The sequence below is a fragment of the Thamnophis elegans genome, chromosome 2 (genome assembly GCF_009769535.1).
Source record: "Thamnophis elegans isolate rThaEle1 chromosome 2, rThaEle1.pri, whole genome shotgun sequence".
Classification (NCBI taxonomy): domain Eukaryota; kingdom Metazoa; phylum Chordata; class Lepidosauria; order Squamata; family Colubridae; genus Thamnophis; species Thamnophis elegans.
Window position 1 is genome coordinate 55,333,846 of NC_045542.1, and position 538,731 is coordinate 55,872,576.

At 41.8% G+C, this 538,731-nt stretch overlaps 7 protein-coding genes and 2 long non-coding RNA genes across 19 annotated transcripts; 5 read left to right on the forward strand and 4 right to left on the reverse strand.

The window, feature by feature from the left end:
• Nucleotides 1–25,653: 25,653 nt before the first annotated feature.
• UBALD2 (UBA like domain containing 2) lies at nucleotides 25,654–51,739 on the forward strand. Of its 2 annotated transcripts, XM_032210585.1 has the most exons (3): nucleotides 25,659–26,202; nucleotides 27,712–27,774; nucleotides 49,860–51,739. In XM_032210585.1, exons 1-3 carry the CDS (start codon nucleotides 26,083–26,085, stop codon nucleotides 50,178–50,180), a joined length of 504 nt encoding a protein of 167 aa, XP_032066476.1. In that variant the 5' UTR covers nucleotides 25,659–26,082; the 3' UTR covers nucleotides 50,181–51,739. The 2 variants fall into 2 exon arrangements, with proteins under 2 accessions (XP_032066477.1, XP_032066476.1); XM_032210586.1 differs by lacking the exon at nucleotides 27,712–27,774 and having other exon boundaries at nucleotides 25,654–26,202.
• A 46,794-nt stretch (nucleotides 51,740–98,533) lies between these two features.
• QRICH2 (glutamine rich 2) lies at nucleotides 98,534–167,903 on the reverse strand. Its single transcript, XM_032208512.1, has 20 exons — nucleotides 166,940–167,903; nucleotides 159,106–159,210; nucleotides 156,665–156,736; nucleotides 155,762–155,863; nucleotides 149,326–152,845; nucleotides 147,787–147,881; nucleotides 141,671–141,774; nucleotides 139,379–139,493; nucleotides 136,806–137,051; nucleotides 134,311–134,433; nucleotides 128,714–128,788; nucleotides 127,636–127,800; nucleotides 119,638–119,759; nucleotides 115,634–115,699; nucleotides 115,292–115,393; nucleotides 112,951–113,154; nucleotides 108,866–109,031; nucleotides 105,664–105,751; nucleotides 105,135–105,263; nucleotides 98,534–98,835 (listed from the first exon to the last, which is right to left on the reverse strand). Exons 1-20 carry the CDS (start codon nucleotides 167,624–167,626, stop codon nucleotides 98,705–98,707), a joined length of 6,417 nt encoding a protein of 2,138 aa, XP_032064403.1. The 5' UTR covers nucleotides 167,627–167,903; the 3' UTR covers nucleotides 98,534–98,704.
• LOC116502643 lies at nucleotides 102,266–169,789 on the forward strand. 2 transcript variants are annotated; one of them, XR_004254572.1, is made up of 3 exons: nucleotides 102,266–102,403; nucleotides 134,517–134,606; nucleotides 169,644–169,789. It is a non-coding gene; the product is annotated as an uncharacterized LOC116502643 (long non-coding RNA). The 2 variants fall into 2 exon arrangements; XR_004254571.1 differs by lacking the exon at nucleotides 169,644–169,789 and adding an exon at nucleotides 134,694–134,830.
• A 7,631-nt stretch (nucleotides 169,790–177,420) lies between these two features.
• On the reverse strand, nucleotides 177,421–199,798 carry PRPSAP1 (phosphoribosyl pyrophosphate synthetase associated protein 1). Of its 3 annotated transcripts, none has more exons than XM_032208741.1 (11): nucleotides 199,713–199,798; nucleotides 198,274–198,385; nucleotides 194,867–194,919; nucleotides 192,869–192,935; nucleotides 191,731–191,903; nucleotides 190,350–190,465; nucleotides 189,250–189,305; nucleotides 187,459–187,604; nucleotides 186,124–186,194; nucleotides 184,998–185,144; nucleotides 177,421–180,503 (listed from the first exon to the last, which is right to left on the reverse strand). In XM_032208741.1, the coding sequence occupies exons 2-11, from the start codon at nucleotides 198,354–198,356 to the stop codon at nucleotides 180,345–180,347; spliced, it is 1,071 nt and encodes a 356-aa protein (XP_032064632.1). In that variant the 5' UTR covers nucleotides 198,357–198,385; nucleotides 199,713–199,798; the 3' UTR covers nucleotides 177,421–180,344. The 3 variants fall into 3 exon arrangements, with proteins under 3 accessions (XP_032064632.1, XP_032064633.1, XP_032064631.1); XM_032208742.1 differs by lacking the exon at nucleotides 199,713–199,798 and adding an exon at nucleotides 198,857–199,664; XM_032208740.1 differs by lacking the exon at nucleotides 199,713–199,798 and having other exon boundaries at nucleotides 198,274–199,665.
• A 55-nt stretch (nucleotides 199,799–199,853) lies between these two features.
• LOC116502812 lies at nucleotides 199,854–222,787 on the forward strand. 2 transcript variants are annotated; one of them, XR_004254592.1, is made up of 3 exons: nucleotides 199,854–200,014; nucleotides 209,199–209,407; nucleotides 220,285–222,787. It is a non-coding gene; the product is annotated as an uncharacterized LOC116502812 (long non-coding RNA). The 2 variants fall into 2 exon arrangements; XR_004254593.1 differs by lacking the exon at nucleotides 199,854–200,014 and adding an exon at nucleotides 207,016–207,737.
• Nucleotides 222,788–235,334: 12,547 nt separating this feature from the next.
• SPHK1 (sphingosine kinase 1) lies at nucleotides 235,335–274,414 on the forward strand. The gene is made up of 5 exons (XM_032211107.1): nucleotides 235,335–235,817; nucleotides 261,228–261,377; nucleotides 262,731–262,825; nucleotides 264,530–264,645; nucleotides 273,131–274,414. Exons 1-5 carry the CDS (start codon nucleotides 235,403–235,405, stop codon nucleotides 273,960–273,962), a joined length of 1,608 nt encoding a protein of 535 aa, XP_032066998.1. The 5' UTR covers nucleotides 235,335–235,402; the 3' UTR covers nucleotides 273,963–274,414.
• A 2,960-nt stretch (nucleotides 274,415–277,374) lies between these two features.
• UBE2O (ubiquitin conjugating enzyme E2 O) lies at nucleotides 277,375–357,264 on the reverse strand. 3 transcript variants are annotated; one of them, XM_032211256.1, is made up of 19 exons: nucleotides 356,779–357,264; nucleotides 313,542–313,601; nucleotides 312,740–312,850; nucleotides 311,037–311,134; nucleotides 306,258–306,309; nucleotides 305,063–305,206; nucleotides 304,322–304,431; nucleotides 302,163–302,313; nucleotides 300,409–300,450; nucleotides 299,063–299,571; nucleotides 294,821–294,975; nucleotides 292,820–292,932; nucleotides 291,377–291,505; nucleotides 289,495–289,584; nucleotides 287,235–287,901; nucleotides 286,518–286,654; nucleotides 285,455–285,658; nucleotides 284,596–284,653; nucleotides 277,375–280,629 (listed from the first exon to the last, which is right to left on the reverse strand). In XM_032211256.1, the coding sequence occupies exons 1-19, from the start codon at nucleotides 357,163–357,165 to the stop codon at nucleotides 279,881–279,883; spliced, it is 3,966 nt and encodes a 1,321-aa protein (XP_032067147.1). In that variant the 5' UTR covers nucleotides 357,166–357,264; the 3' UTR covers nucleotides 277,375–279,880. The 3 variants fall into 3 exon arrangements, with proteins under 3 accessions (XP_032067147.1, XP_032067146.1, XP_032067149.1); XM_032211255.1 differs by having other exon boundaries at nucleotides 306,246–306,309; XM_032211258.1 differs by lacking the exons at nucleotides 306,258–306,309; nucleotides 311,037–311,134.
• Nucleotides 356,982–383,730, forward strand: AANAT (aralkylamine N-acetyltransferase). Of its 4 annotated transcripts, none has more exons than XM_032211261.1 (6): nucleotides 356,982–357,066; nucleotides 357,733–357,969; nucleotides 371,348–371,413; nucleotides 375,055–375,308; nucleotides 379,634–379,788; nucleotides 380,787–383,730. In XM_032211261.1, exons 4-6 carry the CDS (start codon nucleotides 375,152–375,154, stop codon nucleotides 381,090–381,092), a joined length of 618 nt encoding a protein of 205 aa, XP_032067152.1. In that variant the 5' UTR covers nucleotides 356,982–357,066; nucleotides 357,733–357,969; nucleotides 371,348–371,413; nucleotides 375,055–375,151; the 3' UTR covers nucleotides 381,093–383,730. The 4 variants fall into 4 exon arrangements, with proteins under 4 accessions (XP_032067152.1, XP_032067153.1, XP_032067151.1 ...); XM_032211262.1 differs by lacking the exon at nucleotides 356,982–357,066 and adding an exon at nucleotides 357,342–357,433 and having other exon boundaries at nucleotides 371,326–371,413; XM_032211260.1 differs by lacking the exon at nucleotides 356,982–357,066 and adding an exon at nucleotides 357,342–357,433.
• RHBDF2 (rhomboid 5 homolog 2) lies at nucleotides 382,981–479,653 on the reverse strand. The gene is made up of 18 exons (XM_032211259.1): nucleotides 479,176–479,653; nucleotides 419,694–419,850; nucleotides 418,182–418,312; nucleotides 416,198–416,390; nucleotides 415,296–415,508; nucleotides 413,900–414,028; nucleotides 410,997–411,124; nucleotides 408,807–409,019; nucleotides 407,771–407,882; nucleotides 405,541–405,615; nucleotides 404,418–404,579; nucleotides 403,680–403,789; nucleotides 403,478–403,541; nucleotides 402,003–402,097; nucleotides 400,137–400,212; nucleotides 399,340–399,440; nucleotides 398,183–398,336; nucleotides 382,981–385,476 (listed from the first exon to the last, which is right to left on the reverse strand). Exons 2-18 carry the CDS (start codon nucleotides 419,823–419,825, stop codon nucleotides 385,054–385,056), a joined length of 2,511 nt encoding a protein of 836 aa, XP_032067150.1. The 5' UTR covers nucleotides 419,826–419,850; nucleotides 479,176–479,653; the 3' UTR covers nucleotides 382,981–385,053.
• Between the last annotated feature and the right edge of the window lie 59,078 nt (nucleotides 479,654–538,731).

Below are 538,731 nucleotides of genomic sequence, written 5' to 3' on the forward strand. Positions count from 1 at the left end.
GGGGCACCAGCGGGAGCTTTGGCAGCTTCACCGCAGCTGCAGCGCTGGGCAGCAAATGTGGTGGTGCTGTTGGAGGAGGAGGAGGAGGCGGCGGCAGCAGATATTCTGGTGGCGGCGGGGGCTTTGGGGGTTCACTTCAGCCGCAGAGCTGGGCGCAAGTGGCTAGAACTGGCCGCCCACAAAGGACCTCCCCGGGCTTGCTTTGCAGAACATGGGGTGACTGATGTTAGTTTGAGCGGCCGCGGCCGGCACAAACTACCGTCAGTCGCTCCGTGCTCATCAAAACAAGTCTGGGGAGGTTCTTTGCAGGCGGCCAGTTCTAGCCGCCTGCAAAGGACTTCCCCACGTTTGCTTTGCTGAACACGGGGCGACTGACGATAATGAACGGCGCAGCCGGCGCCTAGGAGGTCCTAGAAGACCGGCTGTGCCATATAAGTTCCTGCCACCGTCCCCGCGCCCGTGCTGACCCTAGATTTTTTGAGGCCCCTCAACTTCCAGAGCCTGTGACAGAAATCACTGCGCGGCAGTTAGAAATGGCTACACGGTGTTTTCTTGCCACGTGCGCGGCCGCGCGGCCGCACACCTTAGAGGGAACAGTGCACATGGCTTGAGCTTCTGAACAGAAAAGGGTGATCACATGCTTCCAGATGTTGGGTAAAGAAGAAAAGAGAAAGAAGGGGTTTTCAGTTTCAGTTTCAGTTTATTGGGATTTATATGCCGCCCTTTTCCCTGAGGGGACTCAGGGCGGCTTACAACCACAGGGGGGGGAGGGGGGGTGCAAGGTCAAAAACAAAACAATATGTGAACAAAGAAAGATAGTAAAACACAACTTTCATTCAACAATCAAACAGGCCTATCCCCAGGCCTGCTGGGTTTTTTATATACTCTGTTCGGCCCCACCTCTCTGTTTCCTGTTCCTGTGTAAGAAATGTATTCTGATTGGTTGTTGGACTCCTATGGGGCCATGCAGAGGCAACTCTCTAGGCCAGTGATGGCGAACCTATGACACGCGTGTCAGTGCTGACACGCGTAGCCATTTGGGGTGACACGCCCAGGATTTCATGCGATTCATCCTCGGCTCCTGCACGGCCGCCGAGGATGAAAGAATCTGTGCTGGAGGAACGGGGGGGACGTGTGATCTCCCCCGCCCACACTCACTTACTGTATCGCCGCCGCCCCTTTCTGAGCACAGGGGCTGCTGGTAAGGCATGCGTGCTGTGCGCACACACGTCATCAGCGCGGCGAGGGAGGACCCGCAGGAGAGGAGTGCGGGAACAGTGCGCGCCTCTCTCCAGTCAGGCCGGCACAGAGAGTCTACTCCTGGGACTGTCGGTTACGACCGCACCACACTTATCTCAGTTCACGGCAGGGCTGTGGAGTCTGCTGCTTCCAGCTCCACGTCCTCATCAACATGCCGCTCCGGCCCGCCCCCGCTATGAATATTCATATTCTTCGCCCTCGCGTCACTAGGAATATTCATAGCAGGGGTGGGCTGGAGCGGCATGTTGATGAGGACGTGGAGCTGGAAGCAGCAGACTCCACAGCCCTGGTTCACGGCACCCCAAACAAGTTCAATAATATCAAGGGCAACATACGAAATTGACTGATGAACAAAGAAGTTACTAAGCAGGTATGTTAAATAATTTGTTTTTGGTTTATTAAATACAATTATATATTGCAATTATACATTTTTGTAGTTTAAACTATAAATTGCGCAAAATTATGTTTTTGTCGAAGTGACACACAACGCGAGTTATGCTCGATTTTTTGCCGATTTTTGACACACCACGCCAAAAAGGTTGCCCATCACTGCTCTAGGCTGTGTTTTGAGTCTACGTTTGGTTGAGCATTGCTTCTTCCCAGGTGCCCTGTGGTGAGATGGGTCAAGGGCTAATACTATCATACCTTAAGTCTATCACCCTGGAGCTGAAGGGTGGTCTTTGTTATGTTGAACAGACCACCTCAAGCCTTTTAATGGCCTATTGACAAAGGTGGGGGCTATTAAGAGTGAGTTTGTTTCCTGCCTAAAAACATGTTTTTCCATTTCTTATCCAGGGAAATATAATATTCTGCCTTTTCAATATTTCCTAGGATATTTCATTCTTCTAGGAGAGGGGTAAGTGCTAACTTCCTACAATATAATAACGGGGGGGGGGGTAATCAAAAAGGGACAAAACACAAAAATGCATACATTGTCAAAGGGGGGGGGAAGTAATCACAAATGCTTAAATATAAGTGAGAAAAATACAACTTTTTACCCTTATGCAAACGTGCAGGAGAGCAAAGGTTTGTCTCCCTACCAACTTCAGTACTGCTTCCTGCTTTTCTCAGAACCCAGCTAGAAGCTGGATTTGAAACTCTCCTCCATAAGCTTCCCACCTACTTAACCTTTTCAAGTTGTTTTAAAAGGCATGTGGCAGTAGTCAAGCCAGGTGCTACTGAAGGAGAGAAAAGACAAAAGCAGCAGCATGGGAAATTGGGTCACTTCTGCTTCTGGCTGATATAAAGGCAGCAAATCAATTGCTGTTACCCCTCCCCACCCCCACAAACCAAATACAATCTAGCCATACGAAGGGAGATAAGGTTGTTTGCCACTGTTTGCTCTGCCCACCTATTTTTGTACAAAGCTGTGATACACAATTCCTGCTTCTTTTGTGTTGTGGCTTGGCCGGGCTGCTTTCAAGATAGGGAAGCACATTCGGATTGCAGCATCTCACGGCAAAGTAGACCTCATTCGTGACACTGAGTAGAGAGCCTGTGTTCCCTACGAGATACAGAAACGTTCAGAAGAACAATGGAGCTTTAACACTGCTAGGGAGGTTGAACACTGAATTTAGAATCTCCAGAAGTGAATATCACAGTCCGATGTTGTTCGGGAGTCACAGAATGCCCCTCTTCTGTCAGAAGATGCAAACAAATATATAAAGCTCTCGAGTCCTCATGCTGAATAAAGCTGCTGTCCTCCCTTTGTGGTACCTGGCAGGACACAGCAAATGCACAAAGTTTAGTCTGCGATTTTTGTCTATGTATCAATTTTTAAAACCTCTCATCTGCTTCTGTTGGAAGAAATGTCCTCTGAGTTCAGTTCCAAGTGAGGGAAAAGACACTGGAAACATGAAGGTTGCTTGGAAAGATGGTTTAATGATGAACAGGTTCTCATGGATTGAGTTCCTGAACAGAAAAGGTGATCACATGCTTCAAGTATGATGTTGGGTGAAGAAGAAAAGAGGCAGAGATGCTGAAAGTCCCTAGTTTTATGCCCTGAGCTTATATTCTGATTGGTTGTCAGACTTCCATGGGGCCATGCAGGGGCAACTCTCTAGAATGTGTTTTGAGTCCACGTTTGGTTGAGCATTGCTTCTTCCCAGATGCCCTGTGGTGAGATGGGTCAAGGGCTAATGCTATCATGCCTTAATTCAATCACCCTAGAGCTGAAGGGGGAGATCTTTGTTATATAGAATAGACTGGCTCAGGCCTTTTAATGGCCCATTGGCAAAAGTGGGGGCTATTAAGAGTGAGTCTGTTTCCTGCTTAAAAACATGTTACTCCATTTCTTATGCAGGGAAATATAATATTCTGCCTTTTCAATATTTCCCAGGATATTTCACTCTTCTAGGAGAGGGATGGGTTTTATCTTCCTACACTTCACAGAGGGACTCTGGGCAGTGTGCAGGTAAAATATCAAAAGAAAAAAAATCAGTATATAAAATTTAGAATGGCAAGGGTGAATTAGATTTTGCTCAGAAGGCCACGCAGTCTTAAACTTGACTAAGGGGTAACAGTATGAATTTGAAATTGAAACACAGTTTGAATGGTTTCTCTAATTGCCTCTCTTGGTGTCTGCCTGCCCCATCATCAGATCTAGCAGGGTGGGGTCATGCCCTAGCGTTCCTTTTTCAACCATTCCCATCTTGTTGGACCCCGGAGTCCTGTCTTCTCAGTGGCAACATCTGTCTTCTGGAACAGCAAAACTCCCCACTCACCCAAATTTGGATGGTCCCACCCGTTAGCCTTTCGCAAAGTTCTAAAAACCTTGCTGTTTTCATTCAGGCCAGGAGTTTAGGTGAGCTCTGTTGCAGCTTTTTTTATTGCTTACCTTGGGTACCATGGGTCATTGCTTAAAGCTGTTGTTCTAATTCTCGCAGGCAAACCAGAATCACTGTTGTGTGATTGGCAGGCATATACCGTGGATGATTTAAATAAATAAATACAAAACATGAGTTGGCAGCTATGCAATTGGCATGCATTTATGATCATTGGAAGCATTCCAGAGTCACATAATCGCCATTTGTGACCTTCCCAGCTGGCTTCCAAGAAGCAAAGTCAATAGGGAAAGCTGGACTCGCTTAATGACTGTGTGATTCACTTGACTGCAGTAATTCGCTTAACAAATGTTGTAGAAAGGTCATAAAATCAGGAACAATTCACAACGATCACTTTGGTTAGCAAAGGAAATTCTGGTCTTACAATTGTTGTAAGTTGAGAACTGTCTGTAATTATATAAATCATGGCGAATGAAAAATTCATTGTTCTGAAGAAAGTTACTTATCATACTTTTGCTGGTCATCTGGAAATTCCCAAGCTTAAATCTCTCCCTACATTTCCTGCATAAACATAAGGTAAAGGTTCCCCTCGCACAGCTCACTCACAGCCAGTGACGTGCGGTGAGGTTTATGGCTGGTGAGGCAAAAAGAAAGAAAGCGGCTTTTGGCCGCCCTGCCACTATGTCCAACATAGAGGCGTCCCGCCTCTATGTCGGACATAGCGCCGGGGAGGCCAAAAGCCGCTTTCTAGAAAGAAAGAAAGTGCCAGCCCGGCAGCAGCGGCGGGTAAAAGATCCACCTCTGCTGGCGGGCTGCCTGACACAGGGAAAGAAAGCTGGCGGGCTGCCCTCCCTGCCTCTCCTACCCCCTTCCCTCTGAGTGAACAAACACACACACACACACACACACATACATGCACACACACGGACAAATTACTTACAATTACTTACAAATTTTGAATTTCTCCCCCTCCCTCTGACCCACATACCTTTTCCAGTTGTTTCACAATCATAGAGGATTTCAACTCTGCTCTTGCCTGCCATCATGAAAATGTAAAAATATAAAAAGAAAAAAGCAAGAGCTGCTGAGGTCAGGCTGGGTTAGCTGATGCCAGAGTCCTCAATGGATGACTCTGCTTAAGTGTTTAAAAAAGCCTCTTAAAAAAAACGCCATCTACAAGAGGAGGCATGAGAACCATGTGCCTCATGTACATAAGGAATTTTTCAGCTTTTAACCCTTACTTAACTCTGCTCGAGTGATCATAAAGTCAGACTAAATGAAGCACATGGTTCTCCCGCCTCCTCCTGTAGAGGGCACTTTTTTAGAGGCTTTTTTAAACAGTTAAGCACTAAGCAGAGTCATCCACTGTGACTCTGGCAGCAACTACCTCAGCCTTTTTCCTTTTAAATTTTCTTTTCTTTTCATGATGACAGTGGTGAGGCTCTGCACGTCACTGCTCACAGCTCAGTAGAAGCAAAAGTGAGGGCTAGGCAGTATCCCGTGCTAAACATCATTGTTTTGCAGTCAAGTAAAGGAGAAGGAGATGTCTGGGGTTTTTTTTGTATCTTTTGGGGAAATTGTCCTACATTTTTTTTTGGTGATAAAAATATAAAAGTGAACACAGGGAGTTTGTTCCAGGGATGAGTATGTTATTAGTGGTCTGCGGTCACACAGGTATAGGTAGTCCTTCCCTTACAACTGTTTGTATAGTGGCGGTTCAAAGTTACGATGACACTGAAAAAAGTAACTGATAACCTTTTTAAAAAAAAATATTTAGATAATTGCAGCATCACCATGGTCACAGAATCAACATTCGGACACTTGGCAACTGGCATAAATTGTTGACAGTTGAAGTGTCCCAGGGGTCATATCCTTTACTTTTTGCAACCTTCTGAGAAGCTAAGTCAGATGTCAAACCCGATCACATTGCGGGCCATATCATGACCTATTGGGATGTTTTTTGTCTGTGTGGAGCTGGGGTGGGCGTGGCCTACACGGGCCATATTGGGCCAGCAGACCGCCAGTTTGTCAGGCCTGAGCTATGTCAATGCGGAAGCCGGATTCACTTAACAACCGTGTTACTAGCTTAACAACTTCAGTGATTTGCTTAACAATTGTGGCAACAAAGGTCATAAAATAGGGCAAAATTCATTTAACTCTCTTGCTTAGCAATGGAAATTTGGGGCTCGATTGTGGTCATAAATTGAGGACTACCTGTATAACAATTTGACTTGGTTTAGGAAAGGAAACTGAGGGGAAAAAAGTATTTTGGCCATTCTCCCATATCTCTCAAAAGAGACTCAGCCATTTTTACATTCTAGTTGCACCAGCTCAGGTGGGAAAAAGTAAATAGGCCAGCTGTAGAAGGATTTTAATTCTTACTCCAAGTAGGGAAAAAATACAAGTATTTTACAGGGCCTTTTCTACTAGGGAAGAAGAACTTCGTATGCCTAAGATGATGTCCTGTCATGTTTGAGGAGAACTTCGGGGAGATGATTTTCCTTTTCGGGGTATACAGGGGGTACCCTATCCCATTATTGGCTCCAGGTCCAGCTATGGGAACTTCCTGGGATCTCGGAGGTACCCTTGAGCTGCAATTTCTTGCTCTGTAGCCGGGACGTTGTGAGTGAAATGGGGCGGTTGGCGGTGAATGGAGAGCGTTTTTCAGCTGCCGGCATGGGTGTGGTTGGCGTCAGTGGCATCGGTGGGGCTCCCTGCCTGGGGTTGCTGCCGCTGCTGCGGCTGCTGCCCCCACCATATTATTATCCCGGTTGCTCCCCCCTGCTTATGGACGTGATAGACTGGATTAGTGGGGAGTGGCTAAGGCGGCTGGCATGGGCATTGGTGCCAGCATAAGATGGCCTTGGTAGTTGGCGTGGGAGCGGTTGGAGTGAGGGGGGCTCCTTTGTTGTGGCCCCCACCAGTATCACCACCATCGCCTGGGCCACTGTACTGTGCCATTTGGCCATTTGGCCCCTCCCCTTGTGACATTATGGACTGGGTTAATGGAGTGCGGCCCGGGCAACTAATATCAGTGCGGCTGGCATGGATGGAGCTCAGTTGTTGGAGTTGGAGTAGCCGCCGCTGCCTCCACTGTCCTCACCACCGCTATCATTGGCCGCTTCAATAACTTGCAATTTATCATCTGCTGCAATTTTGATATCTGACCGTTACCCTTACATATTGTTTTCAACATCGACCATGGCTATGATGGACATAAGCCTCCCGCTACCCCCTTGAACACTGTCGGCTGCCCCCTCCCCTGTGGATATGTCATCTCCCTGTTCCATCTCCCTGTGATGTCACTCCTTTTTGGTTGATGCCACACTCTCCTCTTTGTTATACTGCGACATAACTTTATTCCCTTCGGGAACTCCCACTTTCCCAGGGATGGCCTTCTTGCTTATCAAGACGCTTCCTTAATGATGGATCTTGGGATCCCGAGAGGTGGCATGCAAAGATGAGGCTTCTTAGGGGGGTTTCACAGGGTTTTTTAAATCAAATTTTAAAGGGTGGGCGAGGAGGTTGATTTGGATGGCTCAGAAAGGCTTGGGGGGAAGTCTGCCAGGACACAGACCAGAGCTAACAAATGGGAGTGCTGGAAAGGGTTGGGATTCTGGGGGAGACATTAAACCATTCCATTGTGGGGTTTGCCATCTCTACTGTATGTGGGAGGGGCAGATACGGTGAGGGCCTATGGCCAAATTATGTCTGGGGGACACGGGTTTGCTGTTTAAGAGCGATCACGCGCTCCGATCCTCATTGCCCCTCTCGCATCCCTGGCTGGTTTCGCTTAATGCCAGGTCCGTGATACATAAGGCTCTCCTCATTTATGACCTTATACAAGAGGGCAGAGCGGACCTGGCGTGCATTACAGAGACCTGGTTGGGCCATGAGGGGGGTGTTCCCCTCATTAAATTATGCCCACCAGGCTTCCGGGCGTTTCACCAGCCGAGAGCCCAGGGCAGGGGCGGGGGGGGGGGGGCGGTGGTTATTAGGGAAAGTCTTGGACCTCAGGAGGTCACTGTGCCTCAGATAGGCGGGTGTGAGTCCCTTTTTGTGAAGTGGTAAATACAAAGAATCAACATTCAGAAAAATACATTGCCTTTACAGGATATTCTAATCTGTTTCATATAACGGGTTCTTAACCACTTTAATTATAAACTTAATAGGTCTGCTCGCAATATATACATTAGAGTCCAGGAGGAAATAGAACAATCTGTGATTCAGTTCCCACTGGACTGTTTTTTCAAGTAGGGATGTTAAATATCTATAAGCCTAAAAGAGGCATATAAATGACAATCAAATAAAGCATGACAAATACCTTTGATGGCTTGGGATACCTTTTTTTCTAGGTCATTTTATAGGAATCAAGCATATGTTAATGCAAGAGGAGAGAAGTCTGCTATTCCACCAACCAACCCTGCTTTTTATTTTAGTAGATTGATCGTAAAGGTAATGGTTCTCCTCGCACATATGTGCTAGTCGTTCCCAATTCTAGGGGGTGGTGCTCATCTCTGTTTCAAAGCCGAAGAGCCAGTGGTGTCCGAAGACATCTCTGTGGTCATGTGGCCGGCATGACTAAAGCAGAGGTGGGTTGCTACCAGTTCGCACCTGTTCTGGTGAACCGGTAGTGAAAATTGGGACTGGGTCGCCCATCTGGTAGGGACGGCAGGCTGGCCACACCCCCGAACCAGTTCCCCGGTTGCTGCCACCATTGCCGGCTGGTTTTTCAGTCATTTTTTTCATGTTTTGCACGCGCACAGTCGGAGTGAACCAGCAGTAATGCCAGCAGCAACTCACCTCTGGACTAAATGCTGAAGGTGCACGGAACACTGTTACCTTCCCACCAAAGGTGGTCCCTATTTTTCTACTTGCATTTTTTATGTGCTTTCAAACTGCTAGATTGGCAGAAGCTGGGACAAGTAATGGGAGCTCACTCCATTACGCGGCGCTAGGATTCGAACCACTGAACTGCTGACCTTTCTGATCAACAAGCTCAGTGTCTTAAACATAGGGCACGCCTAATTCTCAATGCTGCATAACTCACAAGGATGTTGTGAAAATCAAGTGAGGCTATGAGAGAAACAACAGATACCATCCTGTTCTCAGAGAGGATAATAATGCAATAGTAAAATATAATTCATCAGAATTGTTTGATAATAATTATTTGTGTAATACTATTTTAAACACTTACTTTTTTGCTGTTGCTTTTCACTTTTTAAAATTGTTGCAGCAGGACACTCTAAAAAAAACCTTTAAGAGAAATAATGGGGGCAAACTGTCTTTTTAGAAAGTAGGAAGAAAGTCTCAAAATTGGAGCACAGGAGATGGGAAAGAAAAATAAGCATCTTTGAGGAATTTGATCTTTGTGAATTTCAGAATTCACATCTTCTGAGTGAGTGTCCTGTTATTCACAAGCTTTACTGCTTATTGAATAGTCTCCTGCAGTTCTTGCCTCAAGAAACTAAAGTGTGTGTGTGTGTGTGTGATTAGGTGTTTTAATAAAATATGCCTCTAAAATGTGCATTTAAATGTGAATATTATTGCAGGCTTACAAATAGGTAAGGTGCTGGCAAACAAGAAAATAGGTCAGGATGTAGCCCTTAAAAGTGAACATTGGCATCCGATCCCTGTAAAAATGGGTTGGACTAGAAACATTGTATAGCTGCGCCTAAACATTACCTAGGCCAGTGATGGCAAACCTTTTTCACCTCGGGTGCCAAAAGCATGTGCTCAAGTGCTAGCTCACATGCCCACCCCCATAATTTAATGCCCCCCCTCTGCCGTGACCCCTGCGCATGCGCACCTAACCCCCGCCCCTGCCATGTGCACAGCTTTCTTGGAGGCTGGGGAGGGCAAAAACGCCCTCCCCTGCCTCCCTGGAGGCCCTCCAGAGACTGGAAACAGCCCATTTTCCGACTTCCGGGGGGCCCAGTAGGTCTGTTTTTCGCCCTCCATAGGCTCCAGAGGTTTTCTAGGAGCCTGGGGAAGGCAAAAATGGCCCAACAGGCAAAGCAGAAGTTCAGGAACAGACTTCTGGGTTCTCCTTTGGACTGTTTTTCTCCCTCCGTAGGCTTTAGGAGGGTTCCCTGAAGCCTCCAGAGGGAGAAAAACAGCCCAACGCGCAAACCGGAAGTCCATTTCTAAACTTCCGGTTTGCGTGTTGGGCTTCCTCCGGAGGGAGAAAAATGGCCAAAAATCAGGGCCAAAAGTCAGTTGGCGTGCTGGAGCTGATAAGGCAATGCCTCGCGTAACCTCAAAAATGGCTCTGCATGCCACCTGTGGCACATGTGCCATAGGTTCGCCATCACGGTCCTAGGCAATCCAGCAGGCACCATCCCACACACAGAGACCTTATTAGCCTTTTGGAAACTGGGAGAAAATGAGATGGGAGTCTATGGGGTGCTCTCACCATTGTAGAGTAGGGGGAATAGGGGGAATAAGAACTTTTTCTGATATAGTCCAGAGTTGCATTAACCCTTCTAGTAGCTATCTCACACTTGGCTGGTCAGTGGTCAGTGACCATAAGCAAGCCCTTCTCCATGCAGTGCTTCCAAACCACGAATCTGCTATTTTGTCTCTTTTTCCATGCATTTTTTTCTCTTTTGGTAAATGTAACATCTCACATTTTTCCTCTCTAGAAAAGACATCTTGTTCCTGTCTTTTCTTATAACCTTTCCAGACTAGATTGCAATATCATTCTGTCATCTTGGATCTTGGCCAGACCTCCAAACTTTGTATGTGAAAATCTGACAAGCAGCTCATCAATCCTATCACCCATGCCACTAATACAAATGTTGAATAACATTGCACTTAGGAATTATACTGGTTACAGCGTTCCACCTCAACACAGAGCTATCGGTGCTGACTCAAACGCGATTAAATAGCCAGTTGTGGATACACCTGACTCAATGGTGGGATTCAGCCTGTTTGCACCACTTCAGGATAACCGGTTGTTAAGTTTCTGAGCAGTTTGGTTAAACTGGTTGTTGGAAGAAATCCTTAGGGCAGAGAACCGGTTGGTAAATTATTTGAATCCCCCAGCTGACCTGACTGTATTGCCATTCAAATCACACTATAACAGCTTATCAGTGACAATGTCAGACGAACCCTGTCAAAAGCTTTTGGTGAAACTGAGGCAGATTATAGTCACAACATTTTATACATCTACTAGATACCATATTTTTCAGAGTATAAGGCACCTTCTTCCCTCAGTAAAGTGCATGAAAATCTGGGTGCCTATTATGCACTGAATACAGCATTTTTGGCCTACTGAAACCCCACCCCTTTTGCAAAAATGGACGTGCAGAGGGTTTGGGAGGCTTGCAAAGTGCTCCTGAGAGCTGGAGAGGACAAAAACAATGGGATGTTTCCTCACCACCACCACCAGCCCATAGGAGCACTCTAAGAGCCTCCTAAAGCTCTGCATGCCCTTTTCTTTTTGCAAAAAAAAATGTCCTGTTTTTGTGAAAAATGGGACATTTTATGCTTGTTTTTGCCCCCCCCCACCTGCAGGAGCACTGTACAAGCCTCCCAAAGTTCTGCATGCCCCCCCCCTTTTTTTGTTTCAAAAAACGAGGCATGCAGAGGGTTTAGGAGGCCCGCAGAGTGCAAAAACGTTTTTTAAAACATTACCTCTTCAAAATCGTGGTGCATCTTATACTCCAATGCGTCTTATAGTCCAAAAATATGGTACCATGTGAAAGAAAGACAAGACTGATCTCCCATGACCCTTTTTTGACAAAACCATGTTGCTTTTCAGAAAATGCATCATTGTCTCCGAGATATATACAAGTGGCCTCTTTTATTATTTGCTCTAACATACCAGATATTGAAGTTAGGTTAATTACTGGGATCCCCCCCCCTTTTTTTTTCCTTGAAGAAAAGAAGAACATTTGTTCCAGTCCTCTGGGACATCTCCAGTTCTCTAAACTCCTCCAAAATAATTGACAGGGATGCAACAGCTCTTCTTCCAGATCTTTCAGTGTTGTTTGAGGCTGAGCTATCTTTAGTTTTCTTTTCAAGATACCCCAGCTGGCTACACCACTTTCGCTGTTCCTCCCATGACCTCTCCCTTATAGTTTCTCTTGGTTTCTTAAAACCAACCTTTCTAAAATCCATGGATTACGTTTGATTGTTCTTTAACCAAACTTCTGTGAAAACCAAGATTTGAGAATTAGATCTCCTAGTTTCCTGCTTAACTTTTTTAAAATTATCACTAATCAAGAATCTATGTGACATCTAATATTTGGCAGGATTCATCTTCCAACAAATGTCTTGGTAGCTGAAATGTCCAATCACAACCAACTCATGATTTTTTGGATTATTATCTAGTTTAATAAATTAATTGAGTGAAACACAATAGCCTCATAGCAAGATATCCCTTCATTTGTCCTTCTATCCTGACCCAGAAGTTTATAGTACTCATGCTACCATCAGTTCAGCTGGACCTAATACAGGTAAGCTCATTCTACTGTGTTTCCCCGGAAATAAGACAGGGTCATATTTTCTTTTGACCCCCCCTGAAATAAGCGCTTGGCCCTATTTTAGGGGAGGTCTTATTATTTTTGAGGTGCAGGAGGCGGCAAGTGTGATCACCTCATGGCTACTGCTGTGTTGCAATATTTTCAGGGAGAGCTTATTTTCAGAGGAGGGCTTATTTTTGGGGAAACACGATATATATAAAACATTACTATACAAATTCTTCCCTTGTATTTCCTTCTCCTCTGAGATAATGTGTACTTTCAAGGCCAGTGCAGCGCTGTTGAGATTGATCCCACCATGTTTCTGTAAACCCTATTATAGTATACTTGCTTTTGTATCCCACGACATCCATCTCATTTTGCTTGTTTTTCATACATTTGTAAGACTAGACATTTAAGATAATAGACTAGACACGCTATGTTCAGTTTCCCTTTTTTCTTTATCTCTGTACCTCCATTGTTACTTTGGTAAACTAGTGCTGCTGTACTTAGTCCAATATTTCCCAATTTGTTACTCATCAATAGCCTTAACACTTGTGCCCTTTTGTGTTTCAGTTCAAAGTCCTCCTGACGGAGTTAGTCTGCTCCTGTCCAGAGACTTACTTTCTCTCGTTAGTGAGATGAATTGCATTCCTCAAAGCCTCTTCCTTGAAGATTGTACCACTATTGAAAACCCAAGCCTCTGTTGCATGCACCAACTTGACATCTTGAAAAAGTTTCCATTCTTTTGCCAGGCCTTTATCTTTAATGGTAAATATTGATGAGAACATCACCTGGATCCCAAGTATCTTCATCCTCTTCCCAAAATCATGAAGTCTCTTTGGATATGCTGTAGATCTTGCCCTGCAGAACCATTTGTGCCTATGTAGATGAGAAGGAAAGGTCTGTGATTAGCAAATCCAATGTCTAATCCAGTGGTAGTCAACCTGGTCCCTACCGCTCACTTGTGGGCATTCCAGCTTTCATGGTGGGCGGTAGGGGTTTGCTGTAACTCTGCTTTATAAATTTTATAAAGTAAATTTACTTCCCTACTTTATAAATCACCATTACTGTGGAACCGGTGGGCGGTTAGAAAATTTTACTACTAACAGAGATACAAAAGTGGGTGGTAGATATAAAAAGGTTGACTACCTCTGGTCTAATCCATCTATCCTATCCTCCTTGATTTTAGGCACTCAGAAAACAGCAGGCATGAAGGCGGGCCTGATTTCACTATGATACGACAAGCAATCTTGGAGCTCCAGGATTGCTGTCAATATCTCTGTTGCTGGATGGTCCTTTTTGGACCTAAACCGTCCTGTAAAGACGGTGATAGAGAAGGGCGCGTCCTCCTGATCTCAGGGGCATCGCAAAGCCCCTGATCGATCCAGGAGAAGCCCTTTTTTCCGGCTAGAAAAGAAGCAGCCATTGAGGCTGCAGAATGTTGGGACAGACCCCTGAAACGGAAGCAGAACAGGAGAGAGAGTGTGTCGGAAATGGTGAGAAAAATTTTACTATTGGAGAAGAGAACACCCCAAAAGACTTAGAATTAAATTAAAACTGAAGACAAAAGAAAGCAAGCTGCGAATTAAGCCTGGATTAAAACTGTTGTGTTATCTTTTTCTCTTTAATTTCGTTCCTTTATATGGATGGAATTTTTACAAATGCCTCTTACTTTTAAATTGGACTGGTCTTTTTTCCCCCCTTTTTCTTCTATTTTTCTCCATTTTTTGTATTTGTGGATTAAAATTCTCTTTCCTCTCAAGGCTCAGCTGGATCATAACTTTTAAGCATTTTTTTCTCTTCTTGAGTTCGGAGATTAAAGAGAGAGGTAAAAGCAGAGAAAAAAGAAGTAACACTGCCACCTAGAGGCTGGAGGCTTGGTAACATCTGATATTACAAGGCTATTAAGCATGTTTTGTTTATACAGGTGCTCTTTTGGAGTAAAGAGAAAGCCTTGACTTGAAAGATTACACTGAATTTGTTTGAAACCTAGCAAAAAGCCTTGGATGTCTTAGTAGCAGTGTTTACAACCTGGAAAAATGGTGCAACATGAAGAAGAAAAGGAATTAACATTACAAATAATTATATTAGAAATTCAAAAAGTACTAATAAGCACAGAGAGAATTGATAAGAGATTTGAGATTATAGAACAAAATACAGAAAGAATGGAGGGAAGAGTTGAGAATATTTACAAAACAATGATGAAACTTGAGGACAGAGTTCAAAAAATTGCAGAGAAATATGAACAAAGTGATAAGAAAATTGTTGACACTGACAGCAAACTGAGAGTGGAAGGAAATGATATGTGAACTCTATCTCAGACTTCAAAACATAGATGAAGAAAGGGGAGAAAATTTGGCAGAAATAATGAGTAATTTTGGCAGAAGCACCAGTGATAACTAAAGGCAAGCTGATGGAAGGAACAGATGGAGGGTTTGGACTCTCTATAAGATATGGAATGAACAAGTTGCCAAGAGAAGTCCACATAAGACTTATCAAGAAAACACTTAGAATACAGATTCTACAAATGGCAAGAGATATTGGACTGCACTACTACTGGAAGGATACAGGATGATGAAATGAAATGTCACAATAAAATTAAGTTAAACTTAGTTAAACTTTGAGTATTATGTATAAGACAAAAGAATAATAGTTATAGTCAAATAAATGATTAACAATGATAATAATGCATTATATATACTAGATTGATAATATGAAATTTTATATAAAATTGCAAGTGGAACTATGGAGATGATGTTGAAAAGCTTTATTTTATAAAAGATAAACAATTTTATATAGAATAGAAGATAAAGATGTAATATCATTGGATGATTTCAGGACGATGTAATGAAACGCCATAATATAAATTTACTTTAAATTTAGTATGCTTCATATAAAAAGGATGTAATAATAGCTATACTCAATGAATGTTTAATAATCATAACAATTGTATACCTATATATTAGATTAATGATACTAATAATGGAAAAAACATGGAATTGGAAATTATTAGAGAATGTTACCAATACTAAAATAATGGAATGACTTAGAATAGGATATAAAAATACTTTATTATTGGATATATTGAAGATGATATAATGAATTATTATAATATAAATGAATTCATATTTAGAATACCTTGTTTAAAATGAAGAAGCAATAGTGATAATCAAACAAATGAAGTACCATAAAATAATGTATATAAATATATTTAATTGACAATATGTGACTTTAGATAAAGTTTAAGTGATGACTATGGAAAGGACACACAAAAACCTTGTAACCAATCGACATACTGTATGTAATTGAATATGTTTTTATGTTACATGTCTTGTTTGTTTATGTTTATTTAAAAATAAAAAAAATATTAAAAAAAAAGAAAACAGCAGACATGTGGAGATGAAAGATCTGCCTTCATTTTCTGTTCAACGATTGGTGATGTATCATTTCCATTTACATCAAGTAGCCGAACTTCAACTATTTTGTTGTTGTTAGTTGCGAAGTTGTGTCCGACCCCATGGACAACGTTCCTCCAAGCCTTCCTCTACTATCCTCTAGAGTCCATTTAAGCTCACGCCTACTGCTTCGGTGACACCATCTGTCAGCTTCTGCTTTGCTGTCGCTTCAGCTGCCATGAAACGGGGAGGGAGGGCATGGTATTTGGGAGGAGTTACTCATTGTGCTGGTGGAAGTTTCTGGAGTCTACCGACTGACTGAACTACGCATGCGTGGGTGTTTCCCGCCAGATCTAACGGCACCGACATTCCATCTTCGTGATGCCTTTTGAAGTTATCTTGCACCTGACATTTGGAAGACTTATGATTGGACTGGGTCTATGATGCCAAGGGGTGGGGAATGGGCTATTCTATATATCAACTGTTTTCGCGCCTAATTAACCAGACTTCGCTATGCATTGCCTTTAACCATTTTTAATTAGTAAAAGTACATTTGATTTCTACGCATGGAGTCTCATGGTCATTCTTTCCTAATTAACTAATGGAGAGGAGCTGACAAGTAGTGAAGTCTCAAAACCACCTTTCCAGGAGACTACAATCTACCGTGGAAGGTGCAAAACTTCAAGGAGACAGAACAGAGGGGAAAAAAATGTCTTCGCCAGCCAGCGATGTAGAAAAGGACAAATAACCCACTGATACCTTGTTTCCTGAAGAATTGGCTTAGCTGGAGATATCGAGCCCTGCTAGTCCCCCCTGTTGGTCCATGTCGGTGGGACAAAGAGAGGAGGGGGCAAACTGGGATGCGGCCGTTACCAGAAGAAGACACCAGGAAAGGCCGTTTGAGGCGGGAGCCGAACGAAGACCCCAGGAAATAGATCAACCTGATTACTTGGAACAGAGGTACTTTGGGCAAAGATTTGGGGAGGGTGAAGAGACCGAGAGGGGATGGGAGCAAGACAACCCACGAGCAGCTTCACCCCCCCCTGCCAGGGGTGCTGCCAGACCAGGGCCCCCCCTCCCCAGAAGACGCAGAATGGCTAAAGTCCCCCCATTACCTGTGAAATATGATGGAAACCCTAAGAAGCTGGGGTCTTTCATCATGCAAGTCTATAATTATATGGAAATTTATGGGCCCGATTTTGAATCAGATACCTTGAGAATAAGAATGGTCTTGCTTGCATTAGACGGTGAGGCCTCTGACTGGGGAACAGGCTTACACCAATCAAATTCCCCCCTCCTGAGGAATTTCAATGCGTTTATGGGAGCTTTCAAGAGATGTTTTGATGACCCCCTGACTGAGAAATGGGGCAAACTGAAATTTATGACCCTCGCGCAGGAGGACAGGCCAGTGTCCGAGTACATACAGGAGTTTCAACACCTATGTAATTACATGAGAGGTTGGGGTGAAGAAGCCCTTTTGGACAAATTTGCTTTGGGCTTGGATGAAGATATTTATCAACAATGTGTTAATCGCCACCTTCCCAAACGCTTAACTGTTTGGTTTGAAAACGCGGCAGACATTGAACTGGATTTAATGAGACTCAAATGTGCTAAGGAGGAGAGGCAGAAGAAAAAAGAGAAAGCTGTGAAATCTTCCCCCCCAAGCCGCAAAACCCCTTTCGGAAGCAGAGGCGAAGGGAGGGGAGGCCCCTCTGGGAAATCCAGACCATTTGCTTGCTTTCGTTGTGGGAAAATCGGCCATCGCGCGCCTGAATGCCGCGCCCAGCTGCCCACGACCGCCCTAACCCCTTCCAAACGGGAGGGGAAACCCACCAGGGCCTCAGATAAGAAAAAGAAAGAAGCTGCATTCGCCGTTGATTCCACCCCCCCCCCCAATTCGCCCAGGCTTTGGAGGGAGAAGCGGATGTCTCCACCAGCTCCTCTGATGACTCCGATGACAACGCCTCGCCTCGCTGGGTGAGTTCAAACAAAGGCCCTATGATAATCCCCGTAGAGTTAAGAGTTCTGCCTGATGGGGGGTCCGAAAGCCTTCCCGCCCTCCTTGACTCAGGCTGTTCCCGATCAATGATCAATCCTGCTATGGTGGAAAAACTGGGCCTCAAGTTGAAAACTTTAAAAACCCCTATTGTTTTTTGCCAGATAGATGGGTCCATCGCAGGGGGGGAACCCGCCCATTTCTTCACTGAGCCCTTAGAGATGAAAATGGGATCCCACACAGAACTAATCTCTTTTATTGTGGCTCCTGGAATGGACAGACCACTCATTTTGGGCCTCCCGTGGCTTCGAAAATGGAACCCTCGCATAAATTGGAGGGAGGGTTGCTTATGGATTCGCACGGCCACACCTCCAGAAGGGGAGGGACCTTCTTCAGACCCTGTTGGCTGCAGTCCTGATTTGGCCGCTAGAGGGCAGGAGCGGATAGAAGGAGAGGAAAAAATTCCGAAAGTATATTGGGACCTGAGGGGAGTTTTTAGTGAGAAATCTTCTGACAAACTTCCACCCCACAGGCCTACTGATTGTTCAATCGACATTTTACCCAGGGTGAAGTTGCCTAAACCCCAGATTTATTCTATGTCTCCTAGGGAAATGGAAGAGATGAGAAAATTCATTGATAAAAATTTGGAGCGGGGTTTCATTGAACCTGCCCGCCCTAAAGTCGCTGCTCCTGTGCTTTTCCGTGAGAAGAAAGATGGTTCTCTGAGATTATGTGTTAATTTTAAAAACCTTAATGTCATCTCGACCCAGAACTTACACCCATTGCCTTTGATGAAGGACATGTTGGCCCAATTGGGGAAGGACCGCATCTTCACAAAACTGGACCTCAGGGAGGCGTACTACAGGGTCCGTATAAAGGAAGGGGATGAATGGAAAACTGCTTTCAACTGCCCTCTTGGTTGCTTCCAATTCCGGGTCATGCCTTTTGGCCTGCAGGGGGCGCCTGCTGTTTTCATGCAATTAATAAATGAGATCTTGCATGACCACCTTTACAAAGGCGTTATCGTATATCTGGACGATATCCTTATCTATTCTCACAATTATGACGACCACGTCACTCTGGTGCACACTGTTTTGAAGAAACTCAGGGCCGCTGACCTTTATGCCAAATTGTCTAAGTGTGAGTTTCACCAGGCTAAGATTGACTACCTCGGTTATCACATCTCTCCCGCTGGCATTGAGATGGACCCTGGGAAAGTGAAAGCGGTCACTGAGTGGGAAGCACCCCGAACACGCAGGCAGTTGCAAAAAATTTTGGGTTTTGCTAACTTCTACCGTCAGTTCATTCCTTCTTTTGCCAAAATTGCACTTCCTATCACAAATTTGTTGAAGTCCAAGGGTGAGCCTAGACCTAAGCCTAGCAAACCACTGGATTGCCAAGCTGCTTTCGAAAGACTAAAACGCCTGTTTGCTGCGGAGCCCGTCCTCAAACATCCCGACATGGACAAGCCTTTCGTCGTCCAAGCTGATGCCAGTGATGTCGCCGTTGGGGCCGTCTTGCTACAAGCCAATGACCACGGTGACTTACAACCATGCGCCTACACCTCTCACAAGCTCACGGACACTGAGAGACGTTGGGCCGTTTGGGAGGAGGCGGCGTTTGTGGTGCGATGGGCCCTAACCACATGGCGCCATTTTCTGGAGGGCGCTAAACACCCTTTTGAGGTGTGGACTGACCACAAGAATTTGGAGGCGTTGAGGACCCCGCGCCGTCTATCCCCTAAACAAATGCGGTGGGCCCAACATTTCAACCGTTTCAATTTCACGCTCAAGTACATCCCTGGAGGGAAAAATTTCATGGCGGACGCTTTGTCCAGACTTCCTCAATATAACTGCTCCAAACTGAGTGTTGTTCAACCTGTTGTTCCCACTTCCAGCCTGGCGGCTCCGGTGATCACTCACCAGCAAGCACGCTTGAAAGTGGAGGTGCCTCAAGATTTTCTGTCTGACCTCAAACGCGCCCTTCCCCAGGACGACTGGTTCCAGAAACATCAAGATGAGTGCACGGTGAGGGACGATCTACCGTGGATCGGTGCCAAGCTTTATGTGCCCGCCTCTCTTCGTCTCGTCGTTCTCCAACGGGCTCACGATTCCAAGCTGGCGGGTCACTTTGGCTTCGTCAAAACCTTACATCTAGTCAAGAGGCAATTCTGGTGGCCCTCTTTGAAAAAGGACATTGAACTTTATGTGGCCAGTTGCCCGGTTTGTGCTGCCGCTAAGAGGCCACCTGGGAAACCACAAGGGCTGCTCCAGTCTGTGGCACGACCTGTCCCCCCTTGGAAGGAAATTTCGATGGACTTCATTGTCGAGCTTCCTGAGAGCCAGGGGCACACCGTCATTTGGGTTGTTACAGACTTATTTTCCAAACAAGTTCATTTCATACCTTGCCACAAGATTCCTTCTGCTAAGGCTCTCGCCAAACTCTTCATCTCCCACGTTTACCGGTTGCATGGAGTGCCTGATCGTATTATTTCTGATAGAGGGGTCCAATTCACCTCAACCTTCTGGAAGGAATTTCTTAAACGCATTGGCTCTGCCCAGGGCCTTAGCTCCGTCCACCATCCTCAGACTAACGGGGCCTGTGAGAGGACTAATTCTGTTCTAGAACAGTGCTTACGTTGTTTCATTAATTATCAGCAGGATGATTGGGTGGACTTGTTGCCACACGCTGAAGTGGCCTACAACAATTCTGTTCATACCAGCACTGGTTTTACCCCTTTCCGGGTTGTTTTTGGTCAGGACTTTGTTCCTATTCCTGAGTTGCCTCGTGACCAGCCGCAAATTTCTTCCGTCGCTGATTGGAGTGAGCGTCTCAGCCGTGTTTGGCCTTTGACTCTTGCTACGTTGGATGCTGCTCATCGCGCTCATAAGAAACAAGCTGATAAGAAGCGTGCTCAGCCTTATCAGTACAAGGAGGGTGACTTGGTCTACTTGTCCACAAAGTTCCTTCAGACCACTCAAAAATCCAGAAAATTGGGGCCTAAGTATGTTGGTCCTTTCCCCATCCTCAAGATCATCAATCCTGTTTCCGTTCGTTTGCAACTGCCTAAGCATCTCAATCGTGTTCATCCCGTGTTCCACGTTAACCTCATTAAGCCTGTTCATGTTTCGACTTTACGTCCGCCTGATACTCCTCCTCCTCCTCCATTGTTGATTGATGGTGAACAACACTTTGAAGTCCGTGAGATTTTGGACTCCCGCAAGTGACGTAACCGCATCCAGTACTTAGTGGCTTGGAAACATTTCCCCCCCTCCCACACGGAATGGGTTGACAAGTCCCATGTTCGTGCTCCCCGACTACTTCGGAAGTTTTATGCTGCTTATCCTGACAAGCCTTAATTTTCTCTCTCCCCCCACTTTTTTCTTATCTGTTTTGTTGTTCGTCTGTCTGTCTGTGTTTTTTCGTTTTACAGGCCTGATCGCCTTTTTCCGGGGGACGGCCGGATGTCAGCTTCTGCTTTGCTGTCGCTTCAGCTGCCATGAAACGGGGAGGGAGGGCATGGTATTTGGGAGGAGTTACTCATTGTGCTGGTGGAAGTTTCTGGAGTCTACCGACTGACTGAACTACGCATGCGTGGGTGTTTCCCGCCAGATCTAACGGCACCGACATTCCATCTTCGTGATGCCTTTTGAAGTTATCTTGCACCTGACATTTGGAAGACTTATGATTGGACTGGGTCTATGATGCCAAGGGGTGGGGAATGGGCTATTCTATATATCAACTGTTTTCGCGCCTAATTAACCAGACTTCGCTATGCATTGCCTTTAACCATTTTTAATTAGTAAAAGTACATTTGATTTCTACGCATGGAGTCTCATGGTCATTCTTTCCTAATTAACTAATGGAGAGGAGCTGACACCATCCATCCACCTCATTCTCTGTCATCCCCTTCTTCTTTTTTTGCCCTCAATCTTTCCCAGCATTAGGCTCTTCTCCAGTGAGTCCTTCCTTCTCATTAGGTAGCCAAAGTGTGTTTGATTTTGTGTATCATTCATGTTTGTATCTTTTTCTGAGATTGAACCTGGTGGACTGAAATGAGAATAGTTTACTTTGTGACTGTTTTGCGTTTGACGGCAACACGTTGCCAATTCCCATGATTTTCATCCTGTGATGAAACTTAAGCTTACCATTACTCTCTTGCCTGTGGCAGGTGATGGTATCCACCATCATTATTCACGATGGATTCATGTGTTGACATATAAGGTATAAAACTAAGGCTCAGGCCTCCAGTTCCCTAAATGTTGTTTTCAATGTTTTCACAAACTTACACTTTACACAGATGAAGTTTGCTTTGTCTTGTGGGAGAAGGAAGGACATAATGCATCTTTTGGAGATGATGGCCAGCATTCCATCTATGGGGACAATATCCTTTATGCTATGGAGGAAGAGAAAGAAAAGGAAAGAAAGAGATTTTTCCATGTTTGGGGGGCACTGGGTTAAGCTGGTCAAATGAAATTGCTTGGCTGCACGCGGTCTTCCCAAAATATACCATGATGCCCAGCATTTGTCCCATCCCTTTCAATCCCCCAACCCTTAGCTGCAATGGAGAATACAGGTAGTTCTCCATTTACAACCCCAATTAAAGCTCAAAATCTCTGTTGTTAAGGGAGACATTTGTTAAATGGGTTTTGCCCCCATTTTACAACCTTTGTTAAGTGAATCACTGCAGTTAATAAGTTAGTAACCGATTTTTAAATGAACCTGGGTTCCCCATTGACTTTGCTGGTCAAAAGTTTCCAATGACCGTGGGACACAGCAATGGTCATAAGTATGAATCAGTTGCCAAGCATCTGAAATTTGACCACATGATCATGGGGTTGCTACAAAGGTTGTAACTGTGAAAAATGGTCATATCACTTTTCAGTGCTGTTGTAATTTTGAACGGTCACTAAATGAAATGTTGTAAGTCAAGGACTACCTGTAAAAGGAGCAATTGAGCAATTCATAAGGAAAAGCAACCGGGACTGTGTTGACCTTCAACTGCTAGTTGTCAGAGTGGATTAACTGGGTTAGAATGCTAACGAAACAGATAATTCTCCCATCTTTGACTCAGGTAATGTGGTATGAACAAGATCATATGGAATTATGAAAATCTATCTTTTTTCATCATTGGCACCATGAGATGCGCAGACTCTTCTCCTGGGGCAAATCTGATCTCTTTATGCCTGTTTGTCCACCTACTAGGACATGGGAAGCCACGGATAGCTTGCTGAGATACTGTTGTCTGTTTCTGGAGACACTTTCTCTCCTTTGCTTGGGACGGATGTTTGTACCCTGGGCAATGCAGTCACTGCATACTGATTTGTGCCTTCCACGCATGGCTAATGCAGGAACGTTGTAAATGAATGACAATGAAGATTGGTAAGTGGCAAAAGGAATTTCCAGAAATACTATAGGAACAGATCAGTATTGCTTCAATAGTTTTCGCTTCTATAGTTACTATTGCATAATTGTACTTACTCGAGTTAGAAGTGCAACTGAATTAGGGAGTGGCAGGAGGTTCGTTGTCTCCCTTCCCCCAATAAGCATACCCATGATCAGGCTGTAACCAAACTTCCTCAAAAGACTGCCTGTCCCAGCATGTTTTACTGTCATAAATTGATTTTACAGGAAATGATTAGCTCAGAACGGAATTATAGTGCTTCAACACCCTGGTATGAAAAATAAACAAAATATGGTATTTTCACAGGATGCATAAGTCAACATTGGCATGAATGAATGAATGAATTTGGGCCAATCGCTCTCTCAGTGACACTTTATAATGTCATTTTTTTAAGCAAAAAGACACAGGAGGAAGAGCTTTATATGCTGTGTTGAATTTATGAATGAAAAATGAGATAGTGTAATGAATTAATAAACACAGCTCTTAAGTCAGTGTGAAATCTCTAGTGATTTATTGATAATTTGGAGGCAGGAGAAAATCAAGAGAACGGTTTATGTCAAGTGAATAAAAAAAGCAAAAGTTGTGTACCGATTAAAGAAGATTACTTCAGTTGGGTTCATGAAAAGGTAACTCAAATCCAATCAAAATATAAGTCAGTGCAAACTACAGGTAGTCCTCAACTTACAACAGTTTTGTTAGTGACTGTTGAAAGTTACAACAGCACTGAAAAAAGTGACTCATGACCATTTTCACACTGTTGCAGCATCCCCATGGTCACGTGATTTACCTTCAGATGCTTGACAACTGGTTCATATTTATGATGGTTGTCGTTCCCTGGGCTCATGTGATCATCTTTTGCGACGTTCTGACAAGCAGAGTCAATGGGGAAGCAAGATTTACTTAACAACTGTGTTACTAAAATAACTGCAGTGATTTACATAATAAATGTGGCAAGAAAAATTGTAAAACTCGACTCATTCGTAAATGGAGCTGCCATGTATTAAAGCAGTTGTATATGTAGTTGGGGACAGGATGGCTCAGGGTACGGGGTGGCTCAGTGGCTAAGATGCTGAGCTTGTCGATCAGAAAGGTCGGCAGTTCGGTGGTTCAAATCCCTAGTGCCGCGTAAGGGAGTGAGCACCCATTACTTGTCCCAGCTTTTGCCAACCCAGCAGTTTGAAAGCATGTAAAAATGCAAGTAGAAAAATAGGAACCACCTTTGGTGGGAAGATAAGAGTGTTCCGTGTGCCTTTGGTGTTTAGTCATGCTGGCCACATGACCACAGAGACATCTTCGGACAGCGCTGGCTCTTTGGCTTTGAAACAGAGATGAGCACCGCCCCTTAGAGTCGGGAACGACTAGCACATATGTGCGAGGGGAACTTTTACCTTACCTTTATATGTAGTTAGCATTCCTGGGTGACTACACTTTGAAATAAAGAGCTGCCCTTTTTGTGCTAGGGCCAGGCAATGACCCCCCCCCCCAAGTCGAAAGGTCAATTTTCCATCCGACTTCATAATGTCAGTCCAACCTATGCTAACTGTGATTCACATCTGCCAGTATACAGCAAAAAGTTGTCAGGAACTGACTGAAGGGGACAGTCTTCATTTTAGAGGGCCGCAAATGTTGGGCGTGTGATTGAGCTTTCTTTCATTCAAGGCCAAAAAAGAAAAAATACATATGAAAGGGGAAAAAAAAGAGTTCCGTATTTCTGTAGGCTGTGGGTTCTTCAAAAGGAAGTTATTACTACCGGTACCAGTTCATTCCATTATGACTTAGTAAAAGAAACTAATATAGATTTCTAAAAAAAAACAACAGTTCCGATCTTCATTCTCCGCATAAGGATCCGGAAGTTCGCGAGAGCGTAGTTTCCGATAAGAACGGTGAATGTTTTACCTTTTTCAATTATATGATAAAGTTCGGTTTCAGGATAATTATGTATTTTCAAAGGAAATGAGACACTGCTGCACATCCTTGCTTTTCCAGCTGGGTGTATTTGTCACACAGAAGTTTATCAATGAACTTGTTGTCTATAGCTATACTTTTTTGTTCTTTTTTTTTCAACAGTGGAAAGAACGGGAGGAGGAGGAGGGAGCAAAGCAGCCAATCAACAAAGGGAGTAGAATTTCCAGTTCAGTTCAAACAAGAGCATAGTTTTTTACCCCTCCCTTACGAGAAAAAAAGGACCAATAATGACCCCGTTCTCAGCCAAAACACAGGAGCTAACCAATGAGCAAGGAACCTGATAGTTTACTTCCTCCAATGAAATATAAGCAACGGGGCAGAAGGGGTGGGAGCAAGAGAAACATCCACCGCCTGGAAGATTCGAATCGAACGTTCATACACGCAAAGAATACTGCAGCAACCAATCAGCGGGCTAAGAAAGCGTGGAGTCGAACGTTGAGGCACCTCCGGCTTCCCCCTCTGCCCACCCCGATTCTCTCCACATGCTCCTCCCCTAGATGCTGTTGTTTGTGGTGGTGTAGCTGCCGAAGAACTACGAGAGGGGAAGGGGAAATATCAACACAGCCTTGTTCCTGCCGACTGAAGCTAGAGAGGCTGAGAGGCGGCTTGGCTCGAACCCGGCGAGAGGACTAGCTTAAAGCCTCGGAAGAGAGTAAAGCGCCTGGCATTTCGGGCTAGAAAGGAAGGAGGAGAAGCCTTTGTCGATATTTTTCCTCCCCCCCCCAAAAAAAACACGTATCCCAGCCGCCTCCACCACCTTGAGTGCGTTTGGCTCTCCTCCCTTCCGTGTTGTGGTTTCGCTTCTCTCGCCATGTCGGTGAATATGGAGGAGCTTCGGCATCAAGTCATGATTAACCAGTTCGTGCTGGCTGCGGGCTGTGCGGCGGATCAAGCGAAGCAGCTACTGCAAGCTGCACATTGGCAATTTGAGGTGCGTTGCGAGCTTTTCTGGTTCTCCGTCTCTTCCCCTCTCCGCATTTCTTCGCGGGGTGGGGGGAAAGAATCACTACGACTGCCCTCCCACGCCTTAACTAATTTTGGGGGGTCTGGGGTCGGTGGTGGCTACGGTGGTTTAAGGGATATTCTGCTGCCCTGCCCCCTCCTCCGGTGTAAGGCGAGGGAGCCTTTCCCTTGGCACTGGGCATGTAAACAATCCATCAGAGCCATTTTAATAACTACTGTCTCTTTCTACAATGAGTGCCTTCCGGGGCTAGGAATGTGCTAGGCCTTTGCGTGTTGACTAATCTGTTGTTGCTGCTGGTCGTGGGAAAAAGGGGAGGAGGAGGAGGAGAAGCGAGTGGACAACATTAATAATCTTGAATTGGCCAGGCGGCGAGAGTGCAGAACGCGTGATCATACAGCCTACTGCCCGGGCGGGGGGGGGGGCTGATTCGAGCATTCAGATAGAATAAATGGCTTTAAAAAATTCCTCCATGGATGTGCACACATCTCCTTAAAAAAAGGACCAAGAGGGGGGCTGAGTGTGAAGATTTTATCTTGCTCGCCCATCCCCCTTCACTTCATTCCTAAGTGAGGCACCCGATTTGGAAGCAAAGAAATATCAAGGAGACTGCCCCGCCCCACCCCCCAGTCTATCCCCCCCCCCAATTATTTAGGGACGTTAGTTTCTGAACTAGGCCTGCTAATAATTTGCTGCTTCGTATGTGTGGTCTTTATTTAGCTGGAGAAGAAACGAGATAGCGAGTTGAGATGTGGTTAGAAATTCTTGCTTTTAAAGGAGTCTTGTTTGTTTACATATGGCCCTGGTCTAGCCACAATGTTTTAAATGCCTCCTCTGTTTTGATTTACAAGACGAGGAGGAAAAGATTGGTTTCAGCCAAGCCCTTGGCATCAACAAAGATAAATGCCTTTTGTCCATTTCTGCTGGGCATAGCATTATACTTAGAAAAGCCATCCGCCATGAAGCCAATCTCCACTCCACCCCCAGGTTGCCTTTTAAAACTACACATTTTTGTTGCTCGGCCAATTTTTTTAAAGTAGTGGGGTAGAGACTTTCTTAGGACATTTTAAAATGTTCCCCCGACCAGCTTTGCTCGTACTGTGTTGGACTACAGTTCACTTCATTCCCATTTGGAGAATGGCACCTAGCTAAAGAAAGCTGCTGTGGTCTATTGGCTTGTGGGTTAGAAAACCTAGTTGAGGCTGACAATGATTACCTATGGGTATGTTGTCCTCTTGCGTGCCATGTTTGTGCTTTCATTTTTTCCCCCTTCCTTCCCCAAAGGGAGAGGAGAAATTAGCATTGTCCTAGGTCAGTGCTTAAAAAAAAATGGGAAGAGGAGGGAGAGTCGTAGGCCGGACAAGAATGTCCCTGTAAAAAAAATACCTTGCTGTTCCTACCCTCCGACTTGATTTTCCCTTGAAGTTGTGGCCCCTTGTTCTAACAGTAGGCTTGTGTATTTGTATTTTTTAAACATAGACGGCTTTGAGTGCGTTTTTTCAAGAAACCAACATTCCCAACACCCATCACCATCATCAAATGGTAAGTAGTTCAAAGTTCTCAGGCTCATATTGTTCCTCACAATCCTCCCCCCCCCCTTTTGTGAGCACTGGAAATGTACATTAGGTGAATAGTTTATGTGTGTGTTTTAATGCCTTGAGCCTTTCTTGTTTCCATGAACAAATCCAAACTATCCTTAGCTTTTTTTCCATACCTCTTGGAAAGCAGATCTAAAAGAGAAATAAAAGACCACACTGAGCAGTGCTTGAGTTGTCAAGCCATGTAAATACGAGGAGGAACTCCTTGTCTTGGATATGCAACGTCTGCATAATTTTACACAACCTTTGATACTGGGAGGGAACAAGAGCCTGCAGCCAGCAGTGGTTGTGCATTCAAAGCTGTCAGCTCTACAGACAGCCATATTGCTCTGCAACAAGAGAAACACAGACTGCAAATGTAAACAAGAGCCAAAATGTCTGCCAGGAAACAGGGACTTCTGCTTCTCTCACCCTCCCTCCCTCCTTCCTCTGCCTTTACCTCATATGGAATTGTTTAACCATTTTTATACTCCATAATTACTTAAAATCCAGGGAGTTTAGAAGAAAGGAGGAAAGCTGGCAAGCTTTTAAGTACACCCCCTCCACATCTCTATTAGTATATATTAGTGTGTTTCGTCTAAACTTGAGCAAAACTTTGTGTGACCTTGACTGAGGGCAGGGTTTTTTGGCAAGCAAAAGAAGTTTTTTTTAAGGAAAGTGAACTAGTATTGTGTGCAAAGATAATAACAAATACAGACTAAACTACAGCATTTCACTTGTCTATTGTTGAAGCCTACGTATAGCTTTAGAGATATAAAAAAAAAATAAACAGAAATCTCGAATACAACGTTGCTTGTTTGTTTTTCTATCTACATAGCAATGTAATTATATTTTCAATATTTACCTACTAATGAATGCTTTTAATTGTAGATTTCAGTTAGACTTTATATTTTGACTAATACTAGAAATATCTAATTTATTCTGATAACATTGATAAGACTATTTCTCCATTAGAAGTACTTGTTAATCAGAAAGTATAATTTGTGTTCGGAAGTTACGTTTTGTAAACTTTAGGAAAATATAAATAACATCTAAATGACTACTGGTTGCATCAGTGTGCTGTATTGTAAAAATGTCTAAATAGCTTGTTTTTACAAGTCTTTTGAAATAATCTATACAAAAAACAGGCTTTACTGCATTTCATGTAAAATAACTTTCTACAATTGACAAGGACCATGATTATCAGATTTCAGTGTTCTGCAACTGGTGTTCTATCAAAAAGTCTTGCACTATTTTCATATGATTTTATAGAGGAAAACACTGGGCACGGGAATTGTAGTTTAGATATAGCAAGAGGGGAATAGTTTTAATAGAGCCTATAATTTGGATTTGAAAAAGGGTTCTTCTACATAATGCAGAAGCTACAACATTCCTTTCATCCCTGAACCTGGATGGTTTTTAATTTTGAAAAATGCAAGGGTTTTTTTTTTTAGAAGAGTTATCAGTTTTTGAAGGGAAGAGAGAACTTGTCTCAGCAATTATATGAAATAGTTTAAAGCAGTGTTTCTCAACCATGGTGACTTTAAGTCCTGTGGACTTCAACTTCCAGAATTCCCCAGCCAGCTGGCTGGGGGATTCTGGGAGTTGAAGTCCACAGGACTTAAAGCCGCCAAGGTTGAGAAACACTGCTTTAAAGGGTCTGAAAAGACTGATTTTCTACCCAGGTCTGGAAGGAAATGCATATAATGTGTAATTTTTAATTACACATATAACAATGTACAGAAAGTTCATGTATTTTTTCTTTTTCCACCAATGTAACAGAATATACACGGTAGAAACTTGGAAAATAATATGTTCACACGTTTGCTTAGATAACCTGGAATATCATCATTTGGTTTTCTGTTTAGTTTTTAGAGAGAGGGCACAACCTGCTTTATGTTATTCTTCAGAATCGTAGAAAGCTGCCTCAGAGTGTAATTGACAGTGGGTCGTTGGGTAGACAGCAGTCTTTATGAGTACCTGCTTCCCCTTTTTTCAAGCTGGAGAACACGACAGTATGAAAATATGTGCTTTACCATTCTGAAGAGTAAATGTTACAAAGAATGTGAAACTTTGCATTTGGCTTAGAAAAAGATGTTTATCTATGTAAAAATATGTTTATGTAGTTTGCTGATTCTATTTATATTACTGGGGGAGGGGGTGAAATTGCAGGTTCATGTGTGTCTCCCCCCGCCCCCCCCCCCGCTTCTCCCTGTGAAGTTCTCTACACAACTGATTGCATGACGCTGGCATGAAAATTCAAGCTGTGCAATGAGAAACTAGTATAGGGATAAATGTTCTGTATGTGATTGCCAAGTGGTGACAAATGATTCATAACTGCCCTGGAAGCTAAAACAAGCAGCCAGTGAGCTAATTTAAGCATGCTCTTTTAAACCTAAATGTGAAAGTAGATCTCAGGTTTGCTATTGAGCTTGAAACAAGGCTGAATATCCTGGACCAGTTTCCTATGTGACTTGCAAGGAATCATACCCTTTCCCCAGTAAAGAGCTCATTGTCCTCAGAATTGGTTGACTTCTATGATTTCTAAAGATTTCAAATGGAGGTCACCCTGCATTCTGGGACTGGGTTCTTGCTGAAAATGGACATTCCTACAAAAGTAACGAAAGCAGTTTCAGCACAAATTCTAAGACTTTCCCAGTGTTGGAAGCGGCCATAGTGAATAATGTATCTTCCTGGCTGAAGTGTTTTCTTCAGAATGCCTATTACATTGGTGCTTTGGATTCACAGACTGTTCATTACTCCATGTTCCTTCCTTCCTGCATTCCCCTCTGTGTACCACTCTTGCTCTTCCTGCCATACTTGCCCATTTTTTGTTTTAAAACCCTTATTTGGCCAGCAGTTGGAATCCTTGCAGTTCAAGAACCAAAATCACAGAACTTCTACACCAAGATGTCTTTGGTTGTGAAAGGACCTTAACAAGAAAAGAATCTTGGTGAAGATGGGCCAGTGGGGCAGCAGTTGGTAGGAAGGGGCCAGCAACATGGCTTTGGGGCTTTGGGTGCCTTTGAAAAGCGTGTTTTGCCTCCTGAGGGTAAAGTCATTCCATAGAGGCAGCCTGCTTTGTTTCCCAAGGGGCTGCATTTTTGCATCTCTGAACAGGTATTGAAGGTATGGAGATGAGCTGATGGATGCCCTTTTGCAGCCAGTTGCTGGATAGAATTTCAGTGAATGCTGGAGGTTTCTGTTAATAATATCCCAACCCCAAATCACCTTAGAATATTCAGGAGCCTTTCTTCTTATGCAGCCCCTTGCGCAACTCAACAAAGTAGGATTTCAAACATGATTCAAGGTGTTTGAAATGCTTAGCACACAGTAGGGGGACCTATTTGGTTGAGCCTGTTTAATCGGTTTTTATATCCAGTCCTTCGTGCTGGGCATCCTTCTGTGCATATTGCTGACAAATCCATTTCTGGCCTCACTTTTTTTTTAATTCCCCCAAAGGAGGTTACTGCTATTAATTGACTGTTGTCTGCCACTTGAAATACATACAAAACACACACACACACACACACACACACACACCTTACATACCCACACAGACATCACAAGAAAAGCCTCAAATGAGTAAATATACAACAGGCAGGAAAAATCCCATCTTCCCATCTGGCAATTTTAAAATATTTTGTTTCTTTCCTTTCCTTTGTGTGCCTCCCGTGCTTTGCCAGGCCATCCCATTTATTCATAAATCTTGTGTGTTAGATTCAGATTTTGGCTAAACAGAACCGCATGTGAACTGTAATAAGACAGCAGGGCCCATTCTTGCTTGCTTTGGAATGTTTCTCCCAACTGCTGAGTATTAAAAGAGTTTACAGTTTCTGCATTTGCCAGGGACAGTTTAACAGAGATTACAAACAAAGGAAATCCTGTCTCCTCGGCAAGGCTGTCTTCTCAAGCCTTCCCTCCCTGTATCTTTATAACCAGTTACACATTAATCAGGAAACTAATGTTCAAGTTATGATTTGCCCAAGCATTATTCATCTACATTTCTCAGTTGCTTCTCAGACTTAACATGGTGCCTAGTTTTGAATTCCATTTTGCTGCTTATAGGACATTCCCCAGTGTGAATTAGGAAATTCACAGCTTGTGAACAGAAGAGATTTAAGAAAGTTGAACAGAAAAGAAACTTTACGAAATGCTTTATTTAGGAAACGAAAAATTATAGGTGTCAGAGATATTCTTGCCAGTAGAAATGAATAGCAGGAATTGTACTGAAAAGTCTGAGGTTGCTGTGTTAGAGAAAACTGATTATTATACACAGTGGGTGAAATTCTTGCAAAGATATTGTAGAGAAACCTATGGAAGTAAAATCTGTAAGTTGTGGGTAAAGAAGATACATAAATCTGTTCAAACACAAACTCAGGACAAAACAGTAGTAGAGATCATGTTTTAATGTTTTAAGTACAGAAAGTCTAAAGTTCATTAGCTGAAGTCTTTTAATACAGTTCTGCTTGGGGAATTCTGGGAGTTGAGGTCTGCTAATATTAAAATTGCTGAGGTTGAGAAACACTTGAGTTAAAGGATGAATAGTTGGCGATGTGACCTCTACATATCGATAAACCACTGAGGTTGTGGAAAGAGAATATGTTGATTTTTAAAGAAAATCAGGGGGCAAAATCAATGAAAATTGTGCTCCCTTTTTTGTGCTTGGAGGGTTTGCATTCATCAGTTTTCTTCAAATTGGCCAAGAAAGTCTTGATTGCAAAGTGTAATATAGATCACATCCTAAAATTTCCTCAAACATAAAGCTGATAGCTATTACAGAACTGATGATGTGGAATTTGAGACCAGTTCATCAAATGTATTTCTCCTGCAAAAACTGAGCCAGTTTTATCCTTTAGCTGAATTACCTAGACATTGTAATTGCTGAGACCAAACTTATGATCCCCTTTGATATAAATAACATAAAATGGGATACAAGATCTTTAAAGGGCTCCAGAATTTATGATGTCCTTAGATTTCTGGAGTAAGAAGTGAATCCTGGGCTTAGGCATGGCTATTTTCTTGGCCCAATTGTTAGACTGTGGATCTGCAAAAATAGCTTTGGAGAGCACTAAACTGAAGAAGAAAGCTAAGTTGGTAGTCTCTTTATACTATTTCCCCATCTCTTCCCTGTACTCTGTGAGTAGGATCTCCATTGACTTTTGGAGGGACAGGCAGCTAATACTTTCCACCAGAACTTGCATTGCTTTCCTCATCAGGTTTCCATTGTTCCATTAGTATATTTGAACCCATGACTGTTGGGAAACTTAGATTCAGGCTCTTCTGTGAATCTTCTGAAAGTTTTCCAAATCAGAACTGTATTATCTTACCAAAAAAAACCAAAACACCCATCCTCCCCTCAGAATCTCTTGTCAAGTTTATGCTACAAAGGAACGGAAGATCTTTATGTTCTTCCTCTTTCCCCCTTGTTCAGGAGATGCTCTCACCAGAGAAGGAGCTGAATACAATTCCTGTAAGTTTAAGGTTTGTTTTAACTTCTTTATCTAGGTTTAAAAGTGGAAGGTGAATGAATAAAAGAGGCTTATCATGGACATTTTTTAAGGTCTGAACAGTTTAAGATCTGTTTTCCTTGATTTATACTAGTTTCTTTTCTCTACTGAGTTTTGGATTTGTGCATGAGCTGAAAGAATTGTGCTGTTGTATTTCTCTTCCTCATTAGTTCTAGAATGATGAGTCTAGATTCTCAGGTCAACGTAAGAGGAACAATATGGTGCAGAAATGATCAATCAGGGCTTATTAGGCTGATAGGTAATAATGTAGGAGGGAGGCAATCCAAACATTTTATTTCATTCTGTACTTTGTAGTATCAAGGACGAGGAACACACACATCCTGGAGTGCTCTGCCTCTTATTTTTAAATCTGTTGAAGCTGCAAATCAACTAACCTCTCACACACACACCCTCTTTATTTATTTTGGATGCTGCACGTCCCACATAAGTATATAGTAATGCCATTAACATGCATGCTCCTTTATATTTAATATATTTATTCACTTCTTTTCATGGATACAGCAGACAGTTAAACTTGTATCAATTCATCTAGAAAAAAAATTATTTCGTGCTCAATCCAGAGAAGTCTCACACATACTCCTTTCTAGTATTAATGGTTGACTGTAGGCTTGCCTAGGACTGTCAGTGACTCAAAAATTGCTAAAGGCTTTAGTGGTGAATGGGATACTAAAATAGTACCAAATGGTGCATTTAATAGAGTTTACACTGATTACAAAATTTATTTTTTCTTCACTAGAATTTAATGGTGAACAAATGTTCCCTTGGCCCCTTCTAAGTTTACTTTTACTCTTTTGATACTGTAATGGAGACTCATCAGAAGAGTATATAGACTGTAGGTTAGTTGTTTTAGTGTCATAACCTCCAACTACCCAGCAATTGCATATGTTAAAAGCTTTTGAAGCTCAGTTGCCCTCAGGCTGGAGTCAAATACTGGTTTCGCTGGAAACTTCACTTCCTTATGGATAAAGCTCCACTTGACCAGAGTCATCCAGGCCTGATAACTTCCACTTTATGCCACTTTATGTGACCCCTCTCTAGGGAGCTTCCTTTGAAAACTTCAATAAATTCAGAATAAAATGGATAGAGTCATAGCTGGTGGCCAGAACAGACAAAGTAGTTCAAGTGTCTCCTTTTGCTTTTGCAGGCTTAAATAATCAACACACATAGACACAAACAGATTGACCTATAAAACCTGATACCAAACCATATTAGACACCTCAAGGATTGTCATCTGGGAATTGTGTTCTCAAGAGGGATATTTGAGATTTAAGATACTTTTTGCTCCCTGGCCTTGCAGTGTCCTCAGGTCCATGTATGTGCCAGATGTTAGTTGAAATGTCCTTTCATATTCAGAGGGAAATGATTTATTTATTTTTTACCTCAGGAGATTTAATATATTTAGCTGTTGGCTATCTTAAGTGCCAATTGGGAAAAAGTCAGATTACAAATATCTCTCTCGCTCTTTCTCACATGTACACGCTAACACCAACCTAAACTTAGATTTGTACCTTTTGTTAAACTGGCTCTTTTACTGCTTTATTTTTCCATTTGTCTTTGTGTTCTATATTTTAAAAAAATATTTGTACAAACTGGCAAAGAAATCTTGCTGGGAATGATTTTATTAACAAGCAAAAAATAGAAATACATTTTAAATACATGATAATGAGGAGAACTAAGGAAATTCTGTAGATTTGTCCCTTGAATTTGATTGGCATCTGAATGTATACGAAGAGGAACAACCATTTGCAAATGGAGGATCTCTACTACTGAGTTTTTATAGTATGAAAGTATTGAAAATATGGCACAGAAACTGAAGCTCATCTGTTTTCTCTTGCTCTCCCGCACCCAAAATGATCACCTTGTGGTCTGTTTACTTGATTTATAATTACAATTAACCTGCTTTGGATGTAACTAAAAAGTTTTGGGGTGCAGGTTGTGCATTGTGTTATTTTTATGCTAAGATTTGATAAATTCAGCAGCGCTTTGGGTAAATCTTTTGATTCCTTATTGAGGTGGCCATTTTCCTCCCAAAAGAACAGACTTCTAAGTAGTTGGAGCTGAGCAGACTTTCGCATGTTGATGTGTGTCCTGCAGTGTTGTGTTGGTCAAACCAAGAAGTCTGTTTCTCGTTGCTTGGTCCTCTTAGTATTGGCCTATCAAATATTTCTAGCCGAATCAGCACAAGTGCCTAGGTTTCCATCTGAATGCACTCTCCCTTTCTTGTCTCGCCCTTTTATTGTTCCTCCCTCGCTCTCTGTAATGTTGAAACGTCGATGGCAATCTCTGTGGGGCAGGACAATTTGTGTGTACCATTTGTGTGTTTACTTATGATGTTCTGCAAAGCAGTGTGTACATTATTGGTGCTGTATAAATAGCAAGTACAGTCAAGCTTTTCCATGATACTCTGTGTCAGCATATGCATTATGGTATTACTATTGCTAACCTAATTAAGGATTGTAGTCTCTTCTCTTTGCACACACACACACACACACACACACACACACACACACACACACTCCAGACTTTCTCCCCTGAGGGATTATTTTAAAATATCAAGGATATTTAATATGTTTGCGGTAGAAGATGGGTGTAGTATAGCCAGAGATGAGGTGGACAAATGATGTCAGAAAGTTACTTTGGCTTAGCTCATAACTAGAACGGGTTTTGAAAAAATAAAGAGCAAAGCAGTAGAAGCAAAAGTGAGGGCTGGGCAGCATCCCGTGCTAAACGTCATTGTCTTGCAGTCAAGTAAAGGAGAAGGAGATGTCTGGGGTTTTTTTTTGCATCATTTGGGAAAATTGTCCTACATTTTTTGGGGGTGATAAAAATATAAAAGTGAACACAGGGATGAGTATATCAGAGTTGATCTATGTTATTGGTGGTCTGCAGTCATGCAGGTACAGGTAGTCCTTCCCTTACAACCGTTTGTATAGTGGCGGTTCAAAGTTATGACGACACTGAAAAAAGTAACTGATAACCTTTTTTAAAAAAAATATTTAGATAATTGCAGCATCACCATGGTCACAGAATCAACATTCGGACACTTGGCAACTGGCATAAATTGTTGACAGTTGAAGTGTCCCAGGGGTCATATCCTTTACTTTTTGCAACCTTCTGAGAAGCTAAGTCAGATGTCAAACCCGATCACATTGCGGGCCATATCATGACCTATTGGGATGTTTTTTGTCTGTGTGGAGCTGGGGTGGGCGTGGCCTACACGGGCCATATTGGGCCAGCAGACCGCCAGTTTGTCAGGCCTGAGCTATGTCAATGCGGAAGCCGGATTCACTTAACAACCGTGTTACTAGCTTAACAACTTCAGTGATTCGCTTAACAATTGTGGCAACAAAGGTCATAAAATGGGGCAAAAATCACTTAACCTTCTTGCTTAGCAATGGAAATTTGGGGCTCAGTTGTGGTCATAAATTGAGGACTACCTGTATAACAATTTGACTTGGTTTAGGAAAGGAAACTGAAAGGAAAAAAAGTATTTTGGCCATTCTCCCATATCTCTCAAAAGAGACTCAGCCATTTTTACATTCTAGTTGCACCAACTGGGGGGGGGGGGGGAGTAAATAGGCCAGCTGTAGAAGGATTTTAATCCTTACTCCACAGTAGGGAAAAAATACAAGTATTTTGCAGGGCCTTTTCTACTAGGGAGCCAATTTCAGGGGGCTGGGAACTGGGGACAGAATGAGGGATTAATCATTTCCTCTCTGGTTCGGATGCCTTGACTCAGCTTAGTACAAGGAGGAAGACTAAAAGAAGGCCATGGCTACCTGTCAAGTTAATATCTGAATTAGTTTAAGGGTTGAAGATAGCCGAAGAAGTTTAGCAGAGGCTTGAAAACAGGAAAAGGACTGAGAGGACGCAGAGAAGAATGAGGGGATAAAATCCAGGCAAAGTGGAATTGATTAGATCAGTGATTCTCAAACATTTTGGGCTAAGGATCCCTTTACATTCCTCCAATTTGAGAACCCCAGAGAACTTTGGTTTATGTGGATTGTATCTTATTAATATTTTCTATCAGAAAATAAAACTGAGAAAATATCTATTTGACTAAGTGGGTTCCCTGAAAAGGTCTTGGGGACCCATATTAGGAATTATTAGTTTGGAGGAATCTCAGCTCACTCTTGAGTTTTGCTTTTCTCACACTGAGCGAACTGAGATTGTTGGCTGCTAAGAATAATAAAAAGTGCCATTTTAGACACATCCAGATTAAAAGAAAGAGAAAAGCACAATCAATTCAGTTGCCAAGTGAAGATGGCAAAATGCTAACAAGGGACAAAAACAAAAAGCCCAGCCAGTTTCCTTTCTTTCCAGACTTTAGGATACAGAATAATGGATATTGGTTGCCTTGCATAATTCCCAGCAGGTAGAACAGAATGATATAAATGGATTTGACAAAAGGCAAATGCTTTATTTACCAAAAAATTTCTCTGAGAAATAAGTCAACAGAATTTGCCTTTAATCATACTCCCTGTATGCTTTGAATGATTATCATCCACTGCAGCCACTTATTTGCTTTATCTCCCTGACCTGCAAATTGTGTTAAAAAAGCAATAGCATATTGAAGTTGCTGAAGAGGCTCATGGATTGTGGCCAGAGACCATTAGATTGATAAATAGGAAGTGGTGCAAGCTAGAATGAATAATTTAATTTATACATTAGAGATGGTGTTGAAATCTCTTCAGCCACGCTGGAATCTTTTACTTTGGGGGCTGTGCATATAAATGCTCTGCACTCTGCAGTTTCATGTTATAAAGGTCGTATCCTGCAGCTCAACAAGACCAAATGCACAGTCAAAATCTGGAAGCCAGGGAGGAACTGTGAGATCTTTCATGGGGAGAAAAAAAAAGCCTCTTTCCTTCCATGGATAACAAAATCCAAAGCCAAAAGAACAATATCAGGAAAACCCTTTGCTTAGGCCAGATGTCACTGAAAATGTCTTTCTGGATAAAGCAAGCAAGTGGACAAACCGATCCATAATCATCTTGGAATTAGCTTTGGCTTGGAACTGAAACAGTGTAGTGCAGTGTTTGCTTTCTGTTTAACGGCAACATTTTCTCATTCCAACATTTGCGAACCTCTGTGGTTCAGAATGACATTGTGTTATGCAAAACATTTCCTGAATGTTAGGGACAACAGGAATTTGGTGTGAAAGGAGCACATTCCTTCTATGCAGAAGATCAGTTTGCCCCTTTGTACAACTGAGTTTTGTGCGGAGTAAAAAAAATATTTTATGGTAAATGCAAAAAAGTACATATAGCGTGCCTGTATGAGGAAGGTGTGATTTGATTGCAGTTCTGTGGGCTAGCAGATGCTTATAGATCAGAATCTTCAAACATTCAGAAATTCACTGCATGATAGGGCCACACTAGGCAGAAAGCAAGCATATCTGCTAATTTATGTAGGAATCCTCAATTTTCTGAACTTTTAAATTTTACCCTCCAGTTATAGTGTAGTCTGGAATTGATTTAGTTTGGTTATGGTATTGGTCTCCCACCCTTGATTTTGCTGCGGTGGCTCATCTGCATGTTTGCATCCTCCTTAAATTACTGTAATGAGCCATTTTTTTGGTCTGTTCTAAATGTCTATTTGTCTGTCTCCCTCCTTTTTAACCCCTAAAGGTAATTTTATTTTACAATAAATTAATTATGCAGAGTTGCTTCAGGTTCAAATGGTTGTTTTCTCACATAGAAAGTTCTAGCACAATGTGGACTTACGAAAAGTCAGTTAAGTAACTTGATCATTCTGGCACACATAAATGCTTTCACACAAGAAATGCTAATTAATATTTCCTTGGTTATTGATGCTGTTGGGAGTTTTGCAGTTTCCAGGGCAAGTTCCAAAAATAAAGGTAACTGTTTGTGAAGTTTGTGGGTGTCTGTGTGCATAGATACAAATGGATGTGTGTGTCTGTGTGCGAGAGATAAATGCCAACATAACAAGCTCAAGGCTATTTTTTCCTATTTGGATTGCTTTACGTGTTTCTATCACCTAGTGTTGTTAAAGAAGACTTTGCCCTCTATGGGCAATTAAGCTTCTTTATGCAAGAGAGGCCAAGCCTAATTTTTGTGCCTATTTAGCCATAGTGCTGCCTTCTGGTACTTTGAACCCTTGGCCATGATGGCTGGGCATGATAGGAACTGTAACTCATAAAATTGGAAAAGGTTGGGAATAATAGAGCAACTTTCGTTAAACATTTCTCCTCTTTGCAGCAAGAAAAAAAATCTTAAAGAGAAGTGCGGTTGACTAGCCGTCTCATAAATGTTAGCGACGATGCCTTTTTTGTGCCACAGAACTCAGGCCATTGAATTGTTTTTGTTGATGTTTGAATAGGGCAAGCAGGAAGGTTGAGTCACATATGTGGAGCATTACGCAATCACTTCCGCTTGGTTGAAACCTCTTTGTTGTGACAGGCTCCATTTTTCCTATTCTTGGCCTGCTGCTTCCAGGCTGGCCAAAGAAGATGGAAGGATGGGGGTGGTGCAGCCGGGACGGGCAATCTATCCTTTTCGTTTTAATTACTTTCACAAGACAGAATGCCAGATTTATTCCATGCAAATCAAGCGAATTGCCTGGATTGCCTGTGAGATGCCTTTGCGCATCAAAGGACTGTGTGTGTAAGGGCTCGCTGGCACTTTTTAATCATACGTTTTAATCACCTATTTTAATACAAAATTAAAATGATTTGAGGAACAGGGTTTGGACCAATATTTCTCTCTCCTCCAATCTTTTGTTAGTGGTTTTTCTTCCATTGTAATCCAGGGCAGTATACATAGTTCTTCCCCACAACTCAAGTGGCTTGAGAGAGCATGATTGGCCCACAGTCATTTGGTGAGGTTTTTATGATTGAATCTAGCTCTGCTTGGTTCTATATCAGCTTAATTCTATGTCAGGTATTCCTATATCTCAGAGATATATTCTATATCAGTGGCACCCAAACCTTTGGAAACCAGGGACCAGTTCCGTGGAGAGAGGTTTTTCCACAGACTGGAGGCGTGTGGTTTCACATGCTACCTGTATCTCGTGGATGAGGATTTTTTGCTCTGCCCAGTTTCTGGCATGTCACAGCCTGGTTCCAGTCCAGGGATTGGGGAATCCCCAGTTCTACATCTCTCTCGTCTTTCTTTCCTTCCTTCCTTCCTTCCTTCCTTCCTTCCTTCCTTCCTTCCTTTCTCATAGAGAATAATTTGTTTTTCCCCCCTCCTGAACCTGGCCTCACCATTTCCCCACCTCCCATTGAAAAAAGAAGGTGTAATGTCACCAATATTAAAACAAAAACATAGTCCTAGCAGAAAAAGTGTTTTTGTGTTTGAGAAGTTATAATTAGAATGGAATGGTCACAGCTTACCAGGAAGTAAAGAAGCTTGATGAGGGAAAGACTTCTGCAGTCTTTTGTTTCAGCCTCTCCAGAGGATTTGTGATGATGCAAGCTGCTGGCTGAATTTGTTTGTACGTGGGGAAGGAAAAGCAGTCTGATGCTTGCTAATATGATTAGTCGACCTATCACAGAGCTGATGCTGTTTTTTGTTTTGCAACATGCCGTTGTTACATTACCTTCTGGCCCAGATCTAGTCATATCCCCTTCCTCCACTTGGCTTGCCATGGGCAAGTCACAGTTTATAATGTTAACTTACCAGAACCATGGTCTAAGCTTGCTAGCACCCTTCAGATGAAAGGCTACTATAAAATAATAGGTTTATACATAAGATAATTTTATATAGCCCGTATTACTTAAATATCCTTCAATCTGGTTTCTTTTCAGGTAAGTTGAGTATCAATAATGTCATGTGGCCGAGGAATTGTAGGATTTGAAGTCTGTCACATCTCTGAAGGGCCTTAGGCAAGGGAAGTTTGTTTTAAGCTCATTCCACCTATACAACAGACAATTTTGCCTTAGCCCAGTGTTGGTGAACCTTTTCGGCACCAAGTGCCGAAATGGGAGCTCACACATGGGGGAGCACCAGAAACCAGAAGAGCAGTTTCCTGGCGTGCATGCGTGCACCGGGAAGCTGAGTTTCCGGCATGCACATACATACCAGTCACCTTGTCTTTCGGTTTCTGGCACACATGCACAAGCAAAGACCACCTGGCCCGTGTGCGTGCGCGTGCTGGAAACCAGAAGCTCAGCTTCCTGGCGCATGCATGTGTTCCAGGGAGCTGCTCTTCTGGTTTCTGGCTGTCCCGTTCGCACAAAGACCAGTTTGCAGGCGCACATATATGCACTGGAATCCGGAAGGGCGATAGCCGGAAAGATGACACCATCACAACCTTAGCCATCATCTCTGCCCCAGTCCCAATTTACATGCATATATCTGAAGGGCCATAGCTGGGAAAGAAAGAGAGGTCATGGACCTGACTGATTGCAAGAAGTTTCTTTTGTTCCTAAAGTTAAAAAGCAGCTTCACTTTTTGTATTTTGTTTGCATACCTCTTTATAGACCCACGCCCATATGTATATATATATTTGTGCCTGTGTCTATACCCAAACAGAGGTGCTGTATAATGTAAAGCGCACTTATATGTGGGATTGGTGGGGAGGGAGGTGTTGGGATAAGAGAGGGGACAAGACTAGTGAGAGATCAGTTGTAACTCATTCAGAACAGCAAGATGGAGAAGAGCCACTGTTGGCTTGTTTTGTAACTGTTTTTGTTGTGGTTACGCTACTGCTCAGTCACTATGCCGTTGTTAACATGGCCTCAGCTTTCCAGAGAGAAAGCATACAACTGTATTTTAAGTTTGATGTTAGTTTGTTTTTCGTAATGTGCCATTCCATTATCGCTGGTTGGTGGGGAAATGAGCAACATGAGCCCCAAAGTCTTTCTTTTGTGAAGTAAGGCTGAAATTTTTGCATTAAGGGCATGTTTGCCCAGAATTTAAACCAGCAAGTTGGTACCATAAAGAATAACAAAACATCAGAGAAGTAATGGTTGTGCATCTTTAACAACACTGAAGAAATGGGATTAAACATTGCTAGAAAACAAATGGCAAAAGATGGCCTACCTTGGCCGATCTGAAAAAGCTGAGCAGGATGAAGCCTAGGTGACACCCATTTAGGAGGTCCCTGTGAAACTGAAAGCTACAAGTTAAACTAAGGAGTAACACAACGACAACAAGCAAATAGAGGAAGAAAGTGGCAAAGCGCTTCCACGCTGTTGCTGGGAATACAGCATGGGCCTGTCCCTAAAGTCACAAGACTGTCAACCAAATGCCCTTTGCCCCATCTTTTCAGTCACCTAGAAGTCTTCCTTGTGTTTGACCTTGAAAGATCACATTGTTAGCTTAGCAAAGGGGTGAGATAGCAATTCAGAATATGGAGGAAGCATAGAGAGAACCTGAGCAGGATAAACGGCAGAAGTGAGGCTGTCTACAGCCTTTGTGATTCCTGAAAGCCTTTGTCCACAATACAGCCCCAACCTGTGGCTTCCAGGTATGTGAGATATCTCCAGGTATCTCCTGGTTGTATTAGAGTTTGTGGGCTATGTTATGCTGCATATTTTAATTTTTTGCATTTGTTGTAATTGTTTTGATTCTTGTAGCTTGCCACCCAGAGTCACGTGTCAAGATGAACAACTACATCACTTGATTTCTCTTTCTCTCACTTACTCACTCACTCACTCTCTCTCTCTCTCTCTCTCTCTCTCTCTCTCTCACTCACTCACACACACACACCCACACACCATGGTTACTACAGTTGCACTTTCTCTTCACTTTTAGAAACTGCCCCCCCTCTTATAAATACATACATACATACATACATACATACATACATACATACATACATACATACATACATTCAAAACTTACTGAAAATATATTTTGGGCCTGCTTGAAAGGGATTTTCTTTTAAAGTTGCCAGTGTGAAATGAAAAACAGATCCAGGTTAAATGTCCTTGGCAGCCAGAGTATATGTTTTACACATTCAGCTGCTTGAGATTAGATACTGGTGGTTAATCTGTAATGAAGTCACATTGGGGGAGGAATAGAGTGGTCTTTGTTTTAAAAGAACATTTTGAAATACAATGTTGCCTTAATTCTTTGGAATCAGGTTTATTTGTAGTGTGATTTGCCTACTTTTATACTGTAACTATGAAAGCAGAGGTATTAATAATACCAATATCAATATCCTGTGAGGCAGAAGAATAAAGGTGCTAAGGTACAAATGGTAATATAAAAGATTAGCTCATTGAATCATTATCCACAGGAGATCTAAGAGCTTTTCCCAGTCATTGGTCTCCCAGGATGTTAGGATGATAACTCTCAGAATTATTAGCCAACTTTTGAACAGTGGAATCTTTAGTCCACTGAGCACAGATGGCGGGACACAAACTTGAGAATGGTGTCCTATGTACAGAATTTAGGTATATTGTGGCTTACTGACTTCTGCCTTGAAACACTTAACAGCTTGTCTAACGCTTCCACAAAAGGTCTTTTGGTGATTCACTACCACCATTCATTAGTTCCACAGTAGTACTTAAACAAATGTTAAGGTTGCAATTAGGCTTCATCAGATAGGGTATTAGATTAAGATTCTCTTTTCTACAGTACTCATATCACTATTCTCAATAAAGTACAATTATTTTGTGATGTCAACATGGCAGGGGTCCCTGGTTAGATAAAGAATCCTACGGCCTGATGTAAAAAGAACTCTAGATATCTCTTTTAATGAGCCTGTCATTGTCCTCTGATGACAGGAACATTGGAGAAAAACAGCTTTGATGGATGGACAACTGGTTATGAAGCAAAGAGCAGGGGGGAGAGACTGAGATTGATTTGATAAATAAAAAAATGAACGTGTGTGGTCTGGATCAAAATGATAGGTTTGGGTATACAACTTTGTTTGAAAGGAAGTTAGAAAGAGAATGTGCATTGTATAATGACTCTCTGAAGCACCACATGTAAAATTGGTCCTGGAAGAAGTAGGTCAGTTGAAATTACTTGCCTTAAGGTACAATTCTCTAACCCTCACAGAATCTTTGATCAGTTTTTTCATGGATTTTTACCTGAAAGTATGAGGATTTTCATTTTTTAGAAAACTACTAGCAATTCCATTCTCCTTTAAGTTTATAAATAAGTTGATTATCTCCACAGCCTAGAGCTAGATCAATACAACGATTCTTCCTTTACATCATGGATGGGCAAACTTGGGTCATATACCCTCCCTACCAAGTAACACACCAACCACAGTCTTAGAACAGTGCTGCTAAACTGATGGATTGATTATGTGCCATCAAGCTGTTTTGAGTTCCTAGTGAATGTGTAGGTAGTTGGCAAAATGTCCGGTTTTGCATGGCACATTTTTCCTACTAGGGAATGAATGAATAAACACAGAGAGGGAGGGAGGGAGGGGGAGAGAGAGAGAGAGAGAGAGAGAGAGAGACCATGCATATATCTAAGCCTGGGGAATCCTAGGGTCTTCAGAAGTCTATAGATTTGGCATTAACTTATTTTAAACAGCTGAGTAAAAATTCAGGATACTAGTGAGGAACAGGGTGAAATTGTAACTAATCCTGGAACAAGCCTATTGAAGAAAAAGTTACACCCTGAAATGTTTTATATGACCAAGGACACAAAATGTGAAGATTTTTTAAAAAAATATATTTTGAGCTGTTACTCAACTGGATGGGAGGCAAATGAGCTCCAGTCTATAAGCTTTAATACCTGAAAGGATGTATAGTTCCCTAGCTTGTGTACAGAAATTATCATATAGAACATTTGCCAAGTAAATGAAAACACACAGGAGCCATTCCCATGGTATGAAGAAATTGGAGATCATATCTTTTGAAAGACAGTGCTGGACTGGTTGACGGAGTTGCTTTTAGGAAATACACTGTTGTGTAAATAAATGGGTACATCTCATTATGCAGGTGCATCATAATGGGTGAGCAAGGCTTAATAAGCATACATTATTGGCAGGCTTTCAGTCTCTTGGCTGGAAGAGTTTCAGGGAGTGTTTGTTTTTATTAGGGTTGGGAATGGGCACACTTGCTCTCCTGTACGCCATTGAATGTAAACACTGGTGAGCATATATGTCCACCTACTTTTCAACCTGTTTCATTTCATAGGAGGAATGAGGGTAATGCATTGAGGGGAACAGGGATTTGGTACAGTTCTTCTATGCCTGTTTTCTAACCCTATAGATTCAGCCTTGGGTAGTTAAGTACCCTGAATGAAATGGTAAAGCTAAAACGAGTCCTTGGTGCTGTTTGAGTATGATTGCTTTCTTGCAGATGTTTCATTTCCCAAACTAGGTAACATCATTAGCAGAGATGATGTTACCCAGTTTGGGTAATGAAATATCTGCAAGAAAGCAATCATAATCAGAGAGCACCAGGGACCCCTCATTTCAACCCTGTGCTACAAATATTCTCCTTTATTGGTAAAATGGGTCCTTTTCTCAAAGGGGTGAGGGGGAGAGAGAAACTCATTTAGAAAAAGAAAATTTGCGTTGATGCAACATATAAAAATTAGGTAATGGGATACAGCAGGCCTACACTCATTCCCAAAACAAAGGACATAGGGATGTGTGTGTGAGTTGCACCCAGCAGGGAAGATAGATGGTAGCACTCAAAACAATTAAACATGTTGTACAACAGCCAGATGTAGGTTGGGAGGCCTCCATCTTTGATGTTTCAAGTTGGTACACCTCAAACTGAGGACTTGAATCTCACTTAAAAGATAGTGAGAAGGCATTAAGGGGTGTGAACACTTGCTCGGGTGGTAGACCACGTCTGGGCTGTGCCATCAGAACAGAGCCGAATGTTTCTAAAATGGTATTGAAATACCCAGTTAGAATATAGCAATAGCACTTAGACTTATATACTGCTTCACAGTGCTTTACAGCCCTCTCTAAGCTGTTTTCAGAGTCAGCCTATTGCCCCCCAAAAACTGGGTCCTCATTTTACCCATCTCAGAAGAACGGAGTCAACCTTGAGCAGGTGACAGCCGAACTGCCAAACTGCTGGCAAACGGTAATCAGCAGAAGTAGCCTACAGTAACGCACTCTAACCACTGCGCCATTGTGGCTCTTATATATAGCATATATAGCATGAAAAGCATGGCCCTCCCAAAGAGTTTGGGTGAAGGCATTAAATCCCGGGATTGGAGCATTCTGGAGGAATCTGCTCAGTGCAGAAGGGAAGTGTTCATATCAGGGTTTTTTTGTCATGCAGTTTATAGAACCAAAAGATTATGCTTTGTTTCCACTCCTTGATTAATAATTCTTAACACTTTTTTATTGTACATTTATCAATATCCAGCTGTAGATTTGTACTTCCTGCTTTTAGCAGTCTTAAGCATCTTCTTTACATTGGGTGTAGTTTTATTTCAAAGCATAGCTATCCTGGAATAGTTAGCTTTTAATGCAGAACCTGGACTCTTGGTTTTAGCAACTAGCAGAAGTTGCATCTAGCAGGATCTCAGGCTGATTTTACAGGGCAAACAGAATAAGATGGTGGGCGTTGGGTCCCTCTTCACATGGCTCGTTTGCTACCCCACCTCCACCATCTTCTCAAGGTCTTCTTGCTTTCCCAGCTGTTGCTCACATTTCCCAAGGAAACCCCCTCCTCCACCACAGAATTTATTTTCAGAACAAAAAATGTTTGAATTGGTTCCTGTGTGGACCGAAACATCAGAAGACCACTTAATTTGATTTGGGTTAAACTATTCAAAACCTACTATTTAGTTCACTGATTGAGTCACAAAGGGAGAGTTTTGTGTAGTCCCGGACGCAGCGAAGATGCTGTACGATAGACATCAAACTGGGTGGGGCAATCCATTGGGAGTGTTTTATTACATGCATAATTCCAAAGCCCACCATATCTTGCCGTTTCTTATCTCTCAGAGGTATAATTTCTTTTTGAGAGCTAGATGGGAGGAGACTCCGATGAATCAAGAAGTGTGCTGCAGCACCCAGGGCCGGAAGAGATGCTAATGAGATATAATAATAATAGTGCATGGGCAAGTCCAGTAATTCCCCCTCCCGTTAAGCGGAACCTGGTTATGATACAGCATACAAGAGGGCCATCTTTTCCACATAGGAAAATATAAGTGTCCTGGTAAGAGCGAGTTTACTCATTGGTGATGCCCATGACTTACAGTCACCAGTTTTACAGTACTTACTGTGTTAATTGGAAATTATGCAAAGTGTATGCATGAATGCTCATTTGCATGTTTTGCTTTGATGGCACAGAATGTGGGACTCTCTTTCTTTCTTTGGAATTATATCAGAAGTTGTGGGCCAGTGAAAATTTGCAGTACAACTTACCCGTACACTTCTTGTGGCTAAAATATTCCTGCGATTTGCAATCCAGAGATGTGTCATCAGTTCTCTCCAGTTGCAGAAGACACTTAACTTCCATGACTAACCAGCTTCAGCAACACCTGCAATTTATTTATAATCTGGGCAGCAGTACTGAACTCCTCTAATATGCTTGATTATATATTCATTAGAATCTGGCTTTAGTGTGAATACTTTTGCAGTCAATCACTCTTGCCTCCCTAATTCATTATATGGAGAGTTTCAGGCTTCCTTCAAATTGAAGCTTTGAGAGAGACAGTTTTCCCCTCCCTTAGCAGAAGAGTAACTATCCTTTGAAAACCATGCTTGAATCTGTCTCAGTAAAGAAGGCATATATGCCTTTTAGTGCTTGGGTTGCCCCTTTGCTGAGTATTCATAACTCCAGGCTTGGGAAAAGTAGCACTCATGAGATTGCTTTTATATTAATATCAAGTGGAAAGTTTTAGCGCTTTGATTGAACTAGATTGGTCAAGGGGACAAAAAAGGGGACGATAGGCCAAGCTGTTAGCTCTTCTACTGTGCCGCTTGCTCTTCTCCCTATTATTGATTCTGTAACAGCTATTTCTACAGCCCAATATTCTTTCCAGCCTAGTTTTCTTTTCCTTTAAATTGTGCTTCTCAAGAAGAATGCTTAAATGATAAACCTAGCAAGCTATTTGCCAGTTTATGAGAAACATCTATTAATTTCTAAACTATTGCTGCTGTTATCTTCTACAGGCCAGATGTTTCTGAATATGGGGGTTCCACAGATAGTGCCTCCTGTCTCTCTTCCTTTTTCACCCAGGAACTGTAAGGAGAAAGTTGAATTCCTATGAACCCACAAACCACATCCTACACTATAAAAAGCATCTTGCCAAATTAGGCCTTAAGATAATTCAACCACAAATAAGATAAAGGGCAATTCACAGACTAGTTGAATCTATTAGTCTTAAAAAATGTTCTACCCACTTACTGAGTACTGTATCCCGTCCTTTCCTTTACTTATCAAAAGTACACGTGCAGGATCCATTGCCACCCATCTAAGCAGTGTTGAGACAGACTGTCCCTTTGAAATCATTTTCAGCATCTTTTTAGTTAGGGTGAGAAAAGAGTAATGAAAAGAATGGTGTAAGAATTTAGCTTTTACTGTTATGCTTATTTGGGATCCAGTTTCCATTAACAAATGTAGAATACATAATAGAAGGTGGTGGTCAAACTGGATTGATTTTAATGTGGAGCAGTAAATTATAACTGTTCACTTGATGTCTGTAGAGATTCTCAGTCAAGCCGGGTCATGGTTGTCACAAAGCTGCATTTTTTTTTCAGGAGGCAGCTGGGCTTTCTTATTTTCTCTTTGAAGATGTTTCACTTTTCATCTTCAGCTCGGACAGATGTACCAAATTGCTGGGAGGTAGAGGCTGAAGGATGGGGGCCAGCAGATGGACGGGGCTTGGGTAACATTCACTCTATAAGATGCATAGACATTTCCACCCACTTTTTTGGGGGGTTGGTAGTGTGTCTTACACACCGAAAAATATGGTATATTCCTTTTAGACAGCTGGTCATTTGCATCCTTTTAGAGGGTCCTTGAAGCACTTGGAGGTTTCTCTGTGTCCTCAGAGTCACCTGAATAGTGCTCCTGGTCCTGTAGTCTGAAATTTTTCTCTGGCAATCCATTCTTATTCCCACACCATTCAAGGGTGGCTGAGAATCTCTACAGATTTTTAGCTATGCACTTTGAGATGAACACCCTTGGAATGGTGTGGGAGTAGGAATGGATTTCCAGAGGAAAAAAAATTGCAGACTACAGAAATCAGGAGCACTACTCAGGTGACCCTGAGGACACAGAGAAACCTCCAAGTGCTTCAAGGACCCTCTAAAAGGATGCAAATGACCAGCTGTCTGCAAGCAATATAAATCCTTCCATTCCCCACTATCCTGTCAGAGCTAAAGAAGCTTCTTGGGTGAGAAGTGAAACGTCTTCAAGGAAAAAACAAGAAAGTCCAGTTGCCCCTTCAAAAAAAGCACTTTTGGGTCTGTTCACTTGAGTTAGATGTAAAAGGTTGAGCTAGAAGGTATCATGTGTTTGGCAAGAGAAAACTACCGAATCATCAGAGAGTTGTTGGGACTAATTTAAATACTGTGTCTTGAGTGCTGCCATATTGATGCCATGTTGATCAAGTGATGGAGTCCTTAATTATAATTAATTAATTAATTATTCTTCTGTCTTCTTCAGATGTGTACACCCAGCAATACTCCAGCCACGCCACCCAACTTCCCAGATGCTCTAGCAATGTTTTCCAAGCTGCGGACTTCAGAGAATCTCCAAAGCAGCAATAGTCCCATTACGTCCATGGCATGTTCTCCTCCAGGGAGCTTCAGCCCTTTCTGGGCCTCTTCGCCTCCCAACCACCAACCTGCCTGGATCCCTCCTTCATCACCCACCAGTCACAACCTCCACCATCATCTTCATCATCAGCAGCCCATGTGGCCTCCTGTGTCTCAGCCAGCGCCCCCCCAGCAGAAAGCCATGGCAGCAATGGATGGACAGAGATAAGACTTTGACGTTTTTGGATGGGAAAGAAGATGGGGCAAGGGGGGGAAGAGGATATGGCAAATCTGAGGCACGGGAAATGGGAGGGGGCAATTTTTTTTTTCCTCTGAAGATCGCACTGGAATATTTTATAGTTTTTTTTTTAAATTGATGATATGTCATCAGTTATCCCCATGATCCTTTTCTTCTTTTCTTCCCCTATCCGCTCTTCAGGAGATTTAATAACTGGTCTCTTCTCTTTTTTAAAAAGAAAAAAATATATATAACTATAATATATAAATATATAAATATATCTAATGTATATATACATCACAAATGAAAGCAACGGAATTGCAAAGATCCAGGTGGTATTCTAAGAACGCTGCTTGGGGAGAGAGGCAGCTGCTTTGAAAACAGGATAAAGGCGCCTCCCTTGAAACATGTAGGGGTGTGTGGGGAGGGGCCTCAAAATTGTGTGGGAGGGGGGCTCTCTTGTTTTTGTTGTCCTCTTTTTTTTCCCATTGGTTCCCGGGGATGTGGCAATACCTGTAGCAGCTCTAGAGGGTTGAGGGGCCTTGGGAAAAGAGTCGTTGAAGGAAGCCACGCAGCTTCCCTTGTCCTTGTGTGAAGAGACCAGGGCTGGAAGAGGTTGCAGCTGAGACATGGGCATTTTAAGAGGCCTGTTCGGCAGAGGATTTATCTGCTGAAAGAATCCAGCCTCCCTTCTCCATCAAAATGTGGGGTGGGGGTGGGGATTTTTGTTGTTGTTGTTGTTAATTTTATGCTGCAGAGGCTGCTCCACAGACTTTTCCTGTAGGCCACAGGAGAAGCTGGAAATAAAGAAATAATGCAAAATGCCTCTGCTGTTAGACACTTTGGGGACTTTCCTCTTCAAACAGCATCTTGTGTTTGGCCCACAACTTTCTGTACACATAAGAAGTCTATTTTTTGCTCTCTCATGTCTCGGGCAGGAGTTAATATATGTGCACTCTAACAAAATAATTTTGATAGCTGGGCTAGCTCTTTCTCCTTGCAGCAGGCTGGATTCCCCCCACCCCACCCCTTGCTGGTGTTCTCTTCTAGTTGTTTTTTTTTTCTTTTAAGAAGGGGAAAGATGCTCTAACTTGAGTACAAATTTGTATCCACATTTCCCTATTTTGGCCTATTGAAACTTTCATGATAGCTGCAACAGGTACATCCCAAATCACTGAAATGTGTATCTTACAATGAACTAAAATATCTTTTTGTCCTACTTCCCTCCCTCCTTTCCTCCCTTCTTAGAAAAAATTTCCCCCTTCAACTCTCAGGCTGATTCCCTTTAAAAAGGACAATGTTTAAGCATTGAGGAGGCTCATCCAGAAGGGGAAACAGCTGAATTTTTCAAAGGCATATGCATCACGGGGACACGAGCTATTATAGAAGATGGATCTGTTGGAGGAAGGCTCCCGATCGCTCCCTTCAATCCAGTGGCAGGCTAAGAGTTGAGGTTCTACATTTTTTAGGTTTTAAAATCAGAATCTTGCTTAAACAGGTTGAAGGTTTTTTTATTAATTTAAAAATAAAAAAACACTTTTTTAATTTGACTGGTCCTTGTTTTTTTGTCCTTTCAATTCTTTGTTGCTGGAGACCCTCAACCTAAAAATAGTTGTCTCTGAAATCTCATCATTAAGGATTTGTAAGAAGACAACAGGTAACTTTGCAACTGCCGGCTGAGTTTGTGTACACAAGCCAATAGTTGTCAGTATTATATTTGTATTCCTTCAGAATTGCTTTTACGTTGCAGGTTTTTTTTAAAAAAAATAAACACTTGGATGCCACATTCTTTAGCCTGAACAGTTTTAACAGAGCCATCTGCTCTATCAGGAAGAGCCAACGGTGAAGAAACTGAATAACCCAGTAACCTACAGAGAAGGCCAGAGGGAGTGGTGGCACTTTGCCCTTGTTGAGTTGTTGGGGTTTTTTTTCTTTTAAAAAGTTTCCTGTGGTTCCACCAGGAAACAATACGTACTACCTCTAAAGCTGACATAATTCTTTCCGCAGTCTAGAATGACATCTTGCAGTGACTGAGAGCTTCCCTTAGCAAGGGTTGCAGTGGGTGCCTTAAACTTCCTGAAGTATTGAAAATTAATTCCACCCTTTAAAAGTAACCTTTCTCTCTACCCTACATCACTCAAAGAAGGAAGGTGGGCTTGAGAATTTCAGCTTCATCCCCAAGGGAGTATTTTGACTACAATGTAGAGGGACAACATTGATGCATCCATATGTTATCAGTTGTCTACCTCTGAACCAGCGGCATCTCAGCAATTCTGAGAGGGTATAAATGGTGCTGTCAAACCAGCTGTCTTCTTGAGAGTGGCCAATCACAAAATACCTTTGTAATGGAAAGCTTTTGAGCTACCATATCTCCCCCCCCCCATTTTCCAGAGGAGGAGGGGGAGTGGTCACCTGTGGGTATTCTCAAAGCCTGATTGGTCCAAAGACTGAGAGCAAAGCCTTAAATACTGATGCCTTCCAATCCTGGCCCAGTTTCTCTCAGTCTTTCTTGGTCCAAGTACTGTTGAGAATATTCCATAGATAGGCTTAATTTTATTGTGATCTGGTTTTCTATTTGGCTTAATTGGGCACTTTAAAAGTTTTACTAAATTCTAAATTGTGCAGCTGCGGCCCCAAAGGACAGTTCTCTGCCTCGGGCGGTTGGGGAGGGCCCTGTGGGGCGTTTTAGCCTCTCCCCCCCCCGCAGGCCCAGAGCCTCAGCCCTATCCCTGGGATTGCGGGGGTGCCAGCCCCCATTTTCAGCTGCTAACGGAGCAGCTCTCGCTATATGGAACGGCAGCGGCAGCAGCTTCGGCGCCATGTGGAGCGCTCAAGCCGCCTGCGGAGCAGCTGATTGCTCTGGGCGGCTGCCACTCCGCTGATATTTGCCTGGCCGTGATGGAGGACAAGTGGGGGTGAGGAGAGCGTGCCTGGGTGCCGCGTGGCTCTCCCCGACTGCGTTTTGTGCGGCGCCGGCCCCTGGAAGTCCAGCTGAGCCACTTGTGCTTGTTGGTGGCCTCTCGCCTGAACACGGAGCTCCAGCGGCCATTTTGGCTGCCGCCACGTGTGAGAGACCTCTGCTTCGGCCTGCTACAAAGGGGAGGCCTGGCAAGGAGAGTTTTGGCCTTATTCCACCCACAGGCTTTTAGCCCTGGTCCCGGCAGGCCCTATGGAGGCCCGTGTTCCTGCTTCCCTTGTCAGACCCGTGAGTAGGCTATGGATGAGGGAGCAGAGATACCTCAGGGCCAGGTGGTGGGCCCGATCAGGGGTGAGGAAGCCCTGGAGCTGGAGGTAGGGCAGCCTTGCTCAGAATAACCCGCTCCCTCTTGAAAGGGAGGGATGCGGGCAACCCTTTACAAGGTAGAGCTGAGGAATTTGTCCAATTTCTCGCAGATAAAGTTGCTCGGCTTCGGGTAGACCTGGACTCCAATTGCTCAGAGCCAGCCGAGGTACCGGGGGAGGGTCTTGAGCGGAATTTATGGATTGACTTTCAGCTTGTCACACCTGAGGAAGTGGACAAGGCCATGGGAGCTGTGAGTGCCTCCGCTTGCGTGCTGGACCCGTGCCCTTCCTGGCTGGTTGCTAACAGCAGAGAGGTGACACGGGGCTGGATCCAGACGATAGTCACCGCCTCTCTTCGGGAGGGGATCTTCCCGCCCCTCTTACAGGCGGCGGTGGTGAGACCCCTCCTGAAGAAGCCGTCCTTGGATCCAGCCATTCTAAGCAACTACCGTCCAGGCTCCAACCTCCCCTTTGTTGGGAAGGTTGTTGAGAAAGCTCCGGCGGTCCTTGGATGAAACCAATTATCTAGACCCCTTTCAGTCTGGATTCAGGCCTGGCTACAGCACGGAAACTGCTTTGGTTGCGCTGATCGATGATCTCTGGAGAGTCAGGGACAAGGGTTACACCTCTGTCCTAGTGCTCTTTGACCTCTCAGCGGCCTTCGATACCATCGACCATGGTATCCTTCTGTGGCGGTTGCGGGAAGTGGGAGTGGGAGGCTCTGTCCTTCGGTGGTTCTCCTCCTACCTCTCGGACAGGTCGCAGTCGATGTTGGTTGGAGGGCAGAGATCGACCCCTAGGCCCCTTAAGTATGGGGTGCCGCAGGGTTCGGTCCTGTCCCCCCTCCTGTTTAACATCTACATGAAGCCACTGGGTGAGATCATTCGGCGGCACGGGATAAAATACCATCAATATGCGGACGATACACAGCTGTATCTGTCCGCCCCGTGCCAACTCAGTGAAGCGGTTGACATGATGTGTCAGTGCCTGGAGGCTGTTAGAGTCTGGATGGTTGTGAACAAGCTTGCACTCAATCCCGACAAGACTGAGTGGCTGCTGTTTTTCCCTCCCAATAATTGGCCAACTCTCAATTGTATTCCAACTCTCAGGCTGGGGGTTGAAATTATACGCCCCTCAGACAGGGTTCGCAATTTGGGAATCTTCCTGGATCCACAGCTGACTTTAGGGCATCATTTGTCAGCTGTGACCAGGGGGACATTTGCCCAGGTTCGCCTGGTACACCAATTGCGTCCCTACCTGAACCGGGAGGCACTCAGAACAGTCACTCACGGCCGTGTGACCTCAAGACTGGACTACTGTAATGCGCTCTACATGGGGCAGCCCTTGAAGAGTATTCAGAGACTACAGCTTGTTCAGAATGCAGCCGCGCAAGCGATTGTGGGTGCACCGCGGTACACCCACGTTACACCTATCCTCCGCGAGCTGCACTGGCTGCCTATTGGACTCCGGATGCGCTTCAAGGTGCTAGTCATTACTTTTAAAGCCCTACATGGTATCGGACCTGGGTACTTGAGAGACCGCCTTCTGCCAATTACCTCCTCACGACCGATTAGATCCCACAGATTAGGTCTCCTCCGGATTCCATCAACTAGTCAGTGTCGATTGTCGACCCCCCGGGGGAGGGCCTTCTTTGTGGCTGCTCCTGCCCTCTGGAACGATCTCCCTGTGGAGATTCGTACCCTTGCCACCCTTCAGGCTTTCCGCAAAGCCGTTAAAACCTGGCTGTTCCGGCAGGCCTGGGGCTGATGAGTTCCCAGCCCCACTCGAATTTGTTGCGGCTGTTGATGAGTTTTTAATCTGTTTGTATTTGTCTGTCTTTTCATTTTTTTGTACTTCCCCTTTCCTCTATTTAGTTTGTTAGCCACCCTGAGTCCCCTTGGGGAATAGGGCGGCATACAAGTTCAATAAAACTTGAAACTTGAAACTTGGTGCTGGAGGTAGGGCAGGGGAATCCCCCCCCCCCCGGATCCAGCACTCGGATGATGAAAATGCGGGTCTTCCTGATGAGCCTTCTTCTAAGGGCCTCTTTGTTCCAGCCATGTTCAAAATCCTCTTGGACAAGGCAAGGCAGACCACCAAGGTAGGAACGGAGGATCCTTCGGTGCCCCCCCCCCCCCAGGGATCCTGACATGGCCATGTTTTCTGCCACGGCCACAAGCGAGGAGATTCCAGCTCCTCCCCTGTTTCTGGAGGTTTTGACCAACCAATGGGCTCACCCCTCCAATTTCTCGGCTCCTGGGAGCAATGACCGCCGGCACTATAACGTGGAGCAAACCTTTGCTCAAGCCATTCAGCTGCCGGCCATTGACAACCCGGTGGCCGCCCTTGTTTCCTCCTCTCCGGTAGTATCAGGCGATGCGGTGGATAAGTTGAAGCCGGAGGATAAGCGTGCGGAGCTTACTTTGTGGAAGAATTTTAATGCCACGGCATGGGCTATCAAGTCCGCGGCTTCGGCCTCCTACTTTAACCGCGCCACTGTCATGTGGCTTAAGAAGCTCCAGGAGCACATCCCCATCCAGGACGAGCGGCTCCACCAGGATCTCTTCAAGATCATGGCGGCCTGCCAGTTCTCCGCCGATGTGACCCTGGACACGGTCAAGTTTGCGTCCAGTGCCTTAGCCACTTCTGTCACCTCTCGCAAGCTCCTTTGGCTGCGTCATTGGCAGATGGATAACAAGGCTAAGTGGGACTTGGCAGCCGCTCCTTTCAAGGGGCCCAATCTTTTCGGGGAAGCCCTCATTCCCATTCTGGTAGAGGATAAGGACAAGAAGAAGGTTCTTCCTTCTAACGCTAAGAAGCCCGAGGCTAAGTCTCACTCTTACCGTAGACATAGGTATAGGGCTGTGGATTATGACTATAACCAGCATTTTTCTTCTTTCCGCTCTGATAGACAGTTCCCCAGGTCGTCCTTCCAGAACCAGTCCAGGCGGCCCTTTTGTGGAGGAGGCGGCCGTCCCTACCGCAGGGGGAAGTGCGGCGAACCCGAGTCGTCCCATTGGCGGCCGCCTTTCCCTCTATGCGGATCAATGGGAGAAGATCACATCGAATGCTTGGGTCCGAGCCACGGTTCGTCACGGTCTCAGGTTAGAATTTCTCTCCACCCCTCTGAACCTCTTCAGGTCGTTCCCTCCATCTCGGAGCCTGGAGCGCCGCTGCCTGATGGATCAGGCGATCGTCCACCTTCTCAACATTCGGGCAGTGGAGGCAGTTTCTCTAGTGGAGCGGGGCCTGGGCGACTACTCCAATCTGTTCGTGGTTCCAAAGAGCACGGGGGGCTGGAGGGCGATTCTAGACCTCAAGCGCCTGAACCGTTTCCTGGTATACAGGCATTTCAAAATGTCCTCCCTCAAATCTATCCTTCAAGGCATACGGAAAGGGGACTTCCTGGCCTCCGTGGACCTCACACAGGCTTATCTTCACATACCTATTCTGCCCGCTCACCGCAGGTTCCTGAGGTTCTCGCACGGGACCCGCCATTACCAGTACAGGGCTCTTCCTTTCAGGCTGGCCTCGGCTCCCCGGACTTTCACGAAGGTTCTGGCGACCCTGGCGGCTCACCTGCGCTCCATCCCAGTGCGGCTCCAACGTTATTTGGACGATGTCTTGGTTCAGGCGGGGTCTCTTCCTCAGGCCGCCTCGGATCTTCGGCTCACCATTCGGAGCCTTCAGAGCTTGGGTTTTTCGGTGAACTTAAGGGCCATCTTTCCCCCTCCACGCGTATTCTCCACCTGGGGGCGGTCATAGACTCCGTGTTGGGGGTGGTGCAGCTGTCCCTGGAACGTCAGAGCAGCCTTCGTCAACTGGCGGAAAGCGTTCGCAGAAGGCGGTTAGCTTCAGTCCTCTCTCTGTCACAGTTATTGGGCAAGATGGTCTCTTGCATCGGGATTGTCCAGTGGGCCAGGCTTCACCTTCGGCCTCTCCAGTGGGAGCTCATCTCTTTTCAGACGGGGCAACTGAGCAATTCTCTTCGGAATCTCCGTCTCCCGGCGGGGATCCGGGTCTCTGGCGTGGTGGCTTTCCCCGGCCATTCAGCGGGGCTGCTGCTTCGGGAGCCGGACAGGGTGACCGTCACCACAGACGCGAGTCTGTTTGAGTGGGGGGCCCTGGTGGGTTCTCGGATGGCTCAGGGCAGGTGGACGACCTCGGATCTCTGCCACAACATAAATTGGCTGGAGCTGAAGGCTGGCTCTGCGTCACTTTCAGTCCTCGGTGGAGGGGCGTCACGTGCTCCTCCTGACGGACAATGTGGCCACCAAGGCCCACATCAATCGTCAAGGGGGGACCCACTCGCGGGCCCTCTGGCTGGAGGCTCTGCGGCTGGGCGCCTGGGCGGAGAGGCACCTGTTGTCCTTGGTGTCAGAACACATTTCCGGACTCTCCAAAGTCCAGGCGGATTGGTTGAGTCAGGCGACTCTGGACAATGGCGAGTGGCAGCTCCACCCGTCGCTGTTTCGGAGGATCTGTCAGAGGTTCGGGACTCCTCTGGTGGATCTGTTCACCTCGCCTGCGAACTCCCAACTTCCTCGGTTTTTCACCCGTTTCCAGTCCAGGTCGGCGGAGGGCACGGACTCCCTCAGGAGCCGGTGGCCCTCGGGCCTTCTTTATGCGTTCCCTCCCATTCCCCTCGTCCTGGGGACCGTCAGGAAGGTAGTGGCGGAGAGGGCCCTGGTCATAGTGGTGGCCCCTTATTGGCCCAGGAGGCCCTGGTTCGCAGATCTAGTCCAGCTGTCAGTGCCCCCCCCCCGTGGAGGATTCCGCGGGGGGAGGTGGTCTTGCTGCAGGGGGCTCTGATTCACCCGGAGCCTCAGTGACTCCATCTGACTGCCTGGCTCTTGAATGGCGGCTTCTAAGGGGGGCTAATCTGTCCTCCGGGGTCATTCGTACCATTGAGGCGTCTCGGCGTCCATCGATGAACCGCATTTACAATTCCACCTGGGCGGACTTTGTCCGATGTTGCGCTCCTCTGGGCATTCCTCCCGATAGGGCCACTATTCCTAACGTCTTAGACTTCCTCCAGGAGGGCCTTGAAGGCGGGCTTTCGCAGAATACGTTGCGCCGCCAGGTGGCGGCTTTGTCTTCGATCCTGGGGGTTGGGGTCTTCTTCCATCTCCCATGTCCCTCTGATCAAGTGTTTTCTGAAGGGGGCGGCTAATCTCAGGCCTCCCACCATCCACAGGTTCCCCACGTGGGATCTTCCCCTGGTACTCAGGGCCTTGACGGGGGGCCCTTTCAAACCTCTCCGGTCTGTTCATCTACGGTTCTTGTCACTGAAGGTGGCCTTCCTGGTGACAGTTACCTCCGCCCGCCGTATTTCTGAACTGGTCTTTCAGGGACGACCTTTGCCATTTTCACCAGGACAGAGTGGTGCTTCGCCTTGATCCTACCTTCATCTTGAAGGTGAATACTCCCTTTCATAGGGCTCAGGAGATCGTCCTGCCCGACTTTTGCCTGGGTCCGTCCAATGATAGGGAGCGGCTCTGGCATCGGTTGGACGTCCACCGCGCTCTGCGGATCTATCTCTGGCGGACCGTGAGGGTCCGTAGGTCGGAGGCCTTGTTTATTTCATTCCAGCCGGGGACGCTGGGTTCTAGGGTGTCCTCGGCCACCATCGGCCGTTGGCTGCGTCAGGCCATTGCGGAAGCTTACGGGGCTTCAAGTCGTCCGGTCCCATCGGGCATCACGGCCCATTCTACCAGGAGTGCCGTGACCACGGCGGCGTGGGCCATGAGGGCCTCATTTGAGGACATCTGTCATGCGGCCACTCCAACGCCTTTCATTCGACATTGTCGTCTGGATGCCTTTGCGTCTGCGGACGCGTCGTTTGGTTGGAGGGTCTTGCAGAGGGTGGCGGCTGATGCTCCCCTTGGGTCCTTGTGGTTTCTTGTTTTCCCTCCCTGGGACTATAGCTTGGGTATGTCCCACAGGTGACCACTCCCTCCCCTCCTCTGGAAAAAGAATGTTGGTCTTACCTGAACATGTCTTTTAAGAGGAGGGGAGGGAGTGGTCACGACCCCCCTGAGTTGTGTTCCGTTGGGGCCAAGGGGAGGGCCCGGGTGGTCCCGGGGGTTTGGTTGTTGTTGTTTTTTTGTTGTTTCAGTTGTACCGTTCGACTTCGAGGAAACTAGGCCAGGATTGGAAGGCACCAGTATTTAAGGCTTTGCTCTCAGTCTTTGGACCAATCAGCTGCCCGTGTGCTTCAAGTGAAAAAGTTTTGCCACATAACATGGGTCAGAAAGGACTGTTTTCTGTCATTGCATGCTTGTTGAAATGGCTTGTTGATTTACATAACTCTGATGTACATTTTACACCTGTTTCTGTAATTCAATTAGGATTGCAGGTATGAGAGAGTGGGAATGTACTCAGAGTTACTTCTGAGTTACTTCTCCAATTCATGGTTTGCTTCTCATACCAAGGACCATGCTGAACTTACATGGCTTTCCTCCCACAGTAGAGAGCTCTGATTGTGCAAACTTCAGTTCTTCTGCCTAGGCCAGGGGCCGGCAACCTTAAACACTCAAAGAGCCGTCAAAGGCCTAACCAGAAGCCCCCTGTTCAATTCTGGAGCCGGTCGGAAATCCGGTTTCTCCACCATACAGTCTCCTCCTAGTGAAGTGTCCGTTTTCCTCTACCTGTCCTAACTAAAAGCCCTATCAATTGTGGAGCTGACTGGAAAACCCACCCCTTGCCATAGAGTCTCCTCCTGGCACACCTCACTCCCCCCCCCAACCAGAAGTTCCTCTCAAAATTGTGGTGCTGACTGGTGACAGGGAGTCGCAGCAGAGGGATGAAAGAGCCAAATGCAGCTCCAGAGCCGCAGGGGTTGCTGACCCCTAACAGCCACAGTTAAAACTGAGCTGAATAACCCCATTTCTTCCACCACCACCCCCAAACATACAACATGTTTAAAATTGCAACAGAAGCTTCAGTCGACATAAAATATGACAGCAAGGAGACCAAGTGGTGTTTGTTACTATAATACAGAGCTTTGGACTGCTGATGTCGACCTATCTTTAAAGAAGACGTTTCCTTATTCTGCTCACAAAGGAGATTCAGGATGATTCTTTGTGTCCAGGTTCAAGAAGCAGCTGATAAATTACAATGCAGCACAGTGTGTAAACAAGAGTTAACTGGGCAGCTGTTGCTAATGGACTGCTTATTGCTCCTTGAAAGCATCAGTGAGCAGCTGTGGCAAAAGGTATTTTGGGAAGGAAAGAAGAATGGAACTGTCTGGCTGTCTTATAAGATGTTTGGCTTCTGTCTGTTATACCCTTGGACAGCTTTGTTGTACTTTGTCTAAGGGTAAAATGGCAAGGAGGGTTTTTAGTCATCCAGGCTTACCCTATAAGAAACAAACCAAGTTTTCATTTGAAAAAAATAGAAATATTTGTAACTATGTAAGCACTGATAGACTTTTCCAAAAATGTACATATGTTGATGGGGCTTGTGATAAATGGATGCAATATGAAGTGCCTCTGTTTAGGATGTGTTATGTGGCATATCCCATGGTATGCACCACTCTGCATTTAGCTGCATCCTTCTTCCCTTTACATTTATTTTATGTATTGTGGCCATTGAGCATTTCAGACCACTTTATGTTATTTGAGGCTTTTTCTATCTATTGTCTTTTTCTTTCTTTTCTTTTTTTACTTCAATGTTCTCTGAAGCCTACTAAGTTTCCAGAGTGAGGTGTGGGAGGAGTAACAGATGGATATTAACCCAGCCCTTTTGCCCTGGAGTCTGAGGATAATCGTTTGAAGCCACGCCTCTGATCCTCCTCTTGCTCTCCCAGATTAACCTCAGACTCCAGCCCAGAAGGAGTGTTTCCTGACTCTCCCTCACTTTGGAAATCTAGAGGTTTTTTTAGTGTAAGTTTTTTTTCCCTTTAGCAATCTTTCTCTCACCAAGAAGCTTCCAGCGCTGCATCTCTCCTCCAACGTACTCAGCGCTACTAGCGAAGGCCTTGCTGCCCGGCTAGCACGCACGCGCTCCCCAAGCGGCCGGTTGGTCGTGTAAGAGGGGAGGAAGCCTCCGCACTGATCAGAGTGCGTGGAGAGGCCTTTGGACTTCAGCCGCCTGATCAGACTCCAGAGGACCGGGGATCCACAGGGGATCGCCCCACCGCTCTCCAGCTTCAGAGAGGCTCGGGTCGCAGGTCAGCGGCCACCATTTTGGAAAGAGCACGTGGCTGAGCGTGTGACCAGCAATCATCTACGGTAGCCGGGAGCACTCAAGAGGCACCGAGGAGGCCGGAAGAGGCCTAGAGCGGCCCCCACTCTGCCGGTGGATCTGCTACCAGGGCCTCATCTAGGAGATTTAGAGCGACCATCAGCCCATCGCCTTCTAGGTCACGCTCCCCCCGCAGGCTCCCTGCTCTGGCAGAGTCCCAGGCGTCCTCTCCTGGCTCCCCCAGGAGCTCAGGCAGAAGGCATAGCTCCATTTCGCCCCCCCTTTCGCCTGCTCATTCCTCTGAAACAAGGGGGGACCCCTTTGGTCGCAGGGTTTCCAGCCTAGCTAGACCCAGACTGGCACCAAGTTCACCAGAGGCAAGAGATCACCTGCAACCTCCAGAGCTCCGCCTTGCTCTCCCAGAGCTACCTGAGAGTTTTCAGGAGGTTTTAGCCAGAGCCTTAGCTCAAGTGATGGCTGCTGGGATGCAGCACCAACCCCAGGCCTCACAACAGGGATCATCCCGGGACCAGCCCAGGGATCATCAGACTCTTCCCAGAGCCTCTGTGGCCAGAGAGCACAGGTCCCCTTCTCCCTCTACTGCCAGTGAAGCCTTAGATTTAGAAGAAGGGGAGCTGAAAGACGTGGGGTTCTCTGAGGATGTGGATGCTTAGTCTACAGAGGCCCCCAACATCACGGGCCTGTTTCCCCCCTCCTTATTTAGTTCCCTACTCCGTAAGACCAGGGACACAGCAGACCTGGATCCCCCACCAGAACCCAGGCCGACCACTGCCACACCTAGCACCAGTAAGGGTAGAAAAAAGGGTGCCTTTCATAGACCCTCTGGTAAAGAAGGAGGAGATTCCAACTCCAGAGATGTTCATGGAGGTCCTAAAATCTCAGTGGGTTAAACCAGGATCCTTCCCCAATCCGCGGGGCAATGAGCGGAGGTTCTATAACCTCAACCCCACCTTTGACCAGGCACTCCAGCTCCCGGAGGTGGACAACCCGATCGCCACTCTAGCCTCAGCCTCATCCGTGGTGACGGGAGACATTGCAAACTGTCTTAAGCCAGAGGATAAGAAGGCGGAAACTGTGATACGTAAAACATTTCAGGCAATAACCTGGGCCATTAGGGTGGCCGCTTCTGCTTCCTTTTTTAACAGATCCACGGTGTTGTGGCTGGAACAGCTGAGAGACAGAACACCGGCCACGGAGGTGCGACTGCTGTAAGCCATTTCGAAGGTGCTGGCAGCCACGCAATTCTCTATGGATGCCACCCTGGATGCAGTTAAGTATGCGTCCCAAGCCTTATCTTCCTCCGTAGTGTCCAGGCATTTACTGTGGTTGTGCCACTGGCAGGCGGAGTCCCGAGCCAAATGGCACCTTGCAGGAGCAGACTATGTCAGGGACAAGCTGTTCAGTGCCTCGCTGGACCCGCTTCTGGTGGAGGACAAAAACAATAAGAAGGTTCTCCCAGCCACGACCAGACGGTCGGATAACCGACACGCCCAGGAGAACATCCTTCCGCCAGCCTGATTCGGACGCTCAGACTCACAGGTACCAGCCCCCCAGGTTCCAAGACAAGGGGACAGACAGTGTTTTAGGGACAGATTCAGGGGCCAGCAACAGGGCAAGCGGCCCTTTTGAGGAGGAGGCGGTCGCCCATTCCGCAGGTTCAAGTGATCCAACCACGGATCACCCCATTGGTGGTCACCTCTCCCTTTTCGCGGATGCCTGGGAACGCATCACCTCTGACGAGTGGGTCCTCCAGACGGTTAAGCTCGGGTTACACCTGGAGTTCCGCTCGCAACCCCCTAACTGGTTCCGCACCTTCGCCTCCTCTGCTGACCCGGCCAAACGGGCCATTAAGGCTAGGGCCATCAAACACCTTCTGGATATCAAGGCCATTGAAGAAGTCCCAGAGGGGGAGAGAGGTTCTGGATTCTATTCTAACCTGTTTCTGGTTCCCAAGAGCTCAGGAGGGTGGAGAGCTATCCTGGATTTTAAACAACTCAATTCCAGGGTAGTCTACCGTAGATTCAAGATGGCTTCCTTGAAATCCATCTTGGAAGGCATCCGACAGGACGACTTCATGGCTTCCATCGACCTTACGGAGGCCTACCTCCACATCAGAATCGCCCCGGAACATCGCAGGTTCCTTAGGTTCTCCCATGAGGGAAATCACTTCCAATATAGGGCCCTTCCCTTCGGGCTGGCCTCAGCCCCAGGACCTTTACCAAGGTGCTGGCTGCAGCCGCAGATCACCTGCGTTCCCTACCAGTCCGTCTATTTTGCTATCTAGATGACATCCTAGTCCTAGCCAGGTCCCCAGCCACGGCCAGACAGGATCTGGGGACCACCATCGTCACCCTCAGGTCCCTGGGGTTCTCTATCAACCTAGAGAAGAGCCAGCTGGTCCCATCTACCAGGCTCCAACACCTCGGATCTATTATAGATTCGGTGTCTGGGGAGGTGTTCCTTCCCCAGGAGTGAAACGACAGCATTGTGCAGCTGATTCATGAAGTTTGTAAATTACGCTCTGTCCTTATAGTTCTTCTTTCCAGGCTCCTTGGGAAATTCATTTCTTGTATAGGGATCGTGCCTTGGGCTCGCCTACACGCCAGGGAGCTGCAGTGGTTCCTGCTTCCATACCAGAAGACGGGGACGAGCAACGCCAGATTCAAGATCCGAGTGTCTTGGGCTCGCCTACACGCCAGGGAGCTGCAGTGGTTCCTGCTTCCATACCAGAAGACGGGGACGAGCAACGCCAGATTCAAGATCCGAGTGTCGCCCCAGGTGCTGCTCTCATTCCGTTGGTGGCTGACCCCAGCACTGAGCAAGGGATCCCTCTTCAAGAAGCCAGCGAGGAAGATACTCACGATGGACACGAGCCTGTTCGGCTGGGGAGCAGACCTGGAAGCTCAGATAGCCCAGGGATGCTGGACTCCAACAGATCTATGCAACAACATCAACTGATTGGAACTCGGAGCCATCCACCTGGCCCTACGACACTTCAAGTCCATGGTCACCGGTCACATCCTGGTCTTGATGGACAACGTGGCAGCCAAAGCCCATGTGAACAGGCAAGGGGGCACCCACTCCAAGGCCCTTCGCAACGAGGCCCTCCGGTTAGGCAACTGGGCAGAGAGACATCTCCAGTCTATCAGAGCGGAACACATCTCCGGGACGGAGAACCAGCAAGCGGATTGGCTCAGCAGAGAGACGGTCGACAATGGAGAGTGGCAGCTCCATCCCAGCGTCTTCCAGCGGATCTGCGAAAGGTTCGGACAGCCAGCAGTGGATCTCTTCGCAACTCCAGCGAATGCCCAGCTGCTGAACTTCGTAGCGAGGTTCCCCTCCAGAGGAGCCATGGACACGGACGCCTCCGCTGCAGATGGCCACCAGGTCTACTTTACGCCTTTCCCCCCCTTCCCCTCATTCCTGGGGTTCTGAGGAGGCTCGTGTCAGAAGGGGCAGAGATGATTCTAGTGGCTCCTTTCTGGCCATGCTGCCCCTGGCTAGCAGACCTGGTGGACCTGTCCTCAGCTCCCCATTGGAGGATCCCCCCAGGGGAGGTGTCTCTACATCAGGTGTCTCTGGAGCATCCGGATCTGGAGTGGCTCCATTTGACCACCTGGCGATTGAGCGGGAGCAGCTAAGAGAGGCCCAATTTTCCTCCAAGGTCATTAGGACCATCGAGGCTTCCAGGAGGCAATCTACCACCCTCATTTACAACGCCTCCTGGGTGGCTTTTGCTGACTGGTATAAAGCAAGGGACATTCAACCTGCCTCAGCCTCAGTACCTCAGGTCCTGGACTTCCTACAGGAAGGTCTGGAGAAGGGCCTCGCCCCCAGCACTCTTAGGAGACAGGTCTCAGCCCTTTCCACCATTCTGGGGGGTGGGGGTGGACGCTCCACCCTTATCCCAACATCCGGTCCTCAGGCGCTTCCTCAAGGGAGTGGCGAATCTGAAACCCCCTGTGGTCCATCGATTCCCTTCCTGGGACCTACCTACAGTCCTCCAGGCATTGACGGAGGCACCGTTTGAACCCTTGAGGGAGGTTTCCCTTCAATTTCTGACCCTTAAGGTCATCTTCCTGGTCGCCATCACCTCGGCCAGGAGAGTTTCTGAGATCAATGCTCTCACCAGCAGAGCGGACCTCTGCTCATTCCTAGAGAACCGGGTAATCCTCAGATTGGACCTCGCGTTCATGCCCAAGGTCAATTCCCCCTTCCACAGGGCTCTAGAGATAGTTCTGCCGGACTTCTGTCCACAGCTTTCCAGGGATAGGGAAAGATCTTGGCACAGGTTGGACGTCAGAAGAGCCTTGCGCATTTACCTTAAGCGCACGGCTCCCTTTAGGCGTTCAGAAGCCCTCTTCGTGTCATATCAACCTTCCACCAGAGGCACTAAGGTTTCCCTGGCCACCATCAGCAGGTGGATCAGGGCGGCCATTTCACAGGCCTATGAGGCACGGGGAATTCAGGTTCCAGAGGGCATCACAGTGCACTCCACCAGAAGTGCGGCCACCTCAGCAGCCTGGGCCACCCAGGCTCCCATAGAGGAGATCTGCCGGGCCGCCGTCTGGGCATTTCCTTCACCATTCAATTAGGCATTACCATCTAGATGCCTCCGCCTCCGCGGAGGCAGCCTTTGGTAGGAGGGTTCTGCAGGGAGTCCTAGACTCTCGAGGGGCTCAGGCCCATTGATCCTTCCCTAGGATATCTAGCTTTGGTATGTCCCATCTGTTACTCCTCTCACACCTTCTCTGAAACATACAGTTCAGGTAAGACCAACTGCCATTTCTGTTTTCTAATTCTCTCTCCCTGTCTCTTGCATTTGAATTACTATTAGAACAAGGTGCTACTGCATCTAAATGGTAATATTATAGCTTGCTCTGCATATCTTGCTTCAAGTATGCCTGTGTGTGTGTGTGAGAGAGAAAGACAGACAGACAGAAAATCTTCCTTACTGTAATATCCAGTGTCATAATTAAAATGTTGTAGATGGGGAATTCATTGCTGAGAACAAAGTCCTGGAGCTTCAAGTTTGAAATTCTAATTCAACCATTTAGAAGTATCAGGCTGTTAAAATATTTCAGTAAGGTGCATTAGGTAAAGGTGAAGGTTCCCCTCGCACATATGTGCTAGTTGTTCCCGACTCTAGGGGGTGGTGCTCATCTCCGTTTCAAAGCCAAAGAGCCATGGCTGACATGACTAAACGCCGAGGGCTCATGTAATGCTGTTACCTTCCCACCAAAGGTGGTTTTTATTTTTTTCTACTTGCATCTTTTATGTGCTTTCGAACTGCTAGGTTGGCAGAAGCTGGGACAAGTAACAGGAGCTCACTTTGTTAGGCGGCTCTAGAGATTCGAACTGCCAACCTTCTGATTGACAAGCTCAGTGTCTTAGCCACTGAGCCACTGTGTCCCTAAGGTGCATTACAAGGTGTTTATTTATAATTGCACCCTATCAGATTTTTTTTTACAACCCCCCCTCCCCCCTGGTCTCCAGAAGCTTCAACTTCAAAATCAAATTGCTTGCCAAGTGCTGGGCATCCGTGCTTAGAACTGTGAGAGAATAGGTTTGTTAGGTAGCTAGATTTGATGGTTAAACGTCAAAATATGCAAACGTGTGGTAAATATTTACGGAATGGATCCTGCAAGGACAGAATGTATGTGCCTATGTGGTTCACAGGTAGTCCTTGATTTACAACAGTTCATTTACTGACCGAAGTTACAATGGCACTGAAAAAGGTGACGTGACTATTTTTCACTCTTGCGATCATGGCAAGGATCACCATAGTCATGTGATCAAAATTTGCCCGCTTGACAACTGGTTTGTATTTATGACGTTTGCAATGTCCTGAGATTGTGTGATCCCCTTTTATGACCACCTGACAAGCCAAGTCAATGGGGAGCCAGATTCACTTAACAGCCAGGCTACTCACTTAACTGCAGTGATTCACTTAATAACTATGACAAAAAAAGTGATAAAGTGGGGCAAAACTCACTTAACAAATGTTTCACTTAGCAACCAAACTTTTGGGCTCAATTGTGGTCGTAAGACAAGGACTACTTTTATTTTTCAAAACAGTGGAAGGTTTCTCTTCATCAAGGCAAAGTGGGCAGAGTCCACTTATCTTTGGATAACATCAAATCAAAATTTACATTTAGCACCTTGGGAAGAAAAGCCATCACTTCCTTGGTTCAGCGAACCAACTGATCTGTTGAAGAATGGAAAACTACAAGTGTTACTGTTTACACTTGTAAATTCAGACATTTTGTGCAGATATTGTGCAACTGGAAAGAAATTAGTAGGGAGAACAAAGTGCTTTCGTGTTTTAAATAAGTCAGAAGTGGCATTCCTCAAGAGTTAGTCATGGGCCCATATTAGGAAATACTTTAGTAGTAACCTGGGAAATGGCAATAGGAGCCTTTTAATTAAGCTTGCTGATGGCGCCATAGTCACCTGCATTGTCAAATATGGATAGGGATCAGGCCTAAATGCAGCTTGACCTGGCTGACGAATAAGGGCATAAAAAGTTTTGTAATAACTTTATTGGATTTTTAAATAAGAAAGAATAAACACTAATAGGTAAGATGAAGGAAAGAAAAGAAAAAACGAACAATGCCAAAAGTACAGTGGGGGAGATAAAATTTTCTGTTTTTGTTCTACAATAGTTATACGCATAAATTTAAAAGAAACTATAGTTACAATATAACTCATTTTCTCTATTATTCTAATTGTCAAACTCATTTGTTATAATTTCTCTCCCCCCCCCGTTTCGTGAAAGTCCAAAGGGGGGTTTTTATTGGCATTAAACTTAATTAGTGTCTTTTCTCTAATCAAGGCTGTTTGTTGAGCCATCTTTGCAAGTTCCATCACCTTCACCATCCACTCTTGGGATTGGCTTGCATCTTTCAGAAAAGAACAAACTTCCTTGTGGTGACAATGCTCCAAACAACGAAGACTTCCTAGCCTTCTAAATATCTTGTCCCTTGATGAAGTAGGATTTTGAGTCTAAAAATGAGTCCGCCGTTCTCCTCTGAGACCTCCGGCTTTTGGCAAGGAGATTATTATTTTGACCACCACCATTTCCTTCTAACTTGCAATAGGAACAGCTTACAAGTGGTTGTAAGAATTCACAAAATAGTCTGATCATTGTTTTAAACATTCAAAAGCTGTGTATCGGCTTTACGCTTGTAAAGTACTTCTGGAGCACACCTCAATTCGTGGGAGTCTTGCTGTCCCTATAAGAGCAGGAGTTGACATAATGTTATGAAATCTTGGCTGGATATTTGCTCAAAACCTCGTGCCCAAAGATACGGTGAAGAGGGCTGGAGGAGCAGGCGAGCGGGGGTGGGGGTGGGGGGGCGGGGAGAGAAGCTGAAAAGTAAGCTAGCATTTTGGCTATGCTTTGGAAACAAGTCTGAAAATAGTCTTATAGAATGTCAACCAATAGGAAGCCGAAGAAGTGCAAAAAACATCCAATGGCTTCAAGGATGGCACTTGGTAGAACTTTCAGCGATCATTACATGCTATCCCATCCTTGGCACTTCAGAAATCTGGTCCCAGTTGGCTGGTATGGTCCAAGAACTTGGCGTCACCCCTGTTTGATAGTTGTTTGGCAGGTGCTGCCGTCTGTGCCCTTATATGGAAGCCTTTCATCTGTTGCATAAGTCCTGATTGAAGCCTACCACAAGGTTGTTGCGGTGTAGATTCTAGGAAACCTGGATCAAGTTCCTTACCAGAAAGAAGGTTTCCTGGATTTCAGTTTATGTTGCAGTCCGTGCTGTGACAAATTCTACGAAAGTTCATTCGGAGCGTAAGATTTTTCACTTCCCAGTAGCAGGCCTTCCTCCTTGTCTTGAAACTTGTTTTCATTAGCATAAGGGCCAGGAGGATACAGTAATATTTCCCCTCCCTCCCCCCCTCTTAAAGCCATTCGCTTTAATTTATATTTCCTTAAATCTTTTCTTTCAATGTATACTTGCTATATTTTAAATTTTTTAAAGAACAATGGGAAAATAAACATAAAAATGAGAGCTAGATCTTATTGATAAAAACAGATACGTATAGAGACCTCATAGGGGCATGGTGGCTCAGTGGCTAAGACGCTGAATTTGTCGATCAGAAAGGTCGGCAGATCAGCTGTTCGAATTCTTAGTGCTGTGTAATGGAGTGAGCAGTTCGAAAGGATGTAAAAATGCAAGTAGAAAAATAGGGACCACTTTGGTGGGAAGGTAACAGTGTTCCATGCCCCTTCGGTGTTTAGTCATGCCAGCCACATGACCATGGAGACGTCTTCGGACAGTGCTGGCTCTTTGGAAACAGAGATGAGCACCGCCCCCCTTGAGTCGGGAATAACTAGCACATATGTGCGAGGGAAACCTTTACCTATAGAGATTTTGCTGCTGATACGATCAGCCTATCCCATTTTTATAGGAAGTGGATCGTAGGGAGGGATTAAAACAGCTCTGTCCTAAGCATTCAGCTACTTCCATAGACCACGAAAGCAGGCATTATCAGGAATACTGTATTTATATTTGATAATATAATAATACTGGCTTTATATTTATGGAAGGGCCTTAAAGGTTCTGAGCACTGTGTACACAAAACAGCTGAATGTATGGCCATTCTTTCAAAGTATATTCCACTCCTTTCCTTGGGACAACCTTTATTTGCATGGATATGGATGTTTCAGAAACACATTTATTTAGGATCCAATCAGGGTTGTGTCCTCCTTCCCTGTATACAACATTGACTTTCTTCAGATTTAGTTCACACATGCAGATTTACCCTGGGCAACTTTGCATGTGATGTATGAGTCATTAGAGATCAAACACTCTGGGTATCATCACTGTCTCCTCAAACACTATCTTGCACACACATTGAGCGGTGAGTCACAGACAAATCAAGTTGTCTGCCGAATAGGCATGTAACCATCCCTTTGATTAATTCAACCTGAAGAGCTGATTTGTTTTTTTGAAGATACATTTTGATTGTTCAGAATTATCAGGCAACTGTCTCTACACAGTCACAACTGACACAACTTGAAATATGACGCTCTGTGTAGGCTTTCCTTTGTACAATGCCTACAATTTTTTTTTTATTTTTTGCTCCTTTTCTGTCTCATATTATGGTAACTAACAGATTCATGATTGACTTAACCACTGGCCAAGTCCCTGGTTCCAAATTCTTGCTTTTATATTCCAGGAACTTTTAACCCTTCTAGCTTTTGCAAGGCAAAGGTCCCTTTAAATGGCTGTACTTTGCTCCCAGGTTCAGGCCTAATTGCAACAGAGTGCAGTATAAAATGTAGAGAAAATCCAAAGCTGGATCCAAATACATATTCTATATGCCATGTTCTGATTTTTTTTCTTGGATTTTTTTCCTTATGTAACTTACCTCTGTACCTGTTAAAAAGCGCACGCCCACTCATTTGCAAATATTTTTACTTTTCAGCGTTATGTATCAAGCTTTATGAAACCCCAATATATTTATCCCTTTTCTAGCACACGTTCAGGACAAAGAAAATTGACCTACTGAGAATAGTGTAAATCCTCCCACTCATCCTAAATACCACCCATTTGTCTTTAAACAATGAACTAAAGCACTACCAGGACTACTGAAATTAGTTCAGGGGCAAGCAAACATTCTCTTGGTTGTCTGAATGTTCCTGCTAGAGTATAGTAGCCTTAAGATCTGTGGAAATGCAAACACTGAATAGATTAAATTCAGTCCTAGTATGCTTTGCAAAAGGACACGGTGGCTAAGATGCTGAGCTTGTCAATCAGAGAGGTCGGCAGTTCAAATTCCTAGCACCGCATAATGGAGTGAACTCCTGTTACTTTTCCCAGCTTCTGCCAACCGTAAATGCAAGTAGAAAAATAGGAAGCACCTTTGGTGGGAAGGTAACAGCGTTCTGTGAGCCTTTGGTGTTTAGTCATGCCAACCACATGACCACGGAGACATCTTCGGACAGCGCTGGCTCTTTGGCTTTGAAACTGAGATGAGCACCGCCCCCTAGAGTCAGGAACGACTAGCACATATGTGCGAGGGGAACCTTTATCTTTTATGCTTTACATACACACTCCCCAACACAAATGCATAAGGAAAGCATTTGCTGTCTAAGAGGGAGTCCTAACAGCTGTATTCTTACTGATCTCTTTTGGTTAACTCATTTAAAAAAAAAATCTTGATATTTATTTCGTCTCTCTTCGAGGCTGGATCTACTCAGGTATTTAATGAACCAGCATGGAGAGGAAGAGGCAGGATTTGGCCCACCATGCTACTTTCCTCGGAGAGGCAATTGGCGCTGGCAGGCACATTCACATACAGTAACTTTTACAACAGTTTTAAGCCTTATTCTTTCCTTAGCCCTACCTATTTAACACAGAAGAACAGGAATACAGTCTATTCTCCACCTGGCTGCCTGCTGAGAGGCAACTTTAGCCAGCAAAGCGAAGGCTGCGGGTGAGTACCCTGAGCATTCAGTTAGGATTACTGTGTACACCGCTTGTTCCGGCAATAACAGGCATGTTTTCTTTAGGGATTGAGCCGACTTCAAGCTGTGCTTCCCATAGGCTGTGGTTTTTCATGTGACTGCTGCCAGGCAGAAGTGCAGTGATCAGTTAGTGTTTAAAGGCTGCAACAGCAGCGCTATCTGCATAAAACATTAGCTTTCCCCAGCCAGATGCCCTTTACATGTGTCGAGGCTGCTTCTCCCAGAATTCCCCACTTCCCTGCTCAAGAGCTTCAAATCTGTGGTGCATTACAACCGGCCGTAGAAAGTGGGGGTGGATTTCATCGCTGTGCCATACATCTAGATCAGGTTTCAGCCTTCTGTGAGCTGGGGTGGAAAAAGTTACTCATTACAGCTCAGAATTGCTGTAGTCATGCACTCTGTGGCCCTCTGAACTTGCCATTCAGGTCCTATCCAATGCTCTGTTTTGGCAACAAGATCAGGAAAAACAATCAGCACTGCCGTTGGTATTATTTTAGGAATCCCAAGTCAAGTATAGTTGGCAGCTACGCTGTGTCCTTCATCCTTATACGTAACCCCATTATGCAGCTCACAAATGCTTGAACGTTGCTCGTTAATGTTTATTGTGGGTAAACATTACCCGCTTGTTTAAAGTATAACATGCAATGTCTTGCTTCTCCATTTTTGTTTATCGGGATGGAGAAAAAACCCAGGTGGATTTCTCACATGGCTTCAGGGGAAAGGCTGCAAAACAGTCGGAAACTGCTACCATAAACAATAGTAAGGTAAAGGTTCCTCTTGCACATATGTGTTAGTCATTCCCTGTTCTAGAGGGCGGTGCTCATCTCTGTTTCAAAGCCAAAGAGCCAGCGCTGTCCGAAAACATCTCTGTGGTCATGTGGTCGGCATGACTAAATACTGAAGGCCCAAGGAACGCTGTTACCTCCCTACCAAAGGTGGTCCCTATTTTTCTACTTGCATTTTTATGTGCTTTTGAATTGTTAGGTTGGCAGAAGCTGGGACAAGTAATGGAAGCTCACTCTGTTATGCGGTGCTAGAGATTCAAACCACCAAACTGCCGACCTTTCTGATCGACAAGCTCAGCGTCTTGGCCACTGAGCCACTTATAAACTATAGTACAGCCAGATAATACTTGGCTGACTGGGACAGTGCAAATAAATCGGAGCTTCAACCAAGGCCAAAACTCTTCTAGCCATCCTTAACTTTGCACCTCAAAGGTTCCCTCCCTTCCCTGCAGTGGGTTATTTTAAGGCACTAAATGATGCTCTTGGACAGAGGCCAGTTAAAGCCAGGGAAAGTTGAAGGGAGAACCAGTCTAATGTATTGGACAGTGAATGGCATCAAAGAAAGCTGCTTATTTTTGAGCCACAAAACAAGCTAGTGCTTCGGCTCTGGCAGGAATATCTGTCTCTTTGATTGTGTTGGCCTTGCAGGAATTGTGGCTTTTTTCTTGTAGTGTGTCCTGTCAGATGTTTGTGCCTGAACTTCCAAATATTTCTGCATTTTCTAGGACTGCAAAATTGGAAGGCAGAACATGCAAGATGGGCATTTTTTATTATTAAAAATTATTGTTACTTATTGATTAAAAAAAATATGGCCGCCCAACTCTCTCATGGCGACTTCTGGGTTGCTTAGAAAAGTAGAAACCCCAAACACAAAACTCCAAATACATAGGCTTAGAAATACTCTTTAGAAAGAAGACTGGCTTTCTTTTGCAGCCAATTGTACGCAAAATCTCGTGGTCAGGGACCTCCAGCTAACCACTTTAATTCACATTTTAATAAATAGGAATGACTGTGAAACAGTAGAAGAGAATTTGAACACAGAGGCTTCCCAGCTCTATAGTTTGGGAAAGTGAATAGGAATAGGAATAGGAATAAGTTTATTTATAGGCCGCCCTTTTCCCTGAGGGGACTCAGGGCGGCTAACAACTTATAGGGAGGGGGTACAAACAGTAACATATAACATAACACATAATTAAAAAATAACATTCATTCAGCATTCGGGTGGGGGCGAATCAAATCTTTACCCCCAGGCCTGGCGGGATAGCCAGCTCTTGAGGGCTGCGCGGAAGGTCTGAAGGGTGGTGAGGGTACGAATCTCCACGGGGAGATCGTTCCAGAGGGTCGGAGCTGCTACTGAAAAGGCTCTCCTCCGCGTAGTGGCCAGCCGGCACTGGCTGGCAGATGGCACTCGGAGGAGGCCTAATCTATGAGATCTAATCGGTCTCGAGGAGGTAATTGGCAGGAGGCGGTCTCTCAAGTACCCAGATCCACTACCATGAAGGGCTTTATAGGTGGTAAGAAGCACCTTGAAGCGCACACGGAGATCAACAGGTAGCCAGCGCAGCTCGCGGAGGATAGGTGTTATGTGGGTGAACCGAGGTGCACCCACAATCACTCGCGCGGCCGCATTCTGGACTAGCTGAAGTCGCCGGATGCTCTTCAAGGGCAGCCCCATGTAGAGCACGTTGCAGTATTCCAGCCTAGAGGTCACGAGGGCGCGAGTGACTGTTGTGAGTGCCTCCCGATTCAGGTAGGGTCGCAACTGGCGCACCAGGCGAACCTGGGCAAATGCCCCCCTGGTCACAGCCGACAGGTGGTAATCAAAGGTCAGCTGTGGGTCCAGGAGGACTCCCAAGTTGCGAACCCTGTCTGAGGGGTGTAAAATTTGGCCCCCCAGCCTGAGCGGTGGAACGCTAACCAAATTATTGGGAGGGAAACACAACAGCCACTCGGTCTTTTCCGGGTTGAGTACAAGCTTGTTAGCCCGCATCCAGTCCCTAACGGCCTCAAGACCCTGGCTCATCACGTCCACCGCTTCATTGAGTTGGCACGGGGCGGACAGATACAGCTGCGTATCGTCCGCATATTGATGGTATCTTATCCCGTGCCTCCGAATGATCTCACCCAGCGGTTTCATGTAGATGTTAAATAGTACGGGGGACAGGACCGACCCCTGCGGCACCCCATATGTTAGGGGCCTCGTGGTCGATCTCTGTCCCCCAACCAACACCGACTGCAACCTGTCCAAGAGGTAGGAGGAGAACCACCGCAAAACAGTGCCTCCCACCCCCACCTCCCGCAGTCGTCGCAGAAGGATACCATGGTCGATGGTATCGAAAGCCGCCGAGAGGTCAAGCAGAACCAAGATGGAGGCATGGCCTCCATCCCTGGCTCTCCAGAGATCATCGGTCAATGCGACCAAAGCGGTTTCTGTGCTGTAACCAGGTCTGAAGCCGGACTGGAAGGGGTCCAGGTAATCGGCTTCCTCCAAGGACCGCTGGGGCTGAAGGACTGGGGCTCAAATTAATACCAAATGGTATTAGGTTTTGTTTACACCAGCTCAGCAGGGCTTACAGCGCGCAGGCGTGCATAGACGCACGTTCTCTAAATCTGGTTTGACATCTCTTGTGATCTGAAATGATCTGATTGAACTGTTGAAGGCCAAAGTCTCCTTTCAAGTGATCTATTCCCATTATTAAGAGTAATTCCTTTTACCCACAGTCTTGCAAGACTTAAAGAAGTGCCCCTATTTGATCAAATCAATGGTCTTTTTTTAGGATTTGATTTCCCCCCCCCCCCCCACTATTAAAGATGACATTCCTTTCTCCTTATAGGAGATGGAGCTGCTTATCTCTCATTTCTTTGCCTGGTGGGGGTTGAGCACATCGTTTGGGCCAATATTTCAAAATATTTGTTTTTATTTTTGAAGTTCGACTGCAGCTTTTACAATACGTTGAATGAATACTGTCATTTAAAATCTTGCTTTTGTTATTTATGTTAGTTCTCGGTGCTTTTTTTTTTTTTTAGTAAGAAAGGGAACTAAATAATTTTAAGTATATTGCATTTTAAATACGTTTCAAATTTCTCACTGTGCTACCCACCCCTCCTTGGCTTTTCAATGTACTTTTGTTGCAATCCGTTTGTCCTCCCCCCCTATAGTCATTACCTGAGCAAGATTGCCACGTTTAAAAGGAAGTCTTTTGCATTTTATAGTTTCCTCAACTCTGCTCATTAATACACTCGTATCCTTGTTTGGGTTGGGTTGGGTTTTTTCCCCTTAAACCAAGTTGCATATTTCAAAAGGAAGTGTAAACAGAAAAAAATACAAACACACCAGTGGTAGGATTCAGCCAGTTCGCACCTATTTGGGAGAACCGGTTGGTAAGTTTCTAAGCCAGTGATGGGCAACCTTTTTGGCGTGGTGTGTCAAAAATTGGCAAAAAATCGAGCATAACTCGCGTTGTGTGTCACTTCGACAAAAACATAATTTTGCGCAATTTATAGTTTAAACTACAAAAATGTATAATTGCAATATATAATTGTATTTAATAAACCAAAAACAAATTATTTAACATACCTGCTTAGTAACTTCTTTGTTCATCAGTCGATTTCGTATGTTGCCCTTGATATTATTGAACTTGTTTGGGGTGCCGTGAACCAGGGCTGTGGAGTCGGCTGCTTCCAGCTCCACGTCCTCATCAACATGCCGCTCCAGCCCGCCCCTGCTATGAATATTCCTAGTGACGCGAGGGCGAAGAATATGAATATTCATAGCGGGGGCGGGCCGGAGCGGCATGTTGATGAGGACATGGAGCTGGAAGCAGCAGACTCCACAGCCCTGCCGTGAATTGAGATAAGTGTGGTGCGGTCATAACCGACAGTCCCAGGAGTAGACTCTCTGTGCCGGCCTGACTGGAGAGAGGCGCGCACTGTTCCCGCGCTCCTCTCCTGCGGGTCCTCCCTCGCCGCGCTGATGACGTGTGTGCGCACGGCACGCACGCCTTACCAGCAGCCCCTGTGCTCAGAAAGGGGCGGCGGCGATACAGTAAGTGAGTGTGGGCGGGGGAGATCACACGTCCCGCCCCCCCGTTCCTCCAGCACAGATTCTTTCATCCTCGGCGGCCGTGCAGGAGCCGAGGATGAATCGCATGAAATCCTGTGCGTGTCACCCCAAATGGCTACGTGTGTCAGCACTGACACGCGTGTCATAGGTTCGCCATCACTGTTCTAAGCAGTTCGGAGAACCGGTTGTTGAAAGAAATCTTTTGTTTTTTCCCACTTTACAGGGCTAATCCTGTAAAGAAGGCAGGAAGGAAACATTCTGGTGTTGTTTCTAGCCTAAACCTTATTGCCCTGCTTACAGAAACTGCCTCGCCAGTTAACCTTTATTACATTGTAACAGCTAAGACAAACTGCCCATCGACCTGAGTGACATTGACTTGGCCACGCCCACATGATCACATGACCACCGAGCCCCGCCTACCCAGCCTGTCATTAGGGCAGAGAACTGGTTGGTAAATTATTTGAATCCCACTACTGAAACATACGAATGATCTTATACAACCCCAATTTCTTCTCCATACCAGATTGCCACAATAATTTTTTATAAAAGTATGCGTGTGTGCAAGTGTATGTTCCTCCTAGAAGCTACACTGCCCCAAAGGTAAATTTCCCATAAATGGGACAATCACTGTAAATTTACCTGTAAATAAGGGAACTCGTGTACAAAAATAGTTGATACCATCTGAATGTTGGTAGTCCTCGACTTACAGCAGTTCATTTAATGACCATTCAAAGTTAAAATGGCACTGAAAAAAATGACTTATGACCATTTTTCATTCTTATGACTATTACAGCATCCCCATGGTCACGTGATCAAAATTCAGATGCTTGGCAATTCATTTTTATGGTGGTTGCAATGTCCTGGGATCATGTGATCAGCTTTTGCGACCTTCTGACAAGCAAAGTCAACAGGGGAATCCAGATTCACTTGACAACTGTGTTACTAATTTAACAGCTACAGCCACTCAACAACTGTAGCAAGAAAAGTCCTAAAATGGGGCAAAATTCGCCAAGCCTCTCTTAGCAACATTAATTTTGGGCTCAATTGTGGTCATAAGTTGAAGACTACCTGTATACCAACCATTGTTGTCTATACTCCACTAACACATGAAACAGAAGCAGACATAGACCATATACTTAAGGTGACCAGACGTCCTGATTTCAGCGGGACAGTCACGATTTCTAACAATTTGTCCCATGTCCCGGGGCGTTTTTAAAAAGTCCCGATTTTCTGGCTTCATGTTGAAAGCCCAGTGGATTTGCTTAAGAAATCCTAACTGGGGCAAGACAAAAGACCCTGTCTAATCCCTCTCTATGTCTCAGTACTTTCATTGAAGATATAATTAAAACATTAAAGCAAGAAAACAGACACACACACCCCTCGCGCCCCTTTTACCTAATTTTATAAGAAAAAATGACCAAGTACCATAGAGCTGCAGGAAATACGTGGATAGAGAAGTAAGGACTGTTTCTTCCTGGATTTTCCGGAGGGGAGGGGCACAGAGGTTGGAGGTCGGCTCGTGTGGAAAAAAATGGTGGCAAAGTTTCTTTGAAAAATATTTCCCTGACTAATTTCACCATTTTAATTTGCTCAGTTCTTTGTATTAACATCTATATCATTCTGGATTGACTTGGAGTGCTCACTTGTGCCTGCTGGTAAGTGAGCTGGGTTTTTTTCTTTTATTTTTTAATGTATTTTAAAATAATATTTTATTTATTGTGCATAGGATTTTTTAAAATAGTTTTATTCTGTATGGATTCTTTTTTTAAATTGTCTTAGACTATTTAAAAAAAGATTCTATCCAAAATAAAGTGAAGTGAAACCATTTTTAAAAATTCTATGCACAATACTTTGAAATATATTGTGCATAGAATTTTTAAAAATAATTTTACTTAAATTTATTCTGTGTGGAATAGTTTGAAATGTTTTACTTCAATTTATTCTGTGTGGATTCTTTTTTTAAATTGTCTTAAACTATTTAAAAAGAGATTCTATCCAAAATACAAAATACCAGCTGCAGTTATTCACTTAAGAACTGTGGCAAGAAAGGTAGTATAGTGACCAAAGTTACAATGGCATTGAAAGAGGTGACTGATGACCATTTTTCACACTTAGCGACCGTTGCTCATGGTCACGTGATCAAAATTTTGATGTTTGGCAACAGATTCGTATTTATGATGGTTTCAGTGTCCTGGGGTCATTTTAATTGCCTTTTGACAAAGTCAAATGGGGAAACCAGATTCACTTATGTTACTAACTTATCAGCTGCAGTTATTCACTTAAGAACTGTGGCAAGAAAGGTGGTATAGTGACCAAAGTTACAATGGCATTGAAAAAAGTGACTGATGACCATTTTTCACACTTAGCGACCATTTTCACACTTAGCGACCATTGCAGCATCCTCATGATCACGTGATCAAAATTTTGATGTTTGGCAACAGTTACAATTTATATTTGTAAATTGTAGTTATGTTGAAATAAAAAAATTACAATACTATTTTTGCTTTATATGAAAATTTTTGTTGCTCCGTATAAAATTTTTAATCAAGCCCCCCTCCCCCCCCCAAGTCAAAGATGTCCCTCTTTCCCTTTTTATCTGAAAATCTGGTCACCTTACATATACTCATACAAAGCAGAAATAGCAACCCTTAGGATGAAATGAATGAAATCTGAGTTAACTGTTTGGAGAAAGAGCAGAGGTGTGTATGTGTGTGTGAGAGAGAGAGAGAGAGGGAGAGAGCGAGAGAGAGAGACTGACTGGCTGACTGACTACTTGGGGCAAGAAGAAATAACTGAAGTGTGGAAAAAAGAGACACAAGCCCTCTTTCCATATTATCAAAAAGGTTAAATCTAGTCTTAACAGCCACTCTGAAGAAAGTAATCTTCAGTTAATCTTCAAAGCCATCCCTGTTTGACAGCAATGATATCTACACCCATCTCTTTCTCCTGCGCATTCTTTTGTTTTCAACAGGTTCAGCAAAGGGAAGAGGGATCCTTCAGCTCAGAGTTAAGGATGCTGGATGGTGGGCATTTGAGGGGGGTGCGGGGGGGGGAAGCATTGGCTTCTGTCTTGTAAATATCCAGCGTTTTACCTGAGCTTCCACTGTCATTTTGTGTGTGTGTGTGTGTGTGTATGCCTTTGAGTCAGGGTTGATTCCTGGCAACTGCCTGGACAAATCCCTGCAGTTTTCTTGGCAAGGATTTACAGAAGTGATTTGCCATTGCCCTCTTCTTAGGTCTGAGAAAGAGTGACCGGCCTTAAATTGTCCAGCTGGCTTTGTGCCCAAAGCAGGCTTGGAACTCATTCTCTCCCAGTTCCTAGTGTGATGCCTTAACCATTGTATCAAAGTGACTCTCTGAAATAGTCTTAAACAGAATTAACCCCCTTTCCTCCCTGGTTTCCTTTCCCGCACTGCTTATCATTCATAAATGTGGCATCCGACCACATAACCGTTTCAAAGCCTTGTCACTCAACAAACAAGTCCTTTTACCAAAGCAACACGGATGGTCCCCAGGGTGCAAAGAGTGGGCCCCTGATCCTCACGGTCAAATGATTTTCCATCCTTCGGGGCTTTGCCTCTCACATGACTTCCTACTAGGGTATGGTGACACATTTTGGGTTTCTGTTTGCAAGTTCTCGTTCAGTTCTCAGTCGTCAGAATTGAGGGAATGGGGTTTTCTTCCCTTTCAAGAAGGAGTTTGTCCTTGGTTAAGGCTTGTGTGTAAAGCCTTTACTGTACTGTCATCTCTCCCAATTAAAACCCAAAGGAATTCTCTTCTAATGAGGTTTCTTTTTTCAGACTAGAAAATACAGCTAGACAGGGAGAAGGCAGAATTATGGAAAGAAACCTAGCAGGAAGCAAAAACCCCAGCAGGGGAAACCTACACTACCTCTAGCAATAAAATAAGCTAAAAATCACCACCAGGAGAAATGTGAAAGTGATTCCCAAGCCCTTGGAGAAAAAAAGTAGAAAAACAGATGCCTCTTATCTTGGAGAAAAATGTCTGAGAAATGGCAAAGGCTGGCTATTAGATACCACCCAATGCCTTCATCCAGGGACTCTAACAGCTGCTTCTATGCATTTTATGCACCAAATGGGAAAAGTGCAGTATCTCACAAATCAGAAGTGCCTTAAATAACTATGCTAAGATTTCCCTTCTCTTCCACTCTGATTGGATATAACATCAACAAATAAATCACATATTTTTTTCATATTTTTTCCTAAGAGCTATCCTTCCTAGACTAAAATTTACGGAGATTGTTAGATGGCAGCAGGGAGATAGAGACCCCCCCCCCTTCTTAACAGTTTGCTGCCATTTAGTGCTGGTGGGATGCAGTGGCTCAGTGGCTAAGACACTGAGTTTGTCAATCAGAAAGGTCCGCAGGTCGGCGGTTCAAATCCGTAGCACCACATATAATGGAGTGAGCTCCCATTACTTGTCCCAGCTTTTGCCACCCTAGCAGTTCAAAAGCATGTAAAAATGCAAGTAGAAAAATAGGGACCACCTTTGGTGGGAAGGAAACAGTGCTCCTTCCACCTTGAATGTTTAGTCATGCCAGCCACGTGACCATGGAGACATATTTGGACAGCGCTATCTCTTTGGCTTTGAAATGGAGATGAGCACCGACCACTAGAGTTGGGAACGACTAGCACGTATGCGCGAGGGAAACCTTTACCTTTACCTTAGTGGTAGTTCAACTACCACTAAGCACCAGTCTGATAGTCTTGATCAGGGGTGTCAAAAACTATTTCATTGAGGTCGGGCTGTGTGTGACCAGGGTGGGCATGGCCAACTCGATGTCACTTTTGTTGGGGACGCCTGTGGTGGCCCGAGTGCTCTGCCAGAGAAAACGGGCTCTCAAGCTCCGTTTTCTGCTGCAACGGCCTCCGGCAACCCTCTGCCAGGGAAAGCGGAGCTGCTCGCGACCCTCCCAAGCTGCGTTTTCACTGGCAGAGACAATGTGGGCCAGTCCTTCGCTGTTTCCAGGGCGGCCCTGCAGGCCAGATCTGACCACCCCACAGGTTAGATCCAGCCCCCAGGCCTTGAGTTTGACAACCCTGGTCTTGATTAACACATTTTTCCTTCTCTAATTTTTTTCACTACTTTCACAATGCTATTAGGCGTGTTTCCGATATTACTTTGTTTCTTGGATCTTAGTATATTTGGCAATAATGGTTATGTGAAGATATGGAGGAGTCGTGGTAGCCGTGTGGTTAGAATGCAGTATTGCAGATTAACTCTGCCACAGCCAGGAGTTCGATCCTGACCGGCTCAAGGTTTACTCAGCCTTCCATCCTTCTGAGTAAAATGTGTATCTAAATTGTTGGGGGCAATATGCTGATTTTGTAAACAGCTCAGAGAGTGGTGTAAAGCACATTTAAGGGATTTTACTATATTCCCCCCCCCTAAGATTTCTAGGTTATTAAACTTGCCTTCTCTAACCTGATAATCTACAGACGTAGTAGACTCTGTCATTGTTCCTAATCAGTGCATCTTTCCTTATCTGTCTTGTTTCTTTTTATCAACCCGTTTATTCACACAGGATAATGTCTCCCTGGATACACTTCCACTCTAATTTAGATGCGCATCAGTGCTGTCCTTCTATTAACATTTTATCTTCCTAGATGCTGTGTTCAGAAATTCTCAGAATGAAAAATATGTGAATTCCTGACATTCAAAGTTCCTTTCTTTGAAGTAGAGCTGTCTACATGAGACAGCAAAGTAAATGACATATTCATGGCAGGCTTATCCAATTCACCAATAAAGACCCACAGTAGACATCCTGCAGTAATTATTTCTCTAACATTTGAAGTGTTGTGAAATGAGATATTAAGCGAAAGAGATCTCCTAAATCCCTTCCAATCTGGTCTTTGTTTTTAAGTCCTTTGTGACAAAGCATAACTCATCATACAGGTAATCCTCAATTTACAACCACAACTGGGATCAGAATTTCCATTGCTAAGCAAAGTGGTTGTTAAGGTGAATCATGCCTGGTTTTTACAACCTTTTTTTGCTACAATTGTTAAGCAGATCACAGCAGCTGTTAATTAAATAATGTCATTAAGAGAATTCATCCACAGTGACTTCGCGAGTCAGAAGCTGGCTGGGAAGGTTCCAAATGGAGATCATATATGACTCTGGGATGCGGCAAACATTGTAAAAACATGCCGGTTTCCAAGCACCTGAATTTTGATCACATGACTATGGGAATGCTATGATGCGTCATAAGTGTGAGGATTTGTCATAAGTCACTCTGTGCCATTCTAACTTTGAATAATTGCTAATGAATGGTTGTAAATCAAAGAGTACCTGTACAAGGAGCATGCTAGTAGACTTAATTCACTACTAGCTGATATCCCAGCACTTCCCCGGGTATTTGTTTATCCCAATCCTCCTTCCATGAACATTGCCGCAATTTCTAATGTTGGATTTCCCACCTTACCAGAGGGACCCCCCTTGTGGAGTACTGTGAAGCCATTACCATGGCAACTCCACTGCACTGTATAGTAGAAGCCATTTTACAGCAGTACAGTAGAAGCCATTTAAAGCACAACAGGCTGCATCTTAACAGAACATGCACCCCAAGGGGTGTCATGCAGATCTTGGCGTATTCGGGACTTTTCCCGTGAAAGATTGAGAGTATCTTAGCGACGTTTCAACGAAGGCCCACTTGCCATCTTCAGGCTGGTGCCTTCGGCAAGTGGGACCTCGTCAAAACATCGCCAAGATACTCTCAATCTTACCTGCATACCTGTACCTGTGAAAATTTATGAAAACATATATGTATATATATGTATATATATATGTTGTATTTGTGCTGATAAATAAATAAAGGGAGACTAGTATAGATCTATTTCAAGCTATTTAGCTCTCATCAGCTAGCCATACCCTTACTGGGATTCGATGAGAGCTAAATAGCTTGAAATAGATCTATACTAGTCTCCCTTTATTTATTTATCAGCACAAATACAACAAATGTAACAAAGGCAACAGTAAAAATATTGGGTTTCTGTCGTGATGGACTCTTGTGACGAGCCGATAGACAGATAATGGAAGCAGTTAGCTTCCTCCCATAATTGGGGCATACCAGGGGTTGTGACACATAAATATATATTAAAAATATATATATTGGGTTTCTGCCTGGACAGTCTCTTGTGACGAGCCAAAGGACAGAGAATGGAAGTAGTGATCTTCCTCCCATATTTGGGCATACCGGGGGTTGTAAAATCTAATAGATACCTTTCACCCTGGCTTGGCTGATAACGGATCAGAGCCTGTGGCCTAATGGCTAAGACGTCTGCCTAATATGTAATATAGCCCAGGTTCAAATCCCAGTAAGGGTATGGCTAGCTGATGAGAGCTAAATAGCTTGAAATAGATCTATACTAGTCTCCCTTTATTTATTTATCAGCACAAATACAACGTATGTATGTATGTATGTATGTATGTATGTATGTATGTATGTAAAGTGGACACTTGGAGACTGGAAACACTGTGAGTGCATATGATTTTATGTCAGTCAACTAGTGTAAGCTGCAGATGAAGCATTTCCACCTGGTCTGCAGGTTTGCTGGCTCTTTCCAGTAAGATGTTGGGCAACCAGCCAAACAAGTTGGATTTCTTCTCCACTTTTACATTATTCCAGAGATCTATGATGTATTACAGGATAAGATGAAGGATGGGGCATGCCTTGTGCTTAGTTTGGACATGTAGTGCGGTTGATGGCATTCTGAATGTTTCTCAGGAGGATCTAGGTTGAAATCTGCTCAGGGTAGATAGTCTCTAACTCACAAGGTCATTTGCCTCTGTGCTGCAAGAAGAAGGTAATGGGGAGAGGAGAGAGTCGGACAAGCAAGTAACTTTAAGCCTTTCTTTTATTATACTAGTCCTTTACTTCCCTTCTTGGGACCTTAGAATCTCTGCTGCTAGTGTTTTGTCCTTCAGTTTCACGAATGTGTTATGTGTAGACTATTCAGAAAGTTTCATATGACAAATATATTACTCTTTTCCCCACTTTAAAAGGCATTTATAGGCCCCATTTTAACTGACAACTTCAGTAACAGAAAGATCAAAGTTGGGGAAGAAAAGAACTGTAATGCCATCCTACATTCCTTTAATTGGAAATATATGGACAACTATTCTGAAATTTTTGGCAGGTGGTATACAATGCCTGGCAATATGCAAAAAGGACTTTTTTGTCTCCTTCACAGTTCCAGATGGGAAATGAAGTTATGTGCCTTTATTCACCAGGCGCAGAGAATGAAATGCTTCCTCTCTGCTCACATGCAGTATTGAAAATATTTTTTACCGTTTCATGTATATATGGAAGAGCTCTGATAGATTTATAATTCCCATCAGAACCATGTTATCAGCTGAGTGTTTCAACAGTCAGAGTTGCTCAAGGGTTATTTTGAAAGGAAGGACAGAAATAGTAACCCATATTTACTGCAAGTGAGGTGGCATAGATTTTTTTTTAAAAAAACTTTATTAGTTTGAAGGTGAGGCTGTGTGTGTAAGGAGAAAGATAATAAAGTGATGGTGAGAATTTTCTATAGACACCCAGGAACAGACCTGAGAACAGGTCCAGAGACAAACTCACCAGAACTGATCAGGTGATATGGGTCAGTCCTGGAAAGCAGGTTTTTAGTTGTGAAGTCATGTCCGACCCATCGCGACCCCATAGACAATGTTCCTCCAGGCCTTCCTGTCCTCTACCATTCCCTGGAATCCATTTAAGCTCACGCCTACTGCTTCAGTGATTCCATCCAGCCACCTCATTCTCTGTCGTCCCCTTCTTCTTTTGCCCTCAATCATTCCCAGCATTAGGCTCTTCTCCAGTGAGTCCTTCCTTCTCATTAGGTGGCCAAAGTATTTGAGTTTCATCTTCAGTCAGGGTTGATCTCCTCTAGGACTGACCAGTTTGATCGCCTTGCAGTCCAGGGGACTCGCAGGAGTCTTCTCCAGCACCATAGTTCAAAGGCCTCAATTCTTTGACACTCAGCCTTTCCTAAGGTCCAGCTTTTACAGCCATACGTTGCAAATGGGAAAACCATAGCCTTGACTATACACACTTTTGTTGGCAGAGTGATGTCTCTGCTTTTTAGTATGCTGTTTAGATTTGCCATAGCTTTCCTCCCCAGGAGCAAGTGTCTTTTAATTTCTTGGCTGCAGTCCCCATTTGTAGTGATCTTGGAGCCCAGGAAAGTAAAATCGGTCACTAGCTCCATTTCTTCCCTATCTATTTGCCAGGAATTGAGAGGGCCGGATGCCATGAAAGCAGGTACCTATCCCAATATATGTTGGGAGGGGTAGCTGCTTTCAGAGACCACCCATATCACCTGATCAATAGGAAAAGATAGATAACAATTTTCTGTAACCAAAGTTGCTTTTTCTTGTAGTTATTTCTATAATAGATATGGGATGGGAGCAAATAGATGCAGGCAGGACCCAACTTTCTGATCTTAATGTAGGCAGAAAGAGTGGAGTGAGTGAGCTGCAGTTGAAAATTATGTGTCATTCAGAGGTGAGAGAGCTCCAGGCTGCCAGATGCTGTCTGGCTAAAGATCCAACTATCTTTAAACATTGCCCATGCTGGGTGGGGCTGTTACAAGTTGGATTTCAGCAGCATATTCTAGAAGTTACAAACCGACACATCTGTCTCTTATTTTAAATGCTCAATACCAGCATCTCAGAAAAACAAAATGGTCTTCTCATTTTTTTTCCTGCTAACCTTCAAGTTCGTTTTTTTTTTTTTTTTCATTTTGGCATCATGATGTGTTTTTGTAGCTTTTCCCAAATAGACATTTTTTTCCCCCTTCTGCAAGTAAGTTTCCCTTCTGCATTGTGTTCTAAACATCTGGCTGCCAGTATACATTTTTTTGAAAGCACTTTCATCTTATATGTGTAGTTTTGTATCCACCTTTGGTTCAGCAAGCTCAGGGACATGCAGTCATTGGAGGCAGGGGAGGCGGGGCCTCACCAGTCTCGGGAAGAAAAGGAAAGAATTTTTTAAAATAATTAAAAAGGCCAAGGTAGTTGCGGCCAGACTCCAAGTCACAGTGACTTTGAGTCTACTTAGTGTTAACTGTAGGGGGAGGCTAGAGAACTATGGGCCTCCTTTGCATAAGGAATTTTTCGCCTTTTAAGAGTTAAGCAAGGGTTAAAAAGCGAAAAATTTCTTATGCAAATGAGGCACGTGATTCTCTTGCCTCCTCCTGCAGAGGGCTTAGAGGCTTTTTAAAAACATTTAAGCAGAGTCATCCACATGGTGACTCTAGCAGAAACTATCCTATCCTGCCTGGCCCTGGCTAGACCAAATCTTGCATTTTTGACGCAGCTGGAAGGTATGTGGGCCAGAGGGACGGGGCAGGGGGGAGTAATTCAAAGTTATTCTAATTTGTAAGTAATGTTTTATTGTGAGTAATTTGTGTGTGTGTGTTTCTTTCTTCACTTCACTCAAACAAACTCTCTCTCAATTTGAGAGAGAGTTTGTTTGAGAAGAGAGGGAAGAGGCAGAGACAGGGAGGGCAGCCTTGTTTGAGAAGAGAGGGGCAGCCCTCTCCCCCCCCACCGGGAGCCCCATCCTGCTCCCCTCTTCCCTTTTTTCGCTGGCTGCCACCTTGCCCCCCGCCTCCTCCGTCCCCGCTGCTGTGTCCGACAGGCGTCTCACGTTTATGTCCACCATAAACACAAGACACCTGGCAGACACAGAGGGGGGAAGGAGGAGGTGGGGGTGAGGCGGCAGAGCGTGGCAGCGGCGAGAAGCAGTGCAGCGGTGCTGCTTCTCGCCACTGCCACGCTCTGCCGCCTCACCCCCACCTCCTCCATCCCCGTCCGCTGCGGGTGTTCCCTCCCCCCAAGCCGTTTCATGAATGGCCGCTAATGAAGAATCGGGCCCCTGCCAGCCATGGCATGATTCAACCTCTGCTTTTCTTTTCGAGGCGCCCTTCTCTGCCTCCCAACCCCCCCCAAAAAACCTCCCATTTTTCCCTTTTTACTTATTTTTAAAAAAAATAAAGGATGGCATTGCCAAGCGGAGAGTGACGTGCCAGGGGGACATGCCAGACCGACTGAGGCTTTAATGGGCTATGGAGGCGAAGGGGAATTAATTGGGTTGGCTCTTGGTTGGCACCGAGGATGTCCCGAGCGGGTTTCATGGGGAGAGGGCATGGGGCGGGGGCTTTCCTGCAACTGGCTGAGCCCTGAATGGAGGCGGCTGTTTTCTGGCTTCTTTATGGCTTTGTCAGCAGCGGGATCGCTTCGTGCGGGCGCGATTCATATGCAAATGGAGACGCGGGGAAGCAGGGAGGTTGGCAGGAGTTGAAGAAAAGAGGAGAAGGCGGGGGACGAGGTGGGGGAGCGTGGCAGCGGCAGGGACATTCTTGCTTCTGCCGGGCTCTTGCTTCACCAACCGTAATCCTCACCGCATGTCACTGAGCAAGCTGTACCCCATTTTTGCCTTTTTTTAAAGTGGGTTTCCAAATCCTTTCAAATCCAAGTCTGTGATTCAATAACAGTACCATGTTTCCCTGAAAATAAGACAGGGTCTTATTTTCTTTTGACTCCCTGAAATAAGCACTTGATCTTATTTTCAGGGAGGTCTTATTATTTTTGAGGTGCAGGAGGTGGCGAGTGTGGTTACTTCAGGGCTGCTGCTGTGTTGGAATATTTTCAGGGAGGGCTTATTTTCAGGAGAGGGCTTTTTTTTTAGCACATGCCCTCAAAAGACCAATTGGGCTTATTATCCAGGAAGGTCTTATTTTCGGGAAAACAGGGTAGTACCATAGGAACTTTAACCATGGCTTTTATCAACCACATTTCCAGGCTGGCTGGGATTTTGAAACAAGGACTATAACCCATCCTGAGTAGCAGACAGAAGGTTGGGGAAGGATGTATAATGTATTAGAACATCTGTGGTTAAGACTGGCCCTTCCGCCTCTTCTCAGGATTATGCACTGATGTTCCTAAAGCTGAAACAAGCCTCTCCACTTGCTGAGGGTTCCGCTTCTCTTCCTTTGAGAAGCCTTGGCCTTACTTAGAAGCAAACTTAGAAACCAGGATGAGGCTAAGCTGATTTTTGGGAGAGACTTTCAGGAAGCAAACCCAGTCCGCTATGGCTCATAGATGAGTAGCTTTCTTCTGTCAAAGCAGAGAATGAAAGGAAAGATCCATTCCCTGTCCAGTTTACCCTTTGAGCATATTCTTCATCTACTTTTGATTTGCATTGGTGGCTATAAAACTAAAGCTCTATAGAAGGCTTACAAATAACACAGTGGGATGGGCTAATTGGGCACTGGAGGCATTTTGGATTAAATCTCCCAGAAACTGTTGCCAATGACCCTGCAGGCTGCTTTGATAGATGGAAATCCAAAACATCAGGAGAACATTAGGAGATTTGCCCTGGTGTTTGATTATAAGGACAATTGACAATAAACATTGGTAAACTGGGTTCTTGAATAAATATTATTGCAGGATAGTGGATGTAAGTCGACAAATGATTCCATAATAGGTAAGAAAGTGTACTGTACAAGGAAAACACTTAAAGCGCCAAAACGCCAATTTGGTCTAGTGCAGAGGTGGTATTCAGCCAGTTCTGACCAGTTCTGGAGAACTGGTAAAGGAAATTTTGAGTAGTTTGGAGAACCGGCAAATACCACCTCTAACTGGCCCTGCCCTCATCTATTCTCTGCCTCCTGAGTCCCAGCTGATTAGCTGGGTCTTCTTTTGTTGCCCTTGCATAGGAGAATGGAGCTGGAAAGCAGATTAGTGGGGTGGGGAGTGAATGGAGATTTTGAAGTATCCTTCCCCTGCCATGCCTACCAAGCCACACCACACCCACACCACACCCATCAGGCCACATCCACAGAACTGGTAGTAAAAAAATTTGAATCCTACTGCTGGTCTAGTGGTGAAGACACTAGGCTAGAAACCAGGAGACCACACGTTCTTAGTCCTGTCTTAAACATGGAAGCCAGCTGGGTGATTTGGGGGAAATCCTCCTTTCTCAGCCCAACTCATTTCACAGAGTTGTTGTTCAAAAAATAGTATGAGGAATGAGTTTAAGATAGGTCAGCCACCTTGAATTGTTTCTAAAAATTATAATGGTGGATATAAGTAAATAAAATAAAGTACAATAATTCAGAAAGTAACCCCAATTATTCTAAAATAAAGACTAAATCTAGGAATGCCACCTCTCAACATTAGCTGAGAGAAGTCTGATTCAAATTTATCTGTCTTTAAGGGTTGAAATACTTAAAAGTCAATATTTAAAATTGACCCCTCAATCTTTAAAGTCAAACAACAAAACAAATAATGGTTTCTTATAATAATAATTTGGCCTTTTACTCCTCCAGCTCCTACCCTTTGCATCAACTCCAAGAAGAATTTTTAAAAATCTAACATTTAAGAAATAGCAGGTGAACTTATATTTGCTATATGACTCATTGCTTGAATGTGCTCATTTCTCTCGGGTGAGAGGAAAAATATTTACCTAAGAAAGAATAGATTATTTTTATTCACCAAGTAATTTATATAAGACATTCCTCCCTTTCAGAAAGTCCTAGAAACTATGGTAATAAGGCAAATGAGTGCATTGTCTGATAATTGTTTTGGGAGTAGTGTTAAAATTAGTTTCTTGAAAATAAAATAAAAATACAATAGTTGTACCCACAACACTAAAAAACTCAATTTATTCATAGAAGCTCTGAACAGAGGATTGCAGGGAAGTTTCTAGCCATCTTAGTTTCATGGAGTTCATGACTTTTGAATGAAAAAGTGTGACTAACAACCACAGGGTCTTGCAGGGTATAGTTTATTACAAAAAATACATGAGCCCCTTTTGCACTGGCTGGGCATTATAAACAAATTGTCCAGCTATGACGATCTCAAGCAAGGCAACTATGACCTTTATGACCCGTGGACTTCCAAGTCCCAGAATTTCTGAGCCAGTCATGCTCCCAATTCTGGGAGTTGAAGTCCACTGGTCGTAAAGGGGCCATAGTTACCTACCCCTGGTCTCAAGTGATCAGAAATGGAAGTAGCTAAGCTTCCAGCTGCTTGCTGGTCTTATGCTGTTCGCAATGGGTTTCCTTAGCTTAAGCAGAGGAACACAAGAGGTCAAGGCTATCTAATGAAGACATGGAAGATAGCTGATGGCACTTCCTGCAATAGAGGACTGAACTAGGGAAGAACATAGATCATCTGTTCTGCAGGCACATAACTCTGTGCAGAGGTTACAGAAGTGTGTTTTATAAGTTATTGTACTGTGGGAAGGTAATTGGAGATTCCTCCCTAACTGTTCACCTGATTTTGCCATGTTTTCCTAACAATTTTATAGAAGAGGACTTCTGTATCTGCAAAATGGAAGAGGGATAAAAGGTAAGCCTTGTTTGCATCATTCAGAAACCATCCACTCTAGAAATGAAAAGGCACTTTCTATATCACATGAAAAAAACCCTTTTCTCCATCAAGGGATGAATTCATAATTAGGAGGAAGTAACTTACAAAAAAAGAGGCTTAACATGCTTTTGGATAATGTATAAACATTTATTCCTATAAATAATTCTGGAGGTTTGGTGATTCATTTGCTACTTGAGTAACATAAAAAATGGTGATAGAAAGTTAGCTGCTGCTCTCAAATAGCCGTAGCATGTTAGTGCAATCCATAATGTCATGTAACTTTTAGAAGGATCTAAATGAGCATTTTGGGCTCTTTGTTGGATTGTGGGATCATAATCCCACAATGTTGGAGTGTGGGATTTAGCAGCTTTACAATATTCCAGGCTTGTTTATTGGAACATTGGTATCCACAGGTTTCAAGTTGTTCAAAATATTGCCTCCAATTATCCAGATTTCCAAACTGATTGTAAATTATTTTTAAATACATTGTAATTTTTATTTAAAAAAACCAAATGGAAGTCATGAAAAAGAACATATAATATTGGGTCTTTGCACAAACATGGATTTAATGTTGCATCTCTGTGATCTCATACCACTGTGGCCCATGTTTGGCAGTTAATTATTTGAAATACTGCAGTTCTGTGGAAGTTGTGTACTTTGTTTCCCCATTTGCAGGAATTATTTCTTCACCCTGCCTCCGAACAATTAAGACTTATTTCAGGTGACTAAAATGGTCTTTTAAGAGGAAAGATGGCTTGATGGCTTTGTAGCTCTCCCTTGCACCCTCTTAGACCTTGTTTGCATATGTCTAGGTGAATGCACACATCACAACATAAGGTATGGGTGTGAAGGATTTATTATTTAAATCCTGTGACTGCTCAGAATAGGGATGTGTTGATTAACATTATTTGTTCCTTGTTCACTGAGGACAATTGTGGATCATTTTCATAGTCTTTTGAGATTTTAGAAATTGTGGCAGTCTGCAAATGCCCAAAATACCATCTTTAACATAGTACTTATTTTTAAGAATGGTTTTGGACTATTCTTAAAGATCTTATAGTTATCCCTAGAAAATGAATATGACAGGGGATTGCAGTCTTGTGCCTTGTTTAGAAGAGTGTCTGATTACCCAGGGGAGGGGAAAGAGCAAGCAGGAGTCCAAGGAAAAGAGATGGTGCATTCTAGCAAACTGGTGTTCTGTGACTGGCCATAACAAACCTCACATCCATTGTGGGTCAGAGTATGCTTGCAGAATTCCAGATATGCCACTACCCCTCCAAAGTTTGCGTGCCCTGATTGTAGGCCATCCACCCTCGTTGTTGGATATGCATCCACAGATTTTTTGCTAGGTGTCTCTGTATTTGTACACATATATACTGAGGGGCAGGGGTGGGTTTCAGCCAGCGTTACTTGCTTGTGCGCACACTGCACATGCACGCACAATTCAATGGAAATTGTTCTGCTCATGCACAGAACTAAAAAAGATGGTGGCAGTGATGGCGGCAACCGGAGAACTGGTTTGGGAGTGTGGCCAGCCTGGGTCGCTGCCAGTTTTGTGATCCAGGCTGGCTTTCCACTACTGGTTCAGCTGAACCACTAGGAACCCACTACTGCTGAGGGGGAAAGGGACACAGTGGCTCAGTGACTAGGATGCTGAGCTTGTCAATCAAAAGGTTGGCAGTTCAGCAGTTCAAATCCCTAACGACATGTAACTGGATGAGCTCCTGATACTTGTCCCAACTTCTGCCAACCAAGCAGTTCGAAAGCACATAAAAATGCAAGTAGAAAAATAGGAGCCACCTTTGGTGGGAAGGTAAGTGTTCTGCGCAGCATTGGCGTTTAGTCATGCTGGCCACATGACCACAGAGAAGTCTTCAGACAGTGCTGACTCTCTGGCTTTGAAACGGAGATGAGCACCACCCCCTAGAGTTGGGAACGATTAGCACATATGTGTGAGGGGAACCTGTACCTTTATTCTGAGTGGGAGGGATTCTAAGTTTCTCCCCCTTTCTACCCAATAAATGTGAGATGGCTGCATTCCTTCATATTTTACTGTCCTGTCAAAATAAGCAGTGCAAGTCCAGGTACAGTATATTGATTCAGAAGTTAAACCATTCCATGGCAGAGAAGCCACCGTTCACTTCCCCAACAGTACCTTGAACTGAGCAGCACTATTGTTGATGTGTGACAACTATAGACTAGTCGTAAGGGTCTTGTTTTCTGCACTGGCCTGTTTTTTTCCTGCCTCAAGAATGGATGGTAAGCCCATTATCATGGGCATGAAGAAGTGCCCTCTGACACTACTGATGCATTTAAGTTGAACCCATTTGCAATTCAAACCTCAACTGATGTTGGGTTAAGAAAATTCTGTTCCTTTGAGCCAAACCATCGATTGGATGCTTGACCAGCTTAAACAGTCCTAGATTCAATGTAAAGAACTCTGGTTTTAACTCTTGGGAATGTATGGATGCATATACATATTATTTTCAATACCAATACAACACTGTGGCTTCTTGTTGCTTTCTTTTTGACTTTTTTTTCTTCATTGTTCCATTAAATGTACAGCCCTAGAAGCCACATTGGCTCACAAACTCTAAACCATATCCAACTGTCTAAAGTTAGGTAAGAGATATGGATGGCCCGAGTCCAAATAAATCAAGGTACGAGGGACTTTATGAACTTAAGCAATATTTGGAAAGAATAAACAAAAGCTAGCAAGATGCAGTACTGTGGAAACAAGAAAACGTAATGAGGGAATTGAGGGCAATATGTTTGAAAATGCAATAGGGGTCAGCGAATCTGTAGCAAAACCTGTGTTTGGGTAAAGAAAAAACCAGTGAAACTAAGAATGGCTTCAGGCTGCCTTAGGTGTTGAGGTGGGAATCAGATGAAGGGAATTGTTATGAGGATACAGAAAGAAAAAGATGCTGCATGTTTGTATCAGGTGTACGTGAGAAAAGCCTTAGGTCCCGCTGTTATGACAACATATAGTTATTTGAGAAACTACTGCTTCAAATACAATTCCATATTTGCTTGATGGTTACCAGGCAGACAGACCACTTTGAAACAAGCTTAACATGTTTGTCTGCTTCCTAACAGAATTGTGGCATTTTCACTCTAGAATTCCTCCAACGCCTCACATGTGCTCATAATACAAGCTCCCTAATGCTGCTGGTTTTATGATTCTAATGGATGAATCTTGCTCAGATTAGAGTTTGATTGTGTTATTGGAAAAGATCTCTACCCCCACAAGCAGGTGGGAAGGAGAATAATGATCTCTGTAAGAAGGTGTCCCCTCTTGTCCCCTTGGCCAGGTTCTTGTACCTTGTTGATTCTTCTAAGTTTCTTCATACTTATAAAGCTGTTTAAGCTAACCAATAATATGCCTGCAGTAGCAGCTTCCATTGTTTTCTTAAATGAGAAGTTTTTTTTTCCTTTGTTGCATTAACCTACAAATATCAAACTCTGGAACCCATTCAAGAAGTAAAACCAAGCCAACCACAAACCCCACCCTACCCCCCAATTTTCAGAATTATGTTGGTGTTGGAGGACTGGCATACATAGATTTTGATGGGGAGTGGGAGTTGGAATGAAATTGTGATTATTATAAATTCTTCAAGGCTTCCAATATTATGCAAGGCACAGTGGGATAAATGAAATGAGAATACTAGTTAATAATTATTCATGCATCTGAGCACACATTAGTGGCAATACAGATAATCAACTGATGATCTTAATGTGGAGCAGATTTTCCACTGTAAGTTAGTGCAGTTGATAAATGAGTCATCACATGACTGGATCTGATTTTACAACCATATATTCTGTGGTTGTTAAGTGAATCGCCATAGCTTTACTTAAGCAAATCACATGGATGTTAAGCAAATCCAGCTTTCCCATCTGGTGTTTTTTGTCAGAAACCAGTTGGAAAGATCAAATATTATGGTTATATGATCACAGGAGCTGCAACTGGTCATTGATGCAAGCCAGTTGCCAACTGTGGGGATGGTATAACAGTTATAAGTGTGAGGACAGGTCTAAATCTATTTTTCGAAGGCTGTTGTAACTTTGAGCCATCATTAAATGAATGTGGGACCGCCTATAATACATTCAGGAGGTGGAATGTAATATAGAAGCTTGGAGGGTTTGTGAGAAAAGAATGATCTCTGGAAGAGAAATAAAAACTGAGGGAGGAATAAGCTATGGCCATGATGGTGAACCTATTGCACCCATGCCAGAGGTGGCATGCAGAGCCCTCTCTGTGGGCACACACTGACATCAGCTCCACTTCTGGTTTCCGGTGTGCACATCGCCAGCTGGTCTTTGCAGGCTCTGGAGCGCCGGAAAACGGCCTGAAAACGGCCTAGAAAACGGCTTGAAAATGGGCATGCGCATGCCAGCCAACTAGTCTTCAGGTTTCTGGTGCTCAGATGTGCGTGAACACCAGCTGGCCAGTGTGCATGCTGGAAACCCAAAGACCAGCCATCTGATGTGCACATGTGCACTGACCAGCTGGTCTTTGGGTTTCTGGTGCTCCGGCACACACACGTGTTCCAGTTTGGGCACTCAGTGCCGAAAAGGTTCACCATCACTGAGCTATGGCATGCGTTGAAAGCTATTACTTGCACATAAAAATCCATAAAAAATCTTTCATCTCTTTAGGTTTTTCTAAAGGAGACAATGAAGCAGAGGCATGCTAGCTTCCACAAAATTGAGAGCAACCTGAAAAATTCAGAAAATCCCTGAAAAAAGTAGGGGGGAGGAACCCTCGTTGACTGTGTGTCATGGAAACAAAGGCTGGACTCTACTACACAAGTTTAACTGAGCATTTTGCAGGGCCATAAATGCAAACACAATGGGGGCCGCAGCCACCTAGAGATCCTCAGGGCAGAGGGTCCATTTAAAGTCAACAATACTTTAATTTAAAACAACAACAAATCTGGTGGCAATTTCTGCAGGCTCAGCCTGCACACATACATAGGAACTCCGGCCTAGTGGGTGATGACAGAACAGCAGCTGGAAGTGGGCTGTGAATGTACTGTAGCTTGTACTCACAAAGGCAAGTGGTAGAATGCAGCAGAGACGCACAAACGCTTTGTGGCTCTCTTAATGACCCAGATTCTTGCTGTCCAAATCTGGTAGCCTCTATATTAAGGAAGCACTCCTAATTGTTTATTTCTTGATAGTGCAATCCTCCACAAGCAGAAGTCTGCTCCCTCCATTGTAGCCATTGTCTTTTTGATGACTAATACTCAAAGGTCCATCAAAGAAGACTTCCTTGGATTCAAGAGACCACCTCTGCCCCTGGCATTCTGCCAAGATGATAGCAATGTTGGCAGAGAAGCCTGCAGAAGCCTGCTGGTCCATGAGCCCTGGTCCAGTCTGATACTGCTAGCCTTTGCATGCTATCAGTAAAAGGCAGAGCAGCCACCTAAATCACAAGATGAAATTCTTAAAAGGAAGTGCTCATTTTCATCCCTACAAACCATTTGGCTGAGGTTCTCAAGCTCAGGAACAATAGCTCTTCTGCATGTTTTTTTTTTAAATGCAATGAAGTCTTTCTGTTGCAGGATGAGAGACTGAGATATTTGTGTAGTCTGGCTGAATTTTTGTATTATGTAACTAGGCACTGAAAGATCCACAGCCATACTGGGAAACCAAATGTTCTTTTCCACCAAAGTCTTGTTTGGTTTGGAAAGCTTTCTAAATTCTAAAGCGGTGATTTAAGATTCACTAGGGAACTAAATGTGTTGGCCGCAGAGAAGCGGAATCAGTTGCTTGCCCAACTGAAACAGTGTGATTACTTCAAATGTATGCCTGAGATCAAGGGAACAATTGTTTGTCTTGTGAAGTCTAGAAATATTTTTGTTGGGATCGCTCGGCTACTAAATTTTGACTGCTCAAGTGTCGACTTCGCTTACAGAGTCACCCTGCAATAAAGGCAACTACAGCTAACCAACCAGCACATTAAATGCTTCTAAAGGTGATGCAGATTACCAACCAATCAAGGACATGTCATTGTTTCATCCTGCACGTAATGTGGCATACTAATTCAATGGGACTCAGAGCCAGGGTAGATATTATTAAGTGCTTGGCTATTTTGCATTGTTCAGTGGAAAATAATGGTTTTTTGCTTGAAATAAAAGCAACTGCCAACAAGCAATTATCCTCTGCCCTGCACTGAAGCAAAATACACCTCATGTTTGGAATCAGAGGAAAGTTGGGAATTCTACTGATCCTTATGAATGGCAGGGTAAAATAGTTTGCCAAAATAAACTTGTTATTAATAAGGCAAGGCTGAAGCAGCACCAGTTACTAATTTGGTGGCATTACGTATGGGCTTGTACATGTATATATTCATATGAACAGATCTGCACATTCATTAACAATATCTAAAACCTATCTTACCCACTGCCAACTCTAAAATCTCAGTGCAGCAAAAGTGTGAACAAGTTTATAAACTCCTGACCCTGCTTCTCCATAGTGATTTATTGCTGTTACTGATTCTCTAGAAGTTACTGTTTCTGTATAATATACTGACCACAGAGATTGCTCAGTCCAGGAGTTAGAGCATCATTTCCTGTGATTTCTGCACCAAGAAGAGTCTCGAGGATTTCTGAGCTTTCCAGAAAATCCTCAATGGATCCAAAATCTGCAAATATGTAGATATTTACATACTGATGTTAAATCACCCATGAAAGGCCAGAAGGCAGCCCACTTCTGAGATAGAGATAGATAGATAGATAGATAGATAGATAGATAGATAGATAGATAGATAGATAGATAGATAGATAGAGATGGTAGGTCCAGTCTCTCTCTTCACACAGCAGAGAAAAATTTCTCAGACTACCCAAATGGCTTTCTTTTACATGGCCATTTTTATATCTGACTGTGGACACAAAGCAACAAATAGAAAAGGGGGACAAGCTTATACTGAAAATCAATTATTCTTTAGCCAGTTTACATAGAGGATTTTGTACTAAAGTTGAACTTCTCGTGGATAAAATGAATGAACTGCAGACTCAGTGGAACAATGCAGAAGAAAGCCCCACCCCACCAGACCCCACTACCTTCTACACCTACCCCTGCTCCACCCACTAGCAGATTCCTCCAGGGACATCACTATAGGAAACAGCAGAGACTGCAAACACTATGGGCATAGCCAGAGGGCCAAGGCTCCATGGCAGCAGAAGACTCCACCCTTCTCCTTTAGAATACTCTTTATTGTCTGGCTTCATCAGTGAGAACCACATTCTTCTATGCAAGTGCAAAACTGAATCCTCTTGGGTTAGGTAGACTGTTCATCAGACCGTTGTCTCGAGGCAATCGTCATTCGGACCTCAATTGTTTCTCTGTCCAAATTTCCAGGCTCTTCCGAGTTCCTTAACGGAGAGGCAGACTTGTCTGTTATTGATTTAGCTGAAACACACAAAACAGCCACATCCAATTTTACTGTCAGTCTTATAAGAAATGGTTGAGCCAATCGGCAGAGTGTATGTTCTATGTACAAACTTCTTTCCTTCCCGTGATTCCTATGCACAAAACCACCGTTTGACATTTTCCGGTCTCTGCCCTTAAATGATGAAAGAAGAGACTTCAGTCTGGCGTCTCTAGTTAAACCTGGCAAAGCCTCTAGTCTGAAATTCTGAAAAGCTTCTGCTAGTCAGAGGAACCAAACAGGGTGAGAAGAAGCCCTGAACTGACAAAAGAACATTTCCTGGAATCCAAGACCTGCTAGGGTGTCATTCTGCTTGCAAGCCATTTTAACTACCCTGCCACACTTGAAACTTGCCTGTCTCTTAATTCCTCTGATGATCAATGATTGAACATCTATTCTGGTTTGAAAGACATACTTGAAGATTTAACATACAGGGAGTTCCTGACTTACAACAGCCCATTTAGTGACACTTCAAAATTACAATGGTAATTGTAATAAAATGACATGGGATCGTTTTTCAGTTACAACCTTTGCAGCATCACCATGGTCATGTGATCCAAATTCAGATGCTTGGCAACTGGTTCATATTTATGATGACTGAAGTGTCAAGGGGTCATGTGATCACCTTTTCAGACCTTCTGACAAGCAAAGGTAATGGGGGAAGCCAGACTCACTTAACAACCGGGTTGCTAATTGAACAACTGCAGTGATTCACTTAACAACTGTGGCAAGAAATGACGTAAAATGGGGCAAAACCCATTTAACAAATTCTCACTTAATAAAGAAAATTTGGGCTCAATTTAGTGTGTACTTCACTATAGTGTATACTTGGTAAAAGGTAAACATCAGATTTAGCTTGGACTTAAATAGGGTAGGAAGGAAGGCTGGTTGCCAGCTAAATGAAGCACGAATTATGCCTACTATTCTGCCCATATTTTTGACCATGTGATTCTCACTGCTGGAAATCTGTATACTGTATGGGTAGTCCTTGACTTACAGCCATTTGTTTAGCAACCATTCCAAGTTACAATGCAACTGAAATAAGGGATTTATGACTGATCCTTGCACTTATGACCATCGCAACATCACCACAGACACCTGATCAAAATATGTGCACTTGGCAACTGGCATATTTTTTCGATGGTTGCAGCATCCCTGGATCATGTAATCACCATTTGTGACCTCCTCAGTCAGCTTCCAACAATCATAATCATGGAGAAAACTGAATTTGCTTAACAACCATGTGATTCACTTAATGACTTCAGCAATTTACTTAACAACTGTGGCAAAAAAGGCCATAAAATTTGTGCACAAATCACTTAAAAACTGCCTTGTTTAGAAATCAAAATTCTGGTTCCAATTGTGATCATAGGTCGAGGGCTCCCTATATTTCTGGAGGTACATAATGGGCTATTTAAAATGCAATTCATCAAACCAAATATAGCAGCAAGAATTGCAGGGAGCCTTCAATTTACAACCTGTCATTTGATGACCATTTGAAGTTATGACAACTCAGAAAGGGCACTTTACAGTCTGTAAAGCACATCACAGCATCACCCCTGCAGTCATGATTGTAATCTGGATGCTTGGCAGCCTGTTTGCACTTATGGCAAATTGCCAAGTGCCTCACACTTACGTGATTGCTATTTGCTTCTTCTCTGCTGGCTTCCACAGAAAGTCAATGGGGAAGCTGGCAGGAAATATTGCCACTGCTGAAGAATTCACACACACCCCATTCATAAGGAGGGGGTAAAAATCCTTCATAGGGCTACACAAACGAAGCTTCAAAATTTGTGATCCCCACTTTGTTTCCCCAGCCCAGCGTAGCAGTTCCCTTCTGTGCACAGAGGGATAAGGATATAATCCAAAGATTATAAAGATGCCCACTTAATTTCTCCAGCCCTGCACAAGAATTCCCTTTTGTACAAGGCGAGGACGCTAACTCATGTGTTGGGCTGAAGAAACAAAGCAGCATTCTTCATGATCCCCCAGTTCATTTATCTAGCCCAGTACATGAGTTCCCTTCTGCACAAGGAGGAAAGAGGAACTAGTGCACTGGGGTGGAAAAACAAAATGCAGATTGCAAATATCGCCACTTGGTTTCTCCAGCCCGGTGCATGAGTTCCCTTCTGTGCATGAGGAGAAGCAAGCATCTGTGAAGGGTTGCAGAACCAAGGCTTGGATCTACCACAGGAGGTCTTTTCCAGATACGGAGGGGAACTGCCTGCCCTCCTTAAGCAGATACATCTTTCTCTTTGTCTGCTTAATGACCTCAACTGGGAGAGCTGGGATTGTGGTCATCGAGCAATGTGATCACATGGACATCTTGCTCAACAATTGAGATTTTGATCCCAATTGTGGCTGTAAGTTGGAGACTAACATAATCCTTTTTAGCTGAATATTTTTCATAGCAGAGGTTTTTGTTTTTTTTGTAAGGTTACATTAAGCTTCATTGCCATTCATCTAGTAGTTTTAATATTACTGTCTATTAAAACATGGACCAGATGTCAGAAATACTTATCAATTTCATTTTGTGAGCCTCTATAGGCATGCAATTTCTGTCACCTTCTCTTGCAACGCACAGAATCTCTATTGCTGCACCCTCTTTTATTTTTAAATGGCATCTTAAGGAGGATGCCATTTAAAAGATGCATCAAAGGTGAAAGCCATGTGAGTAGCAATTCATGTCCAGTATAGTTCTCAGAAGGAGCTGAGATTTCCTGTGCTAAAGCTGCATTCTGTCCTTTCTAGCATGACCAAACCAAGTAACATAAATGAACCCAAATGATAGTCAGATCTTGTTTCTTTTGCTCTGCGACAGTCCTATTTCCCAAATGCTGCATTTATAAAACATCTATTTATATAGTAAGATCTGTAAAACCTGATTTACACTTAAAGTATTTTTTTTATATGAAGTAACATCTGAGAAGCAAACTTGTGTTGGATGTTTAGTATTTGAGGGCAAGCTATAGAAATCCAAGTTTCTCACTAGCGTGCTTATTTTCCCTCTTTCTATTCAAGATAACATGCATTTGCTTTGAATGTTCCAAAGTATTATCAGTCTGCTCCTCCTGATGAGTTGGATGACTGCTGCCATATTGGGAGAGAAATCCAAACATCTGGAGGACATCAAATTTAGAAGATTGTTATCAGAGATCTATTATCATACACATGTAATTATGTGTGAACTAGTCCATATTTAACCTGTATTCTACCGGATCTTCCTTGAATTCAGTTAATAATAAAAAGTATGACCAAGCCATGCTTGAAACAGTGCAGGAAATAAATTTTCCAAGATTAAATATAAGTCAGTCACTGGGTCTCTCAGTCACTGGGTCGCTTTCTACTGGAATCTTTTCTATTTCATTAGAGAGAAGTGCCTTGAAGATGGGCTCCAGCATGAGTCTGAAAACTTGGAAGAGTAAACCTCTGGTCCCGGTTACCAACCCAGATTCAATCTTGCAACATTATCCTGAGACACATATCCCAAGCCTTCATTTGTGATAAATTTCTCCTTCCTTATCTGGGAAAGGTGAAAACACTTCAATGGTAAGTTCTGTTCTTTTTCTACATTAGTCACTGGGTAAGTAAGCATTGTTTTGGAATGAAAAAATCACCATAAATTCTGGAAAGATTCTTCAATCAGGCTGCTGCAGTGTGATTCCTTAATGACTTAAGTTTACATTTGCATCTCAGATGTGACCATTCAGCACCTCAGTGCTACCAAGGGGAATTCTCTATAATGGACAGATGGGTTCGTGGCCATGAAGACTGCAAAGAAAGGTAGAATCACTCAGCTGGGAAGAGTTTTCTCACAAAAACAATAAAAAGCCTACTGGCCGTGGAACAGCACATCAGTTCTTAACTACCAATTTCATGCCTACTTTTAAAAACGTTTTTGAAAACAGCAGCCTTCCCCAAAATGATATCCTCTACCAGTACTGGATTGCAGCTCCTGTTATCTTCCGTTTTGAAGCTTTGGGATGAAGCAGTTATTGCAGTCCAAAAGAGTTGGAAGGTCAGGACAAGGCTGGGAAAGTATGCTTTGTTTCTGTCCGGTCCATAAGAGACTCTTTACTAAAGAGATGATGTCCTGAAGACTTTCTCATGCCTTGGCCTACATCCACTGCCTACATGAATCATAGACAGAAGGAGGGGTTCCTGTGACTGGGTTTCTGCAGAAAGGCAGAGGCTCAATGCTTAAGTAGGATCTGGCAGTTTCCTGGGAAACTAACCTCATCTCTCATGGGAAATGGAGGAACATAAACATACTAGTAAAAGCTGCAAAAGAGAAAGTTGCAGTCTGGCTATTACCGTATTTTTCGGAGCATAAGACACACTGGAGTATAAGATGCACCAAGGTTTTGGAGAGGCAATTTTTTTAAAAAAGTAGGTAGGTAGATGGATAGAGAGGGAGAGAGAGAGAAATATAGTAGGTAGATAGGGAGAGAGAAAATAGTTAAGTAGGTAGATAGATAAAGGGATAGAGAGAGAGAAATAGAGATAGAGAGATAGAGAAATACAGTAGGTAGATTTATTTATTTATTTATTTATTTATTTATTTATTTATTTATTTATTTATTTATTTATTTATTTATTTATAGGGTTTGCATGCCGCCCACTCTCGAGAGACTCAGGGCGGCTTACAGATAAAAAGGAAGGTGGGAACATACAACAAATTAAAAAACAACATTAAAATTCCACAACATTCATAGCTTAGGATGGGGGCTGGATAAATCAACAGCCCCAGGCCTGTCGAAACAGCCAGGTCTTGGTCGCTTTGCGGAAGGCCGGAAGGGTAGTAAGGGTCCGGATCTCCACAGGAAGATCGTTCCATAGATAGGGAGAGAGAGTGTGTGTGTAGGTAGGTAGGTAGAGGGATAGAAAGAGAGAAATAGAAATATATATAGAGAAATACAGTAGATAGGTAGGGATAGAGAGAGAGTAGGTAGGTTGGTAGGTAGAGGGATAGAGAGAGAGAGAAATAGAGAGAAATACAATAGGTAGGGAGAGAGAGTAGATAGGTAGGTACGTAGATAGATAGAGGGGGAGATAGATAGAGGGGGAGATAGATAGAGAGAGAAATACAGTAGATAGGTAGGGAGAGAGAGTGAGTGGTAGGTAGGTAGATGGAGAGAGAGAGAGAGAAATACAGTAGGTAGGTAGGGAGAGAGTGTAGGTAGGTAAATGTTTCCAGGTATATTTATCCATGTGCTGGAAAATGAAATCGCTGACAATCTGCAGCACCTAAGACTTTACTTCTGCTGGCAAAGCACTTGATCAATGTAATTCTCATCAATCAGTTAAAGAGATTTCCAAAACGGGGGAAAAAAGGGTTTTGCACTCTACAAACCCCCCCAAAATGTCCTGTTTTTCGCAAAAATGGGCCTGTTTTTAAAAAAAGGTATAAATAGTCTTGGGGGGGGGCTTGCAAAGTGCTCCTGGGGTTACCCCCCAAAACAAGCAAAAAATGGTCCGTTTTTCAAAACAAGCCCTTTTTTGTCAAAAAAATTGCATGGAAAGCCTTATGCAGGCTTATAGAGGCTCCTGGAGGCTTTGGGGGGGGGGGCAAAATTGAGCAAAACCCAGCCAATTCTTTGCTCATTTCTGCCCTCCCCAGCCCCCAGGAGCTCTCTGAAAGCTTCCATAAGGGTATGCACGGCCATTTTGGTGAAGGGGCGGGGCTTCAGGAGGCAAAAAATGCTGTATTTAGTGTATAAGACGTACCCAGATTTTCAGCCTCTTTTTTGAGGGAAAAAGGTGCGTCTTATACTCAGAATATAATGCTGGCCTAAGTGAGGTTCTAACAAAGAAATAGTCCCAGATTTCAGTACTTCAAGCATAATAATTTACTTTTTTTTTGTGAGGATTGTATTAAATTTTGGGGTTTGGTTCACCCCAAATTTGGAGATTTCACAAATGTCCACTTTCACCTGACTATTACCACTGCCTCATTGTTCAAAACTTTTAATTTTATGAAAGATCACTAATTCAGTAGCTCTTTGCTTTTCTCAAGAAGATCTTGTGAAGTGTTATTCTGTCAAGAAAGAAAAGGTTGTTTGGAGTCTTCAGCAAGTGTTACCTGCATAATGCCCGTCCTACTGTGATAAAATTGAATACAGACCATCTCTCAGGAACTTCCTTTGATCATCATCACTGCTCTGCTTTCCTCAGCAATTATTTCATAAACAGTTCAAGGAAATACTCTCTAAGCATTTCTGGGTGGGCTTCAGGCACCATTTCAATTTCTAATCAAGCTTGATTCAGGATTGTAACATACCTGACATGCTGCCCATAGACACTTTTGCAGTTTGGGGGCGAGCAGGGAGGTTGGCCAGGTCACTGAGCATGGGATGCTGCTGCCTTTGTGAGGAAGACCGAAGGAGCTTGCTTCTTGTTCTTGGGACATCTGATAAGAGAAGTGTGAGGGGAGGCATCAATGTTTTGGACACAGATGAAGTTATATCCCATAGCAACTCTAAGAAATCAAACATGCCCACTGTGAAATTGCTGTATGCGTCTCAGGATCAATTCCCCACCAGAACAAACACAGAGATCTGCTCATTCTATAAGTTGGCCTTTTTCCACCTGAATTCCTCCTAGTTTAACTACAACTTCTGTAATTTCTCACTTAAGATCATGATGTCTACAACATTTGGAAATCAAAAGGCTCCAAGTTGAGGGATACTGCTACATACATGATTATTTGACAGGAAGGTACAGTGCCAAAATACTTCAAAGTGCCCGGGATAAAGAGAAAGAATTGACTAGTCTGCTCAGAGCATCTGCAAACAGAACACAAAACTCACATTCTTTTCCAGTTATTGATGGAAGATGTGTATCCATACGTCCTTTGTAAATATGACCATCAAGACCCAGTATATCTACTTCTTCGTGCTGGAAGTAAATGCAAACACAGAATAAATTTCAGCTGAACCTTGCTCAAGGTTAACCACTTTTTACAAGGGCTTTTACTTGTAAATCTGAAGAAAGAGCTTGAAAACCACACTCTGGTGACCGGATAGACCCTTGGAACTTACAAATTGGATTTTTTTCCTTTAAAAAAATTCACAAGCAGCTACACATGTCTTGTCCCTAATCATTGCCGCCTCCCACCTGCTGCCTCATTTCCAGTTCTGGAAAATTGGAAGAGGCATGTCAGGTCTCTCAATTGCCATTCAGAAAGCCACTTCTATTAAACTATGCAGAGCAAAACAAGTGGGGATTTGTGCCCCTTGAAGTAAAAAGATACATGCTACTATTGGGGAGCCTACTTGTGTGGTGGCAGGGCAGGAGCAAACATGGAAATCAAAGAAATGTGGCTTAGAAATGAATTAAACTTATTGAATATTTCAATTCATTGTGGTCCAATTTTGTTTCTGAGCATAATTAAGCAAGCTGATCCCCTGTTCTCTTGTTAACCTGAGGGTCCTATTGAGTGATCAGCTCCTTCTACACAAAGGATATGCCAGTCACAATTTTGGAATGTCCCTGACAACACTGGGGGTTTCAGCCAAATGGTTCAACTTCAAAACTTTCTCCAAAGAAGGTACTGCAATTCCAACTGTAGGAACAATCACTTTGCCCCAAATGTTGATGTGGAGATTTCCATCTCCACAATCCTAAATTGCCTTGTTTCCTTTCTTTCCAACCTTTCCCACCCAAAATCCTCCTCTGACAACCGCCAACTTAACTTTCCCCACCTTCATTTGGGAGTAAAAAGCTAATACCTCACAGTGGAATGCTCCCTGGCATGTAAGGTAAGTGGGATAAGTAGTATGTGCTGAACGAGGTCACAAAAACACAGTGAGGGGCTGTAATCAAGAAAGCATCCAGTAGGTTCAGTTTCACTTTTTCCAATCTGCAACCTCCCTCAGAATTCTTAAATTACATTTCCCTCCATCTCTAGCTGAAACAATCATGGGGGAATGGCTATAGGATTTGTAGTCATACCGTGTGTGTGTGTGTGTGTGTGTGTGTATACATGTCTGTGTTATACCAGATGGGAAGGTTTTCAGCTGCAGCTAGCATTATTGAAGTCAGAACAATCGACTTGTATTAGCATGGATGACTCTAGCAAAGATGGCCGAGTTGTGTTATCGCATCTCTGCTAATGGAGGGGAATAAAAAGGAATTACAGAGGAACATGTGGCTAAAAAGACTTTTGTTCTTCAGTTGCTTTTGTATTCTAGAAATCTCAGAGACAGGTAGCAAAGTATATCCATTATCTCAAAGAAAATACCAAACCACCAACCTTGAAGTTAAGAGCCTGAAAGGGGAGACTCTGAAAAACCCAGTGATGTTGTTGTCACTACTATTCAGAAAGGCATTATATTCTTTCTTCTCCAAGTGCTTAAATAAGGCGAGAAATTGTTGTGAAAGACTGACAAGCTTGTCTGACCAAACAGTTGGCTGGCACTGGATTGCATTTCTCCCTTGCTACCCAAATAGGTTCCTCTTCATGTGCTCTTCTGCTTTCAGTATTGTTGGCTAGGGTTGTTCACGTATGGTTTTTCTAAAAAGAATCCTACACCCTGTTCTGCCCCTTCTATTCTCCCTCCAACAGTGACACAAAAGAAAAGCTGACGAATCTTGAAATAAGTTCCTGAAATAGACCTGTTCTGACTTTCTCCAAAAGAAGCTAGCAAAACGTTTTAGCAAAGCATCTGTTAGTGGGGGCCCAATTCTCAAGGAAAAGAAAATGTCTCCAATCACAAGGAAGGACTGAACAAGAGATTTCTGTTCAGATTATCTGCAGCAGACTTCATATTCCTTCATCCTGCAGTATCTTCTTCCATTACACTATAAAACTGCCAATTTAGGTTCCTTTAGGAAGACGCAAATTCTGTCGTTTAGAAGCATTAATATCCATTAGCTAAATGATATTGCTTTTAATGGGCTTAGCGTAAGTATGACTAGGTCTCCATTCAACCATTGGTTAAAACAGAAAGGGTAACTGTGGGCATGAAAATGACCAAGTAGCCTAGACGTAATGCAGCACAGTTCATAATATCCCATATACTCTACTGTAGTCGATGTAGACTGTATCTAAATAGAATGTCTTAAGGGAGGTGCTGGTGGAACCACGCCTCAATGGCTACAAAAGAGGCAAATTCCATGCTTAATACAGATAAGATTTATAGGGCTCCAACCCTGAGGCACTGTAAGAATATAAACAATGGACAAAGAACACCTGTGGTTTAACCCTGCTGAGCTTTTTCTTACATTAGGCAAGGGCTGGGTAGGCTACTATGGTCTCTGTATTGCTTAATTACAACCATCAACATCTGCCTCCCTTGTCCAGTCAGTCTAAAGTTTCTAGGAATTGTATTCTAGCAACATCTGAAAGGCCACCAGTTCCCTAGATCAATACCAGACTCTTCCTCAGGTGTATCAAAACTTAATGGGTAACAAATAACCTCAAACAAGTTGCATCCTGCTCGTGGAATGAGCACCTCAGGAAGGGAACCTGTCAGGCACTAAATGACAAAATGTCAAACCTGTATTACAGGTAGTCCTCGACTTACAACAGTTCATTTAGCGACCACTCAAAGTTACAACAGAACGGGCCGAAAAAAGCAACTTAGGACCATTTTTCACACTTACAACTGTTGCTGCATAACTATAGTCACATGATCAACATTCATGTAAGCCCCTTTTGTGACTTTCTGACAAGCAAACTCAATGGGGAAGCCAGATTCACTTAACCACCAGGTTACTAACTTGAGAGTTTCAATGATTCACGTAACAAATGCGGGAAGAAAAGCCATAAAATGGGGCAAAATTCACTTAACAAATGTCTCACTTAACAACAGAAATTTTGGGTTCAGTTTTGGGTCATACACCTCCTCTTTAAGTAAGAGTTCCATGCCCCTTTGGAGGGCAAATCATGCAAAGCAGTTAAAGGCAGTGCCGACATTTTAAGCTTCAACTGTGATTGTCCAGCTGTAGGTCCATGCCAATGTCCATCCACTCTCTCCTGCTCTCTCTCTCCACCTGGCTCCTCATTACCTTCATCACTGCCAGCATGGGGCTTTCATCTGGTTGGACAGGGGGAATACTCTGGCTGAACTGTTGTAGTTTCACATAGCGTCTGAATGGATGGGTGAGGGTATGGCTGCCTCCACAGTGCCGAGGTACATTCATGAAGCTAAAGTCAGCCTCCGGAAGTCTCTCTCTGTAAAGAGGTAAGGACCCATAATTCACATGAGGCAAAGTCCAACAGCCCTGTGATCCCAGACCCCCCCCCAAAAAACAACTGCTTTGTTTCTGAAAAAGATTCATTTTGGGACATTAGCAGTCAAAGGTAGGGCAAGAGAGGCACTGCAATTAAGAATTAGGACCAGAGGTGGTATTCAGCAGGTTGGGACCAATTCTGGAAAAATGGTAGCCGAAATTTTGAGTAGTTTGGAGAACTAAATACCATCTGTGACTGGCTCCGCCCCCATCTACTCTCTGCCTCCCAAGTCCCAGCTGATTGGGAGGGAATGGGGATTTTGCAGTAACCGTCTCCTGGAGTGGGGAGGAAATGGGAGATTTTACAGTATCCTTCTCCTGCCACACCCACCAAGCCATGCCCACCAAACTGGTAGTGAAAAATCTCTTTCTCTCCTGGAGGCAGGGAAGGTGAAAAACGGGCCTGTTTTTAGCCTCCTGGGGCATCTGCACGGTTCCACCACAAAACCGCGGTAGACTAAAGCGCGTGTGACTAAAGCGCGGAGACAAAACCGCACCGTCAAAACCGCGCGACAACAGCGCGCCGACAACAGCGCGCCGACAGAAGCGCGCTGTAACATAACCCTAAAAATAACCCTAAACCTAACGCTAAACCTACCCTAAACCTACCCTAAACCTAACCCTAAACCTAACCCTAAACCTTACCTTAAGTTAAATCGCGCTTCTGTCGGCGCGCTGTTGTGGGCGCGCTGTTGTGGGCGCGCTTTTGACATCGCGGTTTTAGCGCCGCGGTGTTGTCGGCGCGCTTTAGTCTACTGCGGTTATGTCATGCCACGCATCTGCACACCCCGTTTTTCACCTCCCCCACCTTGAGAACCTCTCTGGAGGCCAAAAGTGGGCTAAAATGGCCTGTTTTTCACCTCCCCCGCCTCCAGAATGTCTCTGTAGGCCACCAATGTTGGCCTTACCTTCCAGTTCAAGCCTGCAGGGCTTGGGAAGGTAAGTCCTGTGCTTGACCGAAGGATGGAGGCCGGCGAGTAGGCAGGGCAGCCTCCTGCGTGGGCTAGATTAATGGCTTTGGCAGGCCATATGAGGCTGTAGTTTCCTTGCTCTAGTGTAAGGTTTAGGGCCTATTTGCTGTCATGAGTGATGTGATAAGAAGTCTTTTCCCAGGCTTGGACAAGTAGAAGTCTCAAACTGATCCTATATGATCACGAGAAACAACTAGAACAAAGTTGGTGGTAATGAAACAATAAACTGTCTTTTGTGGTCCTAAGAAATAAGACCGGGTCAGCAGAAAAAGGAAATAAGACACAGAGTCTAGATTAGTTTTGTTTTTGAGCAGGCTCTACTATGCTTGTCAACAAAGCATAACCATGTTTGCCCTTTTTAGAAGTAAAAAGGAAAGACTTGGGGGGGGGGGGATAGATCCTCATTGGAGGCTCCCAACTTAAAGTTTGCTAAAAGGATGGGGATTAGAGAATCAGACTTTTAGACCTTGATTCTTCACAGGAAGAAAACTGTCCTAAGATCTCCACAGGTCACCTTTCTCATATCCTCCCATTATGGCATCAGAAGTGCCACAATATCTAGAACGTTGCTAAATCTTCCAAAATGCAAAAATGAACAATGAAACCCAAATAATATTTTAAAATGGTCTCATTCTTGCGAGACAGTTAATACAACACGATATTTTTGTCCTCACATAAGAAGATGTGAAATAGCAGCTATTTTTAATGCTAAGGTCTGTGAGGTTTTGCAGTGGAGCCCATTGCTGGACAAAATAGATGGATGGATGACTCCATTTGCTGTCTTCAAGTCACAAGTCAGCTGTTTCAGAGCTTGGCTCTCTCAACAGAGACACAGCCCCAGTCTCTACCACTTCACTCTTTCTCTCCTGGTCCGATTTACCCATTTACTGCTTGCTAATCATATAGAACTCCCTTTTGGCCTATTTCTCTTCCTAAAGACACCAGGAAATATTAAGCTTCTCCACAGAAACCCTGGGAACAGATTCAGTGAAACACTTGGTAGAGTACATAGCAGCAGCCTGCTTGAGCATCATGTTCCCTGCTTCTGCCTTGGAGTATAGAAAAGCACATAAACATATGGAACAAACAGAAAGTTATTTTCACAAAGCCACTTCTGGAAAGTAGTTTTCTAGACGGAAAGCAGAATTTCAAGTAGGGAAACAAGACATGTAGCAGTAGCAGGGTTAAACTAATATTAAGGTAAAGCAGAAATGCAAGGTAAATTGCAAGGTTGGATAACAAGAAATTTGATTACAAAATTCTTATATCTCACTATAGACAAGAAGTCTAGTCTGAGCCAGACTTAAGCCTAAGCTAGTTTGGACATTATTTTCAGATTTGGATTTGCATGTATAGGAGCCACTTTATAGACATCACTGAATACATTGTACCATGATAACAATCAAGTCTGACTTGTTTAGCAAATCTGTGAAGTTCTGAGCCTGTTTTGAGATTGCAAATGATTACACAAGCAGCAAGTCCAACCACTAAAAGGCTCATTGTCTGATTACAAACATACAAAAATGTAAAAGAAGCACATGAAAAGATTACTTTAGGGTATGGCAAAATTCCTACATGGAAGAAATTTATATAAATATTTCCTGCTAATTTCGTGATGCTAAGCATACATATGGAATGTGTGGCTTCCTTCCATATATACAAACAGAGATGATGTACATACAAGTTGAGATAAATTTCTTAATGGAAGTTCCTTTGCTATATAGCAGTTTTTCAGTGTACAATATATAAAAGGGAGTAGAGAATCTTCTCAACAAATAAATCCTTTCCATCAAATTCCAGAAATTGTAATTGCTTACAGCTTCCGTTTGCAAACCTTTCCTCACTCAAACAATTTTACACAGTTATCAAATTTAAATAGAACCCTGATTCCAAGGTCTGAGTAAAGTCATTTCTTGGACACACTTAATCAATTCAGCTTTAAGCAAAAGCCAAGGAACTACTGGCCCCTCCTTCTAAATCAGGGGTCCCCAACCCCCAGTCTGTGGCCCAGTACCAGGCCATGGCCCATTGGGAAGCGGGCCGTGCAAATGGCAGACAAATGTGAAAAGCTCTATTTGTGCAAGCGGCTTGAGTGAAACCATCCCTCCATTACTGCTGGTCCACAGAGTGGAAAAGTTGGGGACTACTGTTCTAAATCATTCTAAAAATGCAAATATTTGCATTGCAGAAAGTGGCACCATTAGCTTTTGTGACCTGGGTTATCATATACTCTTTAGCCAGCATTGCAGTTAATATATTAAGGCAGATGATTGCTGCACAATACTTCCAAAATGATTCAGAAGAAATGTTCTGGAATGCATGAATGCTGTAGAGCACTTGCCTGCAATTCATTAAAGCATCTATCTATGTTTTTTCCCCCCAGGATTGGATAACTCCCGGAAAAGTACATAGCTGCTTTAATGAGTCACAAACATTCATATATTCCAAAATACCTCACGTGAATCTGATTAAATGCATTGGTTAACTCTAAATTGAAGGTGGTATTTTACTGTGTCCGGTTCTTGGCCTAAGTTGATTTGTCCAGATTTATCGACATTCAGGTGGGATATTCAGAGCTCGTTGAGAGAAACATCATCATGTACTTTTTTAAAATTGTTATTCCCTTTCCAATGTGCTGTTTTTATAATTTCCTGCCCTCTCTGCTTTCCTGGTAAGTTTGGAATGGGAGTGAGGCATGACTGGCTATAAGTAGGCAGAAATGAGTCTATTGTTCACCATAACAGTGCTAAGGAAAGGCAGGGCAAAGCTCCTCTGATCTTCTGTTTTCCTGAGTGAAGCACCAGGATGACAGATTGATCAGAGCCCTGCTTTGTTTTCTATATTTCTGTCTGGCAAGATGAACAGTTTGCTTTATCCCGTAATCCCTACCGTTTGCCAAAAGGGTTTGAGCCAAGATACTGGGACTGAAGGGCTTCCCTGATCATCTGAGCGTTGACCCTGGCAGCTCCGCCATAATGACTCTGCACCTTCTGTATGTCCATGAGCATCTTGGAATGGATGCGCCGTAACTTGTTCAGACTAGCACTCTTCTCCAGGGCATCAAAACGAACACCCGGTCCTAATTTCAAATTGCTACAATACAGAATAGGGAAGAGGTAGGAAGAGGAGAAATGGATGCAGCCCAGTGCCAGAGCAAGGAGACAGCAACAGCCAAAGTGGGAGGATGGGTGGGTGGAATATGTTGTCAAGCAAGGCACATGCACCCAACATCTTTTGCTAGCATTCATATAACAGGCAGCACTGAAAGAATTACACAGTGGTGCAAAATACATTTGCCATAGATAACTTTCTGGGGACCACATACCTCCCCATTCATATACCCGCTTTCTATTCTCACATATACCATGTGGCCCCTTGCTCGATCTCCCATGTGCATACAAGTCACAACAAATAAATTAGCACCAATGGGAAGATTTATTCCCCAATTCTCAGGGAAGGGGAATCAAGCAGGCTAAGGCACTCAGATAGGCCACTGGGCTTTTTAAAAATTCCAGTTACTGTTCAAAACAAAATTAAAAGAAGATTAGATAGATGGGTAGGTGGGTGGGTGGGTGGGTGGGTGGGTGGGTGGATGGATGGATGGATGGATGGATGGATGGATGGATGGATGGATGGATGGATGGATAGATAGATAGATAGATAGATAGATAGATAGATAGATAGATAGATAGATAGATAGATAGATAGATAGATAGCATGAAGAAGGGAGATGAAGGGAGGCTATTGGAAGAGTCCTAGAGGCCATTTCCAGCTAGGAGTTCCCAGCCCTTTATTAATATAGAACTCCATAATCAGCAAGAGTGAATTAGATTCACACAACTATGAAGAGACTTTAAAGTGAATATTCTTCTATAGATTCATTCAATTAAGGTGTATGCTATTTGATCCAGCCATATGGTTTTGGAAGCAATTCTACAGATATAAGAAATCTAAGAAATGAAGAGACATTTTGCAACTAGATGTTCACTTCCTATTTTCTCCACTGCCATTGAAAATTTTACAGCAGTTACAGAAAACATTTTAAATTTCACTATAGGTAGTCCTTGACTTACAACCAGTGGTGGTATTCTACCAGTTCACACCAATTCTAGTGAACCGCTAGTAGCATTGAGCAGTTTTCTCCACACACCCACACACCCTTTCCCTTTCCTGTCCTGTATTTCCCTGTTTTTTAGCTCAGCAATTGTCGCGTGTCAGCAGTTTTATTCACCAGTGCTGACATGGAACTTAGGTTTTTAAGCTTAAAATAGTAGGTTTTTGAACGCTGTTTGCGTGCACACTCACCAAACTGGTTGTTAAACCAGTTGCATCCCACCACTACTTACAATTATCTGTTTCACAATTGCTTGAACTTACAATGGTGCTGGAAAGTGTGAAGACCAGTCTTCACACTTACAGCCATTACAGCACCCTGGTATTGCAATTGGGAGTGCTTTGCAACTAGCTTGTATTTATGATCATTATAGTACCCTTGGAACACATGAACACATTTTGCAACTTTCCTAGCCAGTTTCCAACATGCAAACTCAATGGAGGAAGCCAGATTTGCTTAATGACTGTTTAAGCAATCTAGGAGGCACAATGGCTCAATGGTTAAAGATGCAAAGTTTGTCAGTTGGAGAGCTGACACCCCAGGTTTGAAACCCGAGTGTTGTGCAGTGAAATGAACTCCCATTCCTTGCCCCAGCTCCTGCCAACCTTAACTGTTTAAAAGCATGCAAATGCAAGCAGATAAATGAGTACCACTTCGGTGGAAAGATAACAGTGTTCCATATACTTTTGGCATGTAGCCATGCTGGCCACATGACCACGGAAATGTCTTTGGACAATGCTGGCTCCTCCTAGGCTAAGAAACAGAGATGAGCACCATCTCCTAGAGTTGGATACGACTGGATAGAGAAAACTTTCACCTTTAAGCAATTATTCCTAAAATTGGGTATAGGCACCTGATGACTCACTTAATGATCGGATCACTTAGCACCAGAAATTCTGGTCTCAACTATGATTGTAAGTGGAGGACTACCTGTACATAATGAAGATTCCATCCCAAGAACATCATTCAAGCTGAATGGATACTTTGTACTTGATATATTCACTCCTCCCTATGGATTTCTGCTCCAAATCTCTAGCACACTCAGTTCCTGAATACAGAGATAAAGAAACTGCAAGAGAACTGCAAGAGAACTGCAAGCTCCTATCTGCATTTTACTTGCGGTTCAGTTGCCTGATTTGTTCCATTTCATAAACCATATACGGCCGGAGGGATTGATGAGCAGGTAAACCTGGAACAGCTGGGAGAGTCGTAATTCGCCTGTCAAGATAATACGCAGACCAGATAAATAAAGGAAGATACAGAACAAGTGAAAGAGGAGAGGGCATCTGCTCCTGGCCTAACACCTTACCAGCATTTTATTAGCTCCTCAGGAAATAGATGGACATAGGCAGCAACTTGCTGAATAGCTGAATCTACTGCCTAGTAGAGGTGCTCCTATACTTGGATCTAAACAGATCAATTACTGATCTGATTTGAAAGCATCAAACAAAGACTTACGGGCCGGGCACCACCATCTCTAAGGGTCGGTCACAAGAAATGCAGTGGAAGTGAGCCAGGAGTCTCCTGTTTGAGAACAAAAAAGAAACATCAAATCAGATGGGAATGGAATGGTTGGAATAGAGGGTAAAAGATATGTTTGGCAACAACAGGAGCATGCTTCTTTTTTAAAACCAAAAGGCCACAGAGCGGGGGATAAACGCAGCCTAGCATGTTTATATCACGCAGAGGCATTTTTAACATACCCATCAAATTGAGTCTTTATTTCCACAACAAACAATTCCAGTTTAAAGAAGCCAAGTAAAATAAAACAAACATTCATTCAGCAAGGATTCAGTTGATGAAAATTCATGAAAGCATCGTGGAAATTCTCACCAACTATATGTTAAAAATGCCCTTGGGGAGTGTTGAATTCTGAATTTGCTGCAGTATCAGGAATGACAGCATATTCGAAGAGGAGAGGGCAAGACAAAGAAACAGGTGGGGCTGGGACTAGAGCTACATTTGACTTAAAATTATATTTTATTCAATTAGTTAAATGTAGTTAATAAGATTACTCTCCGTGCATTTAATAATCCCCCCCTTACCATCTTAAAAATTGCAATAGTAATTTTGAATGGGGTCAGGGGACCACAGGAACACTTTAGAGGGAGGACATCTGGTACAAAAGGCTCAGGCTGTGTACCATGGGTAAATGCAGTTACTATGAAGGAGAGAATAAAAGATGTCACTGAAAGGATGTAAAAATCTGGCCACTGTAGATGTAGTCCTCCACTTATGACCCTAATTGAGCCTGGCCATTATGTTCGTAAGTCAAGATGGTTTTAAAGTGGGTCACCATGTGACAGGACCCATTTTTACCACCTTTTTGGCAGTTGTTAAGCAAATGCAGCAGTTGTAAAGTGAAGTTAATCCATTGTTCCTTAAAGCTCGGTTTTTGCTGGCAACTGTAAGTAAAAAAACCCATCATAAATCATGATCAGGTGACTGTGGGGTGCTACAAATGGCTGTATGTATGAGCAGGTTGCCAAGTGCCAAAAATGTGATCCTGTGACCACAAGGGAGAGAGATGTCAGAACTTCAAAATGAGGTCATAAGTTCCTTTTTGGGGGGTGGGGTAGGATTGGAGTGTCTGTTGTAACTTCAAATGTTTGCTAAGCAATAAGTTGAGGACTATCTTATCTCCACAGCCAGTGAGCTGCAGATAAAATAGCATCATCCAATTACATTTGACTAAGGAGAGATTGCAAAAGGGTTTCATGAATGGAAAGATGATCTGAAGTATGATGATAGTTTGTTTGGGCTCAGAAAATGAAAAAGGGAGGAAGGGAGAGAGAGAGAGAGAGAGAGAGAATTTCCCTCTCCAAAACAAGGAAGGTTTTCTTCTCTTCAATTTGGACAACTCCAGACAGATCCTTTATGGGAGAGCTGTGTGGGGTGTTCTCCTTCCTGCCCCCAAAGTAGTGAACAAGATCACTAGCTTTCTTCCACCTCCCTTTCTACATAATGTTTGATCCACTTCAAAAACCCTAGTACCAACCATCCACAGCATTACCAGCTATTAAAACTGATAGTAGCACCACGTGTTAAAGTGATCATCTCTTCTAGATCTGGGGAAACAGTAGCTGCTCAGATGTTACTGGCCAACTCCCAGGCGCTCTCCCAGCATGGCCACTTGGGAAGAATACGGGAATTGGAGGTTAGCAACCTCGGGGAGGCCACAGATTGTCTATCCTAAACCCAGCTCTGAGCTCATTCTCGCTGTTTGGGAGCAAAGAGATTTCCAAAATAGTCAGACTACATCACCCTTCACCCTCCTGGTGTCCACCCCCTCAGATTGGATTTCAGCTCCCATCATTCCTTAGGGGGGGGGGGCAAAGTCTAATAATAGACTTCTCACAACTTCGTGTGAAAGCAACTGTTCTTGTAGACTTTCAAAGTTTGCTTTGACAAAACAAAGAGGGGTCTTTCCTTCCATACTGTACCAGCTGCATTTAGTCCATATCTGTTTTCTTTCGAGGATCCAATCTGGGTTGGTCACTGGGACCAGAGGTTTTGTCTTCTAGGCTTTGGGACTCGTGCTGAAGCCCATCCTCAGAGAACTTTTCTGTGACACAGAGAAGTTCCCTGAAGATGAGCTCCAGCATGAGTCCAAAAGCTGGGAAGACAAAACTTCTGGTCCTGGTGACCAACCCAGATTGGATCCTGCAACATTATCCTGGGACATGTATATATATTTGCCTTCATTTGTGTTTAGTTTCCTTCTCCCCCTCCTTTTCATTGAAGGCCGACTTATCCACTGCATCATTGCCTTGCAGGTTCCTTCTGAGGAAATAAGATCGCTATGGTGACCTTCCTTTCCCAAACATGACACACCTTCACCTAAACCCTCACAATATGCTCAGGGCTGGGATGTGGGACCCTGACTCAGGAACTGACACTGTCCCCAATGCTGCGTGAGACAAATCTGAGCAGAAGACTTTCCAAGCCCTCCTTTTCTCTGAAAAGTGTCCTCAAGAGAAACTCTCCCCAAAGTTCAAGGGAAACATGCTTCTTGGCGGCCAATGCTTCCTCCCCCCCCCTCGTGTTTGCATCTTATTTCTTCATGCCTTCACATATAATCACTCTCTGATTTAATTAAAGGAGTTTCAAAGCTAGACACCAGGACAGGCAGGACAACTCCTGGGATGCCAAGATAGCTAGACAGAGAGATTCTGCTGCATCTTATATAATGGACACTTAGCATAGGTGTATTATCACCTAAGAATATGTAGCAGGAAATGCTGATTTGCACTGCTAAAGTAATCACATTCATAGCAGCTTCCTCCTCCTCTTTCCCTTGTCAATAAGCTGGGCCAATAGGTCACACAAAGCACAAGTGCCCTCTGGTGGTACAACAGAGTGATTGCAGCTTGCCATTCTAAATGAAAGGACTGCAGGTAATCCTCAATTTATGAGCACAATTGGAATCCGAACTTTGGTTGCTAAGCAATTGTTAAATGAGTCACGCTCAAGTTTTCAATCTTTTTGCCATGGTCATTAAGTAAATCTGGCTTCCCTCATTGACTTTGCTTGACTGAAACCCGCAAACGGTCATCACGGGTGCCCGGGATGCTGCAATCATCATAAATTTATAAATATATAATGGTTGCCAAAAATGTGAATTTTGATCACGTGGCCAAAAGCACACTGTAATGGTCACTAAGTGCAAGGACCAATCATAAGTTGCTGTTTTCAGCGTTTTTTTAACTTTGAGTGGTTTTTAAAAGAATGGTCGTAAGTCAAGGATTACCTGTATTGACTAGGGTGAAAGTCTGGGAAAGCAAGTAAGAGTTCAGATAAGTGCTCTGCAGCTCCAGGTTTGAGGGTAACATGTGTCCAGCTGTCATATTTGTTAGCAAAGAAAAGTGTATTCTCTTTTAAATAAAGCTCAATTCCTGATTATGTGAACATATCCCTGCAATTTTTCTTGACCACCGAATGGAAGATGGTTGTCTCTATTTATTCTGGGATGGTTTCCAAAACTTACCTATAATCCTGAGGTTTCCTATCAGCATCAATTCCAAACACTAACCCCCTAAACTGGTGATTTTTTTGGGGGGGGGGTAGGCATAAATACTGTTATGTTCATGGCAGTGGCTTGGAAGCATTTATATTTTCTGCAATAGCTATATTTTTGTTGTTAGACTGGGGTGGAAATGGGGAGCTTCCTTTAATTTTCTCAAAATATGCCAGGTACTGGAGATGCTGAAGGGAAATGTAAATGATGACTCAGCAGATTGACATTCTCCTCAAACAAAGTAGATTTTGGCTCAATGTATGCGGTATCAGGGATTACAGGCTGCATGCAAAGACCCATGTATGCATTTTCTTTTCTTATTTTTAACCATACCACAAGTGTAGGATAGGAAGTAAACGGCTGACAGCTGTTGCCACTGCACATCTGCCCACTCTTGTACTAGGCTTTCTTAATGCTACAGCTGTCTTTCTCTAGCCTCTCTTACCTTCTGATCCCTGCAGCCTCATCGCCTTCATCTTGTGGAACTCTTTGCTTCAACTGTTTCCGAATATCTTTCCAACGATCTTCCAACTGCTGCCTGAAGGGATCCAGTTCCAAGCGGTCCAGCTGTTCAGAAAAAAATCCAGGGATTCTGGGGCTCAAGGCAGTGAGGCCAAGGCTGGATTAACTGTCACACCATGTGCAATGCAGACTCACAGGGACTTATTAACTTCACTTCAGGAGAATCCAAATAGCAATGTGGGCCATTGCTCTTTCCTGAAAAATGTACCTATAGGTACCTATCAACTCGACACATAGCAACAATATTTTTGCTTTCGAGGAATTAACAGTACTGGATATTTGTTTGATATGCGAAGGAAGAGTTTTACTTCCAATGCAGGGACAAAATTCAAGCACGGAGTAAAAAGTTTGAAGAAATATGCAATTGAGTTGGAAAAAGAATAAAATAATGGGACTCAATCTTCATACTTGAAATATTTGAAATTCCTCAGCTTTGAAAAAAGGGCAGCTGAAAGGAAACATGGTTGAAACATAGAGAATCAAGCATGGCCTACAGAAAGTGGAAAAGGGAAGATTTTTCTCCTCATCTTACTCTTTTCTGCTCTTTGATAATTTATTCTGAAAGTGAAATTCAGACACTTGGCAACTGACTCATATTTATGATGGTTGCAATGTCCTGGGGTCCTGTCATCACTTTTTGTGACCTTTTGACAAGCAAAGTCAATGGGGAAGCCAGATTCATTTAATAACTGTATTACTAACTTAACAACTGCAGTGATTCACAACAACTGTGGTAAGAAAGGTCACAAAATGGGGCAAAAACTCACTTAATAACTGCCTCAGTGAGCCTCAGTAGAAATTTTAGGCTCATTTGTGGTAATAAGTCAAGGACTATCTGCATCTGTGTATGCATGCAAAACATTGGGACCAGAAATCATTCAATCAAACTGACTAGAAGTTGATGGAAAATAGAGGTATAGATTGTAACCTTGGGTTACAATCAACTTTTTAAGCGACCATTCAAAGTTACAATGACACTGAACAAGAGACATTACAACGCCTCCTTAGAGTTCCAGGCCTTGAAGCAAGCTGAGGCCACATGATTGCATTTCCTGCCAGCTTCCCACAAGAAAAGTCCAATTGAGTATCTGGCAGGAAGTCAGAAGTTGTGATCACACATGAGATTCTCACTTAATGAGCCATGTGATCCTTGTTTAACAACAGCAACCAGATTTGCTGTTTATTGCTGGGGTTAAGTGGCATGGTCACATGACACCATGCTTTACAACTGTACTGCTTAGCAACCGTCCCAGCTCCAATTACCGTTGTAATCTAGGACTACCTGTAGACAGAAGGTAACTCTTTGCACATAACATAATTAACCAATGGAATTGATTACCATGAACCTCTCACTGAAACCACTAGGATATATTTTGCACATGTTAGGAAGGACATGAAAAGGGAATGAAGCAAAGTATTTCATTCCTTTATTTGCACATAGACCAGCATCTTAATGCAGACACACTGATTTTTATTTCAACATTGCCAAGCTTGTGGAACAGAAGACAGTTGTAGATCATCTTCAAATCTCTCTTAAGGAACTAGGTAGTAGAAAGAGCAGTGATGTCAAAAAGCCCACAGGAAAATATAAGAAGTATGGGAGCTAATGCAGGCATTAGGTCTTGGCAATCACTATTCCCTAATAGAGGACAAACCGGCAATGGCTCCTGGGCTGTAGAATCTGGCATTTGGGGAAAGTGAAGCACTTATGGAGTGGGTTAAAATCAAAAGCAGGAAGACTTCAAACACATTCAGCAAACAGAAAGGAGGACATCTGCTGTTCTGCTGGCACCCTGTTCTTTGTATTGTGTGGCGATACAAATCTGGTGCTGTTCTCTCTATAGGTTTGATTCTTTAAAGAACATTCCCTTTGCTGGTGCTATATCAGCATGAAGATAAAACAATGTAACATACATTTTTTCCCCTATCATAAAAATCAGCAGGCATCCATTGCCATGTATATTTTATATGCTTCAAAGACTTATCCATGATTTAAAAGGGAAAAAAGATGAAGAATGAATAGCTAAAAGCAAAGATGTTTCTCAAATATAGAAAAGTACAGAAAGATATAATGAATGTTAGTATAAAATGCCTTTAAGTAGTCTATTTTTACTTTTCTCTTATTTCCTGCCTTAACTAATATTGCGTAACTCCCAACACAATAGCATAACAGATATGTGTGTATCCATTTGCATGACCAGTACATGTAATATTAGCCCAGAAACAGTTAACTGGCTTCTATTGAGGGCGAGCCTTAGAACAAAAATAAAATATGTCAGCTTAAACTTCTGGGCCTGGGATCAGCAAATGGTTACTTACAGGAAGGATTTATCTAACAAGTTAAACTGGCTGTCTTGAACTGGGAGAATCCTTATCTAATGCTACTATCTGCTATTTTCTTGTGCACATATCAGTATATGGGAAGCTGATTCTTTAACTTCAGTTATGTCAGACCTTTACATTTATCAAATCTGGATCTCATTCCTTTCCTTACTTTTCTGCTGTGTCAGTGGTGGATTTCTGATCCTTTTCAGGAAAACTTTCTTAAAAATGGACCAGGTATTTATTATACATTTCTTCCTTGAGGCTTGTTGATACAAAACTGTGAAGAAGTTAACTGTTGAACTTTGTGTAGGTCCTTAATTTGCATAAGTGGAGTTTTGTCATCGGTATGATTCTTCCCCCACATGTTCAAGTAATGCTTTCACTGCTTCACAGGTTGAAGCTTGTTTCGTTTATTTTAAGAAAAGAATACAGCCCTTTCCAAAAGAAGACACCTAGACTGGCATTAAACACCATTAGAGATACTGAATAGGAATTATTGCAACCCTCTGCAATAGTTCCATTGGGTAGATTATGTCGCCTGGAAACAGTTGCTCCTTGAAACAAGTGTCTCTCAGGACTCCATTCTGCCTGCAGTGCTCTTATCAATATGAATTTGCCAGGGGAGATAATCAGGAAATCTGGAGCTGGGTGTTATAACTATGCTGATTATTTGCTTTTTCTCTGTAACATCTTAGGTATTAGGTTTAGGTTTATTAAACTTGTATGCCGCCCTATTCCCGGAGGGACTCAGGGCGGCTAACAAACCAGAAGGGAATGGGAACAATACAGAAAAAACAAAAAGACAGAGAACAAAATACAGAAGACAATTTAAAACACTCAACAGCCACAACAATTCGAGTGGGGATGGGAACTCATCAGCCCCAGGCCTGCCGGAACAGCCAGGTCTTGATGGCTTTGCGGAAAGCCTGAAGGGTGGTGAGGGTCCGAATCTCCACGGGGAGATCGTTCCAGAGGGCCGGAGCAGCCACAGAGAAGGCCCTCCTCCGGGTGGTCGACAGTCAACACTGGCCGGCGGATGGAATTCGGAGGAGGCCTAGTCTGTGGGATCTAATAGGTCTTTGGGAGGTGATTGGCAGGAGGTGGTCTCTCAAGTACCCAGGTCCAATACTATGTAGGGCTTTATAAGTAACGACTAGCACCTTGAAGCGTGTCCGGAGACTAATAGGCAGCCAGTGCAGCTCGTGGAGGATAGGTGTAGCGTGGGTGTACCGAGGTGCACCCACAATCGCTCGCGCGGCTGCATTCTGGACAAGCTGAAGTCTCCGAATGCTCTTCAAGGGCTGCCCCATGTAGAGCGCATTACAGTAGTCCAGTCTTGAGGTCACAAGGGCGTGAGTGACTGTTGTGAGAGCCTCCCGGTTCAGGTAGGGGCGCAATTGGTGCACCAGGCGAACCTGGGCAAATGCTCCCCTGGTCACAGCCGACAAATGATGTTCTAAAGTCAGCTGTGGATCCAGGAGGACTCCAAATTGCGAACCCTGTCTGAGGGGCGTATAATTTCACCCCCCAGCCTGAGAGTTGGAATACATGGCCAATTATTGGGAGAGAAAAACACAAGCCACTCGGTCTTGTCAGGATTGAGTGCAAGTTTGTTTACCCCCATCCAGACCCTAACAACCTCCAGGCACTGACACATCACGTCAACCGCTTCACTGAGTTGGCACGGGGTGGACAGATACAACTGTTTATCGTCCACGTACTGGTGATATTATCCCGTGCTGCCGAATGATCTCACCCAGCGGCTTCATGTAGATGTTAAACAGGAGGGGGGACAGGATCGAACCCTGCGGCACCCCATATTTAAGGGGCCTAGGCGTCGACCTATTCCTTCCAACCAACACCGACTGCAACCTGTCCGAGAGGTAGGAGGAGAACCACCGAAGAACGGTGCCTCCCACTCCCACCTCTCGCAACCGTCGCAGAAAGATACCATGGTCGATGGTATCGAAGGCCACTGAGAGGTCAAGGAGCACTAGGATGGAGGCATGACCCCCGTCCCTGGTCTCCAGAGATCATTGGTCAGTGCGACCAAAGCAGTTTCAGTGCTGTAGCCAGGCCTGAATCCAGACTGAAAGGAGTCTAGATAATCGGTTTCATCCAAGGACTGCCGGAGCTGAGAGGCCACCACTTTCTCAACAACCTTCCCAACAAAGGGGAGGTTGGAGACTGGACGATAGTTATTTAGGATGGCTGGATCCAAAGACGGCTTCTTCAGGAGGGGTCTCACCACCACCGCCTTTAGGGGGGGGAAAGAACCCCTCCCGAAGGGAGGCGGTAACTATCGCCTGGATCCAGCCCCGTGTCACCTCCCTGCTGTTCGCGACCAGCCAGGAGGGGCACGGGTCCAGCACACACATGGAGGCACTCACTGCTCCAATGGCCTTGTCCACTTCCTCAGGAATAACAAGTTGAAAATCAATCCATAGATGCTGCTCAAGATCCTCCCCCGGTACCTCAGCTGGCTCTGAGCAATTGGAGTCCAGGTCTGTCCGAAACCGAGCAACTTTATCCACGAGAAATTGGACAAACTCCTCAGCTCTACCTTGTAAAGGGTTGCCCGCATCCCTCCCTTTCAGGAGGGAGCGGGTTATTCTGAACAAGGCAGCTGGGCGCGACTCAGCGGATGCAATCAGAGTGGCAAAATATGCGTTCTTTGAAGTCTGAATTGCCAGAAGGTAGGTTTTGATGCAAGCTTTCAACAGTGCTCGGTCTGACTCGGACTTACTGGACCTCCAGCGGCACTCTAGGGGTCTCTTTTGGGATTTCATCTCCCGGAGTTCCTCAGTAAACCAACGAGCCCTCCTGGATCCACTGCCTCGGATAGGCCGTAAAGGCACAATCCGGTTAAGAGCCTCTGCCGCCGCTGAGTTCCAAGCAGCGACCAAGGCCTCCACCGGACTGTGGATGAGAGTATCAGGTTAACACCAAGCGCCGTCTGAAAGCCCGGAGGGTCCATAAGGCGCCTGGGGTAGAACCACCTAATCGGTTCCTCCTCCCTACAGTGGGGGATTGGCCTCCGAAAGTCAAGCCTCAGTAGGCAGTGGTCCGACCATGACAGGGGCAAGATCTCGATACCCCTCAAACCAAGATCACAACTCCACTGCTCCGAGAGAAATACGAGGTCGAGCGTGTGACCCACTGAGTGAGTCGGACCCCGAATTACTTGGGTCAAGCCCATGGCTGTCATGGAAGCCATGAACTCCTGCGCCCCATCAGAGTGCTCGCCAAGCGAAGGCAAATTGAAATCCCCAGAACCATAAGCCTGGTGGACTCAACTGCCAGCTCGGCTACTGACTCGAGGAGCGAGGGGAGAGTAGTTGCAACGCTGTTGGGAGGCAGGTATGTTAACAACAAGCTCACTTGATCCGCAAGGTCCAGCTTCATCAGTAAGGACTCACACCCGACAAGCTCCGGAGCAGGGATCCTACGAGGAACTAGAGATCCTCGGATAACAATGGCCACTCCCCCACCCCTTCTCTGGGGTCGCGGCTGATGGAGCACCTGAAAACCCTCTGGGCACATCTCAGTGAGGGGGACTCCTCCCTCCGGGCCCAGCCAGGTTTCAGTAATACATGCCAGGTCAGCCCCCTCGTCTAAAATTAGGTCCCGGACGAGGGGAGCCTTGTGAACCACAGACCTGGCATTTAGCGACAGCAGCCTGGGACCAGGGCCCTGACTACTCACGCCATCTGGCCTTGGAGTGGAACTAGTAGGGCCAGAAGTAGGGATCTCTGAGACGTAACGAACCCTCCTTCCCCGGTAATGGCTAGCCCTAAGTCAGGCTCTATAATTGATAATGGCTAGATAATGGGCAGTAATAAACTGAAACTAGGCCTAGAGTTACAGGTTCAGAGAGGTGGGTCGAACCACCTTAGTTTTATGGATTGAGGCAATAACGAATAGCACCTTTTATTAGCTTTGGCTGATGTACCAATTTTGGTTGATTCACCAAATTCACCCTTAAATGATGCATATTAATAACTTGATCCCTGTGACATACTGTATATGTGGCTGTTTTTGTATCTTTCCTAGAAACTTCAATAGTTCAGCACTCACCAGTCAAATCTGTCAGGAAGAACTCAAAAGAACCACATTATACCTGTGTTAAAGACATTGGACTGCTTACCAATTTGCCTTTGGGTGAAGCATGAAGGGGTATTATTATCTTATTATCTTTAAACCGGTATATGATTCAGTTCCAGCCTCTCTGAGGAAACACCTCTTACAAGATTTCCCAGCCCTATCCACTCCTAGAGATTATTTTGAAAGTTCATTTACAATTGCTTAGGTTAAGTCTTCTCTCTAGCCTCTCAATTCTCTGGAACACATTTCCTACTGGGTTATGGGACCTAACAGCTTTGCTTCCTTTCAAAAACGCCTAAATACACCTTGTAAATTGCTTTTAATTTTTATTGCTAGCTTTTCCTACTGTCTTGAATTTTAATTCCAATGTTACGTCTTACTATAAGCTACCAAGGGACTTTAGTAGTTGGCAGTACAATAAGTTTAATTAATTAATATATGAATAATAAATACGTGGTTGATTTGTTTCTATATAGTTTTTCCTTAGTGTTCATACCACAAGGGGTTCTTAATTCTTTTACTTTTTTTCTAGATTGTGATTTTATTAAATTTTTGCTCCTGTGCTTTGCATTTCTTTATATTACTTATTTACACTGGGATCATATTTTCTGCACGAAAGCCTTCTCCTACAAGGAAGCAGAGAAAACGGCTGATAGAATTAGTTCCAGAAACATTTCATGCAAAGAGGTATGGAAAACAGTAGTGGAATTGTTTCTATAAAGCTACTCTTTTTATTTTACTGCTCCTGCCTTTCTATTATCCATGCTATAAGTTGTTTATGATAGAAAAATTTTCAATGAAGCCTCATAAATAGTAATAAAATTAACACTTATTATTTTTGTAGAAAAAGGATAAGCAATTGGAGCCAAAGAAAGAATAAAAAATAACAATGTAAATGAAGTAAAAGACAGGAAACTAATATTCTTGATTTGTTGCCTACACAATAAAAACATAGGCACTGAGGAGATCTCCCTGCAGAGGCTTCTTTGCCACTACAGAAAAGGATCTATTTCCCCCTTTTCTTGTCATAGCTCATATGGCAGGAGTAACTGAATAATTGGAGGAAAATAGAGGGCTCATAATTTTAATCTCAGTTTGTTTACAACCTCTTTCAGCTTCCTACTCTCTAATGGTAGTGAAGCCAAATCCTCAAATTCCCAGCCAGAGATGTTAATTCCCAATGCATCTGGGAAATGCCATTTTGGGGAAGAGATGTGTGGGTTAGTGTTCTTTAGATCAAAACCAGAATTTTCACTGTGTCCAAAAACAAGCTAGAAATCAGAATGCAGACATAATGTGCTTCACATTATGTGCTAGTTATAGGGGAAAACACATGCAACATATTCTACCAGCTATACATGTTCCTGGTCAAGGAGAAAAGGACCAACATGTCTCTAAGGTGCTTATTGCACATCACAATATGGACCACTGGCACAAGTACTTCTCCTGCTGACAGGATTGCAAATGGCTAAAAAGGTTACATCTTGCTTACCTTGGAGTCCATTTCAATCAAGAGTTTGTCCAGCATTTTCTGCCAGTCTTGTTCTTGCCCAACCATCTTATTGAGCAGTTCCTGCATCATCTTATGTAGCTGTTCTGTGGTGGCATCAAACTGGGTACGACTGACCTTTGCTGCAAGGGCAGTCTTATCTGCTTTCTAAAAATGAAGAGAAAGGATAGCGATAGATCTTTGGTCTCATTGACATCTGAGGATCTCTCCCTCTTCTACCTTCCAGAGCCACAAATTACATGAAGTCCAAAATAGAACTACTGCTACCTAACCCAATCTCAAAGGATGGTAAATACAAGTAATCTTCAGTTAATAACCCCTCATTCAATAACCATTCAAAGTGACAATGGCGCTGTATGAGAGGTGGTTACAGCTAGGGTCTCCCAGCAAACCCATGGACAGGTGATCACAATCTGGGTATTTGGCAACCAGCTCACAGTTATGATAGTTCCCACATGATTTGTGACCTTTCGTGCCAGCTTCCCAGGAGCAAAGGCAATGGGGAAAGCCAATAGAAAAGGTCACAAGTTGCTTGGGCAAATCTTCTCCACTTGGATACTTTTCCTGATCCTTACTGCACCTGCATACCTCCCCAGCCATTCATACACTGCCCAATCCTTTCTTTCTTTTTTTCCAACCAACCCAGTAGCAACCATTTACTTGCCTGCCAGCTTGCTTGCAAGCCCTTAAAACTTGCAAATTCCCGCTGGCTTCCCCAATGACTTTGGTTGTTGGAAGCCAGCAGAAAGTTGTCAGGAGATGCTTCCTTAACAATTTACAATCATTGCTTAACAGTGGCAACTGGGACTGCTGGGATTACCATCACTAAGTGATGCATTCACATAACATTGCACTGTACATCCGCATCACTTAGGAATGGAAATACCAGTCCCAGTTGCCATCGTAACTCAAGGATTACCTGTATTAGGATCACCATTCAAAACAGCGTATAAGCTTGCTATTCGTGACTGCTCCACAAGCTCCATTTGTAAATAAAACTTTCTCAAAAGTTCCTCAAGTATTCTATATCCATTGTAAGTCAGTAAGTCAAACTGCTTACCACATGGATTTCCGTCTCTAGGGAATCTTTGTCAACTTTTTCATTTTCCAGTTTCTCCAGTGATTTGTACAATGCCTTTAGAGAACACAAAGCAAAGTGAAATGACATTATTACCAACCAAAAACTCCTATAAGTTTTATCATCACCACTATTTTTACAAACAATCTGTAGACTTAGATATTGCCAATATTCTACCACATAGAAGAGATATTAACATCTTCTAGATGATGTAAGGGACACATCCCTGTTGCTTTTGGGCAACACTATCGAAGTGGGATTGACATTTCCACCTTCAACTTCCTAGCTTTGTGCTGCCCCGCTCCCCAACCCCCACATATAGCAAGAATATACAGTTGTTTATTCAACTCCCAGCCCCCCCCCCAACAGGTTCTTGGAAAGCACCCCCGTTGCACAGTTCCAGATTTTGAGTTCAGCATGGCAAAAATCACTGGGTAACCAAGTCCAATGGGAACACACGAAGTCCAGGAAAGTAGTCCACGAGTCGAACGGGTTAAGATATACGTCATGAGCATACAAGGCACAGAAATAGGCACATTGCTGCAGGAACACTCAAGTCCTCAGGGTGGGATTAAATAGGCAACACCAGCGTAGCCCTTCATGAGAGGTAAGATCGTGTCCTCATGAGTAGTCTAGCTGACCAGTGTTTTGCCTATCTCCTCTCTGCTTTACATATCCTTGGATCAGGAGGTATGAACTCCACTTCCTCCTCATTGCTAACTGGTGGCCGCTGCTCCCAGTCTTTGCCTGGAGTCTCCTGGCCATCTTGCTGTAAAACTGTGGCTCACCTCACTCAGACTGAGCCTGTGGCTCATCTGATTGACCCAGCTGAGGCTGCTCCATCAGGTTAACGCTCCATGAGCACCGATCCTGACCAACACTCGATTCTGTGCTTTCCTCTGCCGACTCAAACTCACCCTCTTCTTCTGAACTCGCGTCTGGAGAGGGATCCAGGGGCAGATCCATAACATAGTTTTAAAATCCCCTAGTGGTTGATTCCCCATTCAAGTAGTAAGCAGGTCCTATTTTTCTGTAGGTACTCAAGATGTAGCCAAAATGGTTCCAGGATGCCCCAACAGTTTATATCTTTCATATCCTGTTAGTGGTTATAGTGTACACCAATTTCAAAAGGCCTGTGTTTAACCAGTGATGTCACTGAAGTAAACAACATTCATGTGATTCTGGTGTCATCAGGTCATGACCCCTGCTAGATATGACATGTCTAATCTAATCCCATCAAAAAGAAGAAGAAAAAGCTGCTAGTCAAGCCTAGAGTGAATGATTAACTTAACCCTAGCTCTAATTCTATACGGATTCAAATCAAAACTATCTTCTGTTATATTGTGTCTGTTACGTTATTAAACAAGTTATTCTTTCTGTCCTTCTGTCCTCTCAGTCAAAAAATAATTTCACTGAACCATTTCAATCACAGATTTAAGCAGATCAGTCCATCAAGTTGGCATTGACATGGGCTGTCTGTTATTGTTGGTAGCAAAGGCAAAACGCACAACAATAGTATTTGTCCTGGCAGTTTTATCTGTGGCATTTGACACCTTTCATCACAAAAGTTTAATATCTACTCTGACTTCACTGAAACTGAATTGGGCACTTACAGTCTTATATTTCCCATCACATTTTTTCTGTTATTTCTGTCTTGAGTTTTCAATCCTTTCCTTTATCAGCGAGTGTCTCTCAGAGTGTGGTCCTAGGCCCAATTTTGTTCATTTCTGATACTTTGTTTTCATTTCTTCTTTAAAGTTTATCCTATCTCTGCTGATGACAGTCAGATGTATTCCTCAACCCCAGTCTTGGTGTGGAGAATCTATTGTGGTCTTGCCTCTCCAAGTGCCTGAAATGTCCAGCTGGATGTATTCTCCCCAACCTAAATTAAATATGGACAAGGCTGAACTTATTGTTTTTTCACCTTGACTATCCTTTCTTCTGCCTTTCACTTTTTGCAACTACCAGGTACTGATGTATCTGATGGCATATAAATCTGGACTTCTTAGCGATGTTTCATCAATACAATTACAAAATCTTGTCACTTTCACCATATGAGTTTCCAAAATTCCATCCATTTTTTTTCCTAAGCATTTGATTCATGCCTTGGTAGTGTCTCATTTGAATAATTGCAACAGTTTTTTGGCTGATCTTTCCGAATCTACTCTCTGCCCTTTAGTTCAAGTCCAGAAAAAGGCAGCCCATGTGGTCCTAGACCTCCCTGGAGTCACCTTTATTTCTTCCTTCCACCATTGGCTAGATCTTCAGAAGCATTAAAAGTTTAAACAGCTAGTGCTGATTTTCCAGGCTGTGTGTATAAGAACACCTACTTATTTGAACAACTTGGTAACAATTCTTGCTTCTGTGTGCTTAGTTCAATCATGCAATCAGGGGCACTAAGTTTTCCCTCAGGTCAGAGTAGTTGCTTCACATCTAGCTCCTACTCATTGGATTTGACTCCCCTTTAAACTATGTTTGGCTTTCAGCCTCCTCAGATTTAAAATGAAATGCTTTTTTTCTTTCAGTGGCTCAATAATACTCAATACTGATTTCAATTGCAGTAGCCTTGGGCTTGGATGTTTTAATAATTATTGTCTTTTGATTTTAGTTTATACCATTGCTTACTTATACTGCTTATATTTATACTGCACCTAGGTATACTATATGCCCTTAAATACTAGCCACATGTATGTAAGAATCATATTTTTCTGCAACAAAAAGAAAGCTATAAAGAGACAAGAACTTCATGCCTTAATATTTACATCTATCTATATATTATTAAAACTCTCATACCCATGATCGTTAACTGGGTGAAATAGCACATCATTGGCAATGTTCCCTCTAATTTTTTTTCAGTATGGGCAGAAAAGTATAGTGTTTGAGTGGCACATTTTCATGCCTGAGCACCTGAATTTTTTTCACAGATGTCACCCAAGACAACAACGAAATAGGTATATCAAATTAAACTAATAAAATTTTAAAACGAATAAAATTGTAAACAAATACATTTAGAAATATTTGTTCAAAAGCAAACTCACTACAATTATCTTTTCAAATTCATTTTGGATTAAATAAAAAAGAGCTTTGAAATGAATATATAAATGGCACTTAATACTGGTAATATTAAAATAGTAAATGTTTGATATACTTCATTTTAATGAATTTCACTTGATATACTTCATTTTAATGTATTATATGCAATTTGCTATTTTAAATGAGTAAAATGATTAAAAGCCCCATGCATAAAGTCTCATTCACATCTAACAGTTTTCTTCCATCATTAATTTGTAAACTCAAGGATTTATTGCCTGTGTTCAACAATGCTTGCTGATCGTTTAAAAAATTGTGGCAATTTGTTCCTCTCTATACAAGTGGTTTCAGTAACCTACTACTACTGAACTCTGGGAGACAATTCTGCATATAACTAGTGATAGTAACTAGTGACCCAAAATATCCAACAAAATTGCACAGATAAACTGACAGATAGGAAGTTTAATTAGCTTAAAAGCAAAACTATTCTCAATGACTTTGAAAATCACAATGAGTTATCAAATATCATGTGATGTCACATGGCCGGCGGGAGACTCAAAAATAGCTGAGGTTGCAGCCAGGAGAGGTAGAACAAGGAAGGCTTTCTTTGAATGAGAGAGATGAGCGAGGAAACAGACCCTGCTTCTTGCATTTGGATTCTGTGGCACAGTCATTCTAGGTGGGAGTTTAGGATCACTGCCGCACCGCCCTGGATTTGCCAATGTGAGCCTCAGGTGGGTAGCCTCGAGAGAAACGGCGGCGTGGGTTGCTCTCTGAGGAGCAACCCACGCTCGGCTTAGTTAGCTCGTTCTTGGTTCGTGACCAGCCCCCACCCCCACCCCTTGTGGGCTTTTATGTGTTAATCGAAGCACGGATGATGGAGAGGAAGGGAAGCCAGCTGCTTTCACACAATACGTTTATCTCAGAGGCTGAATTAATCACGCGGGCAGGAAAAAAATGGAACTTTCTTTCAGCGAGTTTCGGCCAATCACTCCCTCCCCCACCCACCACCCAACAAGACAAATTTAGCCCTCTTAAACTTGTGCAAAGGCAGCTGTGGACAATGTTCCCTCTAAATAGTTGCTCCAGGAAGCCCGAGCCACCACCTGCCCTCAACCTAGTCACTTTGCTACCCTGCTGCACCTCAAGACTCCTGTTTAGCTGGAGGGGGTTTCAATCACGATTGTGTGCAGACTGCAGTGTCCGGCAAATGACACTGCGCGGCAATTGGAAACTGCTGCGCGGTGTTTACTTTCCATGTGTGCGGCTGCGCAGCCGCACACCTTAGAGGGAACAGTGATCATTGGGCAACAGTTTTTGAACCAAGATACTTCAAATGGTCTAACTTATAAAATGTGACTCATGATTCCCATAGAATTGAACTTTTGAAAATTCTTATAAAAAATTTCCTGACAAAAATGATCATAAAACAGTGTATGACATACTACAAAATTTCATAGGACAGTTCCTTCGCTGATGTTTGACAGTGTTATATAGTTTAACATGGGTTATTTTCAAGGCAGATACATCTTTGAATAAATTCCCAACTTTTCCAGTGAAGAAAGTACTTTAGTTCTGTTGTTGAAGACACTGAAGAATCTGATAAGGAAATATTTCTGAAAGAATGACCCAATGGGTCACAGGTTGCATAGAATAAAACTCTTGTGTCTGATTGTTTATAAACTTCAATTGGGCAAAATTGTCATAAGGCAACAGTTTTCGAATCATTGTATCTTAAATGGCTTAATTAAAAAATGCATCCAAAATCCAGGACCCATGAGTCCAATGGGACTGAAATTTGGTAAAGTTGTAGTCACTTCAGTGCTCATGCACTGCTATGCTACCATACATCCATGATCAACTGTGGTCATGTGATCCTCCTTTCCAACATTGCCTGCCAGCTTCCTACAAGGAAAGTTAACTGCTTGTGGTTATAGGTAGTTCTTGACTTACAAAATTTCATTTAATGAATGTTTGACGTTACGACGGCACTGAAAAAGGTGACTTGCAACCATTTTTCACACTTATGACCATTAAAACATCCCCATGATTACATGATTAAAATTCAGATGCTTGGCAACTTATATTTACAATGGTTGCAGTGTCCTGGGATCATGTGATCAACTTTTGTGACATTCTGATAAGCAAAGTCAATGGGATAACCAGATTCACTTAACAATTTGTGTTATTACCTTAACAACTACAATGATTCACTTAACAACTGTGGCAAGAAAGGTCAGAAAATGAGGCAAAACTCACTTAACCAATGACTCACCTAGCAACAGAAATTTTGTGGTCAAAAGTCAAGGACTACCTGTATTCTGTTTCTCTGTTTAGATAAGGAAATATCTCTGAAACAATGACCCTATGGACCACATGTTATCTACTATTCCTTCTTTCTCTGCTATTCTGGCTAATAACTAATTTAAGCTTTATTATACAATCTTCAGCAAAAACAGAATTGGTATCCACTGCGTTCAGAACAGTTTCCAAGAATTTCTTGCCATTTTCTTGATCCCACCTGCTAACTTTGACTCAAAGTTACGTACACTGATCTCTTTCTGTTTCTGGTGATGATCTTCAACAAGATTGCCAGTAGTGGCATTCAGCTTCTCACAATCTTCTTGGACTTGCAGGATAGTACTCTGGATTTGGTTGAGCACCTCTTCATCCTGATCGGAAAAGAGCATGAATACTAAAGTTAACAAAAAAGAAAAAGTGACGGCTTTATTTTCCCTCCTGTTCTATTTTTCAGAGTTCAAGCTTCTGCCTTTGGACAATTTGGAGTAAATAATGAAAGCCCAATCCATCTTTTCATGACAAATAGGGAATCCTGCAAAGAAAGGTCAGTAGGAGATATTTTATTAGAATATAATAAAATAAACTCAAGATATATGTGGAATAATATAAATGGATCTTTATTATATAACAGGTCCAGACATTGTCTACAACCTGGGCCCTGGTTTACTTTTATTCATGACAATCAGCTGATATATATATTTTGACTTCTCAAAATATTGTTGGAAGAAACAAAATGGGAATCCCCTTGACATAGTAATAAAAGATAAGATTCATATACAGGACACTGACATGCTCTTTGGGTATGATGTATTCTCACAACTGTTAGGCTTAGATGTATATGTGACAACCTAAAAATCACATTGGTCTGAAACTGAGGGAAACTCCATTGTTAAATGCTCTGCCAACATCCAAGTTCAAGAAGCACATAATACTAAAAAGTAATTATGTCAGACTGGGATCCCTGCATTCAACCTTCAAGGCACCCTTGGAAGACTAAGAATAAGGGAGTAAAATAGAAGTTCACAAAAATGCAAACAAAACAAAGCCTCTGTGTCCTTGGAAATAAGCTGCTTGAACAGACATATCTGTACATAGTTCTAAAAGACTGATACTGTTTTAGAACAAAACCAGAAATCTTGTATAAGGCTGAAATTTGTGCCATAATTTCTTCAGCTATTTTCAGTTAAAGATAAAATAGGAGACAAATCAATGGAACAAAAGCAAAGCAAAGCATAACCGGCTTACTAATGGAGTATTATAGGCTGCAATTCCGAACATCAACAATCTTACTGAACGTCATGGTGTAACGTAAGTTTTAAGATAAGCCTGGCCAAGAACATGGATTCTTATTTTAAAAAATTGTGAAAATTGTGTAAAAGTATTCAGTTTAGTCAGGAATAAAACAATATACTTGAACCCTAGAAATGATCCTTAGAAAGCAATTTTGGGAAGTTGCTACTTTCAGTGGGTAAAATATTAAAACCACCTGAAACAGGAAGACACTCATTAGGCAGAGTATGATATTTATAGTTCCTCTTTCCAAAACTACCAAAAGTAATTTCTATATCAACAATATTGCTCTTATCATGAAATATGAAGTATATTTAAAACAGATCTGCTTCCATTTCCCACACACAAGAAAATATGCAACATGCTGAACTTGTGACTTCTTGAAAGTCTCAAAGGGAGAAAATACTTAGAAAGCCTCACTAGTTACAGCCATGGCTGAGATTTATTAAGAAATCATTGTTTTAAAAAGATAGCTTAACATGATGTATGGACCATGTCAGTAAATAATGTGATCTGAAAGGTGAATGAATCTGCAAAACATTTCCCTTCCCACTAGCAAGCACACAGCCACTATCGTTGGGGGAAAAATTTGTGATAAAGCTCAGAGGGAGAGACTATTGTTTTGCACACAAAAGCTCCCATATTCAGTTCCTGGCTTCTCCAGTAACAACAGGCAAATACCTATTATTTTTTCGGATTATAAGACGCACTGGAGTATAAGACACACCATGATTTTGAAGAGGTATTTTTTTTAAAAAAAGTTTTGCACTCTACAGGCCTCCCAAACCCTCTGTGTGCCTCGTTTTTCGCAAAAAAGGGGGGGCATGCAAAGCTTTGGGAGGCTCTTAGAGTGCTCGTGGGGGCTGGGAGGGACCAAAAACAACCAAAAACAAGCAAAAGCGGGCTTTTTTTTTTTTTAAAGGGGCATGCAGAGGCTTTGGGAGGCTTGTAGAATGCTCCTGGGGGCTGGGGGGGGGGGCAAAAATGGCTCGTTTTCTGCTCTATTTTTGCCATCCCCGGCCCTCAGGAGCACTTTACAAGCCTCCCAAACCCTCTGCACATCCATTTTTGCAAAGGGGGTGGGGTTTTGGTAGGCCAAAAATGCTGTATTCAGTGTACAAGATGCACCTAGATTTTCACCCTCTTTTTTGAGGCAAAAGGTGTGTCATATACTCCGAAAAATACGATATATCTGGCACTCTTAGAAAACATCACCAGGCAATACTAAGCTAGACAGATCGTCCACCCCTTTACGAAGGTCCAAAGGGTTAGGCTTCCCTATCCAAATTGTGGCCCAAAGCATATCAATACTTGTCCATCTTGCAGAGGACTACCATGTTCTTGGTTTTAATTTATTAAATTTCCAGACCACCCATCTCATCTGAGTGGGCAGTTTCCAAAGCTATCCAACTGAAAAGAAGAGCAGTCTGAGCCATCTTCTTTCTGGGCTTACCTGACGTTGCTTGGGTTTCTTCGTTTTGCTTTCTGCCTGCCTCAACATGAAGTTGTTGACCGAGTCCTGTAACTGCTCGTAGCGCTTGAACAACTGGCTAACCTTCTCACTGACATCTAAGCTGCAGGCTGCACACGTGCCTTGGACTTGAGCTGCACCAGACTCTGGGGTGGGTGGCATGCTCATGGACAGCAAAGTTGACGAGGATGACATCATGTTCTCTATGACAGATCTAAGCTTGTCTAACTGTGAGCAAGTGAGAAAAGCAGGAGTTTGGTTTCTTGAAAAGGAAATCCTGGTTTTCATCTCTAACATATAGTGGTGACAGGAACAAGCTCTTTTAATTTGTTGGGCTGAATCAGTATTCCTTGGCTTGGTAACTTTATTTTAGTTGGGTCTGCAATGGCCAGAGTCCACAGACTTGGGACATGCACAATAGGAGTTTTTTCAGGGAATGGGGGAGCCCCCTGTTAGTCTCAGAGCACTAAATTGGAGGATACCATATAAATAATAAATAAATAAACACACACACACACACACACACACACAACACACACACACAAGTTTCTAGAACTTCCCTGAAACTAAATCCCAACTCCAAAAGTCAACTTCCACTGATGTTAATGAGAGTTTCCCACACCTATTTTGTCCATGGGAGTAATAGAGAATAATAGAAAGAGCTTTGGGGAGTGATTTAGGACTTAGTGCAGGGAAAAAAAGGTTGTCTGCTGCTGCTGAACCCCCCAGCCCTCCTTTCACTACAACAATGCGGAACCTGAGCAAAAAAAGTTTTGAGGGCAGCTAGAAAGACCTTCCAGTGGGCAAGGTTTGACTCTGTTTAACAGGTCTTCTCCCATAGGCATTTGTAGCCAGTCACGATGACACCCAAATGCTGAAACATGTATTATGGTGTTATAAAGTAAGCACTTTTCCACTCTATTAGTGGGGGGGGGGGGAATGGGGGTTCCCCATCAGACTGAATTGAATATCTAAAGGATAGCCTCAATCTGGCACTCTCCAGATAGGCTGGAGAACAATGTCCACCTCCCTTGATGGCTAAGGTTAGTAGAAGTCATAGCCTACATCAGTGGTTCTCTGCGGACCTCTGGGGCTGCAATATTATCACAGAGGGTCCACAAAGGCTCAAAGAACAAGCAAACAAGCAGAAACAAAAAAGCCTGGCTTCTTGTTTCTTTGATATGAAGAAATTAGCAAATGAAGCATTTTCTCAACTGGGAGCTATAGATTATCCTCCTGCTAATGGCTGCAGATCAAAAGCTCGTTCAAGGAATAACTCCATGGGTATGGTTCTAAATCAAGAAATAAAGGCTCTGCAAGCAACAAAGGGCAGACTAGTTGGGCAGGAATAACCACAACACTCTAGCCAGATGTTTCTTTCTGAAACAGAAAAAGAGGCAAGGACCCATATGATAAACTTTGTTTGATTGTAATCCTGTAAAGTTAAATGCCAGTCCAGAGATTAAAGGAGGGAAAGCTGTGCCAATTTATTTAAATTATTATAAAAATAACATTCCCCCTTTGCTGAGCTTTCCACAATTTGCCTATTTCCGTCAGTTGTCCTTTTCAATCTCCTAATAGTACAAGTTACAACTCATAGAGGGCTCCTGATTCCAGGAGCTGATTCTGAGCCACATCTCTCTGTTAGAAGCTACTCATAATGTACTGGGACTTTGGGCATGTTGTAGATGAGTTGAAAAAAGTGAATCTAGTGAGGTAATCACCAGGAAAGCATCATTATTCCTATATCTCATTACTGCTAGCTAATTGTTAATTGCAAGATGAAGACTGACCTGAAAATCATTGTTCCTGAAATAGAGGCAGCTTTGCTTCATTCAGGTCTTATTTAGAATTGCTTGTGCCATCCATTCATTTTCCATTGGAAAAGCATCTCTGCAAACCCCATCAAATTAGGAAAAATTCCAGGGGCTATTGATAGCCAGGAACAAAGGAAGGTAAGACCACAGCACTGTGATGCTTTTTTCAAACTGTGTAGTTACTCCTACACATTTCAGACTTTTAACTTCTCAAACAGAACTTGATTTAAATCTCTGGGTATGGTCAGACAGTGCATACATGTCAATCACTAAGTTAGGTATTCAGGAAGCCAGTAACTCTGGAAACTAACCATGGTGCCTGCATAAACTAAAGCAAAAGATGAAACATCAAACTTGGTTTTCAAATCTTGGATTGGCTCTCAAGCCTGATTTTGTGTGTGTGTTACTTCATCTCCTGTTTATATTTCAAAAGCTACTCACTGCGAATGTGTGAACAACATTGTGAGTTTTGTCCACACTCCTGACTCCTTTATTAGCTTGCAAGTTCAACATCTGGTCACTGGCTAGAAAAGTCATCAACCAATTCAACACATTTTCATTAACAAAGGATTTGTCCATAATATGTAGGAATAAATACAATTTCTAGAAAGGACACAGCAGTCTTATAAACACACACACACACACCATATTTTCCCAGTTACTTGGGTTCTTTGTTGTTGTTATTTAGATTAGCTAAAGACATTCTGATCTCAACACATCCTGAGTTCATTTGCTGACCTGCTCCTGGAGGTAATAGGCATTGTCTGTCATCGACTGCTCCAATTTGGCTTTCCCCATATCTTGTTTCTGTCTCAGTTCCTTTAGCTCTTTCTCTATATCTTGCACTGTTGCTCTGCACCATAAAACCAACAAAAAAGTGTCACTCAGCAAATTAAAATTTTCTTTTGGAGCAGATTACATACATATGTGTACTTTGTCCACTATAGAAACTAATACATGGTTTCCAAATGTAATCCTGAAGCAAGGGTAGATTAGCAAATTTGCCTTGTTTCTCCCCTTCTCTTGAGGCTCCCTGTAAATAGGATGGAAGTGTCCTTAATGGTTTAGCGATGTCCACCTGGAAATGCAAAATGCTTTCTATAAAACTGCAAGGGCAAGTGAGCAGGGCAGATCATCTGCAGGTTAGAAACTAGATTAAATAGTACCTCCACAGGCTTTGAGTCAGAAACCCTTCTTGATTCTTAAAAATCTTTTGCTTCTACAACTATATCACAGGAATCAATTCCCTACAGCAAAACACCCTCTACTGTGATAAGCACCTGGCCACAAGAGCCACATGGTACGAGCTGACCACCACAGTTCCTCCCATTTGGGGGCCAAGAGAGAGGGAGCTATTGCTCATGCCATAACTACCTGGGAGAGCAGACATTGTATAAACAGATCTTTATGCTGAATATTCTTGGTAAAATGCAGGATTACTAATAAAAGCATTTTTGCATTGTACCTGCATATATGCCACCCAATGTAGTCAAAATTTCATAATAACATGCCACTTTTTTGCTCCATTACATGTTGCTCTGAAAATGGAAGTGAGCAACATCTATGAATTTCATAATTTAGGTTTGGGGTTTCAGTTCAGGAAGGGTACCAAGCAAGGGAACCAGCTCCTTGCTGTGACTGGAAGAAAAATTCCCTTGCTGATCTCAACTAAATTCCAAACCTGGCTCCAATTCCCTCTCTCTAAAAACTTTCATTTCTCCCCCACCCCCACGGAAGCCCTTATAGAATGTGCCTTTAAATGAGAAAAAGCCCAGTTAGAATAGTTGGCTTCACACATCAGAACAGACCACTGTGTTTCTTTGTAGTTTACATGTTATCAACCAAACCAACTAACACTTATTCAGTAAGCCATGGTTGGTTGGTTATTTATTTATTTGATTGATTGATTGCTTAATGTACCACTCTTATTTTGTAGAAATAAATGTTCCCTTCTATTATTTTTCCTCAACATCCATGCCTAAGCCAGAACTAGAACTCCTGATCTCCCATTTTCTAACACAACACTTTAATCAGAAAGCCCATTTGTGTATTACAACAAAAGCATAGGCTGTTAACATATTCAAATCCATTTTCACACTCTGCAAGGTATACTAACAGTTTTGTAACTGACTTGCTATATTTAGTTTATTTTCAAATATGTGAGCACCGCTGAATTATTATAATGAAGGACAGCATGGAAATGTTTAAAATGCTGCTTTGGTACCATCAAACGATAATGCTAAAAATTATACTACAAAACATTGCTTACGCATCACTTCTCTCCAAGGCATCTGCAGATAATCTGTCAAAAAAAATCCTAATAGTAATTATGGCTACACAACCAAAACTCTGAGTGGAGAATAAATTGAGTGATTCCCATTTGATTATTTTGACCTGTGGGCACTCTTGCAACCAGCATCATCAAGGGTTTTATTTTGGCTGGTTTTGAAAAGGCAACTGAAAAGGAGACCACTTCCAATATCTTTCTGAGAAAAAATTAGAATGACATCAGAATATTTGGTAATTGAGAGAGCCAAATAGTATAGTGGTTAAGATTACAGGCTAGAAACCAGGAGACTCTTAGTTTTAGTCCTGCCTGAGGCACAAAGTCAACTGAGTGATCTTGGGCCAGTCACTCTCTCTTAGCCCTAGCAAGGAGGCAATGGCAAGCCACTTCTGAAATCTTGCCAAGAAAACATATCCAGGCAGCACTAAGCATCAAGACTAATTCAAAGCATTTCTGCCCCAAATTGTCAACAAAGAATCAAATTAATTTTGAAACAGCTTTGTGCACTTTAATTTAAAAAGTCATTCACTTCGGTGGAAATGATAATTAGGTTGAGGTGTGCCATGTACTTTTGTAACCTTTTAATATTTTTTACACAGTTTTTCAGAATAAAGATCTCGTTTCCTTTTCTTCCAATAGCAAGCACAATATGCATATTTAGCAAAATCTTAAGAGCATCAATGAAACAAACATGCTTGGCCCATCAGCAATATCATCTGTTCCACTGCTTTCTAGTCTTTTACCTGAGATAACCAACTTGCAAGGTGATTTGATTAGCTCCCTCTATTTTTTCTACCTCTTCTCCTCCCAGCGGTTCTCCTTCAATTGCATTCTGAATCCTCCTTAACTAGAAAGGAAAAGTAATTTTTAGTAGTCAAGTTTGCCATAAACAACTGGAATTACAAAACTCCTGTATGGAATAAAACATCCTGTGGGAGAAGCTTTCTTTATTGCAGTGAAGAGGTCTTGAGGCAGATAAATGTATCAGACTCCTCATAGACTCAATTTGCCTATGTAGAAATAAATGAAATATTATAATACCCGAAGTCGGGTAAAGCTTGGATTGGATCTAAATAGATGCTTTCAGATCTCAGCATCGGTCTATGATTTATTAAAGGAGTTGTGCAGGATTGCTGGACTGCGAGTGAAGTTTCTCTGTAGCAGTAGCAGCAGCATGAATTTGGAAGAGTCACATAGCTGCTTTAATAAATTTTTGACTAATGCTGTGTTCATGTTCCAGTGCGTTTCAAAACATCTTCTCTGAATCAGAACCTATGCACTGCACAGCTCTACAGAATACAACTGTTCCACAGCCTTCAGCATGACAACCTGTACATATGTTGGATTACAATTCTTAGAATGGCTAGTCAGCAAGGGAATTTATTCCTAGCCATCTAGGAGGATATCCAATGAGTAAAGGATGATGGTGACCTATTCTAGAATGCCCAACAATTCAAATACATGCAAAATGCTTAACTACAAATTAGAATCACATGCTTCCAATTCTGCTAGACTGAAGATACAACACTTCCATAAAAGTAATTTTTTGCAGCTCCCCAAAGTTTGGAACCAACCTGTAATCATCTGCCAACACAAGAGTCAGCCAATGTTCTTTCCTCTTTCCTTGAGGTGACTGAGCGACCAGAAATACCTAACCCCATCTCATAATCCAATCAATGTCCATTCCCAACCCCTTAAAGTATTATCAGTCTCAAAATATGCTTGCTTTCACTTTACATAAAAAGAAATAAATTGCTAGGATTCCTTCCCCGGAAATTGTGTAAGAGAAGTTATGATCAGCATACTTATTTATTTAAGACTAGGAAGTGGAGTCAGGCAAAATCTCTTGCCAAAGGAGAATGGATTATCTGCAGTGGTGTACTGAAAAATGCCAGCCTTGCTGTGATATCTAATAAATCTTTAATGGTAAGTGAGAATGACCTTCGGAGACAGGGAGAAGAGCTATGGCTTAAAGTAGGAGTGTTAAACTTGCGGCGTCATATTGTTGTCATCTTGTGACGCATCTTGCCCATAGGCCACAAGTTTGATACCCCTAGCTTAAACAATGGTAAACAAAATTTGAGACTGAGAGAAGGAAGGGTGGGGAAAGCATTTCAAAAGGGACCTCCTTAATTTTGGGAAGAGCAAAGTAAAGAAAGGGAGAGTTACTTTCAGGCTTGCAAAATTATATTAACACAACCTTACAATTAAGGCAGAACTAATAATTATAGCCATGCTTCTTATCTGGGCTAACTTGGAATGCTAACAAAATCTGAGCAGTTAAAAGCAAAGATGAATTAACCCAGCCCACCAAAGCAGATAACATAACAGATCAATCAGTTTAGGGTGATATTCTCAACAGTTTTCATTTGGAATAAAATGGAATCTTTATATAGCCTTTGACCTGCAATGGGAAAGCAAAGAAAGTGGAAATTTGGGCAAGGCAAGACCAGCGGCCGTCTGTCCTCACAGTCTCACTCTTGATGCCCAAGGGCAACAGCAGAAGCCAGAAAAGGAAGGCAAAAATCAGATCTGTTGTTAGATAACCTATGCAGGAGATTCCAGCTTCAGTTTTTGGCATCTCCAGGCAGAGCTGGGAAAAACTGAGAGTTGCTTCCAAATGGAGCAGACAATATTAAAATAGGTGAATTCATGATCTCGCTCAGTATAAGGTCTTATTAAAAGCACGTAGTCACTTAACATGCAATTTCTATTAGATCAATATTTCTGGCTAATCTGCCCTGACTGAAATGCTGTTTGAGCATTGCAAATTTGGAAGAAGCTGTCTAGTACAGGATTAATAACCAAAAAAGAGGCTAATTTTTAAAAGAAGGAGCCGTAATCAAAAGCAGCATCTGGCTGCATAGAATGACATCACATCACAAGGCACAGAGGCACTGCAGAGGGGGTGGGGTGGCTTTCACAAAATCCCTGCCTCCAGAAACAAGTAACTTTCTCTGACATGTAGTTGAGTCATAAGCCCAGCCATATTTTTAGAGACCCAAAGCTTGAACTGGTGATCACTGCAATATCTTCAAATCCTAAAGGTGGTGGTGGTGAGACCCTTCCTGAAGAAGCCGTCTTTGGATCCAGCCATTCTAAGTAACTACGGTCCTTGGATGAAACCGATTATCTAGACTCCTTTCAGTCGGGATTCAGGCCTGGCTACAGCACGGAAACTGCTTTGGTCGCACTGATCGATGATCTCTGGAGAGCCAGGGACGGGGGTCATGCCTCCGTCCTAGTGCTCCTTGACCTCTCAGCGGCCTTCGATACCATCGACCATGGTATCATTCTGCGGCGGTTGCGGGATGTGGGAGTGGAGGGCACCGTTCTTCGGTGCTTCTCCTCCTACCTCTCGGACAGGTCGCAGTCAGTGTTGGTTGGAGGGCAGAGGTCGACCCCTAGGCCCCTCAAGTATGGAGTGCCGCAGGGTTCGGTCCTGTCCCCCCTCCTGTTTAACATCTACATGAAGCCACTGGGTGAGATCATTCGGCGGCATGGGATAAAATACCACCAATATGCGGATGATACACAGCTGTATCTGTCTGCCCTGTGCCAACTCAGTGAAGCGGTTGATGTGATGTGTCAGTGCCCGGAAGCTGTTAGGGTCTGGATGGGTGTGAACAAGCTTGCACTCAATCCCGACAAGACCGAGTGGCTTGTGTTTTTCCCTCCCAATAATTGGCCTTGTATTCCATCTCTCAGGCTGGGGGGTGAAATTATACAGGGTTCGCAATTTGGGAGTCCTCCTGGACCCACAGCTGACCTTAGAACACCATTTGTCAGCTGTGACCAGGGGGACATTTGCCCAGGCCCGCCTGGTGCACCAATTGCGTCCCTACCTGAACCGGGAGGCACTCAGAACAGTCACTCACACCCTTGTGACCTCAAGACTAGCCGCCCTGAGTCCCTCTGGGAATAGGGCGGCATATAAATACAATAAACCTTCAAAGACTGGACTATTGTAATGTGCTCTACATGGGGCAGCCCTTGAAGAGCATTCGGAGATTTCAGCTTGTCCAGAATGCAGCCGCGCGAGCGATTGTGGGTGCACCACGGTACACCCACGTTACACCTATCCTCCGCGAGCTGCACTGGCTGCCTATTAGACTCCGGATACGTTTCAAGGTGCTAGTCGTTACTTTTAAAGCCCTACATGGTATCGGACCTGGGTACTTGAGAGACCGCCTCCTGCCAATTACCTCCCTGCGACCAATTAGATCCCACAGATTAGGCCTCCTCCGGATTCCATCAGCTAGCCAGTGTCGACTGTCGACCCCCCAGGGGAGGGCCTTCTCTGTGGCTGCTCTGGCCCTCTGAATGATCTCCCGTGGAGATTCGGACCCTCACCACCTTCAGGCTTTCCGCAAAGCCGTTAAGACCTGGCTGTTCCGGCAGGCCTGGGGCTGATGAGTTCCCAGCCCCACTCGAATTGTTGTGGCTGTTGAGGAATTTTAATCTGTTCTTCTGTAATTGTTTTGTCTTGTTTGTTTTTTGTATTACCCCCTCCCCTATGAGTTTGTTAGCTGCCCTGAGTCCCCCCGGGTAATAGGGCGGCATACAAGTTTAATAAACCATTAATAAACCAAATAGTAATCAGGATTTGACTTGGCATATTCAGCAAAATGCTGTCTGTGCTTGGTCTCAAAACCAAACATTTAAGCATAAAACACCTCACCTTCCATTAAAAGGGATCACAATTCAAGACTGGATAATAAAACCAAAAATAATTACAGGGAGCTTCATAATATATTTAGGATAGAAAGCTATTGATTACAGATACAACATCCTTTAAAAAAATATTGTAACAAAAGATCCCATTAGTTTTAAAATAGAATTCAGTGTATTATGCATCAATTACACATAGTCCTCGACTTACGACTACAACTGAGCCCAACATTTCTGTTGTTAAGTGAGACATTTGAGTAAGTTTTGCCCCATTTAATGACCTTCCTTGCCACAGTTGTTAAGTGAATCACTGCACTTGATAAGTTAGTAACCTGGTTGTTAAGTGAATCCGGCTTCCCCATTGACTCTGCTTGTCAAAAGATGGTGAACACCAATGTTCCCTCTAATTTTTTTTCAGCGTGAGCAGAAAAGTATAGTGTTTGAGCGGCACATTTTCATGCCTGAGCATCTGAATTTTTTCCACAATGTCACCTAAAACAGCAACGAAATCAGTATTATTTGAAACTCAAAGTTATGTTTATTCAAGGTACTCGCTTAATTAAAAGTGTTATATAATATCAGTATCACTTAACAACCCTCCTGCTTAGCAACCAAAATGTTGGCTCAGAAAGTCTGGCATTTGAAGCACGCAAGTCTTAAAGCTGTTGTTACAAGATCCTTGCACCCCATACCCTTTAGAAAAAAAACAACAACCCAGGGGTCTTCAAACCTGACAGCTTTAAGACTTGTGGACTTCAACTCTCAGAATTCTTCCTCCAGTCATGTTGTGGCGACGTCATCTGCGTGGATCTGCTCCATCTTCAGTTTTTTTCACAGGGGGCAGAGCTGCCGCTGAAGATGCCAACGAGCCCCCACCACCACTAGAATAACTGCTGCCGCCGCCTCCTCCTCCTCCAACAGCACCACCACATTTGCTGCCTGGCTCTGCAGCTGAGGTGAAGCTGCCAAAGCTCCCGCTGGCACCCCCGCCCATGGCAGCGGCGGCGGTGCCTCCCCCTCCACTCGGAACACCTCAGCTGGGCACCGCGTTACCCCTGCCGCTGCCTTCACCTCTGCCGTGCTTTTGAGAAGCCATGAGGCCTTTTTTTCCTGCTCCCGCCCCCTCCGCCACCTTCCTACTGGCTCCCGCAGCCTCATGGCTCCTCAAAAGCATGGGGGAGGAGGAGGGGGAGGGATAACGCGGGGACCAGCTCAGATGCTCTGCGTGGAGGGGGAGGCACCACTGCCACAGGCGGGGGTGCTGGTGGGAGCTTTGGCATCTTCCCCTCAGCCGCAGCGTCGGGCGGCAAATCCGGCAGTGCTGTTAGAGGAGGAGGAGGTAGCAGCAGATATTCTGGTGGTGGCGGGGGCTTTGGGGGTTCACTTCAGCCGCAGAGCCGGGCGCAAGCGGCTAGGATTGGCCGCCAACAAAGGACCTCTCCAGGCTTGCTTTGCTGAACATGGGGCGACTGATGCTAGTTTGAGTGGCTGCGGCCAGCACAAACTACCGTCAGTCGCTCCGTGCTCATCAAAACAAGTCTGGGGAGGTCCTTTGCGGGCGGCCAGTTCGAGCCGCTTGCAAAGGACTTCCCTGCGTTTGCTTTTCTGAACACGGGGCGGCTGACAGTAATGAGCGGCGCAGCCGGCATCTAGGAGGTCCTAGGAGACCGGCTGTGCCGTGTAAGCTCCTGCTGCCGTTCCCCCACCCCCGCGCCCGTGCTAACCCTAACCAAGACAGAAAATCTGAGGCCCCTCAGCTTCCCGAGCCTGTGACAGAAATCACTGCACGGCAGTTAGAAACTGCTGCGCGGTGCTTTCTTGCCATGTGCGCGGCTGCGCAGCCGCGCACCTTAGAGGGAACAGTGGTGATCACACAACCTTGGGACACAGCAAGGGTCATAAATATGAACCAGTTGCCAAGCATCTGAATTTTGATCACATGATCATAGGGATGCTACAAAGGTTGTAACTGTGAAAAATGGTCCTAAGTCTTTTTTTTCAGTGCCATTGTAACTTTGAACAATCATTAAATGTACTGTTGTAAGTTGAGGACTATCTGTACTCAATAAAGCACTTTAAACAAGGAGTCATTCAGCTGCAGCCCATGTTCTAGATAGCCTTCTAAAGCACCATCTTAGAAAATCTGAAAACAGCTATTCTCACAGCCTGATGCTCCTTCTCCACTTACCACCTCTTTCTCAGATTTGAAGTCTTCTTCCAAGGAACGCATAGCATCAAGTTTTTCTGACAGATTAGGTGGGATGGTAGCAAAGGTCTTATAAACTATCGAGAAATAAGGAGGAAAGAAGCAATGAATATGGTTCAGGTAGATCTTGCAACAAAATAATATATAATCAGCCAGGCCCAGGCCCACTGTCCCATTCCCCATCTTTTCAAAGTTTTGTTCCCTTCCCCATCTCTTTTTCAAAGTAGTAGCATTCTTTATGATTTCAGAACAGGTTAAATCTTACAGCTCATCGCGATAGCCCTAGAAATATAATTCCCTCCCATCCTTGAGATGGGAATAAGGCTGGTAGTGACTTTAAACTACTTCAGTGGTGGGCTGGCAATGAGACAAAAGCTATGCTGTGAGGCCCCATCTTAGATAAAATGTTAGTGCAGTGTTCCCATAAGAACTGCAAGATGCATGGAAGAACTGGTTTTGGGGCTCCTTTCCTTTTTATCAATACTATGAGATTCACCCCTTCAAAAGGATCCTGGCCTCTTGTGATTAAGACAGTGACCTCACCCTCCTCTGCTCCCACAAAATATATGGAATGATGAAGAAGACAATTTTTCTTTTCAAAAAATATCCCAAAGGTGCTTTTTAAAGAGGCAACTGGACTTTCTGGTTGTCTCTTAAAAAAGCACCTTTGGGACAACCATGACCTGGATGACTGAGAATCTCCAGACACTTCTAAAATACTTCAGCAATCTATAGGTCAGTGATGGTGAACCTATGACACGTGTATGAATGGTGACATGCCACAACACCTTTGAGGATATACCAGTGTTTACCAATACCCGTTTCTCAAAAACACACCCCATTCTTGTGTGATTTTTGGAGGCCACGTGAGAGTGGTGTGTGCTCTTGTATAGCCTCCAGACCCTCCAGAAGTTGCCTATGCTCTTGCACAATCTCCAGAGCACTCCAAAATGTTGTGAACGGGGAGTACTTTTGTGTGGTTTCTGAAGGCAGCAGAGGCCATGGAAGAGCATTGTCCACTGCCACTTCAAGAATGAAAGCCTTGTGCAATGAGGAGCAGTTTCACATAAGCCACAGGGGCCTGTCAGCAGAAAGAGATCAGGTAAGGTAAACAAGGCATGGCAGATCCCAAGAAGTGCCATATTGCTGGGCAACCATGGTCATTTTGAATGGCAATGGCGGCACTAGGGCTGAAGTCAAGGCCAGGGCCTTTATTTCAGGATCAGCCTCAGCCCTACCACTGAATGCCACAGTTTGGGATGGCTAAATGGGGCAGGGGAAGATAATTGCTTTTCTTTAGTTTGGGGTGGAAGGTAGGACAGGATGGCATGCCAGCAGAGTCAAATTAGGCATTCCTGAATTTTTTACATGCCCAGCCCAAAAGATTTACTACTACTGCACTTGTTTTATTGATCCCTCCCTCTTCTTCACATGTGTTCTTGGGGTATCAGATGAGCTTCAAGGAAAGAAGTATATATTATAACACGAGGTGAGAGGGTTAAATGTATATGCAGTCCGTACGTGCATCGGTGAGGAAGTCCTGTAGCCTGCGGAGATCAGAATGGCCACATTTGTAGTAGTCCAGCATGGCGATCTGGTCTCTGAGAGTTTGGTAGAGGTCATTCAGCTGGGAAAGGGAGCGCAGGGCATCCAGCGTCTCCGCATAGCGAGTTGGAGCCAAATTGGTCAAAGCAGAGGGAGTCTCAGAATATCCCACAGGAGTGGTGGAGGGTAAGAGGGGTGCAACTCCAACCCCTAGCATAGGGGGCACAGTCAATTGGCCTGCTGGTGCAGCAGGTAAAGCAGGAGGTTGATATCCAGGTGGAAAAAGCCCAGGCCCTCCAGGCTGGCCAGGATATCCAGTTGGGGCTCCGGGATAGAATCCAGGGGCGCCAGGATATCCAGGTTGTGTCCCAGTTAATGCTCCAGGATAGACTGGCTGAACCCAAGGGGCACCAAAATACTCTGCCTCAGTCCCAGGAGCACCAGGTTGGGCCCCAGGAGCACCAGGTTGGGCCCCAGGAGCACCAGGTTGGGCCCCAGGAGCACCAGGTTGGGCCCCAGGAACACCAGGTTGAGTCCCAGGAATACCAGGTTGGGCCCCAGGAGCACCAGGTTGAGTCCCAGGAGCACCAGGTTGGCCTCCAGGAGCACCAGGTTGAGTCTCAGAAGCACCAGGTTGGGCCCTAGGAACACCAAAATATGGAGCTTGAGCCCCAGGTGCCCCAGAATAGAGTCCAGGTACACCAGAATAGGGGGATTGGGCTCCAGGAATTGCAGGCTCGGCCCCAGAAACAGCAGGGCGGGCTCCAGGAGCCTCAGGATAGGGAAGTTGGCCTTCAAAAACTCCAGGTTGGGCCCCAGCCATACCAGGCTGGGTCCCTGGAACACCAGGATATGGAATCTGGGCCCCAGGATAGGCTCCAGGTATCCCAATATAGGGTGGTTGAGCCCCAGGTTGAGCCTTTGAAATCTCAGGATACGGAGCTTGAGCTCCAGCTACCTCAGGATATGGAGCCTGGACTCCAGGTGGCCCAGGATAGGGGCCTTGGGCTCCAGGACCTCCAGGCTGGGCCCCTGGTGCCCCAGGACCACCAGGCTGGGCCCCTGGTGCCCCAGGACCACCAGGCTGGGCCCCAGGTGCTCCCAGATAGGGTGGTTGGGCTCTAGGACCTCCAGGCTGGGCCCCAGGTGCACCAGGATAGTAGATTTGGCCTTCAGGCCCTCCAGGCTGGGTCCAAGGTGCTCCCGGATAGGGTGCTTGGGCTCCAGGACCTCCAGGCAGGGCCCCAGGTGCTCCTGGATAGGGTGGTTGGGCTTCAGGACCTCCAGGCTGGGCCCCAGGTGCACCAGGATAGGAGACTTGGCCTTCAGGCCCTCCAGGCTGGGTCCAAGGTGCTCCCGGATAGGGTGCTTGGGCTCCGGGACCTCCAGCCTGGGCCCCAGGATAAAGGCCTTGGGCTCCAGGACCTACAGGCTGGGCCCCGGGTGCTCCTGGATAGGGTGGTTGGGCTCCAGGACCTCCGGGCTGGGCCCCAGGGGCTCCCAGATAGGGCAGTTGGGCCCCATGTCCTCCAGGATAGGGTGCTTGGGCTTCAGGACCTCCAGGTTGGGCCCCAGGTGCACCAGGATAGGAGACCTGGCCTCCAGGCCCTTCAGGCTGGGTCCAAGGTGCTCCGGGATAGAGTGGTTGGGCTCCAGGAGCTCCAGGCTGGGCCCCAGATACCTCAGAATAAGGGACCTGGGCTCCAGGAGCTCCAGGCTGGACCCCAGATAACTCAGGATAAGGGGTCTGGGCTCCAGGAGCTCCAGGCTGAGCCCCAGGTGCTCCTGGATAGGGTACTTGTGCTCCAGGACCACCAGGCTGGACCCCAGATAACTCAGGATAAGGGGTCTGGGCTCCAGGAGCTCCAGGCTGAGCCCCAGGTGCTCCTGGATAGGGTACTTGGGCTCCAGGACCACCAGGCTGGGCCCCAGATACCTCAGGATAAGGGATCTGGGCTCCAGGAGCTCCAGGCTGGGCTCCAGGTGGTCCAGGATAGGGCGGTTGGGCTCCAGGAGCTCCAGGCTGGGCCCCAGGTGCTCCAGCATAGGGTGGTTGGGCTCCAGGAGCTTCAGGCTGGACCCAAGGTACCCCAGGATAAGGGCTTTGGGCTCCAGGAGCTCCAGGCTGTGCCCCAGGAGCTCCAGGCTGTGCCCCAGGTGCTCCAGCATAGGGTGGTTGGGCTCCAGGAGCTCCAGGCTGGACCCAAGGTACCCCAGGATAGGGGCCTTGGGTTCCAGGAGCTCCAGGCTGGGTCCCAGGTACTCCTGCATAGGGTGCTTGGGCCCCAGGAGCTCCAGGCTGGGCCCAAGCTACCCCAGGATAAGGGCCTTGAGCTCCAGGCTGGGGTGCTCCTGCATAGGGTGGTTGGGCTCCAGTCTGGGCCCCAGGTACCCCAGGATAAGGGCCTTGGGCTCCAGGAGCTCCAGGCTGGGCCCCAGGTACTCCAGCATAGGGTGGTTCAGCTCCAGGAGCTCCAGGCTTGGCCCCAGGTGCTACAGGGTATGGTTGTTGGGCTCTAGGAGCTTCAGGCTGGGCTCCAGGTACCCCAGGGTAAGGGACCTGGGCTCCAGGAGCTCCGGGCTGGGCCCCAGGTGCTCCGGGCTGGGCCCCAGGAGCTCCGGGCTGGGCCCCAGGTGCTCCAGGATAGGGTGGTTGGTCTCCAGGAACTCCAGCCTGGGCTCCAGCATACGGTGGTTGGTCTCCAGGAACTTCAGGCTGAGTCCCAGGTGCTCCAGGATAGGGTGGTTCTGCTTCAGGAACTCCAGGCTGGGCCCCAGGTGCCCCAGGATAAGGGCCTTGGGCTCCAGGAGCTCCAGGCTGGGCTCCAGGACCTCCAAGCTGGGCCTGTGGAACTCCAGGATACAGAGCTTGAGCCCCTGGTATACCAGGATAGGGAGCCTGGGCCCCCAATGGTCCAAGATAGGGAGCCTGGGCTGTAGGATATGCCCCAGGTGCTCCAGGAAAAGGAGCCTGGGCTCTAGGTGCTCCAGGATAGGTCCCAGGTGCTCCAGGAAAGGGAGGCTGGACTCCAGGTGCCCCAGGATATGCCCCAGGTAAGGGAGCCTGGGCTCCAGGTACCCCAGGATAAGTCCCAGGTGCTTCAGGAAAGGGAGCCTGGGCTCCAGGTGCCCCGGCATATGCCCCAGGTGCTCCAGGAAAGGGAGCCTGGGCTCCAGGTGCCCCGGCATATGCCCCAGGTGCTCCAACATAAGTGCCAGGTGCTCCAGGAAAGGGAGCCCGGGCTCCAGGTGCCCCGGGATATGTCCCAGGTGCTCCAAGCTGAGGTCCAAATGGTCCTGGAACCCCAGAAATGCCTGGCTGTGCTCCAGGGATCGCTGCTCCACTTGGAGCCCCTAGTGTTCCTGCCTGATCCCCTGGTAATCCAGTTGGTGGGCTTGGGCCTGTTCTCTGGAAAGCAGTGCCAGGCTGAGTTTCTGGAGTTTTGCCTTCTGGTGAGGTTGAACCAGTTGGAGAGTGTTGGACTGGACTTGTATGCTAAAAGAAAAATGGAAAGGGGAATAAATGTAATAACAGGGGAAAGACAAGGAAAAATACATTATTAAAGTACTACATAGGAGGCAAGATTAGCTATATTTTTAAAAGTGCATTTTTCTTTCACTCACAATATTATTATAGCTCTAAATGATTAAACAGTGCAGGTGCATACATAGGTAATGTGAACAATTTCAGATAGAATTTGGCATGGCTTTTGATCCTTGGTCACAAATGAATAAAACTGAGGGTTCAGACCAAGAAGCAGAGTCCTTGATCAGCCTGTCTTACTAGTGCAGTCTCTTTACTACAGCCTCACTCATTTTTGCAGAGCTGTTGTGAGAATAAATTGCTACCCTAAAGTCCTCAGTGGCAAAGTGGAATAATGATGTGAGAAGATGTCTCTCAAGCATTATATTTTCATGTCTTTAATTTACCCAAAGCTAAATGGCAAAGTAACAGTCACACCAATCAAAGAATGTATTGATTTAAATAGGTGACCTTTTCTCTAAACTATCAAGAAAACTTGAAAGGGTAAGAGAATTACATCCTCAATGAAATCCTCTGTAAATGCTCTGTTACTCAGTAGTATCCATTAAAAGTCTCCATAAAGTTGTATACATCCACAACAGAAGTAGGAGGGCATCTGAACTGGTGATAGAAAGACAAAGTGCATTCATTATCTATACATTAATGTTCTCTGTATAATAAATAGTTGTCTTTGAACTCTTCCCTCAAGAAAGCAAACATAATTTCTAGATATAACAGCAACTCAGTAGGATGATTTTTATTCAGGAATATAGCAACTATAGAAGGATATACTTTCACAGGTAAAATGAGCAATAGAGAATTAACATTGTATGGTTTAGCACTGTAGAGTTAAAATTCAAGTGAATACGCTTGATGATATCATAGAAAATGTTTGAATTAAAATAAGATGGGAAAAACTAAATCATGTTTAGGGAATAAAAACTAAATGCATAGGTATGGAAGAGGTTTTATATTGCTCAATAGTAATAACTGCAAGAGGGATCTTGTCCTAATGGACAATCAGTTAAATATGTGCCAGCAGGGTGTTGCAGCTGCCAAGAAAGCCAATACAGTCCTAGGCTGCATTAACAGAGATTCAGAATCAAGAGCATATGAAGTGTTAATACCACTTTATAATGCCTTGGTAAGACCATACTTGGAATATTAAATCAAGTTTTGGTTACCATGATATTAAAAATATGTTGAGACTGTTGTAAAAAGTGTGCAGAGAAGAGCAACAAAGATGATTGGGGGTCTGGAGGCTAAACATATGAAGAATGGTTGCAGGAATTGGGTATGTCTAGTTTAATGAAAAGGACTATGGGACAACATGACAGCACTGTTCCAATATATAAGGGGCCACAAAGAAGAGAAGGTCAACCTATTCTCCAAGGGACCTGAAGGCAGGACAAGAAGCAATCAAAGGAAATAATCAAGGAGAGAACCAGCTTAGAAGAAGAAATTCCTGACAGAACAATTAATCAGTGGAATGACTTACCTTCGGAGGTTATGGGTGCTTCAACACTGGAGGTTTTTAAGAAGAGATTGGACAATCATTTGTCTGAAAAGTTCTCCTGTTTGGACTAGAAGCTCTCCAAGATCCCTTCCAACTCTGCTATTCTCTTATTATGTAATAATGTTGTATATACTATTGCCTGACCAAATAGGAGATGAAAGTTATGTCTCCAAAATGAAAATTATAGTACTTTTAAAGAAACACACAATAGTATTGATGAGGAACTTTATCCCAACATTTGGGATACAGATCCCAACATCTGTAGGGAGATGGATTCCATCTAGTATGGTCCTTTCAGGAAATGATTGGTTTATCCTTCAAAGGGAAGAAGACAGGGGGATGAAATTTCCTCAACTTGATACTAGCTCATTAGGATTATTTCACTGAGGAAATTATAGTATATTCTAGGGAAGATAGAAGGTATATTCTAGGGAAAGTAATTATAAATGAATGAAAAAGTAACTCAAGTTGAGAGGAAGAGCTTTAAAAAACAGCATGCATATAAGCAGTATAAAGGGACTGGTTACCATGGGGGGAGGGAATGGGAAGTGTAGAAGTATGGAGAGATATAAGGGGAGGTAAAGGTCAGAGTAAGCCAAGATTGATAAAGAATGCTAAAACCACAAAAAGTCCTTTTTAGGTATAGACAAAACAAAGAGAAAAGAATTATTGCAGCAACTATTGGATAAAGACTGCAAAAAGTACCCCATTCCTTAAAAAGGGAGATAATAAAATGTGAAAAACAAAGCAAAAAACCGAACAAACCCCAAACAGTTCAGTTTCTACTTTCGGTTCAGCCTTGACCAGCAAAAGCACATTTGTTCCTTCATGCAAATACAAAGAGCAGTTGAAGAGGTAGAGTTGAATGTTAAGACTGATAGAAATATATTAGGGAATATCTATTTCTAATTAGTTTAAATGTCAACATCCAGATTAATCTTATTTTAAGAGTATTAAAGCAATTTGCTGACAGCCAGAGCAAACTATTATGTATTGATATGAGAAGTCTTGGAGAAATAGTGAAGTGCCAATCGACTGGAAGAGGACAAATGTTGTCCTTTATATCTCTCTATAAATTTTGGGCATTATACTGTACTTACAAATTGTTGGATGAATAATATGGAAGGTTCCTTCTTTCTTCAAGAATTAAGGAGAGAGAGATTGCACGGTTCATGTGTGATAACTTTTTCATATCAGAAAGAGCAATTAAATTTGTAATGTACAAGAAAATAGGCAACAGCATCAAATATCAAATTATTTTGGGATTTTTTCTTTCTCCAAATGTGGTACAAGTTGATAACCTATGTTTATCACAGCTTATTTTCACATAAATCCATTATGGAAACATGACATCCTAACTAAACCATACTCACAGGAGATGGGCTCTTGCCCTTCACAAGGATATCTTCAAGAACTCCCCACCGTACCATTTCTTCTGGAGATGGGAATTGGTTTAACCTTCTCTCTAAATCTTTCTAGAAAAGAATCAAACCCAAAATATATGAAAATTATCCTCTCTGTCCCATACATTCTGTTGGCCATCATTCCTTCTTAATTAGGAATTTGGAAGCCCAGGGAATTACTTTAGATAACAGCATCAAATTAGGAAGCAAATCATCCAGCAATTAGGTGCTCCAGGACGTATTGTCCTTTTCTTTTCAGTTCCTTGTTCTTTTTTTTGTTAAATCTAATTTAAGACCATCAGCAGGGATTATCATCACAGACATCCCTGAAAGCACATATGTCATGATGTCATGACTCAAATATGCAACACATACTTTTGTCAGTTGTAATAATGAAAATGATGCCAATTCCAAAATCATATTATTGGTACAATGACATCATAATAAGAGAAAACATGGAGAAGATTATCTGAATGAATGACAGCCTTGCTTTGTTAGGACCTGCCAATGTGCTGAGACTTTTCCCCAAAAATGACTACGTAGCAATTCAGAGTGCTGTAAACAGTGAACCTGGAGATCACAAACAAGATGTGGAGTTTCTCATGCCATTAATTTGCAGCAGAAGCACTGGAGGGTGCTGTCAGAGTTCATCTGCATGAACTCTGACAGCTTTCTATAAAGTGAACCTGATAATGCAAGAGAATAACAATGCTAAGCTTGCACACTAAAAGGGCTTCAGACCAGGATGAAAGATGTACTAACACAGAGCAACTGGGGCAACTAGATAAACTACTTCAGATACTTCAGATTCTACACCAGGGGTGTGTGTAAACTGGTACAAAAATTACTTTTTTATAGAAGGTAAGAACATACCAAATCGTGATCCAAGCTACTCTGATCGCTCAGGCAAACATTTAAACGATCATCAAACCCACGAGGATCTAGCTGCAAAATGAAATAAAAGTTTGGATTACCCTTTTTATTCAAATGTAAGATGTGATTATGAATAAGTACTAAACATGCCATAAAGGTAAGTTAAATATCACACACGGAAAATTCAAACGAACAAACAAAGAATTGCTAAGTCAAAGTAAGTGGCTCTGGGGGCCATTTTTTTCTCTTATAAGTTGGAGGAGAGAGTAAACAACTTCAATCCCAGAGTGCAAAGAAACAAAAACAAGCACCAGGAGATAAATTGGTCTCAAGGAACAGCTCTAGAGTACAATTCATTTAGTATTACTCAAAAATATAAACAATTACCAATATAAATAGTGTCTAAGAATATAAACAATTCCAAGCAGGGTGTTATTTTTCTGTGTTTGGGTTTGATAAATTCAATATTGACAGATAACGAGGGAATATTTTAGGCATTGCTCCGATGACTCTCATCACAATTGGTATAACAACAAATTTCTTTTTCCATAAGGGTTCAACTTTGATCTGTCAGTCCCAGTTTTTGTAAATTTTTCCAATTGTTTTCCCTCAATCCTACTGGTAGTATTACTGTTATAATGAACTAGACTTTCTTCTTCTCAAGAACTATTTTATATCAACCATGTTATGAACAAGATGCACGTCTGTTTGGATCTTAAAGTCCCATAAAATTTTAACCTGGTCATTTTCCAAAACCTCAATATAATGGTCCCAGACATTTTTACTATAACTTGTGGCAAAAGTTTCCAATAAATAATTTACAACGCTGCTTGTAGTCACTTTGTAAAATTTTGCTGCAGCCCTTGATCACCAGAAAAGCAATATATTCACCTTCATGTAATTAATTGACATACCTTAAACAGCTAAAATAAAGCCTCACTTTCTTTTTTTTTATGCTCTTGATCTTAACCATGTGGATTTTTAAAATCCACTTTTGTTCAATATCCTTCAAGTATTGGCCGTTGGCTTGTCCTTCCAATTAACAAATTCATTTTCATTTTTTTTCCAGATTCAGCTTTCACCTTTATCATTTTCAAGAGCTTTCCTTGACTGACTTCTTTTAGCAAGGGTGCTTGGCTTTTTTTACAGCCAATGACTGCCACATGTAGTCATTATTATTATGGTTGGTCCGATAGTCAACCAAATGGTTAGACTGGATTCTGCATTTTTATTCACCCCTGGAGTCTTTCCCAAAATCCTGGAATAGGCAAATATTATTTGATGTTGTTAAAGGTGATATTGGCCAAGGCACCAATTATTATTATTGATGTTGTTGTTCATAGTACTATTAATTAAAGTACTATTTATTACATTATTTTCATAAAATAAATATTTGAAACTCAGTGAACAATATGAAATTTCATGAAGGGGGGGAGGAACTGAAGAGTTTGGGGGTCTCTGACCTATAGTTGTTCCAACAATGCAGTATTAATAAAATAATTTCTTTTCAATTTTCAGACAAGGGAAACTCTATTGTGTACTTACACACAAACACACCAAATTGTTTAGGGACTTGATCACTCAGGGCTGTTGTAGGACAGTTTATATCCCTCACTACTTTTGCCAAAATGTGCACGTATACCCTGCCCTAGGAATTTTTGGAAAAATCATGAACTCAGTGGACAGGTCGTCCTTGACTTATGACCAAAATTGAGTGCAAAATTTATGCTGTTAAGCAAGACATTAATTAAGCGAATTTTGCCCCATCTTACAACCTTTCTTGCCTCAGTTTGTTAAGTGAATCACTGCAGTTCTTACTAACCCGGCTGTTAAGTGAATCTGGCTTCCCTATTGACTTTGCTTGTCAGAAGGTCACAAAAGGAGATCACATGATCCCAGGACCCTGCAACCGTCATAAATACAAACCATTTGCCAAACTTCTGAATTTTGATCACGGGGATGCTGCAATGGTAAATATGAAGTGTGAAAAATAGTCATGTTACTTTTTATCAGGGCTGTTGTAACTTTGAACAGTCACTAAATGAATGGTTATAAGTTAAGGATTACCTGTACTTCTTTGTATGAATTGGACTCCTGTGATTTCAGGCCCAAAAAACAAAACAAAGCATTTGAACTGTTGCTCCTACCCTGATTTGTAAAACCTTTATTTTTTTGTTGAAAAGAAAAAGAGAATTCAATCTACCCTTGATCTCTATATAGGAATTAAGCCCAATACAGTTGTTCCTTATATGTGTTTACATGTGCATGAATGTGTGTCTTCATTTGGAAGTGAGTGCAGACACTACCTAGTCAGTACCACCTAAGTGGTAAAATCTAGATCCCTGAGGTTTTAAGAAAGAACTAAACAACTAAGTCTTGAACATATGCAGTAAACTCCCAAAGGCTTGCAGGGCCAACAGAGCAAAATAAAAGCTGCTTACCACAGCTAAGTGCTCCTTGATTTTTTTTACTTCATCCTCCAAGTTGCTTGTGGCTGATTTCCAGTGGCTAGTTTCATCCACTAAATCTTGTAACACAGACATAACCTACAAAAGGAAGAGAGAGAGAAAGTGAAAGGTGAATTTATTCACTCCTCTAAACCATTGATTAAGGAGATCTCCAGTTTAGTCCCTTGTCTGTCTCATGTTTCTGAGGTCTGAAACCAAACAAACCTACTATGGGAAATCTATGCTTAGAGCTGACAAACTAACCATAATTCAAAGCAGTTGATAGGGACTATATGAAAGAATGCTTTTCCTCCAAGCTAAACTGCAGCAAAAGAAGGAAAGGAAGTCAGGAAAATGAAGATTTTTATTCTTAAGGAAAAATAAATGCATTCTCAGGAGGAATCTAGATTTCTGTATTGATCATTCTTTGGAAATTAATGTGACATTACTGAAGGCATCACTAAGTATTCCACCAAATGCTACTTTTGAAGGAGAGGCCTCTGATTCCTCTCCAGAATCAAAATAATTCTTAACCAAATAAGCAGAGAGAATATCCCCCACAGCAACATATTTGAATTAAGTTCCCTGTGTTCCCTTTCAGTCAAAAGGGAATAAACACCAATAGGTGTTTCTCCCTTAGGGGAGAACAGAATGTTCCAATTGCTGTAACACGTCTTGGAGGGAGAACAAGGAAGCCACTGGCAGCTGAAACCAACAACATTCACTGAAGACGAATACTTCCATCCAATGTAATCTTGAAATAGTCCCATCACACATTGTTGTTGTTGTTGTTTACTTTATTCATTAAACATGAAACTCAGCCAATTGAACATTCAAAAATGCATTATAAATACCAGTGATTGGTGCTAAAGGTTGATATGGTTTGCTGCCGTGACCCAACAAATGCGCGAACGTCAAAAGCGCGCCGACAAAACCGCGGCGCTAAAACCGCGATGTCAAAAGCGCGCCGGCAACAGCGCGCCGACAGAAGCGCGATTTAAGTTAAGGTTAGGTTTAGGGTTAGGTTTAGGTTTAGGGTTAGAGCGCGCTTCTGTCGGCGCGCTTCAGCGCTCATTCGTCGGCGCCGTTTTGTCACCGCGGTTTAGTCAGGCGCGCTTTTGTCGTTCGCGCATTTGTGGTGGAACTGTTTGCTGCCAGCGTCCTAGGTATCAACCAGGTACCTTCTTAAAATATAAGATGTTCCGAATAGCAGTTTTTTGCAGTTCTGCTGGTGTTATTGCTGACAAAATGGTTTTCAGTGGTAGCATTGACAGTATAAAAAGTAGGGTGAAAGGGAATGCTTCATTTAATTTCAAATTCACCCAGTTCGTCTCCATTAGCCATAAACTTCATTTTCCAGAAGTTCATTGAAGTTTCCAAGAATTTTTGTATGTTGCTGCTGATGCCAAAGATTTTCAGGCATTTCTTGATCCAGCTGTGGGGAACTGAATCAAATGCTTTCTTGTAATCTATCCAAGCCATGAACAGGTTGGTTCGTCTTTTCTTTGAATTCTTTAGGATTAGCTTGTCAATCAGCAGTTGATCTTTTGTTCCTCTTGAATTTTTGCAGCATTCTTTCTGTTCTATGGGAAGCAAGTCATTTCTTTTCAAGTATCCGTTAATTTGATTTCCAATGATGCCAGTAAGGAGCTTGTATGTTGTTGGCAAGCAGGTGATTGGCCTATAGTTTCCAGGGTCCTTTCCTCTTTTTTATCCTTTTGGATCAAAAATGTCCTTCCAGTTGTCATCCATTCATCATTTTCAGGTGTTTTTAAGATCTGGCTCATTTGGGCTGCCAATCTTTCGTGCACACTTGTAAGTGCCTTTAGCCAGAAGCCATGTAGCTCATCTGGTCCAGGTGTACTCCAATTCCTCACTTTTCTTGACTTCCTTTGTACCATTTCTTTTGTTATTTTCACACCTTCTATTTTATGCACTCTAACAGAATCCTCAACCTGCTTGATCCGTTTTGCATTTGTGTTGTGCTTCTTGTTGTTTTCCCACAAGTTCTTCCAGAATTATTTCTCCTTCTCCTTATTATTATTATTATTATCGCAACAACAGAATTGTATCACAGCGGCCAGTAGTTTCGCCAGATTTGGCATTGATTACTAGTCGGGCCCCACCCAGGGGCCTAGGACGTCGTAACGTATTTTCGTAATATGCGTGCAGATCCAAGCAGTGCAGCTTTTTGCATTTGACTGATGGTGATTTTGTCAATTTTTAACTGTTTTAAATGTAATTCCAGTGCTTTTGGAATAGCACTCAGTGTGCCGATTACCACTGGAATTACCACTGCTGGTTTGTGCCATAATTGTTGAATTTTGATTTTTAAGTCCTGGTATTTTGTGATTTTTTCATATTCCTTCTCTTTGACCCTGCTATCACCTGGTATTGCGATGTCTATTATTGTAACCTTATTTTTCTCAACCAGTCTGGTGTATTATGCGCCAGTATTTTATCCATTTGTATGCGAAAATCCCACAAGATCTTGACCATCTGATTTTCGGTGACTTTTTCAGGCTGATGTTCCCACCAGTTTGTTGCTGTTTTAATATTATAATTTTTGCACAAATTCCAATGGATCATTTGTGCTACTGAATTGTGCCGCAATTTATAATCAGTCTGCACGATATTTTTTACAGCAGCTGAGTATGTGATCAACATCATCATCATCATCATCATCTTTGGTGAGATTCACAGCCTTTGGGGCTGGTTGGTAGCTCAACAGCTCGAGTCCTAACCAAGGATCTAGGAACTGTTAAGGTAACATAGGAGAATATAAGTTGTTCCAAGTAGGGTGGTCAGAATGTTCAAGTCAGGTAAATTTAGAATTTTCAAATAGCGAGGTAGCTCTTTAGGTATTGCTCCAAGGGCTCCAATTACAATTGGGACAACACATGATTTCTTTTTCCACAGTCGCTCAACCTCAATTTGCAAGTCCCAATATTTTGTGGTTTTTTTCTTGCTGTTTATCTTCAATTCGTGCATCACCAGGTATTGCAATGTCAATGAACCATACTTTTTCTTTTCAATTATTATTGTGTCAGGTGTGTTGTAGGCCAAGTGTCAGTCTGGATTCTGAAGTCCCACAAGATCTTGCCTTTCTCATTCTCTAAAACCTTCTCAACCTGATGGTCCCAGTGGTTTTTGCTGTACTCAAATCCAAACTTTTGGCACAATTTCCAGTGAATAATCTTAGCAATGCGGTCATGGCGTTGTAGGTAGTCAGTTTGTGAAATTTTGCTGCACTCGCTGATCAAGTGGTCGACTGTCTCATCTTTATCATTAGAGGTGACATTTGCTGTTGGTGGTAACATGTTGAATTTTTGCTTCCATGCAGTTTGTGGCTAAGGCTTGTTCTTGAGCTGCCAAAATAAAGCCTTCTGTTTCTTTTTTCAGTACTCCTGATCTTAACCAGTTCCACGTTAGTTTTTGGTCAGCTTTGCCTTCAATACTTTTCAAGTTGTTTATTATTATTGTTGTTGTTGTTGCTATACTTTATTCATTAAACATGAAACTCAGTCAACTGAACATTCAAAAATGTATCACAAACACCATTGACTGGTGTTAATGGCTGATACGGGTTGCTGACAGCATCCTAGGTATCAACCAATTACTTTCTTAAAATATACGATGTTCCGAGTAGCAGTTTTTTGCAGTTCCTCTAGTGTTATTGTAGGAAGCTGCAGTTTATTGATGTATATTATAAAATTCTTGGACATGGTACCAAGTGCCCCGATGACAATGGATATCATTGTAACATGTTTATTGTTGTTGTTGTTGTTGTTGTTGCTATTACTATTATTATTATTAATCAGAAAACTTGAGAAGAAGAAAAAATAAGCCTTGAGAAATCAAAACTATACTGTCAAAACTATATATATATATTGACTATACATCACTGTTTTTTCAAAGGTGGGATTCTGCTTTTTCACATTAAATTAATTTAAATTAAAATTTAAACATACATGATTTTTGCAACATTTAGAAGCCTAGCTTCTCTTTTGATATACTCTGGTTTAACCATTTGAAGAAACTATTCACTGCATTCTGCTATCCCATAGATGCAGAAGCGCTACTAATAAAATGTTACTTTGGAAGGAAAAGGGATTTACTTAGTTGGTATCCCTACTTCGTACATCCCTCCTTTCTCTCCCTAAATACTGTAGTGTTTCTACATCTAGGACAGCAAGATGATTTGAAGAAAAGTTGGTTACAGCCAGTTGATCACATAGCACAATGGAGAGTACACCAGCCAAAGCAATGGATTTGCACAGGCTATCTAGTTTTCATTAGCAACTCAAATGAGCCACCAAGACATGAATTAAAATTTAAAAAACTTATTATTTCATCATGTGAGCCAGGAAACTAGAAAAAAATATCCAACATGCTTGGAGGACTCAAGTTAAAGAGAAGGAATTCTGCTTTGGTCTATAGTAGAGATGAATAACTTGTAGCCTATTTAGTTAGACTATAACTATGTCTCATATAAGCCATGTGGGCTAGATGTAAAAAGAACTGAGGATTTTTAAAAAACACAGATAGAGTTACTGGTTGCCTATGTCCTTGTCTAAAGGAAATAACCACATTTCTATCTAGATCCAATAGGGAATTGGAAGACGACAAATCTTTTGATTTTTTTTTCCTCACTTCAATGCATTTGTTACCTAGGAGTCTATTAACAACCAAAGTTCCAGGCATCTTATTAAGAAATCAAGTGCAGACATGTCTTCCCATAACTTTGCTTGGTACCACTGGATGTAACATTTGCCATTCATTAATTCAATGTTCACACAGTGAGGTTTTGCACTACCATGACCTTTGAATATAGATACAGATATAGATATATAGAGCTGACTTTTTCTATATCTTTCCCCACAACATAGAACTTTTCAATGTACACCCAAAGCCTTGTAAAGCAGAAACGAAGCTTCAGCTTGCAAGACCACTCACTTCTTCGGGAATCAATTTCACTGAATAAAATAAGGCTTAAAGATAATGAGGTTACTCAGGGTGACTCCTTTCTTAAGTGCCATGTAAAGACTTTAATTTGCCTGTGCAATTACACATCAATTTTTTCTTCTGAACTGCATTAATATTAGTAATAATTATTATTAAAATAGTAAAAGTTTAAAAAAGTAAAATTGTTGTTAACTAATTAATATTACAGTAGGCCTTGGGGATATTATACAGAAGATTTCTAATGGGAGGGATGATTTTTATATTCTAGAGTTCAGCAGGAGATGTTTCTGGACATCAGAACTAAGAACAGTTCCTAATCTGTTTCCTTTCCACATTCAGAAAAACTAGAATTTGTACTGCTGATGGATCAATGCCTGCATGTACCATAGGAGGTTAGTTAAGAAAGCAGAAAACAGCTGTATCTTCAGGAGATAAAAAATAGCAAATGTAGTTCTTGTTTAGTGACCACAATTGGACTGGCTACTCAGTCATTAAGAAAAGCAGTTGAGGAGTAAAATCACAACTGTGCTCATGATCTTATTTCAGCTTTGATTTGTAGATCTGAAAAGGTCGTACACTTACTTTTTCATTGCTGCTGCAATTGTGAATGGTCTCTAACTGAAGCAGTTGCTAAATGAGGACTACTTGTAAGGCTGTTTAGGAAAACTATGGTTTCTACAAATTAAAACCACTGCCACATTCTGCCTAATTGTAGGACTAGTCCTGCAAATCTCTGCTCAGAGTGTCTCCCACTACTAGTGATATAAAATTCTGGGATTTCAGCACCCCCAAAAAATGTGGTACTTTCTAAACAGCAAGAGGAGGAGCAACTTCCTTATCCACCTCATCTGGTTCATCAGGGCACACTGATAGAAGTCTCGAAAACAAATGGAAATTTCCAGCAGATGGAATGCATTGCTATAACTTGGGTAGTGACCTGTTACATGGCTTCTCTCTGTGGGGAGCCATTCTTGGAATAACTTAAGCTTGAGGTTAAATTTTTGATTTAGCAGTTCTAATTAAGAAAAAAGATGATTAGGGGGGATGGGGTGAACAGGCATTACTGGCATTCTCCCAGGTTTATACCTGCAGAGTTATTCTTTAATTGTAATAGATACCTGCCTGCCTGATTTGAATCCGTTAGATTCTCAGTCCTCAGGCAGAACAATCACATTTAGCTAGATAAAATTTTAAAGAGTTATGCAAAAAACAACAAAGTTAAAGTTAACACTATCTGTTTTTCAAAGAAATGAATCCATTTATCATGCTTCTTCCTATACAATTCATATTTTGAGAAAATATGTTACCTCGAGGTTTTTTTTTTGTTGCCTTCAAGTCAGTGTTGTTTCTTTCCTTTCGTATACAGCGAAAGGAAAGAGTCACAGAGTCACATTATCTTATGTTGGGCAGCCACATAAACACTTTAAACAGCACATGATTGACTGGCTCAAGGTTTACTCAGCCTACCATCCTTCCAAGAGCAGTAAAATGAGGACCAGATTGTTGGTGGCAATATGCTGAATTTGTAAACTGCTTAGAGTGCACTGTAAAGCACCATGAAGCTGTCTATAAAGCTAGTGTATATTGCTAGTGCTAAATGAAGGGAGGAAGAATGTTTCACACCCAGCAAAGAGGACAAAAGTCCACAAAAATTTACTCCATAATAAATGGATTAGCTTTCAAGGCCCAACAAGATGTAGAATTAGTTTTGATTAGCATGGGGATGAGCTGTCTTCCTTACATTTTTTCTTTGCATGCAAACTTAAAAAAAAAAAAGGACTATTGTTTGTGTTAAATGAATTTTGACTTATTTATAACTGATATACAATACAATACAATAGTAGAGTTGGAAGGGACCTTGGAGGTCTTCTAGTCTAACCCCTTGCCTAGGCAGGAAACCCTATACCATTTCAGACAAATGGCTATCCAACATCTTCATAAAGACTTCCAGTGTTGGGGCATTCACAACTTCTGGAGGCAAGCCGTTCCACTGATTAATTGTTCTAACTGTCAGGAAATTTCTTCTCAGTTCTCAGTTGGTTCAGTTCAAATAATTCTTGGTGGGTGTGGCAGGGGAGGATATTGTAAAATCTTCATTTCCTCCCCACTTCAGGGGAAGGTTACTGTAAAATCCGTATTTCTCCTGATCAGCTGGGACTTGGGTGGCAGAGAATAAACTGGGGTGGGGCCAGTCAAAGGTGGTATTTACTGGTTTTCCGAACTACTCAAAATTTCTGCTACTGATTCTCCAGAACCTGCTGAATACCACCTCTGCTATAAATTCAACTTTCCCCAATTTCTTGCCTCTTTCCTTTTTACTTTCAAAAGAATGTCATTCATAGGAGTGGTGGTGGGGGTTATTAGTTCATACTGTTTTTATTTTTTTCCAGCAAATGAAAAACTTCAGCCTACTGCATGCCAGAAAACATACACTGGCTTTACAAACTAAAGTTACTAGTATATTCTTAATTCAAGAAAACAGTTACAGTGTATATGAAGCAAACATCAAACCCAAATGGAAGTGATATCAGAAATTTGAAACCAAGGAGCATGATCTGATAACATAACATTTTGTTGTGTTTCATACAAATATACAACATATGCATATACAAAATATAATACACATATACAGCATGCATGCAGATTATGTGATTCTGGAATGTCCCAGTGGGATAATCACAATGTGCTTTGAAATACAGTAATGTGTATTATTAAAGAAAGCCATTATGCATCCCTTACAATTAAGGTCCCAATGCAAATTGGCAGCTATGATTTAAAAAAATTATATATGTATTTGTTTGAGAGTCTATATAAAGCTGCATTTTGCTAACATTTTAATTACTTAGACTGAAAGTTCACCTACTTGGTTGATTCCATTCTCATTGGCTTCAATCTTTTTCTGCATCTGCATCATTTGCCACATGTCAGATACAGCTGTGCCGAATCCACTTTGGGCCTTCTCTATCAGTTCAGTCCCTGAAGGAAGCTTCTCCAGTCCAGCAATCTGCTTTTCAACCCCTATGAGGTCTTTCCCCATTCTTTTCACTTTATCCTGCACTCCCTGAGTTTGATCTTGCACTCCATGGACTTCATCTTGTATTCCCTGAATTTGATTTTGCACCCCACTGATTTGATTTTCTACTTCTTGGACTTGACCTAATACCCCTTGGACATGGCCTTCTATCCCTTTAATCTGACCTTTCACACCACGGAGATTAGTCTCCATCTGCTTTAGTTTCTTTTCCAAGTCAGCAAGCCGAGAATCCGGCTCCTCGCTCAAAAAGCCTTCCTTATCCTCCTTCTCTTTTGGTAATGCCTCTTGGCCTAATAAATCCCTAGGTCCTGTCTCAGTTGCAGCAGAAAGCAATGCCATATCTGGTTTGGTTGGAGGACCTCTGTCAATCTTCACATCTGCTTTGATATCTTGAATATTGAGGTAGCTGATGACAGCATGTAAGAGAGCATGGAGGGCATTGAAATTGATAACGCCAACCTCCGGGGTCCCTATGGAGAGATCTGCCAATTCAAACAATGTGACTTTGACAGACATTTTGGTAACAAATTCTGAATGGGACAATGGCTTGAAAATTTCTTTAAAAAAACAAATATATAAAATCTGCTTTCAATGTAGCTATATAAATCTGTTGCTCATATACTGACTCTTAGAAAATGTAACCTTCTGGTTAGAAAAGCACTTCTACCACTAAAGCATCTTTCTCCTTCTCAAGAAAGATTCTTTTCTGCAGCAAAAAAAGAGCAAATTTGCATCCCAAAAAAGCAATCTAGGACTATTATTACTATGCTTTTCCTCTAATATTCTTGAGAATATTCTGTTCTTCGGGATCCGATTTACGAAAGCCTTTCGTGCACCAGGTAGTTAAAGCCGAGATAGAAAAAGGCGTCTCTCGCTCCTCCTTGCAACCCGAATCTTCTCCACCTCACAATCCAGCCCTGTTCCAGTTCTCACATTCCATTGGTGGCGTAACAAACCTCCCGACTCGGGGATTCGCCGCCGTAGCTGCCCATGTGCTTTTGTTTACTCCATCGCCTCTGCTGATTGATGTAGGTCGGGCATTCGCGGTTGCTAGGCAACTCGGGACGGTTATGCGTTAAGTTACGGCCGCGAGCCGTAGGGCCTTTTCGCCCAAAGGCGCGAAGAAGAGTCCGATGGGGAATTTGAAATGTTAATGCGAGTGGGACGACGTTTAGTTTTCCCTGCCACAGCAGCCGTCGTTTCCGAGGAAAAGATTCAACTGACATTAAATGCGGACACCGTCGCTCAGTTATATATACAAATATAAAGAATATGTCTTATATATAATCAAAGGGCTTTATTTCCCCCGCCAGAGCGATGTTAAAATACTGTAGAAGCAGGGGGGGGGGGGCAACATCTGAGCCGTGAAGTGTTTTTTTCCCCTTCAACCGGGCCGAGGAAACGGCGGGCGAGCGCCCATCCCCACTTGCACGAGCAGGCGCGCTCCTTTTGCATGAGCGGCAGGTGCGCGGTCAACCGCTGCTAGTGCAAATGGAGCTGTGTGCCCGCTTGCCAGCCGCTCTCGCGGAACCATCCCCTTTGCCCCTCCCTCCCCTGCCGGTCCGCAAAGCCGGAAAGATTGGGGAACTTTGTTCTAGCAGGCAAAAAAAAAAAAAGAATTAAATCTGGTGAGTTACAAGGCTAGGCTAATGGCCTTCCTTCTACCATGGGGGCACTCACGTGTGCGTGAAGCTCCTTTTTGGGGACAACTGCTCTACAGTGATGCTAAGCCTAAGTTAACCAAAGCTATTTTATAGCTTCATCCTGCCAACTGCGGAAGGAATATATCCCCAGTAGTTGTTTGCTACCATGTTGTCTTTGTCTGATCCTCATCTCCTAGCTCAGGCAGTCTATAGTTTTCTTTCACTTCTCCTTCTCTTCCCCTCTCCTCTCCCACCTTCCCCTCCCTAGTTGCTGGTACAGTTGGGAGTGACATCTGGCTAGTACTAAGTGGTCATTTTAGGCTGCTATGAGCATACCCTGCCTGTCTTAACTGCTTGGGCAATATGCCTGGTTTCCATAGAAGCATCTGTCTGCATATAGCAATACCACTTAGACTTATATACCGCTTCACAGTGCTTTACAACCCTTCTTTAAGCAGTTTTACAGAGTCAGCATATTGCCCCCAACAATTTGGGTCCTCATTTTACCCACCTCTGGAAGGATGGAAGGCTGAGTCAACCCTTAAGGTGGTGAACTGCCAAACTGCAGTTAGCAGTCAGCTGAAGTAGCTTGCAGTACTGCACTCTAACCATTGCGCCATTTTGGCTCCTATTGTATGACTTTGCTGGCCCCTGCTGCAGACAGGATTCTTCAGGAAAGAGAACTGTGTTAATGGCACTTCTTCATTGCTGTTCAGTCATCCACTAGGTGCATTGACGTTTTCCCATTGGCTTTGTTACCAAAAGGACTTCCCATCGCCATTAAAAATGATTGAGGACCCCAAAGAGCTTTGATTTATGATGATTGCATTTATTTAAAAAAATATTTTATTATAAATTAACACAATTTTTTTAAATATTTGACTTTGCAGATCCCCTGAAAGCCAGGGATTCCCAGGGGTCTCCAGACAATACTTTGAGAACCACTGCTGTAATGTATCAGTGTGGATAATAAGCCATACATATGGTCAATCGGAATTAAGTATGGCTTTTACTTGGCTTTTTAAGAGCAGTCTGCCAAATTTAGCAGGTAAAAAAATCTCTCTATCATTAATCTTTGAAGTGTTATTCACCGCCACTTGGGGACTCCAATAGATTCATTTTTAGATCCATGGGCTCAAGCTTTTTTGTTCCTGGGTGAAAAACATAGAACATTGCAAGAATTAGGTATGGTATTCACTGTATGTTGAATAAACACAACACTGAATCGATTTGGAAGAACTTTATTGATCATATAACAGTTCCATAATTGTATACAGTTTGTAAGGTCAGCATCTTGATGCTGGAAAAGAAATTAGATTTTGTGAACATTTTCTAACCTACAATTGGATATCTTCGTAATAAGATGTGGAAGAGTGGCAACTGTCTTCTCTACTTCCCATTGAAACCAGACATACTCTCATACCACAGGACAGATACTTTACCGCTTGGCAGACATGCAGTACTGTGCAAAAGTTTTAGGCAGGTGTGAAAAAATGCTGTAAACAAAGAATGCTTTCAGAAATATAAATAATGATTGTTTATTTCTGTCAATTTTCAAAATGCAAAGTGAGTGAACAAAAAAAAAATCTAAATCAAATCAATATTTGGTGGGACCACCCTTTGCCTTCAAAACAGCAGCAATTCTTTTAGGTACAATTTGCACAGAGTTGTTGGCTGGTAGGTTGTTCCAAACATCTTGGAGAACTAACGACAGATCTCCTGTGGATGTAGACTTTCTCACATCCTTCTGTCTCTTCATGTAATCCCAGACACACTTGATGATGTTGAGATCAGGGCTCTGTGGGGACCATGCCATCACTTCCAGTACTTCTTGTTCTTCTTTACACTGAAGATAGTTCTTAATGACTTTGGCCGTATGTTTGGGGTTGTTGTCCTGCTGCAGAATAAATTTGCGGCCAATCATACGCCTCCCTGATGGTATTGCATGATGGATAAGTATCTGCCTGTATTTCTCAGCATTGAGAACACATTAATCCTGACCAAATCTCCAACTCCATTTGCAGAAATGCAGCCCCAAATGTTCAAGGAACCTCCACCATGCTTCACTGTTGGCTGCAGACACTCATTATTGTACCACTCTCCAGCCCTTCGATGAGCACACTCCTTCTACAACAGCCAAATATTTCAAATTTTGACTCAGCACCTGCTGCCATTTTTCTGCACTCCAGTTCCAATGTTTTCGTGCATACTTTAGTTGCTTGGCCTTGTTCCCATGTTGGAGGTATGGCTTTTTGGCTGCAACTCTTCCATGAAGACCACTTCTGGCCAGACTTCTCCGGACACTAGATGGTGTACCTGGGTCCCACTGGTTTCTGCCAGTTCTGAGCTGATGGCACTGCTGGACATCTTCCGATTTCGAAGAGTAATAAGCTGGATGTGTCTTTCAACTGCTGCACTAAGTTTCCTTGGCCGACCACTGCGTCTACGATCTTCAACGTTGCCCATTTCTTTGTGCTTCTTCAAAAGAGCTTGAACAGCACATCTTTGAAACCCCAGTCTGCTTTGAAATTGTTGCCTGGGAGAGACCTTGTTGATGCAGTATAATTACCTTGTGTCTTGTTGCTGTGCTCAATCTTGCCATGACATGAAACTGCCTTTCACAACCTCACCTTGGTAGCAGTTTGGCTGTTCCTCACCCAGTTCTAAGCCTCCTACACAGCTGTTCCTGTTTCAGTTCATGACTGGGTATCAACCTACGTGTGACATTGATGATCATTAGCACCTGTTTGGTATAATTGGTTGATCATATACCTGACTATAATCCTACAAAATCCCTGACTTTGTGCAAGTGTACCTATGAGAATTGATGCTGTTTTGAAGGCAAAGGGTGGTCACACCAAATATTGATTTAATTTTTCTTTTGTTCACTCACTTTGCATTTTGAACATTGACAAAAATAAACAATCATTTATATTTCTGAAAGCATTCTTTGTTTGCAGATTTTTTCACACCTGCCTAAAACTTTTGCACATTACTGTATGCTAGTATCTATTTGTTTTAATAACAGTGATTATGTTATTATTGTGTCACTGCTCTTGCTATTATTCATTAGTTTTAAGATTTTTTTTCTCCTCTATGTTTGCTGCCTGGAGTCATGATTGCAAGATGGGTCTCTATACATATTGATGTAATAAATACATAAATTCATGCTAAATGTGTTTCTTTTTATATATATATATATATATGTTTTATTTTCCATTTCATTTCGTACAGTCACATATATACTGTGCATAACCGGGGCCATATAACATTGAACAATAAACACAGCCATCCCTCTTGTCAACAATACCCCCCAAAATACAAACCCAATGTACCTCTTCGACCCTCCATACACCCTTTCTTTCACCCCCCTCCAACTTTCCTTCTTCCCTCCAACCTTCCCCTCTACCCTACTTCCCCTCCCCCTCTATCACTCCTCTCTCCCAATACACTCCCTCCCTTCCTTCTCGCCCTCCCTCCAATCCTCTCTCCCACCCTCTCTTCCCTGCTTTCTTCTTTCCCTCTACTCCTCCTTTCGGTGTATTTCTACTATCTATCAATATATTCAGCTTGTCCTATTTTTACACTAGAATTAAAGAGCAACAGTATACAAGTGCAATCGTGTTACTTTAAAATCTAGCACATACTATATTTCCCCCCTCCCCCCTAAGACCCCACCTCCCTTCCCCCCCCCCAACTTCCCAGAGCCCGTACACGGTGTAGCTTTTTAACAAACAAAGTCTAAAATATATAGTAAAACAAAGGAGATTTTTTTAAAAAAAGGAAAGAAAGTCAATAAGATCTCTACGTTGAACTCAGCTTCTTGCTGTTACACAAACTTTAAGCAGTTTAACTTATTCCTAATCTTAAGCATAAGCTATCTGGAATTTCTTAGTCCCATATTTGTTTTGTGTATAGTCAATCCATTTTTTCCAGTCTCGTTTATATCTCTCATTTGAGTGGTCTTTAAGATATGCCGATATTTTAGCCATCTCGGCTAAATTTGTAACTTTCAATGTCCATTCTTGAGTTGTAGGCACGTCTTCCTTCTTCCAGTATTGCGCCACCAACAGTCTTGCTGCCGTTATTAGGTGCAGAACCAAATTGGTCTCTACCGCTGTAAAGTCAGTACATATACCTAGTAAAAATAACTGAGGAGTGAATTTTATCCTTCTTTTAAAGATATTTTGCATGATCCACCACATTTTTATCCAAAATGCCTTAACCTTTCGACGTCCACCATATATGAAAATATGTAGCATCAAGAGAACCACATCTTCAACATTTAGGCTGTACATTCGGATACATAGAAGCCAGCTTTTTAGGATCTAAATGCCATCTATAAAACATCTTATAAAAATTTTCTCTCAGGTTTTGTGCTTGTGAAAATTTCACATTTCTTACCCATATTCTTTCCCACGTGTCCAGCATTATTTGTTCTTCAATATTCTGAACCCACTTTATCATACAATCTTTAACCAATTCCGTTTCCGAATCCATCTGTATTAGTACATTATATATCCTCTTTATATGCATTAAGCTTTGATCTCTTATTTGTTTAAACAAATTATCCTCAACTTGGATAAAACCAATTTTTTGATCTATTTTCCACCTGGCCTGTAATTGGCCATACTGGAACCATGTTTGAACTACCTTCTCCTCTTTCAGTACCTCTAAAGATTTTAATTGTAGTACCCCCCCCCCTTTCTAAAGTGAGAAGTTGTCTGTAAGTGGTTCTATCGTGTTTTTGTTCTATATTCATATTTTCAATTGCATGTCTAGGAATTGCCCACATGGGTAACTTATCATTTAGTTTATGTTGATATTTTTTCCAGACCCGCAATAAAGCATTTCTTAAGATATGAGTTTTAAAGTTCTTATCCAATTTTTTGTTGAATAACAAGTAAGCATGCCAACCATATACCAGATCATGTCCCTCGATATTCAGTATTCTATCATTGGTTAAATGGGTCCAATCACTAATTGCGGATAGGGCCACTGCCTCATAATATAATTTTAGGTTAGGTAATTTCAAGCCTCCTCTCTCACGTACATCTTGCATTATTTTCATCTTTTCATCTGTGTTTCTTAATGATAAGGAAGTTCCTGCTGAATTCCGAGAGTACAGTATGATCAAGAGGATTTCTTTGCCATATTTGCTACTTCTCCTAAGTGTTCATCAAAGCAGCAGTGCCCCACTTCTAGCCTGACTGACTGTAAGGGAGATGAAGCCATTTGCCATATATAGCATGTCAAAGAAACAGGGTATGTATTTAAAAGGACACTGTCCAGCCACCGTGATGCTCTTGGAGTTGAGAAGCAGCAAGACCAGAATGGAATATATACTTCCAGAAATGATCAATGTAGACATCTGTAAGACCAATTTTGTTGTATTTAAGTACAATGACAATAAAGATTATACTTTTTTCTGAACCAAGTTGAAGATTCTAGGTGAGGCCTCTGTGAGAGATCATAAGTATCAAGGAGCTGTTGGTTTGCACCACACTGAGGGTGGCATTTAAGGCATGTGGAGGGCGGCCATTTGGAAAGGAAATCTGCTTTTGAATATCAGAGCAATGGAAAAACAAATTAAAAAATAAAATAAAAAATTTTCTGAGCCCCATGCCAGCCAAAGGCAATTGCTTTTGACCCTGTATGAACTTATTTGGAAATCATAGTTGAACTTCCACATGAGAGAATAAAGGTAGGACAGAATTGGAAAGAATTTGAGACATTAATTATCCGATTCCATGAAATCCTATGCTTAAAACAGCATCTGAACACCAGGATTCCTTTGTGTCCTGCAGATGGCAGCACACCACATCAAATAGAGCAGAGCTAGACTCAAGTATTATACTCCTACCTGCCAAAATAAACTCTGAATCTCTTCTTGTTCACACACTTCACCCTTGCCTTGGTAAGGTTGTAAACAACATCAGTTAGTGGGAGAGGAGAGGCCAAAACCTAAAACCCAGAGCTGCACTGACTTCTTAAAGACCTGGGTACAATCTGTAAAGGATCTCCAATAGGTACTGCAGCTGAAGGTAAAAATGAATTCTTAAATACACAAGGAACAACCAGTAACTTTTGACCTTATCATTCATAGTAGACTAAACAATTTACAAGCCTCTTTTAAGTCTTCCCAGCTCCAATGTTCTCTGGGATATACAATAGTTGTATCAAAGAACATAGGTAGAGTCTGCAGTCCCTTCTCTGGTTGACTGGAAGTTGCAAATTACTATTGGTATTATCCATGACAATTTAATAAAGCTAAGCAGCTGATAGATTGTCTCTCCCATTAAAAACCTGAGGTAAGATCTGGAAAAGATCTTTCGGACGATAATCCCTATTGCTCACAAAATCTTGCTATCAGACATGTGGGGAAAATGGCTTTAAGTTCCATTCCGTTCCATATTCTTAGTAAACCTGTAAAAATGCATCTTTTTCCCAAGTCTTTATGGGTCCTTTTAATATTCATGTTTTAACTGTTTTTATCTTTTTTACTTTGAATTTCTCAGACACTATTTTAAATTGCTAGTTCTGAGTGATCTTTTGGTAAGGTGGCAGATAAATCAATTTGACCATTTAAAAGGGATCTCAATATCATGTTCAATATTATGTAACTGCACTAGCTCAGACATTGGAAAGGGTAGAATATTCAAGACATTTGCCTAACCATTTGAATGGAGATTCTAAGCACATGAAACTCTGTGGGCTAGAAGGATTTGGCTCCTTCTCTCAATGGACACAAGTGTACTCAAAAAGTCATAAAAATACTACATAGTGCTGTGCTTCCCTGATTGCATGTTCTTTCATTCCAGAACTGAAAAGATAAAGTGTTTCTGTATATATTTATTAGAAGATAATGAAAAGGTTTGAGGCTTCTAGCAGCAACCATGTAAAATTAAGAACAAGCTACAATAATCAGGCTTGATATATACTGGATTCATAAAAATTCCTACCAGATCCCTAAAAACTGAACATATGGACATAGCAGTAGCTTGTTATACTACCCACTGCATCATCAGCAGGCTTCAAAAATATGAAGTCACTTCTCAGTGAATAAGTATTGCAAAATTATTCTGAATGTAACATCTCCCCTTTGTTTATGAAACTACTTTTAGAACTATCATGATGCACCCACAGAAGACAAAAGAATATTTCTTCAAACTTCAGATTTAAGTGGAGAACAAAGAACAAGTGGCACTAAAGCTAGCATTACATGAAATAGGCTAGTTCAATTGCATCTACTTCTGTAAAGACAGTGGGCACTCTACTAGATTGAAAATGATTTCAGCTTTCATTTTAGAGCATTTCTACATGTTCTATTTTTAAATTTTGCTTTGAATTGAATATGCGTAGCCCCCCAAAAATTGACATTTCACATTGCGTTAGATCTAAGTTGTACTTTAGCATGCATTTGTTAGCTATGAATCTCTTACATATGTATCTTCATGTTTTCCTTCAATTTAGCACTTGCATTACTGAACACTGGGTTTTGTGAACTCAGTAGCTTACGGTTGGGAAAATGAAACATATTATTCAAGAGTATTACTCTTTTTATTCTTTTGGAAAGTTACCAATTACAGTCACTTTAATGTTAATTAAAATATAATGGCCATCTTCTCTTCAAAATGATTAATATTTAATTTTTCAGAAGCCCTATGGTTTTGCTCCCTCTTATTTCACATTGTGTTGCCATAATCAATTTTCTCATGAGTCAGAATATTTCAGAAATCAAAATCACAACCTACTTCATCTTGTCCCACAACCTCAATTTACATGAGTTTAATTAGCCACTAATTTAATTTAAGCTGCTCCCCCTTCCCTTACATTTATATGAAGTGAGAAACAAAAACAAGGCAGAAGTATGGAGAGGAAATATTTGTAGTACTAAAGACCTAATAGTGAATTTGAATAAAGATATTTTAAATATCTGATTAAAAAGCCAAGGAGCACTTGCCTTATAAAACTGTCATTATCAGACCATTAGCTAGATTACAAACCAAACCCTATCTCATGCCTGGCCATTGCAGCTCTGGTATCCATTTAAAATAGGATCTTGCACTTGGTTTTGAGGATAATAAAATGTTAGGAAGGATATACCAGGAAAAATAAAATCATCATCAGAAACTTTGGTTGCTGTAAGAGATTGAGGTCTCCAATAACTATGGGACATCTAACATCTAAAATCAAGCTTCTTAAAAAGTCATGAACTAACATAAGAATTTGTTCAAAAGATAGTTTAATAAGAGGCAGAATCTTCCCATGAATTCAGGGTGGTATAACAGGAGAGGCATTCCTTTTTCATCTTTATTTAAAACCATCAATAAAAAATTCCCACCAGTTTAAAACCAAATAGATTTCTGTGCTTAATAAGGACATATTTATACTGTTTCACAAAAGATAAATGCCATGCCTGACTTGTTTATGCTATTTTAATTCTAATAAGTCATCACTCTTGCTCTGGAATATATGACCTGAACTTCGTGACCCTGACAATTTGCTTAAAGCAGATCAAAATTCCAAATATTGTTTTAATGCTGCAGTATTTGAATAGATCTATATTTTTACTGGATGGCTTTGATTGTTGTAAAACAGGTAACAAACATGCAGCATAAATCTCCATTTGCTTGAGTTTAGAAATCACATTTTTGGACTTACAGTTCAGTCAATGCTGTTTACCCTTAAAAAATAAAGATTTAAAATCAAAATAGTTTGAACTTTGAACCTAAGGCCAGGCACCAATGAAAATCACAGCAATGGATTAAACATGACTTTTCTAAATCAGTCATCATTTATGATTTATGAGACTATCTCAAAATATTGCTTTTTACCTCAGAATATTCTGATTTCTTAACCAGGCTGAAATAAGAACAAGATGTTTCCATGTTGAGATTTACATATCTCTGCACTCATGAGAGATATGTAAAAAGGTAGCTAAATTGTAAACTGGTATATATATAAACAAAGGGATTGGTTTGCTGAACAGCAAAGACTCTTCCTGGACTTCCAGGCTTTGTCCCTGAATATGAATTGAAAGCTACTTAAATATGCTTTGATGGATGGAAAAAAATTTAAGGGAAATTAAGGATAGTTCCCTTTTCTCAATAGTAAATGAAGACAAAATGCTACATAATCTTGCCTATATTTTTGTAAGTCATGCAGTGAAACCTTCTGAGAGAACATGAGTTATTTTTGGTTAATCTGTCTAGAAGATTATATCAAATCTCTTCTGGCAATCACTGAGATGACTTAGAATCACCATCCCACCATTAAGTTAAGGCACTTAATTAGTTGTGCCAACATATATTGTTTGTGAAGCTGGGATAATATTTCTGAACTTTCAGCATTCTATTATAACTGTTCACCATTGCTATGACTGTGCTTTTGATATAATTAGTGAATTAGATACACTTAAGATTCATATTTACCCATGTTTTGGGACTAGTTTGACTATAGCAAAGAAGAATCTTTTTCTTTCTCTTCCTTTAAAGCAGGAATATGAGAACAATACACCATAAAGCAATGAACAATATTTCCATGATCATGAAGACTCTCATAATAATACAAGATGCTCTAATACCATTAAGTGAGTAACAGTGTTAATAAGAAAATCACACTAATGGGATAATAAATAACAATATTAATGAGATAACAAACAGTTGATTTATACCTTGTCTGGTATTAAATACTTCTAAAAATTCAGTGAAAAGAGAACACTTGATTTCAATATCATCAAACTGAGAAATGCTTTATATAAGGGGTTGAGGTATGAAGAGCTCTTTGAGCAAATGGGCTATGAACTAAATAATGGCTGCATGTATACTTTTTTGAGGTTTGATGTAATAACAATATCAATGAGAAAAGATACAAAAATGCATCAATAATTTATTGAAGGCAAGTCTTCCCACTATTTTAATCATTACATGCAAGATCCAGATACCCTATTTTAGGCATTTCTTATAATGATCAAAGCTGCCAAAGAATACTAGTCAAAAGGATAATTTGCTAAACCAAAAAGACAGATAATAGCAAATTTAAAAAGACAAAGAACTGTTCAAGTTGAAGAGGCCAAAATGAATCAGAATGGTTAGAAGAGCAGCAAGATAAGGAACACTAGGAAATGCAAAATAATGACCAGCTTATAGAATATTGGAGCAGATACAAGAATCAATAAATCCCAAAAGAAACAAAACAAACCAATCCAAAAAACTATAGATTAAGTAAGCTTAGTAAAATTTGGTCTGGTTTAGGCTTATCTGCATTGTGGGTAGCATTTTTCTCAAACCTACCTCTTGCCGTCCTACCGCAACAGTAGGTTTGGATTGTTGGCCTATGCAGGTAAGTATGATTTAGGCCTTTTCAAACAAAATACAAGTTGAAATAAAATAGCATTAAGAATGGGTGGCTTCATGAACTTTTCTGAAGAAAGTTAATGTTCTTATATTTTAGAAAATTCAAGATCTGTTCTGTGGAAAAGGGAAAACATCCTTCCCTTTTGCTACCATATATGCAACTCAGTGTTAATTCAAACAATGTGCAATAGATATTAAGATCTAATTTTCTATTCTGAAGCTCTGAAGATATGCAGGAATTAATCAAGCAAATTCGAAGCAGAGAAGATACTTCTGAAGTGGAGGAAATTCAAGAGATGAAATTTTGGCATCCTAGGAACACATACCAGAAGAAAAAAAATAAAACTGTGTGGAAGTAGATAGTTTCATTTCCAAGCCAAAAGCTAATGTCTAATAAAATGCTCAAGAATCACTGCATTGGAAAAGAGACTCAATCATCCCAGCAAAGGCCTTAGTGGTAAAATACTGCAGAGTATATGATTGCTAACTTAGTGTTCTAAAAATCAGAGTTCATTTCACTAGGTTAACCATTCTATATCACTGAATAAAAATGTGTATGACACAAGATAGGGTTGCAGAGTTCTCCATATCTTCTAACTAAAATATCCCATCTTGTGCCATGCACAAAAACAGAGTACAAATCCCATTTAACTCTACATTTTAGCACACACTGTAGTAACCATTATATATAGAATTTCTATGCTTCTCTTTCAAGCTGCTAGTCAGGATTACAACATATTCTATGTAACAAAAAAGAGGTAGCACATTCAATTTTTTACCTCAACTTTGGAACCAGATAGCATCACATTATGTTATTGTTGATGGAAATGAATCATTGGAAACCATTTCACAAAAGAAAAACTTGCTGCTACCATGATGTTAAAATTGTTCCAAAGATGGCAAGGAAAAAATATTTTAGTGTGATGTGAGGATATGCATGTAGAGTAAATCTCAGTGCACTTTAAAGTCATCCCCCAATTGCCTCTCATGATACACAAGATATAACAAGAGCAAAAAGCCACAATTAGCATAATTCAAATAGTTTAACAATATATTCCAATGCCTATCTGCACCCTGATCCAGTCTCCATGCAGGATTTGTGAAGCTCAGCTCAAAATACTCAGCCCTGTTATGTTTTTAAAAATACACTATGAACGTTATGGCACTTGCTCATATACATATTGTTTTCCCTTCTCTTTGAGGAAACTGATGGCAGAATGAGAAAAAATAAATTTAATCATCCATGGTAATATTGCGGAAGAGGTAAGCCATAGACTCCCCATTGTGGATTCGACGGATAGCTTCAGAAAGGATCAAGCTGATATCCACAGTCTTTATCTTGGGACACTGCAGTTTTTGTACTTCGTGAGGAACTGTATTGGTGACTACAACCTATCAAAATATAGTAAAAGAAAAAAGCATCAGAAAACATGGTTGAAATATCTATTTAGAATCCATCCATGAAAAAATATTGTCTAAGAAAAAAAACAGCTCTTTAAAATTATCATTGGGAAACAGATGATTTATGTACTGTATTTTTCAGAGCATAAGATACACCTAGCTTTTGGGGAGGAAAACAAGGGGAAAAAAATCTGCCTCTGCCTCCAAGCAATTTGCCTCTTTGCAACAAACAGCAAACAGTACAGAGATATACACTGTTGTGGTGTTACATTTCAGACTATACATGTACAGATGCTGTTAAAATTGATGTGGCTTTCTGGAAGTATGGTTATTCTCTGCTATTTAAAAGAAGATACAATAGCACTGGGCCTCTTCAGATCAAGCATTTATTTTAAAAAGCTTCTTCATTTTGCTAAGTTGTATAGAACAATAATAAAGCAGTCTTTAAAAAATAAATCTGATAATTTGAACGTTCTATAGGCATTTATAGTTATTGACTTACCTCCTTGCAAGCAAAAAGCAAACAGCCTGATTAGCACAAGAAAAAAAAAATCTGCCTCTGCCTCCCAGCAATTTGCCTCCTGCAGCAAACAGTAAGTTTCACTTTAATGTCAGCTTGGGCCTCCTGATCATCAGCTGTTTCAGGCTGCAGGGATTGCCATAGCCTATTGCTGCCTCTGCAAGTCCCATTTTCCCCGTTTGCTGCAAGGAGGTAAATTGCTGGGAGGCAGAGGCCAAAGGGTGGGGCCTGGTGGGTAGGTGGGGCTACATTCAGTGTATAAGATGCACCCAAATTTTCACTCTCTTTTAGGGGGGAAGGTGCGTCTTATACTCCGAAAAAATACTGGGTGTAAGATTTCATCAGACAAGAAGGAATTATAGCTAGATTTGAGATTAAAGTATTGGTGATGTCCCTTGCCACAGTTTGAAATGCAGTTAACAGACTTACAGTATGTCCTAGAAAATTAAAAATGAATTTGTTTTGGATATAGTAAGAGAAAGTTAATCTATCCGTTGCATCACCAGTTGTTACTGGTGCAAACAGAAGGGTAAAATACAGGTAGTCCTCGACTTATAACAGTTCACTTAGTGACCGTTCAAAGTTTAACATCACTAAAAAAAGTGAGTTATGACCATGTTCACATCTATGACCATTGCAGCATCCTCATGGTCATGTGATTTACATTTGGATACTTGACAACTGACTTATATTTAATACAATTGTAGTGTCTCGAGGTCATGTGCAATGTTCCCTCTAATTTTTTTTCAGTGTGAGTGGAAAAGTATAGTGTTTGAGCGGCATATTTTCATGCCTGAGCACCTGAATTTTTTTCACAGATGTCATCTAAGACAACAACGAAATCAGTGTTATTTGAAACTCAAAGTTATGTTTATTCAAGGTACCCGCTTAATTAAAAGTGTTATATAATATCAGTATCACTTAACAACCAAAATGTTCTCTCAGAAAGTCTGGCATTTGAAGCACGCAAGTCTTAAAGCTGTCAAGTTACAAGACCCTTGCACCCCTAACCCTTTAGGGAAAAAAAACCCAGGGGTCTTCAAACCTGACAGCTTTAAGCCTTGCTGACTTCAACTCCCAGAATTCCTCCTCCAGTCATGTTGCAGCAACGTCATCTGCGTGGATCTGCTCCATCTTCGGTTTTTTTCACAGGAGGCAGGGCTGCTGCTGAAGATGCCAACGAGCCCCCACCGCCACTAGAATATGCATTTGTTTAGCATGATATAGAATAGTCTTTCAACCAGAAGTATGGAATAAAAGAGAGACTGATAAATATTAAAAAAAATAAAACCAAAAAGCAGCTATTTATTTGAGTTCTAGATAAACATTTAGTTCAGATTTAATAGTGTTTCAGAGATTTGGCTGTCAGCTATTTGTGTTTATTATGGAAGGTTAGATGAGATTTCACCAACATTATTCACCCCTGATTAATGCATTCATTCTAATAATCGAGTCTGACTCTGAATTACCAATCTATGTCTGAAGAATCTGGGTTAAGTTTTGGATTGGAAATTTGGGGAACATGAAAGTTTATGCATAATTTTTGTAATTTTTTCATTGGGTTTTAATAATGATTTTATTCATTTGGGATTTGGGGGTATTTTTTCATAGGCTTAACACAGCTCTAATTTTGTCATTAGGAGCAATGTAACATTGGCCACTAAGGTATTGTATACAGGTTGCCTTAGAAGGTAATACCTTTTGTATAGTAGGAACTTAAGATAGGCAGACTTCATACAGATAAACAATTGAGAAATATTGTTCTTTTTAAAAAGCAGTGTTAATTGCTGCACCTTTCTCATATTAAGTATATTAGCTCAAGTTCATGTTAGGAAAAACTTTCAGTCTTAAAGGTTTGGTGAGGAGAAATCCAAAAATTCTTTTAAAGAATTTAAATTAAATTTGAGGCTGCCTCTGCTTTCGCTCTCCCTCCCTCAGCTGTGCAGCAGCGGCAGCTCTCAGCCTACGGCGGCAGCGTCACGCAGGCTGTGGAAGGAGGAGGAGGAGGAGGAGGAGGAGGAAACCAAAGAGAGGCTTTTACCAGGCCTGCGCCCCACAGCCAGGACCGTCCTTGCGCCTCAAGCCGCGTTTCTTCCTGCAAAGCCCTTCGGGCAACCCGAGAGTTCCGTCTGACGCCCGAAGGGCTTTGCAGGAAGAAACGCGGCTTGAGGCGCAAGGACGGTCCTGGCTGTGGGGCGCAGACCCGGTAAAAGCCTCTCTTTGGTTCCCTCTTCCTCCCCCTCCTTCCACAGCCTGTGTGACGCTGCTGCCGTAGGCTGAGAGCTGCCGCTGAAACAAGTCTGGGGAGGTCCTTTGCAGGCGGCCAGTTCTAGCTGCCTGCAAAGGACTTCCCCACATTTGCTTTGAAAGAAATCTCTGCGCGGCAGTTAGAAACTGCTGCGCGGGGTTTTCTTGCCATGTGCGCGGCCGCGCAGCCGCGCACCTTAGAGGGAACAGTGGTCATGTGATCACCTTTTGTAACCTTCTGACAAACAAAGTCAATTCACTTAACTGTGTTACTAATTTAACAGCTGCAGTGATTCACTTAACAAATGTGGCAAGAAAAGTCATAAAATGGGGTAAAACTCACTTAACAACAGAAATGTTGGGCTCAATTGTGATCATAAGTTGAGGACTATCTGTATAGGGTCTATAAGTCAAGAATTTGATATGGCATCCTCCTCATAGACATGATAGTCCTTTAATCACCATGCACTGAAATAAAGAGTAAAATAGATCTGGAAGGATTTGGTGCATATTTATATATGATGTGGTTTATGAAATGACTTAAAAAAAAACCTTCAATATGTATTTCCTTGAAAAGGGAACAAATTTCTCTGACCCAAGAGTGGTAATTATAGGCCCCTCTGCTTGACTGGTGGCACCTTAGTATAGCGGCATGGTGCTCTTTATTTTCACAGGGCTAACATTGTCTTTCAACTCTATAATTGTCTACATCTGACATGTAGCTTTGTGTGTAGATTAAGTTGGTAGACACAATGAACCACTATACACCCTCTGTATTGCTCTGTTATATTTCCTTCTTGAAGAAATGCTGCCACTGGCAACCGCTTCCTCTCCTCCTACACCATTAATTCAGAAAAACAACTAGGAAGCACAACTTTTCTTTAGATGAGGAAAATTATACATAGATCAGAAAGAACAGATTATTTGGACAGGAAGACATCAAAACAGAGCCCTTTGTTTCCATAGTCTGGAAACATTCAGCACTGAAGTATGGCTATTATGGAGAACAAACCGTGTTGAAAAGGAGAAAAGCAAGGACCTTAAGGCACAAAAAAGACACATCTTTTAAAAGAAAAAATAAACCTCAGGAGGTCTCCTGTCTGAACATTTTGTTTTCAACTATTACTTTTTCTGAAATGACAGACTAATGACACTTAGTTTCCAAATTCAACTTATCCTTTTATCCCAAGAAAGCCTGCTCTCTGCCACAGGTTATTTACTATAAAAAGGGCAGAATGAAGTGAATGCAAGTAGAAACTGCTAGAATTTCTCTTTGGGCTCTGTATACACACAGTAGCAGTGTCCTCTATGCATTGATATCTGCTAATTGCTAATAACTATGGGATATTTAAAAACCAGAATTCTTTAGATAAGAGGCTCAAAACAAAGCTGAAAATAACACTTTCCCTAGAACTGCTAGCAAGATAAAGTAGCTACGTGTACATAGACCTACAGGCAGAGTCAATTGGGAATAGTTGAACTGAACTTGAAGTAGTTGGATGAAAAGGCTTTATCTCTTTCAAATGCTTTGCATGGACTTACTGTGTGTTATATATACATATATTCATGCACATAGTCAATTAGACACCCCCCCCCCCGGCAATAAAATATGTCCTTTTATTTTAGGGAAGGATTTTTGGTTCTAGTTCTGCTTTGTGTTCTTTGTTTTGGGTAAAAAAGACATTCAAATTATTAGTCCATTGCCTACAGAAACTTGCCTCATCAATTGAGGACTCTTCAATTAGACGTGGGGCATCAGCAGACAAGAGACCATGAGTGGCCATGATAAAGATCTTGTAAGCACCACGCTCTTTCAGGATTTCTGCAGCTGCCACAAAACTTTCAACATCGTCAATTATGTCATCCTGAGAAGAAAAGCATATCCCAGTTAAATTCTGGGAAAAGGATAAAAAAGCTATGCTCTTGCCTCAAATGCTTTAGCACTAATGTAAATTCAAAGAGATCTGAAGAATTAAAAGTATTTGCCTAATGTTAATCTGTCCATTTTTTTCATCCACAAACATTTTAACAAGTATTTTCTAGCAGCACAATATAGATTGCATTTTAAGATGTAATACCTTTTCCCCCAAAATATCTGAAAGTCTGTTTAAAAAACAAACAGATAATCTTCAAAAAATTAAATTTAATTTTGACTGCATTGTTAGTGATCTCTATCACAAAATACACTACCCTGATTCACAAGATTCACAAAATAGCTGCCTTGATTTAGAAATACACTATGTTCTAGAGACCACCTGGAATTTTTGTAATATCTTTGGAAAAGGTCACGTTTATGGTGCCTTCATACTGTGAGAAATTTTTACACAGGTTCTGTCAACTGACATATCTAGTGTCAGGAAGCCAGATTTAGCTACAATACCACTGAATTTAATAACATAATGAAACAACATACCAAGTTTGTATAATTAAAATAGATATTACACACTATCCTGCTGAAACTTGCTACAGTAATATAGAAAATTATATAATCTTAGTGAGACATAAGGTCAAATCTATCAGTCATTCCCACAGAATAGGAAAATTATATACTGATAACCCTTCAGAATTGTGTTTTGTTTGCACATTTATCAAAACATACAGATTTCAGAAACCAATACTATGTCCTATTACAAACAGGATCATGTGGATGATGTAGAACATCTGTCTTTAATTAAGCACAGCAAAAGTGGAAAGGGATATTGCATGACTGCTTAAAAGTGTCAGCATAATCAATATTGGCTTTGAGCCCAGAACTAAAATCCAAGCTATATTCAGATATAAATAATTAAGCAGAGTTCAAACTGAAGATATTCACATTCGCTCTCTCGCCTTTTCATTCCTTACCACAATTATGGCAATTCTACCTCCAACATCTCCAACTACTGTTATGGGTGGTTTTTCTTTGGCCATCATCACTATAGGAGGGAAACAAACCCAGAACCATAGATTTAGTGTACAGTATGGATACATGTTCTTGCTTTGTAAATTAATGCATAGCATAGTGTTTTACTGTAGTCTTCATTCTGCATGACTAAAGAGATATTTTTAATTATTTCCTTATTGGCTACAATTGGAATATAACCAATTAAAGATATCTCTTTAATTGGACTGTAACCAATACAGAACCAATTACTGTATATGTGATTTAATATGCATACATATGTAGATAATATATTACAAGCTCCCTACATGAGATAAATATCTTTCTATTTCAAACCCAAATGACCTGATCATTAGTTTGCCTATCTGCCGTTTTAAAAAATTACAACCAAAGACTGAAATGAAACAGTTGGAATCAACCAGACTTGGGATCACTGCTAAATGTTAAAAAAATCAGACAAAATAATGCAGACATATAGTGAAGTAGCTGATATTGTACCATTCCAAATGTGATTTCATTCAATATTATTATTACTGTAGGAGGCAGTTGTGCAGGCAGATTAATTCTGTGTCAGTGGATACTTAGAAGGTCCACCATGCCCATTTGTGGTGATAACCTTCAATATAGATTTTAATTACAAATGAACCCAAATGCAAACTAGCTTCCATTAAATTAGCATTTCTGTTTACAATAAACAGATGGCTACCTACTACCTAAAAACAATAATTTGCTAAACAGAAATTTACTAATGTTTTACTGTCAAATGCTGCTTCATTCATAATCTTCCAACACCAATAGAAGCAAATAATTTTTCTGTTAAATTTTAGCTGATTATACTGCAATTCAAATCATAATGCTAGCAGTAGTAATTATACACATTACTTTACCTATTGTAATATGTACTGTAAAAATGGGATACAACTTAAAAGTGCAAACCTACCCAATGTTTAGAAATATTATGTTTTATTTTTACATGCTCACTGATTTTATAAAGGATTCCACTGTAGATATTTTTCCAGGCATAAACCAAAAAGAAGCAATAAATGTTATTAGAATCTTACTTCTCAATATGCTATTTCTATACTTGGATAGGTTTAATCATACAAGCCCTCACTTTCAACATGAAGAAATGCAGCGTAAATACAGATAAATTCTATACTTGACAACTTGACTGTTTAGTCAAATATAACAGATTTCAGATTGTCCCCTGATATTCTAAAGAGAAAAATACAATTTGACAATGTGAATTGAGTTTGACAAGCTACTGTGTACAAAAATAGAAAAATGTAACAACATACAGGGTAGCTCCAGGCCAGTGCACAATGTAGTATTTTTTACTGTTGGAGGAGAGTGCCGTCCATCATCCATGTCTTGCTCTGTGCACTGAGCCTCTCCATGGATAACTGCCAGGCCTAACCGCAGTCGCTCAGCATAAGACTGGGCCCTGTGTAAGTAGGAACCAAGTATTAATCAAGGCAAGACTTTCTCTCTGAGAAGCTTTAAAGATATATTCACTTTTTCAAACAAGATGAAGCTACACGCTGTTTCATCAATTATTAATGAAAAGAAAAATTATGCTTCCTTTCAGCAAAATAGTACAGATGCTTTTGGCCCTTTGACCCACCCCCTCCCCCATAAGCATATTTTTTTCTATTAAGTATATATTATTTGACAAATGCTTTTTAAGCACAAGGCCTTCCAAAGTCACAATCATCCACCAAAGCTCTTTTAAGCATTCATGGATGCACGAAAAGTGTTTTCATTTGTGAAAAATGGGGGGGGGGGGAGCTATTACTTAGCCTACTGACTTATGCATAAAAGATAATCTAAGCTTTTAATTTGGTGACCTTAATTAAAAATTTCTACCCTGAAGAGGTTAAATTTCAGCTGATTATACTGCAATTCAAATCATAATGCTAGCAGTAGTAATTATACACATTATACACTGAAGAGGTTCAGTGCATATATCCATTTAATTCCACGTATTAGAGATCCATTTTGAGGGGCATTATGGTATTTTTCAGAGTATAAGATGCACCTTTTTTCCCTCAAAAAAGAGGCTGAAAATCTGGGTGCATTTTATACACTGAATATAGCATTTTTTGCCTCCTGAAACCCCGCCCCTTCACCAAAATGGCCTTGCATAGCCTTTAGGAGGCTTTCAGAATGCTCCTGGGAGCTGGGGAGGGCAGAAATGAGCGAAAAACGGGCCATTTTTTGCCCCTCCCCCCCAGCCTCCAGGAGCACTTTATAAACCCCCTAAAGACTATGCATGCCCTTTTTTGAAGAAAAACGGGCCATTTTTGAGAGGTCTGCGGAGTGCAAAAACTTTTTAAAAAAAATTTGCCTCTTCAAAATCTTGGTGCGTCATATACTCCGGTGGGTCTTATACTCCGAAAAATACAGTATTTGGAGAATGATGCCCTAAAGTTGGAAGTCACCAATAGTTATTGGCATACAAGATCCAATTTCTATGGTTGTGCATAAACTCAAATCTAAAGAGAAAATATAATTTGACAATGTGAGTGGATAAGCACATGGTGAGTCTCAGGAATTCTGTACTAGCATCTTCTTCAGAGATTGTACAAAATGTTCTGAACCACATTTGGTCACTGAATTTTGATCTCTGTACAATTCTACTAGGTAGAATTTTGCAGATAGGAATTTTTGTAATATAGGTATTCTCTGCTTAACTATCTGTCATTTAGTGGCCATTTGAAGTTACGACAGATCCCCACAACCCAGTCCCGGAGTTCCAATGGCTGCACATGTCTCTGTGGACAGGTGATCGCATTTGGGGCGCTTGGCAACACTCACATTTATGACTGTTTGCAGGGTCCCATGTCACAAGACCACAATTTTCAATGGTTTCTGGCAGTTACTTCCAGTTTCAACAAAAATACTCTTTGGGTAATATGGATGCATTTATCAACCAATGCATTTGATTAACAACTGTTGCAAAATAGGTCATAAAATTGGATATGGCTACATGGTGACCTACTTAATGACCATCATGACTTGCAATCATAATTCTGGGCTCAATTACACTTATAAGTCAAGGACTACCCTATTCATATCTAAATAAATACCTCTTAGCAGCATCAGGACTCTTTGCTACTATAACTGCATTCCTATAATCAGGAATCTAAAAAAAATGGAGAAAAGGTTTTGATTTTGAAGCAGTTTGGTTCTGAAAGTAATTCTTTTTGCAAGTAATTATTTGTTATTATGTGACTGGGGGAAATCATTTAAGGACTACCATACTTGGTAACTTTTAAATAAATGGTGAATCCATTACTATAAAGTAATTACATTTCCTTTTTATTTAATTGTGTGAGGAATTACCCATTATGAAAACATGAGGCTAGCTTGTCTGAGAATGTGAGGCCAGGATGAAGATGCCATCATGTTAATATGAAGCAGGCATGTACACAAAGAGGACAGGAACCAGGAATCTTGTCAAAAAGATTTCTTCATGAGGTAATTAAGACCAAACCAAATTAAGAATTAGAGAAGAAATGATAATGCTCAGTCACCTGAACTCTGAGATGGCGAGCAAATAAATTTAATTCACATATACATACATCTATACATATCAGCAGACAGACAAGGGAAATTGGGGGTTTAACATACAGATTCCTCCATCCCACTGAGCGTTACCATACTTTCTTGTAAATCAACAAAACGAGCTTTGTGGAATAAAAGGGATTCTGAAGCCTGCCCACTCTTTGAATCATCGTGGACTCAGACATGGCAGTTTCAGTCTATCTAGCTATTGCCTGGCAGCCTAATTGAGAAGGATGCTGGTAATGGGGATGAATGTGCGTGTCAGAAACTGCAGGTTTAATCATTAGGTCTCCATTTATTCCACCGGAACTTGACATGCCTCAGTGTTTGGTTGAAAATGATTTCGGTGTGTTCCTAATTATTTCCTGGCTGTTCAATGGAGGTGTGTGTCTCATATGCTCGAGTCACAGCTGTCTGGAAAACCCAGGTATAAAACATGGGTAATTGCAAAATCTGCATGTCTCGATAGGATGCATGTGTGAATGACCATAACTTAAATTTGGTACTCAGCACTCACAAAGTTCTTTTTTTTCATTATCTGTACTGAGAGATAATATAGATATGAAAACATCATCTTCTAATAGAACAAAAGTTCTATTAAGAGATAAAAATCACTTTATACCTCTTCCTGTATATACTGAAGCAAGAAAGGTGATGCTCTCAAGTTATCAACAGGAAAGCTAAAAAAACCCTGTATTTCTTTCTGATGAAGATCCATAGTGATGATGTGGCTTAAACCTAAAAACCAAACATATAAAATATTATATATACAACTTCCAACAATTACAGAGGGATATATAATTATTTAAGCTGGAATTAACGAAGATGTTTACTATCAGGATAGACTTAAATCACAAGATAGGAAATCTCATTTTAAAGTTTAAAATCACATTTAGTTATTGAAGAAAGATTCTGTCATTATAATGTGCATTCCTGATGCCTGTTATAACCTGAATACACATTCTTCAGTGTTTCAGGAAAGATTCATACTCTAAAACCCAAACAAAGGATATTTAATCAAAAAAATTTCATATTAAAAGAAAGTGGTATAATGATTTTAACACCAAAGAAGTTGATTAACATTGAAGTCATTAAGAAATGAACTAGCTCCAGTTCAATTATTTGTGGTTACAGGTAGTCCTCAACTTACAACCACAAACGAGTCCAAAGTTTATGTTGCTAAGTGAGTTTTGCCCCATTTTATTGACCTTTCTTTCCAAATTGTTAAAAGAATCATTGCAGTGTAACAAGGTTGTTAAATGAATCTAGATTCCCGTTTGACTTTTCTTATCAGAAGTTTACAAAATGTGATCACATGACCCCAGGATACTGCAACCATCATAGAAATGAGTCAGTCGACAAGTGTCTAAATTTTGATCACATGACCATGGAATGCACAATAGTTTTGTAAAAAACAGCCATAAGTCACTTTTTTCAGTTAACTTGAAATGGTCACTAAATGAGCTGTTGTAAGTCGAGGACTACTTCTATTTGGAGGATATTTTTCTTATGATATACTAACAGAATGACCACCCTTAGCCTTTTCCATTATTGATAAAAAAAGGAACAGCTGAATTGTTTGCATTTTGTGTCCCTTTCTTTTTTACACACAAATATCGGAAATATCACAGCAGGGCATAAACAAGGAAGGAAAAATTAGAGACTTCTGTAAGATATTTTTAACACAAAGATGTCATACACTACACACATACACACGCGCACAGAATAAATTACAGAATCTTGGAATCTATGATAGAAACTTCTAATCCTCGTTTACTAGTGAATTCATTACTATGGAGTCTCTTTCAAAAATCAGTATGAGTGATTCTAAACATGTTGTCTTTTAAATAATTGTTCTATAGCTTTTCTGCAGAAAACTATTCTTATAGTAAAAAGCAAAACTCTACAAAATCAGTTATTCTTGTCACCATCTTTGGGGACAAACATCGCTTATATGAACTGCAAGAATTAAAACCAATGTTGCCTCTAATCAGCCCATTTACCTGCTTTAGCCAACATAGAAGCAAGGAGTTTACAGACTATTGAGCCTCTCTTCCTCATTTTGCTTTGTTTACTATAAGGGAAGTAGGGAATTACACCTGTGATGGTTTTGGCACAGGATGTTTTCAGTGCATAAACCATAATCAACAGTTCCATTACTGCAGTGTTCACATCTCTGAAAAGGTAGAAAATACAAATTGGTTATCTCTGTGTCCATAATCCTACAATATTTGATATTTTATCAACACTATATCATGGTTTGTCAAATAGTCCATACATAAAATTAAGGCACAGATTACAAATCGCAATAGCTGTGGTCACATATGGTGTCAATCTGAAATAAATTTAGGTTTATATTTTTATTATATATTTTAATAGAAAGGTTTATTAAAAATAAACCTTTATCCCTAGGTTATTATTTAGTGTGCTGTGTGAATTCACAGCACACTTTAAAAAAAAAAAATCATTTAATCATTTAATAACATCACAACAAACTAGTCAGCTTTTTTATCTTCTCTTGACATTTTCCCAACTATGTACTGTATAGAAAAATCTGGGATTCTGTAGAAACTTAACAGAAATTTCTGTATATAAAAATGAGTACAGTAGATAAGCAGTTTTTAAAAATAGTTTGTAAATCATTAACAAACTTTTGCAATGCATATACAGGCAAGATTTAAGACCATGTTCTAAGACATAACATTTTGTATACAATTAATTAAATTATATACTTAATTTATAAATAGTATATTTGAACTAAGAGGACATCCCAGAACAGAGGTAGACCATTTAGTACTAATAGGCACCAATGTGCTCCTGAACATGTCCTCTTTGCTCCCTCAATACAACTTGTTTTAATTTCTTTTAAAGTTACTTGTGGTTTTTAAAAGTGACATTGACATCTCTCAAGGCCAGACTAAGCTGTCTTAGCCCACAATGATGATGAATTTAATTAGCATAATTATTAACATTGCAGTAATCATTAGCAGCAAACTGTAGTGGGGTTGGGAGAAAAATATTTGCATGTGTTAATTTGTTAGGAAATTTCATACAGAACCAGTACACTCAACGGGCAGTTCATTTATCCAAGAAAATTCATTTTAACCTTCACAGTTGAAGGACAATGTACAAAACTCTCACCTGGGAATTGTCTGAATGATAAATACATCTTGTCCTCGGACTGATTCTTTTATTTCAACTCTTGTTTCTGCAGAGAAACATAGATAATTAAACAAACTTTGCAGGACTGTCTAACTTATCCTTAAAACTACTAATAGCAGCACTGAAATACAAGGGTTGGATAGGGTTAAAAAAGAATCCATTAGAAACCTATCCTAATCTAATGAAAATAAAACATATCCCACAGAAATGAATAGCGTTTGAATCTTAAAAAGAAATCTGTTATTATATATTAAATTTAAGGACAGAAATTTTTACACCACAAATATTTGTTGACGTGAATAAATTCTGTTCCCTTTGCCAAGCCATTTCTGTCTGTCTATCCTTAGCTCTAGCTATTCTCTACCTCTTTCTAGTTGTTTGGAAAGTTGTACTATAGATTCCCCTTCTGAAAACCAACAGGTGTACAGTTAACGGGTTGAACAAAATTAAGGAAAGCCAGATTCAAATCCACTCTTAGCAATGGATGAGTCTCTGTCTACCTCAAATGGCTGTTGCAGAGAAAAGGAATGGAAGGCTAGAATGCTGAGTATATCATTTTGAGCTCCTGATGGTTCTAATGCAGTTAAATAATAGTAATAAATAAATCCTCATTTAAAGGACTTTTGAACAGAAGATTTATCACATTTATAATTCTTCTGACAAGACTTCCCATTATAGCAGGAAGAGAAATATATAATTTATCGAGCAGCTTCTCAAAGCAAACCTACACACATTAGTTAGACTACATATACACCATTACCTCCAGGTGCAATGATGAAAAGTTTTCATTGTTTTTAAAATTCCTCCATAGATCTCTTCTCAATTTATCAACTTTTATACACAAGTCGCATCATCATATAGTTGTCATGCTTCTGCAGCTGATCACAAGACCAAGAAAACATGGAGCTGTAAAGATGGGTGCTGGGTGCACATTCCAAATCACACTTTGCCCATCAAATCCAGAGCTCTGCACAGCCCAATGTCAAGACACCTTCCACTCAAAAATTCTGATGCAGCTAGATCAAGTCTGAAATATTGATAGTAGATACAGGAAGACCTTGCTCTGTTTACCAATTGTTGAAAGTTATGTCTTTGCTGAAAAAATTATGTGACTGTTCCTCACATTTATAACCTTTTCAATGTCCCTGCGTTCAAAGGATCACCATTTGCATGCTACACAGCTAACTTCCAATATGCAGAAGCTGACAATAAAATCGCAAGTTACAATCACTTGATGTCTTGCTTAATGATGGTGGGTTATTAATTGTTTTAATGTATTATTATTATTATTATTATAATTATAATTATACAATTGTATCACAGCGGCCAGTTGTTTCGCCGGATTTGGCATTGGTTACTAGTCGGGCCCCACCCAGGGGCCTAGGACATCGTAACGTATTTTCGTAATATGCGTGCAGTTCCAAGCAGTGCGGCATTTTGCATTTGACTGATGGTGATTTTGTCAATTTTTAACTGTTTTAAATGTAATTCCAGTGCTTTTGGTATAGCACCCAGTCTGCCAATTACCACTGGAATTATCACTGCTGGTTTGTGCCATAGTCGTTGAATTTCAATTTTTAAGTCCTGGTATCTTGCGATTTTTTCATGTTCCTTCTCAGCGACCCTGCTATCACCTGGTATTGCGATGTCTATGATTGTGACCTTATTTTTCTCAACCAGTGTGATGTCTGGTGTATTATGCGCCAGTATTTTGTCGGTTTGTATACGGAAATCCCACAAGATCTTGACCATCTGATTTTCGGTGACTTTTTCAGGCTGAAAATTATTATTATTATTATTATTATTATTATTATTATTATTATTGTAGACTAGATTGGTCTGGTCAAGTAGTTTTTCTTTTTGTGAGTTTCTAAATGCAACAAAGAATGATCAGCTTGCATATGCTGTGGCGTTTTAAATTGTTTATCTGATTTTATTTAAGCTTGTATCTCATATATTTTTATTCTGCTAACATACCTCCATTGGTTTCTTGGTATACCACAGATTTTCCAAGTTCAGCACCAAGGCGCCTGAAAGAGAAGTATTTTCAAGATTTAGATTCTGCACAATAGCTTTAATATGAAACTGTTCATTGTGCAATCATTAGAATAGAAGAGCTCACCTATCTACAAAAGTCACACTTTAATTATACTCTATGAGCATTAGAAATACAAATCTGAATGAAATTCTGAGCAAGCCTCATAATTTTAAGTGCCTTGTTCATGCAAAATTTCAAAAGAGAGTTAAGTCAGTAAAATGTAAAATTATTGATTTACAGGCTAGGACCAAAAAGTAAAGAAACGGACTAATTTCTGTGGTTACCAAAAGCTGATCCTGAGATACAGGAATCTTATTATTTTTTTTGACTAAGAGATTCCTGTGGCTGTTTGTGCACCAAACACTTTTAGTTAGACAAAACGTATAAATTAGCTTTCCAATGATTTTTTTTTGTTTTCCTCTTCACCAAAATAAATATTTAATAGCAAAGTAAGAGGAAATAAATCTAGGATAATTCTTTCTGAAAATATTAGCATAAAATGCCCTTATTAGAGGGAAATATTGCTGAGGTTGTAATATTTGAAGAACAGAATGTCATATTTAGAGAGAAAAATGGTATATGGTAGTTTTGTTCTGCTTTTTAATTGCAACATTATACAGTATACATTTTAAGTCTTCTTTCATTTTATTCAAAAAATTTCATACAATTAAGGAATTAGGAACTAGCAATCTACTCTAACATCATTAATGTAGAAAGCATACAGAGTAGAGAAGCAGCTTGCACTGTCCAAAATACAGTAAGTTCTATTGGATATAATTTAGGTCTTCCTATTCTTTTTATTGGATGGGGCTTTCCTTCTTATGATCAGTAATATTTTGAGATGATTAATCACAAGTTAAATTTACAGCATTTGAGGTTAGAGTAACTTGAATATTGAGAAGCCATGTTTAGTAAAAGGCAAAATATAGAACTAGCAGTAAAGAGAGATGGCTTATATACAAACATTTTTTATTATTACTACCGTATATACTCAAGTATAAGCCGAGTTTTTCAGCCCACTTTTTGGGCTGAAAAAAGCCGCCTCGGCTTATACTCGAGTCAGTGAAAAATTTGCCCGAAATGGAGGAGAAAAAGGGGCGGGGCCATGCCGCTGGGTGACGCTCGTGAATGGCCCGGCGCCCCTGTGAGTTTCCCCTCCCTCTGTGTCAGTTTGCCGCGCAGCGCGCACCGCACCATCCCCCCTCCTCACGTTCTAATGTAATGCAGGGCTGTCTTACGATTCCCCTTCCTCCCCCTCCTGCCGCTCTGCAACGATGTCTCACCTCCTCCTTGTTATGGCAAGCAGCCACATAGCGATGTCCCACCTCCTCTGGTACAGTGATCCAATGATAGGAATCACTGTGCCGTGTGTCATAGGAGGCGGGACATCGCTCCCGCGGCTGCACGGGACATCATTACCGGTAGCTGCTGCATTTCCCACCCTAGGCTTATACTCGAGTCAATAACTTTTCCAGTTTTTTGTGGTAAAATTAGGTGCCTTGGCTTATATTCGGGTCGGCCTATACTCGAGTATATACGGTAATACTAAAATATTAATTTTATTCTGATGTTTTATTAAGAATATTTCAAGGGTTAACAATATTACAGCAAAATGAACATATTGTCAGTGTCAGTGATACATATAAAGAGTTTTTTGGATGAGGTAGGTCTGATATTTTTCATGAAAGGAATAATCTTTCAAGGGCATGTAATATAGCTTTTGGTGAAGTTGCCTATCCAGCTGTTTAGGAAACTGACTGAAGATCAGCTAACACTAGCAAGTTTCTTCACTAGTTGATTGCAGCAACATTCCCTCCTCTGACAATCTTACTAGTCAAACTTGGGCTGCTAATTTATGAAGTTAACCAACCCAAACCCACTCAATAGGGTAGACTTTGTATAAATATATATAGGAGAGCATCAAGTTCCTTACAATATTAAAAGGGTTACCTTTATAGAGTTCAGGTCATCTTAAATGAGACAATGAAGAGTTATCAGAACAAATGAGATGGTACAACAAGAACTCACATATTAACCTCCCTCTCTACAAGGAATAAATTAAAGAAGTAAGCCCCACTGAATGAAACTGACAACCAGATAATAAAAAACAACTATAGGAGATAGTTCAGAGCTGTAGATATAAAGAAAAATTGAACAGAAAAATTCAGAATGAGTAAAGGCTAGTAAGGTATTAGATATGAAGAAAAGGTTTTCCAGCATTATTACCTATTAAATATCTACTCAATGCTGTTTTAATAAATTTTGATAGACAATGTATGAGAGAGACAAAAACCTTGAAACAATATATGAAATCAATCCTGGTATCTACTTATTTCCAATCTCAAAAAATAATAATGTATATGCAAAATTTTAAACTTGCATATAAGAAAATAAGGCTCCAAATATATGGCACAACTGTGAATATTGAATGTAAATGTCAATATTAAAAAATAACAAGTATATCATAGGCTTTTCTAATGCAGTTTTATATACCAAAGTTGCATCAAAAAGCATGCTCTCAACAGAAGGCAGCTCAAGTAGGCTGAAACTAACAATATCAACGCTCCACCTTCTCATCTATGCGATGTTAACAGAAAGTCAACAAGATTATTCCATTAATAGCTTTCAAATTAACCATCATGTTGTCAATTAATATTTAATCAGTAAAAACTGGGGCCTACATAATCTTTATCAGTAAGGCACTCAGCTTTGACTCTTGAGAGCAGAGCAAAATTTTGCTTCTAATCTTGTAAAACCTCAGATACACTAAAAAGAAATGCTAGCTCCATGGCACCTTAAAATTAATATCATTATTACCAAATACAAATTTTGGTTGGCTGTCAAAATCAGCCACTGAACCATTGGGTGGGCTATGCAAAGGCCAAACAATTATCAATAGTACAACCTAAATATAGTAAACTACACAAAGAAAAAAAGCAGTTAAGCAATATATTTAAATTGCCCAGCAATAATATAAAAATACTACATTGATTAACATATAGACGTAACAGTTTTATTTTTCAGCTGTATGAATGGAGCTAAAACTTGCACATAAATATATGAATGCTTACTGTCTATTAAAGTCCAATCTAAAACATTTAAAATACCAGCTGCAATTTAATAACTGTTACAAGACTTTGCTTCTTTAAATGAAAATCAGTAAGATTCTTCAGTTTTGAGTAATACACATTCCTGAATTATACTGAAAAACTGTGGTAAACCTGTTTCTCCTTGGCAATTACTGTAAGAGAATTTACATTGTCTTATAGTAATTTCCAAGGACTAAAACTAAAAGTCATGAAAAAAGAATGAGAACACACAATGCTAAAAATGATAATACACTCACTCAGTGATCCTCTTGGCCAGTTCTGTGCAGGCTGCTGAGGAATTTGCTGAGAAGACCCGGTAGCCACTTCTGGCTGCATTCATTGCCAAAGAATCATGCAAACCCCTTCCAACTCGAGAGTGAGAAAACACAGATTTATAAGGTAACAGCAGTTTCCTTGGCATCCTCCTCTTTAGTTCTCCAAATACTAGCCTCACCAACACTACACTGAGATAGTGGTGGCGGTAAAAATAATTCTGATTAGGAAAGACTCGCCCGTTTTCCAATTATTAAGGTAATCAGAAAAAGTTACATTCAAAGCAGCGGCAGAACTTAAAACATTTAGGTAAGGGAAAAGCCCTTCAGTAAGACATAAAACTATGGAGTCAAGGCTGGGCGTTTGCCTCCTGGAGTCAGGAAGTCTTAAAAACAAATCGTCACACTGATTATCAACAACGTTGAAAATATCACAGGCCAAAAAAGTTGGTCAGAGAGAAAAGGATATTTTTTAATGTTTATTGCAAGAGAGAGAGAGAGCTGAGAGGACTGTCCTCAATACGATTAAGGCAGCGAAGGCAACCAACAATGCAATTTGGTTACATACCAAACAGGGAGACACAGGAGGAGAGCCAATTTCTCTACACAAGAGGGATAGTTCCAGAGAGGGGAGCGGAGGGGTGTCTGGCAGTCCCAAAGAAAGTTAGTTACAGGTAAGCAGGCAGGACTGGATAGTAGAGACTCTGCGGGGCAAACAAGGATATACCCCCAATCCAGGGAAGCTGGAAAACGGGGGATGGAGAAGAAGCGAAAGGCAGCCACCTTCCTGGGACTTGGTGGAGTGGGGCGGACTGAGGAGTTGAACCTATGCAGCTGATTCAGAGGACCCAGAGACGCCGTTCGGACTGAGGCGAAAGAAAAGGAAAACCTTTTCCCCCACTGGGAAAACAGAGGGAGCCAGACGGCGTGGGGTGGGGGGAATGGATAGACAGGAGAGCGGGATTAAAAGACGGACAGGAGCCGAGACAGATTTCGGAGGGAAGCCGTAGTGAGAAGTCGCGGAGACAGACACACGCGCGCGCGGAAAGAGCAATAGGATGAGGCAGGACGGGGGATTCGAGCAGAAGCTTCCGAAGAAACAGCGGCAGCTCCCGGGCAAAAATCACTTCGGCGGCCGTGTGAACTTCCAGCCTCCCTCCCTCCCAGCGACTCTCTTGGCCCCGGGCTCGCTCTCAGCCTCAAACTCGGCGAGGCTCCAATCCGCCAGCATGCTCAGAAGAACACCGAGACGCCGAGCTAGAGCGCCCCCTCCCGCTCTCAGCGGCCATTTTGTCTCAGCGCTTCGCTGCTCTCGTCTGTAAGACGCAGACATATTGAGTGAGGGCAGAGAGGGGAAGCGGTCCGTCGCTAACCTGCTCACCGCTTTCCCCCTTTAGCGCACGGGCAGACTTCGGTCGACTCACCTCTTAAAAATTAAAACGCCGGCCCACTCAGTTTACGGTTTCATGGACCTTTTTTTAAACCGTGGATTCTTTTCCATCAATAAAGATGGTTATCTGTCTTGGCGGGCCAAGTAACCGTTAACAGGGGAAATCTCCTTGGAGAGGAACTTAATGGTCGTTGCAACGGAAGTGGGCGGAGTTAGAATTTCGTGCTTGAGGTGCGTAGGGAAAAGCGCTTGGTTATTGCAACTTGAACTTAAGAGGAGGCGAGCCTCGGACAAAAGGTGCTGGAAGGTGATTTGTTGCAATCCTGAGTCGTGCATGTACGTATGATAGATATGTGTGTATGATAGATATGTTTACTTTACTTTATTCATTGCACCTCCTACAACGAAATTAAATCTTCAGTGTACATTATAACTATAAAAATCACATGCATGTATTATGATAGATATGTATGATAGATAGATATGTTTACTTTATTGTCATTTCACTTACAACGAAATTAAATGCCATCTTCAGTATACATTATAACTATAAAAATCACACACGTGTATGTTATATATATATATGGGGTTCGATTCCCAACATAGGGTATGGCTAGCTGATGAGAGCTAAATAGCTTGAAATAGATCTATACTAGTCTCCCTTTATTTATTTATCAGCATAAATATAACAAATGTAACAAAAAGGCAACAGTAAAAAATATTGGGTTTCTGTCTGGATGGTCTCTTGTGACGAGCCGAAGACAGAGAGTGGAAGTGTGACCTTCCTCCCATATTTGGGCATACCAGGGGTTGTGACTTTAAATATATACCTCTCACCCTGGCTGGCTGATAAGGAGTCGAGCCTTGTAGCTCAATGGTTAACACATCTGCCTGAGAGGCAATAGAGCACAGGTTCGATTCCCAACATAGGGTATGGCTAGCTGATGAGAGCTAAATAGCTTGAAATAGATCTATACTAGTCTCCCTTTATTTATTTATCACAGGGGTTGTGACTTTAAATAAATATATATATATAAGATTTTTTTTTTTTTTACAACCCCCGGCATGCCCAAATATGGGAGGAAGATCACTACTTCCATTCTCTGTCCTTCGGCTCATCACAAGAGACCATCCAGGCAGAAACCCAATATTTTTACTGTTGCCTTTTTGTTTGTTGTATTTTGCACAAATAGGTTGTATAAAATATAAAATATGTGATAGATATGTATGTATGCACCGGCAGTCTGCTCACATTGGAAATCTTGCAGTTGAGTTGGACTACAATTCCCATATTACCAATCAGTGTGGAAAGTGGCTTACTGGCGAGGGCTGTTGTTTCAAGGTATGTTGAGTCCTGGCATATATAATCTACAAGGTGGCGCTGACAAGCGAAAGTTAGATTTGTTTAATAATTATTCTAGCGCCTGCTGGGTTTTGTTAGATGAACTGGACTGTGCATGTGTTGACATTGCTTGTGGTTGCGCAGAGACTAAACTGCCTGGCTCTCCTTCCCCCCCCCCCCACTCCCCCCCAAAAGACCATATGAGCTGTCACTTAACAAGTTCGTTCTGGATCAATTTAACCATGACCTTATTTGGAAAGAACCTACTAACTATTTTGAAGATTTGATCTTGGTAGCAGTTCTCCAGAAGTGCAATGACAAGGGCTGCCAGATCTGGGCTGCAAAAATGCGGGCGATAGTAGGTTTTCTGAATAATTTTGCTACCAACTTGTGGTTGTCCACATCTTTCAGTCTTTCAGATCTGATGACCCTGTGTAAGGGTTAATGTGCAATGTTCCCTCAGGTTTTCAGTCTGTTCTCATAGTTGTCATGAGTTGATAGGTGTTAATGAATAGCAGAAGAAATAGGAAATTTTATTTCAGATGTGATTATTCTTAAATCCTTCATTAGGATACAGTATTCCTTTTATTATTTTATATTGCTTTCCAAATAATTGACAGAATTCATACTCTGAATTATTCTAGATACCGCAAGTAACTGCTCTATTTTTAGCCATTTTAAATCAAAATATGATAAAATACATTTAGCTGAATTAAAATGCAACAATGATGCTGCAAATAAAGCATAACCTTTGCATAACACAACAGAATTGTTCTCATTTGATAATTCTAAACAGTTTGTGATAATTAAAACTGTAAAGCATCAATAACTATAAACATTAATCTGGTTTTAAGAGTTTTAATATGATGTATGGTATGACAGCATATGCTTAAAAATTGATAATACATAAGATCCAGTCATAAATAAATGCAGGGTTTAGAATGTAAAGCTACTGGAAGCTGATTGAAAAGTAAAATGTATTTTATTTTACATCATCCACTAATTAGGTGTTGTGCACAAATGAGAACAGTTTTTGATTTTGTAACAAGGAGAAGGAGAGAAGCCTTTCAAATATATTTATTATATTATCCTCAGATAAAATACATTTAAAAAGCAAATGCTAGCATTTCAAACTTCAATATATTCTTCTTTGTGGAAAATGAAGTTATTGCGTCCTTTCATAGCCAACTTGCTAATGTCATATGGTATGTCCTGAAATCTTCCAGCATTTGTTTTGTTGTGAAATAAACCTGTGTTTTAATTTTATCCTCCCAGATGTGTTAGAATTAGAGATAAGGAATGGGTTGCTGGGGTGGCAGCAGCCCATTCATAATACCCACAACAATAAACAGCAATACTTTTCATTTAATTATCTGATCATCAAATTAATTTGGTAGTATTTAGCAGCAGTGGGAAGGGTAATCTCTTAATAAATTACTGGAGCTGTAATCTGTATTCTCATCATAATCAATTGCATCTATCAAGAATTGCAGGCAGGAAAGTGCTCTTATATGAGCATTTTCCTGCTTGCAGTTCTTGATAGATGCAATTGATATAACATAATGTTTACACTTATTTTCTGGTCTGATTAATACATAATGCTAAGCAATTATAGAGTTAGCTTACTTTTCCTATGCAAATCAGACCATTGAACAAACCATGATAAAAATCCTGGCTCAGGAGATTTCTGGTGAGGAAATGGTAAACTCATATCCCACAAATAGCAGGAAACATTGTGGTTCAAAATGGCAGCTGGATGCTGGATCTGGACCATTGAAATCTCTCTGGAGAAAGGAGAGAGCTTGAAATTGCCCATATATACACTGGACAGCTGGGGTAAGGATGGTAAGTACACTGCAGAAACTGAGGTTTGTAATTGTTTTCAAACAGCTGATATTAGCAGGTTTTCACCAAACTCATAGCCCCCAAGGCAGCCTTTCAAGGTCCAACCAAACTTTACTTAATTGTTTTGGAGTTTACTTTTTTAGGTTGCTTTTGAAAGGTTAAGAGCCTTCAGAACTGCAAATGTGATCATATTAAGTTTTTCTTTCAATTTTAAGGAAGAAGTTTTAATTATAATTCAGGCTTTTCCAAAAAGTTTTTAAATCTGCAGCAAAAGTGCTGATTTAAGAATTTTTTAAATGGATTAAGAATCCAGATTAACTTGATTTAGAACTTTGAAATTACAGTAACTATAAGAATCCTCCCTGTGGAAAGTTATCTATGTTTGCACTTGGAATTGATAAGGTGACTTTGAAAATTGGTCACTAGAGGGCACCAGAAGAAAAAAAAATATCAATACATTCTTTAAGATAAATCTATGATTATTGGGCTCCAAAAATAAGTTATCTGCTATTATTGAAAAAATGTATGATGTCACTGAAGAATAACAAGTTCCATCAGATAAAACAAATTTATTTGAATGTGGATTTGAAAATGACAGCATATAAGAGATGGAAAAAGATGAAATAGTGAATATACAAAAAATTACATTTGCAAATGAGACTTGTTGATTATTTATCAGTTTAAAAGACACACAAATACTAAACCAGAAGAATGATGGAAATATTCTCCTTATGGATTTATTAAAGGGATTTGTTGAAATTGTCATTGATTTCTTGAGAACAGAAAGAATATGAGCACTGTGATGTGGATAATCTTTTAATACTTTAATCAAAAAGAGCTTTTAAAGAATATGAAAAGAAAGCCGATGTTAGGAAATTGTTTGAGGGGGACTAAAGATTTTCCGGAAAAAGAGGGAAAATATGAAATTGTTTTATTTGATCAAGGCTAAAATAAATAGATTGCTAGAAAAGGAGATATAAAAGTAAAAGGAAGCATTCAAACTATATTTATTAGATGCTGTAGTTATTTCTGATAATCCTTAATAGACTTTTACTGGCTAAAATGGTGTGATGAGATTGATTTATAAAGAAGAGTTAGTTATGGGACAAAGATAGGGGTTAGTTTTATTTTAAGAGATGGTGATATGCTGTTAATGTTGATTACACTTGCTGAGGATATAGAAAGTGTTTTTGTTCTCTTTTTCTTTATTTTTTCTTCCTCTGCATTCTGTGTATGTGCGCGCGCACACCAATGTATAGCATTAGTTTAATACGTATAACATAATTTTAATAAAAATACAAATCACTATAATGTGTGAATCCATTCAGTATTTGCTGAAGGGTGGGCAGCAATATGTACATTTTGCAATGTATGCTTACTCCAAAGTGTACTGCTCCAACTAATTTAATTTCTAGCTGAAATTATTTTATCTGCAGGCTTTCTACTGAAAAAACCAAGTTCCCAGATTTATGGTTGCTGTCTAAGTCTAGCAATAAATTTGAAGATCTACATAATCTGTTCTTTCAAAGGTTTTCTCTGCCAAATGGTTGTTGACTAAATAATTAACACCGCCAGACCATTGTTCTGAATGGAATGAAACAACTCACTGAGGGACAACTTGCTGTGGGACAATGCAACAATTCAATTTAATTATTTAATTAAAAATATTTTAATTTTTGTCTTTCACATTTCATTTTGTCCCTCCTTTTGCATCCTTTCTATTCTACCATATCAGTGTAACTCTTCTCCTGCTGTGCATTGTCCTGGGGCGAGTTGGCTATGGCAAGTTGCCCTGTTCCAAATTCTCAATATGACTTAAACTCATCTCATACAACACACTGGGACATTTAAATAGTAGCTAGTTCAGCTACTCGGTATGCTGGGTTAACTTTTATTGTTAAGGATATCCCAGGGATGGCTGGTGCTGATGCTAATCTTGTTGCTAAAAAATAAAAAAATAAAAACATATCTCACAGATGGTCAAAGACTGTAAGTTTTTATATAATGGATATAATTAAAAGAAAAATAGTGGGAAAACAAAGAATACACAAAAATACTTGGTTTACTACATTAAGTGATAGAATTCCATGGGATCTGTAGTGTTGCACATTATACAAAGAGCCTCTGAACAGCAAAACCAATGGACAGCATCTTCCCTCCCCCCAAAAAAGATTTCTAAGAATGAATCTGCTAGTAGGAAAAATGTGTTCTCATCATCTGACCTGTAGGACAGTTAGATAATCAAGGCTTCATCCAATCAATGTGCCATGTCAGATAAAATGATTAGCCAAGTCAAATGTGTAACTGACTCAATTTCCCCAGCTGGGAAAGAACAAAGGCAAACTTGAATTGGAAATGTACATAATTTCTAAATAGAGTTTTATTTATTAACTGAATTTAAACCGAGAGACAGTTGCTTTAAACTAATGATTGGGCACTGATGGAATGGATTTTCATCTTTCTTAGTGTCTTTTAGCCTCCCTGAAATTACTTTAGAGAATTACGAGAACTAGAGTATAAGTGGAAAAATACAGACATATCAGGGAAGTGGGAAAATGTTAATATTAAAGAGACCCTCTTTGGATGAACTGGAGCAGTGAAAACCTCAGAGGTAAGCTTTCAAACAGGATACCTGCATAGATGTTATAGTAGGCAGTGCAGCTTTCCAAGTTTGATTTTCCATGTTGGTACCACTACTGTAAGAAGTCTTCAATATCTGGCCAACATCCATAATGCTTCCTTGAGGAAGGTTTTTACAGCTCTTAACTTTCCAACCATACCTTGAAGACAGATTTTGTAAACTTCCAGTGAAACGTGTGTGTGTACATGTGTATGCACTGCGTTAATGTAGAACACAATAAACATTGATTGATGTATACAAGAGATATTGGCATGATCTCGGATATCACCCTGTGCTGAGACCCAGTTATTGTTATGTAATAAAACCCTTAACCAGTTGGCTTACTTTTTCATTAACTACTGGAACTAATGTTCATTTATTATTCCATGAATTAAAATTATTCCACGGGTATATATGTGATGCAGTACATAATTGCCTTTCATTTGCATTTTGCATAATTTGAGAAACATAGTTTGCAATGAAGCAGCTTCAGCAAGATTTGATGTTCCTGGCAGTTATTTAAATTTTGTAAAAAAAAGTACATAAGCTAATCAAAATAAATTTATATTACATGTTTTTAAACTCAATAAATACAAAGCCAAAAATAAGGAAATACAACAGAAACATTAAACTTTCAGGGAATATTTATTTTAGGTAATTCTCTTTCGGAAAAATCAAAGAATATGAGAAAATCTTGCATAGGGAACAAAAAAAACCCTATTTGAATTAGTAGGAGTACATTCTCATAGAGAAATTTTATATTGTCACTGAATAAATATAAGCATCTTGTGCTTCATTTAACTTACAGAGGAATGTAATGCTCTGAGTAACAACTTGACATTTTTACAAGAATATGTCAATGAGTACCCTGTTTCCCTGAAAATAAGAACTCGCCAGATAACAAGCCCAATTGGGCTTTTGAATGCATGCGCTAAAATAAGCCCTCCTCAAAAACATTGTGGCACAACAGCAGCCATGAGGTGACTGTGCTCGCTGCCTCCTGCACCTCAAAAATAATGAGACCTCCCTGAAAATAAGGCCAAGTGATTATTTCAGGGGTCAAGAAAATAAGATCCTGTCTTATTTTTGGGGAAACACGGTACTTCTGACCTGAGGAAAGCACAGAACAAAATAATAAAGCTGTATATTAGAATAGGAAATCTATGATACTCTATGGATTAATGGCAATAGCTGAGAATTTGAATGTTTTCTTTGCTCTTAAACAATTTTCCTATGATCATGGAGACAGCAGCCAGACTGGGTTGCTCTGTCCAGTAACCAATTGAACTGAGTCTACACTTGTTATGTCATTGTGCCCTGGTGACTCCTCCCAGTTTAGACTCAGTCCAACCTGGACTAGCTGTGAGAATTGGTCTCTTAGTATTAGTCTAAATCAGTGTTTCTCAACCTTGGCGACTTGAAGTCCTATGAACTTCAACTCCCAGAATCCCCTAGCCAGCTATGCTGGCTGGGGGATTCTGGGAGTTGAAGTCCACAGGACTTAAAGTCACCAAGGTTGAGAAACACTGGTCTAAATTGTTCTATTTTACTCCATTGGCATTTTTCAAATTTATTTTTTTGATTGGAAATTTTTTTTTCTCCTACTCTGGTTTGAGCGGGAGATTCAAATTGACCTTCGGGCTTCATCTCAGACTGACTGACAGTCTTGGGACCATGAGTACGCTCCGGGACACAAACCAGCCATAGTCAGCATGGCGCTGACTCCTCAGCTCACGAGCTGCGACTCGGGCTGTTTAAAAACATGAACATCTCCCATGGCTTTCATACGCCACTACACATTAGACAAGTATGCGTTGGCTGATGCAGCCTTTGGCCGCAGAGTGCTACAACAAGTACCTGTGCCTTAACAGACTTTGATCTCTTGTCCCCACCTTAGTGGAAAGCCCCTCCTTTGGTATGTCCCAGTCTGGCTACTATTTCCACGATTATAGGAGAATGAGCATTGGTCCTTACCTGATACGCTAATTCTCTCTGACGTGGAGACAGCAGCCAGCCCCTCCCTAAGTGTAGGTCAATCTGAACAGAACTTTTTTCTGCAGAGGAGAGAGTATGTATTTTGCAATTATCCTTTTGCTTTCACAATTCTCACTTGAGTCTACAGTCTGCTTCGTCTAAACTGGGAGGAGTCACCACGGCACGATTACATCACAAGTGTAGACGTCCAATTGGTTACTGGACAGAGCAACCGAGTCTGGCTGTTGTCTCCACGTCACAGAGAATGAGCGTATTAGGTAAGGACCAACGCCCATTCTAATTTTGGAACAAAGAGCCCAAGACAGAACCTTCTTAGGTAAACCAGGATTACTGCTAAGAATAATTACCAGTGATTACAAGTGGATGTTGGAACAGAGTTGTCAACCTGACCTAAAAAAATGTTTGCGAATCAAAATACGGTAAAAAAAATACTGTAATTCATAATAGACACCACAACAATAAATATTGAAATAAATATTTCTAGCCTAGAAACCAGGATTCTAGACTTCCCTTAGATATGAAAGGCTTTAGGCTAGGCACTCTCAATGGGGAAAACAGCAGGAATATTACGTATATTACCACTTTGAGTTGATTTATATGTTGTATTTGTGCTGATAAATAAATAAACAAATAGAACACAAATGTTACAAAGGCAACAGTAAAAATATTGGGTTTCTGTCTGGATGGTCTCTTGTGATGAGCCGATAGACAGAGAATGGAAGTAGTGATCTTCCTCCCATATTTGGGCATACCAGGGGTTGTGACACTAATTACAGACAGACAGACAGACAGACAGACAGACAGACAGACAGACAGACAGACAGACAGACAGACAGACATACATACATACATACATATATATATATATATATATATATATATATATGTGTGTGTGCACTGTATAAAAGTGGGATAAAAATGTAATAACTAGCAATAATTATAATTTTAAAAATAAAGGAGATACTTTTACACAAAATTTAAAGGTTTAACATGCTAACATATGTAAATTACCATTACCTGATTCAGCCCAGACAACCTGTCTGATTATCAATTTAAAAATTTAGGCTAGCTATTATTCCAACAGTGTGGCAGCAAGTAATAAGATAATACAATAAAGCAAAAAAAAAAAAGTAATATTTTAAATCATACCTTTTAAAATACACAAATATTCCTCTACCAGAGACTTACGTTGTTTGTAAGTCTTCAGTAGAGGAAGGAAAGGTACCTGGTATGGAAAGGCAAGTACTATTGGCAGGAGCCAGGCCTCTAGGGCAGTGTTTTTCAACCTTTTTGTGCAAAGGCACACTTTTTTCATGAAAAAAATCACGAGGCACACCACCATTAGAAAATGTTAAAATTTTTTAACTCTGTGCCTATATTGACTATATATAAAGTAATTTTCCCACGGCACACCTTACACTATGTCACGGCACACTAGTGTGCCGCGGCACAGTGGTTGAAAAACACTGCTCTAGGGAAAGCTGTTGTACAGCTGGGCTCATCCCCCACTCTTCCAATAATGTGGTTCTCCCAGCCCTAGGAGAGTGCAGGGAGCCCCTCTCTGCTGCTACAGAGGTTAATATCCTCATCCAATATCCTCATACTCATCCAAGGGGTAATGTTACTGGCACCTGTTGCAATTCTAGGGCTAGTGTTACTTGGTCTGTTAAAACTGTTCCAGATAACAGGCTTGCCGCTGTATTTTTTGCTACCTGCAGTTTCCATCTTCAAAAGGCAGACCTTCATAGAGTGCACTGCAATAACCAAAGATCATGTACTAAAGTGATTAGGCCATCCTTGGGAGTTGCAACTGCGAAGTGAGATATAGGTGGCTGAATGCATCCAATGATACCCGGGCCTTGATTGATACAGATGAATCCATGACCCGAACTATGTATCTGCTTCTGCAAGAGGAATATAGCTCCAGGTACATTCCCAGACTTGCAAGCTGCCAATTCACAGTATCTATTTTGTTGATAGTTAACTTAAGTTTGTTACTGAATAAACTGAACATTTGCCTGAGTCTAATGAAATGGAAAATCAGTTCCAGTGATTTAGATTGTATAATTAGAGAAGCTAGTTCGGATTTTCAATGCAGAATTCCAGAACTTCTGTAATTGCATTGCCATTGGTCTTAATTAAAAAAGCCATCACTATTTATCTTTTTCCCATAATCAGGGGAAGGGTGGTCTTCACATATTCCTTCAAGCATGTACATCGCCTGATCTAAAATATTTACATAATTCACTCATAGTGCATCCATTCAACTGTGACATGACCATCTTGTGACTCTAAACTTGTTGATACATTTATAGAAAATCAGCAAACAAATGGAATATCTTTGCTGGGATTTGCCAACTGCGTTTGTTCTTATGCGGCCAGTTGCCCTCTAGTTTGTGGCTTTACAACAAGCAGTGATAACCCTCGTATCTAGCTTGAATTTTTTGCTCTAAGTTTGTAAGCTCACAGCAGTTGCTTTCATTTCCAGATCCTTTGCCATTGTTGCTTGTTTTGAACAGAGAAGTTTCTGTGCCTATGTGCTACAATAGTGGCAAATGATCATTAAAATATCTAGAAATTCCTGTTCTTTTCCTGTAGAACAGAACTTTCTTTTCCGGCCACTATGGAAGGTTTGCTTCTGCAAAATGCTGATATTAATGATAGTTGTCATGGCTTCAATTGAAGAAGGAGCATATCACTGAGGAGAAGAACCATATTTATTGCAAGGTTCTTTGAGTGCCTACTTTAGCAATAGTACTTAGACTCATATACCGCCTCACAATGTTTTACAGTCCTGTCTTAAGAAGTTTACAGAGTCACCATAATGCCCCCAACAATCTGGGTCCTCGGAAGGATGGAAGGCTGAGTCAACATTGAGTTAGCCTGCTATACTGCATTCTGACCACTATGCCACAATGGCTTTCTTGTTTATTTGCAACAATCCCACTTAAACTACTAGATAACAGAACTCTATTCAGATTTTGTGTGACATTTTTTTTTTGATTTACTTCAAATGTTTTATTTATTTTCATTTTCAATTTTGTACATTCACTTATATACTGAATATTTGCAATAATAATAATATAAAAAAAATAAAACATACTTAAACACAACTCATCATCCAACATATAAAACCAACCTGTCGCTTTCATCCTCCATACACCCCTTCTTCTCCCCCTCCAACTTTCCTTTCTCCCTCCAACAATCACCCCTCCTACTTCCCTTTCCCCTCCTATCTTCCTTTCTCGCCTTCCTCACCCTCCTTCCCCTCTCATCCTCCTTACATTCCCCTCTTCCTCCCTCCTTACTTCTCCCTCTTCTTTTCCTCTACTTCTCACTTTGGTGCATTTCTCTATTCATTAATCTATTCAGTTACTAAAAATTGCGCTAAAAAGAAAAGAGAAGGGAAAAAAAAGAAAAAGAAAAAAAAGAGAAAAATAAAAAGAAAAGATAAGGAACAACAGTATACAAGTGTATTCTTCTTATTCTATATATTGAGACTATATCTCCACCCACCGACCCACCCCCAATGAACCCCCCTCCCTAATCCCCTCCGACTTCCCAGGTCCCACACCCGGCACAGTTCACTACCATTCACCTTCTAGAATATCTTATAGTCAAATAGATTAAAAATAATAATGAAAATAAAATAAAAAGAACACTCCGAAAAAAGAAAAAAAGAAAGAAAAATAAAAATAAAAATCTTTTTGCATTATGCTCAGCCTCCCATCATTATTAAAATTTAAACAGTATAGATCATTCCATTTATATTTTATCTTCGTCCCTTGCTTCTTTGATATTTACCCCCATCTTCCTGTAGACTCTCCAAATAGCCTTTCTTAACCTTATATTCAGATAATAGTTTATACAAAAATCAATTTACCTTCTAATACAGAGCAGTCTAATCATACTTTCGCTACTCTTCTTCCTACCCCTCGCTTCTCCATTCCTCCCAATCCTACCCCTCGCTTCTCCATTCCTCCCAAGCCAAAATTCCATAAGATTAGGATCTCTCTCTTCACTTTAAAATCCTGAGCTTTTTATGTTAGACTTCAAGCATGTAAATCCGTAAAGTGTGTGCCCAAAATCCATACCACTTCATTCAGTCCCAAGATCCCTTCATCAATATCCCGCTCCACCTTCCCTTCTGCCCCACTCCTCCCGACTCCATTCATCCCAAACCGCAATTCAAATAAATCTTAGTCTCCACTTTCCTCACACCAGAAAACAATTCATGCGCAGTTTGGATTAAAATTCAAATAAGTCTTATAAAGATCCCATACAATATCTGTCCAAAATAAGCGATGCTTCTTTCCGTTCCTCATCGATATACAGCTTTACCATTTCATACCAAACAGGAATCCTAAAATTTTAATCAATCCAAGAGTTTAAAAAGTATTTTAAAGACATCGCTGGATCTTTATTCTTTACTCTTCTGCCCTTCCGGAAAGAGAAGGCAACCCTCTGCCTTATAGCCACATGTCCCGCTGCTTTGAAGATATGGCTAAATCCTCAGTTTCCGCTCTTCTGCCTCTCCGGTAGGGGGAGAACAACTCCCTCCGTCTTGTAACCAAGTGAATTGCTGCTTGTCTTTCCTTCACCTTGTCTTTCCGCATTTCCGAGTGAGTCAGGAAGTCCTGCCTTCAGAGTTTTATAATAAAAGTCCCGAGCTTCCGAAACAGAATTGAGACGAAATCTTTGATTCTCGAATGTAACTGTGATTCCAACTGGAGCTTCCCATTTATACTGTATTTGGTGGTTTCTAAGCTCTTTGGTTAAAAAAGTATAATCTCTCCTTGCTTGCAGCATCTGGAGTGGTATTTCTTTAAAGACAAACAAATCCTGCCCATCGATTCGCAGCCTGTTGTTGTAAAACTTTTGGATGATCGCATTTCTGGATTCTCTTGTGAAAAAATATATAATTATGTCTCTTGGAAGCTGTCGCTGTTCTGCTACACACGAATTCTGGCGATAGATTTTTCGAATATTCCAATCAAAATTGAATCCCGGACTTCCCACCGCTTGACTGAAAGCTTCTACAAACGTCTGTTTCAAGTTCTCTCCTTTCTTTTCGGGCAGTCCTCTGACTCTTATTGCAAACGCCTTTCTGTTGTAATTTATCATTATAAGTTGTGTTTGAGTATCTCTAATCTCTTGTTGTAATGCTTGAATGTTGGAAGTCAAATTAAAATTAGCCTCCTCCAAAGTTTCCAGTTTAGTCTCCATTTCTTCGGTATAATCTGTCAAAGTAGACATAGCTTCAAACATATCCATCTTTATTTGGGCAATCTTGGTCTCTATTTTGTCGCATAAGTCCAGCACAAATTCTTTGATTTCTTGTTTAAAGTCATTGAGTATTTGAAAAAGAAGCTCCTGTGTTAAGGAATCTCCAGTAGGGGGTGTGGGAGGCAAGGGCAGCGATTTTATAACAAGTTCTTTAAGCACATGTGAAGGGGAGCGTTTTGCCTGCTTAGACCTGGGAGCCATTATAGATAAAAGCTGAGAATAAACAGATAAACAGTATCTTCACCTGCTCAGTTCTCAATAAGTTATTTGTAGATTTTGCTTGTTAATGAGGAGCAGTCTCCGGGAAGATAGAGCCAGTTAATTACGTCATCTATTAATCACCAACACAGTAAAAACGCCATTTTGTAGCACGATTGAACAAAGAAGCCTCAAAGGAGAACGAGGCTGGTGTTTAAGATAGTTATAAAAAAAGGAACATCTCAGGAGTAGAACCCACTCGTGTTAGTCTTAAGTAGCTTTAAGCAGCTTATCATTGTCCTGAGGGGGGGGATCACCTGTCTAGGGCTGCAAAAAAAAAGCAGCTGAGAAGAACTGGCTGGAGATAAGAGCTCAGTTACGCTGGATCTTTTCTCCGTTCGCAGCCCAAAAAAAAAAGAAAAGGGGCTGTGAACTACGAATAAATCCTAGCACCTGAGCTTCTGCCTGCCCCTTTCTGCCAAAAAGGGGTGATATCTATTGATCTTAATTAGATATACAGACCAGAACTCTGAGAGGAGCTCCATTGAGCTCCTTCGGCGACAGCTCCGCCCCCAGAAGCCCCAGATTTTGTGTGACATATTGAAGGAAACTGAATCTTCTCAAAACCAACTGGTGAAAGTTCCTGAATCAACTTAAGTCAATTTGCATTCTGATATCTAGAGCTTTTTTTTTAAAGGACATTCCTCTTCATCCTTTTTTTCATAATCTTTGAGGGGAGGGGAGTCCTCCATGCATGTATATTGCCTGACCTAAGAGATTCATGGGTATTTCATTCAGGATGTATCTATTCACCTGTGACATGACCATCTCAGGACTCTGAACATGTTTGATCTATTTGTGGGGGAAAGAGCAGCAAAAGCCAATAGAACAAGATTACTCAGATTTGCTGAGTTCTTGTGCATTTGGGCTTCTTGTGTTGTTTGTAACTTTGTTCCCTGCATTCACAAAGCATCTGAAATGGGAGATTTCAAAGAAGTACCAAAGAAAATAAGAAAGTTAATCAGTTCATAGAGCTTCACAAAAATTAAAATGACACAATATTTCCATTTTCAGTGTGCATCTTCCTTTTTACAATATGCTGATATTGATAACATGCCGATTTGCACTGGTAATATGTCGGTATTCATATTGATTAAACCACTGTGAATCCTGATGGAACTACAAAGTCGCATCACACACATTAAGATTGCGTAATTATTCCACTTAAACCCTTCAATTATTTGTCTTCCAAATCCCAAACTAAATGCATAGACTAATCATTTCATTTTTTTGGTATAATTGCAAAAGTGTTGCCTTTCTTTTTCTCTCTTCAATAACATTCTGATTTACAAACTGACCTTCTGCCCCATTTTTTTTAACCTTACCTCCAGCTAGAATATGCTCTTGTCACAGTGATATGTGACATTCTTCTTTAAATCTTTCCCTGGACTTCTATTTTGGGATGCAGAAGAAATCCTTCTTTATTCCTGCTTGTTTGTTTGGAGTATTTCTATATAACATTAAAATACAATGACAGAAGTGTTGATCTTCAAAGCTCTCTATTGCATAATCCCATTCCATTTTTTTTACTAGCATTATACAGCTGACTAAAAGCTCCAACAAGCAACTCTGCTGTTAATCACTTTGTCAGTTAAGCCTTGGAACTCTTCACAAAATACTTGGAGATCTGTATAACTCTGTTTTGTCTTCAAATACCTTCTCAAAACTTAACTTTTAATACAATTTTTAATATTTTGTTGTAGTTCCCCCATCAAGAACAAGACCTAGGTCTACTTAAGAATAAATCTATGTAAGTAAAAGTCAATTAATAAAGTTTCTAAACCTTCCCCCCTCTTCCCCCCCAACTCACTGTTTAGAATTTATATCCAAGTTACTTTTGCCAATACCATAGCATGTATATATTGTTAAATAATGTCCATTGACATTTCCTTGTTGTTATTATAATTGACTAAAAATCATTTACTATTTATGTCCCATCTCATCTCGTCAGACCCCCCCAAAAAAACCTTACACCTTTATAACAAGATTAAAAATTTGTTAATAAAATTTATAGGTCTTTTTCCCAAGTCACAATTTGCAATTTATATCCAAATATCTTTTACTAGTTTGCCAGTACATGTATATATCATTAAGCTGTATCCATTATCATTTCATTATTGTTATTATAGTTAATTATTTGTTAACAAATAAACATTTAATAACAATATAAAACAATCTAAGAGTAAATTCCTACTTATTAATCAAAATTAATCAAAATTATTTTTTTTATTATCAACTTTCATTGTCAATCTGTATCTTTCCAGTAACAAAACAGTCTTATCTCTCTTGCCAATTGTGGTGTCAGTCTTCTTTTTATCTCCTTTATAAGGTTTTTATACATTTCTCTCCGCACTTTGTTGCTTGAAGGATCTCTCAGGTAATCTCGTTGCCCACCAGCTGCTACTAAAATTAGCTTGTCTTTGGTTGTCAATTTTACTTCTGAAATTTTTTTTCTTCTTAAGTCCATCATCATTACCATATTTTTTCTTCTGTATCCTTGAATCTGGAGTAGAGCTCCAATTCATCGAATTCCCTTTTCCATTCCCTTCTTTCTACTTTCACCCACTTTTGCTTCCATTAATAAATTAATCTATTGTCTTATCTTTATCTTCTATATCTTCATTCTCCCCTTTAATTTTGGGGGCTCCAATCCCATCTTCTTTTGCTGTGAGGAAGACTAGTCTTTCCAGCTTCTTCTCAATTCTCCCATATCCTTCCAATAGATTTTGAATTCCAGCCAAGATATTTTGGAATTTTAAGGTTTCCTCATCTAAATATTGATTCATGTTTCCAAAACAGAAGAAAGAAAGAAAGAAAAAACTAATAGCCACTGCCACTCTAGCCTTCCAGGCCTCTTTTATTTTTTTATTTTAGATTGACTTGAACGAGAAGGGTTCTGTTCCCCCCTTTCTTTCCCCTACCAAAATAGTTCTCAAAGGCACCTGTGAAAACAATTCATGCCCTTAGCTCTTTATCAGTTTCTGTAAACAAGTTGCAAACCCTTCAGCTACAAAGTCAGTGAAATCAAAAAAGGAAAGAGAAGAGATACATTGTTTCAAAAAACCCAGCCTCTGACCTCGAGTGGCAGTGTGCTACTTTTCACTTTCTAATATTTATCTCTGGCTTATAGGAAACAAAGTTCTTTAGATTTCTTTTAGTGAAATTTAATAACAAGTAATAGGAAGAATTGTTAAAATAAGAAGGAAGGTTTTAATACAGAAGTCAAAAAATAAAGCAACAAAAAGCAGAAGAAAAAAAATCAATCCACTCACTTTAAGAGGAGAAATGAGAAACGTTGCAAGCACTTCAATCCACAAAGAATAGTTACAAAGAAAAAAAAGCTTTCCAAAGCAATCGAATTAGGGTTAATTTCGCTGCTCAATTCTTTTCCTTAAGGATCTAATTTGGCTTTAAAGAAAAATTTATTTGGGCAGTCTTTCGCAAAAAAGAAAAAATACGTCACCAGATAGCCTTTCTCTTTTCACTTCCTTCCTTCTGGAGCTGTCCCGACTTCATCAGCCTGGGGGCTGCCTGTTTACCGCCGGCTTGAAGTGCTTCCCTTGGGTCGATCAGGGACTTTGCAATGTCCTTGAGACCAGCAAGGCTTCGTCTTCCTGGTCACCGTCTCTACAGGACGGTTTAGGTCTCAATGGACCGTCCAGAGGCAAAAGTATCAACGGCGGTCTCGGAGTATTGAGACTGTATGTTGTGACATTGCAGTGTGGCTCCTCCTCCTCCAAGTCTATGTAAGTAAAAGTCAATTAATAAAGTTTCTAAACCTTTCCCCCGCTTGCCCCCGCAACTCACTGTTTAGAATTTATATCTAAGTTGCTTTTGCCAATACCATAGTATGTATATATTGTTAAACAATATCCATTAAAGGTGTAATGTTATTGAAGGATTTTTTGAAATAGCTAATGAATGCCATTATGTGGTTGTGTCTTTAAGTATGAATGATTTGAGGTAAAAGCATGTTCAAATAATTGTAGTCAAATGAGAATTGTGGTACATTGATAGTAAGATATACAAAGATTTTTGATTTAAAGTGTATAATCTAATGAACTATAAGTAATGACTGTGGAAGAAATGCATGAAAATTATCTGTAACCAATCGACACACTTTCTACAAGATGTAATGAAGGATGTTTTTTTTGTGTGTTTTTGTTCAATTAAAATAAAAAAAAATTTCAAAAAAAGAATCGGTCTATGTAAGAAAAAATAAACACGTCATTTATGGAAAGCTTTCAGTAGAGCAAGAATATTTGCTACTTCACATTTTTCCTGCAGCTCAGGGAAAATCTGCTTAAGAAGATTAAGGGGACAGGAGGAGGAAGAAATGAAGCACACCAACCTTGTGTGACACACTGCATAAAATAATTTCAGGATTGTTCCGAATTTTGTTTCATGTGAAACCTAAAAGAACCAAAATGTTCTAGGCAGAGGTGTCCAGAGGTAGGGAGATTAAAAATTAAATAAAAGTCAGGTTGCCACCCACAAGTGCATGAATAAACCCCAGTCCCCTTTCAATGTGGGTAACAAGTCCAGTGTACATCAAAAAGATGTGGGGTTTCCACGGTGCATCTGTGACCCGCATATTGATCTGGTTCTGCCCACCCGCCCATACTCTTCAGCGCATGTGCAGAAGTGTCATACAAGCGCACACGCACAAGGGAACCGGTAGTAAAATAAATTGAAACCCACCACTGTGATTCTTGCGGCTTGAAGTAAAGCATACTTCCCATTTCATATATAAACCTACAGTAGTTGCTAGAATTAAAGAAACAGCTGGCACTACAGAGGAGATGATGAAGAATAAGGAATTACTATATTACTGTAAAAATATGATTCAATGTGCATTGAGAAAATTACACAGAAGAAAAGTGCAAAACAGTGCTGCCTTAGAAAATAAACAGAGTAACATTTAGGCAGAGTATCTTGTAGTATGTTTTGTATGTCAAATAATGGAAAAAAACAGTCCTTCTCATGTCATTCAGAACTTGACTTAGGAGCAGCCAAATCTTCCCTCAGCACTGACAAATATCATGTTTTTCGAAGTATAAGGTGCACCCTTTTTCCTCTAAAAAGAGGCTGAAAATCTGGGTGCGCCTCATACACCGAATGCAGCATTTTTTGCCTCTTGAAGCCCCGCCCCTTCACCAAAATGGCCTTGCATACCTTTATAGAGGCTTTCAAAGAGCTCCTGGGGGCTGGGGAGAGCAGAAATGAGCAAAACATGGGCTGTCCCCCCCCCCGCCCCCAGCAGCACTATAAGCATCCATAAGGCTATTCATACATTTTTTAAACAAAAAAAATGGCCCGTTTTCGTGAAAAACGGGCCGTTTTGGGGAGGTTTGCAGAGTGCAAAACTTTTTTTTTTCCTTCTGGAAAGCTGTTTAGTTAGAGTGGTTGATGAGTTTTAGGTGCTAAAGGTTGTCAGTGATTTCCTTCTCCAGCACATGGATAAATACACCTGAAAACATCTACTTACCTACTTACTCACTCTCTCTCTCCCTACCTACTGTATTTCTCTCTCTCTCCCTCCCTCTCTCTCTCTCTCTCTCCCTTTATCTACCTACCTAACTACTTTCTCTCTCCCTACCTACTGTATTTCTCTCTCCCTCCTCTCCCTCTATTATGTACCGAACTACTCTCTCTCTCTCTTCACCTACCCATCTACTGTATTTCTCTCTCTCTATTTTTCTCTCTCTATCCCTCAACCTACCAACCTACCTACTCTCCCCCTACCTATCTACTGTATTTCTATTTTTCTCTCTCTATCCCTCTACCTACCAAACTACCTACTCTCTCTCTCCCTGCCTACTCTATTTCTCTCTCTCTCTATTTCTTTCTCTCTATCCCTCTACCTACCTATCTACACTCTCTCTCTCCCTACCTACCTACCCACTGTATTTCTCTCTCTTTGTCTTTCTCTCTTTATCCCTTTATCTACCTACCTACCTACTTACCTACCTACCTACCTACTCTCTCTCTCTCTTCCTATCTACCTACCTACTGTTTCTCTCTTTCTCTCCCTCTCTATCCCTCTATCTTTTTTTTTTTAAAAAGCCTCTTCAAAACCTGGGTGCCTCTTATACTCTGATGCGTTTTATACTTCAAAAAATACTGTAGTCAAATCTTGGTTAATCCACAGCTGCTGCCTGAGGTATCTTCCCTCTCTTTGCCTGAGGGTAGAACCTGCCTGTATTAGAATAATATGAAAAGGAAAGTATCTTCACAGCAAGGTACTATTTGTGATTCTCAGGCCAGCCTATCAGAGATTGCAGGATCTCCTTGTTCCGTTGGAAAGCATATCATGTAGACCTGGCAAATGGAGAGCTCTACAGGCAAAATGACCAAGATTGGCCACATGAATTCAATAACATCTGAAAAAGATTCATATTTGGGGTAGTCAACAGTTCATTTACGGACAGCATCAATGTTAACATAGAGCATAAAATTATGAAAACTATATGTCAGAGAAATCAACTTTGTATTAGGGCAAACTGAAATGTCACCAAATGGTTTACAAAATGCTGAGTTCTCTGGACATTAAGGTAACGGGGTAACCCCTTGATCTGTGATTTATAACGGATTGAATAGAATGCAGAAAGTCACATGTAGATTTATTAGTCTAGTGTTTGCTATATGGAAAGGAGATTTTGATGTACCCCAGACGGTTAGGATAAAAACCTGAAAGGCAATTACTCTGTTTTATTATAAATCTAAAATCTGTCTCCAGTACTAAATTGAACACACAAATCCCTTCTGAGTCAGAGAGGAGTATATCCCAAGGGAATATCGCCAGAGTAGATAATTCCACGGATTTATGGACAGGGTCAGGGGACAGGCAGGAGTGTGCAAATAGCATCTTGGTGGTACCCGTAACAGTAACCTGTCATGACTGCCTTACATTATCAGCTTTTAAACAGAAAGGAGAGAGTGGGAAGTAAGAGGTAGTTAACACATTTTAGAAATAGTACAAAAGGAAACTTTCTTTTAGAAATGTTTAGGGAAAGCTATTGTTGCTTGAAGGAAGCCTTAATTCTTAACCCCAGAGCATTACTCACTACAGAATAATGTATAAATCACTGAGCTCTTTGAAGAACATAGTGGTTACTGAGAATTGCTTCATTCAGTGGGTCATAAGGACTCTTCAGTATTTCTTTAATCTGTGCGTTTTGTCACACATTCCAAGTTATCAATTAGCCAAGGAGAACAAACAGATTTTCCTGATATTCTTTCTTACCAATTTCGTTTCAGGACATCACGATCTAGGAATGCTTAGCCAGAGCAATGATTCATCTAAATTAGAAAAAGGGTAAAGAATATTTTTATTTATTTATAGTAATACTCATTTGAATTAAGAGTATTTAAATTCTTACTTTCATTGTTTAAGATGCCAAGAACTTTATATTTACTGTAGGTATAGAACTGTCCCAGGAAACAATTTTAAAATATTTTCCTTTATTCATTTTCTAAAGTCATCCATTGACCAAGTGATTGGGTGTATCTTTCAAGAGAGGTAAAATAATACAAACACAGGATGAAACCATCAACCGCTTCCCAATAGCTGGTGAAAGAGTTGTTGCAATTTCAGCTTAAATATTTGATTGCTTCATTTTTGCCTTAATCATAATTATCTCAACCTTTCTACATTTATTTCTTCATCCTAGCCTGATAAATATCTATGCTTCAAAGTAAAAACCTACAGCAAACTCTTAACGAGTTAAAACTATAAATCTAATCTGGGCACCAGGTACTATATTCAGATAATTTCTTATCAACAGTGTACCTGTTCCCTTCCTTTAAGACAGAGGTAAGTATTATTTCCTTTACAGAGCCTATAAAATTCTCCTTTCCAGTTTCTCACGTTTATAACAGTTGCTCCTCATCCAGAAACATCAAGAACAAGGAAACCTTAGAAATTATTCTGAAGCTCCAGAGAAGAAAAGCACTTCCCGACAGGTTCAAGTCTTTATGTTGTTGTTCCTCTATTTCTCCACCCCCTTCTGCCTGGATTGCTTCTGTCTTCTGGGAAAGTCCTTGGTACCATGTATTTTAATGTGCATTTTAACTATAGTAATAAAATATGATGGTTAATTCTTTGCCATCTTTGAAATATATGTTCAGCTATGATTCTTCAACCTCTTTAGAATATAGTACTAGGTATTTTCAACAAGATCATGTTTATAGTAACAACAACAACATTTTTGCTGCTCCTCCAGGAGTAATAAAATAGTAAAAGACACAAGTTACCTCAAGTATATACCAAGGATTTGGAAACAAATAACAAAGTCATATGAGGATTAAATATTGAAAGTATATGCAATTCCTAAATGATAATTTGGTGCTTTTGCAATTGGATCATTAGATGTATATATATCCAGCATGATTTTTTTAAAAAAAGCTGCCCTGGTGCAATTACAGAAAGTACAAGTGAACCCAACTTCAAGTCAGTGCTCAGAAGCAGAATATCCTGGGAAGCCGAAAGATTTCCTATTCTAGTTTTTAGAATTAAAATCTCCGGTCAGATTTCTGTCTTTGGATCTCTTACAGCATGTAGGTACTTATTTCACACACACATGCCAAATCCAAGCTGGTTCAAAATGCACTGATTTTCCTCACTGCTATTCTTCTTGAAATTGCTCATAACCAATAGGAGAGCTCAAGAATCAGCAGCTAGCTTATACCCTATTTCCACTCCTGTCATAACTGGGTTCACCTAGCAGCTTTTAAAAAAAAAAAGATTGTGTTCTCCGATTGCTCACTTTAGAAGAACTAGTGGAAGGGTATCCTGGTGCCACAGTGCCTTAACCTCAATGCCCACAAGAACTGGAGAGATAGGTTGAGAATTAGGTGCCCAAATCCACTTGCAGGCTGCCAAATTGAATTGGTAGAGATGCCTCCTGTCCTGCTGCTGATCTGGAAAACCATTGTGTCTGCTGATTCTTGGCGATCAGTGGGCCCATAGGAGATCCAAAAATGTCAAACTGGCACCACAAAGATGGAACTGAAGCCCCACCTGATTTATATGTGCCGTATCTATAACACCCATAAAAAAGGCGGGGATTCAAATTGCATGGCCAGGTCCCCCCATCTTTTATTTCTTTTTCACTCTCCCTGCAGATGCCTGTCATAGTGTGGAAACAGAAAAATTCAAGCCAATTCAGGATGAGTCAAAATACTATATATCGAGGAGACTAAAAAACAGAATAGATACGAGTAAAATAGGTACCCGAGATTGCCTGTTTAAAGATTTGGGAATTCTATTGATCTAATCTGTCTCTGTTGATTTGCTCATTCAGTGCGGATAAATCACACATTGTTTATTTTGTCTATTGTAGTTTCACAATAACTGAAAGTGCTGGTCTTTATTTTTCACTCATGTAATCTGTTAAATCCTTTCAATTTATTTTCGAACACTTCATTTCTTCTCATGTTTTCTAATATTTGTCCTTGATAACTTCATTGTATTTTGGTTGCTTTATCGGCATCTGTTTTTAGTTTTACTAGTGTTTCTTTCTTCTCTTTGTTCTTCAACATTGTTACATCAATCTACTATTGTTACGCTTTGTTTTTTAAGATGGGGAAATAATTTTTTGGCTTGACTTGCTCTAAAATGCTAAGTTTCCCAATTCAAACTGTGATTGAGTCTGTCCATGTGTTTGTTGTAAGATTAAGATGGTTTTATCTTATATTCTGGTAGCTACCCTGTTTCCCTGAAAATAAGACCTCCCCGGATAATAAGCCCAATCAGGCTTTTGAGTACAAGTGCTAAAATAAACCCTCCCTGAAAATATTGCAACACAGCAGAAGCCCTGAGGTGACCACGTTCGCTGCCTCCTGCACCTCAAAAATAATAAGACCTCCCCGAAAATAAGGCCAAGTGCCTATTTCGGGGATTAAAAGAAAATAAAACCCTGTTTTATTTCCGGGGAAACACGGTAGTTGGCATTTGTTGATGCATTGTACTAATTTAGGTCAGTCAGTCAGAAAGAAGACCAATACAAATCAAAAAATGCTAGAGAATTCCTGGAAGCTTCACACTCAGACAAATCACCCTATTCAAAAAAGGAAAGGTCTAGGGAAACAGAACCATCTGTCTCTAGCAACCATGACCTGGATGACTGAGAATCTCCATAATCTGTCTCTAATATCAATGTGACAACTCCCAAGTCTAACCTGGCTGCAGGACAATTCCATAAAATACTACTGATCAGACCTCAACTAATGTTTTAATGCACAAAAATAATCCCTATATTTACAGTATAACACTGAAATGGAAGCTCTGTAAGTATGTACATTTTTTTCAATTAAATATGGTTTGAAACTATATTACAGGTTTTTTCCTTATTATTAAAAATATAATTCAACCTCAATTATTTGTCTTCATGTTCTTTTTATCCTTGGGAAATGGAAAGGGGACATGAGAAGAAATTGGGGAATCAGATGTCATTGAAGTTTGCTTCTGCTTTTAGTCAATTTTACCATCATTTCTTACTTTATTCTGTGATTGTTTAACTTTTCTTGAGAAATTGGCATATAATTCCATACAAATCCTATAGAGCAGGACTTTCAGCTGCTACAATCCCATGTTATCTGACATTTTGAAGCGATCAGTCAGCATTCCCACCAGTGATGCTAATAAATTTGTTCATTAATTTGTTTGAAGGCTCACTTGTGACAATATTTCCTCTGAGATAAAAATGAGGAGATAACATGTGCTGGCTTGGTGATAGAACTTAAAACCTGGGTAATTTTCGAGGATAGAATGGAATAAGAAGGCATTAGTGATTCAATTTAGATATATATTTTCTGGTTATTATCTCAGGCCTTTAATTGCTTTGGACTATTGTATCTTATTGTTTGTTCAATCTTCAATGACTTAACAATTCTTAATAATTCCAAAATGATTTTTTTCTGCACTTTGCATAATGCGGTTTGCACACTTACTCCAAAAGTGGATAGCATGATGAAGTTGTATGTGGTTAAATACGAGCAGATGTAAGAATCATTTTTTAAAAATGATTTAATCGGCCATTGTGAAAGTAACCTCAATCTTCAATTGAGGAGTGCCTTGTTTTTTTCTGTGGCAGTTTTTTTCTGCATATCCAGTTCACAATGAAATTACATAATCAGCCATCCCTGGGAATCTTCCTCTGACTAGATAACAACATTTGTGAGTTGCAAACAAAAAGAGAGATATGTCATCATGAGCAGGGAAGATGTACAAGGACTTAATTATAGTAGATAGGTTAGAGGTGATTAAATGACTGGAACACTAGGAGAAAATTTTTATAGTATTTTTTAATTGAAAACTGCAATTATAAAAATAAAACTAATACGAACCACAAAAAACATAAGAATAAAGGCCTTTTGTGAGCTGGGGAAGCACTGCAGTGTGGGCCTGTGCCTGTGCTAGGCCTCCCAGGACCACCTCTGCCTCTGAGGCACCCTGTGCTCCATTTTACAACCCATATGGTTGCCTCATGTTCACAACAGGGAGAGCAGAGGTTGGAATCATTCAGCAAGCCAATCATATGGACCCTTTGTCCATTTTTAACTAATGCTCCTAATAGCAATCTACGCGCCTAATGATAAGCAAGATGAATTCTACAGAAAATTACCCAAAAAATAATGGATTTGGACTACTTAAATATTTGTATGATGGGAGATTTTAATGGAATTGTAGATAAGAATATGGACTATAACTCACAAAAAACAACAAAGTCAAATAGATACTCCCTAAATCCTTCGATGAGACAGGTTTAAAGGATGTTTGGAGAGAGAGAAATCCTACTAAAAAACAATATACTTTTTATTCAAACAGACATTTATCTTATTCTAGAATCAATATGATATGGGTAGCGACTGAATCGGCCTACAACATACAGGAAATTGAGATTGAAACAAGTGCTTGGGCAGACCACAACCCAATGATAATTAAATGGAAAGGACAAAGAAAAAGATCTAGGTGGACATTAAACAACACTATATTAAAAGAGAAAGACTTTGTACAGAAAATTGAAAAGGAATTGGCCTTTTTCTTTAAAGAAAATAGAAAAGAGGAGACATCAATGCAGAACCTCTGGGACACAATGAAGGCCTATACCAGAGGCCTGATAATTGACTATACAAGGAAGAGAAATATAAAGAAAAGACAAACACTTAAAGGACTTGACAATGAATATAAGGGTCTTGAAGAAGAATTACAGAACTCCCCACAAAAGAAGGACATTAAAGTAAGAATGGATACAATTAAACACAAAATTGGGTTAATGGAAAAAGAGGAATTAGCCCAAAAAATTAGGGATGCTAAACAGAATTACTTTAAAAATGCTAATAAACTAGGCAGATGGTTGGCATACAAACTGAGAAAAGAGAGGGACTCAAAGAAGATACTGCAGTTAATGGATGATCAAGGGCAAACCTGTTCTGGGAATGGAAAAAAAAAACAAGATTACTACTGTAAACTATATGATCATGAGAATACAGAAGAGGCAGGAGTGAAACAATACTTACAGGAAGCCAACTTACCCCAGCTACCCAAAGAAACTGTAACAATGCTAGAAGGCAAAATAACTATGATGGAGCTAACCGAAGCACTTAAAAACCCAAAGAACGGGAAGGTCCCGGGCCCGGATGGGCTACCAGCGGAATTTTATAAGACCCTGCAGGAATCGTTGTCTCTTCCATTATTAGAAGTTATGAATGAGGTGATGTCAGAGAGGAGAATACCCAAATCATGGTCAGAAGTATATATTTCACTTTTACCAAAGGAGGGGCCTGATTTACTACAAATTAAGAATTACAGACCAATCTCCCTGTTAAATTCAGATTATAAGTTTTTTGCTTCAATATTGGCAGAACAACTTAAAAAATACTTAAGTAGTTTCATTCACTCTGATCAAAATGGGTTTCTGCCAAAAAGACAAATTAAAGATAATATGAGGATAATCTTAGATACTTAGGAATATTATGAGGCACATCCTGAAAAATAATTGGCATTGATGTTTTTGGATGCTCAGAAGGCATTTGACAACATGAATTGGCGCTTTATGTTGTTACAACTGGAAAAGATGGGCTTTGGTGAGAAATTTACTCAAGCCATACAAACTATATATTATAAACAAACAGCTAAGATAATGATAAATGGGGTTTTGACAGAGTCTATTTAAATAAATAAAGGGACAAGACAAGGCTGCCCATTATCACTATTACTTTTTGTCTTAACGTTAGAAGTTTTAAATAGAAATGTCAGAGAAGGAAAAGAAATAAAAGGAATGAAAATCAAAAAGGAAGAATACAAGCTACAAGCATTCGCAGATGATTTGGTCTTCATTCTATAGGATCCATTAGAAACAGCACCTAAATTGATAGAAAGAATAGAAGAATATGGAAAAGTAGCAGGATTAAAAATAAATAAAGACAAAATGAAGATCTTGACAAAGAATATGCCAACAAGTCAAAAAGAAGAGTTGGCGGAAACCTTGGATATGCAAGTTAGGAACAAGGTTAAATATTTGGGGATATATTTAACAGCAAGATGCAGCGCTCTTAAAGACAACAACTACTATAAACTCAAACAACAGACTGTGATGGACCTGAAGAAATGGAAAAATCTACAACTTTCGATGAAAGGGAGAATATCTACAATTAAAATGAATATTCTACCTAGAATTTTATATCTGTTCCAGACTATTCCAATTAGACTAGGGAAGGAATATTTTGATGACTTAAATAAAATAATGTTGAAGTACATATGGCAGGGGGGGAAAGCAAGAATAAAATTAAAATTGTTACAAGGTGCAAGAACAAGAGGAGGATTGGGCCTGCCCAATTGGGAACTATATCACCAGGCAGCAAGTTTGATGTGGGTTAAAGAATGGATATCACTAAGGAATACCAGATTATTGATTCTTGAAGACATGATCTATTGTTGCGATGGCATGCCTTTTTATGGTATAAGGGAGCTAAAATACAGGGGTATTTTAGAAGACATTACCTATGGGAGCTTTTGCTACTAAATTGGGAGAAGATTAAAAGACAATATTATTTAAAAATTCCAGTCTGGCTATCAACTATCAAAGCCTTTTCATACACAATAATATACAAAAAGGAACAAACAGTTAGACATGGTGAAATATTGAATGCAGAGGGTGAACTTAAATCTTTGCAAGAACTGGAAAAGGAAGGTGTAAAGATGAAATGGTTTTCATATGTGCAAATACAATCTAGATATGACAAGGACCGTAAGGAGGAAGGTTTTTATGATAAAATGATCGAGTTAGATAAAATTTTGATGGGTACTGATGAAAAAGTAATTAAAAAACTTTATGGACACTTAGTAGAGGTTAAGTTAGAAGAAAAACAAGTTAAAGGAACTATGATAGCTTGGGGGGGGGGAATTTTGGGCTTTTGATTGAATTAGAGAAGTGGCAGAAATTGTGGTCCCAAAATTACAAAATGACAATGTCAACAGCATACAAAGAAAATCTGTATAAGATGTTTTACAGGTGTCATCTACCCTTGACAAGAATAGCAAGAATGTTCAAGAATAAATCAGAAAAGTGTTGGAAATGTCATCAGACACCGGGTTCATATTACCATACGTGGTGGACTTGCGCAGAAGCTAAAAGATATTGGACTAAGATCCACACGTGGTTGGAGAAAATGACACAAAAATGTATAGACTTTAAACCAGAAACTTTTTTATTGGGAATTATACCAGAAATATATAATAGAGACTTGAAATACTTGATTATAAATGTTTTAACAGCAGCTAGAATTGTATTTGCAAAAAATTGAAAAAAGGAGAAAATACCAACGCAGGAGGAACTATTCAAAAAAATATGGAATGTGCGGAAATGAGTAAACTCACATTTGATATTAGAAAACAAGAAGATGAACAATTTTACAAGGTTTGGGATTTGTTTTATCAATGGTTAGATAAAAAATCATGGTAATGGAAAAAGTGGGAGAACTTTTTATATTTTAAGAATAATAGAATGACATATACAATACTATAAGGGTTTAGCACTATAATGTTGTATGTATGATTTCAATATAGAGAATATTTTGTTTAAAATGTAGGAATAATAATTGGAGTTGAACTATTGATGCAAAATGATGTTGTATGTAAGGATTCAATATTCAGAACATCTTGTTTAAAATTAAGGAATAATAATTACAGTTGAAAAATTGACATTTAATAATAATGTTTATCTAATGAACAATTTGTGATTCGATATATAATTGTAAGTGGTGACCATGGGAAGGACGCACAAAATCTTGTAACCAAATGACACGCTATATGAAATGGAAGAAGGTTGTATGTGTTTTATGTTTTTTGTTCATTTTTGTTTGTTTAAAAATAAAAAAAAATTTTTTTTAAAAAGAGGAAATTCCTTTATATCCCCAGAAGATCCCATCTCATATAAAGTAGTGTATCCTACCTTGAGAAGGGGATATGTTGGATTTGCATGCCACAGCCTCCTTTCCATTTCCTTAGTTGCTGTCAGCGGATGAGGGATATAAAACATTGATGGGAATTAGTTTGGGCTGGGAGAAGAGTGAAAAGCAGAAGGAGGAGGGTGGGATGTGATGCACCCCAGAGGTGGGTTGCCAAATATTTTACTACCGGTTTGGGGGCGCTCACACATGCGCTTACGTGCAAGTGCAACACTTCTGCGCATGCGTAGAAGCATCCAGGCAGGTGGGCAGAGCCTCCCATTGCCGCTAATTCCAGTTCGCCCAATCTGGGCCAAACCGGCAGCAACCCACTTCTGATGCTCCCAAAGGAAAATGAATGGTTTCTCCTTTTCTCCAGTCACAGAGGACCTTCCCAGACAATCAGCCTATGCCTGTGATGGTGAACCTACGGCACACATGCCAGAGGTGGCACGCAGAGCCATCTCTTCTGGTACGCACACCATTGCCCAGGTTAGATCTCCGTGGCGTTTCTTTCATGAGCTTTTGTTTCCCTACAAATGATGAAACAGAAGCTTACAAAAGAAAATGATCTTACCTCTTGCCATGGTGCCAGTGTTGGGATGGTCTTTGGGTCTCTGCTGCACATGTCTGCATGTCCGCACACATGTCTGCGCATGCACATGCTGTTTGGGTACTCAGTGTCTAAAAGGTTTGCCATCACTGGCCTATGCAACAGGTTCACAGCCTTGGGGCTTTGCATGTACATGTTCCTTGGTCCCTGATACTTATTGCATAATATACTGGTATCTTTACTAACCCTGAAGAATTCCAAAGGGAATTGCACATTCCTTTCTAAACTGGTTGCCCTACTTGGGCCAATATAGATGGTGGACTGCATGTCTCCAGAGCCTGCCTCACAGTTTGTGGTTTCAGAACTAGAATGACCTTTGAGATGTCATAACACCTGACTGAAAATGCATCCAGGTTTTTCTACAGCCATAATGGTTTCTATGGATTACTATAGTGTGCAATGCTGCTTGAGCATTTCCTAACTCTGATAGGTATTTGTTTTATTGAGTTGCAAAGTGCACCTTCATCTATTTACATAAACAACCATTTGAGAACATTTACGATAAACATAAAATCATTAAGACGAACCTTTAAAACTGTGAATTAAAACAAAAATGAAATAAAAGATGCCCCCTAAAAAGGGATACACTCTGGAACAGCTCCATCTTCAACATGTTCCTGATTGTAGTCAGGGATGTCATCCATAGGAAAGTGAATTGGTATTCCTGCTTTCAGCTTCTATTTTCCAATGATGGGAATCCATCATTTTTTCTAGGCCAATTCAGCAGCAGTGCATCAAAACCAGCATTTCAATTGCAGCTAGAAGTTAATTGGTGGCCAATATAGGGCCCATACTATACATGTAATATGTTCCCAATGATGGGAATGAGATGACCACTGTATTTTGGATTAAGTCAGTTTCTCATGGTCTTTAAAGGCAACCCGATGCCAAATACCTTGGAGCCCTCCAAAGGGCATGAGGCTGCTGTAACATCTTGCCTAAAGCAAGTAGCAAGAGAAATTAAACAAAATATTGCAAGACCTCAAGGAGAGGGAAATAGTCCATGCATATGACTTACTCCTTGCTTATGGCTTCTGATATATGATTGGGGAAAATTTCAGATTATAAAATCAAAAGTTTAAACTTGTCACTTACTGGCGTCACAAAAGTCTCTTCTTGGTTAATTATTATTACTCTTACCTTTCAACCTTCTATGTTTTTTTAAACCTCCCAACACAGTTTTGGGATTTCCTGTTAAATTCCCATTCCAATATTACCCAGATCCCTCCCTGATTAGCTTTCTCAAGCACTGTTAAGGTAAACTAGAGGAATGTACTAGAAAATGTTTTAAAAATTCAAGGAGATATTCAGAAATATATCTGCCTTGAAAGTAGCCCATACTGTAAGGCACAGTTGATCACAAAGCTAACAGATAAAAAAAAGTTTTAGTTTAGTATATAGATACTATCCATATATTAATCTTCAAAGGTTATATTGAAATCATCACTTCTGTGGTAACTTTGGGAGATGCTGTATCCAAGAATTCGGGGAACAAAGACTTCATTTCCAACACTCAGTGGTTTGAATTTTACAATTAACAAAAGTATTTTGTTGTGAGCCACGGTGGTGCAGTGGTTAGAGTGCAGGCTACTTCTGCTGACTGCCGGCTTCCTTCAATTTGGCAGTTCAAATCTCACCAGCCTTCCAGCCTTTTGATGTGGGTAAAATGAGGGCCCAAATTGTTGGGGGCAAGATGCTGACTTTGCAAACCACTTAGAAAGGACTGTAAAGCACTGTAAAGCGGTATATAAGTGCTATTGCTAATGACAACTATGCTTGCTTCTTATGCAGGCCAATACAGTAGGCATATCTGAAACTAGAAGGGGTTAAGTTCTTTATATGGAAAGGTTCTGGAAAGGAAAGCCAGAAATGTTGAACTATATGCTCTTTGTCTTCCTCAAGGTCTGCCATTTTGAAAACATTGAGGAATCTGATAAGAAATCTAGTATTTGGTAATTTCATTTTATAAGGCAAAAAGTCATTTAAAAAATTCCTTGGTCAACTGCTGATGTTTGTTTACACTTTTTTGTAGAGGGAGACATCTTTGAATATCTCTCAGAATTTTTAGGAACTTTGCCAGTGACTAGTAATGAATCCGGTATCACTACAATGATAACCAAATGGGTTATGAATTATCTGGTATTAAGTAAAATTAATTCAGATAGTTAAAACACATTTACATTTGTCAGCTTGACCCCCCCCCCCCCCCCGCCCAATCCTGTGTCAGTACAACTGTTAATGAGAGCAAAGCTATTATTTTCTTGTGCAATTTTGCAGTTCTTCAGAGCTTGTGGGTGGTTTGTTTGCTCACTGGTGATAACACTTGCTTCATTCTACCTCTTGCCTCTGGGTTTAGTGTGTTCTAGGTGTCCGCCCAGAGTAGAATGCAACCATGTTAGAAAAAGCTTTGGTTGCAGACTAGCCAATCTGCTATCATTTGCTTTCACCTCCCAGCTTTCAAAAGGATTTGAACAAGTGTGGAATATAGCACAAAAGGCAATTTTGCAAACAAAAAACACCCACTCAGATTAGATGCTTCATTTTTGAAATGGATCAGACAATTACTGTAACACAGTATGAATTAAACACATGAGTGTACAGGGTAGATGGGTAGGCATTATTTTTTTATTTCATTTTGTATGAAGGGAATTTTTATTGGGGATCTGCCGTAGTTCTGAATTGGACGTTACAGGTAGTCCTTGACATACAACCACAATTGAGACCAGAATCTTTGGTCCTTGAGTGAAGTGAGACATCACATGACTGCTTTGTTCAAAAACTGCAATCTTGGGACTCTTGGTTGTCGTCATTAAGCGATCTCCTGGGGTGAAAGAGCTGCCAGCTAGAGGGACTTGACCTTGCATGAAGCTGAAACCCTCCAGCAGGTACAGTAATCCTTTTGCTCTCAAAGAGTTGGCCGCCTGAGGAACTCTGTCATGTATGAGGCCAAAACTTTCCAATGGGCTTCTTTTTTGCTGTCAGGATTTGGGCACACAATGAAAAGATATGAAAAAGCCTCTGTTGGCAGGAAATCCCTACAAGGCAAATCTCAGTTGGCCTCTGCCTCACTTCTCACAGTTAGCATACTTCAAAGATAATTTAGGAGCCCAGATCTAATCCTAATCCTAGGCCTAAAGAATGACACATTTTATAATCTATTGACCTTTACTTGACATATAAATAGGTAAAGAGTTTTTTAATCTTTTGCCAGAGACTTATTTGGCTTTACTTAATACTCAATTTAAAAAAAACCCACCTTGATTGCAAAATAAAGAAACACACCTTCTTCATTTCCCAGCATGAGGGATGATACAATTTTGGGATTATGCACTGAGAGTTTGTGGCTGTATATAGTTTCTGCTAAGCAAGAAATAAGAGCATGAGTCCACTGGTTTCAAAAAATCAGAAAAACCCCCAAATAAAACAGGAAACACTTGCTTTTAAAAAAGGCTAAAGGCAATTAGAGTTTTCTGTGTTAAAAATGCAATGACTTTTAAAAGAATAGGAGGAGGAATTGTTCAGGGTATAAATAGCATAAAGTCAATTGTTTGAATAAGAGAAACATGGAAGGGTTTTTTTTTTAAGAGAGAATGCAGGCCCAGATTTAAAGCTCAGGAGAGCTCAAGCTTTATCCTCTCCTCAACATGCATTCCGAAGCAACCAGCTGAATCTATCCACCTTTGCACTTTATCAAAAAGCTGTTGAAAGTAACATCACATCTGGTCTTAATCAACTAGATGTGGACTGTGTTTTTTGGATTTAGCTTGGCCTAGGATATTCCCAGTTTCTCAGTTGAAACTGATTAAATCTGTCCATGTATTGTGAGATTGAGTTTTCATAATGTCTTCTGATTGCTGGTGGGTGTTCATGGATGTGCTCTGCTTGTCTTTTGTCAATCTTTAACTAAATGCCTATACAAGACTTTAACATAGTGGCTGTTAAAGACATTACATTGCATGTTGTAGATGACTTTTATTTTTGTCTTCTTCTTGGGTTACTGCAGCCGAACCGGTAGTGGTTTGGTAGCCTGGGTCACTAGAACTGGCCGCGACCCAGGCCTGCCATGCTCCTGAACTGGTTCCCTGGGTGGCGCCTTTTCAGTTCTGTGCATGCGCAGAACAATTTTAATTGCCCTGCACATGCGTGTGCAGCTTGCATCAAGCACAAAGTGCGCACATGAGCGAACTGGCAGTAGTGCCTGCTGTAACCCACCCCTGGGCTACTGGGTCTTTGGACTTATTTAAGATGGTTTGGATGCGGTAGCTCAGTGGCTATGATGCTGAGCTTGTCAATCAGAAAGGTCCGCAGTTTGGTGGGGCAAATCCCTAGCGCTGCGTATTGGAGGGCACTCCCATTACTTGTCCCAACTTCTGCCAACCTAACAGTTTGAAAGCGATTAAAAAATTTAGTCATGTTCGCCACATGACCACGACTAGCGCAAGGGGAACCTTTACCTTAAGATGGTTTGGAGGGTTTTAATTGGTTTGTGCCCTATGGTGATGCTGTATAGTTGTAATAATATTTTGGTTGTTTCTAAAAAGTTTTTGATGTATGGTATCTTTTATGTAGTCTGGTAGGTTGTGTTGAAGTGAATTAAGTGGTTAGGTACTTTTTAATTAAAAAAAGGTATTTTTTTGAAAGATGTATAGGTGGTCTGTTTCCTTTCTAGTGCTCTGTTTTTTTGTCAGAATAATGTTCTTACATTGCTGGGTTATTATTTTGGTAATAGAATACTTAGTTAGTGTGGGATATTTTTGATAGACTTGCATTTCTAATTTGTTGTTACTTCCTCTGCAGATGACAACATCCAGGAAGAATAATGTGTTGTTTTTGTTTTTTATTATGACAAAGGTGTTGTTAATATGCTGAATCCATACTTTTGGTTGTATATGAAGGAGTGCAGTGTTTATAGTACTCCCACACATACAACCAAAAGTATGGATCTAGTTTGCAAATGATATCTTCATCATTAAAAAAAGGGAAGAGAATATACACGAAACAACCTACATATTCAAAGGAATAACATTCACAAGGAAAGAAGAAAATAACAGGTCAAAAACATCTGAGAAACAATCAACCAATTATTACAATCACATGTAAATCACATGTAATCACTGGAGCACAAAACTAATTAAATGTTTTACACTTGAAACCCTGCAGTTTGAAGACATTTTTGTTTAGTCCATGTCAGGTACACAGGAAAGGGAAAAATAAAGTCTTCACAGGCATGCCTATGTGGTTCTTATGACAACAGCACCAAATAAAAGTAGTCCTCAACTTACAACAGTTTGTTTATTAATCATTCAAAGTTGCAACGGCACTGAAAAAAGTGATTTATGAACATTTTTCACATGTATGACTGTTGCAGCATCCCCATGGCCATGTGATCAAAATTCAAACGTTTGCCAGTTGACTCATATTTATGAGGATTGCAATGACCCAGGCAGAGGTGGGTTGCTCTTGGTTGGGCCAGGATTGGGCGAACCAGTAGTAATCGCAGCAGGAGGCCACGCCCACCCACCCAGGCCCTTCTGCACATGCGCCCACCCCCAAATTGGTAGTAAAAAAAAATGGCAACCCACCACTGGTCCCAAGGTCATGTGATCACATCTTGCAAAGATCTTGCAAGCAAAATCCATGGGGAAGCCAGATTGACTTACAACTGTACTGTACTAATATAATTGCAGTGATTTACTTAACAACTGTCGCAAGAAAAGTAGTAAAATAGGGCAATGCTCACTTAACAACTGCTTCACTTAACAACATAACTTATTGGCTGAATTGTGGTGGTAAGCTGAGGACTACTTACTGTAGGCTTAAGCAGCTTTTTTCTGGGATGTTTTTAACTTTACTTTCTGGCCTATGGACCTGGGAAATCATGGACAAACCAAATCCAATCCTACCTACTTTTACAAGGTCAAGGTCAACTAGAAACACCTGCCCTAATTCCCGTGGAACTTATTCGAGTCTTCTGGACACACAGTTGAGGACCGGTCGGAGTTTTAGTCCGGGGGCCCAGCAAGCTAACTTTTAAAACGAAATCTTTCGTGCGCATAAGAGCAGGCTAAAAACAAAAACAAAACGCGACCGGCTTCTGAAAGCGCTGGGAGTTCGTCATGAATGAATCCCGCTTCCCGCCATTCCCGGGAGCGGCCTGCCGATGGCCCCAGAGAGCAAAGCGCCAATCTCAAAAGCCAGCCCTCCGCCGCTCATTGAGAAGAAAGTCCCGGAGCAGCGTTGCTTTCGCTCGCCTCACTGAGCTCAGCCTTCGCTTCGCGCCGGGTCGCCCGCTCCGCTCCTGGCGGCTCTGAGGCGATGGAAGGAGACTCGGGCCAAGGCGCTTCCGAGGAAGTTTTGCTCTCGGGCGTCTTTCGCCTCGTCCCTTCTCCGAAGGCGAACTGTGCCCTGAGCCTCACGAGCGGCGCGGAGCTGCTGGTGCGCCGGCTGGACTCGGCTGGACGGAGCAGCAACGCGGGCAGCGCGCTCAGCCTGTCCACTTGCGTGGGCTGCTACGCTTTCCAGGGCAAGAGCGCCTCGCAGCAGCCGGCGGCCGCCTACTTCTCCGTCGTTTGCTACCCTTTCAAGAAGGGCTGGTGGTACCGCGGGGAATCTCGGCAAAAGGTGGCGAAGACCTTTTGCGTCCTCGCGTCGCAGGACGCCGAAGAGAACCGGCACGTTGCCGAGACCTGGGTGAGGACGATCCGAGAGCTCTCGGCCCCCCATCTGGAAGGTGAGCGAATCGGAAAAGGCAGAAGAAGGGATGTTAGGCGGAGGTTCCCCTAGCTCGCTTTGCCTTGCGCCGGTCGGCAGCGCGCACCTTTATCTGAGGCGGTTGGGTTCACGTTAATAGGCGAGTCCCAAAGGCAGCGGCTTACTCGTTTGTGCTGGGCGAACTCTGGCCAACCTGACTTGTAAAGCAACTTTGGTGTGTTGTGCGAAGCCAGCGAGAGGGGGTAGATGCTTATGGTTGAACAAGTTTGATTACAAGGGTTGCGAGAATTCCACCTGAATATTTTTATCCCATTGGATTCAGTTGGTTTTGTTCCCTCCAGTGCCTAAAATTGCAATCCTATCACAGGATCTTGGCTCACCCTGGGTAAAAAGGACAGGACCGGCCCTTACTTTTTGTCCAAATGGATAAAGCACCGTCTAGATTTTTTTATGTATATAAAATTGCTAAAAATTAGAAAAGTGTTAATTGACTTTGAAAACTATCCCATTCATGTCCAAATGTGCTTTTTCAAAAAGCAATTGAATGTGTTGTTTCTCTTAAACATGCTTTGCTTCTCATCCAAGAAGCATCTTCAGGCATTTTTAGGAGAGAAAACCCCCAACCCCATTACAGGACTTGAGGTAAATATCTTGGCTCACCCTGGGTAAAAAGGATAGAACCAGCCCTTAATTTTTGTCCAAATGGATAAGGAATGTCTAGATTTTTTTTAATGTATATAAAATTGCTGAAAATTAGAAAAGTGTTAATTGTCTTCGAAAACTATCCCATTCATGTCCAAATGTGCTTTTTCAAAAGACAACTGGACATGTTGTTTCTCTTGAACAAGCTTTGCTTCTCATCCAAGAAGCATCTTCAGGCATTTTCAGGAGAAAAACATATGCAGTTATAGGGTAAAGCTGGTATTAAGCTACATATATCTTTGGCTGCTATACAGCTTTGGAATGGGAGCTTCCATTTGCTCTTAGTCTTAGTGGACAACCAGCTAAATATGAGCCAGCAGTGTGCAGGGGCAACCAAAAAGGTCAATGCTATACTACATTACATTATCAGAGGGATACAATCAAGATCAAGTAAAGTACTAATGCCACTCTATAAAGCCCTAGTTAAACCACACCTAGAGTACTGCATCCAGTTTTGGTCGCCACACTATAAAAAAGATGCTGAGACTCTAGAAAAAGTGCAGAGGAGAGTAACCAGGATGATTAGGGGACTGGAGACTAAAACATATGAAGAATGGTTACAGAAACTGGGCATAGCTAGTCTAGTGAAGAGAAAGACCAGAGGAGACATAATAGCAGTGTTCCAATATTTGAGGGGCTGCCACAGAGAGGAGGGGGTCAAGCTATTTTCCAAGGTACCTGAAGCCCAGACAAGGAATAATGGATGGGAACTGATGAAAGAGAGATTCAATCTAGAAATAAGGAGAAACTTTCTGACAGTGAGAACAATCAACCAATAGAACAGCTTGCCTTCTGAAAGTCTCACTTGAGACTTTCAAGAAGAGATTGAACTGCTATTTGTCAGAAATAGTGTGGGGTCTCCTGCTTGAGAGGGGGGTTGGACTAGATGACCTATAAGGTCCCTTCCAACTCTGTTAATCTATAATCTATAATACTTGTGAGAGTGAAAATGCATGAGTGCAGGACTTGTTGGTGTTCCAAATGTGCTTTATTTTCCAACAGACGAGCCCATCAGTTGAAAGATTTGAAAGGTTAGTTTTCATCTCATCAATCAAAAAGGATGAACTCTAAGGAAATATCATAGAGATAGCATCAAAACGCAAAAGGGGACGAGTAACCCTCCCTGCCTTTACTACTGGATATCTATGGCCAGTGATTTTTCCATATCAATTATAATTTCTTACAGATTTACTTGAGATTTAACTTGATCAAAAGGCATACATTAAGCTTCAGAGAGAAGATGTTTAGAATGGAAGACATGCCATTATTTTTGATCTTAGGAATTTGGGCTAGGGCATGGGTCAGCAACCCACAGCTCTGGAGCCGCATGTGGCTCTTTTATCCCTCTGCTATGGCTCCCTGTCTCCAGGTAGAGGAAAAAAGAGGCCGCACTAGGGTAAGGGAACTGGTCAGCTCCAGAATTGAATGGAGAGGCTTCCATTTAGGACCTTTGTGGCTCTTTGATGTTTAAGGTTGCCGACCCCTGGGCTAGGGGGCAGAATCCACCTCACCTTTCTACTTTCAGAAAGGCCCTTTCTTCCCTCATCCCTTCCACATCATTTTGTAATCCATGCCAGCTCTGTGGGACTTGTTCAGGATTTATCTGGAAAGAACATATGACTGCAATCCTAAGTGGAGAAAATTATCCTACTTTGCCCTTTAAAGAACTTCAGAACTGTCATGCTGGCTGAGCCAAAGTCCATCACTCTTAGCAACATGTTTTTAATAGTAAGTAGATGCATTGTGATTTTTCAAATTGCCCTTGACTTTTTTATTGCTTCCTGTTTGAGTGGCATTTGTTCCTTTGTCTTTACTGGATTTTTATAAGCTGAGTTGTTCTTCTAACATAGAACCCTCTAAGCAAATAGGAAGGCAAATAATAACCAGGAGACCTGTGGCATACTGTAGTTTATTAAAAGAACTGGTCATGAAACAGAGTATGAAGCTTGATTAGGAGAACTAACCCCAGTCTATTGTGTTCATCAAGGCTTTATCAATTCAGTATAAGATTTGCCAGGCCTGGAGGAAAATGAATGAATATGAGGTATAAAGGACCTTTGCAGATATTTAAGTACTTCTCTTAAATAAGGTATTTGTACAAAAGGGGTATAGATCCTACCATGTTCAGCATTATTAAATTAAGGCTACTGAACCCCATTCTTGGGGATCTTGGATTCTATAATTTAGAAGCATCTAAATAGCCACAGCTTCCCTACCTTTGAAGTAGCTTAAGGTGAAAAATTAAAATTTAAAGCCACACCTGAAGGCCTTATGTGGGCTATCCAAACATTTCATCAGGCTAATTTTAACTTGATGTTAATCCTATACTTTAGGAGTAAGCACCCACAACTCCAATTATTTTAATGTAATTGCAATTATTTTTAAGTAACATCGAATCACTTACCTTTAATGGAGTGCTGGGTCTGGTGTGCCAATAAAAGGTTGTGTGCAAAATTTGCTTAGAAAAACTTGTGTTGTAATTGTTAGGGCTGGCATGTTTGACCTGTAAAAATCTGAATTTTCACTAGATGCCAGCAGAGAGATTCAGGAACAAACTTTTTACAGCCATCCAATGGTCATTTGGAGTTTTGCAGTTCAGATTTGGTAGTCCTAGAAATTGTAGACTGGAAGAGATGTGTGTTTGAAAAAAGGTAACCTTAATTTCTGCCTGGACAGTAGGTTGCAGTGACCTTCAAATACGAACTTATCTTCTTGAGAAGCTTGTACAGTTCCAGGTGCCTTTAAAAAGATTATATAGGCTTCTATTCAATAGGTATATTACAGTAACTTTGCAGACCAAGCTGTAACTACAGTTTCTTTTGTGGTTGATAAATCATTTCCATACAATGGATATCATGGTGTGCAGTCCCCTTAAAAGAAAAGGTTGGTAAATAAAAGCATTCAGAGCTGTATATCCATTTATTTAGATTTAGGAAATGTATCTTTGGTAAGGATTAAATAGATTCTACTGATTTGATCTTACTCCAAGAATCTGTTTCACCAGGAGTAACAATGGGATAAGAGAAATGGATGAACACACAGTGGGAAGCAAAATCCTCTTCCAAGTTTTTTACAGCTGTTATTACAGTTTCATTCTTCCGTTAACCCAGAATATGTTGCTGTTATGTGAATCATTGTCTAGTTATTTGGATAATAACAAGGAACCTCGTATGTGGTTTGAATCACCCCAGAAAGCAGTGAAAGATCAAATTCTTTTCCAAGACATTTATTACTCTGAAGGTTACAACAATAGTTCTTTATTTCAGCTATTCTGCGAGTTCTTTTGCGAGCTCTTTTCAAAACATCTCCTTGGGGAATTGTGCTACACACATACAACAATGGCCAAATTAGGCAGCGGAAAGTTAAAATGAAGAGCTCCACTAGGTGAGTTTCACAATCACTGTAATGATGTGCTTCTTCATTGCCACTGAATCCCATTCCATTATAGCTCTTCATGACACACCTGGGCAGCTTTTAAGTTTGTGTTACTTTTTAAGAATGGTGCAGTTTTCAAATACTTGGAGAACTGTGTGACTGAGTGACAAGTTCAGCCTTCTGAGGTTAGCTTTTCAGCAGATACTTGTTCAGGAGAGCGGGTAACCTGAAAAGATCAGGCTATATTGAAAATAGGAGAGAGAAGCTGAACTCACAGGATGTATGGAGCATCTTTGCCTCAATCATTTTTGAAGCATGGTCAACCCTTAACAGCAGGACCATTTGCCTTCCTTTATTGCAGTGATGGCGAACCTTTTCGGCACTGAGAGCCGAAACAGTTGCACAGAAACGTTGCATACGTGTACACATGCTCGTCATGGCCACGCTCTGGAAAAGCCAAACTTCCAGGTTCTAGCGCACATGTGCACCCGATGATCAGCTGGCTGGCGCGCATGTGCAGGCTAGATTTTTGCACTGCCGCACACTCAAAGGGATCGAGCTCCAGAAAAGCTGAACTTTCAAGCTCTGGCGCACCTGACAATCAGCTGGCCGATGCACATGCGCACATCGGTTTTCGGCACTGTTGCGCGTGGGGAGAAAATCTGATGATCGCAAGTGCATACATGCCAGAAACCCTGGAAGACAAACAGGCAAAGCCACGTGTGCCAGGTGACATGGCTTTGCGTGCCACTTTGGGCACGCATACCATAGGTTCGCCAAAATGGCTATATTGTCTGCAATTATCTTTCTGTTTGCTATGTTGCAAGGTTTCCTTCTCATGAAGTAGAAACACAGGAGACCATTTTCTGTTCAAGCTGGTGATCTGCTTGGTTTTGCCTGTGGAAGCACATGAACTTGGAGTCTGATAGATGCTTAGGGGTGGCTCCTTCGGTCAAGGCTAACATATGGACTTGTGATGAATGCCTTACTCAGACTCCTTCCTCCGCAGCTTCCAGGCATGCAGGCATGTCAGTCAATCATGGAGTTGCTGTGTAATATAAACACAGTCCAGAACCAGGAAGATTTCAAAACCTTGCGGTCGCTGTCTACATCATCAGTATGGTGACTCAGCATTTTTTTAGCCATGAAACAGATGAAGAAAAAAGAACTCGCTTTGAGTTTGCTAATTGAAGAATGAACAGTACTGTTGGTTAAATCAATCTTGCTTCATTTTAATTGTTTTCCAGGAAGAAGGAATCCTTCTGCTTTCCCCTCTGCAAGAGGTCGTTGGGAGGGTTGGAGCGTTTTCAGAAGGGAAACGGGGGGGGGGGGTGAAACAGGGAGGGAGAATTGCTGACTCTCTGCTCAGAATTCTGCTGTATGAAAGCAGTGTGTGAACTGCTTAGAAGAGGCTACTGCTTCATTGGTCATTGTGGTTAGACAGCCTTTAGCCTGTCACAATGTATGCCCTCACAGTGGCTTGCCCCCGAAAGCCTTTTGATATCCTTGTGACCTAGAGAGGAGAGACGGGGGGCTATAAGGCAGTCATAAAAGTCAAGATGGCAATCATGTCCTGATGCATGTAGGGGACTGGGCTTTGATCACATGTTTGTGGACTTGATCTTGATGTTTGATCTTCTCCCTGAGGATATCCTTAGTAGAGGTCATACTATATCTGGTGTGCTATTCTCCTTCCATTAGTGGTTAGCATTTTTTGTTTGTTTTGTTTCTACAAATTTTCTGGACTTGATCAAATCTGCAGAAAGTCTGAGTAGTTCTCAGGGAGAAATGAGTTGCAGAGGAAAAAGTAAGGCCAATAACCTCTATCATTTATGCTTGTTTGGAAATAAAACTGATACGTTGGGGTCAAAAGCTAGAATGATGACCGCTCACCTCCATAGGCACAAAACTGAAAGGCTTAAATCAAAGAAGAGGACATTGGAAAACTTCCTACAAATAGGATCTTTCTGAAGAATTAGATTATTTTGAAGCACTCTATTCTATTCCCTTGCAAACATGTAAATTACTTTCTACTTTTTACTTTTAATACTAAGCTGTGCCATTCCTCCTCTGCTAATATTTGGGACAGGATCCTAGTGTGCACTGTCTTACTTTCTGATGTAGTATATTTAACTGAGAAGAGAATTGCTCAACAAGTTATTTGTTCATTTTTATGGTATTATATAATGTATGTGAAAGAATGAAAGCAGAGCTGTATGATTCTAATGGGAAGATATGAACAACACCAATACGTCAGATGTGACTTTAATTACTGAAAGATTACAATTTTAGGAGCCTGCCTTCAGGTTGTCTAAAACTTTTTTCTAGGCTGAATGCTAATCAACCCAATAGAAAAACTCAGGAAAGGAAGATAGGGAGTAAAGAGTAAAAACAGGGTTAATATGATAGGATTGGTATGATTAGGTAGTGATATAATTAGTTTATGCCTTCCTCTTTTGGGCCATTGAAAGATAAATCTAAAGCAGAAGTACTTTGGACAGTAGCCAATTTAATTTCAGTTTCTCTCCAAATGTTCTTTTGTAACTGTCTTGGAATTTGGGTCTTTATCTATTACACCAACACCATTAATCATACATTACACCAACATTAATCTAAAAAACCCCTAGCATTTGAAGTGCACTGGACATTAACAATAAAACCAATTCACCCATATAAGCAACCCTGTGACTAATGTGATAGCTAGCCACAAAGATGGAGAGCCAGGATATTGCCAGCACATGTGAATTGGGCCCTAAGATAAATTATATCTGAGCACCGACTTTAGAATGGAGCCTAGACTAGACAGACGAAACCAATATGAATGCAATATGGAGTGTGACATTTCTTATGAAGATCAGTATATTCAAATTACGTCCTAGACATTCTACAAACAATCAGAAACAGATCTAGGCAGTTCTTTTGTGGGATTTGGGTCTGTTGAAAGTGATTATTTGACTATATATAAACAAGGATAATGTAATAAGGAAACATTCCAGAATTTCATTTACATAAAAAAACCACTGATATCTGAAGTAACACCTTTCTCATAGTGTTACCTTCTTGGTATGCTTTGCATACATCATTCAATGTGACATCTATCACTTGCACACACTGTATATATCAGACATTTGCACCTTTAGTGTGTTTGGAGAGATAAGGAAAGTGTCAGAGTGTTATTGGGAGCATGCACTTAAAAAAAAACACAGAATGAAAAGTGAATTATACTTCCCGTTAAAAAAACAAAGTGAATAGAACAATTTTCTAAATATGACCATCTCAGACCTGAAGAGGCTATTTAAACAATTTCCAGTAGCAAAAACGATGCTTCGCTCCACAATCAAAATAACTACCAGTTTAGGCAAAGTCATTTCCTCCCACACAAACAAACCCATCAGCCTTTTATGTAGACAAATTCAGGTATTCACTTTAAATCCCAGAATGAATCAGAATTTGTGGATAGATGCAGAATCATTTGGGTTGCATAAGCATTCATGTATAGAAGCAAATGAGTGAGCAACCTGGGAGGACAAGTTTACGTCATTATCAGTAATCTCTTGCTGGTACATCAGAAACGAGCGACTTCAGCAAATGCCAGGAAGGAGGCTGTGATCTCGCGTGTGCTCTGCTGCGGGAGGACACACTTACCCATATGTTTCCTGACCTTTGTTTTCTGGGTGGAGAAGCTGATTCCTTGTCACACCTCCCCTGTAGCATAGGGAACGAGATGGAAAGCTTGCAAGCCAGGTTGGTTTCTGGCTGGAGGTGCATTGTGAATACCATGGATTATGTGAGGCAGATACTGTGTGGCTTGCGTAAATTGGCTTGCTCCATGAAAAAGAGATTCCAAAAGAACCTGCCCAGAATCTTTAATGCTCTTAGAGTTGGGTGGACGGCTTTCAGTGCCTAATAGGAGAAAAAGAGCAAGAATGCTCTTTTCTCTGATACCGATCCTCAGCGGAAGAGGCTTGCCACAGAGAGCATGGCCTGGTAACCAATATGGTGAGTTGGTTACGATCAGGGGTGGATTGCTGCCGCCATTGTTGCTCGTTCACTTCGCGTGTGCTTTGCGTGCCAGACGTGTGCTGTGCGTGGGTGCGCGCATGACTATAAATTGTTCTGCCTACGTGCAGAACATGAAAAAAATACTAAAAACCAGGGAACCGGTTTGGGGGTGTGGCCGTCCTGGGTCACTGCCAGTTCTGTGACCCAAGCCAAAATACCACTACCGGTTCTCCCTAACTGGTGCAAACTGGTAGCAACCCACCTCTGGTTACGATTTAGTTATTTGTGTGAACCCAGACAATAATGGCTTATTCAGTGAATCATTGCCATACAAATCAAGACCTAGTGAAATTTGAGTTCTGTTATTAACACATCTTGGAAATGGTCTGTAGGAACCATATGGCTGATTAGTGGTTCAGTAAGTATTTCCTGACAAGATCACACTGTTAAAGGAATGAGCATGTTATGCAGTTAGATTTTCTCAAACACACAGAGTTGCTTTTCCTTCAAAGTTGCATCATTTTTCTTCTGTTTATGAAAGAAAGTGCAAATGCAGCTAAGGCCCTATTTAAATATCAGCCATCTCTATATTGTTACAAATAACAGCAGGATCTCTGTTTTCCTTTCTTGGGGGCCCCTCTTACAACTATATCTTGGTAATTGGGAGGGGTGCAAAGTGGAAAAGTGACTCAGCAGTTTTGACTTCTTGCAAATCAGCAGGTCTCTGCTTTCAGAGACATGAAAAAATTTCTTTGGGGTTTTTCTTTGAATCACGTAGTGCTGAATCACAGCTACGGGATTTGGCTATTGCAAAATCATCTGGCAAAAATAAGCAAAGTTTATTCTCTAGACCCCCCCCCCATTTCAGAAATAAGCATTAGAACAGTGGGTGGGATGACTGGGTGGGTGGGTGGGTTGAAATTCAACATATCTGAAGAACATAGCCTTAGAGAAAGTTTGAAGTACACAGACAAAGACAAGAATGCCACAAAAGGTTATAAATTCAGATGCAGTCATTTGCTGACCCGCTTTACAACTGTCAAGACTTACGACCGGAATTGTGGTCTCAATTACAGTCGTACGTTGACAACTGCTTGTGTATATAAGGCACTTATGCAAAAGGAATGAGCTACATTAGTGGTCTCCAATCTTTCTGAGTCCGGAGACCGCTGTTGGCAGTGGTGGGGAGAGTTTTGTGCGCTTGTCCACCATTGACACAGCCTGGTTCCCAACAGGCAACGGCCCAGATGTTGGAAGACCCCTGGGCTACTTGATATTGTTCTTAAACTAAAGAAATATAAATTTAACAAATAAATAACTGAATAATATGAAGAAATTATTAATATATTTCCAAAAGATGAAGAGCAAATTGTGCTGGACTTTGCAGTGAAGAACAAGATGAGGCTATCTTGGTTACAGTTTTGGCCTGTAAATCCCAGGTATCAGAAGTTAACTATAAAGTGCAAATTGATGGGAAGTACCATAACACCAAATAGGAAGTGAGGTGAGGCACAGAGGTAGCTAAGAACACAGGATTTGTGCTGTATCTGCTTGTGTTATTTGTTGTGGCTCTGCTACAGAGGTGGGTTCCTGCCAGTTCTAACCTCTTCTATAGAAGAGGTTCCACAAATCTACCGTGCCGTTTAGAACCAGTTCCAGCTCCCTCCCTCTGCCCGTCCACACATCATCAAGATGAAGAGCAAGAGGAGGAATTCTGGGAGTTGAAGTCCACAAGTCTTAAAGCTGTCAAGTTTAAACACCCCTGGGATTTTTTTCTAAAGGGTTAGGGGTGCAAGGGTCTTGTAACTTGACAGCTTTAAGACTTGTGTGCTTCAAATGCCAGAGTTTCTGAGCCAACATTTTGGTTGCTAAGCAAGAGCGTTGTTAAATGAGTTTCAACACATTTTACAAGTTGGCCATGCCCACCCAGTCATGTGGCTGGCAAGCCACTCCTACCCAGTCACATGGGCAGCAAGCCACTCCCACAAAGCAGGCCACACCTACATAAGAGGTTCTAAAAATTTTGAAACCCACCACTGCCCTGCTAGTGTATTTGAGTAATCAGAAGTTGGTTGTCCTTAGCTAAGATAGTCCCAGTAACCTCCTTAGTGGATTTCTGTTTCTTTCGAGGTGGAGTTCTACTATGTTAGCTTGGGTTGATGGGAGTTTAATCTGCTTGGAAATTTGGCATAGTTAACCTATGGTCAGTCAGTCCTTCTATACAATTATGGTAGGTCTCAATGGGCAGGACTCTAATATTTGATATCCTTTTTAAATAGGACTAGCTAACCATTGGGTCATCCTTTCAGAGATATTTGCTTACCTAAAAAAGAGAAACAGAATGGGCAGCAGCAAGCAAAAAAAGGCTTCTGACTTCCTGCCAACTTTCCCATTGATCTTGCTTATAGGAAGTTGGCAAGGAGTGCCAGAAATCTGCTCTTCCTCGGTTGGCCTGTGGAACTGCTGCCACTTGGTTAGAGGGAGGGAAAACAAAGATCACCATGAATTTTGAGGAAAACTGCACCCTGGCTTCAATCTTGGGATGTCCCCAAGTGCCCCTCTCTCAGGGAGGAAGAGGGCTGCCTACATATGCTCCCTCTCCAGCGAAACCAGTGGTGGGTTCCTACCGGTTCGGCCGAACCGATAGTGGTTTGGCGGCCTATGTCGCTAGAACTGGCAGTGACCCAGTCCTGCCATGCCCCCGAACCGTTTCCCCGGTCTCTTCTCCCATCACCAGCATGTTTCAGTAAACTACACATGAACAAGTGAAGCGAGCAGTGTGCACGCGAAATTTTTCCGTGCACACAAAATGCCCTCTGTCAGCGAATTGGTAGTAAACTGGTTAGGAACCCACCACTGAGCCAAACATACCTTGCCAGAAAACATTTGAGTCACTCCCTCACTTTTCCCTCATCAGACACTGCCATTAAGAGGTTTCCAATTTTTGGTTCTAAATCGCCAATTGCCACTCGCCTGTCAGGATTTACTGCCACCCAATTGGGTACAGTGGTACAATTCGGAAGAGAGCCAGTTTGGTGTAGTGGTTAAGGTGCTGGCCTAGAAACAAAGAGACTGCGAGTTCTAATCTTCCTTAGGCCCAAAGCTAGCTGGTGATTTTGGGCCAGTCATTCTCTGTCAGCCCAAACTTACCACAGTATTGTTGCTGGAGGGAAAATAAGAGGAGGGAGAAGTATTATATATGTTCATTGACTTGAGTTACTTATAAAGTAATTTATAAATAAATTAAAATAAATAAATGGCAAGAGGGAAGTGGGAAAGAATGTAGGCCTGCAGAGATGGTATTCTGTCGGTTTGCCCGATTCGGGTGAACCAGTAACGGTGTGACGGGAGACTCTGCCCACCCGCCAAGACATCATCACGGATGCTCTGTGCATGCACAGAAGCGTTGCATGCATGCACGCTCCTAGTTCCGAACCAGTAGCAAAGGTAAGAGAAAACCATTACTGGCTCCATGCAACCTTCAGGTTTCTAGGCAGTGTAGTTGAAAGGCACTGTGGGATTGAAATGGCTACAACTTCCCCAAATTACATTCCCACGGGATTCATGGCACCAGGTATTCTGTAAATTAGCCCCATCAGAGTTAATGATGGTTCAATGACTGTTGCCCTCTATCTTCCAATTCTTCCAATTTGAAGGTTACAAACAATCAGACACAAGAATTTTAGCAGCTTATAGAAATATTAACAGTAACGCATTTCAAAGGGCAGAATTACCAAGTTCTGAATCATGAACTGAAACCTGACGAGCAAGATAGAAAAGACTAACCTGCTTCTTGTAGGAAGTGCTTGCCAAACACAGGTTGTTATCATCCTTTCTGCAAATTATTTTCAATTGAGAGTAAGTACTTTGCCCACTGAATCAGGTCTCAGATGGGACCTTTCATATTTGGATCTAGATCAAACCTCTTGTCAACTCATATGACAAACTAGACTCTGTTTAGCATGATGACTGCAAACTTCCAGCTGACAAAATCCAGATACCTGAACGGGGTTTATTTATCTTGTATAAGTCCACCCACAATCCTGGGCGATTCCTAAAATTCTCTCTTGAACAGCTGGCAATCTACCATGATGTCATTGTGCTGTCAAAATTTAGCATTGTGGCTTTCCACTGGAATGCAGTGGTTTCCTGGTGGTTTTAGAATAATAATATACAGGATATGGAGGAGTTACATCCTAGATTGTTGATGAAAACCTTGACCTGGCACTGCCCGTTTTTTGCCTTTCCCTCGGATTCTTACTCTCATCCACTTTGGAAGTATGCTCTCTGTAATTCCACTCAAACACCAAATTCTTGGGGCTCAGAACTGAAGAAACTTCTTGGATGAGAAGTGAAACATCTTCAAGAAAAAACAAAGAAAGTCCTGTTACTTTTTTAAAAGCACCTCTGGGACAATCATGACCTGGATGACTGAGAATCTCCATAGCCATTTGAGGTTGAAAGGTTGCCCACCAACTGGCAAAGGTTAATGATAAGGAGAACTCACAGTCCACCTTAAACTAAGACAGCAACCCCCAGCTTAGGGATCTCTAGATGTTTTGGACTACATTTCCAGAAAATTTGCCCAGTGCAGGGGTCTCCAACTTGACAACTTTAAGACTTCTGGACTTCAATTCCCAGAATTCCTCAGCTAGCCATGTCTAGTGGTAAAGGGGAATCTACTCTACTGGTTGTAGAGAAGTACAGAGATGACCTTGAAAAAGGGCTGTGGAGATAGCAAAACATTAACTTAGTCCAGGAAAATTTGAGAAAGAAAATTAACACAACTCCGCCTTGATTCTCTTTGGTGCAAGAGGGAGGGAAGGAGAAACGCTGTCAGGCTTTCAAGGTTCTGTTATTGTAGCCTGCATCAATAGAATTCAGCTCTAAATTTATGGTGTCAGTCCTGGTCCTCCTCCAACGTCTGACACTGGCTTTCCTCATGAGAACCATTTTGTGATTAGGAAGCCTTCTGACAACAGCCAGTTTTTTAAAACGCCCCCTCCCCAGATGTCAGAATTCTGAAGATGCTCATCAACTCAGAAAAAGCTTATAATGACCAACGTGTGTGTAACACAACTGTGGATTTTATGATGCCCCAGGAGGCTAAGTTAGATTGGCAATATTGCAGAATGCAAATGGACAGGAGATACGCAAAGAAGGCAGAGATGTCAGCAGTTCTTTGAGCAAGAGACAGAGTGGATAAAAATAGATGTTTTTTTTTAAAAAAATTAAAAAATTGATTTTTTTATTTAAATCAGATTTTTTAATTTAAATTGGATTTTTTATTTAAATTAGATTTTTTAAATTTAAATCGGATTTTTTTATTTAAATCAATTTTTTAATTTAAGTCAGATTTTTTTTATTTAAGTCAGATTTTTTTATTTAAATCAGTTTTTTTTATTTTTATCAAATTTATTTTAATAAAATGCTTTTGGAGTAAAAATCTAAAGAAAGTTTTCCATTTAACATACATTAATAATTTAGTTTATTCAGCATGAAATGGAGCTTAGTTATGTATCATGAGGCTGTATATTCTGCAATATTGGGGCTGTCGGTGAGTCAACATCGGGTCAGAGGAGCAGCTTCACTTTGGTGTGGGACACATAATTTTGGAAAAGCATTTAAAACTAAGCACTTTAATTTCAATTAGTTTTTTTTTAAGCACATGCATGTTGTTTTGAAGAGAAGAAGCACCTCAGTCTTTCTTCCTAGGGGTACAAAATGCCTCTGGAAGGGAAGCAATGCAGGTTCACCTCTTGTTGGTCATAACTGGTTCTCATTGTGACCTCAGCATGCTCCTCTCCTAAATTGACTAAGCAAATAATTCTAGTAGGGTTGCATTTTCTCCACTTTGCAACAGTCAGCTAAATTTGCTTTTGGTTTAGAGAGATCTAATAGGACATGGGCCAAACGTCTGGAAAGAACCCTTTGAAGGGTGTAGAGGAAGTGAAGACTAAAAGAAGAGCTGCCTTTTCCAACATCTGGAGCATGGGTGAGTCAGAAAGGCGGCCTTCTGTCTGGTCTTCTCTCTTGAGCATTACTATTGTTGTTAAAAGGAAAGTGTACATAAGGCATGTTGTAAATCATATGAGGCAGCCCTTGTGCACAGAGATAATTTTAGACTCTCCACTTAATGATTTGCTGGAGCCCCCTCCTTAAGCTGACAAGCTGAATAAAGCTAGCTTGTCTAGGGCACTTCCCAGGACACTTCCATGCTTTATTATTTCTTACGGAGTCCTGTTACACGGGTGCAAAAAAAAATTGAAGCAAAATAAAACCCTGTTCAAAGGTGAGATCATCTGAGTTGTTTCCCCATTTGAACTCATGTACATCATGACTACAAGAATAGGGTGGAGCTGGCTTCTTCTGTCTAACTAAACACACGTCCTTAGAGCATCTTTTCTTCAGAGGAAAATAGCAATAGCACTTAGACTTATATACTGCTTCACAGTGCTTTTACAGCCTTCTCTAAGTGGCTTCACAGAGTCAGCCAATTGCCCCCAACAATCCTCATTTTACCCACCTCAGAAGGATAGAAGGCTGAGACAACCTTCAGCTTAGTGAGATTTGAATTGCCAAATTGCAAGAAGCCAGCAGAAGTAGCCTGCAGTACTGCACTCTAACCACTGCACCACAGTGACTCTTATAGATCAAGAAGAGAATGAATATTCCTAACCACATACACACCTGGGAAATCCCACTTCCCCCGTGAAATGTTCCCTAATGAAACCATTACATACATGTGCCACACAGTATGGCAGTAAACTTTGTAACCTCTGTAAGTGTGGACTACCAATTTCAGTCCTAATTCTGATGCTGGGCCCATCATTTGCTGCTTGCAGGTGGGCATTGAACACACACACGCCTCCCCCGGATATTTGGGACCTGGATCTCAGACCCCTGTCCGCCATTTCAATTCTCATATAGGGGGTCGATCAAGTTGGAGACCATTCCCTGTTGGGTTTGGTATCTACTGATGGGTTCTTAAAATTGCCCCTGTTGCATTTTTCAGCTAAGAATCTAAATACTGTACTAAGAAAGGCTTTCTATGTTGGGGTCCTAGTTGTAATTCATTGACGAAAAGAGTACAAATATGGCAATAAGTGCAAGATTCAGCCTGCTGACCAGGATGATCTTCCTGGTGAAAAAAGCATGTTGCATTTTAAAGGAAGAGATGAAAAGGAGGTAGAACCAGCTTTGATTTGTCAGGGGAGAATAAGTCCTGGGCCATGTGCTTTGGTTATGCAAACTTCCCAGCCACAGTTTGTGCAGAATTCTCTCCCCCCCTCCACTTTGCTTCATTATGGTGTAGGAAACAGGGCAAGGAGGGTAAGCTGATTTGACTTTGGCCACATTGATGCTTGTTGGGAGTAACCGGGGAGTAGGAATGGTATGAGAGTATGTGGGGGCAGGGAAATTATGCTCCGCCTCTGCTGGGCTAAGAGGCTCTCCCTGACATGTCAACCCACATTCTGGGAATGACAAATCATTGAAGAGAGTGTTTGTCACTCTCATTCTGAAGCCTTGTGACAGAGCGCTTATCCAATAGGTTTGGTCAAGTTTAATAGCCTTGTTAAATTCTGGGACGAAAGCAAAGGAATAAATTTCCTTCAACTGCACACACCTGATCTAAATTCAGGGTTACAGCAAGGAGTTGGCCTCTGGGCTAACATCCAGGACCCCACATACTGGGGAGAGGGGCTCCAAACGGCCATTCAAAGTTGCACATCAGTTGCACTGGCAAGCAAGGCCCATCAACAGCCGATGGGCTAACATGAATGTTGAAGATGGCAATCTGACACAAATCTTCATGGCGTGCCAACACATCTATTTGATGAAAGCTCCTTTCTTTCTTCTTATTTAAAGTGGAGAGCTCAAAGTAAGTAGCTAGGCAGGTGGAGAGTTACAAATGCTCCTTCCATCCTATCATATTTTCAATTACATTATCTTTTTCTAAAACAGAATGGCATTCACTCCAAAGTAAATAGGTTTAGCATCTGAGCAGTAGAAGCCAGCTCAATTTTGTTCTTATAGTCATTTTATAGTCAATTTTATAGTCATCTTATAGTCAATTTTAAATGTGAGGTGGGCAAAGCCAGATCAAAAACAATCTTTTTTTCTGTGCAGAAGCAGTGGAAGAACACAAAATAGCAATGGCCAGGGTTTGATGCACTTCAATAACTTAATAATTAGAAGCATCCCCCACCATTAATAATACAATTAAGTTAAGCAAAAATGTTCTCTGATTCAGCACCCTTAAGATGTGTGGGATTTTAGGCTGGCAGGAATTTTGGGGAATGAGATTCCAGAGTATATAAAGCAGGGGTGTCAAACTCGATTTCATTGAGGGTCGCATCAGGGTTTTGTGTTTGACCTCAGGGGGGCTGAGGCAGGTGTGTCCATGGTGGGTGCAGTCATCTTTCTGTCACTCGTGTTGGGGACATCTGTGGTGGCTCGGGTGGGGCTGGGAAGGTCCATTGTCTTCAGCAGAGGAAGGCGAGACCAGGGAGGGCGCCAAACCCTTGCCGTTCAGTGGAGCCTCGGCGTCCCTCTTAGGCCATGCAGAGGACCCCCGGATGGCAACGCAGGTTGTCCAGAGTCCTAGGCAGTGGAGGGCCACAACGGCCTCCTGCAGCCCTCTGCCAGTGAAAACGGAGCCCTCCCAAGCTCCGTTTTTGCTAGCAGAGGCACCACCGGCCAGTCCTTCGCTGTTTGAAAGGCAACCCTGCGGGCTAGATCTAAGCACCCCATGGGCCAGATCCAGCCTGCAGGTCTTGAGTTTGACACCCCTGATATAAAGGGTTCCTTTGCTTTACCCTATGGGTGATATGAGCAAGAATGTCATTGTGGTTGCTGTGATTCATTGTGATTTCTTATTCCTTCTCCAAGGGATTTTTATTATACTTGTCACTCCTGCCTTTTGAGGAGATACTTTCGGGTGCTAATCTTTCTGGAGTAGACACGGATTCTGACAACCGGTGGCCCAGTCTGACTTCCTCTTTGAGCTGGTTTAGGGGATATTGAGCATGATACAAATATCCTAGGAGACCTCACCATATACATTTTGAATGAGAGAAATTGTTTCCATGCTATTACTATGCAGTGTCACACTACTTCCCACTGCTTATCTCCCACTGCTGTTTGAACCCAGCCATTAAAGTTTATAATCCATATATAGTTGATGGCTAAGAGAGATGTGTTTAATCACATCAGTAGTGGTTTATACATGAACCATAGTTTTAAAATCCCCCTGACTTAGTATGGTGTGGGCATTTAAGTAGAAGCTCCAGTGATCCACTGGGGCTTGTTTGCCAAACATGGTATTCTGGATATGTGGATTTTGATGCTGCTTGAGATGCTTGATGAATGTCATGTGCATGTGTTGTACGTGTGTTGCATTGTGACTCCATCTTTTGGGATCCCTTAATGGCATTCAACCATTAAATTGAGCCGAGGTGGCACAGTGGTTAAATGCAGCACTGCAGGCTACTTCAGCTGACTGCAGTTCTGCAGTTCGGCTGTTCAAATCTCACCGGCTCAGGGTTGACTCAGCCTTCCATCCTTCCAAGGTGGGTAAAATGAGGACCCAGATTGTTGTTGGAGGCAATATGCTGACTCTGTAAACCTCTTAGAGAGGGCTGAAAGCCCTGTGAAGCGGTATATAAGTCTAACTGCTATTGCTATTGCTATATTCAGTGTCTTTCACTGGTGTCCTTCTGAAATGCTTTGCCAGAATGAGACTCTGATCGAACTTTCCCCCAATTGCTTCATGATGTCAATTTTAAACACATGCAAGTGATAAAATTGACTCTTTTAGAATGGCTTGCTAAGAAGATAGAACAGGCCTCTTTAATTGCTACCTTCTGGAATCACTCTGAATAACTGGAACAAAGCCACTGCACTTTCAGCACTAGCAGTCATCCAAGAGCTTAAAGAAATCTATTGAAATGCAAATAAATACATTACTAGATCCTGCAGGGATTGCAACAGATAAATCATAAACACTTATTTATTTATTTATTGGTTGGATGTTTGTTTCATCAAGCATGAACTAGATAACAAATATAAGTATAAACATGATTATGAATACATGAAATGAATATGAATCCAAGAGAATATTAGGACAGGGATGGTAGGCACGCTGGTGCATTTATGCATGCCCCTTAAAGACCTCTTAGGAATGGGGTGAGGTCGACAGTAGACAGTCTAAGTTTAAAATTTTGGGAGTTTGGGGAAGAAACCACAGTCAGGTAGTGCATTTCAGGCATTGACAAATGTGTTGCTGAAGTCGTATTTTCTGCAATCGAGTTTGGAGCGGTTTACCATAAGTTTGTATCTATTGTGAGCTCATGTGTTGTTGTAGTTGAAGCTGAAGTATTCATTTACAGGTAGGTCATTGTAGCAGATAATTTTATACACTACACTTAGGTCGGATCAAAGATGGCGAGGTTCTAAGTTGTCTAAGCCCAAAATTTCAAATCTGGTGGTATAAGGTATTCTGTTGCGAGCAGAGGAGTGGAGGACTCTTCTCGTGAAATACCTCTGGATTCATTTGATTATATTAATGTCTGATATGCAGTGCGGTTCCAGACAGATGAGCTGTATTCAAGAATTGGTCTAGCAAAAGTTTTGTATGCCCTAGTTTGTAATTCAATATTACTGGAGAAAAAGCTTCACAAGATGAGGTTAACAACTCTTAATGCCTTTTTGGCAATGCTGTTACAGTGGGCTCTGGCACTTAGATCATTTGAGATAGCAATAGCAGTTAGACTTATATACCGCTTCATAGGGCTTTCAGCCCTCTCTAAGCGGTTTATAGAGTCAGCATATCGCCCCCACAGTCTGGGTCCTCATTTCACCCACCTCGGAAGGATGGAAGGCTGAGTCAACCTTGAGCCGGTGAGATTAGAACCGCTGAACTGCAGATAACAGTCCGCTGAAGTGGCCTGGAGTACTGCACCCTAACCACTGCACCACCTCGGCTCTTGGATGAGTACTCCAAGGTCCTTGACAGAGTGGGGGTCGTCTATGCCAATGTGTAAGACAGAGGATTTGTTGGTTGAGATTTGGCCTTGCCTATTGTTTGACGATTCTGACACATAGTCAAGGTCTTTTTGTAGGGAAGCAGCATTGTCGGTGGTATTGAATAGCTTTACATCACCAGTGAAGAGAACGCAGTTGCTTATAATATGATTGCAAAGGTCATTTGTGTAAAGTATAAAGAGTGCGGGTCCTAAAACACTACATTGGGGGACACCACTGTTAATAGGTGCAGGGTTTGATAGGGTGTTTCCTATTTTGACTACTTGTTGCCTGTTTGATAGGAAAGCAGCACTTATGCAGGGAACCGGTGATATCATAAGATTTTACTTTTAGAAGTAGTTTGTCATGTACCACTGAATCAAAGGCTTTACAGAAGTCTATATAAATTGTGACTGTCACAGCAATAGCAAATGCCATGGATCAGCAAAGAGGTGGAAGGCCTTAAGTAGGAGAGAATTTCTTTGATTGGACCAACCAGTGCCATCTCTGGTCATCTCCACCAATTCCATTCCCCAATCTCTCCAAACATATTTGAAGTTGCTCATACAATTGCCTTCAGTCTTGCCAACCTCAGAAGATAGGGGTCACTCTGGACCAATCAATATTCTCTCTAGCTGCCCATTATGGTCTCTGTGTTTGTGTGTCTGTATGTGCGTGAAATTCTTTGCCTCCAAGGGCAGCAAAACTCCCCTCTTCTCCATTTCATGCCAAAAAAGAAACACCAAACAAAAGTCCTTCTCACCCACCCCCCTCTTTCCACTCTGATCGGAAATTCTGGGAAGGGGGAGGGAGGATTTTGCGAAACAAAACAAAGCTTTGAAAACATTCCTAACATTCTTTTGTTATGTTTAAAAGCTTCTAAAGGTGGAAAGGAGAACAGCCTATAGGGCTTTTGGAGCTGCATATTTTTCCAAGGCTTGTAACCATGGTTATACAATAGATGACTATGCTGGGAAAGAGGGGAAGAGAAATACAGTACTGAACATAACCAAGGCCGTAGAAAGGCAATTCTAAGCCCTGAAGGTAGGATGAAAACACAACCAACTAACACCATTCAGTCCAGAGGTGGTTATTCAGCAGGTTATGACCAGTTCTGGAGAACCGGTAGTGGAAATTCTGAGTAGTTCAGAGAACCAATAAATACCACCTCTAGCTGGCTCCACCCCCATCTATTCTCTGTCTTCCGAGTCCCAGCTGATTGGGATGGAATGGGGATTTTGCAGTATCCTTCCCCTGCCATGCCCACTATGCCACACCCACCAAGCCACACCCACCAAACCATGCGTACAGAACCGGTAGTAAAAAAAAATGAATTCCACCACTGATTCAGTCAGTGTCGCATGGGGAAAAATATCCATTTTCACTTAGCTTTCAGAACACCCCAGTCACCCCACTACCTGGCCAAAATGTTCAATCAGCCCTCCGAATAAGCCAGCCACCAACAACCTGGAATCCAAAGCCAGGTGCAGCTTGAAACAGGCTCAGAGTCATTGTATGGAGGTGTCCTCTGTGCACCATGAGGAAATCGAAAGCCAGATTGAGAACGATCATGGAAAGGTCCCATGTTTTCCTGGCATTATACTTTTTGCATGCTTAAAATAACCCTTTGGCTTTAAATAGCTTTTTCAATGGGCTTCTGTAATGGATGAGACCACATTACACCCAAGACAAGGGAAATGACTGCAGTGCAAAACAAAAAACCAGCCCCAAACAAAACAAAAGAACCCTCCACAACATTCTAACAAAGACAAGTGCTCCCTTCACACTCTTCCAAAATCTCTCAACTTAGCTATCATCAATCTGGGTGTATGCCTTCACTTATTTGTTGTCAATTTTCTGCTTTTCTAAAAGCAAAGCTACAGGCCTGTAACTGAAGAAATAGCTTCATTCCTGCTGTGTTTGGGGCAACTTAGTCTCTCTGGGTAGCTTCTTTGAATGGTAAGCTGGCACTCTGTGGGCACAGAGAAAGTTCTGTTTCATTTTCCTGAATGATCCTGTCCTGCCCTGCCATCAGCAGTGTTCTAGAACAGCGGTCACCAATCTTTTGGACCCGAGGGACCACTAAATTCATAATTTTAAATCCTGTGGACCACTAATATGATCTGCCTAATGACCAATTGGATGGATGTGGTTAGGTGGTCATGTGGCTGGGTGGTGTGGCCAACTCGATGTCACTCACATTGAGGGGCACATTGCCAGCCTCTACTCGTCCCTCCCCTCCCAACTACTCCTCGCCTGCTTGCCTGGGCTCCTTAGGGCCCCAACAGGAAGCAGTTGTTGGAGCTAAGCAGCCACTATGAGAAAGAGTTGGCAAAACAGCTCAGCTCAAATTGGATCTGACCAAGAAGGAGGCTCAATAGAAGCATCTCACTGAGGACTACGAGCATAGGCTTTCCAAGCAGAGGAAAGACCTGTGGGAGTGCAAGGCCAGGTACCGGCGCCTGGAAGCTCAGCGGGCTGAAATGGTCAGCCAATTCCAGGCCATGATGCAGTCCCATTAGAACAAAGTCTTCCAGCTCTTTGCCACCAGCAGCACTTTCCTCTAGCCTTCGCCAAAGCTCGTACCAGGAGGCTGAAGCAGAGCTCAAGTTGGAATTTCAATCCCCCTCTGACCCACACAAAAAGACCCAGAAGGGGGAGACTCTGCAGCAACACAAGCATTAATTAGACGAATCCATCCCAGGGGGCATAGTTTGAGGACCCCTGGTTTAGTGCAATATAAAAAAATGCAAATAATTATTCTGTGGACTACCAAAATTTTCTTGCGGACCACTAGTGGTCCACGGATCACCAGTTGGTGATCATTGATCTAGAATGCCTTCGTTTTCTTACTTTGGGAGAGATAAGCATGTGAACTCTATTTTGGGGTCCAAGAAAGTTATCATTGCCTAGTTCTATGATATTTAAAACGTGATTTACTTGTTTATAGGAACTCCTGCTGGAAGATTATTCAGCATGAAGACTAAATAGTGAGGGTGCTTGGAATCCTAATGTATTATAGAGGATATAGTGTTACGGTATGGTATCAGGTCAAAGGACATCAGTAAAAATAGATCTCTGAATTAACTTTTACATTTCAGTACATTGCATTAACTTTATTATCTTGAGTAATAAATAGGTAGATGTTAGCTAGCTAGAGCAATAGATTTTTTTAAAATTAAATCCTTTAAGCAAGAAGATAAAAGCTAATACAAATTAGTAGAAAGTAAGAAAAAAGCAAGAAAAAAAATGGAGGGCAAGAAAGGAAAAAATTAAAGAAACATAGAAAAGAAAGAAAACACAAAGAAGTGGCTTCTGATATTCTTCACAGCAGTTACAAGCACAAGTATATTTTGCCCTCTCTCTCTAAGGTTACATCATATCATTTTTTAATAACCCATCCTATCTAATCATCAGAACCATAGGTCACAAGTTTATTGTTTTCATTTTTATGCAAATCCGTAAGTCAGAAAGAGACTTCCAATCAGCAGTCCATATAGATAATGTCTTCTCTCTAATCAAAGAAGTTAATTTATCCATTTCAGCAAAACCTTTAAACTTCACCAGCCATTCCTCTGTAGTGTAGGTGGTGTCACAATTTTTTCATCTTTCTGCATACAGTAATCGTTACTTTGACTTTGAAACCATGCTTCTAGCCCTTATCAACCTCCCCAGACTACCCCTGCCACCTTTTTGTTGTTGTACCACACTAAGGATGCTTAGGAGGCTGCAGAGGAAGTCGGGTGGAGTGAGGGGTCCTTTTCCACTATCAATGGGGCAGAGTGCTAAGCAAATCAGTGTTTCTCATAGATTGCCAATCTGTGCCTTTGTGCTTCGCATGAGATCGGAAAGCAGGAGATCAGTAAAGTGAAGGAGATCAACAAAGGAGAGGGATTTTTGAACAGGGTTGAGCAGGCACAGCTAAAGGGAAGGATGTCTTTTGTTCACAGAGGCACTGATCTTTTGTTGGGATTGGTGGTGCTCAAAGATGCAAGATTTAGCATTCCACTCCTAGTCATTTATGCCTTTCAGAGGATTGTGTGATATGTGCTTGTGCCTTAGCAAATACAGGAACCCTCCCATTTTGTATTGCAACCAGGAGCCAGAGCTAATAACAGCCTATTTTTTTGAAAAAATAATTGTTACAGATATCAAATAGAGATCTGATCACGAATTCTCGGGAAGGCTGCTTCTTTCTTAGCTCTAGACCGGGGGTGGGGGAGAGGATAATGGTAATATTGCTTTCCCCCACGGAATTCTCTAGTCTCATAAATCGGGCTCAGGATGCTGAGTTAGAAGAATGGAAGATGGCTTTGAATTAAGTGCAATATTGTCTGTTGTTCTACTCAAACTGTGCATTGTCTGGGTCTGGTCAACAGATTTATTGCCCATAATAATAAAATAAGAATAATAATCTAGCAGAAGAACTACAGGTCTGAAAACATGCACGGTCTATTTTGGAATTATGCATTTCAATTTTTTTTGTCCCTGCAAGAAATTTGGCCTGAAACTTGGGATGCAGATTCCAGGGTCACTTCACTCTTCCCACCCAACTGTCACTTCCTCAGTACGGTCCTCCTTGCAAAGCCATGTAGCACTGTTGTACTGAGAAATGCTCCCCTCCAGGCAGTATTCAGCATGTTCTGACAGGTTCTGGAGAACTGGTAGCAGAAATTTTGAGTCGTTTGGAGAACCGGCAAATGCCACTTCTGGCTGGCCCCAGAGTGGGGTGGGAATGGAGATTTTACAGTATCCTTACCATGCCATGCCCACCAAGCCACACCCACCAAGCCACACCTCGCCCACCAAGCCACGGCCACAGAACCGGCAGTAAATTTTTTTGAATTTCACCACTGCCTCCAGGTAATTAACAAGGGAGTAAAAAAGTAGACATTCAGCTAGTTGTCACATTAGCTTCACGCTGCATGCATCCTTGTTCCATTAAAAAAAAGGATTTGAAAAACTTGAAGAAGACCTATTGGCAGGTACCAGTGGAAAAAAAGAAAACAAGAGAAAAAGAAAAGAGTTTTCTAACCTCCACACTCCAGAAATATGTTACTGCTTACTTTCCCTGCACCATTTCTATGCTAGAAATTAACTGGATGTCTAACAGCAACTATCCCAGTAATAGAGCAAAACCACAAATCCTCTGTGCAGAGAACACTTCAGAGTTTATCTAGCAGCCTGTTTTGTGGCCCCAATCATTCTGAACTCCCTAAACCACGGGTGCCAAAATTGCCGTGTCACATGATGTTTCATGATGTTTCCCCCATTCACAGAGCTGGGTTGGGCATGGCCTGTGCATGACGCATCCAGCCCACAGGCGGCCAGTTTGTCACCCCTGCACGGCCTAAATATTATTTCTGACTTCCATCTTCCTGAGAGTTGACTTAAATATTCAAAGGGTGTGTGTGTGGTGGTGGTGGGGGGGGGGGGCTGATTAAGTTTTATTTTAGATTATCATGACCCCAACATGCAACTAATTCTGTACCTAGAGAAAACATATATTTCTTTTGCTCATTCTTTTCTGTGAGAACTACTATAGGAAAGAGAGAAGAGCGTTATTGGGAAGAGGGAATGTGGCACCCTTGTGCTTAGCTGTCTCCTGACTGTGTGAAGGGCTGACTTGATCTTTACAGTGGACCGTCAAAGGAGTCAATCCTGGGGCCTTTTTGTCAGTAAGCAGGACGATTGAAGACAGATGAACGTGGCCTTGCTGGCCACGGAGCTACGGCAAAGTGTGAACTTAGAAAGCCTGGCAAATAGCCCAATTCAAAGGAGAGAGGGAAGGAATTTCCTTACATTGATAATACTGTAGCACTGTTTCTTCGTAAAGACAAGATAAGGCAAAATCACCATTATTCTGCTTTAAAAAAAATAGCTCATAGAAAGCAATACAAACAATGGAAATGAAAACAAAATCAAGGCAACTAAAGGCTATAAACAACAGGGGGAAATCAGTTAATTAAGGCTCAGGTCAAGTAACTTTGCTAATTATTTTTAGCATGAAAGATTCTTTACATACTACGTTGATAAGAATTTAGTAATAAAATGGACTTCTCTGAGTTGCAACAAAAGGCACCTTAATTGCTTTGATTTGACTTTGAATTGTGTTCCCTCACTTGTTGCTCTTCCAAAATGGTGGGACTCCAATTTCTGGACTTGCTGAGCTAGTATGTCATGCTGACCCCCAACCTTTTCACTCTTTTGATCTTAGGTGTGTGTGTGCATACACACTACACTACGCAATGCAACACTGTACCGTGTTACGCTTGTTCTTGACATTAATTTTTGATTCTCCCATTTCTTTTGTTTCTCTACATAGGAGGAATACATGGCTTACTTCCTCAGAAGTGCCAGGTGATGGTGCTGCTGAACCCGCGAAGTGGAGCAGGAGAGGCCCTACATCTCTTCACCTCTCAAGTTCAGCCGATGTTGACAGAAGCCAGCATAGGATTCCATAAGTTTGTCACTGGTGAGTCTTGTGGCTGGCTCAGAGTAACATACGGAAACTGTTTTAGTACACGTAGTCCTTGACTTACAACAGTCCGTTTAGCAACGGCACTGACTTATGACCTTTTTTCATATTTACGACCATTGCAGCATCCCCCGTGATCATGTGATCAAAATTAGGATGTTTGGCAACTGGTTCATATTTATGACGGTTGCAGTGTCATGTGATCACCTTTTGTGAACTTCTGACAAGCAAAGTCAATGGGGAAGCCAGATTCACTTAACAACTTAACAACCTTGTTACTAACTTAACAAATGCAGTGATTCACTTAACAACTGTGGCAAGAAAAGTTGTAAAATGGGATAACATTCGCTTAACAAATATCTCACTTAACAGCAGAAATTTTGCGCTCAATTGTAGTCCTAGGTCGAGGACTACGTATAGATATGGCTTAGACTTCCATTTCCAGTTCTGTTCACTCATTTTGCCTTTGGCCAAGCCTGGGTAGAATGACATTATTCGCTATTCTATATTGTAGAACTCTTTGCAGTTTCAATGTATGCGAGTAAGTAGTTAATTCAACCTGCTTCAGTTCTCCTTATGTGGAAGTTATAGTTACAATGAATTGTGTAATTCATTTTATAAAAAAACATAATGTGTATGACTAAGTTAAAACTATCATCCCAGTTAAACGTATGGCAAATAAAGAGCACAATAATGGAAGATGTTGGATTTGGAGAATAGGGCAAGTCTGAAAACTGTAATTGTATCAGCACAAAGTCACTACGTTAGAAACTCCAATTATCTGACTGCCTCATGCATCAACTTTGTCAACCTCTTTGGCATCCAGTCTGTCTCTGGGCTCACTTTAAAGCAGTGGCTTCATTAAAATAACTCTCAATAGCTTGGGACCGGGTTATCTGAGGGATTGCCATCTTGTCATGTGGAATCCTCTCCAGAACTTTCCAGATTGCTTCAGCGGGTGTCGCAAGACAGTTTTGCCATATTCTGTCCTTGTAATCATGCTGGATTAGATTTGTTGGTTTCTTTTTTTTCTCTTTAACTGCCCAGTTGGCTTTCTGTAAAATTTGCTTGAAAACAAATGGTTTTAGCAAACAAATAAACAAAGGAGCTGATTAAATCAACTGAAGCAACGGAAAGAGAGAGAGAGAGAGAGAGAGAGAGAGACAGACAGACAGACAGACAGACAGACAGACAGACAGAGACAAAGAAAGGGGACAAAATGGGAGGGGTTGAGAGAGAGAGAACGTAAGAAGAAAGACAGTTGCATATTTGTGGACTAACTTAGAACCTATACTCCATCTGAATTAACATCATTTACAAGACACATAAGTTTTTTGTCTTTCTCCTCAGAGAAACATAATCATGCTTGGGATTTGGCAAGGGAGGAGGATATGTCCAAATGGGACGCTGTGGTCATTATGGCTGGAGACGGCTTGCTTCATGAGGTAAGGAACAGGGCAGATGGTTGTAGAGACTTTATGGTGTCATGGCTCCAGTACATGTTCTCCTCACTTAAAAAAAAAAAACAATTTATTGGTGAAACAAAACAACCAGAAGATAAGATACAATCCTAAATATAACAGCACTAATAAAATCAGAAAGGAATACATGGAATAGTGATTTAATGAGAGACACTGAAAGAAACTAAAAATGTGTCCATAAAGTTTTAATAGAGATCTAGCCCAATCCTTTAAGATGTTATATCTAACTCTGTAGGCTATTTATTGCTCCATCTTCTCAGTTTTAGTGCAATATGTTATTTTGATACAATGATGTTTATGACATATAGATTCTTAATATTTTATTATTTAGTCCTTAGAGAAATTGCAATGCTTGATTAGCAGAAGCAACAACAGAATGGGGACACAGTGGGCTTTTTTTAAGCTAACCATTTTAAAATACTGCTCAACTACCCTTAGCTAGGTATTTTTTACATGTTAACACCTCAAATGAATTGGTTAAATTTGGGGTGGAAATTTTATTTCTGTAGTATTTTACCACTGTTCATAGTTTTGAACTTAGACTTGATTTCCTAACTAATGGCACAAAAGTTAAACTGGAAATGAACTATTTTTTACTTTCACCTTTACAATGATGACCTTAACAAATTTGCAGAGGTGCTTCAGAAAGCAGAATCAAGAAGCTGTCTGGGTGTCTCTTCATTTTTTTTACAAGAAAAGAATTTTCCTCATCTTTACATTTGGGGAAAAATTCTTGATGCACTTCAAGAAGGAAGCCATGAGTCCAGATGCTCGTAAACTCCCATGGTTTTGAAACAAATCCCCCTGACTTAAATTACATTGGCTCTGGAGGTGATAGGGTGAATTATCTTTAACTGACTTCAGTGGGAGCCAGAGGGGTAGAAGAGAGGTTGGGTGAGGAATGGAGAAAAGTGGGGTGAGGGGGGGGGGGAGACATTCCTCTGCAGGACTTCAGGACAGATTTTTTGCCACACTTTAGTAGAACTCTCAGTGTTTCTGCCTATGCCGCTATGATACCTGATCAAGATTCTCCTCTTTTTTAGCAACAGAAGATAAAACAATTGTACAATTTCAACTAGCAATGCTGAATCCAAGAAGCAGAACATAGTGAATTTCAAGTTAAATCAGATTATTTGAATTGGCAGATTGTATATCTTTGTCATAAGCACTATTGATGAGAATGTGGGGATAACGGGGAGAAGCTTGCCATTACTGCATATTTATTTCGATCTGCCATGTGGGGGTAAACTAAATCTTACAGGGTTGAATGCTGCTTGCTGAAAACAAAGTCTTTCAAACTGCTTTTTGCAGAACTCCAGAATTTTGCAACAACAGAGGCTCTGTAAAGGCAAATAAATAAATAAAAGAGAAAAATTTGCTCAGATGCACTGCTTCTTGATCAGGGGTTCTGGGATTTTTTAAAAAAATTAATAGTTTAAATAAGACTAATTTCCAGCCTTGCAACTTGTGTCTAGTGTAAAGGCTGACCCAAATTTGAATCACACTCTTGAGTCTGAGTCACATAGATTCTTTGTCCCAATAAGTATGTTGAAAGTGACTGGCTGCTTCCGTAGTGATCATTCTTCAATGCAGCCGAAGTCCAGTTCAGATGCAAAACCAGACTTCTTTGGGTGTTTCCTCTGATTGACTGTCATCTGTGTCTTTCAGGTGATCAATGGCCTGATGGAGCGTCCTGACTGGAAGACCGCAATCCAGAAGCCTCTCTGCATTCTCCCAGGAGGCTCTGGGAACGCTTTAGCTGCTTCACTTAATCACTATGCCAGGTATGGCATCTCCTAACGATTCCTTGCGCTGTTTGTATGATTACAAATGAGGCCACACTCTCTCAGGGCCATCCCTATGCTTAACACAGGCCAGTGAATAACTGGAAGAGAAATGGAAGGAGGGTCATTCTCTCTGCCTGGCAATACAGTCTCCTTTGAATTGAACTTGGCTTCTGGTGATTTCCTGAACACACCCCTGTAGTTTTACTAGCAATGAAAGGCATTGCTGTTGCTTTCTTCTGAATGGTTTTAAGTTTCTTGTTTGACCTGTAACCTGGGTTTTCTTGATATTTTAAATTTTATTTTTCACATTTCTGAACTGTCCATCTTCCTCAGAGAGGGAGTGTACAACAAGGTATTAAAATATAAGAACAGTATATAAAAGTTAAAAAAGTGGCAAGGATGATAAAACATGGTTAAAAATAATTAAAAGGCAAAGGGAGGGGCTCGCAGGGCACTAGCCAGTCCCATGACTGCATGCTCCTCTATGCTCCCCATATGAGGTGGCAGAGCCATACTTTTAACAGGAGAGTGGAGGCTTCCTGTCTCACCTCTGGGGGAAAGAATATCCCCTCAGAAGTGAGACTGGTGGGTGCAACGGCAGAGAAGGCTCTCTTCTCTGCCAGTTGAAGACGGTTCTTCTCGTTTTAATCCATTTTGTAGTATTGTAGTTTCCATCCATTTATTTAGTCACTGAACTGAACCTAATTAGCTTCTTGAGATTAGCCAGCACTGCCTCCTGCTTTAGCTGCCTTTAAGTAGGAATATTCAGTGCCTTTATGTTGCTGTTGTTAGACAGATTCTGCACCTCAAATTTTGTAGTGAGGACTCTGTGACTTGTATGCAACCTTTTACATTGCTCATCCCCAACTCAAGACCTACGATCTGGCCACTGACAGATGGAAACCCTGCCTGGTCTTCCATTGGTGCCTGAGGGTCTGTGGGCTTTTCGGATTAGACCAAGAGTTGCTCCTCCTTTCTGCTTTGTGAGGCAGCCATTTTGTTGTTGTTAGTTGCGAAGTCGTGTCCGAACCATCACGGCCACATGGACAATGTTCCTCCAGGCCTTCCTGCCCAGTACCATCCTCTGGAGTCCATTTAAACTCCCGCCTACTGCTTCAGTGATTCCATCCAGCCACCTCATTCTCCGTCGTCCCTTTCTTCTTTTGCCCTCAATCTTTCCCAGCATCAGGCTCTTCTCCAGTCAGTCCTTCCTTCTCATTAGGTGGCCAAAGTATTTGAGTTTCATCTCAAATACTTCAAATAAAAGAGGCAGCCACAGTTTCACACCAGCCCTTCCCTGACTGACTCGGTGCATAATATTTCTTCGGGTTTGTGTCATGTGTCATTCTAAAGAGGGGTGTGGGAGAGGTTCTTCTCTTGCAAAGCTTCTTTTATTACTAGTCTTGGGCTCAGCTTTCAATAATCTTCCAGAAGCTCCTCCCATCTCCCTCTGTGCTGGCCTCTGCCCTTTGCACAGCAGGCCTCCTATTCCATCTGCTCTGTGGCTAATCCCCTCCCCTTTCCTTTGAGGAGAGAGGGTGTTGAGGAGAGTATTCTGGAGGAGCTTTTTTCCTTTCTGTTACACTGGCTCAGCCACCTGGCATTCTCTAAAATAAATGCTCTGGTGTCATAATGGCGGAGGTTTAAGGCCAGAGGAAACAAGTCTGGGTCCTGTCAAACAGCCTCAGCGGGAAAGTGAGTCACTCTGAAGCTTTAGATACATTTCAGCCCTGCCTTCTTCAACATGGTACATTCAAATGCATTTGACTCAGCTAAGGAGAGCATCAGGCAGAAAAAGCTAATTATTCACTAGGAAAAGGAATGGATTGTTTCCCATTCCCTTTCCTCCTTTCTGCTCTTTGAGGGTTGTATTTCAGTCATTACCACCACCACCCTGCAACTGGATGCTCTAGTACAAGGGTCACCAACCTTTTGGACCTTAGGGACCACTAAATTCATAATTTTAAATCTCGCGGACCACTAATATGATCTGCCTAATGACCAGCTGAGTGAGTGTGGCAAGGTGATCATGTGACTGGGTGGACGTTGCCAATTCGACGTCCCTCACATCGACCTCTACTCACCACTCCTCGCCTGCCTGCCTGGGCTCCTTAGGGCCCCAACAAGAAGCAGTTCCTGGAGCTAAGCAGCCACTATGAGAAAGAGTTGGCAAAACATCTCAGTTCAAATTGGATCTGACCGAGAAGGAGGCTCAGTAGAAGCATCTCACTGAGGACTACGAGCATAGGCTTTCCAAGCAGAGGGAAGACCTGCGGGAGTGCAAGTCCAGGTGACAGCGCCTGGAGGCTCAGCAGGCTGAGATGGTCAGCCAGTTCCAGACCATGACGCAGTCCCGCTGTAACGAGGCCCTCTGGCTCTTTGCCACCAGTGGCACTTCCCTTCACCCAAAGCCCTGCACCAGGAGGCTGAAGCAGACCTCAAGTTGGAATTTCTGCCCCCTTCTGACCCACACAAAAAGACCCAGAAGGGGGAGACTCTCTGCAGTAACACAAATGTTCATTGCACGTATCTGGTTCAGGGGCGTAGTTTGAGGACTCCTGGTTTAGTGCAATATAAAAATAGTTTTTCTGTGGACGACCAAAAATTTCTCACAGGCCACCAGTGGTCCATGGACCACCAGTTGATGACTGCTGCTCTATTAGAGTTGTATCACTGACTCCTCCATGAAATCTCTTCAGGACATAGGCTGCTGGTGGTGTTCATGATACTACTACTTGCTAAGGTTGATAAGGAGTTGAACTTTAGAAGGCATCTGGTTGCTTTTCCCCCTGCCCTGACTGGTTCATTGAACTTCTGTAATTTGATAAATGAGCTAAGATATTTCAAAGGAATTCTCTCATCCCAGCCTGAGAGAGGCTGACCAGACATTATAGAAAGTCAATTAAAAAGGCAAAGTGTGAAATCCTAAAGTCTTTCTGTTACCAGAATCTAGAAATGCTCTCAGGTCAAAATGGGATCACCTTCAGAGGGAGGAAAAGTGAGAGGCAAACTGAGATATGGAATACTTATCTTAATCATGCAGAAATTACTTACAGAGTTACCATGCCGAGTGATAATTCTCAAAATGTTTCTTGAAGAAATCATTTGTATTGAAAATTGCTACAGAAATTATTTTAAGAGCAGTATGTATATAAATGTAACGATTATTTAATCTGGATTTTTCCCAACAGCAATATTCTTTTTACACAAGTTAGATCTCAACTACAGCCCCAACACCTGGCATTGGCCCATGTTAGTGAAATCTGTTTCCTGTTTCAAAACTTCATTGCTGATGGTGCGCTTTCTAATGGTTCCACCACAAATGCGCGAACGACAAATGCGCGCCTGACTAAACCGCGGTGACAAAAGCGCGCCGACAAAAGCGCGCGACTAATGAGCGCCGACAACAGTGCACCGACAGAAGCGCGCTGTAACCTAACCCTAACCCTAAACCTAACCCTAAACCTTACCTTAACTTAAATCGCGCTGTTGTCGGCGCGCTGTTGTCGGCGCGCTGTTGTCGGCGCGCTTTTGACATCGTGGTTTTAGCGCCGCGGTTTTGTCGGCACGCTTTTGACGTTGGCGCTTTTGTCGGGTCACGCTTTCTAATGGCAATGCTGCTATCATGCTCAATGGCCTTGCTTCTACATAGGCATGAAGCGTATAAGCCCCCCCGCCCCTATCAAGATTTACCATGTTCACTTAACTTTATCTTCTTTCAAAGAAATCAGGATCATTTATGGCAACTCTGCTTCATTAAACTGAGAAAGAGTGAATGTCTCAGGGTAATTCCAGGTAGACTGGAGTATTTGAAGAACCTGAGTCAAATTAGATGCATTAGCTCAGGCCTGGGGGGAAAATGCAGTTTGTGGGTGGGTGTATGTATCTCTCCCCAGACACAAAACAGCCAAATTTAGCGGCAGTAAAAATGAACATTTTACCAAAATTTTTATTTCTTTTTCAAATGTTACCAATACTTAAAAGAGATGCGAATCTTCTAGAATGGCAGAAGGGTATCAACAAATTTGTGTGGGCAGGAAAGAAGCCGAGGGTAAAGATGAAAATAATGCAAGATGCACGTGAAAGAGGAGGATTGAAATTACCTAACTTAAAATTATACTATGACGCAGTGGCATTATCTGCAATTAGTGATTGGATTCATCTAACCAATGGCAGAATTTTGAATATCGAGGGATATGATTTGTTATATGGTTGGCATGCTTACCTGTTATTTAACAAAAAAACGGATAAGAAATTTAAAAATCACATCTTAAGAAATGCTTTATTGCGGGTTTGGAAAAAATATCAATATAAACTAAATGATAAAGTGCCCATGTGGGCAATTCCTAGACATGCGATTGAAAATATGAATGTAGAACAAAAACTCGATAGAACCACCTATAGACAACTTCTTATCTCAGAAAGAGGGGTGATGGAACTAAAATCTTTAGAGGTACTTAAAGAAGAGAAGGTAGTTCAAACGTGGTTTCAGTATGGTCAACTACAAGCTAGGTGGAAAACAGATGAAAAAATTGGCTTTGTAAAAGTTGAGGATAATTTGTTTAAACAAATAAGAGATCAAAGCTCAATGCATATAAAGAGGATATATAATGTATTAGTACAGATGGATTCTGAAACGGAACTGATTAAGGATTGTATGATAAAATGGGCTCAGAATGTCGAGGAACCAATAATGCTTGAAACATGGGAAAGAATCTGGGTAAGAAATGTGAAATTTACACAAGCACAAAACTTGAGAGAAAAATTTTATAAGATGTTTTATAGATGGCACCTAGATCCTAAAAAGCTTGCCTCTATGTATCCAAATGTTCAACCTAAATGTTGGAGATGTGGTTCTTGTGATGCTACATATTTTCATATATGGTGGACATGTCGTAATGTTAAGGCATTTTGGATAAAAATATGGTGGATCCTGCAAAACATCTTCAAAAGAAGGATAAAATTTACCCCCCAGTTGTTTTTACTGGGTATATGTATTGATTTTACAGTAGCAGAGACTAATTTGATCCTGTATTTAATAACGGCAGCAAGACTCTTGGTGGCGCAGTATTGGAAGAAGAAAGATTTACCTATAATTCAAGAATGGACTTTGAAAGTTATGAACTTAGCCGAAATGGCCAAAATCTCAGCATATCTCAAAGAACATTCAAACGAGAGATACAAAAGAGACTGGAAAAAGTGGATTGATTACATAAAAAGTAAATATGGGACTAAAAAACTCCAGATAGCTTATGCTTAGTATCAGTAATAATTTAAATTGTTTTAAATTTGGGTAACAGTAAGAAGCTGAGTTCAATGTAGAGATATTTCAGACTGTGATTGTTCAAAAATTATACCACTTATGGTCTTTGGGAAGTCGGGGGGAGGGAAGGGAGGTGGGGATTTAGGGGGAGGGGGGAGGGGGGAAATACAATATGTGTTAAGAAAAATAAATAAATAAAAAAAAAATGACAAAAAACAGCCAAATTTAGCAGTATGATTGTACGGTATGAACTTTTATTCTTGTGGATATTCTTGTTTGAAAAGCAAGCCTTCTGTTCCTTTAAGCCTTTCAAATACTGGAAAAGAAACAAGTGTTCTGTGGGTCTTTGTAAACTGCCCTCCCCACATCCTCAAATATTGCCCATCACTTTCTGATATCTGGCCTCTACTGAGCCCAACAAAAAGACTGCTTCTTTACTAGAAGAAGCCTTTACTAGAAGACAACTGGAAGTACTCACCTGATCTCCTTATGTCCCACTTGCCCTTTTGTCCTTTGTGACTATAAGCAAGTCCAGATACTTTTCTTTCATCTTCTTTTGATTATATTAAGAAGCATATGTTCAAATTGTAGCTGTTGCAGTCACTCCATCCCTAAAGTTGTCCAATTGTTTGTGGTCTTCTGTCTTTTCAGTCTTTTGAGCTCCCGTTTCTTGTGCCAGCTTCTGCCAACCTAGCAGTTCGAAAACATGTAAAAATGCAAGTAGAAAAATAGAGACCACCTTTGGTGGGAAGGTAACAGTGTTCTGTGCGCCTTCAGCCTTTAGTCATGCTGGCCACATGACCATGGAGACGTCTTCAGGCAGCGCTGGCTCTTCAGCTTTGAAACGGAGATGATCACCGCCCCCTAGAGCCGGGAACAACTAGCACATTTGTGCAAAGGGAACCTTTACCTTTACTTCCATTATTTTAACTATCCACACACTTCCTAATTCATATAAATTCCTATTGAATTATTTTCCTCTTGAATTCCCTCAAACTCCTGCCTGTGAATCCTCTCATCATTGAACAATCCTGTGATGGGTGTGTTGGGGGAGCTGCTCATGTGTCAGAAACCCCTAGCAATCCTCCACATGCAGAACCACCACTGTCAACCCACTGCCATTTTGACACATCCAAGCACTTGTTGCCATTCCAGAATTATGTTTAAACTGAAGAACCAGTCATGTTGAACATCTACTTTAAGGCATCACTTTTATTGAGCTTCCTGAATGCTTTCTTGTGTGTGCGCAGGCATGCTTTTGAGTCAATGTTGTCTCCTGGTGACTACCTGGACAAATCCCTACAGTTTTCTTAGCAAGATTTTGGGGAAGTGGTTTGCCATGGCCTCCTTCCAGAGGCCATGACTGAGCAAGTCACCCAGCTGGCTTCCTTTCAAGACAGTATTAGAACTCAGGGTCTTACAGGTTTTAGCCTAATGTTTTAACTGCTACACCAAACTGGCCCTTGCTGAATGCTTACAACAAACTCTTTTTAAAGCCATCAGTAAGCCTAGGAAAGGTGCTGCCTTAACATAGCTATAAGCCTAAGCAAGCAAGCAAGCAAGCAAGCAAGCAGGGGGCTGAATTTGTCTTTTAGAAATTTTTGCCAGGGCTCAGCCTTGACTTTCATCTTCACACACTGGAGCTTCCATCTCAAACCTATACAGAATCAATGTAAGGGTTCTAGAATGGCAGTGATAAAGCCTCCCTCAAATCAAATGCAACTACCAAGTCCCTTTGAACTCTGGTTATATTTATTAGAGGGAAGCAGGGGTGAGTTCCGGCAGCCGCTACTGCTGGTTCGCTCGTGGTCGCGCACCGCACACACGCTTGATATGTGCTGCATGCACAGGCGCAGTACTATAAAAATGCTTCTGCGTACATGCAGAAGCCAAAAACAAGATGGCAGCGCTTATGGCACTGCTGGGAGAACCGGTTTGGGGGCATGGCAGGCCTGGGTGGTGTGAGAATGGAGATTTTGCAGTATCCTTCCCCTGCCACGTCCACCAAGCCACGCCCACAGAACCAATAGTAATTTTTTTTGAATTTCGCCACTGCCTCTTCTGGATTTTTGTTATGGTGCCATGGAAGTTTGTTGCCTTTGTGAAGATGATGTTCTCTTCATCTCTTCATTCTTCCTTTCTCTGCTGAAAATGTAGGAGCTTTTTTTTTTCTTCAAGTTAAAAGAAGGGAAAAATTGGGAGACCTGTCAGCTCCTAGAAGTTGAACAGATCCCTTGCAGCATGATGCTGTGCACATCCATCACTAATATTCAAGGAGAAGGGGTGGTTGACAACTTTCATCTCAAGCTTAAACTACCACTGCTGTGACAATGGCATCTTAAATCTTATTTGGGTTGCTGGAAGAGGCTTAGCTAAAGGCAATTGTAAGCGGTCATTTATCAAGAACCTCTAAAGTGTTGTGATTGTACTAGAATTTGTATTATCTCTACACTAGGTTTGTTACCCATTGCAATAATGACTCTCATTATATAACCTTGCCATATGCAAGTAGCATCACATAAGTGGATTGACATAGAGCAGGGGTGTCAAACTCACATCCGGCATCGTCATGTGACATATGACTTTCCCCCCTCGCTAACCCGGGTGTGGGCACAGCCGCCATGTGATGCATCTGGCCCTCGGGCTGCGAGTTTCATAGCCCTGACATAGAGTATCTTTGATACAGAAGATGTTACAGGTATAAGGTCGGCTGTTCCTCCAAGTTCAATATTCTTGCATGTTTCTGATGGGAGAAATAAGCAAAGGAAAACAATTCTGGGGTAGCAGCTGCCTTCAGAGAGGCACCGATCTTTCTTTCTGGCTTGTGAGAAGCACATCTACAAACTCACTGTGAACATGATTACCCCAGATGACTTTAGGTTTTCTCCTTTTATTACATTAAAACATTTTATCTTGGAGATGATATTTGGAGGGATTTAGGATGCATATCGTGCATTAAACATCAGGGGAGGTCAGCTAGAGGCCTGTAATATATAGGAGGGGAAGGATGTTTTTTCATATATGCTTATGCTTAGCCACTTAGAGAAGGCTGTAAAAATCACTGTGAAGTGGTATATAAGTCTTAAGTGCTAGTGCTAGCTTTACAAGCTATAGATTGGGGTTTATAGGTCAATGTTATGCCCAAAAGGTTTCTAGGGCATGTGGAGTGACTTGTTCAAGAAATCATAGGCTGTCCTTTTCTCTCTTCCCCCATTACAGCAGAAGTCATGTGGCAAAGGAAGAACTGTTGAAGAATTGCACTTACTTCTTATGCAAAGGCCTGCATGCTCCCATGGACCTCGTCTCCCTCCGCATGGCCTCAGGCAAGCGGCTCTTCTCCTTCCTTAGCTTTGGCTGGGGTTTTGTCTCTGATGTGGATATTACCAGCGAGAGGTACCGCAAATTGGGTAGTGCCCGTTTTACAGTGGGCACGTTCCAACTCCTCACTTCACTCCAGGTTTACAAGGGCCGCCTCTCCTACCTGCCAGCTGAAGTACAAAGCTCTGCCTCAAGTTCCTTGCCTCCTACAGGGATGAATGCCTGCCCCTCACCTCAGCATCCACCTCACCAGGTCTCCACTGCGAACGGGAAATCTCCTGTCAACATCCTCCCTCAGCCTGCCTCTTCCCTCCTGAAGGAGGATTCTGTGCTGGAAGACTCCTTGTTGGTGCCCTTTGAGCAGCCAGTTCCCAAGCACTGGACTGTTGTCCCCGAGGAGGAATTTGTTTCTATAGTTGGCATTCAGCAATCCCACCTGGGAACAGACTTTATTATAGCTCCCACAGCCAAGCTGTTTGATGATGCCATCCACCTCTTCTATGTAACTGCTGGCATTTCCCGGATGGGAATGCTCAAGTTATTCATGGCCGTGGAGAAAGGGAATCAGTTGGCTCTTAACAGCCCTCATGTCCACTATGTGCCCGTGAAAGCCTTTCGGCTGGAGCCCCTAGAGCCCAAGGGGTTTATGACCGTAGACGGCGAGGTGTTGACATGTGAGCCAGTGCAAGGACAAATACATAACCGGCTAGCCCGTATTATTGGTGGCTCCTGAATGAGCATCAGGAAGAAACAGTGGAAAGAGTTTTGTGACACCACTGTGACACACTGGAAAATTGTGAAGAGATCTCCAAATGCTGCATCTACTCCATTAAAAACACCATCAACATCATTGACAGGGATAATTGTCAGGGAGAGCTTGTCTTTTTCTGCAGCTGTTAATTGCGGTGTAAATAGTGGAGCAGCTTGTCTTGCCCATGACTTCTTCCTAAGCTGCTGTGCAGTGAAAGATTTTAGAGTCTCCTTGCTCTCTGTGTTGCTGTAGTGGAATATGCCTTCAAATTAAACCAAAGCCACTTCCACACCCTTCTGTCTGGATAAAGGTGTCTTAATAATCCTTTGCCACTCGGAGGGCCAATTTTATGATTTTTGTAAGGAGTATAAAACACATACATACATGCCTTGTGTTAAGTTGCTTATTATTCCTATGGAGAAATGAAAGACCTATTTTGAAAAAAATAATGTCTGTCATGCCTGCATTGATTTTGGATTGCTCTTTTCAAAAGGCAAAGCACTTAATGTAACACTTCACCATCTTTATCATTCAAATGCAGGAAGGTAATTGAAACACAGCCTTTCTCCAGGACACAACAGTTCTTCAATTAGATGCACATTCAATTAACAACTTGCAGGTTATTTCCATAAAAGTCCAAAGTGGCACCTTTATGCATTCACTTTCCTTGCCTATTTTCCTGGCTAACTTTGTAGTAACACAGTCTATCTGACAAACTACAGATTATTAGTAGATTAAAGGCAGCTGTCAAAAATGGGATAGTGGCCATCTTTTTATTGTAGCCTGCTGTTTCTTTTTAAACTACTAATGCAGACAACTTATAGTTAAGGGCAAGACAGTTTGGGGAGAGGGTTGTGGTGTCAGGGCTATTGATAGTTACAATTAGAGCCCAAACTGCTATTATTAATCTAAAAATATGAAAAATTTACCCACACACACTTCCCAGAAACTCTGGATTGAGCAGTATAGAACTCATCATAATAAAGGAGAATTTGGAGAATGAATGCTTTAACTATACAGTTGCTTTCAATTTACATTCAAAGCCTTTATGATTGGACCTATAACATAAGATGTGGGTTGAAAGTGCTTTTGAAGAACTGACAATTTCTACTCATCCACCCCAATGCAATTCTTTGAAGAATTATGTGTATCCTCCCAAAAGTAGAGTCAGGTCCTGGTGAACAGTTCAGAAGTTCCAATCAGTCCCAGAGGAATTTAGAGATGTAGATTTGCTACAAATCCCCCCCTCTGTAGCTTTTATAATCCAAACTGATAATTAAAGTAGACAAATGTGTAGTTTCCTGTCCTTACAAACTATACACACGAAATAGCATTGATTGCTACTCTAGCAAAGCATCAGATCTGAAGTTATGTAATGTATCTTTAAACAGAATCAAACTGAAGTCCTGGTGACTTAAACATACCCATGTAGTGCTATTGGCAAAAATATAAAATTGCTTTGTCATGGCCTTCTTCTGGGGATGTTTATTCAACTCCCAAGTCAAGTGGAGATCACAGGTACTCCCCGACCCTGCTTAGCTTTTAAGATCAAGATTGGTCTTGTGCTGCCATCTGCCAAGTAGGATTTTATTCTAGCACTAACTTTGTAAGGGTAGAAGATATTACCTATATTACCCAAAATATCTATTATTAGATATTACTACTATTGGCCACATTTTGAATGGCTAACAATTAACTAACTAACAAATTTTTACCGAGTTTTGTTATGAATAGCATTCCCCTGAAATTGCTATGTACAGATACATCTCTTCAAGAGGATTTACTAGTCTTGAAGTCTGTATAGCATCTATTTGGACTTCAACCGTTTCATATTAGGCTAACTTCTTACAGATTTTAAAAGCAATACAAAGCACATGCAAGTTGAATTGGTGTCCATCTTTGGCATGTATTACAGATAGTGGAGACTATATTTTAAGATGAGGTATATGCATCTTATATTTGATAAACACTGGCTTTGTTGAAACAGCTAGGTTACCAGGCTGGTTACCAGAAATTTTCCAAAATCAAGACAGAGGCACAGTGTAAAAATATTTAAAGCACAAACGGATGTGGAGGCCAGATAAATACATCAATACAAGCAATTGTTACTTAATCTGTCTGTTAGGAAAAAAAGCAGAGATCACATATAATGGCCATTGGGATATACAGGCATAGATGAGAACCAATTTCCAGTGCAACATCATGCTAAACATAAGTGGGTAGCAATGGGGAGAGTTCTGCTCCCCCCCCCATTTTTAAAACCGTGGAGTCAAATAGTTGCTGCTTGGGTGACTTTGACAAAAGTGTCAGCCTCAGGGGGAACATTTGTGATTCAAAACAATGAACCATTATCCAGGGCAGACTAAAACAGTTCTATCAGCATGCTGAGTTCCAAGAGAAAAAGGGCAAAGCAGCTGACTTCTGTTTTCACAGACAAAATCTAGTTTTCATATCATGCACCTGATGAGGCAAGCTTGTTCCTGGCCTCTATAATTGCAAGGATCTTTAATCTTGTGTAATTAAAGGGGGGGGGGGAAGAGAGGCTTGGAGCAGCTTTTGAAAGTGCTAGAGTGGATCTTTTCGGGTCAGAGGCCTCAATTGCTTTATTTCCCAGGCCTTTCAGAGGACATAAACTATACAGCCCAATAATATGTGTGTGCATCCTCTTCAATATTTATTTTACAAGGCCATTGTTCTAGTTTGAGGATAGTGTACATCACTCCACTTTTTGTATCTTCCATAATAGTTTATGTTGTCTTCTAGAGCAGAGATGAAGATTGTGACAAATCAGGCATTAAGGGGTGTCTTTGCACCAAATGACGATATTCTAACATTCTCTAGATGCACCTTGCTAAAAAAAAGGAATTGTATGCAAATTTAAAGAAGTGATTACTGTGTTGCACAAATTTACGTATGCTCTTAGAGACGTAAATGTGCCTCTTCTATCCAAAACTGGCCAAAGGAGAGAAAAAAGAGTCTTCTGATTGCAAAATAACACAAACAGGAATATGATGTAACATGCATATTAATACAGAAACCAAGGGAAGTAGGATTGTTTAACAGATCCTGTGATAATCAGCACAATTATTGAGGAAGCTTCAACTGTAGTAAAGGAAGCTGAGAGTGAAATTGAGGAGATGGTGAAGTTTAGCACCTTGAAAATTTAAAGGCGAGAAGGAAGGGTTCCAGAGAAACCCTCCTAGTGAACGTATATTATAGCATTCACAAGCCCTACCAGGTAAATGGTGATCCTGGGAATGACATGTCACTCAAACCCTTGATGTGTTGATATCCCTTTCAAAGTTTCAGGGATACATAAACCTGACGCTTCAAGCTGAAACGACACACAGCATGAACAGCCAAATCTATGAACAGCGGTGAACATAACGGCAAGCCACTTTCTCTCTTTTATTACTGCATCTTAATTAGCCAAACAAAATTTGCCAGTAAAAAAAGATTCATCACACAGTACTTTATACATATATTGTAAGCAACCAAGCATTCACAGCTGCAAAAGTAACATACCCCTAAGCATTGCCCCATATGACAGCTCCATTGGTTTTAAATACTGTACAGAATCAAGTCTATAAAGTTTAGTAATATTTCTTTTCCCTTTCCCTCCCCAGCACTTAACAGATAATTTTAATTTATACATCACAATCATGTGGCCCATCTCAAGACTAACAATATGCCTCATGCTTTGGCTTCTTGGTGTGTATGTATAAGCGCCTGTCACTTTGACAGTCTCTTCACTCTGGATTACAGACATACACCCAAAAAAGTTACACGGCTGCAATATGCCCAGTGGCAATTGCATAATCTAGAGCTTCACATTATTCAATAGCTAAAGGGGGGGAGGGGGGATGTAAACTTCTGTGCATGCCACTGGTAAGGGCAAAGAACAGCAAGGATAAAAGGGACAGTGCTTGAGAATGTAAAAGATGTCAGCAGGTTCCAAGGAGGAAAGAATAGGTAAAATCTTCCACAGGGGCAGAATGTAGCAATTCAGACAAGTTCTTCATTGTGTTTTGAGAAAAGGTAGCTCTCCTGTAAGCTTGCATAATTAACATTTTTCATGGCTCCTCTCACCTTATTAAAGCATGTTGGCAGTTTACATGATTACTATGTGGAAAAAGGCAGGCTTTTGAAAAGGGTCATCACGTTAAGATCGGCAGCTGGTTAATTCTCTCTGGGGAACATAAGGTACCATTATCTCATCTGTGTAAGAAATCTGACAATACCTCAGAACAGAATTGCCTTTCTACACAATTAATAGCGGGTCTGGTAGTGCAGGCAACAGGTAAAATCTATTCCTGACCTCATCTGACAACTATATCAACCTAAGTACTCTGAGTTCTTATAAAGTTGGGCTCTTCTGAGTCATAATTGCCTGGGCCCCGATAGCTTGCTTGCTGCAAGCTCTTAAAAACAGAGAAATGCTATTTCTCAAATGTTACTCTGCAATACTAAAATAATTCATCCACTACATTCCAAGCCAACACAAGATTTGTGTCATCTCCCTCAATGTTCTCCAAGTGGATTATTCTCTTGGGAGGGTGATTTAAGAGGGACATCTAAGTTGTTATCAGAGTAGGAATCATCAAGGTAAATAAATGTGAAGCCATGCAAAGATGGAGGAAACCCCAAATGAAAAATAGAATGCAACTCTGTTTTGACTGCAGGAATGTGGACAACTAACCAAGTGAAATTTGTTGTGGAAGCATGCATTTTCAGTTCCCTGCAACCACTCCTTCGTCACAATACCATTCCTGGAAACAGCTAAAGCAAATGATACAGAATCTGGGAACCATGAATAATATTAATGAAAAGGATGTGATTTTATTTAAAGATGCTTGATTAGAGAGACCCACTGTCTACCAGAATGTAGACTTGGTTGTTGTAGAGTTGATATGAATCCATGGAGATATAGAGTCAGGCAGAATTGCCACTTTGCAAGCACATAGGTGAAAGCAGAAATTCAGAAATTATGGTTTGCACCATGCGATATTTAGAGAATTGTCCTGAGGTACCTTAATGTTCATAGTTAATTCTATAATGTTTGTGTATCCAAGAGAACAGTGAACTATGTTATATGCACTATTCCTCTTCAAGGCAAAGTGGAACAAGATATGCTATTGTACACTTAAGACAGACCAAAAGTCCCAAGTGCTCATTTGACAAGTACAGCTTGTCTTGTGCTTACTTGCTCCTCATGATTAAGAGATTAAGCAATTAAGGAAAGCAAGCTGCTTACATTTATCGTTTGGTGGCTTTCGTACAGCACGTCCCCTTAGTTCCAATATAGTCAACAGTGAAAATAACTAAGAATGATGCAGAGCAGAAACGTGGGCTATTCGTTTCCTTCTAATCAACAGACTTTAGTGAAGTTAGGTCAGGCAGTAGAAGAATACTACAGCATTACATTTTCCAACTAGATACTGAATAAAGATCTTTCAGGATTTAATCAAAGGCAGTCCCCATTTTCAGCAATATCCACAGCACCCAAGAACTCAAAACAAAGAAGAGGTCGTCACTTCATTGACTAGGAACTGAAAGATCCAATTCCAACTGCACTTAAGTTCTGAAATGGAAAGACCACAGCACCTCTCTTTACAGAATCAAGCCCCAAGGGGGAACATCATTTGTGTGAGAAGGGATGGGTGGTGGTGGAGGGAATTGATTGTGTGTGCGTGCTCAATCACCCTGTGCATCTGGAATGTGATTAAAAAGACAGCCTGAAATGAGTTATGGAATTCTGCTTCTCTATAACAAACCAAGCCAAGGAGGAAGGGGTGCAGTGAGACAGTCTATTTATTGTTAACAACTTTTGCTAGGTTCTTCCTCCCTGTGCCCCCCTATCTTTCTGTGTGCCTGTCTGTCCCTAACTTGGATTTATTTTTTTATTTATCTTCTGTCCACTCGGGGATATTAGCCTCTACTAAGGTAGCCCGGTACAGCTGCAAGACACCACGGATGCTTTTTATGAACCCTTTAGACAATGGAAAGAGGGGGAACCCAATATCAGGGTAGCCACTCCTCTCAGGGAGAAAGCTCCTGTAGCTCTTTCTCCTTTTCTTTGGTTTCACACTTGGCTGAGCGGCAGAGTCCTGAGAGGCTTTACCCTCATCTGATACGTCTCTGGCAAAATGTGCTTCTCTGGCCTGGCCCATGCTCTCAGAGTCTGAACACTGATGGGTGTCACTAGCAGCCACTGTTGACATTCCGCAACCGGAGTCTTCCAGCTCCTCCTTGCCATCAGAGAGTTGGCTAGCTGCTCCTGCAGCCCCTAACTCTTGCTCTCCCAATGGCCCCATACTGTCTACAGGACTCTCAGCCAGAATGCCTCCTGCTGAGTGCACAAAGGAAGACTCTGCCAGAGCGGCGTGATCATGGCTCCTCTCCACCAGTTCATTGGTCTCCACCCAAGACTCAATACGGTGGATCAGGCGCCAACCGTTACAGCAGAAATGCTCATAGATCTCCTGCTCAAAGACTTCTACGGGCTTGCGCAGCAGTTGCATCATTGACTGCACCACACGGATCAAAGCCATTTCGTTGTAGCATCGGCTGTTTTCATAACCCTCTTGTAAGCCCCGGTCACTGTCAAAACCAGCTTCATTGTAATAAGGCTCATTGACTAGGATAAGCCCTAGTAGTAAAAAAAAAGTGGGAAGGGGAAAGGAAGGTAGAAAATAGTGGGAGAAATAAGATATTTAGTACATGTGTAATTTGGAAATGTACATGCATGGAGACGGAACATGCTTTACTTAAAAATATAATTGGAAAAGAAACAGAATATACAAATGCATCAGGACAATGAACATACTAGAATTAAGATAAAAGTAAGAAACAAATACTCTCTATTTTGGAAAACCGTATTTTTAAGACTACTTTATTTTTTTATTCAGGGTTGGAGATCAAAATAATCTTTTTGAAGTGCAATTGTTCCAAATTTGAATTATTAATCCCAATTTACTGGGTTTTATTATTTTGTGAAGTTGAACTCCTCAACCATGGAAACATTTGATGAAAAGCCACAATATAATCTCTCCAAGATTTTGGAAAATGACAAAAATCTGTTACCTTTTTGGACCTATTTGAGGAGAAAAAATTTCTAGGCAGAAGGAATGCTATTTTAATATGAAGGGCATTAAGTTTTGGACTAATGCTTTCTTGCTTTTACTTTTTCAAAGTACTTCTAAGAAAAGGCCCGATTGCAGCTTTTTCTTATAGGTTCTCTATATATCAAGTCAGATGTTCAAATTAATGCCTCCCATTGTTAAACAAAACTAGGTAATTTAGATAGTATGTTAATATGAGGAATTGCCTTATTTTAAAAAAAAAAATCAAACTCCCCCAACTTGTTTGGAGATACTGTTACAATCTAACACAGAAGATGTACCATATACATGGATAAACCACCATACAATTCTTTATGCGACACACGCCTAATGAGAAACACGCCTACTGTATGTTTTCAAAACATACAATAATGTCTGAATTATTAATCTCATTTTTTACTGTTAACCATTTTGTTATTAATACCGTGTTTCCCCGAAAATAAGACAGGGTCTTATTTTATTTTGACCTCCCAAATTTTGCTTGGGGGGGGGCTTATTGGTTTGGGGTTGTCGGGTGGCTGCTCTCTTGTGAGCGGGCACCCGAAGAGCTGGTCACAGCCTCAGGGGCAAACGGCTGTGTTGCACTGTCGCAGCAGCGCAACAAAGCCACCATGAGGTGACCATGCTCATGGGCAGCCGCCCAGCAATGCCCCTTTCCAGCTGGGCAGAGCACCACTCACCGACCCAGTAATATCCCAAAGGCGCTAAGCTGCGTGGCGCTCTCCCTGGCTGGAAAGAGAGGTTGCGCGAGCACTTGTTCTGCCTCCAGCTCACGTGCCTCCCTGCCTCACCATGCCCAACTCTCCCTGCAGGGCTGGGCCAGGGCGCCGCCACCCCCGCACTGCCTCCACTATGCTCCAAGCATAACCGGCTTCCAAACTCCGGAGATCTGCTGCCGAGTCTTCCAGCAGCGGCCGCTCTGGGACTACGCTCTATGGTTGTGGGCTGGCTGCAGGAAGACCAGTCTTCCAACAGCAAGCCCACAACCATAGAGCATAGTCCCAGAGCGGCTGCTGCCGGAAGACTTGGCAGTGGATCTCCAGTGTTTGGAAGCCGGTTATGCTTGGAGCATGGTGGTGGTGGTGGTGGCCGCAGCGGTGGTGGCGCTGCCTTGGCTCAGCCCTGCAGGGAGAGTTGGGCATGGTGAGGGAGGCAGGCACGCGAGCTGGAGGCAGAAGAAGTGCTCGCGCAACCTCTCTTTCCAGCCAGGCAGAGTGCCACGCGGCTTAGCACCTTTGGGATATTACTGGGTCGGTGAGTGGTGCTCTGCTCGGCTGGAAAGGAGTGTTGCTGGGCAACTGCTCATGATACAGCTGCCTGGCAACCCCCCGCTCCATCTTGGCACAGCGCCACCCAAAAGCGTCATGCAATGTGAGTGCCTTTGCCCCCTTCCCCTGGCTCCTGTGACTTTGTGCCTTCAGGATATTGTTAGGTTGGTGAGTGGCGCTCTGCCTGGCTGGAGGGGGGGGGGTTGTCCAGGAGGCTTATTATTGGGGGAGGGCGTATATTTTTGCCCACAGGAAATATATGGCATGGTCTTATTATTAGGACATGTTGTAATTTCGGGGAAACACGGTATAGTTTATAGATGACAGGCTAACAATTTGCAAGTAGATTTACCGTATTTTTTAGAGTATAAGACACACCTTTTTTCCTCTAAAAAGAGGCTGAAAACCTGGGTGTGTCTTATACACCGAATACAGCATTTTTTGCCTCCTGAAGCACCGCCCCCTTCACCAAAATGGCCGTGCCTAGCCTTATGGAGGCTTTCAGAGAGATCCTGGGGGCTGGGGAGGGCAGAAATGAGCACAAAATGGGAAGTTTCTTGCCCCCCCCCCAGCGCCCAGCAGCACTCTGTACGCCTCTATAATGCTATGCATGCATTTTGTTTGACAAAGAAACTGCCCGTTTTCATGAAAAACGGACCGCTATTTGCTCTTTTTTGGCCCCCCATCCCGCAGGAGCACTCTACAAGCCCCCGAAGGCTATTCATGCCTTATTTGAAAAAAATGGGGCCGTTTTTGTGAAAAAAATGGCCTGTTTTTACAAAAAAACGGGGCATTTTGGGGAGGTTTACAGAGTGCAAAACCTTTTTTTCCCATTTGGAAAGCTGTTTAGTTAGAGTGCTTGATGAGTTTTAGGTGCTATAGGTTGTCAGCGACTTCCTTCTCCAGCACAAGGATAAATACACCTGGAAACATCTCCCTACCTACCCACTCTCTCTCTCTCCTTACCTACCTACTGTATTTCTGTTTCTATCCCTTTCTCTACCTACCTACCTACCTACCTACCCTCTCCCTCCCTACCTACTTATTTCTCTCTCTATCTATCTACTTATATACCTACCTACCTACTCTCTCTCTCCCCTTACCTATCTACTGTATTTCTCTCTATTTTTTCTCTCTCCCTCTACCAACCTATCTACTTTCTCTCTCTCCCCCCTACCTATCTACTGCATTTATCTCTATCTCTATAGCTATCTGCCTACTGTCTCTCCCTACCTACCTACTGTATTTCTCTCTCTCTCTCTCTATCCCTTTACCTACCTACCAACCTACCTAATCTCTCTCTCCCTAACTATCTACTGTTTTTCTATATCTCTCTATTTCTCTCTCACTATCCTTCTACCTACCTACCTACCCTCTCTCTCTCTCCCTACCTACCTACTATATCACTCTCTCACTCTTTCTCTATACCTTTATCTACCTACCTACCTACTCTCTCTCTCCCTACCTACCGTATTTCTCTTTCTTTCTCTCCCTCTCTATCCCTCTATCTACCTATCTACTTTTAAAAAAATTGCCTCTTCAAAACCTGGGTGCGTCTTATCCTCCGAAAAATACAGTAGTAGTTTAACACTGAAACTTTTTGGCATGTTTTGCAGGGGGTGGTAAACTAATATTGTTACATTAATCAGAATTCAACCAGGGAGAACGTAAGGTGTATATGCATTAGTTTTAGGTTTTTCAACTTTTTTTGTTAATGTCTTTTTTGTTGAGTTTTTTCTTTTATTTTTTTTAAATATTTTGGCCTTTTGTATTTTAATTCTTTTTTGAATAAACTAAAAATGTTGAAAAAAAATCTCTGAAGATTTATAGGCTATGCAAAAGGTGTCCGCTCCTTGCAATGAATGCCTAGGGTTCTCAATTACATGTAAATGCTGCACTGTTTTTTTTACAGAAGTGAACTGAACAACTGCCAAGAATGGCAGTGATGGAGCATCCATGAATAGCAAAAAAAAAAAAAAAAAAAAGTCTTGGCATTTCTTTGTTTTTAACCACAAGCTCAGGGAGTACCTGCTGCCAATTCTCCATATTGGCAGCTATCCCACTGGTGACTGAGGCTTTGCTTTTAGGCCATGAAATAAATAGCCATGCACAACATTGTTCTTGGGCAAGGAAAACAACCCCTAGCTTGGCCAGCCAGAAAACAACCTTTTTCTGTCTTGCAGTAGGTTTTGACCCAATCTTTTATACCATCTTACTGGAATTTACCTTGGATTGAGATGAGCACCTGGAGAAGGCTAGATTTACTGGTCCATCTCTCTGTACCCTGGAATAATCAAATAAGAGTAAGCAGTGAATTCAACAGCAAGGATTACACAGCATTAAAATGCAGTCACAGCAACTTTTAAGAACAAGACATTTGCAATGGTCCATGCTCTGCTGACTTCCATTCCTACCCACAACATTACTGTTCATATGAATGATATCAGTGTCTAGAGATTCCGGGTAAAACAAACTTTTGGGGCAATGATAGCATACATACTTTTCTTTACATCTCTAATCAAAAAATTAATGTACTGTAAGATAGAATTCTATAATATGCCCATTGAAAGACAAAAGAAGATTAGTCCAACTGGGAAACCAGTAATAAAAATGAAGGTGCTATAAGGAACACACATAGAATATATTTTAAAACAATTTTCTATTATGGGAACGGAGTTCAGTGGTAAGCATTCATACAATTTTTATAATGGAGTAGGTGGAAGGAAAAGCGTTGCCAAAAAACTGAAATGAGTTGTGAAGAAATTCTTTCTAATAACAGAGGTTAGTTTCATTTGCTACATTCAATTTATATTTTGTCTGAACCAAAGTATTCTGAGAACTAGATTCTAAATGAATGGGTTCTGCAGTAGACGTTTTTTTAAACAGCTGGCAGCTACAGACAAACCCTATATAATTGGACAATATTCTGTATTAGAACAGTATCTTTGAACAGCAGATAGAGTAAGCCACCTTGCTATTTAAGTTATACCATTAAAGAAAGTATTGCAATTGCATGCAGTTTACAATATAATACTGAATAACTCAGATCAAGATGACTATAGTAAAAGTCAGCAGCAATTGTTACCTTGCCTATCCAAGTGCCCAGAAGGCTTACGCAAACCTTTCCATTGTCATACAAATTGGGATTCAGTCTGCCACTGCACTGGGAGAGGTAACGAAAGAGTGGGGGCACAGCTGGATAGATATTGGGGAGTTGGATGTCAAATAAAAAGAGGCCATCTTCATACGGTGTGCGCGTAGGTCCTTTGACTAGTGCGGAGAAGAGATCCTGTGGAGAGGTTATGTATAAGTCCATGCAATAATCCATAAAGAGGAACCAGAAGAAACTAAAAATGTTGTATCCAAAGCTATTAAGAAAATGCACATAAGCCTTTTTTTTTTGGTTTCATATCAATATACACCTCAATAATTCAGGCCAGACTGTACTTTAACTAAATGTTCAGAAAACGTTATCAAATAAAATTTCTGTTCTATTTAGTCTCTTCCACATTTGCTGAGTAACACAGAAATATTAGCCCATACCAAATAAAAATACTGCTACTTTGCAAACTGAGATTATATGTTATCTTGCTGAGACTAAACAGATAAGATACCTACACAAAGTCTCTATGAGATAGAGATACCTTATATTTACACCTCCTTTATTTCCATAATAGAAGTAAGGGTATAAATGCAACAAATTACACTGGACAAATTGTTGGTACCTTCTCAGAAAAAATACCTTAGAACAGCCATATTAATTCATTCAACAAATGATAAAGTTCTGCTACATTTAATAACTATCTACCAAGCAATAATATTATATTGGCAAAGTTATTGAATTAACTCCTACTCATATACACACACGGGTGTTTATTTATCTTGAGGAAAATACAGAACAAATCTAAGTTCTTAGTTTTAATTATCTGCTAACAGATAAAACGAATTAGTTTTTTTTCCTTGTTCGTGTAAAAAACCCAACATTTTTTTCATTAAGAAATACCTTAGATGCAAAGTAACATCATTCTTTTTAGGAATAAAATTATAAACAAATTTTAGAAAATTGTACTTAAGAACAATTTTAAAACACAAGGCATGCCTTTCTTTATGGACCATGTAGTTCATATATAAAGGTTTACATGACTTACCATTCTGTCTTCAAATGTTTTGACCATGATACCATCTGGCAATGAAGTTGCTAACAAAGCCATTTCTTTCCTCACTGTGCTGAAAAACTTCTTGGCTTCTGGAGGCTGAAACTCCATTTTTTTAAAGGCATGGCTATCTAATGGGGCAATAAATGAATAAATAAATAAATTGGGATAGAAGATTATCAATTTTTTCACATTCTCCTTTGCTTCTAACATTTGCTAGAAACTTATTTAAATAAGTTTCTGTAACTATAAAACAGCACTAAAATTATTAACAAATAAGGTAATTATTAACAAATATTGCCAGAATGGTCAAATGATGATTGTATTAAAATACACTGTCTAACCTGAGCAGGGATCACTAATTTTATCGAAGATTGTTGAACTGAATGCAAGTCACTATTGTAAAGACTTTATGCAAGACCAGATAAAGTTACGAAAAGAGAGATGTAGAGAGAGAAAATTGAGAAAGGGGTCAGTCTAGAGATAGACTTAATGTTATATTTTACACCTGGCTCATATGTTTAGAAAGAAAGGGGAACCACTGTAACTTACTTTCAAACACTGGTCCCAATAAAACAGAATTATGAATTTACGTTTTTTTCAGAAATTGCTGGACTTCAATTTCCCTGACAGAGGCTAAGGGGAGCTAATAGGTTGCAATATTGTTAGAACGCCCTAAAGTCCATTCTTAGCCCCACTTTTAAAACTGACCTGGAGCACACTCTAACACCGAGAAGACTTCCCCCTTGGCACTGGTGAAGGTAACACCAGGTCTGCCTCCACTCTGCTGACAAAGCACTGGGGTTTCGCTGGGCCATTCTGATGCCACTGGTGTCTGTGTCTGAACTTCTCTCTCTTCTTTCTTCTCTGCCTCTGCCATTGCCTCCATCTTTTCTTCTTCCACAATAGCTACGTTGTCCAGGGTTTTCTTCAGATTCTCCTGAAGCTTTTTTATATCATCTAGAAACTTCTTTTCCCGAGTAGGCTTTTCTGGTTCCACTGTGGGAGAGGTTGGATAGCCTGTCAGCAGTTGTTCAACTGTCATATTCTTCAAGCTTTCCAAGATCTTGATGGCCTCCTTCAACTCTCGGAAACTCTTTGGGGTTCCTTCCTTGCCTGATTTATCTGTTGTTAGATCAGCCACAGCCATTGCCACAGCACCTTGTACTTGTTCCTCTACCTTTTTCACCTCTTCCACAGGTACTTCCTCAGGTTCAACTTCCTCAATTTTTGTGTGGTCATCTTCCATGAGACCATTATCTGTCTCCCAGCTATCACTCTCATCCTCCCATTCATCTGAAGAAGCACCACTAGTGCTGCCATCTATGGAATCAAGGTCTGTCTCTTCATCCATTTCAGATTCTATATTGTACAAGTGCTAGAAGGCAGAATGAAAAAGAGGAAGAGTCTCAACACATGGCAAAAGACACAATCCATTTTATTTGATGATAATGTAGTCTAATTTTCCTATATTTAAAAGGGATCAACCAGATTAATTGCAAACCCAGAGTTCCTTAAGATGGGGTATGTATGTATGTATGTATGTATGTATGTATGTATGTATGTATGTATAAAATCAATCAATCAATCTTTTAAACAAACAAACAACATTTATCCATTTATGGAATACCTCAAGGGTTGAACTTTCACTAGGAAGTAGACCCTACACAATTCATAAATCTGGAATGCTGAACCAGCAATTATCTCTGGAATTAAGGGGATCCTAAGTTCATTGTAGCTATTTGAAAAAATGCTAACTGGTGCGGAGAGCTTGCAACAGATCAGAGAGCAATATGGATTATCTTTTTAGACTAAAGTCGCCAAGACAGCTGTAATGTTAACTTAATTATCTTTATGCTATTTAACTTCATCTTTGCTATTTTTACTATGTTGCATGTTTTATAAGACAATTAAGAGATGGAAATCCCTGAATTAATCCAAATTGCCCATTACCTTTTCCTCAGACATTGCTCTGCTAGTAACAGTCAATCTGAATAATCTTCAATTCCTTACCTCACCACTACAGAGCATAAGGAGTTAATGCCCTTGATTTTTTAAGGAATGATGATCTTCCTGGCATTTTTCTGCATTTTCTTTGAACTGTCCTTCAGGCTATCATACATCCACTCTCCCACTTTCTAGGCTCCATAGATTTTGATAAAATGTAAGTTTATATGTTTTTATAAAATGTACATATATCCTTCAGCATATAGATTTATACAGGATTATGACATTTATTCTATAATACAAATAGAGTCATGAAAACAGGGGAAACATTTTTATTTAAAACAATACACCTTATAATGCAGAATTGCACAGACAGCTTGCCTTCACGGAAGGCCCCTCCATATGATATGATCATGTGTGACAAGAGCAGGATGGGATATACCAGAGGGCTTTGTATCACACAGCCACACTTCCGGCACTGGGACTGTAATTAAAGGAGAACTGCTCTATTTAAGAAAAGGAAGCCTTGAATGTTAACTGTTTATTTAATAGGTTTCTGAAGCAAGAGCAGGCCCTTTACTTGTGCTTTAGTAGCTTCTGTGCTATAATAAAACAAAGAGAGGCAAACTACAATATTTTAAGTAAGTTAATGGTCACTACTTTTGTTTTTGAGACAAATGCAGTTCTTTAAAAGAAATATTTATTAGAGGCCTTAAAAGACTGTATTAAACATCTTTCAAAATAACAGACCACATTTGGATTCCAAAAATAAAGCAACTATATAACAGCATAAGTTCCTCAGAAGGTAAGATTTGACTACTAAAATAAAAAATAAACAATCACAGCAGCAAATCAGAGCAAATTGTTTTTATTACACAGTGTTACTGAGATACCAATAAAACTAAAGTAATGAACTAACAGAGCAATTTCTCATATATTCTAGAAAACTCTAATATATAGAAGCCACTTAATAAAAACAAGATAACTAATATCATACATCAACCGGAAGCAACTTATTATTTACCTGTGGCAAAACAATTGTCCTGGAATTATCTGCCCATACAACTTCTACTTTACTGCTGAAATCCACTCGGGCCACCTGTCCCACAGAAGGCTAAAGAAACAAAAGCAACCATTATTTATTTTATAATCTACACCCTACTTTTTAATAACCATCCAAGTAAGGTAAGCAAGATAGCTGAGCATACAATAATAATGTAATTTTTAAAGCTATGCCATTGAATTTAACAAAAGCACAAATACTAATGCTAAAATAATCCTTAGATCAATTTAAATGCCCAGGTTAAAGAGGCCTATTTTAAGATTAAGAAAGATTTGCTAAATCGGGCCCAAAGCCTTTCCAACTCCAATGGTTTGTTTCCCCAGGGGCTGCCATATCTTTACAGAAGTCTGCAAGAATCAGAACACAAGAGCACAACTATTGAAAAGCATATGGAGTTTCTAATTATCAAGACAAATTCTGACAGGCTGTTGCCTGTTACCCTTCCCAGTTTTACCACAGGGTAAACTGATAGACACAGCAAAAATAAAGAAACAGACTGGGTCAACAAAGTTAATCTGAAACACACCCTACATGATGGATGCTTATTGTCATATCCCAATCTGACATTTAGAACAATCTGGCATTAAGAATGTAGGATGTTTTGAGATGGAGATTTAGTTTACTTTATTGTCATTTCACATCATACAACAAAATTAAATGCCATATTCAGTGTACATTATAACCATAAAAATAAAAACACAAACACACATCCTTCACATGCTATATAATTGAAATTAAATTTACCTTTGTAGTGAGATTACATTGCATCAAAAAAGTGATTATTGACAAGGATAGTTAACTTTCATTCTCTATAATTTTGCATTCTACAATACCCCACATATTCTTTCCCTTCGGTAGTTGCTTTCAAATAACTTCCAATTTTCATCATTCAATTTTAACTCTCCAATTAAAAATAGCGAAACAGTTACTGCCATGTTACAAAGCGTACCTCCGCTCTGCACATTTGTATATGACTGGGAGAGTAGGTGGGTGGGTGGGAGGGTAGGACAGTATAAAGCACTTCCGTCCAGGGTTGAAGTTTCCTAAAGAGATAGTCCCCTTTCTATAGCTCTACTATGCAGTGTACAAATTATTTTCCCCAGATGGGGAAAACCCTCTATTTCGAGACATTTAAGAAGAAAGTATTTCTGATGGGAAATTGAAAATCTGAGGAACACACCTACTCAAAAAGGAATCTAGACAGGCAGATAAAAACTCTGGTCAGATAGGAACCTTGTTTCTAACTTCTGGAATAATAATTATTCAGGTAGATGATAAACAGGATCCAGAATATAGTACAACCAGAGGAATTAAGAGTGAAACAACCACCATAACTCTAACTACTAGGAAGATTTCACATACAGCATGCTTTCTAAATCAATCTCAAAGGCAGTGGAGTGTACCTTTAAAAATCCTTTCCACTGTTACAACTAACTATGCCTCCCTTTGGAAGAAAATAAATTTCAACTACTGTACAATATTTGCCATCTAGTGGTGGTTAAGAAATAGAGATTTGAGCCTTATAGTTCTTTAACTTTCCAGCTTTCATAGAAAATGGACATAGAATTTACCCAATTCACATTTGATTGAAAGACTGTAGGAATGTGAACAAAGGCTTCAAATTATCCATGCCAAGATCAAACATGTATTCTATCCAGAAGTATGTTGGAGGAGGAGGAGAGTACAGAAAGCCAAGGACATCTGACATGTGTAAGCTGGCTATCAAGGAAGCCTTTTAGTTCAAAGCAGAAGACTGTAAACAGATAGCTGACCCAACATCTCACTTTTTCCCAGGTCATGATTCTCAGGAATTGTACCAAGAACATACTTTACCACCACTCACCTCATTTTCACCAATCGAAGCACCATCCTCGGCATTGCCAATGCGGATTACAAAATCAGTTGTGCGGAAGCGGAAGTCTGGGTGATCGGCAATGTCATACACACTAACATCCTCCTCTTCCCCAACCAACTGGAAATGATCACACAAAGGTAAAGGCCGGTGTCAAAGTTCAAATTCTTGTGATTCAACCTTGTGTTCCTTTTCTTATGTACTGCTATTATGTAGTGACCTTCATAATACTTAAGAGTCTTTTAAACAACGGGTAAGCACTCCTAAATCTATCCCCTCAGAATGTGAGTGGCATTGAAGAGAATTCATTTGACAGTGCCAGTCCCCTCCTTTTTGGGGGGGATACCTGTTGCTAAAAAGTATTTCCCACAAAAGAACATAAAGCTTATGTGTAGTTTATACTGAGCTATCAGGAAACAAGAAGGAAGCTTTTCATCTCAAATACTCAATAGCTGAACACAGGCATATTGTATGTAACATATTTACCTAGCTTTGTGCGTAGTATGTTACACTGCTCAGCAATGATTCTGAAGATGTCTGACATGGATTTGTATTGTTTAAGAACCTATAGAGCCAAGAGCCAAGGTGGCGCAGTGGTTAAATGCAGCACTGCAGGCTACTGCTAGATCAGCAGGTCAGCGGTTCAAATCTCACCGGCTCAGGGTTGACTCAGCCTTCCATCCTTCCGAGGTGGGTAAAATGAGGACCCAGATTGTTGGGGGCAATATGCTGACTCTCTGTAAACTGCTTAGAGAGGCCTGAAAGGCCTATGAAGCGGTATATAAGTCTACTGCTATTGCTATTGCTATTGCTATAGGTTATAAGTATAACCTATAAGTAGATGATAAGCATCATCTACATTCATTAATTCAGAGCTGCATTCTCTTCCAGACTGAATTTTATGAACATTTGAAGGTTATCTAAATACAAAGCTTGATAATGATGATTATGCCTTTGAATCAGTTTTAACTCCTGATGAGAGCCCGGACTAGTCACTGCAGTTTTCTTGGCCAGGTTTTTCAGAAGAGATTTGCCCCTCCCTCCTTCTTAGGGTTGATAAAGTGACTGGCTCAAGGTCACCCAGCTGGCTTTGTATAGTTTCTAGCCTGGGCAAATTGAATAGAAAACACCCCCCCCCCCAATGTTTTGACATTTGGATAGTTTTTTGTTTAGCTCTTATAGTTAAATCTTATCATAGCTTAATTTAACAGTGAAAAACCAAACTCAGATCCTCTCAGGAAACAGACGGAATATCAACAGAGCCAGTAGAATTCTGAGCATATTTGTGTACACCGTCTACTTTTTCTCCAAAGCTCAGAATGAAATTTTCCTCAGGAAAAATTTTTTTTACACCCATTTAGCAAAGCAAAGTTTTATTCCAGAGGCCAAGAGAAGAAAACAAAACAAAACAATTGCACAGCCTTTACTTCTTACCTCCACATCATCTCCACTAGGTCTCAGCTTGAACCATTTCACCACACAGGTACGACCAACATGGTCACCTGACTGCACTACTCCGTACATACCAGGATCCTGAGAACTCTGAGCTATTTAGGATTTAAGAAAGAAGGATATCTAGTAAGGGAAAACGATGCATTGTAATTCTGTTTCTCCATTATTCCGAGAAGTATCCAATACTTGTATTTTTCTTGATTTACACTTTATTGCTGGTAATGAATTAAAAAAATAGAAAAACCAAGCTTGGTTGGCTTTGACAGCTAATCAAACTTGTTCCTGTCATAATTGTGCCTGTCCCTGATGGCTCCATTATACTGAACCTGAGAGCAAGTATAACTGTGAGGGGTGAGGCCCTGCCTGCCCCAGCTCTAGCTTAGAGAGGGATGGGTTCACATTTCTACTCCCAAGCAGCATGGGATTTCTCAGTTTTCCAAGTTCCTCCAAGGTATTGTTTGCAGCCATCTGCTAACATGGCTTTTAAAATAATGGAGGCACGAAGGAAAAATCATGAAGATTCACCTTATTTAAATCAATGTACTTGTTTTTAACATGTTTTGTACATTTAAAAGGAAAATTGGTTCTGAAGGGAAAAATGCATATGCTTAATATAAAAAATTAAATAGTTTTATATATAGTTATATAGAGACAGTTATATATAGAGTTAGATAGACAAGCAGACAGATAGATAGATAGAAACTTTATAAAATGCCAAAATTAAATTATTCAGGAAATTATATAAAACAATTGTTCTCAGAATCTCCTAGAGAGCATCTTGGGATGGCCCCTTCCTCGGACCTTCAGTGGCAGAATTTAGAGTATTTTATACACTAAAATAATATAGTCCTTAAACTATTTAAATCCAATATTTTACTATTCAATACTTTCGGAAGGAAGCAAATGAAACTTCTAACTTAAAATAACCTTTAAAAAGTCTATAAGAAATCACCGAAACCTTGCTAAAAATGTAAGTACAAAAGAAACATACGTTTCTGTCATGTAAGGAACATTACAATTTATAGTATTATTTATAAAAGATTCAGATTGTGGAGTTTTTTGTTGACTTTCAATTTGGTAACTGGCAGTTTCCCAAAATTTCTTTTGCTAAAAACTTGATTCTACAATGACTACTACAAGGGAAAATCTGGACTGAAAGCAAACAGCATATTCATTTTTTATGTTCTTGTTCATGTATTTGAAGAAAATTTTTGAGAGACAGAAAAGCAGTGTTCTACTTAATGACAGATCCTATTCCAATATTCCAATAATATAGAAAAGGGTTATATTCTGACATTAAAAAAAATCCTAAAGATTTATATTCTGTAAACTACTGATTCAAGAAATCAGCATTTTCCAAATTGTGATTATTTCTACAACTGTTGGGTCTGGTTGATTTAGGGTGCTGGTAGTAATAATATTTATATGTACAGTATAAATATGTATAAAGAGCTGTGGTGGCGCAGTGGTTAGAATGCAGTACTGCAGACTACTTCTGCTGATCACTGGCTGCCAGCAGTTCGGCAGATCGAATCTCAGTAGGCTCAAGGTTGACTCAGCCTTCCATCCTTCCGAGGTGTGTAAAATGAGGACCCAGATTGTTGGGGGCAATTTGCTGACTCTGTAAACCACTTAGAGAGGGCTGTAAAGCACTATGAAGCGATATATAAGTCTAAGTTTTCTATCTACTACATTATTTTAATTACAGAAGTAGTATGATGAAGAGTACAACTGTTGTTGTCATGCTATATAACACTCCTAATCCCTAGGTCATTGTAAACTACAACTTCCAGAATTCCTAGTCAGCATTATTCCAGACTGACTGATATTATAAAGCTGTAATGCAAACTCATCTAGGCTTCAGCACGATAAGAAAAGATGCATGAGACACTACTGACAATTTGAAAATCCAGATTGAAAAATTCATGTATAAATTGCTACTAATAAACACATAATCTAGAGGGAATGCATTTCACCAATTACCTCTTTTATCTACTACAAAATCCCCAGGGCAAAACTCATTATTGTCCAAATGATGGACAGGAAAGAGCTCATTGGAACGAATATTTTTCTCCACTGTGCCATCCTGCCACATCACATCTGCTGATGTCATTGTGGTCACCACTTCTACAGCAACCCTGTTACCAACAAAGATAGAAAATTACTAAGGAAAAGTATCACAGCACGTCAGGGTAAAAATGAAAAAGAACGGTGGCATTTTAAAACAGCATAAAGAATTGACTTTAAAGCTGGAACTAATACAAAGGCAGCTTTTGAGAGAAAAACCTTTTGGCTGCAAAAGCTGGTCTGTTGAACATAACGGTAGGGATTAAATAGGCTCTCAGAACACCATGATGGAGATTATGCTACAATGGAGCAAAAGGCATAGTCTTTATTGGGGAAGGTTCTATCTTATTTTTTATTTATAGGCCGCCCTTTTCCCTGAGGGGACTCAGGGCGGCTTACAATAGTAAGGGAAGGGGAGTGAAAGACAAAATACAGAAAAAAAAAAAAAGTGAAATAACTAAAAAGTACTAAAACACAACATTCACTCAGCATTCGGGAGGGGCAGAAGAGTTTATCCCCAGGCCTGACGGGCTAGCCAGATCTTGAGGGCTGTACGGAAGGCCTGGACTGTGGTCAGGGTACGAATCTCCATGGGGAGATTGTTCCATAGCGTCGGAGCAGCAACTGAGAAGGCTCTCCTCCGGGTGGTCGCCAGTCGGCACTGACTGGTGGATGGAATACGGAGGAGGCCCGCTCTATGCGATCTGATGGGACGCAGGGAGATTATTGGCAGGAGGCGGTCTCTCAGATAGTCAGATCCACTACCATGGAGCGCTTTATGGGTGGTAAGTAAGACCTTGAATTGCACCCGGAGATCTACAGGCAGCCAGCGCAGCTCGCGGAGGATAGGTGTTATGTGGGCGAACCGAGGTGCGCCCACAATCACTCGCGCGGCCGCGTTCTGTACTAGCTGAAGTCTCCGGGTGCTCTTCAAGGGCAGCCCCATGTAGAGCACATTGCAGTATTCCAGCTTAGAGATCACAAGGGCTCGAGTGACTGTCGTGAGAGCCTCCCGATTCAGGTAGGGCCGCAACTGGCGCACCAGGCGAACCTGGGCAAATGCCCCCCTGGTCACAGCCGATAGATGGTGATCAAAACTCAGCTGTGGATCCAGGAGGACTCCCAAGTTGCGGACCCTATCTGAGGGGTATAAGTTTTGTCCCCCCAGCCTGATTGATGGTACGGTGGTCAAATTATTGGGAGGAAAACACAACAGCCACTCGGTCTTGTCTGGGTTGAGCACCAGTTTGTTTGCTCTCATCCAGTCCTTAACAGCTTCCAGACCCTGGTTCATCACGTCCACCGCTTCATTGAGTTGGCACGGGGCGGACAGATACAATTGTGTATCGTCCGCATATTGGTGATACTTTATCCCGTGCCTCCGGATGATCTCGCCCAGCGGTTTCATGTATATGTTAAATAGGAGGGGGGACAAGACCGACCCCTGTGGCACCCCATATGTTAGGGGCCTCGGGGATGATCTCTGCCCACCCACCAACACCGACTGCGACCTGTCCGAGAGGTAGGAGGAGAACCACTGCAAGACAGTGCCGCCCACTCCCACCTCCCGCAGTCGTCGCAGAAGGATACCATGGTCGATGGTATCGAAAGCCGCTGAGAGGTCAAGGAGAACCAGGATGGACGCAAAGCCTCCATCCCTAGCTCTCCAGAGATCATCGGTCAATGCGACCAAAGCGGTTTCTGTGCTGTAACCTGGTCTGAAGCCGGACTGGAAGGGGTCAAGATAGTTTGCTTCCTCCAAGGTACGCTGAAGCTGGAGGGCCACCACTTTCTCAACAACCTTCCCCACATAGGGAAGGTTGGAGACTGGACGGTAGTTATTAAGAACAGCTGGATCCAAAGACGGTTTCTTCAGAAGGGGTCTCACCACCGCTGCCTTAAGCTCGGTGGGGAAGTGCCCCTCCCGAAGAGATGCCACAACAACCGCTTGGATCCAGCCTCGTGTCACCTCACTGCTGTTGGCAACCAGCCAGGAGGGGCACGGGTCCAGTACACAAGTGGAGGTACTCACAGCTCGCATAGCCTTGTCCACATCCCCAGAGGCAACTTCCTGAAACTCAACCCAGAGATGGTTTGCCAAGTCTTTCCCCTGTGTCTCAGCTGGCTCTGCAAGAGTGGAGTCCAGGTCCGCTCAAAACCGGGCAACTTTGTCCGCCAAGAACTGAACATACTCCTCAGCCTTACCCTGTAAGGGGTCCCCCGTCTCCCTCCTATTTAGGAGGGAGCGGGTTATCCTAAACAGGGCGGCTGGGCGGGACTCGGCGGACGCTACCAAGGAGGCAATGTGTGTTCTTTTTGCCGATCTTAAAGCGCGAGTATACTCCTTGGTGCATGCTGTTACAAGTGCCCGGTTCAATTCGGACCTGTCTGATCTCCACAGGTGCTCTAGGCGTCTCCTCCGGCGCTTTATCTCCCGGAGCTCCTCGGTAAACCAAGGAGGCCTCCGGGGGCCGCTGACCCGGAGGGGCCGTAGTGGCGCAATCCAGTTTAGAGACCCCGAAGCTGCCGAGTGCCAGGCAGCGACAAGGGTCTCCACCGAACTGTGGGCGAGAGTATCTGGAATAACCCCAAGCTCCGTCTGGAACCTAACAGGGTCCATCAGTCGCTTGGGGCGGAACCACATGGTCGGTTCCTCCTCCCTACGGTGGGGGTTTGGCCTCCGGAAGTCTAGCCTCAGTAGGCAGTGGTCTGACCACGACAGGGGTATGATCTCATTACCCCTCAGACCAAGATCATAACTCCACTGCTCCGAGAGGAATACGAGGTCGAGCGTGTGACCCGCTGAGTGGGTTGGGCCTCGAATTACCTGGGTCAAGCCCATGGCTGTCATGGAAGCCATGAACTCCTGCGTTCCGTCAGAGCGTTCACCGAGCGAAGGCAAGTTGAAGTCCCCCAGAACTATAAGTCTAGGGAACTCAACTGCTAGCTCGGCTACTGACTCGAGGAGCGAGGGGAGGGCTGCTGCAATGCAGTTGGGAGGCAGGTACGTAAGCAGCAGACCCACTTGACCCTTGAGGTCCAGCTTCACCAGCAGGGACTCACACCCGACAAGCTCCGGAGCAGGGATCCTACGAGGTACTAAAGACTCCCGGACTACAATAGCCACACCGCCACCCCTTCCCTGGGCTCTCGGCTGGTGTAGCACCTGAAATCCGGCTGGGCACATCTCAACGAGGGGGACTCCTCCCTCCGTGCCCAAGGTTGTACTACGGAGCTGCCATTTTCCTGAATATATGAACGATTAATTTCTATCTCATCCCAGACTGGATAGTGAACAGGAAATATAAAAAATTACAAAGCAACTGTATCCTTCTAAAACAGATATGTGATATTTTAATAGCCTATGCTGGTGCTCACAATCAGCTCAAGCCAAGCTATAGAAAAATAAGTCAAACTTGCTCTCAAAATGCATGGAGGTTGGGGTTCCATGTACTTTTGGGGACAGAGAATTCCACAAAATGATGGTTATCGAAAACAGCAGCTTTCTACACCACATATACCTCACAAGGGCTAGAGACTGTCTCTCCAGATTTATAGAGTATAGATGTATAGCGTCTCCTGCTTAAGCAGGGGGTTGGACTAGAAGACCAAGGTCCCTTCCAACTGTTATTTTTAGTCTGGACAGGCACATTCAAAGCTGATAAAGCATTACCTGACATATCCTTGTGATTCAGTATCTAATGCTTTAAAAGAAATGAGCAATGCTTTGAATTGGGCCAGGTACCAAGAACTGTCTTGCCAGAAACTTGGCCTTGGCTTTCCAGAAAGAATATTATTTCAATAATTATCATCAGTGGGATAAATGTCAATATATTGGGGTTTGATTAGTGCAAAAAGAACACTGAGTTAGCTGATTATTTTTGGTAAAAGCTTTTATGCTTTGCTTAACTCTTTCTTTCCTAAGGAAGGTATACTATTTAATTGGATATCTATTAAGATATATCAAGCAATATCTTAAATAATGTAACTTGAAAACTGTATCTGTACTTTTCAGGCAACACAAATCTTCCTACATTCTCAATAAGAGACATGTTTTTATTATCGATATGTTTTAAAGTTATGTACAGGATTTGACCAAAAAATCAGATCATGTTAATGTGACATGTATAGGTGGGATGATATGAGCTCTGATCTTACCTGTCACCCGGTTTAAATTCCCGGGAAACCTTGGTTTTCTTTTTCTTATGTTTCCTCTTGAGGTTTTTAATAGAAAGTGGGATACTTTTTTTGCGTCCTGTACCACTGCCGCTCTGAGAAGAGGCTGTGGAACTGGCAGAAGATGTTACAGAACTGGTGTCATCTGTGTCATCGGCTGCTTCATCATCAGCATCCTGTTCTATAGACTGCAGATTGTAGTCTAAGGAGCCATCCTCCCGTTTCAGTACAAAGGCTGGTTGCAACTGCAGCCCAGCTGCTTCACAAGACAAGCTTTTCCTTGTTTCGTCAATGTGCTCTCTTTTTGCATCCTGCAAGCCTGTAATGTCACTGACAGAGTCCTCTGCTCCACATTTCAAGTTGGCTTTAAGATGTGCAGGCTGTTGGTCACCTGCTGCAGCAGATTCTCCTTCAGGGAGATCAAGGGTACTCTGAACATCTGGGGAACATGACATGATCTTCACTATTTGTTTCTTCAGTAGTCTCCTTACCTACAGAAGAATCAGCGCAGGTCAAGGAACACAAAAATTTCCCACCACTTAAACAAATTGAGCCATTTTTTAAAAAATGCTGCCTACGTGGGAGCTGAAAATTATTTGTTTACCTAGAACTGCTATCTATCTTCTAAAGCACAAGATGTTTATTGTTTGGGGAATCTGTGCATACAGACTGAACAAGCGGTCTTCTAATACTCCTTCAGATGTTGCCTCATGATGGAAATTTTATTAGTGAATTTTGATATAAAGTCCATATTATCTTTCTAGTGAAAATGAGATGAAATGGAGCCCATCATGTGGTTATGAAAGGTTTCTAGATTATTCAGCAATTCCTACTTATATCAGTAAATATTGCAATAATAAGATATGGGGCAGTATCATGATGACAGATGATTTGCAAGAACTGAAAATTATAGAGTAAACGGTGCCTGTGCAAACTGCCTTGACTTATATATCCTTTTCTTTGTTCTTAATTCATGGCTTAAACACATACACATATTCCTATACACATATAATATCATAATGGTGCTTACACTGCAAGGAAACCGCTAAGTATGCAGAAAATTATGAAAATGGTTATATTTCATAATCTGTTAGTCATTTTAAAAAGTTACACTGATAAATTCTTTAGGAATACTGAAGATTCAAATAGAATGTCATGAATAAATTCCAAAATCCATAACAGACTTTTATTGCAGAATATGGAGAGTTTAAAATATTAACTTTTTATAGGGAGAAAACATTATACTTCTGTGTAACTGGATTTTAGGAAGAAAGCTATTGAACATTAAGGTGTTTTCAGACAGAGAACAAGTGTGTATATTACAGTACCTTTTCAGGCTTTACATTGGATACGAAACAAGGACAGGCCATCTGCAATATTAAACACCATCATTTTGGTATTACTATTGGATGCAAAGGATGGTTAACAGAGGCAAAATATATTTAGAAAATTTTTCCAGTTTTGGAAACATTTCATTCACATTTTCATTTGTATTGTAACCCCTAAAATAAATTAAAGAAATAGATTTTACAGTTATGTTTTTCCTCAGAAGAAAATGCTAGTTTGAAAGAAAAAAAAATACTATTACTTGAAACCATTCAAGTAGAATGCTAACCGTGTAATCCTTGCATAGATGGTTAGCCATGTTTTGAAACCTGATAGTCTTCCACATTTTAGATCTCTAAACATGCATGGGAAGGTTCAGCTTTAGCTAAGAAATGTAAAATGTACTTTTACTAATTTAAATATTAAATATTATTTTCATTACTATATGTTTTTTCACTGTCATTTTACTTTGTTGGTGGTGTGTTTTTGTATTTCACTATTTTAACATAAGAAAAAAGCAAAGCTTGGTTTCGCCACCATATTTAGAAAATGCTATGTATTCTTTGGTGAATGAGATTTAACAGGTCCAGTTTAAAGAATGTGCAACTGAAATCTGACTATATTTTTAGATTATTCCCAAAACTGCCTATAAAATTAAAAAATGGGTTCAATGATTGAAAACATTGGCTATGAAATATCAAGGGCATACATTTATCCAATGTTAAGGGCCAAGGTGGCGCAGTGGTTAAATGCAGCACTGCAGGCTACTGCTAGATCAGCAGGTCAGCGGTTCAAATCTCACCGGCTCAGGGTTGACTCAGCCTTCCATCCTTCCGAGGTGGGTAAAATGAGGACCCAGATTGTTGGGGGCAATATGCTGACTCTCTGTAAACCGCTTAGAGAGGCCTGAAAGGCCTATGAAGCGGTATATAAGTCTACTGCTATTGCTATTGCTATTGCTATTGCTACTATGACAGCAAGATACTGTTTTACACTAAATAGAGATTCTAATATTTTTAAAAAAACATGCAGAATAAATTGCTTGTTATTTATGAAATACTTAACACTGCTTTGCAACATAAATTCTGAATGAATCTGCATTTCAAATTTGGATTTTAATCCACATTTTATATGAAAAAATAAACAAAGGTTTTGAAATATATCAAAGACCTGTGTTAACTACTGTATCCATAAACAACAAGCATTTTTTATGTGAAAAATATGATACATATCAAGACTCAGGGTCTCAAGTATTTAAAAAGTTGCCATCTGAAAACAAATTCCACCACTTATCAATTAATTCAAACAACAGAACACTATGCATTTTCTCTTGAATGATCAACTATCATATTAATTTCCCTCCAATGATACAGGAATTCAGTTCACAATTCTGGAATTATTTAACATTCATTTTTCCCATTCCCTTGCTGAAGAATAAATTGGAAAAATAACAACATTAATAACTAAAGTTTATACTAATCATGTCTGCATAACCTACAAAACTAAGTGATGTCTGAATATGATTAAGCAACCAATTAATATTATGCTTGTGTGTTTCTTAAAATATCATGTTCTGAGAGATAGAATTAAAAAAAGGAAAGCAGTTCCCAAAGATCATTCCATATTCTGAACCATAGAAGAAATTGGCAATAGTGGGGATATACAGAGCCAAACAAGAACAGTTAGAAGTAATTAACAAAGCAGATATCTCAAAAATAGTTCAATATTGTCAGCTAACTTTTATCAGGGCACATACCTTCTTAGAAGCTGAGCCTTCTCCTAGAACACAGTTTCTCTCTGGACATTCACACGTGATTTTCGCTGGCTCCACTTTCTCCGGAAATACATACAGACACCTTTCTCCAAGCTGGCGTTCAGCATGGTCAAAACAACCCAGGCGTTTTACTCTATTAAAAGTGAAACAGAAGTAGTGCCACTTTACTGCTGGATGGTATCTTCTTCCTGATTTTTCAGCGTTGGCTGAAATGTCTAAAACTGTTTCAAGTATATGTACAGTGATACTGTCAGCATTCCAAATATCATGCAGAATTAAATCAGAGTCCAAGGCAGAGCTATCCTTAAAGTTCCAATTTAATAAGACAGACATGTTGGCAACAAACTGTGGAATCCCAAATCTAAAAGCTTCTTGGGATTCCACCCAGTTGAAAGTTCATGATCTTATCCCCACACCCATAAACCCATGACATGGTCCAATCTACTTCGGCCATGCTGGCATCTCCACCCAGCTGGTTACGGTCAGGTGCAGAGGTGCGGACACAAAAAATGACCTTGGGCTTCTAGAAAGGAATGACAACAACACATTCCGCAATTCTACTCCTTTCTATTCCCCCTCCCAATTACTACACTAATGAAACAGCATAATGAAATAATAGAGTGTGTGGCAGGCCAAAAATCCTAAAAGGGATATAACCGCAGGCCTGATAGATACATTATTTGGGAAATCACTATTTGAGAAATCAAAGAGATAATTACTTCCTAATTTTACAAAAAAATAGAGTAAACTCTGTAATGATGATTTACTAATGGAAAACATATTCTTATGGCATGTGTAGAAACAGGACATGGGGTATATCAACTCAGGATGAGACAGGAAAACAGGAGGCTAGGTCTGAGATGAGGAGTCATATGTCATATGATGGCCATTCCCGATGTAAGCTTTGGTTGTAAGAAAGAGAATTAAGCAGTTTTCAAAATCGGCATGCCCAGCAACTCACATTTATGCATGTCTTAATATCATTTTCAGATATATAATTCCATCACATGACATATTTGCTTTGGTTTAGTTGATGTAAAACGTATCAAGAAAGAAATCATGATTTACAAAACTACAGTGGGTATCTCCCCTCGCCCCAAACTAAATCAACAGTATGTTTTTAGCATAAAGCAGAGGAAGGTTAAGCTTGGATTGCTTGTGTTTTGTTTTTTTAAAAATATTTTTATTCAAAGATTTAAAAAAACAGTAATAAAAAGCTAGTACAGAATAAATAATTATAATAAAATAAATAATAAATAATACAAAATAGAATTAAAGAGAAAAAGAGGAAAATATATAAAAAGAAAATAGAAGGAACAGAAAATTAAATTAAGGCAAAAGAGAAAAGGGAAAGAAGAAAAAGATATTTAAGGAAGCAATTTTTGATTTTGTATATAGTAGATACTAACAAACGTAATATTTTTCCTCTCCCTTTGAATTGTTTTGTTTTTTAAAAAAACTAAGAGATCTGAAGATCTCTTAGCTCTGAAGTAATTGTAATTCAACCGTGCTTACAATAGTGAGGCTTTAGCAAACCCTTACAGAATACCCCTGTGGCTATGAGCTTGAGGTCAGCTCATAGTACTTTAGCTAACGAGTTGATTATAATCCTGCAGTCTTCTTGCAAGGAGGAGTACAGGTAGTCCTTCACTTACAACAGTTCATTCAATGACCATTCAAAGTTACAATGGCACTGAAACAAGTGACTTATGACCATTTTTCACGGTTAGGAGCTCTGCAGAATCCCCATAATCATGTGACCAAAATTCATATGCTTGGCAACTGGTTCATACTTATGACCGTTGTTATGTCCCAAGGCCATGTGATCTTTGTACAAGCAGAGTCAATGGCAAAGCCAGATTCACTTAACAACCAGGTTACTAACTTCACTTAACAACTATGGTAAGAAAGGTCATAAAATTGGGCAAAACTCATTTAACAAATGTCTCACTTAACAACAGAAACTTTGGGCTCCATTGTGGTCATATGTTGAGGATTACTTGTAGTAAGAGCAGTAAGATTCAAGAAGAGGAACTACAAAACAATGCATTTTATGAAAGTAAGTGGTTATTCTATTTTTAGCAATTCAAAGACGTGAAACAAGCAGGCCTTTTTGGAAACTGGTATGAACTGTTTCTTACCTAGATAAATTCTCTTGGGTGATTAAAGATGGTGGTGGGCTTATACTATCTGTTCCCCCAGGACAGAAGCTCTTAGTGATCCAAGTCACTTTCAGTTCTACTACTTGTACCTAAAGAAGAAAAGGTTGGATTGCGAGAGAAATATTTCATTAAAATGTCCTTGTACTCTGTAACTGTTTACAAAATTAACATACAATTTCCCACTTTGTCTCAAATTCTGAATTTCTTTTTGATTTCCAGATTAATTGCAGATTATATTTCTGCAATATAATCCCAAAAATCATAATAATCCTAATCTAGATATAATCCTAATATTAATTATGCAATTTAAAGAGATGCACAACATATTAGACACTTATTTTTTTTAATAAAATCTTCTAGTTCTTCAACATAGACCAAAACAGAAAACAGAGAGCACAAAAGTTGCATTATAGGAGCCTACTTTTCCCAGGGCTGAATTATTTCTTATTTTTTTCTTCTTTGTTCCTGCATATTTTCTTCAACGTTATCTCTACATTCCTTTGCAATCTAATATTCAAATGGATGTGACTTCTACATTATAGACTTCTTCTATTAGGAATTTAAGTGAACTGAGCAAGAAAAGAAAACACTGAAACGGAATTGTTTCTAAAACAGCAGGCTCTCTTAGTTTACACAGACATTTCAAGACTACACATCAAGCTTTGTTTTGGGGAAAATCCAAACAATATTTCATAACAGGGTTATCTTGCTGAAACACACCTCTTCTACCACAACTCTGAATTTGCTCTTCGTACTGAGTACAGGTTTCACTCCTGAAAGCCACTGCACATTTGAGAAGACCTTTGAAGGACCAATGAGAACTTGCCCAGGATAAAAGCCGTATGAATCATCAAAAAACAGGCCCTGAAAAATGAAGCAAAACCAGAAGTAAAAATCAGATATGATTAAATCACAGGTCTACCCTAGTTGAACAAATTTTCCACATTTTATCTTAATTTTATCATTATGGAAATGCTTAAAAACTTGGGGCTCATCTTCCTGCACCTAATAAATTCTCTTTTCTGCTCTAGTTCTAAATACAGTAAGTATAAAAATCTCATAGATAATTATGACTGACTAAAGTACAAGGGCTACAAAGAAACAAACAAGTCATTTCCATTCACCACAATAACAGTCTTCTATTAACCTGTACTGAGTAACTTCTTGAGCCTTTGGGGATAAATTGGATTCTCTAAGAAGTAAACTTCTTTATGGCAACAACTTTAGACATACATGATCAAACATTCAGGAAGGCAAAGACAAGACTATTAGCCCATACAAACAAGACCTGAGAGCAATAGCTTATCTATTTCTATATACAACAAGCAAAATATAGTCAACCATTTTTAGGCAAGAGAAAATATATTAAATTATATACTAAATTAAGAACACCTTAACAGGGTCAAAACTGGTAGTGGTTTTGAAATGCATGGACAATAGGATTGTATCCATCGGAATGAGATTTGGTTTCAAATAACTGCATAACAGTTTGGTCCTAAGCTGCTATTCCCAAATGGAAAGACATACTTAATTATTTTATCACATTACATAATCACATAACTCTCTCCTCCTTCCCTTCCCAAATTTTTAACACTGAATAAACTTTCAACTTTAGGTAGTCTTCAACTTACAACAATTTGAAGTTACAAAGACACTGAAAAAAATAACTTATGACCATTTTTCACACTTTGTTGTTGCAACCGAATGGTTCACCTAACAATTGTAGCAAAAATGGATGTAAAATGGAGCAAAACTCACTTAACAAGTTCCTTGCTTAGCAATCAAAGTTTTGAGCTCAATTGTGGTTGTAAGTCAAGGACTACCTGTATGTTATGCTCTACCTATTCCTCAAGAATATGCTGAAATGCATCTCTACAAATTAATTAAACAATTAAAAACATACTGAATCACTGACATGTGGGCAGACGTCATAGAGTTTTGCTGCGTCTTCTGTGCTCATGGAACATCTAAAGAAATACATAACCATTGGGGAAAAGATTGCAACAGAGTTAGCATAATCTACTTTAACAGCATATTTAAATTTACATGCTCTTATGCTGGAATTTAATGATGTTAATTAATGAATCAAAATATAAAGGTAAAAGATTTCCCATATCCAGTGGTGTCCAACTCAAGGGGGTGATGCTTATCTCTGTTTCTTAGCCAAGGGAGTCAGCATTGTCTGAAGATGCTTCCGTGGTCATGTGGCCAGCATGGCTATATGCCAAAGTACACAGAACACTGTTACCTTTCCACCGCAGTGCTACTTATTTATCCACTTGCCTTTAAATACTGAATAAAATCATTGGTCCATTAAACTTGTATGTTCAACTTTGACTGTTGAGACATCCCCAGAGTTTCAGGCACAATCTTATTTAATCAATCCTATCTGGAGATGCCAGCAATTGAACCTGGACATTTCTGCATGCAAACCATTTTCTGCAGGAGGTGGAATATATATATCTATCCCATAAAATTAGGAGAAATATAGTTTTATATGGACAAAAAATGTCTTACATTCTAAGTTTTTAGAAGAGAATAGGGGGCCAAAAAAAGTACTGTATTTTTCGGAGTATAAGATGCACCGAAGTATAAGACGCACCAAGATTTTGAAGAGGCAAATTAAAAAAAAAAGGTTTTGCACTCTGCAGACCTCCCAAAAACTGACTGTTTTTTTGTGAAAACAGGCCCATTTTTCATTAAAAAAAAAGGCATGCATAGCATTTAGGAGGCTTATAGAGTGCTCCTGGGGGCTGGGGTGAAATAAGCAAAAAATGATCCATTTTTTGCTTATTTCTGTCCTCCCCAGACCCCAGGAGCGCTCTGGAAGCCTCCTAAAGGCTATGCACAGCCATTTTGGTGAAGCGGGAGGGGTTTTGGGAGGCCAAAAATGCTGCATTCAGTGTATAAGACACACCCAAATTTTCACCCTCTTTTTTGAGGGAAAAAGGTCCATCTTATACTCCAAAAATATGGTACTCAAGATGCTGAATTCAAAAAGAGAGTTTTCTTAGTTGCTCAACACAATGAAATCATCAGGATAGGGTATCTACTCAAATAATCAGATAGTGATGTACTATTGGTAAATACTGCTAACAATTCATTTACATCACATGTAGTTCAGAAATAGTTATTACAAATTATCGATTATATTTTAACAATTACAGTATTTCCAGAGTCAGTGTCCAATTCTGGAGCCTTCTTAAAAAGAATGTCTACTAAGGCTGGGGTTCCCAACCCCTGGGTTGTGACCCACTACTAGGCCTTAAGCCATTTGGAACCGAGCCGTGGAAGTGGCAGGTGCGCGCGCGTGCATCACAACTTGTATGAGCAGCGGGCAAACATTTGTGTTTCACTTGCGCAAATGGATCTGCATGCACACACTTGCCTGCTACTCGCAGGACACTATCCCCCCCCTCCACCCCTTTGCAAAGCCACAAAGGTTCAGGAACTCTGTTCTAAGGAGTTTTGGCTACAACTTCCTCTGTATCTGATAAGTACCCATATATTAACTGGACTGCTGACGGTTGTAGGAGAGCATGATTCAGTTAGGCAAATATCAAAAGTTTGTTTTTGAAATTTTAGTTTCCTACTTAACAAGTTAACAACAACAACCATGGACTTGACCCAAATAGTTCAGGACCCAACTCATAGAGCGGGACACACACTCGACCTCGTATTTCTCTCTGGAGATGTGATCTGGAATTAAGGGGAATAGAGATCTCGCCCTTGTCATGGTCAGATCATTCCTCGCTGAGGCTTAATTTCAGGACACTACTCCCCCACTGCAGGCAGTTGGAGCTGATTAAGTGGTTCCGCCCCAGGCACCTGATGGACCCTATGGGATTTCAGAGGGAGCTTGGAGAGATACCTGACTCCCTTGCCTGCAACCCGACCGAATCCTTAGTCGCTGCTTGGAATGCTGCGGCGACTGAGGCATTAGATCGGATTGCGCCTTTGAGGCCTCTCTGCAGCAGTGGATCCAGGAGGGCACGTTGGTTTACTGAGGAACTCCGGGACATGAAGCGCCAAAAGAGACGCCTAGCGTGACGTTGGAGGTCTAGTAACTCTGAATCTGATTGAACACTACTAAGAGCCCTTATTAGGACTTATTTAGTGGTGATACGGGCGGCAAAATGCACTCATTTTTCCACTCCTATTGCGTCCGCGGAATCTCGCCCAGCCGCCCTGTTCAGGGTGACCCACTCCCTCCTGAAAGGTGAGGGGGTGGGGGAACCCTTGCAGGGAAGAACTGAGGAATTTGTTCAGTTTCTGTCGGACAAAATCACTCAGTTTCGGACAGACCTAGACTCTGCTTGGGCAATACCAGCCGAGATGCCGAGGGCAAGTCCAAGTTGGTTTTCCTGGGATGAGTTCGATTTTGTCACCCCTGAGGAAGTGGACAAGGCCATGGGAGCGATGAGCGCCTCCACCTGTTTAGTGGACCCGTGCCTGTCCTGGCTGGTTTCGACCAGCAGGGAGGTGACACGCGGCTGGCTCCAGGCGATCACCAATGCTTCTCTGCAGGAGGGGTCTTTCCCGCAACCATTAATAGCAATAGCAATTAGACTTATATACCGCTTCATAGGCTTTCAGCCCTCTCTAAGCGGTTTATAGAGTCAGCATATCACCCCCACAGTCTGGGTCCTCATTTCACCCACCTCGGAAGGTTGGAAGGCTGAGTCAACCTTGAGCCAGTGAGATTAGAACCGCTGAACTGCAGATAAGAGTCAGCTGAAGTGGCCTGCAGTACTGCACCCTAACCACTGCGCCATCTCGGAAGCGGTGGTGAGGCCCCTCCTCAAGAAGCCCTCCCTGGAGCCAGCCGTCCTGAAAAACTACCATCCGGTCTCCACCCTCCCTTTTTTGGGGAAGGTTGTTGAGAAGGTGGTGGTGGTTCAGCTCCAACGGACCTTGAATGAAGCGGATTATCTGGATTCCTTTCAGTCTGGTTTCAGGCCTGGGTACAGCACAGAAACCGCTTTGGTCGCTCTGACCGATGATCTCTGGCGGGCTAGGGATAGAGGGCACTCCTCTATCCTGGGGCTTCTTGACCTCTCAGCGGCTTTCGATACCATCGACCATGGTATCCTTCTGCGACGTCTGGAGGAGGTGGGAGTGAGAGGCACCATTCTACGGTGGTTCTCCTCCTACCTCTCCGGTAGGTCGCAGTCGGTGTTGGTCGGGGGACAGAGGTCGACCCCTAGGCCCCTCAATTGTGGGGTGCCGCAGGGTTTGGTCCTGTCCCCCCTCCTATTTAACATCTACATGAAACCGCTGGGTGAGATCATACAACGACATGGGATAAAGTACCATCAATATGCAGATGATACGCAACTGTATCTATCTGCCCCGTGCCAACTCAGTGTAGCGGTGGACGTGATGTGCCAATGCCTGGAAGCTGTCAGGATCTGGATGGGGGTAAACAAACTCGTACTCAATCCCGACAAGACCGAATGGCTGTGAATGCTGCCCCCAAAGGACAGTTCAGACAGTCCATCCTTGATCCTGGGGGGTGAAAACTTATACCCTTCAAATTGTGGGCCCTCCTGGATCCACAGCTGACACTGGAACACCACTTGTCGGCTGTGACCAGGGGGGCCTTTGCCCAGGTTTACCTGGTGCATCAATTGCGGCCCTACTTGGATCGGGGTGCACTTCAAACAGTCACTCACACCCTTGTCACCTCAAGTCTGGATTATTGCAATGTGCTCTACATGGGGCTACCCCTGAAAAGCATTCGGAGACTACAGCTAGTCCAGAATGCAGCCGCGTGAGCGATATTGGGTGTACCGAGATACACCCATATTACACCTATCCTCCGCGAGCTGCACTGGCTGCCAATTGGTCTCCGGACGCAATTCAAGGTGTTGGTCATTACCTTTAAAGCCCTACATGGCTCAGGACCAGCGTATTTGCGAGACCACCTACTACCGCATACCTCCCAACGGCCGATAAGATCCCACAGGGTGGGCATCCTTAGGATGCCGTCAGCCGGACAGTGTCGGCTGGCGGGGCCTTCTCTGTGGCCGCTCCGACCCTGTGGAATCAGCTACCCTCAGAGGTCCGGACCTCGCCCATCCTCTTGGCCTTTAGAAAAGCTGTTAAAACCTGGCTGTTCTGGCAGGCCTGGGGCTGTTGACCTTATTATGTAGGGTTCAGCCCCAACTTGAATGTATGCGTGTTGGGAGAATTTTAATCTTCATTTTTATTTTATTTTGTTTGTTTTCCTTTCTTGTTCTGTGTAAGCCGCCCAGAGTCCTCCGGGATTGGGCGGCCTATAAATCTAATAAATTAAATTAAATTAAATTAAGTTGCTTCAACAGTTCTTATATGCTTATTGTACAACTCAGATTCCCCCGTAGTTTCCCATTACAATATAAAAGCTGACATTAGTTAGCTACATAAGCCAGCTAAGGAACCTTTTATAGGTAAGGGAGATAGAAGAGTTAACATTAAAAATTGTAATGTTAGAAAAGCAAGAACCAAGCAATCACCCCAAATCACCAGTTTTCACTCAGGTTATACAAGTAATAACTTTGAAACAACCCCCAACTTCTTATTAAAAGATTCTATACAGCATGGTTGATCAACATAGTTGGTATCTGAGGAAGAGTACAACTGACAAATCAGTGTTATGAGACTAATTCAAAAACAGTTAATGGCATGCTCCTTAGCAAAGCAACAGAAATACCTTGCGCCATTGGAGAGCTTCAGAATGATTTGGTTCTTTAAATCATACACCTTTCCTAGCCACCAGTCATAGGCTATGCAGTCACCGTACATAAAGGGCTGAAGGGGAAGGAGAGAATTAGAATGCCTGATTTCACAGTTTATTTTATCAGAGGTAGAAATTATATTGATTTAATTAAGTTCATATAATTGTAAAAGGATAAACTAAATCAAAGTAGGAACTACTTTGCAAGAGCAAATGACCATGATCAATTGAACATCTTCTAGATGATTAAAAGGATTTCCCCCTCCTTTATAAAATCCAGATATACAGAAATGTGTTAATGTTTGTATTTTTATGACCAACACTATAGTGGAACTGAACAAATAAACACAGAATAGAAATTATAATAGAAACAAATATAAAACAGAAACTTGAAATCAGAAGACTGTCACTTCTAGTCCTGTCTGTCTCAGGAACAAAAGCTGGTTGGGTGACTTTGAACCAGTCACTTTCTCAACCTAGCCCACCGCACAGGATTGTTGCTGTTGTTGTGGGGAACATAGGAAGAGAAAGGAGTATTATGTATATATGCTGTCTTGCGTTACTTATAAAGTAATAAAAACAAGATTAAAAAATCTGAAAAAAGAAATACCTGGAAACAGTCTGGAAAATTAACAGTCTGGTTCAAGAAAGGACAGAATGTTTTGTACGACAATAAATGTAGAGGTAGCTTCCTCAGCCTTATAAGATCTGTGTGACACCCAGTGTGCTGTGGTGGTTAAAGTACAGGTCTGGCACTAGCAAGCCACAGGTTCTACACCCTCAACAATGGAAGCTTATTGTGTGATTTTTAGTCACTTACTTAGCCATTACTAATAATATGTTGAAACAATTTAATAGTAGGGCAGTAGAGGAAAGAAATATAATGGTCTAGTGGAAATTAAATCCAAAATTTGATTTTATTCTGAAAGAATACAAGGACTTGGTTTATGGTATAATAAGGTCTTTCAATAAGAGCTTTCAAACTGGAGATCAAAACTAGAGATGCAAAAGCACAGGAAAAAAAATCTGGAATAACTGAAAAGATGTATTATGACATCTTTTATAATACTGTATTTTAAATGATGCTTTAACATGGCTAAGAAAAGCTTCAACAATTGTTAGTCATTTTTTACTTCCCAAAATAATTTCTAAAAACTTCATATGGGAAGATTTTTTTTAATATTAAAATGCTTACAGTGTTAAGTCAATATAATTCCAGTACAGAGGAGACAAACTATTTGATATAATTCTCTGCACTAGACAAGAATGCATTTCTTGTTTCTCTAAGGCTTCAAAGTACTTAGAACACAGGAAACATTTACAGTAATTGTATCTCTACAGGGTGCTAAGTTTTACACGTAAGTTACTTTTCCTCCCCAAATAATCATTTTCCCTCAAAGTCCTAGAAAAGGATTCTTTTTAATTTCTTCAACATTTTTAGAAATTGTTTGAATATGGTCATAAGTAACAAACCATCTATTCATAGGCCTTAGAAAACTACCTTAGAGGCAGGTTCATGTGGAATCCCAAATCATGTAAGATTTAAAGGCATTACTCTCTCTAGATCAAATGTGAGCTGTAGTAATTGATATTGCTTATTTTTCTTGATGTAAGGTCATATTTGTTAAGTTTGAAGAGTTCTTGCTGTGTCAGGCTAAATAGTTTTAAAGCATTCTCACCCAGATATTCTGAAGATCTTTACTGTTAACAGGATACAGGATACAGTTGGTTCCAACCAGTTTTACTGCACACTCTATATTGACATCAACAACTGTCCCACACTGGCTGTCCTGGAAAGAAAAACAAATATTTCTTTAAACTTCAACATGGTTTCAATATTTGCAGAACCCAAGAATCCTTGAAGTTTCACCCACTGCTTACACAGAAAGAGAGTCAAGATCCATGAAATACAAACTAACAAGATGAATATAGAGCTTTAATGTCAAAAAACCCTACTGCATCGAGTCTTTTCCTGTTTCTATATGCATCACTGTTACCTGAAGTGTGGAACGCTTACATCAGATAAACTATTTCTCAGACTAGGCAGCATCTGCCTGTTATCCAAGATGTCAGAATAAGGAGGATAGCCTTTATATACAAGTCAATTCAGATTATTGTCAAAAGAATTCTACAGAAAACCAGTATTTCTTAAACACTGTTTTATGCATTCAAGTGTCAATGATTATAGAGCTTGCATTCTTTGAACATTTAGAAAAGTGCCAAAAATCTTTTCATAGAACAAATATCAGTAAATAGTAGTAATTTGCTTCAGTGCTGATATTACTGGTCTTATGCATCCTTTCTTCTATCACATGCTATCATGCTTATCTTTGAGCACTATTTGCACATGAGTATTAAAAACACCATTACTTCTATGTAGATAAATGATCTGGGCCTTGTAAAATATGTCTATTGCAGTTAAATTTAATAGTAGCAACACATGAGATATTGCTTTGTCTCTTTGTCCTATACAACACTTACACGTGAGCCCATATGCCTGACGACATCTCGAGGCACCACTGATCTGTCTTCGAGCTTCAACTAGGGTTGAGAAAAAGAGAAGATAGTATTAATTGTAAGCATATTTTACTACATGAACAGCCAGTACTGTATCAATTATAATTTGTATAATTTACACACACACACTCACAATCCTTCAGAATTGTATCACTGTGTATAAGAGCAAACAATACATAATGTCAGCTCCTCTCCATTAATTAATTAGGAAAGAACGACCACGAGACTCCATGTGTGGAAATCAAGTGTACTTTTACTAATTAAGAATGATTAAAGGCAAAGCGTAGCGAAGTCTGATTATTTAGGCGCGAAAGCGATTGATATATAGAATAGCCCATTCCCCACCCCTTGGCATCATAGTCCCAGTCCAATCATAATTCTTTCAAGTGTCAGGTGTGAGATAACTTCAAAAGGCATCACAAAGATGGAATGTCGGTGCCGTTAGTCCTGGCGGGAAACACCCACGCATGCGTAGTCCAATCAGTCGGTGAACTCCAGAACCTTCCTCCAGCACAATGAGTAACCCCTCCCAAATACCATGCCCTCCCTCCCCGTTTCATGGCAGCTGAAGCGACAGCAAAGCAGAAGCTGACACATAATGAAATTTGTAATCATACAATACAATTTTTGCATCTCTCCTGTGGGTCATATACTTGGGAATTCCACAAGAAAATACATTATTCTAGTCGATTTGTAATTTGTCATTCCTCAAAGCAACTCAGGCTTTGGATAATTCTTGGAATATCTTCCATTCCTATACTTAAGAAGACCTAACCTACTTATTATCAGAATCAGACTACACAACACGTGCTGAAACTGTTCTTTCATCACTAGCCTGAATATCACCATTAATATTGCATTATAATACCATATAATCACAATACTGGAAATGCCATCTATTCTGTATCTATTCTGTGTTATTCTGATTAACGAAGGGAAAAGTATTTCTTCATCTGCAACAGCAATGCTGCATAAAAGAATGCAGTCACATACCAGCAATATTGGGCAGTGATAATGAAATGGAGACTTTTGCATATTAACATTTGTATAGTTCCTTGACAAGGTACATTATAATTCCTCTTCTGTTTCTGGGTGGTCTCTGGAACAATGCTATCTCTCCATCAATATTAAAATATAAATGGCAAAACATTTCCAGAATGCAAAAAATGGTAAAGGCAAGTACTTACATTATTAATAACTTGTTATACTAGAAAATAGCTATGAGGCATAGTTTACAAATGCCATCTATTTATACCCAGTAACTTCTACTGTATATGTTTCTCAGTATTGTGCTTGTATAAAGATTCATCATCAAATAAAGCAACTGTAATTGCATTAAAGCGCTTTTTAAACAGCTATCTTCCCCACAAATTTGCATTCTCTGAAAATCAGTGTTATGACACAATTTTAAATTCTGCTTTCACATACTCTGATAAATACATGCAGGGATGTGAATTATTGATTCACCTTCCAAACTTGATCACTGCTGCACACAAGCAATTTTCCCCCACTATGCTAATTTCTGGTCTCTGTTTTGGTCACTTTTGTCTCTCGTCTCATACTTTCACTTCACTAAAAATCTATATTCTACTCTGGCAGAACAATACTTATCTGCAACCACCAATGCAAAGGTCAACAATTGTTTAGTATGAGAGAAATAGAACTATTTTTATTACATTACACATGTGCTTCACAGTTTAACCATCCCTGAATGCGTTATTTGCAGGAAAACAGAGCTCTTCTTGCGAAGCTACTATGTATTAAAATTATCTTACTTCTCTTTCCAAGTACAATCAAAATGCCTCATATAAAATAAATTAATTCTGATGCAGTGTTTCCAAAGAACTTCCAAAATAATTCTGGTATAGCAAATTCTGTTAATAATCTGATGAAAATGTGACAATAAAGTGGCAAAAAGACCATTGGTTCTTACCTGAAGGGTCCTTCTCTGCACACTGCGGGAGAGTCCAAGAATGGGTTATTATCACAGTCTGCTTGCCCTGGACTGAGAAGTCTTTTCCCTGGCCACGCCTCCCTGCGTGGCCACGTCTCTCCAGAAAAAATGGAAATAGTCAAGTCCGTGAGGATGTCACAGTAAGGTAGAGTACAAGTCCGTGAAGATGTCCTGCTAAGAGACAAGATCAAGTCCAGAGGACACACAAGTCACAATTCTGAGACACAAGATGATGGTACTAACACCCCCATGACAGCCGGGTGGGTTGGACTCTCCCGCAGTGTGCAGAGAAGGACCCTTCAGGTAAGAACCAATGGTCTTTCTCCTGCACACTGCTTAGAGAGTCCAAGAATGGGACATACCCAAGTTACTGTCCATCAGGGTGGGTAAAAGAACTGTCCCGGGTCTCATTCGTCTGAACCACCGCCTGTAACACCCTCCTGCCAAAGGCCGCCTCAGCAGAGGCGAAGGCATCCAGCTTGCAGTGCCTGATGAACGGGGAAGATGAAGACCATGCCGCCCCCCAACAGGTCTCTTTGATTGAGGCCCAGGCAGCCCAGGCTGCGGAGGTGGCGGCACTTCTTGTTGAGTGGGCCATGATGTTTCGAGGGACCGCCTTGGCCAGACTTTCATAAGCGGAGGCGATGCATGCTCTGAGCCAGCACCCCACGGTGGAAGAGGAGACCTTCTTGCCCAGAAAGCCAGGAAGAAAGGAAATGAACAAGGCCTCTGACTGTCGAAACTCCGACGTTCGATGAAGGCAGGCCTTGAGGACCCGCCTAATGTCCAAGGTATGCCACGAGCGCTCCCGAGGATGGGAAGGATGGGAACAGAAACTAGGGAGGATGGCCTCCTGAGCTCTATGAAAGAGTGAATTGTCCTTCGGGAAGGAAGAAGTGGACAAGTCGTAAAAACAACCCAGTCGGGATGGACGATGTAGAGGTCCTGACGCATCGACAGGGCCGCCAGCTCGGAGATGCGACGTGCCGAGGTGATAGCAATCAAAAAGGCTATCTTCAGTGTCAGGTGGCGAAGAGAAATAGAGTTGAGAGGCTCGAAGGGTGGTGCGGTGAGTGCCTGGAGCACTACGGACAGCTGCCAGGAAGGACAACGGTGGGTGGGTGTGGATTTGAGGCGCCCTTCAAAGGATGCGCACCTTGGGAACCTTGCCTAGGGTCAGCGAAGAGTCCCCAGCCCAAACCGTGGCCAAGGCAGCCATCTGGCGACGCAGAGTGTTGGGAGACAAACCTCTGTCCAGTCTCCCCTGCAGAAAATCCAAAACGTGCTTCACGGGCGCAGTGACCGGGTCCAAAGGTCATTCCTCGCACCACCTGGCAAAGGAGACCCACGTGGCGTCATAAATCCTCATCGTGGAAGGACGACGAGCAGCTTGAATGGTACGTATTACCTCGTCCGAAAAACCCTCGCTCCTCAACAGGTCCCCTTCAGGTGCCAGGCGGCCAACTGCAACCACTGGGAGTCGGGAAGTACGACTGCCCCCTGGTGAAGGGAGACCAGATCCGGAGGAAAGCGCTACGGAGGAAACACCGACAGGCTGACCAGGTCGGCGAACCACGATCTCCGGGGCCAATGAGAGGCCACGAGAATCACCTCCGCTTCTCCTCCATGACCTTGGAGATTACCTGAGGTAGAAGCAGAAGCGGAGGGAAGGCATATAACGGGCCCGGGGCCCAGTGGCACCGCAAAGCGTCCCTCCCTTCTGCCCCCTGAGACTGGAAGCTGGAGAGAAACCTTGACCGCTGAGCGTTCTCCTTTGAGGCAAACAGGTCCATCTGGGGTAGGCCGAACTTGATGGTCAGACGACGGAAGAGGGCGGGTCGAGTTGCCACTCGGCAGGGTCGATGGTTTTCCTGCTGAGTCAGTCTGCGCGGTGTTGTCTACGCCCGAGATGTGGTCTGAGCGGGTGGACTCCAGATGGCGCTCCGTCCAGCGGCCCAGGGCTTCCGCTTCCGTCATCAGGCGTTTTGACCTGGTGCCACCCTGGCGGTTGATGTGCGCCCTGGTGGCCACGTTGGCCGTCATTAGCAAGACGTGCCGCCGACGAACCCCCAGGTGGAAGTGACGGAGAGCTAACCTCGTTGCTCTCAGCTCCAGTAGATTGATGCTGCAGCGGGATTCCGATGCGGGCCACTTCCCCTGAACCACGAGATGGCCCAGGTGCGCTCCCCAGTCGGAAAGACTGGCGTCGGTGGTGACGACCACCTGGTCGGGTTCCTTGAAGGGGAGGCCCTTGCGTAGTGCCGGTGATGCCCACCATCGGAGAGACTTCTTTACGGGCGGAGGAACGGTGATTAACAAGCTCGAGTTGCTCTTGTTGGCCCTCTGGTGGGGTAGAAGCAGCCACTGCAGAATTCTAGAGTGCAGCCTGGCCCAAGGAATGATCGACAGGCAGGAGATCATCCTCCCCAATAGCTGAGATAGAATAATCACCTGAGTCTGCCTTGCACGGATCACCTGATGTGTTAGGGAACGGAGGGCCACTACCCTGTCTGGGGAGAGGGAGATCCTGCAACAGGAAGAATCTATCACCGCCCCCAGGTGGTTGATTCTGGTGTGGGGGGAAAGATGGCTCTTTTCCAGATTTAGGGAGAACCCGTGGTTTCTGAGGGCTCTCATGGTTATGCGCAGGTCCCGCAAGACCTGCTGCCTGGACGACGATTCTAGGTAGCGTTGGAGCCATATGGGTCCACGCCGGAGGTGCGCAGCCACCACCGCCAGAACCTTCATGAAGGTCCTGGGGGACGACGACAGGCCAAATGGAAGGGCCCGGTAGGCTCGGCCGGCGTAGAAAAGGCACAGGAATCTCCTGTGCTGCAGGTGAACGGAAATATGAAGGTAAGCCTCCTTCAAATCTATTGAGGTCAGGAAGTCCCCCTGGCGGATCCCCGCCAGGATGGATTGGAGGGGCTGCATCTTGAACCTCCGATAGGCGATGAACTGGTTGAGGTTCTTGAGGTCCAAGATGGCCCTCCAACACCATCCTGAGCTCTTGGGGACGAGAAAGAGAATGGAGTAAGAACCCCTCCCCTACTGCCCAGGGGGCACCTGCTCTATGGCGTTTATCTCCAGGAGGTGAAGGACCTCCTAGTCCATCCGCTCCCTCTTTACGAGACAGGAAGGGGTAGGGCACCTGATGAAATTCCTGGGAGGGGGGGAAGGGAATTCCAGAGAGAGCCCCTCCCTGATGGTCTGAAGTACCCAGGCATCCTCCACTGTCCGGGCCCAAAGAGAGGCAAACAGCTGGAGGCGCCCCCTATGGGAGATGATATCGGGAAGTCACTTTGACTTGTGAAAAGGCCTGTTAGAGGCCCCGCCGCGGTTAAACTTGCAGAACCGAATTGCTGCCCCCCCCCGTCGCGAAGGAGGGCCTCTCCTGCGCCCTCTCCCCTGATTGACCCGAGGACCGGTTAGCGGGGTTGAAGGCGGTGGAGGTGGAGGGCTCTGAGGCACAAAAGGACTGCCTCCTGCGAAAGCGAAAGGGCCTGCGATCCTGCTTCTTAGTAGTAGAGGGTAAGACCCTCTTCCTATCCTTGGATTCGATAAGGAATTTATCGAGCACTTCCCCAAATAATTTGGCACCCTTGAAGGGCGCTGCGGCCAACTTCCACTTATGTCTTTGGTCCGCCTGCCAATGGTGGAGCCAAATAAGTCTACGGGAGGTTACGTTCGCAGCCAAGGCCCTGGACGCAAACCTGGTGGCGTTAAGAGAGGCGTCCACGGCGTACTGGGCGGTCGCAATGGTCTTGGACACATCCTGATGAAGACGTCCGTCTTCCAGAGGAAGTTTACGCAGGAGCTCCCTCAGCCAGATCACGACTGCCCTATTGAAGGAGGCGGATGAAGCCGCTCTAAAGGCCCAGGCCATCACTAGGTGAATCTTGTGACCGGCCTTTTCCGCCTTTTTGTCTTCCGCCTGAGACCTTCAAGGAGATCTGCGGGAAGGGGCGTGTTGGAAGTGAGAGCAGTGATGGGGGGGGTCTACTTCCGGGAGTACCAGAAGGTTCTCCAGAGCCGGCTCCATGGTATACAACTGTTTGTCCACCCCACTGGGGGAGGAAGAAGGGGCAGGCTGATCCCATTGGCGCTGAATTAAATCAAGGAATAGTTCAGGGACCAGAACCAGCTGTTGGTGAGAAGGAGGGAGTTTAAACATAGCCGCATTGGGGTTCGCCGGGGCGGCCCCAGTGGCAGGAGGAGCTGGGGTGGTTTTATCCCTTCACCAGTGGCCACTTCCACCTTCTGTAAAATAGATTTAAAAGGGAAGAATAAGGGGGAAAAGACAGAGAGTCCAAGTTAGGTAAAAAATAATTCAAAAAAACCTAGAGCTCACAGAGAAACAATCCGATCGGGCTGACTGAGATTTTTTTCTGGAGAGACGTGGCCACGCAGGGAGGCGTGGCCAGGGAAAAGACTTCTCAGTCCAGGGCAAGCAGACTGTGATAATAACCCATTCTTGGACTCTCTAAGCAGTGTGGAGGAGAATATGGCTTTTTGGATAATTATTACATTATGCTCAAGCTGCAACTGAAAATGCTCTGACAGGAAAAAGTATTTTTAAACATGCTTGTAAAAGCAAACTACCTTTGGGGTTCTTTTATTTGAAGGGAAAGTGGGTTGTTATAGTTACTTTTTAAATAAACGCTAGTATAAATTTGATAGTGGTAAATATTAGACAAGCAAGAGATGAGGGTAAAATGTACGTGGAATGAATTATGTTATTTGTGGTAAATACCAGACAAGCAAGGGAAGAGGGCAAAATTTACGTTGTTTAAAGCTTATTAGAACAGGAAGCCGCTTGGGATTATCTTAAGATAACTGTAAAAAGAATGCGGAATGATTTATGTTGTTTAAACTTTGTTAGAAGCGACTACCTTAAAATAGAAGGTTAACTGACTCTTGTTGAAAGTATTACTGGAATATGTGGAATGATTCATGCTACAAATCGCTCTGAGCTATATTTTAAACAAATGTTAGTATAAATTTGATAGTGGTAAATATCAGACAAGTGGGGGATGAGAGTAAAATGCATGTGGAATGAACTAAGTTATTTAAATTCTACTAGAAAGGGAAGTCGGTTGGAATTATCTTAAGATAGAAATTGATTCCTGTGTAAAGTAATATCTGATCTATGTTGCTTAACTTTACTAAGAAGGGGAAATCTGGTTAGATTATTTTGAATTACGGTTTGAAAAAGGGGTAAAGAAAGATCATTCACGTTGTTTAAATTTTACTAGAAGGGAAAGTTTGATTACTTGTCTGTAAAGTTATATTTGAATATATGGCAGGAACTATGCTGCTTAAATCTTATTGGAAGGGATCATGAGGTTTAGGAAGGGAACGGGAGAGTCTACAGAAGATCGGGGTAAATAGCAAAGAAGTAAGAGACGAGAATAAAATATAGATAGAATGATTTATACTATTTAAGCATAGATAAAGATGGGGGGCTGAGATCAACACAAAGAGTGGTTTCTTTTTTTTTTTCTTTTTTATATATTACTTTTATTTTTTAATCCATATGTATACAAGATATTTTAGATAGAAGGTAGTGCCAGGTGTGGGCCCTGGGAAGCCGGGAGGATTAGGGATGGGGATTGTGGGGGGTGGGGTGGGGGGGGGTTAACATAATCTTAATAAGAACAAGAATGTATTTATATACGGTGGTTCCTTTTTTTTTTATTATTATTATTATCTTTTTTTTTTTTTTTCCTTGGTTCATTTTACATTTATTAGATCAAACAACACTCGAATAAAGGCATACACCAAGGAGGGAGGTAGAGGGAAGGAAGAGGGAGGAGTAAGGAAGGAGTAAGGGGAATGTAAGGAGTATGTAAGGAGGGTGTCTGGGGAGTAAGGGGAGAAGGAAGGTTTGAGGGGAAAGGGAAGTAGGAGGGGAGTGTTAGAGGGAGAAAGGAAAGTTGGAGGGGGTAGATGGGGTGTATGGAGGATGCAAGGGTTAGGTGGGGTTGGGAATGATGAGTTGTGTTTCCTTTTTATTTGTTCGTTTTATTCCTTTTTTCTTTTTTTTTTTCTTCTTTTCTTATAGTAAATACCCTGTGTATAAATGATTGCAAATGGAACGTGAAAATTGAAAATTGAATAAAATATTTTACAATCTAAAGTTAAAAAAAAAAAAAAAAAAAAAAAAAAAAATGAAAAATACCTTTTAGGTGTACAATCACGAAGCTCTAAAAACTTTAGCTGCATCCCTTAATTCCTTCCCAAAATTGATATCAAATTATTTTGGCTCATCCACTTCTTTCTCTCTGCACTACTTGTTGGAATGCTGTACCCCTCTCTCTCTACTAAATTTTAAATTACAGGAAGACCTGAAGAACCTAGATAATATTTCATCACATTGCTATGTCATGAAGTCCTCTAACTTGGAACTTGAGGGGTCTGATCCAACAAACTGTCAGCTTCAGTAACCCACAATTAATCAACCACTTGAGGCTGACTCAACAGATAATCAGCAGGAGCAGGTGTGGAAGAAACCAAGGGACAATAGGCCAGTGCCTGATCAGACAACCAGCTGCAGAATATACTAGCACAGAGGTGTCCAAACTTTTTGCAAGGAGGGCCAGATTTGTGAGATGAAAGTGTGTGGGGCCGACCATTCAGCCTGACATTTTTTGAACCAGTAACATTAAATGAAAATGAATTATTTTATGAAAGACTAAACAAATAACTCTGGTGGGGAGAAGAGGCTGCGGGCTGCTCAAAATTTGAAAACGGGCCGCAATTGGCCCCCGGGCCGGACTTTGGACAACCAAATATAGAGAATCCACTTAACTCTTTAAGAAGGAAAGATGTCAGGGCATGCAATGGAGCAGAGTGATGCCCCTTCAGTTGGAAGCTACCATATTTTTTGGCGTATAAGACGCACCAAGATTTTTGAAGAGTTAAATTTTTTAAAAAAATTTTTGCACTCTGCAGACCTCCGAAACCCTCCGCACACCTCATTTTTTTGTGAAAAATGGGGCATGCAGAGTGTTTGAGAGGCCTGCAAAGTGCTCCTGGGGGGCTGGGGGAAGCAAAAATGAGCAGAAAATGACCCGTTTTTCATGAAAACAGGCCCGTTTTTGCCCCCCCAAAAAGGGGTCATACGTAGCCTTTAGGAGGCTTGTAGTACTCCTGGGGACTGCGGGGCCGAAAATGAGCAAAACAGTGGCCTGTTTTCCACTCATTTTTGCCCCCTTCAGCCCCCAGGAGCATTTTGTAGGCCTCGCAAACTCTCTGCAACTCAATTTTTGCAAAGGAAGCAAGGTTTCGGGAGCCCAAAAATACTGTATTCGGTGTATAAGACGCACCCAGATTTTCACCCTCTTTTCTAAGGGAAAAAGGTGCATCTTATACTCCGAAAAATAAGGTACTCATCAACCTCTGAGCTGCATTTCTGTATGGATTGCTTCCTGTTCTGCTCCTTGACCCGGCCTTTCAATTCAGGCTGGATGACTAAGCTCCTTGTTGTTTGTTAGGTTCTCTGCTGCAACCCTGTCCTCTTTTTCCTTGGACCTTGTGCTTTGTTTGTTAACTATAGCTTCACTCTGGACTGAACTTCAAACTGCCAGTGTTGCGCCCAACAATCAGGCAAGGATGAGCAAATGGGTTTTATCAAAACCAGACACACATCAGATAATATTTGGCTAGTAGATTTGATTGATTTGAATACAAATGAAGTGTAATTCAATTGCTAAATATAGAAAAAGTCTTTGATAAATATTTACTGAAAAGACATGTATATTACCTTAGCAAAATGTAGATTTCCTAGAGAATTTATAAATTGGGGCTGGATTCTCTATGTAATCCGCATTTCCCAAGTGAAAGTTAATGGTGTTTTTTCATCTCACTTTATAAAGATACTAGACATGGATGCCCACTTCTCCCTTTAATAACCTTGCACTATCATACAAGATCATAATAGCCACAAATTCTAACTAATATACATACATACATACATACACAAACACACACACATATACATATATACTATAATGCTAATGATGTTCTATTTATCACTGGACCTCATACTTTAATTCTAGCTTTCATGCATCTGATTAACACTTTTGGACAAATTCCAGAATACTCCATTATAACTGGTTGCTTGGGATTGATGCCTGTGGGTAAAGACTTGCTTATTTATATATTAAGTGATATATACATTTTCATATATCCATTCACTCTATGAATAGATAAATGACAGATATTTATTTCAGCCTATAACCACCTCCATGAAGAGAAACTGAATGAGTCACAGATTAGGCAGATCTAATAAGTGATACAAGGCTCCCTTTGCTGACAATGTGAGAAGACACAGCTTGATCACCCTGTTTGACATTATTTTTTAAACTCATCTTCTGCCATTGTTTTAATAACATTTAACAATGTCAGATAATTTCAATGTTAGTTTACCACTCATTGGATCATAGTTTGTTTCACAAGAATTAAAAAAAATACTGAAGGCTGGTGGTAGTACTTAGTCAAACCTAATTGATCCAGAAAGGTAAACGGGGGTTAAATGGAACACCCAAAGCTTTAGGAGATAATAGAAAATGAAAATAAATACTACCAAATTAGAATTAGGACTCTTACAGATTTACTATATTGGCATATCAATACAGATACCAGGACTCAAGAGAGTTTTTACTTTATCGGTATGCCACTCCTCCAAGGATGTACTGTATACCATATTTTTCGGAGTAAAAGATGCTCCGAAGTATAAGATGCACCTAGCTTTGGGGGAGGAAAACAAGGGGAAAAAATCTGCTAATGCCTCCCAGCAATTTGCCTCCTTGCAACAAACAGCAAACAGTAGAGACAATGTACAGTTGTAGCGTTACATTTCAGACCATACTTGTATACATGCTTTAAAATTGATGTGCTTTCTGGAAGTATAATTATTCTCTGCTATTTAAAAGAAGATACAATAGCACTGGGCCTCTTCAGATCAAGCATTTATTTTAAAAAGCTTTTTCATTTTGTTAAGCTGTCTAGAACAATAATAAAGCAGTCTTTAAAAATAAGTCTAATAATTTGAATATTCTATAGGCATTTATAGTTATTGACTTACCTTCTTGCAGCAAACAGCCTGATTAGCACAAGAAAAAAACATCTGTTTCTGCCTCCCAGCAATTTGCCTCATGGAGCAAACAGCAAGTTTCACCTCCGGATCATAAGCTGTTTCAGGCTGCAGGGATTGCTATAGCCTATTGCAGCCTCCACAAGCCCCATTTTCCCCATTTTCTGCAAGGAGGTAAATTGCTGGGAGGCAGAAGCCAAAGGGTGGGTGACAATGGGTGGATGGGACTACATTCAGTATATAAAACACACCCAAATTTTCACCCTCTTTTAGGGGGGAAAAAGGTGTGTCTTATACTCCGAAAAATACGTTAAGTGTTTTATTTGAAGTAAAATAAGAAGCTATAAAGATTATACAACAAAGGCAAATAGCTGTCCTGAAGATTCTTTAATGCTTCATCTCTGCAAACTGATGATGTTGTTAAGTTATACCGCCTCCTACTTTCATTCTGAACCAGTTTCATTCTCAAATTCAGCTAGAAACTAGACTGAAACAGATTTAACAATGCATGTCATTTAAAAATAATTCAGCAGCTAAGACTACTTGAGCATTTCCTTATTTACAACTTGAGTATAATTACACACCAAATAAAAATATTTTTAAAGAGATAATGTCAGTGCTGCCTTCAGTACAGCAGGCACAATCCTCTGCATTAAAAAATCATTCATAATCTCCTAGCTCCTTTAGGTTTCTCTTGGACAACTTCCGAGACAATAGTCTAAAACAGTGGGTCTCAATCTTCCTAATGCCACGACTCTTTAATACAGTTCCTCATGTTGTGGTGACCCCCAACCATAAATTTTTTTTTTTTACGTTTTCCATATTTTTTTGAAAATGTGTGTTTTTCGATGGTCTTAGGCGACCCCTGTGAAAGGGTCGTTCAACCCCCTGTGCTGGATTTGTATGAATTTTTATATTTATACAAATCCCAAATGGGGGGGAATCCTTCGGCATTATTACAGAAACATATACCGCAGAAGCAAAATAAAGAGGCAAGTACCATTTCTTATCCTGTAATGATGATATCATTTTACTATCATCCCACTATTTTCACTGCATGGAAATGATAAGGTAATCCAACTGTGGTCTGTTGGAAAATATGTCTATGACATCTAGTTATGTATTTCACAGATTAGCATCAATGTATCTGTGGCAAAATCTTATTTAAGAATACTGTTCATCAACATTCTAAGTTTTTTAAATTACTATTCAGTAAGCAGCCTAAATGAGGTTGCATGTCAAGGTTGCCATGGAAACTATTTCCACAGTAAAAAATATCAGACAAGCAATGATTCATTGAACAAGAGTGTTCTTCCATTACAAGAACTAGTAGCTATATTATTAGCTCTCAAGATTGCTCTTCCAATATTTCAAATCACTTTCTTCCTGTTCCTCAGTTGAACACAAAACCCCCATCTATTTAGTGTCTAATATTGTCAAATTGTAGTTTAAAGTTCATTTATAGAAGCACTATCTTAATATTAAGTCAGTAAAAACCAGATGCTAACCTGTGAGAATCACTGGTATTGCAAACTAGCCCTAAAAAAACAAACAATTACTATATGCTATGAAGCAAACCACTGGATAATTGAAAAAAGTGACATCCTTTTATAGTACATAGATAAGAGGCAGTAGTGATTTTTATTTCAATTTCTGTTTGCCAACAAAACTGATATAATTTCATAATATTTATTTGCACAGTGGCTTTTCCATGAGGAGATAATTCAGTAATATATTGATCATGCTCACCACTAGAATAAAAGAGTACTTCTCATACCTATGGTGTTTAATTTTAAATAGCACCAAGTTCTGCCAACTAAGAAAATGAATATAAAACATAACAGGCTTTTCCCTTCTGGGAAATTTAAACTACAAAAATAGCAACACTAGCACTAGATGGCACTGTTATCTATCAGGAAATTTTTCACAGGATTCTGCATCTGACTGACATTCACGGAGCTGAGACAAATTGGAGTAACGACATGCTTTCATTAAAAGTAACAGAGCAGTAAAAACTGAACAAGAATGTAGGGTGGATGGAAACATAGGAACGTGTTCTACCATCTTCTCCCTTGTAATAGGCTATCTTACAGTGGTGGGCTTCAATTTTTTTTAGTACCTATTCTGTGGGTGTGGCCTATTTTGTGGGTGTGGTTTGGCAGTCATATGACTGGGGGGTATGGACAACTTGACATCACTCATGCACACTCAGTCACATAACACCCCCCCCCCCAAGCCATGTGGCAAAATGTTTTGGGACTCCTATGAAGGGGGGAGGAAGAGAGGGGAAAGCCTTCCAAAAATAGACAACTGGAGGATTAAGGGCCGAAATTAGGGAGATCTGAGAAGTCAGGAAAGAGGAGAATCCAGTAGAAAGCTATCACACTCTGGGGAAAGAACTTTGGGAGACCGGAGGAGGCAAGACAGAGGGGAATACAGAAAAAGCTATCACACGCTGGGGAAAGAACTTTGGGAGATTGGAGGAGGCAGGACAGAGGGGAATTCAGGAGAAAACCCCTGAGCTGCTGTCTGATGGATTGTGCTGCTGGACCTCTTCATGCTTCTCCATTCACCACCTCCACTCCCAGATATGGGACTTGACACTGAATTGGGCTAGGATAGTGCAGACGGGTGGGGGGAGCGAGCGATGGAGCTGCTTACGGACGGGTGGGGGTGAGCAAGTGACAGGGGCCGGGGCAGGCATTCCGGAAGTTACTTCTGGGTCCACCGGTCGAGCCTCTTCTCACCGGATCGGTAAATTTCACCATCCGGTTCTCCAGAGCCGGTGTGAACTGGCAGAAACCCATCACTGCTACCTTGTAAGGAAGGATGTGGGGAGGAAAGTAATACACTATAGAGAGGTTCAGTACACAGGTGAAATGAACAGTATTTGCCATTGCAATCCCAATGAATGAAGCTCACAGGGGTATTGATCTTTCTATTCTGAGGTATTTTAAGACAGGAACGGTATAAAAATACACTGATTAACAGAAAATTTGACACTGAGATAGATTTACTTAAGTTGTACATAAATGTTTTGTAAGAGCCCTTGTGCAAGTATCCAATTCTAAGGAAATGTTAAATAAAGAACAGTTAGATTTCCAAGAAGTCTTTGAAAACTTGGCTTTTATCCCAGTTTGGCTGCAGATCCTGTTAATTATTTTTTTGGTATGGCTTGTTTGTTTCATTTAAATGTGTATGATTCTTTTTAAATTATTATATTGTCTTCACCATTTAAAGTGTAAGCTGCCCAGAGTAATTTGAAGTTGGGTTCCCTCTAAATTTAATATGCAAGTAAATGTCACAATAAGTCATTTTTGGCAACACACAATGTGTATATTATTATTATTATTATTATTATTATTATTATTATTATTATTATTATTACACAATTGTATCACAGCGGCCAGTTGTTTCGCCGGATTTGGCATTGGTTACTAGTCGGGCCCCACCCATGGGCCTAGGACGTCGTAACGTATTTTTGTAATATGCGTGCAGATCCAAGCAGTGCGGCTTTTCGCATTTGACTGATTGTGATTTTGTCAATTTTTAACTGTTTTAAATGTAATTCCAGTGCTTTTGGAATAGCACCCAGTGTGCCAATTACCACTGGAATTATCACTGCTGGTTTGTGCCATAGTCATTGAATTTCGATTTTTAAGTCCTGGTATCTTGCGATTTTTTCATGTTCCTTCTCGGCGACCCTGCTATCACCTGGTATTGCGATGTCTATGATTGTGACCTTATTTTTCTCAACCAGTGTGATGTCTGGTGTATTATGCGCCAGTATTTTGTCGGTTTGTATACGGAAATCCCATAAGATCTTGACCATCTGATTTTCGGTGACTTTTTCAGGCTGATGTTCCCACCAGTTTGTTGCTGTTTTAATATTATAATTTTTGCACAAATTCCAATGGATCATTTGTGCTACTGAATTGTGCCGCAATTTATAATCAGCCTGCACGATTTTTTTACAGCAGCTGAGTATGTGATCAACAGTTTCATCAGCTTCTTTGCAAAGTCTGCATTTGGCATCATCAGAGGATTTTTCGATTTTGGTCTTAATGGCATTTGTGCGGATAGCTTGTTCTTGCACAGCTAGGATTAGTGATTATTATTATAATTATTATTATTATAATTATTATTATTATTATTATTATTATTATTTAATTAATTAATTTGTATGCCGCCCACTCTCAAAGAGACTCAGGACGGCTTACAGGTAAAAAAAGGGGAAGGGAAGGACATACAAAAACAAGACAACATTAAAAGATCACAACATTCACAATTTAGGATGGGGCTGGACAAATTCAACAGCCCCAGGCCTGTCGGAACAGCCAGGTCTTGGTCGCTTTGCGGAAGGCCGGAAGGGTAATTAAGCGTCCGGATCTCCACGGGGAGATCGTTCCATAGGGCCGGAGCAGCAACAGAGAAGGCCCTCCCCCGGGGGGAGTCGCCAGCCGACATTGACCGTCAGATGGAATCCGGAGGAGGTCTAAACTGTGCGATCTTATAGGCCTCAGGGAGGTAATTGGCAGGAGGCGGTCTCTCAAGTAGCCAGGTCCGATACCATGTAGGGCTTTAAAAGTATATATATACACACACACACCATTGGATTAAAAGTAGTCCTCATTTAGCAACCACAATTGGGACTGCTTCTAATAGCTTTCCCATAAGCAAGGGAATTGGGTTTGAGAATGGAAATACTTGCAGGTAGATGTTTACGTAACCATCTCCTTAATTTTAATCAACTAACCAATACACCAAAAAATGAGTGAGAAGAGAGACTAAGTATTCATTTAGTAAAATACCTGTTTTGAATATTTGTTTATGACAGAGAAAGGAGGAGCTAATATTGATGCGTTCCATGTTGGATTTAACTTTAAATATTCTTGTGGAATTAGATATTTCCCAGGAACATTAACACTTTTTTGTAGAATTGACTTGATTCTCAGTATGTAAATCTAGAAGTGTGCTTGATATGAATTATTTGTGACAAATGACTGAGAGAATTAGTGAAGGATGCAAACAGTAATTAAACATTCTGAATTTGGGACATACCATTATTTGTTAATCTCAAGATTGGATGTTGGGAAGAATGGAAATAAAAGAAAATGAAGGTTGTAAAAAGAACTAGAGCAGGTCTGTCAAACTCCCGAACCATGGGCTTCAAGCGCTGGCCACGCCCAAGCCCAGTTTAGCAAAGGGGAAAAAGTTTCCATATGTCATGTGATGCCAACGTGACAACGTGAGTTTGACAACCCTGAACTAGAGTGACAACACAATAACTGAAAAAAGGTAACATACAATTCCTGTATTTAACATGAATTAGGAAATAGATTAATTTGCCTCAGAATGAAATAAAAGTTAACATAAAAGGTAGAAAAGTATTAAAAAGTGTGTGTAGCTATGCTATGAGAAAATGGAAAGGGATGGTGGGTGAAAGAGTGAGAGAAGCTATGGATAAGAAAAAATGAATGTAAGTGAATAAGTGGTGAAAAGATGATTGGGAGAGGGATACTATATAAGGTAGCTATAGAGGAATATAATTGCAAAAATGTAATCAAAGAGAACAAGTAATGGTTAGGATTAAAAGCCGCAGAAAAAATGCAGTGTTATTTTGACAGTATAATTTTGGAAATAGGTTAAAAGGGGTAAGTAAATACAAAATCTCCACCAAAGTGGACAGAAGTTAAAAATAAAAGTGATGAAGTTATTTGGGATGGAACTGGAATAAGGGAAGGCTAAAAGGAGTAATTTACAAATTTGTATGGAAAAGACAGAGCTGTCTCAATATATGTCAATGAGATTAATATTATAGATATCCAATTTAATGTCCAGCTCTAAAGAGGGCATTTTTCCTGAAATCAAGCCAATGCCATGAATTCACTTTCCCTGATAAATAGCAGAGTCATTCCTATAGTTCAGACTGCAGAAGAGTATGAAAGTTACTGGAACAATCTCAGCTTCATTTTTTGTTCAGTGAAAACATTTCAATTCCCGCCCTCTTGCAGTGATGTTTGAACTATAGTTAAAAGATGGTGGCAGATGTTTTATAAAGAAATAATGTATAAACCAGATGAAACTGTACAGCTACAAAAGTGTATGCAGTACATTGAGTGTATCAATTCAGCAGCCAAAATGCTTTATATTCTGAAGATGTATTTCACCAGCTGGAACTGGTGGAGGGTGGAGAATGACACTCAATATTACTCTGCTCATCTCTTTTACACAGCACAGTTACTAGTATTCATATCAAAGAGCATCAAGTAAAAATATATGTGAAACATCAGAAAATAAAGTAAATGCATATAGAGCTCTTAATGAAATCATATGAAAAACAAATCTATTTTCAAGAAAACGCCCACAATACCTAAATAAAACAATTGCTTGAGGCAGCATAAATAGAATTTTATATTGGATCTTTCCTTTCCCTTTAGTATTTCTACTTCAGCCTTTCCCAAACTATGTATCTTCCAAAACCCTGGATTTTAAAATGTATTTATTGCATTTGTATACTGCCAAGTCTGCCAGCAAAAATCCAGAAACAATCAAAATCTTGAGCACTGATCATCAACCATAAAATGTCTATGGTATTAAATTGTTATATTAAAGCATAATCATACATTATAACATTGTCATCATCATCCTTACTAACTGAAGAAGAACTGTACCATTATCATGCTGAATGTTGGTAGTAGCTAGGCATTTCCCAGAAATTCAACAGCCAGGGTGATCATTGCCAAAAAATCTAGATGTTGGAAGTCCAAATGTCTAGAAGGCATCAAATTATAAAATGCTATTATATAGCAAAAAAAAAAAGTATGTGGAAATAGCCTTTAAACTAATATGCTGGATAGAGTCACAGCCACAGTTTCACCAATACTGAACTGTAGCCACTCAAAACATAGCAATTACTTTATCTATCTGAGATATTAGTACAGGTAATCCTTGACTTACAACTATTCATTTAGTGACTCTTTAAAGTTACAACAGCAACTAAAAGGTGATTTATGACCAGTCCTTGCCCTTATAACTGTCACAGTATCCCCACAATCACTTGATCAAAGTTTGGGTGTTTGACAACTGACATATATTTATGTTGGTTGCAGCATCCTAAGGTTATGTGATCATTATTTGTGATGATCTTCCCAGATGGCTTCCAATAAGCAAAGTCAATGGGGAAAGCTGGATTTGCTTAACAACTGCATGAGTCACCTAACTGCAGTGATTCATTTAACAATCATGGCAAAAAGGTCATAAAACAGATTCACTTAACAACCTCCTTGTTTAGCAATGGAAATTCTGATCTCAATTGTAGTCCTATGTTGAGGACCTGTACTTTTCTTTTCTATTTAGTCATTTACTCTAACTTGCTCTATATGCAGTATTTAATTTTTTTTCATACCATATTTTTCGGAGTATAAGACGTACCTTTTTTCCTGGATGCGTCTTATACATCGAATACAGCATTTTTTTTGCCTCCCGAAGCCCCTTCACCAAAATGGCTGTGCATAACCTTATGGAGGCTTTCAGAAAGCTCCTGGGGGCCAGGGAGGGCAGAAATGAGCAAAAAACGAGCTGTTTTTTTGCCCCCCCCAGCCCCCAGGAGCACTCTATAAGCCTCCATAAGGCTATGCATGCAATTCGTTTGACAAAAAACGGGGCATTTTGGGGGGAAAATGGGCCATTTATTTGCTCGTTTTTGCCCCCCATCCCCCAGGAACACTCTGCAAGGCCCCTCCCCCCAAGCTATTCATGCCTTTTTTTAAAAAGGGGGGCCATTTTCGTGAAAAACAGGCTGTTTTGGGGAGGTTTGCAGAGTGCAAAGACTTTTTTTTCCTTTTGGAAAGCTCTTTAACTGATTGATGAGAATTACATTGATCAAGTGCTGTGCCAGCAGAAACAAAGTCTTAGGTGCTGCAGATTGTCAGCTATTTCCTTCTCTCTCTCCCTCCCTCCCTATTGTATTTTTCTCTCTCTCCTCCTCTCTCTTCCCCTACCTACCTACTCTCTCTCTCTCTCCTACTTATCTACTGTATTTCTCTCCCTCTCTCTCTATTTCCCTTTCTTTATCCCTCTACCTACCAACCTACCGTATTTCTCTCTCTCTCTCTCCCTTTATCTACCTACCTAACTACTCTCTCTCTCCCTACCTACCTACTGTACTTCTCTCTTTTTCTCTCCCTCTCTAGCCCTCTATCTACCTACCTACTTTTTTTAAACCTGCCTCTTCAAACCTTGGTGCATCTTATACTCTGGTGCGTCTTATATTCCGAAAAATATGGTACATGCATAATGAACTTAAATTCCAGAGATTTCAATGCTGGGAGAAGTATTTTTACATTTTGGAAGTATTATAAACCCAATATTATGTTTGACAAAACCATATAGCTGTAACAAGGGAGGGACCCTGGCAATGGAGGCAACTTCATACAGTAAAAGAAATCTATATAGGTTTAGGTTAGATTTCTGCATAGCCACATGTTCAGTTTTACCTACTTTTAAGCACTATCCCAAAAACAGGCACCCTAGTATTAAGAAAACAACAGCTTAGTTACAAATCACCCAATTACTGAAGTCAACACTGTCACACATTTGAATAACATTTTCCTCCACAAATTAATGAACACAGCTTGGAAAACAACCCAGACCCACTTTGGCAAATATTCTGCTGTTTCTCCAAAGAGCTTATTACTTATTACATTAAAAATACACATAGTATATTTGATGTTTGACAATTGTCTCTCCATTAGGATATGGATGCTTGCTGTAAAATATTCTTGCTGTACAATATCAGATATCAGTAATGGGCAACACCAATTTTCCAGACTGGATCAAGAATCTGTTGCACCTTAGAATCATTATTCCAGGCCAAATTGACTGATTAGGTCATCGAGCTGCCACAATGTTCTGAAGCTTATACAATGTGGCCAAGCATGATAAACAATATTCCAGAAACGGCTAGATTTGATCAAAGTTTAGAGATTAAATAGATTTTAACTGCATCACTGCTTGTAAATTTAGCCATAAATATTGCTTTTCAATCACAGTTCTTTCCCACATTTGGCTATTAGGAATCTTGATCAAGAAAAATGTACTGAGATATGCAACTAAAAAACCCCATTAAGATCTCCTAGTAATAAGAGCAACATTTCTTTAAGAAGGCTAAAATAAAAGAAATAAAATAAAATACATAAAACAAAAATAGACTTTCAGTAATTCTCTCAGTTGGTATATTTAGATTTCAGCATAAGATCTGAAAAACAAAAGATTAAAATAGAAATAATAGCATAAAAATGCATTTCTGTTTATGCCTAACTGATGATATTCAACGGTATATCATTATTCCAGAGCTGTAATTTTGTGTAAGAGTTAAATGGTTGTCTGGAGGCTGTAAGGATATGTATGGAGTGAAACAAACTGAGACAGATCCCTAGCTAATCTTTTAATCCGGAAACACTGGTGGTGGTTGTAGAAGGGGGTCATACTCCTCCCAAAGAGCTCAATATGACATAGGGCTCATAACTTCTTGAACGTAAGAGGGAGATTGGGGATAGGTAGCTTCAACTAATGTATCCCACTGGATACAATGCATGGCCCTATTTGGACAGGGAAATGTTGACAATAGTTATTCATATCTTCATTACAACATGCTGTTGTGGGACTGCCTTTGAAGGTAAAATGTGGTGGGCAGCTTCATATTAAGGAAGCCAATTATAGTAGAGTAACACCTATCTTATGGCTGCTGCACTGGTTTGTTAATGTAACGTCATATTGATTTTAATTATCTTTTTACTTGCATACTGTCCCAAATAGGTATTGCAAATAAATAAAAGTAAGTCCTAATGGAATTTAATCAGGTTTACTCCCAAGCAAATAGCTAACCATTATTTCCTGAGAAATGGCTGCAGCTGATCTGACAGCAGAATTATTTTACTATAGCAAATTTTTCACATACATACGTACATCTCCCCCCTCTATTTTAAGATGGAAGGGTCTCACTGTAAAATATTTCCAGAGGTCCACTGTTCTTAACAGGGATACATTACATTCCAAGAAGTTTCTAATGGAAGAGAATCTGTCATCCTTTATATATTACTGTAGATTAAATTTCAAAGCAGGGATGTAGTTAAAATCTACAAATTTTAACAGCATTAGCCAAGACGATTAATGCTAACAATGTTGATATTTTTGGTGAGCTTTTTAAAGCTGCATTTTCAGATGATAGTATGTTCCATCAGACTAGTGAATGTTAACTGCTTTTTTTTCAAAACAGATTCATTTGAATAGTTTTAGATTCTGTCTCTTCCCAAACTCCAATAGCAATCTATCCCAAATAGAAGTTATTCAGAACTTTTGAGGTTGGAATTTAAAGAATTCCTAACTATCACAGCCAATAGATGAAGAAGTCTCCCTAAAATAACAAACTTTTTTAAAAAATGGCAGTTGTTGGATGAAGTACGCACGATATGAGAAGCCAGGAGGCAGAATCCCCCTCCCCCCAGGAATTACGACATAAACAGCCTCTGAGGTTTCCCTATATTAGCATATTGGAAATACAGGACAATAATTCCATGTTTATTGGTTGTGGCAGGACAGACATATGGATAATAAATAACTAAATTAAGTCATTATTTTTTTTAAAAAAACTGAGTTGTATTGTTATATATGTATGTAGGTAGGTGTGGTATAAACAAAAAAAACCTATTTCTTTTGTTTTCATAGAGTTATTTTTGTTTTAAAGTTATTTTTGCATTTTAGAGGAGTTTTTGTTTTTGTGGATGCCCATTCAATTTCTTCCCTTTTCTCATTTAATTGTATTAAAATGTTTATTTTTTAAATCAAATTTTGGTCACTAAATTTTCTTTCTTGATGTTTTGCATCCTGCTTCCTAGACAATAAACACAGCAGGGATAATCAATTTTGTTGCATACTAGGATGAAGACACTTTTAAATTCTTTTTACACCCACTGCAGTTTAAATTTGGTATCTCTTTTTTCTGTGTTTTCACAGCTTAACTGACTACTTGTTTTCCATTTTACAAGCTTGGTGATAGATTATTATTGATTCATTTAAAACTCAAACTTTGTAAAAAAAATTTTTTTCAGAATAATTCATATAGTGAAGAGGTTATGTTTTTTTGAACAACAGCAAGCCACTTTCCTAGGCTGCATGGTGTGATCTGGAGTGGCTGGCATTTTTCAAACAATTCAATGTGGCCACTTGGAAAATGGCAGCCACTTCCAGATTGCACCATTCTGGTCAGCGACAAAGCAGTCTGCTGCTTTCCCAATGCAGTCTATGCAGCGCTGCAGAAAACTGCAGCACTACAGAGATCACATTAGGGAAGCAGAGTAGAAAGATAAGTGCATGATGGGTGATCCGGAGTGGGGAAGACCCAAGGGTCGTGGAGGCCCAGGGGCAAGAAACAGAGCATGGGGTATCTCAGAGACTGAGGAAAGCCTGAGGCAGGAACGGCTGGGCTGGACTGCCCAGAGCCTTTCTCACTCTTGAGGCACTTTATGCGCTGTTTAATGACCACATCAGGGCAAACAGGGGATGAGGGTCATTAAATGAGGCTATCTTGCTTAATGGGTCACAGCGTGTCCGTAATGAGCAAGCTCCATTTTGATCATATATGGAAGACTACCTGTAGTGCATTTTACTTCATGTTGTTTAATTGGCATTATTCTATCAAGTTGGATGCCATCTCCCTTTTCCCCAGACTCTTGGTCTTTTCTTCTTCCAGCTGGTGAGCTCACAAAGGACAACAGAAGAAGTTATTATTAATCCTGATCTATGTGACATTATACTCTGCATTCGATTTCTACTTCTTTACTCTGAGGTCATGCATTATTTGCTGATCTTTATCTGAATTGGCTATGCCTATTGATTGCAAGCCATCAGCAAAGTCTGGTAAACATTCATCGTAACTCAAAGCCATTAAAAACAGTGAAAACGCATTTAGATTTTAAAAACTCTTCTAGAACAGTACATTTTATCTACTTCAACACCTTGTGCATAGTTTCATAATAAGGCTCATAAAAACAGTACGTTTTTGCTAGATTTTGAACAGCTTTATATTTAAAAGCTGTATTTGAATGATGTATGTTATATATTTCCTTTTTAAAATATATTTAAGTTGCATTTTTCTGACTATATTATCGATATACCTAAAATTGTTGATTGTTTTTAACTTAACACTTTAAAAGCCTTTTTCACAAAGACTCAGGCAAGAATTCCTGTAGCTCCATTATTTGAATGAAGGAAATTGTAGGAAAACAAACAGCAAACTGGAAAATCTGTGGTTCAATTTTCTCCAATTTTTAAAGGTATGCAAAAAAAAAAAATCAAATCTCCGTGTATAGTATTCTCAATCTCTCCTACTTTGTGAGGGTGGGGTGTGAATAGATGTGTTTTTATGCTGGAGAAACATCACTTTTGAAAATGGCATTTTAAATTTAAATACTATGGAAATGGCACCCAGACAAATGATTATATAAATCTGAATAGGCTAAACTATTTTAAACAGTAGCCTGTTGGACGACCTGTCTACCTACTTATCTGCACTTCTTTGTTTTCTCCTTGACATTTAGTTTCTGTAGTCTTTTTTCAGAATTCAGAAACTCATGGACACTGAATGTACAGTGGGACAAAAAAGTTTCCAGTTAATCTATCTCCATTTTCTACCTAATATAGAGCAAAACAATGTGCAACCAGATATCACTCCAATTTTATCATGCTGAAGGGAAATAGTAAATAAGGATATACCTGAATATAATATACTAGAATAAGAAGAAACTTGTTGGTTTTAGTAGAAACATTTGTTTTTTGTAACACATATATATTATGCCATTGTAAATATCGTATTTTTCGGAGTAAAAGATGCACCTTTTTCCCTCAAAAAAGAGGCTGAAAATCTATGGTTGTGGGCTGACTGCCATAGGGCCCACAACCATAGAGCACACTCCTAGAGCGGCTGCTGCTGGAAGAATCGGAAGCTGAGTTCCGGAGTTTGGAAGCCTGAGAAGAAGTTATGCTTGGAGTGCAGTGGCGGGGGTGGCATGGTGGCGGCGCCCTGGCCCTGCAGGGAGAGCTGGGCCAAGGCATGGTGAGGCTGGGAGGCATGCGAGCTGGGGGCGGAATAGGGGCTCACACAACCACCCTCTCCAGCTGGGCACAGCTCCATGCACTGACCTACGAAGTATCCAGAATGTGCCAAGCCATGGGAGCTGGGGGGCGGGCAGAGCGCCACATGGCTTGGCACCTTGGGGATATTCCCTAGGTCAGTGAATGGCGCTCTGCTCAATTGGAGAAGGGTTTTGCTGAGAGGCTGCTCGTGAGGATGGTCACCTCATGGCTGCTTCACCCCTGAGGCTGTGCCTGGCTCTTTGGGAGCCCGCTCGCAAGGGAGCAGCCACCCAGCAACTCCAAAACAATAAGCTCTCCCCTGATAATAAGGCCCAAGCCATATTTTGTAGGTCAAAAGAAAATAAGATCCTGTCTTATTTTCGGGGAAACACGGTAGATAGAGGGAGGGAGAAAAATACAGTAGGTAGGTAGGGAGAGAGAGTGAGTAGGTAGGTAAGTACGTAGGTAGATAGAGGGGAGAGAAAAATACAGTAGATAGGTAGGTAGAGAGTAGGTAGGTAGAGAGAGAGAGGGGGGGGGAGAAATACAGTAGATAGGTAGGAGAGAGAGAGTAGGTAGGTAGGTACGTAGGTAGATAGAGGAGAGAAATACATTAGATAGGTAGGGAGAGAGAGTAGGGAGAGAGAGATGGAGAGAAGTACAGTAGGTAGGTAGGGAGAGAGAGAGTAGGTAGCTAGGTAGATATTTCCAGGTGTATTTATCCTTGTGCTGGAGAAGGAAATCACTGACAATCTGCAGCACCTAAGACTTTGTTTCTGCTGGCACAGCATTTGATCAATGTAATTCTCATCAATCAGTTAAAGAGCTTTCCAAAAGGAAAAAAAAGTTTTTGCACTCTGCAAACCTCCCAAAAATGGCAGTTGGTCTTATCTGAACTGCTATTTTCGGGGCTTGGACAGGTGGCTCCAGTGGATGGAGGCTCCAGTGGATGGTACTGACACATCCATTTGGCGATGAGACTGGGATGAAGCTGAAAACACGCCTCTGTGCTCCACCCTTTCTTCTCCACTTCATCGAAGTGAGCTCCCCTCAGACCTGAAAACAAGGCACAAAGGAGAACTCCCACCACCCCAGCTATCATACTACCTAGGGCGGGAACTGGAGCCTCCTGTCCGAGCCCCGAAAATAGCAGTTCAGGTAAGACCAACTGCAATTTTCCGGAGCGAGGGACAGGAGGCTCCAGTGGATGGGACCTACCAAAGCTAAGTCCCATGGGAAGGAACTCATGCTCGGCAATAACCTGCTATAGCACCCTGCGCCCAAACGCTGCATCAAACGCTGCATCAGCCGATGTGAACGTGTCCAACCTGTAAAGTCGGATAAACGGTGATGGGGATGCCCATGTAGCCGCTCTGCAAATGACCTCTATGGGGACCTGGGAGGCCCAAGCCACCGAGGTGGCAGCACTCCTTGTCGAGTGTGTTGTGATGCTGGCCGGCACCGGCAACCTCTGGGATTCGTATGCTAGGGAGATGGCTAAGCGGATCCACCGGCTAATGGTGGAAGGCGTTACCCTCCTACCCAGAGACGACGGTTGGAAAGATAGGAAGAGTGCCTCTGACCTCCGGAAGGAGGCCGTCCACTTCAGGTAAATACGCAGGGCCCCTCTGACGTCCAACCAGTGCCACTGCTGTTCCCGTTCCCTAGCCGGATTAGGGCAGAAATCAGGGAGAACAAGTTCCTGGGAACGGTGGAATATGGAATTCACCTTAGGAAGGAAGGCTGGGTCCAACTTCAACGTGACCCTGTTGCTGTGGAACATGCACAAGTCCTCCCTAGAGGAGAGTGCTCCTAGCTCTGACACCCTTCTAGCCAACGTGATGGCGACTAGGAATACCACCTTAAGGGTTAGGTGTTTCAGGCTAACCGTTCTCAACGGCTCAAAGGGCTTCTTCATGAGAGCCCGTAGCACAGTGGGAAGATTCCACATGGGGAATCTAGGCACCACTGGGGGGGGGTGCAGGTTGGAGATCTCCCCGAAGGAACCTCTTCACAACAGGAAGTTGGGTGAGAGGAACCGGGCCCTCGCCTGGGAGGATCGTGATAAGGGCGGCTGGTTGCCTGCGCACAGTCCCCCGGGTGAGACCCTTGTCTAGGCCGTCCTGCGGTACTGAGGCCCTGGTGGGGTCAATCCGTTTTGCCTGGCACCAGGAAATGAAAGCCACCCATGTAGAGTCATAGATCCTCAAGGTGGCATTTCTGCAAGAGGCCTCTATGGTTCTAATCACTTGCAGAGAAAATTGAGCTCCTTTTAGGCACTCCCACTCAATCTCCACAAGGCTAGTTGCAGCCAGTGTGGTTCCGGGTGCATCAGCTTCACTTGGTGCAGCTCTATTTCCCCCTCTGGTATCGCCATAGAGGCTGGACTGGCAGGATCTTGAGGTCCGCGAACCAGGGTCTCCTCGGCCAGTGAGGAGCCACCAGGAGCAGCTCTGCCTGCTCCCTGACTAGCTTCTGAACTACCCCGGGAAGCAGGGGGAGGGGAGGAAAGGCGTACAGAAGTCCCTATGGCTACCTTGCGCGAAGGCCGTCGACTCCTTCCATTCCCCAAGCTGGGAACCGAGAGAAGAATCACGGAAGCTGAGTGGCAAAGAGGTACACTACTGGCCATCCGAACCTCCGGCAGATGCTCTGGAACAGCTCCTGGGATAGGCTCCACTCTCCATTGTCCACCGTCTCTCAACTGAGCCGGTCGGCCTGATGGTTGTCAATCCCCGTGAAGTGCTCCGCCCAGATCGACCGCAGATGTCTCTCTGCCCAGTGACATCGTTTTGGTGTGCAGTGCCCTGGAACGTGTGCTGCCCTGCCGATTGATGTGGTCCTTGGCCGCTACGCTGTCGGTGAGTACCAGGACGTGATGACCCTCGACAGCGGTCCAGAAATACCGAAGCGCCAGATGGATCGACTGGAGCTCCAGCCAGTTGATGTTGTGTCAGAACTCCTGCCAGGACCACTGGCCCTGCACCAACTGGGACCCACGGAGTCACCCCCCAGCCGAACAGGCTGGCGTTCCTGGTGAGAAGAGGTGCTCCTGGTCCCTGAACTCGCACCCCTTGAGCAAGGCTGGAGACAGCTACCACTTGAGGGAAATCTGTACCTGAGGGGTGGCCTCGATCTTGGCCGGTGAGCTGCTGGTGTTGGCTCTCTGGAACGGTAGGACTCGCCACTGCAGAGTCCTGGTGTGCCACCGTGCCCATGGTACTACCTCGATGCAGGATATGAATTTGCCCAACAAGCTGGATAGAAGGGCTATGGGAACATAACGGTCCCTACGGACCTGCTTAATCATTTTAACCAAACTGGCCCTGTGGTCCGGGGAGAGAAAAACTTTTCCTGCATGGGAGTTTATGACCGCCCCTAAATGGAGAATTCTAGTTGACGGGGTGAGGAAACTCTTTTCAAAGTTGAGGGAGAACCCCAGCCCCTGAAGAGTGTGCACAATCTGGCAGAGGTCCGCCCTCATCTGACCCGGGGATGCCCCGTGGACGAGGACATCATCCAGATAGCAATGTAGCCTAATGGGAAAGTCCCTTAGGTAGGCTGCCACCACCGCCAGTACCTTGGTGAATGATCTAGGTGCAGAGGATAACCCAAAGGGAAGGGCCCTGTATGGCGGCCCAGGTAGGAGAACCGCAGGTACTGCCTATGGTCTGGGAGGATGGGAATATGGAGATAAGCCTCCGTGAGATCTATAGAAGCCATGTAATCCCCCTCCCGTATGCCTCTAGAATGGATTTAAGCGAGGCCATCTTGAACTTGCAGTACACAAGATGTTGGTTCAAGAGCTTCAAGTCGAGAATAGTTCTCCAACCCCCGGAGTAGAACCCCCGGCCCACCTGGTCCGAGGGGACTGATTTTATCACAGCAATGTCAAGCAGATGCTTAATGGCCTGACGCATCTGCTTGTGTTTGACTAGATTTTGCACTGGGGGAAATGTGCGAAAGTGGTTGGGGGGGGATGGGGAGGAACTCTAGCCGAAGCCCGTGTGAGACAGTGTTGATTACCCAGGCGTCAGAGGAAATTCTCGCCTAGGCCTCGGAGAAGAGAGCCAGGCGACCACCAATGGGTGGAGTTGGGTTCGACCTATTTGCCCCGGCAGTAGGGGTGCCCACCTCTCCCTCGAAAGGGCCACTTACTCTGAGGCTGGAAGCGGGATCTGTCCCTACTGAAGTTGCGGTCAGATGTCCTCTCTGACTTGGGAAAAGAGTACCTGCTCTGCTGAGCCTCCTGTTCCGGGGGCCGGTACAAATGGGGTTGACCTTTGTTCCGCCTTCTTCGCTGAGGTGGGTAAGACTTTTTTCTTGTTTTTGTTCTCCATGAGGAGCGGTTCCAGGGCTGCCCCGAAGAGGGAGCCCCCCGTGTAGTCGGCCGATGCCAGCTGCCATTTGGACTTGCTCTCCGCCTGCCAGCCCCTGAGCCAGAGGAGGTGACAGGAGGTGACAGATGACGCCATAGCCCTGGAAGCAAACTTCATCACGTTTAGTGTGGCATCAGCCGAAAACTGCGCCACTGCCACTAACTTGTTCAAATCCTGATGCAGTTGCACATCCTTGGAGGAATGTGTTCCTGGATCTTCTCCATCCCCAGGATCGCCGTGCGATTGAAGAATGAAGCCGATGCTGCTGCCTTGATGGCCCAGGCCGCTGACTGGAATGTTTTCCTCAGGGTCATCTCCGCCTTCCTGTCATCTGTCTTAAAGTTGTCTGCTACGTCCTTGGCCACCAGGGATGCAGGCGACGCCAGGGCTACCACAGGTGGGTCAACGGCTGGTAACTGTAATGCTTGGGAAAACTCTGGCTCAATGTTATAAAAATGTCTGTCGTTACTGCCAGGATTTGGGAAGGCAGTGGGCTTTTCCCATTGCTTGACGATTTCCAGGAAGAGGTGAGGGACAGGAATCTCCTCCTTCATCCCTTGGGTTCAGAAAAGATTGGGCCCTGGGCTTTTTTGCTGCAGGCCCATCTGAGGAGCCTTCCTTGGCCCCCTCCCTAGCTCCATCTATCCCCCCTTCCTTTTCTACCTGTGCAGTAGCACACGCTTTGCCTAGAAGAGACCGGGATACATTTGGGGGAAATAGTCCAGTAAATGCTGGAGTTTCCGGCTTGCCATCCTCCTCATCCTCAGATAGGTCAGGATCTCTCTGGGGTCTGTCCCCTGCTACTGAACCTTCACTAATGAGGGAAGGAGCGGTAGGGCAGCTCACAGGATTGGATGGAGGCCGAGCCTGGGGTGAGCTGGCCCTAGGATTCCCACCTTGATCTGGTGCTAAGGACCGAGCAGTCTGCTGCTGCAATCCATGCGCAATTCCAGAGGCAATTGCTCTTTCGATGAGATTTTGCAGCCTCCTTGGCAGATCATCTACATCCAGAGAATCCCAACTGGAATTCTCTGGTTCCTGAGCTACCCCAGCTTGGGGAGCTAGACTGGACTTGGGCAAGGCCTGATCCTCCCTAGGATACACGTGGGCAAAGGAATCTTTCAAGTCCAAATCCTGGTCCTCCAGGGAAATTGGGGGAGAAGGAGACCTTTCCCCCAAAAATCTCTGTGGGGAATCTGCAGGGAGTCCATGCTGGAACTCACCTCCCAATGGAGATCTGGAATGGGGGGGGGGGGAGGCACTAAGCCTACCTTGCAAGGCCCTCAGTTTTTCAGCCCTGGAAAAGGTCCTTGACAGAGCCTTGTGCCTCCTCAGTTCATCCCTCTGGGTGGCACGAGAGGGGCGGGGGTTTGCAGCCTTAAGGGCCCTGGCAGAAGCAGTGGGTTGCTGCCTGGTTAAAGGTCCCTCCCCAGGGGAGCATGGGGAAGAAGGAGACCTCCTGCCTCCTCCGCCATCTTGGCCATGTGGGGGAATAAGGAAAATAAAGAAAAAACTACTCACCCTCCTTGTGCAGCCTCCTGGCTCTCCCTCTCTTCCGCTGCAACAGTTAAGGAGAGAACAAACTGAATGAATGCTGCTTTCTCCCCTTCTGGGCAGCCCCTGCGTCAGCACTGAGAATGGTGTGTCTGGATGTTGCCGCCGAGGCTTGCCTCGGCCTGGGTCACTTCGTGCGCTTTCCTCCGCTCCGTGGCACACTCACAGTTAAAAAAAAATCCCTTCTTCGCGCTCTGTGCTCTCCATGGCTCGAATCCAGCCGCCGAAGCCGTTTCCAGTAGATTGGTGTGATGGGGGGCCTCTGGGCTGGGAATCCCTAGCCTCCCGATCGCATAAAAACCCTCAGGGATCGGCGCCACGTGCTTGACAAAGCCTGAAATGGCTGCCGCGGCCTCAGTGCTCTCTCCGATCCCAAGGATGCAAAGTAACACTCCCTGGTGATTAGAAAGGAAAACTACATAGAGATACTTACAGGCTAGAGCAGAGAGCTAGCTACGGTGGCTGCAGAGGCAAGGAGGTTCCAGTAGAGATAGAAATCGTAGGAGAAGTTAAAAATATGACTCGTCTTTAGTCGGATTGAGATGAAGTGAAGAAGAAAGGGTGGAGCACAGAGGCGTGTCTTCAGCTTCATCCCAGTCTCGTGCCGAATGAGCGTGTCAATACCATCCACTGGAGCCTCCATCCACTGGAGTCTCCTGTCCCTCGCTCCAGAAAACGGCCCATTTTTTGAGAAAACGGGCCCATTTTTTTTAAAAAAAAGAGGGAATGAGTAGCCTGGGGGGAGGGCTTGCAGTGTGCTCCTGGGGGGGGGCATCCCCCCCCAAATGAGCAAAAAATGGCCCATTTTTCATCAAAAAAAAAAGCATGCATAGCCTTATGGAGGCTTATAGAGTGCTGCTGGGGGGAGGGGGAGGGGAACGGCGCACCCAGATTTTCAGCCTCTATTTTGAGGAAAAAAGGTGCGTCTTATACACCAAAAATTACAGTATCTAATTTCAGCAATTGAGGTAAACCAAGGTAACAAATAGGATTTTTAAAATCCAAATGAATTCATGGAATGCTACTTTATTGTTGTAGGGTACAGTATATCCTCAACTTATGATCATCATGGAGTCTGAAATTTCCATCATAAGTCGTGATGGTCAAAACCTGAAGCACCCACATGCCTGGATCCAATGTTACAAGTTTTCTATGGTGATCATTAAGTGAATAACAGTCATTAAGGAAATCCATGTATTCCAATCATAAGTTGAGTGCTACCTGTAACAAAATCTTATAATGCCTTCCTGTAAATGACATCCCTCAAACTAACAGTTATAATTGATTGGTTTTGAACAATAAGACTATTTATGAAACAAATCAGGAAGACATTAAGATGCTGAGAGACAATCAAAGTCACTTCAAAACTCCAACTACTGAATGTTATCACTTCACCTACCTCTATCCATTAATCTTAAAATATACAATTGGCAATAAAAGATACTTCATGGTTGAAATGCTGTTTGATCAGATTGTCCAATAGCTTAAAACTTGTCCATCTTGAGTGATTTTGGTGGCTCATATGAAACAACATGTATCTGAAAGTATCCTCAAAGTCAACTATTAAAGGAATGGCTGCCTCCTTCCTTCTAGAATATCGTTGGTGGAATTTTGGTTATTGATTGCTTGTGCATAAAATGCAGGATTCAATACAAATCACATTTTTTAAAAATTGTAAACGTGAATCCTCCCACCACAGCTCTTTTACTGTAATGCAAGTACAATTACATACACTTGCTTTTTAAAGAAAAAAATGCAGTATTTATGAATGAAAGAAATGTAACTAGTGAAGGTCAGTTTCCAGTAAAATTAAATATCATTATTTTGTACTGTAGCCTGAAAATCAAAAGTGTGAATGCTGACAAATGACTCTGCTTAGCCAGATGGTTCCATAGATGTACAGGTACATTGTTTAAATTCAAAAGCGTTCTATTATGACTGAATTCATTAAAATCCTCTCAAAGGTTTTTGTTCTAAATGTACCTATGAACTAGTACTAGAAAATTCAATAAGAAGGAACAGCACCATTACATTTAAGCTTATATTGGTAAGGCATATTTAATTAACGCTCTACTTCTCACATTTTGTTCTGGATGCAATTTTCACCAATAATCCAGAGTTTTAGGAATTTTTATTTCCATTAGTTAAATCACTGTTTAATTGCGGTTTCATGTTTCTGTTAGCTCAAATGAATTGATAATTTTTTGCCAAATGCAGTCTTCATTTAATCTGTCTTAATTTTAATTGTTTAATATTATCTTTTTATCACTTTATAACTGCCCAGATTTGCTACAAGATGGGTTCCATATAAATTTAATAAACAAACAAGTGAACAAATAAAAGAATTTGCATGCGTGTTCCAATGAATCATATTTACATGATTATTACACTCTTTTAGTAATGCATCTTATGGTAGCAAAAATAAAGTCTGCTGCAGTGAGCCCAAGCTGTGAGGATGGTTTCTGAAATTCAGATCACAAGGAAGTCGGTATTGCAGATTGTCAAATCTTATAGTTTTTTTTTTACCACTCTTTACCCCCCTCTTTGGAATGCACTGGATGATTAACAATGAAATTAATGTTTATATCTATATTCCAGGGGGGGGGGAGATTACATATAAACAGGCACATTATAGAGGATGGAAATGGAAAGGAATTTGATACTGCCGGCTGTTTGCTTAGTGTGCTTGTGGATGGAAGTGACGAGCTTCTCAGAAGGCAAAAAGCATTAACTAGTAATTTGTTAAGGTCTAATTAATTTCATGCACCAGGATAATTAACTGCAAGCCATCCTGATCCGGTGACTGCAAGAACATCTTAAGCTATATTACCCCCACCTCTATGCTTCAATGTCAGAATGAGATTCATATGGAATATTTTAATTTATCCAAAACATTCCACTTTCATCTGTCCAACTTTCCAATAGTCTGCTGGATAATCTTTGACAAACTTGGGATCAGAATGCATCTGCTGAAGAAAAATTTCCTCATGGTCTCTTCTCATACATAAAGGATTACTCTTGTTCTGTGTTTCCCCTATGGTAAACAGATGAACACATGTCAATGAGGCAATGCAAGAATAGCATGCAAAATCCTTTGCCCTTATTCTGTTTTGGGGTGACTTCTCAAAGCATTGCCCGCCTTATTCTTGGGTGATTTTTATAGGATGGTTACCCCTGAGAAGAATAATTAATGATTGTGTGCATTTTCCCCATTTGTAGACTATCTATCTGACTGTGTTTGTTTAGTGGGCAAAAGATTTAGCAATGATTTTGTAGACTTTACTAACTTGATGATCTTCAACAACTGTTTCTATGAGGTCTGCGAAGTCCTCTTCTGATTGGGGCGTGATTCATGAAAATGCTCTGATGTAAAGCATATTCTGATGGTGGCAACAGCAATGGATCCAAGCTTAATACAGTTATTAAATAAATATGTGATATAGTTATGTTTGTATTAATTTAGTATGTCTGTCAATTTTTGTTTTTGGTTACTTGTGGAATTATAATGCTAAAAACAATCAATGTCCTGACTATTACAATTTTTTTTCATTTTTTATAATCTTCTCTGCATTTCTTTTAAAAACTTCAATAAAATGAACCCATACACAAATTGTTCTCATTTAGTGACTGCCTTGTTTAGTGAACTTTCGCAGTTTCAACAGTTATGAAAAAGTAACTTTTCAATCAATTGTCACATTTATTGCCTTCAAAGTACTGCAAAGCGAAGGAAAGCTAAAGTAAATCATAAGGACAGGAGCAAGTTAACTTAATGCCCATTTTGTTTAAAGACTGAGTTGCTGACCCCAACTGTGGTTGTTAAACAAGGACTACTTGCATATACAAAGTAAAATATCAAAGTTTCTAGTACAGCACCTTTACATCTTTTGTCTAAGGTGAAGCAAGCATAAAACAATAAAGAATCCGGAGCTGAATTTCCCATACCAGTAATTTTCAAGGTAAATAATGTAAACGGGGAAAAAAGGTAAGGCTTAATTCTGATGATAATGCATCCCCACCCACAGTACTCAAGTTGTTTGTATAGATTCACTTAATTCTTAGAACACCATAACTTGTTTTTTGAGGGACAAGACTGTTCAACAAGAAAGGAGCAAGAAGACCTGCCATACTAATATTCTATTCCACTATGCTGTTTCATTAGTGGGGAATTGGGAGGGGGGGGAATAGTAAGGAGTAGAATGTGATGTTGTCCAAATAAAATTCCTTTCTAGAATCCAAGGTAATCTTTTGTCTCTACACCTCTGATGGGTGGAACTGCCAGCATGGCAGTGGAAGATTGGTCCATGTGATGGACTTGTGGATGTGGGGGCAGGATCTTGAACTTTCAACTGAGTGGGGAAAACCAGGAAGCTTTCAGATTCAGGTTTTCCCAGATGTGCCAACATGGCTCTCTTAATATATTGGAACTTTGAGCAATACTTTGCCTTGGACTCTGATTTAATTTTGGATGTTATTTGGAACCCTGACACAAGACAGATTACAAGAGGGAGTTTTTGCCAACCTGGGAGCTGCCCATCTTTGAAGCCATTCTATAGAGGAAACATTAAAAAACAAAACCCTAGCATTCTCACTAGTGGGTATTCTTATTCTTTTTTAATGTGGTACAGAAAGAGGAGAGTAAAATACCAACATAAAAATAAAATACTGTAATGATTATACTGTCAGCAAAGAATGAACATACATTGGTAGTATCTAAAATAAATTAAACCTAAATAGATAGATCCACTTAATGGCCACCTATATCAATACAAAATTAATTTAATCCTTAAACTGATACATAAGAAAACAGTATGGCACATCCAATAAGTCTTCAAGGAAAGATTAACTGGGTCCTAACATACTAAAGAAATGTTGAAGATATAGTCTGTATATAATTTTTGAAACGCAAGTAACAGTAGAGGTAGATTAATTTTCTTCCCAAATCCAAAAATGGAAGAGGGGAATATTCAAGCAGATATTAAAAGGGTAAAGGCTCCTTCACACATGTGTGCTAGTTGCTCCCGAGTCTGGGGGGCAGTGCTAATCTCCGTTTCAAAGCCGAAAAGCCAGCTCTCTCCGAAGACTTCTCTGTGGTCATTTGGCCAGCACGTTCAGCGGGATGTGTAACTATTAAGAGATTGAAGCTGTTTTGCATCATTTAGAATACAAATAATGGAGCAAATTTTGTTGTTCATGCTGGCCTTTTGTTACTGCCCTCATGATACTGTAGTGCTTGGGATGTGGGTGAGTAGAGGAATAAGAGGATACCATTTCCTATACAATCCAGTAGCACATAGCAGCCAATAGATCCAAAGTTGGGAAAAAAGCAAGCCAAACAGAATGAGGCTTTTAAATGACCCTTAGGTTTAGTAGAATACCAGGCTTAAAGATTTAAATGAACCCTTATGTTTTCTACTTCCTTTTTAAACTCTTATCTCAGAAAAGAAAATTTCCAGTGAACAAATGAACACAAAGTTCATACCAACTTTGGCTCTGGTAAATGCGGAATACTAGTTGGTTAATTCTCATGCTGCTTAAAAAAAAACCTCTTTTAGGAAGAGGAATGCCATTCAAGTTAACATTTTCATTTCATATAATAAATTACACACATTAATATTCTATTTAAAAAACTCAGCAGCAGAGTCACCACCCTGTATAAAATTAATCCATGATGTTTAATATGCAAGCAAATTGAAGTAAAGAATATATTAACTTGTTATGGATATACAAGAGGACTGGTTAGGTTAAGAGTTCTACTGTATAAATCTTAGACTAATTGTGGGAAGCCCTTTGTTTTCATGATGTATCACTACTGTAAGTAGCAGATACTTCTTAGGTAATCTCCCAAGAGACTAGATAAAATGTGAGAAGCAAGAAGTCTTGTTATATTAGGATTTTTAAGCGGCTAATAGGCCAATAGCTCAGATCCTTAAAGACTATCTATTGCATCAAAACTTTCAATTCTTTATAATAAATGTAAGAAGATCTTGAATTCTTTGTTTTAGTTATCCACATAATGGGGATTCTCTCTCCCCACCATCACCCTGTTTTTTTGCTGTACCAATGGAGGATACTTTGGAACATTTTGACTTTCAGGCTGCAAAAAGCATGTAACTGTCTCAAAAAAATAAAGCAATACTTTTAATTCCTAAGCTGCAGAAAGCAGTCGCTGTCTTGAAATGCTAATTATTAAATAAATTCCTTACAAACATATGATCTTTTAATATTGGGGAGAATGAGAAAAAAGTCCCTATTATGTGCATAGTGTATATGTGTGCCATACATTCCCCAAATAGTAGTATTTAGATATTGGGCAATTTAAATTCATGGATAAATTGATATGGAAATACATTTTCATTTAAACATTTGAGACTAAAACCCTTTAGAACTTTAAAGGAAAGTATTAACTCCTTGAATTAAGTTTGGAAGAGAGCTAACAACTTCCCCTTCCACAACTGAATGAAGAAAAGCCTAGAAATAATTCCATTGTGGAAGTAGATAATAGCAATAGACTCATAACAGTCTAATAAGAGCCAAGGTGGCGCAGTGGTTAAATGCAGCACTGCAGGCTACTGCTAGATCAGCAGGTCAGCGGTTCAAATCTCACCGGCTCAGGGTTGACTCAGCCTTCCATCCTTCCGAGGTGGGTAAAATGAGGACCCAGATTGTTGGGGGCAATATGCTGACTCTCTGTAAACCGCTTAGAGAGGCCTGAAAGGCCTATGAAGCGGTATATAAGTCTACTGCTATTGCTATTATTATATTGCTAATTGAAGGGGATCAATTCAAAAATGATGAAAAAGATTGGTTTTTCACATGCTTTCTATTAACCTCATTCATGGCTTACCATGCAGATTAATAAATCTAAGAGGGATATAGAATTCAGAAGAATGTGAATAGAATCCTAACAAAACTGGTCTTTCTGAAGATAGCTGAAAACGAATTCTTAGGCAATATGTAGATTTTCATATTGAGAAAGAATGTAAAAGTAATAATTGAAGAAATTTAATTTATTCCAGCTATTGCAGTATAGTGAAACCCTGATTAACCAGACCTTGTTGCAAGGAACTTTCTGCCCCAATATCATTACCCTCACCATAATTGTATCTTTATGGAAATATTCTGAATTGCTAGAGAACAGTTTTCTTCAATTTAATGGACTCTCATAAATAACCTCCTCCCACAATGCAATAAAGTTTCACTGTAACTGACATCTTTCTTGTTTTCAAACTAAATTGCTAAAAGATTTCAATTTTTGAACATGATTACTACCCTGCACAGAGCATTCTAAAGTTTACCTTTATTATTTATTTAGCACATTTAGGTACCACCCATCTCTTTCTTAGAGTGACTCTGGGGAATGTAGAATTAAAAGCATAAGAGTGTAAATACCATATAAAAATGCAATGATTAGTAAAAGGAGCGAGGTAAAAACAAGATTTAAATGTTAAAAGTTAAGAGACGAGGAGAGCATCTTAAGGTGCAAACTACCCTGAATTGCATTATACTCACAGAGATAGCAAAGCCATGTGTTCCAACCCCTTGGAAAGGCCAGGAGATAGGGGGCCCACCTCTATGATGGGAGGAGAATATTCTACAGGACAGGACAATAGCAGTGAACACAGTCTTCTTGGAGCCCACTGACCATCAAAATTGATTAACTGATGGAATCCATAACATATCTTCCATGTCTGAATGGTTGGGGTAGGCTGATGTGATGGAAATTGTACACCATGTAGGGCGGGGTGTCAAACTCGCATTGTCATGGCGGTGTCACATGATGGATTGTGACTTCCCCACAACCCTTGCTAAACCAGGCATGGGTGTGCTGTGAGTTTGACAGCCCTGAATTAGGGCTTTAAATGTCATAAGCAACACCTTGAACTCTGAAGCAAATGTACCCAATGCAGCTCACACAGTAAAGGCAATACATGCATCATCCTTGAGTCTCATGATTGTTTGTAGGGCTGCATTCTGCATTAGCTGAAGCTTCTGGATACTTTTCAAGGGTAGCCCCTTGTACTGTACTAGTTCACAGTCTGCATTGCAATAGTCCATAGGGAGATGACTAGGCCATGAACGGTCAAGAGGATGGTCTTCCTGATCAGGAAGTGGTGTAACTGGCACCTAATGGACAAAGGGTCCTCCTAGCTATGTCTGCCACCTGCTTCTTGAGGTGCCCTGGACCACCTCCAGATTATACACAGAGTCTGTCTTTGGAGGTGCAACCCCATCCAAGATCAAAGCTGATAAACCCCTGGATACAGAGGAGCCCGCTACCTACCAGCTACTCCATCTTACAAGGTTGTTCATCATCCAGGCCACCACAGCCTTATAAGTACTGCAAAAAAATATCCACAGCATCACCTAATTCTCCCTAGACAGAGATATATAGTTGAGTAGTATCAGCATATACTGATGATGTCTCATCCTATGGTGATGGATGTTCTCACCTAGTCCTTTTGTGTAGATTTTAGAAAGGATCAGACAGTACACCAAGCTTGTGGCAGCCCACACAAAAAGGAGCCATGGGCCCTACCAATACCAACTGGAACTGACCTAAGAGGAAAGAGGTGAATCAGACAGAATTGTGCCTCCAACCTCCAACTTCTCAAGTTGGCCCTAAAGTATCAAAAGCCACTAAGAGGTCAAGAAAAGCAAGGATGCAGATGCATTATCCCCATTCAGCTCTTGCCAGAGATCATCAAGAAGTGTGACTAGTGCTGTTTTTGTTCCTGACCAAAAAGGGTCCAAATATTTTTTTTCATTCATTCTCCTCTGAAGTTGTAGTTTTACCACTGTCTCAACTGCCCTAAAAAGGGGAGGTAAAAGACTGGATAAAAATTGTATACAACAGTAGGGTTCAGCAATGGCTTCTTGAAAAGAGGGCACACCAATATCTCTTTAAAAAGAGCAGAAAAATATCTCCTCCATCAAGGTTGAATTGGATCAACCCAGGTGAAACTTCCCTGGCAGCTTTGGTCAACCAGGAGGGACACGAATCTAACTCAGAGGTGTGTTTGCAGTCTGACGGACTCTGTCTGCTTCAGGTCCAACAGGATCAAGCTGTTTCCAGATAATTAGGTAAGTTCTCCCCCAGGCATCTCCATAGGACTTTCCCATGCTTGGCATACAACTGGGATCAGAACAGGATGATTTTATCTGCCAGGTACACAGAAAAAATTCCTGTGAGGTTCTGAAGGTAGGCCTCTGTGGGGCCCTTGACCAACAGGGGCCAGGTAATCTTACACACACAGGGCCAGTGGGCAATATTCTGCAGATGCAATAAGAGCAAAGAAGCATTGACACTTTGCTGCTCTTACCTCCACGAGATAGGGCTTAATAGCAGCTGTAACTCATGTTTGCTCAAATTTGTTTTCCTCTAGACCAGGAGCATTTAACCTGTGGCCTGTGGGCCACATGTGGCCTTGGACATCTAGTAATGGGATATAACTATCGTATTTTTGGGAGTATAAGATGCACCAAGGTTTTGAAGAATCAAATTAAAAAAAAGTTTTTGCACTCTGCAGACCTCCCAAAAACGGCCCGTTTTTCATCAAAAAAGGGGCATGCATAGCCTTTAGGAAGCTTATAGAGTGCTCCTGGGGGAGGGGCAAAATTTCTGCAATCCCCAGCCACCAGGAGCACTCTGCAAGGCTCCTAAGGCTATGCATGGCCATTTTTATGAAGGGAGTGGGGTTTCGGGAGGCAAAAATGCTGTATTCAGTGTATAAGACGCATCCAGATTTTTAGCCTCTTTTTTGAGGGAAAAACGTGCCTCTTATACTCCAAAAAATACGGTAAAAATATAAAAAGGAACTTTGTTATTTATATAATGAATGATATTACAGATATTTTAATGTGGCCCAAAACAATTTCATTTCACTCAATGCAACCAGGCATGCCAAAAGATTGAACACACTTGATCTAGATGTCTCTTGGTCCTTGGATCTTTGCTGCTGATAGGGCAGAATATACTTCAAAAAAAGATTCAGAAGAAAGGTTTCAGAACTTGTACAGTATAGCAATAGATAAGCTACAAGAAAAAAATGCTGCTTTAAGAAATCAACCCCGGTAACGTTGAAAGAAACAGTAACTTTTTTCAGGTTTACACAGAAGCCTAGAAACATCTGCCACTATCTAGGACTGAACTTTCAACCTGCCAAATGGGAGGCAAGAGTCTTCACCACAAGGCCACCATGTTACTCGCCAAGAAAAAAAAATCTGCTGTGAACTCCGTGTGGTGTCAGGAAGGGTATCTGGCCATTAAATGCTCAGCTCCATCCAATTCTCCCAATTCTACCCCAAATCAAGGGATTACAGGGTCATAAAAAGGGACAGTACCCAGAAGCCTAAAACGGTATGCCAATTTAATCAAAATGAGAGAAGTGCTGATCTCACATGGAATCCAAATAATTCTTTTAAAGGTACAAAAACAAGAGCTACTTCTTTCTTCTCGTTAAGTACAACCACAGTTTTGTAGCTGCCTGCATCTTCCAATCAAACAGAATGCAGGAAAAAAAATCTGATTAACTTTTGTACTATTTGAAGTAGCAAGAGAGTATTTATCACGGATCAATCCAATTCCTCAGTATTCTCAACCAAGCTATGGCCTGGAATAGCACCATAATTATTTCAGAAAATGTTTCCTTTTATGACACCACCTAATTCCCAGAGGGAAAGGAAGAAGAGAATAAAATGTATTGGATAATAACAATTTATAAAATTACCTTGCCTACACACATTAGTACAAATCTAAAAACACTTCCTGAGATACAGGTTTGTTATGTTAAGGAGAAGAAACCCAGGAAAATATTGGATGCTTACAGTATTCTGAAAGCTTGATTTCAACTTCCTTTTTTAGGAAAAATAAATGAATTCACAATCTGAATCTAAGGAAGAGAGTGCCAAGTTTAAAGTTTTTCATTTAGAAAAAGTAAAGTATTTCTAATATAATAAGTCAGTATGTATTCCTTTGGATAAGAAAATATAATAAAGATTGTTCACTTGAGAATGTTAAATATATCCCTTTGGCATGTAGATTGCCCTAAAATGTGAATGATGCAGCTATCAATCCAACCTTACTCCAACTCTAAACATTACACTGTGCCTGCCTATTATATATGACATGTTTTATAAAGCAAAAAATGATGGTAGGGATCTAACCTGGGTTAGCTTTTATAATCTCTGAATTGAATCCATCAGTTTTTGTCAAATCCAATGATTTTCAAGTTCATCTCCTAATAAATTTTAATCAGACTTCACAGAACTCATTTCCTGTATTATTCCTACAAAGTATTAAAGGAAAGCCCCAAAAGTTTGTATACAATTTATAAATTTATTGTGTATAAGTTTATATATTTCTGGGCCCAATAGCCATTCATATGTTGCATCTTTTAGGCACAAGCTTTGAAAGTTTTTGTTTTGCCAGTGACACAATTTTTCTACTCTTCTTAGATTTAATGGATGCAACAATTGAAAAATATCAATAGCACTTACATATTCTATTTTAAAATAAATGCATCACTTTCTTTATAGGAATTCAGGCATAAATTCCAGATCAAAAGATTATGCTTGCAACAATGTGTCTAGAATTTACCTCTAACAACAGCATATATTATGTGAAACATAATATCCGTCTCACAAATTTTCAGATCCATTCATCTGTTTTATTAGATTATTTTAGTGCCTATCCTTTCCCTCCTTTTTGAGGGACTCTTAGAACAACTTTGTATTCAAACTTTACACTCCTGAAATCTTGATGTGAATTAGTTTACAAACTTTGATAACCAGAGGAAATTAAAAATAATTCATTTAGGACATCACATTGAGCCTTCTATTCTGTGTGTGTATGTATGTACACAAACACACACATACACTTACCATAGCAGGACAGTAATTTTCTTCCCCCCCCCAATGCATTGTGGATGATTTTTGTTCCAATCAAGAGTTTTCAATATCCAATATTTTTCATTTCAAAGATATATTGTTATAGTCATTTCTGTATTCCAGAAATCACAATCTTTTATAATTAGTAAGTGAAAAAATATTAACACAAAATTATTTCTTTAGACTCCACCACAATTTCAGACCAGATAATACAAACCACCTTAATATTAAGGATAACTCACAAAAATATGCTTGAATTCTAATTTATAATAAAATTATACCTCCAAAAACTCCACTACTCTACATATTTAGAACCATATAGTCAGAAACAGAGGTTGGATGCACATCTGTGAACTAGAAACAACCTAATAACACCAAAATATTACTGCAAGACAAGAAAAATAGCTTAATTAAGCCAAGAATGATTATTTCTAATATACTAAGATCCCCTACACTACACAGAATCACAGGTGAGGAACAAACTACGGTGGATGATGCTGAAAAGAATGTATTTCCTTACAAATGACTAAAAATGACTTTGGGAATGATGAGGTAAGGATGCAAGAATCAGGAGGCTGCCTAAAGCTATGGTGCTATTTCCCAAAGGCACTATGCAGCTTTTCCCTTCAACTGATATTGTCTGTAAAGAAAAAAAGAGAGCAATCATGGCCAAAGATAGGAGGTGGTCAAATGGAAGCCAATGTCATCTTGACACATCATAAAATCCCATCTGCATGACCCAGAGCCATAAAAACCCTCCACCAGCACCTGGAACTTTTATTTCAAACGTTGGTGCAGAAACCAGAAGTCCTCAGGCGCCTTAATAAGGCCTATTTTGCATAAAAGACACTGCAGACCAGGCAACCCCAGTGGTGCAAGGGAGGCTTTCCATATTTTTGGCGGCCAGAGACCAGCATTTTTCAGGCCAACTTCTCGGAACCCCCGCCCCAAACGGTACCCCCTTTCCCCCTATGGGCTCCCAATATCTGGCCATTAGCTCCCACCTGTCAATCCCGGGAGACCCTCCTAAGCCTAATGCACCTCTCTCTCCCTTCCCCACCCTTTTCTCAGCCGCCGCCGCCGCCTTCTCAGCCCCATTGCGGACACCCCACCCACTCAACCCACCGAGCCGCCGCGTGTGCGGACGAAATGCAAAAGGAGCCCCGAGAGAGGCAGCGGCGTCGGAGCTGCGGTTACCTTGGTCTCTTTGACGTGTTGCTTGATGCCCTCCGGGTACCACTGGACTCGCACGTACCCGCGGCGGAGGGGGCTCCCGCGATTCTCCTCGCCCCCGCCGGGGCCCCCGGACTCGGAGCCGCCGGAGCTACCGGCTCCTCCTCCTCCTCTTTCTCCTCCGCCACCCCCGGGGCCGCCTCCCCCGGGGCCTCGTCCGCCGCCGTCCTCTTCCTCCGAGTCGGAATCCTCGCCATGCATGACACGGACTAGGCCGAAGCGCACCGAACCCCGATAGCGGCCGGACACCAGGTCGTGAGTGAAGAGCAGCCGCTGAAAGCCGCCGGCGGGGGTTGCAGCGGCCGCCGGCTGAGCTCCTGGCGAGGCGGGAGAAGCGGGCGGCTCCGCCATGGCGCGCGCCCTGGCGATGACTGCGGGAGGGAGGGAGAAGAGGGAGGGAGGGAGAGGCGGCGGAGCAGGAGAAAAGAGCGGCGGCGGCCGCCGGGCCCACACAACGCAGTCACCACCCGGCGAGAGGCGGAGCTAACACCTTTGGCCCCGCCTCCCTGAAATAGCGGGGCCCAGGCCGCTTCGCGGGGCGGGGCAAAGGTGGTGCGTGCTGCGGGGGCGGAGCTCCAGGCTAGGCTGAGTCGGCCGAAAGGCGAGCAAGGCGGCTTAGGTAGGACCTAGGGAGAGGGAAGACAAGCGGAGGGCGGGAAGAAATGAAAGCGGGGGGGGGGGGAGTTGTGTGAGGGTGGAAAAAAGCTCGAGGAGCAACCGCCAGGGAAGAAAGGGGGGCGGCCGGGTCCTCCTCGACGCAGCCTGCTGCCCAAAAGGAGACTGGCAGGTGGGACGGAAGGCGCCGAGAAGAAACCGTCCCCAGAGGGGAAAAATGATGAAGAAAAGGAGGGAGCGGGAGTTCTCTTGGGGGCGTTTTATTTATTTATATTTTATTTATCACATTTGTATGTCATGTAGGTCGCTTGGGGCAGGATCGCAGATTTGGCCAGTCTTCACGCTCAGCTTCTTCTGCCCCTGGAGAAGTAGGGAATGAATGGTTGAAGAAGAAATAATGAGAACCGTAGTTTCTGTTGGTGGAAGGGAAAGGAGGAATGGAAGAGGAGATAAGAGAATGAAAGCAGAAAGAGAGAGAGAACTTGGAAGGGCTAAAAGCAAAATGAGCACAATGGGAAAAACCTGGTTAAAGACTTGGAGGTATGTATTTATTTTCTTGGTACAACCCAGGCAGCTCATTGCAGTATTCTGCATTAATGAAGAACTTGACATGTTAAATAAACGTAATATCCCTATTAACTTTTTAGATATGGATCACTGCCAATATAGGTCAGGGGAAGGATGCCTGGAGCCTCTGGATGTTTTGGCCTGCAGTTTCCATAAATCCTAACTAGAGTATTGAGTAATTTTGAAAATTGCTACCCAAAATATCTGGAGGGCATCATATTGTTACCCCAGTTTTAGATTTATACACCACAATGGGTCAAGGGAAATTGGCACAGGAGTAACTTGGAAATGAAGGAGGTGAAAAGTCAATAAGATCATTGCGGAAAACAATGACTCTCGCCAAAAGAAATAATAGTGGTAAGAGAGTGAAGTCTGATTTTTACAGAATTAAAGTGCATCAGAATTAGTTGAGGTACTCCCAGAAAATGAAAAAAGTAAGAAAAAGAAGATATTTAGTTAAGTGATGTGTAACATTTGGTTCTTCATTTTTGTAAAAAGTAAATCATACTATGTGACTGTACCAGTACATTGTAATAATAGTTTACTTAAACATAATATGGGGTTAATTTCATAAGCCATGTGATGGCATTCACATGATTTGCATGCACAATATGTACAACCACATGCAAGCCAATTATACTTACGTAGTCGGAGGACAGCCATGTTAATCTGTAGACAAACATGTAATAGTCAAAAACACTCCATTAAAAAGCATATGCTTCCATGAGCTTAGTGTGATGTGTGAAAATAGTTGGTGTCCGTAGAGTTCTTAGTGAATAAGATGGTAAAAACTATTTTTATAAATAATGATACGTACTTAACATTGTCATCCAGTGTAATGATTATATGTTTTCAATAAATATAGATGAAACAAAAATACAGTACACATAAATTGAGGATAATTACCCTCAATTGATGAATTGAGGGTAATTTTCAAGTAATTCACATTCATATTTAGAAAATCTTATATATTCTCTGTTGTGATACCATCCTCAAGTCTCCATACATTGTAGAAGAAATATAGGATTTCACATTGCTAGGCTACATGAAGTTCAGAAAATTATTTCGTTAATGATTTAACTTATATTCAATATTTATTGCAGTATGTTATAACAGTTGCCATCACAACATGGCTGCCATGAGGAGAACATAATCTATATAGGTTTTCAATAGCTTGGCAGCAGATTTGTTCCTATAATTTAGAACTGTTGCTTGCCATAATTTAGAACCGGAATGGGCAAATAATTTTCCCAAGGTGTCATGTGAGAAACTGGAATTGTTATGGAGGGTTGACGCTCCCTGTCCCCCTACTGCAGCTCCAGCCAGTGCTGCAAGCCAGACAGGGAAGTCAAAGGGCCAGATGTGGCCTACAGGCCATAAAATGCTTAGCTTTGGTTTAGAATATGGGCCTAGGGAACAACTGGTATCACTTAATATCAAGACTCAATATTTTTTGTGACTGGGCTACAAATCTGATTCTCTCTTTCATTTCCATCTGGCTTAGTTGTACTTCTCATTATTGGAACTTGTTGCAAAATGAAAAATCCATTATTCAAATTATGAATAATTATTTAAAATTTTATCAACGTTTTCTCCTCCTTTAAAACCCTATAACCAGCACAAGTACAGAAAGTGATAGGTGCAAAATACTTTCTCCTCACCCTCAAATTTGGAATTTTTGAAAGATATGTTTCCACATAAAATTCACGCAATCCTTATTCTTAAAATTCTTCTCTTGGAAAATGTACTTGCTCCATCTTGTGGTCATTTGTTTTCTTACCAGAATCATTTCAAGGACTTCTGACTGAATGATTATTTCAAATTATGAGCTGAAATCATTCATGTTTACAGAATGGAAAAGAACACACCAAATAATCAGCTATATGGATGAGGAATACTTCTTATCCTGTAGAGATATGGAATATTTGCTGTACTAAAGGAATGTAATGTAATTGTTGTAACTGTTAATGGGTGAAGTTGCTGTCTCATTATTACAGTATTTTTCAGAGTATAAAACACACTTTTTCCCTGCTAAAAGAGGGTGAAAATTTGGGTGCGTCTTATACACTGAATGTAGTCCTGCCCAGCTGCCGGCCCCCATCCTTTGGCCTCTGCCTCCCAGCAATTTGCCTCCTTGCAGCAAACAGCAAACAGCCTGTTTCAGTTTCAGCACAACTTGATTAGCACAAGCAGCTGATTATCGGTTGGATCATCCTCCCAACCATCAGCTGTTTCAGGCTGCAGGGATGGCCATTGCCTATTGCCGCCCATCCGCACCCCATTTTCGGCACATTCCGATTTCCGCTGCCTGGAACAGGTGGAAAATGGGGCATGCAGAGGCTGAAAACAGGGTGCGCAGATGCGGCAATAGGCTATGACAATCCCTGCAGCCTGAAACAGCTGATGGTTGGTAGCCCGATCCAACCGACAATCAGCTGCTTGTACTAATCAGGCTGTGCTGACATTGAAACTGAAACACGCTGTTTGCTTCAAAGAGGCAAATTGCTGGGAAGCAGAGGCAGATTTTTTCTTCTTCTCCTGTGTGCTGCTCTGGGAATCCAATCATGGGTTAACTTTGTCCATTAGCCTAGAGACTGAGTATGTAAATTTTGACCACGCCTCCTCTGACTGGACCGGGTCAGTTTTTTTACTCAGTCCAGCCTAACGAGACGCATCTCAATTTTCTCTCTAGACTCATCGACAAATTTAATCTTCTAATTGGATTCAAAAGTTGCACATTGCGATTTGAAGTGCTTTACTCCATACAGAGGTGGAGGCGGCAGTTTGCTGCCAGCCCAGATCCTCCCAGCCGTCAGTTACCTTGCCGGAGATTGGAGACCGCTTGGTCCGTTGGCTCATAAGCCAGGACAGCGGGGGCGTTCCACGAGCGGGATTCGGAGCCCTTTTTTCCCCTTACTGGCTGTTGGGCGCATCTTGGGCTGGTGTGCCGCCCTGCGCCGTTCTTTCGCACCGGGAGCAACCCACTTAGGCAGCGCAGTTCACCCAGGCTTCATTCCCTTGCTCTGCCTCGTTTCCTTGGAGGAACTGTGACCAGCTGCGCCGCGGGGCTCGCGGCTTGCAGGATCCCGGGCGATTGGTTGGTTCATTGCAGATTTGAACTTCGCTCCCTCCAGGACGGTTGCCATTTTGGACTGGGCTCTGCGCATGCGCAGCAATCGCCCGGGGAAGGCGGGGCCGCGTATTTTGCGCCCAGGCATCGGCGCCGCCCTGATGGCCTCCTCTTTCCCTCACTTGCAACTTGCTGAGTCAGTGAGGAGGTTGTTTTCTGTGCAGTCGCTGTTCTCACGTGGCGCCTTGTATGGTGGAGCAGGTTTTTTTCGGCGTTCATTCTATACACGAGGTTGAGCCTTTCCAAATATCTCTTCTATTTACAATGGCAGATCTATCGGTGCTCAGAGGTACTGTAGAGCCCATTTCCGAGCCCCGTTTCCCTGGCGAGGGGGGGGGCTAGCCCAAGGCCCGGCAGGGCCGCTACTAGGGCTTCCAGCCATAGGCCTCAGGCCTCCTCTGCTGTTAGGGATAAATCCCATAAGCGCAAGGACAAAACTAAGGCGCCAGCTAAGGCATCTGGAGCGCCCAGTAATTCTCCCCCGGTACTGATTCCACAGTGTGTTTCCCAGCGCGGCCTACAGTGCAGGGTTGGTCTCCTGATGTGCAATTGCCCAGGGCGCCCATTACCATGGAGGGGGGTTTGAGGGCCCAATCCCCTCCTCCCTTTTCGGAGCTAGGTGTGGCTTCAGCCCGTTCGCCTCCGCGTGCAGGGCCTTCTGCTACGTTTACCCCTACTGCTGCAGGCCTCAGGCCTATGGAAGGCCAGGATTTGGGCCTTCCTCCCGATTTATACCACATGATCTCTGCAGCTATTTCTAGGGGGGGTGGATGCGGAGCTGCTTCGTAGAGCCCAGCCCCCTAGAGCCACTGCGGCCCAGGCAGGGCCTGATCCCCAGCCGGGGCAGGGGGATTCCTCTGTTCTCCAGACAGACCCACCTTTGCCTTTACCCTCTGTCTATAGTGAGGAGTCGGCATTAGTGGAGGAAGGTGAAGTTATTGACAGGGAATTTTCTGATGATGAGGGCTTGCCCCTGGACCAGCCTACTGCCCCTGGTTTATTTCGTCATTCTCTCTTTAAATCATTACTGTATAAGGCTAAAACCACCACCCACATGGGGGAGGCAGCCCCTAAGGACGGCACTGCTGTAGGGTTAGATGCTACTGAGTGACTATTCGCTGAACGTGGCCTTGCAGGATGTTATTCCCTCACCCAAGCTGTTTCTAGACCTGATTCAAAAGCAGTGGGATCAACCGACTCCAGTTAACCCACCTAGCAATGGGGATAGGAAAGTGTACACCTCTACTCCTGAATTGGAAGCTCTTCTCCAGTTTCCCACAGTTGATGCTCCTATTGCTGCCCTCGCCTCTCCAGCATTAATTCCATCCGAAATTTCGGAGGGTCTGAAGGCAGAGGACCGTAAGGCCGAGACAGTTATTCGCAAGACTCATCAGGTTGCGGCCTGGGCCTTACGCTCGGCTACAGCAGCAGCCTTCTTTAATAGGACTTCTTTGGTCTGGCTTAAGCAATTGCAGAGTGGGCTTGCACCAGAGGAAGTGCGCCTTCACCAGGATATTACCAAATTGATGGCAGCCTTGGAGTTTTCTGCAGATGCCACCCTTAGTGCAGCCAAGTTCGCCTCTTGGGCCGTAGTCTCTAATGTGGCATCCTGGCGTTTGCTGTGGCTCCGCCATTGGCAGGCTGATGTCAAGTCCAAGTGGCGCCTTGCATCCACACCCTTCAAGGGCGGTGCCTTGTTTGGGTCGGTGTTGGATCCAATCCTCATTGAGACCAGGGATAAGTGTAAGGTTCTACCTTCCACTGGGGGCCGTGCCCATAGGAGGCAACAGCCCAGCACTCACGGGTCAAGGCTTTCCTGAAGGGTGCGACGAACTTGAGGCCTCCGACAGTCCACCGTTATCCTACCTGGGACTTGACCTTGGTGCTCAAGGCACTCACTTCTGCCCCGTTCGAGCCTATCCAATCCATCAGCCTTCGGCTACTGACGCTTAAGACCGTGTTCCTGGTGGCCATTACATCGGCCAGGAGGGTTTCGGAATTGGCTGCGCTCTCTGTGCGGGCTGACCTCTGCATTTTCCATCCTAACAGAGTAGTCCTCCGTTTGGATCCTTCCTTCCTCCCAAAGGTCAACTCGTTGTTCCACAGGGCTCAGGAGCTCGTCCTTCCGGACTTTTGCTTGCATCCTTCCCATCCCCAAGAGCGCCAGTGGCACCATTTGGATATTCGTAGAACCCTCCAAGCGCACGGCCTCGTTCAGAAGATCGGAGACGCTCTTTGTTTCCTTCCAGCCGTCGTCCATGGGGCAGAAGGTGTCCTCCCACACCATCAGCTGATGGTTGAAGGCGTGCATCGCTCTGGCGTACGACAGTCACTCCCGGCTGGTTCCCAGACGTATCACTCCTCATTCTACCAGAAGTGTGGCTACCACAGCGGCCTGGGCTACACAAGCCTCAGTGGAAGAGATCTACAGGGCGGCTACCTGGTCGTCGCCCTCGCCTTTTATGTAGACACTACAAGGTTGACGTCTACGCCTCGGCTGAGGCCTCCTTTGGGCGGAGAGTGTTGCAAAGGGTCCGTTCTTCTGCGGAGGATCCTGACCAGCTTAGCTCCTGCCCTGGGACTTAATTGCTTTGGCATATCCCATGATTGGATTCCCAGAGCAGCACACAGGAGAACGACCGTTGACTTACCTGAATGGTCCTTCTATGTGTGCTGCGAGGGGAATCCAAACCCGCCTGCTGTTTCGGCTGGCCAGGGTTCCTCCTTGACTATGACTCTGTGACTAACCTTGCATTTTCCCCTGACTGGACATTTCTGGACGTGACTTTGAGTTCTTGTTTGGCCAAGGCCATGAGTGACAGTGACATACATCTTCTCGGCTGACTTCGTGCAAAACTGACCCGGTCCAGTCAGAGGAGGTGTGGTCAAAATTTACATACTCAGTCTCTAGGCTAATGGACAAAGTTAACCCATGATTGGATTCCCCTCACAGCACACATAGAAGGACCGTTCAGGTAAGTCAATGGTCGTTTTGCTAATCAGGCTAAACTCAAACAGGCTGTTTGCTGTTTGCTGCAAGGAGGCAAATTGCTGGGAGGCAGATTTTTTTTTCTTGTTTTCCTCCCCAAAAGCTAGGTGTGCCTTATACTTCAGAGTGTCTTATACTCTGAAAATATGGTATTTTCCTGTATTGCTATGTATTTAAATTCTAGAGTTACCTCAAACAGTACTCCCAAGGTTTTTATAAAGATACACCTAACAAACATACAAATAATTAGTAAAGAAATAGTAATGGGAGAGGTCAGAATTTTTAATTGTGTTCTGTGAAAATTAAGAAGAGTAAGGCAAGCCGTCTGGTGAGATTCTTGTAACATAGGTGATGAACAATAAAGCTACAGCCTGGAGTTCAATCTGGGTTATAGTATTGAGACGGCATTGGTTGCGCTTGTGGCTCAGGGTGAGGTGGTAGATCCATCCTTGATCTCATGGTTCTCTCAATGGCTTTTAATAGCATCAGTTATGGTGTCTTTCTGGACTTGCCTTAGGGATTAGAAGCAAATAATTGTTTTGTGCTTGTCCTTCTAGTGCTGGTTCCATTTTTGACCAGGAGAGGGTCTAATCCTATGCTTGTTCTAATTAGGTGCCTCAGGGCTTGGCTCTCTTTCCAGTCCTATTTAATATTTGTATGAAATTGCTGGATGAGGTCATCCATTGGCACCATTGGGAGTGAGATATCAGTATGCCGATGATACTGTCAGTAATAAACAATCAGCTCCATACACATACACAGGTCCAACTTACTGCTTTATTGCTTATTCACAGAAATCTTTTCAAACTAACAGTCTGCACCTGGGTAAAACTAGGTAAGGTTCAATGGCATTCAAGGGAGACTGGATTTTGTCCTTTTGTGACTATGTAGGGACTCTAATTCCCCACTTGATTTCTCTCCCTGGGTCCGCCAGTCTCTCTCCAACAGATACTGAATTATTGTCACTATCCTTGATTGGATAAGTGAATGCTGTTGAAATGTTTGCCCAGTGGCTATATGAGTCTGGATGAGGAAGAACAGGCTGCCACTCATCAAGACCCAGTGGTTTGGGGCCTCCTGATTTTTCATCTTTTAATATTCAGGGAGATGGCAAGCCACTGAATCCCACACAATTTGGGATTCTTCTTGGACTTAGGCTTCCTGTTTGAATAGCTAGTGGCTACGGAGGGGAGGACAAATTCATTTTGTGTGCCAAATCCTCCCATTCCTGAATTGGGAGGCCCTGGTTACATTTGCTCATCCCTTAGTCACTTCCCAATTGAATCACTGTAATGTGCTCTATATGGGACTGTGCTTAAAAAAAATACTTAAATGCTTCATCTGGCCTAGAACCCAGTGGTGTGTGTAATTTTGGGTGCACCAACATTTGCCTGGGTTACATTGTTGTTAAATGAGATGCTCTGGCTCCAATTACACTTACAGTTAGCTCAACATACAGCTTAACATATTTAAGCCTTGCATGGCACAGGGCCAAATAGCTTGCAGGACTGTCTATCTGTGAGATTTCTGCCTATCCACCAGTTCCAACAGGGCAAGTACCTGTCTATGAAATAGTGTCATCTTGTGGGTCCAAGAAATCAAGCCTTCTCTGTCTCAGTGCCTGCCCCATGGAACAATCCCCGACTGGATCCAGAGGGCCTCTTCCAAAAGCCTATGAAGAGCTTTCCCCCCAAGATACTGGATCAGGATTTTAGATGAGTCCAGTGTAGGTGTAGTTTGTGTGGGTTCGTTTATAAAGCCTTTGTAATTGTGCTATGATTCTTTTAAATTCTGATTGGAGAGAAGAATATTAATTTATAGAAGTTATGTTTTTCTCATTGATTATTATTAGCCATCCAAAGTTCATAGGTGAAAAGGGCATCCAGGTAAATTTTCTAAATAAAAAATGTCATAATCCATAACAGCATGGTATCACTCAACTTTATACTATCAATAAACTGACACATTTATTACAAATCTATATAGAAATCTTCCTTTGGGAGGTAAATTGAAGGTTTCTTGTCTAGTCATTATGACTAAGACAAATTTTTAAAAAGGAAATTGATTTTGTCACACCATTATAAAATTTAAACCACTTCTTCCCACTCTTCCACCAGGTTTCTTTTAGAAATTATAAAAGGAAGCTTTTATTGATTTCCTCTATCCCATTTTGTTCAAATTCTACAAACCATATATTTGTTGAATAATAAAGTGTGGATTGCTGAGTACCTTTTGAAATTTTAGGAACTCTTGGTGTACCGTATTTTTCAGTATCTTTTGCCTTCTGAAACCCCCCCCTTTCACCAAAATAGCTGTGCATAGCTTCTAGGAAGCTTTCAGAGAGCTCCTGGGGGCTGGGGAGGGCAGAAATCTTATCCCCCCCCATGCCCTATTTTTTACAAAAAATGGCCCTATTTTTGCGAAAAACAGGCTGCTTTTTGCTTGTCTTTGCCCCCCCCCCCCCGAGCACTCTGCAAGCCCCCTAAAGGCTATTCATGCCTTTTTGGGGGGTGAACGGGCCTGTTTTCGTGAAAAACGGGGCGTTTTTGGGAGGTTTGCAGAGTGCAAAACCTTTTTTTTTTAATTTGCCTCTTCAAAACCTTGGTGTGTCTTGTACTCCGAAAAATATGGTAACTTCAGGCCAGTCAGATAAACAATCATTTTAACTGAAGCAAGACTGATAAAGTTGCTACTTTCCACATAAAGTTACTCTTGCTACAGATGGTCACATTTTCAAATCAAGCAATGAGTTACAGGGATCCACTGTTTTTATTTTCCAGGGGGACATAAGTGAAAATTAGAAGCTGGTGCTTTGCAATATATCATTTTCCCATTTCTTTTTCTTGGTGGGTCCAAGCAATCAGTCTGGATAAGAAAACCTTGTTACTGTTTTGCCATAGTATAAGGAGCAGGTGCTTCTTTCAGTAAGGATGTATGAACAGAAACAGTAGCAACTTTAATGGATTGCTAGAAAAATGGTAAAACTGAAAGATGGAGTATGAATTTGTCCTTTGAATAACTCCTTTCGCTACCACAACTGAGCATCGTAGACTGTGGTAGAAACTTTGTAGTTCCATGAGGCTGCCTCCCAAGTGGATTAACATCCAAAAGGAATTCGGCAAAGTTGAAGATCATCTCACTACCATACCAGCGCTTCTTGACTTGACCCGTTACGAAAGAAAGCTATTCCTTGCTTGGAGGCTTTTAGATGAGAAAATTGGATCATTTTGAGATTGGGGCAATTTGAAAATTAGATTGGATCCATAGGAATATATTAGATTATGTATTCCTCTTTCGCTTGGCACATCAGATTAATCAAAGGTTGTCATCTATTTTGCTGCTGTAAGCAGGAAAATGCATGAGAAGGCAAGTGTTGAGAAGGCTGAAGGTACTGGTGCTGCTCTGTATGATACGACGATGCAGAAGATATAGCAATGAAAGGTTAATAAACCAGGGAATTAAAAAAAAAGGTTGGGGAGTGTCATGCTATCCCCAGAGGTTTTTTGCTTTCTCCCAGATGGAGTTTTCCTGGTTGCCATGTTAGCATCCTCATCACGTCTTAATGTGTTGAAGCTAAATGCCAAATCAATAACTAAAAACGTCTTCCATCCATGGTTTGATACTGGATGAAGTGGCAAGCACTTTTAAGGTGCAGAAAAGAATATAAAACAGGTTTCTTTAATTTGACTGAAAAGTTTTGAACTATTTGTATCCCTGGCTTTGGATGTCCTGATATTCTATTAATATGTAAAGAGATTTAGGAAAAGTAAATAAGTAATATTTGACTATGTTAATAGCCTATAAAATACTATAGTGATTTAGTGGTATCTCTCTTTATTTTTTCACTGATCTGTTTTAGAAATTTGGAATGCTTTAAGGGAGTGGTCCTGCAGCGTTGCCAGGCATTATGTAGTTGTGTCATTTCTTACTTAAATTATATTTCTTGTAAGAAAATTGGAATTAATGTTGGGAAGAAATATTGAATTTGTAAATGTAACCTCCATACCCATATATTTTATCAATGATTTGGGTCTTCCTTTTCTGCCCCCCGAAATACAGTGAATGAGGCAGCAATTGCAAAATAAAAGCCTCCTTAGACCCCACCTTCATTTCTTTCTCTTCAATTTGCTGTCCTTTTTCCAATAGATGGCGCTCTTAGATAATTTAATAAAACACTAAATAAAATCTATGAGAATTACTTTCATCACTCAGTTCTCTTGCTTAAAAGGTAGACAGAGCAGAGGCAATACAGTAATATTAAACTAGATACAATTTACTGAGAAAGAATTGAATCTTCTATTTGGGAGATGGTTCTTGGGTCTCTTCAAGGAATTTACTAATTCCTTTTCTATAGTAATGTGAAACTAAAATTCAGTTATCTTAGCATCCTGTCCTATGGAGCTAGTTTAGAAGTCTTCATCATGGGCCACATTAAATTGTTACCTTCAGCATTGTTTCATTTGTATAACTGGTATGGCTTGATTCTTGTTATTATTAATATTGTTCTTTAGGACTACAATCTACACTCTTCTGTAAAATAAGTATAGTTGCCTCCTTTTGGATTTTCTCTGTTTTCATTTTTGTTTGTTTGGTATATCTTTGTCCTTGAATATTAGCAGAGCTTCATGTAATCCTTTTGGGTATGTGGGTGTGCACATGCTTTCAAGTCAGTTTTGATTCCTGACAATTGCCTAGACAGGTTCGTGCAGTTTTCTGGACAAGATTGGAAATGGTTTGCCATAGCCCTCTGTCTAGGACTGAAAGAATGATTAGTCCAAGGTCATATAAACTTAGCTGAAATATAAATACAACATCATCTAATATTTATTTCGTTTCATGAGAAAACCATCCAATTTATGCTAGTTTAAAGAAGTTATCCACACACTCCAGTTTAATTAATTTAACCAAAGGCACATTAGTTATTAGTGCTTCATTAATGAGGACTGGTTTGGATCTGACATATATATCTCACAAACTTTGTTTCTTTTTAATATAGTGGAGTTCTAATAGCACATCATGCATTGCTCAGAGAAATTTCTGAGAATCTTTGTTAAAAGCCATTAATTCTCATCAATCAGGAAGAGATTAGAAAATCTTTTCAAAGTTCCACATGTAGAGTTAGTCTAAAACAGAAAATATTTTCGGCAGTATGAATCGTTTTAAATTTACTCCAAAGATACAGCATTAGATACTTCATCACAAAGCATACATGGAGTGCAAGGCAGAAGATAGGAACTAAAAGCAATCTGGCAAAATTAGGAACTAAAAACAATTTGGAACTAGAAACTAAATATAATTCAGCAAAAACAAATATTGCTACAAGATACTATGTTCAAGTTGAAATGTGACCCGGGGGGAAACTTATTTTTAAAATTTACAAAAAAAATGTGGTTGGTAATATTTTGAAATCCCCGCAGTGCTGTGATTCAGTATCATTTGTTTGTTTGCTCTGGGCCTTTTTTTTACTTCTCTGCAGTCTCGTAAATATTTCTAAATATTATTAGAAAAAGTGTAAAATGTTTCTAGTATTCTATCTTTCAAAGAAAACTGATCATGGAAGGTTTTCTGGAACTTTCTATCATGAGAATAACTATATCTAAACCTAGAGGATCTTTTGTAATAAATTAATCTGATATTTTTCCAGATACTCTCCATTTATTGTTGCTATGAAAACAGTGAATTCGCCACAAATCTAAGTGCTTACTTTATAAGACATGGGCATACAAACTGTAATACATTGTCAAGGGATTATGTAATGCTTACTCTACAAATCTGCTATATTTTATTATTGCTACTTCATATAGAAATATAGACTACTACATTTTAAAATGTTCCAGGTAACAGTGTATACCACATATTTGTGTGTGCCATTTTGAGAGAGAGTTATCATACAGCAATGATTTGTGCATGTGTTGTGTGCCTTTGTGTGCTCTAACTACACTATGTGCCAGATTATTGCAAATTGTTCATTTCCCTTTTTAATAACCTGCTCCTCCCTGTGTTAGTTAACTGTGATTAATACTTACCTTTTCAGAGGCCACCCCTTGCTCACATACACACCTAAGACACCTTTTTCCCTCAAAAAAAGAGGCCGAAAAATCTGGGTGAGTCTTATACACTGAATACAGCATTTTTTGCCGTCCGCAACCCCGCCCCCTTCACCAAAATGCCCTTGCATAGCTTGTAGGAAGCTTTCAGAGAACTCCTGGGGGATAGGGAGGGCAGAAATGAGCAAATACCGGGCCATTTTTTGCTCAATTTTGCACCCCCGGCCCCCAGGAGCACTTTATAAGCTTCCTAAAGGCTATTCATGCCCTTTTAAAAAAAACGAAAAACGGTCCCGTTTTTGTGAAAAACGGACCTTTTTTGCTCACTCCCCCCCCCAATTCCCCCAGGAGCACTCTACAAGCCTCCTAAGGGCTATTTGTGCCCTTTTTTTGGAAAAAATGGCCCATTTTCGCGAAAAATGGGCCGTTTTGAGAAGCTTGCAGAGTGCAAAAACTTTTTTTTTTAAATTGCCTCTTCAAAACCTTGGTGCGTCTTATACTCCGGTGTGTCTTATACACTGAAAAATACAGTAGTTTCTTGTGGTCTCCATTGTCAGTCTAATCTCAGTGCTACTTTTTTGCTGCTTGTTTATATTCTATGAATGTATCACAGATAACTGAATATATTAAAGACATACCAGTACAATTTCATACTGTTAGAAAAATATTTAGAAGAGATGTTATTAACCTATTTGTTAATGTGATAATAATGAACAATTTAGTTGGTGCAATTAATGGATCAAAGGCAATTCCAGGAAGGCAATTATATTTACAGTAATATTGATTGAGTATATTCACTTTCAAGCAGGATGTCCTTTGAGAATGAATAGTTCCAGGAAGAGTGTATACAATGTTCTTTTGTTCCACCAGTACTCTGCCCATGTGCCCTGCTTAGCTATTCCCCTGTGGCTTGTAAGATGCCCTTTGTATTTAGTAATAAGCTAAAACACTTTATCCCTTAGGAGAAAATCATGCCAAGAAAGTAAAGCCTCCTACAATCTTTTTGTTGACATTTAAAGCTCTTTTGCAATTCTGTGTCTCCTGAGGGTTTAAAGTGTTTTAAGAAAATAATCACGTGCTACTAAAAAACCCCAAATGTAATGGCTAGAGTTCCCTAAGTCTCTGGAAAATAAAAGCTGGGACCCCATTAACATTTACTGCAGTATTCTTTGCCCTTCTCTCTAGCAACAATTCTGCCGAGTGTCATTCTGGAGAAGTTAATAGATTACTAAAAGAAAACTCAACACACAGGTAAGAAAGATACTGCAATTCAATTTAATTTAATGAAGTTGATTTCCAAGGTCAAGAAAAGTTTCATTCAGAAGCTAAATTGAACTGTTTCTCCTATAACAAGTTAGTATCTGTTCATTACAGAAGCTTAAATTGTAATGTGTTAAGTAATCAGATCATCTGAGCAGAAAAATATAATATGAAGGTAAGATTCATTTCTCATTGCTATCCCTTGCTTATATTATAAATCTAGAAAATATTACTTTGTATTTTTGTCCTGGTGTTTTGCATATTTTAATTGTAACATCAATCTCTTAAAAATTTAATGTTATCATTCTTTTTACATAGCACTTGCATATAATCACACAATTTTTTGTAGTTGGACATTCAGTTTACAAGAAAATTCAAGTTATTGTGAGAGAAGCTTGATAGTTAACTGCAGGGAATGAAATATTAAAATCCTAAGAGTCCAAGGATTTAGAATCATTTAGAATTTAGATAATAGGTTTTGTTGAAAAAAGGATACTTTTAAGAAAATGAATTCAGGATTGGAGTATAATTTAAATAATTTCAAATGATTATTTGTCAGGTTAACTTAGGTAAGTTAATATATATTACATAAGCCCAAAGCAAAAAGTAGAAAGAGTTTAAACAATAGTTTAGACCAGACAAGTAATGTCACAGGCAACCTATTTTCTGGTCCAAGATAATTTGTTTCCCACAATTGTGTAATTAACAAAAAGAATTTTCTGTACCAATTGGTATAGTTAAATTACATGTTTTTAAACTGTGATTGATAAATATACTGAATAATTTTTAATGCTTTCTGCTTTGGAAAAATAAAATATGAACACTTTTCTGGAAATCAAATTGTGACCTATAGTCAGAAATGTCCTTGCATTTCCCAATAAAACAAAATTACTAATTCCACGCAACTACAATTTACAGTTACAATTTAAATTTTTCAGAGGTGGAATTTCATCTTAGAGCTTACCAATGTCAACAGATGCAAAAAAAAACCATCTGGAAAATGATTATTAGTGAGAAAGACCCATTTATATGACATTGCACATGTTGAATTTAAAAATAATTATATAAAAATTGAGGCATAGCGTAATCAAATTCCTTATCTATGGACAGAAAAAAATATTTAGGTCCATTGGTTAGGGGTTATGGTACCCTGTATTATGTAACGTTGCAGCAGTGCTGCTATTACTTTTTGTTTCTTATGAATGTTGCATAGGTAAAGAATGTTGCACACAGTAGCATTTTTTTACTTTGCTGGGGCAGGGCAGAGGGGTGGCATAGTAATTAACCTCCAGAGATATGCTGAATAGATCCTACTATAGATCAATAAGCTGGGTAAGAATTTTACTGACCTAGTTGTACAAACATTCAACATAGAAGACAATCCACTCAGATTGCTTATAAATTATTGCTAAATTTAAATCCTTTATTGTTAGTTTTGGAAATTCTAAAAGCTCAGAAATACTGTTGTCAATAGTAAAATAAACAATCACTGAAATGACTGAACCTTTGTGTTTGAAGTTTGAGGAAAAAAGTCTGCTACCCAGATAGTGAAAAAATGTTTTGCGGAAGTTAAAAGAAATAGATACTATATAAATACAGTCTATCCGTCTACTGTGTTCTGTTGCAGGCCACAAATATAGCAGCTTTGAGAAACATGGAGAAGCTGAATTTTACGTGTGCCATCCTCTACTTCAAATTATTTCACAGATCAGAAAGTAGACAGATCATGAAATGTACAATAAGCTGCATGTATTGGAGGGGAAATCTTACTCAAAGCCAAATCAAGCAGGCTTAGATATTATTGTAGCAGGTTTGATGCCACCTGTATCTCTGCTGCTAGTTCCTCTTGAGCACCCTTGTAGGTTCTATGCTAAAACATAGAGCCATGCACATGAATAATAGAAATAAAATCGCAAGGGCCAAAAATTTAGTTTCTAGACCGTTTGGTTGGGATGAGGCCACTTAAGAAATCCACATAATGACCACTTTTCAGGTTTAATTGCTAACTTTATAATAGATTTACTAGTTTCCCTCACCTGTTTTGTCCTTCAGTTCCTTTTCATACCAGAAACCACATTAAGAAACAGCATAGTTAGAAATGGTGTTTAGAGCATACACGTGCATATTGCATGCGCTGTTCTCACAGTGTTATATTGTTGTCATAAAGCCCCATCCAAATCAGTTTTATATGAATATTGACATGGATTAAATAGCACAAATCTTTGTAGTTAAAGTAATCTGTAACTTTGATAATCAAATGATACAGCCCACTTTTTCTGAGAGGATATTGCATTTATGAGTATTTTGCTTGTTTTGTTCTTTGGTTCTCATGAACTAGAGCTAGTGTATACCTTGTGGACTATATATCAGCTAAACAAGCTTCAGTGGTAGCATAAGTGCAAGGATTTTGGTTTTCCCTTTTTTTCCTATATCTCTGATTTTGCTTCTGATGGTTATTCACAAGATTTAGATTTTGCTATGCATATCCATATTTGTGCAAAATTCCATGAAGGAATTTGAACTGGGTGTGTATCACTTTAAAGCCACAGCCCAAAATCTAATAGCTTTGGCCTAAAATAGACTAATTGTATGGAATGATGACCTAAAAACAATATGAATAAATCAAAGTCTGGCTTGGCTATTGCATTTTTGTAGATTTAATAGTTCATCAGACATCTGTTCAAACTAGACAGGCCATTCGACATGGAAAATATACATATATGTATGCAAATATACACTACTATATCAATGATTAAAAATTTAATTGTTCAGAAGATATTCAGAAATTATTTATAAAAGAAAAAAAGCTGTCTAAAAATAAGGCTAGTGATACATAATTTTAAAAGCTCTATTTGAGATTGTGTTTAGTTCCATGGCATTATAAGAAAGCAAGGTTAAATGTTTGGATCATTCTAGCGAAGAGGCAAAATTAACTTGTTCAGAGGTAGCTAATAGTTTGGTCTTAAACCTCCTTTTCTGCAAGTACACCAGGAGGTAAAATATCAGCTTGGGACAAGAACCTATAATTTACACAAACTCTATGCTTCACTATGTAATTGAAGACACATAGCATGCCTGATGATTCATCCTTCAATAACAAATATAGCAAATATAACAAATATAGAGAAAAATGGAGAAGCTGAACTTTATGTGTGCCATCCTCTACTTCAAGTTACCTATTTCACAGATCGAAAAGTAGACAGATCATGAAATGTACAATAGGCTGCATGTATTGTAAGGGAAATCTTACTTTTACTTATTCTTACTCAATCTTACTTAGGAGTCTCATTAAAATAATTATGTTTCTTGAGGGGGGGTGTCTGTGAGTGTGTGTGAAGTTGTGTCTTGCTTGTGGTTGAAGGAAGCTCAGCACATGAGTGCTTGAAAATATCTGATTTACAAATTATGAAGAGCCACAAAGGATACCCAGTATACCATACTGGTTCCCCCCCACCCGCAATCTGCCTTAAGCTGTGCCTTAGCATTTGAATGTTTGATACACTCTGCTTTTGTGAGCTTTAAAGGAATAAAGAACTTGATAGACATTCTGTTCCTCAGTGGGTATGACAACAAGGATCAGAAGCTAATGGTCATGTCAGTTTCCTAAAAAGAAAACATTGCAATCTCTGCAGGTCTTCTCATCTGCTGACTAATTGTGCTGGAGGCAGTTGAATTAAACCCGAAAGGAGGAGAAGAAACATTTACAGAAGAGGCAGAAATACATAGAAGATGTCTATGATCAGTGCTTTGCCCTTTTTCAAATCCTCTTATCTCAGATCTTCACAAAACTCCCTTAGGAGCCAGCGTCGACACACTCTTCCTGCAAGCGAATTCCGGTGTCTCACACCTGAAGATGCCATTGGAGTATTTGAAATTGAGAGAGAAGGTAAAATCCATTTCTTGTGTTTAATCTTACGAAATACATGTTCATGATAGGGAAGAACTGTATTGTATTAATGGGCTATGGATAAGATAATTACATGCTGGTGTGTGAGTGAGTGTGTGATACAAAGAAAAGCAAGGAAGCAATAGTATGATATAGTGCTTAAGTTGCAGCCAGTGCAATTAAGCAGAATTTTATCTTTCTTGCACTTTTTCTCCAAATACATTTATCAAGCATGGCACGCTATTGTTATCTTTCATGTTCCCAAATGCTGAGAAGTCAAAGCAAACTAGCTTGTATGAAGACAAAACAACACACAGTATCTCTAAATTCAAAAAGAGAACTGGTTTAGTGTATTGGTGAAAGGTGAGATGATTAGTTTTAATTCTACATTAAAGAAAGAAACTAGCTGTGTGACTTTGTGCCAATCTCTCTCAGCTCTAGGAAGCAAGCAATGACAATCCACTTCTGAAAATACTGCCAAGAAAATGGCAGGGACTCATCCAGTCAATCACCAGGAGTTAACAGATATGAAAGCACCCCTCTCCCCCCAAAAAACAAATAAAGGAAAAATATTATAATAGATATGGAATTATTGGAGGGGAAATATCACTCTAAAGATTAATCTGAAGTATTAGAAAAGTCAAGGTTTGAAAAGACAGTGACAGTAAAATACTGTATATTCAGATTTTCATCAGAATTTCAGCCATAATATAATATAATATGTTATTGATAGTTAAATTAACAGGGCACCAATAAAAACTGCATCATGCCTTATGTATAAGTTTTGATACAGACACTATTGTATTCAAAAAGATAAAAATCGGAGAAGGAGGAGCCACGTTGCGATGTTACAACGTGCGGTCTCGATACTCTGAGACCGCTATTGACACTTGCCACTGGGGAGTCCATTGAGACCTAAACCGTCCCATAGAGACAGTGATCAGGAAGACAAAACCTTGATGGTCTCAGGGACATCGCAAAATCCCTGATAGACCCAAGGGAAGTGCTTCAAACCCGCAGTAAACAGGCAGATCCTAGGCTGATGAAATCGGGACACTCTGGAAAGAAGGAAGTGAAAAGAGAAAGTGAGTCCATCTGGTGAGGTATTTTTTCTATTTTGCTAAAGACTGCCCAAAGAAATGTTTCTTTAAAGCCAAATTAGATCCTTAAACAAAAAACTGAGCGGCGAAAATAATCCTAATGGGATCGCTGTGGAAAGTTTTTTTTCCCTTTGTCATCGTAACTATTTTTTGTGGATTGAACTGCTCGTAATGTTCTTCATCTCTCCTCTTAAAGTGAACGGATTGATTTTTTTTTTCTTCTGCTTGTTGCCTTATTTTTTGACTTCTGGATTAAAACCTCCGTTTTTATTCTAATAATTCTTCCTACTACTTGTTATTAAACCACACTAAAAGAAATCTAAAGAACTTTGTTTCCTACAGAAGGTGAAAATTAACTGCCACTCAGAGTTTTTTGAAACAACGTATCTCTTTTTTATTTGACTCCACTAACTTTGCAGCTGAAGGGTTTGCAACTTGTTTACAGAAACTGATAAAGAACCAAGGGCACGAACTGTTTTCACAGGTGCCTCTGAGAGTTATTTTGGCAGGGAAAGAGAGAGAGAGAGAGAGAGAGAGAAAGAGAAAGGGGGGAACAGAACCCTTCTCCTTTGAAGAGCGTAAAAGAACTTGTGTTCAAGTCAACCTAAAATAAAAAATAAAAGAGGCCTGGAAGGCTAGAGTGGCAGTGGCTATTAGTTTTTTTTCTTTCCTCCTCCTTTTTTGGAAACATGGATCAATATTTAGATGTGGAAACCTTAAAATTCCAAAATATCTTGGCTGGAATTCAAAATCTATTGGAAGGATATGGGAGAATTGATAAGAAGTTGGAAAGACTAGTCTTCCTCACAGCAAAAGATGATGGGGTTGGAGCCCCCAAAATTGAAGGGGAGAATGAAGATATAGAGGATAAAGATAAGACAATAGATGAATTTATTAATGGAACAAATGTGGCTGAAAATGGAAAGAAGGGAATATGGAAAAGGGAATTTGACGAATTGGACTCTACCCCAGATTCCAGGACACAGAAGAGAAAAAATACTAATGATGATAGATATAAGAAGAGAAATTCTTTCAGAAGCAAGATTGACAAACAAAGACAAGTTAACTTTAGTAGCAATTGGTGGGCAGGGAGATTATCTGAGAGACCCTTCAAGCAACAAAGTGCGGAGAGAAGCCTATAAAAAACTTATAAAGGAGATAAAAAGAAGACTGACTCCACAATTGGCAAGAGAGATAAGACTGTTTTGTTACTGGAAAGATACAGGTTGACAATGAAAGTTGGTAATAAACAATTAGTTTTTTTTTATTATTGGTGATTAATAAGTAGGAATTTTGTAACTCCTAGATTGTTTTAGATTGTTATTGAATGTTTACTCGTGAACAATTAATTAACTATAAATAATAATAATAATAATAAAATGATAATGGATACAGCGTAATGATATATACATGTATTGACAATTTAGTAAAAGAAATTTGGATATAAATTGTAAATTGTGACTTGGGAAAAAAACTTATAAATTTTATTAACAAATTTTCATTTAGATCTTGTTATAAAGGTGTAAGGTTTTTTGGTTGATGAGTTCCCCTCCCCTCTTGATTTCTATGGTTGTATGACTCTTGTGTATTTTAATTACGTGTATTGTGTTTGTATCCCCTTTTCCCCTTTTGAGTTGTTCGCCGCCCTGAGTCCCTCCCGGAGAAGGGCAGCATACAAATAAACTAAATCTTAATCTCTTAATCTTAATCTTAATCTTGGTGGGTGGGGGCCCTGATGTGAGGACATAGGGCATAAATAGTAAATGATTTTTAGCCAATTATAATAACAAGGAAATCTTAATGGACATTGTTTAACAATATATACATGCTATAGTATTGACTAAAGTAACTTGGATATAAATTTTAGTCAGTGAGTTGGAAAAAAAGGGGGGGAGGCTTAGAAACTTTATTAATTGACTTTTATTTAAAAGATGCTATAAAGGTGTAATGTTATTGGAGGATTTTTTTGAAATAGCTAATGAATGCCATTATGTGGTTGTGTCTTTAAGTATGAATGATTTGAGGAAAAAGCATGTTCAAATAATTGTAGTCAAATGAAAATTGTGGTACATTGATAGTAAGATATACAAAGATTTTTGCTTTAATGTTTATAATCTAATATGAACTATAAGTAATGACTGTGGAAGAAATGCACGAAAGTTATCTGTAACCAATTGACATGCTTTCTACAAGATGAAATGAAGGATGATTCTTTTTTTGTGTTTTTGTTCAATTAAAATAAAAAAAAATCTTTAAAAAAAGATAAAAATCAAACTCTTTATTTTCTAAGCAGTAAGCAGAAACTGAATAGAACAGCATCTCCCTCAACTAGAATAGAATAGAATAGAATTCTTTATTGGCCAAGTGTGATTGGAAACACAAGGAATTTGTCTTTGGTGCATATGTTTTCAGTGTACATAAAAAGACAAGATACATTCGTCAAGAATCATAAGGTACAACACTTAATGATAGCCACAGGATACAAATAAACAATCAGGAAACAATATTAATGTAAATCATAAGGATACAAGCAACAAATTACAGTCCTGCAGGCATAAGTGGGAGGAGATGGGTGATAGGAACGCTCAGAAGAGAAGTTGCAATTGGGTCACGCATAGAGGGGGGAAATTCTGCTGGCTCACTACAGAGAACATTTCTTTTCCCAGTTCTAAACTTTGCAGATGGCAGCAGTTCTATAATTAATCCATGTATGTTCCATATTTTACCAAACACCTCCCCACTTTGTATTTCCTAGAGACAGACCGGTAGAGACATAATGAAACTGATTTTTTTCATAGATAGTCTGGGATTTTCAGCTAAACCTGAACATTAGTGAACATAAATGTGGCAGTTGAAATATAATAATTTCAGAAATAGTAATTAGGCTAAAGATTAATTCAGTTCCCAAAAATGTATGACTTTATGCATTTGAATGCTTATCTGCAAGCTCTGCCTATAACTGCCTGGCATAGTTGATAAAAGAAAACCCATTGGGATGAAAGGCATGCTAAATCCCCTCATAGAAAACTTTGTAATAAGAAGAAACCAGATTGGATTATTGAAATCTCACTTTGCAAGACTCAGGACTTTGTCAGATTCATCCTTTTACCTAGTTTTATATTTTTTTTCTTGGGCAGGGCCAATATTTTCCTAGTTTTTTGGAAATTTTATCTTGCTGTAATCAGCAGGACAAAATTCAACATCTCCATTTCTTCTTCCCTCAAGCCTTTATTTCAGTGTCAGAAGATTGCCCCCTCCACCTGGATGAGATTCGACATTTTCTTAACCTATGTCCTGAGTTGTCACTTGGCTTGTTTGAAGAAGGCCAACTAGTTGCTTTCATTATTGGCTCCCTCTGGGACCAGGAAAGACTCAGCCAGGTAAGCCAAATACGTCTTTGTTATTTTATACAGTATTTGGAAAAGAATGAATGAGAATGGAATATGAACCCAATTTTTAAAAAGAAATAATACATAGCCATCTGTGCCTTAAACATTTAGAAAATATGCTTCTATTTATATACAATTGCATTTTTGCCCACTTTCAGACGCAATTTTGTTGTTAAATAAGCAGAAACACTTCAGATAATCCAGAGAGAGTATTTCACATTTTAGCACCTGTGAGCAAACTGCTGAATGACTTGTTCCTTGCATGCCTCCCATTCCAAAATATATATTAATGCACATACAATGTGACGTTGAAAGATGGCCACGTTTTCATAAACATGCAGCACAATAATCACATTGGATTAGACTACATTTAGTTAGAAATTAGTAGTCAAAAGAGCTTTACAGAATTTTGACATAATTTCAAATTAACCAAAAGGAGCTATGGGAGAATAGGTTTGTTGTAATGCAGTAGGCTTTGTTTCATCAGGGCCAGCTTCCGGACAACTTTTTCTGGAACAAAAATGTAAGCAGGTTCAGACTTGATTAGTACTTGGGTGGAATCAGGGACTCCCAGAGCTGTAGACAAAACTGAGAAGTTGAAGAAAACATTGGAAGTAGACAATGGCCAATTACAGTCCTATTGTTGTCAAGGAAATCACATGGATGTGTCCAAGACATCATAAGATGTTTAGCTCATCTACAATGTAGCTTTAATTTATTCAATAAGTTTATAGAAACTGGGCAACATAGATTGAGAATGCAAACATCCTATTCTGAAATTACTGGATTCGTTGAAGTCATAGCTCATCTCTGCAAAAGTTTTTTAAAAATACATTGTGTGAATAAATAAATGGTATGATTCTTACTGAGAGACCAATGATCCAATGATCTGGTAATACAAACATTTTGAGAAAAATATCGTTGTCAACAGAAGAAAGTTCAAAAACTAATCACTAAAAAGCAGTTTCTTCTCTCTTCTCTCATGGCAGGATGCACTGACACTACACAAGCCTGATGGTACCATAGTCCACATACATGTTCTGGCAGTACATTGTACTTTCCGCCAGCAAGGCAAAGGATCTATCTTGATGTGGCGCTACCTACAGTACCTATGCTCTCTGCCCTATGTGCGTCGAGCCACACTGATGTGTGAGGACTTTCTCATTCCCTTTTATACCAAGTGTGGCTTTAAAGTGCTAGGCCCTTGTGAGATCACTATTGGTTCATTAAATTTCATTGAGATGAACTGCGCTATTCAGGCTCATGCGTTTATGCGCAGAAATAGTGGCTGCTGATATTTCCCCTTGTTAATTTCCAACTATCTGGTTAGAAAACAAAATATCTGCTGTGATTCTCAGTCCTTCAGAGGGAGCTGAAGTCTAATGAATCCAGGAAGTGCTGAAAGGCAAGACCTTGGTTGTCCATGAGTATAAGGGCCTTCTGATTCAGCAGTATCCAGCGAGTAAACCTACTCAGTCTGAAAAGGAAGTACTGATAGATCCCACCTTTTGAAAGTGTTGCCATCCTTACTACATGATGCTTAAAAGATCTACAAGTGATAATGCACTGTAAGCTGCTACAGTCATTCAATTGTAAGATAAGAAGAATGTAAAGATTACAAGCAAGGCTGCCTTTAAAAATTATAGCTAAGCCTCAGACTTTTTTCTTGTGTCTTGCACTGGTCAAATTCTCACATGAGGGTAAAGGTGTAATGAACTTTAGCATGTTATTGTTTAGCTTGATGTGAGAACGACCATTTTGCATTGAGCAAACCATGTGGAAAAAAAGTTAGGTGAGCACTGTGTGAATATGACGGTAAAATAGAATAAGGAATAATGCAATAATTTATTTTCTCAGATTTAAACCATGAAGGCAGCAAAACATGATAGCTGCTTGCAGTTCTACCAAAATTTTGTAATAAGTTATGAGTATTGCAGAAAGTCATTATATATTATTCATTTTGTCATTCATGTTTCATTCAGTAATAACAACAGCTCTATTTACAAGAAGAGTTCAACTGCACTTTGAATTCATAAAATTGGTTACTTTCAGTTTCATAGTCTTCAAGTAACTAAGTGTATTTATACAAAACTTACTATAAGTTATTGCTTTTTGTTCACTGGAGAGCAATTCTATACCTTATTATAGTGGTTGGCTTTATGTAAAGGTATGAAACTTCATGTGTTTTATAAATATATGCTGCCTTAGCATTAAAGCCATGACAGACTTCCTTCCGAGCAGAATTCCTATAAATACTTCCCTCATTTAATTGTCCCTTAAAGCATATGATGTGCATTGAATTCTACCTGTGAAGATCCCCTTGACACAGGATGGAAAAGAAAATAGATGTACAATTGTTTTTATTTGTCTAAGTATAGATGTATGGTATTGTTCAGTCCATCTGTTGTGAGTAAAGGGACATCTTTGTGTCTATACATTTTTCAATTAAAGCCAGATCATTATCTATTTGTCTGCCATACTGTTGATTTTAGAAAACCAGTAATAACTTTTTATCTGTAAAAATGAGGTTGATAAGCCTGAACTCTAGAGATTAGGCAACTGAGTAAAGCAAGGGTCATTCTGTTAAACCATCTATTTAGCAGGAATGCTACTCATTTGCATGATATAGGTAGTCCTCCACTTCAGGCTGTTCATCTAACAACAGTTCAAAGTTACGGTGGCCATGGAAAAAGTGACTTACAACCTGTACTTGTACTTACCGGCAGTAACACTACCTTGGTGATTCCTTTAATCACCACTGTAAAAATTGTCTGATTGACTCAATTTACAATGAAAATTCCAATCCCAATTGTGCTCATAAGTTGAGGCCTACCTGTAAAGTTATAGTACATGATTGCCACTAGTGATAGAAAGATACTTGGAAAAAATATTATTTTTCAATGTAGCACAAGCCACAAATCAGAGGTTTGCAAAACATTTTGAGTTCCAAGGGGGGAGGGCGAATGTTCCACAGTTGAAATGGGCATAATTTGAATATAGGTCAGAATGCCTTCTACCATTGTTTGCATTTAATTTTTTTAACTATAATCAGATGTATGTGTGGACATTTTCTGGTCTACCTAGCACAATTGCAGTAGAAATAAAAGCTGAGCAAAGGAGGAAGTTAGGCATTCTGCCTTCCTTATGAACAGAGCAGATATCTGTTTGTTTGTTTTTATTAGTATGGGACCGGGAAAAGACTCCTTACTAAGGCAGTATAAGCCTATCTACTCAAAGTAAGCACTGCTAAATTCAATGATATTAGCTACAAGGAAACTGTTGAGAACTATAAATTTATAGCCCATTGTGTGTAATCAATGACTAATTATAAGGAAGTAGTTGCACATTTGAATTCATTACTTGGTCAGCCTGGTGCATAAGAAAATGTTAAAAGTTCTTGCCACTGAATAAGGAAGCATTCTCCAAATGTTATTGCGTGTGCCATTTACCACTTGTCAGATCAGCAATAAATGTCTTTTTTTCCTGGTCTTGGTCTTTTTCCCTGTTCCTATACAATGATGCAATCAATCAGACTATGATACTGGGAAGTTATTTTATATAATACAGCCAGGTTGAGATTGTGATTGGAGGTGATGGCAAAAAATGAATTAACTTCCATTACTCGGGTCACTCCACAGGTACACAATACAGATAATGAACAAGATTCCAAGAGTAAGAACACTTCAAAAAATTATTAGTCAAGACAGTAGATCCTGAAAGGCAGCCACAAGGCTTTGCGAGACATATATTGTCATGGCACTTTTGCGCATATACTTGTCAATCAAAGATTTGGAAGGAACAGAAGTGCAGTGCTAGAGGAATGGCAAGCTTTAACCAATTTTGGGAGCAAGTGGGATAAAGCGGTTAAGCATTAAAATTAATATACTTTGGATGCAAAGAAATGATTACCAAAACTATTTTTAATGAAAAGTAGATAAACAGTGTCAACTGGGACACATTGTTCAGTTTCATCAGAGGAACAGTCTAATATTTACACATTAGCAACAATAATTATAGAAAAATATTCTCAATTAAAGGCTCTAATAAATTACTACTTAGAGCACGGTAAGATTTTGGAATGTTTTGTTGCTCAGGGCAAAACAATGAGACAGAATTTTAAATTAACCGTGCTATGTAGCTACAGCATGTTCTCCGGGAAGATGAACCTCCAGCTTCAATATTTCTAATTGATGGTTAGAAATACATATGCACAAAAACATTATATATATGTGTGTGTGTATATATATACACCTCTCATAGAATTTAATTTATACCAAAAATATTTGTTTACACTTTCTCATTTTGTCACTAGAGAATCTGATTACCTTCCTTTCCTTTTAGAAAGAGGTTATACTTCAAGTGTTCTTTAAAAGAAATTCCAGGTTGCTGTGTTATCAACCCAATGTAAATATTGGAATAATTACCCACATTTCTTACTGAGGACAAGGTGCCTTTAAAAGCAATGTTCTTGGTCAAAAAGTATTTGACCCTAGTGACGTACAGAGAATGTGAACGTAAAACAAGAATCTGCATATAAAAATGCCCCTTGTACAAAAAGATGGGGTTTATTTTCACAGTACACTTCCTAGTACCATAAAAAGGCACTAAGGCAGGGAGGACTGCCACAAGGTTCAAGCACCATATTGCGCCAAAAGGCACTAGGAAAGGAACCCCAAACCAGGATTTGCATAAAAAGGAGGGATTTCAAGTAGGAAAACATAGAAACTGGCAGATCGTCAATGGAAGCAATTTAACAGGATGTCCATAGCTAATAGTCTTTGAAAGTCATTGTCTGGCTGAAAGTCATTGTTCATCTCACAAATGCCCAATCGGCCCCACGGATGAAGGACGTCTTTGGATTCTTTGCCAGTTCCTCAAAAGAAACTTGACCTCGAAGGCTGAGCTCATGTCTGGGAGGGATCTCGGGAACAAAGCTTTACAGACTGCCTTCTGATGCAAGGCACATAAGTGGGAAATGTTTTGATAACAACCCCTGATTTATACTCGTAACCCTCCTGGTAATGGTTAATTGATGTTTAGGATTGCCATAGAATTTCACCTAGTTATATTTTACCTCACAAAAGATGGCAGGGACTACCCACTTGCTCAGTTTCAGCTCTTGGTGCATGCTGTTTCATGAATGATACTTAAAAATTCCAAATAGGAAACTGGAAATGAAGATGTTCTGCTTTATACAGGCATAGCTGCCTCTGTCCTTGTTCCTCAAAATCCTTTCTACTAAATCCACTTAATGCTTCATTGGTGCAAGGTCTGGTCCAAGTCATACTTCTCACAAAACTTGGTTGTGAAAGGCAAGCAGGTTAGATATTCAGTCCAGTGCCAATTAATGGGATACACATACAGCCAGATCACAAGAGATGCAAACAAACCAACGAAGATCAGTAAGGAGACAATGATCATCACCCGTTTGCGATATTTGTCTGCAGTACCAAAAGTGATATAGGGCAGGAAGGCAAAAGAAAGTAATAGGCCACTGAGGAAACCAAATATATGTGCAATATTGTCGATCCATGGCAGAAGGCCACAGGCAAAGAGAAAAAGGACAATCCCAGAAAGATTAAAAAAAGCCTTCCAGGGATTCTCTAGGACTTGCCAGCTTTGGAACAGCTCCACAAAAAGGCAGGCTAACAAGCCAAACTGGGATCCTGCTGGGCCCACCTAGGATAGAAGGAAAAAATAAATTAATTATAGCAGGATACCTTGACGAACAAAGAGACATTCCTCCCCACACCCCACATACACACAAGCTAGCAGGTATTATAGCGCCAAAGTTTTGACAATTAGGATAGTTTAGAGTATTCCTCAGAAAATTGCCAAAAAATTCTTATCCTACTACTGCTTCTGTCAGAACCATAACATAGTATGTTAATTAAGGGGCATGAGCACACTTCAGAACTTGAACAACCAATCTTTTCCTGAAATAATTCTCTGATCTAGAAGAAGTCATCAAGTCAAGCAGTTTTTAACAACAATATTCCTTCGAAATTGTAGTTCAAATCTATCCACAATGTGAGAGCCATAGATGATAAGAGTTCAGTCTTTGGCAAGTAGGAGTTGATAAAATATACATTATATTGGTCAGAAAACAGGCTATTGATAAATGAATCAAAGATTTGATTCAAAATAAAGAGAGATCTAAAATACAATTGTAAAAATACCAGAGGGCTGGGAAGCATGTTACTTTTTTAAAATTTCATTTAATCCATGCAAAAGCTAAATGTTTTTAATCATAAACACAGATGAATGAAATGGTCAACCTGCATTTTATTTCATTTGTTTATTTCACTTTGCAGTCTTCAATTCATCTTATTGCCACAATAGTTTGCAATTTTAAAGGCTATGTAAATTCAGAAACATTTTTATTTATTTATTTTATCATATTTCTATAACCACTCATCTTACATGAAAGTAACTCTGAGCAGTATACAACACTTAATTTAAAAAACTTATGTTTCTATTAATGCTTTTAATAGAATAATATCTTTATTTACACTACTTCTAAGTTAGCTGCCATTTGCAAGCAAACTTCTGTTGCGGTCTGAATTTTGGTAACACATTTACATTAAAATATGGTTTGCTCAATATAAACAAGTATTCTCGTGAATAGCTGTTTCTTCTTTCTGTAGTGAAAATGATGACATTCACATTCAAAAGTAAACAGAATAAAGCAATGCTCAGAATTCAGTTTATGTGAATATATTCCTGATTAAATGAATGCAAGATCTGTCTAGATCTTGGTGAAGGATGTGAAGCACTATGTATTTATGGAATTCATGGGCTGCCCTAATTTGTCATAATTCTGGGTGGCTCACCAAATACAAAATAATATAATATTAATAGTTTAAAAGCAAGGTACGGCACTGCTACAAAAAGGAACTAAAAAAAGAAGCTGAAAACCATTAAAAACATCCTACTTGCCACCTCTATCCCAGAGCCTGGGGACCCAGCCAGGTTTTAAGGGCTCATTTAAATAGGGCTGCAGTGCGAGTCATAAAATGGTGCTTCAGAAGGCAGATGCCATGGCAGAAAAGGGTCCTGTAAGATGACACTACTTAACTTCTGGGCACTGGAGCTTGCCAACTTTGCCAGAACATGTGAGGTGAGAAAAATTAATCAAACAAACAAAAACCAGAATTAGCTGCTTAGATATAACAGGGAGTTTATTTTATTTCAAATTGCTCTGAGTTTTCCACTAAGTAAACAAGTACACACACAAATGTTAATGAAACGCATTAGAAAGAAAGTATACTAAAGGGCTTGGGTCTTTGCCCATTCATAGGACTAAAGAAAATCCGAGTTTGAAATGGGCTAGTTATTCCGAAGATTCTACAGAAAATAATTTCCCAAAGGTTTCCCCAATACATAAGTACATGGAAGATTCAATGGTTCAGAATGTTGAGAACTCCTCCATTCTAAGTTTCCCTTAGAGCAGAGGTGGGGAACTATGGCCCCTTTATGACTCACGGACATCAGCTCCCAGACTTGAAGCTCCAGCTGGCTCAGGAATTCTGGGAGTTGGAGTCCACAAGTCATAAAGGGCTTCTGATAGTTTGCCATCCCTGCCTTAGAGCATATGTAATCTATCCTCTGCTTCCTGGTACACACATATACAGTAAATAAATATCACTGATAAACAGGGAGAATAATATATGTGCGTATACTGTAACATCTGAATAACACATATGCACTTGCTGCTCTGATTAAGGCCTCAAATACACAGACACAGGACACACATCTGCATCTACCTCGATTAGATCCACACAGACAAACGGCAACACATCACATATTCTGATTAGTACACGTATATTCACAAACAGATGCAAGATATTACAGTACAGTATTCAAAGTACATGCCTCTTATGACCACTTCAGTAAAAGATTTGGAAAGAATTCCAAAAGCCGTGCACTGGATATTTTCCCTACCTTGCTTTAAAGGCACAGAACATGTTTTTCACTATGAATATTTCCTCTGCTTGTGAGTTTTTGCAGCATTTAAAATTCTAGAAAAGGACACTCACTGAACAAGATAAAAGAACCAGAATATAAAACACAAGAATTTTCACTCACACATTTCCAAGCATGTTTTGCTCACCTGTATATTACACTAGCTGATTTTTTTAAATACTCTAAGCAGAGCTGACCCTGGTTAATATCTGAATGGATGAGGAATAACTACTTTCATTTTATTAACAAGAAAACAAAATGGACATGTCAAACTCAATTTGACCCAAGAGGCATTTTTCTTTCAAGAAAAAGTGTAGTTCTTAATTCTGTACCAGAAATTCCAGTCATATTGCACAAGGATTAAGCATGTGACATTTTACTTGATTATGGGAAAGGCTGAGTAAAAAGGCTGATAGGTTTGCAGGACACAGAAATATCATTGGAACTAATGTTGTAGAATGTATTACAAATAGTCTTTGACTTATGACTACAACTGAGTCCAGCATTTTTGTTGATAAGTGAGACAGTTGTTCAGTGAGTTTTGCCCCATTTACCACAGTTGTTAAGTTAGTAACATGGTTATTAAGTGAATCTTGCTTCTCCGTTGACTTGGTCAGAAATTCCCAAACGGTGATCACGTGACCCTGGGACATTGCAACCATCATAAATATGAGTAGTTACCAAGCATCTGAATTTTGATCATATGACCATGGAGATGCTGCAACAGTCGTAAGTATGTAAAATGGTCATAAATCACTTTTTGGTGCCACTCTTACTTAGAATGGTCACTAAATAAACTATTGTAAGTCAAGGACTATTTGTATACGAACATGCCCAGTTTCTACATTTGCAAAAGAAAACTCAAATGCCAGAATATAGGAGAAAAGGACTATGAAACAAAACACTACAAGTCATAGTTATCTTCTAGAGTTTAGATCCGTGATGGTGAACGTATGGCACATGTGCCATAGGTGGCAAACAGAGCCCTCTCTGCAGGCATGGCAGCTGTCGCCCCAGCCCAGGTCCACCATGCATGTGCCAGCCAGCTGGTCTTCGGGTCTCCGCCTGTGCATGTGTGGGGGGGCGTGGTGTATACAGGGGACACATGTGCACATATGTGGGACATTTGCACTGGATTTTTGGAGTTCACACAAGCGTGCATGCCCCCATGCCCTGTTTTGGGCCTGGAAGGCCTCCTGCACCAACCTGAAAGCCAAAATGGGGCATGGGGGTGCCACGTGAGACCCTCTGTGCCCTATTTTGGGCCTGGAAAGCCTCTTGCACTAACTTGGAAGCCAAAAATGGCCAAGGACGGTGAGGTGCATGCACGAGGCGAAGGGGTGCATGCGCGGGGTGCATTGCATTTTGGGAAGTTCATGTGTGCGCATTCACGTGCATATGCGCTTTGGGCATTCGGCACCAAAAAGGTTAGCCATCACTGGTCTAGACCAGTAGTAGTCAACCTGGTCCCTAGTGGGTGTTTCAGCTTTCATAGTGGGCGATAAGGGTTTGCTGTAACTCTGCTTTATAAATTTTATAAAGTAAAGTTACTTCCCTACTTTATAAATCACCATTACTGTGGAACCGGTGGGCGGTTAGAAAATTTTACTACTAACAGAGATACAAAAGTGGGTGGTAGGTATAAAAAGGTTGACTACCCCTGGACTAGACCATAAACTGAACCAAAGCCAATATGTGATGCAACTTCCAAAAGGGAAAAAAAACCTGACAAGCCCGTATCAATAGAAGTAAACTACAGAGTTCAAAGTAGGTAACTGTTCCTCTCTAGTCTGCGTTAGTCAGATTGTGCCTAGTTTACTGAGTCCAACTCCGAGCAGCACGTTTTAGAAAGGACATTGACAAAACTAGAACAGGGCTTCCCAAAGGTTTTCCTTCATTACCCAAAGCCACTTATTTGATTTTTCTCCAATGTAAAAACACTTTAAATCAATTTAAATGTCCCTGTTATGATTGGGGACTGGGTTTGTGTGCCATTACCCAAATAAAAATTACTTTTACCCAATTTGAAATAATTTACCCTATGTGAGATGCATTAATCTATAGCATGTCCAAAATAGTGTGACCAAGGACCTTGAAAGAAAAAAAACAAGGAGCAGTTAGATATGTTGGATGTGTTTCACATGTTCTTTGCTACATGTTTAGAGTCCATCTATCATCAATGCTGCTGTAGTAGATTTCTGAGATGGGTAGGGAGTTGAGCTCCAAGGCGCCTCCCAACCCTTATATTTAATTATTCATTCAATATTCTAGGATGCAATACATGGGACAAGTATTTCTAATACAGTAGGAGGAGGCAGAAGTATTAGGTATATTTGCTGTATTAAGTTATGTATAAAGTAATAAACATCACACATGAAACTGTTGGGCAAAATCATGTGTCACCATGGATGAGGTATCACTGGTAAGCTGATGATAGCCAGTTATATATCTCCATCCTGGATGAAGTAAGTGATGCTGTGGGTGTTCTTTTGTGGTGCCTGGAGGGCGTGGGGGCCTGAATGGGAAACAACAGACTTCAGCTGAACCTTGGTAAGATTGAGTGGCTGTGGGTGAGCTCCTCTGTATGCAGGAGCTTATCATCATTAAGGTGGGACATCATCATAATTTATCAGTTTAAAAGATGGGGACATTGTCATGATGCTACAGTATCACTGCAGGAGGGATACACAGGGGATATCCACAAGTTGGCACTTTGCTGCCTCATGTTCCCAACAAAGCAGCACCTGAGAAGCGGCTGACGCTGTTGAAGGGATTAGAGAAAATATCTCCTTTACAGCTTGTTAGAACTTCAGCTTAGCCAACAATCTCTTACATCAGTCAAAAGGCATGGGTACTATCATGTGAGAACAAAAACAGACCCAACACGTGCTGGCTCGGCACATGGAGATAGAAAACTACTTTTAGGAGACCTTTATCTTATCTCAATTCTGCCTCACATAGAGAATAACGCAGATCACCCATCTCCCTAGATCAATAAAATGAAACCTATCTATTTGTGCAAAATATTTGCTATCATCTTCTCACTGAAATAACTGCACCTTTTCCAGGATCAGAAAACAAAAGTAGCTACTTTAGTGAGTTGCCATGATCCTAAAACAAAGATGGCTTCTTCAATGAGTTGCCAACAGGTGCTGCCTTTGTACTGTAACACACCTTTTCAAAGTCAAATCTGAAGCACTGGACAGCCCCAGAATTTTTATTTATTTAATAGAAAACGTCATTTGATTAATCTCTTATACTTCAGTTTCAAGCCCTTAGATTAGGGATGTCAAACTTGCATCATCACATGACATATCGCGATTTCCCCCCCCTTTGCTTACCCGGGGGTGGGCGTGGCCAGTGCGTGACTATCTGACCCGCGGCCGCAAGTTTGACACCCCTGCCTTAGATTCTTCACAGTTATGAACAGGGACTACAATTTATTATGTGAGCCATCTCCTTAATGGCTCCTACTGAGGCTCGACTTCCGGAGGCCAAACCCCCACTGTAGGGAGGAGGAACCGACCAGGTGGTTCCGCCCCAGGCGTCTTATGGAGCCATCAAGGTTCCAGACAGAGCTTGGGGTTATTCCTGACACTTTCGCCCACAGTCCGGTGGAGACTCTGGCTGCTGCGTGGCACTTGGCAGCGTCAGAGGCCCTCGACCGGATTGCGCCACTGCGGCTCCTCCGAGGCGGCGGATCCCGGAGACCCCCTTGGTTTACCGAGGAGCTCCGGGAGATGAAGCGCCGGAGGAGATGCCTAGAGCACCGTTGGAGGTCCGATAAGTCCGAATCGAACCGAGCAATGGTAACCACCTGCACCAGGGAATATACTAGGGCACTTAGGGCAGCAAAAAGATCGCACATAGCCACCCTGGTTGCATCCGCTGAGTCCCGTCCAGCCGCCCTGTTCAGGATAACCCGCTCCCTACTGAACAAAAGGGAGACGGGGGAACCCCTGCAGGGCAGAGCTGAAGAATATGCCCAATTCTTAGCGGACAAAATTGCTCGGTTTCGGTCGGACTTGGACTCCACACCTGCAGTTCCAGCCGAGGCACAGGGGGATCAAGTAGAACAGCTCTGGGTTGAGTTTCAGGACGTTACCCCCGGGGATGTGGACAAGGCCATGAGAGCTGTAAGTTCCTCCACCTGTGTTCTGGATCCGTGTCCCTCATGGCTGGTTGTTAACTGCAGTGAGGTGACACGAGGCTGGATCCAGGCGGTTGTAACCGCCTCCCTTCGGGAGGGGAACTTTCCCGCCGCACTGAAAGCGGCGGTGGTGAGACCCCTCCTGAAGAAACCATCCTTGGATCCAGCTGTTCTTAACAGCTATCGCCCGGTCTCCAACCTTCCCTTCCTGGGGAAGGTTGTTGAGAAGGTGGTGGCCTTCCAGCTCCAACGGTCCTTGGAGGAAGCAAACTATCTAGACCCCTTCCAGTCAGGCTTCAGACCCGGTTACAGCACAGAAACCGCTTTGGTCGCATTGATGGATGATCTTTGGAGAGCCAGAGATGAAGGACATCCCTCCATCCTGGTCCTCCTTGACCTCTCAGCGGCTTTCGATACCATCGACCATGGTATCCTTCTGCGACGACTGCGGGAGGTGGGAGTGGGAGGCACCGTGCTACGGTGGTTCTCCTCCTACCTCTCGGACAGGTCGCAGTCGGTGTTAGTGGGAGGGGAGAGATCGTCCCCAAGGCCCCTAAATTATGGGGTGCCGCAGGGTTCGGTCTTATCCCCCCTACTATTCAACATCTACATGAAACCGCTGGGAGAGATCATCCGCAGGCACGGGATTAGATACCATCAATACGCGGACGATACTCAACTGTATCTGTCCGCCCCGTGCCAAATCAATGAAGCGGTTGACGTGATGGGCCGGGGTCTTGAAGCCGTTATGGACTGGATGAGGGTTAACAAGCTTGTGCTCAACCCAGAAAAGACCGAGTGGCTGTTGTGTTTTCCTCCCAAAGATTTGGCCAATATTCCAACTCTCAGGCTGGGGGGTCAAATTTTACACCCCTCAGAGAGGGTCCGCAACTTGGGAGTCCTCCTGGATCCACAGCTGTCATTCGACCACCATTTAACGGCTGTGACCAGGGGGGCATTCGCCCAGGTATGCCTGGTGCGCCAGTTGCGACCCTACCTGAACCGGGAGGCCCTCACAACAGTCACTCGGGCCCTTGTGACCTCTAGGCTGGAATACTGCAATGTGCTCTACATGGGGCTGCCCTTGAGGAGCATCCGGCGACTTCAGCTAGTGCAGAACGCGGCCGCGCGAGTGATCGCGGGTGCACCCCGATTCACCCGCATAACACCCATCCTCCGCGAGCTGCGCTGGCTACCTGTCGATCTCCGGATGCGCTTCAAGGTGCTATTAATCACCCATAAAGCCCTACATGGCAGTGGATCTGGATACTTGAGAGACCGCCTTCTGCCAATTACCTCCCTACGACCTATAAGATCCCATAGACTAGGCCTCCTCCGTATTCCATCGGCCAGCCAGTGTCGGCTGGCAACTACAAGGAGGAGGGCCTTCTCAGCAGTAGCCCCGACCCTTTGGAACGAGCTCCCCGTGGAGATTCGTACCCTCTCCACCGTCCGAGCCTTCCGCATAGCCTTGAAGAACTGGCTCGCCCGTCAGGCCTGGGGATAAGAATCGCTACCCCGCCCGAATGATGAATGTATGTTGTTTACTATTTTATTATATGTTGTTGTCTTAATGTTGTATTCCCCCCTCCCTGGTTTTCTGTGAGCCGCCCTGAGTCCCCTCAGGGAAAAGGGCGGCCTACAAATGCTAATAAACCTAAACCTAAACCTAAACCTAATGATTCTGATTAGAGTTTGGCAAATATTCTTCACTACAAAGCAAATTTTCATTTTTAAATTAAGAATACATGAAATGGAGGTGTCACGGGTACTATTCTACCATACTTGATACTAGCACTATACAGTCTATCATCTTTTGCCTCCAAACAACAAAATCATTTAGCACTTTCTTTACACTCTTTTTTCTTAATTACACCCCACCCTTTTTTATGCTAGAGTTTTCATTTTAAAGACATTCTGACAATTTTGCTTGAAAAATGAGGCTGTGAGAAGTATAACTTTTAAAATTATTTCCAACTTTTTACAAACAACGACCATTGAGACTTCTGTTTTTGCTCTGCCCTCAGATTACCTCTGTGTGCGTACATGTGTGTGCATGCACACGAGAGGGCATCATCAGAGCAGGTGCATCTCTATTGTTTACCCAGGCTAACATTGCAGTGGATTGAAAAGGCTGCTGAGGCCCCCTCATTTCTGTGCTGACTGTGGTTTGAAGTGCATAAAGACCAAAGGCTCTCAGTTACAGGCTTGCAACTAGTATGTAAGAGTAGGCGCCCACTGGTCCAGAAAGCTATGCATCACATCTTGTATACTGTTTGGTTGCTTAGGCTACTAGGAAGGGAGGTGGAAAACCCAAGGGAAGGGTTTTTTCAGCAAACCTTCCAGTCTTCTCCACCCCCTTTCGAATCAGCAGTCAAAGAAGCTGAATCAGCACTTCTTTTTGTTGCTGTATGTCAGCAGTGACATCATCCAATGCTCTCCAGCTTCCCAGTCTGCTGCTGGGCCAGAAATCAGATGGCAGCTGGCCAGACCAGCTGACTCATCAGCCTCATGCCAAGAACAAGGAGGAAGTGGGATGGAGTGGGAATGAGACAAAGGGAAGACAGCTCCTGTGCTGAAGAGAATTTGGCAGAGGTGGGCCAAAAGCTGCTTAGTGCTCCTTCTGAAAACTTTCCCTAATGAACTTATTTCTCAGTAACAATTTCAAAGAGGTCTGGGGGTTTTCAGACTAGAAAAGCGAAGAACAAAATAAAAATGTAAATAGGGCACTTTCCCAGAACTGGAGGTCACATCTGAATGATCACCAAGTTTTAAGTGCAAACAGATTCCTGACTTCCCAAAACTAACAGATTACACTGTTCCTCCCTCTTATGTTAGTTTTTCTATATGCAGATTTGCATCAAAGGGGTATTTAAATGTTTGGTCCTTTTTAAAGACTGAAACCATATTATCTTAGACCTCATCTGTCATATTAATTTACCAAACCTATTAGAACTTGCTATGTGTGTGATTCACAGGTAGCTTTCCTATTTGTATGATTTCTGTCTGCCAGAGGAACTGTTGCCCTAGATTTTTTTTTCATGCTAGTGCTATAAAACATGTTTGGCATTGAAGTCACTGAATCCTATGTTAAATAGTGACAGAAGGCAAGCATACATGAAACCTAAAGGAAAGGAATAGGATGACACAACCTCAGCTGCAAGGTCAAATAAAGAAGGGCACAACTAGTTTTACAAGTAAACTTGTCATATTAAGAAAATTATAAAAAAAAGATTTTAGAACAATCTATCTTTAGCAAGCTAACTTGGGTTACTTCTCTGATTAACACAAACCCATATGGTATCCATGTCCTCTCATTTCCCTCACCCCAATGTTATTAAATTTCAAAGATTAAATGCAAAGTAATAAAAGAAAGAAAACATTGAAAAATGAGGGAGTGGCTCAAAAGGGGAAAGTTAAAAAGAGATAAAAAAGGAAAATGGATACCAAAAGAATACCTTCTCACTGTCTCAAGTATTTTATCCTTTTATATTTCTATCATCATAATAAATCTAATCATCAAATCATAAAACCAAAACTTTATTTACAACTTATTGCAATCCTGATATCATGACAACCTGAAAGCTGGAAACCGAAAAACATTCCCCACTCAATAACACAAGACAGATCTAGTCTTCCAGCAATATCACATGCTTTACAATTTATTTATTAATCATATTTCTATCCTGCCACAGGGTTCTTAGTGGCTCACCAAGTCAGAAAATAGAATAAAATATTGAAACACAGGGATAAGAGAAACAAAGCCCAAACAAAGCGTACGGCATGGTTCTCTGGATAAGCTCTGATTTATTTTTTATTTTTTGGAAGGGTTTGGAAGTGGCAGAGAAATATGCAATAGGAGATGCTTTCAGAAGGTTGGCCCCATCACTGAAAGACAAACACCTTTTAACTTCCTGACCTCCTGAATATGAGATACAACCAACCACAAGGTTCTCAAGAAACTGATTCCAGTAGATCATTCAGTTCCTTTGGCACTGTTTACTCTGTGGCTCAATGGCCGAGGACCTGGAGTGACTAATGGAAACTCAATCCGTTGTGCACAGGTCTCAAACCTTAACATTGTCTTCATACTGAATTTGTCAGTTGGAAAGCTCACAGTCCAGGTTCAAGACCCATGTGTGAAGGGGTGAGGTTCTATTAGTCACCCCAGGTCCTGCCAATCTTGTCAGAATATTCATGGAATAGGACATAGCAACAGGTCAGCCCATTGGGGACTGACTGGAAGTGACATGGTAACAAGGTCAGTCATTGAGGCTTATTTGGAAACAGAAACGTAACTAAGAAATCTGGGCGTGGCTCAGCTGTATTAATCTCTGAGCTCTGAAATGAAACTAGCCTGGATTTGTCTGCTGATCTGAACTGAAATGAAACTGTTCTCTGCTGTTGGTATTGTATGTATGTATGTATGTATGTATGTATGTATGTATGTATGTATGTATGTATGTATGTATAAAGAAGTTTCTTATTTAAATTAATCTTGCTGAACCAGTTATCTATGTGTGCTTTCTGGATTTGATTTTTTGCAACAAACTGATAAATCTAGCAGTTCAAAATATGCAAATGCATATTTGCATTCTGTATTTTCATGTTGGCCACATGATGATGGAAATGCTTTCTCAAGACAACACAAGCTCCTTCGATTGAGAATTGGATATGAGCACTGCCCTCTAGAGTCAGTCACAATTGGACAGGGGAAACCTTTAGACCTTTATCTCTCTTTACTAAAATGGGATGCCGACAAAAGTTATGGTCTTGCCAAATACTCTTTGTGCATTCCTTCCCTTTTGTATGCTAACAAGATCAAAATTTTGGGGTTAAGAACACTTCCTCTTTAGGTACACGCTGGAAAACTGTAATTATTTCAGCATGTGATGCTCACTTCAAAACCATGCCTTTATTTTCAGAACTGATCAAAAGTCCTTCACCATAATATCATACTTTAGAATTAAGGGAAAGCTGTAGTTAACTGAAATCTGGCTTGTTTTTCAGTTCCATGAAGAGACTGCATTCTCAACCTGAACAATTGTTCAATGTCTCAAATGATCAGGGTAACATATGATTGTCTGAACAAAGTCAGCATAGCGATAGAGAAAGAAGGGAATATGTATGAGAAAAAGATAAATTCAATAGAATTTAAAAGATGATTTTAAAAGCCATTTCTTCTTATTGTTCCAGTGGTGGGTTTCAAATTTTTTTAGAACCTCTTCTGTAGGTGTGGCCTGCTTTGTGGGAGTGGCTTGCCAGCCATGTGACCGGGTGGGAGTGGCTTGCCAGCCATGTGACTGGGTGGGCATGGCCAACTTGTAAAATCTGGTGAAACTTAACAATGCTCTTGCTTAGCAACCAAAATGTTGGCTCAGAAACTTTGGCATTTGAAGCACACAAGTCTTAAAGCTGTCAAGTTACAAGACTCTCATACCCCTAATCCTTTAGAAAAAACCCCCAGGGGTGTTCAAACTTGACAGCTTTAAGACTTGTAGACTTCAACTCCCAGAATTCTTCCTCTCACTCTTCATCTTGATGATGTGCGGATGGGCGGGGGGAGGGAGCTGGAACCGGTTCTAAATGGCACTGTAGATTTGTGGAACCTCTTCTATAGAAGAGGTTAGAACTGGCAGGAACCCACTCCTGTATTGTTCATATGTTGCCTTTAGCTCATGTAGAGCAAATGTAGATCCTACTTTTATATCAGTGCCTTGTAAACAAAACAGTACTCTCAAACAGTGACCTCAAACATTTCAGAATCTAAAAATTGTGTATTTATATCACAGTGACAAAAGGAGCTCAACTCCAAATACCATAATGAGCATAAGTGTGTGATTTTACTGGCAGTTGCAGAAGTGGTTGGCTTTCCCAGTGTAGTTTACAACCTTCACATTTTCTGGTTTCTCCCATACTTTTAGTGAACTAATCTGGCTTAGCCTTTTGAGATCAATCTAGGTCAACTGTGTGCTGCCAACTACTCAGGAGATAGCACAGTTGGGTTGTGCCAATGTGTTCTTTTTACTAATCTTATTTCTATATTCCTTTGCTATAAGAATTTAGTACTGGATGCAAAACATTACTGTTGCTTGTTCACAGTGATCATGTTCTCCTACTATTGCTACTGATTTTGAAGATTTAATAGAATTTTCAAATTTGGAGGCTACAAAACATGGCCCAGTGCACCTGGAGAATGTTGCTTTTAGGCTAATTCATACAACTGTAAGAAGTTTCTTCTTCAACGGAAAAACGCAGTCATGCCCTTACCTCTGCCCTGTAGGGTAGGAAAATGGCACTAGCCAAATTTCCCGTGATGCCACTGAGGATAAAAATGATAGTAATACGAAGCCAGCCTGCCAGCTTTTCCAAATCTCTGAGCACCGTCATCTGGAAGATCACAGACACCAGACAATGGATAATCCTATGGGAGAGAGACAATGGAATCAGATCAACATTCCCCTTTCCTTCAAAAAATAAAATAAAAATAAAAATAGCCCTTCTCCTTCATCTCTGCAAACAATACCAGCCTGTACAATGTTACAGGTTACAACTGTTGTGCTAAATGTTTGCCAGTTTGATAAATAGCCTGGATTGCCACAAGGGATCCTGAAATCAGTTAAAATACAAGCAGCTAGAAGATAGATTGTGGTCTCTTCATATACTTGTTTGATCTTAAGTATTTTGGGATAAAGGTTTGACTCCCATTACCTAACAGGAGTAGCACAAGATGAACCTTCAAAACCATTCCCATCATTTCATACAGTTGAAATGAAGGGATTGTGGAGAGACACAACTTGAAAAATGGGAATTAGTGGATGTATGGGAAGCCCATGAGGTCCACTTAATTCATTCAGAAGAAACCAAAAATCTGAATAGGTTTGAAGGGCTACACTTGCTCAAGCCAATTATCAGACAGGATCAAGGATTAAATTCTAAGGTATTTTACTTTAAAAAAAACCTTGATTGTATAATCACCTTACATCATTAATGATATTTTAGATAGGGTGTGAATGTCACCTTCTGACTGGGATCATTCCCTTTCCATCACTTCTTTTATATTTTCTTACTTCCATTAATCCCTCCCCAATGTATTAAAGTGCAGAAAAGTTGCAAAGTGTTTTTTGGCTGCTGATGCTGAAGAATTTCTGTCTGGAAGTAATTTATGAATGCTTGCAAGGCAGAGCCAGGAAAGACCAGGCCTGAATCAGTTAGCTAGGCCTCATTTCTAGTTTTTTGGCTCAGATCAACAACACTTTCTGACACCCCCTACACACACACACAGAGAGAGAGAAAATCAGAAAAGCAGCAAGGGAAAATTAAACAACAGGAGATAAGATACTGACATTCCCAATGCAAAAGTATGGACACAACAAAAACAGAAAAAGGCAGGTTCAAAGCATCAAACCTCATCTTTTTTTTCTTACCCTGCATGAAGAAATAAAGACAACCAGAGCCTGTAAAACTGATCTGGAACCTCTGGGTTAAGAAAAGGTAAGAGGCCACACACCTCCCCCATGCAGTGAACCTGGAACAGAAAGAAAAAGAAGTCTTTAAAGTATGTAGATAACCCTTGTCCAACCTGCTGCTTGCCAGTCAGGGATTTCATCTTCCAGAATCCCCAGCCATCATCGCAGGAAATGGCAGAAGCTGTGATACAGCATATATTGAAAACCACACCAGAATTTAGAAGAATGTGGTGTAATAAGCAGGTACTAATTGATGGGGAAACACTGATCTTGCTTCTTGACCCAGTAGGATTCAAGGATGCCTGAGATTTATTACTGACTACTACTGATTACATACTAACTCTCTTTTCAATTTACCACAGTGCTTTATAACAGTGTGGTGCCAAGGTATTCAAAACCTGCATTGACCTGCTTGGCACTATTTAGCTTATGGATATTTAACAGAAAACCAAGGTAGCTTCTGTGAACCTTGCTTAGACACTTAGGCCTAGCAACTACTTAAGAGGTCAGATACTTGTGCTGTCCCTCCTCTGAAGCTCTTTAGCTCTTTAGCTCTTTCCCCAAACAAGAAATTCTTCTTGTACTATTCTTCTAGCCTTAATCTACAAGTACAGAGTAAACATTTGACATCAACACATCATGGGATAGTCTTTTCCATATCTGACTCCCACTAAATCATCCAGCTGCTGGGATCTGAAGTTCAACTCCTTTTGAAAGTGTCAAAATAAAGAAAGCTGCTTGAGGACATTACTTGCCTGTGAACAAAGAGTTGCTTCTTCATGGAAGTGGCCATGCTTGAACTCACAATACTCCCGAGTTGTGATCTCACAGCTGATATAAAGAGAGTGATAGAGTCAGTTTAATTCATCATCCCTTCTTTTATCTTGATTTCAATGGTATGGATATTAATTGCACCAACTTTACAATTGCAATTTATATTTGCATTTAATTTCATTCTTGTAAGCCACTTTGGTTGCTTATACAAGTAAAAGAAAACATGGTACATATTTAAAAATAGCAATGTGCAAAATGTTTTGAACTCAAAACATTTGTTCAAACTTATAACAGCAATTTGAAATATTTTGGAAGTCCTTTTAGCTTCAAAGATCCAAAAGGTTGCTTTGAACCTGAAAGGCTTCCAAGATGGTCAGAGCACTTAAGTTTCATGCTTCAGCCTGGAACAATTCAATTACAAATCATTTTGCAACTCATCAATCAGCTAACTAATTTTCAATTCTACATTAAAATATGATGGAATGTACTGGATCCCCAGGAGGGAGGGTGTGCATTCCAGAACAGTAAGAGGCTACTAAATCCAAATGTTATGCATGAAAGAAAAAGGATGCAGACAGTCCCTCCTTAATAGTCCACAGAGCATAGATACAAATACTAGAGTGTTCAGTCTGGCAAGATATTGTCTTTAAGTGTGAAACAATAAAGAATGCATCTTGGAAGAATCACTATGTGTCATTCTTGGTTTGGGACTGACAAAGCTCCTGTCTTGCACAATCAAGATTTGTGTTAATGATCACAAAAAAGCCATTGTCCACACTGTTAAAGCCTGATGAGATTTGAGCTCAAAATCAGAAGGGCTGCACATTCCTTCATCTACCTATCAAAGGCTGTCCCATCATCATATTCAAAGAATGCTATGTTATGCGAGTGTATCACAAAAATAAGTACACTCCCTCACATTTTGTTGCCAGCAGTTTAGACATTAATGGCTATGTGTTGTGTTATTTTGAGGGGACAGCACATTTACACTGTTATACAAGCTGTATACTCACTATTTTACATTGTAGCCAAGGGTCATTTCTTTAGTATTGTCACATGAAAATATATACTTAAATATTTACAAAATGTGAGGTGGTATACTCACTTCTGTGATATACTGATAGCTATAATATCTTTTAAGTACATTTCTAAATATGGCAACAAAAATAAAACCTATAACCTACTTTAAGCATCTTGGCCAAATCTATGAAACACCATTATTTGTTTTCATCTTATGCAAATTAAGCCTAAATTATACTTCATTCAACATGACTTTATTTCAAGTTCAGTGCATCCAAGTGAATTCTCAGATAGCTTATTAATTGCCTGAAGATCAGTTCTGCTCTAGAATTTCTCTGAGTGATCTAAGCATTTTAAAGTAACAAATTTATTAGGGCATAAACTCTCTTAATCAGATGCCTTAAGATCACAGAAAGTGAACTCTGTTAGTTGAAAAGCTGCTAAATAAGGAACCTTTTGTGCAAGTTTAGAGAGTAAATTAGACATAACAAAGTGTCATTTACATTCGTGGGGCTTCAAATAGCTTGGTGACTAAGGATTTCAGTGTTTTTAATGAGCGATATAGTCTGTATTCAAAAACAATAGTAACAGACTCAATTGCTGTATCAAACAGCAGATCAGAACAACAAAATGTGAAAAATATTAAGCTATGTTTCTTCACTTTAAACATGCATGCTAATCAAACACACTTTACCTCAAGCATTGCTGAGGGAATTATGAGAAACTTTCTATAGAGTCAGGCTTTAAAATTAATCCCAAAATAAAACATATATTTTCATGGTTGCTAAAAACAATTCTTGGACGCTCCCCAACTCACAAGCATTTACCTGCCTTTGGTTCCAGTGCAGCATGGCCTTCCTTTAATATCACAGTCCATATGCAAGAAACCAGTGTGGTTACTTTTGACCTGATCAGTACATATCTGTAAATAAAAGACATTTACAATTAAAGGGGAAAAGGGAAGTACACCCAATGTCGTTTTAATTTTGCATAGCTGCCTATAGTTTAGAGTTATATTTTAGATTATGGAAAAGTAAGAACAACACCACCAATACAATATCCCAAGATAGCAGACATAGTTAAAACAGTTTGTTCATTTTGTTGAAACTTGAGCTCAGAAAACAAAGATTCCTACTTGTATCCTTATGACTTGTTTGCGTGAAAAAGTGGTCCAGGGTATGGCTATATATGTGGACACTTCTGCACACACATGCTACATAGAAACATGCGTCTGAAGTTCCTACATTCCAACAGCAGAGAATATATTTGGTGCAGGGTTGAACTGTGGAATGCTTAGTGCTCTCTGAGCTTGGTTGTTTGTTTGCAGATGTTTCATTACCTGACCAGGTAACATCACCCATGGAATGTGAGGAGGACCTTGGAGAATGAGGAGAAGAGAGGATGCCTAGGAAGCAGACAAGACAGGCAGAAGTCTCGGTAGCTTAGTGGTCAGAGAAAGAAACTTAGAAAGGCCCCACTCTAATTGATCAGGCAGTTAAAAGTCCCAATGGGAAGTTTGTAGTTTTAGACTTGTAAGATTCTTACAATTAAATAGAATTAGTTCTTCTAGTTGTGTTTCCTGTCTGGTTTACCTGGGAGGGATGACAGCTAGTGAGTGTAAGGTTTGCTCCGTGTTTATCTACTCCAGCTTGTCCTGCCAGTTTGGGTGGGGATATGGTTTTCTTCTTGGTATGTCCTTATTTGTTGCTTGATTGTTTGCCAACATTCACGTAAGCAGGGATTAATACCAAACACCCACACTCACTGGCACTGATGATGTTACCTAGTTGGGCAATGAAACATCTAAAGCAAATAGCAAGCTAGATAGCACCAGGGATTCCACAGTCTCTACATTGCAGTTTTTCCTTTACACACTTTCCTTCCATTTTATTCTAGTTCATGTGGTTCCAGAAACTCTTTTGCTACAATTCTGCCTTTCACTCCATGTAAGAAGTACAAACAAGGTACCAGAATCCACCCTTGTTTGGTAAATGGGTATTACTTAGAAAAAAAACCAAGCATGCATGCAGGAACTCCTAGTTCCTTCTCTCATTAGGCGGACTTCTCTATGAAGCAAACCGTGCTGTGCCAGGTAACCAGGCAGAAAAGTAGTTCAAACAGCTTCTCTCTTATCCTCACATAAAATTATTTTCAGTCAACATAAAAAAATAGTGAGACAATTAATAGTGATGATTTATTTGAGCCCCATTAATCCCAGTGAGACTCAGCCCTTTCAAAGGAAGGAAGGTGAGGAGGTAGATAGGAAGGAAGAGTCAAATAGGTAGAAAGAAAGGATCTTTACTGGCCACTTGGTGATGTCATCTGGCCAGACATGAGGTGGATTTGAAGCTGGTTCCTCACAGGTCCTGTTGGAAAACAAACAGATAGCAGTGAAGAGTTAGAAGTGCCCCAACATCTTACATTCCCTGCTTCCCCCTCTCATCTTATTTATAAGGCATTGTTGAGGTGAAGATAACCTTTGTTGAGGTGAAGATATGTCTCACCTGGGATCCTGAGAACAAACGGCTCCTGATATCCTTCTCCAACTTGTATTGCTGGGGTCAACAGCTGGTGGATTATGGTCTGGCCACTTTACGAACGTGGCCAATGTTTCCTATAGAGAAAAAAAAGACTTTGTAAACTATGTATCACAGCATCTGCAAATAATATTTCTCTAATACACATCCAGATTTTAAAGGAATAAAAATCTTATCAGAAGTCTGCTCATATAATTTTCTCCCACATGTGATCTCCCTTAGGACCATGATCACCATTCACTGAGAATGTTATTTAAGAAAATAACTACCCTATAACAAAGTATTAAGTACAGTAGAAGAAAAATAAAGAAAAGAAAAAAGAGAAAAGAAAAAGATCTAGGAAACATGGAGAGTGACTTTCAATTATTATTAAAATGTACTGTGACTATATTAATCCCATGACCAGGCATAGCCCATAAAAATTGAAAATTATGGAACTTTTAACAATATTTGAAAGATTGCTACAATAGAATTCAAGTGTACATTTTAGTACATCAGCTTTTTCTCTGCTTTATTTCCAGAAAACAGTGATCACTAAGCTCACAGGACAAAAAAAAATGGCAGAATTAAATCATGATTCTCAAAGCTCATGAAGCTTTCTTTAACTTGAAACCTATTGGTTGGGAATTCTGGAAGATGCAGTCCCAAACTCATTTCAAACCCCAGTCTGAAGGAGGTTATCAGCTCTCAGAATTTTGCTCTTACCGAGCAATCCTCACGCAGAGTCTGAATACAACCCGAGTTATCATTCTGGACACAGCAGCCAGAGTGACGTTCTTTCTCCCTTTCTTTCTGAATCAGTTTCTCAATCTGTTGGTCCTTCCGGATACAGGGGGAGAACTTGGCTCCCAGATGGATCAAGTCAATCTGAAATAGAAAGTGGCAGTGTGAAAAACATTCAAGAAACAAGGATTTTGCCATATAATGTCTCCTTCCACCCCCATCCCAGTGAATGGTGGAGGACTTTGGTAAAAGCTATGCACACTGAGATGACTCAAAGGGCTAAGCTGCATGCTTCCTTTTATTACCTTTGCGTAGGGGTCCTCAAACTATGGTCCACAGGCTGGATATGGTCCGCAGAAGCCATTAATGTGGCCCATGCAGCACCATGAGGCTGCCCCCCACATCCACCCCCCCCCACCTTCTGGAGGCCGAGGAGACCAAAAACGGAATGCACGGAGGTCTCAGGAGGCCAAAATCAGGCCCGTTTATGGGTGGCAGTGGTACTGAAGACCAAGGAGACCAAAATGGGACAGGTGGAGGCCTCGGGAGGCCAAAAATGGCCCCATTTCTGGGTGGCAGAGAGATACTGGAGGCCGAGGCCAAAAACGAGCCTAGAGTAGTCTAATTTTTCATGTGGTCCAGATGGTGATCACATGGGACACTGGAGTACAAATTTCTGATGGGAATAATGAGCAACCTGTGAGCACCACACAGCTCCCCTCCATTTTTTGAACCTGTAGAACCTCCAAAATCACACTACTAAAATCTGATGACAAGTTAGTACAGCTTGGTTGTTGAGAACAGAATCTGTTTAGTTGTAGTGTAGCAACATCTAAAGCAGTGTTTCTCAATCATGGCGACTTTAAGTCTTGTGGACTTCAACTCTGGCTGGGGGATTCTGGGAGTTGAAGTCCACAGGACTTAAAGTCACCAAGGTTGAGAAACACTGGTCAAAAGTGTCATATACTTGCTTACAATCAGTTCAGACCAGGAAGTTACAGACTTCTTATGCAATGAGTCATTGAGTAGCACATGGCAGAAATGTCATTTTAGAAGCAAGCAATAAAAAAATAAAAAAAATAAAAAAAGGAAAGGCAGCCTTTACCGAACTCGGGCCAATCCAGAAATTCTCCTGTTGGCTGTATTTCACACTTTCATACACGCCTTTGTTTCGTAGTACCTGCAAAATAGGGATGAAATTCCAAGGTCAAAGAAATAACTTGTATATCAAGGTATATGCGCTCTACATGGGGCTGCCCCTGAACAGTACTCGAAGACTGCAGTTGGTCCAGAATGCAGCCGTGCGAGCGATAATGGGTGTACCTAGATACACCCATGTTATACCTATCCTCCGCGAGCTGCACTGGCTCCCCATTGGTCTCCGGACACGCTTCAAGATGGTAGTCGTTACTTTTAAAGCCCTACATGGTTTAGGACCCGGCTACCTGCGAGACCGCCTCCTGCCATTCACCTCCCAAAGACCGATTAGATCACACAGATTGGGCCTCCTCCAGGTACCATCGGCGGGTCAATGTCGGCTGGCGACCCCCCGGGGGAGGGCCTTCTCTGTTGCTGCCCCGGTCCTATGGAATGATCTCCCCGTAGAGATCCGGACCCTCACTACTCTTCCGGCCTTCCGTAAAGCCACTAAGACCTGGCTGTTCCGGCAGGCCTGGGGCTGTTGATCAGCATCCAGCCCCATTTTAAGTGTTTATATGTTGTGTATTTTTAAAATGATTATATTTCTATTTTTAATATTTCTATTTTTAATTTTTAATCCCTTGGGTCCCCTGGGAATGGGTGGCATACAAATACCAATAAACTGGAAAACTGAAACAGATTAAATGGGCCCTTTTCCCTATAAGGGCAAATGGTAGATGTCAGCGGGAGTGGCTTTCTGAGCGCGTCACATTTTCAAACCTTTCACAAAAAGATGCGGGTTTCATAGCAAATTGAAGGAGACTTATTCAACGGAAACTATTGCAAATCTTGTTTTTTGGGGGGGTAACCTGCATTTGAAGCTACAGTCTTGCTTTTTTTTTCCTGGATAGCAACAGCAATAGTGCTTAGACTTATATACTACTTCACAGTGCTTTACAGCCCTCTCTAAGCAGTTTTACAGAGTCAGAGTATTGCTCCCAACAATCTGCCTCCTCATTTTAATGACCTCAGGAGGATGAAAAGCTGGGTCAACCTTGAGCCTGTGAGACTTGAACTGCCAAGCAGCCAGCAGTCAGAAGAAGTAGCCTGCAATACTGCATTCTAATCACTGTGCCACCTAGACTACACTAAAGAATATTAGCCCAATTATCTCCTTGTTTATATTGCTGAAAGTATGCAAATCTTGATTTCTCTGGCTGCAGATTTTAGGTTTTTGGCATTGGGCCAATTAGTGCCATTCAACACAGAATATTATTTGCTAGAGGACTCTGAAGATTTTCAGGACGTTCTGTTTGGGTCTGCTAGATGTATGGAAAATACCTGATAAGATCTACATTGAGAGGGAGTCAGTTTCCAGGTCCAGTTTGACCTGCTGTTTTGAACTTTCAAGTCCCAAGAGTTTAAATCCAGGATGTCTCCCTCAGGCAGCCTTCTCCAGATCCAATGGAGCTATAGATTTCCCAGCTGACCCAGCTATGGGCAATTCTGACCGGGAGTTCTGAGAACAATAGTTCCAATGTATTTGTAGGGAAACTGATTAAGAAAGGCTAGTTTAGATCATTAGACAAGAGTCCTGCTCCCAATGTCAGCATTGCTTGAACTGACTGAATGCCAATCCATTGCCTGGCTGATACAAAGAGCAATGCATGACTAGTTCAATAGATTAGATTATTATTTTTAAATTCTTAAAGTATTAGTTAAGAACCATGTTGTTCTATTGGGCATTTGGGTTGCATTTTACTTCAAAAATCTTCATTTGTAATTAATATGTAATGGTTACATATGCTGACTTTATTTTCAATAGTTTACATTATACTGTTAGTCCTTGTTTAATGACCACAATTGGGGATATCTCAGTTGTTAAATGATGTGGTCACTACATGAAACCGTGACTGTACTTACGATCTTACTTTAGCTTTCCTTTGCTTTACTGATCTACAAAGGTCATACATGTGAGGATCAGTCGCAAAGTTACTTGTTTTATCGCAGTAGTAATCGGGAGTGGTCACTAAATGAAGTAATCAATAAACGAGCATTAATTATATACCAAGATATCTTTTAAATAATAGCTGGCCACCCGGAGGTTTTTAAAAGATGGGGTAGAAAAGATGTTCACATTTTCATATTTCATGGAAATCACCAAGTAAGCAGTACTGAAATATAATCAGACTCACTAATTCTGTTTTCGCATGCTGAGCAAAGCCGATTGGAGCAAATCCGTAAGTGCAAATGATAAGTAGAGTGATGATGATGTGGACAAATGTGATCCAGTATGTAAAATAAGGCCTGTTTCAGACAAAACAGAAAGAAAGAGTGGTGAAAAGTGTCAGAAACCAGAAAAGATTCTGTAGATCAGTGTTTTTCAACCACTGTGCCACGGCACACTAGTGTGCCGTGACATAGTGTAAGGTGTGCCGTGGGAAAAACACTTTATATATAGTCAATATAGGCACAGAGTTAAATTTTTTAAACATTTTCTAATGGTGGTGTGCCTCGTGATTTTTTTCATGAAAAAAGTGTGCCTTTGCACAAAAAAGGTTGAAAAACACTGCTGTAGATAAATCTCAGTCTGATACTCTTTGTTAAGAAAGAGACTAACTAATTAACTAACCGTAACATTTAGACTTATCTACCGCTTCACAGTGCTTTAAAGCCCTGTCTAAGCTGTTTACAAAGTTAGCATATTGCCCTCAATAATCTGGCTCTCTATTTTACCAACCTCAGAAGGATGGAAGGCTGTGTCAACCTTAAATAGGTCAGGATCGAACCTGGCAGTCAGCAAAATTAAGTCTGCAATACTAACTGCAGTTAGACTGCACTGCTCCGCCACTACTACATCTAAATATTTAGAAAGCTTGGCTAATTCAGTAAGTATATGATCCACAAAAGACAATGAATATGCAGCATTCAGGACACAAGATGGAAGAGAATACAAAACGACAGATAACTTCTCCAGACAAAATATTCCCTTCTCCAATTGAAATACACTCCTTGCCCAGCTACAAATAGATCGTTTATTTCTGCTACGGATTGAACACACTTTAGAATGACTTAATTATGGATGTGTTGCATTTTTATCTTACTTGTTCTCTGAGTTCAAAGAGCCATTTAAAAGGGAGTCCATCCCCCTAGCAATCCAGCTGGGAAGGTTGGACTGCAAGAAAACGACTAATCCATAGTCACCCTGGAGCTTTGGTGGTCTGCTGCTACCTGTGGCTCTCTGTGATCTCCAGCTGCGACCGTACCACACTGCTGACGCTCCGACGATACGTTCTGTTCAGCCAGTTGCCCACCATTCCCAACCCATAGTAGCGCTTCTTGCGGTCAAGGGCAAAGTGCTTCACCCTGGAAGCAATGCGAGTGCCCCTCTTGGGAGCAGAAGCTGTTTTTGAGAAGCTTTTGAGGGCAACAGCTCCCCCAGGCCTGCAGAACAAGAAAGGACATATTTGAAAACTCAGCATGAGTTGGACAGCACGGCAGCAGATACATGTCAAATTTATTCCAGGATTCTAAGAATTGTCTTCTGCAAATGTTACTTGATCTCACTAAATGTGTATGGCTTTGAAGCAATAATAGGAGGTAGTCCTCAACTTATAACAGTTCAGTGACTGTTTAAGGTGACAATGGCACTGAAATAAGTGACTTTTGACCAATTTTCACACTTATGACTGTTGCTACATCCCCATGGTCACCTGATTTACATTCAGATACTTGACTACTGGTTCATATTTAGGACAGTTCCAGTTCCAGTTCATGTGACCATCTTCTAACAAGCAAAGTCAATGTGGAAGCCAAATTCAGTTAACAATCTTGTTGCTAATTTAACAACTGCAGTTGACTCACTTAACAACTGCGGCAAGAAAAATCGCAAAATGGGGCAAAACCCACTTAACAAATTTTTCCCTTAGTGACGTTCTGGGCTCCATTGTGATTGTAAGTCAAGGACCATCTGTAACTGGTTCTCTTTTTGCCACCTCCCACCTCAACATATTTTCTGTTACAATGACTACTTTATGCAGAGAAAGGTAAGAAAATCAATAGGAGGAGTTGATTAAGTTTAATCTCAAACATAATTTTTTTTCTGGAAAATCATAAGATGACCGAGATTTAAGTGTCTTGTTTGATTCTTCAGTGCATAGTTACTTATTTGAATTTTTAATATCATCTTTCCTCTCCTCCACCCTGTTTGCATTAGTCTTTTCTACCTTGCAGCTGTCACCGTCTCTAGCTAAAGATAAAGGTTCCCCTGCACATGTGTGCTAATCATTCCTGACTCTAGGGGGCAGTGCTCATCTCAGTTTCTAAGCTGAGAAGCCAGTGCTGTCCGAAGACGTCTCTGTGGTCATGTGGCCAGCATGACTAAACAGTGAAGGCGCACGGAACGCTGCTACCTTCCCACCAAAGGTGTTTCCTATTTTTCTACTTGCATTTTTACATGCTTTCAAATTGCTAGGTTGGCAGAAGCTGGGACAAGTAACGGGAGCTCACTCCATTACACAGCGCTAGGGATTCGAACCGCTGAACTGCCGATCTTCTGATCAATAAGCTCAACGTCTTTGCCACTGAGATGCATTACTACTTAGATGCAAGACACGGAATTAGCACTGTCTCCAACAGGGGTCCCCAAACCCCGGTCTGTGGACCAGTATCAAGCTGCGGCATGCCAGCAACCAGGCCACACAAACAAGTGAAGTCCCATAGATGGGATGCAGGCAGCCCATAAAATTACACTCCCTCTGGTCTGCGGAAAAACCATCCTCCATGGAAACAGTCTCTGGTGCCCAAAAGGTTGGTGGCTACTGGTCTACAATTCTTAGATGTAAATGTCTTCAGCATTTAAGACAAACAATTCAAGTGGCCAATCTTGTTTCAAAAGGCTAGTTCCCTGCTTCATTTCCTCCTGTTCCAAAGCTTTCACTTTCTGAGCAGAGAGATATTGATACCATTTTAAGCTACTTAAAATGGTCTTTGCAAGAAAAGTAATATTATATTCATAATAGATATGTTGTCTCCATCCTTCAAATACTTGTCAGGATGACGTACTTTATAAAACCTTAAAAGTGCAAGACATGTTATCTATAATTCAGTCCTGAAGCAGCAGAAACCAGGAGTTGAGTTTATAGTTCACTGGCAGATAAATTGTTGTTGACAAATGGAAGCACCTTATTTTAGGATTGTTTTAAAAGTCTTGCTGTGGCAAAGTAGCCTTTACAGAAAGAAGAATCCAAAACAAGAGTGTCATAGAAGAAAGGGTTTTTTTCTCTCTTTGGAAAGCTTTGTTTCCAGGATATTGTGGCAACAATGGCTCACAGTTGGTGATATGAATCGCCAGGGTATATTTCCTATGAACAGGAGGCTATGTCTCTCTTGCATCAGTCCAAATGGGTCTCTGAGACTCACTGGAAAGGTTGGTCGGCCTCGGGTGACTTGCCGTCTTCTTGTAAGGGAAGCCCACGGTAACCAGCAGAGAGAGGTGGGGATTCAAATACATCATCTTGCATGGAGCACATCTCCTCATGTGCGTCAACCTGTAAGAAAGGGGAATTGTTCTTCATGGCCCCATTTGTATACCTTGTTCAGAGAGGGATCCAGTCATTCTGGCAAACACCATTGTTACTTTATATATCTAATTATGCACACCTTCATAACACCTGATAGAAAAAAGCAGAAAACACAAATGGCCTGCTGGATTATGGATTACTGCCCAGTACTGTGTTTTATGTAGGGATAGATATTGCATTTCTTTATAAATGTCCCAGCAAACCACCCACCCCAGATATGATGAGGCTGCAGCTGCCAGAATTTCCAGGCAAATGGAATATGAGAGAGAGAGAGAGAGAGAGAGAGAGAGAGGGAGGGAGGGAGGGAGGGAGGGAGGGAGAGAGAGAGAGAGAGAGAGAGAGAATAGATAGATAGATAGATAGATAGATAGATAGATAGATAGATAGATAGATAGTGTATGACAAGCAAAGGAAAGATGAAAGGAAGCGAGGGAGGGAGGAATCATTACAGTCAAAGGCTAGCCAGAGATTCTAATACAGTAGAAGGGCTGGCTTTGTTTTTTTTAATGGCAGGTTTAGTTTGTAATCAATAGAAATTCACATCATCAAAAAGGAGTTTAATGTAGGACATTAGAAGACAATTTATTTTGCATCTAAACATACAATCAATGCTCCGCTTACGTTTGCCTGACAGATCAAGCCATAATATACTCAGCTAACATTAAGCAAATTGCCCTCGCTAGCTATTCCCAGGGTAAGCTTCATTGGCAATCTGTAGCAGTGGTAGGCGGGGGAATTGGGGGAGTTGATGTCCACATATCTTAAAAGTTGTCCAGATTGAGAAACACTGATCTGTAGAAACTTAGTTTCCATAAATGTAAGTTAAAATTCAAATTCATTATTTGTGAATGGAATAAAATGGAAGGGAAGGCAGGAGTGTGAGCGGAATCAATCTATGGGAAAAGTTGGGTGGAGGGAGAATTAAGCATGCATATCTATATCTATATCTATATCTATCTTATACCATGGACAAGTAAGCATCTTCTTTCATTCACGCTCAGTCTTCCCCTTTGCCCCACTCACATACACAAAGTTCACATGCAATCCATCACTTACAGGCTGTGAACTCAGCATTTAGCATTTTGTTTGATCCAGGATCCTTGGCTTATTCTCTGCAGCACTACCCATAATCTGCTAGCCATGTTCGTTTACAAGAACCAGTGGATGGGATCGTGCACATTCACATGTACGTTTTAGCAAAACTTAGCAAGCCATATGAATAGTGCAATATAAAAGGAACATAAAGAAATTAGTCAGTATAGCACAGTGGACCCTTCTAATGTTTTCTGAGCACAGAATATTACACATCAATAGTGCCTTTGCCAAACAAATAATGCTTCACACTAGAGAGTGTGCAATTACTAGGAACATGGCCAGGCAAAAGTAGTTCCCTCATCCAATGTGTTGAAGGAGCCTTACCTTCACACAGTGAGAGCCCCTGCCGCACAGCTCTTTCCCACGTCATTCATGTTGTATCAGAAACACCCCTTTGTCACCAGTTATTTTTAAATTGGGACAATGCTAGCTGCAGAATGTCCTGGATCTATCTCCCCTCCCCATTTGCTAGATAAATTCCCCTGGGCAAAGGACATGTCCAGGCATGCCTAGATTAAAAGCAACCCAAATATTTATATTCCAGCTGTTTTTCTTGTGACTTGTCCTAATGCTACGGCTACAATAGAAACCAAGTAGAAATCAATAGGAATTCAAGGCAAGCGTGGGTCAGTTTAAATCATCCACTTTGGAAGCTTACCTAGAAGAGCGCTGTTGGTGAACTTGTTTTGCCTCCTTTAAATTCATGGTGAAAAGGCAATATCTTTCAGCAAGGAATATTTCAACAATAATAAAATATTCAAGTTCCGAAAAGTTTATGTAGCTAAATAGCACTTAGCACTTACCGCTTCATAGTGCTTTACAGCCCTCTCTAAGTAGTTTACAGAGTCAGCCTATTGCTCCCAACAATCTGGGTCTTCATTTTACGCACCTCGGAAGGATGGAAGGCTGAGTCAACCTTGAGCCTGGTGAGATTTGAAGCGCAGCTAGTAGTCAGCTGAAGTAGCCTGCAGTACTGCACTCTAACCACTGCATCACCTTGGCTCTTATCAGCACAAATATGGTATATTTTAATTAATAGAGACTATGTTTTATTTTATTTTGAAATGTAATTGATTTTATTACCCTTTTTGCCTAGCCTGAGGAATGATCTTACTCACACATGGGGGCTGTTGAGTCTACATGCCTATTTATTTCTTGCATGAAAAAAAGAAATATCTGAAAAAAAATCCCAATCCTGTTCCAGAAGAGCAGTCCCAGGGGCTGCATTCTCATGAATGGGTGAGACAATCATGAATGGTTTAACATATCCACCTTAAAAAATTGATATATAAGCAATAGTAAAAATGCTAGATCTGAGCTGGAAAGATGGCATCAAAGACTTACAAACTTTCAAAATCTCTTTTGCCTGGCAGCCTATTTCATTTCACAGAGCTGGAGGTTCAGCTTCTCCCAGGATCATCAGAAGACACCAAGTGTGACCACTTGGCTTGAAACAAAGGCTTGCTTTGAAATGGCGCAAGGATTTTTAATGTATGGGTGGTGCAGCATCACAAACTGAAAAAAGCAGGAACGGAGGGAGACTCAGTAAACAAGAGAGAAAGCTTTCAAAATCCATGGAAGGAGTGATACAGAGCTGTCAGAGCAGAGGAGGAGAATGTAACAGGAAGGCCATGGAACCATGCTTGCCTTACTGAAGAAGGAAGAGTCAAGTGTATCCATGCCATCCACCACATCATCGTCCATGAAGCTAGGATACATAAAGCTCCGTTTGTTGCCTTTGCGTTTTTGCACTGAAGGATCCAGAACGGAACGCCCCTATTGTAAGAAACAAATTGGAATGGTGAATGGTCAGGTTCAAAACATTCGCTGTTAATGATTCAGGATATTATCAGCAGCTTCAACTCCAACTGGAGTTACTGGGATATGACCAGCCCTGAAGTTGCCTTCCACATGGGGAGATGCCTGCTAAGAGGAAGGCACAAGATTTGACACATGAATAAACACTCTGAAGCAGAGGTGGGTTGCTCCTGGTTCAGCCTGGATCAGGCGAAACAGTAGTAGTGGCAGTGGGAGGCTCTGCCCACCTGCCCAGATGCTTCTGCGCATGCGCAGAAGTGTCACACATGCACCCAAACCAGCAGTAAAAAAATTGGCAACCCACCACTGTTCTGAAGCTATATCCAAATAGGTTTGAGCTATAGTTTAAGCCAAGATAGCTACAAGGTTCATTTCAGCAAATCTCTGTTTTGTGGCACAGTTTGTTGGGTATAAGCCAATAATATTAATATTGGTTCCAATTATGAAGTAGTTGGTTTTACATAGCATCCACCTTCCAGCCAAATGTTGTTAAATCTATTTCTCCATTCTTTTTCTGTGTTGTACAACAGCTCCCTCTGGTGATGCTTCTATTCAGATGTTCTGAATTGAGCATATGCTTTTACTTCTAATGTGCACCTGTTTGGGTTTCCAAGGGAAATATACCGTCATTGTGTGCCTATTTGTGTGCTCACCAAACACAGCTTCCTTTTGATCGTGACCATTCTCAGGACAACCTACTTCATACCCCTCAACTTTAGAAAGCTTGGAATATGAAAATCATCTAAGTCTGTCAAGGTAACTTTCATGGATTCACTGAATTCCAGAGTTCAAATACAAGCTTAGAAGGAACAGCATAACAAAATATAACATATAACTTTTTCAAAAGCAAAGTAACTGATTCTCCAATCTCGCTGAAATAAGGATTTTATGTGAAGTCTCAGAAAAAAATCACCCACAGGAACTGTGAAGTAGGAGAATCCAGAAAAAATATAAATGCCCTCCCACACAATATAACTGCAGACACATTGCTCCGAAATAGGAAAATTACTTGGAGAAATAATTGCAAACTGGGATTTAATATATTTTGTAGTTCAGATTTGAATTGCAATCCTATATATCCACAATTTTTTTCCTTCTCCGGAATACTAGTGTTGCTGTTGGTGAGCAGAAAGATAAGGAAGCAGCACATATCATATCCTAGACACCATTATCTAAACAAGTAAAGAACTGAAGCTCAGAGCTTTACCACAAAACTAGAACTCACTCTGATAATTGCTGCAGCTGCCTTAAAGCTCATATGGGCCACGGATTCCCTTTTCCGGCGGGGCAGGCGGGCGTAGCCTGACCGTGCACTACCTAATGATGCTAAGGACACAACGCCAGGAGTCAGAGGGGGAAGGACAGGATGTGGGGTTCGTGGACGATCCACTTCATCTGGATGCCTGAAGGGACGGCCTCGGGCCAAAGGGTCTACAATCTGAAAGGATAAAACAATTGAAGCAATTAGTTTCGTACTCAGTGCTGAAATGGAACAGGAATATTGCTTTAAATTTTAAATGTATCAACCATGGGATGGTGCCTTAGACAAATGTTTGATTCCCCTTCCGTCAAAGGATTTCCTCTGACTGACATCTCCCTGCTCCGTTTTAATCATTATTTTCCTCATCATCGGATATAGAGTCCTTTTAAACAGAGGATGTTTCCCTCTGAGAATGTGGCCAACCATAACCCCTTTAAGTTTCCTCATAGATTTAGGATCAACTCCTTCATTATGCAAAAGGAGGCCATTACCTCAGTTGCAAATGAGTTGGGACAATACCAGGTAATTTCCTCCACAGCCTTAAGCTGGCCTCCCAAACAGCTAGATGACTTGTGTAGATAGAGGGGTGCCATCTTGTTCTTCACCTCAGATAATCCGATAAGATTTCCTCTGACTGACTGTGGATTCCCAGACCCTGAGGTGAAGTTTGTTATTACCCAATACCAGACTTTTTCACTTGACAGTGAGCTGAACTTCGAGACCTTCAAAAGATGAAGTTCTGACTTTCTGGTGGCCCTTTTTCCTCAAGCTGTACATCCAAGAGGAATTTATAACTTCTTTTCTACAGCCAAATCTAGCACAACTGTTTGTCGGCATTACTGACTCTCTTATGCAATGATACCTACCTTGGGCATTTTTGTCGGCTTTGGAGATTCTGTGCCTTGGAAAGAAGGCACCTCCTGGCTGTTCACTTCTATTTCCTTGTAGGCAGGTTTAAGTTTTCCATAGCGCAGGCTGCAGTGCTGAAGGCTCTTGAGCTGCCAACTCTGCTGCTTTCCATCCCAGTCATTGCTGACGCCAAACCACTGAGCTGTTCCTCTTGAGTGTAGCAAAGAGGAAACAAACACCATAAGATAACCATGGCTTCACAAGCAACGTCAAGTCTTTAGGAAAGCAACTGAGGGCATCTAATCCATCCAGGCCCCAACGTTTATCTAGCTTTGCTTCCAGGAATGGCTGATCTATGGATGTGTTTTAGCAGATGGAAGGGGTGGGAGGATTGTAGGGGACACTTTTAAAGCTGACATTTTAAAGCTGACAGAATAAACATGAAGAATCGTGGATATACCGTATTTTTCGGAGTATAAGACGTACCGGAGTCTAAGGCGCACCAAGATTTTGAAGAGGCAAATTTTAAAAAAAGTTTTTGCACTCTGCGGCCCTCCCCAAATATGTCCCATTTTCACCCTCCTTTTTGGTTGAAAAAATGCGTCTTATACTCCGAAAAATACAGTATTCAGTTTTTTTCATCAACTCTTCAAAATATGTTTAAGGGGAAAAAAATAAATGGGATGTAGTCTGTGGTTAAGTCACACCAATTTGATGGTGGGGCTAAGCCACTTTTTATGGATTATATTTTCTTCTGCTTATTTTCCTTTTCAGCGTCTGGAAATTATTATGGCTCTGTTCTATGGAAAAAGCCATTGTCATGCTTAACAATTGATGCAGAGAAGGAATAACAGCACAACTACCTCACATACAGGTTGTCCTTGACTTACAACCATTTGTTTAAGGATGGTTCTAAATTTCCACAGCCTCAGAAAAAGTGACTTTTGACCTGTCCTTGAAGTTGCAACCCTTGCATGATCCCTGAAGTCACGTGATCACAATTTGGGCACTTGAGCAACTAGCTTGCATTTATAACGGCTGCAGCATATTGCAGTCATTGAGAACTTCTCAGCAAGCTTCCAATAAGAAAAGTCAACTGCGGATGTCAGATTCACTTAATGACCACATGATTCATATAAGGACCATGTAATCTGCTTAATGGCCATGATGAATTTGCTTAGCGACTATGATAAAAATTGCCATAAAATTAGGTTTTATCATGTGATGACTCATTTAATGACCATATGGCTTAGCAATTAAAATCCCAATTGTGGAAGTAAGTTGAGATCTGACTATAATGTAAAATAGCTCACAAGAAATAGTTGACATTTTATCAGTCTTATTTCCCCTTCTTTGACACAGGTCTCAGTTTTGAGCAAGCCCAAGTTAGAGCACTGGGTAATCTTTGAAAACAATAGCAATAGTACTTAGACTTATATACCACTTCACAGTGCTTTACAGCCCTCTCTAAGCTGTTTTATGGAGTCGACATATTGCCTCCAACAACCTCATTTTATCGACCTTGGAAGGATGGAAGGCTGAGTCAATCTTAAGCTGTGAGAATTGAACTGCTGGCAGTCAGCAGAATTAGGCTGCAGTACTGCATTCTAACCACTGAACTACCACACCTCTTAAAGCACTGATTGCAAACATAATGACATTCAGTTAAACTGGGAGCTTATACATTCTCAAGAGGAAAGTGTGCTTAGTGTACTGATGAATTCAATGAGTCTAAGTTCATCTACCAGACAGTGAGTTTCAAAAATAGCTACCCAGCTTTTTTAATGTTACTAACAGCGCAGCAAGCAAAATCAAGCACTCACAGACTCACAAATTATCCTAAGCTGTTGTTTATATTTCATATTCATATTACTATTGATTTGTTTTTAAATGATGTAAGCTGCCCAGAGTCATTATTATGAGATGGGCAGCTGAATAAATATAAGAAATCAGACAAATAAATAATAATAAGTTAACACGTTAGGATAAAGTTTTCCTTACTTGCGAATGCTCTGGGACAATGAGGTTTGCCTATGCAAGGCGGGATGTCTTTCAAAGTTGCTGTCCCCTCTCTTCAATCTCGATTCTTGGAGGCTCACGCTTTTTTGGAGAGCTGGATTTTTTTTCAGAAGCTAAAAAGAGACATTGAGGTCATCAGCAAAGGGGATGGGGAGGACGGATTGATCCACAGCCCAATCAACTATCCACACAAATTATGAATTCTCAAGAAATCAGACTCCCTGATCAGGGAGGGATCAGAATCTTCCTCCAGTTCATGGCTAGATAAGCTGGGAGAGTTAATTAGTCAGACATAGATATCTGTGTGAGGGTAAAATGGTACATAGATCAAATTACACACTTGCCTCTGAGCAGTTTATAACCTAGGGACAAGTAAAAGAGAAAAGGAAAAAATGCAATGGAATAAGGGATGGGATGGATGAAATGTTCTACTCCCGGAAGTGCAACATTCACAAAAAGTCTCTGTAGAATACCAAAGAAATGGCTGGAGCTTATAAAAGATTTTTCCTTCTACTGTGCTTATATGATCCGTTCTTCCTTGTCACTAGCTAGTGAGTACGTACAGTAGAACAGATACCACTTTTAAATGGGGCGACATAGCAGGTCAATGTAATAAAAGCTAAGGTAATTCAACTGGCTAATTATATTAAAGATTATTACTATAATGGTTTTTTGGAAGACAATCCATCTAAAGACAGATTGTCTGGATTCAGGAATGGTTTTACTGAAACGTTAACAATTCTGATCAACGAGATCCAATTTAGCTTGAACTTCTAGCAACCACCTTATAAGGAGAGAACACCGCAGTATATTTGCATGTTTGAATATTGCAGCCAGAAGATGTGAACACTTGATACACTCTTATTAGACAACTTACATCCAGTCTCTCATCTTCCTCTTTCAGGGAAGGTTCAGCAGAAGGTGATAGACACAAAAGATCCTGGCTGAAGTAGACAATCTAGAATGGGTGGAGATGGCATGGTTGTTTTTGTAGGTCACCAAGATTAAAACTTGACCGCAGCTCCTGTTTTACCATTAGATCTTTCAGCAACATATGAAGCTGGGGAGCATTGTATCCTTCTGCACAAAGATTGAGAGTTAGGAGCACTGGATTTCAGTGGTCCCACTCCCTTCTCGGTGTGAATGCGTTAACACTAGTCTATGATGGTGGAGTTGAACAACGAACCAGTAAACAATCCATGATCATTCCCATATGGGAGATGAAAGCCAGTTCTTTGAGACTCAAAACAAAGGCTAATATCAGACTGCTTTCAAGAGTGAAACAGATCATAAGGAGCATTTGGGAAGTGTTTTACAGTACCTGGCTTTTAAATACCAAAGTCAGCTTTGTGCTTGAAACAGCATGTTTTGTTTTTTTGAAGCAATTTTTTTGCACTACTGTAATGTACAATTATAAGAGACACCTCTTCAGTTAGCACATAACAGTGGAATTCTCACAGTTAATAGACATTTATGGCTCTCAGTAATTCATACCACTGTTTGGCTGCTTTCCTCTTCAGACTTCACTGGTGGGATCATGATAGAGAGGTTGGGGGGCTTCTTGCTCTGAAGTCGACTGCTGCTGGTGCTAGAACGGCTGCTTCCATTTTTATCACTGTCTGCCATCTTGGATCAGAAGGTATTAGTCTACCTGTAATGAGGGAAGAAGCAAGGAATTTAAAACTGAGCGCTCTCTCATGTTCATTTGATTAAAGGCAATCTTCCCCACATTTAAAGACATCCTCCTTATAAACTTCCAACCATCATCCCCAATCACCAGAGGGAAAGCAGTCCCAACATACTTTGAAAGCTCTAATTTGGGGAAAGAAGACTTAAGGAGGGGGGTGGATCAACATTTGTTGAGCAACAACTACTGCTGGTTTCAGGGAGGTAGAACAGCTTGTTAATGTGCAAAGGATTAATTAATGAAAGTTTTGATTTGCAGGTCTGCAACTCTAGGTGTCTAAAAACAGGTAAACATATTGGAACAATATAAAAACTCTAAGGACACTCAGGCAAAAAGCCAATTAACAATAAGGCAAAACCACAAGTACACCATTTTCACCATCCAGCTCGGGATTTAGACACGCAACCAGAAGGCATTGATTAATCAATATTATTTATTTTAATTCATTTCTACCCTGCCTTCCTAAAATTACTAAGCTAGTAAGGGGGATTTCAAAAGAATGGTACAGGTAGTCCTCACTTAATGACAGCCTTGTTTAGCAACTGTTCAAAGTTATGAGGGTGCTAAAAAGTAATTTTATGGCTGCTCCTCACAATTACTACTGTCATAGCATCCCTGCAGTCATGTGACTGGTGGCATTTACCAATGTCACAGCATCCCACAATTACATGATCTCCATCTGTGAGCTTCACAGTCAGCTTCTAGACTGTGGAAGGAGTTCTGGAGGTATTCAGTACTGCAGGCAAACTCTGCCCACTGCCTGAAGTTCGATCTTGATTCAGGGTTGAGTCAAGGTTGATTCAGCTTTCCATCCTTCTGAGGTTGGTAAAATGAGGACCCAGACTATTGGGGGCAATATACTGACATTGTAAACCACCCAGAGAGGGCTGTAAAAGACTATGGGGCAACATACAAGTGTTATTGCTAGTCTAACAAGCAGTCAATGGAGAAACCAGCAGAAAAAAATGCAAATTGTGGTCACTTGGTATCTCACTTAACAACAGGCCTGCCAGTCCCAATTGTCTCTTTAAATGAAGACTACCTTTAAAGCTAATATGTGTGGTATTATTTTGCATATTTTCAGGAAATTGTGTTTAATTAGAATGGGAAATACTTCAGATTTCATATTACAGGCCAGTATTTCTATATGAGGATATAGGACCGATGTCTGTACAGTGGATTAAAAACTTTTTCTAACAGAATGGAGACCAAACATTAATGGGGTCTTAGGTATAAGCAGTTTGGACATGAAACAGAAATTGTCAGGAGGGGCACATCATTCCATTCTCTTTTTATAAAATATTTTCAAGTTTTGGAGCTCTGCTTAGAAATGATGACAGGAAGCCAAGTGAAATAGTTTGGGAGCCTGATTTTTAGTAACCTCAGAAGTTACTGACCCTTTTCCTAAACTGGTAATGCCTGCAAAATAAACTATTTAAAAAAAAGATGTTCAAACTATCTGGGTGTATTTAAAACTATTTCTGTCTTTGTATTCCTTCAGATCAACTTTAAAGGCATTGTTCTCTTTAAACCTGTCCTTGTGAATGCTGAAAGTTTTTCCCCAAAGGCCTCGGCAGTCTTATTTCATTTTATATTAATTATCCCTAGATGCAGAGACAATTCTTGTACAGAAACCCGTTGCTCGTTGAAGTTTGCATCTCCTCAAGGGACTATGCCTTTAATCCAAATGTTTAAGGTCAATTCTTTCACGCCGTTTTTAAAAACAGTTCAGTTGTTCACTGATTTCCAGAAAGAGCCCCAGAAATGAACTTTTGTAAGATTTGGATTCAGATTGGAATCAAAGCTGGTAGCTTCAAAAACAGTCCATTCCCCAAGTAGACTTTTCCAACCCTATCAAAGCAATCATCCTAAACCTGTTTACACAAGGGGCCTTCAAGGATTAAAGGTAATAATCCTGACCTATTCACACTGACCAGCAGTTGTATCATTCTCTGCAGGAAGAAGGAAGCTTCAGAGAGTCATACAAGGGACAGAACCAAACAGATGAGATTTTACAATTGCTGGATGGATCAGCTAGGGTTTGTAGTGCCACTTATGTGACCTCATCAGCTTTACTACCGGAGCTATTTAGGTTAGACTGCCTCAGCCTTTTGACCTATTAATACTACCATGGGAAAAGCTAACCGCTCCTAAGAGCTTACACAATGGTTAAATAATATCTTACATATAACATGTAGATGGTGACTCAATTATTATATACATCAGATCACATAACGGGAATCTCAAAGACTCCATAAAAAATAGCATCTATTTTGTTCATGCAGTCCTTCATGAGATCAATGTTGTGTCCTTATATCTAAGAGAGAATTTTCCCCACCTTATAACCAACTACTCATATTCTAATATGATAAGATAATCTCTTACAAAAGCTCCAAGAAAGGTATGGTACACCAATGCCTTTACAGCATTAAAGAGCATGTCCTTACCTGAGCTGCAATGGCAATATATCAGCAACTTGGGGCAAAAGATAAAAAGATCATCAAGTCAAGCTTGATTGGTGACCTTATATACGGCTTGGTGTAGTTTTCCTGGTGGTGTTATATTACTGGGGCAATGTTGTGGAAAAATGTCGCTGCCTCATTCCAGGTTATTTCTAATCTGGTTTATACCACTGAGGTTGGTTAGTGGTTTCCCATCCTAGTACTAATAAGCTCTGCTCATATTCCAAGCCCGACAAAGGTCAGCCAGGGGTTTCAACTCACTGAGGTCAAGTCACTATTATTTATATTTATATTATAATCAATGTCATCTAAAGGACCCTGAAGTGCTTCTTCTCTGTAGAAGTAGCACCTGTCTTCTGGAATGAGGTTCTCCCAAGATCTGGATGGCCCTCACTCTATTATTGTTTAGAAGAAACATGAAGACTATCTATCCACTCTGTCATTCTTGCATATTTCGCCTTTCCCCCACTCTCTTGGTAATTAGTTTTATTGTCATTTTCTTGGTTTCATTATTGTGAACCCTCCCCCCCCCCCGAATAATTAGAGTTGGGTAACATCAAGTTTCATAGATGAATGAATGAATCTACAGAAATTCTGAATTCACCCTTAAGTCAAAAGGCAAGGCATTTAAAAAAAAAGATTTTGAAAACTGAGACAATAGCGGTATGAAAGAGTTCTGGGCCTTACTGACAGCAAATTTATAGTTAACCATTCACCCAAGGAGTCTAAAAAGATCTCTCATAGAAAACTGCTGGTCTTTAGAAAAAGATACACAAATGTTACCAAACTGCCTTCTATATGGAGGGTTTAAGGTGTCCTATGGAGCAACTATTTTTAAAAAGGGATTTGCAGTTTGGTAAATTGCTTAACTCTGATTCTAGATATTTACTGGATTTATTAACATAAAATGATCTAATATTTAAACAGCATGTTGTTTGAGAAGCACAGTGATTCTGTCTCAGTAATCATTCAGGGACCTTGCATGAAAGAAACGTGATACCCATCATAAATCAGCTGTGGAATTCACTTCTTGAAGATGTAGTGATGGCATAAATTTGAAATATTTTACAGACATGAATGTTAAGATTTATTATCTTTACATTGACAAAAATCCAGTTGATTATTGCATGAAATTAGATGCTGGATCTAATCCAATAAATTTAAGAATGGTGTGAGGGAAAATAGGAGGAGGGGGGAATGTGGGATATGTTCACTGCCATAAATTATTTGTAAAAATAATAAAGGCACAAAATAAGTAGTACCGTATTTTTCAGAGTATAAGACACACCTTTTTCCCTCAAAAAAGAGGCTGAAAATCTGGGTGAGTCTTATACACTGAATACAGCATTTTTGCCTCCTGAAACCCCCGCCCCCTTCACCAAAATGGCCATGCATAACCTCTAGGAAGCTTTTAGAGAGCTCCTGGGGGCTGGGGAGGGCAGAATGAGCAGCCCGTTTTTGCTCAATTTACCCCTCCAGCCCCCAGGAGCACTCTATAAGCTTGCTAAATGCTATCCATGCCCCCACTTTTTTTATACGAAAATGGGCCTGTTTTTGTGAAAAATGGGCCTTTTTTGCTTGTTTTGGCCCACCTCCAGGAGCACTCTGCAAGCTCCCTAAAGGCTATTCATGCCTTTTGGGGAGGGGGGGAAAACGGGCCTGTTTTCTCGCGAAAAAACGGGCCGTTTTTGGGAGGTTTGCAGAGTGCAAAAACTTTTTTTAAAAAAATTCCTCTTCAAAGCCTGCTGCTCTTATACTCTGGTGCGTCTTATACTCCAAAAATACGGTAAGTAAGTCAGCAAGTAAATAATGAACAAACAAACGAATGATTCTGTTGGATGCCGGATCAAGAAAGCTACAATTCCAGTATACCCAGAGGACACAAGTTTGAAACTGTTTCTTCCATTTGGTTCTAGCAGATGGAAAGGCCTATGGATTAGAAGGAATGGTACATATCCATTCATAAGTGCTTAACCAACACTGTGCTAATGCTCATAAAATAGTCCAATACCAACATCTTAAAAATGGATTGCATAACTCAAGTCACTCTACATGGGGTTGCCCTTAAAGACTACCCAGAAGCTGAAACTAACCAGAGTGATGTGGCACACTGGATACCCCATGCTTCACCTGAATATTACTACTGTTGCGGGAGCTGTAATGGCTTCCAGCTGCTCTCGGGATGCATTCAAGTGCTGGTTATCAGCTTTAACGTAGAGGGGCAGGCTACCTGGGGACCAGTTCTCCCTGAGGACATCCACCCATCCTACTATATTAGATAAGAGTGAGAACAGTCCCAAGTCCCCTGCTTTCAAAGTTGTCATATGTTGGGACCTTGGAGATTTGCATTGTGAATGGCAATCCCAGCCCTTGGAATGGACAACTCGCTGTGGGACAATTTGATTTAATTATTTAAACTAATTATAAAACTTATCTTAATTTTGACATTTACATTTCATTTTCGTCTCTTGTTTACTTCCTTTCTTTAATGATTCTATTACCCCATTTCTTCAATATTAGTAAACTTTTTTAAAAAGGTTTTTATTAAATAAAACTTAAAAAGGTTGGACAGAGTGTGATATTTCTGCATAGTCATTTCCATAGAGTTCTTAGATTTTCCAACAATAGCAGTTTACATCCATTACATAGGTATGTGCAATCAGTCAAATTACCTACCCACTAATCCCTTTTGTTATATAGTTACTATCAGTACATATACATATCCAATTCCTACCTATCAGATAATATTAATACCATATTTCCAATTCTTAACTTATCTGTGTTTTCTGTCTACCACCTTTTCCCCTCATCTCTACTATTGTACCATTTGTCCCAGATTTCATGGTATTCCGTCTCATCTTGTCCTTGAACTCTAGAGTCACTCTGGTCCATTTCTGCGCATGTTAGTATCTTATTTATTATTTCTGTTCCGAGGCAATATTGAGTATACTCTTGTCCCCTGGCAAGTTGGCCACAGCGAGCAAAGTTGTCTTTTTAGTTTTCTAGAAGTCTGGGAAGACTGGCTCTTCTCTCTTCCCCACAAACAAACATTGGGCTAGTATGGAGGCTGAGCTGAGGGGATGATTGGTTTGGGGGTTGGGGGAAAGGATAGTTTTGATTTTAACAAAACCAGAAAAAGTATGGGTCTGTGTCCTAAATTAGGCTTGAAAGAACAGACAGAGGGTTTTGCGTGATCAGCCCAATTGCATTCATATAATAAAATCATTTTTGGATTAAAGATGTAATCATTATCACAGACGACCATTCTTTAGTTCTAAATGTGTTTTTTTCACTCAAACCATACCCCTAACTTCAGTGTTATTTTGCTTTACCAACCATGTCTGCAATATAGAAGATAGGGTGGTCAGATAAAATGATACTTCTTTAAAAAGATATTTAATTCCCAATGTGGATGTGGCAAACGTGATGCGCCATTGTGGTAAAACATGTCCTCCTGTTTTACTCTTGCAGGACAAGCTTAAGCAATAACAAAGTTACATACTCTCTGGCAAAAGTGTGTATTTATTTCCTGTTCTTCAGACAGACCAAGTTCCAGCAAATGCATTTTTAAAAATTAACTGCAATGACACAAATAGCCATTAGAGGGCAGTGGCCTCATGTTATTCAAGCTTTCTCTGCTGGCCTAAAATAAACAAGAGCCTTACTGTGGCACCTTGGAGGTTTACTGGGGAGGAGAAAATGGTAAACAAGGAGGCTCAATATAGACTGCAGTGTTTTTATTAGGCAAGTTCAAGTGCATAGAAGATAAGCAGAGAGACGGAATTGTTAGGAATACTAGTGTTTCTCAACCTTTGCAGCTTTAAAATGTGGGAATTCCCATAATTCCCCAGCAAGAGTGGGGAATTCGTAATCCTTTCTAGCTCTTGCCAAGAGCATTTTTTAAACTACTGTAGGTTTTCAGCTTTCCAATAATTTAATTACCTGATCTGATATGCAGTTGGATGCTGCTGTTAAAGAGCGTCACCATGTCTTTTACATCAGAGGTGGGTTCCTACCGGATCGGTCTGGTTGGCGCAGCATGGTTCCCCCCCCTCCATTTTTTAATGTTCTGTGCATGCGCAGACCTATTAATGAGCAATTGTGCACGTGTGCGGACCGAACCGGCAGTAATGCCAGCAGCAACCCACCCGTTTTACACATTCCTTCCTCACCATATGCCCCGCTCCAGATAAATCAATTAAAATAATCAGAAATCCCAGCCAACGTCAGCAATGGTTCAATATAGAAAACACATGCTTTGGGAACACTAAATTAACCATCACAGGGTTTTTTAAATATATTATTTTAGCTGCTTGATAATATACAGTATATGAAGGATGACACACACATAAATAAATAAATAAATAAATAAATAAATAAATAAATAAATAAATAAATAAATAAATAAATAAATAAATAAATAAATATGGGACAGGTTCTTGTCACTCTCCTAATCATGAGTCATTAAAATAGAAAACTCTCCTTCAAGTCAAGCTAGTCTCATGGATGTTTTAAGAAGATGTACATATATCCTACGTCCTTGCCTTCTAGATTTTCTTTTTCGAGCTCCCCAGTCTTATCTACACAGTCCTGGGAATCTCAGTTACAAGAATTAACCAGTCTAGTCCCACTAGGTTTAGTGGTCAGATAAGAACAGCTATCTGTTGAAACTTCTCTAAACTAGATTAGCAGACCAATATCTATGCTCTACATGCTTCAAAATGTATAGAGATGATTAGAAAAAACAGATATATAACACAATTCAGTGAAAGCATATTACTATAGTTAGTTTAGCAATTTTCTCATTTCTGCGACATGTGAGATATCAGGTGTGTGCGTGTGTGTGCACATGCAGTAAAATTTGAGAGCATCTGTGTCCATTTTGTCCAGCCGAGAAGCTTCCTGTATTAGTTTCATAGCTACCTTAAAAGGAGATCTCTTCTTTGGAGAAGAACAGCAAGCCTTAGTCCAGCAACCCAGCAAGAATACATTGCATGGGAGGGGAAGCCATAAATGTTAAGAGCCCCTCTCAGGAAGGGGGCAATGTAATAAATAATCCAGACCCTCAAGCACCCAGGAGAATAAGCATCCTATACAGCAATTCTCAAAGTGCTTGAGCGTGCAGAAATGAGCTCGTGTCACAGAGAAGAGGGCTGATGCATTAGTATTTGCCTCATCCATTATAAATTTTGGGACCATCGCCATCTGAATGGGCGAAAATATTTATACAAGTCGATACATCCACAAATAGGAAAACAAACACCAGCAGGTATTAGAGGCCACCAGAGCTGGCAGAGAGACTTCAGCCAACCTCTCCCAGAAAAGCAGGAATAATGGTGTAGAAAAGCAACAAGGCAATGTTTTTTTGGGGGGGGGTGACCCTCGAACAGACACAGTGGATTGAAGGCCACTTTCATGGTAGCTAATTAGCTTCTTGTGATTATCTGAGAGATCCCAGGTGAACTCCTGCACCTCCTATGGATATTTCTTGTTCTTGGAGATCCTACAGCAGGTTATTGGAAACAAATCTTGTCATAACCATACAGGGCTTTTTGCACTTCATTCAGAGGGCTAACACATACACTAATGCACCACAAAAGACATGCATCCTCCTGAACCTAAAAGTAAAATAGTGTTCTATTCCAGTAGGAAGTTATGCATTTGGTAAGAGTATTTAAACCTACCTGAAATAAATTGGAAGTTTTATTAAGGAGTTGTCATCTACTTCGGGAAGGCCAAATAGCACTGTATCATCCTCACCCCACCCCCCAATTTTCCTATATGTTCAGGCTGTCGCGGCAAAGGTCTCTGCAATTTACCTCATGCAGGAAGGCCAGACCTGAACGACACGTATCCCCAAAATGGTGTAATAGTTAAGAGGTAAGGTTAGGGATAGCATTAGGAACGTCCAGGTTCTAGTCTACTTTTGGCCACAAATGTTCCGTGAGTGACTTTGGACCAGTTGCTCTTTCTACCAGTTGTTATTGTAAGGCAAAATAGGAAGAGAGAGTGCCATGTACACTATCTTAAGCTGCTGTGGCAAAAAGCAAAATAAACTAATGAATAAATGGAAAGGAAAACTGGGCTTTACGTTCCTTTGGCAAGCAAGCAGCCCATTCACAGAGAGAATGACTAATTACACAAGAATGGCCACCAAACTCGTCTGCCAGCACTGCCCTCAAAAATTCTCTTTCTTTGCTTTTTAATCACCTAGCAAATACAATGGCAAAACACTGGAATTCACACGCCACCCGCATAATAACACGCCTCATCAGTTGGCACGTAGTTGTATCTGGAGCCTGGATGACTTGTTTTTCCATGACAGGGAACCTGCCAAGGAGGAGCATTTAACAATGAATGGTTTACCATTTTTACAGAATGAAAGGAGGACCATCAGAAGCTGCGGCTTGCCTCCTTTAACCTCCCTTCTTCTTGAGGGTGACTGCAAGCAAGACAAGAGCTATTGTGCCCAAAGGAGCTCAAAGCCACCTGATGGGAATCAGCCCTTTTGGTGGTCACCAAGGCATTTCTTCCCACAAAAATGGCATAAATGACCAGGCAGGGCAGAAACGGAAACTTTTTCTCTGAGCAGGAAAAAAAAAGGCTTATCTCCACAGGAATAAAATAGCAGAAGGAGTGAAATGATCTTGCAGGCCATGTTAGCTGGGAAATTACAGAGGTGGAAAATCCAATTCATTTGCAGGGCACCAGGCTGGAGATGTTGAAGGTGCATAAATAGAGCCTGAGCATTTAACCACAGAAGATGAGAGAGTTTTCTCTGACCAATTAACCGTACGTCATTGTTTTCGTTGCATTGCTAAAAAGTACTGTTTTGGAGATGTGTCTGTTATATTTCTCAACCTTTTGCACCTGGAAGAAACCTTTCAAATGTTTTTTCCAGTTTCAGGAACCCCTGCAGACTCACACTCAAATTCAGGGCAGAAGTTATAAAATTATACTTGTCTCCGGTGTATGGCTGTATAGATGCATTGACAGTGTTCTTAATTAAATTAAAGAATTAAACATCTTCCTTTCCTCTGCCTCTTTCTCCCCCACCTTTGTGGATGGCTCCTGAGGCTGCTGATTCTCAGCCCAGCCCAGTCCCAGATCTTCTGTACCTGCCTTGAGACAGAGCCCCCTGGGCCACTGTACCTGCAAGAAAGGCAGGCATGTGCTGGAAAGGAGACCCCTCACAAGGAGAGGATGATTCTCTCTCTCACCACTTGCTGCTCCTCTCTCTTCTCTTCCTTAATCCTCACTCATTCCTCAACTCAGCTCACTTTTCTGCTCATGCGGTGGTCACCTCTCTGTTTGCACCTTGTATGCACAATTCCCCACCCGTCCAGGATATGCACATACTCCGGCAGGTCAACCCAATGTTGGAGGTTGTAAGGATTTTGTTTGGTCTCTTTTAAAAAAAGAAATCATGATCTCCAGGGAACTGCCAGTGACCTCTGATGGAAACCTAGGATTGTGTGAAACCCCAAATAACTGATATTGGTTAATATCAGTTTTATTTCAATCTTCTGCAATTTGACACCTTTTAGAAATATTGGACTAGAATTCCCACTATTCTCAGTCATCAGGATTTGTCGTCCAACACATTGGGAAAGCATCAGACCAAAAAGACCAGCTGCTCCCATTTGAACGGCATCTCCCATCATCCCCTGCCAGCACACACGATGGGTAATGAGTACGCACGATGAGGCCTGGGTTCCAAATACATTAGGAAGGCTATATTTGGATATGAGCTTAGCAGCTGTTCATAAACAAAGTCCCAAATAAAATTTAGTTATAAGTTAATGTTGATTATATAATGCTGCAGCACAGTCATTCCAAATCAATCTATCAACCAAGAAGCAATATTTTAGTATTTCAGGAATATAGCTAAGCAGCCACCCTATAGTTTTGAAAAATAATCTTCATTTCTCAAGGTTTTTCCAAAGTTTTATAACTATTAGAACATTAATCAAAACATTAAACAAGCAATGGTGGTTTATTTGGCTCCATCACAGAAAGCTTAGCTCATGGATAATTTTTGGGTGGTACCAATTCTTCAAAGAGGGGCAGTCTGGGATATTGGTTAAGGCACCATGCTAAAAATCAAGAGACTGTGAGTTCTAGGCCGACTTTAGGCGCAGATCCAGCTAAGTGGCTTTGGCCCATTCACACTCTCAACCCTAGGAAGAAAGTAGTTGCAAACCACATCCGAAATGTAGCCAAGAAAACTCCAGACAGTTTCCAGGAGTCAAATATTGACTTAAAAGCACATTTACAAAAACAACATTAAGTTTCAATCCAAAATTGCATAATCTACTCCGTAACACAAACAGCCATACAACCCACAGATTGATTTCCACCCACCCCCCAATTGCTCCCATAATGAACAACTGCCTCACTTGGAACAGGTTTAATATACAAAAGAGACTCAGTTGGGATGGAAAATTTCCCTTCCAAGGTCCTGCAGACAGTCAGAAAAGAGATGTATTCTCTGTTAGCAAGGAAAAGAGTGAACCATCTAGACCAGGGGTGTCCAAACATTTTTCAAGGAGGGCCATATTTGGCGAGGTGAAAATGTGTGGGGCCGACCATTCAGCCTGACATTCTTTTGAACCATTAACATTAAAGGCAAATGAGCTATTGACTAAACAAATAACTTAACGGCACTAATGTTAAAGGTGATACTGAGATCTCGACTGCATTATATAGGCCAGATCTGGCTCAAAACAAGTGGTTTTGATGTGCAAGATGTCATGCAGATGAAAGTCACTTAGTCTCGTCCTCACACAGTTCTTGTTAATGTTCATAACCAAGAATGTCTTCGGTAGAAGTAGCTCCTCTGCAGTGCAGACCCCCAACTGAGCCATCTTATCTCGCTGTGATACACAACATCTCTGTTTTCAGCCTGGATGTCAAATAGAAACAGTTGAAACTTGCAGTGACACAGGGCTTTGGAGCGAATATAATTAATAGCCTTCATCAACAGTTTCATAACATGATAATATTTCAGATGTTTGGCACAGAGAATTTGTTGGTGAATAATACAGTGGAGTTTTATAGCTTTGCCTTCTTCTTCACTGACTTTGTTACAGACTAGCAATAGCAATAGCAGTTAGACTTATATACCGCTTCATAGGGCTTTCAGCCCTCTCTAAGCGGTTTACAGAGTCAGCATATTGCCCCCAACAACAATCTGGGTCCTCATTTTACCCACCTCGGAAGTATGGAAGGCTGAGTCAACCCTGAGCCGGTGAGATTTTAACAGCCGAACTGCAGGACTGCAGTCAGCTGAAGTAGCCTGCAGTGCTGCATTTAACCACTGCCCCACCTCGACTAGGGTTGATAATTTTTAAAGATTGGGTGGATGGAAACGCAGGAGCCATGGATAGCCAGGAAGAAGATCTTTATTGTACAGAAGTAAGATGACAGCGATTCAAACCTTTCACAAAACGCGCCCAGTATTTATAGAAATTGTAACACTTATATTAACCAATCAGGGGCTGGGTACTGCACAGCAACTGCTGATGCAGTACCTCGGCCAATCAGGAAAGATTAGCTGTTAAGGAAGGCTAGCAACAGCCTCTGATGCGTCCTAGCCAATCAGGGCGCAGCAGAGCGGTTGCTGGCCCTTTTTCATGTTTCAGAATACATAACACCACTTCCCCCCAGATCTGCGCATGCTTGGCTAAGGAGCATGCGCAGACGACCTTGGACCAGGCCTCTTCGTTGTAGATGGACTTGGAGAGGTGGTGAGACTGTTTGGTGGGGGGGGGAACGCATAGGATCATAACAAGGAGCTTTGAAAGTTCAAGAACATTGTAAGATTGACACTTCTCCTACCCCCCAGTTAATTTCAATCCCATTTGCCCCAGGAGCATTCTGGGAGCTGTAGTTCAGAGAACATTGTATGACAACTCCATTTTTCACTTCTCCTCCCCCCCCCAGTTAGATTCATTCACATTTACATAAGACTCCATTTACATAACACAAATTGCATTTGTGGATTGGCTTTGCTCGCAGGCAGGGAGGGTTGAAGAGATTAGCGATTTTGTGGATTGGCCGGCAGGGTTCCCTGTTGCTGGAAGGATTTCGGCTGGCGTTTGCTGCAGCGAGGGATAGGCTGACCGAGTGGAGCTTTCAGCTTTGGGTTGAGGCACAGGAGTTTTGGCTGACAGTTCAGGCTGAGCGGAACGGCCCTGGAGGCGGCTGAGATGGGGAGGCGTGTGAGCTTGCGATCCTGGGCTCGTTAGGAAGGCTGGCAGGCTTCTGAGAGCGGAGACTTTTGTGCAGCAGGCAAGCTTCTGTAGGAAGAGAGCAGGCATTGAGCTCTCGCGGCAGGCTTCGCAGGAAGGGGTTTGTGAGCCCTGGAGGCATTGGGAGGACCGGCAGGCAGCGGAAGCAAAGGCAGGCAACGGAGGCAAAGGCAGGCTGGGTCGTGAGGCAAGCGGCGGCCGTGTGGGAGGCAAAAGCAGGCAACGGAGGCAAAGGCAAGCTGGGTCGTGGCTTCGGAGGACAGGCAGCCGGCGGCAAGGGCTTGGGAGGAAACGACTTCTCGGCTGCTCGAGGCGACCTGGGGCTGGCTTTGAAGGCAGCAGCGGGTAGAGGCAGACAGCGATGGGCGCGAGGCTTCGAAGGCGGCCTCTGGCCGTCCTGTGGCTCCTCAGGCTTCTAGTTGGGAGGACACGGCTTCGCAGGAAGGCAGGCAGGCAGCGGTCAGGCTCCCTCCGCGGTTGAGCCTCGCGGTCCATTGCTCGTCCTTGCGCATCGGTGGCGTTCCGTCCGAGGTGAGCGCGGGACACCCCCTCGGGCGGACGGAGGCCGCGTCTGATCGATGCCAAGTTGGCGGAGACGCTGGCAGGCTCCAACGGCGGTGGCTACGGCTGCTGCGGCTGCTGCTGGAAGGTAGCCTCTGAGTTGTGCGAAGGTAGCTTGGTAGCCTCCGGAGTTGTGCGAGGTAGATGTTCGCGTGGCTGCGACTGGCTGTTTTCTCTTGTTCCAGGCCCTGCGGGAATCGTGGATCCCATCCTCGTCGCCAGTTTTAAAGATTGGGTGGATGGAAACGCAGGAGCCATGGATAGCCAGGAAGAAGATCTTTATTGTACAGAAGTAAGATGACAGCGATTCAAACCTTTCACAAAACGCGCCCAGTATTTATAGAAATTGTAACACTTATATTAACCAATCAGGGGCCGGGTACTGGCACAGCAACTGCTGATGCAGTACCCTCGGCCAATCAGGAAAGATTAGCTGTTAAGGAAGGCTAGCAACAGCCTCTGATGCGTCCTAGCCAATCAGGGCGCAGCAGAGCGGTTGCTGGCCCTTTTGCATGTTTCAGAATACATAACAATAATCCACTTCGCTTGCCAGCCATGGCAGGTGCGCCATCTGTAATAATCTCAGTGACTTTATTCTACGGTAGTTTCATGTCATCTACGGTGAAACAAACAGAAACAAATAAATCTGTTCTTCTTGTTTGTCATAAGGCTCTGGAGGTCAAGTAGCTCTTCATTCATGTTCATGTCATTGTCCACTCCTCTCAAAAAAATCAATAACTGAGCGGTGTCAGATGCATCCGTGCTTTCATCACAGGCTAACAAAAAAAAGTCAAACTCCATTGCCTCTAACTGCATCTTAATATCAATGAAACATCTTCAATTCTCCGTACCACAGTTGCCTTATGAGCCAGGCAAACATTGGCAAATTCTTGCTTCTTCCCAGGACAAATTTTCTCCACTATTTTCATCACGCATCTTTGATAAATTCACCCTCAGTAAAAGGTTTGCAGTGCTTGGCAATCAGCGTTGCCACCCTTGTAACTCGCCTTTGTGGCATTTTCATTTGACTTATGGGCTGTGTGAAAAAGCGCCGCTGTGCCATTAAAGCAGCTTCCAGTTCCTTCACCTTTTTGTCACGTTCGTTCTTAGTTAGCTTGTTCGTCTGGTAGTGCCTCTTGATATGAATTCCTTGAAATCTGCCACAGTCTCAGTCTTGCAAATTAGGCAGACACAGTTGTTTTGTATTTCAGTGAAAAACTGTTCCAATTTCCACTTGTCCTGGAAGTGGCGGCCCTCGTCAAGTTTCCTTTTTTTTTAGTTACAGTCGCCATTTAAGAAATGGGCACACAAGCCTTGGTGTCACAAGGATCATGCAAGGAGAGTGCTGACTCAGGTCTACTGCCATCTTCTGGTGAAATATAACCACCAGCCTTGAAGGCGGTGCTCAGCCAGCTGTGGATGGGCAGCAGGGGACAGTTGCGGGAACCGCTGTGCGGTAAAGGAAAAAACGCCAGCCAGCAGGGATGAGTGACAGGCTGAGCCAGTGGGGAGAAGAGGCTGTGGGCTGCTCAAAATTTGAAAAACCGGCCACAATTGGCCCCCGGGCCGGACTTTGGGCATGCCTGGTGTAGACTATGCCAACTGTAAACTAGCACAATGGAACAGGGATAACACAATACATCACAAGGGGAAAAAAGAGAGAAAAAGAAGACAGACCAAAGACCATGCAATGGTTTACCAAAGTAAGATCATTCACAGGTACCTCTAACACTTTCCTATGTTGCCACCTTGCTAGTTGGCTTTCTTTAATCACGCAACAATCCCACTTGCTATGATTGATTTACTTAGTCAGCATGCTATGCCTGAATCCATTCAGACTTCCTTCATTATAGAAGGATCCTATAATCAAGAGACTGAACTCATGGAAGAATAGTAAATATTATTTACTTAACAACCCAGCTGGTGCTTACTGAAAGAACAAATAAAGCATTTCCAACCAGACAGCATATCACTGTAAGCCAATGATGGCTCCTGGATCAAAATAGCAGTAGGGCCTACCCTGTCACAGGGGCAGCATAACAATTTATTATTTGTAAAAATAATCATAAAAAGTAATAAACATGGATAACACTCACACATTTGCACTTTGATTCAAGTGACTCTGAGGATACAGATATCCTGCCAAGAGACTACTCTCAGAGTACTAATGACTAGATGATTGTGGTAAATTTATGTTTTAACCGGGCTGGTTTGATCCTAGAAGTGTATGGCTAGCTCGGTGATGGTGAACCTATGCCATGCATGCCAGAAATGGCTGCTCTGTGGGCACGTGCTCCGTCACCAGCTGTTCTATTGGTTTGCAGCGTGCGCATGCGTGCCAGCCAGCTGGTCTTTGTGCACGTGGAATGACACAAACCTGAAGACTAGCTGGCCAGGCGCATGTGCAGTAAGAGATTGGGCAATCATTTGTCTGGCAGTGATGGTGAACCTTTTGGCACCGAGTGCCCAAACCAGAATGCGCATGCCGGAGCACCAGAAACCCAAAGACCAGCTGTTTCGGTGCGAAAAGGTTCGCCATCTCTAGGCTAGCTGATGAGAGCTAAATAGCTTGAAATAGATCTATGCTAGTTCCCTTATTTCTTTGTTGGTAAAACATAAATTTAATATAAAAAAAGCGATTGCCTGTGGAGACTCCTGGATTGGGGCTGAAAGGCGAAAACGAAAGCCGTATGCTCCATCCCATAATTGGGGTAGACCAGATTGCCCTGATAGACCAGTCCCACCGGAGAAAAAACACTTAGACTATATGACTGTAATTCCCAACCATTAGTCAGAACTAAAGAAGCATCTTGGATGAGAAGCAGAATGTTTTAAAGAAAAGAAACCCCTAAAAGTCCAATTTACTTTTGGAAAAACACCTTTGGGTCCGATTGTCCCCCTCACATTCCAGCGAATTAGGAAGGCATCCACCTGAGCCAATATCTCATTGTTTCGGATTTTAAAAAACGGTTCAGCCCTTTTGCCTAGGTAACAGTTCTCACATATTTCTATCAGGTCATCTTTTTCATTCTCTACACAAAGCAACTATGGTGTTGCAGGGTAGAAGTTGCTGTGTTTTCGTAGGTGGAAGTTGATCTATAATGCTGTTCTACAGAGAGAATATATGGAGCTTACACTGAAAGGTGGAAGAACACTCCTGTTTCTAATCCTCCTATTGCTCTCAGAAAGACTCAGCTTCTGAAGGAGGAGCTAGGACCAGTCCCTGAGGAAGGAACATGCTCAAAAAAAGTCTTAACCTCCTTTTCTTCCTTTTTCAAATGAGTCACTGACCTCTGGTTGCCATCACAGGCTGGCAATGTCAATGTAGCTGAGGACATCTTGGCTAAGATAGTCAAGAAACCAGCGGCAAATATATAACAAAAACAAATAGCACACTTTGTGGTCCAAACAGGAGAATGATCAGCTGATGGCCTCCTACCCTACTTATGGGGTTAAGGCTACTTAGAATCAGCAGGGGGGGGGACATCTGAGAAAGGGCGAAAGACGTCCTTTCATCAGCCTCGGTCTGGGTTAGTTTTATTCAAGTGAAAAGTACAGGAAGAGGTTTGCAGGCTTGGCCAAGATATTTATGCCTGAGGCAATGAAGTGTTGTACATTGTTTGTACAACGCACAACTCATTAAGCCAAAATGCATAACACCCAGCACACCTGTCGGAATATTTTGACCCTCTCCTCTTCCATGAAATAAAAATACAATGTTTGCCCAATTAAATGGCTGTTAGTGTGTTATCCTGTTTCTATTTTTTTTTCATGGATGGAATTTTTGCAAAGGCTCCCTATTTTTTAAACTGAATGGATTAATTTTTTCTTCTTTTTCACTTTTTCTTACACCTATGATTAATTTTTTTTCTTTTTTAATAATGCTTGATTGGATTGATTGGATTGATTTGATCTCCATTTAAGGGTTTTTTTTCTTTCTTAAGCTTAGAATATAAAGAAGATAATAAAAGGATTATAAAGAGGGTTGTAACAACAGAAGAAAAGCAGTTACACTGCCACTTAGAGGCTGGAGGCTGGATACATTGTTTTCTCTTCGTTCTCTTTGATCACTTGAGATTCAAGGTTCTTCCAGTTTGTTTACTGAGAGTGATAGTAGGAAGAGCACAAGTTGTTTATACAGGTGCTTTTGGGAGTTCTATCACTAGATATTGGAGGGAAGACAACATTTGACTTGAAAGATAATAAATGAACCTGTTTGAAGTTTATTAAAATAGCCTTGAATCCTATAATGGCAGTTTCTGCAAAATTGGAAGAATGGCACAGAAGGAAAAAGAAACTGTAACATTGCAAATGATTATGTTCGAATTCAAAATACAGTGGGGCAAAAAAGTATTTAGTCAGCCACCAATTGTGCACGTTCTCCCACTTAAAAAGATGAGCGGAGTCCTGTAATTGACATCATAGGTAGATATCATCTATGAGAGACAAAATGAGAAACCAATCCAGACATCAGACATTGTCTGATTGGAAAGAATTTTTTTTGCAAATAATAAATACTTTTTGCCCCACTGTATATTAGTTGTGACAGAGAGAATTGAAAAGAGATTGGAGAATATGGAATACAAAACAGAAAAATTTGATGGAAAAACTGAGGGATGTTATCAAATGAAAGAATGTGGAGGAAAGAGTTCAAAAAATGAAAGAAAAAAATGAGCAAAGAGATAAGAAAACTTGGATACTGACAACAAAGTGAGCGTGGTTGGTATGGCAAGAATGGAATATGGAAAGGGGTGATAGATGGTTGGTACTCTACCACAGACTTCAAAGATACAGGTTGATGCAATGGAAAGATGCAATGGAAAGATACAGGTTGATGCAATGGAAAGATGCAATGGAAAGATACAGGTTGATGCAATGAAAATGTATAATAAAAATTAAGCTAAATTTAGTTTACTAGTAGTATGTATAAATGAAGCAACAATAGCTATAGTTAAATAATGACTATAATTATAACAATTCATATATATTAGTTTGATAATATTTTAAAATTTTATATAACAACACATGAGATTATGAGAGGAGGTTTAAAAGCGTTACCTAGAATATGTTATAAGATGTATTGCGATTGGATGATCTTAGATGATTCAATAGAAGTTATCATATATCCTATTCTAGATTTGAATATTATATATAAAAGGATGTAAAAACATTATAGTCAAATTAAGGTTGAGATATAATAATCATGATATACATGAATATATGTGAATTTAAAATATGCAATTTGACATGAAAAGCAGGTGATGACTATGGAAGAGATGCATGGAAATACTGTAACCAACTGACACACTTTCTACAATTTGAAATCAAAGATGGCTTTTTTATTTTATGTTTGTTTCGTCTTTGTTCAAAATAAATAAAAATTGTTTTTTTTTAAAGAAAACAATGGCCAAGAACAAGAAAGTGAAGAAAGAGGGGCTAATTCTGCTGCAAAAGACTAGCCTTAAGAACAAATACACACATAGCCGGAATTGAGAAGACAGCGACAGCACAGACAGAATGTGCCATCTCTGCAAGGAAGCTGAAGAACAGTGGACCCATCTACAGTAGTTAGGAGGAGATTGCACAGACTAAGTACAAACAGTGGCATGGTTAAGTCTGGGATATTGTGTGACAGAGACTTGTCTGTTTTAATTTTAAAACTAAAGAGCACTTAGCGTCTTCATTTACTATTACTTTGTTTTGTGGTTCCACCAGTTCTTGCTTCCAAACAAACAGTGTTTCTTGCAGATCTCCCATGGACCACTGTTGCTACTTTGTTATGCTGCTCTTTGTAATCAGTCTGTACCATCTTCTTGCAACAGCTAACTAGCTGGTCCTCTATTTTTCAGCTTCTTTGGCAGAGGTGGCATTGCTATCTGTTGCTGTCTTCTCAATTCGCCTTTACACATTTATTCTTAAGGCTTTGATCTTGTGCAGTCAGAATTGTCCCTCTGTCTCTTTCTTCAACTTTCATGTTTTTAGCTATTGCCAGGCTTGTTATCTGCTTTGCCCGCTAGTTTTTGTTTTTAATGTATTTAAATGGCCATGTAATACTTTGCTTTGACTATCTCTTTTCTATTCTTCATCAGGTCTTTTTGTACATGAGTTTGGTTTCTCCAGTACTCAGTAGGCTTTCATGGCATACTAGCTTCAGTGCATTTTCTTTACTGTCCTTAGATATTCTTCCAGTGTCTTTCTTGAATTACCGTATTTTCAAAGTAGAAGATGCACCTTTTCCCCCTAAAAGAGGGTGAAAATTTGGGTGTGTCTTATACATTGAATGTAGCCCACCCACCCAACGGCCCCAACCCTTTGCCTCTACCTCCCAGCAATTTACCTCTTGCAGCAAAGGGGCTTGGTGGGGGGGGGCTTCAATAAGCAATCCCTGCAGGCCTGTAACAGCTGATGATCAGAGAAATTGAAAGTGAAACTTGCTGTTTGCTCCACCTGGCAAATTGCTGGGAGGCAGATTTTTTCTTGTGCTATCAGGCTGTTTGCTGCAAGCAGGTAAGTCACAACTATAAATGCCTATAGAATGTTCAAATTATTAGACTTATTTTTAAAGACTGCTTTATTATTATTCTAGACAACTTAACAAAGTGAAGAAGCTTTTTAAAATAAATGCTTGATCTGAAGAGGCCCTGTGCTATTGTTTAAAAAATTGCTATTCTTTTAAATAGCAGAGAATAACTATACTTCCAGAAAGCACATCAATTTTAACAGCATCTGTACAAGTATAGTCTGAAATATAACACTACAAACAGTGTATATTGTCTGTACTGTTTGTTGCAAGGAGGCAAAGTGCTGAGAGGCAGAGGCAGAGGCAGAGGCAGATATTTTTCTCTTGTTTTCCTCCCCAAATCTAGGTGTGTCTTATACTTCGGTGCATACTCCGAAAATACGGTAACTCATATATGTTCAAATATTCCACGTCCACCTATGATAAGTACTTATTCATTGTCAATATTTTTCTGGTCTTCATACCAGAGGTTTTAGTTTTGCTGGTCACCTGTTGATTATTCCAGTTGTGTATGTAATGACTGGAATTGCCCAGGTGCTAATTGCCTTGATGGTATTTTCTCCACTGACTTTGGACTTTTAAGATCTTCTTCTCCTCTCATGATGTGCTGACTTCTAATCTTCTTGATTTCAACGTGATTGATGTTGTCAACTTGAAGCATGACAAGATATCTGTAGTGATCGTCTTCCTTCAGGCTCTTGATGTTATGTTCCACAGGGCACATCCGATCCTTTCACTTCTCACTATTTACCCTGTTGATGGTAAGAATGGCACATTGCTCCTGTCCAAACTCCATCTTTGCTATACAGTGTATATAGACAATGCTGAGCAGTGATTCTACTTTAGGTGTTTTTTCATGCAGCTTCAGATCGTCCATCTAAAGAAGATAAGGTAGCCTGGCAAGTGTTTTGATCTCTGATAGCCATGGCCCGACTTGTTCAGTATTGTTGACAGAGGAATCAATGAAATACAAACAGTGGTGGTGACAGTGAGTTGCCTTGAAAGATTCCTCTCTTCATATTAACTTTTCTCAGTTTATCACCATTGACAACAACTTGGTCTTCTATTGCACCCTTGAGCTTTACACAAAACATCTGTTGTTTCTATTGACTCCTATTATTCTAGGCACTTGATTATCCAATTATATAGAAGGGAGTTGAATGCCTTCTTGTAATCAATCCAAGCTACATTCCTTTAGTCTTCCTTCTCTTACAATTTTCTAAACTCATCTTGTCAATTAAGAACTGACCATTTGTTCCTCTGCTATTTGGCAGTTTCTTCCTACATATGCGGATAGAACTTATTTTTACTAGATACTGTTGGATTGCATCGGCATACAACAGCAGGTAGCAATGCATGAAAATTATTCTTTAAAATTTTCTGGCCATCCAACTCCAGTGGGAATAATAATATTCCGTCACTTCATTCTATACCAGGCTTAGATTATTACTGATTTTTGTTGGTGAAATATTTGTAAACTGTTTTCCTTCCCAATGGAACCAAGAATATACAAACAATATAATAATAAATTAATCTTCAATTTCAAAAAAAACCCAATACAAGAATCTCTGACAAAGGATTCTATCATAAATTAAAACACTAAAAATATGAAAGGGCACTTTGTGACTCTGGTCCCAGGAATTATGGTCTCCAGTGGTTTCAACACATTTGCAGGTGTCAAGACTGGCAAAGGATGCCTTATCCTATGATTTTATTGCCATAGAAATCTCTGGCTGTTGCCTTTCTTTTTTCTAGGTTTACTTCCCCCAGCTCCTCAATCAATGGCCTTGAGACTTGCAATTACAGCTTCAAGCCATTTTCTGCCCATTTCAAATATATTAGCTCTAGCAGGAGGAAGCCAAGACAGGAGATGACTTTTAAAATTTAAAACAGGGCAAAGGTCGGTCACATGAGTAGAGGAGGAAGCCGTTTTTTGTTTTTTTTTTAACAAGTTGTAACGAGGAGGAAACCTGCCCCTTGAGATTTCAGCAAGGAACACAGTTGGAATCCCTGCCTATTGGACAGGTTTTGTTCACAAACCACAAACCCCAGTCTCTACATTGTCTGAATTATTCTGGCAAATGTAAATTTAAGGCAATGAAAGGAAAGCATTCTTCACAGATGTTGGCCAGAGGATAGGGAAGGTCCAAGCAATTAACTTTCAGCTATTTTAAGAGCATGCCATCTCAATTCTCAATTAAGTGTGTTTATTGGAAAGCTACTTGTAATACTAGAAGTGGGAACAAATGGCTGCCAACCTCCATATTCCCATAGGAGTGTGTTCACCTCCTCCCAACTGACCTAGATCTGGGTCTGTCTTAGGCATAAGCTCACTGAGTGACTCTGATCAAATGCTCCTCATTCTCTGCAAGCCCAACCATTCTCTGGTTTAGTTCTGCAACCCAACAAGAGAGACACAGATTTCAGAGGATAATTAGAATGGCAGAAAACAATTACTGCCAACCTGCCTTCCATTGAGGACCGGTACACTGCACTAGTCAAAAAGAGGACTGTGAAAATATTACAGACCCCTCACATCCTGGACATAAATTGTTCAACTCCTACCCTCAAAATGACACTATAGAGCACTGCACACCAAGACAACTAGACACAAAGACAGTTTTTCCCTGAACTCCATCACTCTGCTAAACAAATAATTCCCTCAACACTGTTAAACTATTTACTAAGTCTGCATTACTGTTAGTCTTCTCATCGTTCCTATCACCCATCTCCTCCCATTATGACTGTAGGACTGTTGCTTGTATCCTTATGATTTATATTGCTATTGATTGCTAATTTGTACCCTATGACTATCATTAAGTGTTGTACCTTATGCTTCTTGATGAATGTATCTTGTCTTTTTATGTTCACTGAGAGCATATGCCCAAAGACAAATTCCTGGGCCCAATCACACTGGGCAATAAAGAATTCTATTCTATTCTATTCTATTCTATTCTATTCTATTCTATTCTATTCTATTCTATTCCTGTCTAGGCAGGGGTTGGACTAGAAGACCTCCAAGGTACCTTCCAAGTCTGTTATTATATATTCGTCATATTAATCTATCTCAGTTTATCACCATTGACCAACAATTTGGTCTTCCATTGCACCATTGACAAAGTGTCCAATATTCTATTGACTCCTTTATTTCTAGTCACTTGATTATCCAATGATATGACAGGGAGGTGAAAACCTTCTTGTAATCAAGCCAAGCTACATTCATGTTAGTCTGTCTCTCTTACTGTTTTCTAAATTGTCTTGTCAATTAGGAGCTGATCATTTGTTCCTCTGCTGTTTGGGCAGAGACTAGGAAAAGCGATGCATTTACCTTTATTAGATGGATGTACAGTCCAGCCTTCCTTCCTTCTAGGAATTCAAGGCACCTACCACAAACTCTCTCTTCCTGTTCCCAGAGAGGGTGGTTGAGCTAAGAAAACGATTGGCCCACAGTCACTTAAGGGACTTTTCTATGTCTGATGATAGGCTTCACAACTCAAGTTCAAACCTTCACTGCTGTATCTCCCGGGTGCACACAGCAACGACCCACCACATTCGAAGTTGTTACAAAATCATAACAAAGATGAACTTCAAATGTCACTTCATGTAAGCTATAAAATAACTTCAGTACTTGAAACACAGAATGAACTTTGAGCTGTCAGAAAGACATTTGGCTCTCATTTTTTCAACCCATGGGTAGTTCCTGGTGGGTGTCTTAAACAAAACTGTGATAACCCATTAATTATGTTTAGACACAATCAAAACATAGTTTGAGCTATCCAGATTCCATATAAGCCAGTAGCAAAGCATGGGGTTTAAAAGATATTTAGAAACAAGATGTCAAATCGACATACTACCAGTACTTTAATATCATATAGAACAAAGTAGCTCAGTTTACAAAATTAGAAATTGTTAGGGCTTAAGGTGCCACAATACTCTGTTTTGCTGGAAAAGACAACCATGATTACTCTTCTTAAGCCATATTCAAAATGGAAAGAGAAATACAAAGTTAAACATTGAAGTAATTTCTTGGAAACCATTGCTTAACCAAGGAATAAAAATATTAGAAAAATCAGAGCAAAGTAAAGAGTCATGGTTTCATGCAGTACAATACAATACAATACAATACAATAGCAGAGTTGGAAGGGACCTTGGCGGTCTTCTAGTCCAACCCCCTGCCTAGGCAGGAAACCCTATACCGTTCCAAACAAATGGCTATCCAACATCTTCTTAAAGACTTCCAGGGTTGGGGCATTCACAACTTCTGGAGGCAAGCTGTTCCACTGATTAATTGTTCTAACTATCAGGAAATTTCTCCTCAGTTCTAAGTTGCTTCTCTCCTTGATTAGTTTCCACCCATTGCTTCTTGTTCTAACCCTCAGGTGCCTTGGAGAATAGTTTGACTCCTTCTTCTTTGTGGCAACCCCTGAGATATTGGAACACTGCTATCATGTCTCTCCTAGTCCTTCTTTTCATTGAACTAGACATACCCAGTTCCTGCAACTGTTCTTCATATGTTTTAGTCTCCAGTTCACTAATCATCTTTGTTGCTCTTCTCTGCATTCTTTCTAGAGTCTCCACATCTTTTCTACATCGTGGCAATAAAACATTGATACAGGCAATCAAACTTTGATTACAGAGTCAATTTGAAATTGACCATGTAGCATAAGGTCTAATATAATTGTTTAAAATTATACAGCAGATGTATATTCCTGACAGAACTTTTTCCTTCCTTGCCTCTCATTGCAACACACATATTCCCCAGCAACGCCATGATGATGGCTTTTTTCTTAAAGAAAATTATTTAGCATATCTGCATAGCCACCATCAACTCTTTATCTACTTTCCATTCACACTAGGCAGGAGGACTTAGCAACGGTAAATGACACCAACTCCATGACTTACTTGGACTATGGTACTCTAATGTGCCCCTCATAAGGCTGCCTTTGAAAACCACCCAGGAGCTTCAGTTTGGACAGTAGCCCAGCTGTACAACAGACAATGTCATTAGGTCAATGTCCAAATAGCATCCAAAAGTAAATCAGAGTCTAAGGCAAAGGATTGCTCAAAGATCCAATTTATTTATTGGCACATCTGGGAAACCCCAAATCTGAAAGCTTCCCGGTTTTACCCACCTAGTTGAAAGTTCAAGATCTTGCCCCTCACCTACAAGTCCATCACATGCTCCAATCTTCCACTGCCATGCTGGCAGTTCCACCCTTCCAGATCCGGTCAGGTGCAGAAGCAAGGATGACCTTGGCTTTATAGAAAGAATTTTGTTATGGCTACATAGTATCTTACTCAATACAATCCCCCCTCCCATTTTCCCACAATAGAAAATGCATAGTAGAATAATAGAAGGTGTGGCAGGCCAAAGATCCAAAAGAAAAGATGGCTGCAGGCCTGACAATCAATACGTAAGAGCTGCAAGTTGAGTTTCTGCTGCTTTTGGGTACAGTTTAAAGTCTTGATGGTAATCTATCAAATCGTTTACCGTTTGCTTTCAGGACTGTATTCTCCAAGCAGAATCAAATCAATTTTATTCCACGTATCCTGGGTGAAACTGCTGCTGGTTCTCCATGTTTGGAAGGTGAAGTGATCTGAGTCTCCTAGGCATATCCCCCCCCCCCCCCCAGTCTTTGTGCCCAACCTATGCAACAGCCTCTCTATAGGCTTCCATCCATGTGGCTTATCCTTCTGGAAGCATTAAAGATGGGACTCTCCTGGAGAGCTTATGTGAATGACAGGAGTTATTTCTGGACCGGCTAAGTATAACTTATGTTAATACTGTGTTCTTGGAATGTTTGTTATTTATATGTTGTTAGTTTTAATCTGATTCCCCCCGCCCCCCCATGGCCATTTCAGTTATAATGTTGTGAACTTGTACTATGTGCTCAACTATTAACTGCCAAGCCTCTAAACGGCAGAGCATAATCAAGGAAGCAGATTCACACGGGACCTTTCTAAATGAGCTTCAGTGCCAGAATTAGGATTAGAGTAAATTGTGAACATCGAAGCAGCATGACTGAGCCTTGCTAGGATCTCCAAAACAACAGATGTCTTGAGAGCAGCCTTAGTTCCTTGTTGCTTTCTTTATTCCATGCCTCTATGGCTTCTATTCAGGTCCAGTACAACTGGGTCAGTTAAGAAATTAAGAGGTGTGGGACAATGCAAGCCCAAGTCCTCTGTGTCTGCAGGTCTCAAGCTGTCTGTACTTCCTTCACTATTGGTTTCTCTGCTCCCAGTGCTAAGGAAGCACGTACAAGACCTCCATCTTTCTGGTTATTTATTAAGATTTTTTTAATCCCACCTTTATTACTTTATAATTAACTCAAAGCAATGACTATACTAATATTCCTTCCTCCTCCTATTTTCTCCACAACAACCACCCTGTGAGGTGGACTGGTCTTAGAGAGGGAGACTGGCCTACGGCATTGACATTTGCTTTTGCTGATAATTGATACCTGTCTAAATTGCTAGCATGAATGTGGGAACATGCAGGAAATAAATGCCTGCAAGGAACCAATTTTTAAGTGGCCTATGTAGAGAAGGGGGGATGTGGTGGTTCAGTGGCTAATGACGCTGATCTTGTCAATCAGAAGGTCGGCAGTTTGAATCCCTAGCACCGCGTAATGGAGTGAGCTCCCGTTACTTGTCCCAGCTTCTGCCAACCTAGCAATTCGAGAGCATGTAAAAATGCAACTGTAAAAATAGGAACCACCTTTGGTGAGAAGGTAACAGCATTCCGTGCATGTGCATGCCAGCAACATGACCATGGAGAAATCTTCGGACAACACTGGCTCCTCAGCTTAGAAACTGAGATGAGCACTGCCCCCTAGAGTCAGGAATGATTAGCACGCATGTGCAGGAGACCTTAAAAGTTGTCTTCCAATACTTGAAGGGCTGTTACAGAGAAGACGGTGCTGATTCTCTTAACACCTGAGGCAGGACAAGAAGCCACAGGAAGAAGCTGATCAGAGAGAGATTCAACCTGCAAGTAAGGTGGAATTTCCTAACAGTGAGAATGATTACTGTATATACTCGAGTATAAGCCTAGTTTTTCAGCCCACTTTTTGGGCTGAAAAAAAGCCGCCTCGGCTTATACTCGAGTCAGTGAAAAATTTGCCCGAAATGGAGGAGAAAAAGGGGCGGGGCCATGCCGCTGGGTGACACTCGTGAATGGCCCAGTGCCCCTGTGAGTTTCCCCTCCCTCTGTGTCAGTTTGCCGCGCAGCGCGCACCGCACCATCCCCCCTCCTCACGTTCTAATGTAATGCAGGGCTGTCTTACGATTCCCCTTCCTCCCCCTCCTGCCGCTCTGCAACGATGTCCCACCTCCTCCTGTTATGGCAAGCAGCCACATAGCGATGTCCCACCTCCTCTGGTACAGTGATCCAATGATAGGAATCACTGTGCCGTGTGTCATAGGAGGCGGGACATCGCTCCCGCGGCTGCACGGGACATCATCATCACAGCGGGACATCAGCATCATGAGGTGAGTGAAGTATTTCATTGAATACACCGCTAGTTTACTGTTTTTCTTTGAAATAAATATTCAAAAACATTATTGTATCTATTTTATTTTTGAAATTTACCGGTAGCTGCTGCATTTCCCACCCTAGGCTTATACTCGAGTCAATAACTTTTCCAGTTTTTTGTGGTAAAATTAGGTGCCTCGGCTTATATTCGGGTCGGCCTATACTCGAGTATATACGGTAATCAGTGGAACAGGTAGCCTCCCAGAGTTGAGAGCGTTCCATCACTGGAGGTTTTCAACAAAACCAGCCACTTGTCTGGGATGGAATAAGGAATTCATGGAGTTGGACTAGAAGACCACCAAGGTCCCTTCCAGCCTTTCGATTCTATGAATTAAATTTATAATAAAACCAGTTTTATATGCCAATGTAATTCAAGAAAGACTCCCCATGATTTACCCAGACAATAAAGCATATATATTATATTAAGCTAAACAAGCACTTATTGGTGCTGGCTTAAATACCAACAAATACAGTTACACATTAAAAATAATATAGGACCATATTGTTTTCAACCTCTTAAAATGATGACAAGAAAAAATAATATAAATCAAAGAGTCTCTGCCTTATGAGGAATAACATTAGAGGTATTGATACTGTAGTGCAGGGGTGTCAAACTCGTGGCCTGAGGGGTGAGGCGTCACACACTGGCCAGGCCCATGCCCGGTTTAGTGAAGGGGGGAAAAGTCTGGATACATCATGTGACGATGTCGAGTTGGACACCCTTGCCACACTAGTTGTTGCAGCTGGATCATGTTTGCATGCTTACAACCCAACCCAGTTAATTGGAGTTAAATGGAACAAAAATATAAAAGTTACTCTTCAATGCATTACTCATGAGAAGCCAGACAATTTAAAGTTTGCAGCAGTTTGAGCACTGCTAAGCTGCAGTTGCAAGGGGAAATGGTGCTGAGACAGTCTCCAGTTTGCCCCATCAAAGTCCTTTCTCTGCCCAGAGCAAAAACCCCTGGACTGCAATCGTCTTTAAAAATATCATAGGCAGCAGCAACTTTAGAAGAAGTGATGTAGGAAGTGAACTCCAAAGCATTAGTCATCCTTGAATTGTCAGCTGCTCTCAAAAGCTACTCACTGCCCTGTCTCCATTGCCATCAAGGGCCTCTTTGTCAAACATGCCTCATCTATGAAATCTATTCCTGATAACCCAGTGGCAGCAAAACGGGCTGGTTCAAGGAGCTTTCTTCCTTCTCTCAAGGGACTGGGAAGGGGGGAGGGATTTCTTTTCAAGTCTCAGTGTAGTGAGGTTTAGTGGTGGTGATTCCATGGGAGCCTTCCAGCACACCCCTCCCCTTCTCTATGTGTTTCCTCCATCTGAACTATAAATACACATATTTTTGAATAAGGTAAAGGTAAAGGTTCCCCTCGTACATATGTGCTAGTCATTCCCAACTTTAGGAGGTGGTGCTCATCTCTTCAAAGCCGAAGAGCCAGCGTGTCAGAAGATGTCTCCGTGATCATATGGCCAGCATGACTAAATGCAGAAGGTGCACGGAACGCTGTTACCTTCCCACCAAGGTGGTCCCTATTTTTCTACTTGCATTTTTTTAACATGCTTTTGAACTGCTAGGTTGGCAGAACCTGGGACAAGTAACGGGAGCTCACTCCATTTACGCAGCGCTAGTGATTTGAACCGCCAAACTGCCGACCTTTCTGATCGACAAGCTCAGAATCTTAGCCACTGAGCCACTATATTTTTGAATATTGTAAAGCAAAACTTACAGCCCTTCCCCTTACATGCTGTATCACACAATGAAAACAAGTAACAGACAAAAAACAAAAAGAAAAATTTCACAAATATAATTCTTTGGAGGCTAGAAAGAAGACCCAAGTAACTGTGTTCTTTTAATGACCTCTTTTAATATGCACCTTTTGAAAAGATTAAATACAGTATAATTGTCTTAGATGATCTTGAAAGCCAAGAAGTCAGAGCTAGATGGGAGACCACTAAAAACTCCAGGGCTGCAGCCTACACTGGGAAGTTGGACAGAAAGAAAGAAAGAAAGAAAGAAAGAAAGAAAGAAAGAAGGGAGGGAGGGAGGGAGGGAAGGAAGGAAGGAGCCTGAAAGATGCCAGTGGTAAACCACTTCTACATCGCAGTCAGGTAAACTACATAGACATGTCCATGAAATGGGCATGAGTCAAACTAAACTCAAAGGAAACTTACTTCACTTTTTTAAAATGGTGAGGAAGGAATTTTCTACATGGTCCACACAAATAAATAGAAGTACTTGCTAGCTAATTGGCTTCAGTTCATTGACTGGCATTCAAAATCTATCTCCTGTAGACAGAACAGCTTCTTCCAGCTATGGAAAACTTTAATTCCATGGAAGCTCATCTGGTGGTAGAATGGAAACTATTTTACCAACTCTTTTGATGTGGAGGATTGAGAGATGAACATGGTATGCAAAAACAAAACCAGGAAAAACTACACTGCTCAGGGATTACTTGGGAGTTTTGAATTCAAGAAAACCCAGGGTTCCTAGTTCGAAAAGCCCATGAATACCATTACCAAGATCTGAAGAGTTGGAATAAGGAAGTAGAGTGAGCCAACCAAATGGCTATGAAAAGCATGTATTTGCATGAAGTAGAGGAGCCACCAGCAAACCATAAAATTTCTATCTTGGCCAGAATTTGATCTTGCAGGGGATTCCTAGTGAATCCTCACTGCTGCAGAAAGAAAGATATACTATCCAGTATGCTACTTCTTAAATTAGACCAGTTAGGAGAGATAAAGGAATGTCAGAGTGTACTGCTTTAAAGCATGAAAGCCATAACAGTGAGAAAAGGAAGGCAGTTTTACTGGAAAGAGTAACAGTACAGGAAGGAACAAGTCATGTTAGAAGGAGAAGTGATACAAGTCAACGATATGCCACTTCCTGATCTCCTCATGAAAGACACATTTGTAAAATAAGCAGTTTCTGAAATGTTACACAAGGGAGAATGTTGAAATTCCATTTCCCGATATATTGGTTTGCCATAATACTTTCACTGGATTTGGGGGGAGGAGTACCCTTGAGTCAGTCTTGACTTCTGGCAACTGCCTGGATAAATCCCTGCAATTTTCTTGGCAAGATTTCAGAAGTAATTTGCCATTGCCTACTTCCTGGGGCTGACAGAGAGTGACTGGCCCAAGTTTATCCAGCTGGCTTTGTGCCTAAGGTGGGGCTGGATCTCACAATCTCTCAGTTTGAGCCTGATACCTTAACTGCTACACCAAGATGGCTCTTCACTGGAAATAGGTTATTGTATAAATGCTGGAATGAGAGAAGAAGGAGAATGACATCATGTTTTCATGTGATGTGACATGAGCGTCAAAAAGAGCATTTTCTGAAATTCTCATCACATAAAGGCTTTCTGGAACAGGAATATGGCCAGAAGTATTAGTTAAATTAAGTAATACAGGTAGTCCTTGAGTTACAACCACAATTGAGCCCAAAATTTATGTCACAAACTGCAACATTTGTTAAGCATGCGTCTCCTATTTTACAACTTTTCTTGCCACAGTTGCTAAGTGAATCATTGATTTGTTAAATTTAGTAACATGGTTGTTCAGTGAATCTGGATTCCCCATTGACTTTGCTTGTCAGAAGGGACACTGCCATCGTCATAAACACAAAACACTTGCCAAGCACATGAATTTTGATCATGTGACCGTGGGGATGCTGCAACAGCCGTGTGGAAAACAGTCATCATAACTCACTTTTTTCAGTGAGGTTGTAACTTCGAATGGTCCACTGAATGAACTATTGTAAAGTCAAGGACTATCCGTATTTGGTTTTGACAATATTCAAACCTGCACATGTTTCCTTGGGGGTGGAAGTCATTGAGAGGGCACAGAATGAGTTCCCAGGAAAACATATGCAGAATTATAAGCCAGAGGTGATTCCTGTTGGGATGCTCAGTTTTTCTGACACGCACTGTATGGACAGCCAGATGTTGCTCTTCTGCATCATCTTCCATCCAGAACTGCCCAGTCTCCCTTCCCCATCGCTTTCACCTGCAGTCCTGATTATCTCTCTGAGGAGGTCCTGAAGCTTGTCTTTTCCAGCTCACTTCCTCTGCCCTTGCTTTTAAATGTTATCTAATTTTGTTAACAACTAGCCTTCAGGAACCAGACTGAGTTAGCTAGATAAATACCCCTGGGCATGGTCTATCTTATTATTATTTTTACCCATAGAATTTCCCTCACAAAACAAAAATCCTCCAGGATCCAACAGTGCTGGCATGAGAACAGCAGGAAACGATGATATGATTATCCGTTTGGCAGCAAAAAATGTCAATTGGCAACCTGCATATACATTGCAATACATAAGCAACTCCTGACCTGTAACCGGTATTTTTCTCTTCAAACACTAAAACATTCAGTTTCAGAGTCCCTGTAACCAAGTTACATTATCCAGCCTTGTTCACCCTAATGCCTTCAGATGTGTTGGAATACGTCTCCCATCACTCCTAGTTGACATGGCCCAGCCACGTGGGGAAAACCTGAGATAAATTACTTATGTACTTTTCAATTCCCCTTTGTTTGTCTTTAGGTTAGAATTTGTGCCAAATTTATTAAGAGAGTAAGGAACACTCAACTCACCACTTCTCCACAACAAAAAACTTTTAGGGCACCATAATAACTCTTTGGTGGTGTGGCCATGAAACAGAAAAGAGATTGTACAGAAACAAAATTATCTTAAGATTTATGGTAGGGGCCCTAAAATGAAGAGTCTAGTTACAGATTCATTTAAAAAATGAACTATGTAAGACTCCAGTGTAATATATATATACATACATATACATACATACACACACACACACACACACACACACACACACACCAATATACTGTAGTACTTATGTAGCTTTTTAAACTCTTTTGCAGGAATCTGAAGGCTACTGAGCTTGAAATGGCCTTTATTTATTTTTAAATGAGCCCATATTTCCAAAAGCGTTCTCCTCTTTAGGCACTTTCAAAAAATGTTAAGTGATCCGTCATGAATCTCAACAGGTGGAATAAAAACCAGCAGAGTCATCAATATTATTCTTAACTAACTGCCCGGAACTTCATCAGAAATCCATCAGGCAGGCAGCAACTGATCCAGAAACAATCCCACCGTGAAGGATTTCTGGTTCAAGAAAGGCTAACCATGCACAGAAGCTGCAGCAACTAATCACTGGACTGTGATTCACATTTCCTCCCAAAGAGAATGGTGGAAGAACATTAGGAATGGGTGGAATCATCTGCTTCACCCACAACAATTCCATAAACAAAGCAAGGCCATTACACAATTTAAGAATTTCATTTGCAAGCAATCTACCGTACAGTACTATTCAACAATCCCTTGATAGTCCTTAGCTTCTCCAGGAAGCTGGCATGGCGCAATCTGAGCATACATTCTTAAACAGCCCAGTCTGGTGGGCAAACTGGCTACTTTTTCTACGGGGTCATATGATTTGTGGAGTCTCTCTATTTTGCTCTTCGATGTGCATTTTCATTGATGCAAAGATAAAAAAGAGCAAGAAGAAAAGCAAACACGTGAACATTTGTTCAGGTTTCGCAACTGCATCTCAAGCAATCTCTCTTTCTTGCTGTGTCTGAACCCCTGATGAAAACTAACCCACTAAAAAAAGACTAGCCTAATTTATGAGCCACCTATTAAATCTTGTGATTTGACAATTGTTTTGCTCATGTCTTTTCCTCATGTAGCCTGAGAAAAAGATATAGATTTTTTTTTTTTGCAGAAATACTTAAGTTTTAATCTTGTTTATTCACATGAACCACTTTAGTTAGTGAGCCCAATCTGGAAGCCCCAGACAATTTGAACTAGAACTCCCATTAATTCTTTATCAGCATGAATGGAGCCTACAATGTTAGCTGGGAATTAGGGGAGTTGCAGTTCAACATGTCTGGAAGTGTAGAGGAACAAAGACATAACCTTAGAGAAATATGCAAAGATCATTAGCAAAACATGAGCTCAGTCTGGGAAAACAAGACCAGCATGAGAAAGAAATATCAAATTATTCCCCCTTGATTCTTTGAGGTATAAGAGGGAACATAGGGGAAACACTATCAGGCTTTCAATATCCTATTATTATAGACAGTAAATAGAATTCTAGAATTTCTTGTGGTGTCTGTTTCCTGATCCAGTCTATCTTGAAAGTATGACAGGGAAAGCAGGAGGAGGAGGAGGTGGTTCAAAAGAAGATTCAGCACTAAAATATTCCAGAATATTTCTGAAACAGTTTCTCAATTCCCTCTAGCAAGGCTAAAATAAACATAAGGCAAGAAATCCAGAGTAAGGTGAGACACTGCTAACTATAATTTTATTTTTAGTTTTTTTTAAAAAAACTTTGCAAACTCTAGATTACTAGAACAAGTGGAAAACTTGGCTAAATATAGGCTCCTTTCAAGGCTTAAAACAATGCTGCAGACCTGGTGATCAAATCAAAACTTTAAAAAGCACCTCCTGTTTTACTAGCAAATATATATAATTTAGTTTCCATGGCACCATTATGGAGCATTCGGGACTGATTCAATTATGTGATTTCATGTGTTTCTATCAACACGGCAATTACGTAGGATATTTATACAGGATTTGATGAGGGATGATATCATGCATTCATGCAATAACTCTATTGCATCTAGAGATCTCTATCCCTATCAAGATGGATCTATGCACACTCCATTAATTCTTCCTTTGACATTCAGAAAGAGTCAGTGGGGTGGTTTGGATACGTCTGTTGCTTGGTCTCGTACCAACTTTCCTATTGATTGTACTCCTTGGGTTGGAAAGTATAGCAATAAGCTCCAAATAAAACTTGGCTGAAGTACATGGAAGAAGATCTAGCAAACCTAGACTCAACCCAATAGAAGCAAAACAACCGTGCCACCACAAAACAAAAATGAAAGGATATGCTATATTTGATGTTAGTGGACCAATGTTGGGTTGCAAATCCCGTTCCAACTGGTACGGTTGGAACCAGGCTGCCAGCATCCTCATGGACGCACGCAGCGCACCTGCACACGTTCAAGCGTCTCCATGATGCTCCAGCTGCTCTGCAAAGCGTTGTGCAGGCGCTATATGCGGCATGCGCCTGTGCGGAAGCGCAAAAGCCTTTAAACTCTGGTAAGGAGCTTGGGCGGGTGGGTGGGCCCTCCAGAGCACCGTACCGGAACGGTATCTGGTGCTCCGGGCTGGCTCCGGTATGCGCATATCGGGGTGTACCGCCTGCAACCCACCACTGTAGTGGACCCATAGCCCTCACAACCACATTTTGGTTACATTGTGGTTCATTATCAGATGCAAACTAAGGACTTTATGTTCTTTAAAAATTGAGGCTCTCTACTGACAGAGTAATCTGTGCCTTTGTTCACATGATCAATGGAGAGGCATGTATATATGAATAAACAAAATCCTACTTTTGCACGATCCAAACATTTTAATATTCAGAGTTGTAAGAATATAGTTCTATAGAAGGAAGCGGTGGTGAGACCCCTCCTCAAGAAGCCTTCCCTGGATCCAGCCGTCCTGAAAAACTACCGTCCTGTCTCCAACCTTCCTTTTCTGGGGAAGGTTGTTTAGAAGGTGGTGGCGCTTCAACTCCGACGGACCTTGAATGAAGCGGATTATCTGGATTCCTTTCAGTCTGGTTTCAGGCCTGGGTACAGCACTGAAACCACTTTGGTCGCACTGATCAATGATTTCTGGTGGGCCAGGGATAGAGGGCATTCCTCTATCCTGGTGCTTCTTGACCTCTCAGCGGCTTTCGATACCATGGACCATGGTATCCTTCTGCGACGTCTGGAGGAAGTGGGAGTGAGAGGCACCGTTCTATGGTGGTTCTCCTCTTACCTCTCCGATAGGTCACAGTCGATGTTGGTCGGGGGACAGAGGTCAACCTCCAGGCAGGGTTTGGTCCTGTCCCCCTTCCTATTCAACATCTACATGAAGCCGCTGGGTGAGATCATACGACGGCACGGGATAAAGTACCATCAATATGCAGATGATACTCAATTGTATCTATCTGCCCCGTGCCAGCTCAGTATAGCGGCAGACGTGATGTGCCGATGCCTGGAAGCTGTCAGGATCTGGATGGGGATGAACAAATTGGTACTCAATCCCGACAAGACCGAGTGGCTTTGGATGTTGCCCCCGAGAGACAGTTCAGACAGTCTGTCCTTGATCCTGGGGGGTGAAAATTTACACCCCTCAGAGAGGGCTCACAATTTGGGGGTCCTCCTGGATTCGCAGCTGACACTTGAACACCATCTGTCGGCTGTGACCAGGGGGGCCTTTGCCCAGGTTCGCCTAGTACACCAATTGCGGCCCTACTTGGACAGGGGGGCACTTCAGATGGTCACTCAGGCCCTTGTCACCTCAAGGATCAATTATTGCAATGCGTTCTACATTGGGCTACCCTTGAAAAGCGTTCAGAGACTACAGCTAGTCCAGAATGCAGCCGCGGAAGCGATATTGGGTGTACCAAGATACACCCATATTACACCTGTCCTCCGCGAGCTGCACTGGCTGCCAATTGATCTCCGGATGCAATTCAAGGTGTGGGTTATTACTTTTAAAGCCCTACATGGCTTAGGACCAGCCTATCTGCGAGACCCCTACAGCCATACACCTCCCAATGGCCGATAAGATCCCACAGGGTGGGCCTCCTTCAGATACTGTCAGCCGGACAGTGTCGGCTGGCGGGCCCCCGGAGGAGAGCCTTCTCTGTGGCTGCTCCGACCCTGTGGAATCAGCTATCCCCAGAGGTCCGGACCCTACCCACTCTCATGGCCTTCAGGAAAGCCGTTAAAACCTGGCTGTTCCGGCAGGCCTGGGGCTGTTGACCTTAGTGTTAAGGTCCAGCCCCGATTAGAACGTATGTGTGTTGTGAATTTTAAACTATTTTTTCACTTATTTTGCTTTTCTTTTTTTTCTTCTTTCGTTGTAAGCCGCCCGGAGTCCTCCGGGATTGGGCGGCCTATAAATTTAATAAATGAATGAGTTACACATGTCTAAAACACATGTTATAAATGGACCAGGGAGAAGGGAAACAGGTAAACATTTTGAAAGTGGAAAGCTATATTTTTTTAAAAATCGTAATTTTCAACAGTCAGTAGCTTTTAGGCTTTCTTTAAAAAGGAAAGAAAAATGGGTGGATGCTTTTCAGTTTAAAGAGAGAAATGACTTATTCATTACAAGCCTTTAACATTACTTACTCTCGTGATCTACAGTTGGAGGGACACTAAATTCTTGCGTGATTCAATATTTATGTCACATCACTGGACTCCACTGGCACCGATAATTAGGAATCTGTATTACGGTATATAAGAATCTAAGCTGATATATTTCCTCTACACACACACACACACACACACACACACACACGCACACACGCGAATATACTTTTTCTTACACCATTTTGAGTATCAGGTTATGCTCTGGGTGTTTTGTGAGCCAACCACACATAGTAAAAGAACCACCAAAGCAGCACTAATGGGGACAAGGGGAGACAAGGCAGAAGTATTGAGTCAGCACCCCATATGCCTCCATCGAAAGCTATGTGGATTCTCCGTGATCCACTTGAAGCCGTGGGCAGTGGCGGGATAAAACGTGGATGGTGAAACGGGCAGTGAAAGAGTCCTTGATCTGACAGGGGAATGTGAAACAACACCCACTCTAGTGAAAAAGGCAGATGTAGAAGCCAGCTGGGAACTCACTTGTGGGTGTCTTAACAGCTGTTGCAGAAGCTCTGGAAAAAGTAGAGGGGGCAGCCAGCATCTGAAGTTTCAATCAGTAGCTTTTGTTTACAGGCTGAAAAAGCAGTGGCAATGATGCAGGCTACGGCAATCCCCATGACCTAATCTGTATAACAAGAGGATGACTCAAGTCTCATGACCTACAGAATGTTGCAGTGACCATTCTGACAAAGTTATATTAGACTTAGAAAGCAATGCTTGGAGCTAGTAGGATTTTTTGAAGTTTCTTGAAACTTTATGAAGAGAATGTTCTTGGGGATTCTCAATCATCCAGGTCCTTGTTGTCCCAAAGGACAACATGTCAGGGTTCCAAATAGCATCCAAAAGTAAATCAGAGTCCAAGGCAAAGTATTGCTCAAAATTCCAATTTATTAAGAGAGCCATGTTGGCACATCTGGAAAAACCCGAATCTGAAAGCTTCCCAGTTTCCCTCACCTATCTGAAAGTTCAAGATCTTGCCCCTATACCCACAAGCCCATCACATGGTCCAATCTTCCAATGCCAAGCTGGCAGTTCCACCCATCCAGATCCGGTCAGGTGCAGAGGTGCAAAGACAAAGGATGATCTTGACTTTCTAGAAAGAATTTTGTTATGGCTACATAGTATGTAACTCCTACAATCCCCCCTCCCATTTTCCCACCATAGAAAATGCGTAGTAGAATAATAGAAAGTGTGGCAGGCCAAAGTTCCAAAAGAAAAGATGGCTGTAGGCCTGACACAACCTTTATGAAGAGAAGCTGTTTAAGAACAACAACAATTAAAATGATCCAAAACAGGTAAAACAATAAAGGTAGTCCTCAACATATGACCATAATAGAGCCTTCCTATTATGTTTGCATATTGTGAAGATCAGAAATTGGGTCAATCACATGACTGACCCCACTTTATGACCTTTTTTGTGGAAACCATTAAGCAAACACTGCAGCCATTAGGCAAAGTCATTGCTAAGCAAGTGGTCATAAGTCAAGGACCACCTGTAATCATGTCCAAAGTAAAAATATAAACATATTTAAATAGCAATTAGTACCTGACAGAAAGAAACTGGGGAACAAAAGAGGGCTACTTGAATACTCTTTTAATATTTTTTTATTCTTTTTGTTTTTCTTTAAATTTTTTAAACATTTTTTTGAATATTTTTTCTTTGAGGTTTTTTTTTTTCTTGCAGGTCTTATTTAATCCATAAAGAAGTATTGTAAAAAAAAAAACTCCCAAAAATTTCAACTGATTTTAGATTATATCCTTTTCAAAAATAACTCATATTTTAGAAATGATCTCATTGCATTTATGTTGTTGGAGATGCAATGAAGTTAGCATCAGTGGTGGGATTCAAATAATTTAACAACTGATTCTCTGCCCTAATGACTAGCTGGGTAAGTGGAGCTTGGTGGTCATGTGACTGAGTGGGTGTGGCCAACTCAACGTCACTCATGTCAATGTGCGCTTTGCCTTAGCTGTTACAATGTAATAAGGGTTAACTGGAGAGGCAGTTTCTCTAAACAGAGCAATAAAGTTTAGGCTAGAAACAACACCAGATTGTTTCCTTCCTGTCTTCCTTACAGGATTAGACCTGTAAGGTGGAAAAAACCAACATGAGATTTCTTCCAACAACCGGTTCTCACAACTGCTTAGAAAGTTAACAACCGGTTCTCCTGAATAGGTGCAAACTGGCTGAATCCCACCACTGGTTAACATGTTATTCTTGTGTTGGACAAAGACAATGGACTAACTTTGTAAAGAAAAATATATAGCTCCAACTTTTCATTAAACTAATTAATATGGTATACAGATCATCTAATGAATTACTTTAATGAATTATGAGCATCACTTTATTTATACATGTCCATAAAATGTTTTATATATTTGTGTGTATTTTAGCTTTTGTTCCTTTAATAATTTTGTGTATTCTTTTTTCTTTGTGTTTATTAACTGAATATAAAAAGTCAAAAACATGGGAGATAATAGGATTTGCCTTGTAAAAGACTGCAGAACAGGTTTGCAGAGATCACCTTGTTTCTTTCCCTACAATTCAACAACATATTGAAGACTGAGAGGATGGCAGTATTAATTCTCTGGATAAGAAGTGAGCAATGTGCATTTAATCTCTTCTTATTTTGCAGCCAAACAACCCATTTGAAAATTCTAGGACATCTAGAGATACTGAGATTTAGAAGTATATAAATGAACAAAGTAAAAAGACACTCTATTCTGCTTTAAAAAAAAGAATAAGCAACAAAAATAGGAACCTTAAGCTCTTAAGGGATTTTGTCTATTTTATTCACCTGCCCACCCCACTTCCAAAACTGCAAAACAACAAAGCAAAATCCCATCTTTCTTGTCCCAAAGGTGCTTTTTCCACACAGCTACTGGACTTTGGGTTTTTTTTTTCTTTGAAAACATTTTGCTTCTCACCTAAGAAGCTTCTTTAGTTCTAATATCTGAGAGTCTCCATAGACATTTGCCATCTTTCTTCTTCTGATGCCCGCACAGTATTGCCATGCCCCTTTCAGCTTTCTGATACTGAAAAGAATGTGACTATGTGTGTTTTTAAAGGAGTGGCTCCTGGCCATTCTAGTATAAAGATTAATGTAGGAAGCATACAAAAGGAACGTAGAAGACACATTGGTCAATATTTGTACATCTTCCCCCTCAAAAAATCTTGTAGATTACAATATACACCGAACAGATTATTCTGAATTGTATATTGTAGGAAATGTGCAACAGATTCTTGCTGCCATTGAAAGGAGGATAGATATATATTTCTATTTTATAAGCCCTTCTCCATGTAGGAAAACAGGTAAGATTGAAACCAGGAAACAGAATTCTCTCTTATCTCCTAGAAAAGTGATGAGGAACCTATTCGGCCAAAACGGGAGTGTGCACACTTGTCTGGACCGCAACCCGGAAGAGGAGCTGCCCATGGGGCATGCCTGTGCTGCAAAATGAACTTATGGTTTTTGGCGTGTGCATGTGTACCAGCCAGCTAGTTTTCAGGTTACTGGCGTGATGATCAGCTGGCCGGTGTGCTTTCTCATGCTGGAAAATGGAAGACAAATTCTTCCAGTTTCTGGCACTGCCACACACATGAAGGCCAGTTGATTGTCGCGTGCGCATGCATGCCAGAAACCTGGGAGAGGAATGGGCAATGCCGCACGTGCAGGCAACATGTCTCCGTGTGCAATTTTTGTGCACACATGCCACAGGTTCGCCATCATGGTCCTAGAAGCTTATGAATTGCTGTCCTAGAGTTAAAGATTTAATCAGCAGATAGGTGCCGTGCTGAATTTATTGACTTTTTAAGTAGATAATATATTTTTGGAAAGGAGTGGCCAGCTGCAGATGTGCACAAATGTACAGGCAAGAGGCATTTGATGCTGCCTATCTCAGCTCCCAGGATATTCAACTTTGCACAACAATCTGTCTCTGTCAAGTCTGCTTCCTGTCGTGAAGCAAGGGAAGGTTTCAAACCCATGTTCTCATTTACTAGAAAGGGAGGAACTTGCGTGTTGGCACAGCACAGGCTGTCAGTAATGCTGCAAAACCAGTTGGGAAGCAGGATTGCAATCCAACCAGTTTCCATTTCAAGATTTGTCCTCTATCGCAAAACAGACCACTGAATTTAGCTATCTGCCCAGCTTTCATTAGGCAGCTTATAGTTTGTTTGATTGGAAACCTTCACACCCACTTTGCCACACTGGCTCTCTTTGTTCTTTCTACTTCATATTAAACATGCTATGGTTGCCCTAAAAACCTTTTACCGAGAGATGGGCTACAGCCAGAGTGTCAGCATGGTGTAACCATTGCAAGTGTTGGGACAAGGCCCAATTTGAAATTCTCCTTCCACCAAGAAATTCACATGACCTCTTAGTCCCCCACCCAGGGAAGGCCTGCCACTGAAATGGAGGGGGAAGTTTAAGGGATGATGTTGAGTCAGCCACAGCCTGTCAGACCAACTTCCTGGCAAGGTTACCATGAGACTAAAAATAAAGGTGAGCCCACATACTTTGCCCTGAGTTCTTCTGAAGACAAGTGGCAGAAAAACGTAACCCCGTATTGCCAGAACATTGGAAAAGAAAGAGAATGGTGATCCTCACCATTGAGCAGGAAACATCTGTACAAATAGCAACCTTGTTAACTTTGTTCCAGCTGTGAGTTTTCCTCTGCCGGATATTGATCCCATCCTCACAACAGGAAGCTGAAACCATCATATGGCCCACAGACAATGCATTTTACTCTGGGCAGCTATAAATTGCCTCTGTGTAGCTTGAGGGCCTTGAACTACTCTATCAAAAGTAACACACACACATATTACACTATTGACCTTTCCCTGAAATAATGGCCAACCCTGACTCCCTTATAATGCATCAGCAAACCTTCAAGAAATAGTGTGTGTCCTGCAAATTATGCAGAGAGAGAAAGAAGAATAAAATGAGCAGACTTTCTTTTCTATTCTGGCATTTCCCTGTTCAGCATTAAGGAACTCTTTGCTCATAGAGAAGCCAAAAGAAGAAGAGGCCGCCATGAGGTCATTGATTTAAAAGGTTACAAAAAGACAAACGTGGTCATGGAACTATGGCCAGATCCCGCCTCTTCATCTTTTCTTCAAAACGTAAAGCAGAATCCATTTGTGGCTAGCAATCCATAAATTGCTAGTCTGTGTACCAGTGTACCAGAGGTGGTATTCAGCCAGTTATGACAGGTTCTAGAGAACCGGTAGCAGAAATTTTGAGTAGTTCAGAGGAGAACTGGCAAATAGGCTGGCCCCGCCCCTGCTGCCCCCCAGCTGATCATCTTTTGTTGCCCTGAACAGGAGAACGGATATGGAAAGCAGGTTAGTGAGGTGGGGAGGGAATAGGGATTTTGTAGTAACCTTTGCCTGCCACACCCACAAAGCCACGGCTACAAAGCCATGCCCACAGAACCAGTAGTAAACATTTTTTGAATGCCATCACTGCTGTGTACCCAACAACGAGCATTTTCATAAGACCAACAGGCAAAAAATCCTTTCAAAGGAGAAAACTCTTGGGAAATAAAAGTTTCATTTGAAAACATCTTCTGTTCAAGTTTTTCTAGATAGTTTTCCTTACAGAAACACTAACATTCTGTCTTAACACACGGTCCCAAAGTTACCCTTCAAGAAGATAGCCTACCAAACAGAGATGATCTCAGTTAGCTAGCTTTGTTAATTATAACTATTTCTAAACTAATCAAAAAAACATGCCCCAACGCTAATTTGTGGCTTTATGAGAAGTGTATGCTCTATCTTTAAAAGGACGTTCACTTTCTAGACAAAAACTTAATCTGGATTACCATAATAATGTAGTACACAATCTGCTAAATTAAACTGAAAATATGTACAGTAGGTCAGTGGTGGGATTCAAAATTTGTTACTACCGGTTCTGTGGGCATGGATTGGTGAACATGGCAGAGGAAGGATACTGTAAAATCTCCATTTCCTCCCCACTCCAAGGGCAGGATACTCAAAATCCCCATTTCCTCCCGATCAGCTGAGACTCAGGGGGCAAAAAATAGATGGTGGCGGGACCAGTCAAGAGTGGCATTTGCTGGTTCTCCGAACTACTCAAACTTTCCACTACCGGTTCTCCAGAACTGGTCAGAACCTGCTGAATACCCCCTCTGCAGTAGGTGACATATTCATTCTTTGCATATTTAATATTTCTAACACATTAGAGCCTGTTGTGGTTAAGGCATCAGGCTAGAAACAGTGAGGTAGTGAATTTTAATCCCACGTTAGGGACAAAGCCTGGGTGATCTTGTGCCAGTTATTCTCTCTCAGCTCCAGGAAATAAGAAAACCACTTCCAAGATGTTGCCAAAAACATTTCAGGGACTTGTTCAGGCAGCTGCCAGGAGCCAACAATGACAGAAAGAGACAAATACACACATACTAGTTTCTAACATTTTAAACATTTCTTCTATCTAAAGAACTTTGGAGAGGCTTTGGGGGGAGAGCTGTATTTGTTTTACACTCATTGGTGGGATTCAAATAATTTAACAGCTGGATCGCCCAGGATCAAGTTGGCCAACCCCTGTCCTCCAACTCCGTGCACATGCAAGACTAACCTCTTGCGACGACCAACCTGACCCTGGGCAAACCTGTTGCTAAATTCCCCCCCCCCTGCTATCGAAGTGGATCCTGGGCATTGCGCTGCAATGGAGAAACAGGAAACGGAACAGCCGGCACGAGGGAAAGAGGAAAGCGGCCTTCTCCTTCCCTAGTGCCAGCCACTCCATTGCCCATTTCTCCACTGTAGTGCAGTGCCCAAGATCCACTTTGATAGTGCGAGGGGGGTAATTTAGCAACCGTTTCACCAGAACTGGTGTGAACTGGCTGAATCCCACCACTGTTTCTACCTCCCTTTTTTTTACTATCCCTTGCAATGACTGATTTCTGTGGAAGTAATGTCCAACTGGCATAGAGGTTATACACAGAACCCATTCACATGTAGAATCTATGCAGAAAGATGAACAGCACTTTATAGAATGTGTAGCCATCTTGCAATTCTAAATGACTAATTTCATGCAACTCCCTCCAAAGGAGAAATTCAATGCCCAAGACGGAAAGGAATAGCCAAAACTAGAATGGTGAGTCTTCATTTGGAACTGAGGTTTTCCTGTCAGTCACCATTCATCCATGGAGTCTGTCAGATTATTCCCAAGAAGAAGTAGCTTCAGAAGAAAAAGAGGCATGGCCCTTATTCTCCCAGAGACCGCCTGCCAATTTTCACACAGGAAGTGCTATTTGTCAAGGAAGTTTGTCATACGTATAGTGATTGAAAACAGAACAAAGAATTAAAGGAGTCACAAATAGCATGGCCACCTGGACAGCCTTAAATTCAATTGACAGTATTTATTTTTCGATCTCCTGACTAATTTTGGTATTCAATCTGAACCTCAATTGGTAAACCGAGTTCTTTTAAAAATAATGATGATACACACAGATGTATAATCATTCAATTATGTACTAGTCTTTGATTCTGGACACCAAAGTTGTACGTTTGGTCTTTCCAATCCTCTGAAGAAGTTGAGAGCAGCATTAATAACAAATCATAGTTTCACCTGACCCTATTACAACCCAGCATACTGTAAATCAGGGACAGATGTTTCTAACATTATCTGTGCCGTAATGAGGAAGGGACCACGAAAGCACAGGATTACTAGAGCCGTGGTGGCCCAGTGGTTAGAATGCAGTACTGCAGGCTACTTCTGCTGACTGCTGGCTGCCTGTAATTTGGCAGATCGAATCTCACCAGGCTCAAGGTTGACTCAGCCTTCCATCCTTCCAAGGCAAGTAAAATGAGGAGCCAGATTGTTGGGGGCAATAGGCTGACTCTGTAAACTGCTTAAAGAGGGCTATGAAAGCACTGTAAAGTGGTATATAAGTCTAAGTGCTATTGCCTTTGCTATTACGACTTGGCATCCTTAGGTCATTGCTACAGTCCATGCATCACTATTCACTATTATGAGGTCTATTTAGCTTGGGTCCACTGAATTTGGCAACATCTAGCTAGCAACATGGTCTATTGAAATTGCCAATGGACTTCTGACAATAATCAAATCTCCTGGCATTTTAATTGCTCTCTTTGAAATCTCAGGAACAGCTAAGATGGAGCTGGCTTCTGATTGAATAAGAGCCTCATGCGTATGAGGAGCATCAACTAAAGATGGGGAAGGAAGCCCAGCAGGAGCTAGAAAGATGTAAGGGCATCATCAAAAATATTATCTTCCCTAAAGATGAAGCAAACATGAACCCGAAGCTGGCACAAGTGCATCTGAATGAAACTATGGTCTTTGAATTACTTTTTAGATTTATAATAATCAGTAAAAAGCCACAAAGGTTATAGAGTAATGGAGTTTTGTATTTAAAGTAGTGAAGTTTAATGTTAAATTATGGGGAGCAATCTGATTAAAGAACATGTAAAACCAATCGTATGAGTTAATTAATTAATCTCAAAATTAAATTTGCTTAACAGGAAACTTACTTTTGAATCAAGTCATCCTTGAAGAGAGTTCTTTTAAAATGGTACTTTGTTATTAATTGTGCTGCATCTTTTGATTAATTAAAATATTTAAATTGATTAATTGGCAAAAGGCCAGTTCATGTTCAGAGTTGTTTATTGCGGATTGGGTCTGTTCATTTGGTGAGATCCAAGAGTGGAGATGTTCTAGAAACCCTTCATGAAACAATATAATCTAATGGATCCAGAAAGGATGTTCCCTGTTGCAATGCCTATACTTTGGAACAGCATTCTCTCCCCCACACCCAAAATTTTGGAAAATCCTGACCATGTTGGCCTTCTGTTAGGCTTTAAAAACCTTTTCCCCCAAGGTAGTGAGTCCGTTTTCATAAACCCACCTGGGTTTCAGAATAATGAAAATGCTGCAATTTGCCTTTGGTTGTGTTGCATATTATTGTTATTTCGGTGGTTTATATGTTCTGTGACCATTTTGTTTTGTGCTTTTAATGCTATGTTGAGTAACTTTGTGAGTTAGATAGCCATAGAAGTTGCCTAAATAATTAAATAAATATTTTATGTCTTGAAAAGACATATGGCAAGCAAATAGCTTTTCCTTAACTGCCACAAAGGAGTTGTATGAATCCTAAAACTAAGCAATCCACTACCCTTTTAACTAGTATGCCCAGATACTAGTTTTTTTTTTGTATTTATTGCACATTTATAGGCCGCCCTTTTCCCTGAGGGGACTCAGGGCGGCTTACAATCAAAGGGGAAAGGGAGTGTAGGACAATACAAAAAAAGATGTGAACAAAGGTAAATTAAACAGTAAAACTCAACATTCACTCGGCATTCGGGAGGGGCGAAAGTAAACTTATCCCAGGCCTGATGGGCTAGCCAGTTCTTGAGGGCTGTGCGGAAGGCCTGGACGGTGGTGAGGGTACGAATCTCCACGGGGAGATTGTTCCATAGTGTCGGAGCCGCAACAGAGAAGGCTCTCCTCCGAGTAGTCGCCAGTCGGCACTGACTGGCGGATGGAATACGGAGGAGGCCCACTCTATGCGATCTAATGGGACGCAGGGAGGTAATTGGCAGAAGGCGGTCTCTCAAATAGCCAGATCCACTACCATGGAGCGCTTTATAGGTGGTAAGTAGGACCTTGAAGTGCACCCGGAGATCAACAGGTAGCCAGTGCAGCTCACGGAGGATCGGTGTTATGTGGGCGAACCGTGGTGCGCCCACGATCACTCGCGCGGCCGCATTCTGGACTAGCTGAAGTCTCCGGATGCTCTTCAAGGGCAGCCCCATGTAGAGCACATTGCAGTATTCCAGCCTGGAGATCACAAGGGGCTCGAGTGACTGTTGTGAGGGCCTCCCGATTCAGGTAGGGCCGCAACTGGCGCACCAGGCGAACCTGGGCAAATGCCCCCCTGGTCACAGCTGAAAGATGGTGGTCAAAAGTCAGCTGTGGGTCCAGGAGGACTCCCAAGTTGCGGGCCCTTTCTGAGGGGTGTAAGTTTTGTCCCCCCAGCCTGAGTGATGGTATGTTGGTCAAATTTTTGGGAGGAAAACACAACAGCCACTCGGTCTTGTCTGGGTTGAGTATCAGCTTGTTTGCTCTCATCCAGTCTTTAACGGCCTCAAGACCCCGGTTCATCACGTCCACCGCTTCATTGAGTTGGCACGGGGCGGACAGATACAACTGTGTATCGTCCGCATATTGGTGGTATTTTATCCCGTGCCTCCGAATGATCTCGCCCAGCGGTTTCATGTAAATGTTAAATAGTAGGGGGGATAGGACCGACCCCTGCGGCACCCCATAAGTTAGGGGCCTCAGGGACGATCTCTGCCCCCCTACCAACACCGACTGCAACCTGTCCGAGAGATAGGAGGAGAACCACTGCAAAACAGTGCCGCCCACCCCTATCTCCCGCAGTCGTCGCAGAAGGATACCATGGTCGATGGTATCGAAAGCCGCTGAGAGGTCCAGGAGAACTAGGATGGAAGCATGGCCTCCATCCCTAGCTCTCCAGAGATCATCGGTCAATGCGACCAAAGCGGTTTCTGTGCTGTAACCGGGTCTGAAGCCAGACTGGAAGGGGTCAAGATAGTTAGCTTCCTCCAAGGTACGCTGAAGCTGGAGAGCCACCACCTTCTCAACAATCATTATATCCAGCAACACAAGCTTCCAGAGGTTAGTTCAGAATATGTGCGCAATTGAGAGAGATATGAGAGGGGGGGGGCATCCTACCCCACTTGCAGAACATAGGAAGAAACCATACTCCACACCAGGATTTGATTTAAATCAACTCAATTTAAATCATAATTTTTAAAGAGCTGGTGATGCGGCAGTGACACAACAAGCTGAGGGTGATGGCAGGCAGCAGGTGAGTGGATACCCACTAACAGGTGCTGCCATGATGGATCTGAAATGAAAGGTGCTCTTTAATATTTATAAGCTGCTTAGGTTTCACTTTCATTTTTACTGTTTGCCTTTCCTCCTCACACTTAGAGCCTGGTGATACAGATGCATTTCTCTTCAAAAAAAAAAATCACACAGTTTGAAGCGTACACATATGAGATATGCAAAACAATAGGATAAAGGCATTTTCCTGGGAGCCGGTTTGGGGGAGTAGTGAGCCTGCTGTCCCTACCAGTTCGGCAACCCAGTCACACTTTCCACTACTGGTTCGCCTGAACCAGTGTGAACCAGTAGCAACCCACCTCTGACCCTGACCCTCACAACATTCTAGATGTAGTAAGTTATTAGACAACAGCTAACATAGTAAGGACAGTTGCTTAGGTTTTATTATCTCTAGCCTCTAATCTCTACTTTAGATAAGCTACCCATTATTCTTCCGGTCACATGACCTCTTTCCAAGCCTAATCATTTTCTTTAAGCTACTCATTCATGAACTTCTTCATTGTTGTATGTTGTAAATGCTTTTGTGTTTAAAAGATTCTTTAGTGTCAATTCATGTCTTGGAAGGCCTAAGTCTCTCCAGACTGACTACCAGACAGCAGATTTAGAAACAGAAAGTAGAAGGCATTTTCCTTATTTTGTCTGTCTATAATCCGAATTGATGTATACGTATATGTATGTATGTGTGTGTGTGTGTGTATGTGTGTGTGTGTATGTATGTATGTACGTATATACATACATACATACATATTAGACTCTTCCCTTCATTTGTAGCATGTTTATCAGAAAAGTCAGCAGAATGTATCATCATCATCTTGCTCAACATTGTAGGCTAACAAATGCACTAATCTGCAAAACATTGTTCGAGAAGTTCCTGTTTGAAAATCTTATATAGGTTACAGCAATAATGTACGTATTACAAAAGTTGACTACAAGACAGGTGATCTTTTTCTTAAAGAGGGGAAAATAAAATAGACTTAGCATTCGGAATAAAGACCGAAAAGATGATTTTTCTGTTATTGTCATTTAATGACCAACAGTCAACCATTACTTTCACAGCCTAGGAGGGGCAAAACGGCCACGACTGATAAGTAGGTCAAAGTCTTGCCAAGCATAGGCACTTCAGCATAACTAACATCTAAGAGATTAATTTTTCATCATAATTCTTTATTTCCTCCAGATCAAATGGAAACTGTTCAACCTCCAGACATTTGGCCACAATAAAAAAGGCATCTTGGGGGATGCAAAGGTTGCGATAAAATTGTAATGTATGGAGATTGTGATGTACAATGCAAGCACTCCCTGTATGACAGCAGCCCTTGTTTTCTGTTTTTTTTTCCAAGCCTGGACCACCAATTTTAGTGGGAGAAAATAAATGAAAAACAATTACAGTACATGCTATATACATGTACCCTCATGCTTAAAACTGCAGTTGTGAAGCAGTCTTCAAGACATGAAAATTACAGATTTAGACTTCCTAATGTTCTTCTTCAGTATTTGCCCCCTACTTTTAACTTTCAGAATTCTCAAAAATGGCTAGGAAATGTTAGAAGATGAAGTTTTTAGCAGGCTTTCAGGTTTGGAAAAACTCTTTAACCTCAGCCTATTCAGCTAAACTAAACACTTCTCAGACACATTCATCCTGATTAAAGGTACTTCAGCTCTTAAATGAAACATCATACATAAAGGTTTCTCTCTGATGATGGATGACAGGAAGAAAATTTCTGCCCATTCCAGCATGGAAAATAAGACATAGTTAGGAGTTCAATTTCTAAACTCTGTAGAGTGACCAGGCTTCATTGTCAGATACAATCCTCAGATGAACGTCAGTTAAATTCCCCTTTTTAAAAAAAATGCAGAACAAAAATCAAGTTTGAGTCTTGGACTGATAGTGAGACATTAAAATAAAGCCTTCACTGCTTAAGTGTAATCATTTAAACAGAGTATTATGTTAACTAGCATTTTCTATTTTACTGAAAATCCTATAAAGAGTAATTGAGCGAACTGAGTTTGTTTAGTTTTCAGAGACACTGACAAGGGGAGAAAGAGACTAAAATGACTCTCTTCAGTTTGTTCACACTTCATGTTAGGTTAGGCCAGTAACCTTTTTGTTGTTGGGTGCCAAAAATGCGAGAGTGCATGCGCAGCCATAATGCAAAGCGTGCCACACTACTCGCCTCCAAGCTGAGCATGGTATTTCCTCTGGGAGCCCAAGGGAGGCCGTTTTTGCCCTCTCCAAGCTTCACAAAAGCCTCCAGAGCCTGGGGAGGACAAAAAACAGTCCCAATGGACCCTATGGGAAGTTCTCGTTTTTTACCCTCCCCAGGCTCCGGAGGCTTTCCTGAAGCCTGGGGAGAGTGAAAACGGCCTCCCCGGCCTTCTGGAAGGCTGAAAATCAGTTGTCTGGTGTGCACTTGCACCCTGGAACTGACAGCTCATGTGCCGGCAGATATGTCTCCACATGCCACATGTGGCACACGTGCTATAGGCTCGCCATCATGGGATTAGGCTAAGGGGAGTTGAGTACTATATAGGGTTCAGCATGTTGGTAAAATCCAGTCATTGCCTTAGCTTATTTATTAAGAGCCAAGGTGGCAGAGTGGTTAGAGTGCTGTACTGCAGCCACTTCAGCTGACTGTTATCTGCAGTTTGGCGTTTCAAATCTCACCGGCTCAGGGTTGACTCAGCCTTCCATCCTTCCGAGATGGGTAAAATGAGGACCCAGACTCTGGGGGCGATATGCTGACTCTGTAAACCGATAAGAGAGGGCTGAAAGCCCTATGAAGCGGTATATAAGTCTAACTGCTATTGCTATTAATAAGGTTATCATGTTAATTCATAATATGGAGCATTTATTAAAGACAGAACACTACAGGAATAAATTTTGTTAATCCAGGTTTAGATTTGTTTTACCACATTTCTGTCCAACCAGCTTCATAGAAATGCTGGGCAGCTTACGCACAATAAAATTAAAACCCATACAAATGTGAATCCTCTTACCAGCAAAATATCTTGCACACCTGTCATGGCAGCCTGAAACAGTTCCACTAGGCATGCAGCGTGACTCCACTGACTTGGTGAGGGTAGAAACATATTGATTTTTTCTGCCTTTACAGCATGGTATAGGCCCAAACACAGATTCACAGCAGTGCTGAATTTTATTGACTCATTTAGCATATTAGGTGATGTCCACATTCAAATACAGGTAGTCCTCAATTTACAATCATAGTTGGGAACGGAACTTCTGTTGCTAAGTGAGATGGTTCTTCAGTGAATTGCACCCAATTTTAGAACAGAATAGAATAACAATCTCTTCTCAGAAACCCAATACCAGCGATGGCTAACCTTTTTATCGTCGCATGCTGAAAGCGCCCCCCCCATAATGCAATGTGTGTGTGACCCTCCCTGGCACCCACCTCACATTCAGTGTGACCCCCCTGTGTCCACCCTCCCCCTGAGCATATGCGCGCAACCCCCCACTCCCAGATCATGCACATGCCACCCCCTACATGCACCCCTCCCCACATATGCACACATGACCCTGCACATTTGGGCACATGTGCGCACATCTCCTGCATGGCAGAGATCCCAAAACCAGCTGGTTGGTGGGAGGCATGCGCATATGCATGGTGGAGCTGAGCTGGGGTGATAGCTAGTGTGCCTACAGTGAGGGGTCTGCATGCCACCTATGGCACGCATGCCATAGGTTTGCCATCACAGCCCTACACCATTTCAGACAAATAGTTGACCAATCTCTTCTTTAAAACTTCCAGTGTTGGAGCATTCACAACTTCTGGAGGCAAATTTCCAATCTGTTTTGCCAAGAATGTTCAGCGAATCACTGTGGCTGTTAAATGAATCATGTTCTTAAGCAAATCTAGCTTCCCCTAGGGACCTTGCTTGTCGCAAGACAGGTGGGAAGGTTACAAAGAGGGATGTGATCCAGGGACGCTGCACTCAGTGTAAATTCATGCCTGTTGCCAAACATCTGATTTTTGATCCTGTGACCATGTGGATTCTATGATGGTTATAAGTGGGAGCTTACTGGTTGTAACTTTTTTCACCACCGTCATAAACAAATGGCTGTAAGTCGAGGACTGTTTGTACTTGAGGGGCCGTCACACAGAAAGTGGCTGTGAATTGTTCTCTGTCACTCCAGAATGAACAACATGGAACTTACAGTCTTACATTTCAGGGTGGTGGACTGGATGTTAGAAAAATTCTAATGATGGATTTATTTAGTTATCAGGCTGATTTAAAAAAAAGATATTAGGAAGATACATATCGTTGTTACCATGTTTTTAATTTATTAAAAATTTAGCAAGAAGATATCAGAATGAGAACCAACTTATGAAAAGGTAAGTATAAGCAAAACAGTGTTTTCAAATGGGGGGGCTTCTGATCATTGGTCAGTGAATCCTGTTTCCATTCCTTACTGGGGTATTTTTTTTTCCAAAAAATCCCATCCTCCCATGATCAATCGAACCAGATCTGAACTGCTTCTTTCCTATTGACTGACTGCAGATCTCCAAGTTTCAGCTTTGTTATCTCTGCTTAAGCATACTAGAGACCTTGAAGCTCAAGATTTATTTCACGCAAAGCCACTTATTTACAAACCCTCCCTAAAACCATTTCTAAGAGCAAGAATTTAGTCATTATGCTGATTACAGTGAAGGCTATTCTGAAGTATAATCAAGATTGACTGATTTATACTATTTGCTGAAATGCAGCTTCTATTATAAATAATAGATTAGCCTTTCTCTGCATCCGAATCAAATGTATCTAGAAATAAGCAAGTCTTCAAAATGTTCCTAATTATTGGGAAACTAGATAAGATATACACAGGCAAGAGCAGTCAGATATTGATCCTAAAGCCCAGGCAGACTCTTGTAGATTAGACTACCCTTGAGATAAACAGCACAAAATCATCTAAGAGTTTGGAAGATAATACCAATCCCTTAAATTAGAACATTTTTGGTCTAGAATACATACGTGTCCAACAAGTGTTTTGGTTGTAGATCCTGTTCTAAATATAGTTCTGGACAATCATATTTATTATAATAGTCAAATATTTAGTTAGGACATATGGTATCAAGCAGTGGTGGGATTCAATTTTTTTTACTACAGGTTCTGTGGGCGTGGCTTGGTGGGTGTGGCAGGAGAAGGATACTGTAAAATCTCCATTCCCATCCAACTCTAGGGGAAGGATACTGCAAAATCCCTATTTTCTCCTGATCAGCTGGAACTTGGGAGGCAGAGAATAGATGGGGGAGGGGCCAGTCAGAGGTGGTATTTACTGGTTCTCAAAATTTTCCACTACCGGTTCTCCAGAACTGGTCAGAACCTGCTGAATGCCACCTCTGGTATCAAGATTTCTCCACTTAAGGCTTAAACTAAGAGATCAGATTAAGTTGTTAAAAGGCATATTGGCCACATGGCTTCTATGAAAAGCACAGAGTTCATGAGAGCTTTCAAATTGTATCATGCTCTTAGAAAGGAGTGCCACTAAATTCAGAGAAAGCTGTACATCTCCATCCAGGTCAGCAGATTTTTCTATCAACTCTTCTGTCCTCCTGATTAAATTCCGGCTTGCTTCTCTTCACTCTCCCCCCAAGCTGCTCCCAAATCCCTATTCAGAGTTTCTACTACCTTTGTAAGGCTAGAGAAGAAGCTACAGGCTATCTCCATATTGATAACACTTTATCCATATCTTTATCATTAATGTCTGGTTATTTCACTCAAATGGCTGCAATTCTGCTGCTAAACCACTAAATAGCATGCAAAACATGGAAATATGAACTTGCTACAAGTAATGAAATAAAACCTCAGTGCTACTGAAAGAGTAACCAGTGCATTATGCATGCCAACTGGAAAAGGCTTGTAACAGGATAGAATGGGAATTTCAGGTTACATAAATAATCAGACACCTTACAGAGCTTCCCAACTTGCAGACTTCCAACACCCAGAATTTTCATCAATAGTCATGCCAGCTGTGGAATTCTGAGATTTGAAATTCACAGAATTTGAAAATTGCCATAATTGGGAAACTGTGCCTTGGTATATTGAGCATTAAAGCAACACAAACTACAGATATGGGAATGTTGTGGGGGTTAGCAAGTTTGAAGATAACATTTCCTGTCTCAGCTTTGCAATAGGAGGAAAATATGGCAAAGGATGTGACCTTTGTTTCACATAAGATACTGTCTACAACAGCTTTAAGATCACAGTAATAGAACTCTTCAAAAAAAGACCGAGAGGAGCTAGCAAAAATATTTCTGAGACAATTCATCTCATGGTTTTTTTTATACCATCTCTTTGGTACTCCTCCCATTTTACAACAAACGAATCTGATCAATAGTCAATAGTTTTGCTGAAGGGTCAGTTGTGTTGATTAGAACAACCCAAAGTAAGAGATTCCCTTCCTAGGGAGGGAAAAGAGAAAGAAATAGGAAATCTTTGCATATCTAAGGTGGAAAATGTTTGCTCGTTAGAAGCAGAGCTGGAGCAATTTCTCTGATGAAATTCTGCAACTGCTTTAGCTTTAAAATAAATTCTTCAGCTGCCACACAAATAAACAAACAAAAAGTTCCTTTGACTTATCTTGCTCATTTCTGCAGCCAAGGACTTTTATAGATAGTGATAATTCTTTGGCATGCCACACAGAGTGGCAAATAGCACTGGAAGAAGGAAAACCTTGGAAAGCAGGCTTGTCCCTGTGGCTCCCTACATCACCAGAGAGCTAAGTTGGATAGACCAAGAACTCTTCAAAACACCATTACAAGTGATGTTGGAGGAAAAAGAAGGAATGACCAAATTGCCTTCCTTTTCTTTCTTCTGGTACCTGCTGGAGTGGGAGGGAGCTCTAACACCAGTACCAGATCTGATCTAAATAGCTACTACATGACAACAGAGAAATAGAGAAAACAGTGATGTCTTCACAATTGTCTCGATTCCGGCATCCCAGATTTGAAAGCCCTACCTATTGGAGAGACACAGAGAGATATGAAGATTTTCTGTTCAGGAAATTCCCATGTTTTGATCCAAAAATGAGTTTAGATAACTGATGCTAGACAATATCAAACATTTGTTATCAGTCTGGAATTTGTAACGCCTTTTGACTTTTAAGTCACAATTACAAGTTAGATTCCACCTTGAAATTCTTAAGTAATTACTGCAAATGGTAGGTTTTGTATAACCATCTTCTAGCATCAATTCTATTGTGAGAACAAAAGGCAACAGTCAAAGATAACACCGAGAGTGAACTTAGCTCTGAAGGATATGTCTTAGTGTGGTAGAAAACCATTTATAATACTGGACATACTTTTAAACTGAGGGAGTGACTAAGATGGAACTCCTTGTTAGCGTTGGATACTGTTTTCTCCACTTTTTCTTTAATAGCAATAGCAATAGCAGTTCGACTTATATACCGCTTCATAGGGCTTTCAGCCCTCTCTAAGCGGTTTATAGAGTCAGCATATCACCCCCACAGTCTGGGTCCTCATTTTACCCACCTCGGAAGGATGGAAGGCTGAGTCAACCTTTGAGCCGGTGAGATTTGAACCGCCGAACTGCAGTTAGCAGTCAGCTGAAGTGGCCTGCAATACTGCACTCTAACCACTGCGCCACTTCGGCTCTTATAAAAGGGGCATACAGTAATCATTTTTTCCTAGGCAAAATATACAGCTCAATGAAACTAATCCCAAAGCAAATTACTTTCACTGGTTGATCTCCACAATTATTCTAAGGCCAGCAGGTTTCCCGACACCAAGGCAAAACTGTTCTTTCAGAAGAACAACGGTAGGGAATGATATAAGAGTTTTAACTCTGTTCATCCTTGAGACAGTTGCTAACTGTATGGTTGTGATGCCAGAGATTTTCAAGACTTAACTTGAAGTTCAAAACATTCCCTGAACAGCTGGATTCCACAGACCCAAATTCCATGCAAATTGTGCCCTAAAATAGCCTCTAAAAATCACATGGCTGTTTCAGGTCACTCCTTTCTGAATCTTTTCTGGATAAAATACTATTTTACTCTGCCTCTATTTGTATGCTGCCCGTGTTTTATGAAACTAAGATATTTTGTGTAGTTGAACAAGATATGCAAAGCCCTGTTTTCTGCTGGGCCAATTCTGTTTCAGTAAAGACTGGAAAAAAATATCACTTGGACTGTCCTATATACTTTTCACCTATTTCACCTATTACTAAAAATGGTAATATAAGTATAAGTATAATCTTTATTGTCATTGTACTTAAATACAACGAAATTTAAATCTAACTTCTAGATTTAAAGCAAGACAGGGCAGCCTGCGGATCAGATTCTCTCTCTCTTTTTGTAATCCTATATTCCCATAACAATAAATCCCAAAGGTGGTTTCTTGACTATCTGAGATGGAAAATGTACAACATCTGTAATACAGTAAAGCCTCAGTTTAGCAGGACCCCATGCTACAAACCTCACATTTAACAGACCCAATTTCCATCCTAATTGTGCCCTAAAGTAACGGATGAGTCAGTAGTTTGGATTAGGCAGTTAAATTGGTGTAATTTTACAGCAGCCGCTGGCAACTTACATCATTTATTTAATCACCTCAGTATGCAAATTGATGCAAATATCATGATATTTGCACCAATTTATATAATGTACATTAAAAGACACTCTTGGGCTGAGTTTAAATCAGTGCCATATTCTTGCTGAGTAGTCAAGATTTACACAAGGGGCTCTTTATCATTCCCCCACACTGGCATGTGGGAATTTGGCCAGCCAATCCAGCTTCAGCTGCTCCCCGTACCTCATATTCAGGAATACAATAATAATTCATATTATCTAAATTTCATGAGTTGGTGAACCTTAATACCACATTATGCTTTCAATATATCCATCATTTAGAATTTTTTTTGGAATCAGCTATTAAACTGACCAGCAAGCCATTTTGAGGTTTTTCCCTTGTCATGGGAGGAGAAGAAACATGATACTTCAAAAGTCAACAAATAATCAACTCACTTGCCTTACTTTATCATACTTTATTTATTTGGCTAATTGTGGTTAGACACACAAGGAATGTGTCTCTAGTACAGAAGCACTCAATGTACTTTCAAAACAACAGAATAGAGTAATATTAAAGTATACAGCCCCCCAAAAAGGGGAACTAAAACAATAAAAGGGAAAAATAATACCGCAGCCTCACCCTATGAGTTAACACACACAGACACACATAGACATTAGACAAAATACTAAGTTTTTTTGTCTAATGTCTCTGTATGACATTAACTACAAGAATCAAGTGTTCAACAGAGTGATGGGCATAAGGAAAAAAGCTGTCCCTGTTTTACCACAACAGCTTTCTCTTCTCATTCTCCTATTCCAGGAATTCATTTCTTAGTACTGTAAGGCTTCTCCATGGCTAGGCAACTGTCTACCCATTTATCTTTCTGTAGTGGAAAAAAGGGGGAAGGCAGCTTATACTAACCAGAGAATTTTGTCTTTGACTGCCAAACAACAGTTCCTTCGTTATGGCTATAAAGCTGTGTTATTCCAATGTTAAAAGTCTCACTGATGGAAGTGTGTACTGGAATGTCAAGTGGTGTGACATAAAAGAAAATCCATATGCCTATCCCATAAATATGTCCCGTTTCACACCCAAAGGGGCAAGTTCAGAATGAATTTCTGAAATTTGTATAAAGCGAGTTCATAATTTCTGTGTCTAGTGGTGTTCACAGGCCATCATAAAAAAAGTCTTCCTTTGGGCTATGAACCTCTCACAGGACAAATTCAACTCTGTTCCCCCCCCCTTTCTCCTCCCAAAGTTTGAACTGTCTGAATCCATATTCTCTCTTTTTAATTAGTTCATTGTGGTATTTTTCCAACACCACTTTCCACTGGAAGACAGGAATTCTGTCATTTTGGCAATACGGCCCTTTCTTTTACAGCCCTATATATACATTTTATATTTATATTTCAATCTCCTCTACGGTGCAATAATAATGCCTCATTTCCTTGAACTCAGTCCCTTAAATCAGCAGAGAATGTTCACCCTGTTCACAAAATCATGCTAAACTAGAATGCAGCTTAACACATGAAGCAGGTGCTGTTGGACACATTCTCAAAATGGATATTTTTTTGGGGGGGGTTGTGGCCCTTTCCTTGTGCTGATAACTACATTTGTAATTGGGCACCAAATACCGCATCTGTGATGAGAGCACCAGCATTTCCTCAATAAGAATCCTGTTAACTAAAATCATGAATAAATTACAAACTTACTTTAGATATAGATCTCCTTGAATCAGGTCTTGAATAAACCATATATAATTTAATCAGATAGCCTTGAGTTTCAGTGTTTTAAGCAGGAAAAAATAAGCAGTTTCAATTCACATTGTATGATTTATAACCTTTTGCTTATCAGGGCTTATATCATGTTTCCCTCTCTAAAGTTGTGTTTGTACAACACACTATAAGACAAGCGTAACAAGTTAGCACTGTATTTTAACACAACATGCAACGACAAAACAAACTATATTATGAATTCACAAAAAATCAAGTGGGTTGTATATTTTTGCCCAGCAATTATGGTTGATATTTTATTATATGGTGTTATACAAATTATTCTAGATGTCCCCTACATTTAAGATTGCATTTTCCTCTGAGCTGAGGCCCTTAGTTTTAGTAATATTTTTACTAAATAGTTTTAGTAATTTGTTTTTGAATTGTTTCCCTTTGAAAGATAGGGCAGTTGGAACTATAATGTAAATAAAACGTAAAAGCACAAAAATGTTAAATAAGAGCTATATGGTACATAATAGGCACTTTAACAATGGGATGGCAGCCGTAAAATATTACATCATTGTCCCCTCTACACAGTGGATACTTTGTTCCATGTTCTCTTGAAAAATACTGCCAGACAACCTAAAGTACTGTACTACAGTATCTTCTCTTTCACTTGTAGCAATTTCCAAAAGTTAAATATGTTGGCTGCTGTAACTAAAACAGCATATGTGGTACCCAAGATTATCAAATGCAGACAGAAATTAGTCTTTAATACCACAATCACCATGCTTATTTTGGTGGGCCTCAACCTGAAGACACTCATACATTTCCACACATTTAATTCACCCACGCACAGCTTCACTAGGGAGAAACGTTGAGGAGGAAAATATAACCACCAACAAAGGTCCTCAAGAACTCTTGAGGTCTAATCTGTAAACAATGAACCAACCCCCTAAAAAGTCTGGAGTCCTTTGCACTTTGACTCCATTGAACTCCACTAACTTCAACCTTACTTAAAACGATGAGTAAATACTGTAGCATTTACAACTCATTACAAACTATTTTCATCAATTGGAAGTAGCTGCATTCTGATCGGTAACTTAGAAAAAAGGAGAGAGAGAGAGAGGGAGAGAGGGAGAGAAAACCGGTCGGCAAAATCTACAGATTAATCACTGGGATGGAAAACTGAGTTGGGGAATAGAAAAACTAAAGACTTGAACTGACAAGGAACAGGAAAGCAGCAAAAACCTATGTTGCAATACTGTAGTCTTATCTGCAATAGCGGGTTCTCCCAGAAAGGCGGCGAGGGGGGGGGGTTGGGGCGCAGAGCAGCCTTGACCCACACTCTGGATGAAGATGATGGGCGTTGTAGTTTAACGCGGCGACAGGATAACAGGCTCGTGGGTCGGGGGGTGGGAACGAAAGGCAGTGGGTTGCCGGTAGAGCGGAGTCTCCCTCGCGAAACTAAGCTTGAGAAACCACGCAAATCACCCAGCATCGTCGGCAGGAAGAAGGCAAACAAAACTAGGAGAGGCGTCACTCACCGAGCTCCGGCACTTCCCGATACTTTCCGACGCCCGGGAGAAAGTGAATTTCTCCCTTTTTGCCCGCGTGAACGGCGGCGGTCCGGAGACGGCGAGGCGAAGCCGTTCTGGCTGACTCGCTCTCCTCCTCGCTTTTTGATCCTCTCCCGGGTTTGCCCGCTCAAGATCCACCGCTCACAGCAGCAGCAGCAGCAGCAGTAGCCCTGGCTTTAAGCGTGTCGCCGGTCGAAGAGGGCGTCAACGCCAACGGATCAAACCAACCCGGTCGCAGTTAACTGTCAAATAAGGAAGCAACCGAGCGAGAGGAGAAGGAGCCACGAGGTCGCAGCCATCGTCCGCCCCAGACTCCGGAGCGCCTCTCCCTTCCTTTCCTGATCTCCCGCCCGCAGCAAAAAGAGCGCGGCCGGCCACACAGCGGCAACTAAACAGGAAGACTCCAGCACTCCTACCTGGGAAAGTAACCAGGGGTGGAATCTCCTCCCCATAGGCGGAGAGGCAAAGAAGGCGGGGCACCCCTGGCTCGAATAAGGCAGGTGGAGGACCCAAGGTGGGCGTGGGGAGTCGCTTCCTTTTCTCGAAAGCGGGGGCGTCGGGGTGGCATCTCAGGCCGTGCGCTATTGGGAGAAAGTCTATGGAGATTCTCAAGTCATCCGGGTCATGATGGTCCCAATGGTGCTTTTTTTCAAAAGGCAACTGGGCTTTCTATTTTTTCCTATTTTTCCTTTTTTCTTTTTCCCATTATCCAGTCAGAGCTGAAGAAACTTCTTGGATGAGAAGCAAAACGTCTTCAAAGAAAAAACAGAAAGCCCAGTTGCTTCTTGGGGAAAAAAAAGCACCTTTGGGACTCTTGGTTTGCGCTTCAAGGTGCTACTTACCACCCATAAAGCCCTTCATGGTAGTGGATCTGCGTACTTGAGAGACCGCCTCCTGCCAATTACCTCCCTGCGACCTATTAGATCGCATAGATTAGGCCTCCTCCGAGTTCCATCTGCCAGTCAGTGTCGACTGGCAACCACACAGAGGAGAGCCTTTTCAGTAGTAGCTCCGACCCTTTGGAACGACCTCCCCGTGGAGATTCGTACCCTCACCACCCTCCAGACCTTCCGCACAGCCCTCAAGTCCTGGCTATCCCGTCAGGCCTGGGGATAAAGATCATAATCTGTCCCCACCCGAATGATGAATGAATGTTGTGTATTATTTTTACTCATGTATTGTTTCATGTTTACTGTTTTGTATCCCCTCCCCTATATTTTGTAAGCCGCCCTGAGTCCCCTCAGGGAAAAGGGCGGCCTATAAATAATAATAAAACTCATTAAAAAAAACTTGGGAGGAAGGGAATAGCTTCAATTGGGTTCATCCCTAAGTAAATATGCGAAGAATTATGCTAGAAGGGCAGCTTCCCCAGTTGTTACTGCGTTTCTCATGCGCCAGATTTGGCATACAGATCATTATGGACTATCAATACGGACAATTAACTGAGTTACCGAGTCAATCAATCAGAATAGAACTGGAAGGGACCTTAGAGGTCTTCTAGTCCAACGCCCTGCTCACACAGGAGACCCTATATTGTTTCAGACAAGTGGCTGTCCAGTCTCTTCTTAAAAGCCTCCAGTGATGAAGCATCCACAACTTCTGAAGACAAGATGCTCCACTGCCTAATTGTTCTCACTGTTAGGAAGTGTCTCCTTAATTCCAAGTTGCTTCTCTCTTTAATCCATTAGTTTTAAGTCAGTCTTCCCCAATCTGTCACCATCTAGAAGCCAGAGCAAACTACGTCAAAAAAATCTTGCCAAGAAAAGGGGCTGAAATTTAGAAGGGTGTAGATGTCTGTTTTCTTATAATAACTGCCAGGCTTCTCCTACTATTTGTTTTGCTGGTTTCTTATCACAGACATGTTCACTAAAAATGTTAGTGTAATTGTATTTTTTAAAGAAAGAAAGAAAGAAAGAAAGGGAAGGTGGGAAGGGAAGGGAAGAAAAGGAAATGTCATAAATATTGCAACTCTCTATATAGGGTAAAGCTGAGAAAACCTTCTGAAGTTTAGTGACCAGAGTTGAAGATAGGATTCTGAATACAAAGGCAAATCTTTGTATTTCTCAATTGGGAAAGCTAGATTATAGACTAGAGAATTACAGTTCCTTTTATCATGATTACATCACATTTCCAAAATCACTTCCTAGTGTGTCTAGACTACCCATGTTTTCATAAATTTAGAATGAACCATTTTTATACATCACTTTAACTTGCTTACACAAATTATATTTGACATTTTCTGTACTCTTTCTACATCTAGCAGTAAATATTTTACATTTTAAAACTACTCTGTAAAGGAAGAAAAAATGCCTGGGGATACACACACGCATACACAAACAATCTTTAAAAGTCAAACAAGTCCTGGCTCTATCACTATCATCTTCCCCCAAAGTTTCAAAAGCCATTTCAAAGTGATCTCACTATTGTGAATGCTGTTTAAGGTCATAAATTCACTCCAGATGACCAAAAGATAACCCAGAAATACCCAGACATTGGGGGGGGGGGTTATATTATTTGGCATTGGGGCCTTTGCACCTTGACAGCTCCCACTAAACAATCTAGAACTGCTGTGAAATGACTTCTGGGTGGGAGAGTACATGAGCCAGGAGTGGGTGAAGCAGATGTTCCTACAAATGGGAAATTGTGTTCTGCAAGGATCCATAGAGCTCCAGTGTTTCCATAGCAAAAGGTTGGTCCTGTAAATGATAAATGCCATATATCTTTTCTATTGGATGTCCTAGTTTAATCAAGATAATTGTTGTCTTCCATTCGATCACAAAATCAAAATTTAAAAAACTCGTAAAAATAATTTGACTGGGTGTTGTAAGGCCTCCTTATAGGAGCCGAGGTGCCACAGTGATTACAATGCAGTATTGTAAACTCTTCATTGCCAGCAGTTCGATTCTAACCAGCTCAAGTTTGACTCACTTTCCCAGGTCAGTAAAAGGAGGAGCCAGATTGTTGGGGGCAATATGCTGATTCTGTAAACCACTTAGAGAGCGCTGTAAAGCTCTCTGAAGTGGTATATACTGTAAGTCTAAGTGTTAGTGGTAGTGCTCCTGCCTTGAGCAGGGGGTTGGACTAAGAAAACCTCTGAGGTCTCTTCCAGCCCTATGATTCCATGTTCTATGCTCTATAAATGAAAAACACATGTACTGCATGTGGGTTATCTCATTCGTCATGAAATGAAAACCTTTGCAGTTTTATGTCCTTTGAAGTCATGCTTTCAGTAGTTGGTGAAAAGTGACAAACCTTGCCAATCTTTTGACTCATAAATGAACTTCTGACCCAATTAGATCAAAGCTTTTTCTTCTCTTTTGCAATTAGAAGACTTGTGATATTGGGCAAAATAACCCTGTCACTTCAATATATAGGGCACTGAAGCTAAACAAGGTTACCTTTGGTTAGCATTTGGATGACGATTGCTTAGAACTTCAGGGCTATTGGCTAAACATTTTTTTCTGCTTTTGACTCAGTTTTGACTTTTGGTGACTGCCTGGACATGTTCCTGCACTTAACCTGGCAAATTATAAATGTGAGTTGCTATTACCTTCATGCCAGGGCTGAGAGAGAGAGACTGGCCCATGTCAGTCCTAAGGCAGGACAATAATTCAGTCTATTAGTTTCTAGCCTGGTGCCATAGCCATTATACCATACTGTTTGTCTTGGCTATATTGGAAAGTGGAAAAAACATTCTGAACAAACCACTTTTACAACATTGCTAGGAAAACAGCATGGGAACAGCACAACTTAAGGTGTCTACTTTTCTTCTGCACAGATTCCTCCTAGTATCTGGTTATGAAGCTTTCTTCTGCCACTGTGTATTATATGCAATATGTCTTCAAGTTATATTAGTTATTTACCAATTCACACTGTTACATTTATGTGCACATGGGAATATACACGTTTATGCTATACAGTGTCCTTGTTTCTTTCTAGTGCATAAGTAGCAGCCTGTGTTAAAAGCAGAGAAGTGTTAAGTTTCAAAGGAAAGTAACTGACAAGGAGAAAAAATACTTTTGCAAACATAGCTGTAAATGTGGTCAGGAACAAGCTAGGCTTAGCAAGCCAAATTTAGCATGATGTACAAACATCACATTCTGACTTCATCCACCAAAAGGAGAAAAAAAAAGGAAAGAAGAAAGGAACTCTGGCACTGTAAACAAATAAAACAAGTTACACCTTTGATCTGTGATTTCCTTGAGCTGCAGGGAGCCATAGATACATGTTAGACTAAGTGTGGAGAATTACCGGTAGGCCGTGGATGGGCACATTGGAAGCAGCACTTGTGAGCAATGAGCAGGTGTTTTGCCACTAAACCACCCTTAAGGTTTCATGCAGGTATAGGCTTTGAAAACCCAGGATGGCATGAAAACCTCAATTTGTTCATTTTATTAAAAGAATATTTTTCTGGGTGACTCAAAGCATCACTTTTGGCCACAGTTGTTAAAAATCACCATGTTTTGGTTTTCACACTTCTGAATGACAATAGCTGTAGCTTTATCACAAAGAAAAAAAATACCACCCCATTTTTCACAGGAACCAGGATAGTGGTGGGTTGCTAGCACAGGTGGGTTCCTGCCAGTTCCAATCTCTTCTATAGAAGAGGTTCCACAAATCTACAGTGCTGTTTAGAACGGGTTCCAGCTCCCTCCCCCCCGTCCGTCTGCACATCATCAAGATGAAGAGCAAGAGGAGGAATTCTGGGAGTTGAAGTCTACAAGTCTTAAAGTTCTCAAGTTTGAACACCTCTGGTTTTTTTTTAAAGGGTTAGGGGTACAAGGGTCTTGTAACTTGACAGCTTTAAGACTTGCGTGCTTCAAATGCCACAGTTTCTGAGCCAACATTTTGGTTGCTAAGCAAGAGCGTTGTTAAGTGAGTTTCACCACATTTTACAAATTGGCCACACGGACCCAGTCACATGGCCGGCAAGCCACTCCCACCTGTTCACATGGCCAGCAAGCCACTCCCACAAAGCAGGCCACACCTACAGAAGAGGTTCTAAAAAAATTTGAAACTCACCACTGGTTGCTAGTCAGTTTACTACCGGTTTGTTTGCACTTGCGTGCATGCTTGTGCGTGCACACAACATTTTTGTGCATGTGCAGAAGCGTCCGGGCGGGTGGGCAGAGCCTCCCACTGCTGCCCCTACTGGTTCAGCCGAACCAGACCAAATCGGGAACAACCCACCTCTGAACCAAGAGAATCAAAAAGGTCCGGTTCTTTTATGTATGGGCATGACATGGCCTATTGTCTTATCATCATGTGTTTCCTCACTTCAGTTCTCAGTTGTCCTGAATTTAGCATGCTACCAACCACCAAAACATTGTCCAATTTTGGTTTAATGTGACCTGAAAATGCAACCCCTGCTGTGTTTCCACACCATGCGAAGTCACAATGTTGCATCAGCTCAGCTAGTTTTGGCTTGTTCAAGAAATCATGGCTGAAACCTAGGTGGCTTAATGCAAAATATCAACCCAACCCCTATCTCTCAGGCAATCTATTTCATTTTTCTGACAGGAAAAGAGGCCACTGAAACTCTGAAATTCTTTTAGCTACAATAAAAAGCTTGGCTTGACAGTTTAAAAATGTCCAGAATAATTCTTTCTCAAGTTACCCAATTGAAATGTTCAGTTTATTTTTAAAAAGTGGATTTCTTGGAGAACACAAGCTCAGGATTACTTCTCTAGCATAGAGAGCAAGAGGGAATTCTAGTCAACTGGCTGACAGGTGTTTGATTATAAAAAAAGAGATAAATCTTGCTAGGAAAGAAATACTTTACAAAGTTCACATTGGTTAGATTTAGCTTTCCTCATTTTTTTTAAAGAACTGGATAATTTCCTCTGTCTCTTTTCTTACACAGCTCATGGTGATGTATGGGACACTCCAGCAGCTACTCTATCAGCTTACAATAGCCCCGTAAAATATCCTGGGTATGTTAAAACTAAAAAATTCCATTAATGAGTACATGTTCACTATCAGTTTTTCCCATTATGTGCAGCTGTTAAAGAAAGCTTCACAATATATGGTCTCATCCAAACCCAAATAGCTTCCATTCTGGATTTCCTGAAGCTGGAATTTGTCACCAAGACAAACTGTGCTCATTAACTGAGGTTTTCAAAGTCTCTCTCTCTCTCTCTCTCTCTCTCTCTCTCTCTCTCTCTCTCTCTCTCTCTCTCTCTCTCTCCCTCCCTCCCTCCCTCCCTCCCTCCCTCCCTCCCCCTCCCTCCCTCTCCCTCTCCCTCTCCCTCTCCCTCTATATATATGTATGTATGTATGTGTGTGTGTGTGTGTATGTATATACATATAGACATATACACACACACATACACACATGTGTTTGTGTGTGTGTATGTTGTATGCACCCAGCCAATGGGTGCTTACAGAGGAGGATTTTACTATGCAATCATTCTGCTTCAATCAGGTGCTTTTATATAATGTACAGAGTAACTTGTTTTGGTCCTCACCCTGGCAGGTTGGGAGGCTGAATTGCCCTCACTTTCACTACGCTGTAATGTGTTGCTTGTGTTACTCTTAGTGAGCCCTATTCTACCCGGTGCCAATCTAGCAATCCGACCTTTATTGAGACTATGTGTGCTATGGAACTTTTATGAGTACGGCATCTCTCTGGTATTTATTAAAGGAGCCAGACATATTTTAGAAGTTTTGATTGCCCTCCCACTTATGATATAAATATATGTGGTCAGCAATGTCCACTGGCTCCAAAATCGTGAGTGTGTCTGGATGATCTAAGCCTTTTTTTACGTGTGTGTGTGTATGGGAAAAGGGGGCATGGGTTGGATAACTTATAATAAGAGCCGAGGTGGCGCAGTGGTTAGGGTGCAGTACTGCAGGCCACTTCAGCTGACTGTGATCTACAGTTCAGCGGTTCAAATCTCACCGGCTCAAGGTCGACTCAGCCTTCCATCCTTCCGAGGTGGGTGAAATGAGGACCCAGACTGTGGGGGCAAGTTGCTGACTCAATTTGCTAAAAAATTTGTAAACCGCTTAGAGAGGGCTGAAAGCCCTATGAAGCGGTATATAAGTCAAATAAATAAATAAATAAATAAACTTAGTGGCATCTGCCATTTTAAAGCAAGATAGCTTTGAATATCTGTATATGACATAGAGATTAAAACATTGGATTAGGGCTGGGTAGATTCAAATCTCCATTCTGCTGTATAGTTTGCTAGGCTTTGTGAGTTAATCATTTTCCAACATATTGTATCTCACAAGGTTGTTCTAAAGATAAAAAATGGGTTTAAAAGCCTAGCTTGCTAGTTAATAGAAAATAAACAAATTAGAATCCTCCCTCCCTCTCTCTCTCTCTCTCTCTCTCTCTCTCTCTCTCTGTGTGTGTGTGTGTGTGAGAGAGTGTTTGTGTGTTTGTGTATGTACATACACACATACATACACACACATGGTGGAGAAACAGTGGGGATTGCCTACATATAGAAAATGTGAAATTTATTAAAGCCTAAGTAAACTGTCCATATCAGCTATTGCTCTATTGTAGATATTGAAAACTAAATTTAAATAGGAAAAAGCTAGTTTCTTTCCAAATGCAGAAAATCGATAACTACTTTGAGCAGACCCAAAGATGCTTTTTAAGGAGGCAACTGGACTTTTTTGACCACAAGAAAGTCCAGTTGCCTCCTAAAAGCACCTTTTGGACAACCATGACCTGGATCACTGAGAATTTCTACAGACTTTTACTTTAACAGAATTTCTGTGGGGAAAAAAAGAAATATTTTTTCTCTGTATAAGGTAAAAGCTGAAATTGGGTGAATTGACATGCCTACCTATTTTTAACTGAAAATGACAATAAAGCTGTAGCTTCTTTTTTTTAAAAAAATAAGGTTTTGTTAATTTTTTACCATTACATTTATTTAGTGCGTAATAAACATCGTGTTGTCTGGGTTACTTTGTTTTTGTAACAATATAAATTATATTAAAGCTGTAGCTTCTTGAAGACTACCCTAGCTATCACCAGGTATGTTTTTATGGCTCATAGACGACCTTATGAAACATTAAATGTGGAGAAAGGAGCATTATCTATGCACACAGCTGTTGTCAGAAGCAGAGACATAGGGAAGGGAACAGTAAAAGGAGAGGTGAGTGGAAGAATATTCAAGCCATAGCAAACCTCAGACAGTAGTTAGTTATGACACATTTTTTTGCCATTTTCTTTAGACTTTATTGCCATCTGCTGGAAATATTTATGAATGTTCCAAATCCTTTTATGATAATGGATTTACATAGATGTAGGTAGAACTAAGACTGTGTCAAAATCTCTCTTGCACATTCTCAGAAATGTTTTTCTCCTATTTTTTCTCTCTTATTCTCACAGTGCTTGAAAAATTATTTTGAATTATCATATTTTCCCCCTTAACTGCTGAAATTGGTGGAGGGTGCTTCCACTCTGGGGATTCTTTCTGTCATTCTGCGCCCTCCCTGGCTGTCCAGTTTCCCCAAACTGAGAAAAGAGAACAGTTCTTAGTAATATTTTCCCTAGGACTTAACCGATGTGAAAGACGCCACGAAGCTTTCAGATTGCTAAGAGAAAGAATTCAGCAATGAAAAACCTCATAACTAAAAAGTGCAAGAGTACCACAATCCATTCATCAGCATTTCACTAATGCTCCTTTATCTTTGGATGGAAAATTCAGGAGCCAAATTGCTTTTATCAGACAAAATAAGAACTGATAAGGGGAAAAACCAGGGAGCTGTTTTTCCTGCTTAATACTACTTGGGACTCCATCATTTGAATTTTTTCAAGGACTTTTTAAGTGCCTGCAAATGTAAAGAGCACGTGTGCTAATGTACATGCAGAAAAGCTATTTTGAATGGTGCTGAAGAAGTAAAATGAAATGTCAGTTATAAGCAATGCATACCCACCAGTGGTGGGTTGCTTATCTCGTTCCAAGCGGTTCAGTTGGAACAGGGCCGGCGGCGTCCTTGTGCACGTGCGCAGTTCACGCATGCGTCTTAGTTCCTGCGCGATGCTCCAGCTGCTCGCGGAGAATCGCGCAGGCGCTGTATGTGCCATCCAGCTGCTCACGGAGAATCGCGCAGGCGCTGTATGTGCCATGCACCTGCGTGGAAGCACAGAAGCCTTCAAAGACCGGTAAGGAGCGCAGACGAGCGGGTGGGCCCTTCGCCGTTCCCGGAAGTTACTTACTTCCGGGTTCGCCGACCATCTGGTTCGCAGGGACTGCCGCGAACCGGTTGAAACCCACCCCTGATACCCACCTTATACAAATACCAGGATGCAGAAGCACCATGCGCACACAGCCGTGATGGCCAACTTATGGCACATGTGCCACAGGTGGCATGCAGAGCTCTTTCTGCGGTCACGCAAGCTGTTGCCCCAGCTCAGCTCTGCCACACATGTGCGCGCACCTCCCACCGGCCAGCTGGTTTTGGGGCTCTGCCGCACATGCATGGGGGCCAGGGCTCATGTGGGAGATTCCCGTGCATGCGCACAGGAATGCACAAATGCATGTGGCCACATGCTCGTGTGGGCTGCATACGCGTGTGTGGACTGCATATGCATGGGGGTTGCATGTGCATGGGTGGGGAGTCATGCACACACGCGTGGGGGGAACATGAGCAGGGTGCATATGCACGGGGCATACGGGGGGGTCGCATGTGGGTTTGCATTATGGGTGCACACGCATTTGGCATGCGATAACTAAAAGGTTAGCCATTGCTGACATAGAGGGACAATAGTTCTATAGCAACTCTGTGTGACTTACATAGAATAATTAAAATAATTCAGTTCAATCTTTTTACAGTCACAAACCAGCACAATTTAAAGAAAATAATGTATATCAAGAAAAATATTAGACAACTGACTAGAACAAAACCATAAAAGTGAAGCTGTCAATGGTGAGCAACCCAAGGGGCTCAACCTCTATCACAGACCAGGGCCTGGAGGAACAACCAGGTTTCACACTGTTTACAGAATGTCAGAAGGGTGGGAGAAGTATGGATCACTAGGGAGCCATCATTTTGCAATAGTTCCAGCAGCTGATCACTACCCTGGACTGCCAGGTGCCTTATGTTTTCCACTAGTGTAGAGAGTAAGGAAGATTGCTTGATAGAGAGTGGAGTTCAGTGGTGGGTTTCAAAATTTTTTAGAACCTCTTCTGTAGGTGTGGCCTGCTTTGTGGGAGTGGTTTGCTGGCCATGTGACCGAGTGGGAGTGGCTTGCCAGCCATGTGACTGAGTGGGCGTGGCCAACTTGTAAAATGTGGTGAAACTCACTTAACAATGCTCTTGCTTAGCAACCAAAATGTTGGCTCAGAAACTCTGGCATTTGAAGCAGGCAAGTCTTAAAGCTGTCAAGTTACAAGACCCTTGCACCCCTAATCCTTTAGAAAAAAACCCCCAGGAGTATTCAAACTTGACAGCTTTAAGACTTGTGGACTTCAACTCCCAGAATTCCTCCTCTCGCTCTTCATCTTGATGATGTGCGGACTGGCGGGAGGAGGGAGCTGGAACCGGTTCTAAACGGCACTGTAAATTTGTGGAACCTCTTCTATAGAAGTTTGAGTTTGAGTTTGAGTTTTATTGGTTTTGTATGCCGCCCATGCCCGAAGGACTCCGGGTGGCTTACAATAAAACAGGGAGAGGGGATAAATAAGGCAGTACAACACAATACAACAATTTAAAAATATAGCAACATTCACAATTGAAGTGGGGCCGGATACTTCAACAGCCCCCAGCCTGCCGGAACAGCCAGGATTTAGTAGCTTTACGGAAGGCCTGGAGGGTAGTAAGGGTCCGGATCTCCATGGGGAGCTTGTTCCAGAGGGCTGGAGCAGCAACAGAGAAGGCCCTCCCCTGGGGGGGTTGCCAGCCAACATTGGCTGGCAGATGGAATACAGAGAAGGCCAAGCCTGTGCGATCGAATCGGTCTTTGGGAGGTAATTGGCAGGAGGCGGTCTCTCAGGTACCCAGGTCCGATGCCATGCAGTGCTTTATAAGTAATGACTAGCACCTTGAAGTGTGTTCGGAGACCAATGGGCAGCCAGTGCAGCTCGCGGAGGATAGGTGTAACGTGGGTGTACCTAGGTGCACCCACAATCGCTCGCGCGACTGCATTCTGGACTAGCTCTAAGTCTTCGAACACTCTTCAAGGGCAGCCCCATGTAGAGCGCATTACAATAATCCAGTCATGAGGTGACGAGGGTGTGAGTGACTATCTGAAGTGCCTCCCGGTCCAGGTAGGGTCGCAATTGGTGCACCAGGCAAACCTGGGCAAAGACCCCCCTGGTCACAGCTGACAAATGATGTTCTAACGCCAGCTGTGGATCCAGGAGGACTCCCAAATTGCGGGCCCTCTCTGAGGGGTGTATAATTTCACCCCCCAGCCTGAGAGATGAAATAGTTAGCCAATCTTTGGGAGGGAGCATCAATAGCCACTCAGTCTTGTTGGGATTGAGTGCAAGCTTGTTCGTTCCCATCCAGACCCTGACAGCCTCCAGGCACTGGAACATCACTTCTACCGCTTCACTGAGTTGGCACGGGATGGACATATACAATTGTGTATCGTCCGCATATTGATGGTATTTAATCCCGTGCCGGTGTATAATCTCACCCAGCGGCTTCATGTAGATGTTAAATAGGAGGGGGGACAGGACCAAGCCCTGCGGCACCCCATAATTGAGGGGCCTAGGGGTCGACTTCTGCCCTCCAACCGACACCAACTGCGACCTGTCCGAGAGGTAGGAGGAGAACCACCGAAGAACGGTGCCTCCCACCCCCACCTCTCGCAACCGTCGCAGAAGGATACCATGGTCGATGGTATCGAAGGCCGCTTAGAGGTCAAGGAGCACTAGGATAGAGGAGTGACCCCTATCCCTGGCTCGCCAGAGATCATCGATCAGCGCCACCAAAGCAGTTTCCGTGCTGTAAGCAGACCTGAAACCGGACTGAAAGGGATCCAGATAATCGGCTTCATCCAAGGACCGTCGGAGTTGAGAGGCCACCACTTTCTCAACAACCTTCCCTACAAAGGGGAGGTTGGAGACTGGACTGAGCAAAATGGCTGGGTCCAGAGCAATGTTCCCTCTAATTTTTTTTCAGTGTGAGCAGAAAAGTATAGTGTTTGAGCGGCATATTTTCATGCCTGAGCACCTGAATTTTTTTCACAGATGTCACCTAAGACAACAACAAAATCAGTATTATTTGAAACTCAAAGTTATGTTTATTCAAGGTACCCGCTTAATTAAAAGTGTTATATAATATCAGTATCACTTAACAACGCTCCTGCTTAGCAACCAAAATGTTGGCTCAGAAAGTCTGGCATTTGAAGCACGCAAGTCTTAAAGCTGTTGTTACAAGACCCTTGCACCCCTAACCCTTTAGGGAAAAAAAAACCCCAGGGGTCTTCAAACGTGACAGCTTTAAGACTTGTGGACTTCAACTCCCAGAATTCCTCCCTGAGGGGAATTATATATTTGGACTGTTTCATAGTTACATTAGAGAACTACATTGTTAGAACTTAGCACAAAAGATACCTTTTATCTGAAAATCCAAATAGAGTAAACCTGCTATTATCCCAGAGCACTAATGTCATTGTCCCAATCTGTTTTACGAGTCTGTATTAAAATAGATAGAAATATTTTCACTAAATTTTATAGATCTATATTTCAGGAACCTATCAGAAGTTAGGGCAAGATAAGAGTGGAAGAATGAATTTTGTTGCAGGTCATGGGGATTTTTTCAGCATCTTAAAAGTGGAGCGCATGTGCATTGAACTAGCAATACCCATTTAATAACAAAAGGAAATGGCTGAATTAAATTTGGTAAAGTTGCAAGCGAGCTGTAAAAAGCTTGTGGTTTTTAAAATCATAGAATCAGAAGGGATACTGGAGGTCTTCTAGTCCAGCCCCTTGTCCAAGGCAGGAGTCTTTATATCATCTGAGACAAATGGCCGTCCAGTCTTTTGAAAACCTGTAGCAAATGAATTAAGATTCCATTGATTTTAATTCTTATTGTCAGATTTCTCCTTATTTCCAGCTTGAGTCTCCTTCTGACAAGTTTCCATTGCTTCTTGTCCTGTCCTCAGGTGCTATTGCTGCCGCCTCCTCCTCCTCCTCCAACAGCACCAACACATTTGCTGCCCAGCGCTGCGGCTGAGGTGAAGCCGCCAAAGCTCCCGCTGGCGCCCCCGCAGCGTTGGGCGGAAATCCGGCAGTGCTGTTGGAGGAGGAGGAGGCGAACCAGCCTGCCACTGCCGGCCACCGCCACCCCCGCTGCTCTTCCTGCCCCCTTCCCAGCCCCACAGTCCAGCAGTCGCAGCAGAAGCAGCCCCGGGGCTCCGCTGCCGCTCCCCACATTTTCTGGACAGGGTCTCACAGGAAGGAATCCCCCTTTGAAGAGCCATGCTCTTCAAAACAAGTCTGGGGAGGTCCTTTGCAGGCGGCCAGTTGTAGCCGCCTGCAAAGGACTTCCCCACGTTTGCTTTAAAGAAATCTCTGCGCGGCAGATAAAAACTGCTGCGTGGGGTTTTCTTGCCACGTGTGCGGCCGCGCAGCCACGCACCTTAGAGGGAACAGTGGTCCAGAGAAGATTTCTTCAGGAGGGGTCTCACCACCGCACCCTTTAGGAGGAGCGGGAATGATCCCTCCTGGAGAGAGGTGTTAACTATCGTCTGGATCCAGCCACATGTCACCTCCCAGCCAGGAGGGGCATGGGTCCAGTATACAGGTGGAGGCACTCACCGTTCCCATGGCCCTGTCCACTTCCTCAGGAGTGACAAGTTGAAACTCACTCCATAAGTTCCACTCAAGACCTTCCCCCGGTACTTCAGCTGGTACCGTGCAATTGGAGTCCAGGTCTGTCCGAATCGGAGCGACTTTATCCGTTAAAAACTGAACAAATTCCTCAGCTCTACCTTGCAAAGGATCATCCGCATCCCTCCCTTTCAGGAGGGAGCGGGTTATTCTAAACAAGGTGGCTGGGCGCGATTCAGTGGATGCAATAAGAGCGGCAAAATGCGAACATTTCACCGCCTGTATTGCCACGAAATAGGCTCTGATATAGGCTCTCATCAGTGCTCGGTCTGACTCAGATTTACTGGCCCTCCAGCAGCACTCTAGGCATCTCTTTTGGCGCTTCATCTCCCGGAGTTCCTCGGTGAACCAAGGAGCTCTCCTGGACCCGCTACCTCGGAGAGGTCGCAAAGGGGCAATCCGGTTTAGAGCTCCTGTCGCCGCTATATTCCAAGCAGCGACTAAGGACTCGACCGGACTGTGGACGAGAGTGTCAGGTATTTCTCCAAGCGCCGTCTGAAATCCCATAGGGTCCATTAGGCATCTGGGGCGGAACCACCTAATCGGTTCCTCCTCCCTACAGTGGGGGATTGGTTTCCGAAAGTCAAGCCTCAGCAGGAAGTGATCTGACCATGACAAGGGCAAGATCTTAGTACCCCTCAACTCCAGATCACACCTCCACTGCTCCGAGAGGAATACGAGGTGAAGTGTGTGACCCACTGAGTGAGTCGAACCCTGGATTACTTGGGTCAAGTCCATAGCTGCCATGGAAGCCATGAACTCCTGTGCCCCATCAGAGCGTTCACCGAGCGTGGGCAGGTTGAAATCCAGCAGCACCATAAGCCTGGGGAACTCTACCGCCAGCTCGGCTACTGACTCGAGGAGCGAGGGGAGGGCTGTTGCAATGCTGTTGGGAGGTAGGTACGTTAACAACAAGCCCACTTGACCCCCAAGGTCCAACTTCATCAACAGGGACTCACACCCGACAAGCTCCGGAGCAGGGATCCTACGAGGAACTAATGACCTTCAGACGATGACAGCCACTCCCCCACCCCTTCACTGGGGTCGCAGCTGATGGAGCACCTGAAATCCTTCTGGGCAGATTTCAGTGAGGGGGACTCCTCCCTCCGGGCCCAGCCAGGTTTCAGTAATACATGCCAGGTCTGTCCCTTCATCTAATATTAGGTCCCGGATGAGGGGAGCTTTGTGAACCACAGACCTGGAATTTAGCAACAACAGCCTGAGACCAGGGCCCTGACAATTCTCGCCATCTGGCCCTGGAGTGGAACTAACAGGGCCAGAAGGGGGGATCGCTGTGACGTAGCGGACCCTCCTTCCCCGGTAATGGCTAGCCCTGAAGTTCCTGTCGTACCTGCCCCTCCCCGTAATGACCGTAATGCTCTGGCCCACCCCCGCAACCATAGACCTTATTTCCCCTCTCACGGCCTCTGCTCCTTCCGGCAGGCAATTTATATCAGTCATTCTAGGATGGGAGGTAGGCCTGGGCCCCCCTACCACTTCTGCAATAGCACTCAGTGGAGGAGGCACCAGATTATATTCCCAATCCGCTCAAACATACACAGCCACTCATCCATACAGTCCCCACATGAATCAATTAAAAAACAAGTTACAATGATAATAGGAATTAAAAAAGTGGGTACACACATCAGCAATCACACCATACACACCTCATTCATAAAATTGCGGAGAGATTAAATTTGCGCAGTTCTTAGATGAAACAGGAGTGAGGAGAAGGAGGGAGAGGTACTCTGCTCCTCTCCCTTCCTATGACGATTAAGTTGGCTGAGATGGTTAAAAGCCCAGCAGCAGTCCACAGAGAGTATACAGAGGGGAGTCGCGTTTCCTCCCCTCCGGTAAGGCTAAAAAGGTCCCAAGAGTCTAAGGCGGTTGAGGGGAGCAGAAGGCCTTCCTATGCGCAGTGGGCATCCCCGTTTGTCCAAAAACCAAGGCACTATGATAGATGAAATTAAATAAGTGCTTCACGATGGTATTGGTATTCCTAGGGCAGTTGCAGCTAGTAATAGTCAAAGCAGCTGGGGCTGAGATAGCACGTACAGAGGCCCTGGGATTATGGTTAGGCAAAACGTGATGTTTAAAAGCCCAGCTGGAAAAGGGCCAGATGACCAGCAAGGGAAATAGACAAAAGCTCCAGAATATCGATGACAGGCTATAGGAGAAACTCTCCAAGTCCACCAAGGGAAGAAGTCCAAACAAACAGAGCTCAGGAGAGAATGAGGGCAGTGATAATACAAAGGCTGAGCCACAGGGGGAGGGGAGGGGGGCGTCCGGAAGGGCTATGGCGGCGGCAATTGTAGTCAGCTGCCCAATTCGTCCAGTCTCTACGGGCGCCCAGATAGTTTTCTCCCCCTCTAGAGCGGAGGTAGTCCAGGAAAGTCCCCAGGGGTTCAGCAAGCCGGGCGGGTACCGTTGGAAGATGTTGCAGGCACCCAGAGATGGAAAGAAACACCACCATCATCTGCCCACCGCCTGCAGCGTCAACAGCGAGCAGTGAAGGAGCCGCATCAGAGAGACAAGGGGGGTGGGGGGGGAGGCGGCCTGGGGAAACTGTAGCGGCAGCGGCAAGACCAGCCGCCCAGTCCCGACCACTTTGCCGTTGGAATACAGCCGTCCCTTCCTCAGGGCGAGGCGCAAGCTGCCTTGTGTAGCACACTGCCCAGAGCAGTCAAACACAAGCCCCAAACCCAGGCTCTCACCAGCAGCGCTGCGCAGCTGAGAAAAACGCCCGCTGCTCGCCCGCTGTCTTCAACACCGCTGAGGCCAGAATAGGATCGCAAAAACCATCCAGGGGCGGTCCAGCAGCAGCCCCCCACGTAAGCAGATGCCTCTCCGGCTTGCCCAGTAGTTAATCTCCTGCCAGGACTCCTTTTCGCCGATCGCCAGGATCCCAATCCGCAGATTGTTCGTTCTTTTTGTTCTTTGTAAGCCCAGCGTTTAGCTTGGGCAGCCATTTCCCATCCTGCACATGCGCAGTGATCCCCATTCCCTTCTCATCCAGGGGAAGGTTACTGCAAAAAAGAAGAGGTTAGAACTGGCAGGAACCCACCCCTGGGGGAGTTCCATTATCAAAGCAACAAGGAATGAAAAAATGACAGAATATAAACATTGTCTCAGATTCCCCTAGTTCATCTGAGTTGGAAGAAATGTCCTTCTGGATTCAGTTCCAAGTGGGGAAAAAGACATTGGAGGCTGCTTGGAAAGATGGTTTATTGGTGAACAGGACCACATGGCTTGAGCTCCTGAACAGAAAAGGGAGGAGATGCTGAGAGCACCCTGGTTTTATGTCCTCTCTGGGTCCACTCCAGAGGTTCCCGTTTCTGTGTAAGAAATGCATTCTGATGGGTTGTCAGACTCCCAGGGGGCGGTGTGGGTGGGTTCTTAGTTAACTTTGTAGGCTGTCCTGAGACCCAAGCTTGTTTGCATTGCTGGCTGATGTAATTTTTCCAGGTCCCTTGTGGTGAGTTTCTGTTTGCTAGATGGCTCTGCCTGAAGAGGGTAGATCCTTGTTATGTAGAATAAACTGGCTCAGACCTTAACGGCCCAAAAGTGTGTGGGTGGGTGGGGAAGCTGAGTTTCTGTCTCCCTTTTAGAGGAAATATTCTGCCCTTTTAATATTTCCTAAAATATTTCATTCTCTAGCAGAGGGGTGGGTTTTAACTTCCTACAATGGAAAGGGAGGAGATAAAGCATAATTAGACCTGGAAGATTTTGTTACTATAGCTAGTCTTAATAGGTAAAGGTAAAGTCTTAGTAAAAATAGTTTAGCCTCCTATGAAGTTGATTTCCTGCTCTGCTCTACATCTTGGGGCTAATAATGGGTCAGCAGCTACCAAGCTTTAGATTATCTTTTGATTATGACAACAATGGCCGGTTAAATTAATTAAGTTTTCATCTACCATATTTTCATAGTATAAGACACACCTTTTTTTCATCAAAAAAGAGGCTAAAAATCTGGGTGTGTCTTATACATCGAATACAGCAATTTTTGCCTCCAGAAGCCCCACCCACTTCCACAAAAATGGCTGTGCATACCCTTATGGAGGCTTTCAGAGAGATCCTGGGGGCTAGGGAGGGCAGAAATGAGCAAAAAAGGGACCTTTTTTGCCCCCCAGCAGCACTCTATAAGCCTCCATAAGGCTATGCATGCAATTTTTTTGACAAAAAATGGGCCGTTATTTGCTCATTTTTGGCCCCCCACCTCCCAGGAGCACTCTGCAAGACCTCCCAAGGCTATTCATGCCTTTTTTTAAAAAAAAACCAGGGCCGTTTTCGTGAAAAACAGGCCGTTTTTGAGAAGTTTGCAGAGTTCAAAAACTTTTTTTTCCTTTTGGAAAGCTCTTTAGTTAAGAGTTTAGAGTATTGAGCCAAGGTGGCGCAGTGGTTAGAGTGCAGTACTGCAGGCTACTTCAGCTGACTGCTAGTTTGGCAGTTCGGCTGTTCAAATCTCACTGGCTCAGGGTTAACTCAGCCTTCCATCCTTCCAAGGTGGGTAAAATGAGGGCCCAGATTGTTGGGGGCAATATGCTGACTCTGTAAACCACTTAGAGAGGACTGAAAGCCCTATGAATTGAATTGAATTGAATTTATTAGGTTTCTATGCCGCCCAATCCCAAAGGACTCCGGGCGGCTTACAGAATAAAAAGAAATTAAAAGAACTTAAAAACAATAGGACACACAAAGTTAAAAAAGAACACAACAAACACCAATGAGAAGGCCTGCCGGAAAAGCCAGGTTTTAATGGCTTTGCGAAAGGTCATGAGAGTGGGGATGGCCTGGATCTCTGAGGACAGCTCATTCCATATGGCCGGAGCGGCAACAGAGAAGGCCCTACTCCTAGGCGCCGCCAGCCGGCATTGTCCTGCTGAAGGCACCCGGAGAAGTTCCATCCTGTGTGATCTTATTGGTAAGGGAGGTATGTGGCAGGAGACAGTCTCGTAGGTACCCAGGTCCTAGGCCATGTAGGGCTTTAAAGGTAATAACCAGCACCTTGAATCGTGTTTGGAGACCAATGGGCAGCCAGTGCAGCTCGCGGAGGATAGGTGTGACGTGGGTGTACCTTGGCACACCCAGTATCGCTCGCGCGGCTGCATTCTGGACCAGTTGCAGTCTCCGAACACTTTTCAAGGGCAGCCCCAAGTAGAGCGCGTTACAATAATCCAGTCTTGAGATGACGAGGGCATGAACGACTGAAGTGCCTCCTGGTCCAAATAGGGCCGCAACTGGTGCACCAGGCGAACCTTGGCAAAGACCCCCCTGGTCACAGCTGACAGATGGTGTTCCAAGGTTTGAGTTTGAGTTTATTGATCTTGCATACCGCCCACTCCCGAAGGTCAGCTGCGGGTCCAGGAGGACCCCCAAATTGCGAACCCTCTCCGAGGGGGGCAAGTTTTCTCCCCCCCAGGATTAAGGACAGACTAGATGGACTGTCCTTAGGGGGCAGTATCCACAGCCATTCGGTCTTGTCAGGATTGAGTGCGAGTTTGTTCACTCCCATCCAGACCCTGACAGCTTCCAGGCACTGGCACATCACTTCCACCACTTCACTGAGTTGGTACGGGGCGAACAGATACAGCTGAGTATCGTCTGCATACTGGTGGTATTTAATCCTGTGCTGGCGGATGATCTCACCCAGTGGCTTCATGTAGATGTTAAATAGGAGGGGGGACAGGACCGACCCCTGCGGCACCCCATAATTGAGGGGCCTAGGAGTCGACCTCTGTCCTCCGACCAACACCGACTGCGACCTGTCTGAGAGGTAGCAGGAGAACCACCGTAAAACGGTGCCTCCCACTCCCACCTCTTCCAGCCGTCGCAGAAGGATACCATGGTCAATGGTATCGAAGGCCGCTGAGAGGTCAAGGAGCACAAGGACAGAGGAATGGCCTCTGTCCCTGGCCCGCCAGAGATCATCAGTCAGTGCGACCAAAGCGGTTTCGGTGGAGTAACCAGGCCTGAAACCAGACTGAAAAGAGTCTAGATAATCTGCTTCATCCAAGGTCCGTCGGAATTGGAGGGTCATCACCTTCTCAATAACCTTCCCTAAAAAAGGGAGGTTGGAGACTGGATGATAGTTTTTTAAAATAGCTGGGTCCAGAGAAGGCTTCTTGAGGAGCGGTCTCACCACCACCTCCTTAAGAGGACGTGGAAAGGATCCCTCCATCAAGGAGGCGTTCGTAATTCTCTGGAGCCAGCCTCGTGTCACCTCCTTGCTGGTTGAGACCAGCCAGGAGGGACACGGATCCAGTAAACAGGTGGAGGCACTCATCGCTCCCATGGCCTTGTCCACTTCATGAAGCGGTATATAAGTCTAACTGCTGTTGCTATTGCTATTGCTAAGAGTGATTGATGAGAATTACATTGATCAAGTGCTGTACCAGCAGAAACAAGTCTTAGGTCCTGCAGATTGTCAGCGGTTTTCTTCTCCAGCACATGGATAAATATACCTGGAATCATCTACCTACCTACTGTATTTCTCTCTCTCTCTATCCCCCCATCTACCTACATACCTACTTACCTACTCTCTCTCTCCCTACCTATCTACTGTATTTCTCTTTCTCTCTTTCTATTTCTCTCTCTCTCTCCCTACCTACTGTATTTCTCTATTTCTCTCTGTGTGTGTGTGTGTGTGTGTGTGTGTGTGTGTTTACTTGCGTAGATTTTCATGGATGTAGGTATGCTGGTCTTGTTGTATTCGGGTCTTTTCCCATGTAAAATATATACCTACCTACCTACCTACCTACCTACCTACCTACCTACCTACCTACTGTATTTCTCTCTCTCCCTCTCCCTCTCTATCCCTCTATCTGCTTACCTACCTCTTTTTTAAATTTGCCTCTTCAAAACCTTGGTCTTATACTCCAATGCGTCTTATACTCTGAAAAATATGGTATGTTTTCCCATCCCCTTAGAAATTCATTGTTCCATTCAATCCTTACATTTCTCAGTGGACACATTTCAGTTTTGGCTTTCAGAATGAATCTGTCTTTGTTTTCCTAGGTTTCCCATAGTACTGCAAAATTTCCCATCCCTTTTTAAAAATTTCTAAATTTGTAAATTGACAGGTTGTTTCTATGAAGCTCTTCATTCTTGTTACAAAACTTCTGTGATCTCCAGCAGAATTAGGAATGAAGGCATAGTCTCTTTCCCTTAATCACTACAGTATCAAAGCATAATGGTACTATCATTGTTCATTTTAATGGTAATATTACTATTTTTACTTTGTTGCAAGCTGCCTAGAGTTGAATGATAGTGAGATCGGCGGCATATAAAAGTAATAAATAAATAAACGAGAAAGGGAAAAAAGAGATTGTATTACGGTCACTGTTCCCTCTAAAGAGGGAAGAGCCATGAGGCCGTGGGAGCCAGTAGGAAGGTGGCAGAGGGGGCGGGAGCAGGAAAAAAAGGCCTCATGGTTTCTAACTGCCGCGCAGTGATTTCTGTCACAAGCTCCGGGAGCTGAGGGGCCTCAGAAAATCTAGGGTTAGCACGGGCGCGGGGATGGCGGCAGGAGGTTTCATGGCACAGCTGGTCTCCTAGGACCTCCTAGGCACCGGCTACACCGCTCATTACTGTCAGTCGCCCCGTGTTCAGCAAAGCAAACGCGGGGAAGTCCTTTGCAGGCGGCTAGAACTGGCCACCCACAAAGGGCCTCCCCAGACTTTTGATGAGCACGGAGCGATTGACGGTAGTTTGCGCTGGCCGCTTGTGCCCAGCTCTGCGGCTGAAGTGAACTCCCAAAGCCCCCGCCACCACCAGAATATCTGCTGCCGCCTCCTCCTCCTCCAACAGCACTGCCGGATTTGCTGCCCGATGCTGCGGCTGAGGTGAAGCTGCCAAAGCTCCCGTCAGCACCCTCGCCCGTGGCAGTGGTGCCTCCCCCTCCACGCGGAGCACCTGAGCTGGGCCCCACGTTATCCCTCCCCCTTCCACCTCTGCCGTGCTTTTGAAGAGCCATGAGGCCGCGGGAGCCAGTAGGAAACGGGTGGAAGGGGCAGGAGTAGGAAAAAAAGGCCTCTTGGCTTCTCAAAAGCATGGCAGAGATGGAGGCAGCGGCAGGGGTAACGCAGAGCCCAGCTGAGGTGCTCTGAGTGGAGGGGGAGGCACCGTCGCCGCTGCCATGGGCAGGGGCGCGAGCGAGAGCTTTGGCGGCTTCACCTCAACTGCAGCGCTGGGTAGCAAATGTGGTGGTGCTGTTGGAGGAGGAGGAGGAGGCGGCAGCAGCAGTTATTCTAGTGGCAGCGGGGGCTCGTTGGCATCTTCAGCGGCAGCCCTGCCCCCTGTGAAAAAAACCGAAGATGGAGCAGATCCACACAGATGACGTCGCCGCAACATGACTGGAGGAGGAATTCTGGGAGTTGAAGTCTACAAGTTTTAAAGCTGTCAGTTTTGAAGACCCCTGGGGTTTTTTTTTCCTAAAGGGTTATGGGTGCAAGGATCTTGTAACTTGACAGCTTTAAGACTTGCATGCTTCAATGCCAGAGTTTCTGAGCCAACATGACTGGAGGATGAATTCTGGGAGTTGAAGTCCACAAGTCTTAAAGCTGTCAGGTTTGAAGACCCCTGGGTTTTTTTCTAAAGAGTTAGGGGTGCAAGGGTCTTGTAACGTGATAGCTTTAAGACTTGCGTGCTTCAAATGCCAGTTTCTGAGCCAACATTTTGGTTGCTAAGCAGGAGCGTTGTTAAGTGATACTGATATTATATAACACTTTTAATTAAACGGGTACCTTGAATAAACATAACTTTGAGTTTCAAATAATACTGATTTCGTTGTTGTCTTAGGTGACATCTGTGAAAAAAATTCAGGTGCTCAGGCATGAAAATGTGCTGCTCAAACACTATACTTTTCTGCTCACACTGAAAAAAAAATTAGAGGGAACACTGATTACGGTCAAAGGGGGAAAAAAAGCCTAAGAGGTTAAGATTGATGTCAGCCTTTAAGGTAGGCCCGCCCATGAAATTGGCATGGAAAATATTCCAGAAATGTCTTTTAGTGTAGTGAGATAAAATAACAGACTCTTGAAAGCCTCTCCAAATTTCTCTCTATCCCATCTTATACTAACCTAAGTCTAGGTGGGGTTACTTGGAGTTTCTTTTTCATGCTTCCTTCTATCTCTGGAATGAGTAATCTTTTCTGAAAGTCCCCCTTTGTTTCTTGCTTCATAACTCTCCAGAGGATGGTGGAGGACAGGAAGGTCTGGAGGAACATTGTCCATGGGGTTGCGATGGGTTAGGCATGACTTCGCAACCAGCAACAATAGTAGCAGCAGCAGCAGCAGAATGAAGCAGAATAAGGAAATGCAATTGCTTCAACTGTCCAAAGAAGGAAAAGTATAGGAGTCAAATCTTATAAACAAAACAAAAAGAAAGATCCAGAGAGTTCTGTGCTTTTCATGGAACAATGCATTCAACAAAACCATTGTGCAGGCAGGAAGGCGTGTCTCAGTATACATCAACCTCTTAGACAATAGGAGCCAGTTCCTTCCATTGTTGTTTCTGATTTCCCCAGGTTGCAAAATGCCCCATATATTTTCATATCCAGCATAAAATCTTCTTGTGTTTCTTCTCTGAACAGTAGAGAGCAGTGTGACTCTGCTGTGATTCCATCTTCAGAAGCCAAGAGCCTTGTTTTTCTAAGCCCTCTTCTCTTGCTATAATGACATGTTACATAAATGCCCTATAGGCAGACCTTTTCTAGCCAGGGTTTGATTCAGAAATGAAGGCTTATCTTTTCCCAGAAGATTTTCTTAGCATGTTTTCTAAATAAGTAAATTCTAACCGTTTTTTTTAAAAAAACCTCTTTTCAAACTTAAATAAAATTTACAATTTCCCCCAAACTAGAAAAATAAACATTTTATAGTACCATAACAACTAGGCTTTTAATTTAGAGGAACTCTTAAGGCAATGGGATAATTGGGTGCCGGGGACGGGAACTCATCAACCCCAGGCCTGTCGGAACAGCCAGGTTTTAAGGGCTTTGCGGAAGGCCTGAAGGGTGGTGAGGGTCCGAATCTCCACGGGGAGCTCGTTCCAGATAGCCGGAGCAGCCACAGAGAAGGCCCTCCTCCAGGTGGTGGCCAATTGGCATTGGCCGGTAGATGGAATTCGGAGGAGGCCTACTCTGTGGGATCTAATAGGTCTGGTGGAGGTAATTGGCAGTATTCCAAGTGTGGCCTTACCAAGGCATCATAAACACTTTATTACATTAAACATTAACACTTCACCTGATCTTGATTCTATCCCTCTGTTTATGTAGCCTAGAACTGTGTTGGCTTTTTTGGCAGCTGCTGCACACTGCTAGCTTATATTTAAATGGTTGAACACTAGGACTCCAAGAGCCCTCTCACAGTTAGTACTATTGAGCAAAGTACCACCTATACTGAAATGAATCACTACAATTGATTACCCGGTTATTAAATGGACCTGAGTTCCCCATTGACTTTGCTAGTTAGAAGATTGCACAAGGAGAACCACGACCTTGGGACACAGCAACTGTCATAAATATGAACCAGTTGCCAAGCATCTGAATGTTGATCACATGATCATGGGGATGCTGCAAAGTTCGTAATTGTGAAAAATGGTCATAAGTCACATTTTTCAGTGCCGTTATAACTTTGCATGGTCAGTTAAAAAAAACTGTTGTAAGTTGAGGACTACCTCTATTGTCCTTGCCTCACTGAATTTCTTTTTACATTGCGCGGTAAGGAGGAAATCCTCCTCCCTCAATTTTTAAAAGCCTGTAGAGCTAATCAGACTAATCTGACAAGTAAATCAATTCCCTTGAATTTAAAACCTGAAACAGTAAGTGGAGGGATTCATATCTGTCAATGGCCAGAACTCTCATGCTCATGATTGGGCTTGCCGAACTGGGAGTTATATTATCAGGCAACAAGTTTGATGTGCGTTAAGGAGTGGATAACACTAAGGAATTCTAGATTATTGACTGTAGAAGGACGTGACTTACTGTTGGGATGGCATGCTTTTTTATGGCATAAGGGAACAAACACAGGGTTATTTTAGAAGACACTATTTACGGGAGGCTTTGTTTCTGAATTGGGAGATGATCAGAAGACAACATTATTTAAAAATTCCAGTCTGGCTATCAACTATTGAAGCTTTTTCATATCCAATAATATACAAAAAGGAACAAATAGTTAGATATGGTGAAATATTGAATGCAGAGGGTGAACTTAAATCTATGCAAGAGTTGAAACAGGAAGGAATAGGAATGAATTGGTTTTCATATGTGCAAATACAATCTGGATATGACAAAGACCGTAAAATGGAAGATTTCTATGATAAAATGAGTGAATTAGACAAAATTTTGACAGGTACTAATGTACCTGTAATTAAAAGTAATTAAAATATATGGACACTTACTAGAGGTTAAGTTAAAGGAAGAACAAGTTAAAGAAACTATGATAGCTTTGGGGAAAAATTTTGATGTTCAAAAGTTTTATTTCTTTTAAAACAAACATTTCATCATTCCTCAATCAGTAAAGCATCGAAGTACAATTTTTTGTATGCCCCTCCCTCCCTCCCTCCACCCCCCAACCCCTCTCCTCCTTCCCCCCCCAACTTCCCAGAACCCGTACACGGTATGGATTTTTAACAAACACAAGAAAAAAGAAACAAAGAAATTAATGACATTCTACATTGACCTTAGCTTCTTCTTGCTGAACTAACTTTAAACAATTTAAATCATTTCTGATCTTAAGCATAGGCTAACTGGAGTTTCTTGGTCCCGTATTTTGTATATAGTCAATCCATTTTTTCCAGTCTCGTTTATATCTTTCATTTGAATGATCTTTAAGATATGCCGATATTTTAGCCATCTCGGCTAAATTTGTGACTTTCAATGTCCATTCTTGAGTTGTAGGCAAGTCTTCTTTCTTCCAGTATTGCGCCACCAACAGTCTTGCTGCTGTTATCAGGTGCAGAATCAAGTTGAGATTGAGATTGAGAGATTGAGATGCTTTATTTGTATGCCGCCCTTTTCCGTGGGGGGACTCAGGGCGGCTCACAACTCAAGGGGAGGGAGGACAAAGAAGTCACAGACATAAAAACGATACATCATTAAAAACACAACAGTCATACAATTCGAGTGGGGTTGAAATCTTTAGCCCCAGGCCTGTTGGGACAGCCAGGACTTAAGGGCTACGCGGAAGGTCTGGAGGGTGGTGAGGGTACGAATCTCCATGGGGAGTTCGTTCCAGAGGGTCGGAGCAGCCACCGAGAAGGCTCTCCTCCGGGTAGTTGCCAGCCGACATTGGCCGGCTGATGGAATTCGGAGGAGGCCTAATCTATGCGATCGTATCGGCCTAGTGGAGGTAATTGGCAGTAGGCGGTCTCTCAAGTACCCAGATCCAATACCATGCAGGGCTTTGTAGGTGACAAGTAGCACCTTGAAGCGCACTCGGAGATCAACAGGCAGCCAGTGCAGCTCGCGGAGGATAGGTGTTACGTGGGTGAAACGGGGTGTACCCACGATCGCTCGCGCGGCCGCATTCTGGACCAGCTGAAGTCGCCGAATACTCTTCAAGGGCAGCCCCATGTAGAGCACATTGCAGTATTTCAGCCTAGAGGTCACAAGGGCACGAGGTTCAGGTAGGGCCTCAACTGGTGCACCAGGCGAACCTGGGCAAATGCCCCCCTGGTCACAGCCAACAAATGGTGTTCAAAAGTCAGCTGTGGGTCCAGGAGGACTCCCAAGTTGCGGACCCTATCTGAGGGGCGTACTATTTGACCCCCCAGCCTGAGAGATGGAACACTTGACCAATTAGTGGGAGGGAAGCACAGCAGCCACTCGGTTTTATCTGGGTTGAGTACAAGCTTGTTAACCCCCATCCAGTCTCTAACGGCTTCAAGGCCCTGGCTCATCACATCCATCGCTTCATTGAGTTGGCATGGGGCGGACAGATACAACTGTGTGTCGTCCGCGTATTGATGGTATTTTATCCCGTGCCGTCGAATGATCTCGCCCAGCGGTTTCATGTAGATGTTAAAAAGAAGGGGGACAGGACCGAACCCTGCGGCACCCCATGTGTTAGGGGCCTGGGGGTCGATCTCTGCCCTCCGACTAACACCGACTGCGACCTGTCCGAGAGGTAAGAGGAGAACCACCGTAAAACAGTGCCTCCCACCCCCACCTCCTGCAGTCATCGCAGAAGGATACCATGGTCGATGGTATCGAAAGCCACAGAGAGGTCAAGGAGTACCAGGATGGAGGCATGGCCTCCATCCCTGGCTCTCCAGAGATCATCGGTCAACGCGACCAAAGCGGTTTCCGTGCTGTAGCCAGGCCTGAAGCCCGACTGGAAGGGATCTAGATAACTGGCTTCCTCCAAGGACCGCTGGAGCTGAAAGGCCACCACCTTCTCAACAACCTTCCCACAAAGGGGAGGTTGGAGACTGGACGATAGTTGTTTAGAACGGCTGGATCCAAAGATGGTTTCTTCAGGAGCGGTCTCACCACCGCCGCCTTTAAAGCGGGGGGAAAGGTCCCCTCCCGTAAGGAGGCGGCAACAACCGCCTGGATCCAGCCCTGTGTCACCTCCCTGCTGTTGACAACCAGCCAGGAGGGGCACGGGTCCAGCACGCATGTGGAGGCACCTACAGCTCTCATGGCCTTGTCCACGTCCTCAGGGGTAACTTCGGCTGATGAAGCACCTGAAAGCCCTCTGGGCACATCTCTACGAGGGTGACTCCTCCCTCCGGGCCCAGCCAGGTTTCAGTAATACATGCTAGGTCTGCCCTCTCGTCTAAAATTAAGTCCCGAACGAGAGGAGCTTTATGAACTACAGACCTGGCATTTAGCGACAGCAGCCTGAGACCAGGGTCCTGGTTACTCACGCCATCTGGCCTTGGAGTGGGACTCGTAGGGCCGGAAGGAGGGATCTCTGTGACGTAGCGAGCCCTTCTTCCCCGGTAATGGCCTGCCCTAAAGTCCCCGCCATATCTGCCCCTCCCTGTTAAGACCGTAATGCTCCGGCCCACTCCCGTGTCCGTGGTCCCCCCCACCCACCCCCATAACCCCCGCATGCTCCAACAGGCCCTTCGAATCAAGCATCCTGCGGCTGGGATTGACCCAGGCCCCCCTGATACTTCTGCAGAGCACTCAGTACAGAGGGTACCAGGATAAGGCCCCAGCCTACTCAGACATACACAATCACAAAGCCATTCACTCCCCACTAACAGTTTAAAACACAGAAAGAAATACAACAATAATAGGGGTTAAAAGTGGGCACATACAGCAACAGTCACATCATTCACACCTCACTCATAAAATGCGGAGGCTAGAGTTGCGCAAATCTAGGATGGAACAAAGTGAGAAGGGGGAGGGGGAGAGGTACTCCGCTCCTCTCCCTTCCTGTGGCAGTTAGTTGATAAAATAGTTAAGAGCCCAGCTCCAATCCACTGAGGGTATACAGGGGGGGGGGAGGATGGCGTTTCCCCCCCTCTGATAAGGTCGAAAAGTCCCAAAAGTCTAGATGGTTAAAAGGACTGCCAAGAATGTTGAATCCGGGTTGCCAAAGGTGTAACAAAAAGTAGGGTCTGGGTGGCTGGAGTGGTGTCACTGGGGCAGCAAGAGATAATGCTGATTGAGCCAGTATAGTTTGTTCGTAGATATAAAGCTCTGAGGACTGCAATTGTAGGAAGGGTGGATAAGTGCCAATTAAGAAGATGGTAAAGATGACAAAGCAACGACAAAGAGATGAAAAAGGCACCAATAGTGGCCACTGGGGGGAGTCCAAGCTCCCAGCACGCTGCCTCTCCGGAGTAATGGTGCCTGATGCAAAGTGACTCAGTAAATAGCAATAATACTGGTCAGCACAGCACTCCTGAGGCAGTGGCAGCAGCTGATGGTACTGGCCGCAACAGAGGGCCCGTTGTTGAATTTCTAGAGTCCCAGTCCCAGTCCAAGCAGGCAAATAATCAGGCAGCGTAAAGCCCCACAGGAACAGCGGCGAGGTAGAAAAGAAACGCTGCGCCAGGATGGAGGGGGGGGAGTCAACAGAGTTGCGGTGGGGACAGGAAACCGGTTCCTCCGTCTCCCAGTCCAGTCCAGACATCTCTCCTGGGCTCCCCACCCCAATCAGAGGAAAAGTCCGGCACCTCTCAAAGCAGCGGGGCCGAAACCGCCGCCTCTCGCACAGAGCCGCCGCCGCCGCTTCCCAGCTGTGCAGAAAGGCCGACGAGAGAAACCACACCGAGGGAGGTAACGCCGTCCCGGAGCCGCTCAAAGGCAGACCCCTCCTCAAACAGCCACCTCCCTGGAAGGCCCGAACATTGGTGCCCCACAGGAACCCCTCAGTTACCATATCAGGGGTCCTGGTCGCCAAAACCGGTCTCTTATTATCCTCTAGCAGTCGGAGCGATGAGGCTCGGCAGCCATTCCCGTTCTCACGCATGCGCAAAAGTTAGTCTCTACCACTGTAAAGTCAGTACATATACCTAGTAAAAATAACTGAGGAGTAAACTTTATCCTTCTTTTAAAGATATTTTGCATAATCCACCATATTTTTATCCAAAATGCCTTAACCTTTTGGCAGGTCCACCATATATGATAATATGTAGCATCGAGAGAGCCACACCTCCAACATTTAGGCCTGTACATTCGGATACATAGAAGCCAGTTTTTAAGGATCTAAATGCCATCTATAGAACATCTTATAAAAATTTTCTCTCAGATTTTGAGCTTGTGTAAATTTCACATTTGTTACCCATATTCTTTCCCATGTATCCAACATTATTGGTTCTTCAATATTTTGAGCCCACTTTATCATACAATCTTTAACTAATTCTGTTTCCGAATCCATCTGTATTAGTACATTGTATATCCTCTTTATATGCATTAAGCCTTGATCTCTTATTTGTTTAAACAAATTATCTTCAGCTTGAATAAAACCAATTTTTTGATCTATTTTCCACCTGGCCTGTAATTGCCCATACTGGAACCATGTTTGAACTACCTTCTCCTCTTTTAATACCTCCAAAGATTTTAGTTGTAGTACCCCCCTTTCCAAAATGAGAAGCTGTCTATAGGTAGTTCTATCCTGTTTTTGTGCTATGTTCATATTTTCAATTGTATGTCTAGGAATTGCCCACATGGGTATTTTGTCATTTAATTTATATTGGTATTTTTTCCAGACCCGCAGTAAAGCATTTCTTAAAATATGACTTTTAAACTTTCTATCCAATTTTTTGTTGAACAACAAGTAAGCATGCCAACCATATACCAGATTGTATCCCTCGATATTCAATATTCTATCATTAGTTAAATGAGTCCAATCACTAATTGCAGATAGCACCACTGCATCATAATATAATTTTAGGTTAGGTAATTTCAAGCCTCCTCTCTCCCGTGCATCTTGCATTATTTTCATCTTTACCCTCGGCTTCTTTCCTGCCCATACAAATTTGTTGATACCCTTCTGCCATTCTAAAAGATTCGCATCTTTTTTAAGTATAGGTAACATTTGAAAGAGAAATAAAATGTTCATTTTGACTGCTGCTATCCTGCCCAGCAAAGATAAGTGCAATTTCTCCCATTTTTTCATCTCTATCTGTATACTATGCCAAAGTGGTTCATAATTATGCTTATATAATTTCCCGTTTGAGGTTAAAATATTGACTCCAAGATATTTAACTTTTTTGACCACTTCACATCCTAGCATCCCTCCTAGTTCTTCCTTTTGTTTAGTATTCATATTTATAGCTAATATTTTGGTTTTTCCTAAATTTATTTTAAAACCAGATACTTGACCATATTGATTAATCATATTCATTAAAACCCTACTGGATTCCTGAGGTTGTTCCAATATTATGATCAAATCATCCGCAAAAGCATGCACTCTGTACTCTTGCTGCCTATTCTTGATCCCTTTTAGACCATCCAAGCCCCGTATTTTATTCAACAATACTTCCAAAGTTATAATAAACAATAGCGGGGACAAAGGACAGCCCTGTCTTGTACCTTTTCCAATTTGAAAGGAGTGTGTTAAACTTCCATTGACTATAATTTGTGCTGTTTGCTGTCGATATATTGCTTTAACTGACTGTAAAAAATTATCTCCTATCTGCATTTTTTGCAATATCTTCAAGAGAAATTGCCAATTAACTCGATCAAAGGCCTTCTCAGCATCCAGGAATATGAATGCAGCAGGGATCTGGTTGTTCTTTCCCAAATATTCTAATGCATTAATAATTAATCTGACATTAGTTTTCATCTGTCTCCCCTGTATAAAACCTGTTTGGTCAGTGTGTATCAATTGTTGAATAACCAGCATTAACCTATTTGTTAGTATTTTAGTAAAGATTTTATAATCTACATTAAGTAATGAGATAGGTCTATAATTTTTTGGGTTGGGTAGTATCTTGGTCTTCTTTGGGTATCAAAGATATGAACGCTGTCTTCCAAGATGGAGGCACTTTACCTTCCGTTTGAATCTTATTAAATAATTCTCTAAGAGGTTCTACCATTTCTAACTGTAAATTTTCATAGTAAACCGCTGTCAAACCATCTGTGCCTGGTGCTTTCCCTAACTTTAATTGCTTAATTACCTGCAAAATTTCCCCCGAGGTTATTGGTTGATTCAATTTTTGCCTGTGCTCTTCTCTAACTGAAGGTATTTTCTCTTTATCTAAATATTTGTCTATATCTAGACCATTAATTTTATCCCCTTTATACAATTCTGTAAAAAATTCCCGAAATACCTTTTGAATCTCTTCCTGTTGAAACAACTCCTTCCCTCTGTAAATCAGTTTAGATATATTTCGAGTTTTCCTTTTTTTCCTAATCTGATAAGCTAACCATCTGCCAGGTTTGTTTGCGTTACAAAAGGTATTGTGTTTTGCATATAATAAATTAGTAGCTACCTGGTCAGAGATCAAAATGTCAAATTGAGATTTTAATATGGTGATAGCTTCCTTAACCTTTGTATTGCCTGGATTCATTGTTAACCCCAACTCTTTTCTCTTAATTTCCTCTTCCAGTTCTGTTCGTTTTAACCCTTGTTTATATCTATGTGCTTTATTTATATTCATCAGCACTCCTCTCATATATGCTTTGCTTGCATCCCATACGAATTCCATAGATGTACCCTTATTCATATTCAAAACGAAGTATTCAGATAACAATTTTTTACAATCATTAATATACTTTTCATATCTAAATAAATTTTCATTCAATCTCCAAGACCTTCTTGCCTGCACTACCCTTCCCAACTCCATTCAAACTGGGTTATGGTCCGAAAGGACCCTAGCCGCAATCTTTGTCTTCTTGACCCTAGAAAGCAAATCATTAGTGGTTAGTATAAAATCAATCCTTGAAAGGGATTGATGCCTATCAGAGAAGAAAGTGAAATCATGTTCCTCTGCATTTCTTTCTCGCCAAACATCTCTCAGTTCAAAGTCATCCATGATGTCAAAAAAAGGTTTGGGTAACTTTGCTCGCATCTTAGTATTTGGGCGAGAAGTCTTCTTATCTTTCTTAGTGTCTATCACTCCATTCCAATCACCCAATAGTATACAGGAACTATAGTCCCACTGTACTAATTTAGCATGAAGATTTCTATAGAATCCATCTTGCTGTTGATTAGGGGCATAATTTCCCAAAAGTAATGTCTTTTTCCCTTCTAGGATTAGGTCTAAAGCAATATATCTTCCGAAGGGATCTGCTTCAATTAATTCAGCTTTCATGTCTTTTCTTAAGTATACAACTATACCATTCTTCTTTTCCATAGCAGAAGCTACAAAATGTTGACCAAGTTTTGAATTAATCAAATATTTTTGATCAGTTGATTTGATATGAGTTTCTTGCAAACAAATTATGTCATTCTTGAACTGTTTGAGATAGTGAAATATTTTCTTTCTCTTCTGTGGGGAATTCAGTCCATTGACATTCCATGTTAAAATCTTAGTTGTCATCTTTGGTTGGCTGAAGCATTTTTAGAGCTTCCTGCATGGCCTGTTTAACCTTAGGCCTAGCTCCTCCCACTGCTTCCAGACTTGTTATTGTAGCTCCCTGATCAATAGCTGGTGATTGTTGATGTTGTTGTTTTTTAGCTTGTTTCTCCATTCGTCTAGTAATCATGCGGCTAGGTCTTTGTTCCATAACACCTTGCGCTTCTAGAAGAGAGAGATGCTCCATCTTATCTGGTGGTTGTGTAGTTTGCTGTCTATCCTGTCCTTCTTGTATTCTTTCTCCAGGTCCAGATGATGCAGGATATCCAACCTTCAAAATATTATGATAAAAATCTCAGGCTTTCCATACAGAGTTGAGGCAATATCTTTGCCTATCAAATGTAAATATAATGCCAAATGGTGCGTCCCATCTATACTGTATCTGACGATTTCTGAGTTCTTTGACTAAAAAAACGTAGTCTCTCCTGGCTCTTAACATTTGAGGTGGTATCTCTTTCAAAACAATCAGGTCTTGACCGCCAATTTGAAGCTTAGTGTTATAAGACTCTTGTAGTACCATATTTCTAAGCTCTCTTGTGGTGAAGTATATAACGATGTCTCGAGGAAGCTGCTTCTGCTTTGCCACCCAAGAGTTAACGCGATAAACTTTGTCAATTTGCCAGTCGAGGTTGGTCCCTGGTCTTCCCACCAAGCGGTCAAAGGCTTCCGATAGAATCTGTTTCAGGTTCTCCTGTTTCTCCTCACGCAGCCCCCTTACTCTTAATGCGAACTCCATTTGTCTATACTGTATCATAATAATTTCTTTTTCAGCATTTTCCACTTTTTGTTCCACCGCCTCTGTTTTCAATGTCAAGTTGGTATTGGCCTCATTAAGATCCTCTAGACTATCTTCAATTCCGGAAATATGTTCTGTCAATACAGTTACAAGTCTCAGCATTTCATCTTTAATTTTAACAACCCTGGCATCGATTTTCTCATACAACTCCTGTTTAAGTCCTTTTATTTCACCTATAATTTCCTCTTTTATTTCTTTTATTTCCTCTTTTCTCTCCTGTTTTCTCTCCTGTTTTCTCTCCTCTTTAAGATCTCTAAGTTTATCTTCCATTTTAATTGTCTGTGCGTTAAGAGCCACACTTATTTCATTCAAGAAGAATTCTTTCGTTAACAAATCCCCAGCAGGGGGCGTAGGGAGCAGAGGCTGCAACCTAGTGGCAGGCACTGGGGATGTGCCCCTGGGAATAGAGGGCGACGGTTTCAAATTAGGGTTTGGTTTTGAGGCCATTCCAAAATTTATGTTCCAGCAATTAATAATACTCTGTTGCCTGTCTATGCAGCTATAAGTAAAGACACTGAATTTCTCCCTTTACTTTGAAATTTGAGGCTTGGCAAAACTTTCAGAAAGTAAGCATTCAGAAACTAATTAGAAAGCTTCTGCTGGCCGATTGTAAAACAAGTGATAAGGATGCTCCTTCGAAATTTTAGAGTTCTGTAACATTTAACAAAAAGTTTAGGAGATAATCATTATTACCGGAGAATCCAGCCTGCTCGGCGCCATTTTAAAAGCCTCTAAGTAAATAGATTTTCAGAAGAAGTTCTTGTGAAAAAAGAAGCTAAAATCTTGATAAACAATTAATTTCCACGTGGATGGATTCAGCTCGTGATAAAATCAAATAAATCAAAGCTTTGAACTGAGTGGGGGAGACCTTACTTTGTACCGCACAAGGCAGTTTGAAGTTCCCAGCACGGACGCCGTTCTGCTTTGGGCTGGCCCCCCTCTCTCTGCAGGCACAAAAGCTGCAAAAATCGAAGGGCATTCCCTTCTTGCCTGAAGGATAAGAAAACCTGTTAAGACGTCAGATGGATGATCATCTAAACAGGTACGTTACCAGGAATTCGGGGACAGCTAATTTTTAAGCTGCTACCATCAGCAGGCTCCTCCCAGGAAGTCGGGAAAATTTTTGGACATGTGATTGAACTAAAGAAGTGGCAGAAATTGTGGTCTCAAAATTATAAAATGACAATGTCAACAGCATACAAGGAAAATTGGTATAAGATGTTTTACAGGTGGCATCTACCACCAACAAGAATAGCAAGAATGTTCAAGAACAAGTCAGAAAAGTGTTGGAAATGTCATCAGACACCAGGTTTATATTACCATATGTGGTGGACTTGCATAGAAGCTAAAAGATACTGGACTAAAATCCACACGTGGTTGGAGAAAATGATACAAAAACACATAGACTTTAAACCAGAGATTTTTTAATTGGGAATCATACCAGAAATATATAATAAAGATCTGAAATATTTGATTGTAAATGTTTTAATGGCAGCTAGAATTGTATTTGCAAAAAAATGGAAAAGTGAGAAAATACCAATGCAAGAGGAAGTTATTTGAAAAATAATGGAATGTGCTGAAATGAGTAAATTGACATTCGAAATTAGAGAACAAGAAGATGAACAATTTTATAAGGTATGGAATTTGTTCTATCAGTGGTTAGATAAAAAAACATGGAAATGAAAAATTTTGGAGAAGTCTTTCACATTGTAAGAATAGTAGAACGAGATAGGTGATATCCAAAGACATATTAAATAGATTTATAATGATGCAATGGAATATTGGTATATATATCTGAATCAAATATCTAGAATATTTTGTTTAAAATGAAAGAATAACAATTGTAGTTGAACATATGATGTACAATGATAACAACGTATCTATGTATATTTGATGGACAATCTGTGATTTTATATACAACTGAAAGTGGTGATGCATAAGTATTCTTTCATATTGTAAGAACAATAGAATGAGATAGGTGAAACTATAAAGGCATATTATTACTAAATAGACTAATAATGATGCAATGGAATGTTGGTATGTACATGAATCTAATCTTTAGAACATTGGTTTAAAATGAAGGCATAACAATTGTAATTGAATATATAATCTACAATGATAATAATGTACCTATGTATACCTGATGGACAATCTGTGACTTTATATATAATTGAAAGCGGTGATGCACACATGCTTGTAACCAAACAACATGCTATATATATATGTAATTGATGATGGTTTTATGTTTTATGTCTTGTTTGTCTTTGTCTGTTTAAAAATAAAAAAAACTTTCATACAAAGAAAAAAAGAACTCTCATGCTCACAATGTTGTACTGTTTTCAAAGATTGAATTGGCTTGGGGAGGGGAATTGGCTGAGTCTTTGTGGCTCTGAAATGAGTCACAAAACCCATCCATGCAGAATATCTAGGACCAAAGAGTGGAAGCCAGCCCTTGGCTTGCAAAATGGCCTTCTGTTTATTTCTTATCTCCTTGTGGCTCTCTCTCTCTCTTTTCATACAGCCTTTAAGGAGCAGCGCAACTGCAGATCGGAGACAAGGTTGAAGAAATCAGGGCTCCTGTTCCAGCAGCGCTTTGCAAACACAGCCTTACTAGATAGATAGGCCGTGATGCAATTTTCTGTTGATTTAGTTCCTGTTCTAAAAGGGGAGAAATGTGCTGTTTACTTGAATCTCTTATAGCAAACAGTGGGGAAGATGAGCTTTGAGCATAAAGGTTGTCAGGCAGCAGCAAAATGAGCAGCACAGAAGAACTGGGCTGCACCTGGTGCATATATTGTGGCTATTTCTTAAATGCAGGGCATTTGTGGAGATTCTAAATAATACCAGAACATAAATATGTGTAAATGTGGAAAAGAGAGAGAGGGTTTTTATTTCTCCATGTTCAACAAAGGCATTATCTAATCTTTAGCCATATTCATCTTCATTTAGGAACCCCATAATCCCTTGTAGGGTGATGTCTGGGCAACTGAATGGAGCTAGCAGAGGATGTGGAGCTTTGTTCAGTGGATATATTCTCAGTGTGCCCAGAGAGAGAAAGATCTGCCTCTACCTAGGATCGAACTCACAGCCTCCTGATTGTGAGGTGAGAGCTCTACCTCTAAGCCATTGCACCACTCCAATCATTAGCCATATTGCTGTCTGGAATGTGCTGAACTATTAATATTCATTAGCCACAACCTAATAAAGGGAAAGCCAATATAGACTAAAGGCATGTTAACCCTACAAAATCCAGTATTTTTTTCTTGCCCAAGAAATTCTGGGAAATCTGAGCTGTTTAACTCCCAGCTGAGTATCATGGCTTGCCTAGAGTTCTAGAATTCAAGCAGTCCACCTTGTTACTATAACATTAGATCATTTTCTTGACAAGATGAATTGTAGGATATTAGCTTAATGCAGTGATGTGCGGTGAGGTTTATGGCTGGTGAGGCACTGACACATTTTTTTTTAGATTTGTGGACTTCAACTCCCAGAATTCCACAGCCAGGCATGCTCAGTTCCGATTTAAAGTGACAGCATTTGTTTTTCTCCTTTGCGAAATAAGTTTCCTTCTTTCTTTTTCTTTTTCTTCTCCCTTCCCCTCCTTCCTTCCTCTCTCCCCCCTCCCCCCCTCCCCCCCTCTCAAACACACAAACACACAAAGTTGGATTGGAGGGAGTCAGGGAGACCACAGGAGGAGGCAGGAAGCCAGTCAAAGGTCCATACTGGAGCACACACACTTTCCCCCAGCCCCGGAAGGATCCAGCCCAGCTTCACTGATTACAGCTTTGAAAAGACAACGTGGCTCTGCCTGCAATCAAACTACACTTGGGGAGGGAGAGCACTTTGCCCAAAGCCCCGCACCAGGAGAATGAAGTTTGAATTTCTCCCCCTCCCTCCGACCCACAAGTACCTTTTCCAGCTGTTTCAGAGAGGATTTCAACTCTGCTCTTGCCTGCCATCATGAAAAGAAAAAAAAATGTAAAAGGAAAAAGGCAAGAGCTGAAATCAGGCTGGGCTAGTTGCTGCCTCACTGTGGATGACTCTGCTTAACTGTTTAAAAAAGCCTCTAAAAAAGTGTCCGCTACAGGAGAAGGCAGGAGAACGACGTGCCTCATCTATGTCAGGAAGTTTTCGGCTTTTAATCCTTGCTTAACTCTGCTCGAGTGATCATAAAACACCTAAAGTCAGACTAGATGAAGCATGTCATTCTCCTCCCTCCTCCTGTAGAGGATGCTTTTTAGAGGCTTTTTAAAACAGTTAAGCACTAAGTAGAGTCATCCACGGTGACTCTGGCAGCAACTAGCTCAGCCTGACCTCATCTCTTGCCTTTTTCCTTTTACATTTTTTTTCTTTTCATGATGACAGTGGTGGGGCTCTGCCTCCCCTGCCCCCCCTGACTGCACGTCACTGGCTCAATGCCTTCAAGATGGCCAGTTCACTACTAGGAGCTCAGTAGAGGTAGGAAGGGAGAAAGGAGAAAAAGGAAGCAGGATTATTTCAACTATCTGCAAGTCCTCTGTCAGGTTTGGACATGACACCCTTTGACTATGAGCTGAAAGCTGCAAGATTTCAGCTATTTGAGACAGGAAATTCTAATACTGTCATGCTAGCCCTACAAAGAGTTAGACTCCCCAAATCCCACCAGCCAGTGGAAACAAATAAAAATCTCTGCTCTGCTTATGCAGTGGTAGGTCCTGCCCAGTTTCACCTGGCTTCCTTAAAATAACAGTGTGGTTCCTGCTGCCAACGGTATTTTAATCAATTAACCAAAGTATGATGTGCCAACTAGACTATTACACTGTCATAAGCCATCTATGGCCCTCTCAGTATTATCAAACTACAAATCCCAGCCACCTTCCCCATTAGGCAGGCTGGATGCAGTGGCTAGGATTTGAAGAATAAAAAATGAGCAATGCTAAAAGTCTTGGGTAGGGCTACCAGATTTAGGTGGTTAAAAACCAGGTAACTCCTAGATGGTACCAAAGAGTTCCACTGGTATGGGTTGTGTTAGATATTCTCCCCCCCCCCCTGCTGACTGACTGACAGAGGTTTCCACCAAGGTCCTCTGTTCCGGCGGGAACAGAGGTTGAATCCCATTCTGAAAGATCCCTTTAAAAGGGGATGCTGCCCGACCATTCTTCAGCTGGATGTTTACTTGACTTGCAATAAAGAGCTGTTGTTACTGAAGCCTTTGTGTGCCTCCTTTACCCAATCTAACACTGGCAATGAGGATGGGATTGGAAGGCAACTAGGCTAACAATGAGAGCAAACAAAGCCTTGCAAGTACATCCAGCCCGGAGCATCCTGTGCAGCATCGAGCAAGCCATTGCAGAACAACCAGAGAGATCACGCCCCACCAACTCCGTATGATCGAGCTACCGAACACTGGGAATCGTACATGTACAATTCGAGTGTTTCTTTGAAGCAAACGATCTCACAGGCGTTCCAGAAGGCCGTAAAAAGAACATGTTCCTCGGTTACTGTGGCTGGGAAGTGTTCGAGACGGTGAAAAACCTCTCGGAACCGACCCCCCCTCCAAGCAGTGTCCTGGTCTGCATTACAACAAATGCTGAAGACCCACTATGCGCCGAAGCCGTCCAAATACGTTCGCCGGCACCAGTTCAACATTCAGAACCAGAAGGAGGGCAAATCAATCAACGAGTACATGGTGGCACTCCGAAAAGCTGCAGCCTACTGTGAATTCCGTGAACTGGATGAGCTGATTCTGGATCGCATAATTTGTGGTGTTCGAGACATCACTCTGCAGAGGAAGCTACTGGCTAAATCCAACCTCTCTCTGCAGATCACACTAAACGTAGCTAGAGCATTCGAATCAGCCGCCCAATTGACGGAAAACCTCCAGCGCCACATCGCACCTCTAGATGGGCAGAAAAGTACCCACGCATATCGCGAAACTATAGAACCCGAGAGCTCTGAAAGCGAGGAAGAAGACAGCTACCGCATGTGCAGTAGCCGCACAAAGCCGGCATGAAAATTCAATTCACAAGTTCCGTCCTGTGCCAGCTGCGGAGGAGACCATATCTGATCATCCTGCCATTTCCGTGAAGCAACTTGCCAGCGATGCGAGCAGAAGGGGCACATCGCCATAGTATGCTGTAGCGATTTCCCTATGGCCACAAGACAGCCCAAGGGGACCCAAAACCGCAAACAGCGGCCCAAACCAGGGGCTTGGCAGAAGTACCCACAGGAGTCAGAAGGAGAGGATAGAATTGCCAACCTTACTTCTGCCACACAAAGCCGCCCAAGGCACCCAAAAAAGCTGAATATCACTATTCCGGTTAGACAAATCTGCACCAGGCGCCCCAAAAAGCTGAAAGCCACTGTCCTCATTGAGGACTCTCCATACGAAATGGAGATCGACACTGGGTCGTCACTGACCATAATCCCATGGTCAGTCCTAAAGCAAGCGATCCCCAAGCTACAAAAGAGACACCTCATAAGCCCCGACGTCCACCTACGCGACTACCAGGGGAACCAGGTCCCCATCATGGGCTAAGGCACCTTCCAGGTAAACTACAAGCAATTCTGCGAAAACCTCCCGTGACGGTGGTCAGCGGGAACTTCAGAGCCTACTGGGGCTTGATTGATTGGTTCCAAGCTTTGAGGATGGAAGTGACTGGAGTCAACTCCGTGGGGGAGGACGCCACTGAAGCCATCTTTAAGGAGTTTGAGGACGTCTTTGGCACCAGTCTGGGTGAGTACAAAGGAACCCCAATTTCCTTCAGTTTAGACCCCACAATAGCCCCAATTAGGCTAAAAGCCAGGAGAGTACCCTTCGCTCTCCAGCCAAAAATTGACAAAGAAATTGATAAACTCATGAGCCAGGGTACTAGTCGATCATGCACACTGGGAGACACCAATTGTGACACCTGTCAAGCCTGACGGGTCTGTTTGCATCTGCTTGGACTATAAATGTACAATAATAAAGCTCTACAACAAAGCACTTACCCTGTACCTATTGTACAACACCTATTGCACTTGCTCGGCCCAGGAAAAATCTTTGCAAAATTGGATATGGTGCAGGCATACCAACAATTGCCAGTAGATGGTGATACCACGGAGGCCCAAACCATTGTGATGCACAGGGGTGCATTTAAATGCAACTGCCTGCAATTTGGTTTTAGTATCGCCCCCGGGCTGTTCCAAAGCATCATCGAACTACTTTTCCAGGAGTCGTCCCCTATTTCAACAACATCTTGGTATCGGCCACAAATGAAGTGCAACTTTTAAAATGCATACGAACAGTTTTGGCTAGAATCAGAGACAAGGGCCTCCGCCTCACAAAACAAAAATGTCAAATTAATGTACCAAAAATTGAATTCCTAGGGTACATGATTGATGGGTCTGGGATCCACCCAACCTCACAAAAAATTAAAGCCATTAAGGAAGCCCCCACACCTCGCAATCAGATCAAACTGCAGGCGTTCCTAGGGCTCCTTAATTTCTACAGTCTTTCTCAAACAGAAAGCCACCATTGATGAGCCATTACATCGCCTCCTAGCCAAGAACGTGGAATGGTCCTGGGGCAAAACCGAAGCTGCCGCAATCGCCGCTGTAAAAAAACTTTTGTCAGCCGATTTGTTCCTAGTACAATACAGCCAGACCCTGCCTTTGGTGTTGACCTGTGATGCCTCCCCCTTCGGTGTTGGCGCTGTCCTCAGCCATTGCATGCCCAATGGAACTGAAGCCCGCATTGCATTTTTCAGCAGGATATTATCCGCTGCAGAGCGGAATTACAGCCAACTGGGCTGTGAGGCTTTGGCTCCAGTAGCCGGAGTAAAGCAATTCCACGAATATCTCTACAGCCGGGATTTCGAACTGATCACAGACCACAAGCCATTGTTGGGGTTGCTGGCTGGGGATCACCCCACCCTGGTATCATTATCCTCCCAAATGACCAGGTGGACAATTTTTCTAGCAGCCTATTCCTACCGACTCATCCACCGACTGGGCACCACTTTAGGGCACGTGGATGCCTTGAGCCTCTGCCCACTGCCCGAAGTCCTTGCCAACCCCACCCCTGAAACATTGGTCCTCCTCATTGACTGCCTGGAAACTGGACCCATCTCATCTAGTGACATTGCACGCCACTCTGCAAAGGACCCCATAATAAAACAAATTTTGAACTGGGTGTGGAGGGGGTGGCCCAAGGGGCCAAATTCAAAACGTATTTTTCCAAATGGGATGAACTGTTGGTTATGAATGGATATTTGCTGTGGGGGGACTGGGTAATCATTCCCAACCAATTGCGCATTGCAGTCCTTGAAGCATTACATGTAGGGCATCCTGGGATTGTTAGAATGAAGTCTCTAGCAAGGAGTTATGTCTGGTGGCCTAACATGGATAGGGAGATAAATGAATGGGTGGCTACATGGACGCCATGTCAGGAGTCCAGACTGGCTCCCCCGGAAGCACCCGCCAAGGAGTGGGAGCACCCACAAGCACCATAGTCCAGAATACACATTGACTTCGCTGGACCAGTTCATGGCCAAACATTCTTCATAGTTGTGGATGCTTATTCAAAATGGTTAGAAGTAGTCCTGATGAATTCCACTACAGCGGAATCGGTCATCAAGGTACTATGGAGACTATTGACATCTGGTGCTCCACATCACCTTTTATACTTTATTTGGTATTTAGGCTACCCCCCACCACCTGCGCATACACCCATCACCTCATGATCCAGAGTGAAAACCTGGCAATCAGTCATGGATTGTTCTCAGTCAGTTCTCCTGTCAGCCTCTGCTTTGCTGCTGCTTCAGCTGTCATTGAAATGGGAAGGGGGGGCATGGTATCTGGGAATGGAATCATTATGTGCTGGAGGAAGTTTCTAGACGCTGTTCTGACCACCTTACTGTGCATGTGGAAGAAGGGAGTTTCCCGCCAAGGCCAACAGTCTAGCATTCCATCCTGATGAGGATTTTTGAAGTTATCTCCCACCTGACAGTTGGGTGCATTATAATTGGACTATGGACGGGGGTGCCAAGGGGAGGGGATTGAATTGTGCTTGATATTATCCACTTTCGCGCCTAATTAACCAGACTCAGCTTTGCTTTGCAACTGTTCATTTATAATTAGTAAAAGTACACTTGATTTCAATTCAAATGGAGTCGAGTGATTTCTTTCCTGATTACTGAATGAAGTCAATGCTGACATTAAGCTAAGTCTCCTTTCGCACCCATCCCAGAGCTAAAAACTACCGAGGGGGGGGTGCCCTCACAAGAAGAAAAGAAATGTTTTTGCATGTAAGTGACCAGGAGGAAGTAGAGGGGGCAGTGGCGGAACCATCTTTAACAGAAAGGCTGGCCGAACTAAGAGTGGAAGAACCAGCTGTACGTCCCAGATGGACTTGGGGTGTGGGACAGAAAGAGGAGCCTGAGGAATTAAATGCTGGAGTTACAAGAAGGAGGCCAAAGAAAAAATCAGAAACTGATTGGAGTGGCACTGGAGAAGAAGATTACAAGATTTCCCATGCCATGAGACTCCTCGAAGAGGCATGGACTGAACGCCGAAACCGAGAGAGAGCAGTGGAAAGGGAGCCCACAGAGGAGTTTGAACAAAGGTTCTCAATGCATAGTTTAAGGGAGAGTGAAGGGGCCGAGGGGGGTTGTGCGCAAGAAAACCCAGAACCAGCCTCCCCCCTGCAGCTAGAGTCATTCAAAGAGCAGGTGGGGGGGGGCAGGCGACGCCGAATGGCAAAGGTCCCTCCCTTAACCATAAAATATGATGGAGATCCCAAGAGTCTTGGGTTGTTTATAATTCAGGTCTGGAATTATATAGAAATCTATGGACCTGATTTAGAGACAGATGAAATGAAAGTGAGAATGGTTTTGATGGCCTTAGAGAAGAAAGTGGCCAAATGGATGGTCGGCCTACATAAATGCAATTCCCCTCTCCTGAGGAATTTTGATGAATTTATGGCAGCCATGAGGAGGAGGTTCGATGACCCTTTGACCGAAAGACGAGGCCGCCTGAAATTTACGGGTCTGAAGCAGGGAAACAAAACTGTGCCGGATTATGTCCAGGAGTTTCAAGAGTTGTCTGCTTATATGAGGGGGTGGTCGGAAGAAGCTTTGCTGGATCAGTTTGCTGAGGGATTGAATAAAGAAGTGTACCGACAATGTATAAACAGACGCCTTCCCCATCGATTAGCAGTTTGGTATGAAAATGCTGCAGACGTGGAGTTGGATTTAGCCAGGCTTCAGTGCACGAAAGAGGGAGATGTCGAGGAATCCCCCCCACAGCAGTCCAAAGACCCCCCCCGCCCCAGGAGTGAGTGAAGGGGAGGGTTTGCTGGCAAAACCAAGCCTTTCACTTGCTTCCGCTGTGGGAAGGAGGGCCATCGTGCTGTGAATTGCCGCGTCAAATTGGCTCAGCCCGCCCCACCCCCCCTTCCCATTTCACCAATGTCAATGTCAGCACTGACTTCATTCAGTAATCAGGAAAGAAACCACTCAACTCCATTTGAATTGAAATCAAGTGTACTTTTACTAATTATAAATGAACAGTTGCAAAGCAAAGCTGAGTCTGGTTAATTAGGCGCGAAAGTGGATAATATCAAGCACAATTCAATCCCCTCCCCTTGGCACCCCCGTTCATAGTCCAATTATAATGCACCCAACTGTCAGGTGGAGATAACTTCAAAAATCCTCATCAGGATGGAATGCTGGACAGTTGGCCTTGGCGGGAAACTCCCTTCTTCCACATGCGCAGTAAGGTGGTCAGAACAGTGTCTAGAAACTTCCTCCAGCACATAATGATTCCCCTCCCAGATACCATGCCCCCCCTTCCCATTTCAATGACAGCCGAAGCAGCAGCAAAGCAGAGGCTGACATCTCCATTATGGAGAGTTCTCAGCTGGATTGCTTGTGAAGGAGGGAGATCCCCAGCTGGTAAGCACGATTCCTGGCAGCTCCCACAGCTTCCTCTGCCTGAATGGCAGCTCCCAGCTGTGGGCTCGCTGGAGCTGACATAAGGTTTCCTACCTAAGCAGGGGGTTGGACTAGAAGACCTCCAAGGACCCTTCCAACTCTGCTATTCTATTCTATTCTATTCTATTCTATTCTATTCTATTCTATTCTATTCTATTCTATTCTATTCTATTCTATATACCACAGGTACACCTACTTTGTAATTGGGGTTTTGTCCTTTAGTGTATGAATGATATAAGCTGCTCTTTTGCTGCTTGAATCTTTGTTTGGGGGGGAAAAATACCCCAGAATGACAAGCATAAACTGTTTGACTTTCTTAGCTCCACTTGACAAGCAAACCTTGGCTTTATGTTCTTCTGGCCCATGGTGACAGCTCTCCAGGGACTTGGGCAGAGAGGCATCTTTTTCATCACTGCTCAGCTGAACATGCTAAGGACTTAACTAGAGACTTTCTGGATGCAAACCAAGTTTTAGGGTCTGTTTTCCCCTTATCTCCAAGTTAAATGTTGTGAAGGCAGCAGGCAGGAGGAAGGCAACCCCTTCTTTGGACTGAACCACAGAGTTTTCTTTACAATTCCCCCACCCCTCCACCCCCAGCATTTAACCTTTATATCTTTTTCTCTGCCAACACCAGATGAGTTCAAGGGAAGAGCATCCCTTGGTCATTTGTCTTCCTATAGTATACAGTACATAGTACACAGTAAGGAAGCATTTCTGCTTACAATTGGCTGACCAATGGTATATTTTTGTTTTATTGCTTTCCCAAAGCATAAACACATGCCAGGCATTTTGGGAGTGCAGGATTTCATCAAACGGGGTGGCAGCCCAGCCAGAGTAAGAAGCCCATTTCCCCTGGCACCATTCTTCTGGATTGTGGTTTAGGATTTTTATTCCCACATAAATGTCATCGTGGTGAAACATTACAGCTATAAATAGGGCTCTCTGGTCTGATCCCAGAAAGCAGCCTGAAGCTCCGTAGGGACTGCAAAAGTTAAGAGACCTGTTCTGCAAGATCAGGGCTGCACTGAGAAGTGGAGAAAAAGTTGCCCAGGAGGAGCACAACATACGGCTGTTTTTTTTTTTAAAAAAAAAAAGCTCCACCACTCTTTCTGATAAATGGAAAAAGCACATCCCCCATGGCGTTAAAAGGGGGATGGCATGAAATAGCTTTGAAGCCTTGGGAGTTTTTAGAGTTGTTCCAGTGGGATGGACCAGGCAGAGATGACCAAAAGCAGGAAGAGCAATTAGAGAATTCACACTCGTTGATTTTAAACAGAAAAGGAAAGGAGATACCATGTCAAAGAAAGCCTGACAGTTCTCTTGCAGAGGGTGGCTGAGCAGCCTGTCCTCTTCTAAGTCGAAAGCCTCTCTGGATTTTAGAAAGCAGATTGATTTTCCAGACAGACCTTTCGCTCCTGTCACAATATATTACAACATTTGAAAAGGAGATGTCTATCTGGAAACATATGCAGGAAGGCTTGTTTGTTGTCTCTTGATAGCTTGTTCTGCAAAGTCATATTAGAGATTTTGATACTTGGCAGCAAAGAAAGACAAGAACAACAATGTGAATGTTCCTTAAATTGATATCATGGAGACTAATCTATCATATAAATTGTGAAATGGCTCCAGGAATGGATTTTGCATCTCAGGTTATGTGCACGCAGTACATGCTGGCTAGGAATCAAGTATCTTCGAGCTCGGAAGAGTTACTTCTTATAAATAATGTGTCGATTCCTAGTCAGCTCAATGTTATGACCCACAAAGCAGTGGTGAAATTCAATTTTTTTACTACCGGTTCTATGAGCGTGGCTTGGTGGGCATGGCAGTGGAAGGATACTGCAAAATCTCCATTCCCACCCCACTCTTGGGCCAGCCTGTGGTGGCGTTTGCCAATTCTCGGAACTCCTCAAAAGTTCTGCTACTGGTTTTCCAGAACCTGTGAGAACCTGCTGGATTTCACCCCTGCCACAAAGTGATGGAGTTTATGGATCAAAGATCAAACTTCTGCTGTGTCTGAATTATACAAAGGAGCATTTGATGATGGAGATGATGATATTGGAGATGCTTGTAGAATTAGAGCAGGGCTGTCAAACTCCCAGGCCGCAGGCTGGATGCGTCGTGCAATGGCCATGCCCATGCTTGGTTTAGCAAAGGGGAAAAAAGTCCCAATACATCACGTGATGCCGCCATGATGATGTGAGTTTGACATCCCATAACTAGATGGATTGTCTCTTGGGGAAGGGAAGGCCTACTATCTGGTTATTCAGAAGGCCTTTTCAGGAGGTACACAACGTTTCAACACTGCCCCGTCCCCTACTTGCCTCTTTGTAAATGGCTTTTGCATTCAAAAGTTTTGGATTATACATTAATGTTGCCAGCATTTTTTTTAAAGCTCGAGAGGAGGGGAAAAGAAAAGAAAGAGGAATAGAACCAGTATTAAAAGAAGTCTGGTTTCCTGGAAAAAATTGATGTTTATTGAAATCTTACATGGACAGAAAGGCAATATGTACTACTTTTTAAAAAATAAATGCAATTGAAAAGCAGGGAACCTGTAAGGTCTACAGAGATGGTATTCAGCAGGTTCTGAACAGTTCTGGAGAACCGGTAGTGGAAATTTTGAATAGTTCAGAGAACCAGTAAATATCACTTTTGACTGGCCCCGCCCCCATCTACTCTCTGCCTCCTGAGTCCCAGCTGATTGGGAGCAAATGGGATTTTGCAGTAACCTTCCCCTAGAGTGGGGAGGGAATGCAGATTTTACATCTTTCCCCTGCCACACCCACCAAGTCATACCACCAAGCCATGCCACATCCACCAAGCCATGCACGCAGAACTGGTAGTAAACATTTTTAAATCCCACTCTGCATACTCTACTCTGAAATTTGAAAGGGTTTTTTATAACCATCTGGTCCACCTTCTCTACTTTTGAGGAAGAAATACTGCAAGGGGAAGACTCAACCTCGGTGACAAGCCTTTCCCTTATCCTAGGGCCCTCAGATGAGCTGGATTACAAATAAGTTATTCCCTACCAGCAGGCCCATGGAGAACATCTGCTTGGACAGACTATGCTTAAGGAACAAAGAGGAGATGACGGCTTTCTTTTATTCACAAGTGAGACTGCTGTGAAAATCACCTTTCAGGATCAAAGAAAAGGGAATCACTTTGAACATGTTCCTCATCTCTGTCTGGAATGTTCAGATGTTAACTCAGCTTTGGTGCACAGCCAAACCCTCAGCTGTGTTTATCATTGTAGATTACAATAGTATTTACAGTCAGCACAGTAGTGAGCTAAGTACTCATCCAATTACCTGAAACTCTTCATAGAGAGAGTAGAACAAAACCAGTGGGCAGAGAAATGGTTACAGGAGCAAGGAGGATGTATAAGGCTTCCTACTCCAGGCAGAGATAGTTTAAGATTAATATTAGGGGAGGGGGAGAAACAGCAGGCAAACACCTTGACAAAAATTCAAGTACAACCCAGAAAAAGGCAATGTAGCCAGCAAGGGCCATCTAAAGAAGCATCTCTAGTTATCCGGGATCTAAGGATTCCGGAATGGGACTGTTCTCCTCGTGCCCTTCGCCGCCTCTTGTTTGCCCCCAGGGTTCCACCCCCAGCCATTGACCTTTACCATTTTGCCTCCACTGAAAAGATCCTAGCTGTTCGCCCTGGGCAATGGGACCCAGCCTCCTCAGTCCCAGAACCTTCCTCATGGGCCATTAGGTAAAATACTGCTCACCCCGGACTTTTGGGCTCAGGAGACAGTTGGCCACCAGCCAGTCAGAGGAAGGGAAGGGAGAAAGAGAGAGGAAGGGAGGGAGAAAGTGTTCTGTGTCAAGTTTCCTCTCTGGGGTTTGTTTCCCCACCCAGTCACCTCGGTCCAAGCTAGAAAACCGTTTGCATTCCCCCCCCCTTGAAATGTGCTTATTATTAACAGATAGTAGCTTCCAGAAGGTTCCAATGTCTGTTAGAAATCTGATGGCTTCGCTTGCAAGATTAAGATCTGGGAAGGGGAAAAATATTGGTTTCCCCCAAAGGGTGGCCTTTCTTTGCTCAATGTGTCAGTTCAGGGATCAAATGAAGCCATATCTTAGAAACAAGATATGGCCCCTCATATTCTGAAATTTTGAGATGAGGGTCTGGGGATGAGGTGCTAGTCCCTGGCTAAATAGGGAGGAGTTTGTTGGTAGGAGTGGAGCCTAGTGGCAGTGAACAAAAGAAGGTGTGGTTGAAAATGGAATCTGATCATCTTGTGCCTTCCTAAAGAGGCTGGTTCTACTTTGATTTATATTTGACACATTCCTAAATCATCAATGTATCATTTCTGTGTGATTGCTTTTTTCTTGCCAGCAAAAGCAAGTCAGCCATTGCATTAGAAAGGATGCATCAGTTCTGCACTGGTCCAACCCATTTTCATTGCTCTCACTATTTCATAATGTTGTTCTTCTCTACCACATAACATTACAAGACCAGTTGCAAATCCCAGATCTTTCCTGGCTAATCATCACTGAAAAAAGAGATGGAAGAGGTGATTAGATAGATAGATAGATAGATAAATAGATAGATAGATAGATAGATAGATAGATAGATAGATAGATAGACAGACAGACAGACAGACAGACAGACAGACAGACAGACAGACAGACAGACAGATAGGGTGGAGGGATCTGTGCCTCTTCCCATCATTTGTATGAGTGACGAGCTTAACCAGAAAGTGTCCACATGACAGGGTCATTGAGTCACCTCCCCTCTTCTGGCTGTCTTGATTCCTCTGGACCGAGGCTGTTCCTGCCAGAAGCAGGCTGCAAGGCGAAAGAGGCAGGAAGCAGGGAAGATACACAACCATTAGGTAAATGAATTGTACGACAGGCATGAGTTCCTTTGCTAGTTCATTTCCCTTGCTGCCTTTCCTCAAAGGAGAAATCTAATTTCGGTTGACAGATAGTTGTAGATAATCATTGTAATCAAAGGTGGAAATGGAACTAGTCAGGGGCACACAGAGCCCAGTCCTTTAGATTCAGAGTGGCATGTAGAAAGAGGGAAGTTTAAAATTGTTTTATTGCTAGAATATACCCCAAAGAAAGAAAAACTACTGTAAAACATCATATATACATGTACCTGCTCATACATGTCTGTGTGCAGATAAATAAAACCCCAAATTAAAAAATAAAGATACAAAAGAAAATCCCAACAAACCAAAACATATATACCATAGGTCTGCAAAGTGATTTCAATTTTAGAACCATGAGTTAATCCTTGCCCACCCAAGAATTAATTGATCACCATTTTTACTGTGCCCAAAGAATGCCAACTAAAGGCAAGAGCATGAACACCTTTCTTTATTTCGGAATGTTACGCCTGGCATGGTAATTTCTTTCTCCCAATGCAAAATTATTATTTCATTTCGAAGAGCCGAGGTGGCACAGTGGTTAAATGCAGCACTGCAGGCTACTTCAGCTGACTGCAGTTCTGCAGTTTGGCTGTTCAAATCTCACCGGCTCAGGGTTGACTCAGCCTTCCATCCTTCCGAGGTGGGTAAAATGAGGACCTGGATTGTTGTTGGGGGCAATATGCTGACTCTGTAAACCGCTTAGAGAGGGCTGAAAGCCCTCTGATGCGGTATATAAGTCTAACTGCTATTGCTATTGCTATTTCCACCCCATGTTTGTGGTTTGAAATGGTTGATATATCCATATAGAGAATCTCCATAGACATTTAGCTATGCATTTTGGGATGACACCCTTTGAATGGTGTGGGAGTATGAATAGATTTCCAGAAAAATTGCAGAATACAGGAACCATTTGTGCTTCAATTTGAGATGCAGACAACACAGACTCAACCTCCACAACCTGCACCTGTTTCAACAGTGAAGGGACACGGGGCATAAAACTTCCTGCAGCAACCATAGCTCCACAACACAGCCCTTTCAGCAGTTCCAAGAAGGCTCCACACCCATTTCCACTACTCAGGAGACACAGATAAACCTTCAAGTGGCCTCAATAATGGATTCAGGAGCTGATATCGCAATGGTATGACGTGTGATCTCGGAGCTCCAAGATCTCAGTCAATTTTTTTTGCCCTGGATGGTCCTTTTGGACCTAAACCGTCCCGAAGAGACGGTGGCAGGGAAGAGTACATCTTGTTGATCTCAGGGACATCACAAAGTCCCTGATTGATCCAAGAGAATCTTTTCTTGCTAGCGGCAAAAGCGCAGCCAAAAGCTGCTGAAGTTGGGACAGCTCCGCAATGGGAGGAAAGCGGGAAGAGAAAGTATGTCCATCTGGTGAGGAAATGTTATTGTTATAAAAGAGACTGCCCCCCCCAAATCAAAGCTAAATTAAACTTGCAAAGAAAAGAAAATAAGCGGCGAAATTAAGCTATATTTGACAGTGTGTTATCCTTTTTTTTAAATGGATGGAAGTTTTGCAAATATTTCCTACTTTCTAAAGTGAAAGTATTGATTTTTCTTCTTCTATTCTTTTTTTTACCTATGGATTAAATCTTTTTCTTTATTTTTTATAATATTGGTTTGGATGGGTTTTTTCTTTTTATTTTGCTCCATTTAAGAATTTTGTTTCTTTTAAGCCTGAAATAAAAGAAGATATAAAAGAAATATAAAGGGTAGTAATATCAGAGGGAAAAGAAGTTGCACTGCCACTTGGAGGTTGGAGGTTGAGTCCTAGAAATACTGCTTTCTCTTTTTTCTCTTTGATCATTTTGACCTTGCACTCGAAAGGCTTCAGCTTGTTTACAGAAGATATAAGGAGAAGGGCATGGGTTGTTTATGCAGGTGCTCTTTGGATGCTTCCGTGGCAGCTGGAGAGAAGTGAAAACAAAACTTTGTTTTGAAACTAGAGTGGCAATGTTTACCAGTAAACATACTAGGAGAATGGCAGAGCACCAAAAAGAAACCATAACATTACAACAAATTATGTTTAAAATTCAAAAATTATGAGAAACAACAGAGAGAATTGAGAAGAGATTGGAAAATATGGATTGTAATGCAGTGAAATTCGATGGAAGAGTTGAAGATATCCAGCAAATGGAAAAAGTGGAGGTCAGAGTCCTAAAAACCCAGGGGAGAAATGAACAAAGAGGCAAGATAATTGTGGATACTGATGGTGAACTGAGTGTGGTTGGAGATGGAAAGAGTGGAACATGGAAAGGGAAGATAGATGGAAAGGAGCTCTACCCCAGATTTCAAGGTATAGAAGAAGAAAAGAGAGAAGAATTGATGGATTCAAGGAGAGAAACTTTGACAAAAGCACTACTGATAACCAAAGATAAGCTGTTTAAAGAGGCTGATGGAGGGTCTCGAGATTTTACAAGATATGTAAAAAGCAACAAGCTGTGAAGAGAAGTCCACACAAATTTGATTAAGGAAATAACCAGAAGACTAATTCCACAAATGGCAAAAGACATAAGACTGAACTATTACTGGAAAGACATAGGTTGAGCTATGAAAACTAATAACAAAATATTAGTTACATTTAGTTAAAATTAGACATTATGTTGAAAAATGAAGTGATAATGGATATAGTTAGATAAATAATTGATAATGATAACAATGTACACATATGTATTGGTTTGATAAAAGGAAAGTTGGTATAAATTCTAAATGGTGATCATGAAAGGAAGTTTAGAAACTCTGTTATGTATGAAAGCTTACAATAATTTAAAAAAAGAGTAAGTTAAATGTAGTGAAACTAAGACCCAAAAAAATATGAAATGATGATGGATATTGTTAAATAAATGATTGATAATGATAATAATGTAATATTTGTATTGACATGATAAAAGGGAAATTGGATATAAATTGTAAACAGTGATTAAGAAAGGAGGTTTAGAAACTTTGTTATTAAACATAATTAATTTTTATTTAGAAAGTGTTATAAAGATGTAATGTTGCTGGATGATATTGAAAATAGATAATGGAATGCCATCATGTGGTTCTGCTTTAAATTTTGGAATATCTTATATAAAGGGATGTGAAAACAATTATAGTCATATGAAGATTGCGGTATGATGATAGTAATATTTATAAATATATTTGATTTAAAATATGTACCTTGATATGCATTGTAGGTGATGACTGTGGAAGGGATGCACAATGCTCTTTGTAACCAACTGACACACTTTTTACAATTTGTAATGGACGATATTTTTGTGATGTTTGTTGTGTTTTGTCTGTTTGTTTTTATTCATATATATATATATATATATATATATATATATATATATATATATATATATATATATATATATATATATATATATATATATATATCTCCTATGAGCGCCGGTGCCGGCAGTGAATTGGAGAGACTCTGCTCTCCAGAGCTGCTGGGCATGAAAGACACCGACGCCCCGCCGCTTGAAGACTCCGCGGCCCAGCTGTTCGGGAATCTTCATTGAAGCTGTCACCGCGAGCTCTGTGGCCGCCTGAAGACACTGCGGCCGAATTGAGAACGCCACGGTCTGGACGCTGAGAATGCTGGATGCTGAGAACGCCGGATGCTGAGAACGCCGAGGCCGTCTGTGAGTGCCGGATGCTGAGAATGCTGAACGCTGAGAACAAGTCTGCCTCAGAGCTCCACGGCTTGAGATCGCCGCGGCTGCCAGGAACTGTACGATCTACCAGTCGGAGAACGCCGAAGCTGCTGTGAACAGGGCCGCTTGAGGAGCCTACGGGGGGGGGGGGAGCCCCGACCCTACTGTGTCTGCCACCGATCGCCACAGTCTCAGCTGTTGGAGGTCCATCTTGGGGGGGGCTGACCCCTGTTTTGTTGCCTGACTGTCTCAACCGCTGCTGTGCTGTTGTGGGGTTAGGACTAGGGTCAGGGTTAGGGCTAGGGTTAGGGCTAGTTTAGGGTTAGATCAGGGTTAGGGTTAGGGTTAGGATTAGGGCCAGGGTTAGGATTGGGATAAGGGTTAGGGTTAGGGTTAGGGTTAGGGCAAGGGTTAGGGTTACTAGCCCAATGGTCTGCTGGCTTGCTGATGCTGCCTGAGAACGTTGCGGCTCAGTTGCTGAGAGGGGTTCCCCCACCTCTCTCCTCCCCTCTCCTCCCCCTCCCCCTTCCATCATGGACGCAGTCCTTTGAATTGATCTGACTGCTAGGGAGAGGTTGCGCTCCGACCATTGTAATCCCGGCTGTTTGTTGACCATGATCGGCCTCTCGGTTTCCGCTCTTATAACTGTTGCCATCTACAGCTTTCTTGCCTCCCGGCCATCCCTGCCCCTGCCTTTGTCCTCCGGACCATCATTGCGGAGTGAGCCAGGACTTCTGTTTCTATCTCCGCCCCCCCTGGGACCCCTGCCTGTGCTCTGGCTTATTTCTGCATGTCCATCCCGGCAGAAAGAGAGGGCAGGGGGCGCAGAGGACGTGTGCAGGGAATTTGCTTCGTACCTCCCTTCAATTGTTATTAACGTACCACCTGTTTCAGACTCTTGGACCTCGTTCCCTCTGTTGGAGAAGATCGGAACATTGGCCTTCCCTTCCAGACTAGGACGATCTTGTACGAACTCAATTTTGCACTGTTGCGCAATTTTTAAAATTGGTATGGTGAGTTTATGTGGCATGAGTGTGACTGAATGAATGTGCCCGGAGCGGCCCCGGCTGCGAGACAAGGCAGCGCTTAAAGTAGCCGCTGCCGCTTGTCTCGCAGCCAGGGCCGCAACGAGCCACTGGCCGCTGGCACGCGCTCCTGCGAGAGCCTCTGCGTAGTGTCGGGAGGCCGCGGAGAAGCTTCGCTCCGCTTCTCACCCAGCCTTCCCCCAGAGGCAATCCGGGACTTCCAGTGGCGGAGCCTGGAGAAGCAGGCCGGGGCAGCGGGCGGGTGGGCACTTTGCATCGCGGGAGCCGCCAAGCGCCCAGGTCTGCAGCAAAGAGCGAACCTCCTCCTTCTCCTCCACTCCTCTCTCCTCTGAAGCACACCCTCCGAAATAACCCGCCCAACGTAAGCGTGCTCAAGAAGACATGATTCGCTGCTTCCAGATCAGGAGGCGGGAGAATTAGTGCCTCTTTTGCATCTGAACTTTTTTGCCTTTTAACTCTTTCTTAACTTTTCGAAGGCGAAAAATTCCTTATGGAAAGGAGGCCCCGAGTTCTCTCGCCTCCTGCTTTGGTTAACACTAAGCAGACACCAAGCCACTGTGAGCTGGAATCTGGTAGCAACTATCTTGGCTTTAATTATTTTTTTAAAAAAATAAAATTTCTTTCTTTTTCCTGAGGAGACTGGTGAGGCTCCGCCTCCCTTGCCTCCAGTGACTGCACGTCCCTGAAGCCTAATGAGGAAAAGTAACTGTCAAGATATTTCTCTCTTTCTGCTCCTTTAGATTGCTGGGCAGAGTGTATAGGTTATTAGAAAGTGAGGAGTTTCAGACTTCCTTATGTTAAAACAACCATAGTCAGGCAGCTGTGATTGCATTCAGGCAGCTGAACAGCCTAGAGTGAGGACTAGATGTTTGCCATTTTCAACAATCTGCTTCCCAGGGAAAGTATTATGTTTTATGTACAGTATATTATTTCTTTGTAGTCCAGGAAGAAGCAGGGCATTGTGCAGGAGTTCTCTTGCCTCTGTTGTCTTTCGTAGCTTCAGATAGCCTTGTAGTCAAACACCTGATGGCTTTTCCAGTCTGCAAAATGTCTGGGCCAATTCATCTTCTAAAACTTTTGACTCTTTTCAATTTTCAAATGTTTCTCCAGGCTAAGAGCTCATATGTGCAGCTCCCAGTGTAGACATTACTGAGCAGTCAATCACTTAAGCTTCAGCAGATATACTAAAACTTCCAATGGTTCCAGAGCATTTTGTGGATAAGAAAAAGTTTACTTTCTATCTGTAAGCTGCATCTACCCCTCGTGCAACCAAATGCTTGCTTTAATTCTTCCTTCTGTGGGAGTCTGTTAGTCAAGTCCCGTGTCAATTGTGTGGCCAGGGTTCAACAGTGGTTAAGTTGTGGGACTTGTTATTGAGAAGTTCCTTTCAAATATCCCTGCCCATAAATTTCCCTGGGGACTTTGGGAGTCCCTCTCTCAACCCAGCCTTATGATGGTGATAAAATTAAGGGAGAATCACTACATATAGTTACTCCTCAACATACAATCCCAATTGAACCCCAAATTTTTGTTGCTAAGTGAGACTTGTTCAGTGAGTTTTGCTCCATTTTACAACCTTTCTTGCTATACTTGTTAAGTCAATCACTGCAGTTGTTAAGTTCACAGTTGTTAAGTGAATCTGACTTCTGACTTTGCTAGTCAGAAGGTCACCAAAGCTGATCACATGATCCAGTGCTCCGGATCCCATTCCAACTGGTACGGTTGGAATGTACCCAGTGGTGTCCACATGGATACGCCAGCGAGCGCATGCATCTTAGCACCTCCGCAAGCCTCCACAACGCTTCAGCTGCTCAGCGGAGCATCACCAGGCACTGTACGCACTGTGCGCTGAAGATTTTAAAAAATGATAAGGAGCTCGGGTGGGCAGGTGGGCTCTCTGGAGCACCGGAAAAGTATCCGGTGCTCCGGGCAGGCTCTGGTATGCCCATACCAGAGCGTACCACCTACTATCCACCATTGACATGATCCCAGAATGCTGCAACCATCATAAAATATGAGTCAGTTGCCAAGTGCATGAATTTTGATCGTCAGACCATGGGGATGCTGCGATGGTCATGTGAAAAATTGTCATAAGTCACTTTTTCAGTTGTGTGATAATTTCAAATAGTCACTAAATGAACTGTTGTAAGTCGAGGACTACTTGTACATTGCCTTGAGCATTGAAAGGATAAGTGGAATTTAAATGTATTCTGTGAATGCTTGAATCACTCAGGTGCTTTACACCAATGGTCCATTTCTCCAGATTGTAGGCCCATTGAGCTCAAGGTCTCTATGTCATAGCAATAGCAATAGCACTTAGACTTATATACTGCTTCCCAGTGCTTTACAGCCTTCTTAAGCGGTTTTACAAAGTCAGCATATTTCCCCCCAACAATCTGGGTCCACATTTTACCCAGCTTGGAAGGATGGAAGGCTGAGTCAGCCTGGAGCCTGGTGAGATTTGAACTGCCAAATTACAGGCAGCCTGCAGTCTGCAGAAGTAGCCTGCAGTACTGCACTCTAAGCATTGCGCTGCCACTGTTCATCATACCAGTTCTATAGTACATACCAGTTATTTCTTCTGACAGTGTTAATAATGAAAGGTACTGCATATTGGCAATGATGTTTTTGTTTAATTCTTTTGCAACTTTAATAAGAATATTAAACAACAGAGATACTGAACAGCAAAAAGGGAATGGACAGGAAGTGAAACAGATTCCTATGGGAATATTTTGACTAGCATGTTAGCTTGTCAGCTTTTGACTCATTTAACCAAAGATTACTCTATTTATTTTTGGTAATATAATTACCTCAGAAGAAAGAAATGGCAATCTAGTTTTGCATTATTGTCAAGGAATTAACATAGATGAGTGTCCAGGAATTCACTGGGTGTTGATTTTGATTTTTAAAAAATCTTTTTAGATGGTGACCTCACTGATATTAAAGTATTAAAATAAGATTTCATAGGAAGTGTTGAAGGAACAGGTTTGCGATTCAAGTCTTAATAGTGACTTAAGCGTTACATCCATTTGCAAAGTAGAAAGGAAAGTGGCAAGGATCTATTTAATGCCACATCTATCTTCCCTTGCTTGTTTATCCAGGATAAAAGGAAAGGATAGAAAAAATATCACAATGCAGCTTCTTTAGCAGAGCTAGCACAATTTTAAATTTGTATCTCATTTGGTGACCTTTACTGATTGCAGCTCTGTGGCATCAATATTGTACTTTTTCCCAGTCAGACATCATCTAGAAGTGTTGGACTACAATCAGGGGTCCCCAAACTTGGCAACTTTAAGACTTGTGGACTTCAACTCCCAGAATTCTCCAGCCAGCATAACTTTAAGACTTGTAGACTTCAACTCCCAGAATTCTCCAGTCAGCTATGCTGGCTGGAGAATTCTGGGAGTTGAAGTTCACAAGTCTTAAAGTTGCCAAATTTGAAGACCGCTGGACTACATCATCCCATGGCCCATGAAAGCTGTAATCCAACCTATTTGGAGGGCTTTACATTGGAGAACACAAAATATTGTGTGACTCAAAAACCCATGCTATATAGCTTAACATTATTTCTCTCTATCTTTGTTACTCTTGGAAGAGACAGTATATTCCTCCTCAGGAACAGAACAATGCTCATCCCTTGCCTCCAGTGAGAATGGAGATACCATTATGACATCAACAGAGAAGGTTTGTGAAAGTGTCATGAGCTAAATAAAAAAGGCAAAACATACTTAAAGGTATTTCTACATGTAGACTTCAATAGCCATGGCTTTTCTTCCCACCAAATAATACTAATACTAATTTCTATTAATAATAGTTGAGGAATTCATGATATTTTTTATTTATTTTGCACTTTATGCCAGTCCTCCTGCTCTAAGCCTGGAATCCTGGGAAATGTAGTTTTATAAGGATACTAAGCATCCTAAAACAAACATTGTCCATTCTGTCCAAAACAATACCTCCCAAATTCCTTGTGGTGAGCGAGTCAATTCATCCATATAGATATATTCCAGACTAAAAACATATAATCTTTGGATGGCTGCTGGCAAAACTAATTATTGTTTGAAGATACAAAAATCACAGCAGGCAATTTGCTGATGCAAAGTGGGCCGGGCCTTAGAAAACTGCTTTGCAGGTTTTTATATCGATAAATGGTACCACAAATCTTAGGGCCTTTGTGTTCCAACAAAGTCCAAAGGGCTGCAAAAGCAATTATTTCAGTAGATACACACGACATCTGCAGCCTTAGACTCCCCGTGTTTGCTCCAAATTGCCTGTGCTTTGTTATTGGCATTAGCTGGATGAAATCTGTCATATAGGACTAGGCTGGTGCTTCCCAAATCTGAATAATTTACCCCACTTCGGGCACATGAAACCATTACCCATCACAGCAGGGTACATTGACTTAAAGATTGCCATGCATAACGTATCTGAAACTCTCCCGAAGTTTTCTTATTAAGATGAAAATCGATGAAATTACCCATGGCAAATTGTTGCTGAGGTGACCTAAAGATCTTTCAGTGACATTTTTATGATAACAAGTAGTCCTCGAATTATGGCCATTTGTTCAATCACTGTTCAAAGTTATGATGGTGCTGAAGGAAGAGGACTTATGTCTGGTTCTCAGAGTTCAATGACACTTTTTAATAAAGGGTTTTGGATTATGAAGGAAATGTTTTGGAGAATGACTTTGAGAGAGGAAGGGAAGAGATGCTGCCTAAGCAATGATTAGATAAAAAGAAGAGCCTGCAACCGCTTAGGGGGAAAGAAAGCAAGTTAAAAAGAATCTGTCCTAATGAATCAGACTGTTAAAAGTGACAGGGAGATTTGTACTTTCAGACTTACAAATTTTTGTTAATGTAGCCTTACAATAAAATAGAATGAGCATGTCTGGTTGTTTCCTGTCTGGTTTACTTGGGAGGACTGACCCTGAGCTAGACTAACAGAGTCCATCGCAACCTGCCATCCACGTATCATAAGCTAGAAATGGGCTGACCTTCCCTTTCTCTCCTTTTCTTGGCATAAGAGATTTAAACATGCACTAATGGGTGCATAACCCTTCCTAGGTACAACATGTATTGCTATGGTAAAAGCAGGATGGGCCTGTAGAAAAACACACGTGGTGTGTCAACTTGCATTCATTTAACATCTGTTTTTAATGCCCTTAAAGTGGAATATACATTTGCTACCAAAAGCATGTTTGTGGAAATGAAGATACGTTTTGTAGGAGTTTAGCATATAAAGGAAATCAGAGTTCTATGTAAGTACACAAGGGAAAAGTTAGGACAATTTAAAATCTGAAGCTATATGTTTATATTGAGGATTAGAATACCTATAAATCTGAGATTGATTTGATGTAGAATTAACAATAGTAACATATTAATGAATCAATCAATCTTGG

What these genes read in the sequence shown, in the direction of transcription:
- UBALD2 (XM_032210585.1), top strand. Translation starts at nt 26,083, where the DNA reads ATGTCGGTGAATATGGAGGAGCTTCGGCATCAAGTCATGATTAACCAG. An exon ending in CTGCACATTGGCAATTTGAG is followed by an intron (nt 26,203 to 27,711) that starts GTGCGTTGCGAG and finishes TTTTAAACATAG; the next exon opens with ACGGCTTTGAGTGCGTTTTT. An exon ending in CCCATCACCATCATCAAATG is followed by an intron (nt 27,775 to 49,859) that starts GTAAGTAGTTCA and finishes TGTCTTCTTCAG; the next exon opens with ATGTGTACACCCAGCAATAC.
- QRICH2 (XM_032208512.1), bottom strand. Translation starts at nt 167,626, where the DNA reads ATGTCTGTCAAAGTCACATTGTTTGAATTGGCAGATCTCTCCATAGGG. An exon ending in GTAGCTTGGATCACGATTTG is followed by an intron (nt 155,864 to 156,664) that starts GTATGTTCTTAC and finishes ATTCTTTTCTAG; the next exon opens with AAAGATTTAGAGAGAAGGTT. An exon ending in TTGCAAGTTGGTTATCTCAG is followed by an intron (nt 139,494 to 141,670) that starts GTAAAAGACTAG and finishes TTTATGGTGCAG; the next exon opens with AGCAACAGTGCAAGATATAG.
- PRPSAP1 (XM_032208740.1), bottom strand. Translation starts at nt 198,437, where the DNA reads ATGCCAAGGAAACTGCTGTTACCTTATAAATCTGTGTTTTCTCACTCT. An exon ending in TTCTATGTTGGCTAAAGCAG is followed by an intron (nt 190,466 to 191,730) that starts GTAAATGGGCTG and finishes TTTGGTTTTTAG; the next exon opens with GTTTAAGCCACATCATCACT. An exon ending in AGTCCTGATGCTGCTAAGAG is followed by an intron (nt 187,605 to 189,249) that starts GTATTTATTTAG and finishes CTACTTACACAG; the next exon opens with GGCCCAGTCTTATGCTGAGC.
- SPHK1 (XM_032211107.1), top strand. Translation starts at nt 235,403, where the DNA reads ATGGAAGGAGACTCGGGCCAAGGCGCTTCCGAGGAAGTTTTGCTCTCG. An exon ending in ATTCCATAAGTTTGTCACTG is followed by an intron (nt 261,378 to 262,730) that starts GTGAGTCTTGTG and finishes CTTTCTCCTCAG; the next exon opens with AGAAACATAATCATGCTTGG. An exon ending in GAGACGGCTTGCTTCATGAG is followed by an intron (nt 262,826 to 264,529) that starts GTAAGGAACAGG and finishes TGTGTCTTTCAG; the next exon opens with GTGATCAATGGCCTGATGGA.
- UBE2O (XM_032211255.1), bottom strand. Translation starts at nt 357,165, where the DNA reads ATGGCGGAGCCGCCCGCTTCTCCCGCCTCGCCAGGAGCTCAGCCGGCG. An exon ending in AAGATCTTCAGAATATCTGG is followed by an intron (nt 311,135 to 312,739) that starts GTGAGAATGCTT and finishes CTTCCCCTTCAG; the next exon opens with CCCTTTATGTACGGTGACTG. An exon ending in CTTCGATTGGTGAAAATGAG is followed by an intron (nt 289,585 to 291,376) that starts GTGAGTGGTGGT and finishes TTGTTTCTTTAG; the next exon opens with CCTTCTGTGGGACAGGTGGC.
- AANAT (XM_032211261.1), top strand. Translation starts at nt 375,152, where the DNA reads ATGTCTATGATCAGTGCTTTGCCCTTTTTCAAATCCTCTTATCTCAGA. An exon ending in ATTTGAAATTGAGAGAGAAG is followed by an intron (nt 375,309 to 379,633) that starts GTAAAATCCATT and finishes TCTTCCCTCAAG; the next exon opens with CCTTTATTTCAGTGTCAGAA. An exon ending in ACCAGGAAAGACTCAGCCAG is followed by an intron (nt 379,789 to 380,786) that starts GTAAGCCAAATA and finishes CTCTCATGGCAG; the next exon opens with GATGCACTGACACTACACAA.
- RHBDF2 (XM_032211259.1), bottom strand. Translation starts at nt 419,825, where the DNA reads ATGGCAGACAGTGATAAAAATGGAAGCAGCCGTTCTAGCACCAGCAGC. An exon ending in ACTCTTCCTTCTTCAGTAAG is followed by an intron (nt 411,125 to 413,899) that starts GCAAGCATGGTT and finishes CCTTTCTTACAG; the next exon opens with GTTGACGCACATGAGGAGAT. An exon ending in CTCTGCGTGAGGATTGCTCG is followed by an intron (nt 403,790 to 404,417) that starts GTAAGAGCAAAA and finishes TTTTCTCTATAG; the next exon opens with GAAACATTGGCCACGTTCGT.